The sequence below is a fragment of the Hyperolius riggenbachi genome, chromosome 1 (genome assembly GCF_040937935.1).
Source record: "Hyperolius riggenbachi isolate aHypRig1 chromosome 1, aHypRig1.pri, whole genome shotgun sequence".
In the NCBI taxonomy this organism is placed as follows: Eukaryota; Metazoa; Chordata; class Amphibia; order Anura; family Hyperoliidae; genus Hyperolius; species Hyperolius riggenbachi.
The window spans coordinates 220,489,041-221,058,020 of NC_090646.1; the positions used below are offsets into that span (position 1 = coordinate 220,489,041).

Sequence of the window (568,980 nt, forward strand, 5' to 3'; positions counted from 1 at the left end):
ACCCTGCAGTAATTAGTGAAGGGATAGCTGCTGCAGACTCTCATAGGGAAAGCTTAGTTAGGCTCTTGTAGGTTTCTCAGCTTGCTCCTTGCTGATTCTTATTGCTAAAAAAAAGCACCCCACAACAGCTCTATTGAGAGCTAATCTTTTTCTTGTGATCTATTTTTTTTGTGTGTGTGTGTGTGTTCCACTGACACTTGTGTTGCATAGACAGCCTTGGTAATTCCCACTTTGTGTGTGCCACTGCCAGGCACAGCACATTCAGTGACTACTACCTGAGTGTGTGACAGGTGCACACTGTAATACCCACTGCATATACCTACCTGTTGTTCACTGTGCACCCACCCACCTACATGAGCACTCGCAGTGTCACTGTGCCTGTCCGGTACCTGTCTGCATGTGACAGGTGCACATTGTAATACCCACTGCATATACCTACCTGTTGTTCACTGTGCACCCACCCACCTATGTGAGTGCACTCAGTGTTACTGTGCCTGTCCAGTACCTGTCTGTGTGTGACAGGTGCACATTGTAATACCCATCACTGCATATACCTACTACTACCTGTTGTTCAATTCAGTGCACCCACCCACCTACGTGAGCGCACCCAGTGTCAATGTGCCTGTCTGGTACCTGTCTGTGTGTGACAGGTGCACATTGTAATACCCATCACTGTATATACCTACTACTACCTATTGTTCACTTCAGTGCACCCACCCACCTACATGAGTGCACGCAGTGTGATATACCACTCCGTGCATACCTATTAACTGCACCTGTGTGACTGCACATTGTATTACTCAAGTCACTGCATACCTTTCACTTCATCCCCCCCCCGATATGGACAAAAGGACAAAACAGGTAGAGGCAGAGGTAGAGGCAGACCCAGAGAAAGGCCACCCGGCAGGTCTGTGCAGGGTTCTGGGTGATGTGATTTTGTGTGGCCCTGGACCAAAGTACAGTGCTTAGAAGAAGGTACGTCCCATCAACTCCCAAGATTGTCAGGACCTGGTTGACTATTTAACACAGAACACCTCATCTTCTGCCGCCACCAGCGCTACTCCAAGTACCTCATCCACTACATTTTACAGTTCGCAGGGGTTATTTGGTGGGGAAATCACTGATGCACAGTCATTATTGTTACAACCAAATGAAGGCGCTAAGCAAGTTACACCACCTCATATGTCTGAGTTAGACACTATGGACGTAACGTGTGCGGAGGGGGATGATGAAGTACCTGCTGTTGGTGCAGTTTTGGAGGTGTCTGAGGCAAGCGAAGCTGAGCAGTAGGATTATGATAATGACGATGAAACAGATCCCATGTATGTTCCCAATAGAGGAGATGAACAGGGGGATAGTTCATGGGCAGAGAGGAGTAGGAGGAGACAAGTTCCTCAAAGAAGCAAGGGAAGCACGTCGTCAGAAACAGCTGGTGGCAGTGTCCAATGCCATGTATCGCCACCTATGTACAGCCAGCAAACATGCCCTTCAACGTCAGCTGCTGATGACACCATAGTGCCATCACCCCAGGGGGGCTCAGCAGTTTGGAAATGTTTTAATGTGTCTGCCTCAGATCGGAGCAATGCCATCTGTTCTCTCTGCCTCCAAAAATTGAGCCGTGGAAAGGCCAACACCCACGTAGGGACAACTGCCTTATGAAGGCACATGAAGAAAAAGCACAAACTGCAATGGGAAGAGCACCTGAGCAAAAGCAGCACACAAAAGAAAAGCCCCCCTCCTTCTACTCTTCCTCCTTCAGGTGCATCATCTTCAGCCGCTTTCTCCCTTGCACCTTCACAGCCACCCTCCTCCACTCCACCTCTGACCTTGAGCGGTTCCTGCTCCTCTGCCCACAGCAGCCAGGTGTCTGTGAAGGAAATCTTTGAGTGGAAGAAGCCAATTTCTGCCAGTCACCCCATTGCCCGGCGTCTGACAGCTTGCGTGGTGGAACTGTTAGCTTGCCAGCTGTTACCATACCAGCTGGTGGACTCTGAGGCCTTCCGTAAATTTGTGGCCATTGGGACACCGCCATGGAAGATGCCAGGCTGCAATAATTTCTCTAAAAATGTGATACCCAAACTGTACCATGAAGTTGAGAGGCAAGTGGTGTCATCTCTGGCACACAGCGTTGGGTCAAGAGTCCACCTGACCACGGATGCCTGATCTGCCAAACACGGTCGGGGCAGGTACATTACTTACACAGCCCATTGGGTCAACCTGGTGACTGATTACGTGGCTGTGCAGCGGACCAACTTGTGACACCTCCACGGCTTGCAGGCAAGCCTCCTGCCACCTCCTCTCCTGCTGCTACATCCTCTTCGCTGTCGCCCTCCTCCTCCTCCTTGGCTGAGTGGTAGTTTAACTCTACTGGTGCTGCGATCTCCTCTTCCGGTTACACAGCCCCAGCTCCCCAGGGCCTATGCTGCAAGCCAGGTACGACGGTGTCACGCCATCTTAGACATATCTTGGCTCAAAGCGGAGAGTCACACTGGACCAGCTCTCCTGGCTGCTCTTAACAAACAGGTGGATCAGTGGCTGACCTCGCACCAGCTGGAGATCAGCCACGTGGTGTGTGACAATGGCAGCAATCTCATTTCTGCGTTGAATTTGGGAAAGCTGACACATGTACCCTGCATGGCACATGTGCTGAATTTAGTCATTCAAAGATTTGTGTCAAAGTACCCAGGCTTAGAGAATGTCCTGAAGCAGGCCAGGAAGTTGTGTGGGCATTTCAGGCAGTTGTACACGGCCATGGCACACTTTGCCGAGATTCAGTGGAGAAACAAGTTGCCGGTGAGACGCCTCATTTGTGATAGCCCGACTTGCTGGAATTCGACCCTCCTTATGTTCTTTCGCCTGCTAGAACAGGAGAAAGTCGTCACCCTGTACCTCTACAATTTCAGTAGAAAGATACAATCTGGGGAGATGGGGATGCTTCTGGCCTAACAACTGGACACTAATGCGAAATGCATGCAGGCTCATGCGGCCATTTGAGGAGGTGACCAACCTGGTGAGTCGCAGTTAAGGTGCTATCTGCGACTTGATCCCGTACGCTTACTTCCTGGAGTGTGCTGTGTGTAGAGTGGTGGATCAAGCTGTGGAGGAGCGTGAAGAGGAACAGTTACAGGAAGAACAGTTGTGGGAGCAATTTACATCAGAACCAGATGTTTCCTCAACACCTGCGGCAGCACAGAGGGGAGGAGGAGGAAGAGTCATGTGGGGAAGAGGAGTCAGACTCGGATGATGAGGAAGGTGTTTCTTTGGAGGAGGAGGCGGCGGTGGCAGAAGAACAACAGCAGCAGGTGTTGCAGGGGGCTTGTGGTGCTCAACATTCCCGTGGTATTGTTCATGGCTGGGGGGAGGAGGAGGACTTACCTGACATCACTGAGGAAGAGCAAGAGGAGATGGATAGTACATCTGAATCCAACTTTGTGCAGATGGCATCTTTCATGCTGTCCAGCCTGTTGAGGGACCCCCGTATAAAAAAACTCAAGGGGGATGAGCTGTACTGGGTGGACACACTACTGGACCCTCGGTATAGGCACAAAGTGGCAGACATGTTACCAACTCACCTGAAGGCAGAAAGGATGCAGCACTTGCAGAACAAGCTGGCAACTATGTTTTACAGTGCGTTTAAGGGTAATGTCACAGCGCAACGGAATAAAGGTACCACTTCCAGTAATCCTTTTCCAATGTCCACGCAGGCAAGGACAGGGCGATCCAGCGATCTCATGGTGATGTCGGACATGCTACACCCCTTGGCCTTTATGAATTCACTGTGATTCCTTTTGGTATAAAGAATGCCCCTGTCACCTTTTTGGATGGAATGCATGGTTTTGCAGTTGCATACCTAGATAATATCATCATATTCAGCCAGACATAAGAGGATCACTGTATTTTATCATTATAAACAATGTATTTTTTATGTGTGCTTTCATGGAAAAGCATGTTTGGACATTTATGTTGCTATGAGAGATTTGCAGTGAATCTATTTGATTAGCCAGGCTTTACGCAAAGCCTGTGTTTCATAAATGACTGTTTACAGACACACCACAGCTACATATGAGTAATTAACAAACAGCAAAGACAATGGCTGAGTCCACAGGCACTGACCTCAGTCCCTGCGAATAGCCATTGAGGAGATGTCTACACCAGCTGAGAGAAGCCTGGTTTATCCAGTTTATCAACACAATGGTTGCTGGGCCTGGCACGTACACATCCATTGGATACCTAAATGACCTCCCATGGAGGAGGGGTCTCTATATCTGTTGTATCCAGATAAAAGACTTGTTTTTGGATCTCTCTCTCTCTCTCTCTCTCTCTCTCTCTCTCTCTCTCTCTCTTTCTCCTGCCACGCTGATATAGACTTGAGATGATAATGGATTCAGGGTACAGCTAGCGAATGCGGTGTGCATAGATTGTAAGATTAGACTAATAATGCTCTTAGTAGTACTGTACACTGAACTGCGCTGGAATGGTCGGCTCCCGAGAATTTTATTTCTTGCGCCTGCAGACTGGTGGCAGGGGGGTTAAGGCCTGCCATGGGTGGATAGGATTAGGCATCAGATAGGTAGTTTGTGCAGGGGGGTTTAGGGTTCGGTATCAGGTAAGTAGGCTGTGTGTGTGTGTGTGTGTGGGGGCGGGGGGTAGGGTAAGGTGTCAGGTAGGAGGTTTGAAGTGGGAGGTATAGGGTTAGGCTTCAGGTAGGTAGTTTGTGCGGAGGGGTGTTAGGGCTAGGTATCGGGGGGAGGGTTCTGTGCCTGAGAGTAGGAGAGTAGGGTTAGGTTTAACCAAAGTAAAATATCTATATTTTACACTTTAATAGTAATATATATATATATATATATATATATATATATATATATATATATATATATATATTTATATATATATATATATATATATATATATATATATATATATATATATATATATATATATATGTATATGTATATATATATATATATATATATATATATACTTCTTTTTTCAACATTAGCCTTTTTTTTGTAATTCTTCTGTATTTTTTGATGCACTATTTTGTTATAAAATAAACGATTAAAAATAATTTTTCTAAGCAAAGTTCTGAATAACCTTTTAAAAGAATCCTGAGGGACAAGAGCACACCATGGGGCGTGGGAGCGATGAGGCTGGGGGGGCTGGAGGAAGCCCCAGGTATGTATATTGTATTGCGGGGGTTCCCATCTTACGTACACTTTAATGAGTAGGAAGAGACAAGATTCCAACCCTTGTCTCCTATGCCAGAGACGGTGTCTGTAACCATCACACTACCGAACTACTATTTTAAACCAGCCTTCATTTCAAAGTGGTCAAAACAGATAAATGTGTCCTTGATAGGTTCATCCATCTCTATACTACATAGACACAGAGACACAGCCAAGAGCCGAAGGATGACAGGGCCAGGAGGGGCGGGTGTGTGTGCGCGTGCGTGCGACGGGTGCCCGATGGGAGCGCATGTGATGGGTGCACGGCGGTCGCGGACCTAGCCCGTTTTTAAACGTGCTTAGGCCACTAGTTATGTATATGATGATATTGTGTATTTGTTCATTCTTGCTCTGGGAATAGCGATTTTGAACTATTCCTCCATGCAATGGTATCCAAGCAGCAGTACAGACATTTAATTTGTGAACTACACTACAGCAACATTTACTGCTATTTTTGGTACAGTTTATGTTCAATATAATATAGTCTCTTGTGGGTACATAAACCTGCGGTCACAGAGATTATCCTGGATAGTAAGCTGCAAGTAATGACCTAAAAGTTCACTGTACAGCCATTGCACATAGCCAGATAATTATAGCTGACACATTCCATGACCTGCCTTATAAGAATTAAATTTACAATCAATGCAATACATTTTGTAAAGATTACTTTGAATACTCCCAATGCACAGTTCATATTCTTTAGTAAAATGGCATGTAGTTATTGTTAACATTTTACTTCTTACTTCTAGCTAAGCAATATTATTTCTCATGTGCAATGCATGTGGATAGTTCATGTTTTTCTAATCCCTGCGATTTTTTTTCTTCGAGCAAAATAAAATAACTGTCATAATGTAATCATATAAAGTACTAGAGAGTGCAATCAAAGTTGAAAGCTGCTTTCCCCTTATCCATTTTTTTTAGATACACATTTGATTACAATTATATCAAACCTGCGACCCCAACAATTAAAGGGGACCTAAACTCAGAACTTCCTCTCTGTTTTAAAAGATATGCAACAGCATAATAGCCTTTAACCTCCTGCCGACTGCATCACGCCGATGGGCGTGGCCGTGGTGGCAGCCCCAGGACCGCCTAACGCCGATTGGTGTAAAGTCCTGGGGCCAGCTAATGCAGGAGATCATGCGCAGGCTGTGCGCATCTCCTATTTCGGGGGCGGAGCTCTGCCCCGCCTTCAGTCTCCGAGGGGCTATTGCCGCTCGGGAGACTGATAGACGGCGTGATCGCCGTCTACATACGTGTACAGCGCTGCAATCGGCAGCAGCGCTGTACTGGGGACAGTAATGTGACACAGCTGTCCCCCTGGGACACTGAAGAGCGATCGGCTCTCATAGGCAAAAGCCTATGACAGCCGATCGCCATAATTGGCTGGCTGTGGGGAGGGAGGGGATATATTTAAAGAAACACTTTTTTTAATTAGAAAGTAAGAAAAATATTTGTACAAATAAAAACAAACAATGTGGGGGGGAGGGGGAGAGGGGGGGGGTTCAGACCCCACCAACAGAGAGCTCTGTTGGTGGGGAGAAAAGGAAGGGGGGGGATTACTTGAGTGCTGTGTTGTGTGGCCTTGCAGCTTGGTCTTAAAGCTGCAGTGGCCTATTTTACTAAAAGTGGCCTGGTCACTAGGGGGGTTTAGCACTGCAGTCCTCAGGAGGTTAAAGAAAAACATTTCTTTGTTACTTATGAAACAAATCCTGCAATAAATCTGCACTTTCTGCTTTCATGGCAGCAGACATATTGTAAACATTCTGTGCTTTCAAATGTGCTTATCGCCATGACAGTCAGGTGACATGGGTAGAGATCAAATTGCAACTTGTGATTAGACACAAATTAGGGGTAATTAAACAGGCAAAACTCTCTCTACAGGGTGCATTTCTCTGTTTTCCTTCTGCCATGTGCAAGCGTTCAGGTCCATTAAGCTATCTCACTACAGAATTCTAAGTATTCACTTGCCTGATAAGAAAGCTACAGAAAGAAAACAGTGCAGAGAGCTTTTCAGGCTGATTTTTTTTTCTTTATCAAACATTTTATGACAACACTGATTGAAGGTGTCATGAGCTGTGTGTGGTATTACACTTCTGCTTGGATATTACACAGCTGGTGTGTAGAAGAAGTATCCCAACTGTATAGTGACAGCTTTTGTGCAAATCCTTCAGGAGTTTCTAATAAATCACTCTGGTGTGAGCGGGATGCAGCTGATTCCAAATTAGCTTCTATTGGAAAAGATCCATGTGTTACATCCCACTGTCTGGATGACATCACAGCAGCTTCTAGTCCTTGAGAGTCCTGAGGGTGATCAGCTGAAGGAATTGGCTGCTTCTGCCAATCATAATACTGCAAAGATGCTGTTATAGTTCCAGTGATAAGAGCGAGAGAGGCGAGAGAGAGACTGAAAGCAGAGAGGGAAAGAACTGAACGTAAGCCCAACACGCTACAGCAGAGGAGAGAAGCAGTCAGCAGCTGGTGTTCGTGAGATTAAATAGTTTTCACAGCCTTTCTGTGTGTGTGCTATTCCTTGAATTCTCCCTGGTGGAATCCTCGTGTCCAAGGAGGAAGGTGCATTTTAGCGATGTGCTGCACAGAGGTGTGAATCATTCCAGCTGGTTGCCTGGCTCGAGAAACGGTACTGTTTTGTGCTGTGTGTATATCCGCGCTGGTATAAAACAGAAGGGGCTTTGCTGAAAGGAGTTCAGTGTCTTCGCTTGCTTGGCCACTAATCGGATGCTGAGGACTGACAGGTAACCTCTTACTCATCGGGATCTAGGGACCAAAGGCTTGTACCGAAGAGGCTGAGCTGCATTACGCTGGAAAGTGCAACCTTGTTCTTTTAGGTAAGTAACAGTTTCAGCATCAGCAGCAGCTGTGATGGTGTTTTGTTGGTGTTTTGTGTAGATGGTACTTGATCAGAGTCGTGCTTTTAAGAAAGGCTTTACAAGTGAACTGGCAAGTAATTATTTTCTCAAATAGCAAATGTCCCTTGTTATTTTCTGTTTCTTCTGATATGTCATTACTGCATTGTGTGGGTAAGGTGTACTCTCTCACACGTCCACCTGATTCCCAATTAAGCTCGTTAGCTTGCTTTCTGCCGCTGGCAAAAATGAGCATTGAGGAAGTTCATGATGAAGAATGACTACATGCCATTTGCTGGACATTACAACACTATCAGTAGCATATTCATGTCTTGCTTTTTGCATTGATTGCATTGTTTTACCTTTTTATTATTGGTGAGACTAGTGGGGTAAAGATAGATGGTTTGCACTGCTATTTATCTATGTGCCCTTTGCCAATCCATCTGCACGTTATTGATTCTTCTTTCTTATCCAGCTATGCCCCCTCATACTTAATGCTAGCATTTGCGAGCAAGGATCATCACTTGTGTTCTGTAGAACAGAAGTATATTTTCTTTGTTCCCAGCCAAACCAATAAATCAGCAGAACAGCGAGTGTAACATTGATGTCATATCTGTGCCAGCCAGTTCAACTTCACAGAGAGTTTATATAAAGTAAATCACACTTGCTCAGCACTGGTCATGTTACTAAACTGTGTGCCTGTTGTGCAGAAGTCATGATTATGTAGAGAAAGGAGAATGTGAATACTATGGGTATGATAAAAGAAACTATTCATCTTCTGTGTGTACCGAACGATCTGCTGTGTATCTAAACTGCAAAAGTGTAATGACATGTCAAAGTGCATTGACCTACATCTTTTCAATAAACCGTGCAGTCAGATCATTACAGCTGTTTCTTTCTAAGTTGTCTAATTGAATAACTTGCCTTGTATATGAAGTAATTATAATTTGTGATTCTGGAATCACTTGCACTATGCACTCTGTAAGCTGAAAGGATGTTGACTCTTTTTGATAGGAGATTTTTGAAATGCATTCCCTAAATATGCAGTAGCTGGTATACTGTTTTTTTTACTTAGCCCCAATCTTAACATCTATATTTAGCAGTAGTGCAAATAGTTGGCTAGATTTATTAAATAGGTGCACAGAAACTGGAGCAAAACAGTGGTTACTCTGAGCTGTGATTTATGAATAAACTGAATCGAACGTTGCAATAGGCAACTTATCTACTTTTGCTCTTGCTTTTTTTTAAAAGTCAGTCCCACTGGGTGCAAGTAAGTTGTGCAGAGTAAGTTGTGGTAGTGTAGAGCAGTTGCCCATAGCAACCTAGTAGGTTTTAGCTGTTAATTAAAACAATTGATTGGATAGTTGCCCCTTGTTTTTTTATTCCACTTGTATTTGCCCCAACCTTGATAAATCAGTCCTAGTAGTAACTGTAGAAGGTAAACACAAAGTGGAGTGGTTACATAAGTGGATAACTCATTTAAACTAATACCACTTTTACATATTCTGCCTTTCAGTATGTCAGAACATATTGTAACTGTAAATCTACTGGTTTCTAGTTTGTATTTATATTTCAAATGCAGCTCTTGAGGCCATTGAAAATTCAGCAGCTCGGTTAAAGATCCACTCAAGGTCTGTTCCATTGTTAATAAGTCTTGAAGTTACTCACATTAGGCATAGCATTAGAAGGAGTCATTACTTATTTACACATCTGTATTACTTTCTGCGTTAATAGACTGTTACCGTAAGGCAACACCTGCATCAAACCTCTCCTAAAAAGGCATGCCGCAAATAAGGCTTCTAATAAGAAAAGTACACAATTAGCGCAAGCAGAAGTAATACTTTGGTGTCATAGGCCTCATATAGATCTGTTCGATACATCAAGTCTCCTAGCACTTTATGCTTAACTACATTATTGTACCAGTCCACCAGTGGCTCAGTCACAATCCTCCCTGCTGCTGCAAAGTGTTCCAATTTAAAGTTTAAAGTGATTTATACACAGCTCTAGTCATACATTTCTAATCAGATGTTGTAACTTGCCAGTAGACAGTTCATCAGTAATTGCATAAAGGGAAATGTAATTTATCTGCTTTTATAGTGGTGGAGAGGCTTTTAAGCCCCTTAGGAGCTGAAGTGGTTAATGTAAGGTTGACCTTGTTCAGGAAAACACTTTGTGTGTTATTGATCAAATTTTCCAGAAATGCAAGACAAATCATAAGGAAAGACAGCTTCTTCAGCATATAAGGAAACAAATCTTATTCACATTCTTAAATCTCTAGTATGTATTTAATCTGTCTATCCATCTATTTATGTTCCTACCTTCCCTCATCCATCCATGGTTTCATATATCAATCAAGCTATATAAGATCTCAAAAGACTCAGCTACCATAACTGACAACTAACTTATTCAGCTCCCATCTCTAGCTTGCCAGCACTGAAAATATTATAACACATGGATGTCTGGATGTTATGATTAATACTTTTGTACTTTACTGTAGTCAAAAGTATTATTTTATTTATTACATCATCAACCCATAAATGGCAGTGGCATATCTACACATTCATAATTGTATTATGTGCTGGATTTTTGCTTATCCCAAAGTGTACCCTATTCGGCAGGCACCCATCAGATTACATACATGCATTCTTTTCTAATGAAAGCGGTTTTTATTTACTTTGTAAAAGATTTGATACTATGAAGGTGGACACTGAAATATTAAACTTTTTTATTTAATGTTAATTACCCCGTTTGTTTTGTCTGCATAGCATCTCAAAGCATCTATTGTGGCTTAGTAAAACTGTTCATATGTAGTTTGATGCCACAGGGACAGTCAATAACTGTTAAATGTTAGCTATGGAATGCCCGCACAAACACAACATTACGCTTCTTAGCATTTTATATGGTTTTCTAATGGCAATGACATTTTCTCTTGCATACATTGTGAAGTCTAAACCCTCGCACAAGTTAGACAGAGCAAACATGTATTAAACACTATTTAGAAAGATCTTATTCTGCTGAATTGCTTTAATATACTGGCCTATCTTGGAAAAGCATGGAATGACCCCTTAAAGGGAGCCTGAAGTGAAAAGGATATAGAGGCTGACATATTTATTTCCATTTAAAAATGGCCAATTGTCTGGCAGTCCTGCTGATCCTCTGTCAGAAATATTTAGCTATAGAACCTGGGCAAGCATGCAGATCCGATGTTTCGGACAAAAATCTAACACGATTAACTGAACGCTTGTTTCAGGTGTGTGATTCAGACACTACTGATGACAGAATGTTCTGCAGGACTGCCAGACGACTAGTATTGTTTAAAAGGAAAAAAAATGGAAGCCTCCATATAGCTCTCCCTTTAGATTTAGTTTTACAGAAATATAAAGTATATGTGTATTTACCCCCTATACACAACTGGGCTAACAAAAGTAGCATTTTTAATCTGTTTTTTTCCTTGTGTTATCTTCTTGTTAAATGAGGTGCTATAAAGTTAAACAATCATCTGGAATTTTGACTTTCAATTCTGTGCATTGCAGCGATTGGAAATGATAAATGATACATTTTTTTCAGCTTACCTCAATTGATAACTTTGTGGATTCTTTCAGGCTGGCATAGATATTTCTCCATTTAGACATAATCTCTCTAGGTAATATTCACTGAGATTGACACTGTTGTTTTGGCTCCGCTTGTTGTGAGAGAGGCCAAATAATGTGTGAGGCTTGACTGAATAAGTGACAGTCATACGTCATGCACAAGCCGATTGCTTCTAAGCTGAACATAAAACAAACCGTTGGCTAATTTATGTAAGAGCAGAATAATATAGCTGTGAGTATTGGAATCAGGGCAGCCTGGGATGAATTTGGATCCATTTGGTTTGATGTGCATATTTAGACTATGATTCTATCTGCATCACAGGGCTACTGTTAAGTGTGCACAATATCATTAAAAGTAAAGACCAAAGGATCACCCAGATTTGTAATTTGTATTTTTTAAGCAATGATAAACTTGATTACTGTTAAAAAAATGTATACATACTTTTTGGTCCCGTTTAAACATTTTGGCTGATATTTCCTCTTTAATAAAAACATAAGGAGGAATTTAATATTCATCTGTTTGTGTACAAGAGTAGAAGGCTTCAACTTTGTTGCCCCTAAAAAAAATCTGGCCTAAAAAAAATGCCCTTACAAACAACAATAGCATAGATGGTCTCTTTCATATGCCTTGCAAGCTAGTTTCTCTGTCTGTCTAAAAGAGTCTGTCTAAAAGAGTATCTGTCTGTCTAAAAAAAAGTATCACTTACCTTAGAGTTGTTGGTGTCCTTATCCACAGTGTGAGCGCCTCTGTGTTGGGCCTTGTACTTGCTCAGAGATGATTGCTATGCCTTATGTACACATCTGTGCACTCCTAAACACTCAGGTCTGCATACCTGAGTGTCTGCATACCCAAGTTGCTTTATGTGTGCTTGGGTGCCGAGCCTTTTGGAGGTTCCAGTGTCCCAGTGTCTCTTTAAGTGTGTTGCCAGGCTTGATGTAAACACAGATATTACATTTGCTAAAGATAATCCAGAATTAGTAGCTACACATAGGATGGCTATGTGTCTCTTTGTGTCCTGCTTCTCCCCTCTGTCCTTGACATGGTAATTTCTTTTGATCCTGATGTTTCTACAAAAGTCATATTTAGGCAACTGTAAATTTTTGAAGCTTTTCTGAGTTGTTTTTATGACTTATCCTTCCTACTATATAATTGCAAACACCATCTCAGCCCAGTGGCGTTGTTGACTTTGATAAACATACAAATTGTGGTCCAGTGGTTGAATGGATGCAAAAATAGCACTTTGGACAGATTTTCTGTAGACTTTTCTGTTAGGGGAAAATGTGTATCTGTAAAAAGGAAATAAAGTGGAGGAGCACATCCTAAAAGACAAACATCAATCCCATAACTTTAAAAGCATCAATGCAACCCCCCCCCCCCCCCCCCCGCCCTCCTCAAACACAAACACACACACCACCACCAACACCGCAAAAGAAACACAAAGTACACCAACAGTGGTGATTTTTAAGGAATGGTCAGTGCAGACTTTGCTGTTCACAGTTTTTTATCTGTAATTACAAATATGAATATACTAGTTATAACATCACTAAAAACTATTAGAAACATTTCAGTTCACAGTTACTATACTGTGAAGTTATTACTTCTTTAAATAAATGTAAAGATGAGGTACCATGCAGTGGCTTATTGCAGTAGTGCTGAATTTATCTCAATGCCCTAAACACTGAATCCAAAAAGCTCACTATTGATGTCAGTAGTAAAGTTACTGGAGTTGATTTGCTTCTTTGTACATTCTCCCTCTAAAGACACGGGCTATACATTGCTTGGGTTTGTGTCTTGTTAACTATTTTTTGAAACAAGCAATACTTTCAAGTTTAACCACCCTGGCGTTCTATTAAAATCGCCAGGGTGGTGGCGCAGCAGTTTTTTTTTTCAGTTTTTTTTTAAATCACGTAGCTAGCCTAGCGCTAGCTACATGATAGCCGATGTGTAGTGGCATCCCCTAACCCCTTCCGCTCGCCTCTGGCAATCAGAGCAAACAGGAAATCCTATTCAGAACGGGATTTCCTGTTTGGCTTCCCCTGTCGCCATGGCGATGATCGGGATGATGTCATTCATGTCATCCACGTCATGGCGTCGGAGGGAGTCCCGATCCACCCCATAGCGCAGCCTAGCGGTGATTAGCCAGGCTGTGCAAGGGGTCTTGGGGGGCCTGTAACGCGACGGGTAGCGGCGCATCGGTGGCGAGTGTCGGCGATCAATCACAACACGCAGCTAGCAGTGTTGCTAAAGTGCGAGCTGCATGTTTTTTAAAAAAATTGAGAAAATCGGCCCACCGGGGCCTGAGCAATCCACCGCGGTGGTCATGGGCGAGCAGAGCTCGTCATTACTGCCAAGGTGGTTAAAGGGGACTTGCATTGCAAAGAATACAGAGGCTGTCTTCCTTTCACTTCTTTTCTGAGTTACATACGGTACACACCTGCAACACGCATGCAGCGGGTGGAGTCAGACTAGAGTCAAAGCATGTGATCTTCATGCTCCTTCTGGACTAGTGACAAGGCATTACAGGCAGAGCATAAACTAAGAAGTTAGGCAACTGGAATTACATATTAGAGAATAAAGATGGCAGCCTCTGTATTCCTCTCTCTGCGGGTTGCCTTTATGTAAGCATTTTGAAGGTAGGTTGCTAGCTCCTGGGCTCATTTAGAGGAAATGTTTGTGGATCTCTTTTACATTTAGAAAATGTAGGGAGAGAAAAGTATCTATTCTCATCTTAAAACTGACTTCATACTGAGTTCGTATCAACTAGTACTGTCAGTGGCGTAGCTATGGAGCAATGGGCCCTGGTGCGAGTTTTACATCGAGCCCCCCCAACCACTCTATACGTAACAATTGATACAGCACAAAAAAACCTGCCAAGGTCATCTACTGTGTTAGAGGTGCAAGAAGGGAATGCGGATTAGTTTGTTAATGATTACTACTATTTAAAGCATCTATAGACGTTATTATTACCACCACAGGACCAATAAACAGCTTATACTTTGGTTTAGAAAGGGCCCCATGGGGCCCCTCTGGCTCGAGGTTCCCGATGCGGTTACTACCTCTGTAACTCCTATTGCTACGTCACTGAGTACTGTAAGGAGGATTGTATTCATTTGGCATACAATCATTTAAAAGTGTCTCTGCTACTTGACTACAACCCTCAAGATTGTGGAGCATCTGTTTATGATGATTTTGTTTTTTCATTATCCGCTTTACTTCATTTTTTTATTAATGGCTAGTTCACATTCAAGATGACATCATAACTGGATTCATTTATATATTAGGCTGGATGATGAGCTCAACCTGATCATAAACTTATATACACGTTTCTCTTGCCAGATGATAAACACCCTTTTAATTATTTGTCTTTCTCCAACAATCAATTCTCCAACATGAATTGATTACATAATGGTGTATGCATTTTTTTATTTGTCCAACAGCAAATAATCTTTTTATCTATCCTTATTCTCCAGAAAGTTGGAAATAAATGGCTCTTCAGTAGAATGATCATTTATTTTTTGGACATGCATGCAGCTATCACAATTTATATTTTATTCATTCTGGCTGGAACATTAAAGCAAACCTGAAGCAAAAATAAACTTATGATATGATGAAATGTATGTGTAGTACAGCTAAGAAATAGACCAATAGTAGCAAAGACATGATTCTCATGTTATTTCCCAGTACAGGAAGAGTTAAGAAGCTTCCGTTGTTATCTATGCAAAAGAGCTTCTCTGAGCTCTTCGACCCAACTTGGGTCAGCTACAGTGCTGTTTTCTGAAGCACTTAAATATCACAAAAACAGTTGGAGACAGATTTAGATGAGGTTTTACTGCAGGGAAGTTTGAAGCAGGGATGAGCAACAGATGAATTCCAAATAGGTTTTATTCGGTATTCATCCAGGTGATTAACACACCTGAATGGGGTGGGGGGTGGGGGGGGGGGGGGTTGGAGGCACGGGAGGGTTAAACTTACCCAGGAGCCTTCTGCTTTAATCCATCCAACAGCATGTCCCACGCTATGTTCCAATTCACAGTCACATGACTACCGCACTTCCTCCTTCAACCCAAAAGGAGAAAGTATGGTAGTCACATGACTGTGAAACAATCCATTATAACAAGAGGTTTTTCTCGCTTTAGTGTCACTTTTAATTCTTTGGTCAAAATACCAGTTTGATGTATGTCACACATTAGGCCCAATTACTATTATGCTACTACTTTTTAATCAGAATTTCTATGTCTTCCATGTAAAAAAATATAGCACCTCACCTCATCAACCAGTAACATTTCCTGATTGCACACACTTTTTTAAGCCTATATATTGCTATTGCACAAAAGGTTCAACACTATGAAGGTCATACAATGTTTGTAATGTGGTAATGAGCTAACCAGCTTTTATGGTTTTGGTAAGGGTGACTTTTTTAAAGTTACCAGTACATATGCTTCTCAGAACAATTCTATTGCATTGCATACACATAAAAAAAAAATATTCCCGTAGCACCAAGTACATATATGTAACAGCTTCATGAATACAGAACTAGATATAGTATAATGGCTATGTAACAAAATTCATGCGCAATCATTGATTTAGAATATAGTGGTATATAAAAAGGGTATTAGACTGCAGTGACGTAAATACAAGACCCATCACAGATTTACTTGGCAACTTACATCATCTCAGCTATATTTAGTTATCCAACCCTCTTGGTACCATCAGAAATATCTCAGAAGAAAAGAAAAATAAAACTAATGATTTAAGTTTCTGTGGGCTCCAGCAAGAATTTACTGTGCTCCTACTGACACGCTGCTTGAATTTACGTAATTTAATAACCCAACTTTTTATTGATTTGCCTTTTTGTGACAATGCAGTTTTGTTTTTTTATAATATGTGCATTCTTTAAAAGGCACTTCTGAAATGAGAACCTTTTAAATTTAAGTACATAGAACTTGGGCTATACAAATACATGTATTACAAAACTCAGCAATTCAATTGTTTCAGCGTAATCATCCATCCACTAACACTAGTTACAAGGAGTTTTTTTTGAATGGGGAACTTGATGGTGAACAAGACTTGCAAGCCAACATCAATTAGATCCATTGCTTTAACGTGCATATAATGATACCCATAGGAATATGGCTTTACTTGTCTAGACAATAGTTTAAACAGTAGTTTTTAAATGTATACCAGTTTAAGAGTTTAACAATATTTATTAGGCTCTTAACATTTAGACATGAGCAAAATGTCTGTTTTTTTAGGGTAAGGTGAAAGGTGCAAATATTTCCCTTATTGACCAATATGGAGGCTACAAAGAGGATCTTAAAGGATATCCGAGACGTCAGCCCTTAATAAAGGTATCAGCTACTTTGCCATGCCATGTATGCGTATTTGGGAAGGAAGGCTGCGCACTTGTAAAATCTTGCCTCTTGCAGCCGCGCTCTCGGTGGCTGCCAGAACACTGTGCGCGTAAGCACACCTGTCTCAGTGATGTAAGTGTGCGCACATGGCATCCTGGAAGCTGTCAGGAGTGCATCCACTGTGGTCAAGATCCTGCAAGTGTGCAGGCTTGCGTGGCCTGCCCAATTAAGCAGGCATGGTAGCTATTGCACAGTACTATTTCTGGGTCAAGGGTCCTGACCCGGGGGGGAGGGGGGTGTTAAAGGGGGATGCAGTCTGCTTCCCAGCTGCTTTACACACCAAAGTAGGTACATACTTTTATTAATACTTACCCTTTAAGACCTTTTGTGAGGCATCTTCTATACCCTTGAGATTGATGAGTAGTTCTGATGGGGAATGTGAGGTCTAATAAGGATTCTGGGCGTGGGAGGGAGGACAGAGTGGCATATTAAGGATGCTGGGTGCTGGTTGAGAGGATATAATGACATTTGGAGGGTGCTGGGGGTTGTGGTGTGAGAGAGGGGCTATGTTGAGGATCTGGGGAGAAGGAGAATAAGGGATAATGAGGATTCTGAAGGGGGTTGGGGAGGATATAGGGGCATATTAAGGGTACCGGGGTGGGTAGTGAGTAAGGAGGTGCTTACTGAGGGTATGGGGGAAAGTGAGTGCTAATGGGGGTGCTGATGGGGAGGGTACAGAAATACATTTTGAAGGTGCTGAAGATAAGTGAAGAGAAAGGGGGTTTACTTAGGGTTTAGGGTAGGGAGAGTAAGGAATATTGAAAAGAGGTGGATGTGGGGAAAGAGAGGATATTATTAACAGACTGGTGTGAGATTGAAGTGGGCTATTGGGGATAATGGGGAATTTGTAGAGAGGGACTTACTAGGGGTCTGGTGGAAGAGAGGTACTAGTAGAGAGAGCAGTGTAGTGGGTGCATCAGCAGTACTCAGCAAGGGTTGATTGGTGATGGGGCACAGGGAGAAAAGAGAGGGAGTACTCACCACTCAAGCCTCCTGTTGCCGACACATCCTCTTCCTCTCCCCTTGCTACTGGTATGCTGGCTAATGGTATGGAGGGGGCAGGGAAGAGAGTGCTCACAGAAACGTTTGGTCAGGGGCAGGCTATGCAATTCAGGGGTGGAGCCATGCAATTTGGGAGCAGAGCTATGTGTTCTGTGGTTGGGGCCATTTGAATGCACGGATATTTTGGAGATGTAGTAGGTGGATGGGTACGGCCCCTACATTAGCACATGTGGTTTCATTTGTGGCCACTGCTCCTACATCATTGGCTGTAGCCTTGATCACTTCACTTTTGCATGGATGTCACCCAATACAATGGTTACACTCTGGGTGGCCTGACCCCCTCTGCTCTGAGACAGGTATGCCACTAATATCCCACTAATAATACAGACATGAGTATCAGTGACAGTTTGGCTTTCCCTTGAGTTAATAAATACAGCACACAAGATGCACTTACACAAGAATGAGCAGAATATGCCCACATTTTACCTGTAGTCTCTGATCACAGGGTCATGGCCACTTGTGGCGCCAGGTGGAACTAGTAAGGGGCCAGTAAAGAACTATTCAGACTTTTTCTTGCAAAAAAAAAAATGCAGTTTTTCGCTTGCATGATTCTGTGTTTGAGATTTTAGGGGTCTTTTTGTGAAACTTTTCACAAGCGTTTTGCAATTTTTCTATGTCTTTGAATCCCAATCTTTGATTTGATATTTTACATGCATACCAATGATGGTTCTTTACATAAAAATACATCTCATTGATTAAAAATCTGCATTGGATGTTTGTGCAAAATGTGTAATTTTTTCTGTGATATTTCTTAAGCCATGCATTGAGACACAAACTGAACATTGAAACAACACACAATAAAAGCAAACTCGCCATCCCTATATTGAATGCAGAAAAATTGCAAAACACAAATTGCATATTATTTCTAAGACACTGCATAAGCACTAAAGCTTGCTTTTGATTGGCCACCCCAACCCTGCTGAGCTTTGTATAAATGCAGTGTTTGGCATTATGGGTAAAAGGTTTGACCAAATGTGTGTATGCAAACCGCCTACACTAATCATAAAAATTAATACAGCTTTAATGAAACAATAAAAAAACAAAAAACGTATGCATCCATACATTTATAACTATGGCATTTATCAATAAAAACTGTGATTTGCTAACCTTACTCGATAAAAGCTATTGTAACCCCCTGCTTTATTTCAATGAGCATCTCATTCTCAAAAGTGAATGAATGTATGTCGATACAATATCTCTAGACCACCGCTAGATGTCACTATAGAACCAGCAATAATAATCCCCCACATATATAAATGTACTATATATATATATATATATATATAGTGCATGTATATATGTGGGGGATCGCCATGCATATCTTTAATAAAGACTCACTGCAGAAGCTACTACATACTCATTCATAAGATAATGTGCTGCTCTCTGATGAGGCAAGAACATCTCAAAATGTGGAGGTATCAATTCAGCATGATACTGCTGAGGAAGGGGTCCAATAACACTCTAAGGGCCATATGCAATTCACTTTTTCACCTGAGTTTTCTCCTAGGTGATAATTTTAAACTTGTCAATAAAATGCCTTTTAGGCTACCAGAAAGCAAGAAAATACTCAAAATAATTTTGATAGCACCTTTTCAGCTACTTTTTGGTACTTTTTTAGTTAAAAGGTGCTGGAAAGGTATTTTAAATTGAAGATGAAAAATTATCTCCTGGGAGAAAAGTCAGGTGAAAAAGTGAATTGCATATGGCCCTAAGTCTCAGACAGTAGTGTTTCCATCTGATGACACTGTTGGTGATGAACAATAATTGGAGGCTATAAGAAAGAATCTGTGTACCCCCCCAAACATATTTGCATGTGTGCGTGTCTTCTGCATGTGTGTTTTTTATCTTATTAAAATGTAATGATGATCTGTCTTCCCATGACCCCTTACACATAAAAGTGCTAGTGATTTATTGTTGTGTATGTAGGATGTAATGTTTATTTCTTTCATTGTGCTATTTTTTAACAGCTTCCATATGACAAATTAACCAATTCATTGTTGGTCAGGACTATCTGAGTGTTGTTTTCTGAACAGGAATGCTGTGGAGGCTGTGATTTCTGTTCTAATAATAGTTTGATCCCTTCTCAGAGTTCTTTCTGTGCATCTCTGTAATGATCATCGTGTAAGCATCTAGCTTGGGGGAGTGACTTCAAAAATGCATTGTGTACCTATATACTGTACATGTCCATCTATATGATGTATATGGTCTTTACACTTGCAAACCCTGAAATTAACTCCATACAATGTAATTTCTGGGATAAATGTTATTTATGACATTGTCTTTTAGGCCTCTTTCACAGTGGGACGTTGCGTTTAATGCGACGTTAAAGTCGCACAATATGCCCCTAACGCAGCACATGTAGGTTATGAAATTGAACGTTATTTTGCACTGTTATGTGTCTCTTGGTGCGCCGTTTTCGTCGCGTACTGATGGAACGATAATGGCGCATGCATTACATTTAAAGGGACTCCGAACAGTGCAGAAACTATGGAAAGATGCATATCATTTTAAAGCCCTCTTTCTCCTCTTTCCAATTATATATAAATCGTTGCCCTACGCCTTTCAGTTTTCGCTATTTTCGCGGCCGCAATTTCAATCGCGAAAATAGAGAAAACTAAAAGGTGTAGGGCGACGATTTAGGTGTCGCCAGAAAGAGGAGAAAGAGAGCTTTAAAATGATATCCATCTTTCCATAGTTACATTGTATTACACAGGGCGACTTTTTCTGCTGAATGGAGCTGCTGACTTTGAGAAAAAGTCAGCAGCTCCAAAAATCGCAGCCGTGGCAATTTCAATCGCGATAATAGCAAAAACTAAAAGGCGTAGGGTGGCGGTTTATATATCATTGGAAAGAGGAGAAAGAGAGCTTTAAAATGATATGCATCTTTTGATAGTTTTTGAACTGCTCGGAGTCCCTTTAAAAAAAAAAAAAAACATTACTGAGCATGTGCAACAAACATAACGCAGCAGATACATTGCTAAATGCACAGCATGCAGCACTTTTTAATAACGCTGCATGTTACACACTACGCAACGTGTGCACTGTGAATGTCGCACAGACTTTGCATTGCTGTGCATTACTCTGCGTTAAAGTGAACCTAAAGCCACGGGAAAAAAAATGAGATGAACTCACCTGGGGCTTCCCTCAGCCCCCTGCAGCCGACCGGTGCCCTTGCCGTGCTTTTGCGATGCTTCTGCACCCACCGGCGAACACTTCTGGTTTGGCCGTCACCGGCCGACGGGCATGAGAACGCGAGTGATTGTTCGCGTTCCCAGCCTTTATTTCGCCCCCTATGCCGCTATTGCGGCCATGCAGAAGATCCACTGACAATAATATTAGGCTTGGCTGGTGCTTTTAAGTATAAGGGTCAGACATACACATATATAAGTAGATACATATTTTTTCTGCTTACATAACATATGTATTGTACTGTCCACATTTGACTTCAGTGAATTTTATATAGTAAATTAAGAGGAAGCTATTCCAGACATTTTCCATCTTTATTGTCTGAGTGAAGCCAATCCTAAATGACATTTCCTCCCTTACTCTTTTTTCTGCTCTGCCTGAAATGGCGTGTGCATTGCCAGCCCTCCTCCCCACTGAGGTCTGTACTAGGAAGAGCACTGTCATATCTAGTGTTCTTTGTAAACACATGTAAACAGAGCATGAGAGAATACATCATATCTCAGCAGCTTCTGCAGAGAGGTGAGGTTACTTAGTATCACAAAATCTCCCTAAACTGCCCTCAGCCAATCACTGATGAGCAGGAATGTGGGAGGGGTAGAAGGGGAGATAACAAGGCTTTTTTTTTTTAGCTTACCTCTCTACAGAAATGTATGAGAAAAAAGCTAGTGAGAACTGAGATAAGATTAATTACAGCAGACACATTTATGAATATATTGGAATGCTTGCAATGCAGGGTCATGATGCAGACTAATAATAAACACAGAGCAGTGGGTAATTGGAATTCGATTTTATGGCTTTTAATCCTTCTTTAAGAAGTTGGGGAGTGGCACTTTTAGACCCATTTCTCATGGTCAGCCGAAGGCAATGAATCCACTTGTCAGCTGGGTAGTACTAAGTACAGGCACTGGGTAGCACTCAGTACAGGCAGATGGTAGGCATCTGTTTCATGGAGGCTCATCTGAGCATTGCTGTAGCCACACTTGGAAGTTACATTATACAGTTTCTTGCTAAACCAGATAAGTTACATATAGTGATGAGTAGAAGTGTTAGCTTCCATTCCGCCAGAATTTTTAGCTTATTTTCCAACACTTCCAATACCGTAAGAATGGCTCCAGACTCTAATAAGTGACTATAAATAAATTTAATAAATAAAACTGAGTATACATAAATGTATTTAAAATACATTTATTTTGCGTTTTACGATATGGAATTCAATGTTGTTTCAGTATTTCTATGGAAAAGAGTGTTAAACACTGAAATGCAATGTGCTATGCAGGAGCATTGCTAGGAACATTTGGGGCATCTCTGGGCACTAACAAAGAGGAGTGGTGCAAACCACAGCAAAATAATAAATACATGTGCAATACATTCTTCAGAGTTTTATAGAAACTCTATGTAGATGCTTGTAAAAAGTACAATAAGGTTGTATAAACTGCTCTCCCATTTGCTGGTAGCTGTTGTCTTGTACATAGCTCTGGGATAGTTGCATCAAATGGGTTGTCAGTTACTTAACTCCACATGCTTACTGCTTGAAATACTTTGTAGACCTTTCTTGGATAAAGGCCTGACAAAGAGTTTATACAAGCTCTAAAACAAACTTGTGCCATTGCCTATTTACATTCACAAGCCTAATCTACAGAGATTCTTTAAAGATGAGCTGTCAACCATACTATCTCAGAAGAAAAAACACATATATAAGTAGATAAATACTTGCTTTACTTACATAATATATGTAGTGCACTGTCCACATTTTGATGTAGTGATTTTTCTATAGTAAAAATAAAAATAAATCCTTCTTAAGCTGCATACTCACCACCCGACAGCTCCTACAATGCGCCCTTGATGACGGTGTCATGAGGCTATGAGGTCATGCAACGCTACACACCGGGAGTGAACGAGACTTCAAGTGATTGCGGTATTTTGTGGTAGGAACTCGTAATGGCTACATGGACTGCATACAATATGTAGAGGATAGGCAACCTGTGTATCTCAGACAGCTGCAGCAAGCTTAAAGGATACCTGGAAGAGGGATATGGAAGCAGCCATACTTATTTCCTTTTAAACAATTCAAGCTCCACCGGCATCCTGCTAATCTCTTTAGTTGCAGTAGTGTCCGAATTATACACCTGAAACAAGGATTAGGCTAACCCATTCAGACTTCAGGCTGGGTTCACATATGACATAACATAAAAAAGTAGCGTTTTAGGATGGGGCATTTACTTTACGTTGCGTTTTACCGCATTTTTGGTGCATTTTGCGGTTTTGTACGCAGATGCGTTTTTCATGCGTTTTAATGCATTTGCGGTTCACTAATGTAACATGCATATGCATTTTGTATGCTTTTTTTTTAAATGTATACAAATCACTAGGAAGACAACAGGAAGCGGAAACACATCAGAGATCTTTACTTTTTAATTAAAAACAGGCATGAAAAATGCAATGCATATGCGTTACCATAGACTTTCATTATGTGCATTTTGGCAGCCAGTCTGCATATTATGCAACACTACCAGCGTCTGCAAAACGCATACTGTAAAAACGCAATGAAATGCAGCTTCTTCTGCACCCCAAAGACTAACATTGCTGCATAAAACGCAGCGTTTCCAGCTATGCTAGCGTTTCAGCTATGTGTGCACCCAGCCTCAGTCAGAAATATCCGATCTGCATGCTTGTTTAGGGTCTACAGCTAAAAGTATGAGAGGCAGAGGATCAGCAGGACAGCCAGGAAATGTGCATTGTTTAACTACTTCACCCCAAAGGACTTTTTACCCTATTGGACAAGAGTGATTTCCCCCCTTTCAGTGCTCATCCCTTTCATTTGTTAATAGCTTAATCACTACTAATCACAATGAAATGATCTATATCTTGTTTTTTTCACCACCAATTAGGCTTTTTGGGGTTGATATTTGTTTTCAGTAATTACTTTATTTATCTGTGCATCTTAAAGGGAAAAACAAGGAAAAAATGAAAAAATACACTATTTCTCCAATTTCATCCCCTATAGTTTTAATATAAACAATGCTACTGTACATAAAACCCACACATTTTATCTGCCTATTTGTCCTAAGATTTTAATTATGTCCCTAGTACAAAGTATGGTGACAATATAGTATTTTGAAATAAAGGTGTATTTTTTCTATGGTGTTTTTTTTTCACTAATCTCACGTGCACGTGCGCGGGAGCATTCAGGAGTGTACACGTGCACAGCGGCAGCAGCACTGTTTGACTTATAAAAACGTCCTGGAGCCGTTAAGCAGGACATTTTTATAAGTCTGCTTGTCTTTAAGTGGTTAAAAGGAAATAAATATGGGAGCCACCATATCCTTATAGCACACCTGACCTGAAGCAAAGCTACACACACACACACACGCACGCACACACACACACACACACACACACACACACACACCTTATTGCTAATATATATTAAGTAATTATCTTCCAATACAAAAATAGGAATTCCAGAGACATAAGGCACAAATTCTACAAAATAAATGTGAAGGATCTATACTTTTCAGTGCTACTAGCTGCTTATGTACCATAATTATAATGGTACTTGTTTATAAAAGTAGTTTATTTATTATTTGGTATTTGGCAATATATTTCTATAGCCAGATACAATGTCATTAGGTATGAACCTTTTAATATGCATAACTACAACAACAAATATGGTTTCTTTTCTTTAATGAAATATAGGTTTTACTTTAAATCTTCAGCTAAAAGCCACTTAAAAAAAGCCATCAGTGCATTTTTTTAATGTAAAAAAACACTATTTATTGGCATTATCCAATTCAATATGGAGAATAATTTAATATTTAAGCGATTTCCAGTCATTTCTGTTACCTGCCTACGTAAATAATATAAAGAAATGCATAATTTTAGTACTTTAACTACTTTGGCCTCCTGGACGTAGTAGCTATGCCCAGGAGGCCATGTGAATGTCCGCGCGCTCCCGCGGCCGATCGCGCGCGTGCACGCACGCTCCCGGCTGCGGTTCGTTAGCCTGGCAATCAGTGAATCGGGCTATGGTGCCCGATCACTGATTCCTCTCCCCCGCTGAAAAAGCGACAGCTTCTCTCGGACGCTGTGCTTTTTCTGGCTGTAACGTCCCCCATACGTCGCTCTAAGCGTATGTTACACTTAGAGTGACGTCATGTAAACAAACTCATGGCCACCATCTTGTGGCCAAAAAGTAAAACTACAACTACAAGTGAAAAAAAAATAAAACTCAAGACACATTTACATTATAAAACTATGGCTTACATCCCACCCTCCCAAAAATACCCAAATAAAATGTTTATTACAAAAAAACAAAACATTACAATAAAAAAAAGCTTAATATTTATCTAAGGGTCTAAACTTTTTAAATATCAATGTAAAGATGAAATATTTCAAATTTTTTTTATTTTAAACTTGTAAATAGTGATAGATGCAAAACGGAAAAAATGCACCTTTATTTCCAAATAAAATATTGTCGCCATACATTGTGATAGGGACATAATTTTAATGGTGTAATAACCGGGACATATGGGCAAATACAATACATGAGTTTTAATTATGGAGGCATGTATTATTTTAAAACTATAATGGCTGAAAACTGAGAAATGATTTTTTTCCATTTTTTTTTCTTATTCTTCCTGTTAAAATGCATTTACAGTAAAGTGGCTCTTAGCAAAATGTACCCCCCAAAGAAAGCTTAATTGGTGGCGGAAAAAACAAGATATAGATCAGTTCATTGTGATAAGTAGTGATAAAGTTATAGGCTAATGAATGGGAGGTGAAAATTGCTCGGATGCATAAAGTGAAAACGACTGAAGGCTGAAGTGGTTAAGGCATCTTTCACAGTGCGACGTTAAAGTCACACGTTATAAAATACTTTAAAGTGAACCTAAAGCCACGGGAAAAAAAATGAGATGAACTCACCTGGGGCTTCCCTCAGCCCCCTGCAGCCGATCGGTGCCCTCGCCATGCCTCTGCGATGCTTCTGCACCCGCCGGCGAACACTTCCGATTTGGCCGTCATCGGCCGACAGGCATGGGAACGCAAGTGATTGTTCACGTTCCCTGCCTGTTTATCGCCCCCTAAGCTGCTATTGCGGCCTCACTCGCGTTCCCATGCCTGTCAGCCGGTGACGGCCAAACCAGAAGTGTTCGCCGGCGGGTGCAGAAGCATCGCAAAGGCACGGCAAGGGTACCGATTGGCTGCAGGGGGCTGAGGGAAGCCCCAGGTGAGTTCATCTCATTTTTTTCCCGTGGCTTTAGGTTCACTTTAAAGTATTTTATAACGTGTGACTTTAACGTCGCACTGTAGGCAGGTAACAGAAATGACTGGAAATCGCTTAAATATTAAATTATTCTCCATATTGAATTGGATAATGCCAATAAATAGTGTTTTTTTACATTAAAAAAATGCACTGATGGCTTTTTTTTGTGGCTTTTAGCTGAAGATTTAAAGTAAAACCTATATTTCATTAAAGAAAAGAAACCATATTTGTTGTTGTAGTTATGCATATTAAAAGGTTCATACCTAATGACATTGTATCTGGCTATAGAAATATATTGCCAAATACCAAATAATAAATAAACTACTTTTATAAACAAGTACCATTATAATTATGGTACATAAGCAGCTAGTAGCACTGAAAAGTATAGATCCTTCACATTTATTTTGTAGAATTTGTGCCTTTCGTCTCTGGAATTCCTATTTTTGTATTGGAAGATAATTACTTAATATAGATTAGCAATAAGTAGTGTGTGTGTGTGTGTGTGTGTGTGTGTGTGTGTGTGTGTGTGTGTGTGTGTGTGTGTGTGTGTGTGTGTGTGTGTGTGTGTGTGTGTGTGTGTGTGTGTGTGTGTAGCTTTGCTTCAGGTCAGGTGTGCTATAAGGATATGGTGGCTCCCATATTTATTTCCTTTTAACCACTTAATGACAAGCAGACTTATAAAAATGTCCTGCTTAACGGCTCCAGGACGTTTTTATAAGTCAAACAGTGCTGCTGCCGCTGTGCACGTGCACACTCCTGAATGCTCCCGCGCACGTGCACGTGAGATTAGTGAAAAAAAACACCATAGAAAAAATACACCTTTATTTCAAAATACTATATTGTCAGCATACTTTGTACTAGGGACATAATTAAAATCTTAGGACAAATAGGCAGATAAAATGTGTGGGTTTTATGTACAGTAGCAGTGTTTATATTAAAACTATAGGGGATGAAATTGGAGAAATAGTGTATTTTTTCATTTTTTCCTTGTTTTTCCCTTTAAGATGCACAGATAAATAAATAAAGTAATTACTGAAAACAAATATCAACCCCAAAAAGCCTAATTGGTGGTGAAAAAAAACAAGATATAGATCATTTCATTGTGATTAGTAGTGATTAAGCTATTAACAAATGAAAGGGATGAGCACTGAAAGGGGGAAAATCACTCTTGTCCAATAGGGTAAAAAGTCCTTTGGGGTGAAGTAGTTAAACAATGCACATTTCCTGGCTGTCCTGCTGATCCTCTGCCTCTCATACTTTTAGCTGTAGACCCTAAACAAGCATGCAGATCGGATATTTCTGACTGAGGCTGGGTGCACACATAGCTGAAACGCTAGCATAGCTGGAAACTGTAACGATTGGTGTCAGCAAGAGGCACAAATATCTGATTAAGTGGTGATATACAGAATCACCACTAATGCAGATATGTTAGAGTGAAATAGTAAGTATCTTCCTGATGGTAAATCAGCGGAAGGCTCACTAACACGGTAAGTGCCTGAAATGATCTACTCAGACCAGTGTCACACCCCGAACCTTGATTATTGGGGATCCGCAGTATCGCCAATAATACAAGGATAGACCCGATTATATAGCAATCTGCGGAATTGCTAATAATGCGGGTAGATGTAAAGCAGTGGACACACGAACAACATGAAAATATACAAAGCAGTAAATATTCACAAAGTTGTGGAAATATCCACCACACGGCAATTCCTCAGAGGTGTGGTTACCTCTGAATGGGAACCCCGTGTGTGAGATCCCCCAAAGTGGCAGTGGAGGAATCTCGGCCTCTGGCAGTAACGGTCTGCTAGGGCCGGCGTCTCAGGGAGGCAAGCCTCAGATAATAACCCAACAGTAGGAGACGTTCCACTGAAGGGAGCAAGGTCAGACAGAAAGAGGTTCGGCAACAGTACAGGCGGCAACAGTACAGAGACGTGAGACGAGAGAATAGTCAGGAACCAAGCCAATAGTCGTTAACGGTACGGGCTGGCAGAGTACAGAATCAGGAAGCAGAAGAGAAGTCAAGACAGGCACAGAATCATACACAGAGAATCAATAACAATAATAATAATCTCCTAGTCTAGGTGTGAAGTCCTTGGTTTCAACACCTGGGATCTAGTCTAAGGTCTGAGTGCTGACACAGGGTATCGCAAACACAGACAAAGTGTGACTGAAAAGCACTTCCTTATATACTGCCTGGGAGAGAAGTCTCCACCCCAGGCAGCAACCAATCAGAGCAGGCTAAAATGTCAGCTGACCTCCAGGTCAGCTGACACGCTTTCTAAGAGTATAAAGGCGTGTCTGGTGTGCGGCCGCACCCCCTAGAGGCAAGATGGCAGAACCCTGGTGAACAGCATGTTGGTGAGTTTGGAGCAGAGTGCTCGGACGGGTGTGCGCAGCGGATGCGGACGAATTTCCGCATCCCGCGTTGGAAGGTCCGCTTGCCGGACTGGATGCGACCATATTTCCGCAATCCATCCGGCGTTGCAGATTTTTCGTTACAGTACCCCTCCCTCTAGGCGTGGACTCCGGACACGTCCCACCTGGCCTGTCAGGATGGAGCTCATGGAACCGTCTCCTAAGTTTATCAGCATGTAAATTACCTGCTTTGACCCAGGATCTTTCCTCTAGACCGTACCCTCTCCAATGCACCAAATACTGCACTGAACCCTGAACTCGTCTGGAGTCCAAGATCTCCTCAACCTCCCATTCAGGCTCACCATCAACCATGACAGGGTGAGGAGGGGGGGAATCCACCTGAACAGCTGGTTTCAGGAGTGACACATGAAAGGCTTTCCCCACCTTTAGAGACTGCGGTAACCTGACTCTGTAAGTAACACGATTAACCCTTTCGGAAATTGGATATGGTCCAATATACCTGGGCCCCAGTTTCGCGGATGGCTGCCTCAGAGCTATATGACGAGTTGATATCCAAACTCTGTCTCCTGGTTTAAACTCCCACTCCGCAGACCGTCTTTTATCTGCCTGCCTCTTCTGTATGATGAAAGCCTTTTTTAAATTTTCTCCGACATTAGCCCAAATCCTCTTGAAAGATTCCTGCCACTCCTCCAGGACAGGGAATGGAGAGGTCGACACTGGCAAAGGAGAAAATTTGGGAGATTTCCCATTGACAATTTGAAAAGGCGCATAACCAGAGGACTCATTCCTGAGATTGTTATGTGCGAACTCAGCAAATGGTAGAAACTCCGCCCACTGGTGTTGGGCGTCCGCCACATAACATCTCAGGAACTGTTCCAAAGATTGATTGGTCCTCTCTGTCTGGCCGTTGGTCTGTGGATGGTAACCTGATGAAAAGGACAACGACATACCCATCCCCTTACAGAAGGCCCGCCAGAACCTAGAGACAAACTGGACCCCTCTGTCTGAGACAACATTCTCTGGAATGCCGTGTAATTTAAAGATATTTTGAATAAAAAGATCTGCTAATTTTTGAGCAGTAGGGAAACCACTCAAAGGCACAAAGTGGGCCATCTTACTGAATCTGTCTGTGACCACCCATATGACAGTCTTTCCATTGGAATCTGGAAGTTCTCCCACGAAGTCCATGGAAATATGTGTCCATGGCTCCTGAGGGGAGGGCAGAGACTGCAAAGTTCCAACTGGAGCCAGTCGGGAGGGTTTGCTCCTGGCACAGACGGTACAGGTCTTAACAAATTCCTTGCAATCTTGTTGTAGAGATGGCCACCAGACAGATCTACACAACAATTCTTGGGTTCGGGTAATGCCAGGGTGTCCAGCATTCTTGTGTCCATGAAACAACTGCAGCACTTTGGGACGTAAAGTACAAGGGACATAAAGAACCCCTCTTGGTTTCCCTTCTGGCACTTCTAATTGAAAAGGACTTAAGAGGCTAGGAAGGTCTTCAACTATCTCAGTGGCTGCCAGGATGATCTCTTTCGACAGAATACTTTCTGAGGAAGGAGATGGAGCAGTTTCAGGTTCAAAACAACGAGAAAGGGCGTCCGCTTTAACGTTCTTACTCCCTGGTGTGAATGTAATTATAAAATTAAAACGGCAGAAAAAGAGAGCCCATCTAGCCTGTCTGGGGGTGAGTCTTTTAGCTTTTTCAATGTACTGTAAATTTTTATGATCCGTGTACACAGTAATTACATGCTCCGCCCCCTCTAACCAGTGGCGCCACTCCTCAAAAGCAAGCTTGATGGCTAATAATTCCCTGTTTCCAACATCATAATTTCTCTGGGCAGGAGAGAATTTTCTGGAAAAAAAAGCACAGGGATGAAGCTTGCCCTGAAGTCCTGAACGTTGAGACAATACTGCTCCTACTCCAACCTCCGAGGCATCCACCTCCACTATAAATGGGTAAGCAACATCTACATGACGTAATATGGGAGCAGAACAGAATGCCTCTTTCAGAGAGGAAAATGCCACAACTGCTTCTTCTGACCAATGAGTGGCATCAGCCCCTTTTTTTGTCAAATTAGTAAGCGGAGACACCACCGAAGAGAACCCCTTGATAAATTTTCTATAATAATTTGCGAATCCCAAGAATCTCTGTAGTGCTTTAAGCCCAGATGGTTGTGGCCAATCCCTTACAGCAGAGACCTTTTTGGGATCCATGGACAACCCTGATGTAGAGATAATGTAACCAAGAAAGGCAATCTCCTTTACCTCAAAAACACATTTCTCTAATTTCGCAAACAATTGATTCTCCCTGAGTCTTTGTAACACATACTTCACATGTTGGCGGTGTTCCGTGATATTTTTAGAAAATATTAAGATATCATCTAAGTAGACGATTACAAAGCGACCCAGTACCTCCCTAAAAATCTCGTTGACGAACTCCTGAAAAACTGCAGGAGCGTTACACAACCCAAAGGGCATCACCAAGTATTCGTAATGCCCCTTGGGAGTGTTGAATGCCGTCTTCCATTCATCTTCCTCCCTGATACGGATCAAATTGTAGGCCCCCCTTAGATCCAACTTAGTGAAAACAGAAGCCCCGGGAACCTGTGTAAATAAATCGTCGATTAGCGGTAGTGGATACCGATTCTTAATCGTGATCTTATTTAGACCCCTGTAGTCAATACAGGGGCGCAAACCACCATCTTTTTTCTGAACGAAAAAGAATCCCGCTCCTGCAGGAGATCTTGAAGGGCGGATGAAACCCTTCTGCAAATTCTCCTGAATGTACTCGTCCATGGCCAATTTTTCCGGGGACGAGAGGTTGTATAGGTGGCCCCTGGGTGGCATGGTTCCTGGTTTCAAATCTATTGGGCAATCAAAAGGTCTATGGGGGGGTAATTGATCTGCTGCCCTAGGACAAAAGACATCAGCATATTCCTGATATTGTGGAGGTACTCCTTCCACTTGAATCTTAGTAGAACACAAAACTACATTCTGTAAACAATGTTGTGTACAATAAGGCGACCAAGTAGTCAACTGCCCATTCCCCCAATCAAACTGAGGAGAATGTAATCGTAACCAGGGCAACCCTAGTATCACCGTAGAGGTAGACATCTTTAAAACGAAAAACTGTATGACCTCCCTGTGCAGAGCTCCCACTTGCAGCGAGAGGGGAGGTGTCTGACACAGTGGGGACTTTCCTTGCAAAGGAGTGTCATCAATCGCTGTAACATATAAATGTCTTCCTACCGGAAGTACAGGGATATTTAAACTTAAAGCAAAGCTTAAATCTAAAAAGTTAGCTGTTGACCCGGAATCTACAAATGCTGTGGTAGGAAAGTTCTTCCCTTCCCAATTTAGGGAACAGGGCAATAAAATTTTTTCTTGTTTTGGAGGTAAAACAATTCCGCTTAGGGTGGTACCCCCTACCACACCTAAGCCGAGGAGTTTCCCGACTTCCTACCACAGTTTTGTGCAATGTGGCCCTTTTCCCCGCAGTACATGCAAAGACCCTCTCTGCGTCTTCTTGACCTTTCCGCCTCCGTGAGGCGCCCGTGGCCTAACTGCATCGGCTCCTCAGTCTCAACTGCTGCCGAGCTACTGGCCCCAGAAGTCCTAGAGTACATGGGGTACCTGCCCTTCTTGTTGTACCTCAGACGCCTATCTATTTTAATAGACAGCGTAATAGCCTCATCTAGATCTTTGGGTTCCGGATGACTAACCATCACGTCAGTTACTGCTTCTGACAACCCATCTAGGTATCTATCCAAGAGTGCATATCGCTCCCATCTAGAGGACACAGCCCACTTCCTAAACTCTGACGCATACTCCTCAGCAGTACTGCGTCCTTGTCTAAGGTTTTTGAGCTTACGTTCAGCCGTGGCGGCACTATCTGGATCATCGTAGATGACCGCCATGGCCTTAAAAAACTCCTGGACAGAAGACAGAGCAGGATGCTCATCAGGTAAGCCATAAGCCCACGTCTGGGAATCTGCATGCAATAGAGTCTTGATAAGAGTGACCTTCTGAGCCTCGGTTCCCGAGGACACAGGTTTCATCTCAAAGTAAGACAGCACTCTGTGACGGAAATTCTGGAAATCTGACCTTGTGCCTGAAAATTTCTCAGGAATGTTCATTTTAGGCTCGCTAAGAGCCGGGGGAGGTAGAACGTTAAGTGGTGATTGCAACCTTTGGACAGTCTCATTTAACTGAGTAATCTGAGCCTGCTGTGCAGTTACAGTAATCTTCAGCTGTTCTAACTCTGCCCTTACAGTCTGAAGCTGGTTTATCACCCCCTCCATCTTACTTCTTTATGGTCTGTGTTTCTGTAACGATTGGTGTCAGCAAGAGGCACAAATATCTGATTAAGTGGTGATATACAGAATCACCACTAATGCAGATATGTTAGAGTGAAATAGTAAGTATCTTCCTGATGGTAAATCAGCGGAAGGCTCACTAACACGGTAAGTGCCTGAAATGATCTACTCAGACCAGTGTCACACCCCGAACCTTGATTATTGGGGATCCGCAGTATCGCCAATAATACAAGGATAGACCCGATTATATAGCAATCTGCGGAATTGCTAATAATGCGGGTAGATGTAAAGCAGTGGACACACGAACAACATGAAAATATACAAAGCAGTAAATATTCACAAAGTTGTGGAAATATCCACCACACGGCAATTCCTCAGAGGTGTGGTTACCTCTGAATGGGAACCCCGTGTGTGAGATCCCCCAAAGTGGCAGTGGAGGAATCTCGGCCTCTGGCAGTAACGGTCTGCTAGGGCCGGCGTCTCAGGGAGGCAAGCCTCAGATAATAACCCAACAGTAGGAGACGTTCCACTGAAGGGAGCAAGGTCAGACAGAAAGAGGTTCGGCAACAGTACAGGCGGCAACAGTACAGAGACGTGAGACGAGAGAATAGTCAGGAACCAAGCCAATAGTCGTTAACGGTACGGGCTGGCAGAGTACAGAATCAGGAAGCAGAAGAGAAGTCAAGACAGGCACAGAATCATACACAGAGAATCAATAACAATAATAATAATCTCCTAGTCTAGGTGTGAAGTCCTTGGTTTCAACACCTGGGATCTAGTCTAAGGTCTGAGTGCTGACACAGGGTATCGCAAACACAGACAAAGTGTGACTGAAAAGCACTTCCTTATATACTGCCTGGGAGAGAAGTCTCCACCCCAGGCAGCAACCAATCAGAGCAGGCTAAAATGTCAGCTGACCTCCAGGTCAGCTGACACGCTTTCTAAGAGTATAAAGGCGTGTCTGGTGTGCGGCCGCACCCCCTAGAGGCAAGATGGCAGAACCCTGGTGAACAGCATGTTGGTGAGTTTGGAGCAGAGTGCTCGGACGGGTGTGCGCAGCGGATGCGGACGAATTTCCGCATCCCGCGTTGGAAGGTCCGCTTGCCGGACTGGATGCGACCATATTTCCGCAATCCATCCGGCGTTGCAGATTTTTCGTTACAGAAACGCTGCGTTTTATGCAGCAATGTTAGTCTTTGGGTTGCAGAAGAAGCTGCATTTCATTGCATTTGTACAGTATGCGTTTTGCAGACGCTGGTAGTGTTGCATAATATGCAGACTGGCTGCCAAAATGCACATAACGAAAGTCTATGGTAACGCATATGCATTGCATTTTTCATGCCTGTTTTTTTTTTTTTCCCCAAAAAATTTTTATTGAATTTTTCATTTTTGAAAGATACATTAAGGCTAACAGAATGGCCAAATAGTATCATAACAAATAACAAGGCATCAATCGAATGTCATACAATAGGAGGGGTGATAAATGTAACATTGGTCAAATATCATGCGATAGGGGGGATGATGACATAATCTTAACGTAAACAAGGGAGTAATGCATAATTAGGAAATTTTATAGAAGTGTGACCCAGAGGACCATGTCCAGCTATCTGGGATCATTATATGGGTGGGGAGAGGGGGTAGTCCCAGTTTCAGGCTGGGGTAAACTGTGAACCCTAGTGCCCGTCGTCCAGCGATAGACGGGCGATCTAGAGGTCGCTATGGTAAGCTCAGCTGGAGCGTGTGAATAGAAGAGGAAGAATCAAAGGGAAGAGAGTAGAAGGAGAGAGGAGAAGGAAAAAGAGAGGAAGAAAAGAAAAGGAAAAGAAGAGAAAGAAGAGGGCTGTCCCGTCTCATAGCCTCCTGATCAAGGAACTCTCCATGAGAGGGTGTTCTAGTTGAATCCAGGGGTCCCAGGTCTTCTCGAATTTTTTGTGGGTGTCCCTCAAGATGCTAGTCAGTTTCTCATTGATCATGAAAGAATTGATTCTAGATTTCACCTCACCAATAGTGACAGAGGTTTTTTTCCAGTTTTTGGCGATTGTCATTGTAGCTGCTGAGAAAACGAATGAAGCCAATTTGTTCTGGGATGAAGTTAGCAGGTCAATTTTTTCATGTAAAAGGGCTTGCCAGGGGTTTCTGGGGATGGTTATGTGGAAGAGGGTTGAGAGTAGTCTATAAACTTGGCACCAGAATCTAGTAAGCCTAGGGCAGGTCCACCAGGTATGTAACATGTCTCCGTGTGATCTACAGCCACGAAAGCAGAAAGGACTGGCGGAGGGAAACACTTTAGCTATTCTTGCCGGGACAAGATACCAGCGCGTCATAATCTTATATGCCGCCTCAATAGTATGTAAATTTGATGAGCAGCAGGAAATCCTGCTCCATATATTTAACCAGTCTTCTCGATCTCTCGTGTCTGACAGATCAGATTCCCATCTGGTAGTATAAGCATGGGTGAGTGGGAGTGCCGGGCGAGTTAGGAAAGAGTAGATTGTTGAAATCAGCCCTTTAGAATTGGGGCGGTGGAGGCATATGTTTTCATATGGCGTGAGGTCGAAGGGGGGTTCCCTATTTTGGGTGAGGGACTGTACCCAGTGCCTTATTTGTAGGAAGCGGAAGTATTCTCTTGGTGGGACTTGAAATTGTTCTTGTAGGGCTGGCCAACTGTACACCCCTCTAGGATTGATAAAATGCATGACCTTGGTGAGGCCGTTATCCGCCCACCATTTGAAGGCTTCCGGGTTATCATGCCCTGGGGGGGAAAAGTGGGTTATTAACCAGGGGTAGTAGAGGGAGGTGAGGGGAAAGGAGATGAGAGGAATATCGGACTGAGTCCCATACTTGAAGGCTGTGAAGCATGGGAGGGCTAAGGGCGGGAGGCCGCATTTTTGGGGGTAACCAAAGGAGGGTGCTTGGGAGCATAGGGGCGCTATCTGGGATCTCCAGAAACACCCATAGAGGTGTGTCACGGGTTTGGAACACCCGAGTTAGTTGAGTGATAGTTGCAGCTCGGTAATAAGAGCTGATCTGGGGGACTCCCAGGCCACCATCTAGTTTATGAGCAAAAAGAGTTGATTTATTGACTCTGGGGTGCTTATGACCCCAGATGAAAGATTGTATTCTGTGTTGAAAAGTGCGTAGGTAATGGGGGGGCACTTTGACAGGGAGGGTCCGGAAGTAATAGAGAAGCTTAGGTAAGAATGTCATCTTGATTGAGTTAATCTTTCCTAGCCAAGAGATCGGGAGCGTGGACCATCTGTCTGTTAGTGAGGACAGGGATTTAAGAAGTGGTGGGTAGTTAGCTGTGAAGAGGGAGGCATAGTTAGGGGTGAGAGTGATACCAAGATAAGGTATAGATTGAATCCATTGGAAAGGGCAAAACTCTCGGAGTTGGGTAGTGAGATGTGGCGTGAGGGCGATACTTAGGGCTTTAGATTTTGCCACATTAATTTCTAGACCAGAGATTTGAGCGAACTGTTCAAGGGCTTTAAGGGCATTAGGGATGGAAATGTGAGGTTGCGTGAGGAACAGAAGAGTGTCATCTGCAAACATAAGTAGTTTGTGGGCCAGGCCGGCTCTCTCTACTCCTTTGATGTCAGTGTTGTCTCTTAAGAAACAGGCGAGTGGCTCTAGGGCTAGAATGAAAAGTAAAGGGGAGAGTGGGCAGCCCTGGTGAGTTCCTCTCTTTATAGGGAAAGTTTGTGAGGTGTGGCCCGAGAATCTCACTGAAACTGTAGGAGTGGAGTACAGTCCCCCAACCCAGTTCAGGAAGTGGGGATCTAGTCCCCATTTGCTTAAGGTATGTTTGAGGTAATTCCATGAAAGGGTATCAAAGGCCTTGAATATGTCTAAGGACAAGGCTACGCTTGGGATTTTATGGGAATGTAAGTAGTGGGACAGGAGAACTGCACGTCTGGTATTGTCTTCCGCTTGGCGGCCTGGGACAAAGCCTACTTGGTCACGGTGGACCAGTGGTGCTCAGCAGAGCTCGAATATTCGAGTAGCTCGAATATTCGAGCTCTTTTCCAGCTATTCGAGCTCGGTATTCGAGCTCCGAATAGCTGTAGCTATTCGAATGGGCTATTCGAGTACACTCGAATAGCCCATTCACTATTCGAGCTATTCAAGCAAAACGGCGCTATTCAAGCTCGGTACCGAGCTCGAATAGCGTCATAGCCCAGATTGATGTCCTTAGAGCCAATCAGAGGGCTCCCAGGCCCTCTGACGGCAGCCAATCACAGAGGGGGACCCTGGCCAGCCCCTACCCTATAAATAGCGGCCGCCATGTTAGGTTTCTCCGTGCTTGCCTGAGACTTGTACAGAGAGAGAGTTGCTCCTTTGTGCTTTGGCTTAGCAAGAGCTCTATTGTGGTCATTTACCTAGCGTTTTTGCTCACATACACCTCCTATACACACCTATATTGTTGTTAGTTAGTTAGACATTGTATTTTAGTTAGTAGCTTTTGTGTTACATAGAGACAGGCCAGCTGCTGCAGGCTTACAGCTTTAGGCCTCAGGGCCTTGCCTGTGTGGGCAGCTGTCCTCCTGTCCTCTGTTTATTTCTCTCTATTCTATACCAGTATTTCTGCTGTCCTTTACTACTGATTGTATTAGTATTGTAGTTATATACTGTAACTGTACTAGGACACTCACTGTCACTGTTCATAGGCTACTAGCTGCTCCTGCGTGTGTGCACTCACTTTCTGTGTACACACTACACACACTCTATTTCCTTCTGATAACTGATTGATTATTGTAATTGATTATTGTAATTAGTTAGTTGTACTTACTGTTACTACTTACTGTACTAGGAGTCTAGGACACTCAGTCACTGTTCATAGGCTACTAGCTCCTGCGTGTGTGCACTCACTGTCTGTGTACACACTACACACACTCTATTTCCTTCTGATAACTGATTGATTATTGTAATTAGTTAGTTGTACTTACTGTTACTACTTACTGTACTAGGAGTCTAGGACACTCAGTCACTGTTCATAGGCTACTAGCTCCTGCGTGTGTGCACTCACTGTCTGTGTACACACACTACACACACTCTATTTCCTTCTGATAACTGATTGATTATTGTAATTAGTTAGTTGTTTGTACTTACTGTTACTACTTACTCTTACTGTACTAGGAGTCTAGGACACTCAGTCACTGTTCATAGGCTACTAGCTCCTGCGTGTGTGCACTCACTGTCTGTGTACACACACTACACACACTCTATTTCCTTCTGATAACTGATTGCTTATTGTAATTAGTTAGTTGTACTTACTGTTACTACTTACTCTTACTGTACTAGGAGTCTAGGACACTCAGTCACTGTTCATAGGCTACTAGCTCCTGCGTGTGTGCACTCACTGTCTGTGTACACACACTACACACACTCTATTTCCTTCTGATAACTGATTGATTATTGTAATTAGTTATTTGTACTTACTGTTACTACTTACTCTTACTGTACTAGGAGTCTAGGACACTCAGTCACTGTTCATAGGCTACTAGCTCCTGCGTGTGTGCACTCACTGTCTGTGTACACACACTACACACACTCTATTTCCTTCTGATTACTGATTGCTTATTGTAATTAGTTAGTTGTACTTACTGTTACTACTTACTCTTACTGTACTAGGAGTCTAGGACACTCAGTCACTGTTCATAGTCTACTAGCTCCTGCGTGTGTGCACTCACTGTCTGTGTACACACACTACACACACTCTATTTCCTTCTGATAACTGATTGATTATTGTAATTAGTTAGTTGTTTGTACTTACTGTTACTACTTACTCTTACTGTACTAGGAGTCTAGGACACTCAGTCACTGTTCATAGGCTACTAGCTCCTGCGTGTGTGCACTCACTGTCTGTGTACACACACTACACACAGTCACACACTCTATTTCCTTCTGATTACTGATTGCTTATTGTAATTAGTTAGTTGTACTTACTGTTACTACTTACTCTTACTGTACTAGGAGTCTAGGACACTCAGTCACTGTTCATAGGCTACTAGCTCCTGCGTGTGTGCACTCACTGTCTGTGTACACACACTACACACACTCTATTTCCTTTTGATAACTGATTGATTATTGTAATTAGTTAGTTGTACTTACTGACTGTTACTACTTACTTACTTACTGTACTAGGGACACTCACTCAGTCACTGTTCATAGGCTAGCTCCTGCGCGTGTTTGCGCGTGCGTGCACTCACTGTCTGTAGTGTACACACACTAAATTTACTTGTGATTACTACTGATTATTGTAACTGCTAGTTGTACTTACTGACTGTTACTACTTACTTACTGTACTAGGGACACTCACTCAGTCACCTCACCCACCAACCCACTCCATTAAAGTACCCCACTTTTCACCCACCCTTTTAAAAAACTTTTGTCTAAACGCCCAAAACATCGAAGATGTCTGGAAGTGGCAGCCAGCGCGGTTTGGGCAAGGGGAAGGGCAGCAAGGGAATCAGGAGGAGAGGGAGCAGCACTGTGGCAGGCCGCGGCCGCGCCACCATGCGCAGTTCCGCAGCAGCAGCATCAGCGTCAGTGGCTAACATTCCTCCCATAGCCACTGGCCGTGGACGCCTTGGGCGCCGCCCAGCAGGAGCATCTGCAACTCACGCTGCAGAGACACAGCAGCAGCAGCGTGTAGCACCTGCTCCGATTTTCCTCCAGCCGGGTCGGAAACGTCCCATTGAGGAAAAGCATGCAGACACTGTGGTGCAACTCATGACGGAGGATGAGCAGCCCGCCATCAGCTCTGCATCCGAGGCCTCCACCCTCACCACCACCACCACCACCCCTGTTCGCAGCAGCCGCCCAGCAGGGTCTGGGGAGGAGGCCAGTTCACCGTCACTCGCCGACCTGTCATTCAGCAGTCTTTTGACCCCAGGCATCATGAGTAAATTGTCTGCTGTTGTTGGCGATCTTGAGGAGGAGATGCTGATGGGCACTTTGGGGGATGAGGGATTGGACAGCAAGACTGTGGCGACAGTCAAGCAGCCCATCCATGCATCAGGAGAGGAGTTTGGGGGGTCATCATCCCAGCAGGACATGTTTCAGGAGGGGGAGGATGATGATGACCCGGTGACAGACAGAGACTGGGTGCCACCACCTCCAGGGGATGTCGTCCTCAGCAGCTCTGAGGAGGAGGAGGAGGATGCGCTTGTGGGCCTTGCAAGGAGGCGCATCATTGCAAGCATTGGCAGCAGTAGGCAGGTCCCACAGCCTGCTGGTGTCTCAGGCTCAGCAGCAGCAGCAGCAGCATCTGCCAGTACCACCACCAGCCGCACCCAAGCCCCCCCCCCAACCACCACAGGGAGACAGGCAGCAGCGCTTCCATGCCGTAGGGGGATGTTTCTGTCACCAATCTGGCGATATTTCACCATGCCCACTGTGTACAGCAAGTACGCCACTTGCAACCACTGTCAGCGGAAGTTGAGCAGAGGTGCAGACCCCTTAAAGTTCAGCACCAGCTCGCTCATCAACCACCTTGCTGCGAAACATTTCCACCAGCATGAGGAGTTCCAGAGGCTGAAGGCATCTGGTGCTGGCAGTGGCACCACACCCATCACTGCACAGCCTTCAGCAGCAGCAGCAGCAGCAGCAACAGCAGCCACCCGCCCTCCTGCTCCTCCAGCAGCACCAGCAGGAGTGCGGAAACGCACTGCTCCTCCCCCCTCTGCAACTCCTGCCGCCGACACTGAGGCCTGTTCTGGCAGCCAGTCCTCAGTGGCCTCCTCCGCTGTGTCTGCTGATTCCCGTGCCAGCAAAAGGCCATGCCAGAGCCTTTTGAGCGAGTCCTTCCAGGGGGTGGTTAGGGCTCTGCCTCCCAGCAGCCGTCGCGTGCGGCAGCTGAACGGCTTGCTGGCACGGGCCATGTGCTCCCAACTCCTGCCGTACACGCTCGTGCAGGAGGGGAGCGACATTCGTGCGCTGCTTGCTTGCGCAGCCCCAGACTGGCAGCTCCCCAGCAGACACTTTTTCTCCCGCAAGGCCATTCCTGCACTGCACCACTTTGTGATGGCCAATGTGGAGCGAGGGCTGGAGCACGCGGTTGGTGAAAGGGTCCACGTCACCATGGACTCCTGGAGCAGCCGCTTCGGGACAGGCCGCTACCTGTCCTTCACTGTCCACTGGGTCAGCTTGGTGGAAGGGGGTGAGGATGGGAGAGCAGCAGCGGGCACAGCAGCAGCAGCAACACAGTGGGTGGTGCCACCCCGCAGGGTCAGGGGAACTGCAGCAGGTTCCTCCGATCCTCTGCCATCCTCCGGCACACCTGGCCAAACCCCCCGCCTCAGCAGCAGCGTGAAGGCCCGCCACTGCCAAGCGCTGCTGCACTTGGTCAGCCTTGGGAAGACCAAGCTGACGGCAACCCATGTGTTGGCCAAACTCCAGGAGCAGGAGAGGATTTGGCTGACCCCCAGAGGCCTCAGAGTCGGAGAGGTGGTGGCCGACAATGGGGCCAATCTGGTTGCCGCAATAGACAGGGGAAACCTGACCCACATCCCCTGTCTTGCCCACGTGCTGAACCTGGTGGTGCAGAAGTTCTTGCGCACCTACCAGGGGATGGGCGAACTGCTGGAAACGGCAAGGAACGTTGTGCGTCACTTCCGGCGCTCGGCTGCAGCCTGTGCGAGCCTGGAAGACGTGCAAAAGGAGCTGGATCTGCCACGCCATCGGCTGATCCTTGACGTTCCGACTCGCTGGAACTCCACCCTGGCGATGTTGGAGCGTCTGGTTGAACAGAAGCGCGCTGTCAAACAGTACCTTGCCCTGGCCACTGTTTCCGCCGCTCAGAGAAGGGACAAGACCAGCAACATCCCGTCCATCGTCCCCGATGATGACTGGAGGCACATGCAGCAGGTGTGCTTAGTGCTGGCTCCCTTTCTGCAGGCCACTAACATGGTGAGCAGGGACCATGCTATGGTCTGCGAGTGGGTGCCCCTGGTTTGTCTGCTGAACAGGGCCCTCGATGCTTTGCTGGAACAGGGAGCGGCAGCCTTGGACCAGCAGGAGCGGCAAGCAGCTGCACAGTACACCTCTGAGGGGGAGGAGGACTTGGTGGAGGTCCCTGACCTTGCTGCTGATGAGGGGGAGCAGCACAGTGCAGCTGAGTTGGTGCGGGGGTGGAGAGAGGATGAGGCTGACGAGGCAGAGGAGGAGGATGAGGACAGCAGCACTGCCGTCGATGTGCCAGCAGACGTGGCCCGCCTCTTCCCAATGGCAGCGCACATGCTGACGTGCCTGCGCAGAGACCCCAGGGTGATCCAGATGAAGCAGAGGGAGGACATCTGGATCAGCATGATGTTGGACCCACGCCTCAAGGGGAAGTTGAGCCAGTTCCTGCTGCCTGCAGGAGGAGACCCAGCGCAACAAATAAGGAGCTTGCAGCAGGCCCTTGTTGAGCGCTTGGAGGAAGCCTTCCCCCAGCCTTCCACCCCCACTGTCCAGCAGCCAGCACAGAGGCAGCAGCAGGTGCCTGCATCCAGCAGCAAGCGCTCCACAGACCTGCTGTCTCTCAGCCACGAGCTCTACAGGACTGTAGAGGCTCCGGCAGCAGTGACTAGAGAGGAGGTGCATGCAGCAGCATCCTCCTCCGGTCACAGCCAGCGCCTGACCCGCATGGTGGCTGACTACATGGGGTCCTACAGCGGGCTTGACAGCGATGCCCCTGTTGATCCCATGGAGTATTGGGTCAAGCGCCTGGAGATCTGGAGCGAGCTGGCGCAGTACGCCCTGGAAGTGCTGTCCTGCCCCCCTTCCAGCGTGCTGTCCGAGCGCTGCTTCAGTGCAGCTGGTGGCGTGGTCACCGAGAAACGCTCACGTCTGTCTCACAAGTCTGTGGACAGACTGACGTTTCTGAAGATGAACCAGGCGTGGGTGGAAGGCGAGTTCCTGGCCCCTGTTGTCGGCGAGAGGGGGACATGAACTGGCTAAGAACCATCGTTAATGTGCCTTACCACCCTTTACCACCTCCTGGCTCCTGCTCACTAAGCCAGCCTGGTTCACTTTGACTATTACGTCGCCTGCAGCCACACATTTTACACCTACAGTGGGCTGCTGTGTACTGCCCTTCTGCTGTCTGTCTGTGTTTCCCACTGCCAGGGTACACAGATTTACCTTCTGCTGCCACTCTGCCACCAGCTATTACGTCAAAAAATAGCTATATCTGTGTAATTGGTTGTAAAACCAAAACCAAAAAACCATTACAAAAAAAAAAGGTTTAATTTTTCTGAGTTGCCCGGGTTGAAAACTGTGTTGTCCCAGTTGTGTATTGGACACGATGTGGGCTGCACGACCGCTGTCTGGGACCTCCTGTTGTGTTTATTTACAGCCCTGGTATCACCGCTAGGTACCAGGGCTATTATGTCACGCTGCCTACCTGCTGCCACACTCACACTGCTCCTCCTCCATTCCTCCTCCTGCTGCTGCTGCTGTCTGTCTGTGTTTCCCACTGCCAGGGTACACAGATTTACCTTCTGCTGCCACTCTGCCACCAGCTATTACGTCAAAAAATAGCTATATCTGTGTAATTGGTTGTAAAACCAAAACCAAAAAACCATTACAAAAAAAAAGGTTTAATTTTTCTGAGGTGCCCGGGTTGAAAACTGTGTTGTCCCAGTTGTGTATTGGACACGATGTGGGCTGCACGACCGCTGTCTGGGACCTCCTGTTGTGTTTATTTACAGCCCTGGTATCACCGCTAGGTACCAGGGCTATTATGTCACGCTGCCTACCTGCTGCCACACTCACACTGCTCCTCCTCCATTCCTCCTCCTGCTGCTGTCTGTCTGTGTTTCCCACTGCCAGGGTACACAGATTTACCTTCTGCTGCCACTCTGCCACCAGCTATTACGTCAAAAAATAGCTATATCTGTGTAATTGGTTGTAAAACCAAAACCAAAAAACCATTACAAAAAAAAAAGGTTTAATTTTTCTGAGGTGCCCGGGTTGAAAACTGTGTTGTCCCAGTTGTGTATTGGACACGATGTGGGCAGCACGACCGCTGTCTGGGACCTCCTGTTGTGTTTATTTACAGCCCTGGTATCACCGCTAGGTACCAGGGCTATTATGTCACACTGCCTACCTGCTGCCACACTCACACTGCTCCTCCTCCATTCCTCCTCCTGCTGCTGCCTGTCTGTGTTTCCCACTGCCAGGGTACACAGATTTACCTTCTGCTGCCACTCTGCCACCAGCTATTACGTCAAAAAATAGCTATATCTGTGTAATTGGTTGTAAAACCAAAACCAAAAAACCATTACAAAAAAAAAGGTTTAATTTTTCTGAGGTGCCTGGGTTGAAAACTGTGTTGTCCCAGTTGTGTATTGGACACGATGTGGGCTGCACGACCGCTGTCTGGGACCTCCTGTTGTGTTTATTTACAGCCCTGGTATCACCGCTAGGTACCAGGGCTATTATGTCACGCTGCCTACCTGCTGCCACACTCACACTGCTCCTCCTCCATTCCTCCTCCTGCTGCTGCTGCTGCTGTCTGTCTGTGTTTCCCACTGCCAGGGTACACAGATTTACCTTCTGCTGCCACTCTGCCACCAGCTATTACGTCAAAAAATAGCTATATCTGTGTAATTGGTTGTAAAACCAAAACCAAAAAACCATTACAAAAAAAAAGGTTTAATTTTTCTGAGGTGCCCGGGTTGAAAACTGTGTTGTCCCAGTTGTGTATTGGACACGATGTGGGCTGCACGACCGCTGTCTGGGACCTCCTGTTGTGTTTATTTACAGCCCTGGTATCACCGCTAGGTACCAGGGCTATTATGTCACGCTGCCTGCCTCATTGACTGCCTGCTGCCACACACTCATCCTCCTTCTCCTGCTGCTGAATTTACCTCCTGCTGTCTGTGTGTTTCCACTGCCAGGGAGCACATACAATGGCGCTTCCAACATGCGTGCGCCCACCAGCTATTTGTTACGCTCAAAAATAGCTGCATTTCTTTAAAAAAAAAATGGAAAGAGAAATAAGTGAAGAAGAAGACGACGATATAGAAAAAGAAGGAGAAGAAGAAGAAGAGGAAGAAGAAGAAGAAGAAGATGAAGAAGATGAAGAAGATGAAGAAGATGAAGAAGAAGATGATGATGAAGAAGAAGAAGATGAAGAAGATGAAGAAGATGAAGAAGATGAAGAAGAAGAAGAAGAGGAAGAAGAAGAAGAAGATGAAGAAGAGGAAGAAGAAGAAGAAGAAGATGAAGAAGAAGAAGATGAAGAAGATGAAGAAGAAGAAGAAGAAGATGAAGATGATGAAGAAGAAGAAGAAGATGATGAAGAAGAAGAAGATGAAGAAGATGAAGAAGAAGAAGAAGAAGAAGATGAAGAAGATGAAGAAGATGAAGAAGAAGAAGAAGATGAAGATGAAGAAGATGAAGAAGAAGAAGAAGATGAAGATTAGAAGATGAAGAAGAAGAAGAAGATGAAGAAGAAGAAAAAGAAGACAATATAGAAGAAGAAGAAGAAGATATAGAAGAAGATATAGAAGAAGAAGATATAGAAGATAAAGAAGAAGAAGAAGAAGAAGAAGTATATACAGTACTGAACAAAATTCTGGACACAACTTCTCTTTCCACCTTTTTTTTTTTAAAGGAACATCCCCACATAATCACTTGCTGTTGTTACTTGGAAAAAAAGATGTTTCTTGCATCATTCACCCTCAAAACAAGTGTTGGAAGCTATTTAAGGCCAATTCGAATAGTCAGCTCGAATAATGAGCTCGAATACCGACTCGAATAGTCAGCTCGAAGTCCGAGGTTGAATCGAATAGTAAAAATTATTCGACTCGAATATTCGACTGACCTCGAATAATTTACTATTCGAATTCGACCAAACTCGAATTTTAAAAAGGGGTATTTGAGCACCACTACGGTGGACTAGATCTGGCAGGACTCTATTTAGACGTAGAGCTAGTATTTTCCCCAGTAGCTTAAGATCCACATTGATAAGGGAAATGGGGCGAAATTGGTGTGCTGCATGGCAGTCCTGTTCAACTTTAGGGATCATGGAAATGTGAGCGGATAGCAAGGAACTAGGGGGCGGTTTACCTTCCCGTAGCTCATTATAACAATCGGCTAAAGTTAGAGCTAGTGAGGTTGCTAATTTTTTGTAGTATTGTGCTGTGAAGCCATCTGGGCCTGGGGTTTTGTTGACCTTAAGAGTTTTTATGGCAGAAAGGACTTCTAGAGGGGTGATAGGTGCACTAAGGTTGGCAGCTGTGGCTGTGGTGAGTTTTGGCAAGTTTATTTGATCTAAAAAATCATGGATGGCTTTATCTGAAATAGGAGTAGTGTTGGTATATAAGTCTGAAAGGAATGTGGTAAAGATGTCCACTATTCTGCGGGGGTTTGCGGTTACCTGACCAGAAGCGTCACATACTTTCAAGGTGGTAGAGTGAAGGGGTTTATTGTTTAAACATTCAGCTAAGAGGGCTAGGGGTTTATTGGCGTTGTAATAATATAGCTGTCTCCTCCAGCGTAATTGCCGTTCTACTTTGTCCATTAGAAGCATGTCTAGCTCTGTGCAGAGTTTATCCTTGATAATTCTGTTAATCCGGGTGGGGCGTTGTTTCCAGGTGTGCTCAGCTGCCTCAAATTTATTGGTTAAGTCAGTGATCTTATGGATACGTTGGCGTTTAAGTGAGCTAGCCAAGCCAATCAAAAAGCCCCGAATGGTAGCTTTATGAGCTTCCCATAGGGTCAGTGGGGAGGATACAGAGCCCGTGTTATCGACAAAATACTCTGTGACTTTGTCTTTTAATTGGTTAAGTATTTCCTCTTTAGAGAGCATAGAGTCATTTAAACGCCAATGAAACTCTCTTTTGAGCGGGAGCGACAGTGAGCAACAGATGGAAATTGGGGAGTGGTCAGACCAAGGGGTAGCATGAATTTTGGCAGCTGGGACGAGGTGTAGGTATTTCTGTTGGGTAAATATGTGATCAATGCGACTAAAGCTGTCATGGGCGTTAGAATAAAATGTAAAATCCTTAGTGGTAGGATGGAGTTCTCTCCATGTATCTACATAGCCATACTTATCGAGCATTGCTTTGATTTTGGTGCCTTGGAGGTCAATAGATTCGGAGGGGGGGCTAAGAGTAGTAGATCTCTGTCTATCTATTCTGGGGTTGAGAGTGACATTAGTATCACCTGCAATAATTATTTGGCCAGTTCCATGTTGTGACAGGACTTGAAGGAAGTGAGAGTAGAAATTGGACTGGTGTGCATTAGGTGCATAATAAGAGGAAAGGGTGATTTCCCTGTTATATATAGAACCAACTAGAATGAGGTACCGGCCCGTAGGGTCAGCAATTTGTTTTGTGCAGATAAACGGGAAGTTTTTCCGGAATGCAATAATAACGCCGCGGACTTTAGTACGGGCACAAGCAAAATGGACAGTGGGAAAGTGGCGGCTTAAGTACCTGGGACAGGAAGGTTGATCTAGTCTGGTTTCCTGTAAGCAGACTACGTCCGCCTGGCATGCTTTGTAGTATGAAAATGCTTTGGAGCGTTTGTTGGGGGAGCCAAAACCCTGGACGTTGTGCGAAAAAATCTTGAACGTATCAGAGGTCATGGAGGATATGTATGAGAAACGAACCGAAGATGGGAGGCTACGAGACGGGAGGTCCAAGTAAGAGAGACGCAGAGAGGAGGAGAGAGGAGAATAAGACGAGAAGGAACAAGTGGTGAGAGGGTCGACCTGAGATAGGTCAGTCGTAGGGTAAGCTCAAAAAGAGCAGAGTACCAGATGAAGGTGAGTTCTAACCGGTACATGGGGAGAGCATGTGTAGACCGACTGCCCTGCTGGCTAAATGAGAACTTAAGATAGTTGGGGGAGTCCCAACGGCTATGGGCAGGGTGGGAGGGGGGGGGGGTTATAGTGAGGGGACAGTATATCTGGAGGAGCTGTAAAGTTGCCGAGTGAAAAGTTTAGAGGTATGTGTGGAGGTTTGGGGTGAATAAAACTTAATTATGAGAGATAGCCAGCAGGGGCTTAAAATGCTATAGGCATATCCACAGGTATAGCAGTCCACTCAATGGTCGCAACAGCAGCGGGGCGTGAAAAGGTATTAAAAGGGAAGGATAAGTGTCAGCAAGTGAGATATTGCTGAAAAGGGCCTGGGAAGCATTAATGGTCTTTTGGCGCCACCTGGTGGAGGCAGACTTGCATTATTACATGGGTGTAACGAGGGAAAATCCTCGTGTTGGACTTAATCTGCTAGGCAGAAAAAGGTTATAGAATGTAAGGTTGAAAGGAGGTAGGGAACATAATGTGCGACCAGTGAGTGTGCAGCATTCACCTTATGACAGAGCTGAATGAGAGTGGGGATAGTTCCTATTGAAATTAATAGGATCTAACAATAGAATGTACAATAAACCATATGCCACATTAAAATATTCATACACATCGTAGGGGGGTAGTAGACAATCCGGGAAAGAGGGAGAGGGTGCTCAGTGACGGAGGGGCACACGTGGTGACCCTGGGGTATGAGCTGATATGGTTAGGTATAGGGGAGAGGATGAGGGGGAGGGAGGAAGGATAGTGGTGAAGGGGTAGAGGGAGGGAAGGGATGCTCAGTGACGGAGGGGCACACTTGGTGTCCCTGGGGTATGAGCAGATAGTGGTCGGGTTTAGGGGGAGGGATGAGGAAGGGAGAGAGTATAAGGGTACATTAGTGGGAGCATATAGTCATAAAAGTGGCAAATAATATTTCATATGTAAAAAACAGTACATTCAGTGCAAAGGTTGCTCATATTGAGCCCAGTTAAAGGCTGGAAGCGGCATAATAGAATAATCACGTGCTATATCACAGTCATGACACATATCATAAGAGGATTCGGGAGGGGGGAGGAAGGTCAAGGAAGGGGGGAAAGGGGTGCTCAGTGACGGAGGGGCACACGTGGTGTCCCTGGGGTGTGAGTAGATAATGGTTAGGTATGGGGGAGAGGGTAGGAGGAAAAGGAGGGCATAAGGGCACAATGATAAAGTCATATAGTTATAGGTTATAGGAGGCAATTCTTCGTATGCAAATAACAGTGCATTCAGTATACAAGTAGCTTCTATTAAGCCAAACCAGAGGCAAATAACAGTAAATACGAAAAGCCACATATTATACCGCGATCATAAGGTATATAATAGGTAGATTCAGGGGAGGGGGTCGAGGAAGGAGGGAGAGGAGTGCTCAGTGACGGAGGGGCACACATGGTGTCCCTGGGGTATAAGCCAGTGTTGGTCGGGTGTGGGGGAGAGGGTAAAGGGGAGGGGGAAGATAGAGCAACATTCTTAGAACAGAGATAACCATGAAAATAACGAGAGATGCTCAGTGTGCATACAACATATCTCGAGTAAGAGCATCGCAAACTAATTATATTAAGAACTAGTAACAGTAATGAGAGTGTTCAGTGGCAACGGAGCGCACATGGCATTCCCTAAGTGCAGGTGTGGGGTGCAAAAAGGAGATATCATTGCAGGCTATCGTTCAAACCAAGTCTTTTGTCGATTAGCTGTGAAAAGTATGTATGGAAGCTATATTAAGCATCCTGCAATGCTGTTCGTGCGTGAGCGTTCCATATAATAAAGCTAATATGGGTGGATTAGGAAGCACCTGTCAGGAGATATTCCGTGAGCAATCCGAGTTCAAAGAGAGGAGGAAAAGGGACAACGGAGATCAGAGTCTTACCCAACCATGTCGGCAGATGGCAAGTTCAGCGTGTCTTGTGGTCCGGATGGCTTCAGTGGAGGGCTGCGAAAAGCAGAAGAGTAGGGCCGCAGAAAAGCAAAGCGCAGAGTGGTCAGTCCGGTGGCAGGTTGCTGCGTCCAGGAGGAGTTCCTCCCCGGGAGCTGAGATTGGATCTCGACTTTCCGTTAGCAGGGACCTGTCGCCACTCATCTTGCAGCGAGGGTGACCCCTGGGAGGGCTGCTTCGGAGGGGACCTAGAGGTGCTGGAGGTATCAGCCGGTAGGAGAAGGTGAAGCTGCTCCAGGAGCCTTTGGGCATCTTCCGGGGAGGACACTGCATAGGATTTTCCGGAGTGTACAAAAATCAATTTGAAGGGGAATCCCCACTTATATTTAATGCCTTGCGAGCGGAGGGTGGAGGTAAAGGGCTTCATAGCCTTTCTCTTCAAGATGGTGGCAGGTGCCAGGTCTGCGTAGATCTGGTACGGATGGTCTTGAAAGGTGAGCGATTCTTTGTCTCGTGCTGCCTGCAGGACTGTTTCTTTAGTACGGTAGAATGTAAATTTTAAGAGAATATCACGAGGTGGCCCGTTAGGTTTCTGGGGGCCCAGTGCTCTGTGAATCCTGTCGAAATTCCAAGCGCTCTATAGGAATAGAAGGCACTAGTTCCTGAAACAGGGCTGTCGCAGTGGAATTAAGATCCAAGATGGTCTCCGGGAGCCCGCGAATTCTCAAATTACTGCAGCGAGAGCGGTTTTCAGAGTCTTCCAGGCGTAGTTTTGCCTCTGCTAGCTCTGTCTTCATCTCGCCCATCTGCTTCTCGTGGGTATTCACAATTGTGTTGATTTTATCCACTTTGTCTTCGATTTCTCCTGTGCGCGCTGTTAGCTCTCTTATTTCCTTCTTCAACTGAGAGGCTACTTTGTGGGCTACGGTGTCTAGTTCCCGGTGGAGAAGCGCTTTGAACTTATCCAGCATTAGCGTGTCTTTCGGTGTCCACTCCAGGGCTGTTTCGGTGGAGTGAGAGGAGCGCGGGGTAGCATGTTCCGACCTGCTACTTTTCGGTCGCAAGCGGGAGGCGACTGTGGCATCTGAGTGAGAGGAGGCCGAGGACGCCATGCTTGACGGGCCGCGGCGCCTCCTGGACGATCTGACGGAGGAACTCGGGGAAGATTCTCTGGATCCTTTCGAAGTGCGACCCATAGATGCACGGGGGTGAGCAGGTGTTGTTACGGGGGAAGAAGTGAGGAAAAGAGCCGCTGGGGAGGTAGATATACAGGGCTATGGCAGTCGGTCTCGCTGAGCTGCACTAGAAAGCGTCCATCTTCCTAGCGCGCCAGCCACGCCCCCTTTCATGCCTGTTTTTAATTAAAAAGTAAAGCTCTCTGATGTGTTTCCGCTTCCTGTTGTCTTCCTAGTGATTTGTATACATTTTAAAAAAAAAGCATACAAAATGCATATGCATGTTACATTAGTGAACCGCAAATGCATTAAAACGCATGAAAAACGCATCTGCGTACAAAAACGCAAAATGCACCAAAAATGCGGTAAAACGTAACGTAAATGCCCCATCCTAAAACGCTACTTTTTATGCTATGTCATATGTGAACCCAGCCTGAAGTCTGAATGGGTTAGCCTAATCCTTGTTTCAGGTGTATAATTCGGACACTACTGCAACTAAAGAGATTAGCAGGATGCCGGTGGAGCTTGAATTGTTTAAAAGGAAATAAGTATGGCTGCTTCCATATCCCTCTTCCAGGTATCCTTTAAGCTTGATGCAGCTGTCTGAGATACAGAGGTTGCCTATCCTCTACATATTGTATGCAGTCCATGTAGCCATTACGAGTTCCTACCACAAAATACCGCAATCACATGAAGTCTCGTTCACTCCCGGTGTGTAGCGTTGCATGACCTCGTGCACACCTGCCGGCAGGAAGAGACGTCACTGACAACCGTCATCAAGGGCGCATTGCAGGAGCTGTCGGGCGGTGAGTATGCAGCTTAAGAAGGATTTATTTTTGTTTTTACTATAGAAAAATCACTACATCAAAATGTGGACAGTGCACTACATATATTATGTAAGTAAAGCAAGTATTTATCTACTTATATATGTGTTTTTTTCTTCTGAGATAGTATGGTTGACAGCTCATCTTTAAAGAATCTCTGTAGATTAGGCTTGTGAATGTAAATAGGCAATGACACTAGTTTGTTTTAGAGCTTGTATAAACTCTTTGTCAGGCCTTTATCCAAGAAAGGTCTACAAAGTATTTCAAGCAGTAAGCATGTGGAGTTAAGTAACTGACAACCCATTTGATGCAACTATCCCAGAGCTATGTACAAGACAACAGCTACCAGCAAATGAGAGTGCAGTTTATACAACCTTATTGTACTTTTTACAAGCATCTACATAGAGTTTCTATAAAACTCTGAAGAATGTATTGCACATGTATTTATTATTTTGCTGTGGTTTGCACCACTCCTCTTTGTTAGTGCCCAGAGATGCCCCAAATGTTCCTAGCAATGCTCCTGCATAGCACATTGCATTTCAGTGTTTAACACTCTTTTCCATAGAAATACTGAAACAACATTGAATTCCATATCGTAAAACGCAAAATAAATGTATTTTAAATACATTTATGTATACTCAGTTTTATTTATTACATTTATTTATAGTCACTTTTTAGAGTCTGGAGCCATTCTTACGGTATTGGAAGTGTTAGAAAATTAGCTAAAAATTCTTGCGGAATGAAAGCTAACACTTCTACTCATCACTATATGTAACTTATCTGGTTTAGCAAGAAACTGTATAATGTAACTTCCAAGTGTGGCTACAGCAATGCTCAGATGAGCCTCCATGAAACAGATGCCTACCATCTGCCTGTACTGAGTGCTACCCAGTGCCTGTACTTAGTACTACCCAGCTGACAAGTGGATTCATTGCCTTCGGCTGACCATGTGAAATGGGTCTAAAAGTGCCACTCCCCAACTTCTTAAAGAGGGATTAAAAGCCATAAAATCGAATTCCAATTACCCACTGCTCTGTGTTTATTAAGTAGTCTGCATCATGACCCTGCATTGCAAGCATTCCAATATATTCATAAATGTGTCTGCTGTAATGAATCTTATCTCAGTTCTCACTAGCTCTTTTCTCATATATTTCTGTAGAGAGGTAAGCTAAAAAAAAAAGCCTTGTTATCTCCCCTTCTACCCCTCCCACATTCCTGCTCATCAGTGATTGGCTGAGGGCAGTTTAGGGAGATTATGTGATACTAAGTAACCTCACCTCTCTGCAGAAGCTGCTGAGATGTGATGTATGATCTCATGCTCTGTTTACATGTGTTTACAAAGAACACTAGATATGACAGTGCTCTTCCTAGTACAGACCTCAGTGGGGAGGAGGGCTGGCAATGCACACGCCATTTCAGGCAGAGGAGAAAAAAGAGTAAGGGAGGAAATGTCATTTAGGATTGGCTTCACTCAGGCAATAAAGATGGAAAATGTCTGGAATAGCTTCCTCTTAATTTACTATATAAAATTCACTGAAGTCAAATGTGGACAGTACAATACATATGTTATGTAAGCAGAAAAAATATGTATCTACTTATATATGTGTATGTCTGACCATTATACTTAAAAGCACCAGCCAAGCCTAATATTATTGTCAGTGGATCTTCTGCATGTTTGGCATCTGAAGCAATCACTCACTTGTCACAAAAAATAAATACAAATCAAAACTTGAAAACTATAGTTGTAGAATTTTTCTTTAAAGAGTAACTGCATAAAATAAAAAATCAACAAACAAATAATAACAAACACAGAACATTTATATTGCGCTTTTCTCCTGGCGGACTCAAAGCGTCAGAGCTGCAGCCACTAGGACGCACTTTATAAGCAGTAGCAGTGTTAAGGAGTATTGCCCAAGGTCTCCTACTGAGTAGGTGCTGGCTTACTGAACAGGAGGAGCCGAGATTCAAATCCTGGTCTCCTGTGTCAGAGGCAGAGCCCTTAACCAGTACACCATCCAGCCAGGATGCTAACCAGGCAATCCAAAATTTAAAATCTCTTGGAATTTTCTTGTCAGAATATCATTTACCAGGTTCCCTGGCTCTTATTTGGTACATCAGCCGCAAAAGGGAAGTTGCAGTGCATGCTGGTTCTTTTTTCTCTGTTCTCCTTATACATAACTAATGCAGCCTGATTGGCTGAAATTTCTTTCACTCCCGGTTTCCCCTCCCACACCTCTTTTCCTCTCTGATTGGCCAATATTTCTTGTGCTGAGAACCTGAGAAAGTGACTCAGCTGAAATCCGATCCATGTGTGCAAAGTCACACAATGATTTGTGAGGATGTATGCAGCTGCAGTACTGCGTGGGAAAGCCTGAAAACTGAGAGGGGGCACACATACACAATTAGTCACAGAAGAGAAGAAACAAAGTAAGGGAAGAAATTACATCAGGATTGGCTTCAAACACAGGGATGTTAAGATGGAAACTGTCAGAAACAGAAGTATATTTATTTACGATATAAACTCACTGAAATCAAAATGTGGACAGTGCAATGCTTAAGTAGAGCACATATTTATCTACTAAGCAGATAGTATGGCTAACAGTTGCTCTTTAAAAGTATTTTGTCTCTGACCTTTGTCACTGTACTTTATTCCTATCAATTGATTATAATCCCTAAGCAGAATTTATCAACACTTTGACACCCACTGAATATGGAGGAGTGATGGGTCATTTCGTATTCTTAATAGTATGAGTCACGTGCCAGTATTTTAATAGTAAAGTGAATTAGAATCAGCGATTTAAGTTTATTGCTCAAACCTCATTCAAAAAAAATGTAATAATAAACACAAGTTTATGCTTGTAAACTAACCCATGTAATGTGGCAACTGATGATAAATATTTGCCGGTTTTCTGGGGTTGAAAGTAAGCCCACCCTACACAATATTAAGTCAATCTTATCTTAAAAATCCCAACATGAGCCATTAATGTTATGAGTAATGATAGAGTATCCTATGGATAGGGTTTGAGAGATAATATGACATGTTTCAAATCTCTATCATAGTACAAGATGGATTTAGTGATTTTTGCTGGTCAAAGGTTCTAAAAACAACATGAACCTGTGCAATGGTCTAGACTTTTTATTTTAGGATTGAGCCTCTTAGAATTAGCTGTTATATGACAGGCTTCTAAGAATGACATTGATGCATGCTAACACGGGATAAGGCCATCATAGGGTCTTATAGTCCTGCAGCTGATTCACTATTAATCATTCCCTGTTCAATCATGAGGTCTCTTGTAAAATATGGCAGCATGCATGTCTCTAAGAACTGGAATATTTCAAGTATACAAGCGCGGTCTTTAAATTTGGTTCAGAAAAAAATGCATTTATCCTGTGCCATCTTATCTATGTTAAAGGGCTAAAAAACCTAAATGCAAGCCATTCTTTTGGAAAACAGTTTGTGATAATATCCACATACTGTATCTGTATGCAAAATATCTATACATAAATTCAGATCTTTGATAAATGAATGGACATGGATTCTATTATTGTGTGTTAATAACCTCATTAAGCAAGGCTTAGCAATGATAGTAAGTAGTGTTACTGGAAAGAAAGGCAATTCAATGAAAGAGAATAACTCCCTCCCAACACCACCTCTACCTCTATATCAGCAGTTATTGTAAAGCCTTAGATTATTTTATTATTTAAAGGGAAACTACACCGACTGTTAACAGCATTTATATTAATTTTTAATTGATTTAAATGTTTCCAAGGTTTCTCATATAATGTTTTACACATAGCCCCCAACTGTCCCTTTTTCAGAGTGAAAGTCCCTATTTGTGAATCAACCCCCTTTGTCCCTCTTTCTTCCTCATATGTCCCTTTTTCATGACTGATGCACAGATTTATGTAAATATATGTTGTTGTTTTTTTCTACTAAAAATGTGTTTAATTGATTGCAAACATAATTTTCATCCTTAAATTTTATATATTTCTTAATTTAAAATGTTAATCTGAAAAAAATGTTTAGACAGAAAGTAACAGTGGGGTGTGAATTCTAACATTACATCTTTTGCTTATGAATTTTTAGTGGAATGCATGGCTAGGGGTGTGGCAGGGATGTGAGTAGAGGTGTGGTGGGGTGTGTCCTAAAGTGTCCCTATTTCTCGTCTCAGAAAGTTGGGAAGTGTGGATTCACACATTTTTATTTTTTTATGATTTCTGAGCTTGAATTTTTATTTTTGAAAGTTAACATTAGAATTGTCTTTAATGGACATTATTTATACCAGAATTAAAAGTGGTTTCTGATATAAGTGGAACATGATTTTATAAATTAGCTCTCCAATTTGCAATATCAAGTAATCTGATCTCACAGCAGCCAATAAATTAACATTATTGTTTTAGCTTTGTTTCTTACAGCTGTTAATTTAAATGAATCATAGCTATGTGTAACAATTTCAAATTTGAAAGAGTAATAATTCTGTAATTTAATGAATAATGTACATTTTATAATTGTTAAAACTGATGATAGTGGGATTTTGTTATGTTCAGAAGGGCACAGCTGCAGAAAAAAATAAAAAAATAAGACATATTTTATGTCCAATACCTGCTAACAGAAGGACAGAACCAGTCAAAGTAGATACAGCCCTTACATTTTTTAATTATTACATAAATTGGGACTCCTCTGAACAGTGATGAGCGAAAAAGAGAATCTTCTTCGCACATTCATTTTTTTAATTTATTTTTTTGTGTGATATTAATATTAAATTTGTCTTTCAAGTGAAAATGGCACCAACAATCATTTTGTAATAAGTTTGTGATTTTTCCCATTTTCTTTGAATTTTTGTGCTAAAATTAAGCACTTTTGCGTAAAAAATAAGAATTTTTGCGTCTTCGCAAATGTTTGCCATATTGCGAAAATACAATGCATGTATTGTGAAAATGTTCTCAAAATTGAAAATGCCATTTCAGTGCGAAAAGGACTTTGGTGGAAATTTGTGATCAACACTGCCTCTGAATACAGTTAGTGAGAATAAAGTATGCAATGTACTCTGTGCTTTGTTCAAAGTACTGTTGAAGCTACACATTGTTATACTCAAGTCTGAATTTAGCACTAGGTACACTAGGTATGAGTATAGGGGTGCTAATTTGCAGAGAGGCAGCTGTCCTGGGTTTGTGAAACTGCTCTACCACCCTGGATCTGTGCTGACCTCACTTCTTCCAGAGCATAGAAAACTGAATGAGTGGGTTGTATAGGACTGCCCAAAGAGCAAGCCCATCCAACTCTCTATGCTCCCAAAGCAGTGACTAGCTCAGCTCTATGCATGTACCACAGAAAGCTGTGTCAGTCCCATCCAGCCCACCCATACAGCTCACTATGCTCCCTCAGCGAGATTTGAGTGCAGCTACCAAAATGGCAAGCAATGGCATGCTGGGAAGAGGCTGGTAGCCAGCCAGGAAACAGGGTAAGCGAGCACACTTGAGGTGTAGTTCAGCAAGGTGAACCCACATTTGTGTCAGGATTTACAGATTTGGTGGAAGGCGGAGTTTAGGATGCCAGAACTTCTGTGCCTATAGGTTTCCAAAATGTAATTACCAAGATGTAAATACAGCCTAAAATGCAGACTCCTGGTGTGTCAGAGGGTGGATATAGACACAGCATTCCTCCAGTGCAATATACTGATGGCTGCACAGAGAAAATAAGCAACATACTATTCATGCAGTGACAGCAGAGATTTTACAATGCAGTATGCTGAATATGCCTAGTTCAACAGACTGAAAAAAATGGACTCTCTCCCTCTTATGTAGTAAAGGGGTTTGCTAATCAATGACTAGTTGCTAAAGATGTCTGTGAATGGTTTCAAGGATAAAAAAGCAATATGAGAAGGTTGATATTTACAAGAATAATATTTTTTTTTTCTTGGGAAAAAAAATGCATGTTATCACTTACAACTACAGCCCTAGCAACATTGATGATCATTTTCATCAAGATTATTTATGTGAAAGCGAAGTTGCCAATGAAATCACAAATTGTAATGATTGGTGTCAGCAAAAGGCAGAATTCTGATTATTAGGTGATCTGCAGTATCACCAATAATGCAGATATATACCTGATTATAAGGTGATCTGCAGAATCACCTATACTGCTGGTATATCAGTAGCTGCCGTGACAACAAATACAAAAGGTGTAACAGGTGCAACATGCTTGGTGCAACAGTAATACTGACAGGTTAGCAGGACCTCACCAGAGGAGCTGGTGAGTACTATCAGTAATGAACCTCACCAGTGACAAGGGCTCACTGGTGAGAGTAAGGCAGAACCTCACCAGAGGAGCTGGTGGGAAGTATCATTAATGATCCTCATCAGTGACAAGGGCTCACTGGTTAGAGCAAGGCAGAACCTCACCAGAGGAGCTGGTGAGAACTGACAGCAAGGAACCTCACCAGTGACAAGGGCTCACTGTTGAGTGGGGTGGTCAGACAGATCGGTTTGGCAACAGACAGGAAGGAACAGTACCAAATCGGCAGGCAAAAGGATAGAGATATATCAGGCAGAGTTCAGCAACAGAATCAGAAGGGCTAAGGTACTAAATCGTAAGGTGAGAGCAAAGTCAGAAGAGAGCCAGAGTCATACACAGAATATCAAGCAATATATAAATATCAATCACAATAATAAATCCTAGTCTTGTTTGAAATCCCCGGTTTCCTCAAAGCACACTGGATCTATCTAAGGTCTGAGTGCTAACACATAGCATTCGCAACAGCAGACAAATTGCAAGTGACTCCAAGCTGCTTAAGAAGTGGAGGAAACCCCTCGGCCATGCCCCCGCTCATCATCCAATCGGAGACGCCAAAAGTCTCCGCTGACGTCAGCCGACCGGCCGGTCAGCTGACGCGCCTCCTTCCCGCATAAAGGTCTCGTCTATGCGCGCACGCGCGACAAAACTACTCTGTGAGCCACTGACAGTCCCCTCCTCGGCGTGCTAGACGCCAGAGGGACGGGAGACATGCCAGACAGGGAAACCGAAGCAGCTGCGGAGGCATCCTGACTGCCCGCAGCTGCTTCTCCAGGGATTGTTACACAAATATTATGAAATGTTGGTCATAAAACATCATCATTAGGAATGAGCACTAAAATTGTATAATTTTGTGCTTCAATAAATGCAGTGTTATATTGTTTCAGTAAGACATGAGCTCCACAAGCAAGATTCAGAGATTAAGAGCTTTAACTCCATGTAGATGTGAGACTTTGTCACACATTCATTTAACTTGAATTAATTGTTAGCAATTAGTTAATTTGCTTGATCTCTGGTATTTAATCTCATTCATGTAGCCCTAGGATTAAAGGGTTCAAAAAGAGAAAATTACCTAGAGAGAGGGAAGCCTCAAGCTGAATATTCACCTTATTGATGTAGGAGATGGACCACAGCGACATCCCCTGATTACAAGCATTCCCTGATCCATCTACCTGCCAGCGGTTAAAATTTACAACACGTAAATTATGCCTAATGATGTTGATCCAGGGATTTTATCTGATTGCCATCCGGCGTCAGGAAGGAATTTTTCCCTTTTGGGGCTAATTGGACCATGCCTTGTGGGTTTTTTTTCGCCTTCCTCTGGATCAACAGGGGTATGTGGGGGACGGGCTGGAGTTGTACTTTGTGCTGGTTGAACTCGATGGACGTATGTCTTTTTTCAACCAAAATAACTATGTAAAATAACTATGTGATGGCACATGACAGGCGTGAGCAAGAGTTCAAACGATCCCGGAACTTTTCATGGGAGTTGTCTGGGAACTTAAAGATCTGCCGTGATGGACCGGACTTTATTGGCATGCATCGCTAATCGTTGTCCAGTGATGATCGTAATCAGCTAACTACGATTACGCTAAATTTGCATACATTTTTGTAATTACGCCTATACGTAATTATGATTTGTAAATACAATTTATTTTGCATAGTCATTCGTAATTTCGTTTAAAACGTTGTGTAATTTTTGCGTAATTTTGTGCCGACTTTGGCAGTGAATAGCAATGCCCTCATACATGCTATTTACACCAAGATTGCTACATATGTTAAGGAGAATAGTGGGTAGAAGTCAAAAAAATAATTTTCCAAAAATATCTTGTAGTTTTTGAGAAAATCGATTTTAAAAAGGTAAAGAAAAATGTTTTTCAAACTCAAAAAATGACAGTTTAAAAACCATTTTTCTTTTTGAGAATTTTTTTTTTACTTATACCCACTATTCTGCTTAACATATGTAGCAAGTTTGGTAGCAATAGCATGTATGGGGCTTTGCTATTCACTGCTACAGTTGGTAAAAAAATATGCACAATTTCACGAAAATTACGAGAAAATGTACACAAAATTATTAAATATTACTATTACATACAAAATTAATTTTGATTTTCTCAGAAATTTTGAGTGCAGTCATAACCACGTCATGAGGTCACTGAAATGATCGCTCATTGCTAAAATAAATCACGGATCAATGGAAGAATCATGGACAAAATCGCGAGGTTGGTATGGGCCTTTTGAATCCTATTGAGACTTAATTTAGGGTCCTCTGTCCTCCCACTAACAAGCACAGCCCCCCTCCTCTGTCATCAGTGTGGCCATGCAGTAACCGCCCAAGCACAGCTGAGCATACACAATATAAGGGAAATGCTTGTGCACCAGCAAATATGGCTTACTGTAACTGCACTTGCATAGCCATGCTCGATACGATTGCTGACAATCCATTGTCGGTAATCTTCGTGGGGACTGCGCTCAGTGGAGGGTCAGCAGAACACCAAGGGAAGCCTCAATAGGATCTTGAGGCTTCCCACTCTTTAGGTTACTTATCTAAGGGACTGTTTTTTTAAAAAGCTGGAGAGCAGTCAAGAACAATAAAGAAAATAGAATAATTTAGTAAATATTGTCCAGATTTGTTTTACTTGTTGTTAGAAAACACCTGGGTCATATCAAATCATGGGTAGGATAGCTGATTGCTTAGCAACTTAACTTTTAAGTTACATCAGTAATGTTCATACCCTTAAGTTAGAGTTTTTGTACACCGATGATTGCACAGAGAAAATAAGCAAGACACTATGCATGCAGTGACAGCAGAGCTTTTCAAGGTCCTATACTGTAGCCCACTCTCCTAATGTTCATGCAACTTGGCATACTATGTAACAACTATGGTACAGCACTTCAGAAGATGCTGGCTATACAAATACATAATCATACATAATAATAATGTATTATTACTGGGTGTTTGTTCATAGAATTGCAATAGCACAAACTCTAATTCACTAGCCTCTTGTTGAAAATACTGCTAAAGGCTATGAGTAGCTATATGGGGTGCACAATTTCTGCAGTATGCACGTGATCACTTGTAATAACTGTGTATGAATATAGCACTCTCAATTCTGACAGTTCTATCGTATGTTTTAAATCTGCAAACCACTGGGAGAAAACATTTGGGATTTTATCCTTCTTGTTTAAATTGGAAAATTAAATGTGTTCAGAGCCCAGATGTCAGGTCATAAACCTGTCAAGATGACAGAGGACAATAACAACAAATTCTTACAATCACAGGAGAAGACACATTCCCTGTGAGCGTACAAGTTACAGTAGGTATTGAAATTACAATTTTGAGATAATGTTCTATGTTCATACACAAAGAACATCCGTTCAATAACTCTCATCACCTTTGTATGATCTTCCAGTGAAGATTTGCTTCAGCCACCTGGGATCCTGTCAAGAAGAAGATATCATTTTAATATTAAACTTTTCTTGTTCTAAAGTTGTCATCTATATGGTTTTCTGTTTTATTTTGTATAATTATATAAATTTGTGTTCCAATTTCTAATGTGCATAAACACCCCACCTCTAATGTATGGGAAGAAACTTAGCTAAACATTATATGCTCCCTTTATATTGGTCATTAAAAGTATAGAAAAATATAAGTATATAGTCCTGAATTTAAGTCGGTGTTGCTTGCGAATCTCCCGTCATTTTGTATAGAAATTGGCATTTTTGATTTTGAGAACATTTTTTATATTTTTCCGTTTTCGTTGGTTTCCCTCAGAAACACTAAAAATCGATATTTTTACTGCAAATACGCAGGAAAATGATATTTTTACTGTGAAAAGGCAAACAAGCCATCTGTGTAAAAGGGGCATCTCCCTAAACTTGAATGTTATTTGCTGCAAATCTTGACTATAAGGTGGTGAAAGGGTCCCTGCTTTTTTTTTTATTGGGGGGGATACAAAAGAGTGCCCTTTTATAGCAGAGATTTATTTTGGGCTATAAAAGGATGCCTTTTTATAGCTGAGTTTTTTTGGGCTATAAAAGGGTGCAGGATATAGTTGAGATGTTTGTTTCGGCTATAAAAGAGTGCTGGATATAGCCAAGGTTTTTCATCTTCATCTATCGATTTCTATCTGATTGCAATATCTGTCTGTCTATGGTACGATCGCAACTTCATCTATCGATTTCTATCTGATTGCAATATCTGTCTGTCTATGGCTCGATCCCAACTTCATCTATCGATTTCTATGCAATTGCATTATTATATGTCTGTTTGTAACATACCATGCCCTGTTATCTGACTATGGTACATTCTTGGTTTTAAATTTGTGTCAACCTCTGATCTTTGGTTCCATTCCACTAGTTCCCAGCTTTTAGCCTTATCTAGGTCGTGGCCTTAAATTAACATATAATTTATTGCCTTGCCAGCTGTTTATGCAGTGTTCTATGCTGTGTTTGATCTGTGAGTTAAATTTCTGTCCAGCCCCATACAGAGTCTCCTTTAAACTCCAGCCTACAAGGCTGAGACTCCCATTCAAACACTTCACCATCTCACCTGCATTCAGTCTGTTAATTAAGATGCTGGCAGCCTGTTTGCATATAGCTAGCATAGGAGGTCAATTTTGACCACTGTTCAGTTTTGAGCATCTGAACTCAAAGTGCATCTGTAACTCTAAGTGTAAAGAAAATACAACGACCAAAATTAGACCAGAATTGAACCAGAAGGGAACAGAAGGAACTGACAGAAAACTCTGCTTCTCTGGGTAGTTGCAAAAATGTTCAATCTGGTGTTTACTATCTGCCTGCTCTCCCCAGCCATCCTCAAATCTCTCCACACACACTACATCCCCCTGCAGTCTGCAATATGCTGTACATTTCACCATCCCTCCTATCCACTCCACAGCTCGCCTCTCATGAGATTTTCTTATACTTACAACCTCACCTTCCATGTCACACTACGTCTAAATATACGTCTACACCGCAACTTCTGCTCCGCTCTGTCTGTCTTCTCCTCCTCCTTGCTGCTGGGGACATTTCACCTAACCCTGGACCCCCACTCCCCCCTGCTAATAACACTGTTTGCAACAAATCAAATTTCCCTTCCTCTTACTGTAACCTTATTAATATTCCACTCCTTCCCCCTACACCCCCTCCGATCTCGGCTGCCCTCTGGAATGCCCGCTCAGTCTGCAACAAACTGCCCTTTATCCATGATCTTTTCATTTCCAATGCTTTCACATTCTTTGGGATCACTGAAACCTGGCTGACCCCTTCTGACACAGTCTCACCTGCCGCCCTCTCCTATGGAGGTTTCCGCTTTAGCCACACTCCTAGAGGTGGGAATAAGCATGGTGGTGGTGTGGGCATTCTCCTCTCAGATAAATGCTCCTTCAAGCCTCTCACTCCTATTCCCTCTCTCTCCCTGCCATCCTTTGAAGTCCATGCAGTCCGACTATACTCTCCCTTGAACCTCCAAATTGCAGTTATTTACCGCCCTCCAGGCCCTGCTTCTGTTTTCTTGGATCATTCCTCTGCCTGGCTTCTCCAGTTCCTATCCTCTGACATCCCTACCATCATCATGGGTGATTTTAACATTCCTATTGACACCAATAACACTGTCTCCAAAAAACTTCTATCACTCACTTCTTCCTATGGCTTGTCTCAGTGGTCCTCTACCTCAACCCACACTGATGGCCATACGCTTGACCTTGTATTCACTCGTCTCTGCTCTGTCACTGACTTTACTAATGGTCCACTACCACTCTCTGACCATAACCTACTGAGCTTCTCTCTCTCCTCCTCTTTTCCTACCACCCTGGCACAAGCACGCTCACATACTCGAAGAAACTATCGCAATCTAGACATTCAAACTGTCTCTGATACCCTGGCACCTCTCCTCACACAATCCTTCACTGACCCAGACTCGGCTGCTATACACTACAACAGCTCTATTACAAAAGTCATGGATGACTTCACCCCCCTCGTCAATGCCCGCCTTCACCGTGTCTGTCGCCAACCCTGGATGACCAAAACCACTAAACAGTTAAAAAGATGCTCTAGAGCAGCTGAGCGGTGCTGGAGGAAAAGTAACACAAGTGAGGACTTCATCTTACAGTGGTGTGAAAAACTATTTGCCCCCTTCCTGATTTCTTATTCTTTTGCATGTTTGTCACACTTAAATGTTTCTGCTCATCAAAAATCGTTAACTATTAGTCAAAGATAACATAATTGAACACAAAATGCAGTTTTAAATGATGGTTTTTATTATTTAGTGAGAAAAAAAACCTCAAAACCTACATGGCCCTGTGTGAAAAAGAAATTGCCCCCTGAACCTAATAACTGGTTGAGCCACCCTTAGCAGCAATAACTGCATTTAAGCGTTTGCGATAACTTGCAACGAGTCTTTTACAGCGCTCTGAAAGAATGTTGGCCCACTCATCTTTGCAGAATTGTTGTAATTCAGCTTTATTTGAGGGTTTTCTAGCATGAACCGACTTTTTAAGGTCATGCCACAACATCTCAATAGGATTCAGGTCGGGACTTTGACTAGGCCACTCCAAAGTCTTCATTTTGTTTTTCTTCAGCCATTCAGAGGTGGATTTGCTGGTGTTTTTTGGGTCATTGTCCTGCTGCAGCACCCAAGATCGCTTCAGCTTGAGTTGACGAACAGATGGCCGGACATTCTCTTTCAGAATTTTTTGGTAGACAGTAAAATTCATGGTTCCATCTATCACAGCAAGCCTTCCTGGTCCTGAAGCAGCAAAACAACCCCAGACCATCACACTACCACCACCATATTTTACTGTTGGTATGATGTTCTTTTGCTGAAATGCTGTGTTACTTCTACGCCAGATGTAACGCGACACGCACCTTCCAAAAAGTTCAACTTTTGTCTCCTCGGTCCACAAGGTATTTTCCCAAAAGTCTTGGCAATCATTGACATTTTTTTTTAGCAAAATTGAGACGAGCCTTAATGTTCTTTTTGCTTAAAAGTGGTTTGCGCCTTGGATATCTGCCATGCAGGCCATTTTTGCCCAGTCTCTTTTTTATGGTGGAGTCGTGAACACTGACCTTAATTGAGGCAAGTGAGGCCTGCAGTTCTTTAGATGTTGTCCTGGGGTCTTTTGTGGCCTCTCGGATGAGTTTTCTCTGCGCTCTTGGGGTAATTTTGGTCGGCCGGCCACTCCTGGGAAGGTTCATCACTGTTCCATGTTTTTGCCATCTGTGGATAATGGCTCTCACTGTGGTTCGCTGGAGTCCCAAAGCTTTAAAAAAGGCTTTATAACCTTTACCAGACTGATAGATCTCAATGACAGTACTTTTGTTCTCATTTGTTCCTGAATTTCTTTGGATCTTGGCATGATGTCTAGCTTTTGAGGTGCTTTTGGTCTACTTCTCTGTGTCAGATAGCTCCTATTTAAGTGATTTCTTGATTGAAACAGGTGTGGCAGTAATCAGGCCTGGGGGTGACTACAGAAATTGAACTCAGGTGTGATAAACCACAGTTAGGTTATTTTTTAACAAGGGGGGGCAATAACTTTTTCACACAGGGCATTGTAGATTTGGAGTTTTTTTTCTCACTAAATAATAAAAACCATCATTTAAAACTGTATTTTGTGTTCAATTATGTTATCTTTGACTAATAGTTAACGGTTTCTGATGAGCAGAAACATTTAAGTGTGACAAACATGCAAAAGAATAAGAAATCAGGAAGGGGGCAAATAGTTTTTCACACCACTGCATATAAAATTGCCTTGAACAACTTCAGAAACGCACTCTCTGTGGCAAAAAAGTCCTATTTTTCTTCCCTAATATCCGCCCATTTACACAATCCAAAACGCTTGTTCAGCACCTTCAACTACGTTCTCCATCCCCCTCCTCCTCCTCCTTCATCTTGCTTATCAGCTGAAGAATTTGCAACATACTTCACTGATAAAATTGACAAAATCAGAAGTGAATTCTCCATGCAGCCCTCAAATCCCACCTCCACACCTCTCATTGACTGTTCTCTAACTGCCTTCTCTCCACTCTCTGAACACTCTCTTTCCTCTATAATTGCCAAAGCTAATCTAACCACCTGTTCTTTGGATCATATTCCCTCCCATTTCATTCCGCAGCTATCCTCATCTCTCTTGCCTGCACTAACAACGCTATTTAACCTGTCCCTCTCTACTGGCTTCTTTCCGTCCCCACTCAAAAAAGCTGTTGTGACACCACTACTTAAAAAACCTTTTCTAGATTCTACCACATTTGCCAACTACCGCCCAGTGTCACTTCTCCCATTTGCATCCAAACTACTTGAACGCCATATACATGCAGAATTAAGCCATTATTTATCTGCTAACTCCCTACTTGATCAGTTCCAGTCTGGCTTTCGCTCTAACCACTCCACGGAAACAGCCCTTACCAAAGTGGCCAATGACCTTCTTACAGCCAAATCCAAAGGTCAATTTTCCATACTCCTCCTTCTTGACCTGTCATCAGCATTTGATACTGTCGACCACACCTTACTCCTACAAATACTTTCAAATGTCGGAATAAAGGGCCTTGCTCTCACATGGTTATCTTCCTACCTCTCTGGAAGGTCCTTCACAGTCTCCTACTCAGATCAGATCTCTTCTCCTCATGCTTTGTCTGTCGGGGTTCCCCAAGGCTCTGTCCTTGGTCCCCTCCTCTTTTCCATCTACATGCATGGTCTTGGTGATTTAATCAACTCATTCGGGTTTCAATACCACCTCTATGCAGACGATACACAACTGTACCTCTCTGCCCCAGACCTTAACTCCCTCCTTAAACGTGTTCCTGACTGCTTGTCTGCTATATCCTCCTTCATGTCCCCTCGCTTCCTAAAACTTAATATGAGTAAAACAGAACTAATAATTTTTCCACCATCTCTGTCCACCTCCCTGCCTGAAGTTACAATAAATGTTAATAACACTCCCATAACTTCTGTTCCCAAAGCTCGGTGCTTGGGGGTGATATTCGACTCATCTCTCTCTTTTATTCCTCATGTTCACTCCATAACCAGCTCCTGCCATCTCCAACTCAAAAACATATCTTGCATCCGTCCCTTTCTCACTCAAGACACAACTAAAATGTTAATACATGCTCTCATAATTTCTCGTCTGGACTACTGCAACGTACTACTTTGTGGACTACCGTCTAACAAACTGGCCCCCTTCCAGTCGGTACTGAACTCAGCTGCTCGTCTCATTCATCTTTCTTCTCGATCTTCCTCTGCCGACCCTCTTTGTCAAGCTCTTCACTGGCTGCAAATTAACCAGAGGATTCAGTTCAAACTCTTAACCCTAACCTACAAAGCTCTCCACAATCTCTCTCCCCGGTACATATCCTCACTAATCTCCAGATACAAACCCAATCGCAATCTCAGATCGGCACATGATCTTCTGTTGTCCTCCTCTAGAATCAACTCCTCACATTCACGTTTACAAGACTTTGCACGTGCTTCACCCCTCCTCTGGAATGCCCTCCCACAACACATTCGTCACTCGCCAACCTTTGTTACCTTTAAACGCTCTTTAAAAACACACTTGTTCCGACAAGCATATGCTCTACCTTAGGCCACTTCCCTTTGTACTAAGACCAAATGCACTCCTACTAGGTATCCTAAAACACAAAGCCTCTATATATTTGCTGCATACTACCCCTTCTCCTGTTTACCCCCCCCCCCACCCATTCCCTTTAGATTGTAAGCTCGCAAGGGCAGGGCTCTCTCCCCCTTTTGTGTCTTGGTAACCATTATACATTTTATTCATCATGTTAATTTTTATCACTGTCATTACCAATTCGATAATTTGTATTTTGTATCATTCTTTGTATTTTGTCACTAATTATGTATCTTGTATATTGGTGTACACCATTGTCTGTATTATTATGTACCCCATGTTTGTTTCTTACTTTGTACAGCGCCACGGAATATGTTGGCGCTTTATAAATCAATAATAATAATAATAATAATAATAATAATAATCTACAAAAGGGTGCTGGATATTGCTGAGATTTTTTCCCGGATATATAAATGCGGCTACAAGATTGGTTATATCAGCGGTTGACTAAATTCAGTGCGCCCTTTCATAGTCGAGATTTTTTTGGGCTATAAAAGGGTACCTTTTCATAGCAGAGATTTTTTTCAGCTATAAAAGGGTGCCCTTTTATAGCTGAGATTTTTGTGGCTATAGTCGAGATGTTTGTTTTGGCTTTAAAAGGGCACTGGATATAGCTGAGAATTCTTTTGTCTGTAAAAGGGTGCTGGACATAGCTGAGATGTTTTTTTCGGCTATATACAGTGGTGTGAAAAACTATTTGCCCCCTTCCTGATTTCTTATTCTTTTGCCCGTTTGTCACACTTAAATGTTTCTGCTCATCAAAAACCGTTAACTATTAGTCAAAGATAACATAAGTGAACACAAAATGCAGTTTTAAATGATGGTTTTTATTATTTAGTGAGAAAAAAAAAGTGATTGCCCCCCCCTTGTTAAATAATAACTTAACTGTGGTTTATCACACCTGAGTTCAATTTCTGTAGTCACCCCCAGGCCTGATTACTGCCACACCTGTTTCAATCAAGAAATCACTAAAATAGGAGCTATCTGACACAAAGTAGACCAAAAGCACCTCAAAAGCTAGACATCATGCCAAGATCCAAAGAAATTCATGAACAAATGAGAACAAAAGTACTGTAATTGAGATCTATCAGTCTGGTAAAGGTTATAAAGCCATTTCTAAAGCTTTGGGACTCCAGCGAGCCACAGTGAGAGCCATTATCCACAAATGGCAAAAACATGGAACAGTGATGAACCTTCCCAGGAGTGGCCGGCCAACCAAAATTACCCCAAGAGCGCAGAGAAAGCTCTTCAGAGAGGCCACAAAAGACCCTAGGACAACATCTAAAGAACTGCAGGCCTCACTTGCCTCAATTAAGGTCAGTGTTCACGACTCCACCATAAGAAAGAGACTGGGCAAAAATGGCCTGCATGGCAGATATCCAAGGCGCAAACCACTTTTAAGCAAAAAGAACATTAAGGCTCGTCTCAATTTTGCTAAAAAACATCTCAATGATTGCCAAGACTTTTGGGAAAATACCTTGTGGACCGACGAGACAAAAGTTGAACTTTTTGGAAGGTGCGTGTCCCATTACATCTGGCGTAGAAGTAACAAAGCATTTCAGCAAAAGAACATCATACCAACAGTAAAATATGGTGGTGGTAGTGTGATGGTCTGGGGTTGTTTTGCTGCTTCAGGACCTAGAAGGCTTGCTGTGATAGATGGAACCATGCATTCTACTGTCTACCAAAAAATCCTGAAGGAGAATGTCCGGCCATCTGTTCGTCAACTCAAGCTGAAGCGATCTTGGGTGCTGCAGCAGAACAATGAACCAAAACACACCAGCAAATCCTCCTCTGAATGGCTGAAGAAAAACAAAATGAAGACTTTGGAGTGGCCTAGTCAAAGTCCTGACCTGAATCCTATTGAGATGTTGTGGCATGACCTTAAAAAGGCGGTTCATGCTAGAAAACCCTCAAATGAAGCTGAATTACAACAATTCTGCAAAGATGAGTGGGCCTAAATTCCTCCAGAGCGCTGTAAAAGACTTGTTGCAAGTTATCGCAAATGCTTGATTGCAGTTATTGCTGCTAAGGGTGGCCCAACCAGTTATTAGGTTCAGGGGGCAATTTCTTTTTCACACAGGGCCATGTAGGTTTTGAGTTTTTTTTCTCACTAAATAATAAAAACCATCATTTAAAACTGCATTTTGTGTTCAATTATGTTATCTTTGACTAACAGTTAATGGTTTTTGATGAGCAGAAACATTTAAGTGTGACAAACATGCAAAAGAATAAGAAATCAGGAAGGGGGCAAATAGTTTTTCACACCACTGTAAATGCAGCTACAAGATCGGTTATATCAGCAGGTGACTAAATTTGGTTATATCAGTTAATTTGGTTATTTCAGTTAATTCGGTTATATCAGTTCAAAATAACATGTTTTACATGAAATGATATAAAGATTGGGTACAGCCATGGAAGAATATAGTAAGGCACCACCAGGGAGTCAGGATTAGGCATCACAAAGGAGGTCTTAAGGTTCAGCACTACCAAGAGGGGTCTAAGATTAAGGCACCACTAGGGGGATCTTTGGGTTAGGCACCACCAAGAGAGGTCATAGTGTTAGGCACTACCAGAAGAGGTCTAATGGTTAGGCACCACTGGGGGGTCTTATGGTTAGGCACCTCCAGAGGGGTCTTAGGGCTAGGCACCACCGGGAGTCTTAGGATTAGGCACCACTAGGGGTGTTTTATGATTAGGCACCACCAGGGGAGGGTTCTGTGTGAGAGTAGGGAGAATTAAGGTTATGTTAAAGTTATGAGGTAGTTCATAGTGATGGGCGAACACCTGGATGTTCGGGTTCAGGAAAGTTCGCCGAACATGGCCGAGATGTTCGGCATGTTCGGGCCGAACCCCGAACTTTCCGAACATCCAGCTTTTCGGGGCCCTATGGGGTCGCAGGCATAAGGGGGGAGCATGCCCCGATCGCGGGGGGGGTCGGAAATTCCCCCCACCCCCTCCGCTAGCGCTCCCCCCTCTGCCCGCTTCCCCATAACAAAGTTTCAAGAAGTACCTGCTGTGTCCGGTGGTAGTGTGGGTGGCTGGCAGTGGGCGGCACTATGCAGTGACTGAATGAGGAGGAGGAGTCCGGAGAGTGACGCATTGAGGGAGGCCGGGCAGCGGGCGGTTCACTGCTGAACCGCCCGCTGCCCGGCCTCCCTCAACGCGTCACTCTCCGGACTCCTCCTCCTCATTCAGTCACTGCATAGTGCCGCCCACTGCCAGCCACCCACACTACCACCGGACACAGCAGGTACTTCTTGAAACTTTGTTATGGGGAAGCGGGCAGAGGGGGGAGCGCTAGCGGAGGGGGTGGGGGGAATTTCCGACCCCCCCCCCGCGATCGGGGCATGCTCCCCCCTTATGCCTGCAACCCCATAGGGGGGCCGTATTCGGCCGAACAGGGCCCTGTTCGGCCGAACAGGGGCCCTGTTCGGCCCTGTTCGGCGGCCATTAGAAGTTCGGGGCGAACCCGAACTTAAAAGGCCGAACACCATCAGGTGTTCGGCCGAACGCGAACATCACCCGAACAGGGTGATGTTCTGCAGAACCCGAACAGTGGCGAACACTGTTCGCCCAACACTAGTAGTTCATTTTACCTGGTGGATATTTCATTTATTTTACATTCTGAAGAAAGCATGATGAGAACTGAAATCTTTCCTGCTGCTGCATTACAAATATTACTGTTGAGATACCAAAAATGTATGAAGCAAATGGATTATTCTGATTTTAAATTAAAGCATAAATACCTGTTTTGGGTGGATGCATATCTAAAAATTGTCATGTTTTAAATTACCTCAGTGGGCCTTAGTTATTCGGATTTTGTCAAGAATATCAATAGTGCAGAACTGTAAAATCCTAGTACCTTATAAACAGTTCTTTTTATCTCTCTTATAAATGCATGGCTTTTCATCAATCATTCATATAGCACCTAAATGCAGCAATGTCTCAAATACTTTTTCTCTTAGCTAGGTGGCATGTTGCCAAATCTAATAGAGGAGTAAAAGCATATACAATGTACACAAATGCACTGGATAGCAAGAGAGAGCTGTATAATCAGGTTTTATGTGATGGATCTCATGCTAATCTGTTGACTTTTTATTCTAGATTTGTCTTCATAGTATAGCAAATTCTATCCAAGCATATTAAACACCCACTGGATCTGAAAAATATAACTTCATAACTCTGTCTTAATATTTAATAATGAAACGCAAATGCTGAGCCATCAGGCTTTAACATTAAAACACTGCAGTGATTCAAAAGTTTTAGCCTTTGCACATTTTTCTAAACTGATCTTGTCTATTATGCATAGGCTATTTAAATTAAAAATTCAGTCTTCTGGGAGTATGAATAATCTTTGGCAGTTGACATTTAAACTAGTTCACAGAAGAGGGTCTATTTAAGACAGGCTGTATCCTACAAAATTTTTATCCAATTACAATAATTTCATTAACCCTTTCAGAGGACATTGAATTTATTTGAAAGTAACTGACAACTTTCACTTACTTACAATACTGGTGGTGTTAGTGTGTTGGACTAGGCTATGAATTAACTGGAGGAGCTAGTGTATTTAAATCACACTAAATATAGCAATTTTTTTTCTCTCCAAAGGAACATATTCTATGCACTCAGTTTTGCTGTGCAGTGACATTCAGCAAAAATCCCCACTGACAGCAATGGGAAATTTTGCCTGAAGCCATGCATATAGTATACATAATTCCCAAAGACTCGGCAGATTTTGGATTGTTTTATTTTTCCTATTTGTTACTTAAATCTTTGCCCTAGATACATCCCTATGCCCAATTCTTCGTCCCATTACCTTTTGTTTTTCTCTTTCTTGGATTTTTGTTTTTCACAGTTCAGCCCATTTAAAAGTGTATCTCCATTAACATATATATGATCCTGTTAAAAAAAATAAAACAATTGAAACACTGTTAAAGGATACCACAACCGAATGGTTGTGGTAAAATTGATTGCTGCACTGTGTAGGGGGTGATGAGCGCATACCTGCATTTCCTCCCGCCCCCCTCCGTCTGCCGCCGTTCATACATTATACACTCCGGTGTGCGGCGACTTGCTTGACCTCTGCCCCGGACATACTGCGCCCTGTGTGCGCAGTATGTCCTTCCCCCTTCGCTTCTGGCCGGCGCATAGTGCCAGGCTCAGAAGCACGCTGTCCCCTTTTTGCTGCGATGCGCTCCATTACACCGAGCGTCACATGCTAATCATGTGACGCTCGGTGTGATGGAGCGCACACGCAGCAAAAAGGGGACAGCGTGCTTCTGAGCCTGGCACTATGCGCCGGCCAGAAGCGAAGGGGGAAGGACATACTGCGCACACAGGGCGCAGTATGTCCGGGGCAGAGGTCAAGCAAGTCGCCGCACACCGGAGTGTATAACGTATGAACGGCGGCAGACGGAGGGGGGCGGGAGGAAATGCAGGTATGCGCTCAGCACCCCCTACACAGTGCAGCAATCAATTTTGCCACAACCATTCGGTTGTGGTATCCTTTAAATGAACAGAAAAATAGAATGCAATGGTTTGCAAACCACTAAAACCCAATAAGTAATTGGAAATAGTAAACAAAAACAATATAACAAATGTTGAAACTGACAGAGAGATATTATGATATATATATATATATATATATATATATATATATATACCCATGCATACGAGAGATAGAAAGAACTGTTTATAAGGAACTGGGATTTTACAGTTCTGCACTATTGATATTCTTGACAAAATCCAAATAACTAAGGTCTACTAAGGTGATTTTAAATATGACCATTTTTAAGGATGCGTCCATACATATAAATTACATTCCATGCTAGAGAGAGGCAACAAAAGAATGAAAATGTTGTGCAATGATTAAAAAAAAAAAAAAAAAAAACCTGATAGAACCTATCATAATTCATAACCAATAAGTTTAAAGGACAACAGGTCTGTAACATGACTGGGTATAAAAAGTGCATTCTAGAGCAGCTGAGGTTCTCAGGTGTAAATATGGGAATGGTTGCACCACTACTGGAAACAGTGCATGGGACAATAGTGCAAAATAAAATAATATTAATCCTCATGATTAAACTGCAAACAAATTGAGAATGCTCTACATTTGTTTTTGTTTTGTTTTTTATTTGTATTATTTTTACAATATTACAATATTATAAGATTCAACAAATCCAGAACTGCTCGGCAGAGGAAATTGCTGCATGGTCTCAGAATTCTTCCGAAAATCATTGTCCGTGACCATAGAGGGGTTTGCAAAAGTATTCGGCCCCCTTGAAGTTTTCCACATTTTGTCATATTACTGCCACAAACACAAATCAACTGTATTGCAATTCCACGCGAAAGACCAATACAAAGTGGTGTACACGTGAGAAGTGGAACGAAAATCATACATGATTCCAATTTTTTTTAAATAACTGCAAAGTGGGGTGTGTGTAATTATTCAACCCCCTGAATCAATATTCTGTAGAACCACCTTTTGCTGCAATTACAGCTGCCAGTCTTTTAGGGTATGTCTCTACCAGCTTTGCACATCTAGAGACTGAAATCCTTGCCCATTCTTCTTTGCAAAACAGCTTCAGCTCAGTCAAATTAGATGGAAAGTGTTTGTGAACAGCAGTTTTCAGATCTTGCCACATATTCTCAATTGGATTTAGATCTGGACTTTGACTGGGCCATTCTAACACATGGATATGTTTTGTTTTAAACCATTCCATTGTTGCCCTGGCTTTATGTTTAGGGTTGTTGTCCTGCTGGAAGGTGAACCTCCGCCCCAGTCTCAAGCCTTTTGCAGACTCCAAGAAGTTTTCTTCCAAGATCGCCCTGTATTTGGCACCATCCATCTTCCCATCAACTCTGACCAGCTTCCCTGCCCCTGCTGAAGAGAAGCACCCCCAGAGCATGATGCTGCCACCACTATATATGACAGTGGGGATAGTGTGTTCTGAGTGATGTGCAGTGTTCATTTTCTGCCACACATAGCGTTTTGCATTTTGGCCAGAAAGTTCCATTTTGGTCTGATCTGACCAGAGCACCTTCTTCCACATGTTTGCTGTGTCCCCCACATGGCTTGTGGCAAACTGCAAAAAGGACTTCTTATGCTGTCCTTTTAACAAAGGCTTTCTTCTAAAGGCCAACGACTATTAGTTGTCCTATGGACAGATTCCCCCACCTGAGCTGTAGATATCTGCACCATGCACCATGGGCCTCTTGACTGCATTTCTGATCAGTGCTCTCCTTGTTCAGCCTGTGAATTTAGGTGGATGGCCTTGTCTTGGTAGGTTTACAGTTGTGCCATACTCCTTCCATTTCTGAATGGGATGTTCAAGGCTTTGTAAATCATTTTGTAGCCTAAGCCTGCTTTAAATTTCTCAATAACTTTATCCCTGACCTGTCTGGTGTGTTCTTTGGACTTCATGGTGTTGTTGCTCCCAATATTCTCTTAGACAACCTCTGAGGCCATCAAAGAGCAGCTGTATTTGTACTGACATTAGATTACACACAGGTGCACTCTATTTAGTCATTAGCACTCATCAGGCAATGTCTATGGGCAACTGACTGCACTCAGACCAAAGGGGGCTGAATAATTACGCACACCCCACTTTGCAGTTATTTATTTGTAAAAAATGTTTGGAATCATGTATGATTTTCGTTCCACTTCTCATGTGTACACCACTTTGTGTTGGTCTTTCACGTGGAATTCCAATAAAATTGATTCATGTTTGTGGCAGTAATATGACAAAATGTGGAAAACTTCAAGGGGGCTGAATACTTTTGCAAACCACTGTAGCTTATCATTCTATCAACAAATGTAAACTGAATTTCACCATGCAAAGAAACCAGGTAGAATCATGACCCGGAAAGATTGACCTAGTTGGAAACTGTCCTGTATTATGATGGACAGAGGCGTAGCAATAGGGGTTGCAGAGGTTGCAACCACATTGGGGCCCTTGGGCAGGAGGGGCCCTGAAGGGCTCTCCCACAACTGCAGTTTTAGCTTTCTATTGGTCCTGTGCTCATAATAATCACTTCTACAGATACTTTAAATAGTGGTAATCATTAAAGTGCTCCCCATCCTCTTCTTGCACGTCTGACACTGTGGTTGCCATTGGCAAGTTTTGGTGCGCTGTATCAATTGTTATGTATAGAGTGCTTGGGGGGCCCCAATGTAAAACTTGCATCGGGGCCCACAGCTCCTTAGCTACTCCTTAGATGATGGATCAAAATTTGAAGGGGACTCTAAACAACTCTAAACTGTTGAGGAGCTATACTACAAAGTTGAAAACAACCTCCTTATTGCAAAATTCAAAGGCAAATTTTCTGTACTAATAATAATGCTTGACCTTTCCTCTGCCTTTGACACCGTCCATCACTCTCTGCTTCTCCAGATACTCTCTTCACTGGGTGTCAAGGGCCTTGCACATTCTTGGAGTAGCTCATACCTGTTTGGATGCTTTTTCAGTCTCCTATTCCAGCACTAACAATTTTTTATGCTTGCTATCTGTTGGTGTACCAAAAGGCTCCGTTCTTCCCTTCTCCATCTATATTCATGGCCTGGAGCAATGAATACCCTCTTTTGGTTTCCAGTCTCACCTCTATGCTGATGACACTTAAATCAATCTCTCAGCTCCAAACCTCATATTGTCTTGAGTCCCTGACAGCTGTTTCTTCATCCATGTCATCATATTTCCTCAAAATTAACACGAGAGAAACAGAAATTTTAACATGTCCTCTGTCTCTCTCTTCTCCCCTCACCTATAGTTACCATTAATGTAGAAAATTCCCCAATAACTCCTGGAGTAACTCTGGACACTGAGCTTTCATTTAAACCACATATTAACACATTAACAACCTCTTGCTACTTAAATCTCAAAAATATCTCCAGAGTTTATCTCTTCCTTACACAAGAGGCTACTAAAATAAAATTGTACATGCTATAATCATTTCCCATCTTGATTACTATAACAGCCTACTCTGGCCTACCAAACACAGACTGACACCTCTCCACTCCCTACTAAACTCTGCTGCTCGTCTCATCCACCTCGACTCCTGCTCCTCTGATGCCACCCCTTTGCTATTCCCTCCATTGGCTGCCAATCACCCGAAGGAAACAGTTCAAACTCCAACCACTATCATTCAAATTCTACATACGCTATCCTCTCCATACATTTCCTTAATTCTCTCCAGATTTCAACCCTCCTGGAATCTTTGCTCCTCCCAAGAGACCCTCTTGTTGTCCGGCTTGGTCACGTCCTCTCACTTTTGGATGTCTCAACTCTCCTTTGGAACTCTCTTCCACAGCCTATTTATCTTGCTGTGAGCCTGGACATTTTCTAACATACCCTCTAGACAAAATAAACAAGCCTATAAGTGCATTTTATCAAATGAACATTCATCACTATTACAGTATTTTTCGGACCATAAGACGCTCCAGACCATAGGACGCACCTAGGTTTGTAGGACAAAATCCAGGAAAAAAATAAATAAACTAAACCTGGTGCATCCATGGTGCAGGGCATCTTTTGGAACATTACCCTCCCTATCAACAAGCTGTTTCTATCTCCTAATCTCACTGCCCAGCTAAAGCAATCCCCACCAGCTACACTAACCCCCATTCATTGCATCCCCAGTCCTTTCCAGCCTCACCACCTGCCCCCATTCACCTCATCTCGAGCTTGACCACCCTTACCACCAGCCCTATATCTGCCAGTCTGCTCTCCCCATACACTATCAATCCCTATTTACTGGCATCCCCTCTACCTACTTGGTACCTACCATAAACTATGACCCTAAAATTCCTCTCTCCCTAACTTACTGATACCTCTCCTAAGCAGCACCCATCTCCCCCACGCCCTGATTCCTGCACCCATGTCCCCACATGCCACTACTCCTCTCACACACACAGTGCCTCTACCCTCTCCTCTACCCCACAAACTGCCGGGAACCCCTCATACCGCCACCCCACAGACACATTTAAAACCAGTGCACAGCTTACCCTCCGGAGAGAGCAGGAGCCCATCTGGCTGACTCAGCTCTTTGTGAGCGGGAGATCCTTTGCTGCCATGGTTGCTGTGCCTCTGGATCTCTGCCTCCACCAGCCACGTGTTGTGACACTCCGGGTCTCACTGCAGCTATTCACTCTCGCTGTCTGTGCTGGCTCCTCACCTCCCCGGGTCTGCTCCACATGGTTACACTGGGCTGCCATCGCTGTACACAGCGCTGTTATCGCTGGCACTGCCTCGCTGTCTGTGCTGGCTCCTCACCTCCCCGAGTCTGCTCCACGTGGTTACTCTGGGCTGCCATCGCTGTACACAGCGCTGTTATCGCTGGCGCTGCCTCGCTGTCCATGCTGGCTCCTCACCTCTCCGGGTCTGCTTCACGTGGTTACTCTGGGCTGCCATTGCTGCGCGGAAGTTTCACATCACGCTCTTCTCTGTCTATCCGAGCTGGCTACCATCTCTTCAACCTGGGCTGCCATTGATGCACACCGGCACACGTCGTGACACTCAGGGTTTCCCTCCAGCCATTCTGCACGTGCTCATCCTGGGCTACCATCGCTTCACACAGAAGTCTCCTGTCGCTGTTATCGCTGCCTCGCAGTCCGTGCTCGCTCCTCACTTTCCCAGTCTCTGCTCCATGTGCTGTCAGTGGTGCGCTGGTAAGCTTCCTGTCTCACTCTCCCTGGGCTGACATTGCCGCTGCCGCACTTCTGGGCTTGTACACATACCAGTTTTACTACTATTTCTGCATAGGTGCGAGCCCAGTATGGAGCAGTGTCTGCTGCAGGACTTTCAGAATGTAGGGGGGGGGGGGGCACTTGGCACTGCACATTCGGACCATAAGACGCACTGACTTTTTCCCCCCATGTTTTAGGGAGAAAAAGTGAATTTTATGGTCCGAAAAATACGGTAGTTATGTTTTTAAAACTACATATCAATTGTATGTATCTGTACTTGTATCACTAGTTATCAGGATTGTATAGTATGTTAAACTGCTCGTGTATTTATGCTCCTCATTATTGTATGTTTTTGTTCATTGTACAGTACAAAGATGTTGGCACTATATAAATAAAAATAATAAGACAACTCCTGTGTAAGCCAGCATTTTGGTTTTTAAAACTATAATTGGTCGCCTAGGTCTTCAAACTTGCAACAAAGGTAAACATGGCTCTTTCCAGATTTATTTTAAACCTGTTGCTCTTATTAGATAAAAAAAAAAAAAGTTAAACAAAAACCTGTAAGTAAATTTCAAAATAATTTTTTTCTTGCTTTTTTTTATTTTAGAATAGTGAGCAAAAGTATGCATGGTGGTATAGTGAGCAAAAGTGTGTATGGTGGTATAGTGAGCAAAAGTATGTATGGTGGTATAGTGAGCAAAAATATGTATGGAGGGATAGTGAGTGAAAGTATGTATGGATGGGTAATGTTCGAGTTGATATCCTACTGGAAGGTTTGCTTAATATTTGGCGGCTCCTTACATTGGAAGATGGGGTCTAGCTAAGCTTTTTGATATAGCTCAATTTTTTAAAGCAAACCTAAACTGAGAGGGATATAGAGGCTGACATAGTTATATCCTTTGCTTCCAAACTTTTAGCCATGAACCCTGACAATGCATGCAAATCAGGTTATTCTGACTGATATCCTACTGGATTACCCACATGTTCGTTTCAGGGGTGTGATTCATACACTACTGCAGCCCAAGAGATTAGCAAGACTGGCAGGCAACTAGTATTGTTTAAAAGGAAATAAATATTACAACCACCATATACCTCTTAGTTTAGGTGTACTTTAAGCTGAATGTGTTCAATCAATACATGCTATGTTACTTGCGTAAGTACCATAAAATTTCTATGCACTGCCTGTGCATGGCATTTTTACTGCTGTATTGTGAATCAACCTCATCCTCGTCAGTTTAGAAGGCTTAGATAAGTTATTTTTATGCATAATGAACAATTTAGGATCCACAGACTGATGCATCAAAGGGTGACTAGAATTTGGTTAGGTCACAAGAGGGTAATGTTCTTGAGCAGAGTGGTTAGTAGTGAAGAACCTGTGTAACTATTATAGCCCTCTTAGGCAATGCACAAGTGACAATAGACTGTCAGTGATAACCAGCAATAGAAATGTACTGTAGATTGTAAACAGGTATAAATGTATATTATATATTGAAAAAAAATGTATATGCTCCTGACTAGGTGAGTAGTACACTCAATACATCCAAATCCTCTATGTCTATTTTTACTAGTGTAAACTGTGTAAGCAACCAGTGCAATGAAAGACCTCACTTAACCCCCTTGCCATTCCAATTCTGGCGGCAAGGGGGCAGCGCAGCACTTTAAAAAAAAAATTAAATCATGTAGCGAGCCTAGGGCTCGCTACATGATAGCCGCTGACAAGCGGCATCCCCCTACCCACTCCTATCGCCTTTGGCGATCAGAGTAAGCAGGAAATCCCGTTCAGAACAGGATTTCCTGCTGGGCTTCCTGGGTCGCCATGGCGACCGGGCGGGATGATGTCACCGATGTCATGGACGTCGGGGCATCAGAGGGAATCCCGATCCACCCTTCAGCGCTGCCTGGCACTGATTGGCCAGGCTGCGCAAGGGGTCTGGAGGGGGGGTGGCGCGAATCGGCGGCAATCGGTGGCGATCGGAAACTGCACACAGCTAGCAAAGTGCTAGCTGCGTGCAGTAAAAAAAAAATTTGAAAATCGGCCAAGCGGGGCCGGAGAAATCCTTCTACGCAGGTTACCCCGAGCTGAGCTCGGGATAACCGGCAAGAAGGTTAAATTACAATACAAACAGTTGTATAAAACTGGAATGATCTGTCAGACACAAAACCTATCCTACTCTTGGCCCATATGCAATTAACTTTTTCTCCTGACTTTTCTCCTAGGTGATATTTTAACAACTTGACAAGTAAATACTTTTTAAACCCCCAGCAAGCAAAATAATACTCAAAAGTGAGATGTCATATGGGCCCTTTTCTCATATGACATCTCACTTTCATAACCACAAACAGCCTTTCCATGCTATTAATGCCTTACTCCATTATCTGTCTCTTCTTCCTTTAAATTGTATCCCTGCTAACATCTTTTCCATTCAAATTAAAGATAAAAGTCACAACACTAGAAATACCTTTCTGTAAATCTAGTATTCTTGGTTCTTAGCTTTCTTAAAGAGACTCCGTAACAAAAATTGCATCCTGGTTTTTATCATCCTACAAGTTCCAAAAGCTATTCTAATGTGTTCTGGCTTACTGCAGCACTTTCTGCTATCACAGTCTCTGTAATAAATCAATGTATCTTTCCCTTGACAGACTTGTCAGCCTGTGTCTGGAAAGCTGCCAAGTTCTTCAGTGTTGTGGTTCTGCTATGAATTCCCCCTTCCAGGCCCCTCTATGCACACTGCCTGTGTATTATTTAGATTAGAGCAGCTTCTCTCTTCTCTCTTATCTTTTACAAGCTGGATAAATCGTCCTCTGAGCTGGCTGGGCTTTCACATACTGAAGAATTACAGACAAGGGCAAAGCTGTTTGCAGGAGAAAAAAGAACTGCCTGAAACTTCAGTGCATGAGAACTGCAGGGAGAAAGAAACACACAAATTATCTCTTGAGATTTAAAAGGAAGGCTGTATACAGCCTGCTTGTGTATGGATGTATTTTCTATGTGTGGACATACAGTACATCAACCTACTTCCAGTTTTGGTGGCCATTTTGTTTGTTTATAAACAAACTTTTTAAAACTGTTTTTAACCACTTTTAATGCGGCGAGGAGCGGCGAAATTGTGACAGAGGGTAATAGGAGATGTCCCCTAATGCACTGGTATGTTTACTTTTGTGCGATTTTAACAATACAGATTCTCTTTAAACAACCTCCTTCCTTTTTAGTTGTCAACTAATCAAAGGCACGAGGTAATACCTACAGTATCGTTTCATTCCATCCCAACCTTATTATGCATTTTTCTTCCTCATTCATAGCTGTCTTCTGTTTTCAATCTCACCACTGGTATTTCCCCATTGTTGTTCAAAATACCGTGTTGTTGGTCCAATACTTAAGAAACTACCCCTCGACCCGTAACGTCTCTATAGCTACTGACTTATATCTCTTCTTTCGTTCTAGTTCAGATTGCTTGAAGGACATGTTTACTGAGACTTGTTTAAATTCTAATTCCCTCTAAGATTGGCTTTAATCTGGTTCCTGCCATAATCATTCTGCCATGGCAGCCCCCACTAAACCAACCAATTCCAATTTAACAATTGCTATATAAAAAGGCTACTATTTTATACACATTCTACTTGATATGTCTTTAGTGTTTGCTATGTTTAACTATAATTTACTATTTCACATTCTCTCCACTTTGGATATTTAGGCATGTGCATTTTTTGGCTTTCTTCTTATTTCAGTGGAAAGGCTTTCAGTGTTGCTCATACTGACACTTATTCAACCCTTCATTCTCTCACTATTGGAGTACCACAGGGCCCATTTCATGGACCTTTTCTTTACTCCATGTACACTTATCATCTTGGCCAAGCACTGTTTCAGATTCCAGTATCACATGCAGACATTTCCCAAATCTATCTTTCTCCCCTGATATTTTGAACATTCATGGACCTAGCTGTCTAAATACTATCTGCTCTTTCATGAATTCTTGTTTTCTTAAGTTGCTAACTGCTAAGTGCATCATATCCTTGTTTGTCTTCATAATTTGCCTGTAAAGCATTTGTCTTGCATTGCATAAGACTAAGATCGCAGTATATACTGTAAATCAATAGTTCTAATAATTAGGTATGTTTCCAAATTCCATTTTCTGAGTTTTCAACTGGAAATCAGCTTACAGCGGCGGAAATTAGTATGTGAAAATCGGTATGCGTACATCGGAATTCCACAGAAATGGCGCATTACAGAGATTCAGAAATTTTAGGCCAATCACAGGACTCAGAAGCTTTGGACCAATTAGATAATACAGAATTGTCACACGGAAATTAGATCACCACGGAAATTTTAGGCCAATCAGAAAACTCAGAAGTATTAGGCCAATCAGAGAATGCAAAAGTTACTGCAGTTACCGATCGTAAATGTGAATTGTGCATAATAGCATACATTCACAAAATAGCATACTCCTCATTTTTTTTTTTTTTTTTTTACAATTAACTTACTTTAAGTTAATTGCAAACATTAAAGCACAAATGGCAGAATCCGTTATTTTTTGTGGATGTATGGAATATGACACTAATTGGAAAGAGGAAATCTATCGGAACTTGAAATTGGCATTTCTAGCCATCCCTACTATTAACCATTTCAGCTTGCAGCTATTTTTCACCTTATGGATGAGAGGAATTTTCACATTTCAGCGCTCCTCCCATTTATTCCCTAATAAAATTGTATCACCACTTATCACAGCGAAATGATCTATACTTTGTTTCACCACCAATTAGGCTGTGTGGTACATAATGCTATGAATTATTTTTTTCTAAATGCATTATAAAGAGAATAATACGAAAAAATTGAAAAAAATCATTATTTTTCAGTTTTCAGCCATTATAGTTTTAAAATAATTCATGCTACCATAATTAAAATCCACACATTTTATTTGGCCATTTGTCCTGGTTATTGCAACGTTAAAATTATATCCCTAGTATAATGTTTGGTGACAATATTTTTTTTGGAAATAAAGGTGCATTTTTTCAGTTTTATATCCATCACTAATTTTTAGCCCATTATTTAATAATTATATGCTCTCTTGAAATAGATATTATTATTTTTTTCCCCTAAAATCAGAAGGTGTATTTTCCTATTTGGCCACAAGATGTCCCGTAATTTGTGCGCTATATAGTATACAATGTGTTGTTACATTGTAACTAGGGAAGTGACGCAGGCTTCCATTGGAAGCCTGTGATCACAGTGCCGGCGGAGAGATTAGTTAGTTACATAGTTATTTTGGTTGAAAAAAGACATACGTCCATCGAGTTTAACCAGTACAACCAGTATTCGGATTAATTAATGAGAACATTGTTCCTATTCATAAATTTAACGATTGGGCGGTGGAAACCGGCGGAAATCAAGGTGGCAGATCTACTCTACTCTATTTAAGAATAAACACTGTTTTTGAACAAAAACAGTGTTTATTCTCGGCGGTAATGTATGGATTGGCAGAGGGGACTTTTGTCTCCTGCAGCCAATCTCCCCTGCTCCTGGCAGCAATACGATTGCTGGCATCTGCCCACCCAATCACCTGCAAACCCCCCCCCCCCCCCCCCTTCAACTGCAAGAACGTGACTAGCACGTTCTTTTGACTCTAGCAGCTGCCACTGCGGATGTGAAGCTCATGTCTGCGCGGCATAAATGGTTAATAATAAATACTCTCCCAGACATGAAATTGTTTTTGCTGGGATGGTATTCCAGTGACCTCTGATGACAGGGCTTTAGTTTGTCCAGCAGACCAGTTGTGAGGACTCAAATTCATCTGCACTGTATGAATCTGCCTATGGTTTAGTGGCTGTCTTGCACTCGCCCTGGGGAGATGTTCAGCCAGAAGATACTGAAGGGGAAGATTTCACACATGCTGCAGGATGATTATGTCTTGCAGCATGTGAGCTCAGTCAGCACAGCCAGATGTTACATTTGAGCAGCAGTGAAAGGGAGACAGGAGAAAACTGTCACTGATCTGCCAGGATGTACCTACTGCACTTCGTACAATATTTATCCGTCATCTAACAATTTGCCATCAGTAAGTTAGAGATCCTGGCTGTGAGGCATGCAAGTGAGAATAGAAAAGCGAACATCATATTTTTTTAGAGCACACAGTGAGAAGCATTACAGATATTTTACTCTATTTTCACATTTCTGTGACACATGTCATTTAACTATAATTAAGAGAATAATACAAAAAAAATGACAAAAAACTCTTAGACTTTAGACTTCTCAATTGGCTTAAATGTATTTAACTGTAATTTTTATTTATTTATTTATTTTATTTTTTTGCACACACTTGCTTGCTTGAGTGAAAATATGTATTTTTTTCCTTTCACAATTGCAAAATATTAACATCTGATAGTACTTTAAAACATGTGAAGAACATATGAATCACCTCAAAATAAGTTCCTTTTTTTCTTGCAAAAGTGGTTGGCAGCACAGTGGCATAGTGAATAGCACTCTAGTCTTGCAGCGATTCCCAGGTTCAAATCCCAGCCAGGACACTCTCTGCACTGACTTTGTATGTTCTCCCTATGTCTGCATGAGTTTCCTCTGGGCACTCCAATGTTTTCCCACATTGCAAACACATGCAGATAAGTTAATTAGTTTCCCCTAAAAATTGTCTCTAGACTGTGATGGACATATGACTATGGTTGAGATTAGAATGTGAGCCCCTCTGAGAGACACTGGCCTCAATTCACGGAGCATTATCAAACGTTTATCAAACACTTTATCAAATGTTTGATAATTTACCTCATGGGTAAAATCTCAATTTAAATTCACTAAGGTGTTATATATTTATCGAATGTTTTACCGATAAAACATTCAACAAATATATAACACCTTAGTGAGATTTTACCCATGAGGTAAATCATCAAACGTTTGATAAAGTGTTTGATAAACGTTTGATAATGCTCCGTGAATTGAGGCCAGTTAAGGCAATATATACTGTACTGTGCTTCAAAAGATGTAGGTGCGGTATAAATACTATCTAAATACTAAAGGTGTACTGTCAACACATAACTTGCATTTACCTGGTAATTGCATGAAGAGTAGACTCTTCACTCTCCTCCATGCAATACTCAAAATTGTATTTAGTTTCCTTTTTTTTTTTATGAATATTACTTTACATAGACATTTTAGGTGGACTAATTGCAATGCACTGTGGTCAGAATATTATTGCACAATATCTGACAGGGTGTACATTTTTAGGTGTAACTATGCACCCAATCACATTTAGAGATGGCCTGAACCTCCGATTTTCGGTTCGCAAACCGTGTTCAGGAACCTCCCACGAAAGTTCGGTTCACGCGAACTTTTGCGAACCGCAATAGACTTTAATGGGGAGGCAAACTTTGAAAACCAGAAAAATTTATGCTGGCCACAAAAGTGATGGAAAAGATGTTACAAGGGGTCTAACACCTGGAGGGGAGCATGGCGGAGTGGTATACACGCCAAAAGTACCGGGGAAAAATCTGGATTGGACGCAGAGCAGCGTTTTAAGGGCAGAAATCACATTGAATGCTAAATTGCAGGCCTAAAGTGCTTTAAAACATCTTGCATGTGTATACATCAATCAGGGAGTGTAATTAGAGTACTGCTTCACACTGACACACCAAACTCACTGTGTAACGCACCGCAAACAGCTGTTTGCGTAGTGACGGCCGTGCTGGACTGGTGTGCACCATGGCGAGATTGCGCTTCCTCACTCAGTGATGTCAGGTAATGTCTGATTGCCTTATCAACTTTTGCGAGTGACCACGGGTAATGGGCGGGGAATCCTGGTTCGATTCCGGTCCAGAATAGGAGCCTAAGAACTGGCTACCACCACCACACATCCAAGGAAGGCAGCAGGCACGCTGTGGGCAAAGGAGCAGGAACGGCTACCACATATCTAAGGAAGGCAGCAGGCACGGCATGCATGTCCCGAGGTAGTGACCAAAAATAACAATACAGGAGAACTTTCAAGGCCCTGCTGTATATAACACAGATAGACTTTACTGCCTTTAATGAGAACCTGTTATGGAGGGAAAGTCTGCCATGCGAGTGACAAGTGACCATGGGTAATGCGCGGGGAATCCTGGTTCGATTCCGGTCCGGAGTGGGAGCCTAAGAAACGGCTACCACCACCACACATCCAAGGAAGGCAGCAGGCACGCTGTGGGCAAAGGAGCAGGAACGGCTACCACACACATCCAAGGAAGGCAGCAGGCATGGCATGCATGTCCCGAGGTAGTGACCAAAAATAACAATACAGATAGGTAGGTGGGTGCACTGTGAAAAACAGGTAGGTAGGTATCATGCAGTGCAGCTTCAGGAATCAAATCTCAGCTGTTGTGAAACATTCCTTCTTTCATCTAAGGAATATTGCAAAGATTAAACACCTAATTCCCTCAGAGGATCTTCCAACCCTAGTCCATGCCTTCGTAACATCAAGGTTAGACTACTGCAACGCCCTCTACACAGGCCTGCATAAAAAAGACTTACGCCGCCTGCAATTAGTACAGAATGCCGCCACAAGGCTGTTAACGAGCCAACCCCGCCATTGCCAGATAACACCAACCCTGAGCTCACTCCACTGGCTACTGATAAATGGAGAATTCTGTTTAAGATTGGCTTACTGACATTCAAATCCTTGCACAATCTGGGCCCTGGATACCTGAAGGACTTGTTGCAACTGCATCACACCCCCCACACTCTTAGATCAAAAGGACATAACACTATGGTCACCCCCAGAGTCCACCTCAAAACCTTTGGAGACAGAGCATTTTGTCATGCTGCCCCTACACTTTGGAACTCCCTGCCACACCCAATCAGGACAGCTCCATCCCTGAAAGCATTTAAGTCTAAACTGAAAACCCACCTCTTTAGTCTGGCATTCATGAACATCTGACTATCTCCTCTGTAACACAACCCAGCCTGCAACCCTGTATCAATCTGAGACACATCTATGCGCTTTGAGTCCTATGGGAGAAAAGCGCTTTACAAATGTTATTGTATTGTATTGTATTGTATTGTATTGTATTGTATTGATGGGTATTACAATGTGCACCTGTCACACAAAGACAGGTAGCGGACAGGCACAGTGACACTGCATGCGCTCAACTCACGTAGGTAGGTGGGTGGGTGCACTGTGAACAACGGGTGGGTAGGTATATGCAGTACTGGGTATTACAATGTGACACTGCGTGCGCTCAGGTAGGTAGGTGGGGCACTGTGAACAACAGGTAGGTAGGTATATGCAGTATTGGGTATTACAATGTGCACCTGTCACACACAGACAGGTAGCAGACAGGCACAGTGACACTGCGTGCGCTCAGCTCACATACGTAGGTGGGTGCACTGTGAACAACAGGTAGGTAGGTATATGCAGTAATGGGTATTACAATGTACACCTGTCACACACACAGGTAGTCACTGAATGTGCTGGGCCTGGCAGTGGCACACACACAGTATGGATTATCAAGGCTGTCTATGCAACACAAGTGTCAGTGTGAGACACAGAAATAAAAATAGATCACAAGAAAAAGATTAGCTATCAAAAGAGCTGTTGTGGGGTGCTATTTTAGCAATAAGAATCAGCAAGGAGCAAGCTAACAAGCCTACAAGAGCCTAACTAATCTTGCCCTATGAGAGAGTCTTCAGCAGCTGTCCCTTCTCTATTTACTGCAGGCACACGAGTGAGTATAATGGCCGGCGGTGCCTGCCTTTTATAAGGGGGGGTGGGGCTCCAGGAGGGAGTGTAGCCTGATTGGCTACAATGTGCCTGCTGACTGTGATGTAGAGGGTCAAAGTTGACCCTAATGGTGCATTATGGGGGTAAACAAAACTTCCGGAAAAGTTTGCGGTTCTCCGCGATCACGAACAACCGGAAGTTTGCCGGGAACCATTCGCCGGCGAACCGTTTGGGCCATCTCTAATCACAGTGCAGAATGGTTACATAGTTACATAGTTATTTTGGTGGAAAAAAGACATACGTCCATCGAGTTCAACCAGTACAAAGTAAATGTAAATGTCAAGCCTATTTTGAAGAACTTTTGGTAGACACACAACTTGGAATAAATAACTTGTAGTCACTATGGAAAGTCCACTGGTACGGCAAACAGTGCCTTTGAAACCAATCACATTGCTAGGCAGGGTTGCACATAAACTGGACTAAATTGAAGAGGAATGTGGATCCAATATGGAGCATCAAAATGAATGGAAAAAAGTGTAGCTCTCACCTATGTTCATATAGCTTGTATATATCAACCAGATTACATGCCGAGAACTTGAAATGCCAGCATAGAGAGCTTCTTTTGTTTCTCTCTCTCTTCTAATGTCAAGATGGGAACCACATTGTGCCACTTAACCAGTTCAACACTGAAACATGTATTGGGAAAGGCAGGATTGATTTCTGAACACCTGTTTAGCCTTTTTTAATTGGCTGGGCTCTAAGGTAATTCCAAACTGACAAAGCCCTTTGATAGGGAAAAATTGGTGGGTGAAGCCTGTGTAATCGTCAGTCTGAACCTTTGTGTATAATGCTGATCCCTTGTGTGTGAAATTAATGGTGAGCAGGTAGATCCTGGAGCAATAAGCAGTGACATGACACCTCAAACAAGGAAGTATCCCCTTTAGAAAACACTGTAGAGTGTAGACTTGGGCAGTAAATGAGTTAAGAAACTTAATGGTCCAACCTGTCATAGAAAAGAAAGTTAGTGGTCCAAATACATGTTATGCCAGAAAGCTGACTGGTTGTTTGAGCATACTTAATGTACATAACATAATCTGTACTAGTCCGTTATATCATCATCTATAGGAGTAAATACCTCATCAGACTTGATATATACAGTACATCTGAAATAGTGCCTGTTATTTTTACATATTGATAATAATCTATCTCATACAGAGAACTGCTCTTTACATAATCAATGCAATCCAATTCACAGCTGTAGACTGTAAAGTAGGACTGCCCTCATCTTTTAGTATGTCCCTGTAGATTATAAGTGCAATATGGCTGTGTGTGCATGTGCATTGCAGGTGGTGTATGCTGTATGTTGGAGGTCGACTCCTGATTCACACTATTCTTGGTTTTAATTGATTTCATGTATGGATGTAGTGGAATGATCCTGAGCTACATCTTTTTAATTAACCACTTAATAACTAAGGTAAGCCCACCTAAAACTGACACTCCAGGTGACACTGCTATTTATTAATCATAATAATACGTTATGTATCAGGAATGGCACAGGTCAGAGGTTAAGATCTCCCACAGCACAATTGTATCTGGCCAGCCTGCCCAAAGGTAAAGCAGTTTAGAGAACATGGTTACAAAAAAATATTACTTTTCCATGCCCCAATAAAAAGACAAAACAAGAATATGAATCTGCCAACCTCTCAACTGGAGTAACACCAGTTATTTCAGCATAAACAATGTGGACATTTATGTGAATTTGAAAAGAAATAAATATCATTCCACTGTTACTCACAAAGATGGTTGATAATGAGAATATTGTTGTGGGTACTTTTTATACATAATTTTAAGTGCAATTCAGTTTTGCATAGCTAGTAGTGACAACAGCAGCAGTAGCCCACAAGTTGTTAGTATATAAGATTCTGAGAACTGCATAACTACAGTTCTATAAGACTTGTTTATTTTCCCTAGGAGTTTGGTTTAAACCATAGCTGGATAGCTACAGCATTAGAGATGGCCCGAACCTCCGATTTTTGGTTCGCGAACTTCCGCAAAAGTCCGGTTCACGTGAACTATCGCAAACCGCAATAGACATCAATGGGGAGGTGAACTTTGAAAACTAGAAACACTTATGCTGGCCACAAAAGTGATGGAAAAGATGTTTCAACTCAAGGGGTCTAACACCTGGAGGGGGGCATGGCAGAGTGGGATGGACGCCAAAAGTTCCGGGAAAAAATCTGGATTTGACACAAAGCAGCATTTTAAGGGCAGAAATCACATTAAATGCTAAATTGCAGGCCTAAAGTGCTTTAAAACATTGTGCATGTGTGTATATTAATCAGGGAGTATAATTAGAGTACTGCTTCACACTGACACACCAAACTCACTGTGTAATGCACCGGAAACAGCTGTTTGTGTTGTGACGGCCGGGCTGGACTGGTGTGCACCATGGCGAGAGTGCAGGCCATGACGGTTTTCAAGCCCATATGGTCGCCGGGCTGTGGTAGCTCAATGATAGAACAACAGTGAGTATCCAGCTGATCAAATTTGATCTGTCCACAATGAAGCAACGACCTTATTATCTTGGGTGTGCCTCCCCCCGAGACATTGCTTCATTGTGATATGCAAGCCCCTTCACCTCAGCAAGGTAATGATCACGAAGGGGAATTGGCACATGTACATGCCTTTTATTTTGTTGTTTCAGCTGCAGTGCAGCCAGAAAAAAATAGGCAGGCATGTACACGCACCAGAAAAATTATTATAAAATTCAGGAATCCACCTGGAGTCCTGGACCCTGTTGGTGGTGGCGGAAAAGGCAGTCAAGTGGCCTGCGGGCAGAGATGCTGTGTGGGGAGCGACTTAGTCTTCGGGCAGGCAGTCACATGGCATGCAGGCAGAGATGCTGTGTGTGGGGACTTACTTAGTCTACAGGCAGGCCTAAGCTTGCTTTGCAGACCAGGCATCCATGGTCAGATGGACCCTTGACCCAACGCTGTGTGCCAGAGATGTCACCACTTGCCTTTCAACATCACGGTACAGTTTAGGTATCACCTTTTTTGAAAAAAATTGCGGCCTGGTATCTTCCACTTCGGTCTGTGGCTTTGCTTTTGTGTGCTGCTTTTCCTCAGGTGGTCATCCCATTGCACTTGTGCTTTGTAATCATGTCCCTTCGTAAGGTAGTTGTCCCTACGCGGGTCTTGGTCTTTCCATGGCTCAAGTTTTGGTGGCAGAGAGTACAGATGGCATTGCTCTCATCTGAGGCAGACACACAAAAATTTTTTCACACCGCTGAGCCCTGGGGGGATGGCACTTTGGTGGTGGTGGCGGCCGACTGAGTGTTAAGTGGGGTGCCAGAATCAAAGCAGGAGGATGAAGATATGTCACGCTTCCGTGCGGAAGCTGAGAAAGATGAAGTGTTCTGTGTTAAATAGTCAACTACGTCCTGACAATATTGGGGGTTGATGGCATGTGCCTTCTTCTGAACACTGTACTTTGATCGAGGGCTGCACGAAACCACGACGGTGCAACCTCGAACAGACCTGCCAGGTGGCTTGCCTCTGGCTCTGCCTTTTGTTTTGTGCATATTGGGGGGGGGGATGAAGTGAAAGGTATGCACTGACTTGACTAATACAAAGTGCAGTCAGTCACACAGGTGCAGTTAACAGGTATGCACGGAGTGGTATATCACACTGCATGCACTCAAGTAGGTAGGTGGGTGCACTGTGAACAACAGGTAGGTATATGCAGTGATCGGTATTACAATATGCACCTGTAACACACAGACAGGTACCAGACAGACACAGTGACACTACGTGCGCTCACGTAGGTAGGTGGGTGCATTGTGAACAACAGGTAGGTATATGCAGTGATGGGTATTATAATGTGCACCTGGCACAGTAGTAATTATACCACCAAGGGGCCAAAGGCCAGCTGTGACTGACTGACAGGGTTGTATATAATGCAAGTGGACCACAAAAAAAATGCATCACAAGAACAAGATTAGCTCTCAAAAGATCTGTTGAGGGGTGCTTTTTTAGCAATAAGAATCAGCAAGAAGCAAGCTAACAAGCCTACAAGAGCCTAACTAAGCTTTCCCTATAGGTCTCTGCACAGCATCTCTCCCTTCTCTAATTAATGCAGGCACACACGTGAGTGAAAAGCCTGATGCTGCCTGCCTTTTATAAGGGGGTGAGTGGCTCCAGGAGGGGGTGTAGCCTGATTGTGCTGCAGGCACAATGTGCCTGCTGACTGTGATGTAGAGGGTCAAAGTTGACCCTCATGATGCTCTGGAAAAGTTTGCGGTTCTCCGCGATCGCGAACCCCGGAAGTTCGCCAGGTACATTGTTAAATACTATTCCCCTGCTTAGTCATTGCAACTTGGAGGGAGGTGTAATTCAGGGTATGGCAATCGCCAGAGCCCCGAATTACTCTTACGCTGCCTGCACATCACAGTCCTCAAGTGGTTAATGGAAGAAAGAGCCCAAGCCAATGTGATTCTACCCTCATTATTAAGCCCCACTTTATACTTTCCTTCAGTAGATTGAAGAAAACCAAGTGCCATTATTCGGTAAAGTGAAAAAAAAAAAAGCCATAGTCCTTGTTAGTGCAGGAGTCTATCCCTTGAGAGACAGATCAGGGTCGAGTTCTGAACAGAGCAGGGAGGAGCATAAAACAATTTACAATGCACAATTTAGCAGGATGAATAGAATAAAAAAAAACACTTGGGGGGCTGGTTAGGTATTAGATGTTGCTTTCAATGTTTATCAGATCATGCCTGACCATAAGACCAGTAGCAAATAGCAATACAACTACAAAACTAAAATGTTTGAGCTAAAATATTTTGTTTTTGTATAAAAAAATACAAAAATAGTTACCTTAGGGAGTGAACTTTTTTAATATGTAGGTCAAGAGCGTATATTACTGTTATTTTTTAATTTATGGTCTTGTAATTAGTGATGGATGCAAAACTGAAAAAATACACCTTTATTTCCAAATAAAATATTGGCGCCATTCATTGTACTAGGGAAATATTTCAAATGGTGCAATAACCAGAACAAATGGACAATTAAAATGTGTGGGTTTTATCCACAGTAGAATGTTTTATTTTAAAACTATAAGGGCTGAAAACTGAGAAATATTTTTTTCCCATTTTTTCTTCTTATTGTAACGATTGCGGAACTTTCTCCGTGATCAGCGCACAACGCGTGCACTGACACGACGGAAATCCTCCACAAGCGTGTAATTGCAGGCACCCAGCAAAAGGTGCTACGCACCTGTAGAGGGAAATTCCTGTCGGCAGATGGCGCTGGGGAGTGCAGAGAAACCAATCCTCTGTACCTCCACAAATGCCAGACAGGAATTGTACGAATCGCAGAACGCAATCGCAAGAGAGGCGATTGCGAATGAGAACGAGCAAAGGGACAGGTTGTATGTGTGTGCGCCAATCCAGTCGCCACCCCGCGACGGCGCACACACAACAGCAGATATGAAATAGGAACGCGATCGCGAGAGGTGTGATCGCCAGACGTGACACAAGGCAAATCAGAATAGAATACGAGGGTAGCAAAGGCACAGCAAATAATACAATGAGAAGATGCGGAAAATAACAAACGCTAGCTAACCGCGAACACCGCACTCATTCGCAACAGTGCACGTGGCTATGCGCGGTCTCCACGTGATAAGCTCAGTAGAGACAAGCACGCCTAACTAACCATCGACAGACAAACATGAAACAGAGGACGCGAACGCTTGCTTAACGGTTACCTCACCGAGCCTCCAGCAAGCGGTCGAAGCAGACAAGACAGACACACGAAAACAGGGACAAGCGAGAGATAGGATCCACAGCACTAGCGAAAAGTGGCTAGCGCGATCCAGGTACAGAGTAGCAGAACAGAAGGATCCACAGCACTAGCGAAAAGTGGCTAGCGCGATCCCAGGAGACAGAACAGAAGGATCCACAGCGCTAGCGAAAAGTGGCTAGCGCGATCCCAGGAGACAGAACAGAAGGATCCACAGCGCTAGCGAAAAGTGGCTAGCGCGATCCAGAGAGGCAGAACAGAAGAGATAGCTGGTAGCAACCGCTGCACCAGCTATACTCCAAGAACAGAGATCAGAACCAGACAATGGCAACAGACAAACAAAACAGATAAACAACCCTAACTGCACTAGGGAAATGTGCCTAGCAGTTTCCAGGAATTACTCTAAGCTGATCTTCAAACAGAGTGTAAGGCTGACACCCCACCAGGAGTGTTACATAGGATGAAATTCTTATGACCAGCGAAGCATTGTGGGAAAGACATAGTACTTATAGTACACGCCTCCAATGAATGTGGCCAGGCAATTTGCATGACAACGTATGCAAATTCCTCTGCAAGCACAAGCTGCAAAACTGACAGAAGCTCTTCTTTCCAGAGTCCTGCAGCATGCAAACCTACACAATGGTCAAAAGGCTGCCTGCCTGCCTGCACAGGCAGCTGAGCAAATCATCACACTTATTTTCATTAAAATGTGTTTAGAATAAAATAATTCTTAGCAAAATGTACCACCAAAAGAAATCCTAATTGGTGGCAACAAAAAAAAACAAGATATAGCTCATTTTGCTATGATAAGTAGTAATAACGTTATAGGCGAATGAATGGATGGAGTGCTGAAAGGTGTAAATTGCTCTGGTACAGAAAGAGGGAAAAACCTTCAGTAGTGAAGTGGTTAAAGTATTTATTTGTCTTAAAAATGTTGTAATATGTATACATAAACAGGGGAAGGCATTGGAGATATTTGTGAATAAATACAAATAAAATGAAACAATAGGAGTTTGAACTGGTGCTGTAAGCACTTATTGTATAAACTTGTGCATTATCTCTGGTACGCAAGTGAAAATTGCTACAGAAACAAAAGATGGAAATATAATTTTTATACGTATAAATGGCAAAATAGAGGCAGGTGATGTTTCCAAACAATAAGTAAATGTGGGCATCTGTATTTTGCTATTGTAGCAATTGTTTTCTGACACTGCAAATGGGAGTTCTTTGTTCTTGTTGAACAGTCATCAGTGTAAGTGGCTTCTCATAGGGAGGAATTAAATGAAGTGCCTCATCATTATGAGAATTGCTTGTTTGTTCTACGATACTGTAATTAATCATTTGTGTTTGTTTACCGAGAAAGAAGACAAATGATGGCTATTCATGTAATCTAAAAGTAAAATGTCGTATGCATATGCATTCATGTATTCACGCAAAGGCCATGTAAGAATTTGTATTCATGCTTCCAATAATACCCGGAGTTATCATGATTTATTTAAGATATGTAGTATAGATTCAGAAGCAACACTAGGTCTTGGAATTAATCTATAACATATTTGAATTGCTTAAAAAAGAATATAAAGTTAATGCTTTGAAATCTCAGCATAATCAGGTGTTGTCCACTTTCGTGAACCATTCACCTTAAACATGTAAGAGTTCCTCCAGGTACTTATGCTCTGCTTCCACCATCATTGTGAGAAGCTCCATGCACTGGTGCACTGCTTTCACCATCATTGTGAGAAGCTCCATGCACTGGTGCACTGCTTTCACCATCATTGTGAGAAGCTCCATGCACTGGTGCACTGCTTTCACCATCATTGTGAGAAGCTCCATGCACTGGTGCACTGCTTTCACCATCATTGTGAGAAAACATGCATTTTCATGATTTTTACTGATCAATGAAATGTGTGTGATCACCTTCCTACTACAGTGTGGGCGTGGTCTGACATTGAAAACTAATACTAATGGCCTTTTTCCACTGGAAAGCACGATCACAAGCATGCTGCGTTGCAATCATGTAACCCGCAATTTCCACTCACTGTGTTTGCGACGGAAAGCTGTTGGGAACGGACAGCGATTGCACAAAGGAATCGCGCAGGCCAGCAAAAGCATTTCTGAAAAAAATGAATAGCGCTAATGGAAAAGTAGCACCGCTAATTACATGTAAATCGTGGTGCTGTTACGGTCATCAAGAGGGCTGTGATCCACTTTTTGAGGTGGATTGCAGTCTAATGGAAAAGCTCTCTAAGGGAATGGTCCATACAGTAGCATTAAACCACTGATATGTGTTTATAACAGTTTATAACAGTTTAATGCAATTTTTTTCACTTTTTGCTGCCTTATACAGTGGCTTGCAAAAGTATTTGGCCCCCTTGAAGTTTTCCACATTTTGTCACATTACTGCCACAAACATGAATCAATTTTATTGAAATTCCACATAAAAGACCAATACAAAGTGGTGTACATGTGAGAAGTGGAACGAAAATCATACACGATTCCAAACATTTTTTTCCAAATAAATAACTGCAAAGTGGGGTGTACATAATAATTCAGCCCCCTTTGGTCTGTGTGCAATCAGTTGCCCATAGACATTGCCTGATGAGTGCTGATGACTAAATAGAGTGCACCTGTGTGTAATATAATGTCAGTACAAATACAACTGTTCTGTAACGACCTCAGAGGTTGTCTAAGAGAATATTGGGAGCAACAACACCATGAAGTCCAAAGACAGACACCATCAGACAGGTCAGGGATAAAGTTATTGAGAAATTTAAAGCAGGCTTAGGCTACAAAAATATTTCCAAAGCCTTGAACATTCCACGGAGCACTGTTCAAGCGATCATTCAGAAATGGAAGGAGTATGGCACAACTGTAAACCTACCAAGACAAGGCTGTCCATCTAAACTCACAGGCCAAACAAGGAGAGTGCTAATCAGAAATGCAGTCAAGAGGCCCATGGTAACTCTGGACGAGCTGCAGATATCTACAGCTCAGGTGGGGGAACCTGTCCATAGGACAACTATTAGTCGTGCACTGCACAAAGTTGGCCTTTATGGAAGAGTGGCAAGAAGAAAGCCATTGTAACAGAAAAGCATAAGAAGTCCCGATTGCAGTTTGCCACAAGCCATGTGGGGGACACAGCAAACATGTGGAAGAAGGCTCTCTGGTCCGATGAGACCAAAATGGAACTTTTTTGGCCAAAATGCAAAACGCTATGTGTGGTGAAAAACTATCACTGCACATCACTCTGAACACACCATCCCCACTGTCACATATGGTGGTGGCAGCATCATGCTCTGGGGGTGCTTCTCTTCAGCAGGAACAGAGAAGCTGGTCAGAGTTGATGGGAAGATGGATGGAGCCAAATACAGGGCAAACTGGGAAGAAAACCTCTTGGAGTCTTCAAAAGACTGGAGACTGGGGCAGAGGTTCACCTTCCAGCAGGACAACAACCCTAAACATAAAGCCAGGGCAACAATGGAATGGTTTAAAACAAAACATATCCAAGTGTTAGAATGGCCCAGTCAAAGTCTAGATCTAAATCCAATCGATAATCTGTGGAAAGATCTGAAAACTGCTGTTCACTAACGCTGTCCATCTAATCTTACTGACCTGGAGCTGTTTTACAAAGTAGAATGGGCAAGGATTTCAGTCACTAGATGTGCAAAGCTGGTAGAGACATACCCTAAAAGACTGGCAGCTGTAATTGCAGAAAAAGGTGGTTCTACAAAGTATTGACTAAGGGGGCTGAAAAATTAACACCCCACTTTGAAGTTATTTATTTGTAAAAAAATGTTTGGAACCATGTATAATTTTTGTTCCACTTCTCACGTGTACACCACTTTGTATTGGTCTTTTACGTGGAATTCCAATAAAATTGATTCTTATTTGTGGCAGTAATGTGGCAAAATGTGAAAAACTTCAAGGGGGCTGAATACGTTTGCAAGCCACTTGTATAAAGCAGAGGTAAATAAGAAAAGGTATTCCGTATTGCTGCATTTGTTTTCACTAGATTATTAGTATTTTTTATTTATATAAAACCAAAATCTTTTGTAGCACTGTACATAATACATAGAGAAGAAGGTGTAGGCAGCGCTTCCAAATACAGACGGCTGCACCTGAATTGATTTAGCTGCAAAGCAGTGCAGACCTCCAATGGACCATATTACACAACAAGTATTCAAACAGGTACAGCAATGGAGGGCGTTAGCTTCAGCAAATAATGTGTGCACAAATCATTTCCTACTAGACTTCCCCCCGGCGTTGACGTGCCCCCTCGGTGAAGTCCTAACCACTAACCTAACGTTAAAAGCATAATTTACCTGGTGCGACTTATCATACAATGGTATACACTTTTCTTCAAGACAGACAAACAAAAATGACATAATACATCCAACATCTAAGTAAAAAAAATAAAACAATAAAAAGGCAACCACCGCATAGACAGAAAGGGAGTTTTTGACAAAGACTTTTCCTTAACATGCTACACTTTTAGTTTACTCCAAACTGGCTACAGTGGTATAGGTTTTTTTTTCTTTGGTGATTTTTGTAGGGGCCAAGAATACCTAGGTGAGAAGTTGGGAAAGACCGGGAGCCCAATGGTGCAGTATTGTCAGGTATAGGGAGGATTCAATTATATAGATATAAACTCACAAAGGTGGGTTACAGTTCCTGCAACCACCATATAGGCCTGCAGGAAATTAACTGTCCCTGCTAGGTACTCCAGGTCCTGCTGGATACTGTCCAGTCGCTCGCCTGTCGTACGATAGACTTTCCAGAAATACTGCAAAGCTTTTACCTCCAAGAATGTTTGACTGGTAATGGGTAGGATGGAGGTGCCCAATGTGTACTCTATTATAATATTTTAAATAAAAATAGAGGTAATCACTTATCTCTCCATAAGATATAGACACCAGTTCAACTAGAGAAAAGTTTTTATGGCCCGCTTCCTCATTATATTGACCTTAGGAAGCAGACCACGACCCGTGAAACGTATTGTCAGATTGCTTTTTGGATAAGAACTTGTTTCCAGTTGAACTGGTGTCGATATCTTCTGGAGAGGTAAGAGATTACCTCTCTTTTTATTATATTTTTTATTTATATTTTAAAATACTAAAATAGAAGACACGTTGGGTGCCTCCATCCTACCCATTACTTGGCTACAGTGGGGACATCATGGCCCATATGCAATTAACTTTTTCTCCTGACTTATCTCGTATGGAGAAAATGATTCATCCTTTTTGTTTAAAATAACTTTCCAACACTCTGAAATTAAAACAGTATTGAATATTTTCTTGCTTGGTGGTGGTTTAAAATGTATTTAATTGACAAGTTGTGAAGATGTAACCTAGGAGAAAACTCAGGAGAAAAAGTGAATTGCATACGGGTCCATGCCTTCTACACCACCAGCAAGTGAGAAAATATTCAAAATAATTCTGACACCCAGTTTTGTCACTGCATCACTTGACTCATCAGGGGCCCCTAATGAGTCACATGATGTGGTGATGAAACTAGTTGGGAGAAGTCTCATATGGCACTGAGGTATGCAACACACCGGTGGGACGGGAAAGAGAAAGTGGAGCTGTCACTTGGGCAGTCTAACCGGGAGACTGTGCAGGGGAGAGACCGCCGGCAAAAAACTCTATGCCTGTTTTACTATGCAGAACAATGTAAGTGCAAATCTTGAATGCATAAGTGGATTTTAAAATACATGTTGTGCTATGATCAATGTTATTACTCCGAGGTAATCTGACACATAATCAAAGAAGAGGTGCAGCAATTGAAGACAATACATTGTCGAGTGGTGAGGGGAGCCCACTGAAGGCTCCACAGGTGCACTAGATCATTGCAATAGTGGTCCAGCAGACTCGGTGAGTCGTTCACCAAAAGGGTGCTGGTGGAGGCCTTTTTTGTGACTGTTGAGCGCAGTTAGAAGGTTTTGGAAAAGTAATTAATGGAGGTGGTACTCGACCTGTCATTTAAGTGAACCGGCCATTTACAGACTATTTACATACTGCTAACAATGTGATTGGACTGATGTGTTGGTTTATAGCTATTTATGTAGCAATAACATGTCCATTTTTATATGATTCTTTTTATATGGATTAATTGTTTTGTTGTTTTAAGCATTTATTATATTGCATGCCTATTAGCCTCTTAGCGGGTACAAGGTATATAAGGAGAGTACTCCTGCCGTGTTAGATTGGTGTGAGCGCTTAGGTGATAATTGTTTATAGATTTCAATCTGTGTACAGATGAAGCAATACAGGATATAAAAGATAAGGCATTTACACATATTTTAACTCAAATAAAATTATAAAAATAAAGACCATATATCACTACAGATAAGTTGACTTTTTTTTTTTAACCCTCCTGGCGGTTTGCTAAAAAATCGCCAGGGGGCAGCAAATCTTTTTTAAAAAAATTTTTTTTTTTCATGTAGCGAGACAAAGTCTCGCTACATGATAGCCTCTGCTCAGCGGCATCCCCCCAGCCCCTCCGATCGCCTCCGGCGATCGGCAATCAGGAGATCCCGTTCAAAGAACGGGATCTCCTGGAGGGCTTCCCCCGTTGCCATGGCGATGGGGCGGGATGACGTCACCGACGTCATCGACGTCGTGAAGTCAAAGGGGATTCCTATCCACCCCATAGAGCTGCCTGGCACTGATTGGCCAGGCAGCGCACGGGGTCTGGGGGGGGGGCGGCTGCGGCGCGACGGATAGCGGCGGATCGGCGGGTAGCGGCGGCGATCGGGCACTGCATGCAGCTAGCAAAGTGCTAGCTGCGTTCAACAAAAAAAAATTATGCAAATCGGCCCAGCGGGGCCTGAGTGGTGCCTTCCGGCGGCATAGCCCGAGCTCAGCTCGGGCTTACCGCCAGGAAGGTTAAACCAAATTTTGGGTGTAAAGTGTGTGAGTGGGCAGGTGATATACCATATCCTATGCAGAGCTGCCATTGGAGTATACTGTAGCATATATATCTACCTGTCCTCAAGGAGCCTATTACTAAATCACATAGAAAAAGTTATGATCATCAACAGATCCTCATCAAAGGTACTGGATACATGCTAATATACAGTACTATTAAAAAGGTTCACCCATTAAAAAACGGGTGCTAGGCCACAGCCGCTAGCCCCCCCCTCCCCCGCAATGCGTGCACAGACGCGTCCTGATTGCCCATCCACCATTGCTGTCCAAAGTATATGCACACAGGGAGATGTTGCTAGCGGTTGGAAAAAGCTGTTATTTCCCACAATGCAATGAGGTTCACAGACAGCAAACTGTCAGGTCTGGAAGCAAGGACACACACGCGCAGCGACATGGGATCGGACACAGAGACACTTGCAAATTATTAGATAGGATGTTTGAAAAAAATTGACATTAAGATAGTGGCAGAATTAATTCTGTTATTATTTAAACATTTCCAACATATGTATTTTCAGTTATTCCATTTTCACTAACTGTAAATCCTTTTTTTTTTCTTTAAAGGTAATGATCAGCATTGGCAGACAAGAATTCCTGTCAAGAAGGAAGCATCATCATACAGACCTCTACACATATGTGCTCTTGACTGAACTGTAAAAGACTCTCCTATAAATGCAGTGCAATGGTCACATAGGCACCTACAGAGGAGTGCAAGTTCACTTCCATGTTCAGTCCACAGAGTCACTTTAATTGGGAATAAGAAGAGAGACAGTGACATTTTGGAAAAAAATGACTCATATTGTAAAGTTACGAAGGAGCTTCCGAACACTAATTTTTCTCTTAGCCACTTTCTGCCTTGTAAGTATAGTTATTTCTGCATATTATTTGTATTCTGGTCACAAGCAGGCAATAGTTCTTATTGAAACCACAGCCCAAGCTAATTGTGAAGATATACACATGTTACCATACAGGACAATCGAGAAGAAGACAATTAAGACCATTCATTCTGCTAAGACAGATCTGACAGTATTACTCTTTGTGGAGAGTCAATACTCCCAGCTAGGACAAGACATTGTAGCAATCCTGGAGTCCACCAGGTTCCAGTACCATGTAATAATTGCACCTGGTAAAGGAGATATTCCTCCACTCACTAAAGATGGTAGAGGTAAATATGCAATCATCGTGTATGAAAATGTTTTGAAGTATGTAGCAATGGACTCTTGGAACCGAGAACTTCTAGAAAAATACTGTATTGAATATAGTGTCAGTATTATTGCTTTCCACAAAGCCAATGAAAATAGTCTGCCGAATACCAAACTGAAAGGATTTCCTTTACTTCTCTACAACAATGTAGCTTTGAAAGACTGTTTTGTAAACCCCAAATCTCCACTTCTCCATATAACAAAAGCATCAACTGTTGAAAAAGGATCTTTGCCTGGAGAAGACTGGACAGTTTTCCAATACAACCACTCTACATACCAACCCGTGATTTTATCTGAACTGCAAGCACCAGAGCAACATGAACCTGGTTTATCTAGATCTTCCCTTCAAGCCACCGTTATTCAAGACTTGGGCCTTCATGATGGGATTCAGCGAGTTTTGTTTGGAAACAACTTGAATTTTTGGCTACATAAATTAATTTTTATAGATGCTATATCTTTTCTGTCTGGCAAAAAACTTAGTTTATCTTTGAACAGATACATTCTTGTTGACATAGATGATATTTTTGTTGGAAAGGAGGGCACCAGAATGAATGCAAATGATGTTAAGGTAAGGACATTTTATTTATAACTTCATTTAATATCTACCTAAGTACAACACAACTAAACCTATAGACCAGGATTTATTGGGGTTCCCTGGCCTGAAATGGCCAGATAACATAAGTATTCCAGCAAATTTCTCAATTTGCCAAAGCATTTGCCAATTCATCTAGATCAGAAATGTTGAACTCCAGTCCTCAAGGGCCAAGATTCTCATACAGCTCAAAGTAATTAATGGGACTGAATCAGGAAAGGGGTAGTTCATTAAGTAGAATAAAAAAAATCTTACTTTCTAAGTCCATTCGAATCACTGGCATGGATATGTCCCTCAAGAACTGGAGTTTGACACCTGTGACCTAGACCATACCAAGGGAGTTTGATACATGATCAGTGATGCTGGTGTGCTGTTGCAATGTTTTAAAACTGCACTAAGATTATTTCTTAATAAATCCAGGTTGTACTGGATTTATTAAAGAAAAATGTTCACTGTGGGTTAATGTACATGGCTACATTAACAAAACGGATAAATTACTACACATTGTTACAACCTTTCCATAGACTACTTTGACCCAGGAGAACATGGTACATATTTTCCACTTAAAACCAATAAAGTACCCAATAAATTCAGACTACGTTTTACAGTATCATTTATGCCCCCCAAATACCTGTTCCTCCCAAAATAGTAAAACAGTTGCTTATTGCAGCACTGAAGTGGTGCAGAAACAGAGGAAACACAGAGACATTGAAGATGGCTACATTGCTATAATTCTCTGGGGAAAACAACTCAACAAAAAAAGCAACTTAAAGTGATCCCTTTACTTCTTTTAGGTTTAACTTAATTGTCTGGGGAAAAAAAACTTTACAATGAAATCAACTTACAGTGATACCTTTACTACATTTAGGTTTAACCGGTTCAGCACCACAGTGCCAAAAATCTCATGCATCCGAGCAACGTTCACCTCCAAATCATTCGCCAATAACTTTATTGCTACTTATCTCAATCTATTGATCTATATCTTGTTTTTTCCACCACTAATTTGGCTTTCTTTGGGTGGAACATTTTGCTAAGAATTATTTTTTTCTAAATCCATTTTAACAGGAGGATTAAGAAAGCAATGAAAAAAAAAAAGATTATTTCTCAGTTTTGGCCAGTATAGTTTAAAATTAATCTACACTACCATAATTAAAACTCATGTATTTTATTTACCCATCTTTCCCGGTTATTACACCGTTTAAATGATGTCCCTATCACAATTTATGGCGCCGATATTTTATTTAGAAATAAAGGTGCATTTTTTCAATTTGCATCCATCACTACTTATAGGCTTATAATTTAAAATAATATAATAACATATTCTCTTGACATGCATATTTAAAAAGTTCAGACCCTTGGGTAACTATTTATGTTGTTTTTGTTTTGTTTTTTTAATTGTATTTTTTTTCTTAATAAAAAATGTATGTGAGTAATTTTTGGTGTGGGAGGGAAACAGCCAATTTTAAATGTAAAAATAAGATAATTGTTTATTGAAAAATGTATGTGGGTGCAGTTTACTATTTGGCCACAAGATGGCCACAGTGAAAAAAGTCCTGGATGCGAACGATCTCGCATCCAGGAACTAAAAGTACACAGAGAAGTTTCCTGGGGGGCAGAAATACCGCGCTCTCTCAATAGAAAGCGTCGGTTTTTCTGCGGGGAAGTTAGATCGTTGAATGGGAATTATATTCCCATTCACTGATCGGGGGGCTAGCGGCAGGCGTCGGGAGCGCACCCGATCACGGCGCGTCACGCGATGGCGGCAGCAGAGCCTATCTGGACGAACTTACTCATCCGGATAGGCCAAACTGGTTATCTTAATATTCAGGGCCATATGCAATTCGAGGGGATAAGAAGCTGAAAACATGCATGCTTCTTATCTCCTCACATCGCTCAGGATTTACCGGCAAATTCAATTGCCAGTTTCACCTGAGCGATGTCCTTGCATAAAGGAGCATAACTCAGGCGAATACTAGGTATTCGCTGAGCGATGCTCCTGTGTGGCCAGCGATGTGGAGCGAGGCATTAGTGCCGGGGAGCTGTCCTTCAGCACCACACCACTGCAGCCTCGCTCCCCGGGAGATGCGCGCATCATCGCAAGGCTCTTACCCGCCGCCCGTCACCTCCTGTCGCTCGTCGCTGCTGGGAAATTCTGAAAAAACATACCTCCATCGTTCCGGCTCGCCGCATGTCCCACGCCGCTCCTCCACTCATCTCTGTCTCTGTGAGTATTCTTGGAGCCCGGCAAAGCATCTTTGAGTCTCCCGCCGGGGCTCCCCATTCATCCACTAGGTGGCCCAATGAGAATCATCCTGATTCTCATTGGTCCAATTAGAATCAGGATGATTCTCATTGGGCCACCTAGTGGATGAATGGGGAGCCCTGGCGGGAGACTTAAAGATGCTTTGCCGGGCTCCAAGAATACTCACAGAGACAGAGATGAGCGGAGGAGCGGCGTGGGACATGCGGCGAGCCGGAACGATGGAGGCATGTTTTTTTGTTACATTTTAAATAGGTAAGGAGTCAAAACTGACTCCTTTACCTATCTAAATCCCTGGCATCTGGGGTTTCCTTAGTAAAGGAGGCTCCCAGATGCCAAAAACAGCCCGCAGACACCGGCAATAGGTCTTTTCACCTGCTCAGAGCAGGTGAAAAGTTAGCACCTATGTTTGGCGGGAAGCATCGCTTCCCGGGGGGTGCAAAATGCAATTGCATAGGGGGAAAGGAACTTGCTGGGTGATTATATCGCCCAAGCGAGTTCTTTTCCGCCCTGGGGGGTGTTAAATGCAATTGCATTAGGCGACCTTGCTGATGCCTAATTTAAGAACTCGCCAGCACTTAGCGCTGGTGAGTTTGGTAATTGCATAGGGCCCTCAGTCTCTAAATTATTTATTTTACGTCTTATTCTTCTGTTTGTATTAAGCATTGTCACAAACCTTACATAGTTTAATCAACATTAAACATTACAAAGGAATTCACTAACTTCAGGTCCAACGTTATTCTAGGGGTAATTTTGAAATAATAAAATACAATTTCATGCAAATTTTTGTGGTTTGGGAGAAATAGAGAGCTTCAGGAGGAAACCCTACCAACTTGAAAATAATACGCATACTCCATGTAGACAGTGTTTTTCGTGGGATTCAATTTCAGGTTTTCGAATTCAGCATTAACTATTATTATTAGTCATGTACTGTATATAGCAGACATCATTTGCATAATTTGCATAGTTATTTCACTGCAGCATTTGTCTTTCACCTATATATGCTCTCAAACAGCTATTTAACTACGCCCTAACTATGCCCTAAAAGTTTCGAATCTGAAGAATTATAGGTGTAGAACAGGGTTGCTAATCCATCTTTTGATGGTCAATCCATCCAAATGACAGCCAATTTGACAATTACGCAGTGCAGGGCAATTAGAATGCTGGCCATTCAGATCTTGAGAAAACACCGCATTTGACATGAAAAGTCAACCCTTTTCCTATCTTTTGTCCAGTGCCTGCCCACTGGTTATGTGAGTTTTGAAGTATTTATGGATTGATGCTTTTAAAGATTATTGAAATAGAAAAAAACATTTTATGAAATAGCATTGTGAGTGCTTTTAAAGGTGACACTGCCTCGTTGTTTGTAATTACATATTTTGATTGTCTCAGTAATGTATGTGCCCATTGTGCCATGCTATTATGCCATGATGTGATAGTCTATTGTGTTGAACTTGACTGTCATGTTGGTTTCTGCATTTGCTGATTGACTTGGGGCAAACAGCTGTTGCATTTGTTTTGTCAATAGATTGGGGGGGAATATTGCTGCATTTGTCAATTTAGGCTTTTGGGGTTGCTGCTAATAGCATCCCTTAACCACTTGCCGACCGCACACTCATACCGTGCGGCGGCGGCAAAGTGGTAGCTGGAGGACCAGCGACGCAGTTCTGCGTCGCCAGGTGCCTCCCTAATAATCAGGAAAGGCCGCTCGCGCGAGTGGCTGTTTCCTGTCAGATCACGGAGCGGGTCTCCGTGAATAGCCTGCGAGCCGCTAATTGCGGCTCGCAGACTAAATGTAAACGTAGGAGACTAATGTCTCCGTTGTTTACATTGTACGGCGCTGCTGCGCAGCAGCGCCGTAAGGCAGATCGGCGATCCCCGGCCAATCAGCGGCCGGGGATCGCCGCCATGTGACAGGGGACGTCCTGTCACAGGCTGCACAGGACGGATAGCATCCTGTGCAGCCCCGATCACCAGGGGGCAAGGTAGGAGAGGGAGAAGCGGAATTTTGCCGCGGAGGGGGGCTTTGAGGTGGCCCCCCCGAAACAATACAGCCAGCAGGAGCGATCAGACCCCCCCTGCACATCATCCCCATAGGGGGGAGAAAAGGGGGGCGATCTGATTGCTCAGCATACACCCTGATCTGTGCTGAGGGCTGCAGAGCCCACCCAGCACAGATCACAAAAAAACAGCGCTGGTCCTTAAGGGGGGGGGGGGGGGTAAAGGGTGGGTCCTCAAGTGGTTAATGTTGCATCAATTTATATGGCCTAAAACCCTTAACATGTGTGATCACACCACAATTTAGCTCCACCTACATATCCCTAAAAGTGTGCTACTACTGACTTTGCCCTGTTTGTCAAAAATGTGGGTTGTTGGAAATTAGGTTGACAACCCAGGTGTAGAATAATGTAACTGCGTTGTTTTACTTTATCTTTCCTTTAACCTGTTTAGACAGTTTTGGAGCTCCCAGCTGTCATGCTTTCTGCTTCCTGTAGGCAGGATGACCTCTGGGAGCTGTCATGCAGTAAAAGCCAGAGTGCACACCCATCGGGGTGTTGGGGGTCACTGAAAGCTTGACAAGCAAAGCAATTAATTTCAAGCAGTGATAGATCAATTAAAGCTCATCAGAACTTTTTTCTTTCCTGTGATTAATGTGAATTGATAACCTGTACTTATTTTAGCCTGGACCTTTTATATCCAACATGAGGATACCAAAGACTATACATTTATCTATCAAGTCTAAAGATGAGTGGCAGAAAGCTGAGGAAAGTTATTTTACTACATGATCAAGTTTTGCAAATGTAAGCATAACTTTTGTAAACATAAACATTACTTTTGTTGTGCAGGCATTTCAATAAAACAAGCAAACTCTAGGCTTAGAGAAAAACAGAGATGTCAGCTATTAAAGATTTTTTACTTACCCAGGGCTTCCGCCAACCCCATAAGCATGGGTGCATCCCTTGACATCCTCCCATTGTCCTCCATTTGTCCACAATCAGCCCTGGTGTATGGCTCAGTTGGTTACAGTCTGACTCAGTGACGTCAGCCGGGGTCTTCTGTGCAGGAGGTCCGTGCATGCACAGAAGGCCCACTGCTGCTGTCACTGAGCCAAAGACCGGGCTGATTGCCGCTAAACAGAGGACTGTGGGAGGACGGCGAGGGACGCATCTGTGCTTATGGGGCTGGATGAAGCCCTGGGTAAGTAAAAAATCTTTCATAGATGACCTCACTGGTACACTTTAAAACACATTGAAGAGAATAGCAGGGAAACTGCCTTTCTTAGCACCAGCTACCGGTGTAGCTCTCCCTTAGTACACAAACCAGTCTAGGAGTCAGCGAGCCTTTGCAACATTAGACATAATTGGCATTTGAATGAGCAATTATCAAGTGTAATACAATTTTTCTAGCATCTGAAACAGCTTTTCAAATTCTTGTGGAGTAGCCTGTTTTTTGATTGTATCTTCACTGTAAATGCTCAAAATTCTACTAAATACTTATATTGGAGTTTTGCCCAAATGCTGCTCAAACATGGGACCAAAGATGCAGACAACATTTTTAAAGGCAAAGGCAAAATCTATTCCTCTGGAATGACACTATAAACTTCCTCATTAACTGTTTGATGATTTTACACCTGGACAATCCTAATACTAAAAAAAAAATTGGCCAAAAACGTAAATGTGAACTTAGGCTTTGTTTACACTATGCACATAGTTTAGTTGCAATGTGCACATAATTTATGCACCCTGGACATTTTTTACAGTACACACTGCAGCCAATGTGTAAGGATAGTGGGATTTGTTGCAATGCAAATGTGAACATACCCATTGAATTATGGGCAGTGCAATAACATTTGCTGGTTCATAGTGTTATTGTGTTATGCAGCTTTAGCATCATAAGCAGAGTTCTGCTTTCTTAAAGCTAGAGCTAACTGTAATTTGTATACTGGGTGCTGAAAGTAAAAAGATGGCGTAGGTGGTGTTTGGTCTCTTTACCTTTATCTGGCAGATGGTCACTGGCACTGTTTCTTTTTAGCTTTCAGTGTCATTTGCTTGATTTAGACACTGGTGCTCAGTAATTATTTAGAATAGCCAAATGTAAGTGCCCAGTGAATGTACTGTAGCTTAGTGCTGGCACTAATAGCTAAGCGTCAGCACCAAAATCAGTTATGTTTCCATGTTCTCTTCTGTAACCTCCATTCTTCTTCACTATCATTAGATGTGATCTTCCCCTGCAGACTTCTATCTCCAACATTGTCATCTATAAACTTTTTTCTTTTCCTTTAACCACTTTCTGTTCCGGGTTTTTTCCCCTGCAAATCGGACTTGAACTCAAAACTCCCTCTCTGCCCTACAAGATACGCAGCTGCATAATAACGATTAAAGAAAAACATTTTTTTGTTACAGCAATAAATGCAATAATGCAATAAATCAGCAATGTGTTTACTTCCTGCTTTCATGGAAGCAGACATATTGTTAACATCCTGTGTGTACCAATTAGCTTCGATGCAGTCAGCTGACACATGTGAGAGATCAAATTATAATTTAGGATTAGTCACAGAGGAGAGGGGATTAGACTGGCTAAAAACTCTTTAAATACATATAGGGTGCATTTCTCTATGTTTTCTTTCTATCTTGTGCAAGAGTTCAGGTCCACTTTGAGACCTGACAATTTTGGCATTTCAGTTGTCACTATTAATACAGGAATAACATTTTTTTATATAACCTATGCAATCAAAGTGATGCATGTATTGTTTTTTGAATTTAGGATTTCTTTGGGTAATAATTTTTCCAAGATTGTTTTTTCTTTTTACATTTTAAAGGCATTTCACAAGGGGAAAAATAGATGTAAATGCAGAAAATACACTTTTTATTTCATTTTTCACCCTTGTCCATAAAAAGAGCCACAGTTATAAGACAGCTCAAAATATTTTATTTGGCTCATCCTGATTAAAATTATACTATTTTATCGATAGTTAAGCATGCAGTGTGCCATTATGGCCAGTCTGTGCATCTGTAGCGACTAGATGCAATCGCTAGAGTGCATAGTTTGGGGACCCCAGTGCTTTTCAGATACATTGCTAGGCAACAGCATAATGATGCCTCAATACGGCATTGGGTTCCTAAACTGTCACCCTAGCGATAGCATGCATTCACTACAGGTGGCAGCCATTACATGTGTCCATGAATAGGGATGAGCAGAAATTATGCCTACGCGTAATTACGCATCATGATTCTCATTTACACATCATAATCATAATGAAAAAGTTTGTGGAAAAACGTAATTAATTTTGTATGTAATTGTAAGCATATGCAATTATGCATGATTTTACACATTTTTCAAAAAACCTTGTCGTTTTTGAGAAAATCGATTTTAAAAGTACAAGGAAAAATGTTTTTTAAACAGGATTTTTTTCTGAGTTTAAAAAACATTTTTCTTTGCATCTTTTTGAAAAAAATCTTACGTTTACTTATACCCACTATTCTCCTTAACATATGTAGCATTTTTGGTAGCAATAGCAATAGCATGTATGGGGGCTTTGCTATTCACCGCCAAAGTAGGTACAAAATGATGCATACATTATGGGTACATTCATGTGTAATTATGAATGCCATTCAAAATCAATTGAATTAACAATTTATAATTACGTATAGGCAGAAAATGTTTTCATCACTGCCCATGAATCTTAATGCCAAGTATAAGTGACACAAGGGGTTAATAGGTTAGGTATGGGTTAACCACTTGACGACCGCAGTGGTACCCCCCCCCCCCCCCTAAAGACCAGGCTCATGTTTGCATTGCTGGGCTGTGCAGGCTTTCTCTCTCCCCGTCCCCCTCTCTCCCTTTCCCTCCTCCCCTCCATCACAAGAATTGGAACAGGACGGTGATCCGTCCTGTTCCGCCTCTCATAGGCATCAGCTTATGAGAGGAGGGCGCTCCCCGGCCAATCAGAAGCCGGGGATTGCCGATCTGTACAGCGCTGCGGCCCTCGGCAGCGCTGTATGCTTGTAAACAAAGGGGATTTCTTTCCCCTTATGTTTACAATCAGCCTGCTAGCCGCTATCGGCGGCTAGCAGGCTATTCATGGAACTCCGTTCTGTGAAGCGGCAGGGAACGATCACGCATGCGGGCGGCCGTTCCCTGGAAAACTGCAGCCCCAGGACTTGACGCCAATTGGCGTTAGGTGGTCCTGGGGCTGCCGCCGCGGTCACGCCCATTGGCATGGCATGGTCGTAAAGTAGTTAAAACCTAACCATAGTGGGGGAAAACACTTGGGGCTTGATTCACAAAAGCGTGATAACTCAGTTATTACGTGCAAAGGCTTTGCACATGCAAATGCGCGTGTAAAGGCTTTGCATGTGCTAAGTATCATTATCACGTGAAGTTACTGCAGATCACACAAACGGAATGTAGATCATGAATTATTACTTTATACAGTACATAAAGCGATGCACGCTAAACTTTGCGCGCCATATTACGTTAACTCGCATGTTAATGTAAGCACATGTATACAGTAATAATAAATGATCTACATTCCATTCATGTGATCTGCATTGACATCACGTGATAATGATATATAGCACGTGAAAATTATACTTAGCACATGATATCACAAGCAAAGCGACTTATCACTGTCGTGCTAAGTATTAGCACGCTTTAGTGAATCAAGCCCTTTATTATTTAGTGTGACACTGTCACTTTAAACTTCTTTTTTATTTTACTTTCAATGAATGACTGCTACTGTGGCAATATAAAAGTGTTTTTTATCTTTTTTTTCTTCATTTCTCCTTTTTACTTTATACCATTGTAAGTTAGTAAGTTGGTGTTTATTTAATGTATGGCTTAATAAAATTAAACAAGCAAGTAGTCACAGAAAGCTTTCATTTTCTGTGTTATTATAGGCACAGAGGGACCTGTAAAAACAGTAACTACTCATAAACTTGCACTAATAATGCCAATTTGCATAAAAATATGCCAGTCTACTAGCATGCATTTAAACCAACATTCAGAGTAAAATACAGTTAAGTTAAATGTTGCTAAAGCGAGGCTACATGATTTTTTTTTGCTTTGTCACTATGATATGAAGTAGTGTGTTGCTTTGAAGGCATGTTTTAAAGTTGATATCTTTGAGGATGGTAAATGTTATAATGGAAAAGCACTCACTCTTCATGGTTCTGTATTATCCTGCTCTATTACTGCTGTGTGTGACTCCCAGGAATAAGACTATGTCAGTGAGGTGGGTCTTGACAGGCACTGTGAGTATTGGTAATCATCACACACATATCAAGCAATCCCTGTGCCTGCAGCACTCCTGAATAGAACAAAGCAAAGCAAACTACACCATTAAATCACCTTTTGTCATTTATCTTTCAGCATATACGACTGCTATGTGAATCTGAAAAAGCACCCAGAGCAAAAAGGCACTCACTTCCATAACATAAATATGTTAAACAATACAGGCTCGGGAAGTCGTACAGGAAATACTTTGTATTTAGACATAAATTAACTTCATGACATCAACCACCTTCTTGGTGATTGACCTCATCTATACAGTACATGTAGTCCATTTTCCCTGTTTCAAATCTACTAATACTGTGTTTTTTCCAATAAAGGGGGGGGGGGGGGGAAATTAAAAAACAAACATAAAAAAGTACCTCTATTGGTTCCTTGGATAATGCAAAGCACCTAGATATTGGTAAATAACGTGCAAATAAAATATTTTTTTCCTAAGTACCTCTACCTCATATTTTTGTAAAGACTTAAAAATAACTAAATTCCTGCTGTCTCTTATTGAATGAGACATGGATTACCTATACAGTACTGTGTAATGTTGTCATTGTACCCTGATTCATTTGTCATCTCTTTCATTATCCTGCCGAAAGTGCTGAAAAACAAAACATGGCCATACGTCCTCTTTAGTTATGACAGAAGTAAATAATTGCTGTGAATTTACTGCTTACTCATCACTGGGATTCAGTGTTATCAGCTGGGTATTAACAATTACCAATCACCTTTAAGGATCATGAAAGTTGTTCTCCTGTTTCCAATTGGCACTGGTACAGGCAACTGCATTAACCCTTCTCAAAGGCTTTAGTGATAATGAAGCAAAGTGGGGTTAGAATAATAATATCATCTGGATATAATGTTAACCTGTTTAAGATCTCTACAAGTTTTCATCTATAAACGCTTTAAGGAAACCAATTTAGAAGAGGCGTATGAATTGTCAGAAGGCATCTAGGAGTCCCTTTAAAAGTTCCCTCTTAAGAGCACAATTAGGTGCTAATTATTCTGTTAGCACTGCCTGGAAGGACAGATAGAAGAGAACGTTTAGTTCAGTTGTTCACAGTGACACCTCCATGTACATTGGCAAGTAGGGATGTTTTAACATCGTCATTTTGCATTTATGAACATGTTCGCAAATTTTGCCTTGAAATTTTGTGAACTGGAAATCTGCAGCGAGCCCCCATTGACTTTAATGGCAGACGGACTTCTAAAACCTTCAGGGTGTCTCTGCAGCCACAATTTCTGGTAAAAGGTGAACAAAGGGTACCAAAACTCAGACAATGGCATGGAGGGTGCAAGGGAAAAATATTCAGCCCAAATAATACATATTTTACACAAAGGCTTTTCTCATGCGTAAATGCTAAAATTAACATGCAGCTTCTAGATTTTTCAAATTAAGGTCTTTAGAATTGTTGCTGTTGTTACCTGCCTAAAAGTTGTGTGCAGCCACTGTCTAAGATGCCTTAAAAAATGTTATTTATCTGCCAAAACATTTTAAATTGGAGCCACCTGCAGTATGCAAGGCCTAAAAAATTGGGCAATTAACAGCCTAAAACATTGTTCTTGCATCCACACAGGAGGCCATAAAAATTGAGCAATTACCTGCCAAATAAATATTTGAATTTCAGCCTCTGTATGAGACCGAGGCCAGAAAAATGGGGCCATTACCTGCCGAATAAATGTCTGAATGTCAGCCTCTGTATGAGACAGAGGCAAGAAAAATTGGGCAATTACTTTCAGTATTAATATTTGAATTTCAGCTGCTGTATGAGACAGAGGCCATAAACATGAGGCAATTACCTGTCAAATACATATTTCAATTTGAACCTCTGTATGAGACAGAGGCCAGAAGTAAGTGTCATGTGCCACAATAATATTATTATTTTTAGGGGGGAGTAAAGTCAATCGGAGTAGGACCAAATTACATACTGGGTGGTGGCAGACGGTGCAGGATAGCTGTGCCTGTGGCCAGGGTGTACATAAGGTCTGGAGTAAGTGGCAAGTACCAGGGTAATTAATACCTTTTATTATTTAGTAAAGCCAGTTGAAGAAGGACCAAACAACATACTGGGTAGTTGTGGATGGTGCAGGATAGCTGTGCCTGTGGCCAGGGTGGACATGATGCAAATGGTATATGCCAATGTAATAATGCATAAAAATTATATTAAAGTAGGACTGTATTACACATCCATGCTGTAACCCTCTGGTATCCACTCTCCATGACTCATTCATTTTCTTAATTATCAATGAAATGACACTGCTGTGTGCTAGATGACTTCACTTGTCTATCACAATCTCTGCAGCTGCACTGAATGGTCTTTCTTACAGGACACTTGAGGCAGGGCAATCCAAAAGCCCCATGCAAATTGTGCCAGCTCTGGCCACAGGTCAAGCCTGCACATTCAGAGGTCCAGAGGTTACTGGCTCCTCAGAGTGTGCACATTGATAGTTACACCAAGGACATGATTGGGACATTGTGCTCAGCAAGTTTACCCTGTTTTTGAAAGCGGGGGATTATTCGTTTTGGTACCTATTTTACTGCGAATGGCTCTTTCTGTACCACCACACTGAAAAGCAGAATACAGCATCAGTCTCAGCTAGGTATTTATTTATTTGTGACACAATACGGTCAAATGGTGGCATAGTGGTTAGTGCTCTCGCCTTGCAGTGCTGGGTCCCTGGTTTGAATCCCAGCCAGGTCAACATCTGCAAGGAGTTTGTATGCTCTCCCCGTGTCTGTGTGGGTTTCCTCCGGGTACTCCAGTTTCCACCCAAAAACATACAGATAAACATTAATTGGCTCCCCCCTAAATTGGCCACAGACTAAAATATACATGCACTACACAATAGGGACAGTTAGTGACAAGACTATATATACTCTGTACACAGTGCTGCGGAAGATGTCGGCGCTATATAAATACTAAATAATAATAATAATGTTTATGTGACACTGTAACATTATTCGTTCATCACACAGCAGGCAGCAAGTGACCACTGCAGCAAAAGGGTATTGTAACCAATTTCTGTGACACTTTATTTTTTATTTATTTTTATTTTTTGACAAACTGAGACCTCCGAACCCAGTACAGTCAAATGGATGTTGATGCAATACTAACACTACACATTGATCACATAGCAGGCAGTGAGTGATCACTGCAGCAATGCGGTATTGTCACTAATTTCTGTGACACTTTATTTTTTTATTGTTTGTGACATACTGGAATCACCAAACACAGTACAGTCAAACAGATGTTGATGTGACACTGTTGTCGATCACATAGCAGGCCATGAGTGTCCACTGCAGCAAAGGGGTATTCTCACAATTTATTTTTTTTTTACACAATAATATCACCGATAACATGGAGTATGGTCCATCACTAAGGTGTTGGTGTTAATCAAAATATCGCACACCAACATCCAGCAGATGTGGTGGGCCCAGGACCAAGTAGCCACAGTCCATACAAGTCTCCAAAGAAGGTCCGCACACTACTTTAACTGGAAATTTGTATTGCTCCATCACCATATACACACAATTGATCATAAAACTGATGATTGTTTTGGGGCCACACAGGGTCCCCTTTGTCCAAACACAGTTACGATCATATCACCATTGTTACATATAACCTTATAAAACAGAGAAAGACGGTGAAGAAACTCCCAAAATGTAATGATCAATCAGAAAACAGTTACCTTTGCTGCCTCAGGAGTTGTCAGATGTCACTAACACTTTCAAACTGCATTTGCCAGGATCGTTCCTTTTATGGGGAGGAGTGGCACAGGTAGTGATCAGATTAGATTGGCTGTCCTTATTCAATCTGACTTCATGGTTAGGGGTTTCAATATTGGCACTATTAAAAAGTATGGGGCGGGCACAAACAATCCCTATAGTTCGCTCTATTCACGAGTGTGCTAGTAGCGCACATTGGCTGGGAACCATGTCTTGTCATCCCTAATGGCAGGGGCTTGTCACATCCCCAGCCCTGCTGTATATTTCAATATAAGGATTTTTCTTCATTAGTCATGTCAGAATTTAAATCAGAAATTTTAAACTGAAAGTTTCTGTTTTTCATCTGCAAACATCCCCAATCTCTTAATGAAATAATTTTACACAGAGACTAACAACTTTCACATAAATTCTTCCCACGGAAGGTCCACCTGTCAGGTGTACCTCATGAACATTGTGTACGTGGGAATGTAGGAATCGGAATGTGGTAAATCGCTTAGTTTTTTCTCATTATAATATAGATAATAACTGCAACTCAAATTCAACCAGCTTTTTAAAAGAACTGTAGGGAGCAATTTACAAAACCAAACAATTTTTCTCTAGCTTCACTTACATAATAGTTTAAACAAATATGGTAATTTAAGGTTGTTGATTTCAGATAAAGCTCATGTTGTTTAGTAAATTACCTTGACAGTTGTTCTCTATCTGTGTAAAACCATGCAAAGGCAATAATAACATACAAAATGTAATGATGTACAAGAGTGTTTGTTTCCACTGTCCAAAAACGTTGGTGGAAATGTTCCACTTTCCCACAAACATCCAGTTTAGAATTGGAATCCATGGGGCTAAAGATGTAGAAAAAAGGCAGAAAAGCATTAAAGCCATCTGAGGTGACTGGCAGTGGCTGCCCTCTAAAGTCTTTACAGTTAAAATCTTGCTCTTCTTTGATATGGAAAAGGGCCATTGTGTCCCGCATAGAGTTGACTCGCAGTTTTTTTGTTTTCTTTTTGTACTATGTGTTATCCAAACTCTGACTAACCATTGTTAGCTCGTATTATGTATTATAAATACTTATTATACATCTAGCCCTACTTGTTGGTTTCAAAATATAATTCTAGGTGTAAATATTACCAAGTGCAACCCATACCACTCAGTTGCAGAAGGTTACTTAAGAATTTAGTTGTGCAACTTGTGTGCAATGCAAAAAAAAAAAACGACGCAGAAAAGTATGTGATTATAACATGTATTGCCACTATATTATATAAAAGATGTTGGCCCAAATTATCTGATTATAACATTTATTACCACTATATTATATAAAAGATGTTGGCCCAAAGTATGTGATTATAACATTTATTGCCACTATATTATATAAAAGATGTTGGCCCAAAGTATCTGATTATAACATGTATTACCACTATATTATATAAAAGATGTTGGCCCAAAGTATGTGATTATAACATTTATTACCACTATATTATATAAAAGATGTTGGCCCAAAGTATGTGATTATAACATTTATTGCCACTATATTATATAAAAGATGTTGGCCCAAAGTATCTGATTATAACATTTATTACCACTATATTATATAAAAGATGTTGGCCCAAAGTATGTGATTATAACATTTATTGCCACTATATTATATAAAAGATGTTGGCCCAAAGTATGTGATTATAACATTTATTACCACTATATTATATAAAAGATGTTGGCCCAAAGTATGTGATTATAACATTTATTACCCCTATATTATATAAAAGATGTTGGCCCATATGCAATTAACTTTTTCACCTGAGTTATCTCCTAGGAGATAACTTTCATCTTTTCTTTAAACTATTTTTTCAGCATTTTACAACTGAAAAAGTACCCAAAAGTTGGTGAAAAAGTGCTATCAAATGTATTTTGAGCATTTTCTTGCTTGCTGGCGGCTTAAAAGGCATTTTATGACAAGTTTGAAAAATATCACCTAAGAGAAAACTGAGGAGAAAAAGTGAATTGCATATAGGCCACTATGTCAGACCCAGATCACTTAAAATCAGATGGAGAAATCAGCTTTAATATACAGTACATCCCATGGCTCTACTTCTAAATGGTATAATACCTTATAGCAAGCCAGTGACTAACACTTACATCAATTTTTCAATATGGTTAGCACACCACTCTGTAAATACTAGGGGCTTGATTCACAAAGCGGTGCTAATTGTTAGCACGCCTGTGAAAACCCCCTTAGCACTAGTGTTGGGCGATCAGTGTTCGCCACTGTTCGGGTTCGCACGGATTTTGGGCTGTTCGAGTTCGGTTCGGGCTCCGCCGGACACCTCGTGGTGTTCGACCATGCGTTCGGCCATGCGGTCGAACGTATGTTCGGCCTGACAGCGCATGGCCGAACGTTCCCCGAATGTTCGGCTCGCGCTGTGATTGGCCGAGCGGGTCACGTGGTTCGGGCTCGAACACGCGGCTCGCACTGCGATTGGCCGAGCGGGTCATGTGGTTCGGGTAAATAAATACCCGAACCGCGTCATTTCTCCGCCACTTGAAGTTGGGTTTAGCTTTGGGTAGGCAGGCAGGTTAGACTCTCTCACCAGCTAGGCTAGCCAGGGCCCCCCCAGCCTCCTAGTCATACTACTGTAGTGCCAGTCAGCGTGCTTGTACTGCTGGGATCAGTAGTACTTCCGCCACCAGTATATAGCATTGTCTATTTGCCACTGTACTGCCAGTCAGCGTGTACTTCTGGGATCAGTAGTACTTCCGCCACCAGTATATAGCATTGTCTATTGCCACTGTACTGCCAGTCAGCGTGTACTGCTGGGATCAGTAGTACTTCGGTCCGTCACCAGTGTATAACATACTATATAGCATTGTCTTATTGCCACTGTACTGCCACAGTCAGCGTGTACTGCTGGGATCAGTAGTACTTCCGTCCGTCACCAGTATATAGCATACTATATAGCATTGTCTTATTGCCACTGTACTGCCACAGTCAGCGTGTACTGCTGGGATCAGTAGTACTTCCGTCCATCACCAGTGTATAGCATACTATATAGCATTGTCTTATTGCCACTGTACTGCCACAGTCAGCGTGTACTGCTGGGATCAGTAGTACTTCCGTCTGTCACCAGTATATAGCATACTATATAGCATTGTCTTATTGCCACTGTATTGCCACAGTCAGCGTGTACTGCTGGGATCAGTAGTACTTCCGTCCGTCACCAGTATATACTATATAGCATTGTCTTATTGCCACTGTACTGCCACAGTCAGCGTGTACTGCTGGGATCAGTAGTACTTCCGTCCGTCACCAGTGTATAGCATACTATATAGCATTGTCTTATTGCCACTGTACTGCCACAGTCAGCGTGTACTGCTGGGATCAGTAGTACTTCCGTCCGTCACCAGTATATACTATATAGCATTTTCTTATTGCCACTGTACTGCCACAGTCAGCGTGTACTGCTGGGATCAGTAGTACTTCCGTCCGTCACCAGTGTATAACATACTATATAGCATTTTCTTATTGCCACTGTACTGCCAGTCAGCCATAATGAAGAAATCCAGTGAAAGAGGGAGGGGCAAGGAAAGAGGTTTTTCCCGTGACGGTTCACATAGAGGCCGCAGTGGAGCACCTAAGAAAACCCACTCAATACCACCCATGTGTGCCAGACAAACAATCCTCACTAATCCACAAGAGCAGGACCGGATAATGAATTGGTTGACCTCTCAAGCGTCCAGCAGCGGGTTAAGCAGCAGCAGCACCACCAGCACATCCTTGTCACGCACGAGGTCCTCTGCCAGTTACAAGGAGCCAGTGGGCACAAAGGTGACACAACCAGCAGCTACACCATGCACACAATGGCCAAATAACCAGTCCGAACAATTATTTCCAGACACAATGGGCGCTTCGGAGGAGCTATTCCCACTCCTACCCCCACAAACAATGGAACAGCCAGAAATGTTGTGCCCGGATTCACAACCATTGTGCGAGGAAACTGCACCACTCATTGAAATGCAAGGCGAGGGCGAGGACGAAGACACCCAAATCCCTGAGCAATGTGCGCAGGAATTGGAATTGCAGGAGGTCCACCAAGAACATCTTGAAGACATGGGAGTGAGGTGCGCAGAGGGTGTTCTGGGGAGCTCTAGTCCACTGCACACAGACACAGTCACAGATGAGGAGATGGAAGAGGAGGTTTTGGACGATGTGGACACAGACCCGGATTATCGAGTAGAACCTCGCCGTCGGGATAGCAGCAGTACAGATGAGTCTGCTGCAGAACCCACTGCTGCAAGAGTTCGCCATGTGCCACAAAGTAGGCGAGGTATTGCGGACACAACAGGCGTAGCCGTAGAAGTGAGACGCCAAAGAGGCACGAAGCAAACTCGCCAGCAAAGCAGGAGCTCAAAAGTCTGGGCTTTCTTTGAAGACTGCAGGGTGGATGTTACCATGGTGATTTGCAAGGTGTGCAGGACCCGACTGAGCAGGGGGAAAAATGTCAACAACCTCTCCACCACCAGCATGCGCCGCCACATTGTAGCCAAACATAGCACTCTGTGGTCAAACACGCAAGGCCAGGGTAGCGGCTCGCTTCCAGCCCCCAGCAACACTGCCTCCGTTGTCACCAGACCCTCCTCAGCAGCAGCCCAGCCATTACGTGGTGCACAAACATCCGTAGTAGACGACGATGTCAGTTTCCGCAACAGTCCTCTTGACGCTTCCCAGTCTTCAACGACCACGACAACAACAACCAACTGTCCTTCAGTGTGTGATCCTACGGTTCAGTTGTCTGTCCCGGAGATGTTTGAGCGCAAGAGAAAATTGCCAGCAAATGACCCCCGGGCCGTGGCACTAACAGCCAGCATAGCCAAGTTTGTGGCCTGCGAAATGCTGCCATATCGCGTGGTGGAGACAAACAGCTTCAATCGCATGATGGCGCTTGCCATCCCACGTTACGTGGTTCCCAGTCAATACTATTTTGCGCGGTCTGCAGTGCCAGCGTTACATGAGCACGTGGTTAGCAAAATAACCAGAAGCTTGAAAAATGCCGTTGCCTGCAAGGTTCACCTCACCACAGACACCTGGACGAGTGCCTTTGGCCAGGGTCGATACATCTCCCTGACGGCGCACCACTGGGTGAACCTTGTGGAGCCTGGCAGTGACTCCTCCTCACCGGCTACGGCGCGGGTGTTGCCCACGCCGCAAACTGCTGGACCGGCGTCCCTCAGAGGCACCAATCTCGACTCTGACTCCTTCTCCTCCAACGCCTCTCAAAGCTGTACCTCATCCGACATCGGTAACCCAGCAATAGGGTCGTCGTGGAAGCAGTGCAGCACAGCTGTTGCCATGCGTCAGCAAGCCTTACTGAAGCTGATCTGCCTTGGAGATAAGCAGCACACAGGTGAAGAAATTTGGAAGGGAATCAAGGAACAGACCGATTTGTGGCTGGCACCGCTGGACCTGAAACCAGGCATGGTTGTGTGTGACAATGGGAGCAATCTCATTCGCGCTTTAAAGTTGGCTAAGCTGAGACACATCCCTTGCCTGGCACATGTTATGAACCTAGTTGTTCAACGGTTCCTGAGGACATACCCAGGCGTGGCAGATCTTCTGCTGAAGGTGCGACGAGTGGTCAAATATTTCCGAAAGTCCAGTACCGCTTCGGAGGGACTCACCAAGATGCAGGAGTGGTTTAATCTACCGAACCATCGCTTGGTGTGTGACGTACCCACGCGCTGGAATTCGATGCTGCACATGCTAGCACGCTTTTGTGAGCAGAAGAGTGCAGTGGTCCAGTACATGACGGCGCAGTACCGAGGCGCATCCGGGCAGCTACCAAGCTTCTGTGGATCTGATTGGGCCACCATGTTGGACCTCTGCCAAGTCCTCCAAAATTTTGAGCAATCCACGTTGCTTGTGAGCGATGACAACTCTTCAGTCAGCATTACGATACCACTGCTGTGTTTACTGAAGAGATCAATGTTGCAGATCAAGGAAGCCGCAGTCAGGATGCAAGTGGGGGAATCTCAAGAGGACAACGATCAGCGTGATGATGATACCAACATCAGACAATCTGCCTCAGGAAACGCTGGTCCTCCCAGCTATGCTGAAGAAGAGGACGAGGAGTTGGAGCAGGACTTGGATGCTCCCACTGCCGAGGGACAGAGCGGTGCACGTTGGACTTCCACGATTCAGCGGGAATGGAAAGCAGAAGAAGACGAGGAAGAAGGTGGGCGACGGCGTGATGCTGGTGATGATGATGAGGGTGTGTCAAGCTCAGAAGAACATGATGAGGATTCTGTTAGGACTGTGGCAGACATGGCTCAATTCATGCTAGACTGCATTGAATGCGACCCGCGCGTTGTTCGAATTCTGGACAACGTGGATTACTGGGTTTATACCCTTCTGGATCCACAGTACAAAGACAATGTTCTAAAACTCATTGGAGAAAGTGTCAGACAGGTCAAAATTGAAGAATACCAGCAGGCCCTTGTGGAGACATTAGAGAGGAGATTGACATCCTCCTCCTCCTCTAGCCAGTTCCACGCCGACAGACTGACTTCCGCAAACCCAGGACGAGGAGGGGAACAAAGAACGCAAGCTGCAGCTAGTGCCCACAAGGGAATGGTATCGGCAGTGTCCTTGGAGTGGCAAAATTTTCTGACACCCATGCAGCAGCCCACAGAACAGCAATCGCCCAGTTCCACCTCCAACACCGATCGCCTGCAGAAGATGGTCAAGGACTACATGTCAGATGGCGTAGCCGTGTTGAACAATCCATCTGCACCCTTCAATTATTGGGTCTCTAAGCTACACATCTGGCACGAACTGGCAATGTACGCAATAGAGGTGCTGGCTTGTCCTGCAGCCAGCGTTATGTCCGAACGCTGTTTCAGTGCTGCCGGAGGCATCATTACAGATCGGCGTATCCGCCTCTCCACAGCAAATGCAGACCGGCTGACACAAATTAAAATGAATCAATCGTGGATTGGAAACGACTACGCAACACTCCCCGAGTCCGACCCCGACCAAGGACCATGAACATCTGTGATGGCTTAGCGTTGCCACTTTCCGTAATATCCCATTTCTATTTATTAATCACTGCATGGCGACAAAACTCATTGCTTTGCTTTGAAAATAATACAAGATTGTTGTTACCTGTGCCAAAAAAAACCTGACATTTTCCGCATTTAAAAGACACTTAAAAATCGTTTTTCTCAAAAACTATAAGGTCCTTTCGGAAAAAAAAATAGTTTCCTCTTATACCCACCCCCCCCTGTCCACATACCCTGAAAATTTGGTCTATGTTACATGTAAGGAGGCTTTGCAAAGCAGGAAAGTTCGGGTCCCCATTGACTTCCATTATGTTCGGTGTTCGGCACGAACGTACCGAACATCGGGACACCGTTCGGCCGAACGTTCTCGAACCCGAACATCTGGATGTTCGCCCAACACTACTTAGCACGTGTAAACGAGCTTTTCGCGAGCAAAACTTTATGCGTGTAAAACTTTACGCGCGCACTGCACGGAGCGCAAAGCGCTCCGCGCGAAGTGCCCATTAAAGCCTATGGGACATAGCGCACGCATAGCACTTTGCGCATGAAAAACTTTGCGCGCAAAACTTTGCACGCGATCTGATTGAGAAATCCGGTGCTAACCTACTTAGCACCCTGGTTAGCACATCTAAAGACTTTAGACGTGCTAAGTAGGTTAGCACCGCTTTGTGAATCAAGCCCACGAAATGCGTTTATTCGACTATCCATCAGAATATCAACAGTTTTGTTGGGGCCTTACAGGGTCCCACTAATCAAGGCCAGATTTAAAGTGCAGTGTCTCAGGCTCAGAGGAAGACATCAGCATTAGCATATGCGTGCATCTACTTTTAAATAGTATAATGGGCCTGATCCAAATCACTTTTTTCTCCTCAGTTTCCCTAGGAGATCATTTTTCATCTTCTGTTTAAAATATATTTACCCTCTGCAATTGAAAATAATGCCAAAAAGTAGCTGAAAAAGTACTGTCAAAATAAATCAGAGTATTTTCTCGCTTGCTGGTGGGTGGCTTCAAATTCATTTTATTTATTGGATTGGGCCTCACATCTTATAGTAACCCAATGGCAAATACTTAAATTAATGGGAAACAAAGTCTTTAGGTGAGATGAGTGTTGTATGATAAAATATTTATACAAGCTTTGCTTTCAACAGAAAAATAAATAACATTTAACTATGAATGTCTGAGCTGGGCTCTATTCCTGCTATACTGTAAGAAGGAGAAGCTTTGGCAAACTTCTTGTGGTTGTTGCTGGTTCTCCAGTTACAAATATATCTGTCTGGCAATAAGGTTAGCAATTCTCTAGGTTTTGATTCTGTGTAGCTTAGCAAATATGGATAGATAAAGCGGAAATTATTATTTTACAAGAGGTTATTGAACACTCTCAGCCATTCTTCTTACAGCTGCTAAATATGAAAACACACTTAGCATTACTACTGCATATTATGAATCCACTCCCCTACACAAGTTCAAGATTCAAGCACTTTATTGTCATTTTGTAACACACAAAATTACTTTTCATGACAGCCCCATGGTGCATATAAGGAACATAGTGATATTAACAGAAGTAGAAATAGAGGAATTATACAGGTATGCAAGGTATTTCAAATATTTTTAAAAAATTGTACACAGTACTGTTAATTATTTCAGAGAATAGTCGGAGTTTCACAAATGTATGACAGATGGGAAAATTTGGTTTTCAGTCTGTTTGTGTGTATGTGGATTAATCTAAAATGTCTGCCTAATGGAAGGAGCTTAAATTGGGTGTTTCTGTGGTGAGCATGGCCCTGTAATGTGTATTCATTTTGGATATTTGTGTCTATCTGTATAGAGAGAGAGAGAGTGTGTCTGTGTGTATGTGGTGCTTGTTGCTCTTTAGTGTATATGTACTGTATACTTAATGTGTGGGTATGTACATTGTATGGTATTTTGTATAGGAATGTGTAGAGAAACTGTGTGTGCTGGAGGGGCACAGCTATGTGTGCTGAAGGTGCAGAGCTCCTTCAACTTCTATTCAACTGGTTTCATTCAGATTAACAAACAGGAGGCAAAGTGGTGGAACAGATGGGAGCCATATTTTTTATGGGGGTAGGTGAATGGTGGCTTTGTTGTGGGTAAGGGAGACGGAGGAGGGGGTTGCCACACTTGTACACTGAGGGGTAGGTGGAACCTAGGAAGGGGGGGGGGGGCGCATGACATTTTCCCCGGGGGGAGGGGGGCAAGGTTTGTATTATGCCTCTGTTGTAGTGAGTAATGTGCAAGAAAGATCTGACCACCATAGGGTTCAGTCATATTTAGGCACCTGGACAGATTGGTGAGCTCAGCTAATGATTTATGTTCATGGAGAAGGTAGCAGGGAGGAGTTGGAAAAGAATTTCTCACACAGTCAGAACCACATACTTAAGAAAAGAACAGGAAAGATAAAAGAAAACTGTTGCAGGTTTGCTGTAAATGTCATTAATATTACCATAATATTGGAAAAGGAAAAATTAAGAATACGCTTTTTCTCTGGCTTGTGTTGGAAGTATGTACGAATCCATCGACTGAAGATGACAAAAGTTAAATATCTCGGGTTGAGAGACAAGACACAGTGTTCAGACTCAGGTTGTTTCCCAATGATCTCTTTACAATTATGCAGACATTTATAATTGTAGTAAATGTATTGAGATTCTGGAAACATTTCAATATTAATAGTTAATGCAATTGTAAGTGGCTTTCAGCGTAAGCACAAAGCCTAAGCATCCTTGAAAAGAAGCAATTATTGAATCAAAATGATGCATTCGCATGCCGAGATTAAAAAAAAATTGAAGTAAATATGCCTCAGAAAAAGCAACACTTAACTACATTCAGTGGAAGGATAAGCATCAAGCTTAAAATAAATGTTATGGATTATACTTCAGATGGATTAAACCTGTTACAGTAAAGTGTATAAATGTGGAAAGCTATTTTGATACAGATACTAACAGACTTACTCAATAAGGCAATGCAAACAGCAGTAAAGATTTACTACACAGACTTAACAATGGCAACCAGTAACAGCTCACTTTACCACAGTCAGAATCAGTTGGTTGATTTCGGTTTATCTTGTCATATTTTTGGCATATTTTGACATATGATCTTCGCTCACCGAGATGCCGTGGGTTTTTGTTATTTCAAATTCTAAGGGCAATAAAACAGTAAAACAATGTTTAGCATTTTAAAATAAAATATATCATTTCAATATTTATGTAAAATCATTGCTAAGAGGATAAAGCCCAGTACACATTCGCTTTTTTTGCGGATCAGAACCAGACCGTACTGTACAAATGGAACGGAGGCGAACTGATCCAATGTTAATCTATGGGACCATACACATCCGTCCGTCCGGATACATTACCTACGTTCCAGTCCCCAGATCCCCTGGCCCTAATTTTCCGGACCGTTGCTCCCATGCGGACCTGAAATGGAAGGTTTTGCAGGGCAATAGGAACCAATAGAAAACAGAACTTAACAACACACTGGCTATAAAAACGGACCTTTCTAGCCGCCTCCTGTGTACTCTCTATTGTACAGCGGCCATCTTGGCTTGTTTGGCACATGGGCCTAGCAGTGCTACAGGAGTGGGATCCATCCCAGTTCATTGATTTCTGGACAGAGATGGAAGACATCAGGCCATACAGCATGTAGGACCTGATTGTCCAAGTGCAGGGGCAACCTTTCAAGGAGTAGAGGGTGCACCAACCATCTCCTGCGAAGAGCAGTCCTCCGCCCCACATAGTAGTAGTTGAAAATTAAAAACGAGGCTATTCCAAGCCAGAAGCTGTAGAAATACTCTGGATCCATTGTCCAAACAGCAAGCTCTCTCCTCAACAATGACCACAATGTATTTACAGACCATTCAGAGCTCTGGTGTATATATAGCTATCTTTAATGCTAATTTTAGAACTTCCCCTTTAAAACGGAAACTAATACAAAACGGATGCAAAACGGATACAAACTGAACTGAAACGGACTGGGAACAGATTTAAATCGGTCCTCAATGGATCCGTTGGAACTGACAGTTTTGGCACGAAATGTTAATGTGAACCGGGCCTTACTCAAATTTTAAATAAAATACTAGATGTCACCAGAAATGTCAGATTAAAGATAAAGGCACGTAAGCAAAGATGATGACACCCCAGCTGTTTATCTGTAATGTGAGCTGAAATACCTGTCTTAATCTCTTAATCTCATGTTCTTCTAAAACTGGAACTTCCAGATGTAATATACTTTTCCTTTTTCTAAATAGCAACAACTAAACCTCTCATAACCCCCCCCCCCGGTGGCGTAACTAAGGTGTTATAAGCCCTGGTGCAAGTATTACATGGGGCCCCCAAGCACTCTATATATAACAATTGATACGGCGCACCAAAACCTGGTGCAAGAAGGGGATGGGAAACAGTTTGTTAATGATTACTACTAATCAAAGCATCTATAGAAGTGATTATCACCAGCAAAGGACCAATAGAGAGCTAATATTGTGTTTGAAAGAGGATCCCTTGGGGCCCCTCTGGCCCAAGGGCCCCGATGCGTTCACAACCTGTGCAAACCCTATTGCTATGCCACTGCCCCTCCCACCCACACACACAGACACAACTGCAACCACACACACACAGACACACACACACATTTTATTCATCCTTTTTCAACATACCAACCAGTTAAAAGACAAATCCCTGACAGAAAATAACCATACACACACGTTTTACTCATCCTGTTCTAAGGGTAAAAATCGTATTATAAAAATAAATGACTTACCTTCTCAACATACTAACCAGTAACCAGTCAAATCAGGGACTGGCAATGACTCTCCTGAGCCACAGAAGAACATGTCTACAGCACGGAATAGTTGAAAAGGGGCCGTCCATTATGCAAACTTCAGCTACAAATAGTGGGTTCTTCATAGCCACAGTTTGAATAGCTTGAAACCCCCCCCCCCCTCCCAACCAGCTTTTTTATTGAGCACCTTCTTCAATAGGACTCTGGTGGATAGGGTCAGGAATCAGCAGGGAAGTCTTTAGTGTTAGGCATTGGTGGGTGGGGATTGTAAGGAGTGGGGGTTCCTTAGTGTGAGTCATTTGGAGGGTTAAGGATAGGAACCACTGGGGGGGGGGGGGTCTTAGGGTTAGGCTCCACCAGGGAGGTCTTAGGGTTAGGCATTGGTAGGGGGTGTTTTCTGTGTGAGAGTAGTTTGTAGGTTAGGCCATAGGAGAATATTGGTAAAAATTACCAATATTTTACGATCTCAATTAAGTAGTAAAATATCAGTAATTTTACTGATATTCTACTATTGGCTATATCATACACCCTTTTCAAGGAGTGTATTTATTAAATGTATGCCTACATCATAGCACCCTCTAAATCATCTGGTAGCATACTAATTTTGCTTGTAGCAATAGCATTTAAATAAATAATATTTGATTATATGAATGCATGCAGACTGAAGTGCCATCCAGCTTGTTTTGTTGTTGTTTGCACTAGTATTCTGAAACATTTTGTACAACGAAAGAGAATCAGTAGGGTTTTATATTTGACAATGGAATCCTATCACACATAAAGGTATATTTGCTTAACTCCACTAAACCTCACATGCACACACATCGCATGTAAAGTTTACAGAGTTTTCATAATGTGAATTGAATACAAATAGCATAACACACGTTAAACCTGCAACGCCTATCTTGCCTAAAGGGTATGTGTTACTTATGCAAGTTATACAATCATAAAGGGTGCTGTTCTGTATAAAGGTTACATAAACCTGCTTAATATATGCAGTGTGTGCACACATGAAATGTAACACAATTTCGTGGTTACATCTCATAGCTACACACCTGGATGTTCATATTTCGGTTGATTCTTCTCTTCAGCTGAGGTGAAGTGGTCAGTCTGCACTGCAGATATTTGTAACATAACCAAGTATCACTGGGTTCTAGGAGCAACAAATTTAGCAAGTATATTTGCTGTGCATTTTAACATTATTCCATTTAAAGGGCAACTGAAGTGAGAGGGATATGGAGGCTGCCTTATTTATTTCCTTTTAAAAAATACCAGTTGAAAGCCTTGATGATCTCTTTGGCTGCAGTAATGTCTGAATAACACCAGAACAAGCATGCAACTAGTTTTGTCTGATCTGACAATGATATCAGATACACTTCTGCATGATTGGCTTGTTCAGGTTATATGGCTAGAAGTATTAGAGGCAGAGGATCAGCAAGGTAGAAAGGCAACTGGTATTGCTTAAAAGGAAATAAATATGTCAGCCTCCATATCCCTCTCATTTCCGTTGTCCTTTAAGGGACTGAGTTAGATAATTTGAGTTTAATTTTGACTATTTCTCCTTTTTAGTGTAAACATGCATGCGTTTGTGATGATTTAGCCATTATGCTTTAACTGAATACAAAGAAATGCAGCTATGAAGCAATAATAGTAATAGAAGCATAAGTAGAAGAAGTAATAATAATAATACCAGTAATAGTATCATCAATACAAGTAATAATAGGAGTAGTAAAGGTAAGCCCACATTATTATGGCTCTCTGCATCTTTTTCAACAAGTAAAATATCATTGATTCATTCTGCATTTTCTTTGCTATAGGCTATGGAACCAAAGTGCAGTCATCCAAATAAAGACGCACTCATTATATTGTATCTTGCTAATATAAGGAAACAATCTATACAATGTTGAAATACATATCTATACAATGTTTCTTCAACTTGGTTCCTAATTTTTCGTATTGCAGTAACAGGCAGTTGAAAAGCTTGTACATTGTTTTTTCCCCTTGCATTGATTGCCAACCACATTGGGATATTTTTCAGCGTATATTAAACCTTTTGTGTAAACTGCAGTCCTGAATCCTGGCAGTCAGCATCTTCTTCAGGCACTTAAAAATGTATAGGCAGTTAAGAGTTACATGTAAGGCACTTCTATGATTCATTATAGTACACTGGTCTACTTTATTCAAAGGGCAAATAAATGTCAGTATATGATCATGTGAGAGATCCTACAGGCAATCATATAAATATGTGGAAATGACCTTACATATTCAGCTGTAAAATTAACTAACTAATTTCAGTGTATGATAAGTGAAGGCAGCAAAAATGTAAGCCCTGATGATGTGTTTTGTCCCATGCATGCCCCATGGCAACCTCATCATTCTATGGAGATGGGAGATAGCAAGGTCTAGTTAATAGAGGTTGAATTTACCACTTTACCCTTTGCTAACATAACTGAATACTAATGCACAGTTTTAGTGCTGTCAATTGTTATCATGTTCAGACTCCATATTTGCATGCTTTACATGCATGTGTGCAATATGGTGTTACTTGTACTACTGAGAAAACTTTTAATGGTAATTTTTAATAATTCATTGCAGTTTGAAGCAAGTTGTAATATTCTAGACATGCCTGATTATTGCAGTTGTGGAGGTAACTTACTAAGGGAATGACTTGCACACTGTGATCCCACTACCTAGAACACTGTGATTGTCTAAACATTAGGCAACTGAATGTGGGAAACTAAATTAGACTAGTAGGGATGGTATGTAATAAATTCCCATGTGCAGCAGCTCCTACTCATTTTAGTTATGAATGAGAAATGACAGCATGCAGCAGTTGTAATCAAGATTACAAAATACATTAAAAACAGAAGAACAAAGAAGAAGATAGAAGGAACAAAACAGAAGAGGTACAGAAGAGTCAAAGGAAAAGGAGTATGATAATAAATATGCAAGACTAAGACTGAAGAATACAGAATAAGAACAGATGAAACAAAAGAATAATGCAGTGAAGAAATTATACAGATGTTAACCTCCTTGCCGGTCTAAAAAATCCGGCAAGGAGGCAGCGCTGCACTTTTTTTTAATTTTTTTTTTTAAATCATGTAGCGAGCCCAGGGCTCGCTACATGATAGCCGCTGAGCGGCGGCATCCCCCCACCCACTCCGATCGCCTTCGGCGACCAGAGTATGCAGGGAATCCCGTTGAGAACGGGATTTCCTGCAGGGCTTCCCCGGTCGCCATGGCGACCGGGCGGGATGACGTCACCGACGTCATGGACGTCGTGACGTCAGAGGGAATCCCGATCCGCCCCTTAGCGCTGCCTGGCACTGATTGGCCAGGCTGCGCAGGGGTCTGGGGCGGGGGGGGGCGGCTCGGCGCGGCGGGTAGCGGCGAATCGGCGGAGAGCGGCGGCGATCGCGTACTACACGCAGCTAGCAAAGTGCTAGCTGCGTGTAGGAAAAAAAAATTATGCAAATCGGCCCAGCGGGGTCTGAGAAATCCTCCTGCGCAGGTTACCCCGAACTGTGTTCGGGATAACCGGCAAGGAGGTTAATAATCTCCACCAAAGACTATATAATAAGGAATATAATAAGTCAAAATAAGGACTTAACAACTGTCTGTTTTTTATGTGTGGTGTACACATCTTCCAGTTCATGCTTTCAGTTTCTCATGGAGGAGCTGATAGACTGTTTTTCATAGCCTGTTTCTCATTCTCATTATACGTGAGAATTAAATGTTTATTCCCAAGAAAGGCTTGCCATGCTGAAACCAGAAAAATCACGTCTTTAGTCCAATGGTAAAAAGAGTAGCACTCCATTCAAAAAGGGGAAAAAAGGGTGCCCAAGCCTCAAAAGATCCTCACACCTCCGGATCCCAATAGCAGCAAGCACGATGGAGGCTGGCACTTCCAAGGTATAAGCTCTTTATTGAAACATCAGTAAAAATCATTAAAAATGGCTAAGCGGCGACAGCCCGCTGTTTCAGGTGTTTAGCCCTTTCTCAAGCCGTTACAACCATATCAGCATTGATGCACAAGTGACCCTTAAATAGTAATAATCCAAAGGGACACAGTCTGACCTCCAAAATACGTAAGTGTAAGTGGCATCACCTACTTTTTGAGTGACAGTGAGCTCAATGAAAGTCAACTCAGAAGGACTGTACTGTCCAAAAAAGCTTAAAAAATAAAGCCAAACTGGAAAATTACAATATTTCTGGGATAATGTACTTTGGACAGATGCATTCCATTAGGGCTTTGTGGCAAATCACATCAGCTCTATGTTCACTGACAAAGAAAATAACAACATAGCTAGTGAGAAACATGGAGATGTGGTTATATTGTGGGACTACTTTTCTGTCTTTTTTATGTAGTACCTTGAAACTAGATAAAGAAGAATGGGGTTGGTTTACAAACCTGGGTAAAATTACAGTGGACATATGCATGTAAACCTGGCCTGTTGTGAATACTGTAGCAGCAGTAGGAACACTTTTCTGTGCATATTTTATTAGTAAGGGTTTATATCTTTGTAATAAAAAACTCAAAAATAAGCATGATATACACACACCTAAAGGGTAATGTTTTTTTAATTTATTTTTACTTTTTTATTTTATTTATTATGCCAAGAACTACTAATATTAACTATAATAATAACAACAACAAACTTTACGACTTCTATAATAAACAAATGTCTAACATTAGAGACCCCAAAAGAGCTGGCTCATAATTAAGCACATTGTTCACTCATGTTTACTACGCATAGCAGTAAAGCAATAACATATACTTAAAAAAAAAATCAGTTAGGGCCAATTTACACTTGCTGATCGCAAAACGCTAGCGATTTTGCTAGCATTTTGCTCTAGCATTTTTCGGCGATTAATGCCAAAAAAATCACCATTGACACCTGCCGATTTTTTTGCGATCTCATTTTGCACTTCTATAGCACTGAAACGCGATCGCTGGGAAATCGCCTGAAAATGGTGCAGGCTATGTGTTTGCGTTTAGTGTTTTTGGGTGATTTGCGGCGATTAGCGCATCACCTGCAAAACGCTCAAGTGTGAATGGGCCCTAAAACCACTGGGCAAGGCAAATTTTATTTGTAATTCTTTAAATCGTCCTGAATAAAACAGTAAAACTGAAATAAACTCACTATGCATTAATTTAAAAATATTTTAGCAATGAACGTTTCTATTGTTTTATTCTAGTGAAATCAGCATTAATCAGCTATTCATTTTCACTTGACAGAAGCTTACTATTAACTGAATATAGGCAACAGACAGACCTGTCATCCCATGGTTTATTGCATGTACTGTTCTGCCTGCTTTAGAAAGTAATTATAATTAGATTAATACAATTTAGTTTCAAAGCAAAAAAAAACAACACCACAAAAGTGCTTGCAATTTATGAATCTTGTTTTTCCTTGTAGCGAGAGTGGAATAGTTAAAGTGATTTATTTTGTTTTGTCAAAGGGGTGGTTTCAGTAGCATAACTAAAGATTATGATTTGTTCCTCCATCTGGTATCATCTCTAAGAAATGTAAATAACCTGTGTTACTGCCTTTATTTTTTCCTTGCATAGAAAGACTTCTTCAAAATGTGTTGGGTGGGGGTGATACTTCAGTTGTAGTAGCTGCCTAAAGGAAGAAAGTCTGTTTATCCCTTTACATAGATGCTAATCAAGTAAAAATGCAAAATGTGACAGTTAAATTTACAGAAGAGGCATCAAATGACTTTCTAAATAAAGTGAAGGGATGTAACAGAACATATGTTATTATTCTTCCTGCAACATACACACTTGCCAACTTGAGAAAAGAAACAAAAAAACTCACTAAACAATGAATTACAATACCAATACTGGGTGGAATCCAAGAAACTTTATATTCTGGCAATATATATTGAACAGATACACTTGCTAAGAACTGGTTTTCATTGTACATTAATATGTATTGTACAATGACAGAACCCTCTCTACAAATCTGTCCGTTTTTATTAGAAGTACATTAAGCATTAGAAAGGTATACATCTCAACATAAAGTAAGAAATATTTACACTACACTTAAACTCATTTAGGCTGCTTTCACATTGGGACGTTACAGGCGCACGTTAGAGCAGCCTGTAACGCAGCCCAACTCACAGTAATGAAAAATCATTGGGCTGTTCACAGTGCCCACGTTGTGTTAGTGTAACGCTGGACATTTAAAGAAAGTGCAGCATGCTGTGCGTTATATGTGGTTTTAGCTGTGTTAGACTGTTTGCACATGCTCAGTAAGGGGAGAGTCCGCTATTGTTTCTAGCCACATGGCTAATTAATATTCACTGCACTGTAGTGTTGTCCATATCAATGAAGGATTTGGATCTTTGATCCGGATCTTTTTTGTGAGTCAAATCATCCGGATCATCACAATGAAGGATTCGGTTCACAGTGCATGTCTGTAAGAAACAGGAACTGCAGCTTCTGTGCAAAAGCACAATCTTCCTGCTGCATCTCTCCCTTCCCCATTAGCACCCTCAATGTGCCTTCATTCTCCTGCACCTCTCACTCTGCTGCACTCCTGCTTCCTGCTTCCCTAGTAAAATGATTCAAAGATTTGGTTCAAAGATCCGGATCTTTTCAGTGATCTGATTCAAATCATCCGAATCATTGAAAAGATCCGGACTTCCCAGGATAGCACCAAGAGCCTCATAATGCAGCTCAATCTGACGTCCAACTTCAACACCACCATGCGTTGCATTAAGGGCACGTTATGCGACCTTAACGTCCCCTGAAACACAACGTCTTGGTGTGAAAGAGGCCTTACTGTATATTCTGGCTTGTAAGACTACTTTTTAACCCTTAAAAATCTTCTGAAAAGTCAGGGGTCATCTTATACGCTGGGTATCATTGATGGCGGGTGATACGACCTATCCTGTTACCGGCTCTCAGATTCCGATGCTGAGGACTGTAGTGAAGCGACGCAGGTGCACATGTGCGATATCTGAGAGGCAGAGAAGGAGGTAAATAGGATACAAGGGCAGGCCAGACAGGTGCAAGAGGTGTGCACAGCACAATCTATTCTTTTATACCACTCTGATAAAGAGGTAGACAAGGAGAGCTGAACAATCCACTTAGGGAGAGTTGACCAATCCAACCAGTCAATCACCTGTATACTGTTATATACTGGGTACCACATACAGTACAGCACCAGTATCTGTGCGTACATAACACCAGTATATTGTTTTTTTTCATTTTTATTTGGCGTGCGTGTGAAGAGGGGTAGTCTTATACGGTGAGTATATCCCAAACTCTATATTTAACTGGAAAAGTTGGGGGGTTGTCTTATACGTCCAGTCGTCTTACACGCCGGAATATACGGTACATCTTTTTATGATTTTTATTCTCTCTGCATATCTATTTCATTTGTTTCTTTTTGTTAAAAAGAATTTGCAGGGAAATTTACCAAACATTACTTGATTAAACACAAGCTGAAAGAATAGTCCTAGATAATCTGAAAGTACCTACCAAAGAAATAAAACAAGGAAAGCCAGGAGTAAATACACTGTAGTATATACAATGGCAACATGATTAGAAAATCAAAACACAAAAATCACTGCAGGTGGCTTTATTGAAGGGGAAAATATGGCGTGGATATCGCACTGTCGGGTGAAATGACCATAATGGGGTTGGATGGGTTCACATAGAGGTGGAAGCCCCATCAAAGTTTGGCTAGGGGGCTCCATGATTTGTAATAACACCCTGATGACATATGTGTTGGTAAATATAATCATTTCCCTGTAGATAATAAGCCTTTGGCAAGACCCTCTCTCTTTGTGTATCATACTATATTGTGCACTCTACCCAGAATTATGTGAACTTGTATTCTTGGGACTACCACTCCAGTGTATGATCTGGCATTGTATTACTACCAGTAATGTGTATCTTATTGCTTATTACCTGTACTGTGTTGTTAGTCACCCCTATTTTCATCATCTGTAATCTTATGTATTGTACATCGCTGCATAATAAGTTGCGCTATATACATCATATAAATAATAATGGGAATTCTCTAATATTAGTCCTTTCCATCTGTAAGCAAACACAAAGAGAACTAAAAACCCCTAAACACATACCTGTAGGAAAGACTGAATGCCACCCCATAGAGAAGAGAATTGCAGTGAAAATATCCAGGACACATTAGATAGTTAAGCGTGTAAATTCAATGCAGGAATCTGAGAAATGTATGTCATCCAGTCATACTCACTACCTGCGTTTTTTTTTCAGCACATTATTAGGGAATTCCATTGATTCAAATGGAGAAGTCCAGTTCCCACTCAGAAAAAGACCCAGGGAATTTGTACCAAAACACATTAAGTTCCAAGTGGAAAACTCTTGTAATCAACCCAGTCAGTTTTGCATAAATGCATGTCATAGGTTATGTCCATTTTATGTTTAAGTTCATTTTATGTCCCTTAGTGCTTTCCTGACCTAAGGACTTAACTGTTTTTTAGTTTGTATCACATTATTTTTTCAGTTTGACTTTGTACTGTATTAATCTAATTGTTTATGATTTGTAAACAAGAAACTAAAATTTGCAATGCTTCTATTTACTTTAGATCAAATGGATGATAATAATCAACCAAATTGTATTATTGTTCTAAAGCTGGAAGAATTACCTTGATCATTTAGAACTTTTGTGTTCTTCTTGTTTTACTGTACAGAAAAACCTTTTACTTCCAGAGATCACTTTCCATCTGTTAAACACCATATGAAAAATCATCAACACCTAATCTGTTCTGAACTGCTTCTGCCCCTGTAGCCCTGTTGCATCTAAAATTAATACAGCTCCCACTGGAACTGTTATTCACCGTGTATCCACATTAAAAGTACACATTGCAAAGGATAATTTTTATTTGACCTTATGCTGCTAATCAGAATTATTCTGTTCAGTGCTAAAATGAGAACCGTGGTTAAGGAAATGCGTTAATTAGATTTCAATCAATATCATCAGCTGTTTTTCTTCCAGCAGTAGTTATTTTTATTTCACAATTCTAATAATTTTCATCTCAAGTTCTATTCTGTTGATTTTTAATTTTACATAAATAGTCATTTAAAGACTTGTATTATTATTATTAGTAGTAGTAGCAGCAGCAGCAGCAGACAGCAGCAGCACACAGCAGCAGCAGGCAGCAGCAGGCAGCAACAGCAGTAGTAGTATATAGCACCTTCAGCATATAGTACAACAAAGTATGTACCATAATACACAGTACTTGAACATTCAGCAACACTCCTGCAAAAAAAAAAAAAAAATATATATATATATATATATATATATATATATATGTATGTATATATATATATATATATATATATATATATATATATATATATATATATATATATATATACTTAATGTGTAGCATGATTAGACAAGACAAATAATGTTTATATTATTATATCTCCTGGCGGACTTACCAGACTTAAGCTGCAGCACTAGGGCATGCTCAGTAGGCAGTAGCAGAGTTAGGGAGCCTAGCCCAAGTACTCCTTACTGAATAGGTGCTGGCTTACTGAACAGGAAATGCCAAAATTTGAACCCAGGCCCCCTGTGCCAGAGGCAGAGCCCTTAACAATTGCACTATCCAGTCATTATGATGATTCTATATAGCAATACAGTTACAACAGCAAAACATTTGTAAAGCACATTTTTCCCTCCGGGCTTTGAGCTGTTTTGATAGGGTGTAGCAAGGTGTTCCAATGTATAGGGAGCGGGGCATCATAGCAGAAGACACTGGCTCTAAAGGTTTCTAAATGGTGGTGGTCACATTATTACAGTAGATCCTTTTGAGCTGAGGTTATGGGTTGTGTGACAAAGCTGTAACAAATCCTTTAGATATCCGGGACCTAGGTTGTGTAGAGATTTGAAGTTTTAGTAATTGAAACCAATGTTAAAAGAAGGCAAGCCTGATTACATTTCTGATTAGTTTAGTTACTGTCACTAAAATGTATCTCACACCAAAAAAAAACAAAAAACATTTTAACTAAATACAGTGATGTGAAGGGCACAAAACAAGTTTATTTAAGCTTGATTATCATTTAATTTGGAAGGCAGTACTTTTTCTGTTTTAATAGAATTGCAAAATGTACAAACAAGTTAAACACAATTTGCCAACTGTACACATTTAGGTGAGTATACTAATATAGAATAGCATCCTGGGATCCAGTACTTTTCAACATGGACAATAAAACATCTTTACATCTTTCAGACAGTTAATTTTCAGCAGTAGTCACAGACATCACTAGAGCAACTGTCACCTGATACGGTACCCACCGTTTCCCCCATGGACCCCTGCACACACTTAACCAAACAAACCCATTTATTTTGTAGTAATGTTACTTGTAAATTTAAATAAAATAAAATGCTAACCAATGTTGCCTGAAAATGTTCGCCAGTCATTTTCACATCAAAATTGCTATTTTCAATTTCGAGAACATTTTTGTGAAAATAGCTAGTATTGTTTTTTGTTTTTTTTTTTTTGCAAAAATGCAAAAAAAGTTATTATACCCAAAAACGCAAAAAAACAATATTATTACTGTGAACATTTTTACTGCAAAAATGCAATAAAAATTTATATTTTTATATATAACAAAACTTATTTTTAAGAGCATTTTTGCTCGAAAATCAAATGTAACATTTTTTTGCGAAAATGAATGCAAAAAGATGTAGTGCATTTTTCCTGTTGGGCTCAAAGTGTTTAATAGAGATGGCCCGAACGGTTCCCGGCGAACTTCCGTGGTTCGCGATAGCGGAGAACCGCAAACTTTTCCGGAAGTTCGGTTTGCCCCCATAGTGCATCATGAGGGTCAACTTTGACTCTCTACATCACAGTCAGCAGGCACATTGTAGCCAATTAGGCTACGCTCCCTCCTGGAGCCCCACTCCCCTCTTATAAAAGGCAGGCAGTGTCAGGCATTGGAGTCACTCGTGTGCCTGCATTAATTAGAGAAGGAAAAGCTGCTGCAGACTCTCATAGAGAAAGCTCAGTTAGGCTCTTGTAGGCTTGTTAGCTTGCCCCTTGCTGATATTTATTGCTAAAAAAGCACCCCTCAACAGCTCTTTTGAGAGCTAATCTTGTTTTTGTGATCTATTTTTTTTGTGTGTATCCAACTGACACTTGTGTTGCATAGACAGCCTTGGTAATTCCTACTGTGTGTGCCACTGCCAGGCCCAGCACATTCAGTGACTACCTGTGTGTGTGACAGGTGCACATTGTAATACCCATCACTGCATATACCTACCTGTTGTTCACTTCAGTCGGTGCACCCACCTACCTACGTGAGCGCATGCAGTGTCACTGTGCCTTTCTGGTACCTGTCTGTGTGTGACAGGTGCACATTGTAATACCCATCACTGCATATACCTACCTGTTGTTCTCTTCAGTCAATGCACCCACCTACCTACGTGAGCGTACGCAGTGTCACTGTGCCTGTCCAGTACCTGTCTGTGTGTGACAGGTGCGCATTGTAATACCCATCACTCCATATACCTACTACCTGTTGTTCACTTCAGTGCACCTACCTACCTACGTGAGCGCATGCAGTGTCAGTGTACCTGCTTGGTACCTGTGTGTGTGTGACAGGTGCACATTTGTAATACCAGTCATTGCATAATTGTTCACAGTACCTGTGTGACCGCACGCGGTGTAATATACCACTCCGAGCATACCTGTTAACTGCACCTGTGTGACAGCTGCACATTGTATTGTAATACCAGTCACTGCATACCTTTCACTGCATCTGTGACTGCACATTGTATTATACCTGGCAGTCAGTGCATACCTTTCACTTGAATGGATGGCAGACTTTCCCTCCATAACAGATTCTCATTAAAGGTAGTAAAGTCGATCAGTGTCCTATACAGCAGGGCCTCAAAAGTCCTCCTGTATTGTTATTTTTTGTCACTACTTCGGGACTTGCATGCCATGCCTGCTGCCTTCCTTGGATGTGTGGTGGTAGCCGTTTCTCAGGCTCCAACTCCGGACTGGAATCGAACCCTGACTCCCCGGCCCTACGCTTTCTTTAACAATGGTAGAGAAAGAACCATCGACAGTATGAGCAGTGATGGACTACTGGGTGCGCAGGCTTGACCTGTGGCCAGAGCTGTCACAATTTGCCCTCCAACTTCTGTCTTGCCCTGCCTCAAGTGTCCTGTCAGAAAGGACCTTCAGCACAGCTGGAGGTATTGTCACTGAGAAGAGAAGTCGCCTAAGTCACAAAAGTGTTCAGTACTTGACCCTTATCAAAATGAATGAGGCATGGATCCCGTAGGGCTACTGCTCGCCCCAAGACTAAGTCAGTCCCCACACACAGCATCTCTGCCTGCACGCCGTGTGACTGCCTGCCCCAAGACTAAGTCGCTCCCCACACAGTACCTCTGCCCGCAGGCCGCTTGACTGCCTTCTCCGCCACCACCAACAGGGTCCAGGACTCCAGGTGGATTCCTGAATTTTTAAGGCCGCTGCTAGCAGCGGCCGCTATATACATTTTTCTGGTGCGTGTACATGCCTGCCTAATTGTTCTGGCTGCACTGCAGCTGCAACAACAAAACAAAAGGCATGTACATGTGTCAATTACCCTTCGTGATCTTTACCTTGCCGCGGTGAACCGATGGCATTGCTCTCACAGGTACAGTGACAGGTGTAGTGACTGGTGGTATATAACACTGCGTGCACTCACGTAGGTAGGTGTACTGAACAGGTAGGTATGCAGTGATTGGTATTACAAATGTGCAGCTGTCACACACACAGGTAGTCACTGAATGTGCTGGGCCTGGCAGTGGCACAATAGGAACTACCAAGGGGCCAAGGCCCAGCTACGACTGACTGACAGGGCTGTATATGCAACACAAGTGTCTGTGGGACAATACATACACACACACACACAACATAGATCACAAGAACAACATTAGCTCTCAAAAGAGCTGTTGAGAGATGCTTTTTAGCAATAAGTATCAGCAAGCTAACAAGCTAACAAGCCTAACACAAGAGCCTAACTAAGCTTTCCCTATGGCTACAGTAGGTTCTCTCCCATCGCTAATTACTGCAGCCACAGGAGTGAGTGAAAAAGCTGACTCTGCCTGCCTTTTATAAGGGGGGGGGGGGCTCCAGGAGAGAATGTAGCCTGATTGGCTACCCTGTTACTGCTGATTGTGATGTAGAGGGTCAAAGTTAACCCTAATGATGTAGTATAGGGGGCAGGTCGAACTCACATATAGTTCGCAGTTCACTGCGAACGCAAACCACCGAAGTTCGCGCGAATCGGTTCGCGATCAAACCGTTCGGGCCATCTCTACTCTTCTCCATGATCTCCAGCTCTTTTTGGAGAAACACAAAGAACTAAGAAAACTTAGTCTCATTCTGACTTGCCTTCCAAAATGGAAGATGTCCCACAGAGCCATCAGCTCAACAACAAATAACACTTGTAAAGCGCTTTTCTCCTGCAGGACTTAAAATGCATAAGCATGGCTCAGACCAATAATTGGTTGATTGGTGGTAGAATTCTACAAGATAGAGGTAGAATTTTACAAGTCTGCAAATGCCAGGCTAAACAGGTGGCTTTTCAGTCTGGATTTGAATAACTCCAGGGAAAGGGGCTGTCTTTACTGGATATGGTGGGGAGTTCCAAAGAGTAGGGGCAGCATGAAAGAAAGCTCTGTCTCCAAAGGTTTTGAGGTGCACTCTGGGAGTGATCAAGTTTATGGAACCTGCTGATCTGAGGTTGTGAGAGGTGTGGTGCAGCTTCAGCAAGTCCTTCATGTATCCTGGGCCTAAATTGTGCAGTGATTTGAATGTCAGCAGTCTAATCTTGAAGAGTGTTCTCCATTTTACTGGTAGCCAGTGAAGTGAGCAAAGAATCGGTGTAATGTGACAGTGGCGAGGCTAGTTTGTTAGCTGGCAGCAGCATTCTTCACTAATTGCAGGTGGTGCAGGTCCTCATTTTGGAGGCCTGCATGAAGGGCATTGCAGTAGTCCAGCCGTGATGTGATGAAGGTGTTAACTAGGGGTGGAAGATCCTCTGGGGAATCAGATGTTTACTTTTTGCAATGTTCTTCAGATGGAAGTAGGAAAATTTGACTACGGCCGAAATTTGCTTTCTGAGACTCAATTCCCCATCGATTAGCACACCAAAGCTACGCACAAGATTGGAGATGTTTATGTCTGACCAAGTATCCCATATTTTCAAGAAAGTAGGACAATGGCAACTGGTGTGGTATTTTGCAACTGGTGAAATATTTTGTGGTAGCAGAAGGCAAGGAAGGGGGGGAGGGGGGTTCCAAAGGTCTAGAAAGTAAGCAGTATAATAATTAGTAACTGCAGGCAATAGTAAAGCAAGATGGACTTTTATGTTGATTTTTGTTGACATATGTCTAAAACATTTGCACAGTACTGTATGTATATTTATGTGGCAAACAATATTTGTATCAGAACAAAAAGTAAAGATAATTTTTAAACTATGAATCAAAATACACTACTTAAACTGCACACAGGCTCGAGAATGGCTGATCAACACTTTACAGTAATGTAATAAATCAGATTCTAATATACTTATGCATCTGTGCAAATTATGGTATAATCCATGATAAAAATCTATAAACATATCAGAGAAAACAAGTGACTCAACACACACTAGTCCCATTACAAGTAGGCTGGTAGTTTAGAGTAGTCTGATGCATCACTTTAATAAAGGTATAAGCCTATGACAAATTATGGCATATTTAAAGACAAAAGAAATAAACAAGTATAAACTGAGACTCAAAATACACTAATCAGTCTACACAAAGACTTGCAAACAGCTGGCTGCTTGACTGGAAGTGTACAGTAATCTTAAAGGATACCCCAACTGAAATGTGACATAATGAGACAGACATGTGTATGTACAGTGCCTAGCACACAGATAACTATGCTGTGTTCCTTTTTTTCTTTCTCTGCCTGAAAGTGTTAAATATCAGGTATGTAAGTGGCTGACTCAGTCCTGAATCAGACAGGAAGTGACTACAGTGTGACCCTCACTGATAAGAAATTCCCCTTTTTTACCTCTTTCTTGCTCTCAGAAGCCATTTTCTGCTAGGAAAGTGTTTTATAGTTGGAATTTCTTATCAGTGAGGGTCACACTGTAGTCACTTCCTGTCTGAGTCAGGACTGAGTCAGCCACTTACATACCTGATATTTAACTCTTTCAGGCAGAGAAAGAAAAAAAGGAACACAGCATAGTTATCTGTGTGCTAGGCACTGTACATACACATGTCTATCTCATTATGTCACATTTCAGTTGTGGTATCCTTTAAGTATAACTTTAATGTACATATTCACTTGTGGCATACATCCCCATGCTCCAGGGCAAAAAAAAAGCAATCAACTGTAGCTGTGAATTGAAATACACTAATCAAGCTGTGCACAGACTGGCAAACAGCTGGCTGGTTGGTAGAGTACAGTAATTTAATATATTACACTTTAACATAAAAATGTGTGCTCAATAAAAAAGGGAGATAGATCAACTATAAATTGTGTATCAAAATACACAAATCAGACTGGGAACAGACCAGCAAGGCATAGGAAGGGAGCAGTGTTGAACTGGGAGGTGAAGAAATCCACTTGCTGATCCAGCAGCAGCAATGATGTGTTGCTGCTCAAGACTTGCAAGACTTGCTAGAGGTTTCTATTGGGATTGATAACACATGGTTTCTGCTGCTTGGTCAGCAGGTGTATTTCCTCCGCTTTACCACCTCCCAGCCCGACACCGGTAGGGAGAAATAATGTAAGATGTAGGAAGAGGTTGTTGAAGTTAAGGTTGTAAGTGGGGAGGATCAGTGTTAGGCATAGGTACGATTAGTGTTAGGTATATGTGAGGTGGTAGGCAACTAGGCATAAGTAGGAAGGGCATGGTGTGAGGCATAGGTAGGGGAAGTTAGTGTTACAGATCATAGAAACAGATAGTAGAATAGCGGTAATAGTACATTACCAATATTCAAACTATCGGCAATACCAGTTACCAAAATGAACAGACACCTCATATACCCTTACTCTGGCAGATAACCGTACTGTAATATGTCTGCTTTTAACGAAAGTATACATCTGTGGCAAATAGTATGTAGTTAAAAAAAGCAATAAGTCAGAAAAACCTAGAAATATTTGGCTTCAATTCTTCAAAATCAAAGAGGAAAAATGGAAAAGCAGCTGTGTAAACATGTCTGGTACCAGCAGGCAGCTGCCTAGCTGTGTACATTATACTGCTGACGCTGTGCATGACATGACAAGTGATACCTCTGAACATTTTATTGACTGTCATACTGACAGAACTTCCCAGAGAATGCTTCTGCATATATTCCTGCATGGAATTCCCCATGTCTGGTTTACAGGAATGTTTTGCAGGATTTGCATTGTGATGAAAACACTCAATCTTGCTGAATCCTCCCACTCCTACCTGTTTGCCAGTGAGAGCAGCTTAGTGATGAAAGTCACTGCCAGGCTGATGTTAGAAGTTGTGTCATTGTGAGTCTCACTCTATAAGTAGTTTGACAGAGCTTCCATTACCATTATAAATCTGAAGATTATTATTATTATTATTATTTTTTATTTATATAGCGCCAACATATTCCGCATCGCTTTACAAAGCACAATAAGACGACAAGGGGAACATAGATACAACTAACAAATATACAGCAGAGTTCCAAGCAGCACAAATATTGTTACAAAAACAGTAAACATTAGGAGGATGACCCTGCCCTTGCGAGCTTACAATCTAATGGGTAGTGGGGGACACACTAGGTAAGGGGGTGGAGGATGGATGAGGCAGTGATTCTTTGCCTCTGATTACATTGTGACAAATAAGTAAATAAAGGGCTATAGAATGTTATAAGCTTGTCTGAAAAGGTGTGTTTTAAGAGTGCGTTTGGAGCATGACGTACAGGCTGTGGAAGAGAGTTCCAGATAAGGGCTGATGCTCGTGTAAAGTCCTGGATGCGAGCATGAGAGGAGGTGATCAGCTTAGAGGCCAGGAGAATTTCTTGGGAGGAGCGAAGGTTGCGGGAGGGACAATATCTTGAGATTAGTGAGGAGATGTATGGAGGAGACAACTCGTGGAGGGCTTTGTATGTTAGAGTCAGGAGTTTGAACTGGATCCTCTGGGTAATGGGTAACCAGTGGAGAGAATGGCACAGTGGGGCTGCATCAGAAGAGCGTGTGGAAAGGTGAATGAGGCGGGACGCTGCATTTAGAAGGGATTGGAGAGGAGCTAGCCTGTTTTTTGGTAGGCCACAGAGCAGGGTGTTGCAGTAGTCTAGGCGGGAGATGATTAAGGCATGAACAAGCATTTTGGTGGCCTCTTGTGTGAGGAAGGGACGGATACGGAATATATTTTTGAGCTGGAAATAGCAGGTGGTGGTTAATGAGGCAATGTGAGGTTTAAAGGAGAGCTCTGAGTCAAGTATAACCCCCAAGCAGCGGGCCTTAGTGGTTGAGGTTATTGGGGTGTTGTCTACCGTTATGGTTGCAATTGGTGGGGGTGTAGATAGCAATGGTGGAAAAATCACAATTTCCGTTTTAGTCATGTTGAGTTTGAGGAAGCGGGAGGACATGAATGCAGAAACGGCACGTAGACAGTCGGGGACTCTGGATAGTAGTGAGGACAGGTCAGGAGCTGAGAGATAGATTTGGGTGTCATCCGCATAGAGGTGATACTGGAAGCCAAAAGAGTTAATTAGTTGTCCCAGGCCACGGGTGTAGATTGAGAGAAGAAGTGGCCCAAGAACAGAGCCTTGAGGTACACCAACAGACAGTGGGTGTGGAGAGGACTTGGTGTTAGAGAAGGAGACAGTGTAAGAGCGTCCAGAGAGATAAGAGGAGATCCAGGAATGTGCTTGTCCCTTGATTCCTAAAGATGACAGTGTCTGCAGAAGCAGAGCATGATCAACCATGTCAAAGGCAGAGGAAAGGTCAAGGAGTATTAGAATGGAGAACTGGCCTTTGGATTTAGCTACCAGTAGGTCATTAGCAACTTTCGTGAGGGCAGTTTCAGTGGAATGGTGTGTGCGGAATCCAGATTGAAAGGGGTCAAGTAAGGAGTTGGTGGAGAGAAAGGCAGACAATTCTGAATGGATGTGACGTTCCAGCAGTTTAGAAGCAAAGGGGAGGAGCGAGACAGGACGGTAGTTGGATAGAGAAGTTGGATCAAGAGAGGGTTTTTTGATTAGTGGTGTGATGATAGCTTGTTTGAATAAGGAAGGAAAAGTGCCAGTGGAGATAGAAAGGTTGAATAGAGTTGTTAGAGCGGGATTAAAGGAGGAGGAAAGCTGGGGGATTAGATGAGAGGGAATGGGGTCCAGGGCACAGGTAGTGAGATGCGCTTTGGAGATTAGTGAGGAAAGACACTGATCAGTTAGTGTGGTGAAAGATGTTAGAGTGGGAGACTGGTCTTGTGGAGCGGGGGGGAGGCAGTTAGTGGTGGGTGAGGGTGCAGGCGGACAGAAGGAATTTATAGGTGACGGCTGTGCTGGTAAAAATGGTTGCGCGTTAAAGCTATTACGTATTGCATCAATCTTGCTTGTAAAGTATGATGCAAAGTTGTCGGCTGACAGACATGTGGTAGGGGGAGGAGGTGGGGGACGAAGTAGGGAGTTAAAGGTGTTGAATAATTGTTTTGGGTTGTGAGACTGTGAGGAAATGAGCGAGGAGAAATAAGACTGCTTAGCAGAAGTGAGGGCACCCCTGAGCTCCTGCATAGTTTGTTTATAGTGATTGAAGTCTTCTACAGCAGTGCTTTTTCTCCAGCATCTTTCTGCCACCCTGGAGTGCCTTTTCAGCTGTTTGATTTGTTCAGTGAGCCAGGGCTACCGGTTAGTTTGGCGGGGGCGGGTGGTGGTGAGTGGAACGGCTGAAATCATGGCAGAGGAGACTACATTAAATAAGTAACTGGATGCTGCCTCAGGGTCAGTGTAGGAAGACAGGGTACTTAGAGGTTGCAAGGCCTCAGTCAGGGAATTCACATCCAGGTTGCGGTAATTCCTGCGCGTGACTGTATGGTGTAGTGTTGGAGGAGTTGACGGTAGAGAAGAATTGATTGAGAAGGTAAGAAGGTTGTGGTCTGAGAGGGGAAGGGGAGTGTTATGAAAGCTTGAAATAGAACAGAGGCGGGTAAAGACAAGTTCAAGAGTGTGGTCGTCTTTGTGGGTGGAAGTGGAGGACCATTGGGCGAGGTCAAACGAGGAGGTGAGAGAGAGCAGTTTGGTGGCAGTAGGGCAATTAGTATCGATGGGTATATTAAAATCTCCAATGATGATAGAGGGTATATCAGTGGAGAGGAACTGGAGAAGCCATGCTGAAAAGTGATCAATGAAAGTAGAGGCTGGACCGGGCGGGCGGTAGATAGTAGCAATCTGAATGTGGTATGGAGAGTAGAGACGGACAGCATGAACTTCAAAGGATGAGAGTGCGGGCAGTGGTGTGAGTGGCTTAAAGGAACAGTGTTCAGAGAGGAGGATCCCCACCCCCCCCTCCATGTTTGTGGCCAGGTCTAGGGGCATGACTAAATTTTAGACCACCATATGATAGAGCAGCTGGAGACACCGTGTCTGATGGAGTTATCCATGTTTCAGTGAGCCCCAGGAAGGTGAAAGTGTTGGAGATAAACATGTCATGAATAAAGGCCAGTTTATTACAAACGGAGCGGGAGTTCCATAGAGCCCCAGATATGGGGAGGGGAGAGCTGGGAAGAAGGGGGATGTCAATAAGATTGTAGGTGTTCTGGGAGGGGAGGTGGTGAGGTTTGTTATTGGTGGAATGAGTTGTAGTCTGAGCAGTGTGAGGTCTAGGAGTGGGCCCTGGGTTCGGTGATATGTCCCCAGAAGCCAGAAGGAGTAGTAGGCAGAGCAGAGAGATGTGGGGGTGGGACTTGTGTGTATGCAAGTTAGGTTTAGTGAGAGCAGAGGAGGGGTAGTGTGAGCACAGAAATAGGAATAGTTTGTGGCTAGAGAAAAGGGGAGACGATAGCAGAGAGGGAGCAATCTGTATGGTGTTGCTGACAGTGGGAGGATGAAGTGACATGTGGATTTTCAGGAACAGAAGGCAAAAAGAAGCCGTTGAGAAAGACATTTTAAACATTCTGAAGGGATCTACAGGGCGATTGATAGCTGACAGCAGGAGGGTGGGGTATGTTTAGAAACAGGAATTGCAGAAACAAGCAAGCATATGGTGAAACAGATAAAAAACAGTTAAGTAGCAAACCATGTGATCAAAGTGCCGAGTCTCCTGGCAGTTCCTTCTGTTCCCTTCTGGTTCAATTCTGGTCTAATTTGGGTCTTTTGCTGTGCACTTCAAATCATGCACTTAAAATTAATGCACATCTGACTAAAGTCATATCTGACTTAGAGACTAGATTAAGTAGACAGCAGAGGGGATGGAGATGAGTGCTGGAATGAGGATCAGGTGTGAATGGCCAGGCCTGGGCTGTGGGAGGCAGGGTCAGTCTACAGACATGCAGATTATGACTAATTAATTAGGTACACGTTGCAGCATAAGGCCTGGCACCAGGAAATGGTCACAATTATGTATGCGTACCATAAAGTTAAAAGCAATGCAGGTAAAGTTGAACATAAGCAAGATTTGTTTGATTGCAGAGAGAAATTGCATGAAGACAGATATAAAATCAGATGCAGATCATATGCGTACCTGTAATAAGAAGATCTGATTATATTTACTAAATACCCTTTTGTATGCAACATAAGCAGCACACCAAAATATTTTTTTTAAGAAAATGCACTTGCAAATAACCTACTCCTATTACATGATGGCATGTCACATGACACCCTGTGGACATAGAGACCAGTTATGACTGGATACTCCGGATCCCGAATTCTACTTATTCGGCCGTGATAAAAAAAAAAATTCGAACTAAGTCATGCTTTTTTCCGGATTTGAAACTGACTTACGAATTAGACTCAGTTTTTTTCCGTGATTGCCTCTAATATCTGGAATCACAGCCGTGATCATGGATTAGCCCCCATACATGCTACAGTTCCCTAAATCAGATGGATTATAAAGGTTATCAGTGGCTACAAGTTAAAAAAAATTCAAAAAGATCTTATAGCTTTTGAGAATATCGAATATAAAGTTTCCAATTTAAAAAGTATTGGTGATTAAATCCCGCCAAAACCCGCCGACTTTAGCGGTTAATAGCAAAGTTCCCTTACATGCTATAAGCACCAAATTTGCAGGATATGTTGAGTGGAACAGTGGGAACAATGGAATATATTTTTTCTAAAAAGACCTTATAGTTTTTGAGATAATCGATTTTAAAGGTTCAATGGAAAATAGTATACATTTAAATGTGGTAATGACAGTTAATGTATTTTGCGCATTTACATGTATTACTTTTTTCCTTTGAAATTTCCTTTGAACCTTTAAAATTGATTATCTCAAAAACTATAAGGTCTTTTTGGAAAAAAAAATGCCCTTGTTCCCACTGTTCTACCTAACATTTCCTGCAAATGTTGTGTTTATAGCATGTAAGAGGGCTTTGCTATTGACCACTAAATGTATATAAGTCAGTATGACAGCGCTCCTCTTCTTAATTATCCTCACCACCTAAAAAAGATAAAACACAGCTCCACATAGTGCATTACTGCTAGATTTTCATCATCTTTTAAAACACCACGCCAGTGATAAGACTTGTGCTCTTTAGTGCTCCACTTCTAGTGCAAACTTATCACCAACTATAGAACAGTTCCAGGCTCACCAGATGTAGGCCACCTCATACACCAGGTGGGTCTATCGCATGAATCAATCCACAACGATCTGCTGCTCTCATGTATCAAAAAACGTTTAATCCGGATTCTTCAATAAAACATAACAAGACATAGCATAAAATCTTTTAAAAAGTGACTGTTCCCTGCGCTCTTGCGCACTCACGTTATCCACAGATGAGTCTCCGCATATCGGGCTCTTGGCCCTGTGATGTACCTCCTACTACGGTCACGGCGTCCCGCTCCCCGCACTGGTACATCAGTTTCAGGCTTCCTACGAGCGATGAATGTCCTACTTCCTGTGACGTCAGACGCTGCCCGCTCTACTCCGCCTTACGCGTTTCGTCCCTCGGGACTCATCAGAGGCTCTGATGAGTCCCGAGGGACGGACTCATCAGAGCCTCTGATGAGTCCCGAGGGACGAAACGCATAAGGCGGAGTAGAGCGGGCAGCATCTGACATCACAGGAAGTAGGACATTCATCGCTCGTAGGAAGCCTGAAACTGATGTACCAGTGCGGGGAGCGGGACGCCGTGACCGTAGTAGGAGGTACATCACAGGGCCAAGAGCCCGATATGCGGAGACTCATCTGTGGATAACGTGAGTGCGCAAGAGCGCAGGGAACAGTCACTTTTTAAAAGATTTTATGCTATGTCTTGTTATGTTTTATTGAAGAATCCGGATTAAACGTTTTTTGATACATGAGAGCAGCAGATCGTTGTGGATTGATTCATGCGATAGACCCACCTGGTGTATGAGGTGGCCTACATCTGGTGAGCCTGGAACTGTTCTATAGTTGGTGATAAGTTTGCACTAGAAGTGGAGCACTAAAGAGCACAAGTCTTATCACTGGCGTGGTGTTTTAAAAGATGATGAAAATCTAGCAGTAATGCACTATGTGGAGCTGTGTTTTATCTTTTTTAGGTGGTGAGGATAATTAAGAAGAGGAGCGCTGTCATACTGACTTATATACATTTGTGACTGTGGACTATTTTGATAGCGAAGACTCTGTTTTGCATGATAGTTTGCCATATTATATACGGTGGGCGCAGTTTGCATAATATACATATTGACCACTAAAGTCAGCTGGTTTAATCACAATTTAATCACGCCTTTTTTTTTCGATCATGATCGCGTTCCGAATATTAGTAATCACGGAAAATCCGTGATTGAATTCCGTGATCCAAAATTGATCACGGATTAGAATCACGGCGTTTAGTAGTGGAAAAATGCTTGTGAATCACCACTATGTCGTGATCACGAGGTGGTGATGAGCATCACTAATGGAGACTCGACACAGAAAGCGGTGATGAGTGAGTGTTAACCCTCTGTTTCCTTCCTTTCATGACTCTGCAGAGAGGGAATGCGGACCACAAACCACACAAATTTTGCGCAGCCCTGGGTTAGGTCATAGTAAAACAGTGGTAAAAATTACCAATATTTAATTATCCAAGTTAACTAGTAGAATATTGATAATTTTACCAATATTCTACTAACAACTACATCAGATGCCCTTTTTACCGGGCAGATTTTTCCATATATGCCCTAGATAACATAACTGCCATTTTTGTAGGGCCTGCATGGTTATTAAGTTGCCATTCTTTCCATAACCAAGATGTTTTATAGAGTCCACTGCTCACCCCTGATCACTGTTTGGAGGAACAGTGTTTTAAGGGATGAATTGTTGAGTTCCCATGTTGTTTTGCTTAACATTACTGTGATTGAGTTCTGAATAAAACCAAATTAATTGTATTTGTGACAAATCTGATTTAAAGAGAACCTCTTGCAATAAAAAGCATACCATTTTATTCATTATTTTCTCCCGGGCCCCTCTGTGCTGTTTCTGCCACTCCCTACTGCATTCCTGGCTTGTAGGTGCCATTTTTATCCAGTGTTTACTCCTAACTAGAGTGTGATAGGCTTAAGAGTAGTCAGTCTCTGACTCATACAGAGCTTGGAGAGGGTGTGTACAGCTTCTGCCAATGACAAGCAGTGCAGCCCATTCCACACATTCCAGCCTCAGCTGACAGAGCCGACAGAAGAGAGAATCATATAACAGAGATAACACAGCCACTGTGTAGGAAAGGCTGCAATAAGACAGAGCACATTAGAACAGTTATAGGAACTTATAGGATAGAAGAAATAAGGCTGGAAATTTTGTTACAGAGTCTCTTTAAGACCCAAATCAAAGCAACAATGTTATAAAGTTGCAGCTCTTGGATTTAATTTCATATGTGGGTGAACCAAATGTAAAGAAAAAAATACAAATCTCTTACCCTCTGTAGCTATCCTATAGTGTGACTTTTTTCCACATCTTTAGTTCAGCTTTTAGCATAGTGTTTTATGGAATTTTAGTTTTATTGAGTTTTGTGATGAACTGAGAGGTACAGACATTATGTTTCCAGAATCAAGAACCTGCCATGGATATTGCCATTGCCATAAAATGTTTATAAAGGAAGTTTCAAAATAATGTGTTATTCACAGAGCCTTTTTATATGTTTTTATATCATTTCTACTGGGCTGTCTATAGGAACTGTAATCCAGGTCTTGAGTTCAATTTTAATGATCTCTGTGAAGCCTTGGTGTAAATAACAGAAAAATAGCTGGATTGTGGAATTACATAAAAAAAGATTATGAACAATTAAAAACAACCAAATGACTTCCACACACTGGTATGAAATCATTTGTATAGAAATCTTGATAATGGTAATGGGAGCAAGTTGCAGAAGCAAGCATACCCACTGACTGATTTTTGACCTTGCATAAAGAAATCCTGCCACCAGGCTAACAGAAGTTGTGGCATTGGGCTGAGACTATGCAAAGGTTAACAAATGGTTCTGTATTTTATAAAACACAAACCACAAAGAAATCTGAAGAAGCACATTTCCACTTATTATTTTGTGAAACTAAGATGAATATTGCACTGTACCAATAAATATTTTTCTCATGATAACAAAAATAAGTAATTTATAATATGATTGTGAGCATGTGCAAATGTTCTATGGAGGTTGAATAACTCGTTTGGCCCCAAACTACAACACTATTTTATCAAAAATAAGAGAGAAACAATTGAATAAAAACCAAGTGAAAGTGGTAAATTTAAGTCACCCCTAAAGCAAACTATATGTATAATTAGATATTATGTCATAAAACGCCTTTTAAACCACCAATCTATTACTAATGCTGTCATCATGTATTAGGTAAGCTAGTCTTCCTTAATTTAGGGAGCCTCTTAGTAGTATACAAGTTATTGATAAGAACAAGGAATACTTATTGCAGTAATGAAACTCCTATATTATGGAAAGTGAAACTATCATTAGATTTAACAAACTTTCCTAGTAATAGGTTGCTTAATGTGTACAACAGAAATAGCACAGTATTGCTTTTTATGTGGCCAGCTTGAAATGTAATAGTCTATAATTACAAGTAATTATTTTCATTACATCCTGAAATTATTTTGACCCTCAAATCACTGTATCTGCATTTTCTGTTATTTTGTATGATACTAATTCTAACCCCACACATTTATTTGTTTTTCAAAACTACTTATATGCTGATAACTCACAACTGTACTTCTCAGTCCCAGACCCTCTTATCCTGCCTGTCTGCTGTATCTTCTTTCAGGACTTAAAATTTAACACGAGTAACACAAAACATTTTTCCACTGTCTCTATCCACTTATCCACAATTATACCGTTATAACTTTGTTCCCCAATCCCATTCCTTAGAGTTAATGTTTAACTTTTCTCTCTCATTTATCCCACATATTCCCTCTCTAACATCCTCCCATCATCTCCAGCTCCAAAACATCTCTCACTCCAACCCTTTCTCTATGCTAATGTGTTGTAGTGTTGGGTGAACATGGTGTGACGCAGTCCGCTGGACAAACTGCTTGCATTCATTTTACCCCCACCCCCACACCTAACCCACAAGCTAGCATTTGAGGGTTTGTAAATCCCCTTTTAAATGTCATCTGTCACTCTCCTAACTTTTTAACTTTCAAACTCACCCTAAAAAAGAACATATTCAGACAGGCATACAATCTGTCTAGGTCATGTCACTTTCAGTCTCTGGCCAAGCTGTGCTTCTGTGGTTCAAAACCTTGTGTATTGCCCCACCTCTTGTCTCCGTATTATTCCTTTAGATTGTTAGCTTGCAAGGGCAGGTCTCTCACTTGTGTTGTCTTGAAAATTTCTGTACATTTTCTTAACCACTATACATTTGTCACTGAAAAAATTATATTGTTAAACACTTCTATATTGTATACCAGTGTCTTTATGTTAACCCTTTAGCAGCCAATGTATTTAGAGGTGCAAGTGCTCAGGACAATTTATTTTAGCACATTTTTTTCTTATTTGTTACATTTGCTTGCTACTAAATAGTACTGCTGTAATGTGTATTTATGGCCACTTGTCACTAGGGGGCAGTGTGAGATAATAATAAAGGACTTGTGCTTTCAGTTTCTGTATCCTCTGCTCTGCAGAGAGACTTCAAAGCATTCCAAAGAATTTACAGCAGGAGTTCTGCCAACTGAAGTCAAAAACAGTGCACTCTCTCAAACAAGATAACTCTATTGAAGCTGCTAATAGGTTAAATGTACTTACGTCTGTAATGTCTGTATTTTTATGTAACATTGTTTCTTTCTTTGTACAGCACCACAGAAGATGATGCGGCTATATAAATTATTAATAGTAATAATACTGGTAGCTTTACCTCTGAGTTTTATCCATTACCTGCATCAACATAGTCGCTCTTTCTGTGTATCAGTGTGGCCTCTTTCTCTCTCTACTCGCATCAACGTAGCTTGTTTCTCTCTCTTTGTGAGTGTAGTCTGTTTCTCTCTCTCTGCATCAGCAAAGCCTCTCACACTGTGTCGATGTAGCCTTTTTTTGTGTGTGTTTGTAGTCTGTGTTTATTTAATCATTTTTATTTTATCTATTTGGAGGTTGCCTCCACCTAAAGAACATTTTCTGCATTTACTCCTTTCATACCCGGGAGGACACGTGTCTATCTATGATTGCTTCACACCTTTATTACTGAAACTCCTTCCTCTGTGGCCTACCTGCTAACCATTTGGCCTTGCTACAGTCCATCATGAACTCTCATTCGCATGACTCATTTGCCTCTCCTCCCACTTTTCTAATGCTAACCCCCTCTGCCACTCCCTCGGCAGGCACTGTATCACACAAAAAATGTGAGTCAATATTCTACCTTTCACCTACAAAGCACCTTACGCTCTAGCTCTTTCTAACTTTACTACACGTTTCCCCAGATATCGGAGATCTCCGCTCTACTTATAATTGTCTGCTTTCTTCCTCTCTAGACACCTCTTCTCATTCTTGCACAAAAAAAAGTTTCTAGAATTTCTCCCCATCTGTGAAACTCCCTTCCACAATCCGCTCATCACTTGCATACTTGCCATATTTAACCATTTCAGGCCGTGGGGATTTTTCACCTTATGCATCGGAGCAATTTTCACCTCCCATTCATTCGCTAATAACTTTATCACTACTTATCACAATTTATTGATCAATATCTTGTTTTTCCCACCACTAATTAGGCTTTCTGTGGGTGGTACATTTTGCTAAGAGCCACTTTACCGTAAATGCATTTTAACAGGATTAATAAGAAAAAAATGGAAAAAATTCATTATTTCTCAGTTTTCAGCCATTATAGCTTTAAAATAATCCATGCTACCATGATTAAAACCTATGTATTTTATTTGCCCATATGTCTCGGTTATTATACCATTTAAATTTTGTCCCTATCACAATGTATGGCGCCAATATTTTATTTGGAAATAAAGGTGCATTGTTTCCGTTTTGCGTCCATCACTATTTACAAGCTTATAATTTTAAAAACGTTTGTAGTATACCCCCGTCAAATGCATATTTTAAAAGTTCAGACCCTTAGGTAACTATTTATGTCTTTTTTTTTTTTAATTGTAATTTTTTTTTTTTTACCATTAAAAATTTTATTTGGGTAATATTTTGGTGTGGGACATAAACAGTTAATTTTTAATGTTGTAAAATGTGTAGATTGTAATGTAAAAAATGTGCAGATGTAGCAGATGTAGTTTTACGATTACGTTTTTAGTTTCCCTCCTTGTACTTCTCGCTAAGCGGAAGTGCAAGGGGGATGCGGAAATCTGTCCGGGCAGAAGAACTGAAGCCTCACAGGTGAGCGCTTCGGGTCTTTTTGCGGGGGAAAGGGATCGGTGATCGGGAACCATGTTCCCTTTCACTGATCCCAGGGCTACCGGAGGACACAACGGGGAAGCGGGGGCGCACCCGCGATCGCGGGCGGGAGCGCGCCCAAGCGCGGGAGCGCTGCAGAGCTGCCGCCCGGACGTGAGCTTCACGTCCGGGCAGCGGAAATGGTTAAAGAGGAAATTTAACCCAGGATTGAACTTGATTTTAAGCAGTAGCTGATACACCCTTTCCCTTGAGAAATCTTTACTTCTTTTTAAATAGATCATTAGTGGGAAGGGGGTCTGTGTGGCTGATATTGTGGGAAAACCCCTCCCACAGTGTGATGTCATGACCATCGTCCATGATCCATGTGGACCTTGTTGCATTGTGGGAAATAAAAGCTGTGTCCAACTTCTAAGCAACCTGTATCTCCCTCTGTGCATATGTCTATCTGAAAAAAATAATAACAATCCTTTAGCCTACTGCATTGTTAGTGGGTGTGGTTATAGATAATGGCAGTTGGTGCTGTCTAGTTTTTTTTCTTGTCTGCCAGTAGTACAGATGGTGACGTGCAGGCTCCTTGTGCATCAAACAACATGACAATTTACAAGGGCAATAATAATCATTTCTTGAACCTTCACAATTTTTAATGCCTCAATTTGCAATGTATTGATTTATTCCCCCCCTACTATTATCTTTTGGTAAAGTTCCTTTTGAATCACAATCTGAAAATGCACCTCTATACACTAGATAAGCAAACAATCATCAGCCGTCTTTTATCTAATCTGTGTACATACCTGAGGCCCTGTTCACAGTGATCAGTTGTGCTTCAGAATAATTTTGCTTGTCAACTCACTGCCCATACAATTCTATGGAACAGTTCACAGTACTGCATTCTTTTTTTTTTCATCATAAAACTTTTTATTAAAGATATAGCGATACATGGAGTATACAGAGACATAGCCAAGCAACATGTAGTAACAGGTACCAAGCATAATATGAAAAGTACAAAAGTTATCTATAGTCTAAAAGGAGATATCCACACATAATGATAACCGTTGACATTATAGCGAGCTCTCTGACTTTTACATGACCCTTAGGGCAGCCAGAGAGGGCTATTGATAATATAGCAGTCTATACAGTACTGCATTCTAACTGATCGCAGTATTCTAACTTTCTGCATGCAGGATTTGTATTGTATTGTATTCTATATCAAGTCTCCATTGCAGTTCACACTTATTATAATGCTTTAGAACGCGTTTGTTATGCAACTGACCACTGCGATCCTAGCCTTAAAGAACTTATAAGGCCAAAAGCACTAAACAAGTAAAGTACCTGCATGATGTTTAAATGCACGGAGGACGCCATCCGCGCCCTCTGTGCAGTTCCGCCGGGTAGCTTTAGTGAAATTGCCCCCCCCCCCCTGCCGATCGCGACCCCACAGGCCGGGTTGGGCTCTCCTGCCACTCCTAATATGGCTGCCGGAGCTGGCCGTGGCTGCGCAGTCTGCATTGCCGCGAGTGCAGCTGCGCAGCTCTAGGGCCTCCCCCTCTGATCCACGCTACAATGCATGGTTTGGGGGTTGGCCCTAGAGCTGCGCAGTCACACTCACGGCGATGCAGACTGTGCAGCCATGGTCAGCTCCGGCGGTCATATTAGGAGTGGCAGGAGAGCCCGACCCGGCCTGTGGGGTCGCGATCGGCGGGGGGGGGGCGATTTCACTAAGAGGACCCGGCAGAACTGCATGGAGGGCGCGGATGGCGTCCTCCGTGCATTTAAACATCATGCAGGTACTTTCACTTTTTTAGTGCTTTTGGCCTCGTAAGTCCTTTAACCTCCCTGGCATTAAGCCCGAGCTGAGCTCAGGCTATGCCGCCGGGAGGCACCGCTCAGGCCCCGCTGGGCCGATTTGCATAATTTTTTGTTGTTACACGCATCTAGCACTTTGCTAGCTGCGTGTAACCTCTGATCGCCGCCGCTACCCGCCGATCCGCCGCTATACCCGTCGCCGACACTTGATGAAGGACCGTGATGTTTCGTAGCATGTAGTGTGCTGTTCTGTCTCGCTAAATGACATGCTTCAATAAGCAAAGCCAGTAGTGTGATGATTGGGCGACAAAGTATGTCTCTATGCAGCTTAAGAAGAACATTGCTGATGTATTACAAAATATTTGTAACTGATTTTGATACCGTTCAAAACATATTCACCTAGGCTAGCTGAAACTCATGTCAAAGTACAACACTGTTACTGTTAAAGTTGCTCAAGTATGCAGGCAGTTTGGCCAATAGGTCAATAGGTCAGGATCAAATTTCAACACAATGGAAGTCAATGAAGAAACAATACTGGTGGATCTTTCAGTGTTTTAAAGGACTATTTATTTATTGTATTTATAAAGCGCCAACATATTACGCAGCGCTGGACAATAAATAGGGATACATACAATATTTAGGGGTGACATACAGCAAAATGACAATACCTGAATACAAGAAAGATCAGATCATGCAGCACAGTATGAGTACAAGGTAATGCTTAGTCAATCACTGGATGGAGCATGGAGATTAGGCAAGTTAGGTTCACTCAGATGCCTAGCATGGGTTTACAGTAATGGAGGGGCATGATCAGGTTTGACACAAAAGGAGGAGGACCCTGCCCAAAGGCTTACAATCTAAAGGGAGAGGTAGGGACACGAGAGGTAGGAGACCAGAGTTCAGCTGTGGGTTTAGAGCACTTGTGAGGGGTAGTAGGCCAGAGTGAAAAGGTGAGTTTTGAGGGCTTTCTTGAAAATGTTGAAGGAGGGGGCTGTCCTAATGGGTGGAGGTAGGGAGTTCCATAGTGTTGGAGCAGCTCTTGAGAAGTCCTGGAGGCGTGCATGGGACTGGGTGATGCGGGGGGCTAGTACAATACAATGGTGTGGAAAGCCCAACAAATATCTGAAGATCATGTAGTGGTTTAGAAAAGTCACAAAATGTGAGCTGCAGTGAGGAGAGACTGTTTTATGTAGCTTGGAGAGCAAAAATGAGACACAGTAATGGCTAATAAATATGTAAAGAATACTTTTTAAAGTGAAGCACGCAGATCTTCAGAGCAGTGACCAGGGGGAAATGTTAAAGTAAACACAGGTCTATCTATGTACTAATGCTTGTTAACCACTTCGCCACCCGGGTACAGTATATGTACGCACTTTGATCTTCAGTTCCCCGCCCGGAGCGTAGATATACGCACCCCCGCTACTACCACCACTGTCCGCACTCCCGTTCGCATGTGTCCGCACTTGTGTACGCCACCGCCCACTCGCCCGGAGATCAATGAACGGGAAAAACCATTCCAGTTCATTTATCTCAGCCCCCCAGCAATGATCGGCTGCTTCTATGAGAAGCAACGAGATCATTGTGGAAAAAAATGCTTCCCAGCCTTCCTGAACTTCCTGTAAGCGTACTTCCTATGCTTACAGGACACATTCACAAAAAGTTACTGTGGCCATCTTGTGGCAAAAAAGTAAAACTACACCCAAAAACATTTTCCCTATACAAATACATTATTTTACAATATAAATTAACTCATTAACTCCCACACTCCCCAATTGATACCAATTTTTTTTGTAATAAAAAAAGAATATAAATAAATTTACAATACTAAAAAAAAAAACCATAAATAGTTACCTTCGGGACTGAAATATTTAAATATTTAGATCAAGAGGGTATAACACTGTTACTTTGAGCTTTTAATTAGGAATGGACGCAAAGCTGAAAAAAAATGCACCTTTATTTGCAAATAAAATATTGGTGCCAAACATTGTGATAGAGACATAATTTAAATGGTGTAATAACCAGGACAAATGGGCAAATAAGTTCCATGGATTTTAATTACAGTAGCATGCATTATTTAAAAACTATAATGGCAGAAAACTGAAAAATAAGGATTTTTTTTCCAAATGTTTTCCTATTTTCCCAGTAAAACACATTTAGAATAAAGTAATTCTTGGCATAATGTCACACCTAAAGAAAGCCTAATTGGTAGTGAAAAAAACAAGATATAGTTCATTTATTTGTGATAAGTAATGATAAAGTTATAGACGAATGAATGTAAGGAGAGCTGAAAGGAGAAAATTGCTCGGATGATGAAGGGGTAAAACCCCTCAGTTGTGAAGTGGTTAAAATATGTGGAATATATATGGATGATGTGATAAAGATTTTTTTTTTCCTAATAAATTCACTTGAACTATTCTACTTAAAGCATATCAATTACAATTTTAAACTAAGTTAGCCAGCAAGATAGTACTTTGGGCCTTTAGGTACTTTAAAATAGAAAAAGAGCTTTTGACTACTAAGACTTCACATCAATCTGAGGTCTAATGGCTGACCTCTGTTTCTTGAAAGGCCAATGCTTTGTGCAGAATGTAATATGACAGTCTCTATATTGCGTGTGGGGAGGATCAGGTTGCTTGTGCTTTCTATTCAAAGCAGATATCAGAAAAGTGACCTCAGAGTGATGTTAAAGCAGCTTCTTGGAAAGCCCATTCTTTTATTAAATTGTTTGGACAATTTCCTTAATTTGTCTACCTCTGCTTCTTTCTTCCATAGCTTAATGCAAATAGAGAAGGTTTGCTTTACAGACAATGCATTATCAGATGTGAAATATTTCTCCACTACAGGCAGCTTACATTAAATTCATAAAGTAGTTGTCCTCACTATCAAATTGGTGTCCATTGAGAATGGCACAAATTTGAGAAATGCATAGCATGTGAGTAAGTGTATCATGTTTAAGTTAACAGAGTGTTGGTAAGTGTACAGCACACCTGTACAGAACTTATACAGTGTATAGATTTGTGTATGGCAGGCTGGCAGCAAACAAGCTTAGTCAATGGAAAGACAGATACACAACTGTAGAACAGATACACAATACAGTATGTGTCTCTTGTAGCAGATATACGTACACACGCTGAGCTGCAGAGTATATAGCACTTGTCAGATCTGGATTTTAACCACCCTGGCATTCTATTAAGATCGCCAAGGAGGCTGCGCAGCAGTATTTTTTGAATTATTTTTTTTAAATCATGTAGCTAGCTACATGATTCCCCCCTCCCTGCCGAATCCCTCCCACCCTTAAGATTGCCGGCGGCGATCAAACCCACCAAGAAATCCCGTTCTGAACGGGATTTCCTTGAGGGCTTCCCCCGTCGCCATGGCGATGAACGGAATGACGTCATCAACGGGTAGCAGCACATCGGCGGCGATCGTCCCCAACACGCAGCTAGCAAAGTGCTAGCTGCGTGTTTTAAGAAAAATTAAGAAAATCGACCCACCAGGGCCTGAGCGGTGTCCTGCGGTGGTTATGGACAAGCTGAGCTCGTCCATACTGCTAAGAAGGTTAATATGGCAGTCTGACATCAAGCATGTGTAAACACTTATTTGCAATTACACACTGCCCTTGCACGTGTGCATAACAGTTAGCACAATATCTCAGTGTCTGCAACCTGTGCATGGCAAAAAGGTTCATCTGTGGACATGCAATGCAAACATACATTAAAGACATGCAACCTCCAGAGGATATGTTCAAAGAAAGACCTGTAAAAAACCTGGCTTTCGCCAAACAGGTAAATCATAACTAAAATGTTCAGAAAGCAGTTTATTTAATTATTTATTGTATTTATAAAGCGCTAACATATTACGCAGTGCTGGACATTAGTTTAGGTCAGAGACAATATTTAGGGGTGACATATAGCAATATGACAATACAGAAATACAAGTAAAACCAGATCATGCAGCACAGTATAAGTACAAGGTAATGCTTAGTCAGTCATTGGATGGGAGCATGGAGATTAGGCAAGTTAGGTTCACTCAAATGCATAGCATAGGTTCACAGTAATGGAGATGCATGATCAGGTAGGACACAAAAGGAGAAGGACCCTGAACAAAGGCTTGCGATCTAGATGGAGAGGTAGGAACACGAAAAGTAGGGGACCAGGGTTCAGCTGTGGGTTTAGAGCACTTGTGAAGGGTAGAAGGCCAGAGTGAAAAGGTGACTTTTGAGGGCCTTCTTGAAAATGTTGAAGGAGGGGGCTGCCCTAATGGGTGGAGGTAGGGAGTTCTATAGTGTTGGAGCAGCTCTTGAAAAGTCCTGGAGGCGTGCATGGGACTGGGTGATGCGGGGGGCAGTCAGGCGAAGTTCATTGGAAGAGCGGAGTGAGTGGCTAGGTGTGTAGTGTGTACCTCTGCGTAAGATCGGAAATGTAGGTTGGACAGGTTTTGTAGACAGATTTGTAGGTCACCAGGAATGGGTTTATTCACCAAGACTGGGTCGTACCCGGAATTGGGTGTGGGCACAGGAAAGACAGCTCGGATGGGAAGAGATTGAACATTAAGACGACTGATGACAGTAAAAGTAAACTATACACACAACCGTACAGGTTGCAAGACCCAGGGCTAACTAAAATATAGTTTATCTTCCTTGTTTCCTTGTATCATTTGCCTTTGTCAAGAGCAGCTTGCAAGGTGGTGAAAGGTTTCTTCTTCTCTGGTGTTTGATATATTGTTGGTCCTCTACAGTCAAGCCAGCAACATCTGTAGTATTAAAGCTCTTTATTGTTTTAAAATAGCATGACAAGCATCTTCCACAGCGACAGCAGCGCTGTTTCGATCAACAGATCTTTCTCAAGCTGCATAAAGTTATGTCACATAACTTTATGCAGCTTGAGAAAGATCTGTTGATCGAAACAGCGCTGCTGTCGCTGTGGAAGATGCTTGTCATGCTATTTTAAAACAATAAAGAGCTTTAATACTACAGATGGTGCTGGCTTGACTGTGGAGGCCTGCAGCGTCTCTGCACTCCAGACGTTCCAACAGCTCGTTGGAACGTCTGGAGTGCAGAGACGCTGCAGGCCTGAGCACATCTAATTCTTTTCCCCTCCTTGGGTGCTTGCTTTACACTGATTCATGATATATTGTTGGTGGGATCACTGTAGGTAACTTCAACATTCACTTCATTTCTGAATGACTAGTGGATCAGAATACACACATTTGGTGGAATACATACAAAAATGTTAAAGAAAACCTGTAACGTAAAAAAGAGCCCCGGGGGGTACTTACGTTGGGAGAGGTAAGCCTCTGGATCCTATCGAGGCTTCCCCTGTCCTCCTCCATCCCATGGATGGTGAAATCGCTGGGCCCTTCTGAATGGTGGGCATGTAAATATTTACCTTTAGCGCAGGCACATTAGCATCTCTCAGCTCGTGATCAGGTGGAAATAGCCAACCCCATCCGGGTCCACTCTACTGTGCAAGCACAAGTCACCTGCACCTGCACAGTAGAGTGGACATGATTGGGATCGGCTATTTCCACCTTAGCCAATCTGGGAGCCGCTACTGCGCTGGAGCCGGGGAAGGTAAATAGCTTGACAATTTGTTGGCTGTGGCTTTGGAGGGGCCCAACGAGACCACTGTGGGACAGAGGAGGATGGGGGAAGCTTCGATAGGATCCAGAGGCTTCCTCCTCCTAAGGTAAGTACCCCTTGGGCACTTCTTTTTGTTACAGAGTCTCTTTAATAAAAGTACAAACATTAAAAATATAGAGAAATTATTAGGAAAAAACTTATGCAACACAGACTATAAAAGAAAAAAGACATTTATGTTCTTGAGGCTCCATCTTAACATTTTTGTGAATGGACTTCAATTCCTGAAAGAATAATATGTTTTTACCTTTTGTGCATCAGGCTTGCTTCTCCACTTTGCAGTGGTAGTCAGATCTTTTTTTTTAAACCAACCACACAATGATTTACACATGGTTTTGAATTTCATAAAACCTAAAAAGGATTTCAGCATAAAATAATAACACAGTCCCAACTCCTATCTGTAGATAAATATACCATATCTTGCTCTTCTTTGAATAGTTATATTTTGGGTTTAGACAGAGTTAGAGTGGGAAGAGAAAAGGACGGGAAGTAAGCTGGGAGCCCAATCTGGTGTAGTATTGTGAGTGATGGTTGAAATTTTATATGGTAGTTTATAGGATATTATACTCACAAAATTAGGTTGCAAGCCAAGCAACCATATAGTGCGCATGCAGGGAATTACCGTCCTCGCTCGGCCTTGACTGCCGGTGGTCGCAGCTCCTTCAAAAGGTCCACTTGCCAGAAGTGGTAACCCCAAGCTTGGGGTGATTAATTAGTAGCATAGGAGAGGAGGCGCCCGAAGTGCATGTATCAGGTATAGCTATTTGTACGGAACAGTATTTCAATTAAAAAGTATTGGACGGTCCTACCTTACAAAAGTAGTCCATCCACTCGATTTAGTAAAGGCGCCTCCTCTCCTACCCTACCATATTTTGGGTTCAAGATTTTCTTTTATTCAAACTTTGCATTATTCTTTCTGTAGCAGTCAACATAACGCATGTCAAATCATATAAGCAGGTCCATCACCAGGACTGTCAGGAAATGGACGGAGGAGGCAAAGCTTGAGCTACAGGCATGTTTCGACTGCACCGATTGGACGATCCTAGAGGCACTCTCCCTGGAGGAGTGGACAGAGAATGTCACTTCCTATATCAGCTTCTGCGAAGAGTCATGTGTCCCATCCAAGACCTTCAAGGTCTCTCCAAACAACAAGCCTTGGTTCAACAGCAAGCTGCGCCGGCTGCGAAAACTCAAGGAAGAGGCACACAAGTCTGGCTCCCCTGAGGAGTTCAGGGCAGCGAGGAACTCCCTAAACCGAGAACTGAGAGCTGCAAAAAGGGCCTACTCTGACAAACTGGGTCTTAGTCTCCAGTCCAACAACCCACGGGAGGTATGGAAAGGCTTTAGGACAGTGACGAACTTCAAAGCCCCATGCACCCAACTAGCTGCAGAGTTCAACGAGTTCTACTGCAGATTCGAGCACCAATCTGTGCAGCTTGGGGTCCCTGCACCATTGCCAGGAGAAGCTCCTCCCCTCCCATCCTCACTGCCAGGTCACGACCCCCCTGTGCCAGTTGTGGTTCAGGAAGCGGAAGTACTGAGACTCCTACACAGAATCAACCCCAGGAAAGCCGCTGGTCCAGATGGTGTGTCATCAACCTGCCTGAGAACCTGTGCAGATCAACTTGCTCCCGCCCTGACCCCCATCTTCAACAGGTCCCTAGCGGAAGGCAAAGTACCCTCCTGCCTCAAAAGATCTCTAATTATCCCAGTTCCCAAAAAGCCAGGGAACACAGAACTTAACAACTTCAGGCCTGTAGCCCTTACCCCTGTCAATGCAAAGATCCTCGAACGTGTTGTTCTTGACCTCCTGAAGTGCTCCACTGATGCTCTCCTCGAACCACACCAGTTTGCGTACAGAGCCAACAGGTCCGTGGAGGATGCCATAAACGTCAGCCTGGCATACATCACAGAGCACCTCGACAAACCAGACTACTATGCCAGGATCCTGTTCTTGGATTTTAGCTCTGCGTTCAACCCCATCTGCCCGATCATCCTGCTCGACAACCTTAGGAAGCTTGGAGTCAATCCCACCCTGTGTGCATGGGTCAATGACTTTCTCTCCAACAGAACGCAGCAGGTTATGCTCAGAAACTGCTCCTCCCACGAAAAAACCACCAACGTAGGGGCTCCGCAAGGGTGTGTGCTGTCCCCGCTACTCTTTTCTCTGTACACCAACAACTGTACCTCATCTGCAGACCCCGTCAAAGTCATCAAATTCACAGATGACACCACTATCATTGGCCTTATCGACAACAGAGGTGAGCACACTTACCGAAGCGAGATTGAGAGGATCAGCAATTAGTGCAAGGGAAACAAGCTCGTTCTCAATGCGACAAAAACTGTTGAGCTCATTGTAGACTTTAGGAAGCACTCCTCCACGCTCCCCCCAGTCTTCATTGATGGAACTGCAGTCTCCAGGGTGTCCGACGTACGGTTCCTCGGTACAACCATAACTAATGAACTTAGGTGGGAGCAAAACACTTCCAGGATACAAAAGAAGGCCCAGCAGAGGCTATTCTTTTTGCATCAACTGAAGAAATTCGGTATGCCAAGCGAACTGCTGACCAGCTTTTATACCGTTAACAAGGGATCAATACTCTGCTCCTCCGTCATTGTATGGTATGCAGGGGCATCCGCCAAGGACAAGTACAAACTCCAAAGGGTAATTAACACCGCAGAGAAGGTCATAGGATCACCCCTACCACCTCTGGACCTTCTCCACACAGCGAGACTGGGGTTGAGGGCTTCCAAGATTTCACAGGACCCCTCTCACCCGCGTAAATGCCACTTCAAATTGATGCAAACAGGCCGACGTTACAGGACCATCTATTCCAGAACTACCAGGCGCAAGAACACATTCTTCCCTCAAGCTGTCCTCCACCTGAACTCCACATCCTCCCGCCATAATTGTCCGCAGCACCTAGTCCCTAGCCAATGCTCTGATCCCTGATCTCTCACCACTCTGGGCAGTACTGACCCACACTCTAGCTACTGTTCCACAGTTTCTAAAATGCATGCTGCTATACCCATTTCATTGTATATACCTGTCTGTTCTTGTTCTGTCATGTAAAGAAATGAATGCCTATGCCATGTGTGCCACAACCAATTCTGGGCACGACAACTGTCGTACTTGGCGAATAAAGTCAATTCTGATTCTGATTCTTATCTTCCATTGTTTGGATCAACTTCAGTGTACAAGCTGTACTGCAAGGCATGGTGACAGAATGAAAAAATAATATGACATCACAGGCAAAAACTGTATGCTCTAAATTCCCTGTGAAAAAGACTTAGGGCCATATCCTATTCAAGGTGATAAGTAGCTTGCAGATGCGAGCTACTTATCACCTTGCCATCGCGCAACTATTACCGGCAAATCCTATTGCCCATATCCTTCGCGCGATGGCCGACCGTTAAGGAGCATTACTCAGGCGAAAGCCTGAGCGATGCTCCCTATTACCGGGCGAAGGGGAGTGAGGTTTACGCTGTGGTGCTGTCCATCAGCACCACGGCCTCACTCCCCACACATGCGCACTCGCCCACCAAACATCGCCGACATCTTCCACCGCAGCATCTGGGGGTCTCCTTTAATAAGGAGACCCCCAGAGCTCCCCGTCGGGTCGCCACACACTGTAGAAGCCCCCCATGTAGCTGCACCGCCACCCCTGCATACATACCGCCGCAGATCACCCAACGCCTCTCGCCGCAAAATCCGTTGTGTAATTACAGTGTATATGACACTGTAATTACTGTGCACATAGAAGGAGCCCGGGCAAATCATCTTTGAATTTGCAGCCTGGGCTCCCCATTGGTCCGCTGTGTGAGCCATTTTATTGGTTCAGACAGCGGACCAATGGGGAGCCCAGGCTGCAGATTCAAAGATGCTTTGCCCGGGCTCCTTCTATGCGCACAGTAATTACAGTGTCAGATACACTGTAATTACACGACGGATTTTGCGGCGAGAGGCGTCGGGTGATCTGCGGCGGTATGTATGCAGGGGTGCCGGTGCAGCTACATGGGGTCTTCTACAGTGTGCGGCGACCCGACGGGGAGCTCTGGGGGTCTCCTTATTAAAGGAGACCCCCAGATGCTGCGGCGGTGACGTGCGTTAGCCAGTTTAGAACTGCTTTTTGTAGGTCTAAGCTAACGCTCATGTCTGCCGGGAAGTATCGATTCCCAGAGGCATGATAAGGGTATTTGGATAACGTGTTAAGGACTCGCTGGGCGATTATATCGCCCAAGCGAGTTCTTTTCCACCTGGGGGGGTCTAAAGTTTTATAAGATTAGGCGATGCCCCCATTGTCTAAGTTAAGAACTCGCCAGTTTGTTCATCAATAGATTATGGCCCTTAGGCTCATATGTAATTCACTTTTTTTCAACGTTAGGAGATAATTTTTCATCTTCTGTCCAAAATAACATTTTAGCACTTTGCAATTGAAAAGTACTAAAAGTAGGTGAAAAAGTGTTGTCTAATTTATTATACATTTTTTTCTTGCTTGCTAGTATCTTAAAAGAAATTGTATTGATAACTTTTCAAAAGATGTGGTTGACTACCTCAACATGTTGTTATTGACTATTGTTCTTTCTTAGCACTGGATATCAAAGTGTTCTAATAGCTACACTTAACTACACTGTCCAACAATCAGTACAGCATAATAAGACATTAGAGTATAATGATTCTCACACAAGAGTAGTTAAAAGTGATAACCATGCAGATACCTTCCTGAGTAATTGTCAGGATGAAAGTACCTTCTAGAATACAATAAAGTGTCTATTTGAAGTTACTTTTTTTTCCCTTAGACAACCCATTATCTGGATAAATGAGGGAAGCAGACAATTTTGGCACATGTGGCTACAGGACTATTTGGGTGCCACTATTAAGTACAATGTTAACGGCTTCCAGACTGCATTGGTAGAAATCTATGTCCTGCAGGTGGCTGCATGTCTCTAAGAGGACATAGATTTCCCCTTCCCTGCTGCACGCTACTGTCGATCTTGACGCTCTGCATCCGCCACAGTTCACCCACCCTGCTGAATATTAGAAAGCTCTGTGAGCAGGTCAGGAGCTGGTTTCATTGGTTCCTGACTGTGTGATCACTGTGACCCAATCACATTGGCTTACATTGATAGACAGCATCAGGAGCCAATGAAAGCAGCTCCTGACCGGCTCACATCGCTCTGCTGTCATAGAGACGGCAGAGAGAGGGGCCTGCTGTGATGGGAGAGCGTTGTGACCGGCGAGAGCAGTGGGTATGTGTGGTGATTAGTTGGGAGATGCCATTTTATGGATCCAAAGGTCTCTGGTCCTTAAGGGACAAGAGACTGCTGGTATGCAAAGGGTTAATTAGCCTCAACTGGGCACCAAGGCAGAAATTTGGCCTCACAGAAAAATTAGCAGCTACAGCAAGCGACTATAGCAGTTATTGCAATAAATAGTGGCTATAGGACACTTGGTATCATGAAAGCTACAGCAATAAATCATGTCTGCAGCACATTTGGTACCAGAAACAAAAAGCAGCTATAGTAAATAGTGTGAACAGAAAAACTAGTGGCTACAACAAATTGATTATAGCAGCTATAACAATAAATAGTGACTGCAGCACAGTTGGTATAGAAAAAGTAAATTGGTTATAGTGGAAAGTGTAAAAGTAAAAATTGGTAGCTACAGCAAATGATTGTAACGGCTGCTGTAATAAATAGTGGATGCAGCACAATTGGTATTCAGAAGCAAAGCAGCCATAGATGGAGGATGGGGTTTGTGTTAGTGTTAGGGAGAGGTAGAGGTAGGTTAGTGTTAGGCATAGGTAGGGGTAGGTTAGTGTTAATGTGGAAGCTTAGTGTAAGAGTAAGGTCAGGTAAAGCAACAGTAAAGTGTTGGTAAATACTATTGGTATTATCCAGTGACCAATAGTAGAATATCAGTAATATTGTGAGTATTCTACTAATGGCTTTACCCGCCATCCACTTTTTCTAGATGCCATTTTTTAATGTGTGCATAAATGAGGACATTTGTAGAAATAGCAAAAGATACACCCCATTCTTGTCATGTATTACAGGGACACTCCAAGTTTGCTACTTGCTTAAAATTGGGTACCACAGATGAAACAATCATCTGCAAGTAAAAAGACAAAGGTGCTCCTTATGTGTATAAGCAGATAGGGGGTTTCTCAGGCATATATAGAGGAGCTCACCTTAAAATAATGCTGACAGCGTAAGTATTGAGGGCTCAGCAGATCAACTTTTGGTGGACAAAGTACTATGATAAAGTGTAGGATGTCAGGATTGCCAGGTCAGTTAGGAAGTTCCATTTGCCCTAGACTCTAAATGGAAGGTGAGTTCCCACTTACCAAATGGTCACAGGCAGAGCTTCAGACAACATCATTAATAGAAGGTTTACATTTATAAACTAAAATAAAAAAGCATGATAAACCTGCTGCATTTCATGAGGATCATCCTCACTTCTTCAGAGTATAAATTGATATCAACTTGTCCTCTGAAGAAGCGAGGTTGATCCTCATGAAATGTGTCAGCTCTAGCATGCTTTTATATTTTAGTTAATAAATACATTTAAACCTTCTATTGGTGCTGTTGTCTGAAGCTCTGTCTGGGACCATTTGGTGAGCACGAACTCAGCTTTCATTTGGAGTCCAGGGTGAACAGAATTTCCTGAGTCTGACTGACCCGGGAATGGCTATCCTACCATCTTACACCTTATCATGGTGGTTTCTCCATCAAAGCCTGATCCACTGACCCATGAATACTGACGCTGTCAACATTGATATTAAGTGAGTGTCTCTATATCTGTATGAGAAACTCCCTATCTACTTAAGGGGCCCATACACAGGTCGATTTTAGCCATTGATTGATTAGATAGAATCGATCAATGAAAAATGGATTCTTTCAAATCAGCCAATTGATCGATTTGCGGCCGATTTTGATCAATTTAATCTATCTGACAGGATGGAAAATCTAGGTTGATCATCTGCTGCTGGCAGCAGTTTGATGGCCCATAGAGTTGCATTCGATCTAATGGTGCAATAAGGAATTTAGATCGATTTTCAATAGATTTCCAATAGATTTCATTTTGAAATCTATTGGAAATCTGTTCCTAGAGTGTGGCACACATCAGATAGATTCCTGTCAGATTCGACCTGACAGGCATCTGACAAATATCTATCTGATGGTCGCATCTTCTGTAAATCTATCAGTGTATGGCCACCTTTATATTTACATTTTGTATCTTTTTACTTGCAGATTTGTAGAAATACAACGTTTAGGTTTTCAGAGGTAAAACAATGTTCAACAGTCATCATTGTGAATTATGATGAGGAAAAAACAGTTAACCCTTTGCACACTCACATGCAAATGTTCAAACAAATGCATTCACATAGCTCAATCATCCAGGCACCACTGCTATCCATACAGCTAAGTTTAAAACCCGGGTTCTTAGTTACAAAAGAATGCCTTCCCTTGCATAGTCCCCTACACTGTAGTACCCAGGAAATTGTAGGTCTATTTTTCTGGCCATACCCCCTTTAGCGCCTCTCTCATAAATTATTTAAATGTCCTAACTTGAGGGGATGTGACTGGATATATGTATCATTTTTTTGTTATGATGAGGGAGAAAAAGGATAATAAAAGAATCACAACCTAATTTTATGTAGGCTTGGCTATGTATGCACCCATTTCATCTTACCATGTTCCATGTCAGTACAAGTGCACTTTAAGTATTAGAGGTATTCTGGCTGTGACTGTAAATAGGCCTTATTCCACTAGTGATAAGCACTCAGCTGAGGATCTGTTAGTTTATTTAAATGAATGGAGGCATGGGATTGCCACTTTATGATAAACATGGTAAATGTGTTATGGTTATTGAAGCACCAATCACCTGGGAAAAGTCCTTATTGCCCTTTTATTTTAACTTGGCATTATAACGAAGTGTCAATCAGAGGAAAGTGGTGTTTTGTTGTTGCCACTTCTTTACAAACAGGCCTCTAGTGTTAGAAGGTAGGAAAGCCAACCAGTTATCAAAGAGCATTATATTAACAAGACAGGATGATTCTGGCCACTGGCGAGGAAGCTTCTCATTTACAATTATGCTTTCCTTCTCTTTCTTAGATCTAGTACATTATTAATTTAGCCATTAGAAGACTAAATAATGGGATAACACCGAGAGACCTGAGCACTTATTTCAAATATTTAATGTTTTGCCCAGTAAATGTAAAGTGAAGTTGTATTATAACTAATTAAAGTTTTTGAAAATATTTCCAGACAGTTGAAGCACAGCCTGCAGGTCTTTGGCGCAACACAGATATTACATTTCTTGGTTTAATTCTAAGCTCCTGAAATGTTTTACCTGAAGACACTTCATTGTGCTTCACCCAGCAGCTGGTAACCTGCTTACTCTTCTAACCCAGAGTTCATCTGACCTTTAATTAAAAAGAAAATTTGTTGTCCTTCGTTCCGAACGTTCTGAAGACAGCAAATAATGAACCCATTAAAATGAGGTTAGTGTTTGGCCCTGGAGCAGCAAGTGCTGAAGTCTCATTAGCAGCTAACAATTCGGAGCATGGCAAATAAATAAGCTAATATGGCAGTGTAAAATGTCTTGGCACATTCACTTTGAAAAGAATCAAATATATATTGTCAGGGATAGTCAAGGTTTAAAGTTTTAAATTATTGAATGAAGAGAAGTAAATTTTGTTCAGTCAAACAATAAATACAGCAAGAACCATAACTTTAAAGTTTTTAGCATTCAAATGAGAGCGTTTGCTGTAATTAGCTGCAGCACTGCTACAAAAAGATCAATCTGATGAAATAGAGTGACCAATTAAGAGAAATACAGGCAAGCCTTTTTGACCCACAAACAAGTCAGTACATGGATTAATATGCAACATTTCCACAAAAGATACAATGACATCTTCAGCGTGACATGCTTAAACCCTTAAGTGACAGAGCAAAGGGTAAATTAATAAAATATTAAAGCCAAGTTTTACTGAACCATCACAAGCAATTAGACTTAGCTTTTCTGTTTCAGCAGAGATTCTAGAAATGAAGCAGTAGAATGATTCAGTAAGTGCATTCCTTAAAATATTAGTAAGTTGTTTTCAAGTTCAAATATACTTGTTATGTTTTCATATTAATAGATTAAATAACTGTGAATTTTTATAAGTTTACTGTATGCAATAAAAAACAAACAAAAAAACCCTTAAAGCAGAAAGTATTACTTTTAAAATTGTGGTTGCTATCTCTGTTTTGGAAACAACAATCGTACCCTTAGGATTTCTGTGGGTTTGTAAAACCAAGGGTAGAAATAGAGCTGAATCTGCTGTCAGTTATATTCCTGTCAGCGTGGAGACTGCTGTTTTGTAGGTCTATTATGTGCTTTAAGTTATTTCTCAGACTTCATCTTGTAGACTAATATAACTTAGTAGAGTGTTATGGTACGACAACTTGAATGGGCCCTCCAGAAAAGAACTTTTATGCTCTGCGACCTGGGAGACTTATTTCCATTTTGAAGCAATTAATGTGATTTTTTTCTTAGTATTTAACTACAAAACATTTTGTAAAACCCAAAGCGCATAAGCTTATCTCAGATTAGTACAAAGTGGTGCGTACAGGGGAATCGTTATGTGATCATAAACGCCAAACTAAAAAGGTGGCTTTTCAGTTTTACTTTAAACGTGTCCAGGGTTGGAGCTGTCTTGATTACGTTTGGCGAGGCACTCCACAGGGTAAGAGCAGCATAAAAGAAATCTCTGGCTCCAAGGGTTTTTAGTTGGACTCTAGGGTGGTAAAGTTAATGGATACTTTTGATCTGAGGTTGTGGGAGGTGTGACGCAGTTGCAACAAAAACCTCAGGTATCCTGGGCCTGGGTTGTATAGGGATTTGAATGTTAGCAAGACAATTTTGAAAAAAGATTCTCCATTTTATGGGTAGCCAGTGTAGTGCGCAAAGGATTGGTGTTACTGGCAATGGTGGGGTTGGCTTTTCAACAGTCTTGCAGCAGCATTCTGTAGGTGTTTATTTGGAAGGCCTGAGTAAAGGGCATTGCAATAGTCCAGACATGATATGATGAAAGTGTAACCTAAGGTTGTTAAGCAAGAAAAACAATTTCAATTTTTATCATTAAAAATCAGTTTGAAGGGAAAAGTGCTTTACTCCAAGACCTGCTAAGTTACCTCTGCCACATTTATGATGCCCAACTACAAGTGACTTGATGACCCAAAGCGAATACAGCAGGGAGACATCCTATAGAAAGATAGTTCAATAGGAAACGTCTCATGTGGTTACTGCAATGTTTACCCCTTAATATTTTAAGGGACAATTGTCCATCTGGAGTTGTTGAGTTTATAGTGCATGACTTGTTATATAAGGATAATTACTAAATCTAAACAGAAGTAATGGAAATATGAATATGAAACCTCTTTGCATCATTTCCTTCACTGTATAGCCTAACACAACTGCTCTAGCATCAGACACTAAGCTAAATGCTATCCCTTCCCACAGCTCCTTTTATACAGGTATAATTGAGAAAAGACTGGGTGACATCCAAAATGCTGGCCACCATCAAGATGGAGAAAAAATATCCCTGCCCTTCCCTGGTCCTGATTGGTGGAGTAGGGCAGCATGGGAGGAACAGGCATTATGGGAAAGCCCACCCTACCCACTTAACACACACAGTTGAACATTTGTGGCATTGTCTGATTTGGTATAAAGAGTTGTTGTGCTCAATTTGATAAAGGTCAAAAGCCAAGCAACAAGGCTTCCATTTGTCAGTTTTTGTGAGAATCGTAAAATAAAATAAAAGTTAAATGCACATGCACATAAAGTGGTATTTTTCCTCAAAAAAGGTAGTATTTCTCTTTAAGGTCTAAAACACGTGTGTTAGCCTACTGTGGAGAATGGATGTTTTGGTTTATGTTGCATCTTTCTAAAAATACACACTAGCCAGAATGTTTACTAGAATACTCAACAGGTTTCTGTTTCTATTTGCATCCTCAACTGGGAAATGTATTCTTCCCTTAAGTGTCAGGGATTAATTTCACTGAGAACAGGAAGTAAAGAAAGCTCCTGTAGTGGAGACACATTTTTTTTTGTTTAGCTTAGTGGGGAAATACTAACACCTTTACTGTTTTATCTTCTTTTTGAGATTTTGCTTGAATAAAATCACCCACTTTCCATTCCAATGATGATTTTCATTGAAAAAAAGTAATTTCCTGAAACACTCTGCAATGTGATATAGACTGCAATAAAATATTTGCAGTAGCCTTAAACTTTCCTCTGTCTTCCCAAAACAAAATACATTTTTGGCTAGAGAACTACGTTAATTTTGAAACATCCTAATGTTATAATTTATTGTAAAACTGTCATCATGACTGCCCTATAACTTTATCATAGAACAAAGTCAATCACAGAAAAACAATGGCTGTGCCACAGATCTCCATTAAAGAGACTTTGAAGCCAATTTAAAAACGGAGAGGCGGCGATCAGCGCTGATTGACGCGCATGGAGGCAGAGCAAAAGCCGAAAGCTCTGCCTCCCTGGACAGCAAAATCCACGACCAGGAAAGTTGTGGATTTTGCACAGGGTATTTGGGGGTCAAAAAATCATCGTTGTGCCACGGGATAGCTGTGTTTTAACAGGGGAAAACATGCCTAACATAAGTAAAAGGTAAAAAGCTGTTTTTTAAGTGCCTTTAGTGTCTCTTTAAGGTACCCACTGTTACACTCTATTGTCTGTAGCATAAGCAGCTGCCCACAAAAATAGCTAACACTCCATAAACTGTTCTCTATATTACAGTTTGTGCCTCAGCTATGTAATTACTGTAATTTATTGTGACAGCAATTATTTGATGACATTCAGTTTACTATATAATACCTTACAAATTAAAGCTAATAAGCATGTCACATAAATAAGGTGATTTTTTTCAATTACCGTTAACGTATTTGAATGCATACATTATGTGTGTGTGCGTGTGTGTTAAAGCAAATTAGTTACCTAAGCAATAAAATAATTCCTGTTAAAAAAAGAAGTTCTTGCCCAATAACTTGCTTAATGAAAATCTAAAATAAATAATGTACTGCATAATTTATTTCATTACTAACTGGTACCTTCAAAATTAAATAGCAACTACCCTCTATGATGTTCAGTAGCTTGGCTGAAACTCCTTGAGTGTATATCAGAATTATAGGGCTTGAGTCATTTAAGTTTAGTAAGGTTGCACTAATGACCACATAAATTACTAGTGGTAATGACGCCTCACTATACTCTTCATTTAGACAAAATGTATTACTACTATATGAGCTCAGCACTGTTTGGTATGTCATGCAGCTAATTGAGTTAACCTACTCAGTAATACAAGTGCAGGATGCTTTCCAAGGTGCTAAATACTTTTAGCATGAGAAATACATAAAACAAGTTGTACCAGCCCTGCCACACACCTAGAGACTGGCAACAAGCAAATAATGTTCCTGTAAGTTCCAGTAAGCATCTGGTCCCTCCTCAGCTATACTTACCAGTCCTTAGAGTCATCTGCAGTAGGAACGGGGTGTCATGCAAGAAGAGACAACAACAAAAAGTGACTCCTCATCACAAAGCACTGTGCTCACAGCTGGTTGACCTGAACCTTCTTGGACACCTGAAAGCCATCTGGGGTGGGGTAATACATTGTGAGGTTTGTATAGTGTTATCTTATATCCCTAAATTGGCGTGATCAAATAATCAGTGTCAACCATTATAATGTGTACAAGTGTCTCTTTAAACCCCTTACACATTTGTACAAATTGTAAAAATCAGAGTCATTGACATGGGAGTTGTAACATTTCATTATATGTAATTTGATAAAAAGACTTCTGGGTTCTTCTCTTGGAACCCCATACTGATCTGTTGCTTGCTTGTAGTCTGGATCCTGCCCTGCTTCGGCTAATTTTCAGAGTCACTGGAGGGAGAGATTCAGTAGTATTTATTTTACAGAAAAAATGGACAACTCTGCTAAGCCATGCATGGGAGACAGCTGAAAAGCTGTCATTAATCATTTGTTAGGGCTGGTGCACACCGAGCGGCTTTTTCAGCGTTTCTGCAGCCGCTTGCGGCTGCGGATACGCTAGGTCAATGTATCTCAATGGGGTGGTTCACACCAGAGCGGGAGGCGTTTTGCAGAAACGCATACTCCCGGGGTGAGGCATTTTTTGGATTGTGGATGCGTTTCTGCCTCAATGTTAAGTATAGGAAAAATGCAAACCGCTCTGAAAAACGCCTGTTCAGAGCGGTTTTGCAGGCATTTTGTTACAGAAGCTGTTCAGTAACAGCTTTACTGTAGCAATATCTGAAATCTACTACACCAAAAACGCTTCACAAAACCGCAAAATGCTAGCTGAAACGCTACAGAAAAATAACATAAAGCATCTGCTAGCATTTTGCAGATCTGCTAGCGGTTTTTGGTGTGCACCAGGCCTTAATACTAAATGGGATCATTTATGCATCTATGCTTAATTTATGTACATTGCTAGACAATAATTAATGCCATTTTTCCCATAGCTCTTTATTGTTTGTGACTGAGTCATGAGGTAAAATTGAGTCAGCAAAATATAAAAAAAAAATAAAAAATTAAAGGACTACTGTAGGGGAGTTGGGGGAAAATGAGATGAGCTTACCCGAGGCTTCTAATGGTCCCCCGCAGATTTCCTGTGCACATGCATCCACTCACCGATGCTCCAGTCCCCGCCTCTGGTTCACTTCTGGAAATTCCGACTTTAAAGCCTGAAAACCACTGCGCCTGCGTTGCCTTGTCCTCGCTCCCGCTGATGTCACCAGAAACGTACTGCGCAGGCACAGACCGTACTGGGCCTGCGCAATACACTCCTGGTGACGTCAGTGGGAGCGAGGGTGCGGCCGCGCAGGTGCAGTGGTTTTCCAACTTTAAAGTCAGAAATTCCAGAAGTGAACCAGAGGCGGGGACTGGAGCATCGTTGAGTGGCTGCGCAGGCACAGGATGTCTGTGGGGGACCATTAGAAGCCCCGGGTAAGTTCAACTCATTTTCCCCAACCCCCTTACAGTACTCCTTTAAGCATTGCAGGCATTCGATAAGTTTAGTGCATCCAACCCGTGGTAAACCAAACTTAACTTTTGTTTTCATAATTTTTAAAATACATTTTGTCTGATGTATCCAAGGCTGAATAGAGAACTCTTTTGAACATTTGTTTTGTGTTGTGAAACCATATTAAAACTCAGCTATTGTATGGGTCTATGCATTGTAATGGACACATTGGATATACCAACATAAAGCATTCATGTTTTGTTAATTATTCAGAAGCTGAACTGAATGTATTTTTATCTTAATATTCCAAGATGCAAAAGAGCGATATCACAGCAAGCATGTGTTCTTTCTCTACTGCAGCTGAAGATTTGATATGTCTTGACAATTGACAGCACTTTAAATATTTTGGCAGAATTCCTGTTACAGTCAAAAGAAAAAAAATGAACAGCACCAAATAAGAGAGAAAGGAAAAAATAGACTGTAAAGTTTTACAGTAAAATGTAATCGAAAGAAAAGTGACTTTTACCACGGCAGACCATGTGACTGCTGTGGGACCTTTTATCACATGCTGATATATGCAACAAGTAGTAACAGCATATGAAAGATAAATGTGGATAAAAATGCATACATTTACTGAGCCTCTATATGATTATAATATATATTTTATATCTTCTCTACTACAGTTTTTATTACTACTTAAAGTGAATGGGATTTTTTTTTTTATAGAGGACCATTTACCTTTAAGGGTCCTATGATGCTCAGCCCCACGTCGTTCCACAGGCTGCAGCCCGGCACCCGAAATCGGTGTTATAAAAATGTGACTGTTTTGGTCAAATATGTTATGAATAGGAGGAGGCAGAGCTTATTCCTACTGATCTGCCTCTCCTCTGTCACTCACGACCATCTCCTCTCCTTTCTCCGCCCCTCCGATGATGCGCAGCTCCCTGCTCTGACACTGCACACAGTCAGCGTTGCAGGCAGAGTACGCATAGTTCTGCTCAATAACAGAGGTATGATTAGAACTATGTAATTAATCACAAGAATTTTCCTTTTTAACAACAATTAGTTTGGTATTTGATGAATACTTTGTAAATGCCTGCAAGCTCTGTCTCGCGTGACTCTACCAGTGCTTGGGAGATCGTGCATAGAAAGAGGCTGGTGACCCGGAAAGAAAGTAAAGATCGGCGGCCATCTAGGATGACAGAGGCACCAATCTTTGGGGCAAAATTAACGGATTTAAGAGACGGGGTAGCAGCGAAAATGATTCAAGGTACTTGTACATAACATTTAAAACATGTCCATGAGTTTAAAAAAAAAATTAGTGGTTCCCCTTGGCTTTAAGAACATCAAAGGTTTTGCTGTAGGGTGTATCTTTCTGTCCCGTTTTCCACTTAGCGTGTCACCAATTAATCCAAATGCCACAAATGCCACATTCCTTCACATGAGCAATGTTAGCCTTATAGGGCTATCACACTTAGTATGGTGTATTGTGGTGCAGTGGGTCCCCACAAGCAGTGAATTACCAGGAAACGTATGCATACAGTATATGCCACAAGTGAGGCATACTTTTAATAGAAAGTATGCCTCACTATATATTTTGTTTGCGCTGTGGCTAATATGTGCAGTGCGACTTTTCAACTGCACTGAGATCATTCAAAATTGCACTGCACCAAGTGTAAAAGAATGCTAAGAGCCTGGGGGCCTCTTAATGTATACCTAAACTGTGTTGGGCAATGTTAAATATCACACTTACCAAAAGTAAAAATACCTATCCATAAAAAAGCCCCTAAGATGTGCAAAAGCCAAAATTAACTGCATGCATTTTATCTTACTACCACCAGCACAGTAGAGGCAGCCATATATTTTTTTAGGGTATGGGCCGAACATCAGATGGTGATTGGAATGGTGCCGGCCGGAGTTCCCATTCAGTGATAGGCTTTTGTTGTGTGGCCAACATAAATTCGTGCCTGATCTGCTGCTTCTGTGTAGTCTTTCATCAGTGACCACATCAGGATATTATGGATGGCTTAAAGCTGTACCTTGTGGCAGCTCTCCAGAAGTACTACGAGGTAAATCTTGCTGCCAGAGAAGATTGTGGTGTACCGAGATGAAATGTCCGATGGGCAGCTCAGCACAGTGCAGAATTATGAGATCCTGCAGTTACAGACCTGCTTTTGCACTTTTGAAAATTATTCCCCTCGCATAATTGTCATCGTAGTGCAGAAAAGGATCAGCACCAATCTGTACTGCTCCACGTCCGGAGCTTTGTCACAGGGCAGAAATCACATTGCATTCTTAAACTCACTGGCGTTTTCAGACGGGGGTTACGGATGTATGGAATCCCCCCTGAGACTCCTGTACCTTTAAACAAAATTCCCTGAAATCGTTGAATCGGGCAAGCTGGTAAATAAACAAAGGCTTGCCTCCTGAAGGGTCTGTGGGAAAAACTCAGCTCTTTCACTATTGTAAAGACTGCATGTAGACAGCTACATAAGGTATTTCACAAGTTGAAAAGTTTTTGACAGTTCCTAAACTCCAGGAGGGCTGCCTGCAGCTTGTGTGAGTGGCTGACCATCCCTTACATCCTCCACACCCCTATGGACTGTTTACCTATGTCATTCCCTTATTCCCACAATCCTCCCCACCATGTTGCTAATGTTTTGTTTTTGCTTTTGCAATGCTAAATGTATTTGGTCCTGCCAATAAAGCCTTTTTGGATTTTCCCCCCTTCCCCTAGTGCTGGCTGGAAGGGGGGCAATCTCCCCCCAGGCCGCCTTTCATTCAGTGATTTAGGGCTGGTCTGCTGTCTGGTGTATTCAGGTTTGTTGTTGTAAGGCAATGTAAAATACTAGGCTAGCTGATAAAAGTGCAATTAAAGGGCAGGCAAGCTGGTAAATATACACAGCATGATGCAGAGCTTGCCTGGAGGGTCTGTGGGCAAAAATCTGTCTGGTCTCTCCCCTATGTTATAATGACTGCAATTGTGGATAATGTGTTATACAAGTTTAAAAGTTGTTGACAGTCCCTAGATTCCAGGAAGGCTGCTTTCTGACTTGTGTGAGAGACCGGTAGGGACAGAAGTCCTATTACAGGCAAGTAGCCTCTGTGTGATGTGAGACTGCAATACAGATGAGCTCTCTGCTCCATCTCAGGCTATTATCAATTTCTCTCCACTCCTCCTCTCTCTGGGCTAGTGAACGCCAAAATCACAATAGCAATTGCTAGCAATTAGTGAGTGAGATTTTGTGAAGCGATATTCAGAGCGATTTCTGAATGAATCGCTCAAAAAATGCTACATGTAGTATACTTGTGATTTTGAAAAAATCACAACGCTGCTGTGGGAACACCCTCATAGGGCAACATTAGCCAAGCGCTTTTCAAATCACTGTCAATTTAAAAAAAACGCTCAGAAGCACTCTTGTTGTGCACCAGCCCTCCTTCATTCACCTTTGTATCCCTCTTCCCCTAGTGCTGGCTGGCTGTGTCTTCTTCTTATACAGGTAAGCTAAATAAAAGTGCAATCCTGGTGAGGCAAATTATTATTATTTAGTATTTATATAGCGCCGCCATCTTCCGCAGATGCATATATCCCTGCATTATATGGGTATCACTTGCGCTATGTGACAGTATGTGGCATATTCCACTGAATTGTCCAAACTAAGTCTATCTCCCGTTCCTCTCGCGAGGAGTTGTTCCAGCGATGTCCCCCGTTCAAATTTGCTGCTACCAGAAGCCCTCAGAAACACTTGTGTCCTTGAGTACTTCCAAAGAAAGGCAGCTCCGTAATACGCCAGCGCACTTTTGTGCATGGGCAGTATGGAGCCACCTGTATTCAGAAGCACTCGGGGAAATAAGTGCTTCTGGACCTTTCAGGAATCCCCCCCCTAAAAATCGTTTGACCCTGAAACTGGAGGCATAAAGTGCTTTAAAACATCTTGCGTGTGCATACATGGATCAGGTACGGTAAGTAGTGTACTGCTATATTAGCTCTCAAAAGATCTTTTTTGGGGTGCTTTCAGCAACAAATGTCAGTGAGGAGCAAGCTAACAAGACCTTAACTAACACTTTCCCTATCTCCAGCAATGTCTCTCCCTTCCTCTCACTACAGCAGCAGACAGAGAGTGAGCCGATGCTGCTGCACTTTTATGAGGGGGGGGGGGGGGGGGAGGTCCGTGGAGGAGTGCAGCCTGATTGGTTGCCATGTGTCTGCTGACTGTGATGTAGAGGGTCAAAGTTTAGCCCAATGATGAGGTATAAGGAGCGGGTCGAACATGCTATGTGTTCGCGTCCCGCCGCAGATGCGAACAGCTGAAGTTCTCGCAAACTACCTGCCAGGCGAATTGTTCGGGCCATCTCTATATGTGCCATGCATATGCTTATGCTTCCCCAGAATTTGAAAATAATGTAAGATATACAGATGTCATCGATCTTCCAAACCGTTCTTGATGACATAAATGAAGCTTGATGCCTTCTAGAGAGGGCCCGAACGGTTCGCCGGCGAACTTTGGTGGTTCGTGTGCGAACGCGAACTTTATGGCGGTTCGATTTGCCTCCTATACTACATCATTAGGGTCAACTTTGACCCTCTACATCACAGTCAGCAGGCACAATGTAGCCAATCAGGCTACACTCCCTCCAAGTAGCCAATCCCCCCCCATTATAAAAGGCAGGCAGCATCAGGCATTGGACTCACTCGTGTGCCTGCAGTAATTAGAGAAGGGATAAGTGCTGTGCAGAGACCTATAGGGAAAGCTTAGTTAGGCTCTTGTAGGCTTCTTAGCTTGCTCTTTGCTGATTCTTATTGGTAAAAAAGCACCCCTCAACAGCTCTTTTGAGAGCTAATCTTGTTCTTGTGATCTATTTTTTTTTTGTGTGTGTGGTCCACTTGCATTTTATACAGCCCTGTCAATCAGTCGTAGCTGGCCTTTGGCCCCTTGGTGGTATAATTACTACTGTGCCAGGTGCACATTGTAATACCCATCACTTCACTTCAGTGCACCCACCTACCTACGTGAGCGCACGCAGTGTCACTGTGCCTGTCCGGTACCTGTCTGTTTGTGACATGTGCACATTATAATACCCATCACTGCATATAGCTACCTGTTGTTCACAGTGCACCCACCTACCTACGTGAGTGCATGCAGTGTGATATACCACTCCGTGCATACCTGTTAACTGCACCTGTGTGACTGACTGCACATTGTATTAGTCAAGTCACTGCATACCTTTCACTTCATCCCCCCCAATATGGACAAAACAAAAGGCAGAGGCAGGCCACCTGGCAGGTCTGTTCGAGGTCACGCTGTTGTGATTTCGTCCCTCATCCAAAGTACAGTGTTCAGAAGAAGGCACGTGCCATCAACCCCCAAATATTGTCAGGACGTAGTTGACTATTTAACACAGAACACCTCATCTTTCTCACCTTCTGCACGGAAGCGTGACATATCTTCCTCCTCCTGCTCTGATTTTGGCACCCCACTTAACACTCAGTCAGCCACCACCACCAAAGTGCCATCAACCCAGGGCTCAGCGGTGTGGACATTTTTTTGTGTGTCTGCCTCAGATGAAAGCAATGCCATCTGTACTCTTTGCCACCAAAAATTGAGCTGTGGAAAGACCAAGACCCGCGTAGGGGCAACTACCTTACGAAGGCACATGATTACAAAGCACAAACTGCAATAGGATGACCACCTGAGGACACCCAAGATAATAAGGTCTTTGATTTATTGCGGACAGACCAAATTTGATCAGCTGGACAGTCACTGTTGTTCTGTCATTGAGCTACCTCAGCCTGGCGACCATATGGGCTGGAAAACCGCTATCTCCTCTCTCCACTCTCGCCATGGTGTGCACCAGTCCAGCACGGCCGTCACAACACAAACAGCTGTTTGCGGTGCATTACACAGTGAGTATGGTGTGTCAGTTTGAAGCGGTACTCTAATTACACTCCCTGATTGATGTATACACATGCAAGATGTTTTAAAGCACTTTAGGCCTGCAATTTAGCATTCAATGTGATTTCTGCCCTTAAAATGCTGCTTTGCGTCAAATCCAGATTTGTTTCCCTGCCACTTTTGGCATCTATCCCACTCCTCCATGCAAAAATTCAGATGTTAGACCCCTTCGAACATCTTTTCCATCACTTTTGTGGCCAGCATAAGTGTTTCTAGTTTTCAAAGTCCGCCTCCCCATTGAAGTCTATTGCGGTTCACGAAAGTTTGCACGAACCGAACTTTTGCGCAAGTTCGCGTTCGCGGTTTGTGAACCGAAAATCTGAGGTTCGGGCCATCTCTAATACCTTCAAACAGTTACTGTATGAAAACTTCATGGGTGCATTTTTAGTAATATAAATAATAAATTCAGCAAAAGCAATTTATCCAACCAGACTTTACGTACTAGTAATATGTTTATTTTATGGATTTAATAAGGATCCCTACTACACACTAGTTTTTCCCTAGTAAATGCTGTTATTAATTTTGCAAAGTAAGCATTACAAAAGGTAACTGCTTGCATTCAATCCCACAGACAGTGGCGCACAATGCATGAAGCATGATTAACCCCAGTGCAGATGATAAAGATCTGCAAAATACAGATGCCCCCAACCCTGTCACACTATTGTTTCTTTAAAATGAATTTATGTATGCATGTTTCAGAGTGACTATGACACAACTGGTCTGTGTGTAATATGCACACATCCCACATTTTTTAATCAATATATATATATATATATATATATATATATATATATATATATATATATATATATATATATATATATATATATATTAATTTTGCACAATAAACATAAATAAGCATCGATACAATCCATTTCTAGTTAGTGGCAAACAAATTAGTAAGGTTTAAAAAATCACAATGTTGACTCATGGGAAATAACTATCAAATATATTCTGAGCATGACAGGAAGCCCCAGAAAGAGTCAAGAAAACATTTGTGACACTAGTATCTTCAGTTAGCCTATTGGGGATACATTAATTCCTTGTATAAACTGTAAGCCTAGTGTAAGTTGGCGTCTGCTGAATATACATGAGTAAACTAAGCAGAGAACTAGCAATGGAAAATAAACAGAAAAAGATCAAGAACATTCAAGCTGAAGGTGCAGGAGTTCCCCTCATCCTCCACCCACTATAATGGTGGAGAGGGGATTGGAAAAAACAAGTTTATCTTCGCATTGGGACTCTCCCAGAAGGGGCAAACTTCAAAATTTGTCGTCACTACAAGAAATGGAATCAAATAAAATGCACCAGCCCTCAAAAATAAACCAACAAAAAAAAAAAACAGCAGTACTATATCTGTATATAGTAAACATAAAAGATGAAAAAATATTTCCAAGTAAGAGTCCAGCTGGATGTGGTTCACTTCCCAGCTATGTACAAACTACAAATAAAGTTCATATATTCAGTATTCAGGAATTGGTTTATAATAACAGTTTTCGATAAAACTTAATTCAGTTAGGGTTCTTGTAATGCAGCCCCCCTTCAGTTAAAGGACTCATCAGATCCGGCGACCACAGAGGGTCTGAATGCGTGTGTGGGGTGTATGCCCCCTCCCCGGCTCTCTGGCTGACTGCTGCATCTGACGCCATCTCCTACCAATCCTATCTGTGGATCCTAACAGTGAGGGATGGGGAGGATGGGAGGTTTGCGTTACCACCCAATCTTTCCCTGTGCGCTCTTTTTCCAGCGAGGTGCATGGGGCACTCATGCATGCACAGAAGATCCTGACCCAGATGTGGGTTGCAATCTTACAGAGGGCATAGTGGTGGCCTGGAGCGGAACTGCGGTGTGGGCACTGATAGACTTCTAGGGGCTGGTTGGGAGAAGATTCAGGTGAGCAAGACTTTTCTTTGTTTTCTCACCTCATGTTTCCTTTAATCCTACACAAAAATGACAGATATAACAAAATGGGGTAAATTATAAGCTATACGTTTATATTTTAGCAATTTTGGACAGTTAACAGGTGTATGAACTTACACCAGCTGCAAGTGCCCTGCAAAGTACTGCAAAGAAAATATTCAAGTAAATATAATGTACATAATGTACGCAGGTTTTCTTTGTAGAAAAATGCAATCACATACAGCTAGAATGTATACAAATGCCCTAACTCAACATGAAGCCAGAATATGCACGCATAACACCTCCACTTAAAGCAGAGATTGCTAATTTCACATCAGGGATGAGCAGAAACTACGCCAGTGCAAATTTACGCATCGTAGTTCGCATACCAATGGGTTACTCGCGTCTAATTCTCCGCATGCGATTGTATGCTTACAGATTTACACATTGGAAAGGGGAATGAACGCATAGTTCACAAACTACGCTTTGCACTGCGCGTAATTGCGTATTTTAACGCGTAGTCTACGAAATGCATATGAAATGAATATTTGATTTTGAAGCCGTAGTTTAGCGAAGCGTAATTGCGTAAAACTACGCGTAGTTCCAGCTTAGCAAAATTGGCTGACTATGACCATCCCTGTTTCACATACTGTATGAGATTGTTGATTTTACATATCTGTATAAGGGAAAGCCCCAGAACAACAGCAAGGCCAGTATCCTTCTTGGTCTCTATGCCAATGAAGCATACTAAACCTTCTTACACAAACAATACAAACATTCACAATGGAACACATATCTGATAGGCACAAGAAGCTTGAAAAGTAACCTATATGAGGCTGCCTATTGGGCAAGAGGAAGTAAGCGTCATAGGATGCAGTTAACAAAGAAAGCTTTGTTAACTGCATCCTAGTTTATAATGTTTATAATGTTTATAATGTGCATGAAATATCTCAAGGTTTAATACTAAAACGCTAGGACGGACAATTGTTTTATATACTTCATGTCAAGACATTTTCAATTCTCCCATGTTGTCCTAGGTATAGCACAAATTAGCACAGTTGAACCACAATGTTCTGGGATTTACTATATGAGGACATCCATTGAAGGCTAGCAACAGCTGGAATCTTAAATGTTACTACATTAGACACAGACTTTGTTATGGGAACAAAAATCTCCATAATGGAAAAACTGTTCTGTAAATCTCATTTAGAGACTGATCCTTCTGTTCCTTAGTGTTGGGACTGTCAGAGTGTTCCATAGGAGTTAATTGAGACTTACATTGGTCAGTTTGGGCTTAATTTGAATGATGGTGTTATATTTGCTGCAAGTTTCTTTATTTACTAAATCAAGAGTAGTCACACCCAGGAAATGTTATTTGTTGTAATATTACCATGCTGGTTCATCACTATATGCCTTCTTGTAACAATTAGGGTTGAGCTTTTGGATCACAACAGTTCCGAGTTCCGAAGATCCGCATCAGATTTCAGCCATTTCAGTGTCCAATGGCAAAACTCTGAATTTTCACTGTTCCGAGTACCATGTTCTGTGGAAAATTGGCATCAGCAAAAGGAATTTTCAGCAAAAAAATATGCTTAAAATGATAGCCTGTGATAGCAAGTGGCACTTAGAGGACAACTAAAGTGAGAAGAATATGGAGGCTGCCATAGTTATTTCCTTTTAAACTATACCAGTTGCTCGGAAGCCCTGCTGATCTATTTGGCTGCAGTAGAAAAAAGCATGCAGCTAATCTAGTTAGATCTGACAATAATTTCAGAAACGCCTGATCTGCTGCATGCTTGTTCAAGGGCTATGGCTAAAAGTATTAGAGGCAGAGAATCAGCAGGGCTGCCAGATAACTGGTATTGTTTAAGGAAATAAATATGGCAGCCACCTTATCCCTCTAACTTCAGTTGTCCTTTAACCTGGTATATGAAAATTGGTTAGGAAACCAAGAATTTTTGGATTAAAGTGTTGTCTACAAAATGGCCGCAGGGTAATCTCAGAGACCACAGTAAAGTTGCAAAATAAGCGTTTTGTTTTTTTTTCGTTTTTTTTTCTTTCATGAATGGTGGGATCAGGGCATCCCCTGCACAGCTCCCCTGGACTCCAGATCCATGTGAAAAATTGATCACTCTGTAATTGTAGCGTGGCCTCCGTCTTGCGGGGATTACCCCGTGGCCATTTTGTTGACATCACTGTTCTTGTTTTTGAAGCCTGTATTCGGGTTTTCAGTCAATGCAATACAAATCCCAGTGCCTGCCTAAGGCCATTCAGTGCTAGTATCCTCTGCTGACTCTCTGAGGAGGTCGAACATGGAATTTCAGAACTCAGAACTCGGAATTTGCCAACGGTGTCGGAATTCGGCTGTTCAAATCAACAATATGGAGCATTAACCTGCGATCAGGAAAAAAAAGATTGCAGATTCACAAAAAACAAAACAAAAAAAAAAACAAAAAAAAAAACAAAGCACATTCATATCCACCCACAGGCATGCACACAACCTGCACATTGTCAGTCATCATCACTATGCTCCATATAATCTATAAAATGATGGATGGATAATGGATGCAATGCTAGCTTAAAAACATGGTGGAATAGTGGTTAGCGCTCCCATCTTGCAGCGCTGGGTCCCCAGTTTGAATCCCAGCCAGATCAACATCTGCAAGGAGTTTGTATGTTCTCCCTGTGTTTGTGTGGGTTTCCTCGGGGCACTCTGGTTTCCTCCCACATCCCAAAAACATACAGATAAATGAATTGGCATCCCCTAAATTGGCCCGAGACTATGATACATGTACCATACATACATAGGCAGAGGCGGGACAAGGTCCTCCAGCACCCAAGGCTGAGACACCAAAGTGCGCCCCTCCATCCCTGCCACCCCAGCCATCACACACTGATTGCTATTAGACTAAGAGGTGCCACAGGGCCCACAACCTCCCCAACACCTTAAAATCTAGTTATCTGGCTTGCAGTCACTGCTATGTATCCCCTTTTCTTATTTCTTTCTGCTTCAAACACAATTAGGAATGACAGCTGAATGAATTGTGCACCCCCCTCCAACACTGCGCCCTGAGGCTGGAGCCTCTCCAGCCTATGCCTCGGCCCGGCCCTGTACATAGGCATAGGACTATGGTAGGACTATGGTAGTGATTAGAGATGTAGCGAACGGTTCCAGGCGAACTTCGGTGGTTTGCGTTTGCCATGCAAAGGCGAACTTTTGCGGAAGTTCGATTCGCCCCATAATGCTCTATTGAGCAGAACTTTGACCCTCAACATCACAGTCAGCAGGCATATTGTTGCCAACCAGACTGCACTCACGCCTGGAGCCCCACCCCCCTTATAAAAGGCAAGGTCCTTGTGCCGTTCTACTCTCTCGTCTGCCTACACTAATTAGTTAAGGGACAGCTGCTACACACACTCTGCTAGGGAGAGTTAGGCTCTTGTATATTACTCCCTCCTACCCTCTATCAATTCCCTCCTACCGGAGGGAGGAGGGTCTCATCTGCCAGGGAATTATAGTATTTCAAAAGCCAGCTTACATACCATGGCTGGGAATCGAACCCAGGTCTCACCGTGTGGTGGGCAATAGAGATGGCCCGAACCTCAGATTTTCGGTTCTCGAACTGCAATAGACTTCAATGGGGAGGCAAACTTTGAAAAATTATGCTGGCCACAAAAGTGATGGAAAAGATGTTTCAAGGGGTCTAACACCTGGAGGGGGGCATGGCGGAGTGGGATACATGCCCAAAGTCCCGGGGAAAAATCTGGATTTGACGCAAAGCAGCGTTTTAAGGGCAGAAATCACATTGAATGCTGAATTGCAGGCCTAAAGTGCTTTCAAACATCTTGCATGGGTATACATCTATCAGGGAGTGTAATTAGAGTTCTGCTTCACACTGACACACCAAACTCACTGCGTAACGCACCGCAAACAGCTGTTTGTGTAGTGACGGCCGTGCTGGACTGGTGTGCCCAGAGTGTAGGCCGTGGCGTTTTTCAAGCCCATATGGTCGCCGGGCTGTGGTAGCTCAATGATAGAACAACAGTGACTGTCCAGCTGATCAAATTTGGTCTGACCACAATGAAGCAACGACCTTATTATCTTTTGTGTGCCACCCCCACCCGAGACACTCAAATAGCCGGCGGTCATTGCTTCATTGTGATACGCAAGCCCCTTCACCGCGGCAAGGTAATGATCACGAAGGGGGATGGGCACATGTACATGCCTTTTGTTTTTTTGTTGCAGCCGCCCGCAGTGCAGCCAGAAAAATTAGCCAGGCATGTACACGCACCAGAAAAATGAGTGTAGCGGCCACTGCTAGCAGCGGCCTTAAAAATTCAGGAATCAGCCTAGAGTCCTGGACCCTGTTGGTGGTGGCGGAGAAGGCAAGTGGCCTGCAGGGAGAGATTCTGTGTGTGGGGACTGACTTAGTCTTCGGTCGTGCAGTAGCCCTCCATGATCCATTCCTCAATTCATTTTGATAAAGGTCAGGTACTGAACACTGTCGTGACTTAGGCGACTTCTCTTCTCAATAACTATGCCTCCAGCTGCACTGAAGGTCCTTTCTGACAGGACGCTTGCGGCAGGGCAAGAGAGAAGTTGTATGGCAAATTGGGACAGCTCTGGCCAGAGGTCAAGCATGCGCAACCAGTAGTCCAAGGGTTCATCGTCATTTTTCGCAGTGTCTACATCCACACTCAAGGCTAGGTAGTCGGCTACCTGCTGGTCCAGGCGTTGGTGGAGGGTGGATCCGGAAGGACTATGGCGAGGAGTTGTACTAAAGAACGTCTGCATGTCCGACATCACCCTGAGATCGCTGGAGCGTCCTGTCCTTGCCTGCGTGGAGTTGGGAGGAGGAGGGTTACTGCCAGTGGTACCTTGATTGCGTTATGCAGCCACATCACCCTTAAACACATTTTAAAGCATCATCGACAGCTTGTTCTGCAACTGCTGCATCCTTTCGGCCTTGTGTTGAGTTGGTAACAGGTCCGCCACTTTGTGCCTGTACCGAGGGTCTAGTAGCGTGGCCACCCAGTACAGGTCATTCATCTTGAGTTTTTTGATACGGGGGTCCCTCAACAGGCTGGACAACATGAAAGAGGACATCTGCACAAAGCTGGATGCAGACGTACTCTCCATCTCCTCTTGCTCTTCCTCAGTGACGGGATGCAACTCCTCTTCCTCCCCCCAGCCACGAACAATACCACGGGAACGTGGAGCAGCAGAAGCCCCCTGTGACGGCTTCTTCCGCCGCCTCTTCCTCCTCCACAGAAACACCTTCCTCATCATCACCATCATCAGAGTCTGACTCCTCTCCTTCCCCACACGAATCCTCTTCTTCATCCTCCTCCTCCTCCCCCCTCTGTGCTGCCGCAGGTGTTGTGGAAACATCGGGTTCAGGTGTAAATGGCTCCCACGCCTCCTGCTGCCGTAACTCTTCTCGTTCACGCTCCACCACAGCTGTATCCACCACTCTATGCATGGCACGCTCAAGGAAGTAGGCATAGGGGATCAAGTCGCTGATGGTGCCCTCATCGCGACTCACCAGTTTGGTCACCTCCTCAAAGGGCTCCATGACCCTGCATGCATTTCGCATCAGTGCCCAGTTGTTGGGCCACAACATCCCCATCCTCCCAGATTGTGTCCTTGTACTGAAATGATACAGGTACTGGGTGACGGCTTTCTCCTGGTCTAGCAGGCGAGAGAACATCAGCAGGGTGGAATTCCAGCGAGTCGGGCTATCGCAAATCAGGCGTCTCACCGGCAAGTTGTTTCTACGCTGAATGTCTGCAAAGCGTGCCATGGCCTTGTAAGAGCGCCTGAAATGCCCACACAACTTCCTGGCCTGCTTCAGGATGTCCTCTAAGCCTGGGTACTTGGACACAAATCTTTGCACGACCAGATTCAGCACATGTGCCATGCAGGGTATGTGTGTCAGCTTTCCCAAATTCAACGCAGCAATGAGATTTCTGCTGTTGTCACACACCACGTTGCCGATCTCAAGCTTGTGCGGGGTCAGCCATTGCTCCACCTGTTTGTTAAGAGCAGCCAGGAGAGCTGCTCCAGTGTGACTCTCCGCTTTCAGGCAAGACATGTCTAACACTGTGTGACACCGTCGTACCTGGCATGCAGCATAGGCCCTGGGGTGCTGGGGCTGTGTAGCTGGAGAGGAGATCACGGCACCAGCCAAGGAGGAGGAGGAGGATGACGACAGCGAAGCGGTGGTAGCAGGTGGAGAGGAGGTGGCTGGAGGCCTGCCTGCAAGCCGTGGAGGTGTGACAAGTCGGTCCGCTGCGCAGCCACATACTCCCTGCTTGCTGCCATCGGTCACCAATGGGCTGTGTATGTAATGTAGTGGCCCTGCCCGTGCTTGGCAGACCAGGCATCCGTGGTCAGGTGGACCCTTGACCAAACGCTGTGTGCCAGAGATGACACCACTTGCCTCTCAACTGCACGGTACAGTTTGGGTATGGCCTTTTGTGAAAAATAATTGCGGCCTGGTATCTTCCACTGCGGTGTACCAATGGCCACAAACTTACGGAAAGCCTCTGACTCCACCAGCTTGTATGGTAATAGCTGGCAAGCTAATAGTTCCGCCACGCCAGCTGTCAGACGCCGGGCAAGAGGGTGACTGGCAGACATTTGCTTCTTACGCTCAAATACTTCCTTCACAGACAGCTGGGTACTGCTGTGGGCAGAGGAAAAGGAACCGCTGAAGGGAAGAGGCGGTGTGGAGGATGGTGGCTGTGAAGGTGCAAAGGAGAAAGTGGATGAAGATGATGCACCTGAAGGAGGAAGAGGAGAAGGAGGGTGGCTTGTATTTTGGGTGCTGCTTTTCCTCAGGTGTTCTTGCCATAGCTGTTTGTGCCTTCTCTCCAGGTGCCTTCGTAAGGCACTTGTCCCTACGTGAGAGTTGGCCTTTCTGCGGCTCAATTTTTGCTGGCAGAGACAACAGATGGCTTTGCTCCGATCTGAGACACATACGTGAAAAAATTTCCAAACCGCTGAGCCCCCCCTGGGGTGATGGCGCTACTGTGGCATCGGGAGCTGACGTTGAAGGGCATGTTGACTGGCTGGCCATAGCTGGCGATACATGGTGCCGGACACTGCCCCCAGCTGTTTCTGAGGATGAGCTCGCTCTGCTTCTATCATGGAGTCGTCTCCTCCTACTCCTCTCTGTCTCCTCCTCTGAACTGTCCCCCTGGTCAATCGTCATCATAATCCTCCTGGCCAGCTTCGCTTTCCTCAGACACCTCCTCAACTGCACCAACTTTGGGTGGTTCATCATCCCCCTCCTCACACGTTACGTCCATACTATTGCTAGTGTTGGGCAAACAGTGTTCGCCACTGTTCGGGTTCTGCAGAACATCACCCTGTTCGGGTGATGTTCGAGTTCGGCCGAACACCTGGTGGTGTTCGGCCAAACTGTTCGGGGTTCGCCGACCTACTGAATGCATGGCCGAACAGGGCCCCTGTTCGGCCGAACAGGGCCCTGTTCGGCCGAATACTGCCCCCCATGGGGTCGCAGGCATAAGGGGGGAGCATGCCCCGATCGCGGGGGGGTCGGAAATTCCCCCCACCCCCTCCGCTAGCGCTCCCCCCTCTGCCCGCTTCCCCATACAAAAAGTTTGAAACAAGTTCAATAGTACCTGGGCTGGTGGCACTGGCTGGCAGTGGAGTGAGGAGGAGGAGGAGTCCGAGTAGCAGAGTGACGTTGAGGCCGGGCAGCGGGCGGTTCAGCGCTAGTACCCTTGTGGTACTTCCGCCCTTTCTCTGACCTCACGTCCTCTGCATACGAGGGTACGCATCACGCGTACCCTCGTATGCGTCATCACGCAGAGGACGTGAGGTCAGAGAAAGGGCGGAAGTACCACAAGGGTACTAGCGCTGAACCGCTCGCTGCCCGGCCTCAACGTCACTCTGCTACTCGGACTCCTCCTCCTCCTCACTCCACTGCCAGCCAGTGCCACCAGCCCAGGTACTATTGAACTTGTTTCAAACTTTTTGTATGGGGAAGCGGGCAGAGGGGGGAGCGCTAGCGGAGGGGGTGGGGGGAATTTCCGACCCCCCCCGCGACCGGGGCATGCTCCCCCCTTATGCCTGCGACCACATGGGGCCCCCAAAATGGGCATGTTCGGGGGTCCCATTGACTCCCATTGAGTTCGGCGTTCGGGCCGAACATGCCGAACATCTGGCCCATGTTCGGCCTGTTCGGCCCGAACCCGAACATCCAGGTGTTCGCCCAACACTAACTATTGCCACCTAACTCAGACGTATGAGGTGGTGTACCTGCGCCTTCTTCTTGTTGTTGCAGTAGTGGGTGTGAATCAGTGATTTCACCACCACCACCAAATAACTCCTGCGAAGTGTCAAATGCAGCAGATGTGGTGCTTGTTGTAGCGCTGGTGGCTGCGGGAGATGAGGTGTTCTGTGTTAAATAGTTAAGCACGTCCTGATCTTGGGAAGTAATGGCACGTGCCTTCTTCTGAGCACTGTATTTTGGGCCAATCACAGCAACACCACCTTGCACAGACCTGCCGGTGCCTGGTGGCCTTCCTCTGGGTCTGCCTCTACCTCTTCCTCTACCTGGTTTGTCCATTTTGTCCATCTCGGGGGGATGCTAGGTATATGCAGTGAGCTGGGTTCACTCAACACAACAGGTAGTTAGATGCAGTGAGCTGGGTTCACTGAACAGTAAAGGTACTTCAAAGCAGTGAGGTGGGTTCACTGAACAATAAAGGTACGTAGATGCAGTGAGGTGGGTTCACTGAACAATAAAGGTACTTAGATGCAGTGAGCTGGGTTCACTGAACAGTAAAGGTACTTAGATGCAGTGAGCTGGGTTCACTGAACACAGCAGGTAGTAAGATGCAGTGAGCTGGGTTCACTGAACAATAAGGGTACTTAGATGCAGTGAGCTGGGTTCACTGAACAGTAAAGGTACTTAGATGCAGGGAGGTGAGTTCACTCAACACAAAAGGTAGTTAGATGCAGTGAGCTGGATTCACTGAACAGTAAAGGTACTTAGATGCAGTGAGGTGGGTTCACTGAACACAACAGGTAGTTGGATGCAGTGAGCTGGGTTCAACTGAACAATAAAGGTACTTAGATGCAGTGAGCTGGTTTCACTGAACACAACAGGTAGTAAGATGTAGTGAGCTGGGTTCACTGAACAGTATAGGTACTTAGATGCAGTGAGCTGGGTTCACTCAACACAACAGGTAGTTAGATGCAGTGAGCCGGGTTCGCTGAACAGTAAAGGTACTTAGATGCAGTGAGGTGGGTTCACTGAACACAACAGGTAGTTAGATGCAGTGAGCTGGGTTCACTCAACACAAAGCTAGGTATATGCAGTGATGAGGTGGGTTAAGTAAACACAACAGGTACTGGGTATATGCAGTACTGAGCAGTACATTGTGCATCTCCCTGTCACACACAGGTAGTCACTGAATGTGCTGGGCTGCTGGCAGTGGCACACACACTATCAATTAGTAAGGCTGTGCATGCAACAAAAGTGTTAGTTTGACACACAGAAAAAAAAAGTACAGGATGAGCTCTGAAAAGAGCGGTTGAGGGGTGCTATAAAAGCAATAACAATCAGCCAGGAGCAAGCTAAGCAGCCAAGAACCTAACTAATCTGTCCCTAGAAGAACAAGTCTGCAGCACCTGTCCCTAGTCTGTCTCTAGCAGGCACACGAGTGAGGCTAATGGCCGCCACAGCCTGCCTTATATAAGGGGGGTGGGGCTCCAGGACTTAGTGTAGCCTGAATGGCTACAATGTGCCTGCTGACTGTGATGCAGAGGGTCAAAGTTGACCCTCATAGTGCATTATGGGGCGAATCGAACCTCCGCAAAAGTTTGCCTGGTGCAGGCTTACGCGAACCCCCAAAGTTCGCCTGGAACCATACACCGGCGAACCGTTCGGTACATCTCTAGTGGGCAAGTACCTTAACTGCTGTACCACCAACACTACTAACTGAAGTTAGCCTAGCATGTACCATTTCTGCTCAATCCAAGAGAAACATTATTTTGCTTAAAGAGAACCTTAACTGAGAGTGGTATGGATGTTTCCTGTTAAACAATACCAGTTGCATGGCAGTCCAGCTGATCTCTGTGGTTGCAATAGTGGCTGAACCACACCCTGAAACAAGCATGCAGCTAATCCAGTCTGACTTCAGTCAGAGCATCTGATTTGCATGCTTGTTAAGGAGCTGCGGCTAAAAGTATTAGAGACACATGATCAGCAGGCAATTCAGGCAACTGGTATTATTTTAAAAGGAAAAATCCATATTCTTTTCAGTTTAGGTTCCCTTTAAGGATTTGTAGCATAAAAGCCAACTCACAATTGCTGGGAATTGAACCCAGGTCTCACTGTGTGGTGGGCAAGTACCTTAACCGCTGTACGACCAGCACTAATAACTGAAGCTATCCTAGCATGTGCCATTTCTGCTCAATCCAAGAGAAAAATTAGACAAGACAAATAACATTTATATCACGCTTTTCTCCTGGTGGACTCAAAGCACCAGAGCTGCAGCCGCTAGGGCACACTCTATAGGCAGTAGCAGTGTTAGGAAGACTTGCCTAAGGTCTCCTACTGAATAGGTGCTGGCTTACTGAACAGACAGAACCGAGATTTGAACCCTGGTCTTCTGTGTCAGAGGCAGAACCCTTAACCATTACACCTTCCAGCCACTGCTTAAGGATTTGTAGCCTTTTGTGTTCAACAGTTGTCCAAAGAGAACCCCAGATAGCCAGGTAGATTCATCTTTCTCTCTCTCTCTCTCTCTCTCTCTCTCTCTCTCTCTCTCTCTCTCTTGTATTTTTGAGCATAAATGGATTGAGCATAAATGGTACATGCTAGGCTGGCTTCAGCATGTAGTGTTGGTGGTACAGTGCCTGGCTATCTGGGGTTCTCTTTGGACAACTGTTGAACACAAAAAGCAAGGCCATGCCTGGCTACAAATCCTTAAGCAGTGGCTGGATGGTGTAATGGTTAAGGGCTCTGCCTCTGACACAGGAGACCAGGATTCAAATCTTGGCTCTGTCTGTTCAGTAAGCAAGCACCTATTCAGTAGGAGACCTTAGGCAAGTCTTCCTAACACTGCTACTGCCTATAGAGTGTGCCCTAGTGGCTGCAGCTCTGGTGCTTTGAGTCCACCAGGAGAAAAGCGTGATATAAATGTTATTTGTCTTGTCTAATTTTTCTCTTGGATTGAGCAGAAATGGTACATCCTAGGCTAGCTTCAGTTAGTAGTGTTGATGGTACAGCAGTTAAGGTACTTGCCGACCACACAGTGAGACCTGGGTTCAATTCCCAGCCACGCTATGTAAGCTGGCTTTTGAAATACTATAGTTCTCTGGCAGATGAGTCCCTCCGGGCGGAGGGAGGAAGGAGGAGGAGGAAAGGAGCAGAGTAGGCCTGTAATTGACCTTAAAATAGGGGTTTATGTGAAATCGAGATTTTTGCCTGGGTTTTTTGATGTGTAATTCACTCAATCATGTCTGCCTCCAGGTATTAGATCACTTGAAACATGTTTTCTATCATTTTCCCAGCCAGTAGAATGTTTTCTATTTTTCAAAGTTCGCTTCCCCATAGAAGTCTATTGCGGTTCGCAAACTTTTTCGCGAACCGAACCTTTCGCGGAGGTTCACGGTTCACGGAGGCTCGCGAACAAGGTTCGCGAACCAAAAATCGGAGGTTAGCGACATCACTAGTAGTTATTAGATTGTGGGCCCCTCTGAGGGACAGTTAGTGACAAGGCAATATACTCTGTACAGAACTGCGTACTATGTTAGCGCTATATAATTACTTAAATAAATGTTTTATAAATCATCATTGCTACGTACATTTTTTCCTTATTTTTGTTTAGTAAAAAAAAAGAGCATATCAATAGCCTGAGATTACACACTGAATACCATGCCATCACATACTGTTGTTGCCCATAAAGGTACAGTATATCATACAAATCTATCAAATACATTTTATTTCCAGGGAAAGATTGGTTATGTGACCACAATCTTTCTGACCCCCCACTCACATCCCTTTCCAGAAGTCTTAACGCCACAGTACCCTCATCATGCCCAGATTTACATCACAAGAGCCTTTAGACACAGATGTCCTGGCACCTTAGATTTCACCCACCATGAACCTACAAACCCCCACCAAACCACAAAGCAAGAGTGTTGGCTGGCCCAGCTGTCACATCTCCCTTAATTCCCTTGCCCATTATAGGTAGCTACAGGTTTCTCCTAGCATTAGGTAGCCGAAAGTACCTTCAATATTAATTAACTAGTGTTGCCCCAAAGTATTAAGTAGCTAGAGGAACTTCAGTATTAAGTAGGTAGAGGTGTCCCTGACTGAAGGGAGATCCCATCAGTGAAATGCCGAGAGTTGGGTGAGTAATCTCTAATTTACGCTCTGCTCGGGACTCTGCATAGGGAAGGGGTGATCGAGGCGCTCAGGAAGGGAGTGAGCCACCTTTCCCTCAAAAGGCGCCTGTAGGCATGTGCCTACAGTCCCTCATTGAGACTTATGTGAGGAAGCATGTTTCGTAGGGCCAAAGTATTGAAGCTTCCTTGACCAACTGCATCTAAAGCATATGAAAACACAGGATTTTTTATGATATGACCTTATATCTATTTAGTAGTTAAATAAACATTAAGCCTCTTGGAGTTTCTAGGAATTCTGCATTAATATAATTATCAATAATGTTGTATATAACAGTGACCAAACTAATGTAAGATACTTTTACTGGTTGAAATAGTTCAGAAGTTGAATTTCAAGAGTTTATCTAAAAGTGTGCATTCATGCATATTACATTACATTTATTGTAAGAAGTCATTCAATACATCTGACTTTACTGCTATTTTTTCTTAATCAGATGCCAGATATGACACTATCTATCACAAGTGTTGACTAAAAATATTTAAGTGTTGACAGTTTGTCTAAATATCCCTTCAGCACATACCAGCATCTAAAGCTGCTTATGATGCAGAAAACTTATACATTTAACTGTGTCAGTTAATTGTGTTATGTTAGAAATAGAAGAATTTCTTATGGAATGCATGTGTGCATTTTCCAATGCTTAACCAATTACCAATCGTGTCTCTATGTCCCCTTAAAGACCAAAGCCTAGTTTTAATGTAGCCATTCTGTGATCACTGTGATTGGCTCAATGAAACTGGCTCCTTACCAATAGGCAGAAGTGTGACAGCCAAGTTTACTCTTTCTATTGAACATGAAAAACTGCTCATCTATAGCAAAAGAGTGTGTATGTACAGTAATCATTCCCTGAACTGCCGCCCTAATGATTGATCAGTGATCATAAGGGGGACAGTTACTGTAAGTGTATAAAGGGCTTTACACTGACCTTGTCACTGGTATAGGAAAAGGAAGAGAAATTCTTAAACAACATTAAATGATAAGATATATATTCCCTTCTCCACTTTATCGTAAACTAAAAAATAAAATACAATTTCTACATTATATAAAATACAGTACCTAAGTAGTTGCCAGTAACCTGCTGGGTTGAGAGCACCTGCTCCCAAGGGTATGACTTCACTGTTTTTTGTTTCCAAGTGTGTTCGTCAAACTCTCATTGCTGTCAAATGATGTCTGTTCTGTCACAGCTGAAGTATACACATCACAGCTAAGTTATGCAAAAATGTGATTTATTATTGGACAAAGCCACTAACTAGTGGTGCAATTTATATCCAGTCAGCTGTCTGTGAATGTAAATTTTACTGCTGGTTAGTAAATATGCCCCGTATGTCTCAAACAGACTGCTAAGATGTGTCTGTCATGGTCTGATTCTGTGTTCTTCTGAAAGCTCCATCCAAACTGCCATTGGGTACATAGTAATACCTCAACAACAAAAAGCAAGTAATATGTAAAGAAAAGTCCCTTCACATTAACTGCTCCTATTATGCTCAGTAGATGAGGCTTTCTACGATGTTTTTATTTTTCAGTATTGGAAGAGTTAAAGCAACGATTTTCAACATTTTTGACACAGGTTTTGTTAAAAGTTGATAAATGACTTCTGGGTTTGTCTCTTGCATATCCTTTTAATAAGCTGCTTTATTTTGTGTTGGTAGCCAGTTCTTCTTATATGCCAACATAGTGAGCCATTGGAGAGCCAAATGAGTGGGGAACCAGTGCTTAGAGTTGAGGATGTCCATTTGAGTAACATTGCAATAATTTTAATGGTTTTTAAGGTTTCAGATTTTATTTTCCAGTGGCAAAACACAAAAGAGTTTAAAAAGTATGTTTATACATTGCAACATTATTAACCACTTGAGGACCTAGGGCTTTCTACCCCTTAAGGACCGGCCACTTTTTTTCCATTCAGACCACTGCAGCTTTCACGGTTTATTGCTCGCTCATACAACCTACCACCTAAATGAATTTTGGCTCCTTTTCTTGTCACTAATAAAGCTTTCTTTTGGTGCTATTTAATTGCTCCTGCGATTTTTACTTTTTATTATATTCAGCAAAAAAGACATGAATTTTGGCAAAAAAAATGATTTTTTTAACTTTCTGTGCTGACAGTTTTCAAATAAAGTAAAATTTCTGTATACATGCAGCGCGAAAAATGTGGACAAACATGTTTTTGATAAAAAAAAACCCATTCAGCGTATATTTATTGGTTTGGGTAAAAGTTATAGCGTTTACAAACTATGGTGCAAAAAGTGAATTTTCCCATTTTCAAGCATCTCTGACTTTTCTGACCCCCTGTCATGTTTCATGAGGGGCTAGAATTCCAGGATAGTATAAATACCCCCCAAATGACCCCATTTTGGAAAGAAGACATCCCAAAGTATTCACTGAGAGGCATAGTGAGTTCATAGAAGATATTAATTTTTGTCACAAGTAAGCGGAAAATGACACTTTGTGACACGAAAAAAAAAAAAAAAAAAAGTTTCCATTTCTTCTAACTTGCACCAAAAAAAAAATGAAATCTGCCACGGACTCACCATGCCCCTCTCTGAATACCTTGAAGGGTCTACTTTCCAAAATGGGGTCATTTGTGGGGTGTGTTTACTGTCCTGACATTTTGGGGGGTGCTAAATTGTAAGCACCCCTGTAAAGCCTAAAGGTGCTCATTGGACTTTGGACCCCTTAGCGCAGTTAGGCTGCAAAAAAGTGCCACACATGTGGTATTGCCGTACTCAGGAGAAGTAGTATAATGTGTTTTGGGGTGTATTTTTACACATACCCATGCTGGGTGGGAGAAATATCTCTGTAAATGACAATTTGTTAATTTTTTTTACACACAATTGTCCATTTACAGAGTTATTTCTCCCACCCAGCATGGGTATGTGTAAAAATACACCCCAAAACACATTGTACTACTTCTCCTGAGTACGGCGATACCACATGTGTGGCACTTTTTTGCACCCTAACTGCGCTAAAGGGCCCAAAGTCCAATGAGTACCTTTAGGATTTCACAGGTCATTTTGCGGAATTTGATTTCCAGACTACTCCTCACGGTTTAGGGCCCCTAAAATGCCAGGGCAGTATAGGAACCCCACAAATGACCCCATTTTAGAAAGAAGACACCCCAATGTATTCCGTTAGTAGCATAGCGAGTTCATAGAAGATTTTATTTTTTGTCAAAAGTTAGCGGAAAATTGATTTTTATTGTTTTTTTCACAAAGTGTCATTTTCCACTAACTTTTGACAAAAAATAAAATCTTCTATGAACTCACCATACTCCTAACGGAATACCTTGGGGTGTCTTCTTTCTAAAATGGGGTCATTTGTGGGGTTCCTATACTGCCCTGGCATTTTAGGGGCCCTAAACCGTGAGGAGTAGTCTGGAAATCAAATTCCGCAAAATGACCTGTGAAAGCCTAAAGGTGCTCATTGGACTTTGGGCCCTTTAGCGCAGTTAGGGTGCAAAAAAGTGCCACACATGTGGTATCACCATACTCGGGAGAAGTAGTACAATGTGTTTTGGGGTGAATTTTTACACATACCCATGCTGGGTGGGAGAAATATCTCTGTAAATGGACAATTGTGTGTAAAAAAATCAAAAGATTGTCATTTGCAGAGGTATTTCTCCCACCCAGCATGGGTATGTGTAAAAATACACCCCAAAACACATTGTACTACTTCTCCCGAGTACGGCAATACCACATGTGTGGCACTTTTTTGCACCCTAACTGCGCTAAAGGGCCCAAAGTCCAATGAGCACCTTTAGGCTTTCACAGGTCATTTTGCGGAATTTGATTTCCAGACTACTCCTCACGGTTTAGGGCCCCTAAAATGCCAGGGCAGTATAGGAACCCCACAAATGACCCCATTTTAGAAAGAAGACACCCCAAGGTATTCCGTTAGGAGTATGGTGAGTTCATAGAAGATTTTATTTTTTGTCACAAGTTAGCGGAAAATGACACTTTGTGAAAAAAACAATACAAATCAATTTTCCGCTAACTTTTGACAAAAAATAAAATCTTCTATGAACTCACCATACTCCTAACGGAATACCTTGGGGTGTCTTCTTTCTAAAATGGGGTCATTTGTGGGGTTCCTATACTGCCCTGGCATTTTAGGGGCCCTAAACCGTGAGGAGGAGTCTGGAAATCAAATTCCGCAAAATGACCTGTGAAATCCTAAAGGTACTCATTGGACTTTGGGCCCTTTAGCGCAGTTAGGGTGCAAAAAAGTGCCACACATGTGGTATCGCCGTACTCGGGAGAAGTAGTACAATGTGTTTTGGGGTGTATTTTTACACATACCCATGCTGGGTGGGAGAAATAACTCTGTAAATGGACAATTGTGTGTAAAAAAATCAAAAGATTGTCATTTACAGAGGTATTTCTCCCACCCAGCATGGGTATATGTAAAAATACACCCCAAAACACATTGTACTACTTCTCCCGAGTACGGCGATACCACATGTGTGGCACCTTTTTGCACCCTAACTGCGCTAAGGGGTCCAGAGTCCAATGAGTACCTTTAGGCTTTACAGGGGTGCTCAAAATTTAGCACCCCGCCCACTTGCCAGGACAGTTAACAAACCCCACAAATGACTCCATTTTGGAAAGAATACACAACAAGGTATTCCATGAGGGGAATGGTGAGGTCATTGAAAATTTTATTTTTTGTCACAAGTTAACGGAAAATGACACTTTGTTAAAAAAAAATAAAAAAAAAAATTCTGCTAACTTGTGACAAAAACTAAAATCTTTTATGAACTCACCGTGCACCTCACATAATACTTTAGGGTGTCCTCTTTCCAAAATGGGGTCATTTGTGGAGTCTGTCCTGGCATTTTAGGGTCTCTGCAATCATTACATGTATGGCCAGTATTAGGAGTTTCTGCTATACTCCTTATATTGGGTATACAAGTAATGCACTCTGGGCTGAAAGGAAAAATGAACGGCAAACATACCTTGCTCCACATCAATGGCAGATCTTCCTCCACATCAATGGCAGTGATAACCTCAGGAGAGAGACACCCCGTGCCACCCTGCACTCAGGGTGAGCCACCAACTTATGTGACTGGGCCTCAGAACTTTAGTATACAGCATTATGCCTGTAGGATACAGCAATATGCCTGCCAATAGAGATGACTCTGTGTGGCATTAAAGCATCATCATAGGCCCAAATCACATATAAACCGGGGGTGTCCACACTCAAGGGAAATTCAAACATGCCGTCTTATATCGCCAACCCAGGACAGATCAGCAATATCAAGCATGGAAACCGATCCTTCTTCCCATTTTTATGCTTACCCGTTTGGTCTTCAAGCTTACCTCTCCTCTCCCTGCGACAATGTGCGAAAGACCACTGAGTGTGTGCCTACTCCTGTGTCTGGAGTTCCCTAGGTTCTAATAGTGTACCTGCTCGTGGTACCTCTCAAAACACGGCCCTACGCATAGACCAGGCTGGTCAGGACAGCGGGGACAATAATAAACGGTGTCACTCCTTGTTCCAGCCCTGCTGCAGACACGGCAACGTTTTCTTCGGATGCGTTGACCTGGGGCACACGGAAGCTGATAGGCGTAATGCCTTCCATGCAGTCGGCTAGTTGCATCTGGGGGGGGGGCCTGGCACCTCCTGGATACAGGATGTCCATAATGATCTCTTCCTGAAATTGGAGGAAAGATCCAGTTCTCCCAGCCTTACTGTAGAGAACAAAGCTGTTGTAAACTGCCAATTGAATCAGATAAAAAGACACTTTCTTATACCAGCGTCTTGTTTTCCGGGTAACTAAATAGGGCGCTAACCTCTGGTCATTGAAGTCCACCCCTCCCATGTTGACATTATATTCGTGGACGACAAGGGGCTTTTCAATGACCGCAGTTGCCCGTTGAATTTGGACTGTCATGTCTGTGTGAATGGTGGACAGAAAGTAAACGTCCCTCTTGTCCCTCCATTTCACCGCGAGCAGGTCTTCAGTACGCAAGGCGACCCTCTGCCCCCGTAAAAGTCTGGTGGTAACGAGCCGTTGGGGGAAGCCCTGGCGACTAGGCCGCGCAGTGCCACAGCATCTGATTCCTTCTAACTTTAAGTGCTGAAAGAGGGCCACACTTGTGTAATAATTGTCCACAAAAAGATGGTACCCCTTCTGGAACAAGGGTGACACCAAGTCCCACACAACCTTTCCACTGCTCCCCAGGTAGTCAGGGCATCCGACCGGCTCCAATTTTGAGTCTTTTCCCTCATAGACCCTAAAACGACATGTATAGCCTGTGGCCCTTTCACAGAGCTTATACAGTTTCACCCCATACCGGGCGCGCTTGCTTGGGATGTACTGTTTGATGCCAAGGCGCCCGGTAAAGCGTAAGAGGGACTCGTCTACGCAGATGTTCTGTTCAGGGATATAAGCATCTGCAAATGTTGATGACAGGTGGTCTATGAGGGGCCGAATTTTGTGGAGCCGGTCATAAGCAGGGTGGCCCTTTTCATGACAGGTTTTGTCGTCGTTGAAGTGCAGGAAGCGCAGGATGGACTCAAATCGTGTCCTGGACATGGCAGCAGGGTACAAGGGAACATGATTTACTGGGTTCGTAGACCAATACGACCGCAGTACATTCTGTTTCATTAGTCCCAAGTGAAGGATAAGGGCCAAAAAGATTTTAATGTCGGAAACTTGGACTGGTTTCCACCCGAAAGGCTGGGCATACATGCTCTCCGGGTGCTCGGTGATGAATTGTGTGGCTTTACGGTTGGTCTCAACCACAATTAAGTCCAAGAGAACCTGGGTGATGAACAGCTGCAAAAAGTCTAGGGCCGTTCCTAGATGAGCTGTCGCCACCTGGACTCCAGACTGGGCGGTGAAAGGGGGCACTACGGGTGCGGCGGAATCAGGGGATTGCCAATCTGGTTGTGCCAGCACCTCTGGGAGTCTATGGGTACTACGGGCCCGTCTTCTTCTTGGTGGCTGCGACGGGGGTACTACTGCACTTGCCACCGTACCAGTTTCAACTTCCATGCTGACGCTCACCACTTCGTCAGGGTCTACGGAAGCACTGGCACTAAGTCCAGGAGATGCTGCGCTGCTGGTGCCTGCCTCACCAAGAAAACTATCAACAGCGCTAGCACCACCCTGCTGCCCTTGAGGCGGATCCTGCGCCACCTGCGGTCTAACGACTTGGGGTCTGGTACGCCTGGCTCTAGCCGGGACCATAGCCTCGTCATCAGTATCAGTCAGGGAACCACTGCTTTCTACAGGTTCAAAATCGGACCCGGAAGATTCGACGGATGATTCTTCCCAAAAGAACTCATCCGACTGGTCCATGTACCTGTATACCTCGTCATCGGAAAGCCCCCTTCTTGCCATTTTGGTATGCTAAATTTATGGGGTTTTCCTCCGAGACTACCCAGAAAAAAAGAGCACCTACCTAGCAAAAAGGGAGTATTTGAGAGGTATTGGGGTTGGTGGGAAGTGGGGTCTCAGAGGCAATCAAACAATCACGGGACAATCAAATCCAATTACAGCACAATCGACTCCAATCACAGCACAAGCAGATCTGATGCACTCGGAAGGTGATGGGGGGAGGGTGGGATTGGGTGTGGCGGGAAGTGGGGTCTCAGGCAATCAAACAATCACGGGGCAATCGAAGCCGATCACGGGACAATCAAATACAATTACAGCACAATCGACTCCAATCACAGCCCAATCAAATCTGATGCACTCGGAAGGTGATGGGGGAGGGTGGGATTGGGTGTGGCGGGAAGTGGGGTCTCAGGCAATCAAACAATCACGGGGCAATCGAAGTCGATCACGGGACAATCAAATACAATTACAGCACAATCGACTCCAATCACAGCACAAGCAAATCTGATGCACTCGGAAGGTGGTGGTTGGAGGTGGTGGGGGGGTGGGGGGTGGGGTTGGGTGTGGTGGGGGGGAGGGTGGGGTTGGGTGTGGCGGGAAGTGGGGTCTCAGGCAATCAAACAATCACGGGGCAATCGAAGCCGATCACGGGACAATCAAATACAATTACACCACAATTGAATACAAGCGCAGCACAATCGAATACAAGCGCAGCACAGTCAAATACAATGCACTTGGACGGTGATTAGGGGGGGGGTCTGAGGGCGATTTGAGGGGGTGGGGGGTTGATCAGGAGCCTGCACGGGGCAGACTGAGTCCTGATCTGATGAGAGGCAGACACAGGGGGTTACTGATCAAAGATCAGTTAGTGATTGCTGGGGAGGACAGATGTAAACAAACAGCAGGGGATGTAATCAGAAGGGGGGTACGAGGGCAATCGAGGGCCTGGGCAGGTGATCGGTTACCCCCGCGGGGCAGTTAGGGTCTGCTCTGATGGGTGGGGGTGCTGAGGGCTGATGGACAGGTGATAGACAGGTGATCAGAGGGGGATCAGAGGGGGATCAGAGGGTAATGTAGCTGTATACAGATGTATACAGTATACAGGGGGGTAGTCTGGGATGGGGTGTGGGGGTGATCTAAAGGTAGGGGGGGGGATCAGGGGTGACTAGGAGGCAGTTAGGGACCTAAACTAAGGGGCAGCGTCGCTAGTTAGTGGCAGGTGGGGGGGTGGGGGTTTTACAGGGGTGCAAGGGTGATGGGCAGGGGTCTGCTGGGGTGATCAGGGGGGGTAGGAAGGCTGGGGTGGGTGATCAGGGAGGCTGAGGGCAAAAAACACAGTGTAGCTATGTCACTTACAAGTGGTTCCTCCTCGCTGGTGGTCTCTGCAACAATGAGACCACGAGGCGAGGAGGAAGCACGTATAAGGCACTTTGTTTACCTAACAAAGTGCCTTATACTCCCTGATTGGTGGATCCTGCGGATTCCTCCGCTCGCCGGCTCTGCTAAGTGGCCGGCGAGCGGAGACAAAATGCCCGTGCTTCGATCCCGGGCGGAGGATCGCGTCACGGATGACGCGATCGCTCCGCCCATGCCCTTAAATGGACTGCCGCCTCTGTGGGTGAGGCCGTCCTGCAGGGCTCCACTTCCCCGCCGCCCCTGTGTAGTGGGCGGTCGGGAAGTGGTTAAGATGACACAGCTGAATCATCATAAGATGTATCATTGTTTAAAATCTGCTTGACAGACAAACATATTTTTCTGTTATGTAATGCTCCTTTTATCTTCATGCATCCCTTCAGTCTTTAGAAATGCATCGTAAAACCATACAAACCTGTTCATAAAAAAGTGGACAACAGAATAATTTTTTTTCTATTCTCCACTTTTTAAAACATAAATTACACTTTTATAATGCTATATTTATAAACCTGTAATCATATTTACGTTACCAGCAATCATTGCTTAATTAATAGCACTATAATTCACCTAAACTGGAGATCCACAGTTATATTTACATGGATGCAATGGATTGACAGCTGGACTATTATTACCCAACATAAAAAGTTGCAGTATGTCCTCATGGGCTTTCATTGCAGTCATGTACTGTTACTGTCTTTAGTTGGGCCAATGTAGGTTTCAGATTGTAATGTGGTGATGATCGCTGCAAGGGGGTAGGCACCTATAAAAGTAGTGATCTGATCATTAAAGCTGATTGCCTCTTTTATTAATCTAGTAATCTGAAAAGGGCCATTATTTAAGCAAAAATAATGGCACTTTTCTGATGATCAGGCTAAACACCACCTGTATGAAGATACCTCTAAAAATCCAAGGCAATACAGGCTTATCTATTCGTATTTAATTATAAGGATAGAGTGTCCATAAATCTAATTTGTCAGCATTGGGTGAACCTTGGTTATTGACATTTTTTTTATAGTTACTTTATTTCTAATATCCATTATAAATTACTAACATAATTTTGCTATGTATTTATTTTGTTTCAGGCTTTACTAGACACGCAAACATTATTGCGCACTCAGGTTGCAAATTTCACCTTCAATCTTGGATTTTCAGGGAAGTTTTATCACACAGGTATGGATGCTAAAATGTATGTTTAGTATTTATACTTCATACAGCAAATATTATTTAATATAATATGCAGAAAATGGTACTTAAGAAATGTTATCTTTTGTTTTGGTTAAAAACTATAATACTTTTTCCTGACACTAGCAATGCCCAACTAAATTGTTCTCCTCTCCTGTGTTGAATGAGAAATAATGAAGTTTAAGGCAAAATAGTATATTCAGTATAGCTTTGCAAAAAAGTTTAAAATGTAATTAAATTTTCAGATTGCTTTGTAGTACTTATGGATGCAAATATAAGTTTTAACGTATTCCATTGGCTGACTAGTCTATCTACAATCATTTTGTCTAAGGTTAAAATCTTGTAATTTGAAATTGTTCCTAAACTGTCTACCCAAATTATAACTACTGTGTTGAAATATAAGACCTCCCCCGATGTATGTAAGCCCTAGCAGCAGCCCACATGACACCAGCAAGTCACGCTCAATACAAAGCCTGGATACAGGAGAGCAGCAGTATAATGTGAGTTCTACAGTCCTGTATATGTGTCAGGCAATTTGTGTTTTTGTTGAAGCCAGCCCTTCTGATCTGTCCTGATGAGCATCAGTAGCACTTCACCTCTTCACCTCTTCCCAGGACACACAGCTTATCCTATCATAGCTCTGGGGAGCCTGACAGAGTTCTCTGCCTGCAAGAAATAGACTCTTACCCACATGATCAGCAGAATCAATTTCAAAGCTCTGTGCATGCTTCTTGTGTCTCAGCATGGCATACAGTATATACATTTTGTATAGGAAAACTACCAGTGTTTACCCAAAAAATAAGACATCCTCTGAAAATAAGCCCTAGCACATCTTTTGGAGCAAAAATTAACATAAGACAGTGTCTTATTTTCGGGGAAACACGGGTACCAATCACATAATTTCGGGTCCAAAAAATGTTAAAAGAAACCTGAAGTGAGAGATATGTGTAGGCTGCCATATTTATTTACTTTTAAACAAAACCAGTAGCCTGGCAGTCATGCTGATCATTCTGGAATCAGTGGTGTCTGAATCCCACACACCTGAAACAAATTAGGGCTAATCTTTTCAGATTTTTGACAGATACATCTTATCTGCAATGCACGTTTGTTCAGGGTCTATGGCTAAAAGTATTAGAGGCAAAGGATCAGCAGGACACTGCCAGTCTACCAGCATTGTTTGAAATTAAATTAATGCGTCAGCGTCCATATCTATCCCACTTCAGGTCCCCTTTAAAACTGAGCATCCACCAGTAGATTAGGGCCAAATCAATCCCCTGATTTCCGCCGATCGCTCCTGATCTATTTGGCCAAATCTGTAAGCATCATTTGTGTCGTCGGACATAAACAATCATATATATAAACCTTGAGTGCGATCAATCATGTAAACATTTTACACGATTACAGCAAAACCCACGCAAGTCAATGAGGATTGTAATGATTGTCAACAACTTAATCTGACATGTCAGTCATTCAAAAAGGAACAATCACCATGGGTGGCTTGCATCATTAAACATCGTGTAGTGATTTTTTGTTAAACGATGTTGTGTGAAATCGTTAAAAAATGTTCTTGTGAAAATCAATTAGCGGTTCTGGGCCTTAAGTGTTTGCTTATCCTTATAGTCCGTGGTTTAATATTTTGACTTGTTATTAGCAAAAGGCTAGTTCTAAATTCACCTCTTACCCACAAAAGGTGTTTGATTTCTCCTAGTTCAAGTAAAGTTCACAATAATAGGTGTAGAATCTGGCTCCTCAGGAATACAGGCCTCCACAATATGTACCAAGGGTTACATCTGTAAACCTGCAATAATATAAAATGCTGGTTTCAGGAAAATGATCCTCTTCTTAAGGCAAACCTGAAATGAGAGGAATAAGGAGGCTGACATATTTAGTTCCTTCTAAACAATGCATATTACCTGGTTTTCCTGCTGATCCTCTTCCAAAACTTTTAGTTGTAATTAACCCTGAACAAGCATGCTGATCAGGTACTGTATTTCTGACTGAAATCTGAAATCTGACTGGATTAATGATAGCTTGTTTTATTACAGCAGTCAATGAGATCAGCAGGAATGCCAGGCAACTGGTATTATTTAAAAGAAAATAAATATGGCAGATACCATATCCTTCTCATTTCAAGTGTAGTTTAATGTGTGTGACAAAGTTAAAAGGCAAATTGTATCTATGTGATACCAGGTATGTTTTGCTTTCCTTAACTACCTGCGCAGTATGAATCTACGGCGGGCAGAGGGGCTGCGGTTAAATTCTACGTCCCAGTCACCGCGCGCCCCCGCCCATCTCCGCTGCTGTCGTCGCTCGGTCTCCGCAGAAATGTACTGCCCTGCCGCCTCTATGACGGCAGAGCACTGTGAGCCGGGCAGGAGCCGTTTTCATTGGCTCCTGGCCCTGTCATTCATGTAAGCCGTTCCCATTGGCTTACATGGAGTGACAGGGTCAGGAGCCAATGAAAAAGGCTCCTGACCGGCGCACAGCACTCTGCCGTCATACCAATGGCAGAGAGAGCAGCCTGCAGCGGGGACAGAGTGGCGTGACCGTTGGGAGCGGCAGATTTTTGCGTCGATTCGTCGGGAAGCGGCGGTTTACTGGACCAGCACCCTCTGGTCCTTAAGGGGGCAGAGGGTGCTGGTCCCGAAGTGGTTAATGACCACATCACCTTTTGAGCTCCATTGCATGTCTTGTGTAATGAATATCATCAATCTATGATGCTATAATTAGTAATACTACTACTGTTGCTGCTGCTGCTGCTGCTGCTGCTGCTGCTGCTGCTACTGCTACTACTACTACTACTACTACTACTACTACCACTACTTCTACTACTTCTACTACTACTACTACTTCTATTAATACTTAGGGATGCTCATTCGGATTCCGCAGAATTGACTTTTCTGCACACTACAATAGGAAATCTGAATTTCCAATCGGAAAATGGAAATCGGAAATTGGAATTCTGTGTAAATCCAGTTTATCACAAGATTTTCCTGTTTTTCCAATTTCCGATTTATTTATTTATTTTTTTTGCATTTTCCAATGCAAAACATGACTAGTAAAATATTCCTTGAAAATCATAAATCAGAAAAATTAAAAATTGGAAAACCATAAAAATGGAAAATCGGAAATCATAAAAATAGAAAATTGGAAATTTCCACGGAAACAGAAATCGACATTTCCGACCATCTCTACTACTCCTACGTATTAATCATTATTATTGCTATTATCATTACATAAATATTCATATATATTCATAAGAAGAATGAAATAAAAAAATGGTTAATTTTTAGTAGCATTTAAAAACAACCATTTAGAATTTGAAAGCTATTTTATTTAAATATAAATAAGACCCTCTCAAATGACTGTTATTCTACAATTCTTTCAGTGAAGATCCACAGTTAGTTTAGTGTGAAAGAATAGACAGTTATGCTTTGTAGATCTGAGCTATAGCAACAATATCAATTTCATTTAATCTGCTTAAAGGACATACAACAGGCACTATGACATAATTTTGCTGTTCAGGGAGCTGGATAGGACAGCCAAGGATGTGACATTAGTTTACTGTGAACATAATCATACTACAGGAGGGATGTAGTTGAAAAAGACAAATTAACTGTGTCTTTCGTTTTATTAATGAATTGTCTAGAGCTGTGAAGGAAGAATAAATGAGCCCACAATAGCATGGCTTCTCATGCTATTCAGGCAAATAAGACTTACAAAAAGGCTGCGATATGAAATGATTTATTTGTATCTGCTTTGGTATTAAAGCCTAGCTGAGCTGGTTTTCTGAATGCCTAAGGATGAACCAAAGCACATACTGAGATTAAATTATTTAGATGCCAATACTCAAATAGGTAGTTTATTGTAACTGTTTTTAAATCGGAATACCATTAATTGCCTAATAAACAATTTGGTACTGAAAGCTTTTCTAACTCTCAAAACCTATCTTCAAAGTTTGTTTGTTATATTCCCCCCCCCCTTTCTTTCCTGGTTGCATGCATATAGACCGCCAAAGTTCAATGATATTATGTATTGGTTTTATATAGCACCAACATATTACACAGTGCTAAATAAGGTCACAGACAATGATAATAGAGGTACAGACAACATAATAAAGGCAGTAAGCAGTAAGATACACAATTCCAGATCAAGCATTGGAGTAGTATTCCAAGTAATTCAGGTTCACATTACTCTATGGGCAGATTGGAGGGAGGGCCCTGCCAAAGGCTTACAATCTAAAGGATAAAGAGTAAATAAGTGTATAGGAGGTTTTACACCAAAACAGAAAAAATGCCCATTAACTGGCAATGCAGCCACTGGCGCTGATCCTGATCCTATTGCTTGTTTTTTGTTTTGTTTTTTACATAGAAATGCATTTACCAAATGGATCAATAGTGTCTCTTATAAGTATGTTAAACATAGCATTTATTACAGATATTCATCAATTTGAACCAGCATAGAAAGTGTTCAAATAAATATAGACAATGTTGTCAATACACAGCACACACACAAGGCATGTGCCACTGACCGCCATAACCACAAGTGCTTTTGCCAAGTCAGGGATCCCCTAATTGAATCTAATGTTCAAGTTTGGTTGAATTGAAACAGTTCCCCACAGGAGGCATAAACACAGTATTATCTGTCGCTGAATGAGTTCCCTCCATGCATCCAGCTAGTGTTTGTGGTTCACAGAGTGAATGTTGATGTAAGGACACAACATATATCAGGCTCTTACCGCTCCCAGGGTTGCGTCACTTTGCACTTGCATGGAGCACTTTCATCACTCCGGCAGCTACTTCACCATACACAGGCTACCACCAGTGACTGGGACTCGACTCACAAACTCAGTTGACACCAAAATGACAGGAATCAAGAGGCAGCACACGTGTTGTGCAAGTGTGCGCTGGCCATGCCCACCAATGCGTTTTGGTCATTAGGACCTTCTTTGTGGTGTAGACTGGGTTGCACACATTGACCCATATGCAAGTCTCTTTTTCTCCTGAGTTTCCTAGGTCATATTTTCACACCTTGTCATAAAATGCCTTTTAAACCCCCAGCAAGCAAGAAAATACTCAAAATAATTTTGACAGTACTTTTTCACCAACCTTTAAGGTACTTTTTCAATTATAAATGCGTAAAAGTTATTTTAAAAATAATATAAAAATTATCTCCTAGGAGATAATTCAGGAGGAGAACATATGGGCCAGTGTGGTTAAAAAACCCTTCATGTATCTAAGCAGCCACACACACAAACCGAGTGCCATTAATTAGCATATAGGGTAGCAGAAATAAAGATTTAAAGGACAAGCATACATTTCAATACAGCTACCGGGTTATTATAACATAGTTCATAGAAACACGTGTAGTTTTTGTTCCCTATTCAGTCCACGTTGGGCCAGAGTATCCAATAAGTAAATTAGCCTTGCTTCCTTTTGATACAAAATGTGGTCAGAGTAGCCTATCCTTGGTGAGATTTTCAAGCCATAAATACCAGCAAACTTGAAGCCAGACAGGGAACCCCCATGTTTAGTAATGAAGTGTTCGACTAGTGGGTTATTTTTGTCCTCATTTCTTAGAGGGGGTTTTCAGGTTGGGGATATTAAGTTATTGATCGGGGAGGGAGGATTGAGTAAGTAAAAAAAGGATCCTTTCACATTTCTATAAGAAATTATACAGAACTGAATCAGAGCAACACATACTCCTCTAAACTATTTAAAATAGAAAAAAAATATTTTCTACCAAGCATAAATTACACTACTTATTTTAGGACAATTATAAAAAAATCAAGATCAGTCCAGTTGAATAGCTAACTACTATTTGGGAAGAAAATTGACTAAATATGCTTAACACGAGCTTGTTCAAGTTGGTTATTGGTAAATCCTTTGTTATTAAGATCCATGGTTTTAATAGGATGTTCCAATCCATTCTGTAGAGGCCTATTTTGGGAAATGTATTTTGAGAATGGTGATTATTATTAGTATTATTATTAGTTGACATTTTATATTACACGTGCAGTGGGTCTTATCTTGCTCTACTACTAGAAAATGATGCTGGACTGGAGGTAATGATAAGGGTTATTGGATCTTATATAATGCAAATCTGTAGGATAAATGAAATTGAGCTTTTTCAACAACTTATATTTAATATGGAACTGAGATACTTTCATTCAGTACAGTCCAGCTTCTCCTAGAAGGCTCATCCTATTCATGGCATAAGATAAGCTCCATTAATTCTTACTAACATAACAATGGCTGTGTCCAGTTAGCCTTAGCGATCTATTGTGCTTGTTTTATTGGGTTTCATATGCTGTAATTAAGGAAAAATATCTTTTAATGTTGCAGAATGGCTTCTTTTAAGAACATTTTAATGAATACATGCTTCAGCTAGTGTTGTAAGCTTCGGATAATGTCATGATACAAATCAAAGAAACACAAGCAGTGGCCTATTGTGATGGGTTTACCATGGCATTTTAATGCACAACCCTATTAAACATTGTCATTATTTTTATAAACTAAACTTAATTATGACCAGCAAAATATCATGTTTGAAAGGTACTAAGAAATTATATATCCAAGATTTATTGCTTCATAAAATAATGGCTGTAATAATAAACTCACCTCATTGTGAACACAGACACTAAATGGAAGCCATTCATTTTATTTAGAAGAAATCTTTCTCGGCTGTGTTATGTTTTAAGGCAGCTTAGAACACGGCAAATGGGAATGGAAAAAAAGTGATCATTCTACTCATAATTGAGTGCAAAAAAATAATATAGCTCTCTATAGAAATGTAATACAAGATGCTTAAAATAAAACCTACAAATTAAAGACTGACATAATTCCTACAGAAAATTAGTTTACCTGCCACCCTCATGCTGTAGAGGTAGCCAGCTATGTAAGTCCATAAGAAAGGCAGCATTTTAGATCTAATAAAAACTTTTCTCCAGCCAAGAAGAATTACTACAATACACGTGGCTTGAGAACAGATCATGTTAAACCGGAAATTTTGCCTTACTTTAATGCTCCATATTTCAGAACAAAGTGAGCATTATTATACAGTACTATGTCTTTTTGGTGTAGCTGCCTTGATGGACTTCTTCTGTGGTTAGATATTGGAGGTTTTTACACAAGGCATTGTACTGTGCAGTCCATCTACTTTTGTGTAAAAGTTATATTCTGGCACATACAGCTGTCGTTCTTGACTTTGGTAAGGAGGAACATGTTACATGCCTCCACCATATGTAAATTAAAGTGCAAAAATAAGAGAAAATAGTTGCAGAGTAGGGGATAGTAGGTGCCTTTATGGACAGTGTCTTATTAATGAGATTTTCCAGATTTCTCAGATCTGCATAGGAATGCATCTTTCCTGTGGCAGTAAGAAACCCCTGTAAGGGAGTTAAAGGACAACTGAAGTGAGAGAGATATGGAGGCTGCCATATTTATTTCTTTTTAAGCAATCCCCCGGTTGCCTCACGTCCTGTTAATCCCCTGCTTACAATGCTTTTAGTTTTAGATCCTGAACAAACATGCAGAAGATCAGGTGTTCTGAAATTATTGTCAGATCTGACAAGATTAGCTGCATCCTTGTTTTTGGTGTTATTCAGACACCACTGTAGCCAAATAGAGCCACAGGACTACCAGGCAACTGGTATTGTTTAAAAGGACATAAATATGGCAGCCTCCATATCCCTCTCACTTCAGTTGTCCTTTAAAGCGGACCCAAACCAAACATTTTTTTAATTCAAAATATTTAGTTGCACTATTCTGACACATACAAATATAAATAAACACTCCTTCAAGCCTATGAGCATTTCAGTACATGCTTTTCACCCTCCTCTTTGCATAACTAGGGTTATACAGGTGGCAGCCATTAGCAATTCCTCCATTGCTGGACACCACCTATTCCAACAGTTTGCCGAATTCTGTCCTGGCAATATGAAAGGAAGGGAGAAGTTTCTCCAATAAATGTAAAATATTTTATATTTGTCATCATGCAGCTGAAAAAAGGCTGCTATTTATTATTATAATTTAGAAAATAGATTTTATTTCTGAAATCTTGTATTTTTAATTTGGGTCCACTTTAAGGGAAGAAACTTGATTAAAGTGATAAGCATGTCTTTCCATTGTCAGAGTGTAAGAACTTTTAATGCAATGAAAATTCAGGACAGAAGACCTACAGGCTTAATATAATTTCACACAGGCAATAATGAAACTCAGCCACGTCACCCTACTATATCATTCCACCAAAGGAAATAAATACACAGAATGCATTACATTCATTGAGATCAAAAGCACATGGAAAATGGACACAATTTTCAATGTCATTTTAATTAACATAGATGAAGATTTCAGGCAAATCCAGTTCCCTTTAAACCTAAAAAAAACTCATACAGAGTAATATTGTTTTAACCCCTTAAGGTGGCAGCCCCAAGTCCTGGGGCGGAGTTTTACAGGGGATCATGCACGCTGATGCTCGCCCATCCCCGCTTGAGTGACAGAGCTCCACTCCCTCATCAGTCTACCAGAGGCGGTCACTCGCCGTCTATTTACATTGTACAGCACTGCAATCTACTGCAGCGATGTACCGGGGACAGCCGTGTACCTCAGCTGTACCCTGGAGAGACTCCAATCATGATCCTCTCTCATAGGCATCAGTCTATGAGAGAGGATTGCCCTGGTTGGCTGATGGGGGGAGGGGAGAAATAAAATAAATAAAAAATAGCACAATTTATTAAAAGAATACAAATACATTAATTAAAAAAAAACATGCCACCAGCGATCAGAGACCAGAAAGCTCTGTTGGTGGGCAGAAAAGTGTGTGTGTGCGTGTGTGTGTGTGTGTGTGTGGGGGGGGGGGGGTTCACTTTGTGTGCTGGGTTACATAGTTACATAGTTACATAGTTATTTTGGTTGAAAAAAGACATACGTCCATCGAGTTCAACCAGTATAAAGTACAACACCAGCCTGCTCCCTCACATATCCCTGTTGATCCAGAGGAAGGCGAAAAAACCCTTACAAGGCGTGGTCCAATTAGCCCCTAAAGGGAAAAATTCCTTCCCGACTCCAGATGGCAATCAGATAAAATCCCTGGATCAACATCATTAGGCATTACCTAGTAATTGTAGCCATGGATGTCTTTCAACGCAAGGAAAGCATCTAAGCCCCCTTTAAATGCAGGTATAGAGTTTGCCATAACGACTTCCTGTGGCAATGCATTCCACATCTTAATCACTCTTACTGTAAAGAACCCTTTCCTAAATAAATGGCTAAAACATTTTTCCTCCATGCGCAGATCATGTCCTCTAGTCCTTTGAGAAGGCCTAGGGACAAAAAGCTCATCCGCCAAGGTATTATATTGCCCTCTGATGTATTTATACATGTTAATTAGATCCCCTCTAAGGCGTCTTTTCTCTAGACTAAATAAACCCAGTTTATCTAACCTTTCTCGATAAGTGAGACCTTCCATCCCACGCATCAATTTTGTTGCTCGTCTCTGCACCTGCTCTAAAACTGCAATATCTTTTTTGTAATGTGGTGCCCAGAACTGAATTCCATATTCCAGATGTGGCCTTACTAGAGAGTTAAACAGGGGCAATATTATGCTAGCATCTCGAGTTTTTATTTCCCTTTTAATGCATCCCAAAATTTTGTTAGCTTTAGCTGCAGCTGCTTGGCATTGAGTACGATTATTTAACTTGTTGTCAATGAGTACTCCTAAGTCCTTCTCCAAGTTTGATGTCCCCAACTGTATCCCATTTATTTTGTATGGTGCTAGACCATTAGTACGTCCAAAATGCATGACCTTACATTTGTCAACATTGAATTTCATCTGCCATGTATGTGCCCATATAGCCATCCTATCCAGATCCTGTTGCAAAATGACACTATCTTCCTGAGAGTTAATGATTCTGCACAATTTTGTATCATCTGCAAAAATAGCAACATTGCTCACTACTGCATCTACTAGGTCATTAATAAATAAATTGAAGAGCACTGGACCCAGAACAGACCCCTGTGGGACCCCACTGCTAACAGTCTCCCATTTTGAGTATGATCCATTGACCACAACTCTTTGTTTTCTGTCCATTAGCCAGTTCCCTATCCATGAACACAGACTCTTCCCCAGTCCTTGCATCCTCAACTTTTGCACCAGACTTTTGTGGGGAACAGTGTCGAAGGCCTTTGCAAAGTCCAAGTATATCACATCTACAGCATTCCCAATATCCATATTAGCATTCACTACCTCATAAAAGCTGAGCATGTTAGTCAAACAGGACCTGTCTTTAGTAAACCCATGTTGATGCTGAGAAATAAGATTATTTTCTACTATGAAGTCATGTATAGTATCTCTTAGTAACCCCTCAAATAGTTTGCATACAACTGATGTTAAACTTACAGGTCTATAATTTCCTGGATCAGATTTTTTGCCCTTCTTAAATAATGGGAAAACGTGGGCTGTACGCCAATCCACTGGGACTCTGCCAGTTGCAAGAGAGTCACAAAAGATAAGATAAAGGGGTTTATCTATAACTGAACTTAATTCCCTTAGGACCCGAGGATGCATGCCATCTGGGCCAGGTGCCTTGTCTATTTTTAATTTATTTAGTCTTGCCTTCACTTCTTCCTGCGTTAAGTATTTAATATTACAGTTAGAAGATTGAGACTCTTCCGCCTCTGTAGTTTGCAACAGTGCTGTTTCTTTTGTGAAGACAGAAGCAAAGAAAGCATTTAATAACTCTGCCTTACCTTGGTCATCCACCATTGAGTTCCCATCCTCATCCTATAGGAGTCCTATACAGTCAACCTTTCTTTTTTTAGAGTTAATGTACTTGTAAAACTTTTTTGGGTTAGATTTGATATCCTTAGCGATTTGTTTTTCAGCTTCAATCTTTGCCTGCCTAATTTCTTTTTTACAATTTTTATTGCACTCCTTATAATTGCTTAGTGCAGCCTCGGTCCCCTCCTGTTTTAAGACCTTATAGGCATTCTTTTTCCTCTTTATTTTATCTTTAACCTTTCTATTCATCCATAGAGGCCTTTTTTTATTCCTAGACATTTTGTTTCCATATGGGATATACATACTACAGTATTGATTGAGTATAAGTTTAAAAGCTTGCCATTTCCCTTCAGTGTCTTCCCCTTGTAGTACATTATCCCAGTTCACCAAACTTAGTGCCTGCCTAATTTGAGTGAACTTTGCTTTTCTAAAGTTCATAGTTTTAGTGGTCCCGCTGCCCCGTGGCCTATCAGTCACCAGCTCAAACGTTATCATGTTGTGATCACTATTTCCCAAATGTTCTTGAACCTGCACACTTGATACATTATCTGGTCTATTAGAAATGATCAGATCCAGTAACGCATTCCCCCTAGTTGGTTCAGTTACCATTTGAGTCAAGTAATTGTCCTGTAGTGCTGCCAGAAATCTGCTGCTTTTACCAGAATGGGTAGCCTCAATACTCCAGTCAATGTCTGGAAAGTTGAAGTCGCCCATAATTATGACCTCATTTTTACCTGCAGCTTTTTCAATCTGCTGTAGTAATCGCAGTTCTGCAGCTTCATTAATAAGAGGTGGCCTGTAGCATACCCCAATAAGCAATTGGCAACTTTTATTTCCACCATGAATATTTACCCAAACGGACTCCACATCTTCGCAATCTTCCTCCATCTCATCGTTGAGGACAGCTGTAAGAGAATTCTTAACAAAGAGACAAACCCCTCCACCTTTTTTCCCTGTTCTATCCCTCCTAAACACATTGTATCCTTTTAAATTAGCTATCCAGTCATGGCTTTCATCCATCCATGTCTCGGTTATTCCCACAATGTCATAGCCTTTGTCATTCAGAATGAACTCTAGTTCGTCTATTTTATTTGCAAGGCTCCGAGCATTGGTTACCATGCACTTTATATTTTTACCACCACATTTACCAATTTTGTTTACATGAAATTGGCTACTTGAATTTTTACCAACCTCCTTAATCTTTACACTGTCCCCACCCCCCTCTCCACCCTCCATAATGATAGGTTCCCACTGTCTTTTTACCTCATCTTGTCTATGTATTGAGACTTTATCCTCCCGCCTCCCCCCAGATCCTAGTTTAAAATCTCCTCCAACCGTTTAGCCATCTTCTCCCCCAATGCAGCTGCACCCTCCCCATTAAGGTGCAGCCCATCCCTGCTGTAGAACCTGTAGCCGACTGCAAAGTCTGCCCAGTTCTCCAGGAACCCAAACCCTTCCTTCCTACACCAATTTCTCAGCCACTTATTTAACTCCCTAAGCTCCCTCTGTCTCTCAGATGTAGCACGTGGCACTGGCAGTATTTCAGAAAACACCATGGCTCTGCAGCGAGCTATTAAAGCTACAGAGCACTAAATTGTAAAAAATAACCTGGTCACTAGGGGAGTGTAAGCCTATGGTCCTGAACTGATTGAGAAAATTATAAAAATGTTAGAAGTTCACTTACATTTTGGTAAAAAAAAAAGTGTATTTAAAAATCCTATGGACGTCCTCCTGTAGCCAGCATCTCCTCTGCAGCTACACCCAAGCTTGGCAATTTGTATTTTTCTTAAAATGGAAAACCAATTGTGATGGAAGGAAACCTGATATCCAGGGGACGTGGGAAAAGACGTTATTCACTGCAGAACCAAAATAACTCTGTGACAAAATCTGAAGAGTACACCCAGCCAACAACCCTAATAGCTCCAGCACAATCCAGCAGAGATGACAGCCACACATCTGGAGACTGTTCCCTCCTGGAGTCCTCAATCTCAGACCTCAGCTCCCAGGGTAGCCCCATCAAGGCTGTCCTCTGCAACGTCAGATCAATAAACAACAAAACAGCAATCATACATGATCTAATAGAGTCTTCTGATCTGGCCTGCCTGACTGAAACCTGGCTTTCTGAACCTGTTGGCCCCACCCTGGAGGCAGCTGTGCCAACAAACTATTCCGTGATATACTGCAAGAGGAAAGAACGCAGGGGAGGAGGGGTTGCACTTTGCTTTAGATCAGCTTTGAAAATCAGACCACTTACTGTAGGTCCTGCCAACTCGTTTGAATGCTTGGGGGTGCAACTTTCAGCTGAGGAAAACATTAACATATTGCTGATCTACCGCTCACCAGAAAAATACTCAGACTTCCTTAAGGAACTTGTAGACCTCCTATGCAACCTAACACTGGAACACCCCAGATGGATTGTTCTTGGAGATTTCAATACATGGGTGGACGACTCCTCTTCACAATTTGAAAAAGAGCTACCTCGTGCCTTACATGAACTGGGCTTCCTCCAATCAATCAGCTCTGCTACTCACAGGAAAGGTCACACTCTGGACCTTATATTCCATACTGGGCTGTCAATAGCCAATGTGGAAATTAATCCTGTTGCCTGGTCAGACCATCACACTATCCACTTCTCCCTCTCAATGCCAGCCGTCAAACACCAGGTCAAGAATCAAATAAAATATCGCCGCTTAAAAGGGCTAACACCTCAACATATCCGAGATAACCTTAGCTTTGATGAATTGACTGACTCCAGCTTGGACCCTGATACTCTGGTGTTTAAATACAACAAATGTGTGTCCTCCACCTTTGAGACCATTGCTCCTCTACGCACCAAATATCTTACTCCACACCATCATGCACAGTGGTTTGATAACGCTATAAAAGAGCTGAAAAGACAAGGCCGAAAACTTGAGAGGCTGTGGCACAAATCTCAGTCCTCAGAAGACAAACATGCCTTAATCTTCCACTTGAAGAGCTACCAAAAGGTAATCACGGGAAAAAAAATCATCCTTTCTATCACAAGAGATTGCAAATGCAGTTAACAAACCAGCCCAACTGTTCCGCGCAGTGGAAAAACTCTGCAACCCAGCATGTCAAAACTTAATATCGAGTCTTCAAAGGACCTCTGTGACCAATTTGCCCATTTCTTCACAGACAAAGTCTCCGCTATAAGGTCCGCCATCCAACTTACAGCATCTGAGCCTAATATAGCGCCGAAGACCATTAGCAGAGACAACGTAACACCTTGGTCAAACTTCAAAGAAATTGATGAAGAAGTCACATCAAGCATCCTCCTTCACCTCCGCCTAACTACCTGTGACCTGGATCCTGGCCCAACACAGTTCATGTTGAACTGCCTCGACCTGTTCGTACGGGTATTCCTCAAAATTGTTAACTGTTCCTTACAATCAGGGATATTTCCTGCTTTACTGAAGGAAGCAATCATCAGGCCTCTCCTCAAAAAACCCTCCCTGGACCCAGATGCAATGACCAGCTACAGACCTGTCTCTAACCTCCCCTTTCTGGGCAAGCTAATTGAAAAAGCTGTATACCTCCAGCTAGAAGCCAGAATCCTACAAAATAACAGTTATGACCCATTCCAGTCTGGCTTCAGGAAACACCACAGCACTGAAACTGCCCTCATCCAAATATGCAACCACCTGCTCATGGCAAGAGACAGAGGAGAGTGCTCGATCCTCACACTGCTAGACCTTTCTGCAGCCTTTGACACAGTTGACCATGACATCTTGATAAACAGGCTACAGGAATACTGCGGCATTGATGGCATAGTACTTCAGTGGTTCCAATCCTTCTTGAGTGGCAGAACCCACAAAGTGTCTATGGGGCCCTTCCTGTCCACCCCTGTAACACTTAAGTATGGGGTGCCCCAGGGCTCAATCCTTTCTCCCCTGCTTTTCACGATTTACATGCTACCGTTGGAAAACTAATCCAAAAACATGGCCTGACATACCACTGCTATGCAGACGACACCCAACTATATCTTTCCTTCAAGCCTGGTGTGACAGACCCAACTCTAACTATAAACGCCTGCTTACGTGAACTACAGCAATGGATGAATGACAACTGGCTGAAACTAAATGCAGACAAAACTGAAGTCCTTCTGATTGGAAGGCAGAGCATGATAACAAAACAACTTAACTTGCAGTCTTCACCACTGGGAATAGGAGGCACGGATCTACGCAGCTCTGATCATGTGCGTAGCCTGGGAGTTCTAATTGATGGGGATTTAAACTTCAGAACTCAAATCTCTGCTGTGGTGAAATCATCCTATTTTCACCTGAAGAACATTGCAAAAATCAAGCACCTCATACCCCCAGAAGATCTTCCAACCTTAGTCCACGCCTTCATCACATCCCGACTGGACTACTGCAATGCTCTCTACACTGGCCTTCCAAAAAAGGTCTTGTACCGCCTACAGCTGATACAGAATACTGCTGCCAGACTGCTAACCAACCACCCCCGTCACTGCCACATAATGCCAGTCCTGCATTCCCTTCACTGGCTACCTATAGAATGGAGGGTCCTATTCAAGATCGGCCTACTGACATTTAAATCCCTGAATAATCTAGGCCCTGGATACATGAAAGATATGTTACAGCTGCATAGCAATCCCCGCATTCTCAGATCCACAGGTTCTAATAATCTAGTCATACCCAGAGTCCACTTGGAAACTTTTGGTCCCAGAGCCTTCTGTCATGCTGCCCCTATGTTTTGGAACTCCTTACCTCAACAGATCAGGACAGCCCCATCCCTGGACGTGTTTAAATCCAGACTGAAAACCCACCTGTTCAGTCTGGCATTTGCAGAAATATAACTTTTGTTGTGTGAATACTTCATCATACTAATTACTGAATCTGAGAGAGCCTAAGCGCTTTGAGTCCTATGGGAGAAAAGCGCTATAGAAATGTTATTGTATTGTATATTGTATTGATATCAACAATCAAAAATTAGCACCACTGGAAACCTTCTGCCACTCCAGTGTATTTCAAATTCAGTGCATTAATCAACCTAAATACTGAGACAAATTCAGACTGGGTCCAAACCAAACGGAGGCATATTTTACTAAGGCTACTTAAGAGACCATTAAATATTCAAAAATATTACCAGACTTTAAGGGATGCAGTACACAGGAGTTTAGTGAAGCATGACTGCAATTTAAATCTCATCCAAGCCCTGCTGCCCAGAAGTTGTACATGGTAAAGAAATTCTTATCTGCTAAGTATTAATTTCCTATATTCACACTAACATCCATTGTCCAGTCCTAACACTAACCCAATCCTTCTTCACTCCAAACACTGTCCTCTCCCTCCCCCACTTGTACAGCTAACTCCCCCTCTCCTAACATTGAGTTTGCTGTTGCTGCTATATGAGTTTGGCTACAATGTATTTACAGCAAAGGTATGTTGTGTTGTCTTTAAATTTATTTCATGATATTCTATTGCGGTATAACATTATACAATACAGAGTGGAGTCAAATTTAGTTCACCAGACTAAAATTACAGGAATATATGCTAGAAATGAACAAATTCCTGTCCATCCAAATGTAAATGTCAAAGGGGAGGTTAACAACTAGTTAACTGAGAAATGAAAAATGAGTTAACTGGTAACTGTATCCATTGTTCAATAAATCAGGATCAGTTCACACAGCTGGCTTCTAACTGTGAATGCCACTGATGTTAAAGGCTACATTTGAGAAAACTTGACCAACCACAATGCTTTTCCATCTGATGGCAATAACATTGAGATAAATGCTTCCCCTCACAAGGGATGGTGTTGGCCAGACCTTAGAGAATATTGGCATTTGGCAATTTCTGAGGATAGCGGTGTTGGATCATTAATTAAAGGTAAGTATTGGTTGTTGATTAAGAAAATTAAAGGGCTTTTTTCAAAGTTGTGTTTTTATTTAACTGTTAACAGTTTGTGGAAATAGGTAAGGGGTAGATTGATACCCTTAAACTCCTTTTACCCCTAATCTCATTTTACCTGGGGGGGGTGTCTGGGGGGGCTACTTGGTAAAGGGGACCCACCAGATTCCATTATGACCCCCAGCCTATCCTCACAGGCTTAGGGGTAGTTACCTCACCTCATCCTGGGCACCAGAGGTGGGATGAGCCCCATGTATAAACGCTTTGCTATTAACTGTGAAAGTTGGCACCTTTGACTTCAATGAAAAGAAGAAGAGCTTGGCATTCACTGTTGAAACACGAAATTCCAACAAAATTGGAACTGAGCTGATAATCCCTACTGGGAATTAAAAGAAATACAGTATCTACACAAAAATATATAACTTAAACTGTTTTTAAGGCATATTTTGTATATAGAAAGCTATCGTTAAACTTATTATATTAAAAGTCAGACTGTTACAAACAGCTTAATTACAAAGCATATCATCTTCAAATTGTGGCAACTCTTCTCCTCTTACACCAGCTGGGAATTGCTACAAATTTTAAATGAGCATCTTGAAGCAGCTGTATTTTATCTCGAGCTAGGATGTTGAGGTACGAATAAAACCCAGCGATTTGTAGGACCTACATAAGAATATACAGCTTTCTGGAAGTTTATTTTGAATACAAAACAATCCTTAGATGATTCAGTAAACAATGTGTTATAATTTCAAATACCTCATATTCTCCCCAACATTAATGAGCAAGATACATTGTCTTTAAAGTGTTTGAATAGTGAAATAACAAACACACTTTTCTGTATTTTACTAAAGGTACTATTGAAGAAGATAAAGGAGATGATCTTTTATTGGCATCAGTGGATGAGTTTTGGTGGTTTCCACATATGTGGAGTCATATGCAGCCTCATCTTTTTCATAATGAGACCTCTTTGATGGAACAAATGATTCTAAACAAAGAGTTTGCACAGGTACATTTTACATTGATTTTTCTTTCATTGTGTTATTATGTTCTTCCATTTAGCTTGCATATTGCCATGATATTTAATATATAGCTGCACTTTTGTAAGGGGGTAAAAACACTCCATGTCAGATTAGCTATACACACTATAGAAATTAAAACAAGCTTCAAAGCACTGTGGAAGATGTCAGCAGCAGGCTGGGGGGGGGGGGGGGGTAAATATCCAAAGGCTGGTGTCCAAGATCTATTATGAGTTGCCCTGAATGTGAAGTTGGCCAAACTATTTACCTGTTCCAGCTGCTCAATCTCCAGAGTCCGGAGACATCTTCAGTACCAGGCTTCTCCGCCTACTGTAGTGTCTGAGAATTAATAAGACACTAGAGCTTTCATACAATGGGGGAGAAGTGCCAGCTACAGATGATGTCTCTGGACTTGGAGGATGGAGCAAGCACATAGTTATAATTTCTGTGACTGTGCTACTCTAAGCTACAAAGGGGCCCAGGGGAAAAGGTAACCTGGAGCTGCTCTACTCTACTCCAACAGCAGCAAGGTCAGCCCTCAGAGTCAGAGCTGATCATTTCTATGGACAGGATACAATTAGCACTAGATTAAAGGGCCCATATGCAATTCCCTTTGCTCCTGACTTATCTACAAGGAGATAACGTTTCATTTTCTCTTTGAAATAACTTATTAGCACTTTGTAATTGAAAAAAATACCAAAGAGTAGGTAAAAAAGTACTTTCAACATTAGTATTTTTTTTTACTTTCTGGGGCTTAAGGGCCCATTCACACTTGAGCGTTTTGCCAGCGATTTCGGAAAAACGCTCAAATGCTAGCACTTTTGAAAGCACTAGTGCAATGAAACCCTATGGGCCCGTTCTTACTTGGACGATTTGCACTAATCGCCGCAAATCGGCCAAAAACACTAAACGCAAACGCGTAACCTGCACCATTTTCAGACGATTTCCCAGCGATCACTTTTCAGTGCTATAGAAGCGCGCTAAACACGATCGCAAAAAAATCGCCAAGTGTGAATGGTGATTTTTTTTTCTGTTAATCGCGCAAAATTGCCATAGCAAAACGCTAGCAAAAGCGTTTTAAAATGCCCATTCACACTTGCTGGTTGCAAAACGCTAGCGCTTTTGCTAGCGTTTTGCAACCAGCAAGTGTGAATGGGCATTTTATTGACACATTCTGAAAATATCACCTAGGAGAAAACTCAGGAGAAAAAGTGAATTGCATATGGCCGAATGTGTCATGTAAATTAAAAGTTAGTCTGAGTTTGCTGTTAAAGAGCATTTGAGGTTCAAGAGTTCTGCTGCAATTATTTCCTTTGCTATTCATAGCAAGAGATCCTTTTGTACTTTAATTTTTTTTTCAACCTCTTTGATCACTTTAAATTAAATATCCATTTTCGCACAGGCATTATTTTTCTATAATTACAGATGTCCACTGAAACAGCTATTTTCATAATGTTAAAACCATGTAAAATTCTAGCGCTTGCTGCTTTTCGCCTCTGATAAGAAAGGTGCCATCAATCTGAATACATGCCACCCATTGCTGCATTTATGTGCCCTCCTTTAATTTATGAATAGAATATGCCCTACATAAAATGCAAATTAGCTAAATTTATATCAATGTACATTCTGTATAATCCACGGAATCATTATATCTATTTAAAAGCGTACAATGGAATCCTATTGAGTATTTTGTGCATTCATTACCTTTTAAATAACCATGTTTGAAGTATTGGGCAGGGCTCAAAAGTAATTACAGTGCTTTGCAATTTAATATCTAAAGCTGATTAGAATCCAGAACAATCCCACTTGGTTGTTCTGCATTTCAAATATGTAGTCTAAATTTGAAGGTTATAAATCTTTGAAATTACATTATAAAGCACATTGCTTGAGCCAAGAGTGCTATAAAAATACCTAATCAATTAGGAATTAAATTGTATTCAGCTTTCAGGGAAAAAAAAAAACATTCGACCCAGGGAGTTCTAATTACTTTACAATGGCAGTGGTGTAATTCTGTTTTTATAAAGCCACAGTGATGCTCTACGTATGGAACCAACTCTTATACGCTGCCTTTTGATGTTATGTCCTTAATCAATTTAGCCAAGCTTGAGTTAAAATTAAAAATCATTATTAATGGAGCTTTTCTATGCCTGTCATGGTTTAAGAGATTTTGGTTTCAAAACATGACTTCACTTCTGTTAAAAAATACTGTGTATATATATATATATATATATATATTGTGAGGGATCAGCTGCAAATGGTGAGTACTCAGCGGGAGATAGCAGCACAGACAGGTGTATTTTCCAAAACAAACAATAGTTTATTGGACAGCAGGCTTCTTAGACAGCAGTCTTTTGGCAGTTTTTAAAGTACAGTTTAAATGAAAACAAAATGCCAGTCCAGGCCAGCAGCTTACATTCAGCTTTCCATATCAGGAACACACCAAACTCCATGTGCAGCCTGCACTTTCTCTCCAGAGCAAAACCAGCTTCCTGGAATCAAACGGGAAGTCTTTCTCAGCAGACTGTCAGACCTTGCTGGTCACCCCCTCTCTCTCTCCTCCTACTCCAGCCTTTCAAAGCTGCTCTGTTAACCCTGTGTGACCTGACTCCAGCAGAAGCCCACATACACAGAGCAAACGATCCACCCAGGATCTGGCGACCAGATGCGCCCGCCCACTCTGCATCTGGTCAGCTCCGGACCCAAGTAAGGTTTTTAACCTCTGTCCATGTGACAGACAGCCAAAACCTTTTTATTCCGGAGCTGCTACTGGATGTAGCGTCTGATCCCAGGTGGAATGTACCTCCCATCCAACACAACCTGGGACAAATCGATTACCTCCTGGGTATCGACTTTGTCACATACTCCCCCCCTCTGTTCGATCCCGTGGGATCGGACACAGTCTGCGGCAAGACAGAATGCCCTTGATAGAGCATCTGCATTGCCATGCATTCTTCCAGCTCTGTGCTCCACAGAAAAATTAAAGGGCTGTAATGCCAGAAACCAGCGCGTTACCCTTGCATTTTTCTCTTTGTTTTGAGACATCCATGTGAGAGGAGCATGGTCGGTAATGAGGCGAAAGCGACGGCCCAAGAGATAGTACCGTAGAGCCTCGAGTGCCCACTTGATGGCCAGACACTCCCGCTCCACGATACTATATCTTTCTTCGGCTGCGGTCAGCCTTCGACTCAGATACACAACTGGGTGCTCCTCTCCATTGACGATTTGGGATAGGACTGCTCCTAACCCCACAGCTGAAGCATCTGTCTGTACCAGAAACTCTTTTTTAAAATCAGGCGTGACCAAGACTGGACCCCTGCACAATGCCTCCTTAAGACCTTGAAAGGCTTCTTCAGCCTCCTGTCCCCATGGACCCATGGAGGAACTTTTCCCTTTTGTGAGGTTTGTAATGGGAGTGGCCAAAGTGGCAAAATTTGGAATGAACCTCCTATAATAGCCCACCAAACCTAAGAAGGTCCTGACCTGCTTTTTCGTGGTAGGCCTAGGCCAGCCCCTTATGGCCTCCACTTTCTGCACTTGGGGCTTAATCAGACCCCTCCCAATTGTGTACCCCAGGTAACGAGCTTCCTCCAACCCTACTGCACATTTCTTGGGGTTCGCTGTCAGCCCCGCCTTTCTAATGGCATCCAGGACCGCCTGGACTTTCGGAAGGTGGCTTTCCCAATCTGTACTGAAGACGACCACGTCGTCCAAATAAGCCGCAGCATACCGCTGATGCGGCCTGAGGATCTTGTCCATCATCCTTTGAAAGGTGGCTGGGGCCCCTTGCAACCCAAACGGCATCCTGACATACTGAAACAGCCCTTGGGGAGTCGAGAAGGCTGTCTTCTCCTTGGCTGATTCAGTTAAGGGCACCTGCCAATATCCCCGGGTCAGATCTAAGGTGGTGACATATCTTGCGGGGCCCAGCCTTTCGACTAACTCATCTAACAACACAGATCCTGAGTTAAACAACTACTAACAAAATAGTTCCCTACCGGGGGAATAAAACTTAACATTTAATAGTCCAGTTAAAAATCGAGTAGGACTGTCATACTATTAGCTACAATCAAAGTTGATGCAGTAGGTAAGTAATATTTGGAGAAAACTCTCCCCCTACTTCAACTAGGAGTACTTGGTTACAAATTACAAAGACCCCCCACCATATAAAAAACCCGACATGTTTCACTTCCTGATGGAAGCTTTCTCAAGGGACAAAGTGCAGTGCATTAGTGCATATAGTGAAAAGATAGATTACAGAGTAATTAAAACATTGTAGATAGTAGCAAAGCGTATAGGCCTATGACAGCAGCCTAGCCAACATGGCGAGAGAGCCCTCCTTTTATACTGTTCCAAGGTCACATGAGGTGGGTGTGGAGTAGGCGTCCATCCACTCCCCTTCATTCCCATTCCCTCATAGGTGCAGACACCTGTCAATCACAGCATTGTCCAATCAAGGGTGGGCTCTATACATCCCCATGGACCCCGAAAACAGCCCTTATAGAGAGATTTGGGCTCCTACGAAGATAGGGCGCACAGCACATTAGCTTACCTATCTGATATTTACTTGTGGTAACTTATATTTCCTTAGAAAGACGTGAAAACTTAAAAACTCTTCCAAGCCGCAAAAGCAGCGTGCCAATTGGTCCGCCTGAGTCACGTGGGCTGCTCCGAGGTCGGCCAATGGGCGCACAGCGTAGTGGTATCATCACCAGGCAGGCGGCGTGATTGGCCTCCGCACACGCGACCAATCAGCAGCATACTAGCGCGGACGTCCCTCCGCGTGCGTACCTGCCATTGGGCAGCGGCAGTGCGTGGAGACAGGGGGCGGGCCTCGTAACATAAACAATAGCAGCCTGTATACCATATCACATTGGACTACTCAGGTGACGCCCACCTCGCTGCCATTGGTGGATACGTGCGAAGGGAGGTGAGGTGGCAGTGTAAACACATCACGCCCACGACTCCACCGCATAAGCTAATATCACTGTATCACTTTGTTACCCCATAAAATCCAGGGCTATATGCATGCAGAGAAGGTTATTTCCTCCCATGAACTAAGGGAGACGGACATAGACATATATAAATATAATACACCTTACCAACCCATCAAATTTACCATTCCAATGGCCAGAGACACAGAATATTAATAGAGAGTGACCTTTTATCCTCGGGGACTCATTTAGCAGCAGATCTAAAATTCCGCAACTCCGCACACAGGTAAGTATATACAGGGCATGGCCAAAGTGCACATGAAGCCTTTACAGAGACGGCGATAGAGTAAACTCAAGGGCACTGATAAATATGAAGCCATACAACTATAGAACGCACTACTAAGAGTGAATATTTCTACAGAAATGGTGTGTAGGTAAATCCTTCATTCAGACCTCCCGGAGACAGCGTGCCCATCCTATAAATCCATTGGGCCTCGATTTGCCTTAATTTCTGATCCAGATTTCCACCTCTTGGGCCCATTCTCCACTGTTGAACCACCCAATATCTTAACCCCTCAGGGTCGCCCCCATGATGTTCCAGGAAATGTCGTGCAACAGGTGTATTGCGTTTGTGTTTAATGTCTCCAATGTGCTCCAGGATACGTGTTTTAACTGCTCTAGTTGTTTCTCCAATGTATATATATGAACAGGGGCACTTCAGTGCGTAAACAACCCCCTCAGTATTGCAGTTGTAAAAATCCCAAATGTCAAACACCCTTCCATTTCTTGGTGCCCTAAATTGTTTGCACTTTTCTACATAATCGCAGGCCTTACATTTTCCACACCTGTGCATACCATTCATATCTGTGCTTAGCCATGTTTTCTTTTTCCCTCTTATGGTCTTCTGGGCCTGTGGTAAATAGGAGTGTGTCAATGAGTCCCCCAAGTTTCTACCCCTCCTATAGGTAAATTGTGGGAAATTTGGTAAGATCTCTTTTAGCTGTGAGTCCAGAAGTAACAAGGACCAGTGTCTCTCCATGATTTTTTTCACATTCTGGGATTGATTGGTAAAGGTGCTAATAATTCTCGTCTTACCCTTATCTGTCTTATCTCTAGTTCTTGGGACAAGGAGTTCACGCCTCTCTGTCTCTCTTGCTTTCTCCTCTGCTCTCAGCAAAACATTTTCTGGATACCCCCTTGCTTTAAACCTTCTCTTCAGGTTACAGCATTCATTTTTGAAATCTTCCTGCCTTGAACAATTTCTCTTGGCCCGTAGGAACTGTCCCTTTGGGATCCCCCTTTTCAACGGTACAGGGTGATAGCTCTCCCACGCTAACAGAGAGTTTGTGGATGTTGCCTTTCGGAATATTTTAGTATCCAGACCACCATCCTGGTTTTTCCATATTTGTACATCCAGGAAGTTTATTGTACTTTGGTCTATTTCATAGGTAAAAAACATTCCGATCTGGTTGTTGTTGAGCAGAGATACAAATTCAACAAACATGTCTCTGGGGCCGTCCCACAAGATGAAGACATCATCTATGAAACGGCCCCAGAAGACTATGTGGGAGGCATAAATTGCCAGGTCTTCCCCAAACACACAGGTATCCTCCCACCACCCAAGAAATAAATTTGCATAGGATGGGGCACAAGCTGTGCCCATGGCACAACCCCTCTCTTGTAAATAGAACTGGCCCTGGAACAGGAAATAATTATGTGTCAAAATGAATTGTAATAACTGCATAAGAAAGATGGAGTGTTCCCTCATGTGTATACTTCTAGTTTTAAGATAATAGTCGACCGCCTGTATGCCCAAATTATGCCCGATGTTGTTGTAGAGGGCTTCTACATCTAGGCTTGCCAGCCACGTATTCTTGGTGATCTTGATGTCACTGAGTTTATTAAGCAAGTCCATTGTGTCCCTCAGATACGATGGCAGGGCCTCCACGAACGGACGCAAGAAGTAATCGACATACCTACTCGCATTTTCTGTCAGACTCCCATTCCCCGAAACTATTGGACGTCCCGGGGGTGATGTAATATTTTTATGCACTTTAGGGAGGGCGTAAAATGTAGGTATGGTAGGGAATTTAATAAGAATCTTGTCAAAATCTGTACAGTCGAGAATGCCTTTGGTTTTTGCCAATTTAAGGAAATCCTCCATTTCTTTATGGAAGATCTCAGTGGGGTTATTATCGAGTTTTTTATATTGCTTACAGTCCTTTAATAATTTTTGACACATTTGTACATAATTGTCACGGGTCATAATCACAATATTACCCCCCTTGTCTGATTTTTTAATTACAATTTGGTCATTCTTCATCAGTCTTTCTAGGGCATCTTCCTCCTCTTTATTCAAATTTGACATCTTTCTACAGGATTGTGTTATAGAACTCCTAGCCAGGTCCTCCAGATCTTTGGTTACCACATCTAAAAAGCATTGAATTGAGGGATAATTGTTGATACTTGGGCAAAATTTACTCTTGGCAGGTAGATTACTCACGGGAGTCCCCATCTGCACCACTCCGGTGCTGTTTTCATCAAGCAGAGAATTTAAAACATCAAGAGCCAATTCATCTCTCTCATAGGCTCTCCTATTAGTCATGGTTGGTGTATTCATAAACTTATGTATTGCTAATTTACGGGCAAAGAGGTTAACATCTTTCACTGTCTCGAAAAGGTCAAAATTGGGGGTGGGGACAAAAGATAGTCCTTTCGTTAAAACTGAAATCTCAGCCTCATCTAGTGTCTGCTCGGTAAGATTGATGACTAACATTTTATCTTCATATACATTTTTGTCTACCATTCCTCCTCTCTTTCCCTCCTCGGGTTGGGCTTGTATCACCATCTGTTCCTGCTCCTTAGAGTTCTGGGGGTATAGCCAGGGGGTAAATCTTGTCCCCTCGGTTTGCCCCTCCCCTTCGGTTTTTTGGGTTTTGCGACCGGCTCCCCTGATTCTGACCCTGTACTCTGTTCACCTTCCGACTCAGTACCTGTTTCTGTACCTGAGTTATTGGGATCATGTGGAGGATTTTTAGGTGGGTTTGGGATGCGTTTCCAATTGTAAACCTTCCCATATTTAAAATCATTTGTGTCACGTACATATTTCTTATGTTTTTTTGTTTTAATCATCTCTTTATGCGAGTGGACTTTATTTTGTAATTTTTGTTCAAGTTCATTGAACACAGGGTTGGTTTTGAAACTCATGATTTTTTTGTGTTCTTCTGCCAGATTTTTATTAATAGTTTCCAGGTATTTTATTTCAAAATCCCTGAGGTATGTCATGAGTTCCAACGTCTGTTTGGTTTTTAATTTGTTCCACCCCTTCATAAAGTCCTCATTCCCTGCATGTTTATGTGGTATTACAAGGTTGCGCAGGCCCCGTACCGTGATATTTTCCTTAAGGTACGTATTAAAACTAGAAATTTCCCACCAACTGCGATTATGGTCCTTATATATATTAAAGATCTTTTTGAAGGCTTCATTTATTTCAGGGTTAGGTGTTATAGTCGTGTCTGGGACCGGATCGCTTACTTCATTGTGATTCGAAAAAACCTCTTTTGCCTCTGCAATAAGTTTATTAATATCAGATATAGAGTCCAAAAAACCCGCCATGTTGCTAAAACAGTAAATATTCCCCTACAGAGGTAAATGGTGTCAGGCCACCTAGCTAAATCGATATAACAACACAGATCCTGAGTTAAACAACTACTAACAAAATAGTTCTTCGTAGGAGCCCAAATCTCTCTATAAGGGCTGTTTTCGGGGTCCATGGGGATGTATAGAGCCCACCCTTGATTGGACAATGCTGTGATTGACAGGTGTCTGCACCTATGAGGGAATGGGAATGAAGGGGAGTGGATGGACGCCTACTCCACACCCACCTCATGTGACCTTGGAACAGTATAAAAGGAGGGCTCTCTCGCCATGTTGGCTAGGCTGCTGTCATAGGCCTATACGCTTTGCTACTATCTACAATGTTTTAATTACTCTGTAATCTATCTTTTCACTATATGCACTAATGCACTGCACTTTGTCCCTTGAGAAAGCTTCCATCAGGAAGTGAAACATGTCGGGTTTTTTATATGGTGGGGGGTCTTTGTAATTTGTAACCAAGTACTCCTAGTTGAAGTAGGGGGAGAGTTTTCTCCAAATATTGCTTACCTACTGCATCAACTTTGATTGTAGCTAATAGTATGACAGTCCTACTCGATTTTTAACTGGACTATTAAATGTTAAGTTTTATTCCCCCGGTAGGGAACTATTTTGTTAGTAGTTGTTTAACTCAGGATCTGTGTTGTTATATCGATTTAGCTAGGTGGCCTGGAACCATTTACCTCTGTAGGGGAATATTTACTGTTTTAGCAACATGGCGGGTTTTTTGGACTCTATACCTGATATTAATAAACTTATTGCAGAGGCAAAAGAGGTTTTTTCGAATCACAATGAAGTAAGCGATCCGGTCCTAGACACGACTATAACACCTAACCCTGAAATAAATGAAGCCTTCAAAAAGATCTTTAATATATATAAGGACCATAATCGCAGTTGGTGAGAAATTTCTAGTTTTAATACGTACCTTAAGGAAAATATCATGGTACGGGGCCTGCGCAACCTTGTAATACCACATAAACATGCAGGGAATGAGGACTTTATGAAGGGGTGGAACAAATTAAAAACCAAACAGACGTTGGAACTCATGACATACCTCAGGGATTTTGAAATAAAATACCTGGAAACTATTAATAAAAATCTGGCAGAAGAACACAAAAAAATCATGAGTTTCAAAACCAACCCTGTGTTCAATGAACTTGAACAAAAATTACAAAATAAAGTCCACTCGCATAAAGAGATGATTAAAACAAAAAAAACATAAGAAATATGTACGTGACACAAATGATTTTAAATATGGGAAGGTTTACAATTGGAAACGCATCCCAAACCCACCTAAAAATCCTCCACATGATCCCAATAACTCAGGTACAGAAACAGGTACTGAGTCGGAAGGTGAACAGAGTACAGGGTCAGAATCAGGGGAGCCGGTCGCAAAACCCAAAAAACCGAAGGGGAGGGGCAAACCGAGGGGACAAGATTTACCCCCTGGCTATACCCCCAGAACTCTAAGGAGCAGGAACAGATGGGGATACAAGCCCAACCCGAGGAGGGAAAGAGAGGAGGAATGGTAGACAAAAATGTATATGAAGATAAAATGTTAGTCATCAATCTTACCGAGCAGACACTAGATGAGGCTGAGATTTCAGTTTTAACGAAAGGACTATCTTTTGTCCCCACCCCCAATTTTGACCTTTTCGAGACAGTGAAAGATGTTAACCTCTTTGCCCGTAAATTAGCAATACATAAGTTTATGAATACACCAACCATGACTAATAGGAGAGCCTATGAGAGAGATGAATTGGCTCTTGATGTTTTAAATTCTCTGCTTGATGAAAACAGCACCGGAGTGGTGCAGATGGGGACTCCCGTGAGTAATCTACCTGCCAAGAGTAAATTTTGCCCAAGTATCAACAATTATCCCTCAATTCAATGCTTTTTAGATGTGGTAACCAAAGATCTGGAGGACCTGGCTAGGAGTTCTATAACACAATCCTGTAGAAAGATGTCAAATTTGAATAAAGAGGAGGAAGATGCCCTAGAAAGACTGATGAAGAATGACCAAATTGTAATTAAAAAATCAGACAAGGGGGGTAATATTGTGATTATGACCCGTGACAATTATGTACAAATGTGTCAAAAATTATTAAAGGACTGTAAGCAATATAAAAAACTCGATAATAACCCCACTGAGATCTTCCATAAAGAAATGGAGGATTTCCTTAAATTGGCAAAAACCAAAGGCATTCTCGACTGTACAGATTTTGACAAGATTCTTATTAAATTCCCTACCATACCTACATTTTACGCCCTCCCTAAAGTGCATAAAAATATTACATCACCCCCGGGACGTCCAATAGTTTCGGGGAATGGGAGTCTGACAGAAAATGCGAGTAGGTATGTCGATTACTTCTTGCGTCCGTTCGTGGAGGCCCTGCCATCGTATCTGAGGGACACAATGGACTTCCTTAATAAACTCAGTGACATCAAGATCACCAAGAATACGTGGCTGGCAAGCCTAGATGTAGAAGCCCTCTACAACAACATCGGGCATAATTTGGGCATACAGGCGGTCGACTATTATCTTAAAACTAGAAGTATACACATGAGGGAACACTCCATCTTTCTTATGCAGTTATTACAATTCATTTTGACACATAATTATTTCCTGTTCCAGGGCCAGTTCTATTTACAAGAGAGGGGTTGTGCCATGGGCACAGCTTGTGCCCCATCCTATGCAAATTTATTTCTTGGGTGGTGGGAGGATACCTGTGTGTTTGGGGAAGACCTGGCAATTTATGCCTCCCACATAGTCTTCTGGGGCCGTTTCATAGATGATGTCTTCATCTTGTGGGACGGCCCCAGAGACATGTTTGTTGAATTTGTATCTCTGCTCAACAACAACCAGATCGGAATGTTTTTTACCTATGAAATAGACCAAAGTACAATAAACTTCCTGGATGTACAAATATGGAAAAACCAGGATGGTGGTCTGGATACTAAAATATTCCGAAAGGCAACATCCACAAACTCTCTGTTAGCGTGGGAGAGCTATCACCCTGTACCGTTGAAAAGGGGGATCCCAAAGGGACAGTTCCTACGGGCCAAGAGAAATTGTTCAAGGCAGGAAGATTTCAAAAATGAATGCTGTAACCTGAAGAGAAGGTTTAAAGCAAGGGGGTATCCAGAAAATGTTTTGCTGAGAGCAGAGGAGAAAGCAAGAGAGACAGAGAGGCGTGAACTCCTTGTCCCAAGAACTAGAGATAAGACAGATAAGGGTAAGACGAGAATTATTAGCACCTTTACCAATCAATCCCAGAATGTGAAAAAAATCATGGAGAGACACTGGTCCTTGTTACTTCTGGACTCACAGCTAAAAGAGATCTTACCAAATTTCCCACAATTTACCTATAGGAGGGGTAGAAACTTGGGGGACTCATTGACACACTCCTATTTACCACAGGCCCAGAAGACCATAAGAGGGAAAAAGAAAACATGGCTAAGCACAGATATGAATGGTATGCACAGGTGTGGAAAATGTAAGGCCTGCGATTATGTAGAAAAGTGCAAACAATTTAGGGCACCAAGAAATGGAAGGGTGTTTGACATTTGGGATTTTTACAACTGCAATACTGAGGGGGTTGTTTACGCACTGAAGTGCCCCTGTTCATATATATACATTGGAGAAACAACTAGAGCAGTTAAAACACGTATCCTGGAGCACATTGGAGACATTAAACATAAACGCAATACACCTGTTGCACGACATTTCCTGGAACATCATGGGGGCGACCCTGAGGGGTTAAGATATTGGGTGGTTCAACAGTGGAGAATGGGCCCAAGAGGTGGAAATCTGGATCAGAAATTAAGGCAAATCGAGGCCCAATGGATTTATAGGATGGGCACGCTGTCTCCGGGAGGTCTGAATGAAGGATTTACCTACACACCATTTCTGTAGAAATATTCACTCTTAGTAGTGCGTTCTATAGTTGTATGGCTTCATATTTATCAGTGCCCTTGAGTTTACTCCATCGCCGTCTCTGTAAAGGCTTCATGTGCACTTTGGCCATGCCCTGTATATACTTACCTGTGTGCGGAGTTGCGGAATTTTAGATCTGCTGCTAAATGAGTCCCCGAGGATAAAAGGTCACTCTCTATTAATATTCTGTGTCTCTGGCCATTGGAATGGTAAATTTGATGGGTTGGTAAGGTGTATTATATTTATATATGTCTATGTCCGTCTCCCTTAGTTCATGGGAGGAAATAACCTTCTCTGCATGCATATAGCCCTGGATTTTATGGGGTAACAAAGTGATACAGTGATATTAGCTTATGCGGTGGAGTCGTGGGCGTGATGTGTTTACACTGCCACCTCACCTCCCTTCGCACGTATCCACCAATGGCAGCGAGGTGGGCGTCACCTGAGTAGTCCAATGTGATATGGTATACAGGCTGCTATTGTTTATGTTACGAGGCCCGCCCCCTGTCCCCACGCACTGCCGCTGCCCAATGGCAGGTACGCACGCGGAGGGACGTCCGCGCTAGTATGCTGCTGATTGGTTGCGTGTGCGGAGGCCAATCACGCCGCCTGCCTGGTGATGATACCACTACGCTGTGCGCCCATTGGCCGACCTCGGAGCAGCCCACGTGACTCAGGCGGACCAATTGGCACGCTGCTTTTGCGGCTTGGAAGAGTTTTTAAGTTTTCACGTCTTTCTAAGGAAATATAAGTTACCACAAGTAAATATCAGATAGGTAAGCTAATGTGCTGTGCGCCCTATCTTCGTAGGAGCCCAAATCTCTCTATAAGGGCTGTTTTCGGGGTCCATGGGGATGTATAGAGCCCACCCTTGATTGGACAATGCTGTGATTGACAGGTGTCTGCACCTATGAGGGAATGGGAATGAAGGGGAGTGGATGGACGCCTACTCCACACCCACCTCATGTGACCTTGGAACAGTATAAAAGGAGGGCTCTCTCGCCATGTTGGCTAGGCTGCTGTCATAGGCCTATACGCTTTGCTACTATCTACAATGTTTTAATTACTCTGTAATCTATCTTTTCACTATATGCACTAATGCACTGCACTTTGTCCCTTGAGAAAGCTTCCATCAGGAAGTGAAACATGTCGGGTTTTTTATATGGTGGGGGGTCTTTGTAATTTGTAACCAAGTACTCCTAGTTGAAGTAGGGGGAGAGTTTTCTCCAAATATTACTTACCTACTGCATCAACTTTGATTGTAGCTAATAGTATGACAGTCCTACTCGATTTTTAACTGGACTATTAAATGTTAAGTTTTATTCCCCCGGTAGGGAACTATTTTGTTAGTAGTTGTTTAACTCAGGATCTGTGTTGTTATATCGATTTAGCTAGGTGGCCTGACACCATTTACCTCTGTAGGGGAATATTTACTGTTTTAGCAACATGGCGGGTTTTTTGGACTCTATACCTGATATTAATAAACTTATTGCAGAGGCAAAAGAGGTTTTTTCGAATCACAATGAAGTAAGCGATCCGGTCCCAGACACGACTATAACACCTAACCCTGAAATAAATGAAGCCTTCAAAAAGATCTTTAATATATATAAGGACCATAATCGCAGTTGGTGGGAAATTTCTAGTTTTAATACGTACCTTAAGGAAAATATCACGGTACGGGGCCTGCGCAACCTTGTAATACCACATAAACATGCAGGGAATGAGGACTTTATGAAGGGGTGGAACAAATTAAAAACCAAACAGACGTTGGAACTCATGACATACCTCAGGGATTTTGAAATAAAATACCTGGAAACTATTAATAAAAATCTGGCAGAAGAACACAAAAAAATCATGAGTTTCAAAACCAACCCTGTGTTCAATGAACTTGAACAAAAATTACAAAATAAAGTCCACTCGCATAAAGAGATGATTAAAACAAAAAAACATAAGAAATATGTATGTGACACAAATGATTTTAAATATGGGAAGGTTTACAATTGGAAACGCATCCCAAACCCACCTAAAAATCCTCCACATGATCCCAATAACTCAGGTACAGAAACAGGTACTGAGTCGGAAGGTGAACAGAGTACAGGGTCAGAATCAGGGGAGCCGGTCGCAAAACCCAAAAAACCGAAGGGGAGGGGCAAACCGAGGGGACAAGATTTACCCCCTGGCTATACCCCCAGAACTCTAAGGAGCAGGAACAGATGGGGATACAAGCCCAACCCGAGGAGGGAAAGAGAGGAGGAATGGTAGACAAAAATGTATATGAAGATAAAATGTTAGTCATCAATCTTACCGAGCAGACACTAGATGAGGCTGAGATTTCAGTTTTAACGAAAGGACTATCTTTTGTCCCCACCCCCAATTTTGACCTTTTCGAGACAGTGAAAGATGTTAACCTCTTTGCCCGTAAATTAGCAATACATAAGTTTATGAATACACCAACCATGACTAATAGGAGAGCCTATGAGAGAGATGAATTGGCTCTTGATGTTTTAAATTCTCTGCTTGATGAAAACAGCACCGGAGTGGTGCAGATGGGGACTCCCGTGAGTAATCTACCTGCCAAGAGTAAATTTTGCCCAAGTATCAACAATTATCCCTCAATTCAATGCTTTTTAGATGTGGTAACCAAAGATCTGGAGGACCTGGCTAGGAGTTCTATAACACAATCCTGTAGAAAGATGTCAAATTTGAATAAAGAGGAGGAAGATGCCCTAGAAAGACTGATGAAGAATGACCAAATTGTAATTAAAAAATCAGACAAGGGGGGTAATATTGTGATTATGACCCGTGACAATTATGTACAAATGTGTCAAAAATTATTAAAGGACTGTAAGCAATATAAAAAACTCGATAATAACCCCACTGAGATCTTCCATAAAGAAATGGAGGATTTCCTTAAATTGGCAAAAACCAAAGGCATTCTCGACTGTACAGATTTTGACAAGATTCTTATTAAATTCCCTACCATACCTACATTTTACGCCCTCCCTAAAGTGCATAAAAATATTACATCACCCCCGGGACGTCCAATAGTTTCGGGGAATGGGAGTCTGACAGAAAATGCGAGTAGGTATGTCGATTACTTCTTGCGTCCGTTCGTGGAGGCCCTGCCATCGTATCTGAGGGACACAATGGACTTGCTTAATAAACTCAGTGACATCAAGATCACCAAGAATACGTGGCTGGCAAGCCTAGATGTAGAAGCCCTCTACAACAACATCGGGCATAATTTGGGCATACAGGCGGTCGACTATTATCTTAAAACTAGAAGTATACACATGAGGGAACACTCCATCTTTCTTATGCAGTTATTACAATTCATTTTGACACATAATTATTTCCTGTTCCAGGGCCAGTTCTATTTATAAGAGAGGGGTTGTGCCATGGGCACAGCTTGTGCCCCATCCTATGCAAATTTATTTCTTGGGTGGTGGGAGGATACCTGTGTGTTTGGGGAAGACCTGGCAATTTATGCCTCCCACATAGTCTTCTGGGGCCGTTTCATAGATGATGTCTTCATCTTGTGGGACGGCCCCAGAGACATGTTTGTTGAATTTGTATCTCTGCTCAACAACAACCAGATCGGAATGTTTTTTACCTATGAAATAGACCAAAGTACAATAAACTTCCTGGATGTACAAATATGGAAAAACCAGGATGGTGGTCTGGATACTAAAATATTCCGAAAGGCAACATCCACAAACTCTCTGTTAGCGTGGGAGAGCTATCACCCTGTACCGTTGAAAAGGGGGATCCCAAAGGGACAGTTCCTACGGGCCAAGAGAAATTGTTCAAGGCAGGAAGATTTCAAAAATGAATGCTGTAACCTGAAGAGAAGGTTTAAAGCAAGGGGGTATCCAGAAAATGTTTTGCTGAGAGCAGAGGAGAAAGCAAGAGAGACAGAGAGGCGTGAACTCCTTGTCCCAAGAACTAGAGATAAGACAGATAAGGGTAAGACGAGAATTATTAGCACCTTTACCAATCAATCCCAGAATGTGAAAAAAATCATGGAGAGACACTGGTCCTTGTTACTTCTGGACTCACAGCTAAAAGAGATCTTACCAAATTTCCCACAATTTACCTATAGGAGGGGTAGAAACTTGGGGGACTCATTGACACACTCCTATTTACCACAGGCCCAGAAGACCATAAGAGGGAAAAAGAAAACATGGCTAAGCACAGATATGAATGGTATGCACAGGTGTGGAAAATGTAAGGCCTGCGATTATGTAGAAAAGTGCAAACAATTTAGGGCACCAAGAAATGGAAGGGTGTTTGACATTTGGGATTTTTACAACTGCAATACTGAGGGGGTTGTTTACGCACTGAAGTGCCCCTGTTCATATATATACATTGGAGAAACAACTAGAGCAGTTAAAACACGTATCCTGGAGCACATTGGAGACATTAAACATAAACGCAATACACCTGTTGCACGACATTTCCTGGAACATCATGGGGGCGACCCTGAGGGGTTAAGATATTGGGTGGTTCAACAGTGGAGAATGGGCCCAAGAGGTGGAAATCTGGATCAGAAATTAAGGCAAATCGAGGCCCAATGGATTTATAGGATGGGCACGCTGTCTCCGGGAGGTCTGAATGAAGGATTTACCTACACACCATTTCTGTAGAAATATTCACTCTTAGTAGTGCGTTCTATAGTTGTATGGCTTCATATTTATCAGTGCCCTTGAGTTTACTCCATCGCCGTCTCTGTAAAGGCTTCATGTGCACTTTGGCCATGCCCTGTATATACTTACCTGTGTGCGGAGTTGCGGAATTTTAGATCTGCTGCTAAATGAGTCCCCGAGGATAAAAGGTCACTCTCTATTAATATTCTGTGTCTCTGGCCATTGGAATGGTAAATTTGATGGGTTGGTAAGGTGTATTATATTTATATATGTCTATGTCCGTCTCCCTTAGTTCATGGGAGGAAATAACCTTCTCTGCATGCATATAGCCCTGGATTTTATGGGGTAACAAAGTGATACAGTGATATTAGCTTATGCGGTGGAGTCGTGGGCGTGATGTGTTTACACTGCCACCTCACCTCCCTTCGCACGTATCCACCAATGGCAGCGAGGTGGGCGTCACCTGAGTAGTCCAATGTGATATGGTATACAGGCTGCTATTGTTTATGTTACGAGGCCCGCCCCCTGTCTCCACGCACTGCCGCTGCCCAATGGCAGGTACGCACGCGGAGGGACGTCCGCGCTAGTATGCTGCTGATTGGTCGCGTGTGCGGAGGCCAATCACGCCGCCTGCCTGGTGATGATACCACTACGCTGTGCGCCCATTGGCCGACCTCGGAGCAGCCCACGTGACTCAGGCGGACCAATTGGCACGCTGCTTTTGCGGCTTGGAAGAGTTTTTAAGTTTTCATGTCTTTCTAAGGAAATATAAGTTACCACAAGTAAATATCAGATAGGTAAGCTAATGTGCTGTGCGCCCTATCTTCGTAGGAGCCCAAATCTCTCTATAAGGGCTGTTTTCGGGGTCCATGGGGATGTATAGAGCCCACCCTTGATTGGACAATGCTGTGATTGACAGGTGTCTGCACCTATGAGGGAATGGGAATGAAGGGGAGTGGATGGACGCCTACTCCACACCCACCTCATGTGACCTTGGAACAGTATAAAAGGAGGGCTCTCTCGCCATGTTGGCTAGGCTGCTGTCATAGGCCTATACGCTTTGCTACTATCTACAATGTTTTAATTACTCTGTAATCTATCTTTTCACTATATGCACTAATGCACTGCACTTTGTCCCTTGAGAAAGCTTCCATCAGGAAGTGAAACATGTCGGGTTTTTTATATGGTGGGGGGTCTTTGTAATTTGTAACCAAGTACTCCTAGTTGAAGTAGGGGGAGAGTTTTCTCCAAATATTACTTACCTACTGCATCAACTTTGATTGTAGCTAATAGTATGACAGTCCTACTCGATTTTTAACTGGACTATTAAATGTTAAGTTTTATTCCCCCGGTAGGGAACTATTTTGTTAGTAGTTGACTAACTCATCTACCCTTGGCATAGGGTAGGCATCAAATTTTGACACCTCATTCAATTTTCTGAAGTCATTACAGAAACGAATGGATCCGTCAGGCTTCGGAACTAGCACTATGGGGCTATTCCATTCGCTGTTGGACTCCTCAATAACCCCCAGTTCCAGCATTCTTTCTACTTCCCCTGCTATGGCCTGTCTGCGAGCTTCAGGTATTCTATAAGGTTTAAGGCGGACCTGTACATGGGGCTCAGTCACAACATCATGCCTGATGACTTGGGTACAACCTGGAAGTTCCGAGAACACCTCTCGATTCCGTAAGAGGAACTCTCGGACCTCCCGTTTCTGTGAAACAGACAGCATCTCAGCCACCTGTACCAGCTCTATTCCACCCTTGGTGGATTCTTGAGTAACCTGGGAAGCTGCAAGGGCCACCCTCTCTTTCCAGGGTTTCAGTAAATTCACATGGTATATCTGTTCTGGCTTCCTTCGGCCAGGCTGGTAAACCCGGTAATTCACCTCCCCGACCTTTTCAATAATCTCATATGGTCCTTGCCACTTAGCCAAAAACTTGCTTTCAACCGTGGGAACCAACACCAGGACCCGGTCCCCAGGACTGAAAGCTCGCACCTTTGCTGACTTATTATAAACACGAGACTGGGCATGTTGCAAATGCTCTCTGACTAAAGGCATCACTGCTGCAATCCTATCTTGCATACCAGATACATGTTCAACAATACTTCTGTAGGGGGTGGCCTCTTGCTCCCAGGTTTCTTTGGCTATATCCAGGATTCCCCGTGGGCACCGCCCATACAACAACTCAAACGGCGAAAAACCTGTGGAAGACTGAGGGACCTCCCGAATTGCAAACATTAAGTAGGGCAAAAGGCAATCCCAATCTTTGCCGTCCTTGTCCACTACTTTCTTTAACATATTTTTTAAGGTTTTGTTGAATCTTTCCACAAGACCGTCTGTTTGAGGGTGGTACACTGAAGTACGAATCTGATCGATCTTCATCAGTTTACACACTTCTTTCATCAATTTAGACATAAATGGGGTACCCTGGTCTGTCAAAATTTCCTTTGGCAAACCTACTCTGGTGAACATGTGGAACAACTCACGTGCAATCACTTTAGACGACGTATTTCTCAGGGGAACCGCTTCTGGGTAGCGAGTGGCATAGTCCACTACCACCAGAATGTATTGGTGACCGCGCGCTGATCGAACCAATGGCCCCACTAGGTCCATGGCTATCCTTTCGAAGGGCACTTCGATAATGGGCAAGGGGACGAGCGGACTTCGAAAATGGGGAGCAGGAGCACATCTTTGGCATTCAGGACAGGATTCAGAGTAAGCTTTTACATCTCCATGTACCCCAGGCCAAAAGAATCGCTGTAGGACTCGGTCCCTAGTCTTTTCGGTACCCAAATGTCCCCCCAGGGCATGTTTGTGCGCTAGGTCTAGGACCATTGTGCGATACGACTTCGGCACTACGAGTTGTTCCACAACCTCACCCTGAATTTTACAAACCTGGTACAGCAAGTCTGATTGTACCGCCAAATGAGGAAATGCTTTTTCAGCCCCGACCACTTGGGGTTCACCGTTCAACACCTTAACATTTTCCCACGCTTTTGCCAGCGTAGGATCCCTTAGCTGGGCCGTCCCAAAGTTATCCCGAGAAACCTCCAGCTCTGGTAGGACCGAGCCCTCAGAGGTCTCCGGGGATAACTCAGAGTCCCCAGCAAACACCTCCAAGGGAGAAAACATTTCATTACCATCAATGTCTGTATTATTTTTAGATTCCAGCTCTCTTGAGCCTCCACAGTTATCCCCTTCCCACAAGTTCCAGAACAGTGGAAAGTCCCTCCCCAGAATGACACTATGTGCCAAGTTCGGGCTCACCACTATTTCCTGAGTGGCAGGTCCACAGTTTGTTTCAATGGTGAGAAGGGCGGTGGGGTATTGTTTAGAGTCCCCATGAACACATTGTACTGTGACCCGACGATTCCCCAGCCAGGCCGGGTCCACTAAACTGGAATGCACCAGGGTCACCAAGCTACCAGAGTCTAAGAGAGCCAAGACAGTTTTTCCAGCAATTTTTACCACCGCCAAATGAGAGTCACAGCTTGCGATATACACAGGTCGCGCAAACAAGGACCTGCGCCGAGTGTAATCGCACTCCATGGGTTCAACTGCCTGAGGACAGTTAGCAGCAATATGTCCCCACTCTTTACATTGCCAACATTGTACCGGGGATCGACTTCTTACCATTGTGCCTGGTCGACCTCGGCCTGCAGAGCTTGGCTCACTGACCACACCCCCCACAAAGTCAGCTTTTGTCTTACCAGTTCCCTGGGGTGCTGCCAGTCTCCGGGTAGCTGAGCGCTGTCCTGTGGCCCAAGCCAAAGAGTCCTCTGCAGCCAGATAACGTTCCAGCAGCGCAATGAGTTCATCAGCTGACTGTGGATCTGCATGACTCACCCACCTTCGCAAAGCCGGCGGTAGGGAGCGCAAGAAACGGTCAATGGTAACTCTTTCGACGACCTCCGGAGCTGTTAACTTCTCAGGTTCCAACCACTTCTTTACCAAGTGGATTAGATCGTGCATCTGGGACCTTGGAGAGCATCCGGCTGAATAGGACCACTGGTGAACTCGCTGGGCTCGCACAGCCGGGGTGACACCAAGTCTACGCAGGATCTCCTCCTTCAGCTTGTCGTAGTCTTTAGCATCCTCTAGGGCAAGGTCGAAGTAGGCCTTTTGAGCATCCCCAGTCAGGAATGGCGCTACCAATCCTGCCCATTGCGTTTTAGGCCAGGCTTCCCTCTCCGCTGTCCTCTCAAAGGTATGGAGGAACGCCTCAACGTCATCATGAGGAGTCAGCTTCTGCAAGAAGTGGCTTGCGCGGATGGTGCCTCCACTGCCAGGTACCAGCAGCTGTCCCTCTTGGTTCCGAGCCACAAGTTGTTGCACCAACTCACTCACTGCTTTCCTGTCAGCCTCAGCAGTCTGACGATCGGCCTCCGCAGCTGCAGCCAGACTCTCACACAGGGCAACCGCTTGCTGTTGTACTGCCTCTGTATGTTGTTGTAGGGCTGTGTTCGTTTTCCGCTGCTCAGCATTAGCCTGTTGCAAGGCCGCATTCGCCAACACCAGCTGCTTCACCATTTCATCCATGCTGCTGTTCAAAATTTTAAATCTTGCGCCAAACACACTGTCGCTGTAGGCATGCTAAGTTGCCCGCATCCGAGCACCAATTGTGAGGGATCAGCTGCAAATGGTGAGTACTCAGCGGGAGATAGCAGCACAGACAGGTGTATTTTCCAAAACAAACAATAGTTTATTGGACAGCAGGCTTCTTAGACAGCAGTCTTTTGGCAGTTTTTAAAGTACAGTTTAAATGAAAACAAAATGCCAGTCCAGGCCAGCAGCTTACATTCAGCTTTCCATATCAGGAACACACCAAACTCCATGTGCAGCCTGCACTTTCTCTCCAGAGCAAAACCAGCTTCCTGGAATCAAACGGGAAGTCTTTCTCAGCAGACTGTCAGACCTTGCTGGTCACCCCCTCTCTCTCTCCTCCTACTCCAGCCTTTCAAAGCTGCTCTGTTAACCCTGTGTGACCTGACTCCAGCAGAAGCCCACATACACAGAGCAAACGATCCACCCAGGATCTGGCGACCAGATGCGCCCGCCCACTCTGCATCTGGTCAGCTCCGGACCCAAGTAAGGTTTTTAACCTCTGTCCATGTGACAGACAGCCAAAACCTTTTTATTCCGGAGCTGCTACTGGATGTAGCGTCTGATCCCAGGTGGAATGTACCTCCCATCCAACACAACCTGGGACAAATCGATTACCTCCTGGGTATCGACTTTGTCACAATATATATATATATATATATATATATATATACACACAGTGGCTTGCAAAAGTTTTCGACCCCCTTGAAGTTTTCCACATTTTGTCATATCACTGCCACAAACATGAACCAATTTTATTGGAATTCCGCATGAAAGACCAATACAAAGTGGTGTACACGTGAGAAGTGGAACGAACATCATACATGATTACAAACATTTTTTTTTACAAATAAATAACTGCAAAGTGGGGTGTGCATAATTATTCAGCCCCTTTGGGCTGAGTGCAGTCAGTTGCCCATAGAAATTGCCTGATGAGTGCTAATGACTAAATAGAGTGCACCTGTGTGTTTTGTCAGTACAAATACAGCTGCTCTGTGAAGGCCTCAGAGGTTGTCTAAGAGAATCTTGGGAGCAACAACACCATAAGGTCCAAAGAAGACACCAGACAGGTCAGGGATAAAGTTATTGAGAAATTTAAAGCAGGCTCAGGCTACAAAAAGATTTCCAAAGCCTTGAACATCCCACGGAGCACTGTTCAAGCGATCATTCAGAAATGGAAGGCGTATGGCACAACTGTAAACCTACCAAGACAAGGCCGTCCACCTAAACTCACAGGCCAAACAAGGAGAGCGCTGATCAGAAATTCAGCCAAGAGGCCCATGGTGACTCTGGATGAGCTGCAGAGATCTACAGCTCAGGTGGGGGAATCTGTCCATAGGACAACTATTAGTCGTGCAATGCACAAAGTTGTCCTTTATGGAAGAGTGGCAAGAAGAAAGCCATTGTTAACAGAAAAGAATAAGAAGTCCCATTTGCAGTTTGCCACAAGCCATGTGGGAGACACAGTAAACATGTGGAAGAAGGTGCTCTGGTCAGATGAGACCAAAATGGAACTTTTTGGCCAAAATGCAAAACGCTATGTGTGGCGGAAAACTAACACTGCACATCACTCTGAACACACCATCCCCACTGTCAAATATGGTGGTGGCAGCATCATGCTCTGGGGGTGCTTCTCTTCAGTGGGGACAGGGAAGCTGGTCAGAGTTGATGGGAAGATGGATGGAGCCAAATACAGGGCAATCTTGGAAGAAAAACTCTTGGAGTCTGCAAAAGATTTGAGACTCGGGTGGAGGTTTGCCTACCAGCAGGACAACGACCCTAAAAATGAAGCCAGGGCAACAATGGAATGGTTTACAACAAAAGCTCTAATACCTGGAGGCACACCTGATTGAGTGAAATACACATCACTGCTGGAGGACCCTCCCTCCCTCCCTCCCTCCTCCAAGCAAGGTCCTTATACCATTTGACTCAGTTGTCTGCCTACACTAATTAGTTATGGGACAGCTGCTACACACTCTGCTAGGGAGATTTTAATTAGCCTCTTGTGGGTCCCCTCCTCCTCCTCCCTCCTACCGGAGGGAGGAGGTTCTCATCTGCCAGGGAATTATACTATTTCAAAAACCAGTTTACATCATACCATGGCTGGGAATCGAACCCAGATCTCACTGTGTGGTGGGCAAGTCACCCTAACCACTGTACCACTACAGTAGTAACTGAAGCTGGCCTAAAATTTACCATTTATGCTCAATGCAATAGAAACATTAGGTTGCTTAAAGGGAACCTTAACTGAGAGTGATATGGATGTTTCCTGTAAACAATACCAGTTGCCTGGCAGTCCAGCTGATCTTTGTGACTGCAATAGTGGCTGAATCACACCCTGAAACAAGCATGCAGCTAATCCAGTCTGACTTCAGTCAGAGCACCTGATCTACATGCTTGTTCAGGGGCTGTGGCTAAACGTATTAGAGACACAGGATCAGCAGGCGATTCAGGCAACTGGTAATATTTTAAAAGGAAAAATCCATATCCTTCTCTGTTTAGGTTCCCTTTAAGGATTTGTAGCATAAAAGCCAACTCACATTGGCTGGGATTTGAACCTGAGTCTCACTGTGTGGTGGGCAAGCACCCTTACCACTGTACCACAACAGTAGTAACTGAAGCTGGCCTAAAATTTACCATGTATGCTCAATACAAGAGAAAAAGTAGACAAGACAAATAACATTTATATCACACTTTTCTCCTGGCGGACTCAAAGCACCAGAGCTGCAGCCACTTGGGCATGCTCTATAGGCAGTAGCAGTGTTAGGAAGACTTGCCTAAGGTCTCCTTATGTATGTGCTGGCTTACTGAACAGACAGAGCTGAGATTTGAACTCTGGTCTCCTGTGTCAGAGGCAGAGCCCTTAACCATTACACCTTGCATCCACTGCTTACGGATATGTAGCCAGACATGGCCTTGTCTTTTGTGTTCAACAGTTGTCAAGAGAAAAATTAGACAAGATAGCAGTGTTAGGAAGACCTGCCTAAGGTCTCCTACTGAATAGGTGCTGGCTTACTGAACAGACTGAGAGCTGAGATTTGAACTCCGGTCTCTATTTGCAGGCAAACCGTTCGCGACATCTCCATCTACAAAGTATTGACTCAGGGGGCTGAATAATTACGCACACCCCACTTTGCAGTTTTTTATTTGTAAAAAAATGTTTGAACTCATGTATGATTTTCGTTCCACTTCTCACGTGTACACCACTTTGTGTTGGTCTTTCATGTGGAATTCCAATACAATTTGTGTTTGTGGCACTAATGTGACAAAATGTGGAAAACTTCAAGGGGGCCGAATACTTTTGCAAGCCTCTGTATATATATATATATATATATATATATATATATATATATATATATATATATATATATATATATATATATTTGCACCATTACTTTTGTAACAGAATATAATTAACTATAGCCTTTTAAAAGAAATATCTCCTAACTTTTTTGTGAATTTTCAAAATGTAAAACATTTGTTTCTTGCAGTCATGTTAATAGTTTTATGTTTGATGGACAGGACTTAACAGAATTCTAAACTTCCTATTTACTGTATGTAATTGCTTAAAAAGTAGCTCCATTTTAGTGAAATCTATGTAGCTTATCACTGCATAAGCCATTTTGTAACTGAATGCCATATTAACTCTCAACTCCAATCTCCAGCTGCTATATATTTCTGGTATGCTTGCTGGAAACCATGGCAATAATGCAAGGCAGGCAGCAATAATAAAGGACGGCCCAGATTTTTCAGTTCTCTGTCTGAGTCATGGTTCAGAGGTCTGCAGGAAGCAGGGAGTGAAATGTTGTGTATTTTTTTTACACTCTTTATTCTCTAGTTTTAAAGCAATGACAAACCCATTACACAGGGAGGAGCAATCATGCTCATATATGGGTATTTAGAAGATGTGTAATTAGGGATGAGCACACCAATTTCACACAATTTGGAAATCAGAAATTTTCATTGCTATTTTAAGATGAAAGTCAGAATTCTAGCTAGAAAATTGTGAAAAATTATCTGAAAGTTTGTTGGAAGATTTAAGCTACAATTCACAAAGCTTTGCCACATGTGGTAATGCAGAAAACAGTTCATTTTACCAAACATTTTGTGAAATGTCAATTCACTAAGGCTGTTTCTGTTACCACATGGCAAAAGGAAATTTCCAATCAGTGAGGTAAACTACAGACTTGTGCTGTAAATACCTAAAAAATGTCAGTAAATGTCATATTCACAAAGATTAGAACATGCAGTAAAGCCAATAGGGATGTTCGGTATTTATCTCCAGCTCTGATCTGTCAAAAGGTAGTAAATAGCATTGTGAGCCCCTCTAAGGGACAGTTAGTGACAAGACAATATACTCTGTACAGCGCTGCATAATATGTTGGTTCTATATAAATACTTAAAATAAATAAATAAATAGCATCCAATAGTATTTGACAGTCAGCAGAGAGCAGAAAGCAGAGAGCCAATAGGAAGACTTCCCTCCTGCTCTTCACCCCATTTGATCTGATGCCCTTGCGGGTGGGACTTCAGGATGGAAGAGCAGGAGGAGACATTCGAAAAGCCTTATCTGCATCACTTTAGATGTGCAGATCTGTATAGTGATAAACAGAAGAGTGGCCTCTAGTGGCATGTAAGCACATCTAAAGTGATGCTGGAAGCCTTTTCCTCTCTAGCTGTCACAGAACACAGGAATGGCTGATGCAGACCAGTCCAGTGCACACAGCCTGCTGCAGGAACCTAATCCACTGGTGAGACTTCTACATACTGAGCAGGGCTTGGTGAATTGAAGCAAAGTTTTTTGGGTAAATTAACAAAATTCTACCACACCTGTGAAAATCTTTGTGAATTTAGAAAAAAAAAGTCTAAAATACCAAATGTGGTATTTTACCGATCTGATTTTTTTTTTATTGAACCACCTTTTTTCATGTAAAAAAGAGAACATTTTTATGGTTTTCCATAAGTGTGCTAATGTCTTGTATCAAGCATGCTTGAGGGACAGCAAAATGAAAATTCACAATAAGTATAATTACAATAATTTTGCAATATCACAGTGCAAAGTCAGAATTCACAAAATTCAGAATTTGTTTGTAATCTTGTGTGAAATTTTTTGGTGGAGTAATTAGTCATAGCTAAAAACCATATAAAAGAAATGCTGAATAATTATGATTGGAGCAGTTAAAAAGGGTGTAAGATGCGTCCTGTTGAAAAGAGTGCGCAATATAATGGTGGGTGCCAGGGCCATCCTCCACTATGTTAAGTTACACTACAAAAAGTGTATGCCCCCAGTTAAAGTTACATGGAGGGGTTAAGGTTAGCTGTCCAAAGATGAGAGTTAAGGTTAGGCATCCACAAGAGGGGGTTGAGGTTAGGCAACGGGGTTGGGGGGTTAAGCTTAGGCACCACCAGGGGGAATTCTGTGTGAGAGCATGGAGAGGTTAGGTCATAGTACATTTTCAGGAAATATTACTAATATTTTACTATGTGAATGAAGTAGTAGAATATCGGTAAATCTACCGATCTACCAGTCTATTATATGTATGTATGTATATATATATATATATATATATATATATATATGTATATATACAGAAAACAAGAGCAGTCACCAGAGAGACCATCCGCCCTAACTTAGTTATGTCTGTGTCATACAGCTTAGTAAGATAATTCAAATAGATAGGAATGATTTGGTAAGGATTTAGGTATGTTTTTTGTTTTGGGACGTGCAGCTACCTTTTACATTATTTTTGTAGCACTGAACAAGAACACCTTTGAAAGACTCACTGTACTGTTTGTACAGGAACGAGCATTTTATTTAAATGGATAATGGTAGTAGAATCTAAAGGGATTTGAGGGTTGTTTTCATTTCACAGCACTTGAAAATGATCAGTGTCGCTTGACATTTCCTTTTAGGAAGTTACTGGGATGGATTATAGCACAAACTCTAAAGCGGGGCAGGTAAGAGTTTGCAGTAAAACTTGTCAAAGTTATTGCAATTTATAAAGTTGATCCTATGAGAAATGTTTTCTTAGTGAATGTAAAGTTATAGTTTAAAGCAACTATCTTCAAACACATATCTAAATCTACAATTTATCAGTTTAGAAAGTGATGGTACCTATCTGTTCTAGATGAAATTCTGTATCTAAGAATTCCGTTTCAAACATGTTTTAAAAACTCAGGTGTGTGACTTAAAGATGGTCATACACATGTTGATTTTTTGCATCGATATCCAGTTGATTAGAACATTTGGTCAAATCTACTAGAAATCGATGTAGCAAACAACGCCCCCTTGATTGATTTTCAACCAAAAGTAATTGATTTGGTCAATCACACATGGTGGAAGATTGAACTCAATCAGCAGTAGGTCAGGAGCATGTCGTTAGCGGCATTCATTTTTGCAATGACCAGCGCAGCAGTGCTAACTTTTCCACTGCACATCTTCTCGCCACTGCTGAGGTCTACTTCCTGTCTCTTCTCTCCCAAGTGCTTGTGTCATGTGACTATCACCAGAGGTCAAACACTAAAGGCCTCTAGTAGTCAAGTAAGATATGTGCTATGGTTCCTGTAGTGTTTGGCCCCTGGGAGAGAATATACAGCAATCAGGCAATCAGAGCATGGCTATAAAGAGAAGCTATAATATGACAGGTGAAAGCTGCCTACTCTGCATGGCCCGGGGGGGGGGGGGGGGAGACTGGATGACCTGGGCACCAACCAGGCAGTGCACACAGATTTTTAAATCGTAAAACTGAAAGTTATTGAAAATCTGTCGGTAGGGTGTGAAGGATTCAATCAGATAGAGCCCTCTCTGATTAGATAATAATAGGGGAGGGATCTATCTGTTGACACATTGGCCAATGTATGGCCAGCTTAAAGCAGATAAACCACTTAAACTTCTCTGCATAAGATACAATCAATACCTTTATCTTAAGGAATAAAACGCACAGCCCCTATGATTTCATATTTTTGTACTGATGCATTTTGTAATGCTCCGTTAGACAGGCATCACTAACAACGCTGTAATAAAATCAAGATAAAAAGAGTATCATGTTGTGGTTTTATAGCCTCAATTTTCGTAGGTGTTAAATCCGCTCAACTGTTCTTCTCAAACAATATTTAAATGCACAAAACAGGCTGGAAATGACAGGCTTGAAATGAAGGTCACTGTATCCTTTCTGCTCACATTTAACGGATTTGTAGGTTTGGGAAGTGCCTTTTTTTAATGAAGGAAAACTTTTTTTTTTTTATTTAACATACTGGGGACACATTTCCCTAGATTATGTTAGTGTCTGACCTTTAAGAAAACAAGTGAGATCTTTAAAGTCAGATTTGCTTTAGCTGTGTCCTTGATGTCACTTTCTAACTTCCAGCTTGCTGTGTGATTATTTCCCTTGCTTTTAAATAACATATAAAAATAAAATGATGCCAGTAAAACCAAGTGCTGGTCATTATATTTTGGAAAATTGTAAATTGGAGGGCTTGTGTGTTTCTTCATTTGAAGAGCTGCGTAAAGGTGGGCAGTCAGAAAGGAACTTAAAAATTACTTGAAGGTTGCAACAGATCTAGGCTAACTGATTGTGAAAGCTGCCATTGCACTTATCCTAAATATGCTGACTATACCCAATGCAATGACTGGCAGGTCAAGCAAAATATTTGTCACTCTCATATTACAAATCATTTGGGGAGTAGTCATCATTTTACTTCTTTGCACCTCTCATTTTTATCAGATTTCAATGGAATCTGTTATAAAATTAAGCAGGTATTTTATTATTTTATTAAATAGTTTACTGTCAGGTTTATTTCTAATAAATGTTTTCTTTTAATTCTTAACTCATTAATTCTTAAATGGATCAAAAATTACCACTTTACCTATTTACACCACGTAAATAGGTAAAGTGGTAATTTTTGATACACCACGTACTGGGAATCTGTTGATCTCCTTGTTAGCTAAGACAATGTCCAAATTAGGAAAGCTCATTCGGATTCAGCAGAGTTAAAATTTCTGCATTTCCGATCGTAAAATGGCATTTCCAATCAGAACTCGGAAACGGTTTTCTGTGGAAATCCAATTAACTGCAATTCAGTAATTTTAGCCCAATCACAGAACTCAGAAGCATTGGACCAATGAGAGTATGCAGAGTTTTTCAATGAAATTCCGATTATTGCGGTAATTTTAGACCAATTACAAGACTTGGATACTACTTGGATTCCTGAGTCTTGTAACTGGTCTAAAATGTCCATGGTATTCCGATTACTGCAATAAAATACTGCATTCTTTGATTGGTCCAATAGTTCTAAGTTAAGTCAGAAGTATTAAGCCAATCATAAAATGCAAAAAATGGCAAAAAAAAGGACTTCTCATAAATCGGAAAAACGGAAATTGGGAAATCAGAAATAGGCATTGGCGGAAATAGGAATTTCCATGGAATTGGAAATCAGCATTTACACCCATCCGGGGACTACAACTAAATGTGTGGGAGTGGCTACCCCACCTACCCCTGAGCTCTGGAGACAAGACTGCACTGCCTCAACTATTCCAGCCTGTATGGTCCATGACATTGAGGCTGGGATCTCTGCAAGAAGCGTACAGAAATGCTGGAGGTGTGGCCATGGCAATGGTATGAAAGACCTGGCACTCAGTGCTGTTTGCTTGGTACAGCCCCAGCATAGTTGTTGAGCTGACCTTCTTGTCAGCTTTAATCCTTGACAATCAGTAAACAAACCTGTCATAATCCCACTATCTTAACTGTTTTTTGCACATGCACCCATTAGCACACACGCCAGGGCTCTTGGTGCAAGTGCAATGTGTTCTGGTGTGTGCCCAAATATTTAAAAGTCTCTGTTGCACAGTGTTCTCAGAGCCTTTCTGCTTGACTTGTTCATTTCCTGTGTTTGATGTTGTACTGTTTATACAAAAAGGGCCTAACCACCAGTCCTGACCTTCTGTTTGGACACCAACTACATTCACCAGCCTTCTGTCCTGAACTCCAGTTTTTTCGTGACTATGCCTTGCTTTTTTTCTCTCAAGTCTACAGCTTCCATCTGTTTGCTAGATCATACCATATCCATTTTGATGGATGCACTGTCATGGTTCACAGGCTCTGTTGCAGGTCTTTTACAACTCCATGCAGAGATATGCCATTCATCCATGTTACCCACTGTCTGGAAAAGTATGTTTAGTCAGATTTTACCACAGTTAACTCAAACACAATGGATCAATGTGAACTAATTCATTGAGTCCTCTACTGTTCGGTCTTAAGTTTGCTACCCAGATCTTCAACATGCTGGGCAATGGACATAGCATGGATCTTGATAAGCTATCTGTAGTTTGTTTCACCTCTATGGAAAGAACAGTAATGTCCTGTACCTTACTGTGAGATTTTTGTGTCTACATCTCCTTTGTATCTTTTTGGGTTTTAAATATTTTGTATCCATAGTTGTCTGCTTCACACAATTCCTCATTTTTCAAAGCTGCATTTAATTTATTTTGAACAGTTTTCTTTTAGGATAGCAATTATGTTCTTGGACGATAATTGATCCTAGTACGGGTTGTCTTAAGGTTCATCACCTGCACTTTGGTCTATTGCTCTCAATGAGCACAGTCCACACTACAAATCTAGTTGTATTATCTAAAAAGATAGCATCGGGACTTGTAGAAAATTCAGCTAGTGGCAAGCTTGAGGTGTAAACTAAACTAACTGAAAACAATGGAGTTTAACAAGTACTCACATTTTACTAGAGTCCTTAAGCACCACTTAATACCAGGCATAGTTTGCACTGGATCTTAGTGCTCATCATTATTTATTTTATTGGCTTCCCTTTCTCACTTGTATTTATTTAATTTTTGGAGGTTTCTTTTATCTCTCATTCTTGAAGAATTAGTTCACTGTTTGATTCACAGTTAGATTCTCACTTGATCGCCATTTTTATTTTAGTGGAGACTGTGGTATATAAAATGGAGGGAGAGAAGAACTAATGGTTCACCACTTCTCAAAGCATGCAAATGGGTGTTCTAATCTATTTTCACTTTTATAAATGTGATTAGACATTAAAAAGTGAACAAAAACGAAGAGGTGGGTTTGTTTTTTGTTTGTTTGTTTTAGATCCATACATATTTATAAAAGAATCCATAATACATGAGATAAAACAATCTAAATATGCTTGTTATTTACAGTTGAATACATGGTTAAGGCCGTATGCATTTAAAAGTGTTGCGTTCTTGCATAGTTATGATCTGCACTTTTAACATGATAATGCCTCATTAATAATTGATAAGTGTAAGCCTAATGGAACATTTCTAACACCTATATATGCCACATTAGAGCATTTTTGTCTTTCTGTAGTTTTTGGTTATTATGGCAAACGTTTCCATGAGCCCCAACTCTGAAGTTAATGCCAAATTCTTTTATTGTATCTTGACTCTCTTTTTAGGAACATGGCATTCCAACATACATGGGTTATGCAGTGGCCCCACATCACTCAGGTGTCTACCCAGTACATGTGCAGCTATATGAAGCCTGGAAGAGGGTGTGGGGTATTAAAGTTACAAGCACAGAGGAGTACCCTCACCTGAAGCCTGCAAGATACAGACGGGGCTTTATACATAATGGGATCATGGTAATTATATTTCTCATAAGTTACAGTGCAAACTAAGTGTATCTAGAACACCAGGGAATGTAACCTTCTCATATGAAAATTGTTTATTGAATTCATATAAAAGTAGAGCTCCAGTGGCACCCGCATCTCTCTCTCTCTCTCTCTTGCTCTTTCTCTATCTCTCTCTCCTACTCTCTCTCTCGGGGGGGGGGGGGGGGGTTAATAAGTTGATGGATTACACATTTTAATCCCTCAGTTTAATGCAGCTATAATTACCTAAGCAGAAAAGTGGCAGGAAAAGGTGCAAACATTCATACTTTTGGAGCAGTTTGCTGCAGTCACTGGAAACACTCTTGGTTGCATTGAGGCAAATAAACAAAAAAAAGTAAATAGAGAAACAGTACATGTATTTGCCCACTCCCCTATACATTTCCAGACAGAGATGGCAGACCATCTGCACATTATTTCAAAGAAATGTGTGCAGGTTTGCACGTACAAGCGTGCACGATCAGGCACAGTGGCCAAACTACAATGATGTGAAACTCAAATCCTCGTGCTGGTAGAGGTAGGGCTGTTTCACTTGGGGAGGGGGTAATAATTGTGCTGTATTTGACAATCATTGGCAGTGAGCAAAACACTAGTTTAGTGTTTCCCTATGGGAGCTTTCACACTGCCTTCAATTGTAAAGGCTCTACAAGGAGCATTTTAGGAATGATCATGCTGTGATTCTCATTCCCTGAATGAAATTAGCAGACACGGCCACCAATAAATCACTAAGTGTATAGTGGTTGAAATTTTTGGACAATTTTGCTGAAAATTGGAAATCGCTAGGTGCTTAGTGTTTGTAATTTTTTCAGTGATTTTTGGGTGGAAAGTGGAGAATGATCAATAATACTGGATGTAACAGTGATCATTAAAAAAAAAACAAACAAACAGGCATTTATTGGCTCAGGGAATATGTTTCCTTGCACTAATAAATGCTACAGTCAGGGGTGAGCCTGGGGTGCCTGGCACCTGGGTGCAAGATTTTCTCTGGCGCCTATGGGAGTGGTTAAATTAACCATGCCCAACCACATAGCCACACCCATGTCCTGCCTAATCACACCCACACCTTCCACCTCTTTACGCATGCATGTGATACCCCATTCCTACCCCTCTTCCATGGGCTTGCTCTGGTTGGCTTTGGCTGCCTGCGAGTCTGCTAGTCTCTGGACTGACTCAGGCTGAGAGGCTCTGCAAGTGCGACGCAGTCACACACTGCGTATTTATGGCTGCCTGCGGCCACTCTACTCTCGCTCGCTGTCGTCGGCTCCTCCTCCCGCCAAGCCCAAGCGTGAGGTGGGCTGCCTGTATCTTTCCCATTGCGCCGCGCAGCCTACCAGTGTTGCCAACCTTTCACGTTATTTTTTACTGACAAATACCTAACAATTTACTGACAAAAGATTATTTTTACCGACAAAATTTCCCCACTAAATGTACATAAGAGACAGCGTTTCACCAGTAAATGCACATAATGAGAGACAGCTTTTCCCCAGTAAATGCACATAATAAGAGACAGCTTTTCACCAGTAAATGCACATAATAAGAGACCGCTTTTCCCCAGTAAATGCACATAATAAGAGACCGCTTTTCACCAGTAAATGCACATATTAAGAAACTGCTTTTCACCAATAAATACACATAATGAGAGACAGCTTTTCACCAGCAAATGCACATAATAAGAGACAGCTTTTCACCAGTAAATGCACATAATAAGAGACAGCTTTTCACCAGTAAATGCACATAATGACAAACAGCCAGTGTCGCCAGTATATGTAGCCAGCCTGGACCCCCTTTAGGTAGTGAGTGGCATGGAGCCCCGTTTAGGTAGTGAGTGACAGGGACCCCTTTAGGTAGTGAGTGAAAGGGACCCCTTTAGATAGTGAGTGACAGGGACCCCTTAAGGTAGTGAGTGACAGGGACCCCTTTAGGCAGTGAGTGACAGGGACCCCTTTAGGTAGTGAGTGACAGGGACCCCCTTTAGGGAGTGAGTGACAGAGACCCCTTTAGGGAGTGAGTGACAGGGACCCCCTTTAGGGAGTGAGTGACAGGGACCCCTTTAGGCAGTGAGTGACAGGGACCCCCTTAAGACAGTGAGTGACAGGGACCCCTTTAGGCAGTGAGTGACAGGAACCCCTTTAGGTAGTGAGTGACAGGGAGCCCTTTAGGTAGTGAGTGACAGGGACCCTTTTAGGTAGTGAGTGACAGGGACCCCTTTAGGCAGTGAGTGACAGAGACCCCTTTAGGCAGTGAGTGACAGGGACCCCCTTTAGGGAGTGAGTGACAGGGACCCCTTTAGGCAGTGAGTGACAGGGACCCCCTTTAGACAGTGAGTGACAGGGACCCCTTTAGACAGTGAGTGACAGGAACCCCTTTAGGTAGTGAGTGACAGGGAGCCCTTTAGGTAGTGAGTGACAGGGACCCCTTTAGGTAGTGAGTGACAGGGACCCCCTTTAGGCAGTGAATGATATGAAAACATCATAATGAAAATTGAAAAAGTTTTATTTAAAAAACAACAAAAAAAACAACAACATTTTTTTCCTTTTGGTACACCATCCTCTGTGGGTTTCTGGTGAGTCTGCTACATTCACATCTGAACATGTGACAAATGAAGTTGAATTCTGATACTTCCTGACACAGCTGGATAGAGATGATTTATAGATCAAAAGAAAAAGACCTTATGAGTGGACCCCACAACCTCCCGATATACTTATACAATTTTAAGTGGTCTTGGATACACAAAAAATAGTGTTCCAATCCAAAGTTCAGTATATTTTGAAAAGGTACCCATTAAAAAGGGTGCAGGGAACTGCTGATAGCAGAATATCATATCAGTGCATTTACTGATATTCTGCTATCACTGTTCTGAGTCCCGGCAAGCAGTTAGTTAAAAAGAAGCTGCAGTAAAAAGCCCCGGCTTGCAGCTGCAGCCATTTCTCACCTCTCCCAAGCAGAAAAGGATAAAGATGAAATGGGGCCCTAGGGAAGATAGCATGTTTTGCCCTCCAGTGATGAGTACCTGACTTTTTTCATAAGCTTCATTGGTGGATAGCATCCTCCAGGCCCCTAAACTCTCACCAGACCCAGCTCCAAGAGCTCTCCTGTGCAGACTACTCTGACAGATGTTGGTCCTGTGGCTTATAGCGGTGCCTAAATTACGCCCCAGGCCCCAATATAGTCACTAATTACAAGGTGGCCTATAACACCACCCAAATTAACAGATGCGTCCTCATGCCTGCTAAGTCACTTAAGATGTGGAGCAATACAGGACATTCATTCTAATTGAAGAAGGCAGAGTGAGGGCCCATTCACACTAGAAGCGCTTTTCTGAGTGTTGTGCGATTGGTTAGCATTTTTAAAAATTGCTCCCATTCACTTTCATTAAAAAATTGCCGCGATATCGCGATCGGAAATTGCGGCAATTTTTCTGTGATTTTAAAAAATGCGAATCAATCGCAAAACGCTCAAAAACGCGCTTCTTGTGTAAATGGGCCCTGAGTGTTGCTGAAATGTTAATAAGTTAGTAGTGGGGTATTTGGAACAGTAGGTATGAGAACAGTTTCAATTAAATCCATGCTTTCCTTAAAGTAGGCAATAATGTTTAATATGTCTAGTATTTTACAGTTGCTTATGACCGCAGAGGATTACTGGCATATATTCCCTTTCTCTGTGCTTGAAAAAACCCTTTTCCACCTAAAATAATAAAAGTGTAGTGAGACTTGCAATATTATTAGTAAGCAGTTACTTCAGGTCTGATCTCCTACTGCTGAGTTTGAATATTCACCATACTCATTTTCACATTAAAATGTTATTTTTGATTTTAAACTATGGTCACTACAAATAAATATAAGAAAGTAACGCAAATAAAGTGTTCTTGCAAATAAGGGCATTATTTGAAATGTGTTGAAATGTGTTTGCTAATGCAAAAATAAACAAGAACTTATTTCTTTTCACTTCACATTAGGACTGGAATAATTCAGTACAGCACAATTGACTCAGGAACCTCATCACTATCAACCAGTCAGACAACAGACATTTTCCTGTAACTGTATTTTCACAATAGTGCTGCTCCTGAAAAAATATACGTTAGTGGAATCTGCAAAAACTTATGGAATCCGAATGACATATTTTTTCAGAACTTGCACAATGATTTTAGAAGACACTTTTACTCGAAAATCAGATTTTTCATTATTTACATGAAAGTAATTGCAAAAAGAATATTGGCATTTTTCACTCATCACTGACCGCACTATCCCTGCATTTGACAGCATTTGACAGTGTTGCTCTCTGTCTCCACTTTCTTGACTGGACGGAAGGGCCTGCCTCATACAGTTCTGCCCAACTGATACATGGCAATGATTTGTGGGAAGCTGTGGCTGGGACAATCATTGTGGAATGGATGCAGCACTAGGGACTATGGGATTAGGCAGTGTTGACTTGTTTCTTGACCTTTCTATGGTGATGGGCTAGAAAGGTTGTATGTCTCAGCAGAAAGGGAGAAGGGCTGGTTGGTGTCTTAACAATTGGAAGTAGTGGCAATGCAAGGAAGAGTAACTCAGTCCTTTTAGACTGGAATGATGCCACATCAGAGCTCAAGACACTTATAAGCAAGGATGAGGGTGAGTTTTGGCGTTCCTATAAGACAGGAAATGGGGGATTATTTTAACACATTCTCTTTTAGTATTTACAGGAGAAACAAATTAATGTTTAGGTATTGTTTTCACTTCTCTCTTTTTATTCCTTATACAGTATTTTACAGCAGATTGTTTTCATAGATACAGTACACAGTAGGCAGGTAAAGAAAATCCACATTATTTCAGAAATAAACTGTCACAGAAATATAGCTGTTCTTTTTAGACACATAATTTATTAACACTATTAGTTAGTTAATATAAGCACATTGAAGGGTAATTGTGGCGATTTTTTAATGTATTTTTATTATGTGATAGATGCAAAAGTTTTTCTGTGGAGTCACAGAATTCAGCCTGGCAATAAACTGTGTAGGTTTTCAGAAGAAATGATAAGAATTTAACATATAAAACACCAATAGCAACATTCTACATATGTACAAAAACAATCACAGGTGACTGATAGATATGGAAGATATCTGTCAAAAATGATTTTGCAATTTGTTGGAGAATCATTCTCTGAGGAAAATCATTTTCGGAAAATGTTATTTATACAAACAACTTTGTACAGAGCACAAAGCAGTAACAACCCATGGTTTTATCTGTTACTGTTCAAAGCATGAGCAATCGGCTTCGCACAGTACAAGTCTCAACTCTAACTAGACTTGCAAAATATAGGCAATTATTATTTCTTCACTTATGATCTTCTTAATAAAGAATCTTCCCCTCTCCTTCGGAAAATAAAAACCTCCTCATATATTGCACTTAACTGCCAATCGTTTTTTCTCCCTGGTATCAACTGGGCTTATTCCAAAAACATTTGAATTAAGTTTGTTCTACCAATAAAAAAGAAAGGGGGGGTGGAGACAACATTCATTCATTTGCTTTCTCACTTGCCACAAGTTACTGTTACCCTTTTCAGTCCTCAATTTTGTTTTACATGCCATTCCAGTTATAAAAGTGGCTGGAATCCTTTTTCTGTGACACTTATTTCAACTTCTTAATATTGCTGTCTGAATAAAAAAATAAAAATAAAGATAAAGTAACCTAGTGTGAATATAACTGTAGTTACTCACTTTTTTCCATTCTAAAGGGAACTGTCAGTTCTTTAGCGTGTGAGTTGTCGCAGTCACTTTGTGTTAGCGTCATGATACAAAATGTTGGTCACAGTCCATCTGTGATTTGCTTTGTGTCTCACTTCCAAGTAACTGTTTTCAATGTGAAAAAAATAAACATTCCACTTTGTATTCATACAATTAATTCACACTGGCTATTTAATTAAACATTTAATTATAATTATACTTAAGTTAGTGTTGCCATTGGTAAACATAATTTAATAAATTGGACAACTTTTGTTGGCAATGCTTTTTAACTGCTTGAGGACCATAGGCTTACATCCCCTTAGTGATCAGGTAATTTTTTTCAGTGCTCTGCAGCTTTAACAGTTTATCACTCGGCCATTCATCTTAGCATACAAATGAATCTTGCCTCCTTTTCTTGCCACCAACAGAGCTTTCTGTTGGTGGCATCTGATTTCTGCTGTACTATCATTTAAAAAAAAATCATTTAAAATGATTTTTATTAATTAAATATTGTCATTATTTTGTACTTACATCTCTCCCTCCCCTCCGAGATCCAATCACTAATCTGCTCTCATAGGCATCAGCCTATGAGAGAAGATCACATTGTGAGCCACTAGAGGGAGCAGCTTTGTCCCTAGATCGCAGCGCTGTACAACCAAAACAAACTGTTTTTTTTCTTCTAACAGCCTGTTAGCAATGATCATGAGCTAGCAGGCTGATCTCAGAGCTCCGTACCGTCACTCAACAGGGATGCACAGGACTTGATACAGATCGACTTTAGACGGTCCTGGGGGAGCCACATTCCCCACGTTTACCGGTGTTAGGCAGTTGGGAAGGGGTTCATTCACTTCAAGTACCGAAAAACAAAGAGGAGAGGACTAATCAGAGGTAGAGTTGGGCCGAACGGTTCGCCGGCGAACGTGGTTCGCGCGAACGTAGGTGGTTCGCGTGCGGGTACCGCACGCGAACCTTTTGCGGAAGAAGTTCGGTTCGCCCCATAATGCACTGAGGGTCAACTTTGACCCTCTACATCACAGTCAGCAGGCCCAGTGTAGCCAATTAGGCTACACTAGCCCCTGGAGCCCCACCCCCCCTTATATAAGGCAGGCAGCGGCGGCCATTACGGCCACTCGTGTGCCTGCATTAGTGAGAGTAGGGCGAGCTGCTGCAGTCTCTCATATAGGGAAAGATTAGTTAGGCTTAACTTCTTCCTGGCTGCATACCTGTTCTGTTCAGTGAGCCCTCAGCCCACTGCATACCTGTACTGTGATCCTGCCACTGCATACCTGTACTGTGATCCTGCCACTGCATACCTGTTCAGTGATCCTGCCACTGCATACCTGTTCAGTGATCCTGCCACTGCATACCTATTCTGTTCAGTGAGCCCTCAGCCCACTGCATACCTGTACTGTGATCCTGCCACTCCATACCTGTTCAGTGATCCTGCCACTGCATACCTGTTCTGTTCAGTGAGCCCTCAGCCCACTGCATACCTGTACTGTGATCCTGCCACTGCATACCTGTTCAGTGATCCTGCCACTGCATACCTGTTCTGTTCAGTGAGCCCTCAGCCCACTGCATACCTGTACTGTGATCCTGCCACTCCATACCTGTTCAGTGATCCTGCCACTGCATACCTGTTCTGTTCAGTGAGCCCTCAGCCCACTGCATACCTGTACTGTGATCCTGCCACTCCATACCTGTTCAGTGATCCTGCCACTGCATACCTGTTCAGTGATCCTGCCACTGCATACCTGTTCTGTGAACCCGCCACTGTATACCTGTTCTGTTCAGTGGACCCGCCACTGTATACCTGTTCAGTGAACCCGCCACTGTATACCTGTTCTGTTCAGTGGACCCGCCACTGTATACCTGTTTAGTGAACACGCCACTGCATACCTATTGTGTTCAGTGATCCTGCCACTGCATACCTGTTCTGTGAACCCGCCACTGTATACCTGTTCTGTTCAGTGGACCCGCCACTGTATACCTGTTCTGTGAACCCGCCACTGTATACCTGTTCTGTTCAGTGGACCCGCCACTGTATACCTGTTCTGTTCAGTGGACCCGCCACTGTATACCTGTTCTGTTCAGTGGACCCGCCACTATATACCTGTTTAGTGAACACGCCACTGCATACCTATTGTGTTCAGTGATCCTGCCACTGCATACCTGTTCTGTGAACCCGCCACTGTATACCTGTTCTGTTCAGTGGACCCGCCACTGTATACCTGTTCTGTGAACCCGCCACTGTATACCTGTTCTGTTCAGTGGACCCGCCACTGTATACCTGTTCTGTTCAGTGGACCCGCCACTGTATACCTGTTCTGTTCAGTGGACCCGCCACTGTATACCTGTTCTGTTCAGTGGACCCGCCACTGTATACCTGTTCTGTGAACCCGCCACTGTATACCTGTTCTGTTCAGTGGACCCGCCACTGTATACCTGTTTAGTGAACACGCCACTGCATACCTATTGTGTTCAGTGATCCTGCCACTGCATACCTGTTCTGTGAACCCGCCACTGTATACCTGTTCTGTTCAGTGGACCCGCCACTGTATACCTGTTCTGTTCAGTGGACCCGCCACTGTATACCTGTTCTGTTCAGTGGACCCGCCACTGTATACCTGTTCTGTTCAGTGGACCCGCCACTGTATACCTGTTTAGTGAACACGCCACTGCATACCTATTGTGTTCAGTGATCCTGCCACTGCATACCTGTTCTGTGAACCCGCCACTGTATACCTGTTCTGTTCAGTGGACCCGCCACTGTATACCTGTTCTGTTCAGTGGACCCGCCACTGTATACCTGTTCTGTTCAGTGGACCCGCCACTGTATACCTGTTCTGTTCAGTGGACCCGCCACTGTATACCTGTTCTGTGAACCCGCCACTGTATACCTGTTCTGTTCAGTGGACCCGCCACTGTATACCTGTTCTGTGAACCCGCCACTGTATACCTGTTCTGTTCAGTGGACCCGCCACTGTATACCTGTTCTGTTCAGTGGACCCGCCACTGTATACCTGTTCTGTTCAGTGGACCCGCCACTGTATACCTGTTCTGTTCAGTGGACCCGCCACTGTATACCTGTTCTGTGAACCCGCCACTGTATACCTGTTCTGTTCAGTGGACCCGCCACTGTATACCTGTTTAGTGAACACGCCACTGCATACCTATTGTGTTCAGTGATCCTGCCACTGCATACCTGTTCTGTGAACCCGCCACTGTATACCTGTTCTGTTCAGTGAACCCACCGCATCAGTGCGCATACCTGTGCAGTTAAGTGAACCCACCTACCTACGTGAGTGCACGCAGTGTGATATACCACTCCGTGCATACCCAATATGGACAAAACAGGTAGAGGAAGAGGTAGTGGCAGAGGCAGAGGAAGGCCACCCGGCAGGTCTGCGCGAGGTCGTGTAAATGTAATTTCGTGTGGACCTGGCCCACAGTACAGTGCTCGGAAGAAGGCACGTCCCATCACCTCCCAAGATTGTCAGGACGTGGTTGAGTATTTAGCGACACAGAACACCTCATCTTGCTCAGCCACCAGCGCTACTACTAGCACCACTTCCGCTGCATTTGACACTTCGCAAGAATTATTTAGTGTTGAAATCACTGATGCACAGCCATTGTTGTTACAGCCAGATGAATTTTCACCAGCTAATATGTCTGAGTTACGCGGCAACACTATGGATGTAACGTGTCAGGAGGATGAAGGACCTACTGATGGTGCAAGTTTGGATTTGTCTGAGGCAAGCGAAGCTGGGCAGGATGACTACGATGATGACGGTAATAGGGATCCTCTGTATGTTCCCAATAGAGGAGATGAAGAGGGGGACAGTTCAGAGGGGGAGTCAGAGAGTAGTAGGAGGAGAGAAGTTGCTGAAAGAAGCTGGGGCAGCTCTTCGACAGAAACAGCTGGTGGCAGAGTCCGGCACCATGTATCGCCACCTATGTACAGCCAGCCAACTTGCCCTTCAGCATCAGCTGCTGAGGTCCCCATAGTGCCCACATCCCAGGGTGGCTCAGCGGTGTGGAAATTTTTTGATGTGTGTGCCTCAGATCGGACCAAAGCCATCTGTTCGCTCTGCCAACAAAAATTGAGCCGTGGAAAGGCCAACACTCACGTAGGGACAAGTGCCTTACGAAGGCACCTGGAGAAAAGGCACAAACAGCAATGGGATGGCCACCTGAGCAAAAGCAGCAGCAGCACACAAAAGAAAAGTCACCCTCCTTCTCCTCTTCCTCCTTCAGGTGCATCATCTGCTTCTGCCGCTTTCTCCTTTGCACCTTCACAGGCACCCTCCTCCACTCCGCCTCTGCCCTTGAGCGGTTCCTGCTCCTCTGCCCACAGCAGCAGTCAGGTGTCCGTGAAGGAAATGTTTGAGCGGAAGAAGCCACTTTTGGCCAGTCACCCCCTTGCCCGGCGTCTGACAGCTGGCGTGGCGGAACTGTTAGCTCGCCAGCTGTTACCATACCGGCTGGTGGACTCTGAGGCCTTCCGTAAATTTGTGGCCATCGGAACACCGCAGTGGAAGATGCCAGGCCGCACTTATTTTTCGAGAAAGGCCATACCCCAACTGCACCGTGAAGTTGAGAGGCAAGTGGTGTCATCTCTTGCGAAGAGCGTTGGGTCAAGGGTACACCTGACCACGGATGGCTGGTCTGCCAAGCACGGGCAGGGCCGCTACATTACCTACACAGCCCATTGGGTGAACCTGGTGGTGAACGATGGCAAGCAGAAAGCGGCGGACCAAATTGTGACACCTCCACGGCTTGCAGGCAGGCCTCCTGCCACCTCCTCTCCTCCTGCTACATGCTCTTCGCTGTCCTCCTCCTCCTCCTTGGCTGAGTGGCAGTTCTCCTCTCCAGCTACACAGCCCCAGCTCCGCAGGGCCTATGCTGCATGCCAGGTACGACGGTGTCACGCCATCTTAGACATGGCTTGTCTCAAAGCGGAGAGTCACACTGGAGCAGCTCTCCTGGCTGCTCTTAAGAAACAGGTGGATGAGTGGCTGACCCCGCACCACCTGGAGATAGGCAACGTGGTGTGCGACAACGGCAGCAATCTGCTTGCCGCTTTGCATATGGGGAAGCTGACACACATACCCTGCATGGCACATGTCATGAATCTAGTGGTTCAAAGATTTGTGGCAAAGTACCCTGGCTTAGCGGATGTCCTGAAGCAGGCCAGGAAGTTCTGTGGGCATTTGAGGCGCTCTTACACAGCCATGGCACGATTTGCAGAAATTCAGCGTAAAAACAACATGCCGGTGAGACGCCTCATTTGCGATAGCCCCACTCGCTGGAACTCGACCCTGCTCATGTTCTCCCGCCTGCTAGAACAGAAGAAAGCCGTCACCCAGTACCTCTACAACTGGAGTAGAACGAAACAGTCTGGGAAGATGGGGATGTTCTGGCCCGACAACTGGACACTGATGAAAAATGCATGCAGGCTCATGCGGCCGTTTGAGGAGGTGACCAACCTGGTGAGCCGCAGTGAGGGCACCATCAGCGACTTAATTCCCTACGCGTACTTCTTGGAGCGTGCTGTGCGTAGAGTGGCGGATGAAGCTGCGAATGAGCGTGACCAGGAACCGTTACGGCAGGAACAGGCATGGGACCAATTTTCATCAGACCCAGCTGTTTCCTCAACACCTGCGGCAGCACAGAGGGGGGAGGAGGAGGAAGAAGAGAGGTCGTGTGCAGAAGACGAGTCAGACTCAGAGGATGATGAGCAAGGTGTTTCTTTGGGGGAGGAGGAGGAGGAGGAGGAGGGGACAGCGGCAGGAGAACAACCGCAGCAGGCGTCGCAGGGGGCTTGTGCTGCTCAACCTTCCCGTGGTATTGTTCGCGGCTGGGGGGAGGAGGTTGACTTACCTGACGTCACTGAGGAAGAGCAAGAGGAGATGGAGGGTACTGGATCCGACTTTGTGCAGATGTCGTCTTTTATGCTGTCCTGCCTGTTGAGGGACCCCCGTATAAAAAACCTCAAGGGGAATGAGCTGTACTGGGTGGCCACACTACTAGACCCTCGGTACAGGCACAAAGTGGCGGACCTGTTACCAACTCACCGGAAGGTGGAAAGGATGCAGCATATGCAGAACCAGCTGTCAACTATGCTTTACAATGCCTTTAAGGGTGATGTGACGGCACAACGCCAGCAAGGTACCACTGCCACTAATCCTCCTCCCGTGTCCACGCAGTCAAAGACAGGACGCTCCAGCGATCTCATGGTGATGTCGGACATGCGGACGTTCTTTAGTCCAACGCCTCGCCGTAGCCCTTCCGGATCCACCCTCCACCAACGCCTCGACCGGCAGGTAGCCGACTACCTGGCCTTAAGTGTGGATGTAGACACTGCTGTGAACAGCGATGAGGAACCCTTGAACTACTGGGTGCGCAGGCTTGACCTGTGGCCAGAGCTGTCCCAATTTGCCATCCAACTTCTCTCCTGCCCTGCCGCAAGCGTCCTCTCAGAAAGGACCTTCAGCGCAGCTGGAGGCATTGTCACAGAGAAGAGAAGTCGCCTAAGTCACAAAAGTGTTAAGTACCTCACCTTTATCAAAATGAATGAGGCATGGATCCCGGAGGGCTGCTGCCCGCCCCAAGACTAAGTCAGTCCCCGCACACACAGCATCTCTGCCTGCACGCCGTGTGACTGGCTGCCTGGCCTGCCCCAAAAAGACTAAGTCGCTCCCAGTCCCTCCACACAGCATGTCTGCCTGCAGGCCGCTTCACTACCTTCTCCGCCACCACCAACAGGGTCCGGGACTCCAGGCGGATTGCTGAATTTTTTAGGCCGCTGCTAGCAGCGGCCGCTGTAATAATTTTTATGGTGCGTGTACATGACTGCCTAATTTTTCTGGCTGCACTGAGGGCAGCTGCAACAACAAAAGAAAAGGCATGTACATGCGCCCATTCCCCTTCGTGATCATTACCTTGCCGTGGTGAAGGGGCTTGCGTATCACAATGAAGCAATGACCGGCGCCTAGATGAGTGTCTCGGGGGGCACACAAAAGATAATAAGGTCGTTGCTTCATTGTGGTCAGACCAAATTTGATCAGCTGGACAGTCACTGTTCTGTCATTCAGCTACATCAGCCAGGCCGACCATATGGGCTGTAAAGCCACAAAAACCTGCACTCTCGCCATGGTGCGCACCAGTCCAGCACGGCCGTCACTAGTACAAACAGCTGTTTGCGGTGCGTTACACGGTGAGTTTGGTGTGTCAGTGTGAAGCAGTACCTTAATTACACTACCTGATTGATGTATACACATGCAAGATGTTTTAAAGCACTTTAGGCCTGTCATTTAGCATTCAATGTGATTTCTGCCCTTAAAACGCTGCTTTGCGTCAAATCCAGATTTTTCCCGGGGACTTTTGGCGTGTATCCCACTCCGCCATGCCCCCCTCCAGGTGTTAGACCCCTTGAAACATCTTTTCCATCACTTTTGTGGCCAGCATAATTAATTTTTTTTTTCAAAGTTCGCATCCCCATTGAAGTCTATTGCGGTTCGCGAACTTTAACGCGAACCGAACGTTCCGCGAAAGTTCGCGAACCCGGTTCGCGAACCTAAAATCGGAGGTTCGGCCCAACTCTAATCAGAGGGAGCAGATCCAAACATACAATGGAGAGATGCCCTCACCAAAAATACTTATTAGGTCATTAAATCTACTGATTAAGGTAATATTCTTTAAGACACACATATATTTAAAGGACACCCGAGGTGCAAATAAACTGATGAAATAAACAATTGTATCTATCCTCCTTCTCCAAAAAATACTTTACATACTCTACACTTTTACTTTCTTTTTGAACCCACTTTTTGCGTTTTTACTTTTTCCTTTGCTTTGCCTAATGACACATTCATTGAAGTATGCCAGAGTGAAAATCTATAAATTATGACCCTTTTTATCTCTTTTCCTGCTTTCAGAAACCATTTTCTGCCAGGAGAGTGTTTTTTGGCTGTTATTCCTTATTGACAGTGACGGTTACATGATAGTCTGACCAGGTCCCAACCAGGTCCTGACTGGACAGAAACTGTCACTTGCTTTCCTGATGTTAACCACCTCCTAACGCCGATGGGGACTGCTGGTAAACACCTCACCCTGTACTACTTCTGGGTCACTATGACCCGAAGCAGTACAGCTGCACTGGGCTGGCGGTGTGCGCCCTTGATCGCGCACCTGTTGCCGGGCACTTTCTGCACATGTGCGTGACGTCCTCAGTGACATCACACTCATGCGCAGAGAATGGCCAGCAACAGGCACACGATCAAAGACGCGCACCGCTGACCCAGCGCAGCCGTACTACTCCTGGTCATAGCGACCCGGAAGTAGTAGCGGCCCATAGGGATTCGTTGGCAAACGATTTGCCTAAATCCCTACCCATATCATCAGTTTATTATCAAAAATACAATATTTTTGTGGCAATAATTCTTCTTTTTTCCCTCTCTGTTATCTGTACAGTGACATCAACCGCTAATCTGGTCAGTCTAGAAAGTCATTACTTACCAAAATGTACACTTCTGTCATGGTTTCTAGCAAGCTTATTGTTAATTTTGTACCATTATTAAAAATCTATACTAGCTGCCGAATGAATGGAAATGCTACTTTTTAAAAAAAAAAAGAGTTTGTGTAACACTGATGCATTTTATATCAACTGTTATAAGAAAAGTAAAGTTATTATTTGATGGGTATGTGTACTTTTAAGTTCCTTCCTGTAGCCTTACTACCCTGTGGGATATAGAAGAAAATCCAGGTATATACCTTAACAGCAATCCAGAATGTATAACTAGTACGTATACACTGGGAGAATAGTTGTTCAAGCAGGCCATATAATAGATAAATGTGGTAAAACCAATAATTAATTGTACCTTCGGATTGTGCAGACTAAGGTCATCTTAACAAAAGGGACCTTTGGTGGCAAATTTGAGACAGTATCTGCAGGCCTGAAGGGATGGAGCTACCTCAAAGAAGTGAACCCATCAACTGGATAGTGTACTGGTTGAGGCTGTTGCTTTTGATGTAGGGTGTAAACCTTTGACCAGAGTTCAAATCCTGGCTCAAGCTCATACATAAAACAGTACGGAGTCTTTGGGCATAGCTCCCTAATGATCCTAGTTGCCAATGGAATGTGCCTAAAGTACTTTGACTCTGCCAGGATAAAAGTGTGATATATGTCTTGTCAAATTAATTACCCCTATATTTTATAGTGTAATAAACATTATTTAAACTATGCATACTCTTTAAATTCTGAACAAAAATGATAGCAGTTTCTCTGTGTATGACTGATGTCTGCTTTTATCAAATAGGTCTTGCCTCGACAAACATGTGGCTTATTTACACACACAATTTTCTATAAAGAATATCCTGGTGGACCAACTGAACTGGACAGAAGTATTAGAGGAGGAGAACTCTTCTTAACAGTGCTGCTAAATCCTGTAAGTGTAAACTCTGTGTTTTGCTATGTTGTGTTGCTAAAGCATATTCTTTTTGTGGAAAAATAAAACAGACCTCTTCAGTATCCCATTGAACACTGGTAACCAACTAGCTAACTTAATCCTTCGTGGATGTGAGAGTAAGGAAAGTTTGCTCCTTTTCAGAATGTGAAGTCATGCGAACACATAGCTCATCTGGTCAACTAAAAAAGCAGGTATTTGTGTACAGTTATACAGTATACATAGTAATTTTACAGCAAAACTGGCTTTGAGCTATCACAAAATTACACAATATTGGAAATATATTGTAATATAAGTCTATACATATGAATTATCATTATATCTGTATATTAGTATTTCATGTGTATATAGGCTATTTATTTGTGTAAATAAGATTACGTGTTTTGTTTTTTTAGCATAACTCGGCCTGAGCCCACTAATGCAGTTCTGTCTGCTTCTGTCTGCTTTTCAGCATATATAACATTAATGTGTAACTGAAAAGCAGACACAACTGCATCAGTGGGCTCAGGCCCTCAGAAGCTTGTCCAAAATACGTGTTTTGTTAATTAAGTTTTAAACACATATTCACAAATGGTTGCTTCTGGCTCATCTACTCACAGTCATTTTAGTTTTAGATGTCCTGAAACGTGAATTTATATTAAAAAAAAATTACTTTGTCCATTAAATTAAAATATTATTTGTTTATTAGAATTGTTTTATTACACCTTTATGTGTTTTTAATTGTAGTCATTTTGGGGATTAAAGTAATGTTTTTTTATGTAAGAGTTAAATACCATACTTAAAACACTACTTAAATCTGCCACTCTGGCCCAGGCTCTTTGTTTGTTTTCAATGTAATTCCAGGAAGCAAGAAATATTTCAATCATGCATGAGATGAAATAGCATTCTTTATCGCCTACCATCATTCAGCTTGAGCGGTGTCTGGTAAAATGTGCCTGGGCTCACAATCTCAAGCAGTGAGACAAGAGAAAACTGATTTATTACCAAAGAAAAGTGACACCTTTATGTACCCTTTTTGAAAACTTAGCATGGTTATAGCTTCTTATTTACTTCAGTGGATAACAAAAAAAGAACTTCTGACCACAACAACTTTAGGAAAAAGAAAATTATGAATTTGTTTTTTCTTCTCAAAATTCTAAAAATACACTGTGACTATACTTTCTATATATTCCATTGTGAAAATAAAACAATAAACCCTATTAACAAGTCGTTACTCAGTACAACATCATTGCTTTCACTCAAACTGCAACACCTATACAGAAACAGATTATACATCCTGAAATGAAGTGCACAGTCCTATTACCGCATGATCAGTAGAGCATAATACTTTGCATATAATTTATTACATTACACTCTACTTATTATATGGTAAGACTCTACATGTTATTCTGCTTAACACAGACTAGTGCATACACCCTAAAAGTGGGATATAACCCAGTATTTCTTCTTTGCTCTAAAAGATTATTTACAACATATAATACACTAACACAATGTTTTTTTTTTTTTTAGTAAAACAGCATTTAAAGGGTTACATTACAGGACTGACTTTTTCTCCTGCAGGGGCAGCCTGCATCCGAACTGGTGATAAGCTTATCTTCTGTATATATTCTTTACTTGATACAATTAAGTAAACATTCTCTGGCTGTGCAGAAACAGATGCTAATGAGTCCTGAAGTGAAACACAGGTCAGAAATCACTGCTGCTGCATTTACAACAGAGTTATAACAATTATGAATAAAATGCGCCAGCAATTTTCAAGGTGAATAAACTGAACTTTGGGAAGTTATGATTTCTAAATGAATTATAATACTTGTGCACAAAAGCAAATATGATAATTGTATGGGTTATAAAAAGTAGGAAAACACATATTTGTTCAATATTTTGTCAGAGTTTTAAACCGCTTTAAGTGCTGAAATAAAACCTGTCTGAAGGATTGTGCATCCAAAAGGAATATGACTGAAGGGAAGTGGATTGGGTGATGGTTCTGAAGCCAAAAGGATGCAGGTAACAGAATATAAAAGTTAGGTGTTGATGGGGTTGGAATAGTTTGCACGCAAATTGTTTTGCAAGCTAACATCCTCTGTTAATTAAAGTTGTAGCACCTGTTTTGAATCAAAGGGGTGTATTCTGTGCTATAAGAGGCTATGCACACCTAAGCTGGTAGTCATTCAGACACAACCAGGTGTGCTGCCATTTCTCTCTGCTGTGTACAAATATGTAAAACCTACTTTATGGCTAGCTGTTCCCAGATTATACTTATGCTTGCATATCTTTATCTGGTTTCATTAAAAGTTAGTAACTAGAGTATATTACAGTATATTTTGCAGCATCTGTTTTGTATGCATTGGGTGCAGTTTGCCTTTAATAGGCTCCACACACCTAGGCTGGTAGTCATTCAGATGCGGCCTGGTTTAGGATGTGTTGCCATCTCTCTCTGTTGTGTACCGTAATAGAAAAATGATTTAGACTTACCTTCCTTGTGTTTTCTGTATACAAAACACTGCCATTTCACAATGATTATAATAGAAAAGAGGAAATTGTCACAGTCTAGTGTTGATTACTGGAAAAAATGCAATCTGAGCCTATAGTAATTGGAAATTCAAAGTCACGATAGATTATAGTGGTTCATGGAGCAAATTAGTGTCCAAAATATCTTCTTGTCAATACATCATTTTTGATTGCATCACATAAAAAGTCAGTTTCCGAGGATAATCCTTTTCCACTCAGAGCAGACCTATGCATTTCTTTACAACAGTTACTATATACACTGCTTGACAAATGTTTCACAACGCTTCTCCAGAGGCAATATCACTTTTCATGCAATTAATCTGCAAAGAAAAAACACACATGTGCTACTGTATTACAAATGCCATACCTTATTTCTACTGGATGTGCATTAGGAGAGAATACAACATACATCATAAATCTTACTACTTGCAGGAGTAACACCTAACCTCAGGACCAAGAATGAATAATGGTCATATTAAATTTATAATTCTTATTTGGGGCCATAATGTGTCAGAATCGTGCTGTGAGACATATAACTCCCAAATACACATGTATAGCCTTTTTGAGATATTAACAACATTTCCCTTAAAGGGGCACTACAGCAAAAAAATTTAAAATTTAAAATATGTGTAAACATATACAAATAAGAAGTACATTTCTTTTTTCCAGAGTAAAATGGGCCATAAATTACTTTTCTCCTATGTTGCTGTCACTTACAGTAGGCAGTAGAAATCTGAAAGAAGTGACAGGTTTTGGACTAGTCCATCTCTTCATAGGGGATTCTCAGCAAGGCTTTTATTCTTTATAAAGATATTCCCTAAAAAGAATTTAAACAATGATGCTGGCCAGCTTCCCTGCTCCCTACACAGTTTTTTGGCAGTTGGACAGAGCAACTGCCATTCACTAAGTGCTTTTGAAAAGAAATATATCCCTGGAGAATCCCCTATAAAGAGATTGACTAGTCCAAAACCTGTCACTTCTGTCAGATCTCTACTACCTACTGTAAGTGACAGAAACATAGGAGAAAAGTAATTTATGGCTCATTTTACTCTGGAAAAATGTACTTCTTATTTGTATATGTTTGCACATATTTTAAATTTTGCAGTTTTTTGCTGTAGTGCCCCTTTAAACATCTGATCAAAACTTTTCATGTAAATGTTAATCACCCCTCCTAATGACATACAGTCATTGATTTTATTCTAAAGACCACCTTCATTTCGGTCAAAGTGTTATACTGTCCAATGGGTTGTATATTAAACCATCTCATATCCATCTGAAACCAGATACCTTCAATTTACATATCTGTCATCCCACTTTGTTCATACAGATGGGCCTTCATGTACATATACCAATACAAATACCAATACAGCATCATGCTCACACATAACCTACTACTAGCCCACCAAACATGCCATGTTAAAGGAGTACATTCAAAAATGGTGCGGGCAACTTTTGGGGCAGGGGGACAATAGATGGCTCATCCTGTTCTAGCCAAACTCCTGCCTGCGCTAAATACTATTCTTTAACTATTTCTAGTACTATTCTACAGTATTCTATTGTAGCCTCTCGTGGGGAACAGATTTCTGCCTTCGGCTATTGCGGCCGTTTCTCAATCTGTCCTTATACCAATTCCACTTCATCTTCTGCACAATCTGCCTTTACAAGGGAAGCTGGAAGTTCATATCATATTCTCCATTCAGTAGGGTGGAGGAGGAGCTCTGACAAAACTATAAATAAAGGGAAAATGTTCTGTTACAAAAATAATTGTATTGGTTGTACTGTATAGCTGGGTAATCTGAATCACAGGTCTGGCGGGAGAGAATGACACGGGGAGGCGAACACAGCATTAGAAGAGACATTTAAACAAGAACATCAGCACAGTTTAAAGTCATACAACTTTCACCATGCACCAGACAAATTGCTTTAGATCTACTTGTTAATGAAGGTGCTAATTACCTTATTCAATGAGGCATATGGCGGTCATATGTTGACTCATCCACTCTTCTGACTATTAGGCCACACTTACCAAGCTGGGGATGGTCCAAGGAGACACAGGAGGGGGTGGCCACAGCTTTGGGAGGCTTTAGAAGAACATTATCATGTTTTGAAGATGGAGGGGACAGAGTTTCAGACCTATAATAATTTATGGGCAGACAGGTGAGGTATTGCCACTGACACCTTCCAACCCTGGCAGCATTAACAGAGAGCCTTTCATTACAGACTCTCTGTTTCCTAATTTTATTCCTCTTTAACTACCAACTGCTTCTTTACTCCCCACCAGGGCCGCGCCTGGGTGGGTGCTGCGGGTGCATTGCACCCAGGTGCCTCTCTCTGTCAGGCCCCCTCTGGCCACCGCTCCCTCCCTCCCTCTAGCCACGTCCATTGGGCGCAGGGGGGGCGTGGCGCCCCGGGTGACTGACACCCAAGGGGGTGTCGCCACGACCCCCCATGGTGGGGGAAGAGCAGCGCTAGAAGGAGGGGTGGGAACAGCGGCGGGAAGGGGGGACAGATCCCCCCCCTCCCTCACCTGGGTCCCCTCCTTCTGCCTCTCTTCCCCGCTGCTGGCCGCCCGGTTCATCTCCCCGCTGTGGGGACCGCCTCCCAGAGGCAAAGCAGAGGTACGGCAAGATGGCTGCCGAAGCCCTGCTCTGAAGACTATTTGTGTCTCCAGTACAGGTCTTCGGGTGCCATCTTGCCGTAGCCCTGCACTCTGCCTGTCAGTGCGGGAGATCGTTGCTGGAGGATCGTCGGGGAGCTGCACGTCAGAGGCCGGCTAGGTGAGTGAATTTTTTTTTCACAGCACTGCTCCCCACATAACGATTATTTTCTGGTGATTGCTCCCCATATAACGATTATTTTCTGGTGAATGCTCCCCACATAACGATTATTTTCTGGTGATTGCCCCCACATTGCAATTATTTTCTGGTGATTGCTGCACACATAACGATTATTTTCTGGTGATAGCTCCCCATATAACGATTATTTTCTGTTGAATGCTCCCCACATTGCGATTATTTTCTGGTGAATGCTCCCCACATTGCGATTATTTTCTGGTGAATGCTGCCCACATAATGATTATGGACATGGGTGTGGTTATGTGGTTGGGCGTGGTTAATTTAACCACTCCCATAGGCGCCAGAGAAAATCTTGCACCCAGGTGCCAGGCACCCCAGGCTCACCCCTGCTCCCCACCTGAAAGTTGCCTGACCTTGATATTATTGTCTTTGTGATAACATCTTCAAGGGGATGAGGTCAGTGTGATTGAAAGGTATGGGTGTGGCATAGGGCAGGAAAGGTATAGCATGAGGTAGGAGAAGTGATGACTTGGCTTCAGGACCAGTCGATCACTGGAAGGCAGTGGGGCTCAGCAGTGCTTTCTTGGCAGCAGATGATGCTACTGATATAGCAAGACTGTATAGTATATGGTCAACCTGCTTCCATCCAATACTTTAAATCAGGGATGTCAGTTCTTAAGAGCTGAAGTCCTCACACAAATTTGCCAAAGCTCAAATGAATTGATGGGGCTCAGGAAAGGTGTGGTAAGGTTCAGCAAGTAAAACACATTCATCTATCCAGCCTAAGCACTGGCATGGATAGGGCCCTTGAGGACCATGGCTTGACATCCCTTCAATGGGTCACTTAAATTGTCCCCCATGTGGTTCAGATGTTGCAACTTGAGTATAATTATATTTTTTGTATTTATCACAAAAATCAATTACTTTAATACTTTATGGAAAAAAATTAGTATAATTTCCCTATTTTTTACAGTTAATTTTTTTCTGTTGTATAGTGGTATCTGTCCTCTTGATGTTGTAACTTTGGGGAAAAAAATATTTTTATTTTTCAATATGGCTGAAAACAGGCAGACATGTTTGTGCTGTATTAAAGCTTTGTTGTTAAGTGACACTGGATACCACATACAAAGAAATCAACTGACCTTACCTGAACTCACAGTAACTGTTCTTATAGTATTATGGTGAGATTTCTCATCTATAAAAATGCAAACTGTTTGTGGTGGTTTCAGATTTTTTTTTCTTTTTGTTTACAGGAAATATAAGGAAACTTGCTATTTAAAATTTTGTTACATGGCATTTTAGTAGATTGCTGTCTTTATTTAGCTAGCTGATCCTTCTAACCCTTCTAAGCAGAAGAAGAAGTCTTTGATGTAGATCAAAGAATTTATTCTGCGTATGTTCTTTGTTTTTCAAAATAATAATGCTAGCATATAGTATGCACATTCATAGGTAAAGACTGTCATTTGTTGTTAACAGCACAATGGGCTTGATTCACAAAAGAGTGCTAACTGTTAGCACGGCCGTTTTCGCGTGAATTTTCACATTGTGCACGACCACGAATTTTTGCGCAAAAACAATATCGATTTCACGCGAAAATTTGCATTTGCGTGCGAAAACGTTATCGTTTCGAGTGAAAATTCGCGATCGTGCGCAATGCAAAAATTCACGCGTAAATGGCTGTGCTAACAGTTAGCACTCTTTTGTGAATCAAGCCCAATGAGAGAAAAGCCTTTGACCACATAGCTTTTTTTTAGAGTATAGCAAGTCTTTTCTGATATTCTTTTCTTTTAAAATGGTTATACTACAATTTATAGTAAAATGACAATGCTGTGCATATTTGCAACGGTAATTTCAAACAAAAGAAGTTATGTGACAAGTATGTTGCCTGAGTTCTTCAACACTGTGGGCCTGATTTACTATGGAAGTTGTAATGATCGTAATCTGCTAATTACACACATTTTCGCAATTACGCCTATACGTAATTGCAAATTTGTTATTCAATTGACTTTGTATAATCATTCGTAAGTACGCATGAGTGCTGGTTTTGGTGGTGAATTGCAAAGCCCCCATACATGCTATTGCTACCAAAATTGCTATGTATATTAAGGAGAATCGTAGGTGTCACCTGAGGAAGGGCTCCACCCGAAACATGTTGTGTATTTCGTGACTCTAACACAGCTTGTTGCTGCACAGCTTCTGAGCGCCTTGTCCTTCTTTATACTTTGGATAGCATTTAAAATGAATGTAGGGTCTGCTTTAGATAAATGGGAATAGTAATTCACAATTTTAGTAGCCTGTGAAGTTGTTTTTTTCCATTGTATTTCTTCCCTAATTACATAAGTGGTTTAACAAGTATTCTGACTTCAGTTCTCAATTTGGTAGCCTCCTCCTCTATGGGGGTTATTATGACACCTCATGGACAGCATAGATTCACTGATGTGATTGCTTCAGAGACATTTACTTTTATTAAAGCAACAATGCAGATGTAATGCTGGGAGATACATACACTGGTGAAGTTCAAAAACAAGTGTTTTCCTCTCCAAACCTCGACAAACAGTTACCTCGGAATTCAATGCTAAAGCAATTGTTAATAAAAAGAAGGGGGAAAAATACATAATGGGAAAAAGGCATTACAGAAAAGTACCATAGGGTGGCAGTGCTGAATATTAACTGAACACAATGTATGCTGTAAAGAAACATAACAACAGTATGGCAATACAATATCACCTCATCTGAGGCAGAACAACAGGTATGAAGTCGAAAGGCCCCTTAAAACATTCTGAGACCTCCTCTGTACCTTAAAAACCTTCCAGAGGATATCATTATTTTTTGTAAGTATATGAAGATCTCATTGTCTTTTATTGATCTTCAAGTTCTCTCCTTACTGCCCGCTGCTTGAGCTTAAGCATAATTGTATTCTTTAGACCTAATGAACTCTTTAAACTTAACAAATGGACTTGTCTAGTAGAGATTTCTGACCATATATTCAAAATATGAATTGGTGGTCTAGATGAGGTTAAGAAGAGCTCGGCCTGTGTGATCTGGAGCAACTGCAAGATTTGCTACTGGAATGTTTTTGAGTATCAATTGCTTTTGATAAAAGATTTCCATTTGCTATGTGAATGTCTTCTGCTTTGGTTCATCATCAATGTTCTTGATGATGGACATCATAATGATTTTCTCTCTTTTTTATTGGTACCCACATAGATTTCTTATCTGTGGGCTTCCACATTTCTTTTGAAAAACTTCTAGCAGAAACTTGAAAAACAAAGACAGGGATAGCATAAATAATAATGTAAGTGTATAACACCTCAGCAGCCTGGATGTCCTTAAATTATTCCAGGTATTTAGTGACAAACAGCTGTGGGTACTCTTCTCAGTGCACTTGTAACATATAGGACTTCCTCAACATCTGAGAAAGGGTTAAGAGGTGTGTCAACTCCTTAATGTAAAAAGGCAGCATAATGAAATGTCAGACAGCACAAGCAAAAACTTCTGCAATACATAGTAAGTGAACATTTAACCTATATATTGGGGAAAATGGGAGACCCCATGTTTCCCATTTTTCCACTAAACCAGGTGTCTGCAGAGTGGAATATGTTATCACAAAATAGATCTCACCAGTCACCACAAGGAAAAAGTAAACCGTAGGTAGATTATAGTAAAAGTTTAAGAAAAAAATATAAAAAGGGGGCAAAAAGATGAAAAAATAAATGAGTGGACATACAGGAAAACAATGTGGTGTGCAAGGGCAAAATAAGCATTACAACCTCCAATGAGGGGGGTTCAGGGGCAGGAATAAAAACCAATTTTCAGTTCTTGAACTTGCGTGTAATAACAAAGCAGCAAACAAATTAAAAAGGTTGGGTGTTCCTGCTGTGCAATTATGAAGAATGAGGAAGCATTTATCCGTAAGACCACCTGCACAACATACAATACAAAAACAATATAAATTATATTAAAACAAATAAATATTTACTCAACTTTAAAAGAAATTGGTTACATGCTAAGTACAGTGTGACCTTTCTAGCCGAATCTTGAAGTGATGATAATTTTCCTTTAAGAGCTAGAGCATTATTCACTAATCTGCCTACTGAAGTGATGATTAATCGTGCAGATAAAGCTTGAAAGCACTTGGATGCACTTGGAAAGTCACCTCTTGCAACCCATAGATTAGACTGAATTAATAACCTTAGCCTAAAAATAATATATTCCTTTCCCAGAGAGTGCCAAATTAAGTGAACTGAAGTAGTGTCAAAATGAAAATGGCAGTGATATTTAAAATGTATTGGATATCCAGATTTCTGTATGCGTGTGGCCACTAAAGTGTCCATCCAATGCTTTGCAGTTATTTCATGCCAAAAATTGTATACCTAGGTATTGTTCATTTACATCTGGAACATGCATTTTCCTAGGAAATGTCTGAACAGTTATAGCAGGGGCGCTCCTGGCTTCAGGCAATCCAGGCAACGGCTTGGAGCGGCAAGATGGGGGGGGGGGGGGAGCACCGCCGCGCGCGGGGGGGGGGGGATACGGCCGCTACTACACACCTACAGTCACCGTCTGTGACAACTTGTCTTGGAGGGAGCCCGTGGTTTGTTTACTTGCGTGCTCCGCAATGCTTCCACCTCTATCCACTCCCCCAGCCAATAGGCATGACGTTAGCCAGCTCCCAGGTCCCACCCTTTCCTCCTCCTCTAGCCCGGCCGGCTCCCTCTCCATAGGAGCAGCCCCACGGGTACTCGGATTACCTCGTGCGTGGCGCCGCCTCTAACTCCGTCCCCCGCAAGCGTGACTCACCGCCGGATGCTAATTGCCCTCCTGAGTCCTGCTGAGCCCCCCTGGCGCTGCTTGTCTGCGCAGCATGGTTCCCCCTGGCCCCAAACACCTGTGAGTGACCCAGCCAGCATCCAGGACAGGAGTAAGGCAAGCCACAGCAGCAGCCTAGAAACACTGTGAGAGGTAAGCCGCCTCCTTGCAGCTCAGATCATCCTCTCTGCTGTAAATACACACAACGCATCTCACACATAGCATAAACAGCAGCAGCAGCTGATACAAGTCCTAAAATAAATCTGCAGTTTCTTCATCCTGATGAAAGCAGACATATACTGTGTTAACAGCCTGTGCTTTCAAATGAGCTTATCAGCCATGGCAGTCAGGTGACCCAGGGGGACCAAATTGCAACTTGTGATTAGATACAAATGAGGGGGAGTTAATCAAGCTAAACTCAAATACATACAGAGTGCATTGATTTCTTTTTCAATTTCGGTTTTCATTCTGTCCTGTGCATTCAGGTCCACTTTAACCTCTTCAGAACCGGCTATAAAACCCCCTTAAAGGAGTTATCAGGCTTTTAAATGTAAAATAAGGGCTACTTACTCGGGGCATCATCCAGCCCCAAGCTCCCAGCATGTTCCTCTCCGCAGCTCTGCACGCAGCCGTTCACTGCCTCTCCCTCCCGGTCCACGGTGATGTCAGGCCGACCTGGAGGTCGGCCTGTACTGCGCCGACGCGAGGGGGGCTGTCAATCACCGCCACGTGGACCGGAGCGTACTGCGCAGGCGCAGAAGTTTTTCACCTGCGCAGTACGCTCCGGTACACATGGCGGTGATTGACAGCGCCGCTCACGCAGGCGCAGTACAGGCCGACCTCCACGTCATCACCGCGAGGGACATTTTGGGAGCTTGGGGCTGGATGAAGCCCCAGGTAAGTAGACCTTATTTTACATCTAGAAGCCTGATAACTCCTGTAACCTCCTTGGCGGTAACCCCGAACGTAGTTCGGGGTAAGCCGCGCAGGAGGTTTTCTCCGGCCCTGCTAGGCCGATTTGTCTAATTTTTTTTTTTGCTGGACGCTATCCGTTTGCTGGACCGCTATCCGTCGTGCCGCGCGCCCCCCCCAGACCCCGTGCACTGCCTGGCCAATCAGTTCCAGGCAGCGCTGAGGGGTGGTTCGGGACTCCCAATGATGTCCCAACCTTGGTGATGGGGGAAGCCCTCCAGGAAATCCCGTTCTTTGAACGGGATCTCCTGATCGGAGATCGCCGAAGGCCGAAGGCGATCGAAGCAGGCGGGGGGATGCCGCTGAGCAGCGGCTATCATGTAGCGAGCCCTGGGCTCGCTACATGATATAAGAAAAAATAAATAAACAAAAAACTGCTGCGCTCCCTCCTGGCGGAATTTTTTATACCGCCAGGGGGGTTAAAAGGGAATGTCAGAGGGAAATAAAAAGAAAATAAAAACATCCTACTTGCCTGGGGCTTCCTCCAGCCCCAGCAGCCTTCCTGTGCCCTAGCCGCAGCTCCCCTTCCAGATGGTGGCCCGTGGTCCCCTCCATTGCAGATGCCGATCTTGCTAGGCATTTGAAACAGAGGGAACGTGTCAGCGGCTGGAAGTGGATCTGCGACGAGGGGGATATTGGCCGCTGGGGGCTGGAGGAAGCCCCAGGCAAGTAGATCTTTTTGTTTTTTAAACTCCTTGCATCTGTCCTTTAAGGACCTGGGCATATTGGGTGTAACATTGTAGAGAGAAAAAGAAATATCCAGGAGCTACTCGCCATAATTTACTTCAGTAAAAATTCAACTTTTAATGCAATTCTTCCAATAAAACTTGTTCCAAAGATAAAAGGCAAAAAACAGCAATACTTATCAGACAGGAGGTAGTACAATTGGTGCGGAGGCAGGTCGACGATCGTTTCGCCCCTCTATGAGGGCTTTCTCGAGACCATCTGCCCCCTCAGTGAATCCCCACTCCTATATACCGGGTGGCCACTCCCTCCCCATCCATCGCAGGCCAATGGCAGCAACTTACCTCCCTGCCACACCTGTATGGCGTGAGTGGTGTCCGTACAACCTCCAATCAGCCACTCAGAAGCTTCCTATCAACGGAGCACGCCGTGCGCTAGACTCACGCAGGCGCATACCAAAGCGGGGCGCATCCCTTTGCGTCATCTGTCCCATACCGCTCGTCTATTGGGGCCGTAAGATGACGTCATCCTGTACGCGTCAATCAGACGCGTGGACGCATAGGGGGCTGGGACTGCCCGTCCAATGGGGCCGTAAGACGACGTCATCCCGTACGCGTCAATCAGACGCGTAGACGCATAGGGGGCTGGGACGGGTTGCTGCCATCTTGTGGACCTTCTACAAACTACATCCACATTACGTAAATCTTAGAATCCGCAACAATACAGATCCACAAGGCTGGCCAGGAGGCTCGTTATAGCCACCCAGTGGCCGCTAAACTAACTACATTGACATTGTGTGATGGTATAGTCCATGCAGTGTGGGGCCTACATCTCAGTGGCCCAAGATTGCACTCATGACTATATACCAACAGCCTGCGATCTGACCGGGGCTCATAGCCCCCAATACTATAAGAGTGGGGCACACCAAAAGGCACACATACATTATAGAAACTATTAAAAACAATGTAACAGTCATTAAAGTATTTCTTAAATATGAACAATGCAAAACATCAATTAGCGAGACCTCATTGAGGACAGATACAGAGGAAACCTCCTGCCATATATCCTCTATTATCATTGGTCTAATGGAAAAAACACACTATATACATACACCCTAATGAACATACTACATACAAATAGACCTCTGATCTCAAAATTGAGTGATGGGGAACACAGGCAACCCATCCACAAATCTAAGATCCTCATCATCGGTCTCCATTACATCAAGGAAAAAGGAGAAAGAAGGGATTACCTATAACACTCATGACAGCCACATTGGGTGACATCCAAACATCCCCATGTGCCTTACGATCATAGTGATAAAAATCATCAATCACAAAAACATCCCCATATCAATCCGATCATTGAACCCTGATGGGCCCTCTGTCCCCAGTCTAATTATCCATCTACTCTCTAGCTGTACCAGTTTCTCATCACCATTAAACCCACCTCTCCTACTCTGTACCACCTTGTCTATCCCAAAGAATTGTAGACACTCGGGGTTGCCCCCATGTTGGTTTCTAACGTGCTCAATAAGTCTCTTGGCTCCCTTGCCACTTTCTATGGACCTAAAGTGCTCTGAGAATCTTTCCCCCATGGATCTGGTAGTTTTACCTATGTACATTAAGTTGCAAGGGCAGACTACTGCATAAACTACCATCTCTGTACGGCAGTTGAAAAATTTCTGGGTTTTATAAGTGCTATTCAAGAAGGAGAACCACTTTCCCTGCTTCAGAGAACTACAATACATACATCTATTGCACATAAAATTTCCCAAAACTCTAGATCGATTGAGCCAAGTCCTAGTCTGCTCTGTTCTATACTCGCTCTTCACTAGGTAATCTTTTAAATTTTTGCATCTTTTAAATGAGATACACGGGGGTTGAGAGCACTTCTCCTTCAATAGGGGGTCAGACCTCAATAGGCCCCAATTCCTCTTGATTGCTCCTGCAATATGATCACCCAGAGGAGAGTGGGAAAAGTGCATAAAGAAACAATTTTTTCTGGTTTTCTCCTTTTTCTTTAAGAGAGTTTTTCTATCCAATCCCTCAGCTCTCACCAATGCCGAGTTCAATACATCTTCCTTGTATCCACGGGCCTTAAATCTCTTTTTTACTTCCAACATTTGTTGTCTGCCCTTTTCTGGAATCGTATTGTTACGTTTCATACGCACCATCTGGCTATATGGCAAGCTTTCCTTTAATCGACTTGGGTGGAAGCTCTCACCGTGCAATACCATGTTAGATGCTGTGGCCTTTCTGTATGTGGTTGTAATGACCTCATTCTCCATTATACTCAGTTTTAGATCAAGGAAGTCCAATTCCAATCCTCCCCAATTCGAGGTGAGGTGTAAATTGATGTCATTGTCATTCAGTGTTTCCATCCATTCCTGGAACTCAACTTTATTACCCGCCCAGACCACAAGGATGTCATCAATGTATCTGGCCCAGAGGCGGACCCGAGCGGCACCCCCACCCCTCCCGGAAAATACCTGCTCGAGTTCCCAGTGCCCCATGAAGAGGTTGGCAAATGTGGGGGCCACTGGGGTCCCCATCGCAGTGCCAAACTCCTGATGGTACCACCGCCCGTCGAAGAGGAAGGAGTTGCCGGTCAGGACCGCCTCCAGGCCAGACAACAAAAACGAGTTTTCCTCTGGACTCTCCTGCAGAAGTGGTAAAAATGACTTGACTGCCGCCAGTCCGTCATTGTGTCTTATTCTACTGTAGAGGGAGGTGACATCAATGCTAACTAGTGCATATCCCTCCCTCCATTAAAACCCCCGAAGCCTGTTCAGGACATCTGTGGAATCCAACAGAAAAGAGGGTAATGCCTCAACCAAGGGTCTTAGTTTAAAGTCCAGGAACTGGGATAAGCATTCAAACACTGACCCTATTGCCGAGCAAATAGGGCGCCCAGGGGGGCATTCCATATTCTTATGTACTTTTGGGATGCAATACCATACGGGTTTCCTTGGGTTTGCCGGGATCAATTTATTTGCGGATGTTCTGCTCATTATGCCCGCCTCCACTGCTCCTTTGAGTAAACCTCTTAATTTCCTCATATGTCCTTCTGTCGGGTCCATCCGCAGTTTTCTAAAAGTAATCCCATCCTCCAATTGTTTAAGGCATTCCTCCTCATACATTAATCTCGGCCATAATACGATGTTTCCACCCTTGTCGGATGGTTTCACCAAAACATCTTTTTGATTTTGCAACCATTTGAGGGATTTCTTTTCCCCCACTGTAAGATTTTGTGTTGATTTAGGATAGATAAGGGCTCTAACTTCTTGCCTCACTTTGTTATAAAAAACCTCTAGGGCAGACCCCGGGGTGATTTGGGGATTGAATTTTGATGCAGGCCCAATATGTGAGGGAACCTCTAATCCTTTGCTAGAGAAAACTGTGTTATTCTCATCATGATCCTCACAAATGTTTCTAATCCAGGTTTGCTCTGTGTCTGAAAATTCAGCACTCAAAATCAACGGAATTGGTACCCTGGTAAGGGGAAGGCGGTTCCTTATAAAAACCCAACTTCTTTTGTGATTCAAAATAGCGATGACAAGCTATATTTCTAACATTTTTGAACAGTTCTATTTCAAATTCAACCTCCTCAAATTCACTATTGGGGCAAAAATTAAGTCCCTTACGTAGTAGTGAAATACAGGATTCATCCAATTCCAGATTCGACAGGTTAATAATGTCTAGTTTTTGTCGTTCCTGTTCCTCTGGGAGCGTCTCAATTCCTTCTGTTCCCACGATATTTGCTGTTTCTTGAGGATGCCTTTTCCTTTCCCCACACTTTTTGGATCTCTTGCGCCACCTACTGCGCCTAACTCGTCTTCTTCTCCTAAAGGGACGTCATCCTCAGAACATACTTCCTCCTCAAAGCTTGTGTTGGGACTACTTGGCCACGTGGATTGTGGGGAGCTATCCCCTGATTCATTTACAGGTTTTTTAGGATGTTTAGGGTTCTTCTTTGGACCTTGTGGTTTTGGTTTTCCCTTTGGTGGGTTACCTTTGGGTGGGTTTCCTCTAGGTGGATTCCTTGGTCTACCCCTTGGGTAATAACCCCCACTTCCTCTTGGTTTGAATCCACTCTCATTCCCCCCACGCCAATCAAAGGCCTGTTTATATTCATAATCCAGCTTGTCTCTCAGAAACGTATCATTTTTTTCTTGTTTAACTTGCTCTTGAACATTGATGAGCTGTTTTTCAAACTTTTTAAGGCATTCAACAAGGTGTGACTCACTAGACTTTGCAATAATAGCTTCCTTGAGCTTATTGATTTCTTGTTCAATCTCTTCATAGTCCAGCTCATTTTCCTCTAGAACCACTTCCTGAAATCTCATTGTAAATTCCTGCATGAGATCTTCACATTTTACTTTAGATGACTGTCTGACCCTTGCCTGGGCCAGTTTTTTGATGATTCGTATGCCCCTCGGGGCCCTCCGCACCTCTTTGTACTGTTTAAGGAAGACTATAGTCCAGTACTTCCTAACCTCCTTCTCCAGGGCACGTAGCAGCTTTCTTTCTAGCACTGGTAGTTCAAAGGTCAGAAAAGACAGCTCTACTTTCTTCTCAAATAATGGTGCTACGTCCTGACGCCCTGCGGCTAACGCTGCGTGAGCCATAACAAACATACAGTATGCTGGGTGCATTCAGCTTGACAGTTCAATAGTATGTACAGTATGCAGGCAAATAGATATGAGAGCGAGTGCACACCAATGCCTTACAACTTATTTGCAAATAAAACAGCGGTGCAACATCCGGATGAAAAACAGCTTTTGTCTATAACATTGTAGAGAGAAAAAGAAATATCCAGGAGCTACTCGCCATAATTTACTTCAGTAAAAATTCAACTTTTAATGCAATTCTTCCAATAAAACTTGTTCCAAAGATAAAAGGCAAAAAACAGCAATACTTATCAGACAGGAGGTAGTACAATTGGTGCGAAGGCAGGTCGACGATCGTTTCGCCCCTCTATGAGGGCTTTCTCGAGACCATCTGCCCCCTCAGTGAATCCCCACTCCTATATACCGGGTGGCCACTCCCTCCCCATCCATCGCAGGCCAATGGCAGCAACTCACCTCCCTGGCACACCTGTATGGCGTGAGTGGTGTCCGTACAACCTCCAATCAGCCACTCAGAAGCTTCCTATCAATGGAGCACGCCGTGCGCTAGACTCACGCAGGCGCATACCAAAGCGGGGCGCATCCCTTTGCGTCATCTGTCCCATACCGCTCGTCTATTGGGGCCGTAAGATGACGTCATCCTGTACGCGTCAATCAGACGCGTGGACGCATAGGGGGCTGGGACCGCCCCTCCAATGGGGCCGTAAGACGACGTCATCCCGTACGCGTCAATCAGACGCGTAGACGCATAGGGGGCTGGGACGGGTTGCTGCCATCTTGTGGACCTTCTACAAACTACATCCAAATTACGTAAATCTTAGAATCCGCAACAATACAGATCCACAAGGCTGGCCAGGAGGCTCGTTATAGCCACCCAGTGGCCGCTAAACTAACTACATTGACATTGTGTGATGGTAAAGTCCATGCAGTGTGGGGCCTACATCTCAGTGGCCCAAGATTGCACTCATGACTATATACCAACAGCCTGCGATCTGACCGGGGCTCATAGCCCCCAATACTATAAGAGTGGGGCACACCAAAAGGCATTAAAAGTTGAATTTTTACTGAAGTAAATTATGGCGAGTAGCATATTGGGTGTCCCCAGTTTAGATAGCCAGGCAGAGGTTTCCCTAGTATTGATAGCTACTTAGCTAGGCATGGGTGTCCCCAGTATATTAGCCAGCAGCCATTACCTCCCCAGCTCCAGCGATTAGCAACTCTACCTCCCTCCGCTCTGCCCAGCTTCCCTGCTTGCGCTGTCGCTATGTTCTGAGTCCTGGCTTGATGATGTCATCACGCTGGGACCCGACATTAGAGGCAGAGCAAGCAGGTATGCCGGACAGAGGGGAGGGGGAGTGATAATTGCCGAGGGAACATCAGGAACGTGAATCTTGGACCTTTTTTTCCCCTCCTACCGCAGCTGTTTTCAGCGATCACTACAATCGTCCAGCGATCGTAGTGATCAGGAGCCAATCTCTATGGCTCCAGATCACTGAGGGGAGATGTCAGTTGTCATATGACAGCTTAATCTCCCCTCTCGGTGCATGCGATCGCGTTGGGAACGGTAAAAGCAGGTGGCGTAAATCCTACACCGCATCAGATGTAGGCAGCCACAAGTGCGGTGTAGGATTTACGTTAGGTGGTCCCCAGGAGGTTAATGCTAGTGTTGTAAACAGTCCCACAATGGCAATAGTCATCGCCGTAGCCTTCATAGTAACATCTATGGGGAAAATAATCTGTTACTGGGGAAGAGTGAGTTGTCACAACAGGGGTCAGTAAAGTGTGGGTAGGGGTAAGCTGTGTCTGGGGGCTATGAGCTGTCACTGGGGGAGTAGTGAATTGTCACTAGAGGTGGGCAAGCTGTGGTGGACAGAGTTTGTGAGCAATGCTGCGAAGAATTGGGTTAATGATATGACTTGTCATTTATTGTGTAATGAGTAATGAGTCAGGACTTGTCATTTATTGTGTAATTTATTGCGTAATGAGCATATAGTGTTAGTGTGTGTTTGTGTGTGTGTATGGTGGGGTGGGGGACAGGGATAAAGGTTGGAGGCGGGGGTCACCATGGGGGGCACAGGTTTTCTTGCCTGGAGTGACAAAATGGCTAGAGGCGCCCCTGAGTTATAGTTAATTCATACCTAACACTCTTTTTAGATAATAAGATGACATTAAGCAAAATAGCCTTTTTCATACAGCAGTTTAGCCTCGCAAGCATTATTTTAGAGATCACATAAGTAGAGTTCTTGTGTTATCACCATAAGTTCAGGTCCCAATAGTTTCTGAGCTTAGAAAAGAGAATGTCAAACATTTCCTCTGTACTGCGAGTATTGATTAAGAAGTATGATTGTGCGACTACATTTTGTTTGCAAATATCAGTAATTTTTCAACATAGTTTTCCCACCCAATCATATGATCCTGGTATAAGTAAACTACAGTTCTATTAGCACATAGCCTCTTACAAGTAAATCACGTACAAGTACGTTTTTATTCTTCCTTATTTTCATTTACACATGGACTGTACCTCTGGTAAATGGTAAAATAGATAAACCACTAAGGCCTCGTTCACATCATTTAGAGCAGATGGCTGTGCGATCGTAACGCAACGCGTCCAATCGCACGCCATCTGCGCTCCTATGCGCTGCGCTGCAGATCCCATTCATTACAATGAATGGGATCTGCGCTGCGATTCACAAAAATGCGTGCAGTACGCGATAGCGCAATTGCGCTGCCACGCAGCGCATATGATGGGAACAGTAGAAGGGCTGTCTATGCCCTTCTACCGTTCTTGCGTGTCGCACTCTATACGCGCTGCCAAAATGCGCACGGCAGCGCGTATAGTCTGAACGAGGCCTTAAGGTCCCCAGGCTTAACCCCCCTAATGACCAGACTCTTTCTTTCTAAGCTGGGCTGTGCAGTTTTTTCATCCTCCTGCACAGCCCAGCTATGGAGCCTATGGAGCCCAGCAAACGGACTCACCTCCTTGTTTTGTCTCTAGGGGACATGCTGCTGGAGGTGTCCGATCGCTGTGGCAGTTTTTTTTTTTCTTCAGCCTGTATGAGGCTGTTTCTCCCTCCCTCCCTCCTCCCTCCCCTTCCCTCCTCCCCTCCGAGATTTTGTATTGAACAGAATGGTGGTCCGTCCTGTTCCGCCTCTCATAGGCATCAGCCTATGAGAGGACGGTGATCCAAGGCCTCGTACAGTGCTGATGGAGACCGCAGCGATGTACGCATGTAAACAAAGGGTCTGCTAGCCGCGATCGGTGGAGGATGATGAAGTACCTGCTGTTGGTGCAGTTTTGGAGGTGTCTGAGGCAAGCGAAGGTGGGCAGGATGATTATGATGATGACGATGATATGGGTGCCACATATGTTCCCAATAGAGGAGATAAACTGGGGACAGTTCAGAGCGGGAGTCAGAGAGGAGTAGGAGGAGACGAGTTCCTGAAAGAAGCAGGGGGAGCTCGTTGTCAGAAACAGCTGGTGGCAGTGTCCAGCGCCATGTATCGCCACCTATGGACAGTCAGCCAACATGCCCTTCAACTTCAGCTGCTGACGCCATCCATAGTGCTATCACTCCAGGGCTTAGTGGTGTGGAAATTTTTGTGTGTGTCTGCCTCAGATGAGAGCAATGCCATCTGTTCTCTCTGCCACCAAAAATTGAGCCATGGAAAGGCCAACACCCGCGTAGGGACAACTGCCTTCCGAAGGCACATGTAGAAATGGCACAAACTGCAATGGGAAGACCACCTGAGGAAAAGCAGCACACAAAAGCAAAGCCACCCTCCTCTTCCTCCTTCAGGTGCATCATATTCAGCTGCTTTCTCCCTTGCACCTTCACAATCACAGCCACCCTCCTCCACTCCGCCTCTCACCTTGAGCGGTTCCTGCTCCTCTGCCCACAGCAGCAGCTAGGTGTCTGTGAGGGAAATCTTTGAGTGAAGAAGCCAATGTCTGCCAGTCACCCCCTTTCCCAGTGTCTGACAGCTGGCTTGGTGGAACTGTTAGCCCGCCAGCTGTTACCATACCAGCTGGTGGACTCTGAGGCCTTCCGAAAATTTGTGGCCATTGGGACACCGCAGTTGAAGATACCAGGCCGCAATTATTTCTCAAAAAAGGTGAAACCCAAACTGTACCATGAAGTTGAAAGGCAAGTGTTGTCATCTCTGGCACAAAGCATTGGGTCAAGGGTCCATCTGACCACGGATGTCTGGTCTGCCAAGCACGGTCAGGGCAAATACATTACTTACACAGCCCAATGGGTCAACCTGGTGACCACTGGCAAGCAGGGAGTACGTGGCTGTGCACTAGGTCCTAGTTGTGACACCTCCACGGCTTGCAGACAGGCCTGCTGCCACCGCCTCTGCTTCTCCTCCTACTCCTCCTGCTATGTCCTCTTCACTGTTGTCCTCCTCCTCCTCCTTTGGTGAGTGGCAGTACAACTCTACTGGTGCTGTGATCTCCTCTCCAGCTACACAGCCCCAGCTTCCCAGGGCCTATGCTGCATGCCAGGTACAACAGTGTCACACCTTAGACATGTCTTGCCTCAAAGCAGAGAGTCACACTGGAGCAGCTCTCCTGGCTGCTCTTAACAAACAGGTGGATCTGTGGCTGACCACGCACCAACTGGAGATCGGCAGTGTGGTGTGTGACAACGGCAGCAATTTAATTTCGGCTTTGAATTTGGGAAAGTTGACACATGTACCCTGCATGGCACATGTGCTGAATCGAATAATTCAGAGATTTGTGTGTAAGTACCCAGGCTTACAGGATGTCCTGAAGCAGTCTAGTGTGTGGGCATTTCAGGTGGTCTTACACGGCCATGGCATGCTTGGCCGATATTCAGTGGAGAAACAACTTGCCGGTGAGGTGCTTGATTTGCGATAGCCCGACTTGCAGGAATTCAATGCTCCTGATGTTTAACCACCTGCTACAACAGGAGAAAGCCGTCAACCAGTATCTCTACAACTAAATTGGAAGGACATGCTCTGAGGAGATGGGCATGTTCTGGCCGAACTACTGGACAGTCATGCAAAATGCCTGCAGGCTCATGCGGCCATTTGAGGAGGTGACAAACATGGTGAGTTGCAGTGAAGGCGTCATCAGCGACTTGATCCCATATGCTTTCTTCCTGGAGCGTGCCATGCATAGAGTGGTGGGTCAAGCTGTGGAGGAGCGTGAACAGGAACAGTTACAGGAACAGGTGGAAGAGTTGTGGGATCAATTCTCAGCAGAACCAGATATTTGCTCAACACCTGCAGCACAGAGGGGGGAGGAGGAGGAAGAGTCGTGTGGGGAAGAGGAGTCAGATGATGAGGAAGGTGTTTTTTTTTAGGAGAAGGCGGGAGAACAACCACAGCAGGCATCACAGGGGGCTTGTGCTGCTCAAAATTCACGTTGTATTCTTCATGGCTGAGGGGAGGAGGAGAACTTACCTAACATCAATGAGGAAGAGCAAGAGGAGATGGATAGTACGTCTGCATCCAAATTTGTGCAGATGGCGTCTTTCATGCTGTCCAGCCTGTTGAGGGACCCCCATATAAAAAACTCAAGGGGAATGACATGTACTGGGTGGCCACGCTACTAGACCCTCGGTATAAGCACAAAGTGGCGGAGATGTTACCAACTCACCTGAAGGCAGAAAGGATGCAGCACTTGCAGAACAAGCTGGCAACTATGCTTTACAGTGCATTTAAGGGTGTCACAGCACAACGGAATAAAGGTACTACTGCCAGTAATCCTTCTCTCATGTCCATGCAGGCAAGGACAGGATGCTCCAGCGATCTCCTGGTGATGTTGGAAATGCAGACATTCTTTAGTCCAACGCCTCGTCTTAGCCCTTCTGCATCCACCCTTCACCAACGCCTCAACCGGCAGGTAGCTGACTACCTGGTCTTATGTCTGGATGTAGACACTATGAGCAGCAATGAACCTCTGGACTGCTGGGTGCACAGGCTTGACCTGTGGCCAGAGCTGTCACAATTTGCCATCCAACTTCTGTCTTGCCCTGCCCCAAGCATCCTGTCAGAAAGGATCTTCAGCGCAGCTGGAGGCATTGTCACTGAGAAGAGAAGTCGCCTAGGTCACAAAAGTGTTCAGTACCTCACCTTTATCAAAATGAATGAGGCATGGATCCTGGAGGGCTACTGCCTGCCAGAAGACTAAGTCAGTCCGCACACACAGCATCTCTGCCTGCACACCACGTGACTGCCTTCCCCAAGACTAAGTCACTCCACATACAGCATCTCTTCCTGCAGGCCGCTTGCTTGCCTTCTCCACCACTACCAACAGGGTCCAGGACTCCAAGCGGATTCCTGAATTTTTAAGGCCAACAAAACCAATAACAATTTTTTCTGGTGTGTGTACATGCCTGCCTAATTTTTCTGGCTGCACTGCAGCTGCAACAACAAAACAAAAGGCATGTACATGTGTCAATTTCCCTTCGTGATCATTACCTTGCCGCAGTGAAGGGGCTTGCGTATCACAATGAAACAACGACCACCGGCTATATGAGTGTTTGAGGGGGGCACACCCAAGATAATAAGGTTGTTGCTTCATTGTGGACAGACCAAATTCGTTCAGCTGGACAGGCCTGGTGACCATATGGACTTGAAAACTGCTATCTCCTGCACTCTGGCCATGGTGCGCACCAGTCCAGCATGGCCGTCACTACACAAACAGCTGTTTGTGGTGCATTACACAGTGAGTTTGGTCTGTCAGTGTGAAGCAGTACACTAATTACAGTACCTGATTGATGTATACACATGCAAGGTGTTTTAAAGCACTTTAGGCTTTAGGCAAGTGGCTGGATCGTGTAATGGTTAAGGGTTCTGCCTCTGACAAAGGAGACCTGGGTTTGAATCTCGGCTCTGCCTGTTCAGTAAGCTGGCACCTATTCAGCAGGAGACCTTGGGCAAGTCTCCCTAACACTGCTACTGCCTATAGAGCACGCCCTAGTGGCTGCAGCTCTGGCGCTTTGAGTCCGCCAGGAGAAAAGTGCGATATAAATGTTGTTTGTCTTGTCTTTAGGCCTCCAATTTAGCATGCAATGTGATTTCTGCCCTTAAAACGCTGCTGTGCATCAAATTCGGATTTTTACCTGGGACTTTTGGCGTGTATCCCACTCCGCCATGCCCCACTCCAGGTGTTAGACCCCTGTAAACATCTTTTCCATAACTTTTGTGGCCAGCATAAATGTTTCTAGTTTTCAAAGTTCGCCTCCCCATTGAAGTTGATTGTGGTTCGCAAAAGTTCGCGCGACCCGAACTTTTGCGGAAGTTCACGTTCGAGGTTTGCGAACCTAAAATCGGAGGTTCGAGTAATCTCTGTCTGTGTTTAGAATGCAGCACATCTGAGTTTCCTATATAAAGGCTCCTTCTTCCCTGACACATTGCCAAAATATTGAAGTCACTCACTAGACCTCTCTGTGCTGCTGATTTGTGGATAAATGTTTTCCTGTTTCTTACTTGTTGTTCTGACGCCGAGTTCTGATGCTGTATCTGGCTCGTGACTTTGGCTTTGTGGTCTTTAGTTTGTGTTTATACGCTGCTTCCTTGGTTGTATGTGCTTTTAATCTGTTTTCAGTTTATTTATTTTTTAGAAAATGTTATTTTTATTATTAAGTATCTTCAGTGCATTGCTGTAGAGAGTAGCTCACTGACTTTGGGGCTTATAATAGACTCCCAACATCAACATTATAGGGGGCAAAGCATACTTTGTTGTAATAGTGATGATATAACACATCTCTGGCCTCATTCATATAAAACAACTTCAAAAGGCTGATGTAATTTAGGAGTAACATAGTTAAAATATAAATCACAGTAGAGCAACAGTACATAAGAGGATGGGGCCTGATGAGCCATCAACACAGCTCTGTATTCAAGCTGAATTTCTGGCACTGAATCAAGTGATGTTTCCCCAATATAATCTGCACAGTTAATTGCAAAGCATAACAAACTGATTAATCTTATACCAAGAGACAGCCTCTTATCAATAGTACAAGCCATCTTGAATGTCAGGAAGACCAGATGTTCTGAATTACAGAACATCAGAAAGTACAACGTTAGCTATCTGGTAATGAAAATTCTTATAATGTATTTACATTTTGCACTGGACAAAAGGACCTCTATTAATAGATTAAACTTTCCTATACTATAGTGCTCAGGAAGCATATGATTATACATTACATCATCATGCTCCACAATTATGATTTGTGTTTTTTATTACTTTAATACTTTGGTCAGGGAGCCTCTACAAAAGGACAGAGGAATCTAGTGTGCAGCGCAGGCCATTTTTACAAACCTCCTGAAGCACACAGATTGCAAACACATAACATTAAAAGACAGGAGCAAGAGCAAATATGGCATTAACCTGCTCACATTTAGAAAATACATTTCATCCTGCATTGACACCATAAAGCAAAATAGGCTTTACTGTTATGTATTTATATAGCACTGTCTCCTGACCAAAGAGGAGATGCTCTTTGACAAGACATTGACTTGTATTTGTGCTCTTTTGAGAAAGCATGCCATCAGTATCAGTTGCTATAGTAGCAATGGGCAAGATACTTAAAGAGAATCTGTAATTTAAAAAAAGTGTCCCTGGGAGGTACTTACTTTGGGAGGGGGAAGCCTCTGGATTCTAACAAAGCTTCCTCGTCCTCCTGTGTAGCCCCATCCAGCACTGGCTCCCCCAAAAAATCCACTGACAAGCTTTTCAGTAGATGCACGCAAGCACATGGCGGGATTTACCTTTTGAATCCAGTGCAAGCGCAGTACCATCTTCTTTGTATGGCTCTGGTGGAAATAGCCAAGTCTGATCGGGTCTGCTCTACTGCACAGGCACGAGATGCCTGCACTTTAGAGTGGACCAGATCGGGCTCGGGGCGAAGATGGTATTGCACCTGCGCTGGATCGCAAGGTAAATATTGATGTCTGATAGTGTCCGGGGGTCCCAGTGCTGTATCCGTGCTGCACAGGAGGACAAGGGAAGCCCCATTAGGATCCAGAGCCTTCCCCCGCCCCCTCCTATGGTAAGTAGCCCCCAGGGGAACTTTTTTTTTACAGATTCTCTTTAACAGCATAGGAGTGAGTCAAACCTCTGGATGCTTTTGTGGAATTGTTGCCAGAGAAGGATGACAATTATGTTATTATCAAGCATTTTATAGCTGAAAAGTATCACCTAAATCCAAAGGTTTGCTGCTGAAATTTTCAGTGCAAAAAAATAAATAAATGACCCTCTGACACTTACCCCTATTTGGCCAGCCATTTACCACTATATTCCATTAATTGACTCACAACAATATTCTTACAAATTGGTTCTTGCACCAATGGTTAATTTTTTGATGTGCAGGGATCCACTCCGGAGTCAGGAGTAATCAGCAAGAATTTCTCACGATCCGCACCATCAATTTAAATCTTTATTAAGGTATAAAGTTAAACCATGATAAAAAGTGTGGGTATTTGCAGATAGCTAGTGTGGGTCTGAAAAGATTTGAGAAAGGACTGTGGAAGTCCGAAACACCCGTGCGTCATCTGTGCACGACCCACGCTTTTTAGCATGTTTTAACTTTATACCTTAATAAAGATTTAAATTGATGGTGCGGATCATGAGAAATGTTTCTTGTTGAATTTACTCACAGACGTAAGGAAAGCAGTTTTCAGAATTTGGAAGGCTCAGTGGTCCAGGGCAATCACATACAGATTTGTCCTGCAGACTTTGGTAAGAGTAAAATGATGATGATTGAAGAATTAGTGCCAAGAGATAAGGTTAAATGAGGCCAGTTTTTATTGGTTGTGGTTAGGAGTAGTATAGGGTTTTATGTCAGAAAAGGAATTACATTAAAAAGGTTAGGACTGGGCATTAGAAAGAAGACAGCATTAGGCAGGAAGGTTAGGATAAGAAATCCAAACGACCCCTGCGCTTCAATCCTGGTCTCAAACAGCTGTTCAAAACAACCTCTGCAGTCTTTATGTTCAATAACCGTGGAAATGATGGCTAGCAACTTCTGACGCACTGATAGGGGCCAATAGAGCGGTTCTGATTTTGATCATAGGTAATGTACAGTGGGTTGCATAATTACAATAAACCACCCACCCCCTATCCGCCCCAGACAAATCCTCCTATCACCGCTGCAACTGCAGTCTGCGTTATGGCGAGTCTCCCTATCACCGCAGTAACCGTTGCTATGACTACGGTGAGAGGCAGCCAAATAAAGGACGTGCTTTAGCTTGCAGCGTCATCTGACGAAGGTGTAGAGCGCCGAAACGCGTAATGACGCAGCAAGCATGTTCGGACTAAGCCACGCCCACCCCCGAGAGACGAGCTATGGATCACATCAGGACCGCGCTGCTGGCCACAGCGTGAGCGCCATAGCTGCCGAGGATTTAAGCGGAAGGGCTTACCGCTGGTAGGCGAATTTTATACTAGCACATTGTGAGTATAACTTGTAATGCGAAATAAACCAGTTTTTATGTTTACTATGGAGCGCTCCCTGTTTTTGTTTTAAGGTTAGGATAAGATATCATGAATGGAGTTACATTTTGAGGAGGTTAGATTTAGCCTTTAGAAAGGAGAGTGCATTATGAAAGCTGAACATTTAGTCAGGCACAGCAAAGAGGAATTTGCTTTAAGGGAAACTGTCAGGAACCGGCCCGCGGCACGCCTGCGTATATGGTTCCCGACTGCGGGTTTGATCAGATCAAGCGGGGAGCAGCCTTATTCAAGCTACAAACAAGGCTGTGACCCATAAAAAGCTTCTTACAGCCACCACTAGTGGTTTGCTAGACACGTCCACTGGGCTGTCGAGTGCTCAGCACGCAATCCGTGTTTTCGTATTCGGGTCAGCTTTGCGCTTTAGGCCGAATACGGGAACGCCACGCACACACACGCACAGTTTCAATCTTACACTATAGTGAAGCAAAACCACTAACAGTCGTTCCGAACGATACTGTTAGCCACTCTGCTGTCGAGCTACTCACAATGGTGTTTTCTTTTCATTGGGTCAGCTGCGCGCTTTAGGCCAACGTATGACAAATACCCCCACACACAATGCAATTACAATCTCATACGGTAGGGTTGCCCAAACGTACAATCAGGCACGGACTTATACACAGTTAGACTTCAGTCTCTTCTAGGCTATGAGTGTTAGTTTAGTACAGCAGAAGTCAAGCTTATTAAATAACAATTTAATATTCCAGGAAAACGTGGAACAATGCAGAAAATAATATATACAAAAGATGTACAAAAAAACAAAGTAAAAAAGTTACAAAGTAAAAAGTTACAAGATTAAGAGTTTACAAAGATGCACACAAGACAGGTTGCCGAAATAAAAGGGAAAAATAAACGTTACCGCGTTGTTTGAACGTCATTGGCGGGAGCATGCCGCTTCGACCAGTAGTCGGGCAGCGCTTAGCGTCCTTGCTATCTCCAGAGAACTACCAGTTGTGGCTATCCTAGCTGCTGTTTTATACTGTGAGATATGCCTGGAGGCTGCAACTACCTTGGGGAGGGGAGGAACTAGTTTTAATTAAATGTCAGACATAATTCAATTTCCACAGGTAAAAAATGGTATCAAAAGGACTTCACCCATTCCCAGTAGGCTGTCATGTAAATTTCAAACATTCCTGTGTTAGCTTCCACTGTCTCCAGACTCTGGTAGTCTTGCTTTGTGTATTGAGACAATGGGCCATCTCCTGAGTTCAAAAAGCCAGGCAGATAATCCCATTAGCAGGGAACCACTCTCAGAGGAACTGCATACAGAAACTCAAAGTACTTCATATGGTCAAGACAATCACCCATTTCATTGCCCCAAGCAACTCAAGGCAACAGCTCCCTCCTAGCAGACATACACGGAACAAGGCAGAAAAATGAAAGAATATGTTCCTTTATTATCCTTAACATCATAACTAGCTGCTATATTCCTGACAAAAACCATTAGTTAAATGAAAAGAAATGGGTAAGTGATGAATAATGCACTAAAAAACAGCATTGAAAAGTCTAAGTATTAGAGTATCAGTAAATATGTTAACTTCCTCTGCTGTCAAAATTGCCTTGTGAAAGTTTCATATGTATCACAGATACCTACAGTAGGTGTGTTGCCAGCTATCTGCTTACTATCTCAAGTGGGGACAACTTGTTGGCTGTGACATGACCACCAGGTAAAAAGAATCAATTTCCCAGTAGGTGTATCAGTCCATTGTCTCTTGCAGGGCACTGTGGTGAAAACTGGCTCACCGCTTAAACACTACGCTTTGGGAGACCCCACGCCAACCACTGGTGCCACCGTGCCAGAATAAACAGTTCCATGAGTTTTCAGAAGCAAATTCTTCCCAGCAAGGACAAAAAGAGCAGTAATATCCTGATGAAAGCTACAAACTATACAAACTATCTCTCTCAAATCTATCTAAATCGATCACAATTTCATTTTGGTCGATGCTCAGCTTTAAAAGGGTTGTCAAGGTAGAGTGCCCCTCCCCCCCACATCTGGCCATTACAGAGTCTGTTGGAGTGCTACTCACATCAACTCCTGCTCCACTTGCAACTTTGCATGTTGGGAGGGGTATCTATTATTGGGGAAACATCTAGCTATCTAACTTGGGGAGGAAGCTGCCTAATACTGGGGTCACATCTGTCTACCTATATTAAGAGGGGCATACAGCATGGAAAGCACAGTTGTGGGGCTAACACCCTGTGAGATCTTCACCTCTAGTGCTGGAGAACCTTGTCCCGGCCCAGAACCCAGTTATCAGCACAATGTGTCCTTAACACTTTGCAGGACTCAGGGATTGTTTTCCTCTTTGCATAGAAGCTACCTTTTCAGCTATTATATAGAAAAAAAGAATTCTAGAGTATCTGGTTAGAAGCTCCTATAACAGCCACTCCCTGCAGCACAGACATCAAACGCTTTACAATTTCCTAATCTTGTTTGACACAAGTTGTACCTCTTTTACCAGTATATATCAACAAAAGGTCATCTAGTATTTGAATTAGCTATTTTAGCAACCTGAACTACTGTTTATGTGACCTGAGGAAGAGTGACCATCCTCATACCTCTGGGTCTCAGTCTTAGTGAAGGAAAACCCACAGTGACAGTATCTCTAAGCAGATGTGGAAAGGGATATAATGTGCATCAGCAAAGTTAGTAGATAATTGCAATCAGTTAGTTTCAGAGAACAACACAAATTAGAATAAAGAAACAAGAGTTATTTACTGTGACAAGGGCCAGATTCCTTTCTGTCAACTAATTTCCCCACCTCAAGCTCAAGAGAGAAGAAGGCTTCTCCTGTCAAACTCAAACCCATGTGGACTGACAGACTACAGGACAAAAATAGCTGAGTGTTTAAAGAGCACTAAGAAGAATTTAAAACATCAGGACATCTCCACAGACATTAAAATGCACAATAATAATATGTCTCATTTATTTGAAAAAATCCAAAAATAGCTTTTTTTTCACTAATTTAAAGATTCAGCCCATTACATTGTTCACAACGCTGTTAACAGTGGGTTTTTTTTGTGTGTGTGGTCAAAAGGTAGGAGAAAGCTGTCAGCAGAGGGTGGGGTGGGGGGGGGGGGGGGCAGGAGACTGCTTGCATTGAATTGCAGTGTGTCATTGCAGAGATTGTTCTGACTGCAGCTGAGACCAGTGAGAAGGGGGGGAGAAGAACCTAGGAGGGGGAGAAAGTGCGAGAAAAAAGAAGGGCAGGGAGAAGCTTTCCCCAACTCCTCCTTAAACATAACAGCACTAACAGTCACATAAAAACAGGAGGAAGTGCAGGAAAATGAAGGGTAAAGAATCCAGGACACGGCTACATGAAGCAGGGCTTTTTGATGCCTGCTTTGCACCATGTAGCACAAAAGCTTAGCATGGTTATAGCAGTATTGCTATAGTCCCTGCTCTTGCACAGTAAATTGCACAGACATTTGCTGGACCCCAAATTACTTCTCCCTCTGAGTTTCAATGACTTGGAGGGGGATTAGTATTTAACACACCAACTCCTCCACTTCCCGAATTTGTGCAGCAGCACACCTTGCGCCAAAAAGCCTTGCCTCCAAAATGACATGTACGCCATGCTACAGATTACCATTTGGATACACTGGATGAGGCATTGTGCCTGTCTCTTAAACTTTACTCTTTAAATCTTAAACTTTATATGTGATATCTGCTGCTCCCTTTAAACTTAGCCAACATTCATTACCAAATGATAAAGGCAAAATACACCTCTGGTCAAGGTAAATATTAAGATAGTGTCCAAATGTTTATATAGAATTAGAATTATATAGGTAGAAGATAGAGCAAATATATATAAACAGAAACTACCTGTTCAGGAAGATGACACAACTCCCTATTAAAACTTCATTTTTAAAGTGAACCAGAGATGTAACAAAGAAAAAATGTTATACATACCTGGGGTGTCTTCCAGCCCCATCTGCCTGGATCGCTCCCACGCTGCCGTCCTCCACTGCCCGCAGCTACGAGAACCAGGTCCCGCTACTGCCATCAGTCAGAGCCAATCTAGTGTAAGAGAAGTGCGCTGTTTGCGTATCTCTCCAGCAGCCACTGGAGAGATACGTAGAGGGCGCACATCTCCTGCGTAGGCTGGCTCAGATGACGTCAGTGACGGGACCCAGTTCTCGTAGTTGTGGACAGCGGAGGATGGAGGCGTGGGAGCGATCGGAACAGATGGGGCTGGAGGAAGCCCCCAAGTATGTGTAAAATCTTTTTTCAGCTTAATCTCTGAGTCCCTTTAAGTGACGTTTGTTCAGTATAATAATCTCATCTGTCAAGGAGACAAGATGTCCTGAATCACACTACATCAGAATGTACAGTGTAAACTGGTACAGGATATTCTTATGATATAATTATAGTTAGCACTGAAGAAGAGAACCTATCCTATTCTGAGATATGTTACATATTTTATAGTGATCATAGAGGATATGATTATAATATTACCATTTCAACTGTATACAGTGTGTCATTTGAACACCTTAGCAGTACCCAGTAACATGTTACTGGTAGAGCTGGTAGAGTGAAATCTGATCTCCTGCAAAAGCTATTTAAAAGCTCTGGCAAGTCTCTACATGCTTGAGTGGAGGAGGAGATGACCTCAGGTGTTTAGCTTTCTCTTTCCCTACCTTGCACTGCCTGTCAGCTGGGCTTCCTGAGTACGGAGGGAGGAAAGGGACACCTGTGGAAAAATTAAACACTTTTTTTTTACTATAAAACAGCGGTGGGGAACGGCAAAAATATGAAGGATGGAGTACTGAAAACTTTAGAAAACAGGTGATATGTTTATTTAATGACAATTTATATGGTTCACCAATCTGCTTTAAGCTCCGTTTTATTTTAAGAGCATCATCATGTTCTAGTTCTTTAAATAATGACATCATGTATGATTAGCTTCATAAAAGCTAAAAGAGTCTATATACAGTATATAAAGGTGTTTCTTTCCCAATAAAGAGACTCTGTGACATTGATTGAAGATGTGCGTGCAGAAAAGTGGAAAGGCCACATTACTGATTGATAGGGAGAAAAACAACACATATTATATCACAACTAATTAAAGACAAACATCTGCTCTACAGGAACATTTGTACATATACTTAGAATGTTGATAGTATGTACGCAAAGTTTCACAGCTGGGAACAATTAGTGTGTGAATGCAACAAATTCACTTCACAGTGAAATTTTAAACCCTGTATATCCAAATCAACACAAACATTCAACATCACCACCTGGTGCTTCACATACTGTAGATACAATTATAAATAGTGTTTTACGGTACAAAATGATTAATTAGTTTAATATGGTGTACATTTTAAAGAGGTTTTTTTTTCTACACACAGTACATAAGTATTGCATTTAGATATATTATATATTTATATAATCATTTTACTGCATAAAAGAGGAACTCCAGAGTCTTTTTAAAAAAATGTATCCACCTTGTATATTAGTTATCAACATTAATTATTGAATATATTTTTCTTACAGTAACAAGCATTAAAAGTGCCACGATGATGACTGCACTTTAAGAAGAGGAATTATATTTAGCACATTTTTTTGTTGGGGCTGGAGTGGTGAAGTTATACTTAACAGTAACAATAACAGTTGTATAGCACTTTTCTCCCATAGGACTCAAAGCGCTTAGGCTCTCTCGGATTCAGTCACTTGTAGTAGGATGAAATATCAACACAGAGGATAAAATTATATTTCTGAAAATGTCAAACTGAACAGACGAGTTTTCAAATTGAATTTAAACACATCCAGAGATGGAGCTGTCCTGATCTTAGGTAAGGCGTTCCATAATGTGGGAGCAGCATGACAGAAGGCTATGTGACCAAACGTTTTCAGGTGGACTCTGTTGGACTTGCCAGACATGCCAATGGGAAGGGGGGAGGTTGAGTGGTCATAGCCACACTTGCTGTTGGGATGGAAGGGGGGATGGAAACTCATACTGGCCACATTTGCCATAGAGGGAGAGAGTAATGGTCATATGGTTTTGGTAGTGGGGGGGTTTTACCAGCCAAATTTGGTATCTTGGAGTGATGGTGAAATTGCAATTTATAAATTAAAAGAATTAAAACATTAATTTGTATTTTTAGCTGATATTATCTACAAAAATGGGTGTCATATGTCTGGGGGGGGGGGGGGGGGGCAATTTCAGTTCTTGCAAAAAGCACTATTTTTTCTACCACTGCCTTTCTAGGTCCAGCTATACTTGCAGAAATACACTGAAGTCTATAGTCACAAGAGAGTTCTATTTTTATAAAATTAGTAATTGAGTCAGTGTGATATTACACATAATAATAATCGCACTATTTGCACTATTATGTGTGAAATTAATTTTGCAACAGTTCGAAATTTAGCAACATGGTTTTGCATCGTAATTGCAAATTTCACTGTAAAATTACTTCTGTGCAAAATTTGAGTTCATCACCATTACTCTTACATGTTAACTTGATTTCCTGCTTTGTAAAATGACTATACATATTACACATCTCCTTAGTATTCCAAGAATATCTATATCTACAGTTTTAATCTAGTTTTCAGTGGTTACTCACAACCTACAGTCATGGTCAAAAGTTTTGAGAATGGCACAAACACTGTTTTTTCACAAAGTTTGCTGCTTCAGTTTTTATGATGGCAATTTGCATATACATTTTTTTTTTGAGGGGGGAGAGGGTTGTCTTGGGTTTACTTCAAACTTTAAATCTGTGATTGGAGAATGTGAATGTAGATACAGTAAAAGTACCACAAATTGTAATTGTCCTAACAAAAATAACTTTACCTATACAAAGAGTATAACAAGGTTATCATATATATAGAAAGGACCAGAATCCTTGAAGATTGTAATCAACCGTTTATGAAACTTCAGGAGGCATGTGTACATCAAACAGCACGCAAATTCTGAGAAGTATTTGCTATAATTGTAATATTTTGTAATCTCAGTCCTTTATAATTATGAAAATTAAAGAAGGACAGTAAGTCAACCAATATTTTACAGTTACAAATAGGTCACAACTTGGTTACAATGATAAAAAAGACATACTTCATAACCACTTGAGGACTGCAGTGTTAAACCCCCCTAAAGACCAGGCCATTTTTCATTAAATTGGCCACTGCAGCTTTAAAGAAAAACTCCGACCAAGAATTGAACTTTATTCAAATCAGTAGCTGATACCTCCTTTTACATGAGAAATCTATTCCTTTTCACAAACAGACCATCAGGGGGCGCTGTATGACTGATATTGTGGTGAAACCCCTCCCATGAGAAACAAGAAAAGTACGTACTCTTGGCAGTTTCCTGTCTGTGAACCTTGCTGCACTGTGGGAAATAGCTGTTTACAGCTGTTTCCAACTGGCAAAAAAACATGAAGCAGCTACATCACCTGTCAACAGTAAAAATGTTCACTGGAGTTCCTTTTTAAGGCCAAGCTGCAGGGCTTCTTGACACAGCACACAAGTGATCCCCCCCCTTTTCTCTCCACCAACAGAGCTCTCTGTTGGTGGGGTCTGATCGCCCCTATGTTTGTTTGTTTGTTTGTTTATTTGTATGTTTGTATGTTTTTTTGTAATAAAAATAAATGTTTTTTTAAACTACTGTAACCGCCCCTCCCTCCCTCTCCCCGCCATCCAATCAGCATGATTGGCTGTCATAGGCTCCAGCCTATGACAGCCGATCACTTACTTGCCTCTGGAGGGAACAGCCATGTCACCCGGCTGTCCCCAGTACAGCGCTGCTGCAGATTGCAGTGCTGTAATTAGACAGCTGTTTCACCATCTAACAGTCTCCCGAGCAGCGATCGCCGCTCGGAGACTGAAGGCGGAGCTCCGATCCTCCAACCAAGCAGGAGATGTGCGCGCACCCTGCGTGCAATCTCCTGCGAAGCAGAGCAGCCCAGGACTTTACGCCGATCGGCATTAGGCAGTCCTGGGGCTGCCGCCGCGGCCACGCCCTTCGGCGTGACGCGGTCGGCTAGTAGTTAATTATCAAAGTCATGCTAATACTTTAGACAACAATGGTTTGCCACTTCTAACTGAAATCTCTTCTAACTGAAAACTGTATAACAAATTATGTAACAGTATTTGCAAAATAACCAGTTCGGCCTATCTGGACGAGTTTCCTCGTCCAGATAGGCACTGGTGCTGCCGCCGGCTCGTGCGAGCGATCGGGCGCGCCCCCGCGCGTGCTCCCGCTGCCCGCCGCTAGCCCCCCGATCAGTGAATGGGAATATAATTCCCATTCACTGATCTAACTTCCCCGCAGAAATACCGACGCTTTCTCTCCAGAGAGCGCGGTATTTCTGCCCCCAGGAAACAACTCCTCAGCATTTTAGTTCCTAGATGCGAGCTGGTTCGCATCTAGGACTTTTTTCACTGTGGCCATCTTGTGGCCAAATAGTAAACTGCACCCACATACATTTTTGGTTAAAAAAAAACATTATTTTACATTTAAAATTAGCAGTTTCCCTCCCACACCAAAAATTACCCACATACACTTTTTTTTATATAAAAAAAAAACAATTAAAAAAAAAAAAAAAAAAAACAACATAAATAGTTACCCAAGGGTCTGAACTTTTTAAATATGCATGTCAAGAGAATATGGTATTATATTATTTAAAGTTATAAGCTTATAAATAGTGATGGACGCAAATTGAAAAAATGCACCTTTATTTCTAAATGAAATATCGGCACCATAAATTGTGATAGGGACATCGTTTAAATGGTGTAATAACCGGGACAGATGGGCAAATAAAATACATGCGTTTTAATTACGGTAGCGTATATTAATTTCAAACTATAATGGCCAAAAACTGAGAAATAATGAATTTTTTCCGTTTTTTTCTTATTCTTCCTGTTAAAATGCATTTACAGTAAAGTGGCTCTTAGCAAAATGTATCACCCACAGAAAGCCTAATTGGTGGCGGAAAAAAACAAGCTATAGATCAATTCATTGTGATAAGTAGCAATAAAGTTATAGGCGAATGAATGGGAGGTGAACGTTGCTCGGATGCATGAGATTTTCGGCACTGCGGCGCTGAACCGGATAATGTACTGCGTGCAAGTGCCGAACAGTTGCAAGTATATCAACTAAATATTTAGGTGACGCAAAATGACAAAGGATATATTTTTACACGCTCCAGGACAAACTAGTAAAACCTTTTTAAAACTGTTGGCAACTTTCAGAGCTCAGAATAAAATAACTACTGCCATAGCATCATCTGGAACACCAGCTACATTATTATCTGGAGGCAACATAGCACATTCCCTTTTCAAATTCCCACTTTAACTCAAATATGATGACAAACCAACTTGTAACATTCACCACAACACACCCAAAGCACTACTTAAATAAATGTGCTCTCGTAATATGGGCTGAATGCACAATGGCCAAAAAAAAATTAATACATTAGCTGCCCTTACCATATCCTCCTATCCTTAAAGGGAAGGTCCAAGCAAAAAAAAAAATGAGTTTAACTTACCTGGGGCTTCTACCAGCCCCATGTAGCCATCCTGTGCCCTCATAGTCACTCACTGCTGCTCCAGTCCCCCACTGGCAGCTTTCTGACCTCGGAGGTCAGGGCCGCATTGCGTACATTTTTACGCATTCCCGCTAGTGCAGGAACATTAACATATACATTTTTACGCGTTAGTGGTGCAACGCATACATTTTTGTTCCTGCACTAGCTGGAATGCGTAAAAATGTATGCAATGCGGCCCTGACCTCCGAGGTCAGAAAGCTGCCAGCGGGGGACTGGAGCAGCAGTGAGTGACTATGAGGGCACAGGATGGCTACATGGGGCTGGTAGAAGCCCCAGGTAAGTTAAACTCATTTTTTTTTTTTTTTGCTTGGACCTTCCCTTTAAGACATAAGGCAATGTAAACATATCATAGAAAGATGTATTGATTTCAGATAATCCTTACTTATATCAAAATGTACTTCTGCTGATACCTGTTTTAAAAAATCTACATAATGAAAAGATTCCATTACAATGAACCATAAAATGACAGTTAAAAGGGAACTGTAATGACATAGCAGAATGCAGTATATTATTAAGGAGACCCACTTGTATATGAACAATCTTGGTTTCAGCATCAGAAACACTTCCTGTAGCTATTAAAACAGAAAACCAAGAGCCCAATATAGTGTAGTATGTATTGGAATTAAGGAAATAAATAAATCGTAAGTGTATATATTTACAAACCAGGGTTACTGCTAAGGCAACCACTGTTGAGGCAGGTGAGGAGTTTAGGCCTGTCCCCTCTCAGGACTAAGACGTCGCTGTCTGTGGATAGGAGAAAAAGAGGGTGTAACACCCCTCCACCAAGGGTGGACTTCCAATGTAGTAGAGATGTACAGAAACGCGTTGCCAGTTGTCTCTTGGAGTATGCGAATAAATTTGTTATTACTTTCATCGACAGCATCGCCTCCCTAACATTTTTAACAATTTTTGCGAATTTTATCCTTTTGGCGCCTCTGTACATCTCTACTACACTTCCTGTAGCTATACATTGCTATGCAGCCCCACCCTCCCAATGAGACTTAACCTAGGCTTCTTACTATATGGACCCACCCTCACCCCACCCTGGCGCATTCAGGGAAGACAGAGATCTTTTCTACTAGCTTTAGAACTCTCAGTAAACAAACATTCCACAGAGATAGCCTGCCACTGCCAGTACTAAAGATGTGATAAATTTCAGAAAGTAAATCAGGGAGTGGAAGGATTTTACAGTGGGCAAACACAAAAAATGAATATTGTACAAAAAATAAGCAATTTTATTCTATTGACTGCAGTTTCTTTTCAATATGTCAAACCAACACAAACACCACCAATATCCTTTTGGAAGTAGGAAATAGAGCTCAAATTCTTTCAAGTAAAAATGTGTTATAACTCCTGAGGAGAATGGGAATGTCAATCAAGATTAACTTTTAGTGATGATCATAATGTGCTCATTTTCATTTACACGGAAGGTAAAATTCCACGCTTAGGTTTGCACATAATTACAATTTTGGAATTGAATGAGGGGTCATATGCAGAGTGCACCATGGAGCAAGCTAAAAAAAAAAAAAAAAAAAAAAAGGTATAACTACCTGACCGTGCACCAGCTTGCATCTTCTAGTGTCCCATGCAGCTTCTGAACTTACCACTAGAGCTCTAAGCTCACTGCAGTCACATCATATTGAGCTTGGAGCTATAGTGGCCAGTTCAGAAGCTGCATGGGGCACTAAAGGATTTGAGGCAGAGTGAGGATAGGTAGCTATAGCTTCTGCAGCATGCTGCTCAGTGGCGCTCTCTGCATATACTGGCATGCTCCAATGTACGGGGGAAAAGAGGCACATTGGAGGTTGGCCAATTGGCAGATCAGAGCTTTTGGCCTTTTTTGTAGGGCAGAAGTGTGTGTGTGTGTGTGTGTGTGTGTGTGTGTGTGTGTGTGTGTGTGTGTGTGTGTGTGTGTGTGTGTGTGTGTGTTGGGGGGTGCTTATCCCTGCATATGCAAGGGAGGGCTTATCCCTACATATACATGGTATATTCAGTTTATCAGTTTAGAATGTTTCCCATATGAAATATGCTTTATTGCGCGCCTTAAGAGAAAGTGTTAGATCAGGCAGTTCATTGTAAATGTCTACATCGTTCTTAAATATTTTAAACTGGAATGTTAAATTAATGAGATGGGAGCAGTCTTCACAACAATAAACGTAATTCTGTACATCCAAAAGCGTGAACAAACCATGTTATGACAGCCCTGCTGATAAGAGGAGACTTTACCTTTATTTTATTTTAAAAGGATGCCTCAAGTTTAGATTATATTAGTTGCTGAAATCCTTTTGGCTCCAAGGGTTCAAGTAAAGTTCTTTTACCATCACTTTCTTTTATAGAAGATACACAGGAATAGCCCTTCTTCTTTTTAGAGAGTGATTTATATCCAAAGAGACAGTAAAACAGTGTGGGGACAGACTTAAGACTGCATATGCATGAAGCCTTCACAGTGGTTGTCAGCTCAGAATCAGCAACCTGAAACATATAAACACAAATTTCCATTTTCCAACTGGTATTATGCACCAGGTTAGACTTCCTTGAGGTGCCCTTTCTTTTTAACTTCCTTTCCACATGTCACATTTTTGGTAGTGGGTCTGGTAAATTATATGTCTGCACAGCTGCAAAGGGAAGTACAGAAGGTAGCACAGAGATACATTAAGCATGCTGCTTATACTAAATGCTATTTCACACAGATTGAGTTGCTCACCTAAAAAAAATTATTCATTTAGGTTTTCCTATTTGCATAACATGCACAAAGGCTTAGGCCCCGTTCACACTTGCGTTTTGGCAAGTAAACGGACCGGATCCTGATCGGATCCTGATCGGATCAGGACCTGATCCTGATCAGAACCGTACTGTTCCGATCCGGATCCGGTCCGTTTGTGTCAGGCATGCATCAGGCTGCCATCCGGATCCGTGGGCCAAAAATAGTGAAATTTAAATAAAAAAAATTTGGGGTCAGCAAAAGGTGCACCTGGTGCACCTGTAGAATCAGGTTCCTCCGCTGTAGGCCTCACCTCCACCTCCGACATTCTGCCAAACCGCTCCAGCACTTCTGTCACTGCTGCTCCACTCCAGACATGCTTGGCCCATGTGTCCCCATCCGAAATGGCCGCTTGGATATGCATAGGAAGTGAGGTAGAACGTCAGGTTTTTGTAGGCAGTGTGTTCTGTGCCTTCCGTTTCCCATTGGTTTCTGTGTTCCGGATGGTGCTGCCAGGCTCAGGTCCGGCTCCGGTCCGGGTGCGTGAGCCGGAGATCCGGACCCAAAAAATAGCGCATGTTGGAAAAGTGTCTGGAGTCCGGATCCGGTCCGGCTCCGTACTGTACGGAACGGACATGTGTGAACGTCCGCATAGACTGTGCATTGCTATGCGGAACGTACGTTCCGTTTGTACAGTATACGGTCCGGATCAGATCAGGAAAATCCAGACAGGGAACGCTAATGTGAACCGGGCCTTACAGTTTGGACCTGGACCAATCAAAATAATTGTTCTCCAAATGATTCAGCGTTTAGAATCAAAGTCTTTCAGTTAAGTTTAGATCTGAAAATCTCTCCCAGATACAGCAGTATCCTAATCGTGAGCATACTTAGGTTAATAAACAATTCAGGATGTGGTTTTGTACACAGCAAATTACCAATTGCCTAATTAAATGAGGCTCATTAATGAGTTGTAATCAAGATGCTGTGAAGCACAATTCAGAGCACAGAACAGCGTACCCAGACATGGCAGGAAGTTGTTTATTGCTAATTCGCATAGCAAAACACTGGTAGAAAAGGATGAGGAAGAAACAGTTGGTACAACTTTATTTTTATTTTCCAATTAAGAATGTCCTTAATTGCCCAGAAAATACATACATAATATAAAATAAGTTAAATAAAACAATGCATACCATGCAATTAATTATGTTATCAAATATATTATTCAGGGAATTTTTTGAAATTATTTGCCATTGAGTTGCTCACAGCACAGTGCATGGCTGATGACTATACAGTATGATGTAATTAAAGAGGAACATAACTACATGTAACTCAATGATTGCTTATATTCATTTAAAAATGACTTAGCCAATGTTTACCCATAGTAAAATCAATCCATTCTCTCATTTACATTATTAAATTTATCACAGTTCGCAACATCTTTACTGCTGGTAGGGTGCATCACTGTGGAATGTGTGTTGTGTGTTCCAAAGTCAGAAGCAACAATTTTATGGGCTCATATTCAATTAACTTTTTGTCCTAGGTTTTTGCCTAGGTGATATTTTCACACCTTGTAAAAGATGTTTTTTCAACATTTTCCATTTGCAGAGTGCTGAAAAGTTATTTTGAAGAGAAGATGAAAAATTATCTCGTAGGAGAAAACTCATGAGAAAAAGTAAATTGCATATGGGCCCTGGACACTTAGCACAATTTTTCTCCTAAAATTTCTCCTAGGAGATAATTTTTTATGTTATGTTTAAAATAATGTTTTAGCTCTATGCAAATAAGAAAGTACGAATGAGTATTGTCCTGCTTGATGGTTGCATAAAGGGCATTTTATTGATAAGGCGTGAAAATATGACCTAGGGCAAAAGTAAGGAGAAAAGGGGCATTAAATGTAAGGTACAAAAATGGCAACTTTTACAGTGAAACATGCAAACCATCTGAGCAGTGACTTGAGAAACAGTAGAGTAATCACAACTAGTGGTGATCATAATGTGCTAATTTTGCTTACGTGGAATTTTACCGATATTCTATTAGCGGCTATATCTGGCACCCTTTTTACTGGGCGCCTTTTTTACATGTATGCAAAACCTCCTTTAAAGGATACATGAAACTATGCAATCGATAAATTAAAGTTTACTATGAACAATATTGAAGTTATAATGTATCACTGATTTGCTGAACTACAGCAATATGACTTGCTGACAATTGCTTACAGTCTGTATACTATGGGCCCAATCCAACAACAATAATAACAACAACAACATTAATAATAATGCTTATTATTATTATTATTATTATTATTATTATATGATCACCATAAAAAACTGTTGTAATATATAAACATTTTAGGAATCTCAGTAGACTGAATGAGAATGCAGATAATGCAAATAACAGACATATCTCTGATGATAAAATGCAGGGACATTCAAGAGAGCAAGTTATCTGTACTTATATATGCATTGATATGATAACTCCACATGCCATTTGCTCCAGTACAGTGAACATTCATCTAATATGTCTGTTATAATTGCTATGAATAAAATGATACTCTTCTGAGAATATCTTGAGGAGTATGTGCCATCTGTGTTGTCTACTTTTGCATAGTAGACATCTGTTGGGATCAACGTCTGCGGACATGAAAATAATACTTTTTTGCTTGAAATAGCAATGTGCCATTGTAACAGTCATAAGAAAGGGAACAGCAATGGACAGTGATGCAGTAAATGGGCTTTCTTGTAAGTTTCAAAGTCTAAATAACAACAGATGAAGCTATACATTAAGCTCAGTTTTGTTTTATATTCCCATTTATGGAATCACATACATTGTGAACATTTTTAAAACACAGTGCAAGGAGGGAAAATAGACTCATTTTTTGATTAAATATCATTTAGAAAAATAACATAGGAATTTCTTGTAAATCTTGTAAATCTTGAATACATTAATTAATTGACTGTATTCTTACTGACAAGGGCATTGTTTACTTAAAGGGAACCTGAAGTATGTAAAAAAAAAAAGAGTTTCACTTACCTGGGGCTTCTGCCAGCCCCCTGCAGCCGCCCTGTGCCCACACCATTTCCAAACAATCCTCTGGTCCTCCGCTGCGGCTCTCTTTCAGTTTTACCGACTTACAAGTTGACATCCACTGCGCCTGCGTGGCCCAGGCCACGTGCCTCCTTGTATGCACTCCCGTCGCCAGGAGCATCTTGCTCAGGCACAGTATGAGAAAATCTCTACTGCAGCCCCACAGGAAACTCCCGCAACAGAAGCATGAATGAGGATTCATATGGCCAGAACCGCACAAGCACAGTGGACGGTAATTGAAGAAACTTAAAATGAGCCACAATGGGGAACCAGAGGATCATTTGGAAATGCGGGCACAAGGCAGCTGCAGGGGGCTAGCAGAAGCTCCAGGTAAGTGAAACTATTTTTTTTAAATACTTCAGGTTCCCATTAAATTTGCAGGCCTTTTATCCGTCAACTGTATCCTACTTGAAAAGAGTATAAATGCAACTAGCCAAATATTTTGTTAGACCTGTGTTTAAAGAGAAACTCCGACCAAGAATTTAACTTTATCCCAATCAGTAGCTGATACCCCCTTTTACATGAGAAATATAATGATTTTCACAAACAGACCATCAGGGGGCGCTGTATGACTGATTTTGTGCTGAAACCCCTCCCACAAGAGGCTCTGGTACCGTACGGTACTCTGGGCAAACTGCCACAATGTAACAATGTTCACTGACAGGAAATGGCTGTTTACAACTGTCTGCAAGGCCAGAACAGCTAGAAACAGGTACATAACCTGCCCACAGTAAAAATGTCACCATGTAATACATGTCAGAATGTGAATCTGGGAGAGGAAAGATTTTACAATGAGCAAACACTGCCTAAATCATTTATACATAATTATGGTAAAAATGAAGCACTTTTTTTATTACATTATTTTCATTGGAGTTCCTCTTTAAGCTGATTCAAGCAAAGGCCTTGTAATATTCTGCAGATCTTTTCTGTGATAATATTCATAAGTTGTAGAGATTGGAGGAGGCACCCTTAATGGGTGCTCATGAGTCCTGCTATTCAGCTCTAAAAAGCACTGTTTGAAATGTACCTAAGGTAAGACCTGTGGAAACATGTCCATTAAATATATATTGAAAATTCATTCCTCATATAATTCCAGCATTTGTATAGTGCTTTTCTCCTGTTGGACTCATAGTGCTTGCGAGGCAGCCACTAGAGTGCACTCAGTAGGCAGTGGCAGTGTTAGGGAATTTTGCCAAGAACTCCTTACTAAATAGATGCTGGCTTACTGAAATAGGAAGATCCAATTTTGAACCCAGGTCTTTTATGTCAGAGGCAGATCCCTTAACCAGTACAGTATCCAGCTATATAAGGTAAGACTATCATTTAAAGTTGAAGTAGATGGATCAGACACACCCATGATATTCATAACATACTTCACTTTGCAATACACAAACATGCTTTCCAGCAGTAAATTTGGATAAACATGTGACAATTCAGGGTTAATTTGAGTAGCTAATTATACGTTGCAACAGGATTAACCAAATATTTTTATTTTTAATACAGCAATAATAGCATTTTCCTAAATGTATTACAGTATGCAGACAGTTGGTGTACCAGCGTGTTCCTGTTGTCTATGTAAACTCTGTTTTCTATGTTATGTCATTGCCCTAGCCTTCACTTAGTCCTTTTCAAATATAACATGAGCAAATGTGCACCGACTATAAAAAGTTGAGAAACACTTTATGATTTAAACCACAGGTGTCACACTGAAGACCTGCGGGCCATATCTAGCCTGCCTCACCAGTTTATGGGGCCCACAAGAGTTTCCTCAATTGCGCTTCCATAGCCGGGAAATATTTTTACAACCTGCACAAGCACAGAGCACAATCAGGAAACACACACCCTAGGGATCTGCATGCAGCTTTCAGAGTAGCACAGCTGCTGATCAGAGCACAGTGAAACGACTGTGAGGAAACAGATGGACTGCAGGGGGCTGCAAGATCCCCCAGGTAAGTTAAACTGCCCACATTACATTCATTTTAGGTTTTCTTTAAAGGATACCCGAAGTGACATTTGACATGATGAAATAGACATGTGTATGTACAGTGCTTAGCACACAAATAACTATGCTGTGTTCCTTTTTTTCTTTCTCTGTCTGAAAGAGTTAAATATCGGGTATGTAAGTGGCTGACTCAGTCCTGACTTAGACAAGAAGTGACTGCAGTGTGACCCTCATTGATAAGAAATTCCCCTTTTTATCTCTTTCTTGCTCTCAGAAGCCATTTTCTGCTAGGAAAGTGTTTTATAGTAGGAATTTCTTATCACACTGTAGTCACTTCATGTCTGAGTCAGGACTGAGTCAGCCACTTACATACCTGATATTTAACTCTTTCAGACAGAGAAAGAAAAAAAGGAACACAGCCTAGTTATTTGTGTGCTAAGTACTGTACATACACATGTCTACCTTATCATGTCACATGTCACTTCGGGTATCCTTTAAGGTGGCCATGTACAAGCTTTACCAGAAAACATTGTATTACAACAAACCAAATCAGTTTTTTTCCTGAGGTTTTTTTCCTAAAAACATTATTAGGTTTAGATACAATTGTGAGGTGGAAGGGGCAATAGGAGATTAAAAGATGCACATCTTTGTTTTTCATTGAACAGTTTGACATTATTTGGATCAAGAGCTTGATTGATTCTCCATTACTTTTCTGCAGAAATAATTAAAAAAAAAAAAAAAAAAAAACTTCAAGTTGGTTTGACTTCCATATTGGAGAGTGGAAGAGTGATTGATCACTTACTGGATTGGATCACTATCACTTTTGGCTAGCTTTAATTTCTATATCAAGCAACACTATAGGCAGCCAGCCATGTCTTTTGTAAATTGTACCCTGCAATGGAGAGCAGCTTCCATGTATCTCTGAACTAGACAACAACACATTTGCAACCATAAAGCTTCCACGAAAGTATTACACATTTTATTGTGATACCACACGTAACTGTTAACAAGCAATACGCATTTAGCATTCACATATAGGGCATTATAAAAGTGTTATACTGTCCTATATGAGAATGCCAAATGCATATTGGTTGTTACCAGTCATACATGGGATCATGATAAAATGTGTATTAATTTTGTGTGTGTTTAGAGGAAATTTTTTAACCACTTGCCGACCGCATCACACCGATGGGCGTGGATGCAGTGGCAGCCCCAGGACCGCCGATCGGGTGCGCATCCCTGCTCCACGTATCCCGATGCATGCACATCCCTGCTCCTCTCTGCCTCTCTCTGCCTTCAGTCTTCCAGCGGCGATCGCCGCTAGGAGACTGTTAGATGGCAAAACCACCGTCTAATTACCCTGTACAGCTCTGTGACCTAAGGCTGCGCTGTACTGGGGACAGCCGTGTGACATGGCTGTCCCTTCCAGAGGCAGGGAAGTGATCGGCTGTCATAGGCTGGAGCCTATGACAGCCGATCATGCTGATTGGCTGGTGGGGGAGGGAAGGAGGGGGGGAACAGAAAAAGAAAAAAAAGTGAAATTTAATAGAAAAATCCTACTAATATAATAAATGGGAAAGTTCGGATGTTTGGATGTTTGGATGTTTGTTACTCGATCACGCAAAAGCGGCTAAACGGATTTGAATGAAATTTGGCACACACATAGTACATTACCTGGAATAAAGTATAGGATTCTTTTTATTCCCATAACCAAAAAGAGACAAATACAAATTTCACTGGAAAATGTAAACTGCAGACATTCTTACACTGTTACACTGGAGGTGTGTTTAGCTTCTAAGGGTACAATGGTTATTTTGCATATATTCAGCAGTGTTGCCCTGGGAGACATCTCAAGCTCACTCCAACCTGAATTATCGCAAATTCTTTCTGTTTTAAGAAAGCAAACTATTGTTTTTCTTAACATCTTAGTAAGGGGGCTTTTAGGACCATTGTAGTCCCTTACACACTCCAATGAGTTCTGGGTCACTATGAGCTTGCTGGTTAGTCTGTACCACGTTACAAGCCCTACTGCATAGAGCCAAATTAATCCATGCCATGCACTGATAAGGATCAAACAATCCAAAACAGTCCGTATGCATGTTGGATTATTATGGCTCTGTACAAATTAACAAATTAACACATCATTACATTCCAGTGGTTCTGGAGATGTATTTATCTTCTAAGGGTATAATTGTTAATTTGCATATATTCAGCAGAACCTGAATTATCGCTTAAGGGCTTGCTGAGTTATGTGGCCCTGCAGCAAGCCCTTAAAGCTGCAGTGGCCCAATTTGAGAAAAATGGCCTGGTCTTTAGGAGGGTTTAACACTGCAGTCCTCAAGAGGTTAAGGGGAATGTACACTGATTTTTTGTTGATTTGAGTTATGATTATTATTATTAGCTTTGACACTAAAATTTAGTGTTTTTAAGAAGATACTTTTTATTCTATTTATCAAGCAAAGATTACATTTTAAAGATGGAAATCTGATATCTACTTGGGTATCTACCATTTGTTTAGACCAGTAGGATTTCTATTGCAGTACATTAAAGTATTCCTATAGATAATCTATTTATTAGTCACCAAAGCTCACAGTTTTGGCTTTAAATTTAGAGATTTCTTTATTGTGACAGTAATCTGAGACTATTCTCTGTGCGCAAAATGTCTCCAGTTAAACCAAGAGGCAAAATTCCAAATAAGCTTGAACTATACTTCAATTTTTTTCTGATGAGCATAGTTAAAACAAATATTTTTTTTAAAAGTATACCTTTCTTCTAGCTTACTGCACAATTTCACAGGTTATTATTATCATTACTATTGTTCTTTAGTATTTACTGTATATAGCGCCGACATCTTCCACAGCTCTGTACAGAGTATATATTCTTGTCACTTACCTGTCCCTCAGAGGGGCTCACAATCTATTCCTTACCATAGTCATATGTCTATGTATGTATCATGTAGCGTATCTATTATAGTCTAGAGCCAATTTCCAAGGGGAAGCCAATTAAATTATCTGTATGTTTTTGAAATTTGGGCAGAAACTGGAGTGCCCAGAGGAAACCCATACAGACTAGGGGAGAGCATACAAACTCCATGCAGATAGTGCCAGCCCCGGTTGGTATTCAAACCAGGGTCCCAGCACTGCAAGGCAAGAGAGCTAACCACTATGCTACCATGCTAATGAAATATTAGACAGATGAAAAATCGTGTATTTAAAGATAACCTAAAGTAAAAAAAAATTAGATTAACTCACCTGGGGCTTCCCTCAGCCCCCTGCAGATGATCGGTGCCCTCGCAGCTCCGGTCCGATGCTTCTGGACCCGCCGGCGAGCACTTCCGGTTTTGCCGTCACCGGCCGACAGGCATTGGAACGCGAGTGATTGGTCGCATTCCCAGCCTGTATATCGCCCCCTATGCTGCTATTGCGGCCTCCTGGCCACAATAGCAGCATAGGGGGCGATATACAGGCTGGGAACGCGAAGAATCACTCGCGTTCCCATGCCTGTCGGCCGGTGATGGCCAAACCGGAAGTGCTCGCCGGCGGGTCCTGGGCCATCGGAGCAGAGCTGCGAGGGCACCGATCGTCTGCAGGGGGCTGAGGGAAGCCCCAGGTGAGTTAATCTCATTTTTTTTTGCCTTTAGGTTCACTTTAAACTATATGCTCCTAGGGATTAGGATTCAAAATATAATTTAGATCATAGTGGTGTTTTAGATAAGAACATTTACTATTCTTTGTATTATCAATTTCTTTTTAGTTGGGGGGGGGGGGGGCGATGACCTTTAAGAGTATTGCAAAGCAGATGATTGGCATGCTGACTATCAACTTAAAATATTGTGTTCCCCTGAATTTAATTGACATAAATGCCAAGCAGGAAGAAATTCATCAAATGTATACCACAGACAAACTTTGCAATCAAATCTCCAACGTATCTGACAACAGCGTAAATACTCCACAAAGAATTGTATCTTGAGAGAAATACAATATCATCGAGCTGCAATATAGTTTTCATCAAGAACTGCATAAATAGATAGAGAAATATTCATAGTGCTAAAGCTGATATATATTTACGATTTCTGGGACAGATTTATGTTACCAAAGTTGCCAAGCTATGAAAGTACATTTTTTCTTCTGGGTACAAATAATTTGGTTTGTAGAAATATTTTAAATATTACAATTTCCTGCATGCTTGAAGAAGGATTTGTCCTGTACTGCATCAAAGAAATGGTTGCTTATTTTGCAAGAGACATGTTTCAAAGTGGCAGTCACTGTCACAAACATTAAAATATAGTAGTGGAAATGAAACAACAAGAGAAACATTTTATTTCATAGGTGAATGGAAGCCTTTGTGTTGGTCCTGGTTATGGAGTCTAAAGCATAGATATGAGAAACGTTTAAAATAAGATGCATCTATATATACATATGTTTCATTTTCATGATATTGTCCTTTCTATCCCTCTGTACATTTGAACTGAGCAAGATAATTAAAAAATATGGCCAGCTAGCATTGTTTAGTAATGTTTAATGGGTGATTCTTGTAGGAAACCCTTATTCATTACAAATATGGCCAGCTAGAATGGTTTAGTGATGTTTAACAAGTGATTCTTGTAGGAAAACCTTAATTTTGAGGAATGTGGGAGGTGAAATTTGTGCTCCCCTTTAAAATATGCCTTATACTTGGCTGTCATGATAATATTTTGGATTCAATGGCCCCTATTCGATTCACTTTTTCTCCAAAGTATTCTCCTAGGAGTTAATTTTTGATCTTCTTTTTAAAATAACCTTTCAGCACTCCGCAATTGAAAACATACTAAAATGTAGGTGGGAAAGTACCATCAAACTTATTCTGAGTATTTTCTTGCTTGCCGTAGTTCTTTTAAAAGGCAGCTTATTGATAAGGTGTTAAAATATTACCTAGGAGAAAACTAAGGAGAAAAAGTGAATATAATAAGGGCAAGGGATGCATATGCAATTAACCTTTTCTGCTGAGTTTTCTCCAAGGAGATCATTTTACATCTTTTTAGATTACATTTTCAGCACTTTGCAGTTGAAAAAGTACCAAAAAGTATTTTGAAGACCTACAAAGACTGTTTCTGGCCACAAAAGTGATGGGAAAGTAGTTTCAAGGGGTCTAACACCTGGAGGGGGGCATGCTGAAGTGGGATACATGCCAAAAGTCCCTGGGAAAATTACGTATTTGATCCAGAGTACAGCAAGGGCCAGTTGCGACAGACAGGGCTGTATCTATGCAGTGTCACCCACAAAGAGAGATATGGTATAGTAAGCTAAATCACACAAATACAAAAGATATGCACTGGTAATACAATGTGCTGGGCCTGGCACAGTGCAGCAAGGGCCAGCTGCGACAGACAGGGCTGTATCTATGCAGTGTCACCCACAAAGAGAGCTATGGTATAGTAAGTTAACCACTTAACGACTGCCCACTGCACAGGGGCGGTCGGAAAGTTGATGCCGCAAGGACCGCCGTACGCACAGAGGCGGCGGTCCTTGTACGGGCATGGGCGGAGCGATCGCGTCATCCGTGACACGATCCTCCGCCGGGGATCGATAGCCGGGCATTTAGCCTCCAGCCCGCCGGCCAATTAGCAGCGCCGGCGGGCGGAGGAATACGGAAAATCCACAAATCAAAGTGTATAAGGCACTTTGTTAGGTAAACAAAGTGCCTTATACATGCTTCCTCCTCACCTCATGGTCTCATTGTTCCAGAGCGAGGAGGAAGCTATAGTGAGTATACACCACACATTTTTTTTCAAACAGCCCCCCTGATCTCCCACCCCAGCCTTCAGACCCCCCCCTGATCACCCCAGCAGACCCCTGCCAGCACCCTTGCACCCCTCTAAACCCCCCCCCCACCTGTCACTAACTATTGACGCTATCCCCTAGATTAGGTCCCTAACTGCCTCCTAATCACGCCTGATCCCCCCCTACCTTTAGATCACCCCCAGACCCCATCCCAGACTACCCCCCTGTATACTGTATACATCTGTATACAGCTAGCTTACCCCCTGATCCCCCTCTGATCCCCCTCTGATCACCTGTCTATCACCTGTCCATCACCCCTCAGCACCCTCACCCATCAGAGCAGACCCTAACTGCCCCGCGGGGGCAACCGATCACCTGCCCAGACCCTCAATTGCCCTCAGACCCCCCTCCTGATTACATCCCCTGCGCATTGTTTACATCTGTCCTCCCCAGCAATCACTAACTGATCTTCCATCAGTAACCCCCTGTGTCTGCCTCTCATCAGATCAGGACTCAGTCTGCCCCGTGCGGGCTCCTGATCAACCCCCCACCCCCTCAAATCACCCTCAGACCCCCCCCCCCCAAAATCAACTTACGAGTGCATTGTATTTGACTGTGCTGTGATTGTATTCGATTGTGCTGCAATTGTATTCGATTGTGCTGCAATTGTATTTGATTGTCCCGTGATCGGCTTTGATTGTCCCGTGATTGTTTGATTGCCTCTGAGACCCCACTTCCCACCAACCCCCCCCCCCCCCCACACACACACACCCCCACCCCCCATCACCTTCCGAGTGCATCAGATTTGATTGTGCGGCGATTGGATTCAATTGTGCTGTAATTGTATTTGATTGTCCCGTGATCGGCTTTGATTGTGCCGTGATTGTTCGATTGCCTCTGAGACCCCACTCGCCACCACCCCCAAACCCCCACCACCCCCAACCCCCCTCCCCCCCACGACCCCAGATCATCCCCCTGTTACTATCCTATTGATCTAAAAACAGTGATCAGTGAAAACTGACACTTTTTTAGTATCACTAGTGTTAGCAGTTAGGCCAGTTAGCTAGGCCCCTTTGTTAGGGTCAGTTAGTGCCCAGCCCACTGCGCTGCATTCACCGATTAGTCGCCGATCTATAGCAGTACATTAGGGTCACCTTAGTGTAGGCTCCACTAAAAACGCAGTGTTTAACCGATCAGGCCTGATCGTTCGCCCGCACTTGCATTCAGCCGCCCCACTGTAGTGACAGATTTTTTTTTTCTGATCACTGCAAAAACACTGTACACTAGCTGAATTTGAACCTGTGGAAAGCAGTGGTTCTCTGACTGAAAGTGATGACAAGGTTTTGGTCCCGGCTAGAGCCAGGCGTACCAGACCCCATGTCGTTAGACCACAGGTGGCGCAGGATCTGCCTCAAGGGCAGCAGGGTGGTGCTAGCGCTGATGAGAGTTTTCTTGGTGAGGCAGGCACCAGCAGCGCAGCATCTCCTGGACTTAGTACCAGTACTTCCGTAGACCCTGGTGAAGTGGTGAGCGCCAGCATGGAAATTGAAACTGGTACGGTGGCATGTGCAGTAGTACCCCCGTCGCAGCCACCAAGAAGAAGACGGGCCCGTAGTACCCATAGACTACCAGAGGTGCTGGCAAATCCAGATTGGCAATCCCCTGATTTCGCCACACCCGTAGTGCCCCCTTTAATCGCCCAGTCTGGAGTCCAGGTGGCGACAGCTCATCTAGGAACGGCCCTAGACTTTGTGCAGCTGTTCATCACCCAGGTTCAGTTGGACTTAATTGTGATTGAGACCAACCGTAAAGCCACACAATTCATAACCGAGAACCCAGAGACCAGCTATGCCCAGCCTTTCCGGTGGAAACCAGTCCAAGTTTCCGAACTTAAAATCTTTTTGGCCCTTATCCTTCACTTGGGAGTCGTTGGGACTAATGAAACAGAATGTATTGCGGTCGTATTGGTCTACGAACTTAGTACATCATGTTCCCTTGTACCCTGCTGCCATGTCCAGGACACGATTTGAGTCCATCCTGCGCTTCCTGCACTTCAATGATGACAAAACCAGTCATAAAAAGGACCACCCTGCTTATGACCGGCTCCACAAAATTCGGCCTGTCATAGACCACCTGTCATTAACATTTGCAGATGCTTATACCCCTGAACAGAACATCTGCGTAGACGAGTCCCTCTTACGCTTTACCGGGCGCCTTGGCATCAAACAGTACATCCCAAGCAAGCGCGCCCGGTATGGGGTCAAACTGTATAAGCTCTGTGAAAGGGCCACAGGCTATACATGTCGTTTTAGGGTCTATGAGGGAAAAGACTCAAAATTGGAGCCGGTCGGATGCCCTGACTACCTGGGGAGCAGTGGAAAGGTTGTGTGGGACTTGGTGTCACCCTTGTTCCAGAAGGGGTACCATCTTTATGTGGACAACTATTACACAAGTGTGGCCCTCTATCAGCACTTAAAGTTAGAAGGAATCCGATGCTGTTGCACTCGTGGCCTAGTCGCCAGGGCTTCGCCCAACGGCTCGTTACCACCAGACTTGAACGGGGGCAGAGGGCCGCCTTGCGTACTGACGACATGCTCGCGGTGAAAAGGAGGGGCAAGAGGGACGTTTACTTTCTGTCCACCATTCACACAGACACGACAGTCCAAATTCAACGGGCAACTGAGGTCATTGAAAAGCCCCTTGTCGTCCACGAATATAATGTCAACATGGGAGGGGTGGACTTCAATGACCAGAGGTTAGCGCCCTATTAAACTTCCCGTAAAACAAGACACTGGTATAAGAAAGTGTCTTTTTATCTGATTCAATTGGCAGTTCACAACAGCTTTGTTCTCTACAGTAAGGCTGGGAGAACTGGATCTTTCCTTCAATTTCAGGAACAGATCGTTCTGGATCTGCTGTATCCAGGAGGTGCCAGCCCCTCCCCCCCCAAATACAACTAGCCGACTGCATGGAAGGCATTACGTCTATCAGCTTCCGAGTACCCCAGGTCAACGCATCCGAAGAAAACGTTGTCATGTCTGCAGCAGAGCTAGAAGAAGGACTGACACCAGTTTTTATTGTCCCAAATGTACTGACCAGCCTGGCCTATGCCTAGGGGAGTGTTTTGAGAGGTACCACGAGCAGGTACACTATTAGAACCTAGGGAACTCCAGACACAGGAGTAGGCACACACTCAGTGGTATTTTGCACATTGTCCCAAGGGGAGGAGAGGTAAGCTTGAAAACCAAACAAACAGGTAAGCATAAAAGTCGGAAGAAGAATCGGTTTCCATGCTTGATATTGCTGATCTGTGCTGGGTTGGCGATATAAGACGGCATGTTTGAATTTCCCTTGAGTGTGGACACCCCCGGTTTATATGTAATTTACTTTGGGTCTATGATGATACTTTAATGCCACACAGAGTCATCTATATTGGCAGCCATATTGCTGTATACTACAGGCATAATGCTGTATAGTAAAGTTCTGAGGCCCAGTCACATAAGTTGGTGGCTCACCCTGAGTGCAGGGTGGCACGGTGTGTCTCTCTCCTGAGGTTATCACTGCCATTGATGTGGAGGAAGATCTGCCATTGATGTGGAACAAGGTATGTTTGCCGTTCATTTTTCCTTTCAGCCCAGAGTACATTACCCGTATACCCAATATAAGGAGTATAGCAGAAACACCTAATACTGGCCATACATGTAATGATTGCAGAGACCCTAAAATGCCAGGACAGACTTCACAAATGACCCCATTTTGGAAAGAGGACACCCTAAAGTATTCTGTGAGGTGCATGGTGAGTTCATACAAGATTTCAGTTTTTGTCACAAGTTAGCAGATTTTTTTTTTTTTTACAAAGTGTCATTTTCTGTTGTGACAAAAAAATAAATTTTTCAATGACCTCACCATTCCCCTCATGGAATACCTTGTTGTATATTCTTTCCAAAATGGGGTCATTTTGGGGGTTTGTTAACTGTCCTGGCAAGTGGGGGGTGGTGCTAAATTTTGAGCACCCCTGTAAAGCCTAAAGGTACTCATTGGACTCTGGGCCCCTTAGCGCAGTTAGGGTGCAAAGAAGTGCCACACATGTGGTATCGCCGTACTCAGGAGAAGTGGTATAATGTATTTTGAGGTGTATTTTTACATATACCCATGCTGGGTGGGAGAAATACCTCTGTAAATGACAATCTTTTGATTTTTTTACACACAATTGTCCATTTACAGAGATATTTCTCCCACCCAGCATGGGTATGTGTAAAAATACACCCCAAAACACATTGTTCTACTTCTCCAGAGTATGGCGATACCACATGTGTGACACTTTTTTGCACCCTAACTGCGCTAAGGGGCCCAAAGTCCAATGAGTACCTTTAGGATTTCAAGGGTCATTTTGCGGCATTTGTTTTCCAGACTATTCCTCACGGTTTAGGGCCCCTAAAATGCCATGGCAGTATAAAAACCCCACAAATGACCCCATTTTAGAAAGAAGACATACCAAGGTATTCTGTTAGGAGTATGGTGAGTTCATAGAAGATTTTATTTTTTGTCACAAGTTATTGATTTTTATTGTTTTTTTTTTCACAAAGTGTCACTTTCCGCTAACTTGTGACAAAAAATAATATCTTCTATGAACTCACTATGCCTCTCAGTGAATACTTTGGGATATCTTCTTTCCAAAATGGGGTAATTTGGGGGGTATTTATACTATCCTGGAATTCTAGCCCCTCATGAAACATGACAGGTGGTCAGAAAAAGTCAGAGATGCTTTAAAATGGGAAAATTCACTTTTTGCACCATAGTTTGTAAATGCTTTAACTTTTACCCAAACCAATAAATATAGGCTGAATGGGTTTTTTTTTATCAAAAACATGTTTGTCCACATTTTTCATGCTGCATGTATACAGAAATTTTACTTTATTTGAAAAATGTCAGCACAGAAAGTTAAAAAAATCATTTTTTTGACAAAATTCATGTCTTTTTTTGATGAATATAATAAAAAGTAAAAATCGCAGCAGCAATCAAATAGCACCAAAAGAAAGCTTTATTAGTGACAAGAAAAGGAGCCAAAATTCATTTAGGTGGTAGGTTGTATGAGCGAGTAATAAACCGTGAAAGCTGCAGTGGTCTGAATGAAGAAAAAGGGTCTGGTCCTTAAGGGGGGTAAAGCCTGCAGTCCTCAAGTGGCTAAATCACACAAATACAGTGGAAAAATATGCACTGGTAATACAGTGCGCTGGGCCTTGCACAGTACAGCAAGGGCCAGCTGCGACAGACAGGGCTGTATCTATGCAGTGTCAGTGTCACACACAAAAAAAAACACCAGAAGACTATCAGACCTCAAAAGAGCTTTTTGGGGGCACTTTCAGTAACAAATTTCAGCGAGGAGCAAGGTAACAAGAGCCTAACTAATGCTTTCCCTATCTCCAACAATGTATCTCCCTTCCTCTCATTACAGCAGCAGACAGAGACTGAGAACATGGCCAATGCTTCTGCATTTTTATAAGGGGAGTGGGAGTCCAGGAGGGAGTGCAGCCTGATTGGCTGCCATGTGTCTGCTGACTGTGATGTAGAGGGTCATATTTTAGCCCAATGACTAGGTATAGGGGGTGTGTCGAACGCGGTATGTGTTCACTACCGGTCTCTGAGGTGGACAGCTGATATACGCGCGAACTACACGTTGGGCGAACCGTTTGGGCCATCTCTATTTATTAAACCACAATTATTTTTGGAAGAAAAAAAGCTGTAGTATGAATGGCTAATGATAAAACATATACAGTAGAAATAATTCATGTATGTAACCTGAACTTTTGTTTCATAAAAATTGTTAAAGACTTCTCATCTTATAGTCTGTTGTTTTAATATACTTCTATTTATGATATTCTTGTGATATTTAGGTAGCCAAGTATATGATTATAGAACTATACATGTTTTAGATACTGTTTGTTTTCAAAATAAATGTGATTTATTAAAAAAGAGACATATCCTTATCTGTGAAATGCATGGAGGTACATTATCTGACTCCTTATGCCTTTATAAATAAGTGATTTTTAATGAATTTAGTGTTTACACATATGGTTGGACAACGTGTCTTTTTTCTGACTCTTTTTTTTTGGCTCTTTTCTGAAAACCTAAGAATTAAGGGTTGTACGCACGTAAGAATTTGTCAAATATACATTAAATGAATGTATCATACATACTGTTTGCTAAACACGTTATCTAAAATTCTTAATGAGTTCAGTTTATATGCAATTTCTTTTTTTGCTTTACAAGACTATTGAAGCAGCTTGAAAGAATGTTTAATGCACTTTCATGACCCAATTAGTGTTTAAAAAAAATCATTTATATCACAGCAACCCAAACACGCTTTAAAAGAAACCTTCACAGGGAAAGAAATACTTTGCAGCTTTGTTTGATTCAGTACAATTGATTTGGCAGTGAAATGCTTCAGAATATATCCGTTCAACCTTCTTCAAAGGTTGTCAGTCACACACACATTTGAATGCATTTTTGAGAAATGGAGGCCGGTTTCATATCAGAAACCAGCTTTTTGGCGATGTGCGATAGTATGATCGCATGATCGCATCACAACCTCTTGAGGACCGCAGTGTTAAACCCCCCTAAAGACCAGGCAATTTTTCTCTAAATTGGCCACTGCAGCTTTAAGGCTTAGCTGCAGGGCCACACAACTCAGCCCACAAGTGATTTCCCCCCTCCCTCCCTTTCTCCCCACCAACAGAGTTTATTTTTTTTAACATCGCGGTGACTGACGGCGGAGCGGAGCTACACCACCCAAGCAGGGATTTCCTGCAAACCACACCCCAAGGACCTTCAGCCGATCAGTGTTAGGTGGTCCTGGGGCTGCTGCCGCGTCCACGCCCATCGGCATGACACAGTCTGCAAGTGGTTAAAAATAGCCTTTGGAGATTACCACGGCAATGCACGGTAATCTCAATTCTGGCTACAAGCCAAGCAATACGTGAGGCTCTCTAGTTTTCACTTCCTGTGGCCAAAAAAGGATCTGCAAGGAAAAAATATATTTCTGCGCATGCGCACTGCAACATGACCACAAAAAATGTTAGAATATCTGCATTGCCATAGACTCGCATGACTTCCGGTCACAGCAAGTTGCCGCGAATGTCGGCCGGTGTGTTGCTTTTGCATCAAATGCAACAATTCTGGTGCATCGCAGTGCACCACAGCAGGTATAAAATGTCCCATAAGTTTTCATTGCTCTAGCATCACCCTGAGGTAAAATAGGGTAACACAACGCAATGAAAACCTCCCATTGTGAAAGGGGCCAGAAAGAAGGAACATTTTTTTTTTAATTGGTCAAATATATACTTGCTGAAACTTACAACCTCTATTCCTGCTGAATTTTTCTATCCTTTTGTAATTGAATCTGTCCCTTCAGATATTAAATTATTCATAGATTTGGTCCCCCCTCTGTTGGTATTTGTTAAGTTCATTTTCTTCTTTCAAACTTTATTTGAGGTTATCCATTTCTAATTTCATTTTTCATACTTTCCTTATTAGATCCATCAATTATTAACCACTTTAAATTGAGATTACATTTATTCAGGAGGCCTCTCCACTGTTGGACAAATATAACGCTGTTACTGCCAAGTACAGACTTTTCTTCCTATGATGCTCTGTTTTCTTCCCCTTCTCCATAAGAATGGGAGTTGTGGCTGCATGCTAATCTAAATGCATATTTGATTTTGATGCAGGAGATCATTTGATTGAATTTCCTATTCCAACTCTTTAGTAACATTACCATCTGTACCATGTTGAGAATTGTGGATATGTTAAATTGAAATACAGAAAGCCTTGTCCTCGGAGAATAAGCATATTAAATATTCTTTCAGCTGAGAAACTTGTGATGAAGCATAAATCAATCTGTAAAAACTTTATATTTTATATATCTGGATTAGGCTGTGCTGCAGCAGAGAAAGTTTTCACTTTGCCAAGAGATTTAAAAAGAAATAATAGGTTTCGTGTATGCATAACGCTAAGGTAAATGCACCAATATCCTTTTTTTTTCAACATCATTTAAAAAGTAGTATGGACTGTACTCCTTCTCACTTACTGAAAAGTAAAGTTGAAATAGAGAAATATGAAAGACGTTTATACTCTGTAATATCAGCATGAAATGATGATGAACAGTTGCAATAAGATGGCCTAGTTGACATTCTTGCATTCTTAAAAAGAACTCCATGTGTGCCTTGCATTATATGATGGAGACTGTAATGGCATTAGATGGGGAATGATTTCTCTTTAAACTGGTGGCTTGGTCTTTCTCGGTTACTCCTTATGCTATTCTGAGTTTAGCAAGTGGTATTGTAATTGTTATAGTGTGTACAGATTGTGTGGGAGATGAGGTTAAATTGTGCAGAATACAGACGTGAACCAGAAATAACAAGGCGAAAAAAAAACTACCAAGCGTTGTTTTGTAAAGTGAGATTTACATACTTATCTCCAAGGGTGTATTTTAAAATCTTATAAAAACAAACACACACAAACACATCACATGCACCTACACTCATGGCCAGATTTATCATAAGGACCTGTAGGCATGTGCCTACAGGTGCCTGATGATGGAAAGGAGGCTCTCTCCCCTTCCAAAGTGCCTTCCCATCCACCTTGCCTATTCAGTCCCAAGCAGAGTGCAAATGAGAGTTTACACTCTCGGTATTCCAGTGACCAGATCTCCCTTCAGTCAGGGCACCTCTAGCTAATACTTAAAAGCACCTCTAGTTATTTAATACTGAGGAGGATAGCTCTGCCTACCTAATACTAAGGTGCAACTGTAGCTACTTATGACAGGCAAGGGAACTAAGGGAGAAGTGACAACTGGGCCAGTCAGCACACTTGTGGTTTGGTTGGTGGGTGTTTGTAGGTTCATGGAGGTTGAAGTCTAGGGTGCCAGGACATCTGTGCCTATAGGCTCAAGTGATGTAAATCCAGGCCGGCTTAAACTAGTTACCATATTATTATCTATATGGCCTTCCATCTCCTTTTTTAAGGTCTAAATCTCCTCCAGCTACAGCCTACCAGCTGACTGCACTCATATTCAATTAAACAACCTACTCACAGTTATAGCCCCCTTTGTATAGGCAAATGGCTGAAATCCATACAAACCTGTCAGCAGCCTGCAGGCTAGTGATGCATTGGTTGCTTAATAGGTAGGTAGACAAGGGAGGAGTGGTGCACAATGGAGCATCTTCCCATGGACAGTGGAAAGGGGAGAACAATGCACTCTGTGATAGCTAAGGCATCAGGGGTAGCTAAGGATCTTGTATGCAGGATCTTAAAGTGATGTCATGCGGCCATTGTACGAGCTTGACTTTTTCCACCGGGACCTTTTTTACCATTCAGGATCACTTTAATGTGCTTATCTAAAAAGATGGATTTTAAAGCAAATCTTATGTGAAAATAAACTTATTATATAATGACTTGTATGTGTAGTACTGATAACTAATAGAACATTAGTAGCATAGAAAAGAGTCTCATATTTTTTCAATCATATAGCTGTATATATGACATTGCATCATACTGTCACAGTTGCAATTGCAATAGGGAGAAGCTTAACTGCTTGAGGACCACAGGCTTACACCCTCTCTAGTGACTAGGCCATTTTTCACAGTTCAGTGCTCTGCAACTTTAACAGCTCGCTGCAGAGCCATACAACTTAGCACACGAATGAGTCTTGCCCCCTTTTCTTGCCACCGACAGAGCTTTCTGTTGGTGTCATCTGATTGCTGCTGCGATCTGTATTTTTTTTTTATTAATTATATATTTTTTATTTAAAAAAAAAAAAGTATTTTTTCTTTATTTTATCCCTTCCCTGAAAGCCAATCCCCATTATCACCTCTCATAGGCATTATTATTTTTTATTGTTATTATTATTTATAGAGTTTAGAGTCTCTATTATTTAGAGAGTTTAGCCTGTCTAATTCACCCTCATCCATGACTAAGCACAAGTTGTAATTTGATCCTCAGCTGTGTCAGCTTACTGCCACAACAGAGACCTAATTGGTAAGCACAGGATGTTAACCTCTTGACGACCAGCTAACGCGATTGGCGTAAACTGGTCATCTGCGGGTTACCATGAAAACGGCCGCTCGATCGAGCGGCCTTTCCATGTCAGTTCACGGAGGGTGTCTCCGTGAACAGCCGGAGAGCCGCCGATAGCGGCTCGCCGGCAAAATGTAAACAGGCGGGGAAGAAATCCCCGCTGTTTACATGATACGGCGCTGCTGCGCAGCAGCGCCGTAAGTCAGATCGGCGATCCCCGGCCTCTGATTGGCCGGGGATCGCCGGCATATGATAGGCTGAAGCCTATCCCACAATGCGCAGGACGGATATCCATCCTGTGCAGCCCAGGAAGGGAGAGGGAGGTAAGGGGAGGGAGGGAGCGCACAAAACGCTGCGGAGGGGGGCTTTGAGGAGCCCCCCCCCCCGCTACCCACTAATGGCCGGCGGCGATCAGACCCCCCCAGCAGGACATCCCCCTAGTGGGGAAAAAAGGGGGGTAGTCTGATCGCCCTGCTGCACTGCTGATCGGTGCTGCGGGCTGTAGAGCCCACGCAGCACCGATCAGTGAAAATTCCCCTGGTCGGCAAGTGGTTAACAATTTTTCTGCTTCCATGAAAGCAGGAAGAATTAACAACACAAATTTGTTGCAGGATGTGTATCAGCTGTAACAAATAAATGTTTTTCTTTAAAGGTTATTATGCTGTTGCATATCTTACAGAGCAGAAGTTCTGAGTTCAGGTCTGCTTTAAATAAATTCTGACTAATTCCAGTTCATTGACCTTCCCCCCTTCCCCAACACCTTCACTCTCAACCTTCCCAAATTTCTTGCTCGGTCTTTTATCCTCCCTCCCCCTCCAGTCAGTCTGAAACCATGCTTCCTTTAATCTGTGAATAACAATGAAGACATAGCTTCAGATAATAGATTAATCACCCTCTTCCACATGCCCATGTGACCCAAGCAGGATCATTTTAAAGCGGAATATAACCCAGCATTTCAATTTTGCTCTAAAACATTATTTACAGCATATTATATGCAACCAGCATTTTTTTTACTAGACCAGCATTCGAAGGGTTACACACAGAGCTTGAAAGTTCAGTGCAGTGAAATGTGAATGCATCCAAAGTTGTAGATTATGTTATTTTGTGTTTACTTAAATGTATCAAGTGAGGAATGTGACACATTCTCTGACTGTGGAGAAGCTGCTGGACACAGAGAGACACTGAAAGCACGTCTGCCTTCAACACATAATAAATAAAACAAGTTATTAATAAAATGCAAAGTCAGCTCACAAAGCAAAAAACTGTACTTTTGGGAACCTATGATTTCTAAATGAATAATACTTATGCACAAATGCAAATATGATAACCGTATGGCATATAAAAAGTCTGAAAACATGTTGTTATTGAATATTATGTCAGGGTTTTAAACCGCTTTAAGCTGACCAAAAGAGAAAGTGAGTAAGCAGATGTCAATCTCTCATTTTATTTTCCTCAATCAATCTCTGAGGATGTAAGAACTGGTGCAGCAGCTGTTATCTTTCACTATTTATTTTAAATCATGTTTTACAAAAACTTCTAATGAATAATTAATTTAAAATAATGTTCTCTTAAACTAATATAAAAAAAACCCTCTTGTCCTATTTTAAGAGTTTGGATATAAGAACGCCAAAACTTCAAGACTGCACAAACAAGTCTTCAAGCCTGTCTGGGTTTTTTTTACATCCATTATATTACTTGTCCAGTATGGTAATGCACATAGCAATATATTGTAGTTAGTAAGTACTTGTAAAGACACATAGCACTTTGCGGCTATTCAGTATGGGGATTCATCCTCTATGGAATTTACAAGCATCCACTTTTCGCTAGACCTGCCAGGTGCTCCATGCATCACATTTGTATACCACTTCTCTTATGCAAATCTGTTTTCAATGTCCCTATTTACTGATGAATGCACAAATGCGCTCATGGGTGGTGCATGCTTGAATAGACCACTGGCGATATATCCAAAATAATGAGTTTATTTTAAATAAAACAAACGGGCTTCCAAGAACACATTCTGTGTTTAAGGCTTATACATGCACAAGCTGCTGAAACATTTCTTAAGCCTTAAATACAGTGTGTGGTTGTCAGCTGTGGCCAAGACTAGCTTGGCAGGCTGGACAGCTGTATTGAAAACAAAAAATATGGTCATTTTAGAGCTCAAGCACCACAATGAGCCTTTTTAACAGGTAGAAATCTTCCCGCTAGTTTCCTATTCATGGTCCGTTCATTTTCCGTTCATGATAAAGATTTTTCAAAGGAAATTACAAATTGTTTGTATTGCAGCTTTAATTTAGCTTGCACATTAAGGGAATAGCTGTACTCACCAGCTCATAGTCTCTTTTTTTTTAATGCTATTTAATGCTGCCTGTAATCAAAGACTAAAGTCTAGGTACTGAGCTGAAAAAAAAAAAAAAAGTTGATGGTGGTTGATTATAATGTCAGTGATAAGTGTATTTTTTTCCAAAGAGAACCGGCAGGGGTAATGGATAGAACACAGTACAATAAAGTACATCTCGTGAAAGAGCTAGACTTATGAATCGCACTATGTGGCAATGAAATAATTAATCATTATTAAAATTAGTGCTTTTTCTATATGAAATATCTATTTCGGCATTCTTTTGTGTTAATCCAGCTGGATGCAGATCAAAGATTTGAAGCTGCTAAGGCAATCTAGCATGGCAAATAAAAATGCATACTAGTTCATCCTTCTCTGATCTTATGGACAAGGATTACTAATTCACTTAGAGAAAGCTTATCATGATAAAAGACTCAAAAATTGCTTGTCTATTTGTTAGTCACAGCATTGTGCAGCATTATAGCTGAACTGCAATATAAGCACATTTCAAAAAGGCATTTTTATTTTATAACTTGAAGATCTCAGTGGCAGCTGTAACAGCAGTGGCGTAGCAATAGGGGTTGCAGAGGTTGCGACCGCATAGGGGCCCTTGGGCTAGAGGGGCCCGAGAGGCCCTCCCTCAACCACAGCATTAGCTCTCTATTGGTCCTGTGCTGGTAATAATCACTTCCATAGATGCTTTGAATAGTAGCAATCATTACAAACTGTTCCCCATCCTCTTCTTGCACCTCTAACCCCGTAGTTGACCTTGGCAGATTTTGGTGCGCCGTATCAATTGTTATGTAGAGCGCTTGGGGGGCCCCAATGTAAAACTTGCATTGGGGCCCATTGCTTCCTTAGCTGCGCCACTGTGTAACAGTATTGCCAGTAATGACATCACTGATTTTGTCTGCCTTTTTTGTCAAGTTACTAACTCTACTAGCTACTAACAGATGCAATAACATTTTCCATGGCGCTGAACAGAGTAAGAACAAAACATGGGGTATATAGTAATATAGACAGTGGTAGACACAAAATATAGGCACTGAAACATGATACGGAATTGGTGGACATGGTAATTACAGTTACAATTGTACCATGTTAAACAAAATATATAGCAAATTCCAAGACACACAAGGATGAGAAAGCCCTGGCCTTGTGAGCTTATGATCTAAAGGAATAGGGTGGAAACAAGAGGTGGGATAGTATACAATATTTATAGCTGAGGCAGTGTGTTTCCAGTTATATTTAATAAGGAGGACAACTATGTCTGAGGTTAAGGGGGGAACAGCTTAAAGAGAAACTCCGACCAAGAATTGAACTTTATTCCAATCAGTAGCTGATACCTCCTTTTACATGAAAAATCTATTCCTTTTCACAAACAGACCATCAGGGGGCGCTGTATGGCTGATATTGTAGTGAAACCCCTCCCACAAAGAAATTTAGGGTTCGTGCTCTTGGCAGTTTCCTGTCTGTGAACCCTGTTGCATTGTGGGAAATAGCTGTTTACAGCTGTTTCCCACTGCCAAAACAGCAAGCAGCAGCTACATCACTTGCCAGCAGTAAAAATGTCACCATGTGATAAATGTCAGAATATAAATCACAGATTTAAAATATTTTACAATAGGCAAACACTGACTAAATCATTTATACATAATTATTGTAAAAATTAAGCACTTTTTTATTGCATTATTTTCACTGGAGTTCCTCTGTAAGTTAGAACGTATGCTTGTCAGAAAAAAAAAATAAGTTTTGAGGGAGTGCTTGCTCACCAACTTTTCAAACCATGGTTAAATTGGAGTTCTAAAACTCCCACTGACGAGTGAATACAGAGTTGCAGTATGCTGTGTGTGAAATTAAGAGTAAAATAAGGTAAAAACAGTGTATATTGGGAGGTAGTGGTAGACTTACCTCCCCAATCTGGATTCCAACAGTCAATATTCAGTAGAAAAAGCTTTATTTGTACAGTGTACACTCCAACAAGCAACACTTTTCACTGGCATCACCACCAGGCTACAAAATAAGAGTAACTAATTAGAGAGTCTCAGCAAGCCAAAGCGCCTCCATCTTATGAATAACACATTTTCTACTGAATATTGACTGTTTGAGTCCATACTGGGGAGGTAAGTCCGCCACTACCTCCCTTTTTAATTTTAACTTATTTTACTCCTTATCTGGCGCCTCTGTTCATCTACTACTTAACGTTTGTAGTCCACCCTCAGTGGTGGGGTATTACCCCCCTTTTTTGTTTTAAATGATCAAAGGAGGATCCGCAGACCAGAACAGGTTGAAGTAAAAAGGCTGAAAAGTTTATTCGAAAAAATCCACAGATATTGCAATAAAATCATAGGATCAACTCACGCGTATCGGGCCTACCATCTGCCCTTAGTCGTTGTTAATAGTGAACCTGTACAAGAGGAAGTTTATATGAGACCAGGGGAGAGAAAACTTCACCCCTGGGGACACACAAACTGCCTCTTAAAGAGACATACATCCCCCAAAAAATACAATATAAAGATACAATAATAACATTGAGAATATCATATAAAAGATGTAAAAAAGCGTTACCGCTGAAAAACTACAGAGTTTAATATAAACAAGAAAGGAGAGGGCAGCAATTACAATTCACACAGATTATTAGCTAGGCACAATGTGTATAATTGAAGAGAGGAAAAAAGGCTTCAGTATGTGTAAACTAAACTCAAATCCCATCTCTTATTTAGACCCTGTGGTATACGGGTACCCAACCTATGAATCCAAAAAGCTTCACGTTTCAAAAGCAATCTTTGCAAGTCACATCCCCTGACTGGACAAACTACCCGCTCCACCCCCTGGAAAGCAAAGGAAGATAGGTCCCCCTCATGTACTGTTTCAAAGTGTTTTGAAACCGCAGATTTGCGAAACGTGTTCCAATTGGTACCACAATAGTGTTCCACTATGCGGGCTCTAAGATGATGAGTAGTGCATCTCACATATTGTATGTGACATGTCATGCAGGAAATGACGTAAATCGTGTATTTAGTGTTGCAGTTCACATACTGCTTGATAGGAAACTTTTATTGTGTGCAAAAGAAAATATTGAATTACTTTTTTTGTGGCACCGACAATAGTTACATGTGGAGAACCCACAAGGGTAAGAACCCACTGTGGCTAACCATGTGGGGGTGCGGGAAGAGGAGGGAGACCGAAAAAGACTGGGTGAAAGAATGGACCCTAAGGTACGGGCCCTCCTGGCAGAAAAACGACACCCTCTTTCCAGGATGGTTTTAAGTTCTATGTCCTTTTTTGTTTCACTTGTATGGAGAACACCATCTTAATCTCACGTGGGGTTGGATCTTATCTTCCCACCTGCTGTCACAGTGGTTGCCTGTGTGGTAGAACGCCTTTGTGAGTACCAATTTAACACTTACTAAATGAGATACTGGATTTTAGTTACATGTGGAGAACCCACAAGGGTAAGAACCCACTGTGGCTAACCATGTGGGGGTGCGGGAAGAGATGGGAGACCGAAAAAGACTGGGTGAAAGTATGGACCCTAAGGTACGGGCCCTCCTGGCAGAAAAACGACACCCTCTATCCAGGATGGTTTTAAGTTCTGTGTCCTTTTTTGTTTCACTTGTATGGAGAACACCATCTTCATCTCATGTGGGGTTGGATCTTATCTTCCCACCTGCTGTCACAGTGGTTGCCTGTGTGGTAGAACGCCTTTGTGAGTACCAATTTAACACTTACTAAATGAGATACTGGATTATACTAATCTACTACACAATCAGGGGCTCTCAATTGTCTATTTTTGTCTTTTCCAAGTATATGTGAATTTGTTTACCTGTAAAAAAAACTATTCTGTCCAACCAGTTCCTTGAATTAGATGCACCAGTAGTACAGTACAAGCTGCATAACCATACTGTATCCAGCTCTGTGACTTTTTGCATGTTAGTCCTCAAGATCCATAGGTATTGAAAATATTTTCAAACGACCATACAATGATTTTGTATCATGTATGGCCAGTCGTTTACTGAATCACCAACTGTTACTGCACTGTCGTCTGTTGATGTGCTGAGATCACCCCTGGAGTCACAGAGAAAAGTCCATAAATAGTACAAGATTTACACTGTCTAAAATCTTCCTTTATTTATAGCTTTTTAAAAACAGGGCATTACAATTAAAAGCAGTGAAGCAGAATAAGCCAAGGCTGTAAGGTGGTGATGCATGGCGTTTCAGACTCTAGGTCCATTTTCAAACCAACACAGATTGCCCAGTGGGGTCTGTGTTGGTTTGAGAAAGGAGCTAGAGTCCGAAACGCTCTGCATCACCACCTTACAGACCTGGTTTATGCTGCTTTACTGCTTTTAATTGTTATGCCCTGTTTTTAAAGAGCTATGAATAAAGGAAGATTTTAGATGATGCAGATCTTGTACTATTTATGGCCAGTCTTTTACTGACATTCAGGCCTCTTACACATTGGGACATTGCGTTTGATGCAACGTTAAAGTCGCACAACGTGCCCCTAACACAGCGCATGTAGGTTATGAAATTGGACTTTCTTTTACAATGCGTTATGTGTCTCTTGGTGCGCCGTTTTCGTCGCATACTGATGGAACAAAAATGGCGCATGTGTTACATTTTAAAAAAAGAAAACACATTACTGAGCATGTGCAACACACATAACTCAGCAAATGTATTGCTAAACGCACAGCATGCAGCACTTTCTAAATATTGCTACACGTTACACACAACGCAATGTGTGCACTGTGGACGCCGCACAGACTTTGTATTGCTGTGCGTTAGTCTGCGTTATAAATTTTTATAACGTGCGACTTTAACGCCCCACTGTAAAAGAGGCCTCAAGCTGAATTAGTTCAAAGTTAAGACTTCCCTCTTCCAGTTGGCCTGTGCAAATGTGAAAGGATTACCCAAAGCTGATATCAAGATAGAATCTAGCTGCATAGAAATATGTTTAATCATCTTTAGTGAGTGCATAAATGGTGAATTTTAAAATATAAGCCTAAAGTCCATTTTTTATTTATAAGGAACTTAAGCTAGCCAAAGCAAATGAGTTCTAGATTTATTTGGCACAATCCAACAGGCTTAGTATGTTTTATGTTCATACTTTTCTATTTCTTAAAATCCCAATGATGCTATATCAGAGACATTAGCCTTTCTGGAATTTCCATGATTAATTAATCATTCTCTGCCTCCTGTAATTTCTGAACATTCATATTTTTGCACATTAAACGTTGACCTTTTCTTCTAGATTTTTATAGCACTTGACAAATTGTGAATATGGTCTGTTATGTCATGTTAATGCGACTGGATAAATTCTTTATGACTTTTAAAATCACAGAACCATGTTCATTTTATATAAAATGTCAATAGTTCACGATACTGGTGAAGTTTATCATTGGGTAATGACCTTGCTAATTAAGCAAGATTATACAGCAGATGTGTGGGGCTAAAATAGTAAGACTGTATACCTAGGAGAGAAAGCACCCTTATGGGTTTACATTTATATTCACTGTTTCTGTGCATTAAAACTCAGCATGTGTGGGAGTTAATTAATCCTAAAATTGATATTCTAAAACATATTTCATGGATAATTTCAGCAGAAATTGAAAGTTCAGTAAAGCTGTGACTTATAATAGGAAATGTGAAACAATCGATATAATAAGTGCATACTGCAGAGAACTTGCACCTCTAACGCATGTTTAGGAATTGAAGTACCAATTGCTTTGTCTAGTTTAATAAGCTATGTTCATCAGATAAAATAAAAAGTCTGTTTTTATGTTTGTTGTTCATGTGCTGTTAGATAAGGATGTCAGGGTGTACAATTAAATTATTGAAGAACCACAATGACATATAGTAGAATGTAATACATTATTCAGGAGACCCATCTATATGTTAATTATCCAGGCTTCAGCAACATAAATACTTCCTTTATTGATATGTTGCTCTAGATTGGTATGTAGCCCCGCCTTCCCAGTGATGCTTAGCCTAAGCTATGATTTCATACAACTTTCTGCCCCAGAGCACTCTGGGAGGCTGGGTGTGGTTCCAGCTCACTTCCTAACAAGCAAACATTCCACAACCATGCACCTTGCCAACAGTAATGATTCTGCCATCTGTGATAAATGTAAGCTATGTAAATCAGGGATAGGAAAGACTTTACAAGGGGAAAACATTTTGGACTAAATAATCTATAATGTGATATTGTAAAAAAAACAAAAAACAATTTTATTTATTAAGTTATGTCAATAAAATTTCTCTTTAAGTGCCATAGATTTGTATGTCAGCACATTTTAGGCACATGGTTTGGAATCTTGCACTATTTTGGGTATGTGATATGGTTTACATGGGTTTTTTCTACTTAATTTCACCAACCCTTTGCCCCTTCTTCCCTTTTTGATGTTTATCTTTCATAACACATCTTGATTTACTTACATTTGATTGTTATCTATCATGTAAGCAATTTTCTTTACTCCTTATATCCTGTGTCTGACAAATACTCAGCACATTTAAAATTTGAAAATGATTTTGCATGTTATAAACATATTTCTTAAATGATGATGTTTTTGTTTGCATACAACAACCAATGTACATTTGGCTATTAACTTTCCTTTTCCTATGCTAAATGTAACCCAATAAAACCCAAACAATATTTAACACTTAGTAGCAGACCATTTAAATAAAATACCAGATTTGAAAGATCACCTGTGTTTTCCAGTGATCTGCAGCCTTTGAAACCCTTGATAAACTAGGACTGTTTCATGTAAGAACATATCTCCTAAATTTTCAAGAATTGAGATTCCTCTTTTTACCATTTGGCATCCAGCTGAATCTACCTACAGACACTGAGGCCCTTTCTCCCAAGTTTTTTTCCTAGGAGATAATTTTTCATCTTCTGTTTAAAATAACTTTTCAGCTCTTTGCGGTTAAAAAAGTACCAAAAAGTAGGTGAAAAGTACTGTCAAAATGATTCTGAGTTTTTCTGTGCTTGCTAGAGGCTTAAAGGACATTGCATTGATACAAAATGAAAATATCCTAGTAGAAAACTTAGGAGGAAAAGTGAATTAAATAAATGCCCAAATATTTGTATAGATTATAAGAAGGCAGGTGCATTAATATGCTGCTATGAGAGACTTCAGAACATCTTTGCTTAGTCTGAACTCCTGGTCTATCCTGAAATACTGTAAGCTTAAACTTGGAGTGTCTACTCTACAAGGTACATAAATAAGTATATTATTTCAGCCTGATATGACGATATGTTTATGCACTGATCAAGACATAAATACAACAGTTATTATTATTATTATTATTATTATTATGTAGTATTTATATAGTATAAAAAAACAGATTCACATGTAGTGTGCAAGAGGCCTTACATACTGTAGATAATAGAAATGTCAAGCCAGAAGCAATGTGTGACTGCTGATGAGTTGTGTCACAGTGCTTAGCGATGTAAGTGTGAATGAACCCTAATACTTTATGAATCACTAACCTAAAAAAAGTATTCATAAAATATCAAGTGCTATGACTACACTGGCTGGGTGCTTGCTAAGGTCTCGATTCATTCAACTTTCCTCGTGTTTTCTCACTGGAAATCTTTTCAGACCTTATCCATAAAATACCTTTTCAGGTCCCAGAAAGTGAGTCAGATCCCAGATTAACTTAACTCTGGTGTTACTTTTCTTACCCACTTCTTAATACTTTTCCACTTGCTAGATGCTTAACCTATTTTGGTTCCTGGACGTAGTTTCTACGTCCAGGAACCATGCGCGCTACCGCGCGCTCCCGCGGCCGATCGTGCGCATGCACTCGCACTCCCGGCCACGGATTCGGTAGCCAAGGAATCAATGTATCGGGCTATGGTGCCCGATCACTGATTCCTCTCCCCCGCTGAAAAAGCGACAGCTTCTCTCGGAAGCTGAGCTTTTTCTTGCCGTCTCCTTCCCGATGCGTCACTCTAAGCGCGTGCTATGCTTAGAGTGACGTCATGTAAACAAACTCATGGCCGCCATCTTGTGGCCAAAAAGTAATACTACACCTGAAAAAAAAATTAAAAAAAATTAACACACATTTGCATTATAAATCTATTGTTTACCTCCCACCCTCTCAAAACTACCCAAATAAAATGTTTACTATAAAAAAAAAAAAACAATAAAATAAAAAAAAAAAAACCATGTAAATATTTACCTAAGGGTCTAAACTTTTTAAATATCAATGTAAAGATGAAATATTTCTATATTTTTTTTATTTTAAACTTGTAAATAGTGATAGATGCAAAATGGAAAAAATGTACCTTTATTTCCAAATAAAATATTGTCGCCATACATTGTGATAGGGACATAATTTTAACGGTGTAACAACCGGGACATATGGGCAAATACAATACATGAGTTTTAATTATGGAGGTATGTATTATTTTAAAACTATAATGGCTGAAAACTGAGAAATAATGAATTTTTCCATTTTTTTCTTATTCTTCCTGTTAAAATGCATTTACAGTAAAGTGGCTCTTAGCAAGATGTACCCCTCAAAGAAAGCCTAATTGGTGGCGGAAAAAACAAGATATAGATCAGTGCATTGTGATAAGTAGTGATAAAGTTATAGGCTAATGAATGGGAGGTGAACATTTCTCACGTGAAAACGACGGAACGCGAATGGGTTAAAGACACAAACCAACCTGGATTAAATTATTTTTTTCCCTTAGATTTCTACATACAACACCCTATAATGACAATATGAAAAAAATGTACTTGAGGGTAACAAACAATTGGATGTGGCGGAGCACACCTCAGCAGTTGTCAATCTTGATGTGACCGGTCAATCTGTCAGCACCACAGACTATCTTCAGAAAAATATGAAACGACCGGCATCATCTGTAGTATAATGCTCTTTTATTTTTTCAAGTGTAGCCTAAACAGTAGCAATGTTTCAGAACACAGCTCCTTTTTCAAGCCAGGCATACACAGACTGTTCAACGTATCATGTAACATCCATTTATATACGGAACATGGTGGGCTATAAACCAATCCGTTAGCCTATATCAGCAGCCAATTGGTATTGTCCGCGTCATAAGCGGACCTGATGGGGAACTACACCTCTTGTTAGCCCATTGGTCGCTACATTTGGAGTCCCTCCCCTCCCCATGACACACTATTGCAACGTCAGATGAACGCTCCACCGCTATCCACGCATGCACATAGCTCCAACTGCCCGCACTGGCCAGCTCCGTCTAGGACGGACCTGATGGGGAACCGCAGTGTGGTGACGTCGTTGGGGGTGGCCTGCCATGCCTCCCTCACACCCCGTCGGCTATGCGGCCAATGAACGAAGCTCAAGGGGAGCTAGCAAGAGGTGTAGTTCCCCATCAGGTCCGCTTATGACGCGGACACTACCGATTGGATGCTGATATAGGCTAACGGGATTGGTTTATAGCCCACCATGTTCCGTATATAAAAGGATGTTACATGATACGATGAACATATGCAAAAATAGATCCAGGAGCACCAATGCAAAATCAAAAATAAATGTGTGCCAAGGTCCCACCCCAGTACCAAAGGGGTCGTAGCAATAGTAATCCAGCAAAGGACCGGCACCACAGCAGTGTATTATAGCTCAAATAATTTCATGAGACATCAAAAGAAGCACCGACAGATTGCTTTTTCGCCTATCATAGGCCTTTGTCAAGTTGCACAAAGTAATATAAACGTGAAATGTACAAAACTAGGCTTATATACGTATGTGCACCGCCATAGGGCGCCCATAGACCAATCTTGGAAGGGTGACATAGGCGGACCTGATGGGAAGCAAGAGTTACACAAAATCCACCAATCAGGAGGACAAGATTCAAACAGGTACCCACCTGTGGCATAATAGCGGAAAACCGCCCCTCTAATGGCCCCAGACTGTGAAGCCTAATGGCCGTGAAGCTAAATTGCACCGCTGTATTACACGGCAGAGGCGGAAGTGACGTCATCGTCACATGACATGCTGTTGCCGAATCATTGCATCCGGCCGCCGTCCAATGGGGACATAGAGCGGCTCCGGCGTAATGACAGTGGGCGGAGCGCCTAGACAGCATAGCCATAGCTACGCATGTAAATAAACATAAGGACCCGATGCCACACAATACTTACGCTTCACTGTCTGCGGATAAAGGTAAACCGCTGCCACATCAGTCACCTGGCCAGGAGGATCTGAGGAAATAAAAACAAATAAAAACAACATTAAGTATTAAATCTACAACACATAGAATAAATATAACATCAAAGGAACAAGTAGCCAGATATAAAATGATCAAATACAAAACGAGAATTCTATTTCCCTATTTAAGCCTGCCCTATCCATGGCCCCTAATCTTTTGATCCACCCCGCCTCCCTGCACAGTAATTCCTTCACCCGATCACACCCCCCCCCCCTCCGATCTCTAGGTACCCCATCAATTGCCATAACTTTAAGTTGAGCCACACTATGGTGGCACATAGTAAAATGATCTGAAACTGCCTGTCCTGCAGTATAGTTTCTAATGGCAGTTTTATGTGACGAGATACGCCTCTTAAGATTCTGTGTGGTCATCCCTACGTAGATATAGCTGCAGGGGCATTTGATCAAGTACACCACATAAGTGGAATCACATGTAAATCTGTGAGAAAATGCGGAAAAGCCGCCGCGAGTGCTCAGAACAAGATGGCTGATTCCGCATCCAACGCGGCGGTTTGCATGCGTAGGCCTACGTCTGCCAGTATGGCTAAACGCGGAGAAACCGCCACATGCCCTGATAGCGGTGCGGCTGGTTCCACGTTCAGCGTGGTGGGTGGTACGCAAGACATGTCTGGTGTGGCTGGGACTGATAGTCCACACAGGTCCAGAAGGACGCGCGCGCGCGCTGAGAGGCAGAACTTTTATGACAGCCAGAAGGGAGTCAGCTGACCAAGCCGGTCAGCTGACGATTCAACCAGTTCCCATTGGTCCAGCACTTAGGGGAGGCGCTGGAGAGCGCTGGGATATATATACTGGGTGCTGGTCATTCGCTGGTTGTCTGCCGTTGCAATCACTACGTGGAAGCACTCAGACCTTATTGTCAGAATCTGTGTTATCATTCTGTTATACTTCAGACTAGTTCCAGGGTGTTGATGATCAAGGACCTCACACCCAAGATTAGGGACTTGTGTTATCATTCTGTTATACTTCAGACTAGTTCCAGGGTGTTGATGATTACGGAGCTCACATCCAAGACTAGGCATTGTTTATTATCTGTTATGACTTTCTGCTTTCCTGACCACTCTTCTGTTCACTGATTCGGTACTTCGCTATATCTGATACTCTGTTGCCAAACCCTGCTTGCCTTAGGATTACCGAATCAGCCTCCTGTCTTTGTACTTTGTATGTCCGTGGGTTGCCGACCTGGCTTGTCTGACCTTGAGAGCTATCTCCTCAGTTAAGAGATAGTTCACAGATCAGTCATTGACATCCTCCTATTGGTGTCACTCACGCTCTCGTCCTTCCTCCCCCAGTCTGACTCCTCCCTGCGGGAGATTCTCAGGCTGCTGAAAGGTACTCATACTCTAGCAGTATTCCTTACTACCTTGTACCTGTCCTCCTGATATTGTTCTCAAAGTATTACTGTTGCACCAAACACTCATATCTCTCAGGTGTCCAGAGGTTAGTAATATATCTGATTATCGGTGATACTGCAGATCATCAATGATTAGGTATATATCTGTATTTTTGGTGATACTGCAGATCACCAATAATTAGATCCTCTCTGTGTTACACCGATCGTTACAAATCTCCCCCGAATATGGAAGGTAGCACCTAAGGTGGGGTGATGGAAATTGTCTCCACGCATGACGTTACCACACATGTGACACGCCATGCAAGGAAACATGCCATTTTGTGTAACTCTTGCTTCCCATCAGATCCCCCTATGTCACCCTTCCAGAATTAATATATGGGCGTCCTATGGGGGGTGCACATATGTATATAAGCCTAGTTTTGTACATTTCACGTTTGTATCACTTTGTGCAACTTGACAAAGGCCTATGATAGGCCGAAACAGCAGTCTGTCACTGTTTCTTTTGATGTCTCATTAAAGTATTTGAGCTATAATACATTGCTGTGGTGCCGGTCCTTTGCTGGATTACTAATGATACAATGAACAGACTGTCTATGTCTGGCTTGAAAAAGGAGCTGCTCTCCGAAACGTCGCTGCTGTTTAGGCTGCACTTGACTCTGATGAAAAAGTAAAAGAGCATTATACTACAGATGGTGCCGGTAGTTTCCTATTTTTTCTTGAGGGTAACAAACCAAATGGAGCTTGAGAGGTGCTGCAAGGAGGAATGGGCAAAACTGGCTAAGGATAGGTGTGCCAACCTTGTGGCATTATATTAAAAAAGACTTGAGGCTGTAATTGCGGCCAAAGGTGCATCAACAAAGTGTTGACCAAAGGCTGTGAATACTTATGTATATGTGCGTTCTCAATTTTTTAATTTTTAATACATTTGCCAAAACGTCATGTAAACTTTTTCATGTTGTAATTTTTAAGTGTAGAATTCTGAGGAAAAAGTGATGCACTGGGAATTCTTTCTGAATGCACCGTATATATTGGACAGTTAGTAAATACTGCAATGCCATGATACAGCATGAGAGAGAGGGCCCTATCCATTGCATCTTGCAACTTAAAGGGATAATGAAGGGACTCAAAAGATTAAAGGACTTGAAAAGCAATATACTGTATAAGATAGAGTACTGTGTGTCATAGTGCATAGATTAGGAGAAAATGTCGGTGGATCAGAGACTGTCAAAATTAGCCTAAATTAGTTTCAAGATTATGTTAGGTCTGTAGGGATGTAACAGTTTGGAAGTGATTAGAGACAGTGGTTAGCACAGGAGTAGGGATCATCGGGATTAGATGTAGGCCAGCTGAAAATGAGCTGTTGAAAAAGTTGCGGCCAAAAATGGGCGCAATTGTTATTTAGGGTAAGCACCACCAGGGGAGGGTTCTGTGTGAGAGTAGGGAGAGGTTAAGTTATAGTTTAGTTCAACATTATCGGTAAATTTACCGATAATGTAATACCACAATTAAATTGTTACTTACCATTTTTGTTATCATTTTTATTATTTAACGCTGCACTTAAATTGTTATTTAATATTGCTACTAACATCGTTATTAAACGTTGCGCCTAATTTAGCTCACGACTTTTTAAAATGTATGCAGTGGAAAGATTATTGCTTGTCAGGCAGAGAGCTATAGACAGGTGAGGTCATACAGGAGTCAGGGACTTCAGAAATGAAGATTTCAATGTTGCATGAATATCGATGCAATGTGTTAGCCAGTTATTGTTATTATTCATTTATAAGGCACCAACATATTCTGTGCTGCTGTACAACGTAAGAAACTAATTATTTATTATTATTATTATTATACATAATAATACAGACAGTGGTGTACACCAAATATAGACATTTTTACAAAATACAGAATTGGCAATTAAAGTAAAAAATGGAACATGTTGAATAAATGTATAACAAATTGCAAGATAAAAAATGAATAACTAAATTCCAAGACTTAAAAGGATGAGAGAGCTCTGCCCTCGCAATCTTACAATCTAAAGGAAGGGAGGGAAGGGGGGGGGGGGGAGAGAGGTGGGGTAGTATACAACATTCATACCTAGAGTCAGTGTGTTTTTAGGAGTACAACTTGGACAGAGGTCAAATGGCCTAAGTTAAAGCGTATGCTTGTCGGAAAAAGTTAGTTTTGAGGGATGGTTTAAACGGTATTTGAATATCAGCGATAAAAGGAATGCAGGAAACGCAGACCATACCCAAGGCATTTAGATGCCTTGTTAGTGTACAAACTGTTTTATATTTAGCTGAAAAACATTATTAAATTATAATTTAAAAGGAAGCAAATTATCTTTAAAGATTCCATCTTCTTTTTTTTTCAGCGTAGTACTTTCTTCATGCTTGTGATTTCAGCTGTCAGTCTGGGTTTAGATTTATCTAGCATGTTTAGAGGGATAGTGCATTTTTCTAAAATCCCAACACGGCATATTAAAACATCCCTTTCAAGTTTCATGGGCTACTTTCATCTTTTAATGTATGCTCCATCAATGACAAAATGATAGAAAAAGGGAAATAGAATGCATACAGACAGAAGCTATTGTGACCATTTTCACTTTTAATGGGATTATCGTTGTCATTATTATTGAAGAGTATACTGATGTTATCTCCAATAAAAGTGTGAAAAGAAGTCAACCCTGCCAGAATGTAACCTAGTTTAAATTACACAGATGGTGCAGGCAGATGCTTTATGGCTGTTGATCTATTTCCCTGGACTGAATCAAATATTTGTGATCAATTTTCTCTCTTCTACTATCCCCCCTGAGTGTCACAGACTTGGCAATGCATTAATGTCTAAAGCCCAAGTGTACACAAGCACAAGCAAAAAGAAAAGGGTTCTTCCATTACTACTGCTATTAAAGACCAGCAGTTACAAATACGTATTTATAAACATAGTGTGTGTGGACTGGTTTACTTTAAAGAGAATCTGTATTTAAAAAATGTAGCATAAAAAAACATACCTATGTTTCGGGGACATTTCCTATTACCCTGTGTCATAATTTTGCCGCTCCCCACCGCATCAAGCATAATTAAAAACAGTTTTATAAACTTTGTTTATAAACAAAAATATGGCCGCCAAAACCGGAAGTACGTCAGCAGAGCTTCTTTTCCCCTGCAGCTCTAATCCACTGAAGTGTGACAGGCTGTTTGTTTCTTCCGAGCCTGCAGACTCAAGCAATCTGCCTGTTACTGGGATTGCTCAGCATGTGACAGTCCAGGCAGCTCATTTCACAGCCTCACAGAGGACGATTTATACTGGTAACAGCTTGTTTTTACAAGCTGTAAAAAGCCTGCTCGAGTCTGCAGGCTCAGAAGAAACAACCAGCCTGTCACTCTATACGCAGCTCTCTCCCTGGTCGGCCTCAGAGGCAGCTCTCACTGATATCAGAGAGCAAAGAGGTTGCCTAAACTAAATAACACACAGGAGTGTGCATAGAGGGGGCCTGGAGGGGGGCATGCATAACAGATCAACAACACTGAAGAGTTGGCAGCCTTCCAGACACAGGGCGACAAATCCGACAGGGGACAGATAAGTTGATTTATTACAGAGGCGGTGATAGTAGAAAGTGCTGCAGTAAGCCAGAGCGCATTAGAATAGGTTTAGGAACTTGTAGGATAGTAGAAAAAAAGGATGACATTTTTGTTACAGAGTCTTTTTAAGTGGAGTTTTCAACTAGTTTTGTTAACAAGCATCCACTCTGTCCTGTGTTCAGTTCTAGATATAGTCACAACAAGCTTTATGTATAAAGTAAATGACTAAGTATAAACCAGTGTAAAGGTACAAGCCTCTTCTACTGTGTCTTATTATTCTCACAAACACCTATTTCATCTGTGCATGCTTCCTATCAGGTGTGCTACACAACTGCATTACCTGTATTATCTATAGTGTCCATGCCATGTTGTGTGTGTGTGTGTGTGTGTGTGTACACAGTATATACAGTATGTGTGTGATATACAGTATGTATGTATATATATATATATATATATATATATATATATATATATATATATATATATATATATATATATATATATATATATATATATATATATATTGTATATCACACACACACACTTATATATGTGTGGTGGAATAAAAAGTAATCTTAGTATAGCAATCAGAGATCTACCTTCCTAATAGAAAAAGCATTTGCAAATATTCATTTTTCACATGGTCAAGAAGCTTCTTCCCATCATTAATCATTTCAGGGCAGTGATTAAATATGCAGATTGTTCCTTATAAGTCCCTGAAAAGCCAGGGCTGCACCCAACACCACTGGTTTACAACACAGCTATAGCAAATTAATTTTATAATGCAATTCAATCCAACATACATACAGCTTTTTCAGGCTGCTTTGACCTTCATTATATAGCAAGATATAGATTGATGCGGCTCTATGGGATGCCCTGTGCGGTAGAGGTTCAATAAAGGTGTTACGAAGCATCCATATACCATATAAAACCAGAATCTCTAGTATCTTCTAGTGAGCCATTTCACATGTTGTCAGTAGCATACCTTTTAAACCACCAGCAAGAAAGAAAATGCTCAAAATAATTTTACTAGTACTTTTTGGGGGTATTTTTTAAATTGCAAAGTGCTAAAAAAATATTTAGAAAAAAATTGAAGAAGAAGAAGAAGGAGAAAACTTAGGAGAAAAAGGTAAATTGCATATGTCTCCAGGTGTTTTTTGTTTTTGTTTGTTTGTTTGTTTGTTTGTTTTGGCTTGTTATGAGTGTGACTTTTCTAATGTTCACACTTGTTTTATGAAAAAACATATACATTCAGACACAAATACTGGGGTACCTCTGAGCAGTGTAGGTGACTACGCAAGAGAATGTATTATTTACTACTTATAACTTAGCTGTAGGGATGGAGTGGTTTCTAGATAATTGTTTCAATGAATGCGTTTTTATGAACATGTGCATGTGAGTGTGCGAAGGGTTAACTGCCTTGCCACACTTGTTTGATGACCCTTTCAAGATGGGTTCCCAAGTTGGAAGGGGCTCCAGGGTTAGGCAAGGGTGTGAACATTGGGGGCCCCATAAAAATGTTGCAGGGGGGCCCCATGAATTGTAGTTATGCCGCTGTCTATAGCCTATTACTTTTACACAGGAATTCTTATCCAACCTGCATACATTTATGTCAGAATCTTCGCTCCTCATAAGTGTAAGACATGAATGAATACGGCTCTATGAGGTAGAGTTTCAGAATATTCAAAATGCTCAAAAGGATCAAAAGACCACTCTCTAAAAAAGCTATGCTAAATATACATGTATCTCCTAAAAACAGAAAGTATTTCCAGTAATTCAATTATATTTAAAGAGGAACTCCAGTGAAAATAATGTAATAAAAAAGCTTCATTTTTACAATCATTTTGTATAAATGATTTAGTCAGTGTTTGCCCATAGTAAAATCTTTCCTCTCCCTGATTTACATTCTGACATTTATCACATGGTGACATTTTTACTGTTGGCAGGTGATATCAGTGGAAGGAGATGCTTGCTTTTTTGGCAGTTGGAAACAGCTGTAAACAGATATTTCCCACAATGCAACAAGGCTCCCACAGTGTGATGTCAGAACCATGGTCCTGACAACACACCGTGGGAGGGTTTCACCACAATATCAGCCGTACAGAGCCCCCTGATGATCCGTTTGTGAAAAGAGAAAAAATTCTCATGGGAAAGGAGGTATCAGCTACTGATTGGTATGAAGTAAAATTTTTGATTACGGTTTCACTTTAAGGTACTGGACTATTGCAACTGTTAGCTATGGTAACGCACATTTCTGTTGAGCATTGCTGTTAGTAGCATGTAATTGTCGTGCTAGTTGAGTACCATGGGTCACGCTTATAGCGTAACTTGCAGTACACAGTGCCAACAGTAAAGGTAATATTGCTGTGCATTGTATGTGCATGACAATATTACGTGCATGACAATATTACCACAATGGCATGCATCAGGCCCAATAAGAGGCACTAGTTTCACAACAATAGCAAAAGAGATGTGATGTTTTGTGTATAATGTGTAATGTATAATGTTCATAACTCTCGTTATAGCCAGCCTTACATAACTTATGTGCCTGTGTTCACTGCATTAAATTATTTAAAAATATAACAATAAACCCATCCACCAAGTCATTCTGCATCACCTTTAGTAACAGTACACCCTGGAGCTAGATCTCAAAACTACAAGCGTAGATACATGGTCTTCAGATCCAAGAAATTATAAAGGTTTTCACTGTGATGAGCTCAGAAGGCAGCTTTATTAACACCTTTAAAGAAATTAGAATCCCGGAAATATAAAAATGTGTACATTACATTTTAATACTTCTACCAGGAAAACATAATTGTGTAATCAAAAAGAGGGATTGAATTCTCTCTAATACAACCAATGTCATATTAGAGAAGAAGGCATAATCTTCTCAACAATTAAATCATGAAAGAGAAAATGAGAGGAAGACATTGTAGTAATCTAGTTATTATATTAATCAGCTTTGATTTTTTTTTATACATAATTCCAAAGCACTTAGTCCATTTGTGATTTCTTATACTTGACAAGAAATATTATCTTCTCCATAGCAGTGTGGATGTTTTATCTACAATATATTATCTAGGTTTATTCACAATCACTGCCAATTGAAAACCTAAGCATGAAAACATACACATGATATAACAAAATGTAAACAACAACTTTCAATGGTCCTAATGTTACAAAATTAGTAATTACTACTTTTCATCCAGGCCTGGGTGCAAATACCGATCATTTAAAAATATGTCCAGTGCAGAATGGGAATTGATTTTGAAATTAGTAACCATACTGTACATTACTGCATTGTTGTAAAGAAAAAAAAAGTCCTGTTTTTTAATAATATTTGTTCATCACTTAATCCTACTATTATAATAAATGGTCCACAAGAACAAGAAAACAAATCGGCACAAGATGAGCTCCTGGCAGGTCGGGAGATGCAGGTGCACACGGCCGACCTTTGACCTGAGCGACCGGAGCGATCGCTCAGGGCGCCGGGTCACCGGCTTCCAGGGGGGGGCGCCGCTCTCCTGCCGCCCGGCCGCATAGTTAATTTATTTGCTCACTTGCGGCGGCGGCCAGCGGCTGCGGGCTCCGGCTTAAGTTGCTCGACTGTCTCCCTCTGGCTCCGCCCCCTGGTGCCGCTGGGGGTGATGGGGGCGAAGACCAGCAACAACTGCTGCAGCCTCTTGGAGGCAGTGTGAGAGTCTCCGCCCCGCGCTGCTGGCCCCGTGATAGGAGGAGGATGGAAGCGTGTTCAGCGGCACAGTGCCAGCCACCCTGCCCTGGCTGTGTGACAGTCGCTGTGACTGTCCCTCGAGACCTGGGCTGGCCATCTCCCCAACTAAAAGTAAGGCTCCGCTCCCCATCCCCTATAGATATACAGTATATGCTTGTGTTGTGTTACATTTTGCTTTGCTTGGATCTTACGGGGTCAGCTCAGCTGGGAATCTTATCTGCTGGCTGCTGTATATTATGGGCAAATAAAAGGGGATCTGGTAGCCTAAGCCTATATATATATATATATATATATATATATATATATATATACTTAGGCTATTTATAGGCTTAAGCTATCAGTTCCCCTTTTAGTTGCTTATAATATACAGCAGCCAGCAGATAAGATTCCCAGCTGAGCTGACCCCGTAAGATCAAAGCAAAATGTAACACGACACAAGCATATATATATATATATATATATATATATATATATATACACATACATACATACATACATACATACATACATACACACACACTAAGTGGGGGTCTTATATATACACTATTTATTTAAGTATTTATAGCGCCGACATGTTGCACATCGCTGTACAGAGTATATATTGTCTTGTCACTGTCACTGTGTGTGTGTGTGTGTGTGGGTGGGTGCGTGCGTGTGAACAGGATGAATGGGGGGCACCAAAATCTGGTTACGCTCAGGGCGCTGTGAAACCTAAGGCCGGCCCTGCAGGTGCAAAGAGCAATTGTGCCTCCGGCAGACAATTGTATAAGTGAAGAAGAACAGAGGGTTTCCGGGCACCAATTTGCATAAGTAGTCACCTTTAATCTATACTCCCAACACCTTCAAAAATAAACATGCAGTAAAGATCAGCCTTAACAGCTGTTTCGCAGGATAACCTGCTTCTTCAGAGGCAGCAATACAAAGTTTAACAGACAATACACGCTATATATATAAGGAGAGACATAATCAAGGTCTTACCCCACGCTGCGGATGATCCCCACTGCCGAGCGCGCGCCGGGAATCCAGCGCCGCCCCGAGCCAGTCAGTCCGCCCACTGGAGGAGGTACGCCCCCTTGTCTGGGAGCGTACAATGGGATTTCCCCAAGCGGCACATGACATTAGTCACGTGCACCGCTCACGTCACATCCTCTCATTGCGATAGGCTGCAGGTATCAGTGAGGAAGGAATCGCCGCACAGCGTCACCTAGCAACTAGGCACGCTTCAGGGGGGGACCAGAAATGTACACATATGATACATAATTAAAAACATAAACATAACAGGCACAATACAGAGATTATAGAGCACAGATGATGAGTGAATATTTACAGTTAATGCAGTATAAAACAATCCTGCAGCTGACACTGCAAACCTTCGCCCGCATAAGAGCATACTGCAGGCTGCTAGACAGCCTATAACCTTAAAAGCATATTAACAAGGGAACATGAAATCGAAGCAACTAAATGACAAGTGACTAAGCACCATTATGTGTAGGTAGCTGCACCATCCAATATAAAAAGTAAAATAAACGTCCAGCAAACTTGTTTCAGTATTTATCCAAGAAGCACCATAACTCATTCCTTTCATTAAGGCCCATCCTTCCACAAGCACCTGTAAGTGAAATTAATCTAGCTTCTGACCTTCTCAGGGACTGATCTCTGGAACCCCCCCCCCCCCCCCCCCTATGTGGGTATGGAACGGTTTTAAGGCCACAAAATTTTAGGCAATCGGCATCGCCCGCATGAACATCCCTGATGTTGGCGATAAGTCTCCCAGCCCCCTTTCCAGTCTCAACAGACGTATAATGCTCCTGGAATCGGGTTTTAATGGGGTGAGTGGTCTTGCCGATATAAAACCTCATACATGGGCAGAACACCACATACACACAGAATTCCGTTCCGCAATGTATGCAGTCTTTGATCTGAACCATGAACCCACCCAGCTGTATATACTTGCAAGGCCAGAACTGATGACAGTGACAGCAATTATGACAACGAAAATTACCTTTCGGTCTCAAATTGGTTAACCAGTCGGGTTCACTCGGATCCCTAAACTCGCTTCTAACCAATCTATCACCAATCGTAGGGGCACGACGAAAAGTCACCATGGCTTTTTCTGCCAAACGATTTTCCCAGTTTGGACGACTCCGCAATTCAACCCAATTCCTGGAAATGGCACTGCGAATTTTATCTGCCATTGGGGAAAAATCAAAAACAAAGGGGGTATTGGTCTTTCTCATTATGTCATTTGGATAAAGGTTGGGATCACCTGATGGGATATTTTTGTTCTTCCTACCAGTACCTCTTTTCAGAGTATCCTCTCTTCTACGTCTATCGGCCTTATTGAAGGCCTCAATAAGCAGAGCGAGAGGGTACCCCCGATTGAGAAGTCTGAACCCCAGTTCTCTACTTTGGGAAATAAAATCCTCCTGTTTGCTGTTATTTCTCTTTAAAGAGTAACTGTCAGGCTGCAAACGCTAATTTAAACCTCTATTCTTCTGTGTTACACAGTTTAGAATGAAGCCAAAAAGGCAATACTTAAGTTAAAAATCTCTCTTAGTTTTGATGTGTGCTTATCAGCAAGGATGTTATTCCCAAGCTCTTAAGAAGCCGAGAGCCGCATACCATACAGCAAAGCATTCTGGGGCCCTCCCCTCGGCTGCTAGAGAGAAGTTACAGGGCTCGTGTTACATAAGCAGCAGCCCACGGCACTGAAAAAACTCCCGGCAGAGTACACTGCAGGAGTCCCAGGAGTCCGTTATTGTTCCTAGCCACATGGCTAATTAATATTCACTGCACAGTAGTGTTTTACATTACCGATCTTTTGTGTGAGTCTAATCATCAGGAAGCAGGCAGGACATGACGACACATTTGGCTTCATAGGAGACAGACAAACATGGAACCTGCCATGAGCTGTCAGGAGCATCATTCTCTGCAAATACTATATAAAGATTCTGTGAAATCCAAACGTGGACAGTGAAATGCATATGTAATGTAAGTACAGCCAATGTTTAGCTACTGATATATGTGTTTATTTTCTCTGAGACCCTATACCTAACAGCTCCTCTTTAAACGCAAGAACTGGCTATATGGGATACTGTTCACTACATGGCGGGGATGATAGCTATTATAAGCCAGGATTGAGTTGGTGGAGGTGGCCTTTCTGAAACCCTTGGATAAGAGACGCCCCTCATCCACAAACAGGACCAGATCCAGAAACTCAATTCTTAATCCACCCCACACGCCCGTGAATCGCATATTAAGACTGTTAAGCCCCAGCCAGTCCACAACTTCAAAAAACAGGGACTTGCTGCCATTCCATACCAGGAGCACATCGTCCACATAGCAGTACCAGGACATGGGAAAGTTTGGATGTTTGGATGTTTGGATGTTTGTTACTCGATCACGCAAAAACGGCTGAACGGATTTGAATGAAATTTGGCACACACATAGTACATTACCTGGAATAAAGTATAGGATACTTTTTATTCCCATAACCAAAAAGAGACAAATACTGGAAAATGTAAACTGCAGCCATTCTTACACTGTTACACTGGAGGTGTGTTTAGCTTCTAAGGGTAGAATGGTTAATTTGCATATATTCAGCAGTGATGTACTGGGAGACATCTCAAGCTCAATCCAACCTGAATTATCGCAAATTCTTTCTGTTTTAAGAAAGCAAACTTTTGTTTTTCTTAACATCTTAGCAAGGGGGCTTTTAGGACCATTGTAGTCCCTTACACACTCCAATGAGTTCTGGGTCACCATGAGTTTGCTGGTTAGTCTGTACCTCTTGGTGTTACAAGCCCTACTGCATAGAGCCAAATTAGTCCATGCCATGCACTGATGAGGATCAAGTAATCCAAAACAGTCTGTGTGCATGTTGGATTATTATGGCTCTGTACAAATTAACAAGCTGACACATCATTGCATTCCAGCAGTTCTGGAGGTGTGTTTAGCTTCTAAGGGTAATAATGGTTAATTTGCATATATCCAGCAGTGATGCACTTGAAGACATCTCAAGCTCACTCTAACCTGAATTATCGCAAATTCTTTCTGTTTTAAGAAAGCAAACTTTTGTTTTTCTTACACTGTTAATGGCAGGGTTCTCAAACTTTGCACAGTTGGTCGTTGGGTGACTAGGATTATTATTCAGAAAAGTGGTTGGAGCCTATAAAAGCCAATCAAAATTCACCTATTGATTTTCAAGGGGAATATTTACATTTCTGCCATTCTTGCACTGTTAATGGCACAAGCCTCAAACCTGGTACAGTTGATCATTGGGTGACTGGGGTTCAATTTCAGAAAGGGGGTGGAGCCACAAATAGCCAATCAGATTTGTTTCATTCCAATGCAAATTATTGTTGCCAAACACTGCAAAGCTCACAAACTTGGTAATTGAGTAATTGATTAATTGTGTGTTAGGGTTAGGAAAGTGGGCACAGCCAACACCAGCCAAATACATAAGCGGGCAATGCAGGGTCATAAGTGGGCGGAGACAAATACAAATTTTACTGGGGAAATGTAAACAACAGTCATTCTTACACTGTTAATGGTAGGGTTCTCAAACTTTGCACAGTTGGTTACTGGGGTTAATATTCAGAAAAGTGGGTGGAGCCTACAAAAAAACAATCAAAAATTACCTATTGATTTTTCAGGGGAATATTTCATTGCTGCCATTCTTGCACTGTTAATGGCACAAGCCTCAAACCTGGTACAGTTGATCATTGCGTAACTGGGGTTTAAATTTATGTAAGGGGGTGAAGCCCCAAACAGCCAATCTGATTTGTTTAATTTTAATGCAGGTTATTGATGCCAAAGACTCACAAACTTGGTCATTGAGTAATTGAGTAAATGGGTGTTAGGGTTAGGAAAAGTGGGCGCAGCCAACACCAGCCAAATACATAATCGGGCAATGCTGGATCATCAGTAGGCGGAGACAAATACAAATTTCACTGAGAAAATGTAAACTGCAGCAATTCTTACACTATTAATGGTAGGGTTCTCAAACTTTACACAGTTGGTCACTGGGTGACTGAGATTAATATTCAGAAAAGTGCGTGGAGCCTACAAAAGCCAATCAAAATCCACCTTTTAATCTTTAAGGGAAACATTTAATTGATGCCATTCTTGCACTGTTAATCACCTGTACCTGGTACAGTTGGCCATTGGGTGATTGGGGTTCAAATCCAGAAAAGGGGTGGAGCCAAACCCAATCAGATTTATTTTATTTCAATGCAAATTATTGATGCCAAAGACCGCAAAGCTCACAAACTTGATCATTAAGTAATTTTGTGTTAGGGTTAGAAAAAGTGGGCGGAGCCAACACCAGCCAAATACTTACCAGGGCAATGTCGAGTCTTCAGTGGGCGGAGACAAACACAAATTTCACTGGGAAAATGTAAACTGCAGCCATTCTTACACTATTAATTGTAGGGTTCTAAAACTTTGCACAGTTGCTCACTGGGTGACTGGGATTAATATTCAGAAAAGTGGGTGGAGCCTACAAAAAACAATCACAATTCACCTATTGATTTTTAAGGCAAATATTTAATTGCTGCCATTTTTGCACTGTTAATGGCACAAGCCTCAAACCTGGTACACTTGATCACTGGGTGACTGGGGTTAAATATTTAGAAAAGGGGTGGGGCCACAAACAGCGAATCAGATGTGTTTCATTTCAAAGAAAATGATTCATGCCAAAGACCACAAATCTCACAAACTTGGTCAATGACTATTGACAATTGTGTGTTAGGGTTAGAAAAAGTGGCCACAGCCAACAGCAGCCAAATACATACCCGGGAAACATTAGGACATCAGTGGGTGGAGAAAAATACAAATTTCACTGCCAGAATGTGATCTGCAGCCATTCTTACACTGTCTGTCAATGGCAGGGTTCTTAAACTTTGCACAGTTGGTCACTGGGTGACTGGGATTAATATTCAGAAAAGTGGGTGGAGCCTACAAAAGCTAATCAAAATTCACCTATTGATTTTCAAAGGAGTGAAGCCACAGCCAATTAGATTTATTTCATTTCAATGCCAATTATTGATGCTAAAGACCGCAAAGCTCACAAACTAGGTCATCATTGAGTAATTGTGTATTAGGATTAGAAAAAGTGGGCAGAGCTAACACTAGCCAATTACATACCCGGGGAACGCCGGGTGACCAGCTAGTTGTCTTATAATTGGATAACTGTGTAGTTCTGTAGCCTGAAGCAATGTTTTGTATTTAGCTCAAAAAATCCTTAGGAGATGGGAATATTCCATCTCTAATGATTAAAGGCCAGAGTGTGCACCTACCCATGGCTCTACTTGTAGCCACAAGACGGACGCTTATCCCTGACAATGGGGGAGCAGTCAAGGAGAAACAAGATTTCATAGTTCCACATCTTAACACTGGAAGTACCCCCGCATTCTTGACAGATCCTAAGAAGAAGTTCATCTACACGAAAGGCCATAAGGGATACCTGCTGTGCCCACCACCACCTTTTTGCACCTGTTAAATGATCAAGAATGTGTTAACTACTTAAGGACCAGGGCATTTTTCACTGATCTGTGCTGCGTGGGCTCACCAGCCCACAGCACAGATCAGGTTTGAGGCAGGGCGATCAGACTTCCCCCCTTTTTTCCCCACTAGGGGGATGTCCTGCTGGGGGAGGTCTGATTGCCGCCGCTCTGTGTGGCCACACAGAGTGGGGGGGCTCCTCAAAGCCTCCTTCCGCAGCGCTATTCCCCCCTCCCTCTCCTTCCCTCCCTCTTCTGCTTACTATGGGCAGCACAGGACGGCGATCGGTCCTGTACTGCCTCTAATAGGCTTCAGCCTATCAGACGGTGGCGATCCCCGGCCGATCAGAGGCCGGGGATCGCCGATCTCTTTTACAGCGCTGCTGCGACAGCAGCGCCTTAGGATGTAAACATGGGATTTCTTCCCCGCGTGTTTACATTTCGCCTGCGAGACGCGATCGGAGGCTCGCAGGCTGTTCACGGAGACACCCTCCGTGAAATGACATGAAACTAAATTGAGCGGCCGCCATGGAAACCCACAAACGACCAGCCGCCGCCTATCGGCGTTAGGCGGTCGTTATGTGGTATTCTGCCTCAGAGTAATGTCCCTACTTATACACAATAATTTTACATTTTGTTTAGCCTACTGTAAATCCGTATTGGCACAGAGAATATCACCTCCAGTGCCACAATAATGTTAAGGAGAGTTACGGTAAGTCTATAAGATCACTCCTTCTCAGCACTTTGAAACCAGGTAAACAGTTTATCTTTTTCATGCAACTAGCCTTCCTTTTTTTTTCTTCTTAAAGAGAATCTGTATTGTTAAAATCGCACAAAAGTAAACATACCAGTGCGTTAGGGGACATCTCCTATTACCCTCTGTCACAATTTCGCCGCTCCTCGCCGCATTAAAAGTGGTTAAAAACAGTTTTAAAAAGTTTGTTTATAAACAAACAAAATGGCCACCAAAACAGGAAGTAGGTTGATGTACAGTATGTCCACACATAGAAAATACATTCATACACAAGCAGGCTGTATACACCCTTCCTACACCCTTCCTTTTGAATCTCAAGAGATCATTTGTGTGTTTCTTTCCCCCTGCAGCTATCTTCCACTGAAGTGTCAGGCTGTTTCTTACTGCAGAGTGCAGACAGCTCTGCCTGTATGTAATTCCTCAGTATGTGAAAGCCCAGCCAGCTCAGAGGAGGATTTATCCAGCTTGTAAAAGATAAGAGAGAAGAGAGAAGCTGCCCTAATCTAAATAATATACAGGCAGTGTGCAGAGAGGGGCCTGGAGGTGGAAGATGCATCACAGAACCACAACACTGAAGAACTTGGCAGCCTTCCAGACACAGGCCTGACAAGTCTGACAAGAGAGAGATAAGTTGATTTATTACAGAGATGGTGATAGTAGAACGTGCTGCAGTAAGCCAGAACACATTAGAATAGCTTTTGGAACTTGTAGGATGATAAAAAACAGGATGCAATTTTTGTTACGGAGTCTCTTTAAGTTCTAGTGAATACAGATTAATGTAAAGTGAATCCCTAAAGAATAAATTGATCATCTCTAGCTTACCTAGGTACCCCAGAGATCAGGAAATACAACACTTAAAGGGAAGGTTCAGGGAACTCTTGAAAAAAATAAAAATCCCTATCCACTTACCTGGGGCTTCCTCCAGCCCGTGGCAGGCAGGAGGTGCCCTCGCCGTAGTTCTGCGCCTGCGCAGTACAGCCCGGAGGACGTCCGATGATGTCAGCGCGCCCGCGTGGGACGCAGAAGAGCCCGGCCATGGAGCGCAGAAGAGCCCGACCTGGCAGCCGGCCTGGCCAGGTCGGGTCGGCCACCGAAGACGACCGGAAGCCTCTGGAGCGGCGGCGAGGGCACCTCCTGCCTGCCACGGGCTGGAGGAAGCCCCAGGTAAGTGGATAGGGATTTTTATTTTTTTCAAGAGTTCCCTGAACCTTCCCTTTAAGGCTCATATTGCCTGGATAGGTCTAAAACTAGTGATATTATTGGCCACATAGATTTTCATTACAGCCATTTTCTCACCAGACATTACTGTCAGTGATCCAGTTAACAATAAAGCATTTTTTCCCTCCAATAACTAGGTAAACTAGATAATTTACTACTGGTGAGTGCGCTGTTAAAGTGGACCTGAACTCTTGCACAGGACAGAAGGAAAACATAGAGCAATGCACCCTGTATGTATTTCGAGAGTTTAGCCTGTCTAACCCCCCCTCATCTGTGACTAATCACACATTGTAATTTGAGCTCTCACTTGTGTCAGCTGACAGCCATGGCAGGGAAGCTATTGGTAAGCACAGGATGTTACAGTAACAATATGAAAGCAGGAAGTAGACAAATTGCGGATTTATTGCAGGATATGTATCAGCTGTAACAAAGATATGTTTTTCTTTAAAGGTTATGCTGTTGTGTATCTTTTAGAGCAGAGAGGAAGTTTTGAGTTCAGGTCCGCTTTAAATGAGGGATCACAGTATGTCACAGCTCTAACAAATAATAAATGTTACATATTATGTGACTGTGACATCTATGAGAAAAAGGGAATGGTAAATGTTTAACCTCCTTAGCGGTAATCATGAGTCCAGCTCAGGGTGGAAAAAACAAGCCAGGAGTGGTAACCCCGAGCTTGACTAGTAGTAGGTATATGCAGAGCAATGTGCGCAGCAGGCGTTTTCACTCACCTCCCACAGGATCCTGACAGTGACTGACTTTCTTCTTCCTCTCCACGGAGGCACTGCATCCCCCTGGTGAGATTGCCGTCTGTCATCATTATGACCCGGAGGACGGAGGGAGGTGAGTAAGTGCAGCGCCTGCTGCAGATCTCCTTGGTAGCATGATTTTTTTCCCCAGTTTTAGGGTCTAAAAGCATGCAAAACAATTGCACTGCTTTTAGACCCTAAAATCCAGAAAGAATCATACCGCCAGGGGGGTTAATATGTTACATAAATGAACTTGTAGTAAAGTAGAATGAACTTCCGGAAGATCTGGAGGAGCAATCAGAGTTGTGCTGTGTATAGTTGGTGCAGCTCTCAATTTCCGTGCGGGATGGCTAGGATATATGGAGACAAAGGGCTTGATTCACTAAGACAAATAGCATGCCTTATCCGAGTTATCATGCCTTATCAGAGATAACACAACTGATCAATGTTAACATGCCTTATCAGAGTAGCATAACAAGAGCTACAAACTTATGCCTGCTAATTGGCAATGATGAGAGCGCCACTCGTCCTGCCCTGAGCCCCTGCAAATTCGTAGTGCTCGCTATGCTACTCTGATAAGTCGTGTTAACTTTGATAAGGTATGTTATCTCTGATAACTCGGATAAGGCATGCTATTTGTCTTAGTGAATCAAGCCCATAGTAAGATAAAGTGCACTCAGTGTGTGAATTATGAAAAGTGGCCAGCCAACCGTAGAATGATCTCACCTCAGTGTAGTGCTGGTTAGCCTGTATGGGTGTACCAGCTCACAGGCTTTGTCCCTTTGAGCCAGGGACCAGGCTAGTGGCAGTCAGGATTCCTTCTTTTCTCTCCTCTCACAGCTGTGGCTAGCACCACTCCCCTTGCAATCACCAGCGTTCTGCACTATGCAGGTGCTCAGTGGCCATGTGTATGAGTATCTTCCCTTTTGTGGAGGGATCAGTGAGCAAGCTATCGTCCACCATCTAGCACAAGTGGTTCCTGCACACTGTGTGCGCTTGTTAGCTGGTGGTGTACAAGGGAGTTGGCAGGGGTGAGGTGCAAGTCTGTAAAAACAACAATACATATAAATGAGCTTGCACAGAGGATCTTGACCTTCATAAGGCCCTTTTAATGATTAATTGGATTGGTTCATTATGCCAGCAGATCAGGAATTGTTTGAAGTGGACATATCTGCAATCTTATTTTCAATTCAAATATCTACTCATTCATGGAGTTGAAAGTTGTATACTATAGAGTGCATGTATATATATATATATATATATATATATATATATATATAGTACATACATGCAGATTATATATATATATATATATATATATATATATATATATATATATATATATATATATATATATATATATATATATATATATATAGTGCTGCCCATAATTATTCATACCCCTGGCAAATTAATGTTACTTTTATTCTACCAGCAAGCAATTTTTGCGTGGGAAATGTCATAGGTGTCTCTCAAAAGATGATAGGATGATGTACAAGAAGCCTTATTGTGGAAAAATTACATTTGGATTCTTTTTCACCTCTCTCACTATCCTCCTGGCCTCCACAGGTGTCACTTTTGGCTTCGGACCACGTCCTCTGAGATTTTCCACAGTGCTTGTATTTTTAATAATACTTTGCACTGTAGCCACTGGAACTTGAAAACATTTAAAAATGACCTTGTAGCCCTTTGCTGACTTGTGAGCAGCCACAATGCGCAGCCGCAGGTTCTCACTGAGTTTCTTTGTCTTAGCCATGACTGTCCACAAATCAATTGCAGAGAGCTGCTGTTTATCACCTGTTGAGTTGATTAAAACAGCTGTTCCCAATTAATCAGGGTAATTTGAATACTTTAGAACAGCTTGGACTATTTGGACTATTTGGAATGGGATAGAACATTGGATTTTCCCACAGACTGTGACACTTGGTGAAGGGTATGAATAGTTTTGGACTTAACACTTTAAAACTCGACACATTAAAATTTACCAGGGGTATGAACAATTATGATATATATATCTATATATATCTATATATATATATATATATATATATATATATACTGTATATATATATATATATATATATATATATATATATATATATATATATATATACATATATATATATATATATATATATATATATATACGTATATATATATATATATATATATATATATATATATATACGTATATATATATATATATATATATATATATATATATATATACTTGGAGAATTGGAGGATATAAAATAGAACAGAATGTGTAGCAGAATTACATGGGTAATATAATGTACTGTATACATACGCAAGCAGTGTGAACTACAGGGTGGGCCATTTATATGGATACATATGGATAAATGGGAATGGTTGGTGATATTAACTTCCTGTTTGTGGCACATTAGTACAGGGTGGTCAATTTATATGGATACACCATATCTTTGGATACACCCCATATACCACACCATACCATCAATTTTTTTTTGTTCCAACAGTCTTGGAGGGATCTATCCATTGTGGGTTAGTGTCAGACCAATAGCGGTGGTTTTGTTTGTTAACTTCACCATTCACATAAAATGGTGTATCCATATAAATGGCCATATTAAGGGTATCCATATACGTAAATGGCCCACCCTGTATATGTGAGGGGGGAAACTTTTCAAGATGGGTGGTGACCATGGTGGCCAATTTGAAGTCGGACGTTTTGAATCCAACTTTTGTTTTTTCAATAGGAAGAGGGTCATGTGACAAATCAAACTTATTGGTAATTTCACAAGAAAAACAATGGTGTGCTTCTTTCATGAGTAATTTACAAGTTTCTGACCACTTATAAAATGTGTTCAATGTGCTGCTCATTGTGTTGGATTGTCAATCTTCACACACTGATAGCAACACCGCAGGAGAAATGCTAGCACAGGCTTCCAGTATCCATAGTTTCAGGTGCTGCACATCTCGTTTCTTCAAAACAAAAGTTGGATTCAAAATGGCTGACTTCAAATGGCCGCCATGGTCACCACCCATCTTGAAAAGTTTCCACCCTCACATATACTAATGTGCCACAAACAGAAAGTTAATATTACCAACCATTCCCATTTTATTAGGGTGTATCCATATAAATGGCCCACCCTGTATATTATCTATGTGCATCCTGATGTGTATAGTACAGTAATGTGGACTAAATAATGTGTGGAAGGAAGTATATTTATAGAACAGTATGAAGTAAAGAATGTACAGCACAATGCATTGTATTTGGGTGAGCAAAGTAAAGCATGCAATCTATAACACAGGGTATATACTGTACAGTAGTTGTTCAGTGTGATCCATTGAAATATCAGTTCCATTAATTATTTTCTCTGTTAACACCCACATAATATGTGGTGTAACCCCCAGCAACTCCCCCCCCCCAAAAAAAAACAACCTCTCCTATTGGAATACTCAACTTTGTAGTCATCATGTGACCCTCCCTCAAATGGGATTCATGGCCTTCAAAATCCACCCCATTGGTTATACACGGTCTCTGTCCTCCCCATAGAGAGAAATGGGATTGAGGCCATCTGGGCTGCATCTCCTCCTACAACCCTTGACCAGTTACTTGCACCAAAGCAACACACATCCATTGACAATTTAAAGAATTGAAGGGCTCATTTACATAGTAACATAATTACATAGTTAGGGCCTGTACACACTGAAAAACGCAAGCAAAATCGCAAGCGCATGCGTTTTTAAAATCGCAAGTGCATGTAGTTTTAAAAATGCATCGTATGCGTTTTTGATGCGTTTGCGTTTTTCTTGTAATTGCTGATTGGCTAAAGAATCCTTTGTTTTTTTTCTAGTTTACATTTCAACAGGAATCAGGAAATTTCAGAGTCATCTGGGATACTGACTTCTGAAAAACGCAGGCAAAAACGCAAGCGCATGCGTTTTTAATGCGTTTTTCAAGCGCTGCGCTTAACAAAGCGCAGCAGGCACTGCGATTGCGTTTTTCTAAAAACGCATCGCACCAGTGTGTACAAGTCATCACGATTTTCATTCTTTTTCAAAAGACCTTGCGTTTTTAAAAACGCATGCGTTTTTAAAAACGCAGCGCAAGCGCAGCAGTGTGTACAGGCCCTAAATTTGGTTGAGAAAAGACATCCCTCCATCAAGTTCAGAAGAAAAAAAAACACTTTCCTGAACCTGCACATATCCAAGTTGATCCAGGGGAAGGTGAAAAACCTTGCAAGGCCTGGGCCAAATCGCTTGAAAAGGCAACAATTCCTTCCTGACTCCAGATGGAAGTCAGATAAATCCCTGGATCAACCCTCTCAGGAATTACCTAATGGTCACGGATGCCCAGAAATGCAAGGAAATATCTGAGCTCTCTTTACCCCTTTAGAGTGTACCAGAGCTCAGTAACACACTCAGGGCCCATGAGTGTTAGGGTACGTACAGACATACGATAACGATCGTTCGTTCTGAACGACGAACGATGTTAAAGGAGGTATCGGCCGATGATCGTTTGAAGAAAGGCCACTTTGAACCTCGTTCGTGTACGAACGATCTTGGAACGAGCGTTGCGTGCGCAACATGATGTATAAACTGATTTCAAACACAAGTGTCAAAAAGAACTGTTTGAGCATGTGCAAAGCTTTGAGAACGAACGATCAACGACCGATCGTTGTACAGACATTACTTTTTGAACGATGGTCGTTGGAAAAGATCTGGCAGAATGGATCGTTCTTTACCAACGACATATCTCGTTGGTCGGTCGTTTTAATGATCGTTCGTGCACTTTTTACGAACGATCGTCGGGCAATGCCGTCGGTAACGATCGTTTTAAACGACTATAGTCGCATGTCTGTACGCACCCTTAGGGAAGCTAATCTTTATCTGCATCCAATTCAATATCTGGGAAGGTTGGACCACAGCTTTTTATTAGGAAAACCATTCTCTTTTGTTTTCTATAATTCACCTTACAGATATATTCCATATTATTCAAATAAATAGACAAAAGACAGACATTTATATACTTCAGACTAATGCTGCTATCAGCAACAGTTATATATGCAATGTCATTGAGGATTAGTCTTTTCTAGCATGGTATTAACAGGAAATAATGATTATTTTTAAGCCACTGATAATGTTGCTACACTAATTTAGCCAATGGACATGATCCCGTTCCTACTTCTCAAGTATTTTATTACATGATGCCATAGAGAGATGAGACGAGTGCATGAAATTGCAACAGTAAAACACCAGAGGATTCAGTCATCGTTTGACATAATTCTTTTTTTCAGTCACCAAGTACTGCAAAAATCTGTATGGTTTTCCTTTTTAAAGGACTGTAAAGTAAGTAAAAACATTGTTTTTTAAAATGTTAAAAATAAAAGAATAGGATCAAATTATTTCTTGTTGGCACTCATTGTACATATCTTTGCCCTGAATGACAACAATTAACACAAAAAGAAAATGATTAGCTGCACTCAGTGCTTGCTTTATGAGCCCTTAAATCTATAGTAATAAACCAGACACACAATCTGAAATGTACAGCAAGTGTTAAAAATAACTGCACAAACAGCAAAGAAAAATCTCTCCACTATGAAAAGCAATGCAATAATATAATTGCATACAGTACTGTACTGTTGTCATCCTGGTAACGTGATGCTGATAACTTTATGCTACAGTCCATCTTCATTTGAGAAAATAATTGGCAATAACCTGGTTTTATCTCTAATAATAGAGCTTTATGACAAGTACACTTTTAGTTGTGTTCTTTTCCTTAAAAAACAAGTATGTGCAAGGCTATAAAGCAGTTATTATGGTGTGATGCATTATAATTTTACATGCTGTGTCTTTCTGTGGGGGAATAACAGGTACATTTCAATTCCTTTAATGCTATGTTTGTTTTTACTGAGCCTGCAGGCATTGCTAATATTATAGAATATTTTCATGTGTTTTTAAAAATAGATTTTCTATAATAACAAATAACCAAACACGTTTTCAAAACAAAATAAAATGATTGGCTTCACACAAGTATTTTATAAATGCACTTTTTAATGGTTTCAAAGTGCCTATAATCCAATACCAAGGCTTTACACCAAAACATGCAGGGCCTGATTCACAAAGTGGTGCTAACAGTTAGCACGCTGGTGAAAAGCCCTTTATCATGCCTAAACTCAGTTTAGGCATGATAAGTTTAGGTGTGATAAGTTTAGGTGTGATAAGTTTAGGTGTGATAAGTTTAGGTGTGATAATTTTAAGCCCCAACTGGGTTAGCACCGTTTTGCGCTGGCAAAGTCTGGTGCACTTCGCATAGAGTTTAATGGCGCTACTTTGCGTGCAGGACTTTGTGCGCGATCTACACTTATCTAAACTTAGCATGCCCAAACTTATCATGCCTAAACTTATCACGTCTAAACTTATCACGCCTAAACTGGCTTTTCACCAGTGTGGTGCAATGGCTATCACGCCTAAAGTCTCTATCTGGGTTAGCACCGCTTTGTGAATCGAGCCCGCAGTATCCAAAATGACTTAGATGTCCATTTTTACACAATCAGATCACTTACACACAATGGCTATCATTCATAAAAGTGTTGTCGTTAACAAAAGTGCTGTCGGTATTTGAGCCTTCTGTGTGGTCATTCAAAAAAAGTTGCCTGTTGCGATAGGAGTGCGGAGATATCCCGCTGTAGGCTGGCGTTAGGCTGCCGGTAGCGGAGCAGTGCTTTTCAGCGCTACTAGATTTGGGTGCAGCCAGCGCCGCCATAGACTGTAATGGGAATCAGTCTATAGCGGTGCTCAGTGAGTAACGTCGGCTCCGTCAGAAGGCGGAGCCGAAGTTGCTTAAAAAACACAATAATTCGGCCTCCAGCAATCGCTGGAAGCCGAATTATTTCATTCCTCCACTATCCATGGAGGCCTGGAGGGGGAATAGTAATTAAAACGGCCCGGACTTGTGCAGAAGCAGGATCAGCTATATACCGCTGTATCCTGTGCCCAAGTCTACCAGAGCTGATTTCAAATGTACCCATCGGTAGGCATGCGGAAACAGGATAAGCTGGCCGAGTCCCTCCATGCGGTGTTCTCTCTGCTGCTGCTTGGGTGGTCTGACCCATTCACTTACATGTACTTCGCATGCTTATCGCTACATCCAGGGGAGCGGTAATCCCCGTCCGCATACCGCTTGCGTAAAGTTTTATGAATTTACATTTTGTTACATTTCCGCATGGAATCACCGCACAAGGCGGTAATTTATCACTCTGCTTGGAAATGTCAGCTTCGCATGCGGAGACAGCCTTTATGAATTGACATTTTGCTCAGTGTTCGGTAAAGTCGGCTGTTTTTAGCATTTCCACATGCGGGAATGCTTTATGAATGATAGCCTTGAAGTAGCTTGTTGGGTTGATGTGGCTCTGTAAATTGTACAAGTTATAGGCTTTCTATGCACCAGTGGTCCTGGATGTAAGCCTGGCGTAAGCATAAAGGGAAATAAAGAGATAATTTACATATTCAGTAGTGATGCATTGTAGGAGACCACAGTCGCTCACTTAAAGCTGAATTATCACAAATAGCTTCTGTTTTAAAAAGGAAAACTCCACTGAGCATTGCTTTTTAGTAGGAGGGATTGTTAGTCTCTTTCAGTTCCCTATACTTTCCTAGTGGTTTTGGGTCACCCTGAGCCGCTTGGGTATTTTGTTACACACTTAGAGATATCCTGAGCAGGAAAGCAAAAAAGGCTTCCTCCAGCCCCTTGTTGTCCGTGAGCTCCCTTGGTATCCTCCGTGCTCCCTCTGTTCTTTCCCGATGGCTCCATTAGAGCAGGGAGGGACCACGCAGTAGTGAACAACTTCAGCCAAAGTTGCAGCTCTAATGGACCCACTGGGAGAACAATGGAGTGAGCCCGGAGGATGCCGAAGGAGCCCACGGACTACGAGGAGCTGGAGGGAGCCCCAGGTAAATTCATTTGGCCATTTTACTGTTCTGTTCAGGGTCCCTTTAAAATAAATCGTAAATATGGGTCAAATCACATACACACAGGTGAAACTTGCAAAATCAATTTTGCAGCTAAAACACTGACTTGTTAAACTGAGAACGTTCATGACTCATGGAAATGCACTTCTACTTCACCATGTGATATCATTTCACAAAACTACTCTTTATATGTAGAAATGGCCCACATAATTTGGAATGGCCCATTGTTCATTTGAACCATTCCAGGGGATTTTGCAGGCTATGTGAGCACCTATGGACAGTCCCATCAACCAATCATTAATTATCCAAGTATATAATTCTATAATATCTTTTTGGGTCTATTACTTGTGAAGTTCAGATCAGCGACAGTTTATGAGAAGGATATACTGTAGGAGTTAGACATTATACTGTTTTTACAGTATGTAAAAATAGAGACAGTAGTTAATTTACAGATCGGACTTTGTAGCAGTTTTGCGTGTGTGTGTAGGCAGCTGGCTTTGGGCTACCGTTTTTGTTAACTGAAGAGGTGTTTTGTTTAGTTGAGTTTATGGGAAGCTACAATTTTTTATTTCCTTATCTGATTTATTGGCTTTGGGGCAGGGTCCTGTTGGCTTTGGGCACCTGTCTCTGTTAATTTTCTTCATGTTCTGCTCTTCTTTTTTATTTTAAAGAGGTGTTTTTTTTAGTTGAATTTGTATGAAGTTACTATTTTTTATTTCCTTGTCTGATTTCTTTTTTATAGATATAATTATGTACCATCTGCTCAAATTGTTATTTTTACACACTACTGAGTTCTAAAAATAAACTTTACATTAAGTACATCTAAGCCTGAAATGAGTTATAGGAACATTAACTGGGTCACTACACCCCCACCCCCACCCCTACCACCCATTCCTTGTTTTCCACAGGTGACATTTTATTGGCTCAAGAACAAGTCTTATACGGTTGTAAGGAATACACTATACAAAAAGCAAAAACAACTGCAATCACAATACTTCATCAAAATATTGGTAGAGTGTTGATCAGGAAAGTCCCTTTCTTTCATGGGCAATGCTTGTGGGGAAGCGGATGTGCATTTTTAAATTTCAAGTATTCAGACGATGCTTATGTCTGCATACTTCACAAAGGGTGTCCCGGGATTTATTGTCAAGTTTACAGTTTTTACTAGGGGTTAGCTAAATACAAACTCACCATTCATCTCCACTTTATCATGTACTTTGGCCTCCACTTCCTTATTTACTATAAACCCCCTTATGTACTACAGATGCCGTAAGATGCCATAAGATGTATGTCAATCAACACTACCTTGTATAGGTGAGCAGTAGTGTTGGGCGAACATCTAGATGTTCGGGTTCGGGCCGAACAGGCCGAACATGTCCGCGATGTTCGGGTGTTCGACCCGAACTCCGAACATAATGGAAGTCAATGGGGACCCGAACTTTTGTGCTTTGTAAAGCCTCCTTACATGCTACATACCCCAAATTTACAGGGTATGTGCACCTTGGGAGTGGGTACAAGAGGAAAAAAAAATTTAGCAAAAAGAGCTTATAGTTTTTGAGAAAATCGATTTTAAAGTTTCAAAGGGAAAACTGTCTTTTAAATGCGGGAAATGTCTGTTTTCTTTGCACAGGTAACATGCTTTTTGTCGGCATGCAGTCATAAATGTAATACATATAAGAGGTTCCAGGAAAAGGGACCGGTAATGCTAACCCAGCAGCAGCACACGTGATGGAACAGGAGGAGGGTGGCGCAGGAGGAGAAGGCCACGCTTTGAGACACAACAACCCAGGCCTTGCATGAGGACAAGAAGCGTGCGGATAGCATGCTTTGTACCACCATGCAGTCATAAATGTAATAAAGATAAGTGGTTCAATAAACAGGGACCACGCGGCAACGCTAACCCAGCAGCAGCACACGTGATGGAACAGGAGGAGGCGCAGGAGGAGAAGGCCACGCTTTGTGAGACACAACAACCCAGGCCTTGCATGAGGACAAAAAGCGTGCGGAGAGCATGCTTTGTACCGCCATGTAGTCATAAATGTAATAAAGATAAGAGGTTCAATAAACAGGGACCACGCGGCAACGCTAACCCAGCAGCAGCAGCAGCAGCAGCACACGTGATGGAACAGGAGGAGGCGCAGGAGGAGAAGGCCACGCTTTGTGAGACACAACAACCCAGGCCTTGCATGAGGACAAAAAGCGTGCGGATAGCATGCTTTGTACCGCCATGTAGTCATAAATGTAATAAAGATAAGAGGTTCCATAAACAGGGACCGGCAACGCTAACCCAGCAGCAGCAGCAGCAGCAGCACACGTGATGGAACAGGAGGAGGCGCAGGAGGAGAAGGCCACGCTTTGTGAGACACAACAACCCAGGCCTTGCATGAGGACAAAAAGCGTGCGGATAGCATGCTTTGTACCGCCATGTAGTCATAAATGTAATAAAGATAAGAGGTTCCATAAACAGGGACCACGCGGCAACGGTAACCCAGCAGCAGCAGCAGCAGCAGCAGCACACGTGATGGAACAGGAGGAGGCGCAGGAGGAGAAGGCCACGCTTTGTGAGACACAACAACCCAGGCCTTGCATGAGGACAAAAAGCGTGCGGATATAGCAGCAATGCTTTTTGCCGCCATGCAGTCATAAATGTAATACAGATGAGAGGTTCAATAAACAGGGACCGGAAACGCTAAACCATCCCAGATGTTCATCGGTCATGTTACTTGGTTGGGGTCCAGGAGTGTTGCGTAGTCGTTTCCAATCCAGGATTGATTCATTTTAATTTGAGTCAGACGGTCTGCATTTTCTGTGGAGAGGCGGATACGCCGATCTGTGATGATGCCTCCGGCAGCACTGAAACAGCGTTCCGACATAACGCTGGCTGCCGGGCAAGCCAGCACCTCTATTGCGTACATTGCCAGTTCGTGCCAGGTGTCTAGCTTCATGCCCGGTTTCAGGTCCAGCGGTGCCAGCCACAAATCCGTCTGTTCCTTTATTCCCCTCCAAATTTCCTCCCCTGTGTGCTGCTTATCCCCAAGGCAGATCAGCTTCAGCAACGCTTGCTGACGCATGCCAACAGCTGTGCTGCACTGCTTCCACGATCCTACTGCTGCTGGTGCTGGGTTAGCATTTCCGGATGAGGTACAGCTTTGAGATGCGTTGGAGGAGAAGGAGTCAGAGAGGTAGGTGCTGCTGTTGTTATCCAGCTGTTTGCGGCGTGGGCAACACCCGCGCCGTAGCAGGTGAGGAATCGCTGCCAGGCTCCACAAGGTTCACCCAGTGCGCGGTAAGGGAGATGTATCGACCCTGGCCGAACGCACTCGTCCAGGTGTCAGTGGTGAGGTGAACCTTGCAGGCAACGGCATTCTTCAAGCTTCGGGTTATTTAGCTGACCACGTGCTCATGCAACTCAGGCACTGCAGAGCGCGCAAAGTGGTAGCGGCTGGGAACAACGTAACGTGGGATGGCCACTGACATCATGCCCTTGAAGCTGTTTGTCTCCACCACTCGATATGGCAGCATTTCGCAGGCCAGAAGCTTGGCTATGCTGGCTGGCTGTTACTGCCACGGCCCGGGGGTCATTTGCTGGCAATTTCCTCTTGTGCTCAAACATCTCAGAGACAGACAACTCAACCGTAGCGCTGCACACCGAAGGGCTGTTGGTTGTTGTGTTTGATGAACACTGGGAGACCTCAAGAGCACTAGTCCGGAAAGTGACAGTGTCAGCATCGTCTGATGTTTGTGAATGTTGTGAACCACGCAATGGCTGGGCTACTGCTGCTGCTGAGGCGGGTCTGGTGGTGAGTCTGGTGAACCCAAGGGAGGCAGTGTTGCTGGTGGTACCCTGTCCTGCCGCGTTTGCCCACAGAGTGGGATGTTTGGATAGAATGTGGCGGCTCATGCTGGTGGTGGAGAGGTTGTTAATACTTTTCCCCCTGCTCAGGCGGGTCTTGCACACCTTGCAAATCGCCATGGTAACATCCTCAGTGCAGTCTTCAAAGAAAGCCCAGACTTTAACTGGCTGAGGACTCGGACCTCGTGCGTGATGTGCTGGTGCTGCTTAACCCACTGCTGGACGCTTGAGAGGTCATCCAAGTAATTATCTGGTCCTGTTCTTTTGGATCTGTGAGGGTTGTTGTCCTGGACAACATGGGCAGTATTGAGTGGGTTTTCTTGGGTGCTCCCCTGTGGCCTGTACGTGAACCGTCAGGGGAAACACCTCTTCCCTTGCCCCTCCCTCTTTCACCGGATTTCTTCCTCATTTCACTTATCCTTAAAGTACACGCTGACTGGCAGCAGTACAGTGGCAGTACAGAAATGCTATACAGTGGTGGGTGAGCGGTGTACCACTATTGTCAGCAGTGACACAGAGCACAATGCTATACAGTGGCGGGTGAGCGGTGTACTACTGTTCCCAGCAGACACAGAGTGGAAGTAAACACAATGCTATATAGTGTGGCTGAGCCGTGTACACAGAGTGGCATTAAACACAATGCTATATAGTCTGCTATATAGTCACCCCGAACAGGGTGATGTTCTGCAGAACCCGAACAGTGGCAAACACTGTTCGCCCAACACTACTGGGAGGGAACGCAGATTTTAGTACCTAAACACACGATACAACATGTTTTCCGGGGTCGGACTCTGAGGCACATACAGATGGTCCCGATCATCATCCTCATCATACAACTCTTCTCCTGAGTCTGACCCACCCACCACCTCTGCCACCCCAACATCCCCAGACACAGACCCCTCATCGTCCTCAACATTAACTTGGGATGCTGGCCTGAGCCAGACCTCCTCCTCCACATCAGGCCCCATCATCTCCTCAATGGCAGCCCTCATTAATCGCTCTGGCGACGGACTGATGGACACAACGTTCTCCTTTCGGGGAGGGCTGCTGCTGACCACTGGCTGCTGGGGTGGATGTTATAGCTTGCGTGGGGCGTTGGCTGTTGCTGTTGTTGGGAGTGCTGCTCACAGCGGAGGTCTCTGGGGAACTCATGTTGAGCTCATATAGTGGTTGACGGTGAGTGGAGTATTACTGATCCCAGCAATATACACACTGACTGGCAGAGTACGCAATGCTATATAGTGTGGCTGAGCGGTGTACACAGAGTGGCAGTAAACACAATGCTATATAGTCTGGCTGAGCGAGCGGTGTACTACTGTTCCCAGCAGAATCAGAGTGGCAGTAAACAATGGTATATAGTCTGGCTGAGCGGTGTACACACAATGCTATATAGTCTGCTATATAGTGTCAGTAAACAATGGTATATAGTCTGGCTGAGCGAGCGGTGTACTACTGTTCCCAGCAGAATCAGAGTGGCAGTAAACAATGGTATATAGTCTGGCTGAGCGGTGTACACAGAGTGTCAGTAAACAATGGTATATAGTCTGGCTGAGCGAGCGGTGTACTACTGTTCCCAGCAGAATCAGAGTGGCAGTAAACAATGGTATATAGTCTGGCTGAGCGGTGTACACAGAGTGTCAGTAAACAATGGTATATAGTCTGGCTGAGCGAGCGGTGTACTACTGTTCCCAGCAGAATCAGAGTGGCAGTAAACAATGGTATATAGTCTGGCTGAGCGGTGTACACAGAGTGTCAGTAAACAATGGTATATAGTCTGGCTGAGCGGTGTACACACAATGCTATATAGTCTGCTATATAGTGTCAGTAAACAATGGTATATAGTCTGGCTGAGCGAGCGGTGTACTACTGTTCCCAGCAGAATCAGAGTGGCAGTAAACAATGGTATATAGTCTGGCTGAGCGGTGTACACAGAGTGTCAGTAAACAATGGTATATAGTCTGGCTGAGCGAGCGGTGTACTACTGTTCCCAGCAGAATCAGAGTGGCAGTAAACAATGGTATATAGTCTGGCTGAGCGGTGTACACAGAGTGTCAGTAAACAATGGTATATAGTCTGGCTGAGCGGTGTACACACAATGCTATATAGTCTGCTATATAGTGTCAGTAAACAATGGTATATAGTCTGGCTGAGCGAGCGGTGTACTACTGTTCCCAGCAGAATCAGAGTGGCAGTAAACAATGGTATATAGTCTGGCTGAGCGGTGTACACAGAGTTTCAGTAAACAATGGTATATAGTCTGGCTGAGCGGTGTACACAGAGTGTCAGTAAACAATGGTATATAGTCTGGCTGAGCGGTGTACACAGAGTGGCAGTAAACACAATGCTATATAGTCTGGCTGAGCGAGCGGTGTACTACTGTTCCCAGCAGAATCAGAGTGGCAGTAAACAATGGTATATAGTCTGGCTGAGCGGTGTACACAGAGTGTCAGTAAACAATGGTATATAGTCTGGCTGAGCGGTGTACACAGAGTGTCAGTAAACAATGGTATATAGTCTGGCTGAGCGGTGTACACAGAGTGGCAGTAAACACAATGCTATATACTCTGGCTGAGCGAGCGGTGTACTACTGTTCCCAGCAGACACAGAACAGTGAACAGAATGCTATATAGTGTGGCTGAGCGAGCGGTGTACCACTATTCCCAGCAGACACAGAACAGTGAACAGAATGCTATATAGTGTGGCTGAGCGGGCGGTGTACCACTATTCCCAGCAGACACAGAACAGTGAACAGAATGCTATATAGTGTGGATGAGCGAGCGGTGTACCACTATTCCCAGCAGACACAGAACAGTAAACAGAATGCTATATAGTGTGGCTGAGCGAGCGGTGTACCACTATTCCCAGCAGACACAGAACAGTGAACAGAATGCTATATAGTGTGGCTGAGCGAGCGGTGTACCACTATTCCCAGCAGACACAGAACAGTGCACAGAATGCTATATAGTGTGGCTGAGCGAGCGGTGTACCACTATTCCCAGCAGACACAGAACAGTAAACAGAATGCTATATAGTGTGGCTGAGCGAGCGGTGTACCACTATTCCCAGCAGACACAGAACAGTAAACAGAATGCTATATAGTGTGGCTGAGCGAGCGGTGTACCACTATTCCAAGCAGACACAGAACAGTGAACAGAATGCTATATAGTGTGGCTGAGCGAGCGGTGTACCACTATTCCCAGCAGACACAGAGTGGCAGTAAACAGAATGCTATATAGTGTGGCTGAGCGAGGTACACAGAGTGGCAGTAAACAGAATGCTATATAGTGTGGCTGAGCAAGCGGTGTACTACTATTCCCAGCAGACACAGAGTGGCAGTAAACAGAATGCTATATAGTGTGGCTGAGCGAGGTACACAGAGTGGCAGTAAACAGAATGCTATATAGTGTGGCTGAGCAAGCGGTGTACTACTGTTCCCAGCAGTGACACAATGACAGGGGGGACCCTGGCTAGCGTGGCTGGAGCGCGAACTACCCTGCCTGCCTACCCAAAGCTAAACCCACAGACAAATGGCGGAGATATGACGTGGTTCGGGTATTTATTTACCCGAACCACGTGACCGTTCGGCCAATCAGAGCGCGTTCGGGTCCGAACCACGTGACCCGTTCGGCCAATCACAGCGCTAGCCGAACGTTCGGGGAACGTTCGGCCATGCGCTCTTAGTTCGGCCATATGGCCGAACGGTTTGGCCGAGCACCGTCAGGTGTTCGGCCGAACTCGAACATCACCCGAACAGGGTGATGTTCTGCAGAACCCGAACAGTGGCGAACACTGTTCGCCCAACACTAGTGAGCAGTAGTTACCCTACACTCAAGTGACATAGCTGCTGGCAGCCTCTCCCTCCCTCTCCCTCTACCTTCCAAGCTCTTCATGCATTTTATGTGTTTATTTTTAGCATGACTTACCTATCTGTTTTCTATCTTACCTATATGTGAATAAAATATCTATAATCTATAATTTACTTATCAACCTAAATACTACCTCTGTAAGCCACTTCACTCCTGTCTATACCAAAATCAGTCTTGCCATGTCGATAACTGATCACACATGTGGAATTTAGATGAAATACAATAGGATAAGTAATGCTTGGAAACAGTGGTTGGTAATTTGGAAGGAAGAAGGGAAGGCAGTTGAAGCAAGGAACAAAGTAGGAAATAGGAGAATGCAAGAGCAGGTCTGTAGGTTAGATGGGACAGTTTGCTGATTTTTTCCCCATAACTTTTGGCTCGTGTGAGGGACTGAGGGTGTGCATTGCACTAGTGCATTTTTGAAGCTAAACTCTATGTGGAAGTTATAATTGATGTTTTTCAGAGACTCATTCTGGATATGTAATGGAATTGATGATCTAACTCAAGAAGTTATCACATTTACAAAAAGGAACCTCATCACTGTCCCAGATAATCGCAGTCAGGAGTTTCCCAGCTGAAAGAGTTATCTTGAAATATATATTGTTGTTGAATGCAGATGATGATGCCACTTTACTATCTGCCTTCTCAACTCAGGCTCTAATTGGTATATCAGGGTTTCATCTCCTGTAAAGATCCAGGTCATATGTGCTTCTTAACTGTTCAAACGACACAGCGCTCAACATCTCACTTCCACAGAATGGCCAGTCCGCTGTTTGCTGTTAAAAAGTCAGAGATATTTCTACTCACATGCAATCAAATTAATCACAGCTGCGCATATAGTAAATCTTCTTAATTCACGCAAATGATCATTCCATATCCCTAGGAAAAGAGATTACAGAACATAGCGGGTAAGCTTCCAGCAACAGTACACCCTGTGCAATTAAACACACTGTGCGAGTTTATTTCCACCACATGCAGGATGGGGATCACACTCCCCCCTTAAGTTCCCTGCTCACCGACCACTCTCTTGGTAGTAGCCGTATCAACAAAAGCCTTTCTCCAAAGTCAAAGAGTCTCCGCGGAGCCTAGACATGTACGCTTCCTGGCCTGAACGAGATGGAGGCCAGGTCAACGTGGATATGTGAGATATGCTGGCTTATTAGTTTTATCTTGTATGCTTGATTTTATTGGGGTTGTTAGCCATATTAAAAGAAGTTTGTTTTTTACACTATGAGAAGCATTTTTATGCTTTGTTCTTATACTTTAGAGAAAGGCTTTTGTTGATACGCCTACTACCAAGAGAGTGGCCGGTGAACAGGGAACTTAAGGAGGAGTGTGATCCCCATCCTGCATGTGGTGGAAATAATCCCGCACAGTGTGTTTAACTGCACAGGGTGTACTGTTGCTGGAAGATTACCCGCTATGTTCTGCGATCTCTTTTCTTAGGGATATGGAATGAACATTTGTGTGAATTAAGAAAATTTACCAGATGTGCAGCTGTGATTAATTAGATTGCATGTGTGCTTCTTGTCCAAATGTTCAAACAATTTAAAAGTTTTTTTTCTCTCTAAATTCTGTGTATGGCTTTGAAACTTTGTGCTAGCCACTTTGGGCAAACCTTCAAACCTCCAAGCAGCTCTGCTGCAGGCTGTAGATTTAATTATCAAGTTGGGATGTACCAATCCTTATAATTAATGGCATCAGTGCAGTTCATAATGTCTAAGTTAGTTTTATACGAGAAGTCCACAGCACCACGTCAGTAATGTATAGCTCTTTTTATTAAAATAAATACAAAGAGATGGCCATAACAGCTGTTATGGCCATCTCTTTGTATTTCTTTTAATAAAAGAGCTATACATTACTGACGTGGTGCTGTGGACTTCTCGTGTTGGACTTTGCTGACCCTCTGAGGGCTATTGGGTCTTTCCACTCTAGCACACGTCTGTCCCCATTCGGGTGCTGGTCTATCCAGTTTCTAAGTTAGTTTTATGACAGGAGGTCCAAAGCATGTATGCCCATGGAACTTCTTCTGCCCACTTCTTGAAGCTTTGGCTCTTTACACCCAGAGACCACCTAGCTCCTAACAACTCCTCAAGAAGCCCAGCATGGCTATCATTTTTTTATTTGTGGTGTTGGTTCTTTACAACCACTATTAAAATAGTTAAGAAGACTTTGATTTAATAGATTTGTGAAAGATTGGAGAGTATTGGAAAACACCATAGAGTCTAAATAATCCAGTAACTTACAAGTCTTTTCTGTTAGGTGGCAAATGTTTTTAACCCTCAGCTGGGCCATAAACAACACTGGCAGGGGATTTCAAAATTAGGGAAATAGCAGTCACATGTACCTGCACTATCAGGTTATCCTAGATTTATTGCAAAATCATTTCACAGTGGGTGCATTCATTGTACTTTAATTGCATGAACCCAGTATCACTAGCTTTTCAGCAATCATCACTAGGTGTGTCCCACATGTTGGTTGCAAAGCTGGAATTTTAAACAAACCCAGTTCAGGGTTATTCATTTCCACTATGCGTAACAAGAAATCTGCTCCTGTTGTACAAATGTTATTTGTTGTCCTATGCTACAACTATTAATAGCAGTATTGGGTCACAACAGCTGAATATTTGCACCCAGCTTTTGTTTATCCATTCATTGGAGTTTTGCTATTATATACAAGGCTTCATAAACAGTATTTTTAACAGTGAGGGTTCCTCGTTTGCTAAAACTGTTATGTGCCAGTATAAAACACAACTAAGTGAATTTCTTATTGTGAATGAGTTGGTATGGAATTCAGTTATTTTGCCAAAGATCACATTTGTAAATAAATCCTCGTCATTTCTTTGTAAAGAAGAACACTTTTAATGTAAGTAAATCGTCTGCATCTTATAAAGAAAAATGTTCTATTTCTTAAAAGTATTCTTATAGCAGGTTTGTTTACTTCACTGATGAATTGGCACTAGCATTTAGATGAAAATAGATTCACAGCTGTCTCTAGAGTTAACAGGGCTAAAATTGAATCACAGAAGCATGTGGTGTCCCAAACTGGAAAAACAATTCCAAAATACAATGATATGTCAGCATGAATTTGTCACACGGACCGGTTAACTGGACTGATTGGTACACAAGGTGCATTTTAACCTTACAGTTGATAGCACCAAGGAATAAATGAATTAAGTGTTCATCATGAGGATACGTGTTTACTCATTATATTGACCATACACCAGGGCTTGTACAGGCAACAAAGGACTCTCTCTAGCTCTCTTTGCTTACATCTGTTAAAAGGTAGATGAATTATATATGACTTCGATAAAGATTAGTCCTTTCGCCTAAAAGGTAGAACAGTTATTCATTTTATTTATTTATTTGTTGTTACATCAGCTCTCAGCAATATGGGAATATGTTACATATGAAATGCTTCAATAAGTGGCCGCACCATTTAACTACCAAAGCACTGTACCTTCAAAGTTCTATCTTGTAACAGCTTATTTTTTATATATATAAAGTCCCGTGAGGATTAATGACTTCTGCTGTGTTAGTTCACTTGTCTCCCGTGGCTAGCCTTTGAGGTCTGCAACTTGTGCTTGTCTACTGGGAACCAAGAATGCCTTTATCATTTATCTTGTATGTCACCTGGGTGTGTGATTATCTGTTCAATGGTTTACAGTGTTGTTACCACTTTGTTGTACAAAGTCACTTTCTCAAAGGCTGAAAGTCTTTTGTTCCATTCTCCAAAACAGCAGCATAATGGTCTACAGCACTGCCATGAGAAAATGCTGTAGCCAGCATTATTTTAGTAGCTTAGAAAGTCAGATCTCAGTTCTGTAATGTTACATAATTATGTACAGCTGTACAGTGATGCATTTCTTGCAAATCATGGGCAATACGCTTTTCAGAACAAATTCTACATTAAAGGACAACTGACCTGAGAGGGATATGGAGGCTGACATATTTATTTTCTCAAATACATTTATTTTCTCTTATACAATGCAGAATGCACATTGCCTGCCTGGCTGTCCTGCTTACCTTTGCCTCTAAGACTGCTAGCCATGTACCATGAACAAGCATATGCAGATCCGATGTTTGCTTAAAGTTTGACTGTATTTGCTGCATTCTTGTTTCAAGTTTGTGATTCAGGCACTAATGATGCATGAAAGATCATCAGCATGCCAGGTGACTGGTATTGTCAAAAATGAATAAATATTGGGGTGTGGCTAACAGAGATGGCTTTATAAGGCAAGAACTCCAGCTGAGACTCCTCTTTCCTCACAAATTCTTCTTCGCATAGTGAAAGGCAGCACGACAAGGAAGACACAGGGGGCCAAAGGAGACTCTCAGAACCCAGCTAAGCTGTAACAGCTGCAGCAGGCCCCAGTAGCTCATAATCTACATTTGATCAAAATTAACAGACATATGGAAGATTTAGATAACTGTGGCAGACGGAACAATATAAGGTCAAAGAAGTCCCCGAGTCAGTACAGCACTGTGATTTGAACTCCATTTTACTATTCATATTTAAAATTGGACTTGACCTCTCTAAAGAATCTTGGACATAGGGTCTCAAGGCCATGAGGTAATGATGGTGAAACACTACGTGTCATTGCATGTAAAAAGCTAGGGACCAAGACAGCATTTTGTTTAATGACACAGAGATCAAGCTTTATTAGGATCTCTCATCTATTACATTGGAGGACAGATGGGCAGTACAGCCACTCCTAGCAGAGCTAGAATAGCTTATAAATGGAGGTTTCCTTTTGGCCATGCAGTGCCGCGGGATGGTCGTACAGCTGTTTTGCAGTTCCAAGAGGATATACACTGCTTCTGACACTTGGGCATGCGCATTGTGGATCTACCTTCTATGGAGAGTTTTATGGAGAGTTTTTACTACTAGATGTATTGGACCATAAGTGTAAATGCAGGAGCTGTGGTGCCAGCAAAAGGTCCCTAGTCAAGGGTGCCTTCATGACAGCCTCAAAATGCTTTCAAAGGAAATGAGAGGTGTTTCAGGTCTAACATGCTTCATCTCAGATATCGTTCTCCAAGGCACAGGGATAGAGACACCTCGTCAGAAGGAAATGGGCAATAGTTGTCTTATGTGGCATCATCCACATACACTCTCTGGTCAATATACCTGCCTATTTCTTGTTTCAAGCTTTTCTGATCAACATAAAGTAGAATCTAAGTCATGTCTGACTAATAGGTTCTAGCAGCTTCTATGTGGTAGCCTTACTTTAATTATAGCCTTGCAATTTAATGCTATTATTTCTACCTTATGCGTTATACAATTTGATCACTGACTCAGTTACAGTGTTAAGGTGAATGCCCTTACTCCTGGACTCTCAATCTGCCAATAACCAATTTCTGGTTAGTCTAAATGACAGATATATGGAAAATGAGTGTTGTGCAGGCAATGACTTTCTTTGACATTGCATTTGTCTGCATGTTTTCTGTTAATGCTTATTAAGCTACGTTTATTACGTAAGACTGCAAAAACTGCATATTTTGGACATGCTGATGCCTGGGCCAGTAAAAAAGGGCGCATATGGCTAATGGACAAAAAGGGCGCTGCCATAGACTGCAATGCAAAATATTGGCTATTGGGCGCCCGACAGGAAAAAAGGGTGCCCGAGAAATAGTGGTCGCAGGGATTGTGTTAACAAAAGTTTTCATTTACAGAATAAGGTTTATTACAAATATCGTTTACAAGTTCGTTTTAACTTTGTGGTTTACTTATGTTTTCGTTTTTAAATTTCGCTTATAGGAGTTTTACTTATTTTTCCCTTTTTAAATTTCACTTTCAGGGCTGTAACAAGTACATTTTTGTTTACAATTATTTTACCATTTAAAATTCTTTTTCATACGTATAATGCTTAAATATCGTTTTCAACCTTGTTCTATTGGAAATACATTGCTTTTGGTAATAACTTTGTTTTTTACACTCATAATGCTTCGATTATAGTTTTCTAATATATCGCTTTTAATATTACCGTTATTTTAAGATTTTTCATGCGTACGTGATTGTAAGGCTATCTATTCTATTCTATTATATATATATATATATATATATATATATATATATATATATATATACCTTTTTCTATTTATAATATTTTTAATGTGTACGTGATTTTAACGCTATTTATTCTATTACAAATATATAAATTATTCTATTCATGTTATTTATAGTGAAGTATTTTAAGGATTAAATATATTATTGTTTATATGTGTGTAAGGGTGTTTGTGCAATGGGGAAGGTTAGGGTTAGGCACGACTAGGGGGATGGTTAGGGTTAGGCACCACCAGGGGAGATTTAGGGTTAGGCACCACCAGGGAGGTCTTAGGATTAGGCACCACCAGAGGGGTCTTAGGGTTAGGCACCACCAGGGGGTCTTAGGGTTAGGCACCACCAGGGGGCTCTTAGGGTTAGGCACCACCAGGGGGGTGGTTAGTTTTAGGTACCACCAGGGGGTCTAGGGGTTAGGGGTAGGAACAGGGAGGGTTCTGTGTGAGAGTAGGGTTAGGTATAGTAACAGTACAATATACACCACCAGGGGAGTGGTTAGGGTTAGGCACCACCAGGGGGGTGGTTGGGGTCAGGCACCACCAGGGGGTCTAAGGGTAGGGATAGGTACAGGGAGGGTTATGTGTGAGAGTAGGGTTAGGTATAGTTACAGTACAATATACACCACCAGGGGGGTGGTTAGGAACCACCAGGGGGGTGGTTAGGGTCATGCCCATTTCTAGGGCTGTGCGACCTGTGCAGCCACCCTGAGGACTGAAGGAGTGGGGGAGCTGTAATGGAGAAGGAGCCGCAGCCGTGGGGAGGGCAGCCCGACCTCTCCCTGCCTTCCTCTCCAAGGGCCGCCCTTCGTGCTCGCCCCTCCGAGTCTGACTGCAGAGTGAGCACAGGGAAGCGCTGTGTACAGACAGCAACTCACCTGCCTGCGTTCCAATCGCCGCTCACTCACCGCTGATCTCCTCCTCCGCCTGGCCGCTGATACACACACTGCTTCCTGTTTAGCCGGAAGCAGCATGTGTATCCGCGGCTAGGCAGAGGAAGAGATCAGCGGCGTGTAAAGGCTGCCAACCCGGGGAAAGGTCAGATCCTTTAACACTGTCTGTTTTTTTTTAAAAGCGTATTTCAGTACTTTAATTTGCTTTAATGCAATTTTTATATAACTTATATACTTTATATTTGAACGCTTGAGAAAATGTGAAAACTATTAAGAAAACTTTCTCTGTAAGTTACAGTTTGAATAGTCCAGAACAATAGTATTATTTGTATTTGAAGTATTGTTTCATTAATTCTTATATACTGTTTTTGAGAAAAAGTTTACATACAATCATATCTACTCTATTTAAATTACAAAATCAGAATACTCATAAATACACATAAATGTGTACACACACACAAACCCACACATATTTGAAATCACAACCCAGGCATCTAGAGGTCATTCTGCGATTATCATAATCTCATGCATGACCATAGAATACAGTAAAATGTAAAATGACCTTTACTGCTTTAAAACACTGATACTGTTTTTAAACTGTACAGGCTATCTGGAGGTGATAAGAGCTTATAGTAGTAGTTTTGCTTCCATAGCAACGGCTGCCCTTGTAACCCTTGGTTTACTAATGATGCTTACAGTCACAGAATCTCTACAATAAAAAATATAGCTTTTTCACCTTTAATATCAGCAGGGTTAAAGTTGATGTATTTTGGAACAAAACAGAGTCCCTACGCTTGGGTTGGCTAAACTAATGAGTTTCTGTCCTGTTGGTTATTGATTAAAGCAACCTCCCCCTCCCTTCAAAAACCAAGTAGTTTTCTTTAAAAGACTTCACATGACCTAACACAGTCTTGCTCACTCAGGCAAACTCTAGGTAGAATGCCACTAAGTATAGATTTTTGTTTTAATTTCTATATCTGTACAATACATACAGCATTTTGGCATTTAAACACTGTGCAGAAAAAAAGAAAATAAGCAATGGTGATCATGATGATAATAATAATCACACATAAGTTTTGTAAAAGTGAAACTATTTTGTTCCAGCTCTGTACATTGCTAAGATTCATCACAACATCACTTCAACTTTTGGTTTGTTTATTTATTCATCTTTACATGTACCACCAGGGGCGTAACAATAGGGTCTGCAGCTCTTGGCCCCGCCTAGGGTCATTTATGGGGGAACGAGGGGAACGAGGGGAACAATGCAAACACACAGCAGTGGGGAGGGGGGCCCCCTCCCCCCTCCCTCACCTTCAGCTCCCCCGTCAGGACTTCCTCCTCTACTCTAGCGATGAGCAGCAGTGGGCATAGAAAAGGGAAGGCAGACCAGTTTATCAGGAAGTAGCTTCAGGCACTGATAGAAGCAGAACCTCCAGGGAGTGGAACGCAGAAGTAATTGTCTGCGTTCCCTTTTCTATGCCCGCTGCTGCTGCTGCCCATTGCTAGAGTAGAGGAGGAAGCACTGACGGGGGAGCTGAAGGTGAAGGAGGGGGGAGTGGGCCCCCCTCTCCTCCGCTGTGTGCTTGCATTGCTTACCCCTCATGCAATGGGTGGGCACCTAATTGGATACCTGGGGTTGGGGTAGGGAGTGGGGGGCCTCATCCAAAGTTTTGCAGGGGGGCCCGGTGATTTCTAGTTTCACCCCTGTGTACCACAATTACTTGATTAATCAAGGTGTTAAAAATGAGTGACAGATTTTCAAAAATTCTTCTTATATGTATAGTTTACTGGTGTGAATATTAGACACCTTAGTAATTAATTACATATGGGTGTGACATGCAGCTGCTGCTAGGGGCTGATTAAAAACAAAACTTTTATGTGACAGTGACAGCTGTAAAGTAGAGATGGCTCGAACCTCCTTTTTGCGAACCTCGAACGCGAACCTCCGCAAAAAGTTCGGTTTGAATTTTTGCAAACCGCAACTTCGAAAATTAGAAACATTTATGCTGGCCACAAAAGTGATGGAAAAGATGTTTCAAGGGGTCTAACATCTGAGTGTTTGCATGAGGGAGTGGGACACATGCCAAAAGTCCCGGGGAAAAATCTAGATTTGACGCAAAGCAGTGTTTTAAGGACGGGTCTGTCCACAATGAAGCAACGACCTTATTATCTTGGGTGTGCCCCCCCCCCCCCCCCCCCCGAGACACTTATATAGCTGTTGGTCATTGCTTTATTGTGATACGCAAGCCCCTTCACCGCAGCAAGGTAACGATCACGAAGGGGAATTGACACATGTACATGCCTTTTGTTTTGTTGTTGCAGCTGCAGTGCAGCCAGAAAAATTAGGCAGGCATGTACATGCACCAGAAAAATTATTTCACCTGACCTTAAAAATTCAGGAATCCGTCTAGAGTCCTGGACCCTGTTGGTGGTGGCGGAGAGGCAGTCGAGCGGCCTGCAGGCAGAGATGCTGTGTGGGGAGTGACTTAGTCTTGGGGCAGGCAGTCACAAAGCGTGCAGGCAGAGATGCTGTGTGTGAGGACTGACTTAGTCTTTGGGCAGGCCTGACCATGCTTTGCAGACCACGTGGTCAGATGGACCCTTGCACTGGCGTATCCAGACGGGGGTTCCGGATGTATGAAACACCCCCCTGAGACTCCTGTACCTTTAAAAAAAATTCCATGAAATCGCTGAAGCGGGCAAGCTGGTAAAGGCTTGCCTCCTGCAGGGACTGTGGGAAAAACTCAGCTCTTTCACTATTGTAAAGACTGCATGTAGACAGCTACAAAAGTTATTTCACAGGTTGAAAAGTTTTGAGAGTCCCTAAACTCCAGGAGGGCTGCCTGCAGCTTGTGTGAGAGGCTGACCATCCCTTACATCCTCCACACCCCTATGGACGGTATACCTATATCATTCCCCTATTCCCACAATCCCCTTCCCCCCCCCCCCCCCCACTATGTTGTTAATGGGTTTTTTTTTTTTTGCTTTGGCAATGCTAAATGTATTTGGTCCTGCCAATAAAGCTTTTTTGGATTTGGCTGGCAGGGACAGGAGACACATTACATGCAAGTAGCCTGTGTGATGTGGGACTGCAATACAGATACTCTCTCTGCATTCACTATTGTTTTCCTCCTTCCCCTAGTGCTGGCTGGAAGGGGGGCAATCTCCCCCCAGGCAGCCTTTCATTCAGAGATTTGTGTCTGGTGTATTCAGGTGAAACACTAGGCTAGCTGATGAAAGTGCAATTAGAGGGCAGGCAAGCTGGTAAATATGCACAGCATGATGCAGAGCTTGCCTGGAGGATCCGTGGGCAAACATCTATCTGGTCTCTCCTCATTGTTATAATGAATGCATGTGTGGATAAGATGTTAAACAAGGTGAAAAGTTTTTGACAGTCCCCAGACTCCAGGAGGGCTGCTTTCTGACTTGTGTGAGGGACTGGCAGGGACATGAGTCCTATTACAGGCAAGTAGCCTCTATGTGATGTGGGACTGCAACACAGATAAGCTCTCTACTCCATCTCAGGCTATTCTCAGTCTCTCTCCACTCCTGATCTTACTGGGCTAATGCACGCCAAAATCACAATAGCAATTGCTAGCAATTAGTGAGTGCAATTTTGTGAAGCGATTTTCAGAGCGATTTCTGAATGAATTGCTCAAAAAAATGCTACATGTTTTTTTCATTTCATTTTTGAAAAAATCACAACGCTGCTGTGAGAACACCATCATCATAGGGTAACATTAGCCAAGCGCTTTTCAAATCACTGTCGATTTGAAAAACGCTCAGAAGCCCTCTTGGTGTGCACCAGCTCTCCCTCATTCACCTTTGTTTCCCTCTTTCCCTAGTGCTGGGTGTTTGTGTATTCTTGTCATACAGGAAAGCTAAATAAAAGTGCAATCCTGGTGAGGCAAATTATTATTATTTAGTATTTATATAGCGCCGCCATCTTCCGCAGATGCATATAACCCTGCATCATATGGCTATCGCTTGCGCTATGTGACACTATGTGGCATATTCCACTGAATTGTCCAAACTAAGTCTATCTGCCGTTCCTCTCTCGGGGAGTTGTGCCAGCGCTGTCCCCCATTCAAATTTGCTGCTACCAGAAGCCCTCAGAAACACTCGTGTCCTTGAGTACTTCCAAAGACAGGCAGCTCTGTAATACGCCAGCGCACTTTTGTGCATGGGCAGTATGGAGCCACCTGTATTCAGAAGCACTCGGGGACATAAGTGCTTCCGGACCTTTCAGGAATCCCCCCCTTAAAGTGGTCTAACACCCAGCATTTCAACTTTGCTTTAAAAGATTGCTTACAGCTTATAAACTATTATGCCAGATTTTTTTTTTAGCAGAAATTCACTGAATGGATTAAACATGACATTTTAGTGCTGCATTTAGCTAGAAATGCTCCTCGTGCTTGCTTGTTTAGTTACAAATGTATCTATCTACAATGTAACAAACAAACACTGCTCTGAGAGAACAAAGAGGGCTTCCCCGGCAGGCTTTTCAAAGGTCTATTTGTATTACAAATAAAGATACATTTTGTAACTACAGATAAGAACGGATGCGGATTCCTAGTTAAATCCAACACTAAAATGTCATGTTTAACCCATTCAGTGAATTTCTGCTTAAAAAAAAATCTGGCATAATAGTTTGTAAGCTGTAAGCAATCTTTTAAAGCAAAGTTGTAATGCTGGGTGTTAAACCGCTTTAACAATCCTGCATTTGCCCCTGCCTTGACCCAACGCTGTGTGCCAGAGATGACACCACTTGCCTTTCAACATCACGGTACAGTTTGGGTATCACCTTTCTTGAGAAATAATTGTGGCCTGGTATCTTCCACTGCGGTGTATGACTTTGCTTTTGTGTGCTGATTTTCCTCAGGTGGTCATCCCATTGCAGTTTGTGCTTTGTCATCATGTGCCTTCATAAAGGAAGTTGTCCCTACGTGGGTCTTGGTCTTTTCACGGCTCAAATTTTGGTGACAGAGAGTACAGATGGCATTGCTCTCATCTGAGGCAGACAAAAAAAATTCACACCACTGAGCCCTGGGGTGATGGCACTTTGGTGGTGGTGGCCGACTGAGTGTTAAGTGGGGTGCCAGAATCAGAGCAGGAGGAGGAAGATATGTCACGGTTCCGTGCGGAAGCCGAGGAAGATGAGGTGTTCTGTGTTAAATAGTTAACTACATCCTGACAATCTTGGGGGTTGATGGCACGCGCGTTCTGAACACTGTACTTTGGTCCAGGGCCACACAAAATCATGACAGCACGACCTCAAACAGATCTGCCGGGTGACCTGCCTCTGCCTGTTTTGCCCATATTGGGGGGTGAAGTGAAAGGTATGCACTGACTGCTGGTATAATACAATGTGCAGTCACACAGGTGCAGTGAAAAGGTATGCAGTGAGTGGTGGTATAATACAATGTGCAGTCACACAGGTGCAGTGAAAAAGTAAGCACTGAGTGTGCTGGGCCTGGCACAGTATAGCAATTAGCAAGGGCCAGTTGTGACAGACAGGGCTGTATATGCAGTGTCAGTGGCACACACACACACACAAACACATCACAAGAACATTTGCTCTCAAAAGAGCTTTTTTGGGGTGCTTTTTAGCGACAAATATCAGCAAGGAGCAAGCTAACAAGACCTAACTAAGCTTTCTCTATCTCTCCAGCAATGTCTCTCCCTTATCTCTCACTACAGGCAGCAGACAGAGGCAGACGCTGCTGCCTTTTATAAGGGGAGGGGGGCTCCAGGAGGGAGTGTAGCCTGATTGGCTGCCATGTGTCTGCTGACTGTGATGTAGAGGGTCAAAGTTTAGCCCAATGATGCAGTATAGGGAGCGAATCCGTGTTGTTCGCGTGAATAAGTTCACATGCGAACCATTTGGGCCATCTCTATTTGGAGCTAGTCTTGGCACACACAACATAGAAGAAGTGCAGCAAGCTGGGACTGTGACAAGGGTCATCATTATAGGAAAGTGATACATTACAGTTACCTAATAGAGCCAGTTCCTATTCCAGTGGGTAGGCAAGAATTTTTAATACAGGTCAGGTTTACTTTAACAGATCAAACCTCACTGGTATCAGCCATTATATCATTTCAAAAATAGGAACAATGGTGTTGCTTCAACTGGTGGATAAATAGAACAATTCTCTGCTGTTTCATTTACAAGGTAAAATCATTAATAAGGCTTTTTAAACATTTCATATGTTAATGGTAACTGTTGCACAGAAGAACAAACATTTGACAAGTGCTGAATAAATGAAAAATACATTCTTATATCAGAAACATTTTACATCAATTGCATTGTTTTGGAATTTATTTAAAAATAAAAACAATCCACAAAGATCCTACTGCAGGGTTTATAAATGTCAAATGTGGGGAATTGGTTAAATTGTACCTGAAATTACACTTGACATGATGAGATAAACATCATAATCTGAAGTCCCTCTCTGTTTTCAAATAAAGCAGGGTTTAAAAAAAAAAAAAAACTTCAGTTGTTATCTGTATGCAAAATAGCTTTTCCAACAGTGAAATTCAGTCTGGTTTCCTGAAAAGTAAATAGAAGCTGAATGACTGGTATATGACAGAGGGAGACACAAAATAAGGTTTTAGTACAGGACAGTTCAAAGGATCATTACTTGTGCTTCTTTTTCAGCCTAAAAGGCAGTGTGTGGATTCTAAACAGTTGCTGGTACAGTCTGATGCAATCGTAAATGTAAAGCTGTAAAAATATAAATAAGAGACTTTTTTTCTATACTGGAAATGTTCTATTTATCATCTGTAATAAAAACATACAATTGAGCATTCAATAAGTTTTTTTGTTTAGTTTTGTTTTTTCACTTTAGGTTCACTTTAAACACAGTCAGTGGAAAACATGAATCAAGGGGAAAAAAGATACTTATGAGACTTTATCATTCTGTGTCTAAGTGTGAGATGCCCATGTATGTATTCTCATTAGACTTTGATTGACCTCAAAGCACCTTATTTTGGAACCACCATGAAGCCAATGTAAAGTATTAGTTTGGAAAGGTTTCAAGACATATTACACAAGCTGTGCCCAATCATTGAATTAAAACCAGGAGCATAAGGCATAGGGAGTAATAAATATCAGTATTTTGATATACTCACCAAGGCTGATTCATCTATAAAGAAAAGAGGCTGATTGTTTGTTTTTCAGCAGTTTTTCCATTAAAGTGGACCCAAATAAAAAAAAATACAAGATTTCAGAAATAAAATATATTTTCTAAATTATAATAATAAATAGCAGTCTTTTTTCAGCTGCATGATGACAAATATAAAATATTTTGCATTTATTGAAGGAACCCCTCCCTTTCTTTCATATTGTCGGGACAGAATCCGGCAAACTGGTGGAGTAGGTGGTGTCCAGCAAAGAAGGAATTGCTAATGGCTGCCACCTGTATAACCCTAGTCATGGAAAGAGAAGGGTGAAAAGCATGCACTGAAATGCTCATAGGTTTGAAGGACTGTTTATTTATCTTTGTATGTATCAGAGTAATGTAAATATTTTGAATTAAAAAAATGTATGGTTTGGGTCCGCTTTAAAATGAAAGGAAGCATAATGGTATTATGATCAAGAGTCTACTTTTGAAATAAATATTCCCATAGCGCTTACAAAAAAGTCATACCAAAGATCTCTGGAAGCAAGTTTAATATAAAAAAAATGAAAGTATAATTGCAGGAAGGGAGATATCAGCCCAGAAGAACTACAGTGCATAGGAAATAAATAGCAGGAACAATATGCCACAATACCCAGAGGAAATCTATGTCGCAGAAGACTGTAGGGAATATGGGGCAGAAGATGGTCATCATGAAGTAGCAGAATTATTTCTTCTGTAGGGTGAAATATTTCTCATTGAAAGCTTCAATCCTGTCACTTCAGGCTCAGAGCACAGCTTTGCTGCCTTGAGCACAACACTTCAGACCCTCCAATGTCTTTCACTTGGCCTAAGGTGTGTACTGCGTCTGCCCTATAAATGGCATGGGGTAGATCTGCCAAATTCATAATCACTGAAGCTTGACATAGATATGGCAGGGGAGGTGGGCATACAGGCATCCCCACCACTAGGGTACAGGCGACCCACATAATGGCTTGTGGTCTCACTCTCTGCAGGAGCCCCAGCCTATTCTTGGCTGGCTGCCCTGTGCTGTGCCAGTGTCCCTACAGCCTGCAGGGATGCTACAATGTGAGAACCCTCCTTATGCCCTCAGTTATTTGTGGTGGCTGCGGTGAATAGTGCACAATCCATCACTGAGTCCTACTGCTCTCCTCTGCCAATAAGCAACCAGTCACCATCACCATGAGAGGCCCTGTCTGTAACCATGGTGACTCTGAGCATTCCTACATGCACACTGGAGGACATCAGCCTACCTATTCTGGGCTGGGGTGGCTGGGGACATGTGACTATATTCAATGTGCTGGGGAGACAGCTGACTGTCTACAATGATCTGAGAATGTGGTGTGGGGGACATTTGACTACCTATACTGAGCAGGACATATGACTACCTATACTAGGCTGGGAATGACACATGACTACCTGTATTGGGCTGGGGGGGGGGGGGGGGCATTTGACTACCTACACTGGGCTGGGGGGGGGGGGTGTAGGGGGCATCTGACTACCTACACTGGGCAGGGGGGAAGGGGGGAGGACATATAAATACCTATACTGGGCTGGAGAGGGCATATGACTACCTATACCTATATTTACAATATGCAATATTTTTATTTTATTTTATTTATTGCAGGATTATAATTTGAAGAAATAAATTATATTTTACACTATTATACATTTTATTTATTATATTCATACGTATACTATCTGCTTATACAATTAGTAGACCCAGCTACAAGTGTGAGCACAACACATTTCTCAAGCAAATAGTGTAGAACCATGTCTGACAGACCCATCAGATATACAGTGTATAGACCTCTAAGTGGCTACTCCAGGGGTCCTCATCTTCTCAGCTGTATCATGCCTATTTATGTTAGTGAGAAGTAGAGGACTTGTAGTTCTCATGGTGTTACAAATGCTGCCATTCAGTTGCATTTTAATTACACCAGAATGTTGCTTGTGGCCAGCAGCCGGGAGACTGAACTGCCCGACAAATGTTCAGTTCAGCCTCCTGGGCAACAGAGGCCTAAAAAGCACTGCCTGGGGACACATGATGTGCTTGTTCTGTGTGCAATAAAAGAGTAAAAGTGGCCATACCTCTTTTAACTTGGCAGCCAATCGACCATCCCATTCGATAATTTTTATCAAATTGGATGAAAATTGGTGCCGAAAAAGAGCATGCCCGATAGACGATGCAACAAATTTCAGGCTGAAATTGGTTGCCTGTAAAGCTGAGACACGCTAAAAGATGTCGGGCTGTCATGGTCGATCGGGTGCACGGTGATAATAGTCAACGAACACGACAAGAGCCCCAGTGCTGTCCTCCAATGTTAAAGTTTAACCCCCACAGGGCCCGGTGCACTAAACATTATGAGTCAGTGCCCATTCCTGGCTCCAGGCAATGTGGTTCACCCATACACGTGCCCCACTGGTTGCTGGCCTACACATGAGGGCGTGTGTGACGTCACACATGTGTCCACATTACTCTGGCAACCACGTGGGCCACGTGTTATAGTTCTCAGCCCTGGACACTAAAATTTTGAAAGAAAGGGGGACAACCGAGAGCCTGATATGGTGTAGTATGTTAATAAGGTGATGTCTGATGCAAACACACACAATGATTATACTCACAAGGACGGGTCGCCTCCAAGGCAACCACTAGATAAGCAGGAGGGGAGAATTGTAACCTGACCCCGCTCAGGGTTAAGAAGTCGCTCTCTGTAGATAGAAGGAAATGGGGATACACCCCTCCACCCAGGATGGACTCAACTCTGTCTGAGGCGCTATATCTGGCTCTTGACCCGACTTTGCTCCCTCCAAAAATTGTTTGCCTGAAGAAGTGGGACTGTTACCCGTGAAACGCATTGCCCTTTTGGAGCTCATAATAAATGTTACTTTAAACTTGAAGTAACCTGCCCGTTGTCTGGCCATTTTTTCGGAAGGGAGGTGAGTCCACCCACTTCCCCCTTTTTAACAATTTCAACTAATTTTACTCTACTTGGCGCCTCTGTTTTTATACCACATAACTGGACACTAAAATATTTGAGATTCTCAAACACTTTTTATGGTCCTAAATCTAAAGATAACAAATAAAAATGTTTGTGTCATATTGACTCAAATTTGTCAGAAAACATATCATATTGACTCAGACAACAGATTGTATTTCAAACCAGCCCCAGCTGCCTCAATTAAAACAATTTGTAAAGGTTGGTAAAAATAACAAGCAAACATTTATTTCCAGTTATCCATGGGCGTAAGAAATGAACTGCACTGAGTAACTCCAACTATCATCATAATAATAGGAGATATTGTTTCTGACCATGGACCCTGGGCTGCAAAGCTGCTTTGGGCTGTTGGTGTACTGCAGAGGAAAGATGTGAACCAAATAAGGGACAAGCCTGACTGGGGCTGGCATGTTATTTGTATTATTTACAGCCTGTGTCTCCTTTGGATAGCACAAGGGAATCCCACTTCAATATAAGACAGCAAGAAAACAAAATAGTTTATAACAAACATTTATAATAATGAGCACAAAAGGTCACTTGAGCCAATTTTTACTATCAATTATCGGGCATTTTAGTAAACCTATGTTGGATACATAAGATACAGTCAGAGCCGGATTAAGGCTAAATGGGGCCCTAAGCAAAGTAACTGATTTGGGCCCTCCCATCATGTTGTAATAGAATCAGAAGATGCAGCTGCACAGCAACATGCCGCACACACCGGGGCAGCCGAGCTACTGGTTGCTATGGGCAACAGCCCGCTTTCCTCTGTGGGTGCACAATGCAGGGAATAGCAGTGGCAAAATGCAGAGTGAGAGATGAATGGCTGGGGCACCCCTGTGAAGAGGGCACCATATATCACAGCAGCAGCACTTTCCCCCTGCATCTCCAGCCTAGCAATAGCAGAAAGCTCAGGACACCGTCAAACCGGAAGCCGTTCCCAAGACAGAATACATAACCACCCCCACCACCGAACAACAGATTTCCTCCCAAACTAGACAGCCACCATGCAGCCTCCATCCCAGGGAATACGATAGTCCAACAGAGAAGGCAGCCGCAGCGGGGGAGAATGACAGCACCAGATGACTCACATTCACCTATTGCGATCCAAGCAATAGAGGTCCTGTCATCCAGAGCCCATCTGTCTCCTCTACAGTGCTGCCGCTTTGTTACTACTACTATTACTACTTACTACTTCCTGTCTGATCTGAGAATCAGGAAGTTCAGAACAAGTGACTGCACTGTAGAAGAGACAGATGAGTTTCAGATGACGGGATCTCTATCGCTTGGATCATGGATAGGTGAGTGAGTGTTTGCCATCTGCTGCTATCATTCTTGCTGCAGCTGTGGTTCTCTGTGGGAAGGGAGAGAGGAGTGGGCAGCGGCAGAGCGCACAGTAGCAGGAGGGGGACCTAGAAGGAGAGCCTGGCTCTGAAGACAATCAGCAGTGCACGGCATCATTTGACAAGACAAGACAAATAACATTTATATCGCGCTTTTCTCCTGGCGGACTCAAAGCACCAGAGCTGCAGCCACTAGGATGTGCCCTATAGGCAGTAGCAGTGTTAGAGAGACTTGCCTAAGGTCTCCTACTGAATAGGTGCTGGCTTACTGAACAGGCAGAGCAGAGATTCGAACCCTGGTCTCCTGTGTCAGAGGCAGAGCCTTAAAGGGACTCCGAGCAGTGCCTGTGGGTATGCCTTTAAGCATACCCACAACTAATTAATTACATCCTCACACCTACCAGCATGATGTTTGTAATTATATCCCCTGGGTTCCTTATATTTCATTGCATTGTGCTGAATCGAGCTGCCGACTTTGGAGAAAAGTCGTCCTGTGTAATACAATGTAACTATGGAAAGATGCATATCATTTTGAAGCTCTCTTTCTCCTCTTTCCAATGATAGATAAACTGCCACCCTACGCCTTTTAGTTTTCGCTATTTTTGCGATCAAAATTGCAGTGGCCACAATTTTGATCGCGAAAATAACGAAATCTAAAAGGCATAGGACGGCAGTTTATATATCATTGGAAAGAGGAGAAAGAGAGCTTTAAAATGATATGCATCTTTCCATAGTTACTGCACTGCTCAGAGTCCCTTTAACCATTATACCATCCAGCCACCGCTGACAGGATGGCAAGGGCTGGTTTATGTGCTGATGGGGCCCCTTTGACTCTGAATGGGGCCCCAAGCGACTGCTTTTGTTGCCTGGTCGGTAATCCGGCCCTGGATACAGTAAATACTTATTTATTTTGTAGCCTGAGTACAGCTAAAGGTGGCCACACACTATAAAATAATAAAATGATCTGATTTTACGGCAATTCGATAAATATGATCGGATCTCCTGAAAAAATCTAAAGCTTTTTTTTCCATTCGAAAAATGGAATACTGAACCCTCCAGCCCTATTAGCCCATAAGGTCCCTTGGTGTTCTCTGGGTCCCCTCCATTAGCTGTGCGGCTTGGCCGGGAGTCATGGCCATCTACGCGCCCGGCTTGATCACGTGCCTGCCGTTGTGCGCCTTCTGCGCATGTCCGATTCTTCTCCTAGGCGATATTTATTTAAGTGTTTATATAGCGCCGACATATTACACAGTGCTGTACAGAGTATATTGTCACTTGTCACTAACTGTCCCTCAGAGGGGCTCACAATCTAATCCCTACCATAGTCATAGGTCTATGTATGTATTGTGTAGTGCGGGTACCATAGTTTAGGACCAACTCAGGGGGAAGCCAATTAACTTATCTGTATGTCTTTGGGATGTGGGAGGAAACTGGAGTGCCTGGAGGAAACTCACACAGACACAGGGAGAACATACAAACTCCTTGCAGATGTTGACCTGGCTGGGATTCGAACCGGGGACCCAGCACCAGGGTTGCTCTCCACGACTCCCGAATGTGAATCTACCCAAAAATTCGGGTAGATTTTCCGCATTGCCAAAGTCGAAGTCGAACCCGAAGGTTTCCGCGTCATGCCGAATCCAAATGCGAAGGTTCCTGAATATGCGCACTCGAATTCGGCTGGATGACGCGGTGAGTTTGGCTTCAGGATTCGGGAGTGACATGGGCGGGTGACGTGGGCCAATGATAAGTCCTCCAGCCGAGGCCCTGAAAACCCTAGCAACCAATAAGAGGAGGGGAGCCTGGCCCTCCCCTCCTCTATATAAGGCGGCGGCCATCTTGCGGAACTACGTACTCGCTGTGTGACTTGTGTGGTACTGAGAGTATCTCCAGTGCTGCTGCGTCTGAGCAAGTGCATTCTTGTGCTAAACCCAACGTTTTGCTTCCTATTCACCTCCTAAACACATTGATTGTACTCATATAGATAGATAGTAATTTGATTGTTTGTAGTCAGCTTAGTGTATAGTGTACTGTGCTAGGCTAGTGTTAGTCTGTGTGCAGGCTAGGTCTTCTAGCCTAGGGCAGCCTTAGCCTACTACTAGCTTAGGTAGGTTAGGAATTATAGTTAGTTGTGTACAGTACTAGTACTAGTTTAGTTAATTTGTACTGCTGTAGTCTGTTTATAGCTTCAGTACTGTGTTAGGTAATAGTTAGAATCAGAATCGTTTATTTCGCCGAGCATGACTGGGTCGTGCCCGGAATTGTTTTTGGCACAATACGGTACAATACATATAGCTCAGGAGGAAAAAAAGGAAAACATAGATAGATAGATAGAGACATGGATAGATAACAGCAGACAGCAGATGCGACAAGTTAACATTGCATTGCAATACAGTATACATCACGGTCCCAGTGTGACACTGATATGTCTGACAGTTAGTCTTGTGGGCCAGTTGGTCAGTTACTGACTGTGTACAGGCCAGCAAGCATCTGTTATGATCTGTGACAGACAGTCATCTGCACGACCCTATTGATTGATTGCGTCCGACCATGTGTGACTGACTTTAATTGTCACCCACTGTCTGGCACACAACTTAGTTATTGTGTAGTACACTAGGGATTTATTAGTTACTTGCCTACTACTACTACCTGTTCAGTTAATTTCTACTGTTAGTCTGTTAGCCGTGGTACAAATGCTAAGTACCATGGCCCCGTTACATTGCCTGCTGCCACACGTCACTCCTCCTCCTGCTGCTGCTGTATTTATTCTCCTGCTGTCTGTGTTCCCACCACCAGGGTCCACAGAATACATTTCCTGCTGCCATACGTCACTCCTCCTCCTGCTGCTGCTGATGTATTTATTTATTTATGAATTTATTTATGTATTTATTTTTTTATTATATTGATAATGCGCCAACATATTACGCATCGCTGATTTTCATCCTCCTGCTGTCTGTGTTCCCACCGCCAGGGTCCACAGAATACATTGCCTGCTGCCATACGCCACTCCTCCACCTCCTGCTGTATTTATCCTCCTGCTGTCTGTGTTCCCACCACCAGGGTCCACAGAAATCTGCACTGCTGCCATGTGCCACCAGCTATTACGCCACTACACAAGCTATATACTGCTGCCAAAAAAAAAATCTGAGGTGTCTGGGTGGAAAACTGTGCTGTCCTAGTTGTGCATTGGACACAATGTGGGCTTCACGACTGCTGTCCGGAACCTCCTGATCTTGCTGTTTATTTACAGCCATGGTACCAACGCTAAGTACCATGGCCCCGTTACATTGCCTGCTGCCACACGTCACTCCTCCTCCTGCTATTGTATTTATCCTCCTGCTGTCTGTGTTCCCACCGCCAGGATCCACAGAATTATGTTCTGCTGCCATGCGCCACCAGCTATTACGCCACTACACAAGCTATATACTGTTGTAAAAAAAAAAATTCTGAGGTGTCTGGGTTGAAAACTGTGCTGTCCTAGTTGTGCATTGGACACAATGTGGGCTTCACGACTGCTGTTCGGAACCTCCTGATCTTGCTGTTTATTTATAGCCATGGCACCAACGCTAAGTACCATTGCCCCGTTACATTGCCTGCTGCCACACTTCACTCCTCCTCCTGCTGCTGCTGCTGTATTTATTCTCCTGCTGTCTGTGTTCCCACCGCCAGGGTCCACAGAATTATGTTCTGCTGCCATGCGCCACTAGCTATTACACCACTACACAAGCTATATACTGTTGTAAAAAAAAATTCTGAGGTGTCTGGGTTGAAAACTGTGCTGTCCTAGTTGTGAATTGAACACAATGTGGGCTTCACGACTGCTGTCTGGAACCTCCTGATCTTGCTGTTTATTTACAGCCATGGTACCAATGCTAAGTACCATGGCCCCGTTACAATGCCTGCTGCCACACGTCACTCCTCCTCCTGCTGCTGCTGCTGCTGTATTTATCCTCCTGCTGTCTGTGTTCCCGCCGCCAGGGTCCAAAAAATACATTGCCTGCTGCTACATGTCACTCCTCCTCCTCCTACTGTATTTATCCTCCTGCTGTTTGTGTTCCCACCACCAGGGTCCACAGAATTATGTGCTGCTGTCATGTGCCACTAGCTTTTATGCCACAAATTTAGCTATGCTGGTGTTGAAGGTAACATTTTACAACAGTAGAGTTCTGTAAGGGAAGAAACATTAAGCTGGGTTCAAGGAAGAATATGAACACAAAACAAAAAAAAAGATGGTGGTGGTGAAGAAGAAGAAGAATAACCAGGTAAAGAAGAAGAAGAAGAATCAGGTGAAGAAGAAGAAGAAGAAGAAGAAGAAGAAGAAGAAGAAGAAGAAGAAGAAGAAGAAGAGCAGAACCAGGTGAAGAAGAAGAACCAGGCGATGAAGAACCAGGTGAAGAAGAAGAACCAGGTGAAGAAGAAGAAAAAGAACCAGGTGAAGAAGAAGAAGAAGAACCAGGTGAAGAAGAAGAAGAAGAACCAGGTGAAGAAGAAGAAGATGAAGAACCAGATGAAGAAGAAGAAGAACCAGGTGAAGAAGAACCAGATGATGATGAAGAAGAAGAAGAAGAACCAAATTATTGAAGAAGAAGAACCAGATGATGAAGAAGAAGAACCAGATGATGATGAAGAAGGAGAATAAGAAGACGAAGAAGAACCAGGTAAAGAAGAAGATGAAAAACCAATTGAAGATGAACCAGGTGAGTAAGAAGAAGAACTTGAATAACCAAATGCCATTGAAGAAGATGATGATGAAGATGATAGTAATGATTGATGATGAAAAAGAAGATGGTAAAACAGAAAAAGAAGACGGTGAAGAAAAAGATGGAGAGAACAAAAAGAAGAAGGTGAAGACGGTGAAGAAAAATAAACAAGAAATGCAGAAAAAAAGTTCTCCATCACATTTTTTTGGATTACACCTATTTAAATGTGAAAAAACGCATCCGAATTCGCGAACACAGATTTTTTTCCCGAATTTTGTTAACGAACCCGAACCGAATTCTAATTCGAACCGAATTCAGCGATCGTGATCGAATTCGAATCCGAATTTGCCCCGGACCCGAATTCGAATTTACCCGAATCGAATTTTGGTACATTCGAGTATGCCTGCCCAGCACTACAACGTGAGAGCAATAACCACTACGCTACCGTGCTGCTGATATTTTCACATCTTATCAATAAAATGCCTTTTAAGTCACCAGCCAGCAAGAAAATACTCAGGATAATTATGACAGTACTTTTTCTCCTATTGTTGGTACTTTTTCAATTCCAAAGATCTGAAAAGTTATTGTAAACAGAAGAATGTTCATGTTCACACTGTGACTGCTGGCATACTGGAGGCAACATTTATAAACTCACCTGTTATATCATATTTTTGCATCCATTAAGACAGCTCCCCAAGTGGCTGCCTTCCTCCTTTTTCTCCCCAACTGACTGTCTAACTATATGAGTGTGATATAACCCTAAAAAGGGACAGTATGTTAGGAGGAGGTGGAAAATAGAACATATACTGTATCATTTTAGCCCATTTTAAAGAAAAATCAATGACCTGTCTGCCATTCTATCCTTTTAGCTTCAGTAGTTTGAGTCACACATATACAAGCACATTATTTAGTCCAGAAAAAAAACATTTGATATGCATACTCATTCTGGGTCACAAAAACAGAAATACTGTAATAAAATATACCTGCAATGACATAGGAATTTCATGGTGGAGAAAGTAAAGGATTAAAATAAAGGTGGATATGCAATTTAAAAATTAGCCCAAGAAGGGGAGATTATGATAGAGTGCTGCTCCAAATTGAGTCTATGTGGATATACAGGTGTAAATCCATATACAATGGTTTAAATGTGGCTTTCAATTTAGGGGTATTTCTGTGATCTGTGTTCTCTGTGATCTGCCATTCTTCCCTATTGTGGTTATCTGATTTTTAGAGTCAACAAGAAGTTATTTAAATGTATTAAATAATATTTGTGGAAAGACTCTTTAGCCCAAAGGTCCCCTCTATCCATAATCAGCCTAAATATTAAATGGGAGCCAATATTATAGTGAATAAATTCAAATTGAATACATTAACATTTTCAAGAGTCCTATGCCCAAAATGGAGAGACTGAATAATGCATTTTGAATAATGTGGAAATCAATATTCATGTGGTGATGCCACTAATAGTCCACAAGAGGGTGCTCCAATGACAAACACAAAAGTTAACCACTTGAGGACCGTAGGCTTTACCCCCCTTAAGGACCAGACCCTTTTTTTCCATTCAGACCACTGCAGCTTTCACGGTTTATTGCTCGCTCATACAACCTACCACCTAAATGAATTTTGGCTCCTTTTCATGTCACTAATAAAGCTTTCTTTTGGTGCTATTTGATTGCTGCTGCGATTTTTACTTTTTATTATATTCATCAAAAAAGACATGAATTTTGTCAAAAAATGATTTTTTTAACTTTCTGTGCTGACATTTTTCAAATAAAGTAAAATTTCTGTATACATGCAGCACGAAAAATGTGGACAAACATGTTTTTGATAAAAAAAAACCCATTCAGCCTATATTTATTGGTTTGGGTAAAAGTTATAGTGTTTACAAACTATGGTGCAAAAAGTGAATTTTCCCATTTTTAAGCATCTCTGACTTTTCTGACCACCTGTCATGTTTCATGAGGGGCTAGAATTCCAGGATAGTATAAATACCCCCCAAATGACCCCATTTTGGAAAGAAGACATCCCAAATTATTCACTCAGAGGCATAGTGAGTTCATAGACGATATTATTTTTTGTCACAAGTTAGCGGAAAATGACAGTTTGTGACAAGAAAAAAAAAAAAAGTTTCCATTTCTGCTAACTTGTGACAAAAAGAAATGAAATCTGCCACGGACTCACCATGCCCCTCTCTGAATACCTTGAAGTGTCTACTTTCCAAAATGGGGTCATTTGTGGGGTGTGTTTACTGTCCTCACATTTTGGGGGGTGCTAATTTGTAAGCACCCCTGTAAAGCCTAAAGGTGCTCATTGTGCTTTGGGCCCCTTAGCGCAGTTAGGCTGCAAAAAAGTGCCACACATGTGGTATTGCCGTACTCAGGAGAAGTAGTATAATGTGTTTTGTGGTGTATTTATACACATACCCATGCTGGGTGGGAGAAATATCTCTGTAAATGACAATTGATTGATTTTTTTTTACACACAACTGTCCATTTACAGAGATATTTCTCCCACTCAGCATGGGTATGTGTAAAAATACACCCTAAAACACATTATACTACTTCTCCTGAGTACGGCAATACCACATGTGTGGCACTTTTTTGCACCCTAACTGCGCTAAGGGGCCCAAAGTCCAATGAGTACCTTTAGGATTTCACAGGTCATTTTTGTTTCAAGACTACTCCTCACGGTTTAGGGCTCCTAAAATGCCAGGGCAGTATAGGAACCCCACTAATGACGCCATTTTAGAAAGAAGACACCCCAAGGTATTCTGTTAGGAGTATGGTGAGTTCATAGAAGATTTTATTTTTTGTCACAAGTTAGCGGAAATTAATTTTAATTGTTTTTTTTTTTTTAACAAAGTGTCATTTTCCGCTAATTTGTGACAAAAAATAAAATCTTCTATGAACTCACTGATTTTTTTCTACACACAATTGTCCATTTACAGAGAGATTTCTCCCACCCAGCATGGTTATGTGTAAAAATACACCCCAAAACACATTATACTACTTCTCCTGAGTACAGCGATACCACATGTGTGATACTTTTTTGCAGCCTAGGTGCGCTAAGGGGCCCAACGTCCTATTCACTGGTCATTTTGAGGCATTTGTTTTCTAGACTACTCCGCACGGTTTAGGGCCCCTAAAATGCCAGGGCAGTATAGGAACCCCACAAGTGACCCCATTTTAGAAAGAAGACACCCCAAGGTATTCCGTTAGATGTATGGCGTGTAAGATTTTATTTTTTGTCACAAGTTAGTGAAAAATGACACTTTGTGAAAAAAAAACAATAAAAATCAATTTCCGCTAACTTTTGACAAAAAATAAAATCTTCTATGAACTCGTCATACACCTAACAGAATACCTTGGGGTGTCTTTTTTTCTAAAATGGGGTCACTTGTGGGGTTCCTATACCACCCTGGCATTTTACGGGCCCAAAACCGTGAGTAGTCTGGAAACCAAATGTCTCAAAATGACTGTTCAGGGGTATAAGCATCTGCAAATTTTGATGACAGGTGGTCTATGAGGGGGCGAATTTTGTGGAACCGGTCATAAGCAGGGTGGCCTTTTAGATGACAGGTTGTATTGGGCCTGATCTGATGGATAGGAGTGCTAGGGGGGTGACAGGACGTGATTGATGGGTGTCTCTGGGGGTGGTTAGAGGGGAAAATCGATGCAATCAATGCACTGGGGAGGTGATCGGAAGTGGGTCTGAGGGGGATCTGAGGGTTTTGCCGAGTGATCAGGAGCCCACACGGGGCAAATTAGGGCCTGATCTGATGGGTAGGTGTGCTAGGGGGTGACAGGAGGTGATTGATGGGTGTCTCAAGGTGTGATTATAGGGGGGAATAGATGCAAGCAATGTGCTGGCGAGGTGATCAGGGCTGGGGTCTGAGGGTGTTCTGAGGGTGTGGGTGGGTGATTGAGTGCCCTAGGGGCAGAAAGGTTCTAATCTGATGGCTAGCAGTGACAGGGGGTGATCGATGGGTAATTAGTGGGTGTTTAGTGTTTAGGGTAGAGAACAGATGTAAACAATGCACTTGGGAGGTGATCTGACGTCGGATCTGCGGGCGATCTATTGGTGTGGGTGGGTGATCAGATTGCCCGCAAGGGGCAGGTTAGGGTCTGATTGATGGGTGGCAGTGACAGGGGGTGATTGATGGGTGGCAGTGACAGGGGGTGATTGATGGGTGATTGACAGGTGATTGACAGGTGATCAGTGGGTTATTACAGGGAAGAGCAGATGTAAATAATGCACTGGCGAATTGATAAGGGGGGGGTCTGAGGGCAATCTGAGCATGTAGGCGGGTGATTGGGTGCCCGCAAGGGGCAGATTAGGGTCTGATCTGATGGGTAACAGTGACAGGTGGTGATAGGGGGTGATTGATGGGTGATTGATGGGTGATTAGTGGGTGTTTAGGGTAGAGAACAGATGTAAACAATGCACTTGGGAGGTGATCTGACGTCGGATCTGCGGGCGATCTATTGTGTGGGTGGGTGATCAGATTGCCCGCAAGGGGCAGGTTAGGGGCTGATTGAAGGGTGGCAGTCACAGGGGGTGATTGATGGGTGATTGACAGGTGATCAGTGGGTTATTACAGGGGGGATAGAGGCATACAGTACACAGGAGGGGGGGGGGTCTGGGGAGAATCTGAGGGGTGGGGGGGTGATCAGGAGGGAGCAGGGGGCAATTTAGGGAATTAAAAAAAATAGTGTCGACAGATAGTGACAGGGAGTGATTGATGGGTGATTAGGGGGGTGATTGGGTGCAAACAGGGGTCTGGGGGGTGGACAGGGGGGGGGGGTCTGAGGGGTGCTGTGGGTGATCAGGGAGCAGGGGGGGGGGGGGAATCAGTGTGCTTGGGTGCAGACTAGGGTGGCTGCAGCCTGCCCTGGTGGTCCCTCGGACACTGGGACCACCAGGGCAGGAAGCAGCCTGTATAATAGGCTTTGTATACATTACAAAGCCTATTATAAGCATGGATCGGCGGAGATTTTTATTCCTCTGCCCGCCGGCGCTGCTAAGTGGCTGGCGAGCTGGAGGCTAAATCCCCGGCCATCGATCCCCGGCGGAGGATCGCGTCACGGATGACGCGAACTCTCCGCCCATACCCGTACAAGGACCGCCGCCTCTGTGCATGCGGCGGTCCTTGTGGGATCCACTTTCCGGCCACCCCTGTGCAGTGGGTGGTCGTCAAGTGGTTAATACAGGTAAAACATGTTGATAAAGTTTGGTCTGTAAACCCACCTCTTGTGTGATTGCCCTGTGAAAAAAGCCAAACCGACACTGTTGCTGTTCATCTCAGCACAACTGAGACGTAAATGGAGTTCAGTTATGTAGGGATGCCCACAAAGGAAAGTTTAGAATGTTCTAAAGACACATTCAGTGGCCAATTTTTTGGAGTCATAGTGTAACGCTGGGGGGTCATACTTTCTGACCAGCCAGTACAACAAGGCTGAGAGCTGAATTATGGAAGAGGCTACACAGGCTGCCTAGAGCAACTGCAGCTCTGGGCTTCCAATAAGACGCAATGGCAGTGCAGTGCGATGTTGCGCTGTTCTTGCGATAGCAAACAGACAGATACAAGACAGACTGGAATGACTACCTGCAAGGACAGGGCTAGGAGGACAGAGGCTGACAGAATGAATGCTTGCTAATCTAGTCACTATCTCAGTGACAGCAAGTATTCACAAAGACAAGAGTGAGGTAGCCAATAGCAACCCCAGCAAGGGCTACCTCGCAAGGACAGGAATAGTCAGGAAATAGCAGAATCAAAAGGCAGGCAAATATAATACATAGACAAATATACAATAGATATGATTTCCTAGTGTATTACAATTTACAGCTATCAATGAAACTACAAACGACTGACTAACATGTATATATCGGCGATGAACTGATATATAACATAAGCAAGGAACACTGGCTAGGATCAGGAGCAATACAGCGAACAAGATTAGGCAATACAGAATCTCTATACTAGAAGGAGTACGTATATAGGTCCTCGTGGGAAATATATGACGTAGCTCCACAGGATAACTGAACTAAGACAAGGAATATATTTTACAATATCAAGGGACCCAGTAACAGCTTAGCCAGAGCTGAAACTATGATGGGCGGAGCACGCTTGCAGGAAGCAAACTTTGGTTTTGTGGTGGCTGGATAGTATAATGGTTAAGGGCTCTGCCTCTGACACAGGAGACCTGGGTTCAAATCTCGGCTCTGCCTGTTCAGTAAGCCAGCACCTATTCAATAGGAGACCTTAGGCAAGTCTTCCTAACACTGCTACTGCAGGAGCGCGTCCTAGTGGCTGCAGCTCTGGCGCTTTGAGTCCGCCAGGAGAAAAGCGCGATATAAATGTTCTGTGTTTGTTTGTTTGTTGTTTATACTGAGGTCATCCAATGAGAGCAGAGTTGCAAATCTCCACACAGCTGTAATCATTCAATCCTGTGCTGGCATGAACACCATTTGCTAGCTGAAAGACCATCATAACAAATGCATGCAGTACTATGCAAGAACATGCATGCAGGAAATCCAGGGCTATCTGGCTGCAGCTCTGCTGCAGCAAACCATTAGTGGAATAATGACAGTATTCTGAGCTGTCCAGAACTGCAGAGCAATTGCAAATGACAAAGTGACTCACTGCGAATACACAACCGAATGCAGACTGACAAACCAGAACTGTCCACTTGCGGCTCCACCTGCAATGGACAGAACACGTCACAGGAGGAATCCTAACACATGGCAGACAAACAGATGTTACCATGGACTCGTGTGCGGGATATAGCAAAAGGAGTTACAGGTGGTGGCAAGCATATTTGTGCAGGATTGCATCCCATGGTACACCTGAGTGACATATACAGAAAGCTTGCCAGTGTTTCAAATTACTTGCAAGTACTATATATGGACATTGATAATGGAAGTATTTTTCTGGTGGAATGATGCACCATTTTAAGGAGAGGAAATATCTTGGCGCCATTATGTCATGGACCTTTAAACCTAGTTTGGAAACTAAGCTGCTTTATATTGGGACTTAAAGAGAACACTGAAATACCTTTAAAAAAATATCTTCACCTACCTGGGGCTTCTACCAGCTGCCCTGTGCCCATGCCATCACTTAAAGATACTCCAGTTCTCCGCAGTGGCTCTCTTTCATTTTTGCCAGTCGACGATGGCCACTGCACCTGCACGGCCCTGGCTGCGCATGTCCTTGTTCATGCTCCTGTCGCCGGGAACATCGTGCGCAGGTGCAGTAGAGATTTTCTCATATTGTGTCTATGCAGGATGCTCCCAGCAAAGGGAGCGCGGACAAGGATGCATGCGGCCAGGGCCACGCAGGCGCAGAGGCCATCGACTTGTAAGTCTGTGGTAAAGAAACTTAGCTGAAGCGGAAAATTGGAGGATCATTTGGTAATGTCACAGGCACAGGGCAGCTGCAGGGGGCTGGCAGAAGGCCCAGGTAAGTGAAACTCTTTAAACTATCTTCAGGTCCGCTTTAAGTCTAAGCTATACAGTGTGTTCATAACAATCCAAGACCAGAAACTTTGAATCAGGGCCAGTACACTCCATGTCTCATGTTTTATTGGTGGGGAAGGAGCAATATTGGTGTGGCTTTTTGTTTAAAGGAGATGTATTTGATAGGATGGTTTAATACACTAAAATAGAATCATGCTTGTTTCGTATGACTATGTTAAAGCGGATCCGAGGTGAAAAACTAACTATAACAAGTAACTTGTCTATATATATTATCTAAAGTTTAGATAGTTTGCACAGCAAATCTAGCTGCAAACAGCTTTAATAGAATATGATTATTTAATCCTGTGATACAATGATAGCAGCCATGTTGTTTGTAAACATTACACAGAGGCAGGTCTAACTGCATCTTGAGCAAAAAAAAAACCTTCCTCCTCCCTCCTCCCTCCTCCCATCTGCCTCTGAAATCTCTGGCTAGTAATACCTCCCACTCCTCCTGCCCAGACTGAGCTCCCATGAGCCCTTGCTACTGTCTGAAAGTGCCTTGGCTCTCTGAAAACCTGTGGGTGTGGCATGTTTAGTTTATGGGGAATTAGAGTATTAAAACAAAAACAAAAAAGTATTTGGCTTGAGGAATGCCCTATAAACAATAGGAAAGGAACATAATTATGCAATGTGTAAAAGTTCATCTCGGATCCACTTTAAGTAGCTATGTTATGCACAGTAAGTATTGAGGGTTTATTTATGATTACATTACATATGCCTACATAACCCTAAGAATTAGAAACCAGCAAAGAAATCTTAACACAATAATGCCATTTGCCCAGTGAACTCACAATTTGGAAATTATCAGCACACGGTCCATTTAAAGAAGTGGTAAAACTACTGAAAAAAGATTTTGTTACAGGAGGAAATCTATCCTCGGGGGTTAAAGCCTTAATTCTTATATTACTATTGTCAGGTGTAGTCCGAATCTCCACATATCACAAATGCAAACATTGTATTCCTATATCACAAGTGTGGCCACAATATGCCTGATACCACAGATGCAGAAATATCTCCATATCACATGTGTGACCATCATTCCCCCATCCACTAAGTTCCTTCATGACAAGTCCATACAAAATGTCCTCCGTATCACAAGTGTAAACATCATATTTTCCTGCCAACATGCTCCTAAATCACAAGTTTGACCATGATGACAGTCATGTTTTAAGTATTGCTACAACTTTTTTCCATATCACAAGTGCCACCATCATGTTCATCTCTCCCTGCTTCATAATGTCTCTGATTTTCACACTACTTTCCCGTCTTCCCTTGCAGAAGTACACAATAAGTTAACACATGAGTATAGTTACTTACTAGTTAACAATACCTTTACAATCACATGCTGCTATCGTCTGTTGGTCATTTTTGCTTTTTCTGCACACGTACTTCTGTAATATGACATCACTTTTGCCTGTACTGTAGAAGTGACCTTAGACTATATGACTAAACAATTGGACATGCAGGTGTAGAGAGGATGGCAACAGTGTGAGGAGGTATTGCTGAAGCAGTAGGTAACTATACTTTCCCACAAACAATTCAATTGTTGCAATTTGTTTTTACTAAAAAGTTATGTCCAGCAATTTAGATTTAACATCTATGACACATATCTGATAGAGGAAATGCTGTCATTACCACATTCTTTCTCTACTGCTCTACTGGTGAGATTATAGTCTTGTACACCTGTAAACAATGCAGATATCTTGTTTGCCTCTGTGCAGTGAGGAGCTACATTATTTGGCTGGTATGCTCAGTAATTTCGGAGTGCATAGCTCAAACAGATGCAGTGAACCATACTTGTACTGAACCGGAAAATTACAAATTTAATGAAAAGAATATATTCAATAAGGTTCCTGCCCTTGACCAATGTCCATAAAAAAGCTATTATTTTTGCAGCTTGGTTTATATGCACTTTTCTTTTGCAGTGAAATGATGTGAATATTGTTTATATTAGCTAGTATTCTATCTACTGGCATAGACAAATTTGTCGGTACCCTCACAGCCAGTGGCGTAGCTACAAATCTCTGGGCCCTGATGCGGAATCTGGACGTGCCCCCCCCCCCCAACACTCGAAGCACACACATATCCGAATCCCTATAGCTGTGCATGGCATGGCTATATCAATTCAGCTTTCCAGCAGCATGGGTGCCACCTTCAATTTGCAAACATACTCAGCACCCAGAGGAAATAGGGCAATTAGTAGCAAGATGCCAGTCTGAAGGAAAATAATCGCTATCTGGGTAGCATTCACCAGAAAATAATCGCTATGTGGGCAGCTTTCACCAGAAAATAATTGTTATGTGCGCAACATTCACCAGAAAATAATCGTTATGTGCGCAGCATTTACCAGAAAATAATCGCTATGTGCACAGCATTCACCAGAAAATAATTTCTATGTACGCAGCATTCACCAGAAAATAATCATTATGTGCGCAGCATTCAGCAGAAAATAATCATTATGTTCGCAGCATTCGCTAGAAAATAATCATTATGTGCGCAGCATTTACCTGAAAATAATTGCTATGTACGCAGCATTCACCAGAAAAAAATCGTTATGAGCGCAGCATTCACCAGAAAATAATCGATATGTGCGCAGCATTCACCAGAAAATAATCGTTATGTGCACAGCATTCACCAGAAAATAAACCTGTACAAAAAAAAAACAAATTCACTCATCTGGCCAGCCTCTGACGTGCAGCTCCCCGACTATCCTCCTGCAGCCAGTTTCTCCCGCGCTGACAGGCAGAGCAGGGCTATGGGAAGATGGCGCCCGAAGCCCTGTACTGGAGATACAAAAAGTCTCCAGTGCAGGACTTCGGCAGCCATCTTCCCGTAGCCCTGCTCTGCCTACGGGAGGCAGTCTGCGGGGATTTCAACACCTGGGGGGTCCAGTCCCGCGGGCCCCTCCTCCGCCTCTTCAGGAGCCAGGCCCGGTCGCGACGGCGACCTTTGCGACCACAGGCCCTACGCCCATGCCCCCTACATTCTTCAAAGAGCAAAACACACACACACTCACCTCTCTCACAAGCCCCCCTACATTCCAGAAAGCACAAAACACACACACACCTCTCTCACAAGCCCCCCCTACACTACAGAAAGCACAAAACACACACACCCACACCTCTCCCATAAGCCCCCCTACCCTCCAGAAAGCACAAAACACTGACACACACCTCTCTCACAAGCCCCCTACATTCCAGAGTGGCGATTGCCAAAGTGACACAACACTGAGTAGAGACAGAGCACAAGTGTAGCGAGAAAGACACAGCAAACAACAATGATCAGAACGCCAAGGAAAATAACAAACGCACTCACTAAGCGCGGTCGCTGCACGAAAAGCGTAACAGCGACAAAGCACGCTAATGGCGTGGTCTCCGCACGAAAAGCGCAACAAAGACAAAACGCCCCAACCCTAACTAACCAATGAAACATGAAAATGAATAGAGAATGCGAACGCTTGCTAAATGGTTACCTCACTGAGCCTACAACAAGCGTTCGTTCCAGACAAGACAGACAGAAGGAGAAACCAGTAGCAACCGCAGCTCTGGCCTACACTCCCAGACAGAGTACAGAAGGAACCACCGCCACTACCGCTAGGGCGAATGCGATCCCAACAGACAAAACGATTTCCTGGCGACCGCCGCTGGCGACAAGACAATCACAAAGGAAAGACAGAACGATTCGCTACCGCTAACCGCTGGCGACAGCACAATCGCAAGAACAAGACACGACAGAACAGGCAGTACAAATATACACAATTCTGACTGCACTAAACAGGAAAGCAAGGAGCACTCCAAAAGGGTATCTACTCTAAGCTAGCAATAATAGCCAACAATGAGCAGAGGGCTGAGACTCCAGGCAAGTAAGCAGGAACAAACCATCATGACCAGCAGGGAATTCTGGGAGCAAAAGGTATTTATACTGCAAGCCATCAAAAGAAGCAACTAAGCAATTTGCAAGTGTATGCAAATTCCTCACCAGCAGAGCAACTCTGAAACTTACAGAGTGAAGACAGGTCTCTTTTCCAGAGACCTGCAGCACTCAGACCTAAACAATGGTCCAACAGCTGTCTGCCTATGCAGACAGCAGCGTGGATCATTACAGTACCCCCCACCCCCCACCCCTCGAGGGACGGTTTCCAGACGTCCCTCAAAACTGACATTTACCCAAAAAAATCTGACTGAAAACTCATGGAGGTCAGGACAGCCCAACAAGGCCCAATTCCATAGTCAATCCTCCCGAAACCGACCTTGTCTGAAGCAGAAGCCTCCAAAACATGCCCATCAGTACTACAAGTCTCAGCGTAACACCCATCAGAACTGTGAATGCCAGAAAATAACCCATCGACACCCTCCGAGCAATACCCACCACCTTCCAGGGACCGTCCAAAAATACCAAACCTGCCACAATACCTGTTCGAAGTGTCCCTTACAACAGAGAAGCCACTGTTGATCCCATCCAGGGTACCAAGAAAAATTTATCCCAGAATCTCCCAGAGCACTTTGAAGCTCCTCAGAGATCCCAAGAGGCCAGAATGCTCACCAGGCTCACATGGAGAACTATCAAGAACCCCTATGGAACCTATGACAATTCCGGATTCAGGATTACCAGGACAATCATCAAGATCAGGGCTTTCTGGGACCACTTCTGGGCATGCAGGCAGGCAGGCAATATCAGAACATGTCTCCATCGAGGAAGCATCTGAGCATGCTGGCAACCTAGACACACTTGGGCATTCTGGCTCGCAGAGCGCATCGGGGTACACTAGCACAAGAGAAACCTCAGGACATGTTGAGGAACTGCCAACCTCAGAGTCCGTCACGACAAGACCAAAACCAGGACCGGGCAGAGAATCATCACGAGTAGTGGTCACAAGTACTGGACTTTCAAAAGAAGACTTGGACTCAGACTTAGAAGTCTCTGTGACTGTAATTGTATCCAAGCAGAACTCATCATTGACTACGCATGACCGAAGCTCCACAAGAGCTGCAAAAGTAGTCAGAATAACAGCAATGCCCACTGAAGTGGGCAATACCTCAGACGACCCTGCGGGGCAGGAGGCATCTCCAAAAAAAGTTCTGCACCCTTTGGGAGGAACTCAGAGACCTCCAAAACTTCAGGAGCATCATTTCCCAAGTTTTGTGACAATGATTCTGAACTATCCATGTTACAGGGCCGCACATCAAATATCTTCTGCGAACAGGGCAGATGTCCCAGGGATGGTTTTACCATATGCTGGGACTGAATTTCATCTTCAAGAACAGGATGCACAGGAATATCTAGTGAAACCAACACTGACTCCCTAGGTCTAGTTTCACTGCATGCAGAATCCTTCATAGCAGTCAATCCAGACTGCAATTCTGAAATGGCAGAACAAGAGATGAAATTAGCTGCAATACCTAGAGGAGCCTCTGGGCCCCCTGCAGGAGATTTATTGCAAGGCAAAATTGACCCATCCAGCGTACAGGGTGGAAAGTCATTACTTTCCTCAGAGCAAGAAAGGGACTCACAAACGTCAATGCGAGTGGACATCATAGTTTCATTCATGGTGCAGAGTAAAAATCTCTCAGTATCAGATTCGCAAAACCAAAGCGCTGTCTCACCCTTACACTCGGCTAACAATGTAGAATCCGAGGAGTCAGAACGCAAAATTTGCGAATCCAAGATCGCTTTAGGTTGTGAAACTGACGCTTCCAGAGCGCAAGCCTCCGCAATATGTGGAGCAGACTGCAAAGTGTTCAAGACAGAAACACTGGAACAACTGTCATCTGGCAATGTGCCTTTACAAGTGTGAACAGAGCGACACATAGATTTATTTGCAGAAGAGGTTGTGACAACAACATGAGGAACTTTATTAATCATATTAACATTACTCTTGAGGCTTCATGGTTTAGGAATTTTTCCCATAGCAGGATCATAGATGGAACATCTTAAAGAATCACTGAGAGAAAAAGATCTGTTTTTAAACGACAAGGGATCCCACATCTTTGACAAATCTGACACACTCATGCCGTTCACAATCTGCAGGCCCATCTGAGAAACAGGCATCAGATCGCACAGTGTCTAAACTCACTTGCTTTACCCCAGAAAGGCAGGAACAATCATCTGATAATGGTGTCACTTTATTGGAGTCATTTGGTTGGTGTGTGTGCAATTCATCTAAAATCATCTGCCACACACAAATCACCGGATCCACAAAACATTCGTCACACTCATGTCAATCAAAGTGTACACAGAATTAACACAAGCATTAAGAATCACTTCGCTTTTTGCAATGTAAAAATCGCAAAACGCCTTCCAATCAATCTCGAACTCCTCAATCAAAGCCCCAATCTCCCACAGAGAAAATGGAGGCTCAAACAACCCTATATCAAGGTAACACTCATACGGGTTGGGATCAGGAACATGCATAGATTTTCTTACTCCTTTAACCCTCCTGGCGGTTTGCAAAAAAATCGCCAGGGGGCAGCAAATCTTTTTTTTTAAATTTTTTTTTTTTTTTCATGTAGCGAGACAAAGTCTCGCTACATGATAGCCGCTGCTCAGCGGCATCCCCCCAGCCCCTCCGATCGCCGCCGGCGATCGGAGATCCGGAGATCCCGTTGAAAGAACGGGATCTCCTGGAGGGCTTCCCCCGTCGCCATGGCGACGGGCGGGATGACGTCACCGACGTCATCGACGTCGTGACGTCAGAGGGGACTCCGATCTGCCCCATAGCGCTGCCTGGCACTGATTGGCCAGGCAGCGCACGGGGTCTGGGGGGGGGGGCGGCCGCGGCGAGAGGAATTGCGGCGGATCGGCGGGTAGCGGCGGCGATCGGGCACTGCACGCAGCTAGCAAAGTGCTAGCTGCGTGCAGCAAAAAAAAAATTATGCAAATCGGCCCAGCGGGGCCTGAGCGGTGCCTTCCGGCGGCATAGCCCGAACTCAGTTCGGGCTTACCGCCAGGAAGGTTAATATACTGAATGGTTTTGCATGGAAGGGATAGAACAGCTGACTGATTAGCAGATACATACTCCTCAAGAATGAGTGGCAAACAAGGCAGTTTAAACCAGTGGGAAAAAATCAATGTAAGAAACTGATAAGGATTATCATTCCAGAAATTGTTTTTCAAAATCTCATAAGCCCACACAAACAGATCTCCTTGCAATAGCGTATAAGCTAATTGGAGAGCCGACGTGGACGGATCAGTAGTTTGAAAGGTAGGATTCAGAAAAAATCTTACACATTCAGAAAGGAAGTCTTCTTTGGTTTCAGAATCTAGTCTTTTAAAGTTCTTAAAGGTATAAGAACCATATTCAACAAAAACGTACAAATCGGAAATTCCTTCTACACTGGGAATTTCGCTTTGGCTGGTCATACTGTAACGATTGCGGAATTATCTCTGTGGTCAGCACACAAGATGTGCACCGACACTGCGGAAATACTCTACAAGCGTATAAAACGACAGAACCCAGCTTTGGTGCAATGCATCTGTAGAGGGGAATTCCCACTGGCAGATGGAGCTGTAGAGTGCAGAGGAACAAAGCTTCTGCACTGCCACAGATGCCAGTTAGGAATTGTACGAGGGGAAGCAATACAGGGCAAGATAGCCCCCAGTGAAAGAGAATGAGCACAGAGACAGAATGTATGTGTGTCCACCAATCTAGTCGCCACCCGGCAACAGTGAACACACAACAGCGGAAACCAAGTGGGAAAGCAATCGCAAGAGTGGCGATTGCCAACAGTGACACACCACCGAGTAGAGACAGAGCACAAGTGTAGCGAGAAAGACACAGCAAACAACAATGATCAGAACGCCAAGGAAAATAACAAACGCACTCACTAAGCGCGGTCGCCGCACGAAAAGTGCAACCCACCTCATCACTGCATATACCTACCTGTTGTGTTCAGTGAACCCACCTCATCACTGCATATACCTACCTGTTGTGTTAAGTGAACCCACCTCATCATTGCATATACCTACCTGTTGTGTTCTGTGAACCCACCTCATCACTGCCTGTATCTACCTTTTGTGTTCAGTGAACCCACCTCATCACTGCATATACCTACCTGTTATGTTAAGTGAACCCACCTCATCACTGCATATACCTACCTGTTGTGTTCAGTGCACCCACCTCATCACTGCATATACCTACCTGTTGTGTTCAGTGCACCCACCTCATCACTGCATATACCTACCTATTGTGTTCAGTGCACCCACCTCATCACTGCATATACCTACCTGTTGTGTTATGTGAACCCACCTCATCATTGCATATACCTACCTGTTGTGTTCAGTGAACCCACCTCATCACTGCATATATCTACCTGTTGTGTGCACCCACCTCATCACTGCGCACCAGTCCAGCACGGCCGTCACTACGCAAACAGCTGTTTGCGGTGCGTTACACAGTGAGTTTGGGTGTCAGTGTGAAGCAGTACTCTAATTACACTCCCTGATGGACGTATACACATGCAAGATTTTTTAAAGCACTTTAGGCCTGCAATTTAGCATTCAATGTGATTTCTGCCCTTAAAACGCTGCTTTGCGTCAAATCCAGATTTTTCACCGGGGCTTTTGGCATGTATCCCACTCCGCCATGCCCCCCTCCAGGTGTTAGACCCCTTGAAACATCTTTTCCATCACTTTTGTGGCCAGCGTGTGTCTAGCGATTTTATAGTCATGCCTAGCAATTTTTTGAGCATTTTGGAGTAGAAATTTTTGATTTTTGTACAGTTTCAGCTGGAAGTGAACAGCTTTTGAAAAAAAAGCTTGGAAAATTGTTCTGCTATAGCGTTTTTTTAGAGCAATTTTCCACTTTTCCTGTACTTATCATTGAGGCTGAATCACCTCCAAAATGCTGCAGGACTTGCATTTGCATTTGGGAAGGAATCACATCGCTCTGGTGTGATCCATCCCATATAAATACATTAGCCAAGCACTTTTCAAAGTGCTGGGATTTTAATTGCACTCAGTAGCAGGTAGCATTATAATGAGAGGAGAGATAATAAGGGGGCCTGTGGAATGCAGTATAATAAAAGCAGTGATGTGGGACTTGTGGGCACTATACTAAAGATGGGCAATATACTGGGAAAATACTGTAATAAGCAAGAAGAATGGAAGTGCAGAAGCTGGGAAATAATAACATGGGCATTCAAATACAGTAATACCAGCTGTCCACTTTTTTCCATGCACAGGGATGCCTTGAAAAATTTACCAAGACAGGAATCACTGCTGTGAACTGGAAAGGTCTGAGAACCACTGGTATTGTGCATGTCTAAAAGTGTACTATAGATCAACATAACTACAGATTTGATACTTACCCAGTGTGGGTCTTCTGCACATGCGGGGACCCAGACTGGACGCGACTGTTACCGGGGATGAACGGCAGATGTCGGGAGGACGGCGTGGGACTTAGACAAGATTATGGGGCTGCACTGGCGTATCCAGACGGGGGTTCCGGATGTATGGAACACCCCCTTGAGACTCCTGTACCTTTAAAAAAAAATCCCTGAGTGAGACCACACTGCCCCACTAATCTGACTTAAGTTCTCAAAATGGTGGAGAACGGGGGCAGCATCTGTGCCACTCCAAAGAGCCACCAGCTCCAGTGCAGAAGCAGGATGTCAAAGAACCAGAGAGGGAGTCAGCCCTGGTGATTACGGCACTAACCTTGTTGATTTTTGTGACTTACCAATGACAATGTCATGCTCTAGCTGTATCTTTGTTGTTCCCAATGTTTAAGCCATTTTTCTACATGTGCACATGACCTTTATTTGACCTTTATTATATTTCCGTATTTGATAAATGGGAAGTTCCATATTTATTGTTCATCTCTTTGAAGTTTACGTCATCAACTTCCCATAAGTTCTGAGTGCCCTGCTTAATTTCTCTATGTACTAAATCAAGTATTAAATCTCAGTGAATCTCCATAGAATACTAAATCTCAGTAAAACCTTAAAAATTGAATAAAGTGTTAAAAATCCATGGCAAGACCTTTCTGCTTTGCATATTATTGCTTATCCCCACAACCTACCAGCCTCAATATAGTTGCATCAAATGTGTTAAATTAGACAGCTTGCATAATTCAAAAGAAAAGGCTGATTTGGCAGATCTTGTCATAGCAAACGTGTTTGTAAAATGAGAACTCCCTGTACTAGGTTTTTTCCCTAACTGACCATTGACAATTGTAGGAGTGTTGCTATGTTTATAGTAGGGAAATTACATCGTAAGCTCCATTGGGGATAATTCTGTATACTCTATAAAGAAGATCATAATATGTCTGTACAGTACTATGTAAATATGCTTAATAATAATAGGCATGATACATTTGCATACATACCTTATTAGCTTACACTTTCATCATCTATTACACTGATTTAATTACATTTCAGATTGTATTACGTACAACTAAGCCTACATTTATCAGAATTGTACAATATGTATATTAGCGGTACAGCTGCCTAATGTAACGCATGTACATTTTTACAGTGAGAATGTCTGGGATTCTTCACATTGTGCAGAGAATTCATTAAACCAGATAGATGTGCTTATGACAGCCAAGTCTATAATGCATTTGCTCTTCATTCAAAGGACTGCTACTGCCATCTATTGTTCACAAGCGCTCTTAGTTCCTGCTGTTGGATTGCATCTAATGCACAACGATTTGTCTCTCTTACAGATCAGCATCTTTATGACACATCTGTCTAATTATGGGAATGACCGCCTTGGACTGTACACATTTGTTAATCTTGCTAATTTTGTACAAACTTGGACCAACTTGAAGCTACAAACTTTACCTCCTCTCCAGCTGGCTCATAAATATTTTGAACTTTTCCCAGAACAAAAGGATCCTCTCTGGCAGGTACATTTTATATTATTAATAGTATATTATTTTAACATTAGCATAGAAGGATGTTGCTGCTGTAAAGGGGTATGCAAGAATAGGCTGCACATTCTGCTTTGTAGATATGTATTTTCTGCCCATCCACCTGCCATCTCCAGCAGAGGAAGTACATATATAACCATTAGTTAAGCCGGTTCTTATCTGCCGCTGCAATATCTTTTATTACACTACAAATCTTGGCAGACTCTAACAATAAAGATAAGAGGTTGTGATTGATTAAAGGAGCGAAAATACAAATCTATTGATTTTATTTAACTGTGCATTACAGCAATTACCAAGCATGACTGTAAGCCGGAAAAATGAAGTACAGTCCTCTCAATGTTATATTTATTATTAATGCCGCAAGTCCAAGAAATTGAATGGCCCGTGAGATTCTGGATAAATGGCTTATTTTATATAAAGGCAAACTCTTGTGAAGACTGTATAAATGTATATAAAGCAATGCTAGGAATCTTTTTCACTGTATAAATCACTTATACTGCCACATCTTAAATCAGATTATACAAGTATACTTTTGGCCACTAGAGATGGCCCGAATGGTTCCCGGCGAACTTCCGTGGTTCGCGACCCTCTACATCACAGTCAGCAGGCACATTTTAGGCTACACTCCCTGCTGGAGCCCCCCCACCCCTTATAAAAGGCAGGCAGCACCAGGAAGTGGACTCACTCCTGTGCCTGCAGTAATTAGTGAAGGGATAGCTACTGCAGACTCTCATAGAGAAAGCTTAGTTTACTTATTTATTATTTATTTATTGTATTTATAAAGCGCCAACATATTACGCAGCGCAGCGCTAGTTAGGCTCTTGTAGGCTTATTAGCTTGCTCCTGGCTGATTGTTATTGCTAAAAAAGCACCCCTCAACAGCTCTTTTGAGAGCTAATCTTGTTCTTGTTTTCAATTTTTTTGCCCACTTGCATTATATATAGCCCTGTCAGTCAGTGTCACTGTGCCTGTCTGTGTGTGACAGGGGCACAAGTAATACCCATCACTGCATATACCTACTGCCTGTTGTGTTCACTTCAGTGCACCCACCTACCTACGTGAGTGCACACAGTGTCACTGTGCCTATCCGGTACCTGTCTGTGTTTGACAGGTGCACATGTAATACCCATCCCTGCATATACCTACTACCTGTTGTTCACTTCAGTGCACCCACCTACCTATGTGAGTGCACGCAGTGTGATATACCACTCCGTGCATACCTGTTAACTGCACCTGTGTGACTGACTGCACATTGTATTAGTCAAGTCAGTGCATACCTTTCACTTTATCCCCCCCAATATGGACAAAACAAAAGGCAGAGGCAGGCCACCTGGCAGGTCTGTTCGAAGTCATGCTGTCGTGATTTCGTGTGGCCCTCGACCAAAGTACAGTGTTCAGAAGAAGGCACGTCCCATCAACCCCCAATATTGTCAGGACATAGTTGACTATTTAACACAGAACACCTCATCTTTCTCAGCTTCCGCACGGAAGCGTGACATATCTTCCTCCTTGCTCTGATTCTGGCACCCCACTTAACACTCAATCGGCCGCCACCACCAAAGTACCATCATCCCAGGGCTCAGCGGTGTAGACATTTTTTTGTGTGTCTGCCTCAGATGAGAGCAATGCCATCTGTACTCTCTGAGCCGTGGAAAGACCAAGACCCACATAGGGACAACTACCTTATGAAGGCACATGATTACAAAGCAAAAACTGCAATGGGATGACCACCTGAGGGAAAGCAGCACACAAAAGCAAATCCACACACCGCAGTGGAAGATATGCAATTATTTCTCAAAAGAGGTGATACCCAAACTGTACCGTGATGTTGAAAGGCAAGTGATGTCATCTCTGGCACACAGCATTGGGTCAAGGGACCATCTGACCACGTGGTCTACAAAGCATGGTCAGACCTGCCCGAAGACTAAGTCAGTCCCCACACACAGAATCTCTGCCTGCATGCCGTGTGACTGCCTGCCCCAAGACTAAGTCGCTCCGCACACAGCATCTCTGCCTGCAGCCGCTTGACTGACTTCTCCGCCACCACCAACAGGGTCCAGGACTCTATGTGGATTCCTACATTTTTAAGGCCGCTGCTAGCAGCGGCCGCTATAATAGTTTTTCTGGTGCATGTACATGCCTGCCTTAATTTTCTGGCTGCACTGAGGCTGCAACAACAAAACAAAAGGCATGTACATGTGCCAATTCCCCTTCGTGATCGTTACCTTGCCGCGGTGAAGGGGCTTGCGTATCACAATGAAGCAATGACCGCTGGCTATATGAGTGTCTCGGGGGTCACACCCAAGATAATAAGGTTGTTGCTTCATTGTGGACAGACCAAATTTTATCAACTGGACAGTCACTGTTCTGTCATTCAGCTACCTCAGCCCAGCGACTATATGGGCTTGAAAACCGCCACGGCCTGCACTCTCGCCATGGTGCGCACCAGTCCAAAACGGTTGTCACTACACAAACAGCTGTTTGTGGTGCGTTACACAGTGAGTTTGGTGTGTCAGTGTGAAGCACTACTCTAATTACACTCCCAAGATGTTTTAAAGCACTTTAGGCCTGCAATTTACCATTCAATGTGATTTCGGCCCTTAACCTCCCTGGCGGTAAGCCCAAGCTGAGCTCGGGCTATGACGCGCAGGAGGATTTCTCAGGCTCTGTTGGAGTGATTCGCCCCATTCAAAGTGCTGTGCGCGCAGCCAGCACTTTGCTAGCCGCGCGCACAGCTCGATCACCGCCGCTCTGCGGCGATCGCCTGCACGCAGCGGCGGAAGAGGGCCCCCCCCGCCAGAGCCCTGTGCTGCCTGGACCAATGAGTTACGGGCAGCGCTATGGGCTCTGGCGGGGGGGGGGCTCTTCCTCCACTGTGTGCGGGCGATTGCCGCAGAGCGGCGGCGATCAAGCTGTGCGCGCGGCTAGCAAAGTGCTGGCTGCGCGCACAGCACTTTGAATGGGGCGAATCACCCCAACAGAGCCTGAGAAATCCTCCTGCGCGGTCCATGACGTCATGCCGATCGTCACCATGGCGACAGGAGAAGCCAAACAGGGGAACGTGTTATATACGCGCTCCCCTGTTTGCTATTGATGCCAGCGACTATCGCACTAGAGGGCCACATGCGCCCTCTAGTGGTGTTTCATGTAGCTACATAAACAAAAAAAACAAAAACAAAAAAAAAAAAGGATTTTTGCCCATTTGGCAAAATAAATTAACCGCCAGGGAGGTTAAAACACTGCTTTGCGTCAAATCCAGATTTTTCCCCCAGGACATTTGGCGTCTATCCCACTCCGCCATGCCCCCCTCCAGGTGTTAGACCCCTTAAAACATCTTTTCCATCACTTTTGTGGCCAGCACAATTTTTTCTAGTTTTCCAAGTTCCCCTCCCCATTGAAGTCTATTGCGGTTCGCAAAAGTTCGCACAAAGCGAACTTTCGCTGGAGGTTCGCGAACCCGGTTCGCAAACTGAAAATTGGAGGTTCGGCCATCTCTATTGGCCACTGCACTGCATCAAGGAAATCTCTCTGGCAACTTAAGGTAGTCATACATCTAGCGATAATGGACAGATTGGACCAAGAGACAAATTTGTCTCTAATCTAATCTGATTAGAGAGAGATCTGTGAGCTTCCAATACACCGCAGGCCAATTCCCGATCAATTTCATGCTGAAATCAATCTGAAATTAGCCTTATGATGCTGCATTCACCACCTCACCGGCCCAACGCTTTTTACCTAATGTGCAATGTGCCCCCAGCTCCCATTGCACTATATATTACCTGTCTATGGCTGCCGCTGACTCTGGGCACAGTCCTTTGTTCATACATGCACCCCACAAGGTTGACTGCGTACACGTAGGCATGTGTGTGACGTCACATGCACACCCACGTTACCAAGGACTGTGCCCCCAGTCAGCAGCGAAAAAGCAGCAGACATGGACAGGTAATGTATAGAGCACTGGGCACCCGGGGACACATGGCACATTAGTGGGGACAGCGTTGAGGATTTTGTTGCGTTTGCGCTCGCTCCTATATTGCTCCACATTACTGCCGCACACCTGATCGAGCCAGTCGGCTGAATACAGTGAGGATCAGCAGTGATGATGCTGTGCAGGTGCCAGATGTAGACTGTTCTTTCTGTAACTACAAACACCCGATCAGCCCACTCTGTGGGTGTGACTTGTGTTCAAAAGCAATGACAAGCTCCTCTGAAGCCGATAGACATTTATAGCTGAGGGTGGAGGGACAAAAACCTCATAATGCTTCTGAGGCGGCACCTATTACTGCTATATGGGGGGGAGGGGGGGCATGATCTATTTTCTTCATGCCCCATTTTATCTAGAATTAACCCTGGAAGGTAGGATGCTACACTAGTAATGGGCCTGATTTTATGTTTAATGATTAGAAAGCAGGGATTTTAGCAGCAAATATATTGTGGTAATATGCATTTTACGCATTGTTTCTAAGTGGACCTCTTAGTTGTGGGAATTTATAATCCTCCATATTTTCAGGGTTTTTTTCTGCAAAATACTAAGCTTAGTCAAATGAAAGATTGCAGAATGCCAGCAAATTCAACTTCACATAGATTTTTTTTTTTTTAATTGAGAAGTCAAAAATACACAAAACCAATACAATTAGTCATAACTGTAAGTATTCAAACAATTGATGCTGAGTTGCAAGTGATTATGTACTGAGTTGCCAGAAAATTGAAATATATTTTCTTTTCATTTTTTTACATTTGTATGTTATCATTGGGAACGCATAATGTGCATTTGTTTCTATTACTAACTACAATCTGCTTCTCAAAAGTAATTTATGTAATTCACAGCTACAGCAGTGAATCTATTGGTAAGAACAAATCCAAAAGGAGATTAATGAGAAACATTTGCAGTTAAAAAATTGCCCACACACCTTGGCCCTTAACAAACTGACAGATTTTAGGCCCTTGACAACCATGACAGATGTTATGTACAATATTTCCTTGATTGGTAATAATTGATTTATTTTACCATATCGCATCACTCTGTATTAACCTCCCTGGCGGTACGCAGTTTCAGATGCTGCGTCCGCGGGAGAATTTTTTAAAATAAAATATAATCTAAAGGCTTAAGCTAGCACTTTGCTAGCTAACTGTGGCCCCCAAGTCCTCCGGCACCGCTCTGATCCCCCCGATTGCCGCCGGCAATATTTACCCGTCTGCAATCCCGCGAGAGCTGCATCTTCAGCCTTTAGCTTCAGTCGTCACTATGGCGACGATCGGACATCGACGTCATGCGCAGTCCCGATCCTCCCCACAGCGAAGCCTGGAGCTGATTGGGAGGCTGCGCCATCGCGGGATCCTTGTGAGGTACATATAATGGTGGTGATCAGGGGTGATCGGGGGAGAGCGGATGGACTTGGGGGGCATCGTTAACTAGCAAAGTGCTAGCTTAAGCAGATAAATCAAATTTTATTTAAAAAAAAATACTTCGGGGGCCATGTGATCCTCACCGGCGGCTAGCCCGAACATAGGTTGAGCTTACCGCCAGGTAGGTTAATCCAATTTCAGCATTTTCATTGTAACCTAACTCTAACAAGAACCCTCCCTTACCTACACCTAAAAGTATGCTCCCCACCTTCTTCTAACACACCTTCCCCTATATATGCCTAACACTAACCCCTGACAACCTACTTCTAACACTAACCTTACCCCTATATAAGCCTAACAGTAACCTCTCACCACCTACTCCTACCTCTAACCTTTCCCTATATATGCCTAACACTAGCCTTTGATGACCTATTTCTAACACTAACCTTCCCCATATATGCCTAATATTAACACACTTGGCGAAGTGCCAAACCTACTCCTAACTCTAAGCTTCACCCTATACATGCCCATTACTAACCTCCCCCACCTACTCCCAACATTAACCTTCCATGGCTAGAAAGCCACAGTTTACTCAAACAGCTTTGAGGCTGGTAACTGGCACTGCAACTCCTGTCCTGTAAAGCCTCAGTTTATCCCAGCAGCTGTAAGGCCACCAATTACAGCACCCACAGGGCATATGAAGCAGTCATCTACCCAAATCCTGCAATAGCCTCTAATTATAGCAGCCATAAAGCCACAATTTATCCAAGTGGCCACAATTTACCAGAACAGCCACAATTTACCCAGCTGGCTGTAAAGCCACTGATTAGAGCTGCTAAAGAACCACTGTGAAGTCGAAGTTTGTGAGTACCCATATTATACACTTTGCCTAACAGTGTCTATGGTGAATAGAACAATGGGGCACTGTAACATTTTGGGTTCAAGTTAACTTACTATGTTCCATATAGATGTGCAAATCAATATCTGCAGCAAGGAAACTTGCACTGTTTAATTTATATTTCTCTTATAATGCCAGCTGTACTGTAAAATTGATCTGTGAAAATTACAATATAGTGCATTGAAATACTTGATGTCATATTTGTTGCATGCTTGGTAGTAGGAGGCTTAAAGTGATCCTGAGGTGAAAATAAACAATTTGATATTTTCTCCTACTCCTCAAAATGCCTTTTTTTAGATGGTTTTATTTTTTGTATAAATATGCACATATTTACAAAGTAGGCTTAATGTTTTTTATTGTCTCTGCTCAATGGTAGTGTCTCCAGAATCCCAGAGCAAAAATATATGAACTATTGACCTTTTTTATCTATCTCCTACTCTTAGAAGTTGGTATCTGCAGGAAAAGCTTTTATGGCTGTAATTCTTAATCAGTGAAACTTGCGCTTCAATCCCAAAAGCAACCAACAAGAGAGAAGCTGTCACTATATATATATATATATATATATATATATATATATATATATATTCCACAATTATGAGCCACAATATATTAATGCAAATGTCAACATTTTGTCTATGCAGAACCCATGTGATGACAGAAGGCATAGAGATATCTGGTCTAGAGATAAGACATGTGATCGTCTACCAAAATTTCTCATCATAGGACCTCAAAAGACTGGTGAGAATCTTTTCAGTTATAATTCTTGAAAAGTTGTCCTTTAAAGAGCAACCGTAACAAAGAATTGAACTTAATCCCAATCAGTAGCTGATACCCCCTTTTCCATGAGAAATATATTCCTCTTCTTAAACGTATCATCAGGGGGCTCTGTATGGTTGATTTTATAGTGAAACCCCTCCTCACAGCACTGAGTTACTGACATTATACTGTTGGAGCCTTGTTGCATTGTGGGAAATAATAGCTGTTTACAACTGCCAAAACAGCAAGCAGCATCTCCTTCCAGTGACATTACCTGCCAGCAGTAAAAATTTCACCATGTGATATATGTCTGAATGTAAATCAGGGAGAGGAACAATTTTACAATGAGCAAACCCTGACTAAATCATTTATACGTAATTATTGTAAAAATTAAGCACTTTTTTATTACATTATTTCCTGACTGGAGTTCCTCTTTGAAGGTGAAAATGACTCCTGGCAATAGGTGAACCATTTAGGAACCAAAATACCAGACACCAACATGTATTCACTGATCTTTACATTATTACATACAAAACAATTGAATATGAGTATCAATGATGACTCATATCTATGACATCAATAGGAAAAAGAAGCAAGATATATTTAAATCATAGGTGTTATTTAGCCACATCAACAAGACAGTTGTGGAACAGGAATTCAGTTATTATTAAACACAACCTTACAGTTATTTTGACTTGTGTGTTTGCAGGTACGGCAGGCTGATGATAATAATAATGCAGAGGAAAATGCAGAAATTGACAAACATATGGTGTGCATCTGAACATGTGACTTTATTTAAAGCAACATAATACCAAAGAACTTAATATGTAAATGGGTAGTTTGTAAAGACGTGTGTGAGACAACTTTGCTTAGATCATCATAGACACATTTCATTATGTTAAAATCATGTTTATGGTAATTTTACAGTGGGCCAACTTTAACTAAATAATTTATCAAGTAATACTGTAAAAAACAAAGTTATATTCAGTAACTTCCTCTTTAACACTTGGGATGTGTTCAACTGAATAAGACTTAAAGTGAATGGGAACCGCATTTAAAAAAATGAGACAGATACTTACCCAAGGAGAAGGTAGGCTCTGGGTCTTATAGAGTATTCCCGGTTCGAGTCCTGGTCCCCTCGTTCCAGTGCTGACTCACCCGGTAGCAGTATTTGACTAATTTAGTCAAATACTGCTTTACCCGGCCGAATGAGGCTTCAGAAGTCTTCAGGGAGCCTGAGTACTCCTGAAGAAGGGCGGCCCTGTACTGCACCTGCGCAAGCACACTCTCTTGCATGCTCACGCCTGTGCGGTATGGAGCCGCACGTCTTTGGGAGGACACGGCTCCCGAATACTTCCAAATACCCTTTCTGTGGGGGATTGAAACGGGGGGAAGCCAGCACAGGATAGAGGGCACCGAGAGAGGAGACGGAAGGCTCTATAGGACCCAGAGCCTTCCCTCTCCTTAGGTAAATATTTGCTTCATTTTTTTTTAAATGCAGTTCTCATTCACTTTAACAAACATGCTGTCATTACATTACATTAGTTATGTTAATTAAAATAGATAGGTAATATAAACTCTAACCCACCCGGTTTTAAAAGAACAGGCAAATGTTTGTGATTTCATGGGGCAGCCATCTTTTTGGTTGAAAGGAGGTGTCAGGGAGGATGAGACATAGTTCCAACTGTCATGTGTCCTGATCACCCCTCCCAGCTGCGAGCACTAGGCTTCGAATCTCAAATTCAAAATAAGAAAAAATAAAAAAATTTGAGCCAAAACAGCAGAACGAGAACAACATCAGACATCCCCTCATACTTTGCACGGCATCAGGGGAAAATGCCAAGGCAGATTTCTTTGATGGGGCAGAGCTTAACTTCCTTAACTTCTGTGCAGCTAAAAATAAGGCTTGGGTAAGAAAAACAAAGTTCTGATGCTGTAAAACTGTTAAAGAAACATCTAGGGCTTGATTCACAAAGCGGTGCTAACTGTTAGCACACCTGTGAAAACCCCCTTAGCATGTCTAAACGAGCTTTTCGCGCATAAAACTTTATGCGCATAAAACCTTACGCGCGTAAAACTTTAAGCACACACTGCACAGAGCGCAGGGCGCTCCGCGCGAAGTGCCCATTAAAGCCTATGGGACTTAGCGCGCATAAAACTTTGCGCACGCAAAGTTAGCGCGCGATCTGATTGAGAAATCCGGTGCTAACCTACTTAGCACCCTGGTTAGCACGTCTAAAGACTTTAGACGTGCTAAGTAGGTTAGCACCACTTTGTGAATCAAGCCCCTAGTCTTTTCAGTGCTGCTGAGTAGATTTTTAGTCTGGTGGTTCACTTTAAGGGGCCAGAGACTGCTGGTACTCAACTGGATAAACATCTGCTAAGCACTTTTATAAAGGGATTTAGATCCAGCAGTCTCTATAATGGTTTCCAGGTGGCATTATTAAACGTACTTTTAACTATGTGCATTACAAAAAGGTAAATATAGGTCTACATCAACAACAAATCAGTAAGTGGATCTTATAGATACTTCTGAATGCATTAGTAAGGTCCACACTCCACAACAGTTGAGCCACATTAATAAAGAAACTCCATTGTTAGTGATGTTTACTAATAGAAGAAAAAATTGCCATAACATTGTTCTTCTGATTTTATTTCAGTTGAAACAGCAGCTTGTGCTGTGAAATGTTATCCCTAATTATAGCTGAATTATAACCTAAACTGAAAATGTTCAGAAATGTTAGTGATGCGATAAATGACACTGAATACAAAAGTATTTTTCCTAACATTTTATTGCCTGTGACAGAACAATCAAGTCGCAGTTGCTGTTTTTATACATACATATTTTTTACTGTTGCTCTGTCTACTGGAGATATAGACATGCAATAAAATATGTTGTGTACAGTCTTACTTCATTAGGATTTAGAATTCCATTCCATGCACTTATTAATTAAAAAACCTCTCCTAAAGAAATGCTTTCAGTGAAGAAAAGCTGTTACAAAAGGGAGATAGTAAATGATTTTTATTCTTACAGATACATTTATAGTGTACTTAAAGGGAACCTGAAGATAGTAAAATTATTTAAAATAACCACATGACATAGCTGCAAATGAATATTACATACCAACCTCACCATCAGTTCGCCTCAGAAGCTTCCATTTTCTTCTTATGGTGGCCATACATGGTACAATTTTTCAATTAGATAATTTAGTTCGATTATCCTGTTAGATCGAATATAAAGATTTTTCCATCATGTCCGATCATTTTTCCCAAAAAAACGGGATAATCGTTCGAATTTCTTGATTGAAATTTTTTTTTCAACTTTCATTCAATTTGATCATTTAGATCGCAAAAACGGGAAAATTTAACGTTTTTATTGCACCGTGTATGGCCACCATAACAGTGATCCCTACCAGTTCTGACAATATTTTGTCAGAACTGAAATATACCAGTTGCTGTCAGTTATATATCAGCAGCTGTCAGTTAAAACTGAATGTGCAAGGTAATGTCCATGTTTCCATATGGCTCAAGTGGGTGATATTTCAGTTTAATAGTGTGCTGACCAGGAAACTGTTATGGTGTAGTGGCCATTTTTAAAATGGAGGATGTAGACTTCAACTGATCACAGTGAAAAATGGTACACAGGAGAGGAGAAAGAGATTGAGTAGTAGACTACACAGGAGGTAAGTATGACCTGTGTATGGTTATTTTGACTTTTTATTTTGAGATCAGATTCTCTTTAAAAAGGATATATATATATATATATATATATATATATATATATATATATATATATATATATATATATATATATATATATACGAGTAGATCAGCATAATAGTTCTTATCACACAGAAGGTTGATTTTGTACTATAACAATGCAACTTGATACAGCATAGGAGCTTTGATTGCAAGCATTTGACAATGTGGTGGTGTACTAATGTTACCAATGGAATGACTGTGGATTTGTCACCAGTGGTCAGCAATAGTGTGGTGCAGAAAAGTTGAGTGCTCTGCAGTACAACACTGCAGAAAATGTACTAATAGTATGGCAGAGGATTTGGCATCAGTTCTCAGTAATCCAGTGCAGGAAAGCAACTGGCAGTGAGGAGATGGATAGGAGGCCAGTGCTTAGCACACTTAACATGGGTGAGGCCAAGTTATGGGTGGTGCAGTGGTGGCTTGTGCACCAGTGATCAGCAGTAATGAAATAAAGTTACTTATGGTGCTATATTATATTGGGTGTTAGTGCTGAAACCAAGAAGAATCCAAAAAGGAGTATCAGAACAATGGGGTTACTAAATATATATGGATGGATGGACAGAATGTGTCAGAGGGTGATTGGTGGGATATGGATGTTGCAAACTTGAATGAGAGGTCAAAAGGAAGTAGAGGATGGTTGATGTAGGGTGATAGGTCCTTTTTCTTTTCTTTTTTTTTAGGTGTGTAATATTATGGAATGCAAACTACGCAGCTATAAATTGTGGTGGTTGTAATATATTTGGATATTGTTTATGTATTTTAAGTGTCTTATACTTATATTACAAATTAAAATATTATTCGGTAAATAACGCAAACCATGATGCTAAAATTTCCTAACAATTGGAGAGGTTTGATGAAGCCAAGCTTAGAGTTGGGATAAGGCGTTGCTAACGCAGCTGAGTGTTTGCATAAAAAAAAAAAAAAACAATGGGGTTACTAACTTTGCAATAAAGCAGCTTGGGAAGAGATGAATAGTATACATAGTAATAGGTGTAATGCAGCACACCTTCCAGGTTTGCTAGCTGTTAGGTTAATGAGATGCTGGAGCCATATCTCAAGTATCTGTTTTGGGATATTTATTGTATCCATTCTATGATACTTCATAAAACATGCTTTATGTTTATTTACGCCCTTTGACGTGCTAGGAATTAGCATTTTTAAAATAGAAAGCAAAACATGTATGGGTACACAGGTGTTTTAGAGATGTAGATTTTGAAGAGCAGTTGCACTCAGATCTAGTCCAACTTTCCTTTCCTCTTGGACTGGGGTGTCCAAACTTATTAGGCCAAAGGCCATATCACCGTTCTTAAGGGGTGCTAGGGCACCAAACTAGCAACATTAAACACAATTTTTACTGATTGCCATTGGATACACTATGCCTGTGACATTTGTCAAATAAAACATTTTCATGGGAAATAACTCATATACCATGTGCAGTTAGCACAGAGGCAACTGCTCATCAGTGGCTGTTACTGCTGTTGGCATAGTGGCGGTTACTAATCAATGGCTGCTACTGCTACAGTGGTGGCTGATAACCTACAAGCGTGCAAAGCGGGAGGCAAAGAGTGACACAAGGTGGCCCTTGCATGCTGCGTTGCAGCTACAGCCTGTGGGTCGCATAGAATTAACAACTGTAGAGAGCTTTGGGGGTCACCAGGAAAGGCTCGCCAGGACACATTTAGCACCCAGGTCAGACCCAACTGAACATCTAACTCCTATAACACCTTCTCTATCGAGTGCACTTTGCATTTACATGGTATCTGTCACAAACAAGTGAGATAAACAGACATTCACCTATAGTAGTTGCACATTTTGACGTGTTGAAAAAAAAGTGTGTTTATTAACTTCTTGCTTAACAGCTATTTTGTGATGTGTATCAGTGATGCTCGGATACACCCCCCCCCCCCCCCCCCCCATCACAGATTCAACTATTCGGCCGCGATTGAAGAAAAAAATTTAAACGGACTCACAAATTTGACCTGGATTTTTTTCCATGAATGAGGCAATCATGGAAATTCACGGCCGTGAATACGGAAATGATCACGGAAAAGCATTTTAGCTAATAGCAAGGCCCCCATACATGCTACAACCTCCCAAATTGCATGGATTATAAAGGTGAAAAGGGGCTACAACTTAAACAAAAAAAAATCAAAAAATAACTTTTAGTTTTTGAGAAAATGAAGTTAAATCAACACTTTAAATGCGGCTATTAATTGGTAATAAATGGTTTTAAACAGGGAAATACACTTTAAGCAATCACAGAGGTGAAGTTGAGTCCCAATGGCACCTGGCGGTGATGGTACCAGTGGAGGATGATGAGTGGCCGACGCCACAAAAACACCCAGAGAGGTTTTTGTAATTTTTTTTCCTTGCAGCGATAGCAATGACATGGCAGCAGAGTTGTCCGTGGCCACTGGCAGTGGGAACGCAGACTTTAGTAGTGAAATAGAACATCAGTGGCAGCAGGTTGAGGACTAAAGCGGTCAGTGCGACAGCACATAATGACCATGGCACCTCACTGGTGGTACCACAGCATAATGCTGCCCAAAAAATGACATGCATCCGTGGCTTCCATCCCCGGGTGGATGTCACAGCAAGCGTGGGGCTGCTGCTGCTGCTGGGAATGCTGCTCACAGTGGAGGTCTTGGATAAAGTAATGATGGGCTGCTCCTTCATCATCATGTCCATCAATGCCTGTGAGTCTATCTCCTAAATGACCACACTGCGACCCAAGGTGCTGAAAATGAGCAACATCGGTGTAGGCTGACTTGGCACAGGCTGTGCTGCTGATGGACGCCTCTCTGCTGCACCCCTACAGCTGAGCACCCTCTCCATGGCCGTGGACCAGTCCCAGAAGTGGTGGAGGCAATGGCACTCCCTCTCCTGCCACACTCACGAATGACATTTTGTATACTATGCACAAAATGTTGAGGTGGAGAAAGTGTGCTGCTTTTTACAGTCAATACGTGTGTGTGGGCCTGTGTAGAGATGAAATATAATAGGGGGCTTTTACTGATCTTTAAGAAAAAAAAATACCAAATACAGTAAAGTAGAACACAAAAATCAGTGGACAGCACCGTGGTCTGCCTGCACTATGCGCGCAGCAAACTAACTGGCTGCACGCTAGTAGCAAAGTACAAGATCACTGACTAAACTTAGTGACTGAACAACTGTGGCTGTGACTGCAACTAACTGAAGTTGATCACTGGCCGGCTGGCTTAGCTAGCTAACAAGTATACAGTAATAGAGCAGTAGAATTAGTGTGAAGTTAAACCTGCCTGCCTGCACTAAGCAAAGCAATCAGTACACTCTCTCACTGACAACTACACTGACTACAACTAACTTAAGTAATCACTCACTGGCTAGCTAGCTGAATACAAGTATCAGATACAGTATAAGGGCAATGTAAGGACTGAAAACACTCTTGCTGATGTACAATATAGCCTGGAGATGATCCTCTCAGTGCCACAGATTCTAGCAAGGACAGAGCTCTGGAAATGGCTTCCACTTTATGTACAGGAGGGGAGGGAAGAGCCTCCCCTCCTATGATTGGTTGCTTGGGCCTGGCTGGGGGCCTCTGATTGGCCCAGGGATGGCAATTCTGCACCCAATTACGACCTAATCACGGATTTCCATCGCTATCACGGCCATAACCGCATTTCGGATTTTTGCAATCACGCAATTTCGGTGGCCGATTTCCGTGATCCAGAATCTATCACGGATTTGGAAGTCGAATAGTGAAAAAGTGCTCGTGAATCACGGCTATTCCGTGATCACAGAAATTATCCGAGCACCACTGATGTTTATAAAGGTCATTTACACTTCATGGGGAGGGTAATGCAAAGTTTAATTAAAAAAAATCCAAGTAGTGTTGAGCACATGCATAATTTCACGTTTCCATAATTACAGATGTGGATATTGCCTCTACGATGCAAATTCATGATTTCGTAATTTCCATGCAAACCATAATTTGGAATTCTGTAAGTGTAATTTCCTGTGCATAATTTTGTGTTCTGGCGCAAATTCGTGTTTAACATGAAATTTTGTAATTTCATGTTTTCTATGGAAACATTTTAATTAAGCAAATGGGCAAAATTTAGTTTTTAATACTAATTATGCAAATTTAAGTAATTAGTAAACTCAGGAAAGTCAATCAATTACTGATTGCAATTACTGATAATGCAAAGGCCCCTGCATGTGCTGTTGCTTTTAATGTATCAAGCCGCTTTACCTGCAGCCACTTATAAAACAGGTGCACTTTGCTAAGGTGTACTCTGTGGTCATGAATGCTGAGGCACTTGGTCTTGGGTACTGTAATATCTGATAATGCAAAGGTACCTACACATGCTGTCACTATAAATGTGTCAGGAGGCTCTGGACTAGAACACAATTTCGAGAACGACCAAATTTCAATGTTAAACACGAAATTCTGATTTGTTTCTGTTACGGAAAAGGATTGGAATCACGAAATTCTGCATAAACGTAAATTTTCGTGAAATTATGAATTTTCGATTGTGGACATAATCGTAATTTTGCAAATTAAGTGAAATTCTGCGTAATCATAATTAGGTCCTTACGATCATCACTAAAAATCCAAACCCTTCACCTCGAGACATGTAATAATGACGCATGTTATAAAGGGCACCTCATTCACATCAATACAAACCTTTTCTCTATTGGCGCTAACTGTATACAAAGGGTGCCATATTATTATGAAAGAACTATATCTTTTGTTATCTTTACCTTTCATTTCTGTACCAACTTTATTGGTCACAACAACCCATTATTTAACAAATAATAATTTCTAAAACTGTTCCCTATGCTTTCTCATATAAAAAATGTTTACATTTTAAAATTTTGCACCACAACGAGTGACTTCTGCAATTCCTATGTTACAAATAAACATTTTTCATAAACTCTCTGAAACTTATATAGCAAAAATTGCTTATTTGTTCGTTTTGCCTCCTCAATTATATTTTTAATTCTATGTTACATAAGACCACATTTATATTACACAAACAAAAAGATATTAGTATCTGGCACATACAGTATTTTTCATACAACTTATGTTATCATCATGTTCAAACGCGGTTAAAATAACAGAATACTTATAATGAACAGATGAGATCTGAGGGACTCACACACTGATATTTATGCAAGCGGAGATGGAAGTTAGTTGTCCTCCGGGAGGGTTAAGGCTAGTTGCCAAAGGGGGTACTAAAGTTAGTCACACACTGCGGAGGAATTTAAGGCTAAGTACTACCAGGGAGGTTAAGTTAAATTGCCCTCCAGGGGGGGAGGGGTTATGGTTAGTGGCCCTCCAGGGGGGTTAAGTTAAAGTTAGTTTACGATGGTGTGGGGAGTAGCAAGAGAGTAGGGAGAGGTTAGATCATAGTAAAATATTGGTTAATATTACCAATATAATTATTATTATTATTGATTTATAAAGATGAGCGCCCATTTTACTAAATGAAAATGTGGATAAAGGCTATATTTGGCTACCTTATTAACTGGTGCTATTTTTATATGCACACCTTCACCTGGTAATCTACTAACACACTGAAGTAGAGACAGTACTCTTTGCTTAAGATGTAGTTGAATATGAGTAGAAAGGTCGAATAAGGTAAACTAGAGATACTCACCAGAAGCTCAAAGCTAAGGGCTGCCATTTACGTTTTTGTTAAACAAAAATGGACATTAAGAAGATGATCAAAAGGTTTGTATTTTAGGTGTAGTAATCCTTGAAAGACCCCTGTGATGTACCAATTTTCTAATGTGTTTAAAACTGCACATTTTCACAAAATATGAAGGGTACAGATATTTTTTACACTACAAAAAGATTTTACATGAGATGCTAGCTATTGCTTTTCCAGTATATACTGTATTGTATCCTCCTGAGCCTCAAATATTTAAACATTTAAAGTTCAGTAATAGACCATGTGTAACACAGGATCGGTGTAATTTTAAAATAAGAATGTATATCTTAACACTGTTTTTTTAATGCATATAGTGTGCATCTATTAAATATATAATGGAGTGAATATTTTATTAAAAATAGCTAGTAGCAGCTGAGATATGTCATGAACTGAAATTATGGAACCAATTTGTTCTTTTAACAAAAAAAAAAAAAAAACAGGAGGATTCTGGGAACATTTATAATCTAGGAGTCATATTCATTGCTTCAAAGTTCACTTATTTTCTACTAGACCAGCAAGTTTAAGATCATTATATATCTTGGACAGATTGTGTATCATTTATCAAACTAATTAGCCATCAGATGTGGAACATCTCAAGCACCATGAACAGTAAAGGATAAGCACATTTAAATAATTATTTACATTTGTTAGAAAAACTCTAATTTCTCAAAGCAGATGGAAAAAAACCCTTTCCAGAAATAATAATAATAAAAAAAACCCTGAAATTTCAAGTTACCTTACTTCACCTGAAGAAGTTTTCCAGCTTGAAATATTCTACAGGATATTTTGACATGTGAGTTATGCTGTAAGGAAGTGGTTCTGGATAAAGGTTGAAAATGGCTGCCAATTTTGAAATGTCAGTGCTGCGATATTGACCTTTTTTGTATGCAATGAAAGGTTGACTAAACCACCTTCATTCAGCTGCTTTTTTCATCTAGCATATGCTCTATGTATTCAAGACAAAAGCTGAGGATCTCAAACGTTCTTACAAAGCTAGCTTAATAAATATATCAATATATCCTTCACATTGACTAATGATAGAAACATTGTTAATATGTTTTCTAAACTTTGTTAATTTATCCTTTTGATTATATTCTTGCTCTTTTTTTCTTTTAAAGGCACAACTGCACTTTACTTATTTTTACTGATGCACCCCTACATCATTAGCAACTTTCCTAATCCAAAGACCTTTGAGGAAGTCCAATTCTTTAATGGAAACAACTATCACAAAGGGATTGACTGGTAAGAAATAAATAAACATTATTTTTTATTACACATTACCAATGCTCCTTTGGACATCTGGTTTGTCTGTAAGCATATAAGAATATTGTACATGTACTGTATATGTCCTGAATCAATTATGCTAATCACTAGCATTAACGGCTAGCGATAGTCAAATTCACATAACTATTCTACACTCTACAGCAACACATAACAAAAAATGCTGTGTGAGAATTACCTTGACCGGTCAAGTGACACAAAAACGAAGTTCTGAGAGATTGGCCTCAATTCACTAAGATCATGCTGGAGATAATAAGGCAAGAGAAAACTTGCCACCACAGTGAGAGAGTTATTTTCTCTCTTCGTTCTTTAAGTTACCTCCTCTGTAGTTACATTACCTCCTCTGTAGTTATTTTCACACATAGTTAATTAACAGCCTGTTAGAATTCTGGAGTTATTTTAAAGATTGAAGAGTTAACTTAAAGACAGAAAGGTTAACTTTAGGTTTGCCTGAGGTAAAATGTTTCCTAAATACTACATGCCTCATCACCATGGTGATAACTCTAGAAATGTTATTAAAGACAGGAGATAAGCTTAGTGAATTGAGGCCATTGTTTTCTTCTTTGCCATTTCAGAGTTATTTTCTCCTGTTAAATTAGTGGTTTTAAGGGAGAAATGCATCAATGTTATAAGTGATAGCAGATGAGTGCTTTACCTTTTTACTTGCTTTACCCAGGTGTTAACATGTATCACTAACCTCAGAATGGATGAAAAATAAGAAAATACCTGTCTTCTCAAACCATCTTCTTCAGGGCTAGTGCTTGCTAGTTTAGCTATTACCTGTATTGCTTTGCCCTGCAAGTATTTGTCAGATAGTGTGGACTGTGACCCCTTTCCCATGCCAGGTGCCCATTACTGCTTAGGACCCCACCACCTTCACCTAGCTCTGTCTGTGAAAAACTTTAGGTAATGCAAGTGCAAGTTTCCTAACTTGAATGAATGGAAGCGGAGGATAAAGCAGCACACCCCACTACACCCCACTACACAATACAACTGTAGTAGGAGCTAAGACCAATGCAAAGAAGTAGTGAATTATTCAGCACTTATTCTCATGTGTTTCTAGATAGGATTGAAGCATTTTAAATTAAATAAATTACTTCCATATTATAGCAAGCTTTGATCATCAAATAGTAACATGTTATGCAATCACAGTGGACACAGACACATACAGTTACCTAGCGATGCCAAAATAAGGATTTCATTTGGCCCTTTTTTGAATTTAGTAAACCAGGCTTATAATGTACAGTAATTGAACAGGTACTAAGCCAGACTAAAAGGAACTAAAGATTATAAAAATGTCCAACTTTGTTCATTAAAGGAAAGAGCATTGTACAAATGTCAGTGGCCAAGAGAACCAATTCTACAGTCACCTTTCATTGTACTGTCATCTCTGGATCTATAAAACGTGAAAGCCAAATGTGTTCTATAGGTTACCACATTTTTCACAAAATTGGTTTTCTTGACTGTCTTTATCAATTATTTTGATAATGTTTTAGTTTTGTTCCTAGGTCATGTTTTGTTTTCAGTAATCTTGCATGTGTTGCTAAAAAAACATTACTTTAATTGCTGAATGCCAACATTTATACAAAAGATTTTCATTTTTTTTCAAGGTATATGGACATGTTCCCTTACCCATCCAACATAAGTTCAGATTTCCTTTTTGAGAAGAGTACAAATTATTTTCACTCAGAAGAGGTACCCAAAAGAGTTGCAGCACTCCTTCCAAAGGCAAAGATTATCACCATTCTTATTGATCCATCTGATCGAGCATACTCCTGGTACCAGGTACTGTTTATCAATGCAAGATTCAGCATATGCAAGGCCAATAACTGTAATATGCTAGGTTGACTTGGATTGAAGTTTTTCTCTCTTCCAATTAGGTCCATCCAATCACTTCTTTCTAAGAAGCCCATTTCTTTGAAATGCTCAAACAAAATAAAACAGAAAATACTGTGCAATGTCATTGGCTTAGGCCCACATTTAAGCATAGAGTGTGTCAAAGCATTAGATTTCGATACACAACACCAATATTTGTAAATATTTCATTGCAATGGTGAATGAAAACACAGGGGAACTAGCTAAGTATTCATAAGTAGAGGTGGTGAAAAATGAATGAATGAATGAATGAATGAATGAATGAATGAGGGCTTGGCATTCTTAAAAAAAACCCTGAGAGGATCATAAATAATGACATTGCTTGTTCTTATATTTATGTCCTCAACCTGTAATGTATTATGCATCACTGATCGAGCATACTCCATCTGATCGAGCATACTCCTGGTACCAGGTACTGTTTATCAATGCAAGATTCAGCATATGCAAGGCCAATAACTGTAATATGCTAGGTTGACTTGGATTGAAGTTTTTCTCTCTTCCAATTAGGTCCATCCAATCACTTCTTTCTAAGAAGCCCATTTCTTTGAAATGCTCAAACAAAATAAAACAGAAAATACTGTGCAATGTCATTGGCTTAGGCCCACATTTAAGCATAGAGTGTGTCAAAGCATTAGATTTCAATACACAACACCAATATTTGTAAATATTTCATTGCAATGGTGAATGAAAACACAGGGGAACTAGCTAAGTATTCATAAGTAGAGGTGGTGAAAAATGAATGAATGAATGAATGAATGAATGAATGAGGGCTTGGCATTCTTAAAAAAAACCCTGAGAGGATCATAAATAATGACATTGCTTGTTCTTATATTTATGTCCTCAACCTGTAATGTATTATGCATCACTGACCAAGAACGTGTACAGTAAAACCTTGGATTGAGAGTAACTTGGTATAAGAGTGCTTTGATGTACAAGCAAAAATGTTTGTGAAATTTTGACTTGATAAACAAGCAACATCTTGATATACAAGCTGCTTTGGTGCAGCAGGATTATACTTAGTTGTACTCAATCTGATTGTAGAGACTGTGCAAAGTAACAATTCCATGAAATCTTTTAAAGTAGCTGTCATTGGATGAGTTCCTTGTTAAAGCCACACAAAAAAAAAAGTTAGTGACAAGACTATATATACTCTGTACAGCACTGAGGAAGATGTTGATGCTATATAAATACTAAATAAAAAAGTGAACGTTCACGGCAAACCCCACTGACTTTAATGGCAGGTGAAATTCTAAAACCTTCAGGGCATTTCTGCAGCCACAATTTCTTTAAAAATTGTGTACAAAGTGTACAAAAACCCAGACAGTGGCATGGCAGAGAAGAGTCAGTATCAAAATTCCCCACAAAAAAAATGTATTTTACACAGAGCCTTCTTTTAATGTGAACCAGAACTCATTGGAGTGTGTAAGGGGCTACAATGGACCAAAAAGCCCTCTTACTAAAATGCTATAGAAAACAAAAGTTTGCTTTCTTAAAACAGAAAGTATTTGCAATAATTCAGGTTAGAGTTAGAGATAGATTCGAGATTTCTCCCAGTGCATCACTGCTGAAATATATAAATTACCCTTTGTTGTCCCTGTCAGTCATGATCATAATCAGCTAATTACGATTCCGCAAAATTTCACGTAAATGTATGCATTTACGCTTATACGTAATTACAATTCGTAAATTCTATTGATCCTTAATGTTGCCTAAAATTTTGCGTAATTTTTGCGTAATTTTGTGCCGACTTTGGCAGTGAATAGCAAAGCCCCCATACATGGTAGTGACACCAAAATTGCTACATGTGTTAAGGAGAATAGTGGGTACAAGACAAAAACAAAAAACATTCCCAAAAAGACCTTGTAGTTTTTGAGAAAATCAATTTTAAAAATGCAGAGAAAAAATGTTTTTTAAACAAAAAAATGAGTTTTAAAACTATTTTTCTTTGTATATTTAAAATTGATTTTCTCAAAAACTACAATGTCTTTTTGAAAAATTATTTTTTTATCTTGTACCCAATATTCTACTCAACACTTGTACTAATTTTGGTAGCAATAGCATGTATGGGTGCTTTGCTATTTACCGCTAAAGTCGGCACAACATTTCACAAAACTGCGTGAAAATTACACAAAAAATGATGCGAAATTATCAAATACTACTATTACATACAAATAACGTATTACTTAAGTTTTTCTCCAAAATTTTGCATTATAATTATGATGCGTAAATGCAAATTTCGATGTGAGATTTCGCATATGTGAAATTTCGGCCCACCACTGGTCCCCGTGAGCTAAACACACCTCCAGATCCGCTGGAATGCAATAATGTGTCAGCTTTTTAATATTACAGAGACACACTAACCCAACATGCATACAGACTGCTTTGGATTGATTGATCCTCATCAGTGCTAGTGTTGGGCGAACAGTGTTCGCCACTGTTCGGGTTCTGCAGAACATCACCCTGTTCGGGTGATGTTCGAGTTCGGCCGAACACCTGACGGTGCTCGGCCAAACCGTTCGGCCATATGGCCGAACTAAGAGCGCATGGCCGAACGTTCCCCGAACGTTCGGCTAGCGCTGTGATTGGCCGAACGGGTCACGTGGTTCGGACCCGAACGCGCTCTGATTGGCCGAACGGTCACGTGGTTCGGGTAAATAAATACCCGAACCACGTCATATCTCCGCCATTTGTCTGTGGGTTTAGCTTTGGGTAGGCAGGCAGGGTAGTTCGCGCTCCAGCCACGCTAGCCAGGGTCCCCCCTGTCATTGTGTCACTGCTGGGAACAGTAGTACACCGCTTGCTCAGCCACACTATATAGCATTCTGTTTACTGCCACTCTGTGTACCTCGCTCAGCCACACTATATAGCATTCTGTTTACTGCCACTCTGTGTCTGCTGGGAATAGTAGTACACCGCTTGCTCAGCCACACTATATAGCATTCTGTTTACTGCCACTCTGTGTACCTCGCTCAGCCACACTATATAGCATTCTGTTTACTGCCACTCTGTGTCTGCTGGGAATAGTGGTACACCGCTCGCTCAGCCACACTATATAGCATTCTGTTCACTGTTCTGTGTCTGCTTGGAATAGTGGTACACCGCTCGCTCAGCCACACTATATAGCATTCTGTTTACTGTTCTGTGTCTGCTGGGAATAGTGGTACACCGCTCGCTCAGCCACACTATATAGCATTCTGTTTACTGTTCTGTGTCTGCTGGGAATAGTGGTACACCGCTCGCTCAGCCACACTATATAGCATTCTGTGCACTGTTCTGTGTCTGCTGGGAATAGTGGTACACCGCTCGCTCAGCCACACTATATAGCATTCTGTTCACTGTTCTGTGTCTGCTGGGAATAGTGGTACACCGCTCGCTCAGCCACACTATATAGCATTCTGTTTACTGTTCTGTGTCTGCTGGGAATAGTGGTACACCGCTCGCTCATCCACACTATATAGCATTCTGTTCACTGTTCTGTGTCTGCTGGGAATAGTGGTACACCGCCCGCTCAGCCACACTATATAGCATTCTGTTCACTGTTCTGTGTCTGCTGGGAATAGTGGTACACCGCTCGCTCAGCCACACTATATAGCATTCTGTTCACTGTTCTGTGTCTGCTGGGAACAGTAGTACACCGCTCGCTCAGCCAGAGTATATAGCATTGTGTTTACTGCCACTCTGTGTACACCGCTCAGCCAGACTATATACCATTGTTTACTGACACTCTGTGTACACCGCTCAGCCAGACTATATACCATTGTTTACTGACACTCTGTGTACACCGCTCAGCCAGACTATATACCATTGTTTACTGCCACTCTGATTCTGCTGGGAACAGTAGTACACCGCTCGCTCAGCCAGACTATATAGCATTGTGTTTACTGCCACTCTGTGTACACCGCTCAGCCAGACTATATACCATTGTTTACTGACACTCTGTGTACACCGCTCAGCCAGACTATATACCATTGTTTACTGAAACTCTGTGTACACCGCTCAGCCAGACTATATACCATTGTTTACTGCCACTCTGATTCTGCTGGGAACAGTAGTACACCGCTCGCTCAGCCAGACTATATACCATTGTTTACTGACACTATATAGCAGACTATATAGCATTGTGTGTACACCGCTCAGCCAGACTATATACCATTGTTTACTGACACTCTGTGTACACCGCTCAGCCAGACTATATACCATTGTTTACTGCCACTCTGATTCTGCTGGGAACAGTAGTACACCGCTCGCTCAGCCAGACTATATACCATTGTTTACTGACACTCTGTGTACACCGCTCAGCCAGACTATATACCATTGTTTACTGCCACTCTGATTCTGCTGGGAACAGTAGTACACCGCTCGCTCAGCCAGACTATATACCATTGTTTACTGACACTATATAGCAGACTATATAGCATTGTGTGTACACCGCTCAGCCAGACTATATACCATTGTTTACTGACACTCTGTGTACACCGCTCAGCCAGACTATATACCATTGTTTACTGCCACTCTGATTCTGCTGGGAACAGTAGTACACCGCTCGCTCAGCCAGACTATATACCATTGTTTACTGACACTCTGTGTACACCGCTCAGCCAGACTATATACCATTGTTTACTGCCACTCTGATTCTGCTGGGAACAGTAGTACACCGCTCGCTCAGCCAGACTATATACCATTGTTTACTGACACTCTGTGTACACCGCTCAGCCAGACTATATACCATTGTTTACTGCCACTCTGATTCTGCTGGGAACAGTAGTACACCGCTCGCTCAGCCAGACTATATACCATTGTTTACTGACACTATATAGCAGACTATATAGCATTGTGTGTACACCGCTCAGCCAGACTATATACCATTGTTTACTGCCACTCTGATTCTGCTGGGAACAGTAGTACACCGCTCGCTCAGCCAGACTATATAGCATTGTGTTTACTGCCACTCTGTGTACACCGCTCAGCCACACTATATAGCATTGCGTACTCTGCCAGTCAGTGTGTATATTGCTGGGATCAGTAATACTCCACTCACCGTCAACCACTATATGAGCTCAACATGAGTTCCCCAGAGACCTCCGCTGTGAGCAGCACTCCCAACAACAGCAACAGCCAACGCCCCACGCAAGCTATAACATCCACCCCAGCAGCCAGTGGTCAGCAGCAGCCCTCCCCGGAGGAGAACGTTGTGTCCATCAGTCCGTCGCCAGAGCGATTAATGAGGGCTGCCATTGAGGAGATGATGGGGCCTGATGTGGAGGAGGAGGTCTGGCTCAGGCCAGCATCCCAAGTTAATGTTGAGGACGATGAGGGGTCTGTGTCTGGGGATGTTGGGGTGGCAGAGGTGGTGGGTGGGTCAGACTCAGGAGAAGAGTTGTATGATGAGGATGATGATCGGGACCATCTGTATGTGCCTCAGAGTCCGACCCCGGAAAACATGTTGTATCGTGTGTTTAGGTACTAAAATCTGCGTTCCCTCCCAGTAGTGTTGGGCGAACAGTGTTTGCCACTGTTCGGGTTCTGCAGAACATCACCCTGTTCGGGGTGACTATATAGCAGACTATATAGCATTGTGTTTAATGCCACTCTGTGTACACGGCTCAGCCACACTATATAGCATTGTGTTTACTTCCACTCTGTGTCTGCTGGGAACAGTAGTACACCGCTCACCCGCCACTGTATAGCATTGTGCTCTGTGTCACTGCTGACAATAGTGGTACACCGCTCACCCACCACTGTATAGCATTTCTGTACTGCCACTGTACTGCTGCCAGTCAGCGTGTACTTTAAGGATAAGTGAAATGAGGAAGAAATCCGGTGAAAGAGGGAGGGGCAAGGGAAGAGGTGTTTCCCCTGACGGTTCACGTACAGGCCACAGGGGAGCACCCAAGAAAACCCACTCAATACTGCCCATGTTGTCCAGGACAACAACCCTCACAGATCCAAAAGAACAGGACCAGATAATTACTTGGATGACCTCTCAAGCGTCCAGCAGTGGGTTAAGCAGCACCAGCACATCACGCACGAGGTCCGAGTCCTCAGCCAGTTAAAGTCTGGGCTTTCTTTGAAGACTGCACTGAGGATGTTACCATGGCGATTTGCAAGGTGTGCAAGACCCGCCTGAGCAGGGGGAAAAGTATTAACAACCTCTCCACCACCAGCATGAGCCGCCACATTCTATCCAAACATCCCACTCTGTGGGCAAACGCGGCAGGACAGGGTACCACCAGCAACACTGCCTCCCTTGGGTTCACCAGACTCACCACCAGACCCGCCTCAGCAGCAGCAGTAGCCCAGCCATTGCGTGGTTCACAACATTCACAAACATCAGACGATGCTGACACTGTCACTTTCCGGACTAGTGCTCTTGAGGTCTCCCAGTGTTCATCAAACACAACAACCAACAGCCCTTCGGTGTGCAGCGCTACGGTTGAGTTGTCTGTCTCTGAGATGTTTGAGCACAAGAGGAAATTGCCAGCAAATGACCCCCGGGCCGTGGCAGTAACAGCCAGCCAGCATAGCCAAGCTTCTGGCCTGCGAAATGCTGCCATATCGAGTGGTGGAGACAAACAGCTTCAAGGGCATGATGTCAGTGGCCATCCCACGTTACGTTGTTCCCAGCCGCTACCACTTTGCGCGCTCTGCAGTGCCTGAGTTGCATGAGCACGTGGTCAGCTAAATAACCCGAAGCTTGAAGAATGCCGTTGCCTGCAAGGTTCACCTCACCACTGACACCTGGACGAGTGCGTTCGGCCAGGGTCGATACATCTCCCTTACCGCGCACTGGGTGAACCTTGTGGAGCCTGGCAGCGATTCCTCACCTGCTACGGCGCGGGTGTTGCCCACGCCGCAAACAGCTGGATAACAACAGCAGCACCTACCTCTCTGACTCCTTCTCCTCCAACGCATCTCAAAGCTGTACCTCATCCGGAAATGCTAACCCAGCACCAGCAGCAGTAGGATCGTGGAAGCAGTGCAGCACAGCTGTTGGCATGCGTCAGCAAGCGTTGCTGAAGCTGATCTGCCTTGGGGATAAGCAGCACACAGGGGAGGAAATTTGGAGGGGAATAAAGGAACAGACGGATTTGTGGCTGGCACCGCTGGACCTGAAACCGGGCATGAAGCTAGACACCTGGCACGAACTGGCAATGTACGCAATAGAGGTGCTGGCTTGCCCGGCAGCCAGCGTTATGTCGGAACGCTGTTTCAGTGCTGCCGGAGGCATCATCACAGATCGGCGTATCCGCCTCTCCACAGAAAATGCAGACCGTCTGACTCAAATTAAAATGAATCAATCCTGGATTGGAAACGACTACGCAACACTCCTGGACCCCAACCAAGTAACATGACCGATGAACATCTGGGATGGTTTAGCGTTTCCGGTCCCTGTTTATTGAACCTCTCATCTGTATTACATTTATGACTGCATGGCGGCAAAAAGCATTGCTGCTATATCCGCACGCTTTTTGTCCTCATGCAAGGCCTGGGTTGTTGTGTCTCACAAAGCGTGGCCTTCTCCTCCTGCGCCTCCTCCTGTTCCATCACGTGTGCTGCTGCTGCTGCTGCTGCTGCTGGGTTACCGTTGCCGCGTGGTCCCTGTTTATGGAACCTCTTATCTTTATTACATTTATGACTACATGGCGGTACAAAGCATGCTATCCGCACGCTTTTTGTCCTCATGCAAGGCCTGGGTTGTTGTGTCTCACAAAGCGTGGCCTTCTCCTCCTGCGCCTCCTCCTGTTCCATCACGTGTGCTGCTGCTGCTGCTGCTGCTGGGTTAGCGTTGCCGGTCCCTGTTTATGGAACCTCTTATCTTTATTACATTTATGACTACATGGCGGTACAAAGCATGCTATCCGCACGCTTTTTGTCCTCATGCAAGGCCTGGGTTGTTGTGTCTCACAAAGCGTGGCCTTCTCCTCCTGCGCCTCCTCCTGTTCCATCACGTGTGCTGCTGCTGCTGCTGCTGCTGGGTTAGCGTTGCCGCGTGGTCCCTGTTTATTGAACCTCTTATCTTTATTACATTTATGACTACATGGCGGTACAAAGCATGCTCTCCGCACGCTTTTTGTCCTCATGCAAGGCCTGGGTTGTTGTGTCTCACAAAGCGTGGCCTTCTCCTCCTGCGCCTCCTCCTGTTCCATCACGTGTGCTGCTGCTGGGTTAGCGTTGCCGCGTGGTCCCTGTTTATTGAACCACTTATCTTTATTACATTTATGACTGCATGGTGGTACAAAGCATGCTATCCGCACGCTTCTTGTCCTCATGCAAGGCCTGGGTTGTTGTGTCTCAAAGCGTGGCCTTCTCCTCCTGCGCCACCCTCCTCCTGTTCCATCACGTGTGCTGCTGCTGGGTTAGCATTACCGGTCCCTTTTCCTGGAACCTCTTATATGTATTACATTTATGACTGCATGCCGACAAAAAGCATGTTACCTGTGCAAAGAAAACAGACATTTCCCGCATTTAAAAGACAGTTTTCCCTTTGAAACTTTAAAATCGATTTTCTCAAAAACTATAAGCTCTTTTTGCTAAATTTTTTTTTCCTCTTGTACCCACTCCCAAGGTGCACATACCCTGTAAATTTGGGGTATGTAGCATGTAAGGAGGCTTTACAAAGCACAAAAGTTCGGGTCCCCATTGACTTCCATTATGTTCGGAGTTCGGGTCGAACACCCGAACATCGCGGACATGTTCGGCCTGTTCGGCCCGAACCCGAACATCTAGATGTTCGCCCAACACTAATCAGTGCGTGGCATGGATTAATGTGGCTCTAGGGGGTAAAACTTGAACAGCCAATGTTTGCCAGTTACTGTTCACCAGCAAACATGTTCATCCATCACTAGTCGTGAATGCTACTTTGACAGCTTTGACTTTATGTTTGTGTGACTCAGAAATTAATATAATCATTATGACAGTCACTGCACTATAAAAAAAAAAAAAGAAAGAAAGAAAAAGAAAAAAGATGGTTGCCTCCAGATTCTTCTCATTTAATCAATCCTTTACAGTATTTTCTGTATAAATTAGGAGAATGTGACTTAACAAGCCTTTTATGTTTTCATCAGCATCAGCGATTTCATGGAGATCCCACTGCCCTAAAATATAGCTTCTATGAAGTAATAACACCTGATCATGCAGCATCCATGGAATTACAAATCCTGCAAAAAAGATGTCTTGTCCCTGGATGGTATGCAACACATATAGAGCGATGGCTGACCTTCTTCCCACCGTCTCAGGTATTATAAAAATATTAGTATGTTGTAAGCGTGGATTAATTTTATTTTTATGTGTTCTGTGATATTTTACAATGGATGGTGCATTGTGATATTTTACAATGTACTCCACAAACACAGGTGATTTACTGAAGGAAGAGCAGGAAAAACAATTGTCACCTTTCTATTCACATAAGAATTGTTTATTTTTGAAAGTTGACCTGAGCAGGACAGAAGGAAACCATAGACAAATACACCCTGTATGTATTTAGAGTTCAGCCTTTTTAATTCCCCCTCATTTGTGTTTAATCACAAGTTGTAATTTGATTTCTCCCCTGTGTCACATGACTGCCCATGGCAGAGATGGCAGATAAGCTCATTATAAAAGCACAGGATGTTAACAATACGTCTGCTTCCATGAATCAAGAAGTAGAAACAGTGCAGATTTATTTTAGGATTTGTATCAGCTGTAACAAAGAAATGTTTTTGTTTAAAGCTTAGTACTGTATGCAATAAAATGCTATAACACAAAAAGCTTAGTATGCTGTTATGCATCTTTTAGAGCAGAGAGGACATTCTGAGTTCAGGCCCGCTTTAAATTCCCCTTAAAGTGGACCTGAGCTCTTGCACAAGACAGAAGTTACACATATTTAAATGCACTCTGTATGTATTTAGAGAATTTAGCCTGTCTAATTCCCCCTCATCTGTGACTAAGCACAAGTTGTAATTTGATCCCTCAGCTTTGTCAGCTCCTGCCATGGCAGAGAGGTAATTGGTAAACAAAGAATGTTAACAATATGTCTGCTTCCATGAAAGCAGGAAGTAGACAAACTGCACATTTATTGCAGGATTTGTATCAGCTGTATCAAATAATTTTTTTTCAGTAAATCTTATTATTCTGTTGCATATCTTTTAGAGCACAGAGGTAGTTCTGAGTTTAGGTCTGCCTTACGATTAGTTTTACACTCCTCACCTTAACTAAATTTGTCCTTTAGCAAATCACATCCAAAGTCAACAAAGTGCACAGTTTTAGTTTGCAGGGATTTTGTTCATGTAACCAGACTTAGTAACCAGTCCATAGATCCCCAACAAAGTCATTTAGCCACATTTATAAAATTGACATTTTATTTAAAAATGTGTAGAATGTAATAAAGCAGTAATTGACACTCCACTTGACAGGGATCCTCACATCAGTATTGTGATATGAATTTAAGGACAGACAACATTCATAGCCATCTTCAAGGCCTGCCTGTCTAATCTACGTGAAGAACCATTCATGTTATTGTCTAAGTGTCATCACATTAGGCTCCAAGAGAATCAATTTTTTTCTTTTCTTTTCACTGTATATTATGCGTTATCTGCACTGTCACATGTATGTGCCTGAAACTTCCCATTGTAGAGGTGCACTGTGAAAAATGTCAGCTTAAATGACATAACAGATCTAAAAGCTAAGGTGAAAAACAAAAATGCAAGTACAATTTCTCTATTCACAGATACCGGTATGTTCCAACAATTTTAGCTTATTAAATATATTAATTTAAATGTCAATGTATTTATACATCTTCATGTTTAAGCTGTAACAGTGTACATGTTGTGCATGGGTTTTTTAAAATCACCTTTAGTGCAACTTTGCGTTTTTATTTATTTATTCATACAAAATTACTTCAGCATTGCAAAGTATTAGTATGATCTGCCATATCCTACTCTAATTAATCACAATGTTAATTTTCTGTATTGACATACAGAGTGCTAAAATCACTCACTCATGAAATTCAGAATGCTCTCTGCTCCATTACCTATATTACTTCAATAAATGTCCTTTGATTAAATTATTGACAGAATTACTCTATGCATGCTTTTACCTATAAGGAATGGTATTTACTGTGTCCTTCTGTAATACTTTTGAGATTTCCAGCCATGCCATAATGATAAAATAAAGATATAACAGGACAAACCATGGGCTTCTGCTGACATATGGAATTCTTTACCAGAACTTAAGACAATCTTATCTGGCTGATTGCAAATCCATAGCAAACATACACTCAATCTGCTTAAGGTTAATTTACTGCAAACCATTATATCAAAATACATATGTGCACATAGTAATGCATGATTTAAAAAAGTTAATATAAATTTACTAACCACAAGCATTGACTGCATTGTATTATTTTTTTTAGGAGCTCAAGGCCTTTCAATTCTTGTTTTGAACAAAATCTCTATATTATTATTATTATTTATTAAGTTATACTTTTTTTTATAAATGTTTTGCATACATAAAACATGAAGGGATATTTTACAAAAGAGGCATGTGTACAGGGAGTGCAGAATTATTAGGCAAGTTGTATTTTTGAGGAATAATTTTATTATTGAACAACAACCATGTTCTCAATGAACCCAAAAAACTCATTAATATCAAAGCAGAATATTTTTGAAAGTAGTTCTTAGTTTGTTTTTAGTTTTAGCTATTTTAGGGGGATATCTGTGTGTGCAGGTGACTATTACTGTGCATAATTATTAGGCAACTTAACAAAAAACAAATATATACCCATTTCAATTACTTATTTTTACCAGTGAAACCTATATAACATCTCAACATTCACAAATATACATTTCTGACATTCAAAAACAAAACAAAAACAAATCAGTGACCAATATAGCCACCTTTCTTTGCAAGGACACTCAAAAGCCTGCCATCCATGGATTCTGTCAGTGTTTTGATCTGTTCACCATCAACATTGCGTGCAGCAGCAACCACAGCCTCCCAGACACTGTTCAGAGAAGTGTACTGTTTTCCCTCCTTGTAAATCTCACATTTTATGATGGACCACAGGTTCTCAATGGGGTTCAGATCAGGTGAACAAGGAGGCCATGTCATTAGTTTTTCTTCTTTTATACCCTTTCTTGCCAGCCACGCTGTGGAGTACTTGGACGCGTGTGATGGAGCATTGTCCTGCATGAAAATCATGTTTTTCTTGAAGGATGCAGACTTCTTCCTGTACCACTGCTTGAAGAAGGTGTCTTCCAGAAACTGGCAGTAGGACTGGGCGTTGAGCTTGACTCCATCCTCAACCCCAAAAGGCCCCACAAGCTCATCTTTGATGATACCAGCCCAAACCAGTACTCCACCTCCACCTTGCTGGCGTCTGAGTCGGACTGGAGCTCTCTGCCCTTTACCAATCCAGCCACGGGCCCATCCATCTGGCCCATCAAGACTCACTCTCATTTCATCAGTCCATAAAACCTTAGAAATATCAGTCTTGAGATATTTCTTGGCCCAGTCTTGACATTTCAGCTTGTGGGTCTTGTTCAGTGGTGGTCGTCTTTCAGCTTTTTTTACCTGGGCCATGTCTCTGAGTATTGCACACCTTATGCTTTTGGGCACTCCAGTGATGTTGCAGCTCTGAAATATGGCCAAACTGGTGGCAAGTGGCATCTTGGCAGCTGCACGCTTTACTTTTCTCAGTTCATGGGCAGTTATTTTGCGCCTTGGTTTTTCCACACGCTTCTTGCGACCCTGTTGACTTTTTTGAATGAAACGCTTGATTGTTCGATGATCACGCTTCAGAAGCTTTGCAATTTTAAGAGTGCTGCATCCCTCTGCAAGATATCTCACTATTTTTGACTTTTCTGAGCCTGTCAAATCCTTCTTTTGACCCATTTTGCCAAAGGAAAGGAAGTTGCCTAATAATTATGCACACCTGATATAGGGTGTTGATGTCATTAGACCACACCCCTTCTCATTACAGAGATGCACATCACCTAATATGCTTAATTGGTAGTAGGCTTTCGAGCCTATACAGCTTGGAGTAAGACAACATGCATAAAGAGGATGATGTGGTCAAAATACTCATTTGCCTAATAATTCTGCACTCCCTGTATATTAAAACTGCTTTAATTATTAAGACACATCACAAACATATAAAATAAGAATGTTTTGCATGTTTAAAAGTGTTTTACGTCTATCTTGTTGTCCATCATAAATGACACATAATTGGGAAAATACAAAGGCAGGTGGTTAATTAAAGTCGACTAGACGTATACGTCTTTACGCATATGGCCGGAACGCATACATCATCGCGTACCCTGCCCCTAACAGGTGACACAGGAAATAAAAGCCTGTGTATTTTTTGTGTATTGGCGTGGATCAGCCACGCAAGAAGCACCGCCGTGCGAAACGGCCGTTAGGCTACCGTTTTTGCCTTACACCCACCACCACCCTCTGATATCGTAGGACGTCTATCTCATGCAATAATCTTAAGAGCACAAGTTGTCTGCACATGACTTTTGCACCTACCTCATTGAATGCAAGATATTTACATATTGTGATTTATATCACACTGAAAACACAATTAAATTTGAATCAACTGCAATGCCTGATGGAACTTTTTTCTTTTCTCTGATGATCCATGTTATATACACCTGCTAACAACATCATGAGCACGCAGTTTCTTTAACCCTTTCCACTCATATGTCCTGCATAGCGGGACATACGGAAAAACCTGATGCGCTCGTATGTCCCGCTATACAGGACATTCCTGCAGCGGCAGTTTGCAGTGCATCTGGCCCGCCGCAAACCGTCGATCTGTGAGCACCGGTTTGTGGGCATGTAATACTACATGCCCACACTGTCAGTGCCCCCCAGCCCCATACCTGATGTCTGCCTATAGCCCTAGAAAGAAGTGATATTTAGATTTAAATGTCACTTCCGTTTCTTTCCTGTTTTTTTGTTTTTTTTAAATAAAAAATAGCTGCTGATTCATTTTTGCAGATTCCTTTCTGCAAAAAAAAATCATTGCAGATTAAATTTTATTTTTCATGCATATTGCCTGCAAAGTTATACAGACAATGAATGGCATCCTATGGGATGGACTGGGGAAGGGTGTAAATAGTAGCCAGTATTTTGTTGCTAATATGCCCATTCGAAATACCAAAGATTGCATTGTGTGTAGGGACAGTAAGACCCCGGGTGGCAGGCATAAAACCACCTATTTTTGTGAAACTTGCTCACACAGGCACGGATTACACCCAGGAAACTGTTTTTCAATTTACCATACCTTGGCTTTCTCCTCTGCAACCAATCAATAGAAGATGCCAAACTGTCCAAATAAGGCATCAAATTAAACGTTATAATGTGTTCTTTAAAATAAGATATACCATGTTACGATGTTATGTTCCATGTTAAAATGAGAGAGAGAGTAGGAGGGAGAGTGCAGTTCTTTAAAAAAAAAACCTGAGCAGAAACAACTTCCTTTAGGAAAGAACTGCGAGTGGAAAGGCTTAATCGAGGTGGTGTTTGAATGTCTGTCATTTCCTACCTCTAAGGGATGCGACTGCATACCTTGTAGTGCCGGTAGACCCGACACTCTCCGACTTAATATTTATTATAATGCTTTTTTAAGTGTCCTGCAACAAGACATTTCAAAATGAGTTGTTTAGGATTAAATATTGTAATTTGACTTTAAAAATGTAAAATTATTGCCATTCTTAGTTAGTAAAGCTTGAAGCACATAATACAATACAATAAGCTAGCGAAATACAACTAGAATTGTCACACGTGTATGATTCTTGATTTCCTGTCACAGTTACATGAAATGTTACATAATTGTTGCATTGCAAACCTTTACATTGAAAGGTCAGAAGGACAGGGTTCTCTCTCTTTTGTTTCTTGCAATTACTGTGTGTTTTCTTAGACACATTGGGGTTGATGCACAAAGCTGTGGTAATATTGCTGTGCACAGACAGAGCATGGCAATATTACTTTTACTACTGGCAGCAGGTTATACTACATTGCTATGGTAATGCTCATTAGTAATGCCATTACTATAGTAATTCTCTCATTGCTCGTGTAGCGTGGTCCCACTAATAGCGTAACTCATGGTAACTTACTGCTGGTATTACTGTGCAGTATTACTGTGCACTGTCTGCACACAGTAATATTGTCCCAGCTTTGTGCATCGATCCCATTGTCGTTCATTCACAAAAGTACATCAAAAATTGTTGTTCAAATCAGACTCTGCACTCTTACTGGTACTTAGGCTAGTTATGAAATGAACAGTTCTCTCTCTATACTGATCTAATTACAGCTCCTGAATGCAACAGAATAATGCATTGCAAACCAGAAATTTTTTTATAGAGTAAAAAAGTTAGGGTTTTTTTAACATAATTTTTTTTGCTTTTTTTCCCCAGTGATTTTGTGGTATTTTCAGGCATATGGATAAAGACTGTATTTTAACTTCAGCTCTGGTGATTAAAAAAGGTCGGAGGTGCTTAAAATCCAAAAATCTACTTACCTGGGGCTTCCTCCAGCCTCTAGCAGCCGTCCTGTGCCCTCGCTGCAGCTCCGGTGGCACACGGCCCACTCAGGTGCAGATGCCGACCTCGCCAGGTCAGCCTCTACTGCGCTTCAGCATGCAGCTCATGGAGTTGCAGTGACATCATCTGGACTGTACTGCGCCTGCACAGTACAGTCCGGATGATGTCAGCGTGACTTTGAGAGCCGCTCGTGCAGGAACAGTAGGCATCTTGTACCAGAGGGGACCCTGGGCCACCAGCGGGGAGCTGAGCTGTGACAAGGGCACGAGATGGCTGCAAGGGGCTAGAGGAAGCCCCAGGTAAGTAAATTTTTGTTTTTTGATCACCTCGGACCTTCCCTTTAAGTAAAAGAATGTTGAAAAGATAGTTCCATCCAATTCTATCCCCTCTGACATCTGTTTTGAGAAAAACATTCATGAAGAAATTATGGTTTTGTATAGACTTTAAATAGTTGGTGACTTAGGAGTATATTCACTAACCTTTGGTAAGCATAATATGCTAAAAATCTTACTGTACGATGAATAGAGCAGAATGCATTGCATGTAATCAGGCCAGTTTCTAGGGGCCGTGCAGCCGTGCGGCCGCCCTTAGTGCTATTGGGAGGGGGCGCTGTAATGGAGGGGGGAGCCGCAGCGAGGGCAGCCCGACCTCTCCCTCGCTTCCTCTCCCCTGGCCGCCCTCCGTGCTCCCCCCTCAGATGCAGAGTAATGCGCAGGGAAGCGCTGTAAGTAGTGACTCACTTCCCTGGTTCCAATCGCCGCTCACTCGCCGCCGGTCTCCTCTCTGCATAGACGCTAATACACACGCTGCTTCCTGTTAAACAGGAATCAGCATGTGTATCCCCGGAGATGTAGAGAGGAGACCATCGGCTAGTGAGTGGTCAGCGATTGGAACCTGGGAGGTGAGTCACTATTTACAGTGCTTCCCTGCGCACTACTCTGCATCTGAGGGGGGAACACGGAGGGCGGCCCGGGGAGAGGAAGGGAGGAAGACTTCGGACTGCCCTCGCTGCGGCTACCCCCTCCATTATAGGGAGGCATCTACCTACCCTATACTGGGGGGCACCTACCTAATCTGACTTATACTGGGGGGCACCTACCTAATCTAACCTATACTGGGGGGGCACCTACCAAATCTAACCTATACTGGGGGGGCAGCTACCTAATCTAACCTATACTGGGGGGGCACCTAGCTAATCTAACCTATACTGCGGGGCAGCTACCTATCTAACCTATACTGGGGGGCAGCTACCTATCTAACCTATACTGGGGGGGGGGGCAGCTACCTAATCTAACCTAGACTGGGGTGGCACCTACCTAATCTAACCTATACTGCGGGGCAGCTACCTAATCTAACCTATACTGGGGGGGCAGCTACCTAATCTAACCTATACTGGGGGGCACCTACCTAATCTAACCTAGTACTGGGGGGCAGCTACCTATCTTATCTATACTGGGGGGCAGCTACCAATCTAACCTATACTGGGGGCACTTACTTATCTAACCTGTATTGGGGGCGCCTACCTACCTAGCTAGCCTATACAGGTGGCAACTATACTGGCTACCTATATTGGAGGCACCTACATTACTAACCTATACTGGGAGCACCTACCTATCTAACCTATGCTGGGGGCAACTATTCTAGCTACCTATATTAGAGGCACCCACCTAGCTAAGCTGTACTGGGGGCAGCTACCTATCTAACTTATACCGGGGGCGCCTGCCTATCTAACCTATACTGGGGGCAACTATACTGGCTACCTATACTGGAGGCACCTACCTGGCTAACATATACTGGTGGCAACTATACTGGCTCACCTATGCCTGGCTACCTATACTGGGGGGACCTATAGCTGGCTCCCTATACTGGGGTACCTATTCCTGGCTACCCATACTGGGAGGACCTATACTGAGTGCAACTAGACCTGGCTAACCTATACTGCGGACACCTATACCTGGCTCCGCGGGGGGGAGTTTAGTAAATACACCTCAAAGAGTCTGAAACATAGTGGTAAGCTTAATTTATACACTCCTCTAATTCTTCCCCTGATTCTTGTTTAATACATTAGTTTGGAGCTGCCATTTCAGATAATACAAGGTTATTTTTAACTTGGAAAATATGTTTTGACAACAAAGATGTGTTATTCCAGCTTTTAATTATCGATGGACAACATCTGAGGAGTGATCCAGCAACTGTCATGGATGAAGTACAGAAATTTCTTGGAGTCTCTCCTTATTATAATTACTCAGAGACTCTAACGTAAGTATATGCCCTTTTCTTTTGCTTTTCATTTTGAGGTATGTTTGATCATTGATATACGCAAACTTCATATCATTATGTATCTCAAATCAGAAGTGTTGAATAATTAATTGTTAATATAAGATATAATAATGTGATATAGAGTGTTTAGGCAACTACTGCCTTGTTGTTTCATTTAATGGTATGTCCTTTTGAGTCCAAACTGAGATTGGAGAATAAATGATAACACTTAGATCTGCTGTGATTTAAACATCATTATGTGTAGTGCAGGGCTGGATAATATCTGCCAAGGTCATAGATGCCACAGCCTAACGATGCTGTACAGGTAGTCCCCGGTTAACGAACGAGATAGGGACTGTAGGTACATTCTTAACCTGAATCTGTTCTTAAATTGGAACACTGTTCCATCTCTGCCCCCTGTACCTCCTCTGTGCCCCCCTGTGCCTCCAGTGTCCCCCTCTGTGTCACATCTGCCCTCTGTACCTGCTAATACAAGTTTAAAAGCCATTTTTTCATTGAATTTTTCAAAATCGATTTTCTCAAAAACTACAAGTCCAATTTGAAAAAATGTTTTGCCTTGTTGCCATGGAAACAGAGAATCCATGCCGTTCGTATCAGCGGGTCATCCGTAAGTCCGGTGTTCGTAAGTCGGGGACTACCTGCATATGAAAGAAACTGCAAATCAAAAAGGTAGGCCACTTAATGAAGAGGGTTGCTTATGGTATGGTTACTGCAAAGCAAAACGGTTTCCCAGACTCAGGTACACCAGTATAGAAACCGGCCAGCTGGTGCTCCGCATCCAACAGGCACACCACTCCTGTTCAACAGTTAGCCACAAAGTGAACAAAAGACACGGCACTCAGAGGGCTGTGAACAGCAACAAGTTGTATTGGAGTATGAGGATACACACACAAAGTTTCGGGCGGAGGAAACGTTGTGTGTGTATCCTCATACTCCAATACAGCTTGTTGCTGTTCACAGCCCTCTGAGTGCCGTGTCTTTTGTTCACTTTATGTTGCCTTGCACATTGAATGGAAGCTGCTGCTTCATATGTGTTAGCAGGCTGAAACACATTGGTTACTGCATATAGCAGAGTGAAGGTGCTGTATGTGAAGGAGGGTCTGCATATAAAAGACAAGTTCCATTTTACTTACATGTTCTATTTTACTTACTTGGGGCTTCTTCCAGCCCCCCATGGCTTTACATGTCCTTGGTGTAAAGGTGTCCTCCTCCTCCTGGTCTGCTCTGATGTGCTACTGTGTCCCTTCGAAAAATCACTGGTACCAGGCATCTGTGCATGTGTGACCCAGGACACACATTTACTTGATCATGCCCCTATGGGTGGACGCATTCTGCAAAAACGTGGTTCTCAAGAGAATTGTTCCACTCCTGGTCATGAGAGTGTGTTTGAGGAGCCGCGCTAGAGCTGCACATGCTCAGTAGCTCACAACAGGGGGATAGGGGAAGTCCGGGGCTACTGGCTGTCATGCAAACCAGTGTTTGGGATAGGGGAAGTCTCAGGTAAATGAAATTAAGCTTGTTTCCCACAGCATACTTTAAGCAGACAAAACAAATACATCCAGCCCTAGTAAGCTTCCCTACAGGGAAATTAAGGAAAACGTTATAAGCTAAGCTGTGATAAAATAAGACAAAGTAAAGTAAATGTGCTGGTGTGTAATTAATTTGGTGAAATGTGTGCAAAGCTTCAGACAGAGCGAGTGGCACCTGAAAGACTCCTTGATAGGTAAACTGGGAAATTATAAAGTGGTTTGCCTCTCATTTGCTTGTAAATTATTCAACATAGACATGATGGAATAATTATATGTGTAGAATGGTATCAGCGCAGAAAGGGGAATCAAGAGTTAATCGTAATCTTGTCAACTTTTTTTTATTTTAATTAATGCTACTGGTAAATAATTAAACCACTTCTTATATTTTCTTCACAAAACACAACATTTTTCAGTTTATTTTTCTTAGAAATGTTAACATTTAAAAACAAATTATGTTCCCTAAATCCATATTAGTAGGGGATGTATAATTTATTTCTAATGAGCATACTTTAATGTCAAAATGTAATTGTACATATGGATAGTGTTTAACTAAAATCTCCTAGGCAATAATCTAAATCCTGAGTTAATATAACCACAACACAATTACTAATCCAATTATGCTAATTGTGGTTATATATCTATACATGTATATGATCTGTGGTTTACAGATATAGTGGGATGCGAAAGTTTGGGCAACCTTGTTAATCGTCATGATTTCCCTGTATAAATCGTTGGTTGTTACGATAAAAAATGTCAGTTAAACATATCATATAGGAGACACACAGTGATATTTGAGAAGTAAAATGACGTTTTTTATCGTAACGACCAGCGATTTATATAGGAAAATCCTGATGATTAACAAGGTTGCCTGACAAAAGTCATATTTTTCAAGGAGTCATTATGGGGACTAGGAGGAGCGAGGAGTAGAAAGGACAAAGCACAGAGGTACGTAGAACCAGCATGAAAATATCTATGTGCTTAAATTAGGTAACTTTGCTTCAGGTCAGACATATTTTAGGCTGCCTTCACATTAACCCTACAATTTTTTGGCCACATTTTTTGTAATTGTAATTCTGTGTTTTGCATTTTTATGGTTCCAGTTTTTCATTAGTTTGGTCGTGTTTTCTTATGATTTTTTTTTCATACCAGGAACAGCAGCAGGTGAAGGAGGATCCGCAAACTCAGTGGAATGGTAAAAGCTGGAACTCTTTATTGGAAAACCACATACAAAAGACATGTAAAAGCTACAGGAACAACTGACGCGTATCGGGCTCAGGATTCGCCCTTAATCATAGTTGTGCACAACTATGATTAAGGGCGAATCCTGAGCCCGATACACGTCAGTTGTTCCTGTGGCTTTTACATGTCTTTGTATGTGGTTTTCCAGTAAAGAGTTCCAGCTTTTACCATTCCACTGAGTTTGCGGATCCTCCTTCACCTGCTGCTGTTCCTAGTTTGGCATACCTGATCCTGCACCCGTGGATGGATTCTATGGGGGTTTAAGAGCGTATTGGCTTTCTACCCACATGATTTTTTTCATAATTTCATTTTCCCATGCCTATCAATAAAGTTAATTTACATGTAAATGTATCTAATTAACTACAAAATTGGAGCAAGTTTTACATAACATATGCAATTTTACTGCGCTGACATAGACTTACATTATACATAATTGACATGTCTATTCCCAAAAAAAGCATACATGTAGCTTTTTTTTTTCCGGGGGGGGTTGCAGAAAAATCATGCAACAATGCGATTCAAATGCTATGCCAATGACTTATATTACATGTGTGACGTACACGAATTAGCAAAATGGAAATCGCACACAAATTCTGTTATGTGTAAAAGGCGCCTTAAGTGATTTTTTACAAATTTGGGAACATTTTTTAACATCTTTTTGTAATGGTATTTTACAGATTTAGTCCAGAAAAGGGCTTCTGGTGCCAGCTTTTGGAAGGTGGTAAAACAAAATGCCTAGGGAAAAATAAAGGACGAAAATATCCAGCAATGGATTTGGAGGTAAAAATTCTTCTAATTTATTACTGCTATCCATGTATCATCAAGTTAGCAAAATAGATAAGTCATATGTGTGAAATAACAATTGTGTGGTGCATTGCTAAACACTTCTCTATTCATTTTTTTTAGTGTATAATGTTTTTAGTGTATAATGTTGATCGTAATGGGTAATTTATTTTGCTTTTCTTAAATTTCACATCCTTTTTGCAATCACAATTCTAATTGTAAGTATGATTTTGCAGGAAATCTTGATTTTTCATAATTTTCGTAAGTTATGCAAAATTATAATTAAGCAATCCACTAATGTATTTAAATCTAACTTGCAAAAGTACGTTCACGGTGCATGCCACTCGTCTACTAAGAAGTGATGAGCAAACATGGCCATTTTTGTTTAGCTATAATTTTTGCTAAAATGTCCCATTTTCACATGAAAATATTTAAAAATGTATATAAATGTGAGAAAACACATTTTCACTACATGCATTGAAGTCTTTAGACATGAGAAAATATATTTTTGCACAGATGAGTATATGCGTGAACATTTATGGACATGCATGCAGAAACACATTTTTTCCAAATTCATTGATATCAATAGGCATCAGAAAACAAACTTTCTCCAAATGCATTGAGGTCAGTGGGCATGAGAAAACACATTTCAACAAATGCATTGAAGTCAATGGATATGAGAAAATTACAATTTCGTACAGATGAGTATGTGAGAACATTTATGAGTAAGCAAATGAAAACTCATTTTTATCAAATGCATTTCAAAGTTAATTTCACAATAGTTTGAAGTTTTGTATTACGATTTTGCATCATAACTTCTCTGCAAAATTACTACTATGCAAAATTTTTGCTCATCACTATTAGTGTACACTTTGCTCCACTGACCTAGTTAGATGACGCACACAAGTATTGAAATGGGGCTCTAGTTTAGTTACTCCCAGTATTGCTCGAATGTACCCAAATTCGATTCAAGTACATTCAAATCCGGGTCCGTGTCAAATCCGGATTCTGCTGTGATCACGACCATAGAATTCGATTCGAATTCGAGCCATGATCACTAACTGAATTCGGATTGAGTCGTGATCATGAATTCGAATGGCCTTAAAGCATCTTTTGTTTTTTAAAGGGAAACCACCAGTATATGTGTGGAGGTGTAATTAAAAAAAAAGGAAAACTTTTTTTTCTGTATTTGTTTATTCTTCTTCACTGTCTTCGCCTTTTCTTTTTATTCTCTCCATCTTTTTCTTCACCGTCTTCTTTTTCTTTTTCACCATCTTCTTTCTTTCCATCATCTTCACCATCTTCTTCTTCACCACCACCTGGTTCTTCTTCATCTGGTTCATCTTCTTCCTCATCATCTGGTTCTTCTTCTTCTTCACCTAGTTCTTCTTCTTCTTCTTCTTCACCCCCTGGTTCTTCTTCTTCACATGGTTCTTCATCTTCTTCTTCCCCCTGGTTCTTCTTCTTCTTCTTCACCTGATTCTTCTTTTTCTTTTTCTTCATCTGGTTCTTCTTCACCTGGTTCTTCTTCTTCTTCACCTGGTTATTGTTGTTCTTCTTCTTCACCTGGTTCTTCTTCTTTTTCACCTGGTTCTTCCTCTTCTTCTTCTTCTTCTTCACCACCACCATCATCTTCTACTTCTTCTTCTTCTTCACCATCTTCTTCTTAATTTTTTTGTTCATATTCTTCCTCTTGTGCCCAACTTAATGGTTTTTCCCTTACAGAATTGTTTTAAAATTATTTCTTCAACAGCATAGCTGAATTTGTTGTGTAATAGCTAGTGGCGCATGGCAGCAGCACATAATTCTGTGGACCCTGGCGGTGGGAACACATACAGCAGGAGGTTAAATACAGCAGCAGCAGCAGCAGGAGGAGGAGTGACGTTTGGCAGCAGGCAATGTAACAGGCCATGGAACCTAGCGTTGGTACCACGGCTGTAATAAACACCATACAGCAGGATGTTCCAGACAGCAGGTGAGAAGCCCTCATTGTGTCCAATACACAACTGGGACAGCACAGTTTTTAACCTAGACATCTCAGAATATTTTTTTTGACCAAAAAATGTAGCTATTGTAGTGGCACATGGCAGCAGCGCATAATTCTGTGGACCCTGGCAGTGGAAACACAGACAGCAGGAGGTTAAATACAGCAGCAGCAGCAGGAGGAGGAGTTACATGTGGCAGCAGGCAATGTAACGGGCCATGGCACCTAGCGGTGGTACCACAGCACCTACAGAAAAAACAGGCCACATTAGTAGGGGACTGAAGGTTGATGTTGTGAAAGAATAATTCCCAGGCACCTCATGTCCTCCTCTCACCGACAACAGGTGCCTGGAATATGCCTTCAATCCAGGCCTGGTTGATCTTCAAAAATGTAAGTCTGTCTACGGACTCTGGGGACAGACGAGAGCGCTTCTCCATGACCACGCCACCGGCCGCACTGAAGCACCTCTCGGACAGCACGCTGGAAGGGGGGCAAGACAGGACTTCCAGGGCGTACTGCGCCAGCTCACTCCAGATCTGCAAGCACTTGACCCAGTACTCCAAGGGGTCCATAGGCTCCTTGCCGGTGTCAAGCCCGCTGAAGGACCCCATGTAGTCGCCACTATCCGGGTCAGATGCTGGCTGTGACTCCATTGTTCACTGCTCAGTGTCTCCAGCAGGCAGAAACTGAGCCACCTTCCCCTTCAGCCGTGGGTCCAGGATTATGCTGATGCAGGCGTCCTCCCAAGCTCTCATCTGCTTAACCCTGGGGTCTGTGCGCAGGCACCGCAGCATGTGCGCTGCCATGGAGAACAGGGTGGACCGTCCAGCAGAGACATCAGGGTCAGTGGCCACAACGCTGTCCTCATCCTCTGGCCCCTGAGCCTCTTACTCCTCTCTCCACCCTCACACCACTGCAGCTGCGCTCCGCTTTTCCCCCTCAACATCATCGTCCAGGACCTCCAACGCCTCCTCCTCCTCCAACAACTCAAAATCCTGCGCAGAAGTGGACTGCGCAGGCGGCTGCTGTTCCAGCTGGATCAGGGCCTTCTCTCCCACATCCAGGAGATCACATCCAGCAGATCACACAGTGCCCTGTCCAGCAGACAAACAAAGGGGACCCACTGGCAGAGGGATGCCTGTTCCTGGCTCACCAGGTTGGTTCCCTGCAGGAAGGGAGCCAACACCAAGCAGACCTGCTGCATTTGCCCCCACTGTGCGTTTGAGAGGAGCTGGAGTTTGGTGGTGTCGGCAAGAGTGGCCTCAATTATGTGGCGGTTGACAGCCCTCCTCTGCTCAACCAGCTGCTCCAAAATCACCAGGGTAGAATTCCAGCGAGTTGGCACATCGATGACAAGCCGGTGTCGTGGCAGGCCCTCGCGCTGCTGCATGTCGACCAGGTTTGTTGCGGCAGCAGCTGAGCATCGGAAAGTGCATACAATTTCCCGAGCCGCTTCCAACAGATTGTCCATCCCCTGGTAGGTGCGCAGGAACTTCTGCACTACCAGGTTGAGGATGTGGGCCAGGGATCGGTTGAAAAGGGCGCCCGAGCTGCCTGTATGAAAAGGGCGCCGCCATAGACATCAATGTTATTTCTGGAAATATGGGCTACAAGGTGTAGAAAAGGGCGCCCGAGTTTTGATATAGGCTACAAGTGGGCTCCCCTTTGTAGCCCATATTTTTTCGGCTACAAGGTTTTCGGCTACAAGCAGGCTCCCCTTTGTAGCCCATATTTTTTTCGGCTACAGTAAGATGCCCCTCTGTAGCCCATATTATTGACTTTTTTTTTTGTAGCCGAAGTTTTTATATGGGCTACAAGCACTGTAAGCCGAATTATTTCATTCCCCCACTATCCATGGCGGCCTGGAGGGGGAATAGTAATTAACACATCCCGGAGTTTTTTTCTAGCCGAAGCTTGTATATGGGCTACAAGCGCTGGAAGCCGAATTATTTCATTCCCCCACTATCCATGGCGGCCTGGAGGGGGAATAGTAATTAACACATCCCGGAGTTTTTTTGTAGCCGAAGTTTTTATATGGGCTACACCAGGCGCCTTGTTTTTTTTGTAGCCGAAGTTTTTATATGGGCTACACCAAGCGTCTTTTTTGTAGCCGAAGTTTATATGGGCTACACCAGGCGCCTTTTTGTAGCCGAAGTTGGTATATATATGGGCTCCACCAGGCGCCCTTTTTTACCGGCGCCCTTTTCATGTAGACCCCGTGGGCCAAGCAGGGGATGTGGGTCAAGTGTCCCCTGGTGATGGCAGCCAGCAGGTGGGCTGCATTGTGGGACACCACCAATCCAACTCTGAGGCCTCTGGGAGTCAGCCACATCTTCTCCTGCTCCCTCAGGTATCGGAGCACGTTGGCTGCCATGAGACTGTTCTTCCCCAGGCTGACCATTTCCAGCAGCGTTTGGCAGTGGTGGGCCTTCACGCTGCTGTTGAGGCGGGGTCGCTTGGCAGCAGGAGCTGCTGCTTCTCCCCTGACCCCATGTGGTGGCACCACATAGTGGACTACTGGTGGTGCTGCTGCTGATGCACCCGAGGATGGACCTACTACTGCTTCCTCGCTGGCGCATTCCACCAGGCTGACCCAGTGAGCCATGAAGGACAGGTAGTGGTCTGTCCCAAAACAGTTGCTCCAGGAGTCCATTGTGTGGATGCTCACTGACGGCGTGATCGAGTGAGCAGCCCACGTTCGCCATAGCAAACCGGTGAAGTGCTGGGATTGCCGTGTGGGAGAAGTAGTGGCGGCTTGGAATTTGCCACTCTGGGATCCCATACTGCAGGAGTGCTCTCATGTCACTCCCTTCCTGCACAAAGGAGTATAGCAGGAGCTGGGAACACATGGCCTGGGCAAGCAACCCGTTCAGCACCCGGATGCGCCTGTTGGTGGGAGGTAGAACCTTGGTCACACCAGGAAAGGACTCGCTGAGCAGGGTCTGGTGGCGTTTGCCTGCATGGGAGGATGAGGAGGTGGCTGTGGAGAGAGCAGATAAAGCCACTGAGGACTAGCTGCCCGGGGGGGGGGGGCATTGACTTTCTGTGCTCCTGCTGCTAATGCTGGATGAGCAGGAGGGTGGGATAACGGGATGGGATGGCTGTCTGGCTCTGACCACTGCCTGTGCCACTGTCCTTTAGCTTCAGAAACTCACTGTAGTCCTCAAAATGTTTGGTCTCCAAGTGGGTCTACAGGCATGAGGTACCCAACTTGTTCAGATCGCGACCTCTGCTCAGGCTTGCACCACAACTGTGGCAAATGGCACAGGTCTTATCGTCAACGTACACAGTGAAGTACCACCAGACTGGGGATTTCAACTTGCCCTTCAAGCTTGAGAGTTTTTTTGCCTTTGGAGGGCTGTTTTTTTCTCCATTTGCTTGAAGGAGCTTTGGTGCGGGTGGTGGTAGCGGCTGAAGCAGCAGGCTGTGGCTCCTGCCTTCCACGCCCTGTGCAGGCCGCCATGCTGCTGCCGCGCCTCTGTGCCCGGGATGCCTCCTCCTCCAATGACGAGCTGCCTTCACCCAACTGTGGTGGTGGCACATAGGGACGATCCTGCACTTCAGCATCATCATCAACATCCCCAAACATCTCCTCTGAGCCCCCAACCAACTCTTCTGCCCCAACATCCCCTGCATCAGGCCCCTCCTCCCCCTCATAAAAATTGTGGTTGTTCGGTGCCAAAAACAAACTCCTCCACCTCAAACTCCTCCTCCTCCTCCTTGCATGTCCCCATCATCTCCTCTTCAAACTCTGCAACAACCTCCCTCAAAGCACTCGCGGTCCCTGGCATGAAGAGCGAGCTCAGTGAGGGCAGGGTGGTCACTGGGGTTGACGTGACCTCAAGCGGTGGTGGAGGGCGGCTGCTGCTGCGGACCAGAGTGCAGGTGGTGGCACTGGTCTCGCTGGCGCTGGAAGTCTGGCTGGAAACTGTGGCTTGCTGCTCCACCATCATTTTCACGACAGCCTGTGCCTGACTCTCCTCAATGGGCCGGGGGCGACGACCCATCTCAAAGATGGGCGCAACAGGCTGCTGCTGCGCCTCTGCTCCCTCCTCCACAACTCTGCGGTCAGTGACTGGTGGCGGACCAGTCACAGACCTGCTGGTGCTGGCAGTGGCTGCAGCAATGGCGCTGCCTCTCCTGGTGGTGCCTCATCCTCTACCTCTGCCAGTCATTGTGCAATAATATAGAAATACAGTTAGCACGTGAAGTGCTGTCTGCGGACTTTTGCGCACGCAAAGTGCTGCGAACGGCACTTCACGTGCTAACTGTTTAGCACACCCGTGCTAAACAGTTTGCACGACTTTGTAAATCAAGCCCAATAAATGTGTAATAAAGGCGTGTAGGATGTAAAACGCTGGGTTTAGCACAAGAAAAGCACTTGCTCTAAGACGCAGCAGCACTGGAGATGCTCTCAGTACCACAAGTCACAAGCAAGGACGGGCTCCTTAAGATGGCCGCTGCCTTATATAGAGGAGGGGAGGGCCAGGCTGGGGGCCTCTGATTGGCCCGATGACATCATCCCCTGGATACTGCAATCACCCGTGATCACGGCCGAATTTGAGCGTGACTATCCGGATACATTCGAATTCAAATTCGGGATCGGTATCGATCTTCGAATTCGAGTCTGGATTCATTAAAAACTACCCATTCCACAACTCACAAAAAAGAGAAAGCCATCCTGGGCAAAGTATGAATCACCATGAATAACTACTGAGTCAGATCTCTCGTAAAAAACTTTATAAGTGGGGGTGCACATCAATTATAATTGGCAGCCTCTGGGAGTTTTTTTTACATACTTTTTAATTGTTTTTAATGTACCTAGCTTGTTGAAATAAAGATTTTTCACGAGAGATCTGACTCAGTAGTTATTCACGGTGATTCATACTTTGCCCAGGATGTCTTTCTCTTTTTTTCTGAGTTGTGGAATTAGTACATGTTTGATTGCCACAGGGCACAATTGGGGTGCACATAGATGCACAATTATGGTAGTGCTCATCTGTTTGTGTTTATTCATTAAAAACTACCCATGATCACGGGTAAATTCGAATTCAAGAGCACTGGCGAGCAACCCTGGTTACTCCTACACTTCCAAATTAGTGTCCCTTGTACTGTTATTTTTGATAGCCATTCCATATATATTGGGCACTGGCATAGACCGCAATGCAATTGTGCAACAGGGTTCAGTTATTGTATAGCTGAACTCCTGCATCTGGGGTTGGTAAGCAGTGTGATCATGTAGCTGAACAGAGCTAGCAGAAGGAGTGAGTATGTGGTGCCTGGGTTCAACTATTATGTAGCCTAACTACAGATACTGCTTGAAACAGTGCTAGGTGTAAGAAAATGGGTGCTCAAAGTAATATAAAGACAGGCCAATGACAATCACATGCTGGTTCCACTGATAGCTCCTTTGCACTCCTACTGGCGTTGATTAGGCAAAGAGTGGGCAAGTCCAATACATATTTGGTTAATATTTCTATTGTAATGTTCATTATAAATTCATCAGTTTTAAAATATTTTTGTTATTTTAATAAAAAGTAACTTATCTATTAAAAAAACTGTGTAATGTACTACCTTAGTACAAGTTTGCATCTGCCTTAATGATCATTACGCCTTATTAGTAAAAGTCTCTATGTGTACTGGTGGGCATTGTCCCTTCATATTGAAGGGATACATTTGCATTGTATTTCTCTCTTCTCATGGGCCCTAGAACACATGCCACAGCTACACCCATAATTATCTTATCATTATCATAACAGGTTTGTTTTAAAGAAACTCTAAAGAGGGGAAAAAATCAGTTTAACTTGCCTGGGGCTTCTTGCAGCCCCCTGGAGTCATCCTGTGCCATCCTTCTGAGACCCTCTGGCCAGCAGCACAGCAAAGCGGGCCAGCCACGCACCTCCTTGCCATGTCCCGATAGATGGCAGCATTCTGTGCATGTATGTGGTACTGGTCAGGGTTCATGTGAGCTTGATCAGCGTTAATGGGGCTCAGGGCAGAGCATGTGCAGTAGCCACCAACTGTCTCAGAAGGACAGCATGGGCACAGGATGACTCCAGGGGACAGCAAGAAGCCCCAGGTAAGTTAAATCAATTATTTTTGGTAGGGGGCTTAAGTAACCTTTTAAGTTGATTTTAACCAAATAATACAGTTGACTCAATAATAAACTATTGTTATAAATAAACTGCTACGTCAATAAAAGGTTATAACAATTAACTATTTTCTTTTCAGTCCAGAGCATTTCTGTCAACCTATTACCGGGACCACAACATTGAACTATCCAAACTTCTCCATAGACTGGGGCTACCTCTACCATCCTGGCTGAGGCAGGAGCTGCAGAATGTGAGATAGCATTGAAGACATGGACTAACACACAATTTCAGCCTTGTGGTTTCTCTTCTAAGAAACAATAGAAACAATTCCCTTCTGTCCCACTTGAAACATTAGTCACTGTTCCCAGAATAACTCACAAAATTCAAGAACGATTATTTATGCACGAGGTGCCACTTATCTGCACCGCCATTCCTGTTAGATCAATCTCAGCCTAACAGCTGAGGTTTACTGTAGTAAAAGGTAATTTTCTACATTTAACAAGGGACTCATACTGCACCCATCTCCTTTGCTAGCAAGAGACTTCCAGTAACTGTTTTATGATTGGAATCCTTCATTACATACAACATGCACTACTGTTTGAGAAAACCAAAGCAGAAGTAGATGCAGTGGATCTGAAGGTTAGTTGTGAAATCAGGCTGAATAAATCAGTGTACATCTTCATAATGGCCTCAATTCTGGTACACGTACCGTCCGTTTTACCGCATAAGTGGTATTTTACCTCAGGCGGTAAAAGCAGTTTGCTATTCTGGTAGATTTTAGTCATAATTTACAGCATGCGGTAAATTTGGTCATAAAATGTGTGCTATTTTACCAAAAATTGGAATTCTCATAAAAAATAAGGGGCATGTTAGCACATTATTTACAGATCAGACCTTCCTATTCAGTTCCTATTGCAGTTTTAGTGGAATTTGTATTCAGGCTGTGTAATAGAAAAGAATAGTAGAAAGAAAACTCCAAATATTTACTGGATTTTTTTTTTCAAAAGGGGATGCCTATAAATATACTTTACATAGGTTGCTACATAATCAAATACACCTCCCTGCCCCCTTAAAAAAACACATTAAAATGACTTTCTAAGTTATAGAAGGCAATTAAAGACTATTATTATTATTTACTGCATGCTAACAACTGAAATACAGCATGTTTTACCTCACTTTCCATATTAACCACATGTTTTACCACACGTTTTACCGCATGTTTGGAAATGCAGAAAAATCTTTCAGAATCGCCAAAAAAGGGAAAATACCGCATGAGGTATTTTACAGACAAAAAAAAAAAAAATATTTACCGCACATAGTTACCAGAACTCAGGCCAATATGAGCAATATGCCATTTTCCATAAGCTATCATCTACACTAAAGAATGCCAAGCTATGTTACTTCAGCAGTCGCATTCTAAATGCGATTTTGTAGTACAAATGTATATTCTTTTGCAAAAGCAATAAGGTTCACTGAGTGCAAGACCCCTGCTGCGAAGTTCAATAGAATTTAGCTCAATAATAGATGCCAGCAGCAGTGGCGTACCTAGGGCATTTGACACCCGGTGCTGGGTATTAAAAAGACACCCCCCCCCCCCATTAAAAAAAAAAAAAAACAGCAAATGTGGCATGCTAAACGTGACACGGCGGGTAATGCCAGGTGTAGGCTCGCTCCCCCCCCTAAAGTTGTCCTTAGTATAGTATAGTGGCACCAGTATAGCTAACAAAAAATGGGTGCGGTTATAACATGCGGCGCGCATTGCGCGCCGCGGCGAAAAATGGGCGTGGCCATGACCGGATGAGGGCAGAGCTAACTAATTTAAAGTGAACCCGGGATAAGAGTGATATGGAGGCTGCCATATTCATTTTCTTTTAAACAATAGGCAGCCCTGCTGATCTATTTGGCTGCAGTAGTGAACTGAATTACACCAGAAACAAGCATGCAGCTAATCTTGTCAGTTCTGACAATATTGTCAGAAGCCCCTGACCTGCTGCTTGCTTATTCAGGGTCTATGGTTTAAAGAATTAGATGCAGAGGACCAGCACAGCAGCCAGGCAGCTGGTATTGCTTAAAAGGAGATAAATATTGCAGCCCAATATTATTCTCACCTCGGGTTCCCCTTAAAAGTGCAACACAAAGACAGTGGGCCTTTCCCCAGAAAATTCACATAATTGTTCAGGTTTTCTCAAGAAAATACACGTAATGTGAACAGATTTGACCAGAAAATAGTTCAATCATGTCGGCAGATTTGCCCAAAAAACACGTTCAATCATGTCGGCAGATTTGCCCAAAAAACACGTTCAATCATGTCGGCAGATTTGCCCAGAAAATACATGCAATCATGTCGGCAGATTTGCCCAGAAAATACATGCAATCATGTCGGCAGATTTGCCCAGAAAATACATGCAATCATGTCGGCAGATTTGCCCAGAAAATACATGCAATCATGTCGGCAGATTTGCCCAGAAAATACATGCAATCATGTCGGCAGATTTGCCCAGAAAATACATGCAATCATGTCGGCAGATTTGCCCAGAAAATACATGCAATCATGTCGGCAGATTTGCCCAGAAAATACATGCAATCATGTCGGCAGATTTGCCCAGAAAATACATGCAATCATGTCGGCAGATTTGCCCAGAAAATATATGCAATCATGTGGCAACCTGGCCAGAAAACACTTCAATCATGTAGCAGACCTGGCCAGAACAGTCGATACACCTGCTAATATAAATTAAATAAAAATTTACTCACCTGAAGCAGCAGCAGACCTCCTGTCCCGGCCTCCGTCCGGCGCGCAGCTCTCACGATCCTCTGCAGCCAGCAACTGAAACTCCCGCGGTGAGAGCAGGGCTACGGGAAAATGGCGCCCGAAGCCCTGCATTGCAGACTCAGTCTCCAGAGCAGGGCTTCGGACGCCATTTTACTGTAGCCCTGCTCTGCCGCTGTTGGAGCTGCGGGCTGCTGCTGTCAGTGAACTGACACAGCGTCTATTAGACGCCGAAAATCAGTTCACGCTGGGGGTGCTTGGACAATATTAGGGGGTGCTTCAGCACCCAAACCACCCCCCTGGCACCGCCACTGCCCCAGTATAGCTAGTATAGTTGCCCCAGTATAGCATAGTGGCCCCAGTATAGTTTAGTGTAGCATAGTGGCCCCAGTGTAGCATAGTGGTCCCAGTGTAGCATAGGTGCCCCCAGTGTAGCATAGTGGCCCCCAGTGTAGCATAGTGGCCCCCAGTGTAGCATAGTGGCCGCCAGTGTAGCATAGTGGCCCCCAGTGTAGCATAGTGGCCCCCAGTGTAGCATAGTGGCCCCCAGTGTAGCATAGTGGCCCCCAGTGTAGCATAGTGGCCCCCAGTGTAGCATAGTGGCCGCCAGTGTAGCATAGTGGCCCCCAGTGTAGCATAGTGGCCCCCAGTGTAGCATAGTGGCCCCCAGTGTAGCATAGTGGCCCCCAGTGTAGCATAGTGGCCCCCAGTGTAGCATAGGTGCCCCCAGTGTAGCATAGTGGCCCCCAGTGTAGCATAGTGGCCCCCAGTGTAGCATGGTGGCCCCCAGTGTAGCATGGTGGCCCCCAGTGTAGCATAGTGGCCCCCAGTGTAGCATAGTGGCCGCCAGTGTAGCATAGGTGCCCCCAGTGTAGCATAGTGGCCCCCAGTGTAGCATAGTGGCCCCCAGTGTAGCATAGTGGCCCCCAGTGTAGCATAGGTGCCCCCAGTGTAGCATAGTGGCCCCCGGTATGAGGGAAGCTTGGAAGGTGGGGTGGCGGGGTCCCCTCCTTCCGGCGCTTCCCCCTCCTAATTAGCAGCAGCCAGCAGCTTAGCGAAGCGGGCGGGGAGGACTTACTCACCTGCTCCAGGCGATGGCGCATAACGTCATCCTCACGTGACGCTGGTCTCTCTGTCGCTCACTGTGCTTCCGCAAATCAGGAAGCACAGTGGGCGGTGGAGAAGGTGGAGACCAGCGTCAGGTGACGATGACGCTATTTGCCATCGCCTGGAACGCAGGAAGTAGGTGAGTAAGTCTTCTCCGCCCGCTCCTGCCCGCTCATCAAGCTGCTGCTAATTAGGAGGGTGAAGCGCCAGAAGGAGGGGACCCAGGTGAGGGAGGTGGGGGGTCCGGCCCCCCTCCCCGCCGCTTTCCCCGCCACCCCTCCTTTCCGGGTTGCTTTCCCCCTCCTGTCCGGCCGGCACAGGCCTCTGTGGGGGCCTTGATGACACCCCCTGGGGCGCCCGACACCCGGTGCGGGGCGCCCCATGCCGCCCTATGGTAGGAACGCCACTGGCCAGCAGCTTACAGAAATGTTGTATAAATCCTGCATTTTTTTTCTTCTTGGCCACTCATGATTTTTTTTTATTTTTTTTTCCACGGTACACATGAAGTGCTAAAAGTCTATTTGATTGTATTTTTCCCTTCAAATCTGACTGCAGTTTCTCCCATAATGTCACTAGAGCTTTATAGTAATCCCTGAAAGGTCATCACTGCGCAAAAGCTTTCAGTTCAATTATACTTACGGAGTCACAATGGCTAAACGTTAAGAACCCAATTATCAGGTTTTACTCCCAAAGTCTTTAGTGCTGAGCTGAGTAATGCACAGGAATTTCAGCAGTTCTACGCTTTACTTGAATAAAGTTTTGTGACATTTCAGGTATAGAATGACATCACTTAGAAGTTTTAATTTTAATTAAAATAATACAATCATTTTTTTATCCATACTTTAATGTCATGAATATTGCAAGAAAGTACAATTTCTATTCTTTTCCCAATAATATAAAATGTAACAAAACATTCATAAAGATCATAAGAATAGCACTGATGTTACTTGATATGATTTAAAGCACATGCGGATTTCTTGCATCTTGTAGCTTAAACAGTTCATATAAGAAATAATTCTCAGATTTTTAACTCTGAAGCAGATATAGAGATTTTGCTTTGTTTAATTACTAAAATGTAAAATGATATAGATTCTCCAGTTAACCCCCTTGGCGGTATGAAAAATACCGCCAGGGGGCAGCGCAGCAGTTTTTTTTTTTATTATTTTTTTTTTAAATCATGTAGCGAGCCGAGGGCTCGCTACATGATAGCCGCTGCTCAGCGGCATCCCCCCAGCCCCGCCGATCGCCTCCGGCGATAAGCGATCAGGAAATCCCGTTCAAAGAACGGGATTTCCTGGAGGGCTTCCCCCGTCGCCATGGCGACGGGGCGGAATGACGTCACCGACGTCAGCGACGTCGGGAAGTCATTGGGAGACCCGATCCACCCCTCGGCGCTGCCTGGCACTGATTGGCCAGGCAGCGCTCGGGGTCTGGGGGGGGGGGGGCCGCGCGCCGCACCGGATAGCGGCGATCGGGCGCGCGGCGGCGGCGATCGGGGTGCTGCCGCAGCTAGTAAAGTGCTAGCTGCGTCCAGCAAAAAAAAAATTAAGTAAATCGGCCCAGCAGGGCCTGAGCGGCACCCTCCGGCGGCTTACCCCGTGTCACACACGGGGTTACCGCTAAGGAGGTTAAAGAACACCTATTATTTAAAGAGACTCAGAGATGAGATCAGCTAAAGATTTTTTACTTCCTCCAGCAGCATAAGCACGGATGCGTCCCTTGCCGTCCTACCACAGTCTTAGCGGCAATCAGCCCTGCCAACTTGCTTAGCCACACCAGTCGGGCACTTTTAAGCATGCGCGGACCTCCCGCACATGCGCAGAAGACAACAACTTACGCAACTGAGATAATTACCGGGGCTGATTGCAGACAAACAGAGGACCGTGGGAGGATAGTGAGAGACACATTCATGCTTATGGGGCTAGAGGAAGCCCCGGGTAAGTAAAAAAATCTTTCGCTGATCTCAACTTCGAGTCTCTTCAAACTCTTACTGCCTATGGACCTTTAAGCAAGGCACATACAGTATTAATCAAAGCAGGTAATTTCGGTGCGCTCTAACCCACACTGCACTGCCATAGACATAATGTTATTATGTCTATGGACACACAAGGGTAATTCAGGACTCCGGCTATTGCCAGACCTCAAATTACCTCTCACTTGGAGGGAGAATAGTAATTTTCGCCGCCGGGGATTTGGGAAAGCCGTCGTTCGGTTCACCCTGCACCAAAATGACGGGTGGTGTACACCACGTATGCCCTATTAATAGATTGCCTCTCAGTGGGTTTGATTCACTAAACTGTGATAAATGATATCACGGTCGCGCTAACATTTTGCATGCATTATAACGCGCATAGCGGTTTTGGCAATCAATTGTGAATTTTTGCATGCAAACGCACATTTTATAGAGAAAACACGTACGTTTTTGTGTGCGAAAACTCGTGTTTGCGCGCGGAAATTCGCGATTATGCACAAAAAACATTACGCACGTTATAACGCATGCAAAATGTTAGCGCGACCATAATCTCAGCTATAACGGTTTAGTGAATCAAGCCCAATGTGTTCAACAATCAATTTCTCTCTGATCTGAATCTGATCAGAGAGGGAATTATCTCTTTTACATGTTACACATAGATTTTCAATAGATTTCAGCATGAAATCTATTTAGAATCAATCAAACTGTATTGTTGCACTGCATTGAGCATGGGCTATTGGTTTGCTGCTGCACATCCCCTGACTGATAGTTTCAATCAATTTTCGGTAAAAATCAATCAAAACTTTGACTGATGGGACATGTTGCAGCTCAGATTTCAGGGTGATTTAATCTGCAGGAAAACAAACTGCAAAATTGATACGTGAGTGGCTACCTTGAAGGGAACCTGAAGTGAGAGGGATATGGAGCCTGTCATATTTATTTCCTTTTAAACAGCTCCAGTTGCCTGGCAGTCCTCCTTATCCTGTGTCTCTAATACCTTTAGCCATAGACCCTGAGCAAGCACATGCAGATCAGGTACTCTGAATCAGGTGACTCATGTTTAACTGGATTATGCTTGTTCCAGGATTTTGACTCAGACACAGACACTATTTATGCCAGAAGATCAACAGTGCTGCAAGGCAACTGGCATTGTTTACAAGGAAATATATATTGCAGCCTACATTTTCTCTCCACTCAGGTTCCCTTTAAGGTACAGGCATCGAACTCCAGGCCTGGAGGGCCAGATCCATGCCAGTGTTAAGGATGGACTGAGACGGAGAGGAATGTGTTCTACCTGATGGACTACACCTTTCCTGATTCAGACCCATCAATTAATTTGAGCTTTGTCAAAAAGTGTGAGGACCTCGGCCTTCGAAGGACCGGTTTGACATCCCCACTTTGAGGGCACGCAAGAATGTTATTTTGGGTAGAAAAGTAATATTTTCTCTCCTTGAACACGGTTGACCCATACATTTTTAGGAATCAAACATGCTCCTTTCAACAAACTCTAGCCCTGAGAAATGATGATTTGCAACATTTATCTTATGACCATAAATAGACTCTGTAACAAAATGTTCAGCCTTATTTCTTCTATCCTATAAGTTCCTATACCTGTTCTAATGTGGTCTATCTTACTGCAGCCTTTCCTAGTTGCACAGTGGCTGTATTATCTCTGTTATATAATCTAATCTTCTTTCCTCTGACGGCTTTGTCGGGCTCAGGCACTCAGGCTGGAATGTGCTGCGCTGCTTGTGATAGGATAGAAGCTATACCCACCCTCTCCACACTCCCTGCAGGCTCTGTGTGAGTCACAGACAGAGCTCCTCTCAGCCTATCACACTCTGGTTAGCAGCCATGTCTTTTGTTTGTAAACACTGCCTAAAATCGGCAATTACAAGCCAGGATCGCAGCAGGGAGTGGCAGAAACAGCACAGAAGGGCCCAGGAGAACACAATGAATAGAATGGTATGCTTTTTATTATAAGAATTTTAGAGTACAGATTCTCTTTAAGTATATAAAGATTATATAGTCTTTGCTCTTAGAAGCATCATTGATCTTTTGCATCATTTCATGCTGCTGGCAGATCGCAGAAAGATTGTTTTCCTCAAGGAAATATACAGTACGGTAGCAAGAAAGATTCATTGGCCCTGATTTACTGAGTCATTTTTGGTCCAGTCATCATTACCCGTCATAAGTGACTCTACAAAACTGTCCTGAACTTATTAAGAATGATCTGTTATTATGTGGCAAGTGCCTTACAACATTTTTTATTGTAGGCCACAGCGATCATTGCAGAAAGGGTCATAGTAGTGTGACTGCTAATTCAGTAACATACATACAATACAATACAATAACATTTCTATAGCGCTTTTCTCCCATAGGACTCAAAGCGCTTAGGCTCTCTCAGATTCAGTAATTAGTAGGATGAAGTATTCACACAACAAAAGTTATATTTCTGCAAATGCCAAACTGAACAGGTGGGTTTTCAGTCTGGATTTAAACACGTCCAGGGATGGAGCTGTCCTGATCTGTTGAGGTAAGGAGTTCCAAAACGTAGGGGCAGCATGACAGAAGGCTCTGGGACCAAAAGTTTCCAAGTGGACTCTGGGTATGACTAGATTATTAGAACCTGTTGATCTGAGAATGCGGGGATTGCTACGCAGCTGCAACATATCTTTCATGTATCCAGGGCCTAAATTATTCAGGGATTTAAATGTCAGTAGGCCGATCTTGAATAGGACCCTCCATTCTATAGGTACATGACATACATGACTTCTTGTTCCTGGTATATATATAATTACATATTCTACACAAAAAAAAAGGTTGGCAGAGTTATTTATTTACACTATGCTGAACCCTTTCACACGTACTGTAGGTACAGGAATACGGTACTGAAAGGACTATTGTTCTGGTGTAATTAAGTTATCAGTGCAATAACAGCAATAATACATCTTAAACCTAATCTGCATAATTTATGTCTGTCATTAAGTAAATGAATTAGTCGGCCTTTCACTTTGAGGAGCCGCACTTGTCTCTGTCAAAAAATTGAGCTAATATTTTGAGTGTTAATTACTGTAGCTAAGGTGGAAATATAGCTAGATTTAGCTGACTATATTACATTCAAATGAAACTTGTAGAGAGGAGCAGTTTTCTCTATTTCCCTTTAAATAAGCCATGTTCCTGATTGACATGCAGATCTTTTGCTTCCTTATTTTTTGAGTCACGTGTTGTCTGCCTGCTCTTCTTGGGCCAGTGATACATAAAATATTAAAAAGATGATCATGACAACAGTCAGGCACAAAGCATGTTTTTTTGTTTTGTTTTTTTAACCAGGAAGCCAATGCTGCAAGACAAGAGTGCTATCTACTACACCACCATGCTTGAGCACTGTAAAAACAATGCAGGAGATTTGGGGTTAGCCAGCACCACCATAGGCCGTAATAGGAATGACGGCTATAGCAGCACTCAGTGAGTAATTTGGGCGCCATCAAAAGACGGAGCACAAATTACAACAGAAACACTGTAATTCGGCCCCCACCAATAGCTGGAACTGAATTACATCTTCCCCCCACTATCCATGACAGCCTGGAGGGGAAATAATAATTAATGCCGCCGGGTCTTTTGCAGGAGCATGGTTATCAATTCATCGGCTTTACCCTGCGCCCAAATCTCCCGGCGGACGTTTCATAGATACACACCATGCTGCCCATGTACTCCTTGTGGGTACAAATTTGATTTGGCACTTATAATAAATTGAGCGACACAAACTGAAGCCTAGTACACAGTTTCATTTTTATTAGTCAATTATTGTCCAATTTGGGCCAATCAGAAGCTATAAATGCACATTTGTGATATAATTTGTTAAATGTAACAAAAGTATAATTCTTCAAACATTTAAGTTGTCTTCTTTTCTTAGTAACATTTACCTTTTTTTTGGGGGGGGGGGGGGAGATCAAAAGCTATAAATGCACATTTTCTGATGTAATTTATTCAATATAACAAAAGTATAATGTCTCAAACATTTGTCTTCTTTTCTAAGTTATATTTGTTTTCTAATGTTTTATAATTCCAGTGCATCAGTCTAATGAGAACTTCAACATGTGGGCTAAGCTAAACCTGGAAGAACCTGAAGATCCTTAACTAGATGGAAACATCTCTGCTGTTTAAAATTGTTCTTGAGAAACCTTTATATGACATTAATGAGAGATATGAAAATAGACTGCACTTTTCCATATTCTGAAATATATTTATTTTTTATTACAATTGTAATTTATGTGTACATACTATATATAAACATAATTTAATTGCAAAAAAAATGTTTTATCTGAGAAAATATATCTTTTTATTTATGCTTTTTATTAAATCTGGTGTGTCAAACACTCTCTAATAAAATAAACAATTTTGTTGGTAGCACAGTTTTTTACTTTAAGTTTCTCATCCTCTTTCTAGTTCCTGGAAGCGTGATCGTTTGCTTCCAGGACTTTTTTGACTGTGGCCATCTTGTGGCCAAATAGTAATAATTACATTATATTACATTTCAAATTTGCTGTTTACCTCCCACACCAAAAATTACATAATACATTTTTTCATTAAAAAAAATACAATTACAATAAAAAAACAACATAAATAGTTACATAAGGGTCTGAACTTTTTAAATATGCATGTCAAGGGAGTATATTATTATATTTTTTTTAAATTATAGGCTTATAAATAGTGATGGAAGCAAATTGAAAAAATGCACCTTTATTTTTAAATAAAATATTGGCATCATAAATTGTGATAGGGAAATCATTTAAATTAGCAAATAAAATACACGGGTTTTAATGATGGTAGCATGCATTAATTTCAAACTGTAATGGCCAAAAACTGAGAAATAATGAATTTAATCTTCCTGTTAAAACAGATTTAGAAAAAATAATTCTTAGCAAAATATACCACACAAAGAAAGCCTAATTAGTGGTGGAAAAAACCAAGAAATAGATCAATGAATTGTGATAATTAGTGATAAAGTTATTGGCGAATGAATGGGAGGTGAAAGTTGCTCGGATGCATAAGGTGAACAACACTGTAGGCTGAAGTGGTTAATAATGTATTTCTAAACAACAACATATTACGCAGAACTGGACTATAATAACTGACTAGGGATGATGCATACAATGGTAGGCACACAAAACATAGCACATACAATGTAACAAGGAAGACAACAGGGAAACATGATCATGCGACTTGGGAGCTGGTTGCAGGGAAGTTGCCAGTGATGAGGTTGCATGATCAAGTAGGGATACAGTAGGGAAGGGAGGACCCTTGTGATGACTTAGAATCCAAGGGGAGGGCTCAGGGCACAAGGACACAATATGTGAAGTGTAGTATAAGTGTTTAACAGAGCGAGTTAAAGAGGAACTCCAGTGAAAATAATGTAATAAAAAAGTGCTTAATTTTTACAATAATTATGTATAACTGATTTAGTCAGTGTTTTCCCATTGTAAAATCTTTCCTCTCCCTGATTTACATTCTGGCATTTATCACATGGTAACATTTTTACTGCTGACAGGTGATGTCAGTGAAAGGAGATGCTTACTTTTTATGATAAAAATCATTATGATAAATATGGCTAATGAGTAGAAAAAACACTGGCCATTAAGAGAAAGGAGAAATGAAAATCATGGACCGGGGTGTCTCTGTTTTTTTTTTTTATTTATTTATTATTTTTTTTTAGAAATTATAGAGATCAGTTAGTAAATAAGTATCAGTAAAAAGGAAAACTAAAAGGGGGAAAAGAGAGGGGTATGCAATGCAGATAAAACAAAGACTTTCGAAGGGTTACATATAATAACCCAGAATCAACAGTTTTTAATATGTGTAAAAAGGTATTAACTAGGGATAACAGTTGTTACTATACAGTATATTTGCTATGGTAACAAAGTCATTAAAGGACCACTTTCACGAACATTTTTAAATTTAAACTACACATAAGTAAAAAGTACATTTCTTCTAGAGTAAAATGTGCTATAAATTACTTTTCACCTATGTTGCTCTCCCTTACAGTAAGTAGTAGAAATCTGACCGAACTGAAGTGTTATGGACTAGCCCATCTCCTCATTGGCGATTCTCAGTATTTTCTTTATTTGCATAAGCACTTAGTAAATGGCAGTTACTCAGTCCAACTGCCAGAATATTGTGCAAACAGGTGGTGGGGGAGCCTGCATATTTGTACAAATCATTTCCTGAGAGTACTTTTGTAAAGAATAAATGAGAAACTCAGAATCCCCATGAAGAGATGGACTAGTCAAATACCTGTCAGTGCTCTCAGATTTCTACTAACTACTGTAAGTGAAAAAAAGTAATGTATAGTGCATTTTACTATGAAAGAAACATGCTTGTTATTTGTATGTGTGTACACGTATTTTATATTTTACAATTTTTAGCGATAATGGTCTTTAGCAAGCACACATTTCTAAAACGTCATACCTTTGATACGTAAAGAAGCTTAAGCAACTCATCCATACATGAATCCACAGGAACCAAAAAATGTGAAATAGGCTGTCACAGAAAGCAGCTTGTTTTCTAAACACATGGAGACCAGTTGCAATTGCAACCAAAGTGTAATTTTGTCATTTTAAAACAGAAGGTTTTTACATTAGTTCAGCTTTAAGAGAACAACTGTGGTTTCCCATGATGCACCACTCCTGAATATGCAAATCGGCACTTTATGCCCCTGACAGCAAGGCTGAAAATCAAGAACACTTGGTGTATAGTGAGCCTAGTTAATACATTTTACAGAGCCATTCTGTTCAACATGCATACAGCCTCTTTATGACTTTCTGGTCCTCCCAAGTGCATGGCATGGATGGAAATGGCTCTATGGGATGGGGCTTGAACCAGTAATAAGGAATAGCCAGATAGCTCATGGCGACCCAGAACCACTAGGAGAGTATAAAAGATTTTAAAAAATCATCTATGCTAAACATAACACTACCTTCTTAAAACAGATGGTATTTGAAATATTTCAGCTTTAATATAGGGTTGTTTGGACTCCTTTAGCTCTTTATACTATTGTAATGGTTCTGGGTCACCATGAGCTATCTGAGTATTCCCCAATTGCAAACAAATAAAAGGGCACAGCTTTGTTTGCTGTTACAGAGTCCATTCAGTCATAAAGGGTGACTTTCATCTTTGTAGTGTTTGACAGGTCATCCACAAACACTTTGGGCTTGAGTAACAAAAGGGTGCTAAATTAGTTAGCACACCTAAAAGCCCCTTAGCACACCTAATGTCCTTTAGGGTGTGCAAAGTTTTGCACACTAAGTTAGGGCGCGCAAAGTTTAGCGCTACCCATAGCGTGCGAAACGCTGCACCGGGTGCGCCCGAAACATCACCCGGTGCGGTGTTTTAGGCGCAACTAGTGCGATGTTTAAGGCGCACCCGGTGTGATGTTTTCGGTGCGCCCGGTGCGACGTTTCACATGCTATGTGCAGCGCTAAACTTTGCGCGCGATTAATAAAAGCTTTAGCCATGCTAACTGCTTAGCACCCTAGTTAGCACACCCAAAGCTTTTAGGCGTGCTAACTGAGTTAGCACCCTTTTGTGAATTGAGCCCTTTGTGTTATTCTTGTGAAAAAAAGTTAAAGGACACATCTTAGTGTACGTACAGTGGTAGTTATATAGTCTATCTAGTTATAAAGGGTAATTGTAGCAGTGTCTAATTATTAATTCACAACAGCTTTGTGTAATTGTTGTTTAAGAAAATGTGACACAACGTAGTGTGCATACTGTACAAAGATAGTTACGCAATCTATCCTGTTATAAAGGGCCACAGTCAATTCATCCTAAAAAGAAGAAAAGTCGGTAAAATAAAAAAAATTAAAAAAAGCAAACTCTGTCTTGTAGCAAAATCCAAAAGTCGAACCGCTCATGTGATGGACTGTATTGCACCGCTCATGTGATGGACTGTATTGCACCGCACACGTGATGGACGGTATTGCACTGCTCACGAGGTGAACCGCACTGCACTGCTCACTAGATGGACTGTATTGCACCGCCCACGTGACGAACTGTATCGCACCGCTCATGTCCGTCACGGACTGTATTAAACCGTTTATGTGACAGTCAGTACCGCACGGCGCACGGGATAAACTGCCTTTTAACTGTACAAGCTGAACTGTATTGTATTGTGCCCCTACTCTCCCATCTGACTGCCGCACCCGCGGATATGCTGCCGCACCCACAGCAGCATACTGGGCGACCCGGGGAAATGCCAGGCTCCTCCACCCCCAGTAGGCACCCCACTCCCGCCGTCGGCCACGCCCCCGCCCCCCACACCACTACACGCGCCACATACTACAGGGAGCAACTTCTGCGGTGGGAGCATTGCGGCCCACCACTCCCTGAGGCCAATCTCCTGCCGGACCAGGTCCAGAACTACATACAGCAAGTCCTGGACTTCGCCCCTCGGCCCGGTGCAGGCTGGCGGCGAAGGGTCTGTCGAGCTGGGGCCCGTGTCAGACTCAAGAAGAGGGGCCTGAGGTCAGCCATCCCCTCGGTACTCCTGGCAAATGTCCGCTCCCTCCCTAACAAACTGGACGAACTGCGTCTCCTCTGCGGCAGGTGGGAGCTCGGGAGAAACACCCCAGTACTCTGCCTCACGGAGACCTGGCTACATGAGAACATCCCAGAGAATGCCCTACACCTTCCAGGCTTCAGCCTCATACGGGGAGACCGTGACCCTTCCCTCTCTGGGAAGAAAAAAGGAGGTGCCATCTGCTTCTACGTTAGCTCTTCATGGTGCCCCACCCCACCAGTACTCGACAGGATGTGCTCCCCAGACCTAGAACTTCTACTCGTCAACTGCAGACCGGCATATTCACCACGGGAGTTCTCCTCCTATGTCCTTGTCGGAGTGTATATTCCCCCTGATGCGGACGCCAAATCTGCCCTGAATACCCTCAGCGACACCATCTCGCAGTGGGAAATATCCCTCCCTGACTCACTGTTCATAGTCATGGGTGACTTCAACAGGGCAAACCTTCGACAAGAGCTGCCACGCTACCATCAGCATGTTGCGTGCCCTACCAGAGGCCTGAACACCCTCGATCATTGCTACACGCCACTGAAGAATGCCTACAAGGCTATCCCTGGGGCGGCACTTGGCTCCTCCGACCACTGCCTTGTTCATCTCATACCAACCTACAGGAGGATCCTGGAATCGGCAAAACCGGCCGTGAAGTCCTCCAAGGTATGGTCCAGCGAGGCCAAGCTCCACCTTCAAGCCTGCTTTGATTGCACGGACTGGGAGTCCCTGGCAGCTCCAGACCTGGACGAGTGGGCAGACAACGTCACCTCATACATCAGCTTCTGCGAGGCCTCCTGCGTCCCAACCAAATCCTTCAAGGTCTACCCGAATAACAAACCGTGGTTCTCCAACAAGCTACGGCTACTGCGGAAACGTAAGGAGGCGGCTCACAAGGCGGGAAACCAGGAGGAATTCAGGATGGCGAGGAACGCTCTGAAGCGAGAGCTGAGAGCCGCAAAAAAGGAGTTTGCTCAGAGGATGGAGCAGAACCTGCGCTCGAACAACTCACGAGCTGTATGGCAAGGGCTCAAGGCTGCCACCAACTACAAGCCTCCCCCTCAACACGCTACACCCAGCCCAGAATTAGCGGAGGAACTTAGCAGATTCTACCACAGGTTTGAAAGGCAGGCTGAGCCTGGGGGGAACCCTCCACCCCCCCCCCCAGCCCCCGCGCACAGTGACCCAAGCGTGGACTCACTCTCTCTGGAAGTGAGGGAGGCAGACGTACGGCACCTCCTGTCCACACTAAATGCCAGGAAAGCCTCGGGACCCGACGGCGTGTCCCCAGCCTGCCTCAAATCCTGTTCGGAGCAACTTGCCCCCATCCTCTCCGCCATCTTCAGCAGGTCACTGACAGAGGGCAGAGTCCCTGCGTGCTTCAAGAGGTCCACCATCATTCCTGTTCCCAAGAAACAAGGCATCTCCGACCTCAACAACTACAGGCCTGTGGCCCTGACGTCCGTCATCATGAAGTCCCTAGAGAGAGTGGTCTTATCCACCCTCAAGCTATCCACCCTGCCCCTACTTGACCCACTCCAGTTTGCCTACAGGGCAAACAGGTCCACTGATGACGCTCTAAACATCTGTCTGGAATACATCCACAACCATCTAGACAGGAAGGATGCGTATGCCAGAGTACTGCTATTAGACTTCAGCTCGGCATTTAACACTATATGCCCACGCACCCTCCAGAATGTTCTGTCCACGCTTGGGGTCCACCCCACCCTACGTCTATGGATCGTTGACTTTCTCTCCAACAGATCCCAAGTTGTCAGGCTGGGAGACATCTACTCGCGAGAAGTGACAACCAACACAGGGGCACCCCAGGGCTGCGTCCTGTCCCCGCTGCTCTTCTCCCTTTACACAAACGATTGCAGATCCACGGTAGACTCTGTCAAAGTCATAAAATTTGCGGACGACACCACCATCGTCGGCCTCGTCACCAAAGACAACATCCAGGACTACCAGAAGCAGGTGGAAAGGCTATGCCACTGGTGCAAGGAGAACAGCCTAGTGCTCAACACGGCCAAAACCGTCGAACTTATAATTGACTTTAGGAAGTCGGCTCCTTCCCCACCTCCCATCTACATCGATGGCACCGAGGTGGCCAGAGTGCCCTGCGCTCGCCTGCTGGGCACCACCATCTCCAGTGATCTCAGTTGGAGAGTCAACATCACGTCAACCCAACGGAAAGCCCAGCAGAGACTCTTCTTCCTCCGCCAACTGCGGAAGTTCGGCATGGCGCAGGAGATCCTAACATGCTTTTACACTGCCACCATTGAATCTATCCTCTGCTCCGCCATCTTGGTCTGGTATGCGGGAGCCACCGTCAGTGACAGGCACAAATTACAGAGGATCATTAGGTCGGCGGAGAGGACCATTGGGAGACCTCTGCCCCCACTTGACCACCTGTATAACACAAGACTGCGAGCCAGGGCACTGAGGATTGCAAGTGACTTCTCTCACCCAGGGCACTGTTTTTTCTCCCCTCTTCCACTGGGTCGGAGACTCCGGGCCATGCCCACCAAGACCACCAGACACAAGAACTCTTTCTTCCCGATGGCCGTTAGCCTCTTGAACTCCCTTAAAATTCTACCACCCTCTATCAGCGCCCTACCACCTGCATAGGAGCGCCCTACCACCTGCATTAGAGGGGTGAACTTCAGCAGTGTACTTTTTGAAAGAGGGATACTGAGCTATATGTATATCTATATCTAATGCTGATTGTATATTGTGTATGTCTATATTTGAGGATGATGTATTACTGTCATTCTAACGTTTTTTCCTGCCTTTCCTTCTATGTACCGCTCCATTGTGCCAAACCCAATTCCGGGCATGACCCACTCATGCTTGGCGAAATAAAATGATTCTGATTCTGATTCTGATTCTGGAAACTGGCCTGGAGACTCAGAAAGGAATCTGAAACTGGATTTCAGTGATATTTCTCTTCTCCACTAATTTTAATTGCCTTATGCCTTCTTACCATCTTGGATTTATATTTGGGTTTCCATTGTGATGAAATAGTACTTTGCACATAACCTGTAATATAAAACATTACAATATTAAAAATACTGTAATAATACCAGTATTAGATTTAGTAGTAAAAAAAAATAATGCAACACTAAAATAGCATTGTAACAGATAATGCATCTCATGCTAAAAAATGTACCATTAAGGCAACAATGATATATACTGATGTTAGGTTCAAATATGTTTTTAATTGATGGATCTCACCTAATGTTCCTTTAAGTGATTAAGGAGTATTTACTGTCCAACCTTATTAACCACTTGAGGACCCACCCTTTACCCCCCTTTAAGGACCAGCGCTGTTTGAAGGGATCTGTGCTGGGTGGGCTCTGCAGCCCCCAGCACAGATCAGAGGGCACGCAGAGCGATCAGATCGCCCCCCTTTTTTCCCCCCTATGGGGATGATGTGCAGGGGGGGTCTGATCGCTCCTGCGTGCAGGCTAGTTGCGGGGGGGGCACCTCAAAGCCCCCCTCCGCGGCGACATTCTCCCCCTCCCTCTCCTACCTCTCCCTCCCGGTGATCCGGGCTGCACAGGACGCTATCCCTGTCACATGGAGGCGATCCCCGGCCGCTGATTGGCCGGGGATCGCTGATCTGCCTTACGGCGCTGCTGCGCAGCAGCGCCGTACAATGTAAACAAAGCGGATTATTTCCGCTTGTGTTTACATTTAGCCTGCGAGCCGCCATCGGCGGCCCGCAGGCTATTCACGGAGCCCCCCGCCGTGATTTGACAGGAAGCAGCCGCTCGCGCGAGCGGCTGCTTCCTAATTAATCAGCCTGCAGCTGGCGACGCAGTACTGCGTCGCTGGTCCTGCAGCTGCCACTTTGCCGACGCGCGGTATGAGTGCGCGGTCGGCAAGTGGTTAATGTTGCTGTGAATATAAAAAGCTAGCAGCAATGTTTATAATTACAGCCTGCTGAAATCCCATTTAGGGGTTAGAGATGCTGATGTTATCAACTTGTGTTCATGATAGATTGCACTGTACATAAAGACTCACAGGACATAGCAACCTAACCACTCCTTGGTTATGCTGGTGGAAGCTATACCTTACAGCTAATAGTTGGATTCTGTCACTGGGGTATATGGATCACTATAACCTACAGTATAAGCAATAAGATGTGTTTTTTAAAATCTTCACTCTGCATTCCTATAGTGCAGCTGAATGCACTCAAAAACAGAAGGAAATAAAACAAACTTTTATTCAAAACAAGGCACAGTAGGTACAGAATCAAACACTCACATAAGGAGGGTCCTATGCCTCTATAGGGACCTCTCCTGGAAACCGCGCTTCCCACCCTTGTGGTACTCTGAGCTAGGAAACACGATCTGTGGTGTCAATGGTGCCCAGCCCGCTCTCGTCCCGACTAGTTTCGGCCTTACACCATCATCAGGGGATACCTGATGACGGCGTAAGGCCAAAACTACTCGGGATGAGTGCAGGTTGGTGTGAAGCGAGGTTTCCAGGAGAGGGCCCTATAGAGGCATAGGACCCTCTTTATGTAAGTGTTCGATTCTGTACCTACTGTGCCTTGTTTTGAATAAAAGTTTGTTTTATTTCCACTGAGAGAAACCTTTCTCTGCTTCCTCCTTTTTTGAGTGCATTCAGCTGCACTATAGGAATGCAGAGTGAAGGTGCATATCTCTGGAGGTGGATGGAAGCATATACAAGCGTATAACAACATAAGTCTTGGCGCTGTGTTATCCTATGATAATCTATGCAAAGGTGAAGAGGATCTACCCTTACCACAGCAGCGGAGCTGGTTGTGAAAGCAGCATAAAGTCATTTACTTTTAATCATCTTGCACGGAGCGCCTCTCGCTATTCCGTTTTTTAAAATCTTGTCAGTATATGCAGGAACCAGGTCTGATGAAGGCGTATTAGCTGAAAGCTAACTTTTTATTTATCTCTAAGATAGGCAATAACTGGTATCACCCTGATTCAAAACCTCTTGTTATAACCTAGAGAGAATTAGAAAGAGGATTTGTGAACAGTAATGGATCATGTCTGGCAAACTATACTCATAGAGCAATAATGGTAAAGACTGGAGATACAGAGAGGGTGTGATGTTTCTTTAATGAGTCCATTAGGGAATAAGACCATTTGAAATGCTATGTGCACATTTGTTTGTTTTTAATTCCCTAATGAGCTTTGTTCTAGTGCAACATTGGAAGCTTAATAAAAAGCATGGCAAGATATACATAGTATTTGACAAAAGCCACATTTTGGAATGAGTTATGGCCTACATGATTTATTGACCCTTGAAGAAATCAGACATTTCAATGGTAGGGTCTTAATCTATTCTGCTTAATCCAAGTCTTTTGATGCACAATAAAGATAGTGCATAATATATCTTTATATTAGTTTTAAAATTTCATTTTCATTTTCTCTTCTTTTCCCATATTGACAGCATACAAGTTTGGCACTATATGCCTATTTTTGGATTACAGCATTTCCACTTGTGATCTTCACTGTTAGGGATTTGATAAAATAATCAAGTACAAAGGTGCTAACTAAGGAACACTGTTGGGTCTATTAAATGGATTGAGCTACATATAAAAAAGAAAACACAGCCTGCATTAATAAAAATTAAATGAGCATTGCATAGTACAGTAGGCATTCATATAAAATATGTCATTGCAATTACGGTAAGGGTTGGATAATTATATTTTCAACAGGAGATCTGGATTATGTTTTATCCATTCACACAAGAGCTATGCAGAATGAGAAAAACAGTATTCCTTTATCTGTACTTTGCAGTGCATAGGTAGCAGTCACTGGTGGCTATAGAGCTGGTGGTGGTATTCTATATAATGTAGGCATTTACAATAGGGAGTGCAGGCCAAGTTGCTTGCTTATGCAGGTTTGATTCATTTTGATAATAGTCTCTTAACACTTGTGGTGAACATTTTCCCAGTCAGTGGATATAATGTCACCTGCAGAGCTAAGTGCTCTTTTCAAAATAAAAAGAAAGAAATAAAAGAAAAGGAAGAAAACATGGGAAATGGTCTTATTCAGACTATTGATCCAGCTTTCAGATCTAATTAAAGGTTGGGTCAAAGTAATTTTGGATAAATCCTACCGCATAAGTAGTACTGTATAGCTAGAGCTCGCAGAGGTTTCAACCAATGCTTCAGGGCCCTCCTTCAGCCACCAGTTGTTGATGGGTACAGTGCTAGTGATTGCTACAACGTGCACTTTGCATAGTGGTGATCATTTATAAAAGCTCCCCTCCATACGCCGATCAGTTGCTTCTGTTATCCATCCGGTACAAATATGGCAATTTGCTTCATGTGATTAGAAAAAAAGTCTCAGGATTCTGAGTGCGAAGAGGAGAGATGCATCCCATGTCTACGCATGGCGTCCGGCGGCTCTTTTAATTATTACCACTGTGTGAAGTTGCATAATGTTAATTATTAGCAACACCACCAATGAAATGTTTTTTTTTTTTTTTTTTTTTTACTTGAGTTGAGAGAATTCAAAGAACTATGGTTGGGGTTGTAGTACATAGAGATGATTGTACTAAGGGTCAATACTTGGGAGGTGTCGCCATACTTGAGTGCATAGTTGTTACATTCTGAACTGTGATCAGTGTTTACGTAGCTAAAATACAGCATTTAAAGCAGAATAAAACTCTAACACTTAATTAAAGTGTGCTTTCCTACTTTCTATTACTCATTCATTACCATATTTGCGTTGGTGCAAAAGTAATATTGCCTATTTGCAAATTACAAGGTCCCAAAGTACAGTTTATCTCTCTGAAAGCTGCCATTGAATTTTATTCATAGGTTTTAATGTAAACACATCAGCTATCTAGTTATATATTTCTCCTCTGTGTCTGTTTGTCAGCTCTGTGTAGTTCAGTTTTACCTGTTGCTAGCTGTAACTAATTATCAGTTGGTTACATTCCTCTGTTGATACAATGTTATCACCTCGGATCACAAGCTAATAAAAGTTCCGATCACAAGCTTCCACTGCAGAATGAAGTGCTGTGTTAACTGTTTGAATGCTGTTCAGGTAAAAAATTGTTTGCTGGTAGTTGGTTTAAGGCTGTAAATAATCTTTTGGAGCAAAGAAGAATTGCTGAGTTTCAGACCACTTTAAAGGGATACTGTAGGGGGGTCGGGGGAAAATGAGCTGAACTTACCCGGGGCTTCTAATGGTCCCCCACAGACATCCAGTGCCCGCGCAGCCGCTCACCGATGCTCCGGCCCGCCTCCGGTTCACTTCTGGAATTTCTGACTTTAAAGTCAGAAAACCACTGCGCCTGCGTTGCGGTGTCCTCGATCCCGCTGATGTCATCTAGAGCGCACAGTGCAGGCCCAGTATGGTCTGTGTCTGCGCAGTACACTCCTGGTGACATCAGCGGGAGCGAGGACATGGCAATGCAGGCGCAGTGTTTTTCTGACTTTAAAGTCAGAAATTCCAGAAGTGAACCGGAGGCGGGGCCGGAGCATTGGGGAGTGGCTGCGCCAACACAGGATGTCTGCGGGGGACCATTAGAAGCCCCGGGTAAGTTCAGCTCATTTTCCCCCGACACCCCTACAGTATCCCTTTAAAGTACCACTATCATGAAAAAATTGTAAAATACATGCACAAAGGCTAAAATGCCCTATAAGTTATTTATTTTTCCTACATTGCTTTAAATTACTTTAGTTATCAGCAAAAGTAAGTAAACTGCCTGGGAGTGTTTTTGAAAATAAAGGAAATTCTGAAACTCCACGATGAGTAGATAAACGGAACCGGTCAAGAAGGAATTCAGAGGCAACATATTAATAAAATTAAATGTCAATGAAAACTACATGGAAAAAATAATATACAATATATTTTACTCTGGGACAAATGTGTCTCTTATACAGTATATATGTGTACACAACTATTTAACATTTTACAGATTTTTGTTATAGTGGTCCTTACAAGTGTCAACATCTGCCAGCCACAGCCTTTAGCCTTGGTTTGGAGCCTCAGTTTGGCAATACTGACCAAATATGGCCATTATGTCCTGTCAATAAGCTCTAAAATGTTTTTTTAAAACAAATCTGGGACTTAAAACAAATCTGTGGGGAATTAAGGTGAAAAAAAAAACAGATACTTACCACGTTAGAGGGAAGCCTCTGGATCCTCCAGAGGCTTCCCCTGTTTCCCTCCCCTTGCCATTCCAGCTTTGGGACTCCTGAAGCTTGCATCCATGCTCCCTAGCAGCAATGAGCATGGCCACACTACACAGACACAGGGTGGCTCACATCTGCACAGTAGCATGGAGCTGCTGCTCAAAACTTGATGGAAAAAGCCAAGCGTATTTGGCTTCATGCTAGTGTGCAGGTGTGTGCCATCTGTGTGCCATCTGCGCCTGCCCTGTGCAGCTGATCTCAATCAGCATATCCTTGTTGATGGGCTTCAGGGTGTCTTAGTGCTGGAAGGGGACGGGGGAAGCCTCTGCATTTTCCAGAGTCTTCTCTCTACTACTAGGAACAAAATATTCAAAAGTAAATACAAGGAACATAGGCAATCCAAATAAAATGGACTACATTTTCTCAAAATGAACAGTGCCAAGTCACTAAACAAATTATCTGAGGTAAATCCAAGCTCAACTATCTTGCTGTCAAAAGACAAGGCAACTCCAACATAAAGCGTTTAGAGATGGCCTTAACGGTTCGCCAGTGAAGGGAACCGGGGTTTGCGATCACGGAGAACAGCAAACTTTTCCGGAAGCTCGATTTGCCCCCATAGTGCATCATTAGGGTCAACTTTGACCCTCTACATCACAGTCAGTAGGCACATTGTAGCCAATCAGGCTACACTCCTTCCTGGAGCCCCACCCCCCCCTCATAAAAGGCAGGCAGAGCCAGGCATTGGACTCACTTGTGTGCCTGCAGTAATTAGAGAAGGGAGAGATGCTGCTGCTGCTGCAGAGAGAGCTATAGGGAACGCTTAGTTAGGCTCTTGTAGGCTTGTTAGCTTGCTCCTTGCTGATTCTTATTGCTAAAAAAGCACCCCTCAACAGCTCTTTTGAGAGCTAATCTTGTTCTTGTGATCTATTTTTTTTTTGTGTTTGTGGCCCACTTGCATTATATACAGCCCTTTCAGTCAGTCGCAGCTGGCCTTTGGCCCCTTGGTGGTAATTCCTACTGTGCCACTGCCAGGCCCAGCACATTCAGTGACTACCTGTGTGTGTGACAGGCAGCTGCACATTTGAAATCCCATTCCCAATCACTGCACCTGTTCACTGTTCAGTGTACCTACCTACCTATACCTACGTAAGTGCACGCCTTGTTAATACTACCAGTCATTGCACCTGTTCACAGTACCTGTGTGTGTGTGACAGGTAGCTGCACATTTGTAATCTCAACCACTGCACCTGTTCACTGCTTAGTGCACCTACCTACCTACCTATGTGAGCGCACGCATTGTTAATACCACCAGTCATTGCACCTGTTCATGGTACCTGTGTGTGTGTGACAGGCAGCTGCACATTTGTAATACCAATCACTGCAATGCATACATGTAACCTGTTCAGTGCACCTACATGAGCGCAAGCAGTGTAATATACCACCAGTCACTGCTCCTGTTCATGGTACCTATGTGTGAAAGCTGCACATTTGTAATACCAATCCCTGCATACCTGTTCACTGCACCTGTGTGACCGCACGCTGTTTAGTATACCAGTCTGTGCATACCTGTTCACTGCACCTGTGTGACAGCTGCACATTGTATTGTAATACCAGTCACTGTATACCTTTCACTGCACCTGTGTGACTGCACATTGTATTAGTCAAGTCAGTGCATACCTTTCACTTTATCCCCCCGATATGGACAAAACAATAGGCAGAGCCAGAGGCAGGCCCAGAGGCAGGCCACCCGGCAAGTCTGTTCGAGGTCATGCTGATGGGATTTCGTGCAGCCCTGGCCCAAATTACAGTATTCAGAAGAAGGCACGTCCCATCAACTCCCAAGATTGTCAGGACGTGGTTGACTATTTAACACAGAACACCTCATCTTCCACAGCCACCAGCGCTACTACAAGTACAACATCAGCTACATTTGACACTTCGCAGGAGTTATTTGGTGGGGAAATCACTGATTCACAGCATTATTTTTACAACAAGGTGAAGGCGCTATGCAAGTTACACCACCTCATATGTCTGAGTTAGGCGACAGTATGGACGTAACGTGTGAGGAGAAGGAGAATGAAGTACCTGCTGTTGGTGCAGTTTTGGAGGCATTTGATACAAGCAAAGCTGGGGAGGATGATTATGATGATTATGATGATACGGATGCAACATGGGTTCCCAATAGAGGAGATAAACAGGGGGACAGTTCAGAGGGGGAGTCAGAGAGGAGTAGGAGGAGACGAGTTGCTGAAAGAAGCAGGGGAAGCTCGTCGTCAGAAACAGCTGGTGGCAGTGTCCGGCACCATGTATCGCCACCTATGGACAGCCAGCCAACATGCCCTTTAACGTCAGCTGCTGACGCCACCATAGTGCCCACACCCCAGGGTGGCTCAGCCACACCCCAGGGTGGCTCAGACTTTTTTTAGTTTGTATGCCAAAGAACAGAGCAATGCCATCTGTACTCTCTGCCACCAAAAAATGAGCCATGGAAAGGCCAACACCCACGTAGGGACAACTGCCTTACGAAGGCACATGCAGAAAAGGCACAAACTGCAATGGGAAGACCACCTGAGCAAAAGAAGCACACAAAAGCAAAGCCACCCTCCTTCTCCTCTTCGTCCTTCAGGTGCAACATCTTCTTCAGCCGCTTTCTCCCTTGCACCTTGAAAATCACAGCCAACCTCCTCCACTCCGGCAACTCCACCTCTCACCTTGAGCGGCTCCTGCTCCTCTGCCCACAGCAGTAGCCAAGTTTCCGTGAGGAAAATCTTTGGGCAGAAGAAGCCAATGTCTGCCAGTCACCCCCTTGCCCGGCGTCTGACAGCTGGCTTGGCGGAACTGTTATCCCGCCAGCTGTTACCATACCAGCTGGTGGACTCTGAGGCCTTCCAAAAATTTGTGGCCATTGGGACACCGCAGTGGAAGATACCAGGCCGCAATTATTTCTCTAAAAAGGCTATACCCAAACTGTACCGGGAAGTAGAAAGGCAAGTGGTGTCATCTCTGGCACACAGTGTTGGGTCAAGGGTCCATTTGACCATGGATGCCTGGTCTGTCAAGCCCGGTCAGGGCAGGTACATTACTTGCACAGCCCATTGGATCAACCTGGTGACCGATGGCAAGCAGGGAGTATGTGGCTGTGCAGCGGACCAACTTGTGACACCTTCATTGCTTGCAGGCAGGCCTGCTGCCACCTCCTCTCCTTCTCCTCCTACTCCTCCTGCTACATCCTCTTTGCTGTCATCCTCCTCCTCCTCCTTGGCTGAGTGGCAGTGCAACTCTACTGGTGCTGCGATCTCCTCTCCAGCTAAACAGTCCCAGCTCCCCAGGGCCTATGCTGCATGCCAGGTACGACGGTGTCATGCCATCTTAGACATTTCTTGCCTCAAAGCGGAGAGTAACACTGGAGCAGCTCTCCTGGCTGCTCTTAACACACAGGTGGATCAGGGGCTGACCCTGCACCAACTGGAGATCGGCAACGTGGTGCGTGACAACGGCAGCAATCTCATTGCGGCTTTGAATTTGGGAAAGTTGACACATGTACCCTGCATGGCACATGTGCTCAATATCGTAATCCAGAGATTTGTGTCTAAGTACCCAGGCTTTCAGGATGTCCTAAAGCAGGCCAGGAAGTTGTGTGGGCATTTCAGGCGGTCTTACACGGCCATGCCACGCTTGGCCAATATTCAGCAGAGAAACAACTTGCCGTGAGACGCTTGATTTGTGATAGCCCGACTCACTGGTATTCGACCCTCCTGATGTTCGACCGCCTGCTACAACAGGAGAAAGCCGTCAAACAGTATCTCTACAACTACAGTCAAAGGACACAGTCTGGGGAGATGGGGATGTTCTGGCCGAAGTACTGGACACTCATGCAAAATAACACTAAAAATCTGAACACATATGGGTTCTCAGGCCACCTTAATATGCAAAGTATCAAAATTTATTATAAATAAGTCAAAGACATACAGTTACTCAAATGATCACAAAGGAACAAAGCACACATGATTCACAACTAAAATTGCGTATGCAAAGCTATATTTTGGCCATCAATCAGCCACCATGCAGTCTAGTTAGCTGCTTCATCCACAAGGCATGCGAACGTGACGGGACGCCACTCCATGTGCTCACCAACGCGGAAGCACAGCCGAAGGATCCTTCGGCTGTATTATCTCCGGGAGAATTAACCTCTGCTAGCTCCTATGTCTACTTACTAATCGGCTGTGGTGGATTACTACAGGAATTTGAACTATTGTCTTTAAGAGGAGGGGGGCCCCCACCATTCTCAACAAATACTGCATGGCACCAGTGCGGAAGCGTGGCATGCTTGGGATGTGTGAATGGGTAATTCCTCTATGCATTATCAAGCTGATATACCTATCATGGTGGCTGATTGATGGCCAAAATATAGCTTTGCATACGCAATTTTAGTTGTGAATCATGTGTGCTTTGTTCCTTTGTGATCATTTGAGTAACTGTATGTCTTTGACTTATTTATAATCAATTTTGATACTTTGCATATTAAGGTGGCCTGAGAACCCATATGTGTTCAGATTTTTAGTGTTATTATTGTATCGGGGTTGGCCCCGCCCATTATCCCTTATCTTGGGTAAGAAAGCTAAGTATCAAAGGGACTACAGCCACAGGCAACTTTTTGCCTCCGTACTTACATTGTTTACACTCATGCAAAATGCCTGCAAGTTCATGCGGCTGTTTGAGGAGGTGACAAACATGGTGAGTCGCAGTGAAGGCACCATCAGCCACTTGATCCCGTATGCCTTCTTCCTGGAGCGTGCCGTGCGTAGAGTGGTGGATCAAGCTGTGGATGAGCGTGAACAGGAGCAGTTACAGGAGGAAGCATTGTGGGATCAATTCTCATCAGAACCAGATGTTTCCTCAACACTTGCGGCAGCACAGAGGGGGGAGGAGAAGGAGGAGGAAGAGTCGTGTGGGGAAAAGGAGTCAGATGATGAGAAAGGTGTTTTTTTGAGGAGGAGGCAGCGGAAGAACAACTGCAGCAAGCGTCACAGGGGCTTGTGCTGCTCAACGCTCCCGTGGTATTGTTCGTGGCTGGGGGAGGGGGAGAACTTACCTGACATCACTGAGGTAGAGCAAGAGGAGTTGGATAGTACATCTGGATCCAACTTTGTGCAGGTGGCATCTTTCATGCTGTCCAGCCTGTTGAGGGACTCCCGTATAAAAAAACTCAAGGGGAATGAGCTGTACTCGGTGGCCACGCTACTAGACCCTCGGTATAGGCACAAAGTGGCGGACATGTTACCAACTCACCTTAAGGCAGAAAGGATGCTGCACATGCAGAACAAGCTGGCAACTATGCTTTACAGTGTGTTTAAGGGTGCTGTCACAGCACAACGGAATAAAGGTGCAACTGCCAGTAATCCTCCTCCTCCCATGTCCATGCAGGCAAGGACAGGATGCTCTAGCGATCTCATGGTGATGTTGGACATGCGGGCATTCTTTAGTCCAACGCCTCGCCTTAGCACTTCCGGATCCACCCTCCACCAATGCCTCGACCGGCAATTAGCCAACTACCTGGCCTTAAGTGTGGATGTAGACACTGTGAGCAGTGATGAACCCTTGGACTCCTGGGTGTGCAGGCTTAACCTGTGGCCAGAGCTGTCCCAATTTGCCATTCAACTTCTTTCTTGCCCTGGCTCAAGCATCCTGTCAGAAAGGACCTTCAGCACAGCTGGAGGCATATTCACTGAGAAGAGAAGTTGCCTAGGTTACAAAAGTGTTCAGTACCTCACCTTTATCAAAATGAATGAGGCATGGATTCCTGAGGGTAACTGCCCGCCCGAAGACTAAGTCAGTCCCCGCACACAGCATCTCTGCCTGCATGCCGTGTGACTGGCTGCCTGCCCCAAGACTAAGTTGGTCCCAACACAGCATCTCTGCCTGCAGGCTGCTTGACTGCCACCACCAACAGGGTCCACCAGGACTCCTGGCAGATTCCTGACATTTTAAGGCCACTGCTAGCAGCAGACGCTATAATAATTTTTCTGGTGCGTGTACACGCCTGCCTAAATTTTTCTGGCTGCACTGCAGCTGCAACAACAAAACAAAAGGCATGTACATGTGTCAATTCCCCTTCATGATCGTTACCTTGCTGCGGTGAAGGGGCTTGTGTATCATAATGAAGCAATGACGTACATGAGTGTGTTGGGGTTGGCGGGTACACCTGACCCAAGAAAATAGATAATAAGGTCGTTGCTTCATTGTGGACAGACCAAATTCGATCAGCCGGACACTCAGTCACTGTTGTTCTGTCATTCAGCTACCTCAGCCTGACCATATGGGCTTGAAAACCGCTATCACTATCGAATGATGTATAAACATGAAAGATGTTTTAACCACTTAAGAAATGTTACTTTATTTAAAAAGTGTCAGCACAGAAAGTTAAAAAAATCTTTTTTTTTTTACAAAATTCATGTCTTTTTTGATGAATATAATAAAATCTAAAAATCACAGCAGCAATCAAATAGCACCAAAAGAAAGCTGTATTAGTGACAAGAAAAGGAGGTAAAATTCATTTAGATAGTAGGTTGTATGACCAAGCAATAGACCATTAAAGCTGCAGTGGTGTGAATGGAAAGAAAGTGTCTGGTCCTTAAGGGGTTTGTTGAATTATTATGGCTCTGTACAAATTAACAAGCTGCCTGACACATCATTGCATTCCAGCGGTTCTGGAGGTGTGTTTAGCTTCTAAGGGTACAATGGTTAATTTGCATATATTCAGCAGTGTTGCTCTGGGAGACATCTCAAGCTCACTCCAACCTGAATTATCGCAAATTCTTTCTGTTTTAGGAAAGTAAACTTTTGTTTTTCTTAACATCTTAGTAAGGGGGCTTTTAGGACCATTGTAGTCCCTTACACACTCCAATGAGTTCTGGGTCACCATGAGCCTCTGGTTAGTCTGTACCTCTTGGATTTACAAGCCCTACTCCATAGAGCCAAATTAATCCATGCCATGCACTGATGAGGATCAAACAGCCCGAAACAGTCTGTATGCATGTTGGATAATTATGGCTCTGTACAAATTAACAAGCTGACACATCATTGCATTCCAGCAGTTTTGGAGGTGTGTTTAGCTTCTAAGGGTACAATGGTTAATTTGCATATATTCAGCAGTGTTGCTCTGGGAGACATCTCAAGCTCACTCCAACCTGAATTATTGCAAATTCTTTCTGTTTTAGGAAAGTAAACTTTTGTTTTTCTTAACCACTTAAGGACTGCAGTCTTAAAACCCCTTAAGGACCAGACACTTTTTTTCCATTCACACCACTGCAGCTTTAATGGTTTATTGCTTGGTCATACAACCTACTATCTAAATGAATTTTACCTCCTTTTCTTGTCACTAATACAGCTTTCTTTTAGTGCTATTTGATTGCTGCTGTGATTTTTAGATTTTATTATATTCATCAAAAAAAGACATGAATTTTGTAAAAAAAAATGATTTTTTTAACTTTCTGTGCTGACATTTTTTAAATAAAGTAACATTTCTACATACAGTTTTGTCTAAATGTATTGTGCTACATGTCTTTGATAAATAGATAGACACTTATTGGATTTTTTTTTTGTTTGGGTAGAAGTTATAGCGTTTACAAACTATGGTGCAAAAAGTGAATTTCCCCAGTTTGAAGCATCTTTGACTTTTCTGAGCACCTGTCATGTTTCATGAGGTGCTAGAATTCCAGGATAGTATAAATACCCCCCAAATTACCCCATTTCAGAAAGAAGAGATCCCAAAGTATTCACTAAGAGGCATGGTGAGTTCATAGATGTTATTTTTTGTCACAAGTTAGCAGAAAATGACACTTTGTGACAAAAAAAAAACCATAAAAAAAGTTTTCATTTCTGCTAACTTGTGACAAAAAAAAATGAAATCTGCCACGGACTCACTATGCCCCTCTCTGGAAACTGTGGGGTGTCTACTTTCCAAAATGTGGTCATTTGTGGCGTGTGTTTACTGTGCTAAATTGTAAGCACCCCTGTAAAGCCTAAAGATGCTCATAGGACTTTGGGCCCCTTAGCGCACCTAGGCTGCAAAAAAGTGTCACACATGTGGTATCGCTGTACTTAGGAGAAATAGTATAATGTGTTTTGGGGTGTATTTTTACACATACCCATGCTGGGTGGGAGAAATATCTCTGTAAATGAGAATTTTTTGATTTTTTTTTTACACACAATTGTCCATTTACAGAGATATTTCTCCCACCCAGTATGGGTATGTGTAAAAATACACCCCAAAACACATTATACTACTTCTCCTGAGTACGGCAATACCACATGTGTGACACTTTTTTGCAGCCTGGGTGCGCTAAGGGGCCAAAAGTCCTATGAGTACCTTTGGGATTTCACAGGTCATTTTGAGGCATTTGGTTTCCAGACTACTCCTCACGGTTTAGGGCCCCTAAAATGCCAGGGCAGTAAAGGAACCCCACAAGTGACCCCATTTTAGAAAGACAACACCCCAAGGTATTCCAGTAGGAGTATGGTGAGTTCATAGAAGATTTTATGTTTTGTCACAAAACAGCGGAAAGTGATTTTTATTGGTTTTTTTTTCACAAAGTTTCATTTTCCACTAACTTGTGACAAAAAAACAAAATCTTCTATAAACTCATCATATACCTAACAGAATACCTTGGGGTGTCTTCTTTCTAAAATAGGGTCACTTGTGGGGTTCCTATACTGCCCTGGCATTTTAGGGGCCCTAAACCGTGAGGAGTAGGTACTCATAGGACGTTGGGCCCCTTAGTGCACCTAAGCTGCAAAAAAGTGTCACACATGTGGTATCACCATACTCAGCAGAAGTAGTATAATGTGTTTTGGGGTGTATTTTTACACATACCCATGCTGGGTGGGAGAAATATCTCTGTAAATGACAATTTTTTATTTTTTTACACACAATTGTCCATTTACAGATATATTTCTCCCACCCAGCATGGGTATGTGTAAACATACACCCCAAAACACATTATACTACTTCTCCTGAGTATGGCGATACCATGTGTGACACTTTTTTGCAGCCTAAGTGCGCTAAGGGGCCCAAAGTCCTATGAGTAGTTTTAGGATTTCACAGGTCATTTGCGAAACCAGATGCCTCAGGTTTTCAGACTACTCCTCATAGTTTAGGGCCCCTAAAATGCCAGGGCAGTTTAGGAAAACCACAAGTGACCCCATTTTAAAAAGAAGACACCCCAAGGTATTCCGTTGGGAGTATGGTGAGTTCATAGAAGATTTTATTTTTGTCACAAGTTAGCGAAAATTGATTTTTATTGTTTTTTTTTTCACAAAGTGTCATTTTCCACTAACTTGTGACAAAAAAATAAAATCTTCTATGAACTCATAATACACCTAACAGAATACCTTGGGGTGTCTTCTTTCTAAAATGGGGTCACTTGTGAGGTTCCTATACTGCACTAGCATTTTAGGGGCCCAAAACCGTGAGGGGTAGTCTGGAAACCAAATGTGCAATTACAGCCCGGAGGCTGTTTTGAGCCCTGCGCTCAAAGTGTCATGGATCACCAATATCCAGGTTGAATGGGTTTGAGAAATTTAAATATATCACCACATAAGACCACCAAACGTTCACATAAATTAAAACATATTCTGATATCCTAGCAGTTACTTGGATCTGCCGGATATAGTTATAAAAATACCAGTCCAGCCAAATATCATGTAAACACTGTCCTGGTCCCTAAATAAACAGGTTGCAAAAGTCCAGATCTTCTCTGACTCTCTTTATATAGCTTTGCTGTAATCAATATAGGCGAGTAAGTCCTTTTAAATATGCATTTCAAAAAAATGTGACCAGCGCTGCAAGATATTCGTATGCGTCACTCCCACCACCAGCACCACATGGAGAGCGACTCACCAATTTAGTTGGACCAAAGATTATAATGGTCAATTGCGCATGCGGGGCATTCAGGCTCCCCTCGCCTATAATCAGTACTCCGCCCTTGCTGCAGTCACCACCAATCGTTGCGTTTCCATAAAATGCCTCCAACATATACAGTTTTCAAGACTGCGGTTAGGTTTAGCACATAGAGTTTTCCCATGGGCTCTCCCCCGCTCGGCCTCCCGGTATGGCCGAATGGAATCCTTAATCCTGCTTGTTAGGGTCAGCTCTAGCCTCCCACCGTCTGCTTCAAAGTGCAGAAGATGCCGTCTGCAGGTCTGCCCGATCGATTTCGTCACAGCACGTGACTCATCAGGGGCTCGGACCTGCTGCGGCGTGTATTTGCTCTAAATCCCATAGGCAGATGCACTATTGGCTGGGAGAGAGTCAGTCCCCTCCCATCAAAAAACTTTATATAAAAAAAAAATATTTTTCTGTGGACTGGAGAAGGTTGAAAGACATTGGAGGGGTGGCAACTTTATTTGGTTGCTATCCCAGAAAGAAACAAAATGGATATACGAATTGGAAACCTTGACCCCTAAGGGGTTTAATATTGATATTGATCTGAAGTGCTTTATTGAACAGGGTTAGATATATCTGCAGCGACGCGCGTGGAATATGCATGGGGAGAGGCCCACCCTGGCGAAAAGTTAAGACAGTATAATGAAATGTATTAACTGTGGCATAAAGACTGAAAAAGTCTAAGGAATATAAAGTTGTGACTATTATAATAAAATGTTTTCAGTATGAGTACAAACAGGAGGAGGAAAACGATGGATTTGCCTTTCAATATATATGACTCTCTTTCATTATGTAATAAAATCTTCACCCACAAGGGGGCACTGTATGTTAAGAATCCGGGAACTCAGAATTACGTTTCAGTTGAAAAGTAAAATATATGAATTATCTCGTACGGAATATATGTAAAATGTGCCTACTAGTATAATCACCAATATGACAATTCAATTTGTCTAAATTTTATGTGTAAGTATTAAGCATGACATTGGGATGTAAACACGGGCTCTCACCCACGGAGTGTCACGGGGTGACCGTTCTTTCTGTTAAAACCTATTAGGTGCCCAATCCTATGCTTTTTTTTTTAAGATTCTTTATTTATAATAGCATTTTTAAGATACATTACATAGAAATATGCATTTTGAGTAGAACATAAAGCATAGGTACAGTAACACATTGGTACAATGAACAATGTTATCTTGATAGCGAGCCAGTGCCATCAAGAATCTTTCCCATTATCTTTAAATGCAATACCATCTAGTATCATATAGGTCAGATGGACCTGGGATGGATTTATTGTGCCAGAAGTAGCCAAGTTACATTGTATCTAGTTAGTTAAAGGGAGTCCTAGGGCCCGTAGGGAACACTCACCTAGGGATCCATTATAGCTCAACTATAACTTAGTGTGGAGTACCAACAGGGTAGCCATCTGGCTGCTAGAACCAAAGTAGCCTATAGCTAATAGGTTTAATATTATCAAAGATGTTAGAAGAGAGAGAAAGAGAGAAAAGAAGAAGAAGGATAAGGAAAATGTGTACCGTCTCACATAGGTGGCCGCTACCCCACAATTTCATTGGCCAAGGGGATAATCAATTGTATTCACAGTGCGATTCCATGAGAATGGAAGTTTTAGGATATGGCGGGTCTAGGAGGATGTGAGAGAGGCGTAGCTGGGTGACTCTTTGAACTCAAACCACCCAAACTAGGTCTTCCAATATTGGTCTCATTGTTCCCGCATGCTGGCAGTTAGATCCTCCATTTTTTCCACCCAGTCAATCTCTCTGAGCCACTCGTGTATAGAGGGGGGTTCAGACATTTTCCACTTCCTAGCTATTAGGATTTTTGCGGCATTAATCAAGTGTCTAGTGAGGGTTTTTTTATATTTCTTTATCGACCACTGATTGTGATGCAATAGAAAGAAGGCGGGTGAATCAGGGGGGAGATAATCTGTTAGAATATGCATTATTTCTCTCACATCCTCCCAGAATTGCCTCAATTTGTTGCAGGACCAGAATACATGTACCAGCGTGCCTGTTTCCAGGCCGCATCTCCAGCACAGCGGGGAGGACGATGGGTACATTTTGTGGAGTTTGGAAGGAGTCAGACACCACCTAGTGAACACTTTGTAGCCTGCCTCCTGGCTCCTTGAGGAAATGGAAGACTTGTGAGAAAAGATGAGTATTTTGTGCCATTGCTTATCAGAGAAGGTCATATTAAGGTCTCTTTCCCATTTAGCTTTGTATGTGGAGCAGGGGTCTTCAGTGTCATTGTGATGATCCGCTCAGCTGGCTGCACAGGCAGACAGCTGTTTGTCCATTCCTCTAGTCTGTGGGCTGTAGGTCTCTGGAACAGAGACCTGTCTTTCCATTGCAAGTTTCTGGTCTGTTCTCTTGCTGGGGAATTTGCATACATTCGTTATGCAAATCCCCTACCTGCCTTCTTTGATGACTGGCACTATAGGAGCTTTATGTTTCCCAAAAGGCTTTGCTGGTCATTTCCTTTCCATGGTCTGTTCCTGATGGACACTGCTGGAGTGTCAGCCATTGCTATCTAGTATAGTTAATTCCTGGGGGTTGCTTTAGGCTCCCCTTCTAGCCCAGTCAGGTTGTATTATCTGTATTGCTTGTGCTGTCTTGTCTTGCCTGTTGTCATTATCCTGTCCCAAAGGTGGTCGACAGGAAATGGTTCTGATCTCTGTTCTTGGAGTATAGCTGGTGCAGCGGTTGCTACCAGCTATCTCTTCTGTTCTGTCTCCTGGGATCGCGCTAGCTACTTTTTGCTAGCGCTGGGTATCCTTCTGTTCTGTCTTCTGGGATCGCGCTGGCTACTTTTCGCTAGCGCTGGGGATCCTTCTGTTCTGCTACTCAGTAACTGGATCAGGCTAGCCACTTTTCGCTAGTGCTGTGGATCCTATCTCTCGCTTGTCCCTGTTTTCGTGTGTCTGTCTTGTCTGCTAAGCTTGCTGGAGGCTCGGTGAGGTAACCTTTAAGCAAGCGCTCGCGTCCTCTGTTTCATGTTTGTCTGTCAATGGTTAGTTAGGCGTGCTTGTCTCTATTGTGCTTATCATGTGGAGACCGCGCATAACCGCGTGCACTGTTGCGAATGAGTGCGGTGTTCGCGGTTAGCTAGCGTTTGTTATTTTCCGTATCTCCTTATTGTATTATTTGCTGTGCCTTTGCTACCCTCGTATTCTATTCTGATCTGCCTTGTGTCACGTCTGGCGATCGCACCTCTCGCGATCGCGTTCCTATTTCATATCTGCTGTTGTGTGTGCGCGGTCGCGGGGTGGCGACTGGATTGGCGCACACACATACAACCTGTCCCTTTGCTCAATCTCATTCGCAATCGCCTCTCTTGCGATTGCGTTCTGCGCTTCGTACAATTCCTGTCTGGCACTTGTGGAGGTACAGAGGATTGGTTCCTCTGCACTCCCCAGCGCCATCTGCCGACAGGAATTTCCCTCTACAGGTGCGTAGCACCTTTTGCTGGGTGCCTGCAAATATACGCTTGTGGAGGATTTCCGCTGTGTCAGCGCACGCGTTGTGCGCTGATCACGGAGAAAGTTCCACAATCGTTACAGTCATTCAGTAATGAGTATACCGATGAGAGAGTGCCTCTTATCGTTCCCTTATCCATACACGTTTTTTCAAAGAGTGAAAGGGGTCTCGAGAAGTTCGCTCTTGACCCCTGTGTCATAAGGAAATGGTCAAATTGAAGGAGGCTCCAAGCGTCAAGACTGGGGGTGTTTAGGGAGGTTCGGAGTTCTCCAAGGGTCACCCATCGTCCCCCAAGAATCAGATGCATGGCCCTAAGGGGGGCGTCCAATCGCCATTTTTGGTAGCTATTAGGACTGAGGCCCAGTGGGAAATTGGGGTTACTTGGAATGGGTAGGAGAGGGGAAGGCCATGGTGAAATAGATAATTTCTCTCTTACTTTCAGGAATATTTTAAGGGTTTGAGTGATCAGGGTTGTAGCCATCGTCGGGATGATAGGGGATCAGAGTGACCAAGGTAGTAATGCTAATTTATTTCCCATCAGTTCCTCCTCGATGCCCACCCACCGCTTGTGAGCTGCATGTCTATGCCAGTCAATGATTCTAATAAGGACTGCAGCTGTGTGGTATAGTCTGGGGTTGGGAATAGCCATTCCGCCCAGCTCCTTAGGGGCCGTCTGGATGGAATATTTCAACCTAGGTTTGCGGCCTTTCCAAATGAATCGAGAGAAAGCTTGGGAGACCTGTCTGAAATATGAGCTAGGGATAAATATGGGCATTGTTTGAAAAAGGTAGAGGAGTCTAGGCATGATTGTCATTTTGATAATGCAGCTTCTGCCAAACCAGGAGAACTGGGGTTTGTCCCAGTTTATAAGGTCCTGTCTGATGCGTTCCAACGCGGGGGGGAAATTGTGGGAAAATATATCTTTAGGATTTGGTGTGATTTGGATGCCCAGGTATTTCAGGGACTTACTGTGCCACTTAAATGGGAAGTTGCTCTGTAAGGAGGATCTAAGGGGTCCTGGTAGTAGTATTCCCAGGGCTTCACTTTTATCATAATTGATCGACATGTTGGAGATTTCACCATATGTTTTAAATTCTGCCAATAGATTGGGTAATGAGATATGCGGGTTAGTTAGATAGAATAAAAGGTCGTCTGCGACTGCGTATGCTGCTATTTTCGAAGATGATTGGGGGAAGGTGACTCCCTGAATGTCTGGATTTGCCCGTACCATACACAGAAAGGGTTCTAGTGAGAGAGCAAAGATTAAAGGAGACAAGGGACATCCTTGACGGGTCCCATTATGTATGGAGAACGTGTTAGAGAGGACCCCATTTGCCCTAACTCTTGCCATCGAGCTCGAGTAAAGAGCTAGAATTCGCTTCATCATCCCGTCTGCCACACCAATATGTTTGAGAGTGCCTTCGATGAGGCCCCACTCCACCCTATCAAAGGCCTTTTCGGCGTCGGTTGAAAGTAATAAGGTTGGATCGGACCGGGACCTCACCCAGTGCAGTACATTCAAAGTCTTGATAGTGTTATCTCTGGCCTCTCGACCAGGGACAAAACCCACCTGATCAAGGTGAATCAACCGTGGTAAGAGGGGGGCCAACCTGTTTGCCAGGATTTTTGAAAATAGTTTCAGGTCTACATTAAGAAGGGATATTGGTCGGTAGCTCTTGCATAGAGCTGGATCCTTTCCCTCCTTAAGTAAGACTGAGATGTGTGACTAAAGCATGTATGGAGAGAATTGGTCCCCTCCTTCAGGAGCTTCAGATATGGCATTGAAGGCCTTCAGCATGTGTGATGAGACAATGGAGCGAAACTTTTTATAGTACTCCGGGGTGAACCCATCTGGTCCGGAGGCCTTGCCAGAAGGTGTCTGGGAGATAGCCAATTGAAGTTCATCTACAGACAGGGGACTCTCCAGCATCCCAATATCCTCTGGGGTGAGCTTAGGCATCTTGGATCGTTTTAAGTAGTCTACAATTTTGGATTGCCTGTACTCCCTGGTAGATGGTGAGGGGTTGGGCGATAAGTTATAGAGGTCAGAGTAAAAGTCCCTAAATACCCCCGCTATCTCTTCATACTTATGGTGCAGGACTGAGTGTTTATCTTTAATTTGGGGAATGTAATTAGCAGTTTGTTGGGTTTTCAAAGCTTTAGCTAATATAGAGCTGCACTTATTGCCAAACTCATAAAAAGTGCGGCGACACGACAGCGTAGGGCCGCATACTTAGCTTTGGAAAATAACAAAGTTTTAAGGCGCTCTCTCTCTTTAGTGAGTGATGTCAGGATTAGGGGCGAGCCCCCTCTTTTATGCTTCATTTCTAGATCCCCAATATTGGTGATGGTTTCCTGAATTTCTTTGTCTCGTGCCCTCTTCTTTCTAGCCCCTTCTCTGATAAGCAATCCTCTGACAAAACATTTATGAGTTTCCCATACTACGATAGGGGAGGAGTCTTGTGTAGCGTTTATTTGAAAAAATTCCTCCATTTCAGCCTTAATTTTGGTAAAGGTATTTTTGTCTTCAATGAGAGAATTATTCAGTCGCCAGGAGGCTGGGCCTTTCCTATTTTCACCAAGGTTCAATTCTACGGTAACAGGTGCGTGGTCTGATAGATGTATATTGCCAATATCAGATGCAGTGGAAATCGAGAGCAAATTATGCGAGAGGAAGATATAGTCAATCCTCGTATAGGAGTTGTGAGGAAAGGAGTAAAAAGTATAATCAATTCCTGAGGGGTTATGTAGTCTCCATACATCAATCAGCTACATAGATTTAAGGAGGGATTTACACTTCCATAATAATTTATATGAGAGTGGGGATTTCTTGGAGGACGAGTCTATCTCCGGCTCAAGGGTGAGGTTGAGATCTCCCCCTAGCATAATACTGCCCTCAGCGAACGAATCTAGCTTTGTCAAAAAGGCTTGAAGGAACTGTACTTGTTGCACATTAGGCGTATAGAAAGAGACAATGGTGATTCTCTGGGAGTATATTGTGCCCTTGATCATGTTAAATCTGCCCTGCGGGTCCTGATATTGGTCAATCAATGAGAACGGTGTATCCCTGGACAATAAGATAGCCGTTCCTTTAGTTTTGGACTCTTGAGGAGTACTAAAGAAAGCAGATTTATAGTATCTATTTAAAAGCTTTGGTACTGAGGGGCCTTTAAAATGTGTTTCTTGAAGGCATACTATATTGGCACGTTCTTTATGACATAAGTGCAACAGTGAAGACCTTTTTTCTGGAACATTTAACCCCTTGGCGTTTAAGGAAAATAATTTAAGTGACTGTTGGAATGTAAACCGTGGACAGCAGACACCCCCGGAGCAGATACACAACCCTCATAGAGAGGATAGGAGAGACAGATAGTAAAGGAGATAAAAGAGGGAAGAACAATAGAACAGAGTAGATGTGTGTAAGAAACCACACTTGGTAAGCCCATAACACATACTTAAACATCATTGTACCCAGGCTGGTCTATTACGAACCAACCTTGGGGTGAGGTTTAACTCTCTAATGAGGAAATCTCTTTTTCCTCGTTAAGCTTTGGCGAATCGCCCTGGGGAGAAGAAGCCCGTAACCGAACAGCGAGAGCTCCCTTGCCCCCGGGCGTGCGCATTTCAAATAAAAGTAAACACCTGCTTGTTTTGTAACACTGAAACATTAACATGGTATGTAGAACGTCCCATATTTCGAAAAGCAGTTAGGCTAGGTGGGTCCCCCCTGGATCTCATGCTCCCAGTTATCGAGCCATGCGTCCCCACATTTCGGTTACCTAGGAGAGAAAAAGTTAAGCATAATACCTTTTTTAGCACCCATTTGAGGTATAAGCACTCGCAATGGGGGAGGCATGTTCATTTTCATCTGTGAATCTCCTCCTCTCCGACCCCCAACATCCCCGGGTCCCTTGCTATCATAAGTGAGTGCGTCCCATTTTAACTGAGGTGCATGCTACCATCTACCGACCACCCCCATCCCCCCCGGAGCCTAAGACCCCTATCCGTACCTCCCAAGCCAGCTCAAGCATCCCCATAGGGGATAATACAATAATGTATGACATTAAAATCAAATAAACTTCATTTCTCCAGGTGAAGAATGGTATATATGACCGTTCCGTGGCTTTCTGAGTGCCTCAGGGTGAAATAGGGTATGTGATTGGTACATATAAATCAGATATGCCATGCGTTCCTGTGGAGGATATATCTTGGGAGGGAGGCACAGCGGTCTATCATCGAACATCAGGAGGGGGGGGATGAGGGCCAGAAGGAGACAGCCACCACACGGGTAGTCAAGGCCTGTCAGAACGCTTCAACACAGATCCAGCTGAGTCTTAGTCCAGGAAGAGGGGAAAGAGGGGGGGACCACTTGTGCACAGTTCAGTCTCTGGGAGCACAGGCCCCATGGGGCCGTTGTTTAGGCCATGGTATAGTTATAGTGAATCCAGAGGGGGATTTTCTATGGGATTAGAGAAAAGGGTGCAGAGAACAGTACTCACAGTTCGGCGCGGCCTAGTTGGTTTTCTTTGCTTTCTGCGGGCGGTCTGGGTCCCACTCCGGCAGCTCAATTGAGGATAACGAGAGGGCCTTTGTGAAAGAAGATAGGTCATCCGGGTGACGTAGTATGCTGGCAATCGATCCCTTCGTTCCCGTCAGCTGAAAGGGAAAGCCCCAACGATATTTCACGCCAGATTGCTGCATAGACTGTTGGAGTGGACGTAGTGCACGGCGTTGGATGAGAGTGGATGGGGCCAGATCTTGATAGAGAACGACGGTAGATTCTTCCCAAAACAGCGGGCCCTTATCCCTTGCGGCGATCATGATGGCCTCCTTATCCGCATAATTGTGTAAGCGGCATATAACATCTCTTGGCTGTTCTTGAGGTGACGGCGTAGCCCGAAGGGCTCTGTGCGCCCGATCAAATTTGATCTTCTGGTCTGCTGGGCGATTGAGCACACTGTTGAATATGGTGCGTAGGGTAGGAAAGATGTCGTCTGTTTGTACGGATTCGGGGAGGCCGCGAACCCGAATATTGTTCCTCCGACCTCTATTTTGCATGTCCTCCATCTGTGATCGGATGGACTGGTTTGATGTCCGCTGTATCTCCCCTGCTGCTTTGAGAGCCGCGACCTCTGCTCGGAGTTGCGCAATATCAGTCTCCGCGGTTGTCACGTGGTCTGAGAGGCCTATGATATCTGAGCGGATCACCGCGATCTCCGTCTTTGTGGAAGAGACGATCCGTTCCGTCTGCTCGTCGAGGTCCTGTTTAGTAGGTAAGCTCCTTAGGTACCTCCATATGTCTTCCAGGTTGCCCGCAGTTCCGGAGCTAGTGGTAGCAGAGTCCGAGGCCTGCAACGTGCAGGAAGACGGATCCACCATCTTGAGAGCCTCCCTGCTGGTGGTAGCCTTTTGAAAATAGCGAGTCACCGGTCTCTGAGATGTGTTTTGTGAGCGTTTTTTTCTGGATTTGCTCCTCTTCTCCCTTTCCATACCAATTTAGCCCGAGAATAGCGGGTGTAAACAGCAATATAATTGCTAAGAAGGCATGCGGGCCCGGGAGCTCGGCAGCAGCACGTCCTCACTCCTCCATCGCTGGCTCCGCCCCCCAATCCTATGCTTTTTAATAAACTTGTAAAGGATACATATCCTATTTTTATCTTTTTAATAAAATGTCATGTCAAAATTTAACTCCAGACATGGATACAAGCACTATACCACACGTAACCACGCTGGAGAGCAAATTTTAAATAAAGTTTTTTGATGGGAGGGGACTGACTCTCTCCCAGCCAATAGTGCATCTGCCTATGGGATTTAGAGCAAATACACGCCGTAGCAGGTCCGAGCCCCTGATGAGTCACGTGCTGTGACGAAATCGATCGGGCGGACCTGCAGACGGCGTCTTCCGCACTTTGAAGCAGACGGTGGGAGGCTAGAGCTGACCCTAACAAGCAGGATTAAGGATTCCATTCGGCCATACCGGGAGGCCGAGCGGGGAAGAGCCCGTGGGAAAACTCTATGTGCTAAACCTAACCGCAGTCTTGAAAACTGTATATGTTGGAGGCGTTTTATGGAAACGCAACGATTGGTGGTGACTGCAGCAAGGGCGGAGTACTGATTATAGGCGAGGGGAGCCTGAATGCCGCGCATGCGCAATTGACCATTATAATCTGTGGTCCAACTAAATTGGTGAGTCGCTCTCCATGTGGTGCTGGTGGTGGGAGTGACGCATACGAATATCTTGCAGCGCTGGTCAAATTTTTTTTGAAATGGAAACCAAATGCCTCAAAATGACTGTTCAGGGGTATAAGCATCTGCAAATTTTGATGACAGGTGGTCTATGAGGGGCCGAATTTTGTGGAACCGGTCATAAGCCAGGTGGCCTCTTAGATGACAGATTGTATTGGCACTGAAGTGCAGGAAGCGCAGGATGTTCTCAAATCGTGACCTGGACATGGCAGCAGAGAATATGGGCATGTGATGTATTGGGTGCGTAGACCAATAAGACCGCAATACATTCTTTTTAACTAGACCCATGTTAAGGAGAAGGCCCCCAAAAATGTTAAGTTTGGAAACGTGGAGTGGTTTCCACCGAAAAGGCTGGGCATGGTAGTTTCTCAGATTGGCGGTTGCGTATTGTGTGGCATAACGGTTGGTCTCAGCCACAATTAAGTCTTAGAGATCCACGGTGCAGAACAGATGAAAAAAGTCTAGGGCCAATCCTAGATTATATGTCTCCACCTGGACTCCAGACTGGGCGGTGAAAAGGGGGCAGTACCGGTGCGGTGGAATCAGGGGATTGCCAATTGGGATTTGCCAGCACCTCTGGGAAACTATGGGTAGTATCGGTCCGTTTTCCTAGTGGCTGCGACTCGGGTCTTAATGCACGTGCCACCAAACCAGTTTCTACTATCATGCTGCTGCTCACCACTTCACCAGGGTCTATGGTAGTACTGGTGCTAGGTCCATGAGATGCTACACTGCTGGTGCATGCCTCACCAAGAAAACTCGGATCAGCGCTAGCACCACTCTGCTGCACTTGAGTCTGATCCTGCGGTCCAGTGACATGGGGTGTGGTACGCCTGGCTCTAGCCAGGGACCTCAACCTCGTCATTGCTATCGGTCAGAGAGCCACTGCTGTTCACCAGTTCGTATTCTGACCCAGATGATTCATCGTATGAGGCTCCCAATCACACTCACCCCACTGGGCCAGAATCTCGGCGGCCTCTTCAGCGGAATACCCCTTTTTTGCAATGGTGGACTGCTATATTTAGGGGGTATTCCTCTGAGACTACCCATGAAAAAGAACTCCTACCTAGCAAAAGGGAGTACTTGTGAAGTAGAAAGCTGTGGTCACTGAGTTTTGATAAAACAAAAATCAAAACTGATCTTTGCAGCACCACAGTTATTGTACAGTGTTTTTTGCAGTGATCAGAAAAAAAAATTCCGTCACTGCAGTGGGGTGGGTGAGAGTTTGACCGGGTGATCAGAAGCCTTCAGGGGGCAGATTAGGGCCTGATCTGATGGGTAGGTGTGCTAGGGGGTGACAGGTGGTGACAGGAGGTGACTGATAGGTGTCTCAGGGTGTGATTAGAGAGGGGAATAGATGCAAGCAATGCACTAGCGAGGTTATCAGAGGGGGTCTGAGGGTGATCTGAGGGTGTGGGCAGGTAATTAGGTGCCCGCAGTGGGCCGATTAGGGTCTGATCTGATGGGCAGCAGTGACAGGTGGTGACAGGGGAGATTGATGGGTGATTGATGGGAGAACAGATGTAAATAATGCACTGGGGAGGTGATGGGGGGTCTGAGGGTACGGGTGGGCGTTTGGGTGCCCGCAAGGGGCAGATTAGGGTCTGATCTGATGGGTAGCAGTGACAGGTGGTGACAGGGGGTGACTGGGTGATTGATAGGTGATCATGTTGTGATTAGAGGGGAGAACACATGTAAACAATGCACTTGGGAGGTGATCTGAGGGCAGGTCTGCGGGTGATCTGAGGGTGTGGGTGGGTGATCAGGTGCCCGCAAGGGGCAGGTTAGGGTCTGATCTGATGGGTGGCAGTGACAGGTGGTGACAGGGGGTGATTGATGGGTGATTGACAGGTGACTGACAGGTGATCAGTGGGTGATTACAGGGGAGAATAGATGTATACAGTACACGGGGGGGGGGGGGGGTCTGGGGAGGATCTGAGGGTGTGGGAGGTGATCAGGAGCCCCCAGGGGGAAGTTTAGGACCTAATCTAAAATATAGCATTGACAGATAGGGGCAGAGGGTGAGTGATGGGTGATTACGGGGGTGATTGGGTGCAAACAGTGGTCTGAGGGGGTGATCAGGGGGTCTGAGGGGTGCTGTGGGTGATCAGGGGGTGGAGGGGCAGGATCAGTGTGCTTGTGTAACTACTACAATGGCTGCTGCCTCCTCCCCTGGTAGTCGCTCGATCACTGGGACCACCAATTATTTTTCTTTTTTTGCTTTAGTGTCTCTTTTAATGGAAACAATTTACATACAATTAAAGGGACTCCGAGCTCTGTTTAAAAATAAAATTTGAACTTACCCGGGGCTATTTCCATCCCAGCCCTGGTCGGGACGTCCCACGCCGGCCTCCTGGCTCTTCTCCCGGCGGCTGTCCGCATAGCGCGGACAGGCCGGGCCCCCGGGCGACACTGGCGAGTGCCGGGGCTTCTCCTTCCCTATACGTCACGAATGACGTCACACGCCGGCCGCCGCGCGTCATGACGGCGGCCGGCGTGACAGCACGGCGCATGCGCGGTTTAATCGCGCATGCGCCGTGCTGTCACGCCGGCCGCCGTCATGACACGCGGCGGCCGGCGTGTGACGTCATTCGTGACGTATAGGGAAGGAGAAGCCCCGACACTCGCCAGTGTCGCCCGGGGGCCCGGCCTGTCCGCGCTATGCGGACAGCCGCCGGGAGAAGAGCCAGGAGGCCGGCGTGGGACGTCCCGACCAGGGCTGGGATGGAAAAAGCCCCGGGTAAGTTCAAATTTTATTTTTAAACAGAGCTCGGAGTCCCTTTAATGAAATTAAAATTATTATGCATCTCACAGAGAGGCTGCACAAAACAATTTTTAGGTAGGTAATCACAGTGGCTATTCTAAAGATCTTAATTTGGAAAATCTAGAAACTGTAGTGTAGACTGATTCTGATTCTGTATGTGATCTTTGGTTTATGCATTAAATAAAGCCTCTGCGTGGGGGCGTGGCCTGCTATGCTGGAGTGAGGACGCGTTTCTACCGCGGCTCCGCTGACTCACTCAAAATCCTGCGGAATCCTGTCTCCCTGAGCGCCGGTGAGTGGTGACACACGCATCCCCGGACAGCAGAAGCTTGTGGCTAACGATCGGTGCCCGACATGACTAAGTACGGGCCACCATCAGCTGAAACGGCGGCAGACAGGCTGGCCCGCTTCGCACATGGAGCAGGGCAAGATGGCGCCGCTCTGCTGCCTGCAACACCGCCCGAGACAGAAAGAGAGGGCAGCTCCCCCGCACCTTCAGTAAGCCAGGTGGGCACAGCAGACCCTCCAGCCGAGCAAACTGTGAGTAACAGCCCTGTCCCCAAGTCCCAGAGAAGAAAGAGGAGGGGGAAGAAGGGGAAAAAGACGCAGGCTGCTAGTGAGGAGGACACAGACACAGATGCAGAGGAAGGGGAGCCCACCAGATCAGAGCTCCTGGAAGCCATAAAGATGATGCAATTTAGTGTCACAACCAGACTAGACACACTGCAATCTGACCTGTCTTTGGTGAAAGATGACCTTAAAAAGCTACGTGAAAGGGCTGTAGAGTCGGATAGAAGAATCACTGATCTAGAGGACACCGTGAGACCTCTGCAGGTAGCCCATGCAGACATTGCTAAAACTTCCAGCTCACACGGTCTAAAATTAGATGATCTGGAGAACAGATCCCGCCGCTCCAATCTCAGATTTGTGGGCTTTCCTGAAAAATCAGAGGGATCAGAACCAGAAAATTTCCTAGAGGACTGGCTTAAATCCACCATCCCTAATCTTAATCTTTCACACACTTTCTCTATAGAAAGGGCTCATAGAGTCCCAGGAGGCCCTCCGAAGCCAGGCGCCACTCCCAGACCTATGATTGCAAAGATGTTAAACTACAGAGATAAAGCTGAAATTTTGAGAAAAGCCAGACTTGCTCCGAGTATGGAATGCAATGGAGTTAAAATTTCCATATATCAAGACTTCTCCACCGAAATACAGAAATTGCGCACCACTTTCCAAGCGGTGAAAACTGGCCTTAGGAATAAACAAATTCCCTACAGCATGCTCTTCCCTGCCAAGCTTCGAATACAGTTTAAAGGCAAAACACTCTTTTTTGAAACCTCATCTGAAGCAGCGTCATGGATGGAGGGAGAAGATATACCAATTCCTGTGCTTCCTGCTAGAAAGAAACGCTGATATAGGTCTAATATAGTTCACTGTTTATTGTTAACCTGATTCATGCAGCCTGGTGATGGATCGCCTGTTTACAGGGAGAAACCTCTCTTTTGCCCTACACACTGGGTCTTTAACTTTGTTTGGATCTATGGGCACTATTTCAGTACAACTGTCCATTATAACTGCTGATGATGTGGTCCAAAAGTGTCTTTACAGTGCTACACTATGATGTTTATGTGAGAATGGCAGGGGGTTTCTCTATTTTCCTCTGTGTATTACTTTACCAATTTTTCTTGCTCAAGCGGAGAGAGACACCTGCAGTATACCCAAGGAACTTATTTTTTATTATATTTTCTTTCAGCGAACAGTTGTCTGAAGGTTATTTGACCGGTTCTTTTCACCATCCTTTGTCTTTATAATCATTTCTCGCTATAGCTAGTCAGTTACTAATGATATTTGCAAGTGATGTTCTAGTTCTCCTTCTTATTCCGGTTCAAATGTGATAGGCATTTTGCAATATGTAGTATATATATATATATATATAGGACGTTTCCACAAAGCTAATGATACAAAGATAGATTTATTATCACTCCAAGTTGCTTGGGGAGTTATATGATACTGCTATGTGAGTCGGACATAGCGGTCCTTTTTTTTGTTCCCCAGTTCTTTAGACAGTTAAGGGAGTAAGACTCTTTGTTTTTTTTTGTACAGAGAGTAGGGTGGGTTGGGAACTAACTTTTCTGCACCAAAGTTTGGGTGTAGACTTGTTAGTGATGTGGGGTTTTTGTTTGATGTTGTTCTGCCAATCCAGCAATTATGTATATTGTTATAAGTCTTCTAAAGTGACTCAGAGAAGAACAATGTGTAGCGCATCCCTGTATAGACAGTATAAACAATTATTCCGATGTCCTTAATTTCAGTACTTTCGTGGAATGTTAGGGGACTTAATAATTCGATAAAGCGCAAGTTAGTATTTAGTCATATACGGAAATTATCTCCCCAAATAATTTGTCTACAAGAAACACATCTTGTGGGAGCCAGAGCTCTTCTCCTTAAAAAACCCTGGATAGCACAATATTACTTGGTGCATTATTCTTCTTACTCAAGGGGCACTGCCATTCTAGTAGCCAAAACATTTCCAGGTAATGTTACAGCAGTCAGAATAGACCCCAAGGGCAATTTTGTGATTATAGCGTGTAAAATTGAGGGCCGTCCGTTGGTAATTGTCTCCATCTATGTGCCGCCTCCTTTTGCTCAGTCTGTCTTAACTGCACTTATGACTAAACTTCATCCAATCCTTGATGGTCCTCTCCTTATAATTGGTGATTTTAACGCAGTTCTGAATCCAAATTTAGATAGGCTGAGGTCGGGAGGCAGAGCCTTTCCCTCTTTTAACAACTGGGTAGACACATATCATTTACATGATATTTGGAGGTGGAAATTCCCAGATAGGAGGGTGTTCTCATGTTTTTCAGACTCCCACAAAACGATGTCAAGAAAAGACTTATGTTTAGGCTCCTCAGAGACACTGCCATTAATTGACACGATTAACTATCTACCACACGGCATTTCAGACCACTCCCCCTTGCTGTGTAAACTTCGCTTTACTAACCTGCCCTCTCAAGTGTTATGGCGTATGAATCCCAGTTGGTTGGAGGATGAGGAGGTCCTTAGGAATTGTCAAGAGGGCATGTCTGACTACTGGCGAATTAACGCAGGCACTGCTGGGGAACACGTCTGCTGGGACGCAAGTAAAGCGGTTTTAAGGGGATGCTTTCGGGCATCTATGTCACACATTAGGAAAAATGAAACCGCCTTACAAGAATACCATGAAAAAGCTACTAATGAGGCCCAACTTACCTTAATCTCCGACCCCTCTGATGCCAATTATATGAATTGGCAAATTGAACGAAGGAAACTAGAACTAAGAACACTAGAAAGAACTAAAAGGAGGGATATTATCCAGACTCAGAGATATTTTGAATTTGGCAATAAATGTAGCAAATTATTAACATACTTCTTAAAAGCCACAACGGAATCTATGGCCATACCTAACATTAGGACACCCTCTGGTACCATATGTACATCCTCTAGTGAGATAGCCGCCACTTTCACTAATTTTTACACAAACTTATATTCTGCTGGGGTTGTCAATGGGAGAGAAGAAATCGATGGCTTTCTGAGGGACCACGATTTACCAACTCTATCCCCAGATGAAACTAAACTCTTAGATGCCCCTATCACCTCCGAGGAGATAGCTACCACTATCTCCTCCTTTAAGCACAATAAAGCGCCAGGCCCAGATGGAATCCCCATCGAGTGGTATGTAAAAAACAAATCATTAGTGGTCCCACACCTGCTTTCCCTTTTTCAACATATCTTTGTGACCGGCACACTTCCTGACTCCATGTATGAAGCTTTAATCACTCTTATCCCTAAACCCAATAAAGATCCTCTTTCGTGTGACTCCTACCGCCCCATTTCACTTATCAATACGGATATTAAAATACTCACAAAAATTTTAGCCACTAGACTGAATGAATGTATAACCTCAATAATACACCCAGATCAAACTGGCTTCATCCATGGACGTTCTACTAAACTAAACATTAGACGTTTATTTTCTAACTTACAATACCCACATCGGAATTCTGGGACCAGAGTAATACTATCCCTAGACGCCAATAAAGCGTTTGATTCCATAGAGTGGCCATATGTAAAAACTGTTCTGCAGTACTTTGGATTTGGACCCGCTTTTCAAAAGTGGTTCCGAATCCTATATGATGCACCAAAAGCAAGAATCCGTATAAACTCCCTAAAATCCCCTTTATTTACCATAGCGAGAGGAACACGGCAGGGTTGCCCACTGTCACCCCTCTTATTCGCCATTGCCATCGAGCCCCTAGCCCAAGCCATTTGTTTTAATACAACAATTCAAGGCCTCAAAATAAACAGGATTGAAGAACGCATTTCCCTATATGCGGACGACATGCTGGTTTATTTAGCAGATCCGGGCCCCTCACTTGAGGCTGTACTGTCAGTATATGAAACCTTTTATAAAATTTCAGGCCTCTCCATTAACTGGTCTAAATCAGTACTGTTCCCTATGGACTCCTTTGACCATCAGATAATTACTAAGCAATCTCAATTACAGGTTGTGGACAAGTTTAAGTATCTAGGAGTCTGGATAAATCAGCCTGTGAAATCCTTCATAGAAACAAACCTTATACCACTATTGGAACAAGTAGAAATAAAGCTGAAAAAATGGTCTTCCTTGCCGTTAAATGTATGCGGAAGGGTTTGTATTATTAAGATGGTTATAGCCCCAAAGCTATTATATGTCATGCAGATGTCCCCTATATGGATTCAGCAAGCCCTTTTTAAACGAATTGACTCCATGGTAATCTCTTTCATATGGTCCGGCTCCTCACCCCGCATTTCACTGTCCTCTCTCCAGTTACCTACTAATCTTGGCGGTCTGGCTCTGCCTAACTTTTTTATTTATCATTTGGCGGCACAGCTAACCCTCATTCAAGGTTGGTTAAGTAGCGACAGATTAAACTCTAACGTGGCAACAGAAGCGGACATTGCTGGAAATTATTAGTCATTATGTGGAGCAATCTACAGATACAGAGTAGCCTCTGGACTCAAGGGAACAACTCTTATTCATAACACCATCAGGGCATACAGGAGGGCAAGGAAGATGCTTGGTGAACCTAGTAGGGGTGTCTCTCAGAACTCCCCTCTCTGGGGTAACCCTAACCTACCCGAACTTCAATCGATCCCAGATATACCCTTCTGGCATGCCCATAGTATTAAATATTTATCCCAATTATATGTAAATGGAACATTTAAAGATTTTATCACACTACGAGAAGAATTCGGCCTACCTAGACATGCCCTCTTTAGGTATTTTCAACTGCGACATGCCCTCCGATCACAGTTAAGCTTGACATCCCTTATACCATCAGATTTGGAAAAAACACTTCTTAAAAATGATAAATCCAAGCAAATCTCCAACTTATATAATTTTTTAGCTACTCATGGTAACGCTAGGAAAATTCAAACTGCCAGGAATAGATGGCTAGCAATTACCCCAGATATTACGCAGGAAAATTGGTCTGAATATACAGAATCCTTCAATAAAGCTATTATAGCTTCTCATGACAAATCAATAAACGTGAAATGGTTCCACCAAGCATATTTTACCCCTATGAAACTAGCAAAACTGGGCTCAACATACAGTGGTCAATGTTTTAAATGCAATGCATCTAATGCTGACTTTATACATTGTGTATGGGACTGCCCGCTAGTCAACGAGTACTGGAAATCAGTAGTACATTTCCTAAGAGACAATTTACACCTGCCGGTGCAAATGGACCTCAAATTATGCATGTTGGGAATTGTGGGAGATATGGCCTGCAGCGCAAGTAAAGTAATGTTAATCAGAATCCTCCTTCACTATGCAAGGAAAGCCATTACCATACGGTGGAAATTGCACGCAATTCCCACACTCAGAGACTGGAAAAAACTTGTTAATACAGCCCTTCCGCTGTACAAATTAACCTATCAATCACGAAATCAATTTAAAAAATTTGATAAAATTTGGCTCAAATGGGTAAATGCTGTAGAAACCACAATTCCCAACCTGGATATCACGGCTGCTGTACAAGATCTACAATGGATCTGATTGCATGTTTTAATTATAAAAATATTCATGGGTCATGTTTGTGAACGCTCTTATACTTAAATATGTACAAGTGTGGTTCTCTCTCTCACTAGTGGAGACCTGTTGTCATTATGATCGCTATTGCTGGATGTGGTCTTGTGTTTTGTTTTGTTTTTGTTTTGTTATATGTTAAAATTCAATAAAAATTCTCTTTAAAAAAAAATAAATAAATAAAGCCTCTGCGTTAAAAACATACTTTTTGAGGAACATCTCATCCTTGATCCCCCTTCATCCTTAAACTGTCCAGTTTTTTGTACCCTTTCTACACATTTTTAAAAGAAATTCTAGCTGCAGAGATCCCCTGAAAGGTTTTGATGTCCATCTGCCATTAAAGTCAATTGGGCTCGCTGTGATCGCCCGATGTGCCTAATCAAAGCACCACATTTCTTGTAAGGTTATAAGAGACATAGTGGCAAACAGATCAATTAAATACTGCTTAATTTTCAGGTGCCTGACAGGATTAGGAACATGGAGGACCACAAGAACCGTGAGCAAAGGTCCAATCTTCAGATTGGACCTTTGCTCACGGTTCTTGTGGTCCTCCATGGACCTTAGCAGATCAGTCACAGAGTCTGCTAGACTGCCACTCATCTCCTCTAAGTAGGTGAATCGCTCCTGAAGAGTGTCCACCGATTCCTCCACTGAGGTAGTGTGGGCTAGGGCCATCTCAATGTCTGAGCCCAGATCGGCAAGCGCTGATGAGAAAGCCCCCTTTACAGATTGGAATACCTTGCTGTAATTGGCAAGGCAGAGATCTAAGCCAGGCCTAGTTATATAGTAAGCAGCCACAGCCATCTGCAGCTCACCATGCTTCTGACCAGTCACCATCTTGCTCTGCACTGGAGGAGAGGCATGCCTTGAGAAAAAGGAGTCCAGTGTGGGGTTATCCAGATACCCTTTCCTCTGTTTTGGGCCCATTCACAGCATACACGAACCTTCCGGGGGTCAATCCACCTAACGGTGCACAAAGTCAGCTGTAGGATGGGGTAACTGCGGTTTTATACTAGCCAGGCAGGGAACCTCTCACATCAGTTGGCCATCTTCTGCAGCGCCGCACATAGGCCTCCTTCTGGTGTTACCTCTGCCTTCCTGTCTTCAGTCTCAATGACTTGTGCACCCAAGGCCTGGATGTAACCGAGAGCTGGAATAATGCTTAAAGTTGTCCCTCAACTGAGAGGACAAAGATTGGTAAGGAGATTGGGGTATTTGGACTGAAGGAAGGCAGTAGATCTGCCAGGCCTTACAGTTTGGGGTAAACAAGCATAAATTCCTTAAAAGGACAATAATCAAAGCATTTTTGCCATGTAAAGTTCTAATGTTAGGATTCCCTACTTGACCTCCCTGAAGGTATGATTCCTTCTGATTTAGGGTTTAAAAGCGGTACAATTTTTTCACAAGTCATACCAGCAGAGAGTCTGCAGTAACCCCAGCACTTACTCACCTCCCTGGCCTCCAGCACTGCAGTTTTTCCTCATCCTCCAGGTGGCGCTGTAACCCTAAAGTGAGATTCCTGGCTTTCATCATGACGACAGATGGCGATTTCACCAGGGGAAAGCAGAGCTTCGGAGGGGCGGAAGAAGAATGGCGGCTGACATCGGGATCCCCCAGGAGGTGAGTTGAAACGCTTGTTGTGCGCATTACTCTGCATAGAGCCTCCGGCGGCTAACCCGAATGTAGGTTGGGGTTACCACCTTGAGCTGCGTTATTTTTGCCCCAACCGTAGCTCGGGGTTACCGCCAAGGAGGTTATAACTATATATGCAATGCCAGCTTAGCAAAATTTTGACTACAGCTGTGCACATTTATTTTGTTGTGCTTAAATGCTTTTCTTTATAGGGTGTATCTTGTTAATGATTTAATGTGTACAATATCAAGAATTTTGCATTGTGTATTGTGATAGTACATTATATACTATCTATTTTTGAAAATAAGTAACCTTTAAGACAGGTTTCTTTTTCTTCTGAACTTATTTCCTATAACAACCAAGCCCTGAGGAAGGCCGGTTATAGCATGGCTGAGCAATCTACTGGGCATAACTTTGCCTGGTTATGACCCCGAATCAGCTGAAAGTGTATTGAGAGTTCTTAAGTCCCAGTGAAGTATGTATTGTTACTGGGACATTCAAGTGCCTATACATTTCCAAAAGAGATCAATATTACACTAATAAAATGTCAAGATAGTGTCTTTTTCTCAGTTTTATTGATTCCGAAATGCTGTTTGCTAAGGCCCTTGGTGCTTCCACGTTAAAAAGTGAATAATGATTTTCTGCTTTCTACCTGCTTTTTCTGTGTCGTTTTTGTCTGCAGATAAATTAAATCTACCTTCAACAATTTATCTAGAAACACACAAAATGTTTCTTTTACATTATGTTCCTTCTTCTACTCTGTGTGGTGACAAATAAAGAACACACATAGCACATGGCTGCATTTAAAGTAGAACTCCATTAACTTCCTTTGTGTTTAGTATAAAATAGAAATGATATGTGCTCTGGTGCAATGAGTCTCAAGAAGGTGAATTTGACAGACACATGTATGTGCAACCTAGATAACCATGCAAGTGTGTGATATGGCCCATATAGTCATAATAGCATCATGCAGTCACTACAGATTTGATTTTATACACCTGTGACCATGGAAGTGATTGAAACATCTGAATCCGATAATTTGGAGGGGTGCCCCAAAAGATAGATAGATAGATATTTACTATATTGGCATAAGTATTGGGATGCCCCTCCAAATCATAATCATTGAATTCAGATGTTCCAATCGCATCCATAGCCACAGATGGTGTATAAAATCAGTGTCCACATGCAGAACTTAATCAGCTCAAAACTGATGTACATTATAACTTAATTTCTTCAGTATGGTTCTATTAAAATGCAACACAGTGATATAGGTATTAAAGTAAACTGTATGCTGGCCATACACCCTAACTATGTTATCACATCACCAATTACACATTAGACCCTGAGCAATCAATAGATTCATTGTTTATGTAGAAAGGACCATAAGAAACAAGCAGAACTGCAAGGTCATATAGTACAAAAACATCTCAAAAATCTTTATTTAGTATCAAAGTAATTCCATAAAAAAGTCTCTGTAAGAGGCTCCTTGTTTCAATAGAAAGTATGGATTGATCATTGTCCAGGGGTGTAGCAATAGGGGGTGCAGAGGTTGCGGCCGCATCAGGGCCCTCGGGCCAGAGGGGCCCTGAAGGGCCCTCCCTCAACTGAAGTATTAGCTCTCTATTGGTCCTGTGCACATAATAATCACTTCTATAGATACTTTGAATAGTGGTAAACATTAACAAACTGTTCCCCATCCCCTTCTTGCATTTCTGGCACTGTAGTTGCCATTGGCAGGTTTTGGTGTGCCATATCAATTATTATGTATAGAGTGCTTGGGGCCCCATTGTAAAACTTTCATCGGGGCCCACAGCTCCTTAGCTACACCAACATCATTGTCCTTCAATAATTAGGTGCACCATCAGGAGGGGAAATTCCAGTACTACAACTTAACTTCAGAAGTCAGTCTTGTAAGTCAAAACACTCTGATATGCTGTTCTATCAAAACTTTTGCAGTGCAAAATAATCCCACTTTGTATTACTTGTAACCACATACTAACTGCCCCTGTAATGGTAATGGATCAAAACTCCCAGGACATCCCTATTGTCTATACTAATGGACACCAAATCAACAAGCAGGTATACCCCCAAGGCTTATGATGAGAAGCAGTCTTACCACTTTCCAGTTATCAATGTTTGAGCTTTGTCACCCATTGACACCTTGGATGCTGCTGTTCCATCACTGCTAACAGCTACACACATGCCACCTCCACGTATCACCTACAACTTCGGAAGAAGCGCTTTTTTTAGAAGTTTTTATGTCATGCCTACTGATGCAATGTGGTCACCCATGGTGGGCTTCTTCAGAGTAGAGTTCATGTATCATAAGGTCAGTTACCTCAAGGTACTTACACTAAAGGCAGCCATACACTGGTCAATTGACACCAGATCGACCAGCAGATAGATCCCTCTGTGATGATCGAATCTGATCAAAGAGGGCTCTATTGGCTGCCTACACTGCAAACAGATTTTGAATCGATTTCACTATGAAATCGATTCACAATCTGTGGAGCTGCAGCTGCCGCCTCCTCCAGCATACATTACCTGATCCAGCCGGTGCGAGTCCCCGTAGTCCCGATGTCCCCGCGGTCTCCGCTCTGGGTTCCAGCTTCACTTTACCTCCTGTCAGTGGAAGTTTAAACTGTAGAGGGCGCTCTACTGTTTAAACTCCCCCCAACAGGAAGTAAGTAAAGCCAGCCGGAGCCCAGCGCGGAGAAGGGACAGCGGGGACTCGCGCCGGCCGGATCAGGTAATGTATTGTCATTAGCGTCGGTCGTCGGAAATTCGAACGCCACTATCAATGCACTACCGACCCGCCGGCAATTAAGCAAAATTTTCCACGCGGACAGATCGGCAGGGATCGATCGATTTCGGATGGAAATCGGTTGAACGGTCAGCATTTGCGTATCGATTTCACAGCAGATTCGTTCACAGTGATCGAATCTGCTGTCTATCAGCGGGAAATTGAGTAAGTGTATGGGCACCTTAAGCCCTAGATCCATCCCAATCTATTTAGATCACGCACCTTCTTATTAAGACTCTGTCAGGTTATACACTATATTGTGTACAAGTGTTGGCATGCTCCACCAGATCATTGAATTCAGGTGTTTCAATATCTTTCCTGGGAACTGGTGTATAAGATCAAGCACCTAGGAGTGTTTCAAAAGAGTGGGTATATCTCTCAGGAGCTCAGTGAATTCCAATGTTGTATCATGACCTGTGCCATAAGTTTATTCATAACATTTCCATGCTATTAAATATTGCACGGAAATCACCAACTTTCGGCAAAGTCAATAGCTTCAATCTCTAAACTTTGAAAGCTTGGATTACTTTGAAATCCTTCAGATTAGTTCAAGAATAGTGCATAAAGAGCTTTATATAATGAGTTCCCATGGCTGAGCCTCTGCATCCAAGCCATACATCACCAAGTGCAAATGAAAGCATTGCTTGCAGTGATACACACCATTCACTGTATTAGAGAACCAGTAAAGATGTGTTCTCTAAAGATAAATGACGTTTCTTAGTCTGAGTTTGGTGGGAGTTTGGGGGGATGCCAGAGGAATGTTTCTTGTCTGACTGCATTGAGTCAAGTGTAAAGATTGGTGGACAGGGGATTATAGTGTTGGGTTGTATTTCAGGGGTTGGGCTTGGCCCCTTACTTCTAATAAGATGAGTTTGAGATGTTTCAAGATACCAGGACATTTCAGATAACTTAATTCTCCCAACTTTGTAGAAACAGTTTGGGGATGAACCCTTCTTGTTTAAACATTACTGCACACCAGTGCACAAAGCAAGATCCATAAGACATGGATGAGAGAATGTGATGCAGAGGAATTTGACTGCCCTGCAGAGAGTCCTTACCTCAGACTGACAGAACACCTTTGAGATGAATTAGAGACGAAACTGGGAGCTAGAACTTCTTGTCTAAAATCTGTTCCAGACCACGTAAATGTTCTCCTGCATGTTCCCCTGGAAGAATGATGAAAAATTGACATAAAAAAATTCCTAAACCTTGTGGAAATGTGAGCCAACTCTACATTAAAGCCTATAAATTAGGAATGGGAGTATATAATTTTCCATCCCTTTTTCCTGAGGAAATATCCCACATAATATCAATAATGCTGTTTGGTGTTTTATCATGTTGTCACCCACACGCCTGGGCACCTTGGTCTCCTTCTGTATAAATGGACTTGTACTGACATACCCATTTGGTCAACAAGTAATTCTATATCATTTTGTATCGTTTGTAAGGATACCACACATTTTTCATAAGTCTGTTCAGCCTCTGATTCTTCACCAGGCTGTTTTGGGGAACAGTGTCATTTTTTTTAGTAAAGTCAAAGTATGTCTATTGCTTTGATTGTTTCCCAGAAGTCCATCAACAAGTTGCAGAAATGCATGAGGTAAATCCTGAAGAAAGGGACACAGAAAGCCCAGCTGAAAGCCATTTACCTGCTGCCTGGCACCCCATCTGAGGTTTCCTGGGGTAGCAGGGAAGCCAACACATACTCATCCATCCCAACCAATCAGTTTAGAGACAAGCAGAAAGGAATTATGTAAAAATACAATGCAGAGAGACAAGGAAATACATTTCATAGAATAGACAATACCTTATTCTCATGCCTTCTTTTTACAATGTAAACATAGCACAGTGAAACTGAAGGACCACAATGACATAGGTATCACATATCACATGACTGCACATTATATTACATTATTTTGCCTATAGTGAAAAAAATTGTTATAGGCAAAAAATAAAGGGTACCATTTCGAATGTTCTCCCTTCATATATTACAGTTGTGCTAAAATCATCATAATTTAAGAGAAACGTTTTGAAAACATGTCTTAGTTTGTATGTACATGAATCATGTTTTGATCTATCACACTCTTAGATGCTCACCCTTTCCCGATAGAGTCTTTGTAAAAGGAGGAACAAACCATTTTCTATTTAATTCCCAATGTTTTAATTACTCTGTGTCACATAAAAAAACCCCGTGGTATGTCCCCCTATCATATTGCTTTCTTTTTTCTAGGAACCAAAGAACCATTGTTTGGCTTGTTCATTAACAGGCAACCTGTTTCAGATACTGAACCTGCTGTTTGAGAACATCAGATACATCTGTGTGCAACTATATACAGCAACATTCCTGGAGTTATTCACCGAGACAACTGTTGGCTTGGTACTAGTACTTAGGACACAGGGCTCTCTGTATAGGGCAAAAAAGTTTAGTGAAAGGAGGTAGACTAAGTAAACACTGAGCAAAAAACAGTGCATACAAATCTCAACATGGATACAATAAAGCAGGAAAATTATGCCCTCTTACATGATGAATCTGACTTGGAAGATGATTATAAAAGCGACTCCACAGATCTTAAAGCGCATGGGTGAGTAGAGTACCTATTGTTTATTTACCTTTGCTGTATTACCAAAAACAGAATATGAAAACTAGTACATAATCATACTTTCTGTTTAGCCTATTATTGTCTTAGAAGAAATACATTTCCACATCTGTGTTTGCTTTACTGTTTTCTTTTCTGCATGTATGAATTTAAAAGCAGATTTTAAGTTGTAGGTACAGTCTGCATGCTGTGAATAATAAACACTTGAAAAAAAAACATAATATTTTTTAGTTTTGATTATGCATTTCAAGATTGAAAAGAGAACTCATTAAAGTTCTGGTGTTACTTACTAAAACAATGCAATGATGAGTGATATAGGGGTAAAAAATACATTTTCTCTAGCTTGTGAATTACTGAATAGACAATGGCATAATGTTATGATACTAATGTACGGTAGGTCATATAGGTACATTTCTGTAAGCAAATAAAACAAGTAATTAGGCTTACTGGTACATATATGTTAGCAATTTTAAAGTGTATTTATTATTATTTACATAGCACAAACATCAGCCGCAGTGCTGTACAAAATATATTGTCTTGTCTCTTAACTGTCCCTCAGAGGAGCTCACAATCTAATCCCTACCATAGTCATATGTCAATGTATGCATTGTGTAGTGTATATATCATGGTCGATGGCCAATTCAGGGGGAAGCCAATTAGCTTATCTGTATGTTTTCGGGATCGGAGAGGAAACCGTAGTGTCCAGAGAAAACCCACACAAACACGTGGAGAACATACAAACTCCTTGCAGATAGTGCCCTGGCTAGAATTTGAACCAGGCACCCCGCACTGCAAGTGGAGAGTGCTAACACAACACCACCGTGCTGCATTGTTTGCACCGTACTGCATTGTTTGCACCGTGCTGCATTGTTTGCATCGAACTAAATACTAATTAAATGTCAGTATTCCAAAAGTTGTACAGACTTTTGGAGATCACAGTTCTGCCTTCGTTGATTGAAAGATAATTTTGTCTTCATGCTGTGAACCCCAGCATAGACATTTAATGTGTTTTTGTGCTGAATTAAAAAAAAAAGTCTTGCTATGTAGAAATAGGCCAGCCCAATATTGTTTTAAGAATCACTAAGCTGGAGTTTTCAGATATTGGAAAGTATTAACTATTCATCAAATGGAAGAAATGGTGACATTACAGGTACTTGAAAGAGTTATTATAACTTAATAACAAACAATAGATAAAAATGTCAAGAACTGCAGTAAAGTAAATGAATCATTTGATTTCATTTAACTCAAATGTCAGTGCTGAGTAGTGTTGGGCGAACAGTGTTCGCCACTGTTCGGGTTCTGCAGAACATCACCCTGTTCGGGTGATGTTCGAGTTCGGCCGAACACCTGACGGTGCTCGGCCAAACCGTTCGGCCATATGGCCGAACTAAGAGCGCATGGCCGAACGTTCCCCGAACGTTCGGCTAGCGCTGTGATTGGCCGAACGGGTCACGTGGTTCGGACCCGAACGCGCTCTGATTGGCCGAACTGTCACGTGGTTCGGGTAAATAAATACCCGAACCACGTCATATCTCCGCCATTTGTCTGTGGGTTTAGCTTTGGGTAGGCAGGCAGGGTAGTTCGCGCTCCAGCCACGCTAGCCAGGGTCCCCCCTGTCATTGTGTCACTGCTGGGAACAGTAGTACACCGCTTGCTCAGCCACACTATATAGCATTCTGTTTACTGCCACTCTGTGTACCTCGCTCAGCCACACTATATAGCATTCTGTTTACTGCCACTCTGTGTCTGCTGGGAATAGTAGTACACCGCTTGCTCAGCCACACTATATAGCATTCTGTTTACTGCCACTCTGTGTACCTCGCTCAGCCACACTATATAGCATTCTGTTTACTGCCACTCTGTGTCTGCTGGGAATAGTGGTACACCGCTCGCTCAGCCACACTATATAGCATTCTGTTCACTGTTCTGTGTCTGCTGGGAATAGTGGTACACCGCTCGCTCAGCCACACTATATAGCATTCTGTTTACTGTTCTGTGTCTGCTGGGAATAGTGGTACACCGCTCGCTCATCCACACTATATAGCATTCTGTTCACTGTTCTGTGTCTGCTGGGAATAGTGGTACACCGCTCGCTCAGCCACACTATATAGCATTCTGTTCACTGTTCTGTGTCTGCTGGGAATAGTGGTACACCGCTCGCTCAGCCACACTATATAGCATTCTGTTCACTGTTCTGTGTCTGCTGGGAATAGTGGTACACCGCTCGCTCAGCCACACTATATAGCATTCTGTTTACTGTTCTGTGTCTGCTGGGAATAGTGGTACACCGCTCGCTCAGCCACACTATATAGCATTCTGTTTACTGTTCTGTGTCTGCTGGGAATAGTGGTACACCGCTCGCTCAGCCACACTATATAGCATTCTGTTTACTGTTCTGTGTCTGCTGGGAACAGTAGTACACCGCTCACTCAGCCAGAGTATATAGCATTGTGTTTACTGCCACTCTGTGTACACCGCTCAGCCAGACTATATACCATTGTTTACTGACACTCTGTGTACACCGCTCAGCCAGACTATATACCATTGTTTACTGACACTCTGTGTACACCGCTCAGCCAGACTATATACCATTGTTTACTGACACTCTGTGTACACCGCTCAGCCAGACTATATACCATTGTTTACTGCCACTCTGATTCTGCTGGGAACAGTAGTACACCGCTCGCTCAGCCAGACTATATACCATTGTTTACTGACACTATATAGCAGACTATATAGCATTGTGTGTACACCGCTCAGCCAGACTATATACCATTGTTTACTGACACTCTGTGTACACCGCTCAGCCAGACTATATACCATTGTTTACTGCCACTCTGATTCTGCTGGGAACAGTAGTACACCGCTCGCTCAGCCAGACTATATACCATTGTTTACTGACACTCTGTGTACACCGCTCAGCCAGACTATATACCATTGTTTACTGCCACTCTGATTCTGCTGGGAACAGTAGTACACCGCTCGCTCAGCCAGACTATATAGCATTGTGTTTACTGCCACTCTGTGTACACCGCTCAGCCACACTATATAGCATTGCGTACTCTGCCAGTCAGTGTGTATATTGCTGGGATCAGTAATACTCCACTCACCGTCAACCACTATATGAGCTCAACATGAGTTCCCCAGAGACCTCCGCTGTGAGCAGCACTCCCAACAACAGCAACAGCCAACGCCCCACGCAAGCTATAACATCCACCCCAGCAGCCAGTGGTCAGCAGCAGCCCTCCCCGGAGGAGAACGTTGTGTCCATCAGTCCGTCGCCAGAGCGATTAATGAGGGCTGCCATTGAGGAGATGGTGGGGCCTGATGTGGAGGAGGAGGTCTGGCTCAGGCCAGCATCCCAAGTTAATGTTGAGGACGATGAGGGGTCTGTGTCTGGGGATGTTGGGGTGGCAGAGGTGGTGGGTGGGTCAGACTCAGGAGAAGAGTTGTATGATGAGGATGATGATCGGGACCATCTGTATGTGCCTCAGAGTCCGACCCCGGAAAACATGTTGTATCGTGTGTTTAGGTACTAAAATCTGCGTTCCCTCCCAGTAGTGTTGGGCGAACAGTGTTTGCCACTGTTCGGGTTCTGCAGAACATCACCCTGTTCGGGGTGACTATATAGCAGACTATATAGCATTGTGTTTAATGCCACTCTGTGTACACGGCTCAGCCACACTATATAGCATTGTGTTTACTTCCACTCTGTGTCTGCTGGGAACAGTAGTACACCGCTCACCCGCCACTGTATAGCATTGTGCTCTGTGTCACTGCTGACAATAGTGGTACACCGCTCACCCACCACTGTATAGCATTTCTGTACTGCCACTGTACTGCTGCCAGTCAGCGTGTACTTTAAGGATAAGTGAAATGAGGAAGAAATCCGGTGAAAGAGGGAGGGGCAAGGGAAGAGGTGTTTCCCCTGACGGTTCACGTACAGGCCACAGGGGAGCACCCAAGAAAACCCACTCAATACTGCCCATGTTGTCCAGGACAACAACCCTCACAGATCCAAAAGAGCAGGACCAGATAATTACTTGGATGACCTCTCAAGCGTCCAGCAGTGGGTTAAGCAGCACCAGCACATCACGCACGAGGTCCGAGTCCTCAGCCAGTTAAAGTCTGGGCTTTCTTTGAAGACTGCACTGAGGATGTTACCATGGCGATTTGCAAGGTGTGCAAGACCCGCCTGAGCAGGGGGAAAAGTATTAACAACCTCTCCACCACCAGCATGAGCCGCCACATTCTATCCAAACATCCCACTCTGTGGGCAAACGCGGCAGGACAGGGTACCACCAGCAACACTGCCTTTCTTGGGTTCACCAGACTCACCACCAGACCCGCCTCAGCAGCAGCAGTAGCCCAGCCATTGCGTGGTTCACAACATTCACAAACATCAGACGATGCTGACACTGTCACTTTCCGGACTAGTGCTCTTGAGGTCTCCCAGTGTTCATCAAACACAACAACCAACAGCCCTTCGGTGTGCAGCGCTACGGTTGAGTTGTCTGTCTCTGAGATGTTTGAGCACAAGAGGAAATTGCCAGCAAATGACCCCCGGGCCGTGGCAGTAACAGCCAGCCAGCATAGCCAAGCTTCTGGCCTGCGAAATGCTGCCATATCGAGTGGTGGAGACAAACAGCTTCAAGGGCATGATGTCAGTGGCCATCCCACGTTACGTGGTTCCCAGCCGCTACCACTTTGCGCGCTCTGCAGTGCCTGAGTTGCATGAGCACGTGGTCAGCTAAATAACCCGAAGCTTGAAGAATGCCGTTGCCTGCAAGGTTCACCTCACCACTGACACCTGGACGAGTGCGTTCGGCCAGGGTCGATACATCTCCCTTACCGCGCACTGGGTGAACCTTGTGGAGCCTGGCAGCGATTCCTCACCTGCTACGGCGCGGGTGTTGCCCACGCCACAAACAGCTGGATAACAACAGCAGCACCTACCTCTCTGACTCCTTCTCCTCCAACGCATCTCAAAGCTGTACCTCATCCGGAAATGCTAACCCAGCACCAGCAGCAGTAGGATCGTGGAAGCAGTGCAGCACAGCTGTTGGCATGCGTCAGCAAGCGTTGCTGAATCTGATCTGCCTTGGGGATAAGCAGCACACAGGGGAGGAAATTTGGAGGGGAATAAAGGAACAGACGGATTTGTGGCTGGCACCGCTGGACCTGAAACCGGGCATGAAGCTAGACACCTGGCACGAACTGGCAATGTACGCAATAGAGGTGCTGGCTTGCCCGGCAGCCAGCGTTATGTCGGAACGCTGTTTCAGTGCTGCCGGAGGCATCATCACAGATCGGCGTATCCGCCTCTCCACAGAAAATGCAGACCGTCTGACTCAAATTAAAATGAATCAATCCTGGATTGGAAACGACTACGCAACACTCCTGGACCCCAACCAAGTAACATGACCGATGAACATCTGGGATGGTTTAGCGTTTCCGGTCCCTGTTTATTGAACCTCTCATCTGTATTACATTTATGACTGCATGGCGGCAAAAAGCATTGCTGCTATATCCGCACGCTTTTTGTCCTCATGCAAGGCCTGGGTTGTTGTGTCTCACAAAGCGTGGCCTTCTTCTCCTGCGCCTCCTCCTGTTCCATCACGTGTGCTGCTGCTGCTGCTGCTGCTGCTGGGTTACCGTTGCCGGTCCCTGTTTATGGAACCTCTTATCTTTATTACATTTATGACTACATGGCGGTACAAAGCATGCTATCCGCACGCTTTTTGTCCTCATGCAAGGCCTGGGTTGTTGTGTCTCACAAAGCGTGGCCTTCTCCTCCTGCGCCTCCTCCTGTTCCATCACGTGTGCTGCTGCTGCTGCTGCTGCTGCTGCTGGGTTAGCGTTGCCGCGTGGTCCCTGTTTATTGAACCTCTTATCTTTATTACATTTATGACTACATGGCGGTACAAAGCATGCTATCCGCACGCTTTTTGTCCTCATGCAAGGCCTGGGTTGTTGTGTCTCACAAAGCGTGGCCTTCTCCTCCTGCGCCTCCTCCTGTTCCATCACGTGTGCTGCTGCTGCTGCTGCTGCTGGGTTAGCGTTGCCGCGTGGTCCCTGTTTATTGAACCTCTTATCTTTATTACATTTATGACTACATGGCGGTACAAAGCATGCTATCCGCACGCTTTTTGTCCTCATGCAAGGCCTGGGTTGTTGTGTCTCACAAAGCGTGGCCTTCTCCTCCTGCGCCTCCTCCTGTTCCATCACGTGTGCTGCTGCTGCTGCTCCTGCTGGGTTAGCGTTGCCGCGTGGTCCCTGTTTATTGAACCTCTTATCTTTATTACATTTATGACTACATGGCGGTACAAAGCATGCTATCCGCACGCTTTTTGTCCTCATGCAAGGCCTGGGTTGTTGTGTCTCACAAAGCGTGGCCTTCTCCTCCTGCGCCTCCTCCTGTTCCATCACGTGTGCTGCTGCTGGGTTAGCGTTGCCGCGTGGTCCCTGTTTATTGAACCACTTATCTTTATTACATTTATGACTGCATGGTGGTACAAAGCATGCTATCCGCACGCTTCTTGTCCTCATGCAAGGCCTGGGTTGTTGTGTCTCAAAGCGTGGCCTTCTCCTCCTGCGCCACCCTCCTCCTGTTCCATCACGTGTGCTGCTGCTGGATTAGCATTACCGGTCCCTTTTCCTGGAACCTCTTATATGTATTACATTTATGACTGCATGCCGACAAAAAGCATGTTACCTGTGCAAAGAAAACAGACATTTCCCGCATTTAAAAGACAGTTTTCCCTTTGAAACTTTAAAATCGATTTTCTCAAAAACTATAAGCTCTTTTTGCTAAATTTTTTTTTCCTCTTGTACCCACTCCCAAGGTGCACATACCCTGTAAATTTGGGGTATGTAGCATGTAAGGAGGCTTTACAAACCACAAAAGTTCGGGTCCCCATTGACTTCCATTATGTTCGGAGTTCGGGTCGAACACCCGAACATCGCGGCCATGTTCGGCCTGTTCGGCCCGAACCCGAACATCTAGATGTTCGCCCAACACTAGTGCTGAGCAGTAAAAGACAATCCAGCAGCATCCAGCATGTTGCCTAATAGTATCCGAAGCAGCTCTTTATTATAATCATTGTTTAAGATATTAAAGTGATTTTTTTTTTATTGCAATCTGGTTAACTTTTTTCTGGATTTTTCTTTTCATATCAATGGAATTTCATTGTGTAAGTAGCTATAAAGAGTCAAAAGTGGCTTTTTCGTGTCCTTGAATAATAATTGTCTGTTCTTTCTTTGTAATTATTTTATCTTACCTTGTAATACTAATGGGTAAAGTGGCCCCAGTAAGGAAACCCCCCCTCCCCCCCCCCCCCCCCCCCCCCCGCATACATTACCTGCTCCAGCCAGCGCAAGTCCCCGCTGTCTTCTTCTCCGCTGGGTTCCGGGTTCCGGACCGGCTGGCTTCACTTATTTCTGTCCAGGGAATAAACTTCCCCGGACAGAAATAAGTGAAGCCAGCTGGCGCTGGCGATCTACTGTTTAAACTTCCTGCCGGGACAGGAAGTAGCCAGCCGGAACCCGGAATCCATCGGAAAAGTGACAGCCGGGACTTTCACCGGCCGGTGCAGGTATTGTATTGCAGCTGTATTGCGTCGGTCGTTGGGCATTCGAACGCCGCTATGAACGCATTCCCGACCCGCCAGCGATTGGGCAAAATCTTCCACACAGACGGCTCAACGGGAATCGATGGGAATTATTGATTTCGGATGGAAACCAATCGTTTGCGTTTGAGTAATAATTTCACAGCAGATTCGATCACAGTGATCAAATCTGCTGTATATCGGCGGGAAAATCGTTAGATGTATGGGCTCCTTTACACTGTTATACAATCTGTACGCCATAGATGGTATAAGATGTAATGGGCCCTAGGCAAGGTAGTAGATTTAGACCCCCTTGTGGTTCTTTTGGTAATCTGAAGTGAAGAGAGGTCAAAAAGGTGGCAGGAGGGGCCATTGACACCCTCTAGGCCCCAATCACCTGCCTAGGTTGCCTGGTGGATGAACCTGCTCTGCTGTACGCGGACTCCTTTACATTGTATCAAAGTGTGATATCTTCAGTGTTGTCACATGAAAAGATATAATAAAACATGTGAGAGGTGTACTTTTTTTATGAGATACTGTAGGTTGAAGCTAAAATGTCAATGTTGCACATTGCATGCTTCAGTAGAATTAGTGGGTGTTATTAGTAGTAATTAGTGGGTGTGTATAAAAGGTTTAATGAGTTTCTGGATTCCTGACCGACCCTTCCATCTTTCGTCCAGTGCTGCACTGATGTTTTTTGGATTCTAAGTAATGGAGAAAGCAAAATAAATGTCAAAGGATCGGTGGAAAAAGGTAGTTGAACTCTATAAAACAGGAAAGGAAAATATCCAAGAAATTTAGAATGCCAATCAGCAGTGTTCATGTCTCACTGGGGGGGGGGGGGGGGGGGGGGGGTATACTTTGACCACCCAGCGCAACAAGGCTAAGTAGCTGGATAATGGAAGATGCTCCACAGATGGACAGAGGAGTAATGAACAAGGGAGCAAGATTGCCCAGAGCAACTGCAGCTCTGGGCGAATCTAGTCGCTGTTTCAGCGACGGCAACATTCACACTGAGATAGACAAGACTAACAGGTAGGAGTGAAACTAATATACTATAGTTCGTCCTCAAGAACAAAGCAAGAACAAGGCTAAAAGGAGTACTACCAGTCACCAACGTGGTGCTGGCAAAATCCAAACTATCAGGATCATAAGGACTTCACTGACCCCCGCAGGTCAGCAAACGTCCAGCAGACATGAAAATATAGAGCAAGGCATTATACATTATTACAATAACAACTTTCACAGCATAGACCCAATGACAACTCAGAGAGCTGATGTCGGGCGGAGTCTGAAATGGGAGGCAGACTTTTATGCCGGCATCAGCCAATGGATGCAGGCATGCAAATTTCCTTACAGCTGAATGGTAATCAGTCAATCCTGAGCTGGCTGGATTACCATTTGCTAGCTGAAAGACTATCATAACAAATGCATGCAGTACTATGCAACAACGTGCATGCAGGAAATCCAGGGCTATCTGGCTGCAGTTCAACTGCAGCAAACCATAGGAGGAATCCTGACAGCATCCCGACCTGCTCTGAACTGCAGAATGATTGCAAATGACAATAAGACTTACTGCAAATGCGCAACCGAATGCAAGCAGACAAGTCTGAACTGCCCAGTTGCAGCTCCACTGCAAGCTACAGAACATGCTACAGGAGAGATCCTGACAGTTCAAAATCTTATTAAGAAGTGGAAAATTATGGGTTCTGTTGAAACCAAACCATGGTCAGGTAGACCAACTTGAATTTCAGCCACAACTGGCATATAAAAATATTAGGTATGCAAGGGAAAACCCACAAATAACTTCAGGTGCAATACAGAACTCTCTCAAAAAATTTGGTGTGGAAGTTTCAAGATGCACAATAAGTTGGTACTTGAAGAAAGATGAGCTGGATGATCAAATTGCCAGAAGAAAGCAATTACTACGCAAATGCCACAAAGTATACCAATTACTATGCAAAACAGCACAGAGACATGCCTCAAACCTTCTGGCACAAAGTCATTCAGAGTGATGAGACTGAAATTGAGCTTTTTGGCCACAACCATAGACAATACATTTGGAGAGGAGTCAACAAGGTCTATGATGAAAGTTACACCATTCCTACAGAGAAACATGGTGGCTGATCACTGATGTTTTGGGAATGGGTGAGCTTCAAAAACACAGGATATTTGGTCAAAATTGATAGCAATTTGAATGCATTAAGTTATCACAAAATACTGGTGCAAAGTTTGCTCTCATCAGCCAGGAAACTGAGCATGGTACATACTTGAACATTCCAACATGACAATATTCCAAAACACAAGGCCAAGTCGACCTGTCATTGGCTACAGAAACATAAAGTGAAGGTTCTGGAGTGGCCATCTCAGTCTCCTGACTTCAATATCATTGAGCCATTCTGAGTGAAGTGACCCTAAACGTGTAGTTCATGCAAGACAGCCCAAGATTTTACGGGAACTGGAGGCTTTTTGCCAGGAAGAATGAGAAGATTTAGTTTCTGAAAAGATAAAGAGCCTCATCCACAAGTACCATGAAAGACTTGAAGATTTTTATTGTAAAAATAGTATGTACAAATATACAAATACAATAAATAATAATAATAATAATAGGAGTGAACAAAGATCACAAGAAAGGAAAGAAACAAAAAAATCCATATTTCATATATATATGTTATACATCAATGTGTAATGTATCATCATCATCATTATCTATATAATATACAAGGAGATCCAAATCATAACGATCATATATTATTATTATACTAGCCGACCCGCGGCGTAGCATACGCCGCATAAGAGGGTAGAGGGCAGGAAGGGGGTATTGGGCACAGCGGTGGGGAGGGGGGTTGGACCCCCCCTCAACTGGGTCCCCATGTGTGCTCTACCTCCAGCGTAAGCTCGGCAAGAACCCCCCCTCACCTTGGACCTCCATGTGCACTCCCCCTCCAGCTTAAGCTCAGCAGGAACCCCCCCCCCCGCACCTTGGTCCCCCATGTGCACTCCCCCTCCTGCTTAAGCACAGTAGAAGCCGCCACTATTAGTAAGAGGTAGTGTTGTCCGGATCATGAACGATTCGGATCTTTGATCCGAATCTCTTTTGTGAGTCGAATCATCCGAATCATCAAAATTAGTGATTCGGATCGCAAAAGGGGTGGAGCCAGGAGCGACACGCCCCCTCTCAGCGGGCTGCGGGGTCCTGGAAGCAGAGCAGAGATGGATCGCTCTGTTGGAGGGGAGCCAGGGACAGGTAGATGAGAGAGAGAGGGGACATCGGTGCCACTGCCAGATATGTGTAGAGCACACATACTGGCTATAACGTGCTGCTCATTATAGGCTGTCTGTTCCGTAATTGTGCACAGTGAACACATTGGAAGCTTTTGGCTCAGTAACTTTGCAGGCACTGTGATTGCAGGGCAATATGATCCTTCTGCACTGCTCTAAACAGCTGCACTTTACTTCTGGGATTGCTTTGGGGAATGCTTTCTTTCACTGTGCGACGTTTGATTTCAAAGTATACAGATGAACATATAGGTGAAATATATGTAAAGCATATGATTGCAGCATGTAGGTATTGTGTGCAAACAAACATTTCTGCTCTCTGCTCATCTTCCCTTCTCTGTCCACCGCAGGGAAAGTCCTGTCCTGCTATTCATTTCACCCCGAATGCTTCCTTAGTAAAATGATCCGAGATTTGGATCAAAGATCCGGTTCTTTTCAATGATCCGATTCGAATCATCCGGATCATTGAAAAGATCCGAACTTCACATCTCTATTAAGAGGCAGCAGGCGGGGATGACTCACCTCTACCGTATTCCATCGTGCGTTCCACTGTCGTCACTTCCTGTAATGCCGCACACTGTATTGGTGTAATTTGCCTTTTTAAAACAGAAGGAAATCTGCAATAATTCAGCTATAAGTGAACATTTGTGGTTACCCACAATGCACTGCTACTAAATATGAAAATTACCCCTTTTCCCCCTTGGTAAGCCAAGCAAGAATCCAGAGCTGCTGGTGTATAGCAAGCATATAGCTTTAAATTTTACACAGTCATATCAAACCCACATTAGACAGCCTGTTTCAGACTTTTGGTCCTCATCAGTACATGGCAGGGATTGTTACGGCTGTATGAGATAGGGCTTGGACCAGTACAACAGAGTAACCAAGCAGCTCAGGGTGATCCAAACCACTCGTAATGTATAGGGGGATAAAAGGGACCAAAAAGAACTCCTACTAAAAAAAGCAAAGCTTGGTGTAATTTGCCTTCCTAAAACAGAAATAAATATGCAATTATTCAGCTATAAGTGAACATTTGTGGTTACCCACAATGCACTGCTACTAAATATGCAAATAATTCCTTTTTCCCCTTAGTAAGCCAAGCAAGCATCCAGAACCACTGGTGTATAGCAAGCCTATAGCTTTAAATTTTACACAGCCATATCAAACCCACATGTGACAGCCTGTTTCAGACTTTTGTTCCTCATCAGTACATGGCAGAGATTGATACAGCTGTATGAGATAGGGCTTGGACCAGCACAACAGAGTAACCAAGCAGCTCAGGGTGACCCAAACCACTCTGAATGTATAGGTGGATAAAAGGGACCAAAAAGACCTCCTACTAAAAAAATCAAAGCTTGGTGTAATTTGCCTTCTTAAAGGACTTCCGAGGCCAAAATCTGCCCCCAAAACTTAAAAAAAGTTAACTACCTGCATGACTTTGTAAGGCACGGAGGACGCCGTCCGCGCCCTCCATGCCGTTCCGCCTGGTCCCCTCCGCTCAATAGCCCCCCGAAAGGCTGTGACCCCACGGTCCGGGTCGGTATCTGCAGCCTGCATAAAGATGGCCGCCGGAGCTGGCCATGGCTGCGCAGCCCGCCTAGCCGCTACTGCGGCTGCGCAGCTCTAGGGCTAACCCCCGATCCATGTAACAGGCAGCGTGGATCGGAGGGTTGGCCCTAGAGCTGCGCAGCCGCATGGGGTCGCAATCTTTCGGGGGGCTATTGAGCAGAGGGGACCAGGCAGAACGGTCGGAGGGCGCGGACGGTGTCCTCCGTGCCTTACAAAGTCACGCAGGTAGTTAACTTTTTTTACGTTTTGGGGGCAGATTTTGGCCTCGGAAGTCCTTTAAAACAGAAGAAAATCTGCAATAATTCAGCTATAAGTGAACATTTGTGATTACCCACAATGCACCGCTACTAAATATGCAAATTATTCCTTTTCACCCTTAGTAAGCCAAGCAAGCTTATAGCTTTAAGTTTTACACAGTCATGTCAAACCCACATGTGCCAGCCTATTTCAGACCTTTGGTTCTCATCAGTACATAGCAGGGATTGATATGGCTGTATAAGATTGGGCTTGGACCAGTACAACAGAGTAACCAAGCAGCTCAGGGTGACCCAAACTACTAAGAATGTATAGGGGGATAAAATAGACCAAAAATCCCTCCTACTAAAAAAAGCAAAGCTTGGTGTAATTTTCCTTCTTAAAACAGAAGCAAATCTGCAATAATGCCGCTATAAGTGAACATTTGTGGTTACCCACAATGCACTGCTACTGAATTATGCAAATTATCCCTCTTTGCCCTTGGTTTGATAGGACACTACTTCTTCTTCTTGCTTGGACCAGCCCCTTCTTCTTGCTTGGACCAGCCCCTTCTTCTTGCTTGGACCGGCCCTGGGGGCAGGGCGCTACTTCTTCTTCTTGTTTGAAGGTTGAGGCACTTACTCTATTATATATATAGATTGTCACTTAGACCATAGTACATTGTAACTTTTCAATGTCATAGTAGCAAAGTGGGACTTTTAAGTCCAAAACAAAATACAAACCAAATATCATACAGAACTGAGCAGAAGAATACTCATGCATTCAACATTCAAACACACAGGACAACATAAAACATAAACCCGTCACCCTACGGCAAAAACAGTGACTACCACCAAACAAAAACACTTTATATACAGGGAGGGTAGTAAGTACAGAGACCAAAAAAATCAAAATCAACACAAGACAAAACAAAAAAAAAACATAAGTTAGCTGGGGGGATAACTCTTCCAGTTATGTCTGCGGCCAATCGTCAAAAAATAAAGTATGAAAAATAATACAAATCTGAAAAAAGGGTAAAAAGGGTAATGAGAGACAGAAAGCTCACCCAGGAAAGATGAAGATAGGCTAAGGAGGCCTGATGTTCTGCCAACCCAAGAACCCAAGCACCTCTGCCCAGCCTACTCCTCTCCAAGTACCGAATCCTAGATACCTCACCCAGAATATTGTTTACCACCACCTGAACAGGGAGGGGTTTGCACCTAATTGCTACCTGACACCGTGCTAACCATGTGTGCTATCTAACAACTAAGCTACCTAAATATAAAAGACGTGAAGCTGTCATTGATGTAAAAGGGGGCAATACACATGTGATGATTTGCTCAGCTGCCTGTGCAGGCAGGCAGCTTTTTGACCATTGTGTAGGTTTGCATGCTGCAGGACTCTGGAAAGAAGAGCTTCTGTCAGTTTTGCAGCTTGTGCTTGCTGAGGAATTTGCATACGTTGTCATGCAAATTGCCTGGCCACATTCATTGGAGGCGTGTACTATAAGTACTATGTGTGTCCCACAATGCTTTGCTGTTCATAAGGATTTCGTCCTATGTAACACTCCTGGTGGGGTGTCAGCCTTACTCTCTGTTTGAAGATCAGCTTAGAGTAATTCCTGGAAACTGTGATAGGCAGATTTCCCTAGTGCAGTTAGGATTGTTTATCTGTTTTGTTTGTCTGTTGCGATTGTCCTGTCCCAGCGGTGGTCGATAGGATGTCGTTCTGATCTCTGTTCTTGGAGCATAGCTGGTGCAGCGGTTGCTACCAGCTATCTCTTCTGTTCTGCCTCTCTGGATCGCGCTAGCCACTTTTCGCTAGCGCTGTGGATCCTTCTGTTCTGTCTCCTGGGATCGCGCTAGCCACTTTTCGCTAGCGCTGTGGATCCTTCTGTTCTGTCTCCTGGGATCGCGCTAGCCACTTTTCGCTAGTGCTGTGGATCCTTCTGTTCTGCTACTCTGTACCTGGATCGCGCTAGCCACTTTTCGCTAGTGCTGTGGATCCTATCTCTCGCTTGTCCCTGTTTTCGTGTGTCTGACTTAACCGCATAACCGCGTGCACTGTTGCGAATGAGTGCGGTGTTCGCGGTTAGCTAGCGTTTGTTATTTTCCGCATCTTCTCATTGTATTATTTGCTTTGCCTTTGCTACCCTCGTATTCTATTCTGATCTGCCTTGTGTCACGTCTGGCGATTGCACCTCTCGCGATCGCGTTCCTATTTCATATCTGCTGTTGTGTGTGCGCGGTCGCGGGGTGGCGACTGGATTGGCGCACACATACAACCTGTCCCTCTGCTCGCTCTCATTCGCAATCGCTTCTCTTGCCGATTGCGTTCTGCGCTTCGTACAATTCCTGTCTGGCATTTGTGGAGGTACAGAGGATTGGTTCCTCTGCACTCCCCAGCGCCATCTGTCGACAGGAATTTCCCTCTACAGGTGCGTAGCACCTTTTGCTGGGTGCCTGCAATTACACGTTTGTGGAGGATTTCCACCGTGTCAGCGCACGCGTTGTGCGCTGATCACGGAGAAAGTTCCACAATCGTTACAGTATGACCACCCCAACCCAAAACCCCAGTGTAGACGGAATTTCCGATTTGTACGATTTTGTCGAATATGGCTCTTGTACCTTCAAGAGATTTAAAAAACTTGAACCTGAATCAGCAGACGAATTTTTGTCTGAGTGTACGAAACTGTTAGCAAACCCTGAATTCCAATGCACCCCAGTGTCTACCTGGGCCCCCCAAATGGTCTACATTCTGTTGGGGGGCGAAATGTCAATGTGGGCTTATGATGTGTTAGATCATACCACCCTGAGTCAAAGACCCCTGGAATTCTTGGCCTTTTTAATTCACAATTGGCTGAGATTACCTCAATTACCATACCCCCTTAATGAGTTGTTGTCAGCAGCTCAATCAGCTGTTCCATCTACTCTTTCATCCATAAAGCAGCCATCCAAAGCCTCTAAGTCTAAACGTAAAAGATCTAGGAAGGCTTCCCAGCGGAAAGATGCGTTGCCCATAGCAACCACAAATAAAGAGGTTATTTCTGTCAAGTCTGAAATGGGCAAAACTATGCAGTATGATAATGATGTTTATAATGCATCTGCTGATCAGTTTCCAGGTTTTTTGCCCCAATCCAAAGCTTATGTGGATCCTGCTATAGGTAGGATCGCACACTACATTAAAGCAGTTTAAAAATCTGTTCTTGTTCCTGAACTCCACCCCTATGGAGATTATCTGGATACTGGCCTGTTTGAACCCCCATTTGCTTCCTGGAATGTTGGGGCCTTGCTGGAGGAATTCGATTTTGATTGGAAAGCCTTTTGCGATTTTTACATTGCAAAAAGCGAAGATGTCTTGAATGCTTGTCTCGATTCTATGTACCTTCTGATTGATTCCGATGAATGTGACAAGGATGATGTGGATCTGGTGATCTATGTATGGCAAATGATTTTGGATGAGTTGCACACACACCAACCAATTGATTCCAATAAAGAGACATCATTGTCGGATGATTGTTCCTGTCTTTCTGGGGTAAAGCATGAGAGTCTTGACTTTGTGCAATCTGAAATGAATGAGTGTGCCACTGTGGTTGATTCCTGTGCGAATCCTGAAGGATTCTCTCCTGACAGTGTGCAGTTTGAATCTGTGCGATCTGATGCCTGTTTCTTGGATGTTCCTGCAGATTGTGATTGGCATGAGTCTGCCGGTTTCCTCAAGGATGTGTGGAACCCTTTGTCATTTAGAAACAGATCTTGACCCTGCTATGGGGAAAATGTCTCGACTATGCAGCGTCAAAAGTAAAATTAATATGCCTAATAAAGTTTATGCTGTTGATGTCGCTATTTCTTCTACAGATGAGTCTCTGTCTCACCCTGTTCACACCTGTAAGGGCCCGTTGCCTGATGACAGTTGCTCCATTGTTTCGGTCCTAGATGCCTTGCAGTCTGCTCCGCAGATCGCGGATGTTTGCGCTATGGAAGCATCAGTTTCACAACCTAAAAAGAATTTTGATTCGCAAGTTCTGCGTTCTGGCTCCTCGGATTTGACATTGTTAGCCGAATCTAAGAGTGAGACAGCGCTTCGGTTTTGCGAATCTGACTCTGAAACAGCTCTGCTGGGTCCAGAGAAAGTTTCTCTGAGCCTGCCCTGTACCATAAATAACAAAATGATGTTCCATCACACTGACATTTGGGAGTCCCTTTCTTGCTTTGAAGAAAGTTCTGACTCTCCACCCTGTACTCTGGATGAGTCAATATTGCCTTGTACAATATCTCCTGCCCTGCCCCTAGAGGCTCGTCTAGGTATTGCTGCTATTTGTACCTGTTTTTCTGCAGTTTTGGAGTTGCAAGCTAGTTTGACTGCTACGCAGAATTCTGGGTGCAGCGAGATTAAAGTTAGGGAGTCAGTGTGTGGTCCAGTGAATATTCCTGTACGTTCCACTCATGATGATGAAATTCAGTCTCAGTTTATGGTGGAACCTTCCCTGGGACATCTGCCCTGTTCACAAAATGAAGTTCCAGTTTTGCCCTGTAACATGGATAGTACAGAATCCTTCTTAGAAAACTTGAAAAATGATGTTCCTGAGGTCTTGTTTGATGTTCTGGAGGTCTCCGAGTTCCTCCCAAAGGGTGCAGAACTTGTAGGAGATGTCTCCTGCCCCCAAGTCCTTCTGAGGTGTTGCCCTCTTCCGTAGGCATTGCTGCCTTGCTGGCTACCTTTTCAGCTCTGGTGAAGCTTCAGTCATGTGTAGTCAATGATGATATTGCAGTCACAGAAATTTCTGAATTTGAATCCGAGTCTTCTTTTGAAAGTCCAGTGCTTGAGACCATTGCTCGCGATGATTCTCTGCCCGGTCCTGGTTTTGGTCTGGTCGTGCCGGACTCTGAGGTTGGCAGTTCCCCGACATGTCCTGAGGTTTCTCCTGTGCTGGTGTACCCCAGTGTGCTCTGTGACCCAGAAAGCCCAAGTGTGCCTCGGTTACCAGCGTACTCAGATGCTTCCTCGGTGGAGACATGTTCTGATTTAGCCTGCCTGCTTGCATGCCCAGAAGTGGTCCCTGAAAGTCTTGATCTTGATGGGTGTCCTTGTAGTTCTGAATCCGGAATTGTCATTGGTTCCATGGGGGTCTTGGTGATTCTTCATGTGAGCCTGGTGATTGTTCTGCCCTCTTGGGATCTCTGTGGAGCTTCAAAAGGTTCTGGGAGATTCTGGGAGAAATTTTGCTTGGTACCGTGGATAAGATCAACGGTGGCTTTTGTGTTTTAAGGGACACTTCGAACAGGTATTGTGGCAAGTTTGGTATTTTCGGACGCTCCTTGGAAGGTGGTGGGTATTGTCTGGAGGGTGTCGATGGCTTCCTCTCTGGTATCCACAGTCCTGATGGGTGTTACACTGAGACTTGTAGTGCTGATGGGCATGTTTCGGTGGCTTCTGTTTCCGATGAGGGCAGTTTCGGGTGGACTGACTCTGGAATTGGACCTTGTCGGGCTGTCCCGACCTTCATGAGTCTTTAGTTTGAGTCTGTTGCTAATAGCACTTTTGAGGGTCATCTGGAATTCGACCCTGGATGGGGGGGGGGGGGTACTGTGATGATTTGCTCAGCTGCCTGTGCAGGCAGGCAGCTTTTTGACCATTGTGTAGGTTTGCATGCTGCAGGACTCTGGAAAGAAGAGCTTCTGTCAGTTTTGCAGCTTGTGCTTGCTGAGGAATTTGCATACGTTGTCATGCTAATTGCCTGGCCACATTCATTGGAGGCATGTACTATAAGTACTATGTGTGTCCCACAATGCTTTGCTGTTGATAAGGATTTCGTCCTATGTAACACTCCTGGTGGGGTGTCAGCCTTACTCTCTGTTTGAAGATCAGCTTAGAGTAATTCCTGGAAACTGTGCTAGGCAGATTTCCCTAGTGCAGTTAGGATTGTTTATCTGTTTTGTTTGACTGTTGCGATTGTCCTGTCCCAGCGGTGGTCGATAGGAAGTCGTTCTGATCTCTGTTCTTGGAGCATAGCTGGTGCAGCGGTTGCTACCAGCGATCTCTTCTGTTCTGCCTCTCTGGATCACGCTAGCCACTTTTCGCTAGCGCTGTGGATCCTTCTGTTCTGCCTCCTGGGATCGCGTTAGCCACTTTTCGCTAGTGCTGTGGATCCTTCTGTTCTGTCTCCTGGGATCGCGCTAGCCACTTTTCGCTAGTGCTGTGGATCCTTCTGTTCTGCTACTCTGTACCTGGATCGCGCTAGCCACTTTTCGCTAGTGCTGTGGATCCTATCTCTCGCTTGTCCCTGTTTTCGTGTGTCTGTCTTGTCTGCTACGACCGCTTGCTGGAGGCTCGGTGAGGTAACCGTTAAGCAAGCGTTCGCATCCTCTGTTTCATGTTTGTCTGTCGATGGTTAGTTAGGCGTGCTTGTCTCTATTGTCTTATCACGTGGAGACCGCGCATAACCGCGTGCACTGTTGCGAATGAGTGCGGTGTTCGCGGTTAGCTAGCGTTTGTTATTTTCCGCATCTTCTCATTGTATTATTTGCTGTGCCTTTGCTACCCTCGTATTCTATTCTGATCTGCCTTGTGTCACGTCTGGCGATCACACCTCTCGCGATCGCGTTCCTATTTCATATCTGCTGTTGTGTATGCGTGGTCGCGGGGTGGCGACTGGATTGGCGCACACACATACAACCTGTCCCTTTGCTCGTTCTCATTCGCAATCGCCTCTCTTGCGATTGCGTTCTGCGCTTCATACAATTCCTGTCTGGCATTTGTGGAGATACAGAGGATTGGTTCCTCTGCACTCCCCAGCACCATCTGCCGACAGGAATTTCCCTCTACAGGTGCGTAGCACCTTTTGCTGGGTGCCTGCAATTACACGCTTCTGGAGGATTTCCGCCGTGTCAGCGCACGCGTTGTGCGCTGATCACGGAGAAAGTTCCACAATCGTTACAACACAGTATTAAGAACTGAGGTATGTAGACAATTGATCAGGGTCATTTGGATAGTTTATGTTGTGATTATTATTTAAAAATATTAAACACCATCATTTAACAATAAATGGCTTCAGCAAACCACTAACCATGAGTGAAGGAAACATTTTTGTTTTATTATTCTTATTGTATGAAAACGGTGAAGAAACCATAAATTCTTTCAGCGTATGTAAACTTATGAGCACAACTGTATACTCAATTCTCATTATCACATGGTCCAATCACATCATTTCTCAAAATTGGCCAATCCTCATGATCTAGGGAAAATGGCTGCTATTGGGGTGCTGACCCATCTGTCAGCCACAACTCAGAAGCACACTAACACCAGCCACTGCACCAAAGAGCCACACCCAGTGCAGACTCAGGAACCATGTCACCCCCCCAGGCTCTGTTCACAGTGGACCTGATGGGGAACTGAGCACGAATGTGAGGGCTCATCCTCCATCACCCTCCCCTCTCTCACCGAGCGACCAATGCATATCCCAGGATGCTTAGCCTCTCACATCAGTCACTTTGTGGATGGTATCTAGAATGCCCAATTGCACAAAACCTGAATCTCATTTTGAGTCCATATGTGGTCTCACAAAAGTCTTACCTGAGAGACACTAGGCTGTTTTTGGATATCATTCAGAGTGTAGAAGATTTCACAGAAGGATGTCTCCTCTCCTTATCACTCTCGATGTAGAGAGCATCTATACCTTTAATTGCATACCAGGAAAGTATAGAGGCAGTCCAATATGTCCTTGAAACATCTTCAGATTTCTCGAAACCTCAGATTGACTTTGGGCATCGTGCTTAGATACAATTAGAATGTAGGCAGGCACATGTTCCACCCTATAGTCCTTTGTTAAAGAAGTGAAGGAGTGTTGTACAGACATTAGATTGACAGTCCATTGTGATGAGGAATGTATCAATTTCCTTGACACTTGTTTTGTTGCTCAGGGAGGATGGTAGGGCACTGATCTCTGTACAAAACCAATTTCAGCTCCCTACTTGAGTTTGGGAGTTTCCATAGGGAGGGGACAAGGAAGTCGGTGCCCATCAGTCAGTTACAGAGAGTTTGGATGCTTGTGTGGGTCAGTGAGATACAGGAGATTAGATACAAACAAATGCAAGATAGATTTCTCAAGAGTGGCTATCCCTTAGAGGTTATTAAGAAGGCAAACTGTGAAGTTCAATCTGAGATTGGCAATAGGGATAGATCCTAAAAACTGGTAGACGTATTTCTTTTGTTAACCAGTTTAACACTGAAAGTACCAACATTGCAAAGATTATCAAATGTCATTGGCACTTGTTATCAGACAATTTACCTCAAGTGGAGGGCCCATATGCAATTAACTTTTTCTCCTGAGTGAAATCCTAGGAGATCATTTTTGATATATTTAAAATAATTTTTCAGCATTTTGCAAGGTACCAAAAAGTAGGTGAAAAAGTGCTATAAAATTATTTTGCTTGCTTGGTGGTGGTTAAAAAGGCATTTTATTGGCAATTTATAAAATATAACCTAGCAGAAAACTAAGGAGAAAAAGTTAATTATTGCATATGGGCCAAGAAGTTTAAAAAAATTGCTACTCATGTCATACAGTGGGGCACCCAACCGGAGGGACAGGCTGGTTCATGCACATATCAGACAGAAAAGGGTCAGAGGCCTAAGGCCGCGAAGTGTGTACATTATCACATGGTAATTAAAAGTGGTGAAAATGTACACTCTTACAGGGAGACCAAGTTCAACCTCAGTGGGTTTTTCTGACATAGCTAATGCTAGCCAGGACCCTTTATCTAGGCCCAGGGCCGGATTTACCACTAGGTAATGTAGGGTTTCATAGTGGAAAATTAAAGAGGCTATACAGCCTGAAATAACATTTTTATTGAACAATGCTAGTGTCTTGTCATTTAAAAGTTATCCTTACCTCCTGGCTTGTTCCTCTTCAAAACCTTCCAATGCTGGTCTCCATCGCATAGCCCTACCTCCTTTTGAACAAAATGCCATTCAGTATTCTCTACTCGTAATAGAAAACAGAATTAAGTTTTTTCAGTGGGTGGGGGGGGGAGGGGACAACAAAACTTGGCGGCTTCTGGATGTTTTCAGGTAGAAAGGGCTGGCAGGTAAAAATAACTTGTAAATGACAAGATACTGGAATAGTTATATAAAAATGTCTTTTATTTGGGGGGGGGGGGGGGGTTAGTGCAGCGTGTTTTTGGTTACTTTGTTACTGTCCAGACCGCAGTCTGCCTGGTACAGGGTATTGTCTAGGCCAGGGGCTACTTAAGAGAAGTGTAGGAAATTATATTATATAATAAGATAGTATTATATTATAAAAATAGTTATATTATAAAAATCAAAAAATCATATAAATGGAACTATAGACTGCTAATTACTGTAGAAATGTGTGTCCTCTTAATGAAACCATTGCAACCACAAGCAGTACCACCTTGTTCTCTGCACAAAGCCAATGACTCTCATGCAACCGTAACCCTATGTGCTATTTTATAGTATTCTGTATGTTTCCTCTCTGGGTAGTCAGGCAGGCTGTGGTTGGAACAAGTAACCTATTTTCCTCTGTGCAAGGACTTTAATTATTGCCTATTCTAATCTCTAGTCTTCCTATTATAATTTCTCTGTTTTGATACAATTTCTCTGAGTACTATATGGCTCAATTATTTGAACTTTTATTTTCTCCATCTAAACCTATGGTCTTATGGTCTATTCTTATTAGCTCTTTGGTCCTCAATATCACTTATATGAGGATGACACTCAAATTCATATCTCTGCTACTAATCTCTCGGCTTTAAATGAGCCCTGAACCAGTTTAAAATAAACATACTTTTAATACAGTTCTATGTGGGAAGCTGCACCTTCCTTCGCCTTCAGCGTCCCCTGTGGCCCCCGCTCTGCTCAGACGTAATCTTTGACAAAGCAGAACATCGAATATAGGAGGGGAGGAAGTGGCAGTAATTCCTCCTCTCCGCCCATCCTTAGTCCCAACCCCACCACTCGCCTCTGATGGTTCCTGGTATATGTTACAGTACACTGCACGCAGTGGAGCTGCACTTTGTGTGGTATTGTGATAATTTAGCTCGGACCAATAGTGTACAAATAGCTGTATTAGTACACTATATTTCCAAGCTAAATTATAACAAGACCACACACAGCGCAGCTCCCCTGCACACCACTGTGTGCTGTAACACATACCAGGAACTATCAGCGGCAGGTGGAGGGGGCAGAACTACGGACAAGCAGAGAGTAGGAAGTACTGCTACTTCCTCCTCGCTCAAAAGATTTCAGCTGAGCAGAGCAGGGGCGCAAGGGATGCTGGAGGGGGAGGAAGGTGTTGTGACACTTGTCCCAGCACCCCACACATAAAACTGTATTAAAAGTAAAAAAAAAAGTATAAAAAATTAAAAAACTTTAATTTCTTGCATCTTTAACTGCCTGCAGTATATATTGGGCTACAAAATGTACACTGTTATACAAGCTGTAAACGAACTACTTTGCATTGCATAAGACAATCTGATTGGTGTACTCTCTACTCACTTTTGTGCATAGTTCCATGCCATACATAGTTTTACAAACCCCTCTCCAATCTTCCCATTATTTTTGGTGTTCACCCTCATCCCCTTAGACCCTTACCGTATATGGTAAGCTCAAATGGCCATGGCCTTCTCTACTATTGTACCTTGGTACTGCTCTATTTGCTGACTGGCCCATGTATGTGTTCTTGTCTTGATATAAGATGTGCTTTAAGTGTATTACTACTGACAATGCCCTTGCTTGTTCATATAACTCGTTTGTAAATTCTTTATTTATACAGGGCAACAGACAATTTTTATGCTATATTAAGCAATAACAGTATAATGTTGACCATGATCAAGATTGACTAATCCATTTAAAGACAACTTTTACATACTGGTATTGCAATCCAGACACTAACTCTGCAGGTTATATAATAAAATGCAACTGTATTTACAGTGACAGAAATAGGGTAGTGTTGCCTTCTGCACAGCCAACCTGAAATCCTATTACTATATTCAGAAATTATTTTCATTCTTAATGACAATCTATAACTATCTGCGAGAGTGTACTCTCTGTTCCTGCCCCACCATGAGTTTTTTTTTGTTTTTTGTTTTTTGTAGTCACATGAATGTATTTCTAGATCCATCTCTGAATGCCATCTCCAAACAATTATATTTATTCCACATTATCTTTGTTTGATAAATTCCCAGAAATTAATCAAAAATAAATTGTGAATAGAATTTTAAAGTGGGTAGATTATTATTGGTGAGAGATCATGGAACACTGGAGAATCCAGTGTCAGTACTGTATACAGTAACTGAGTTTTATGTCATGTGTTGTTCAATTCGGTCAAGAGGAAAAAACATTTTTTTTCAATTATTTGTAATCTACTTTGTGAAAGGGGTAGCGAGACAGAAGCAGAAAAAAAGACTACAAATTGTTCATTTGCTCTAATAAATACAAACAGTAAATGCAGTATTTTAGGGATGAGTGTATTTGTCTTGCGATAAGCACCAGTAAACCTTTCGAAGTTTTAGTGCCTGCAGGTTCTCAGTGTAATTTCACAAAAAGTACTAGCTCATTAATCTCCATGCAGGTGGCACTCAATAAACCAAAAGCCATGGAGTGCTACTTTTTATTATTGATTCACGAGATTATTTTGCTTTGTTCTTCATGGAAACTGAATTTAGCAATGCATAGGAAAGAATCAAAAGTACTTTCTGAGAAGAATTGATTGGAAAGAAGTTCTGTGCAAGGTGTTTATCAAGTAATCCTCTCTTTGATCTGGCTACTAAAGAATATAGCACTGTCCCTATACTGTAGGTCATCATAGCCTTGCAGGCTTGGATAGATTTTTGACAGTTTATTTTCTGTGTGATATACACATCAGTTTATATTAAAGTGTGTTTCTTACCAGCCAAGCATGTGTAATAGCGACAAAAAAGGAACAACAGGCAACATACATAACAACTACGTATATGCATCAGTCTTTCAATGGTCTGGTGTTTGGTAAAACCTTATTTTATAAAAATATAAATTTTAGTTCTGAATTGTATGTTGTAAGGATAAAAGTTGAAAAACTGAGAGCCCGATATAGTGTAGTATGTTAAAAACAATAGGAATTAATGATAAGTGAGATAGGTGAGATAGGTATACTCACAAACGTGGGTTACCGCTAAGGCAACCACTGTATAGGCAGGTGAGGAGATTAAGCCTGTCCTCAATCAGGATTAAGAAGTCGCTCTCTGTAGATTGGAAAGAAAGGGATAGGTCCCCCCTCCACCAGGGGTGGACAAGATATAGCAGTAGGAGAACAGAGGCGCCAGCAGGATAAAAGTGGATAAAACCTCTAAAATTTGCGTCCGCCGCTTCCTCCAAGCAAATTTTAGAGGTTGTATCCACTTTTATCCTGCTGGCGTCTCTGTTCTCCTACTGCTATGTCATAAGGATAGTGGAGCACACCCATTTAGAATAAATAGTGATGTGCCTCTTCTTGTCCAGCAACAATCTGGATCCACACATCAAGAATATTGTGTAAAATATGCATACAGCATTCAAATAGCGATGTTTCAAAGCTTAGTGCTTCTTTTTCAAGATTGCTTTGTATGACAAAATCTCAATTACCATCATTCCGCTTTATATACTCTAACATGGGCAAAAGGCAGCCAATCAGCTTATCCTGCGTACTAACAGCCAATTAAATCAGGTCCTACCTAGTGGAGAGTGGCAGGACCCCATTTCAAATGGTCCTATCAGGAGGGCAGCAAAGTAGTTCCCCATCAGGTCAACTAGGTAGGACCTGATTTCATGTACTGTATGAATGTTTTAAACAATAAAAGAGCATAAAATACATCTGATGTATATATGGCTTTTTCTCCTTTCTTGCTTAGTACTGAATTGTATGGAAATCAGTGAGAAGCTTTTTGGTGCTTTATTGCTGTCTTTGTCCTAAGTTCATTGAGTTCACCACTACTAGGGATGGATGAATTTTACTTTCAGGGTATCTTTGCGGCCAAAATTTATTTAAAAAAGGTGTAAAAAGTGCACAAAAACCTGAAAAGTGGCATGGTGGAGGGGGATCAATAGTGTATCTGCCCAAAAATATGTATTTTATGCAAACTCTTTTTAATGGTCTTTGAAACCATTTTGGCCGCTGATTTTAGTGGTTAATAGCAAAGCCCCAATGCATGTTAGAATCACCAAATTTGCAGGGTATGGTAAGTAGAATAGTGGGAGCAAGAAGAATTTTTTTTTTTTTTTAAACCTTGTAGTCCTCGAGAAAATCAATTTTGAATACGTCAAAGAAAAAATGTTTTTTAAATCCTGCAAAATGACATTCGGCAGCAGATTTCAGAATGTATTTATTTTGGGGCTTGCTAACTTAGCATAGCAACTCCAGAGCTGGGAATGTGCTCATACTATGCGGTGCTGTTTGTCAGTTGTGGGGATAGGGATCGACACATGTAGCATTCTCCATCATTCGCTGAGTATCGAGAGAGGATATGGCGCTGGAGCAGCCTACTCTCTTTCCAGAGTACCCTTGTTCAAGGTTTTGGACAAGAGGCATAAAATCACTTAAAGGCCTCTTGCACACTGCAAGCGATTCAGATTCAGATTCCGCTTTTTAATCTGTTTTTACCTCCGATTCAGATTCAGATTTGCAGTGTGCAAGGAGCAAACTGCAAATCTGAATCTGAATCTGATGTAAAAACTGATTAAAAAGCGGAATCTGAATCGGAATCGTGTGCAGTGTGCAAGAGGCCAAAACATGATTACTGGGAGTGTTTCTGAGCACAGCACACACATACCACACCTCTACACCATGTTTACTGGTGGTACCAGCTTAACAGCACAGGGGAATAAAGTGACTGGTGTGCTGCCAATGTTGTTGCCCAGCCATAAGGCAGTTGTACAGTAGTAGCCTGCAGAGTGATTGCCACCAAACTTTCAAAAGCACCTTTGAAACTGACACACTAGCCAGATTTGGTTACATCCCAAGGAAGCCTGTGACGTAAGGTGGGTGAAACGCATTGTTGGGTGTGGCCTTTATCCCCTATGCTGTGAAACTCTCCTCTGCCATGATCCATGCCGGCGGTGCTTTGCAGATGTGGTCTGCTTAAACCTGGAAATGGGACTTTGCATTGCACGCCTGTGCTGATTTGTTATGTGGACACACTACCTAGCTTGTCCATTTCAAAGGCTGTTTCAAATAGATAGAAGCTTCTGTCCACCAAGTAAATAATTAAGTGAACACAGATTCACCTAACTACTCTTCTTCTTAAAGCAGAATTCCATGAAATGTAACTAGATTGTGCACCTCCATTGGCGAATCTACCCCAAAATCAGGTGCAGCAAATCTGTGACAAGCAGCTTTGTTAACATGGTTCCAGTGCCCAATGCCATTGCAATGGCAAAGCTCTCATAAGCCAGGCCTGTCTCCTTCCACCCTCTCGTGGTGGCTGTCTGTCCTTCAGACCTTCAGATCAGGGTGGCTACAAACAGACCTGCAGATCAAAACGGGGCTGAAGTTGCCTGACTACAAATGGTAGGGATGAGAGGCAGACAGCGCAGCCTATCAGTTGAGCGGCAGGCACTTCTTTAAAATATTGTCCCTCCCTCCTCTATGATTGGCTGGCCAAAGCAGCTCCAGCATTGGCTAATGGGAAGCTGCTGCTGCTGTTATTGGCCAGTTTTCGTTTGCTTGCCTCTCCGTGACTAGATACTGTCACGGAGAAATCCGAGGCCCCTGCAGAGGATGTGGGGCCTCCTTCAGACGTGGGGCCTGGGGCGATTGCCCCACTTGCCCCCCCCCCCCCCTCAAAGGCCAGCTCTGATAGTATGCCTACAATTATTAACCCTCTGCACTCAAGACACTCACAGCAAGCTGGAACACAGGTAGCAATAAAAAGAACTACATTGCAAATTATATTTGGTTGAAGTAATATGGGATAGCTTCCAAAATGGATTGCATGCAACAGTATTCTGTATTAGATCCTTTTACCAGCATTGAGGTTTCCTCTTCAGAAAAGACCCCTCCTCTACCTATACCAGTCAGCAAGCAAGCAAACAATTCATGCTCTTCAACCTGAGATTCATACCAATACACCGTCAGGTTCCTACATTACTATATAAGAGACACATGCATGCACATAAATCAATCTAAACTATCCAAGGAGTGGCAAACTGTTCATCTTTACCCCTTTAAATAAAGGGGCTGTGCTGGAAAAGGGCACAAGAGAGCTACAGCCTTCAGCCATTACCCATGCACACCTTCACTTCATACCACTTGTTCCCATAATTACGGTAATAACAAAGTCTGCATCCCCATGCACATCCAATGCAAAGACAACATTTGCTTGAATTACAGAAAAAAAAATTAAAAACAAGTGTCCTTGAGGCAAAAATAGTTTACCTTTATTAACACAGCAGAAGCTGAAGGGTCACCTCCTGAATATGGATTAAAACGCATGACCCATAGGCTTTTCAAAAGAATAGAACAGGTTGTTTTAGCAATATTTCTTAGTGAATTATAAGCAAAGGAATAATGTTGTTTAAAAATCAATTGCAATAATTAAAAAAGCTTTTGGAATACGTGTATTAAAGGCATTACGGCATTTTCCTTAAAGTAAATCTGTGAATTTATGCTGAATATCCACCAGCTTAAAGACTGCCAAGTTGGTGTGCCTGCATATAAAGCAGGAGCCTGTTGTGAGCCGTGGGGAGGATCCAGCTTTTTGAGAAGGTTCAATTTTGCTATTTTACAGTAAAAATAATTATTTAAAAAAAAACACTGTTTGCTTCCATTATTTTTTGAGAAAACCTTCACTTAATCTTTTTGTGATCAGTAAAATATTCATCACTTCAGGAATCTGATTGACCCCTTGTTGACCCATAACAAAGTGTCCTCCAATATTATAAAGCTCCTCAGGGTTCTATAAAATCCATGTTGAGATTCTACAAGTTACAACATGCGAGGATTTTTGGTGGTTAGTGTAATGATCTGCTCAGCTGCATGTGCAGGCAGGCAGCTTTTTGACCATTGTTTAGGTTTGCATGCTGCAGGACTCTGGAAAGGAGAGCTTCTGTCAGTTTTGCAGCTTGTGCTTGCTGAGGAATTTGCATACGTTGTCATGCAAATTGCCTGGCCACATTCATTGGAGGCGTGTACTATAAATACTATGTGTTCCCACAATGCTGGACTGGTCATAAGGATTCCTTCCTGTGAAACACTCCTGGAGGAGTGTCAGCCTTACTCTCTGTTTGAAGATCAGCTTAGAGTAATTTCTGAAACTGCGCTAGGCAGGTTCCCCTAGTGCAGTTAGGATTGCTTATCTGTTTTGTTTGTTCTGTTGCGATTGTCCTGTCCCAGCGGTGGTCGACAGGAAATCGTTCTGATCTCTGTTCTTGGAGTATAGCTGGTGCAGCGGTTGCTACCAGCTATCCCTTCTGTTCTGTCTCCTTGGATCGCGCTAGCCACTTTCCGCTAGTGCTGTGGATCCTTCTGTTCTGCCTTCCTGGATCGCACTAGCATCCTGCGCTAGTGCTGTGGATCCTTCTGTTCTGCTACTCTGTCTGCCTGGATTGCACTCGCTTAGCGCTAGTGCTGTGGATCCTTCTGTTCTGCTACTCTGTACCTGGATCGCACTAGCATCCTGCGCTAGTACTGTGGATCCTTCTGTTCTGTCTTCCTGGATCGCGCTAGCCACTTTCGCTAGTGCTGTGGATCCTATCTCTCGCTTGTCCCTGTTTTCGTGTGTCTGTCTTGTCTGCTACGAACGCTTGCTGGAGGCTCGGTGAGGTAACCGTTAAGCAAGCGCTCGCGTCCTCTGTTACATGTTTGTCTGTCAATGGTTAGTTAGGCGTGCTTGTCTCTATTGTGCTTATCACGTGGAGACCGCGCATGAACGCGTGCACTGTTGCGAATGAGTGCGGTGTTCGCGTTCAGTTAGCGTTTGTTATTTTCCATATCTCCTCATTGTATGATTTGCTGTGCCTTTGCTAACCTCGTATTCTGTTCTGATCTGCCTTGTGTCACTTTTGGCAATCGCCTTTCTTGCGGTTGCGTTTCTGTTTCGTATCTGCTGTTGTGTGTGCGCTGTCGCGGGGTGGCGACACACATACAACCTGTCCCTTTGCTCGTTCTCATTCACAATCGCTTCTCTTGCGATTGCGTTCTGCGCTTCGTACAATTCCTGTCTGGCATTTGTGGAGGTACAGAGGATTGGTTCCTCTGCACTCCCCAACGCCATCTGCCGACAGAAATTTCCCTCTACGGGTGCGTAGCACCTTTTGCTGGGTTCCTGCAATTATACGCTTGTGGAGGATTTCCACCGTATCAGCTAGTGTTGGGCGAACATCTAGATGTTCGGGTTCGGGCCGAACAGGCCGAACATGGCCGCGATGTTCGGGTGTTCGACCCGAACTCCGAACATAATGGAAGTCAATGGGGACCCGAACTTTTGTGGTTTGTAAAGCCTCCTTACATGCCACATACCCCAAATTTACAGGGTATGTGCACCTTGGGAGTGGGTACAAGAGGAAAAAAAAATTAGCAAAAAGAGCTTATAGTTTTTGAGAAAATCGATTTTAAAGTTTCAAAGGGAAAACTGTCTTTTAAATGCGGGAAATGTCTGTTTTCTTTGCACAGGTAACATGTTTTTTGTCGGCATGCAGTCATAAATGTAATACATATAAGAGGTTCCAGGAAAAGGGACCGGTAACGCTAACCCAGCAGCAGCACACGTGATGGAACAGGAGGAGGGTGGCGCAGGAGGAGAAGAAGGCCACGCTTTGTGAGACACAACAACCCCGGCCTTGCATGAGGGCAAGAAGCGTGCGGATAGCAGGCTTTGTACCGCCATGCAGTCATAAATGTAATAAAGATAAGTGGTTCAATAAACAGGGACCACGCGGCAACGCTAACCCAGCAGCAGCAGACGTGATGGAACAGGAGGAGGCGCAGGAGGAGAAGGCCACGCTTTGTGAGACACAACAACCCAGGCCTTGCATGAGGGCAAGAAGCGTGCGGATAGCATGCTTTGTACCGCCATGCAGTCATAAATGTAATAAAGATAAGTGGTTCAATAAACAGGGACCACGCGGCAACGCTAACCCAGCAGCAGCACACGTGATGGAACAGGAGGAGGGTGGCGCAGGAGGAGAAGAAGGCCACGCTTTGTGAGACACAACAACCCCGGCCTTGCATGAGGGCAAGAAGCGTGCGGATAGCAGGCTTTGTACCGCCATGCAGTCATAAATGTAATAAAGATAAGTGGTTCAATAAACAGGGACCACGCGGCAACGCTAACCCAGCAGCAGCAGACGTGATGGAACAGGAGGAGGCGCAGGAGGAGAAGGCCACGCTTTGTGAGACACAACAACCCAGGCCTTGCATGAGGGCAAGAAGCGTGCGGATAGCATGCTTTGTACCGCCATGCAGTCATAAATGTAATAAAGATAAGTGGTTCAATAAACAGGGACCACGCGGCAACGCTAACCCAGCAGCAGCAGACGTGATGGAACAGGAGCAGGCGCAGGAGGAGAAGGCCACGCTTTGTGAGACACAACAACCCAGGCCTTGCATGAGGGCAAGAAGCGTGCGGATAGCATGCTTTGTACCGCCATGCAGTCATAAATGTAATAAAGATAAGTGGTTCAATAAACAGGGACCACGCGGCAACGCTAACCCAGCAGCAGCAGACGTGATGGAACAGGAGCAGGCGCAGGAGGAGAAGGCCACGCTTTGTGAGACACAACAACCCAGGCCTTGCATGTGGACAAAAAGCGTGCGGATATAGCAGCAATGCTTTTTGCCGCCATGCAGTCATAAATGTAATACAGATGAGAGGTTCAATAAACAGGGCCCGGAAACGCAACACCATCCCAGATGTTCATTGGTCATGTTACTTGGTTGGGGTCCTGGAGTGTTGCGTAGTCATTTCCAATCCAGGATTGATTCATTTTAATTTGAGTCAGACGGTCTGCATTTTCTGTAGAGAGGCGGATACGCCGATCTGTGACGATGCCTCCGGCAGCACTGAAACAGCGTTCCGACATAACGCTGGCTGCCGGGCAAGCCAGCACCTCTATTGCGTACATTGCCAGTTCGTGCCAGGTGTCTAGCTTCGATACCCAATAGTTGAAGGGTGCAGATGGATGGTTCGACACAGCTACGCCATCTGACATGTAGTCCTTGACCATCTTCTCCAGGCGATCGGTGTTGGAGGTGGATCTGCACGCTTGCTGTTCAGTGGGCTGCGGCTGCATGGGTGTCAGAAAATTTTCCCACTCCAAGGACACTGCCGATACCATTCCCTTTTGGGTACTAGCTGCGGCTTGCGTTGTTTGCTGCCCTCCTGGTCGTCCTGGGTTTGCGGAAGTCAGTCTGTCTGCGTACAACTGGCTAGAGGAGGGGGAGGATGTCAATCTCCTCTCTAAAGTCTCCACAAGGGCCTGCTGGTATTCTTCCATTTTGACCTGTCTGACTCTTTCTTCAAGCAGTTTTGGAACATTGTGTTTGTACCGTGGATCCAGAAGGGTATAAACCCAGTAATTGGTGTTGTCCAGAATGCGCACAATGCGTGGGTCACGTTCAATGCAGTCTAGCATGAATTGAGCCATGTGTGCCAGAGTCCTACCAGAATCCTCATCATCCTCTTGTGAGCGTTGTGATAGTTGTTGTGATGCATCATAGTCGTCACCTTCCTCCTGGTCTGCTTCTGCTGACCATTCGCGTTGAATTGTGGAAGTCCAACGTGCACCGCTCTGGCCCTCGTCAGTGGTGGCATGAAATTCCTGCTCCAACTCCAGCTGTTCCTCCTCCTCTTCTTCGTCATAGCTGCTGGGGCCAGCGTTCCCTGAGGCGGATGGCCTGATGTTGGTACCATCACGCTGATCGTTTTCTCCTTCAGATTCCCCCAGTTGCATCATGACAGCTGTTTCCTTGATTTTTAACATCGACCTCTTCAGTAAACACAGCAGTGGTATGGTAATGCTGACTGAAGAGTTGTCACTGCTCACAAGCAACGTGGATTGCTCAAAATTTTGGAGGACTTGGCAGAGGTCCAACATGTTGGCCCAATCGGATCCACAGAAGCTTGGCAGCTGGCCGGATGCGCCTCGGTACTGCGCCGTCATGTACTGGACCACTGCACTCTTCTGCTCGCAAAAGCGGGCTAGCATGTGCAGCGTAGAATTCCAGCGCGTAGGGACATCACACAGCAAGCGATGGTGGGGGAGATTGAAGCGCTCCTGCATCTTGGCGAGTGCCCCCGAAGCAGTACTGGAATTTCTACAATGTTTGGACACTCGACGCACCTTCAACAGCAGATCGGGCACGCCTGGGTATGTCCTCAGGAACCGCTGAACTACTAGGTTCATCACGTGCGCCAGGCAAGGGATGTGTGTCAGCTTAGCCAACCTTAAAGCGCGAATGAGATTACTCCCATTATCACACACAACCATGCCCGGTTTCAGGTCCAGCGGTGCCAGCCACAAATCCGTCTGTTCCTTTATTCCCCTCCAAATTTCCTCCCCTGTGTGCTGCTTATCCCCAAGGCAGATTAGCTTCAGCAACGCTTGCTGACGCATGCCAACAGCTGTGCTGCACTGCTTCCACGATCCTACTGCTGCTGGGTTAGCGTTTCCGGATGAGGTACAGCTTTGAGATGCGTTGGAGGAGAAGGAGTCAGAGAGGTAGGTGCTGCTGTTGTTATCCAGTGGGAGGGACGGCGGTGCAGCTGTTTGTGGCGTGTGCAACACCCGTGCCGTAGCAGGTGAGGAATCGCTGCCAGGCTCCACAAGGTTCACCCAGTGCGCGGTAAGGGAGATGTATCGACCCTGGCCGAACGCACTCGTCCAGGTGTCAGTGGTGAGGTGAACCTTGCAGGCAACGGCATTCTTCAAGCTTCGGGTTATTTTGCTGACCACGTGCTCATGCAACTCAGGCACTGCAGAGCGTGCAAAGTGGTAGCGGCTGGGAACCACGTAACGTGGGATGGCCACTGACATCATGCCCTTGAAGCTGTTTGTCTCCACCAATCGATATGGCAGCATTTCGCAGGCCAGAAGCTTGGCTATGCTGGCTGTTACTGCCACGGCCCGGGGGTCATTTGCTGGCAATTTCCTCTTGCGCTCAAACATCTCCGACACAGACAACTGAACCGTAGCGCTGCACACGGAAGGGCTGTTGGTTGTTGTGTTTGATGAACACTGGGAGACCTCAAGAGCACTACTCCGGAAAGTGACAGTGTCAGCGTCGTCTGATGTTTGTGAATGTTGTGAACCACGCAATGGCTGGGCTACTGCTGCTGCTGAGGCGGGTCTGGTGAACCCAAGGGAGGCAGTGTTGTTTCTGGTACCCTGTCCTGACGCGTTTGCCCAAAGAGTGGGATGTTTGGATAGCATGTGACGGCTCATGCTGGTGGTGGAGAGGTTGTTAATATTTTTCCCCCTGCTCAGGCGGGTCTTGCACACCTTGCAAATCGCCATGGTAACATCCTCAGTGCAGTCTTCAAAGAAAGCCCAGACTTTGGAGCACCTGCCTCCTTGCTGGCGATTTCTGTTTGCTCCTCTTTTGCCTCTCACTTGAACTTCCACGCTTGTGGTGCCTGAAATTGCGCGCCGCCTACCTTGTGGCACAAGGCGAACTCGTGCAGCAGTGTGTTCTTCAACAGACTCATCTGTGCTGCTGCTACGACGGCGATGTTCTCGTTCACAAACAAAATCTGGGTCTCTGTCCACATTGTCCATACCCTCCTCTTCCATCTCCTCAAACTCGTCATATGTCATTGTGGGCCACCGCCGTGGAGTAGAGCTCCCCACAACAACCTCTGCGCAGCACACTCCAACGTCGTCTTCCAGATCTTGTCGGCCGACCTCCTGCAATTGCAACCCCTCCTGCCCAAATTGCTCTGGGATTTGGGTTTCCGAGTCCTCTTCGGACTCGCCTTGTATTTCAGTGCGCGGTGCATTTCCCACAGTTAACGGTTGTGAATCCAGGCACAACATTTCTGGCTGTTCCTCCATTGACCTTTGAAAGGTGGAAGTTTGTTGGGCTGGGAATAGCTCCTGCGAATACCCCATTGTGTCCTGAGGTAATTCATCGGACTGGTTATCTGGCAGTTGTGTGCGTGGTGTCGCTGCCGGTTGTGTCAGCTTTGTGCCCACTGGCTCCTTGTAACTGGCTGAGGACTCGGACCTCGTGCGTGATGTGCTGGTGCTGCTTAACCCACTGCTGGACGCTTGAGAGGTCATCCAAGTAATTATCTGGTCCTGTTCTTTTGGATTTGTGAGGGTTGTTGTCCTGGACAACATGGGCGGTATTGAGTGGGTTTTCTTGGGTGCTCCCCTGTGGCCTGTACGTGAACCGTCAGGGGAAACACCTCTTCCCTTGCCCCTCCCTCTTTCACCGGATTTCTTCCTCATTTCACTTATCCTTACAGTACACGCTGACTGGCAGCAGTACAGTGGCAGTACAGAAATGCTATACAGTACCACTATTCCCAGCAGCGACACAGAGCACAATGCTATACAGTGACGGGTGAGCGGTGTACCACTATTCCCAGCAGACACAGAACAGTACACAGAATGCTATATAGTGTGGCTGAACGAGCGGTGTACCACTATTCCCAGCAGACACAGAACAGTACACAGAATGCTATATAGTGTGGCTGAACGAGCGGTGTACTACTGTTCCCAGCAGACACAGAACAGTACACAGAATGCTATATAGTGTGGCTGAACGAGCGGTGTACTACTGTTCCCAGCAGACACAGAACAGTACACAGAATGCTATATAGTGTGGCTGAACGAGCGGTGTACTACTGTTCCCAGCAGAATCAGAGTGGCAGTAAACAATGGTATATAGTCTGGCTGAGCGGTGTACACAGAGTGTCAGTAAACAATGGTATATAGTCTGGCTGAGCGGTGTACACACAATGCTATATAGTCTGCTATATAGTGTCAGTAAACAATGGTATATAGTCTGGCTGAACGAGCGGTGTACTACTGTTCCCAGCAGACACAGAACAGTACACAGAATGCTATATAGTGTGGCTGAACGAGCGGTGTACCACTGTTCCCAGCAGACACAGAACAGTACACAGAATGCTATATAGTGTGGCTGAACGAGCGGTGTACCACTGTTCCCAGCAGACACAGAACAGTACACAGAATGCTATATAGTGTGGCTGAACGAGCGGTGTACTACTGTTCCCAGCAGACACAGAACAGTACACAGAATGCTATATAGTGTGGCTGAACGAGCGGTGTACTACTGTTCCCAGCAGACACAGAACAGTACACAGAATGCTATATAGTGTGGCTGAACGAGCGGTGTACTACTGTTCCCAGCAGACACAGAACAGTACACAGAATGCTATATAGTGTGGCTGAACGAGCGGTGTACTACTGTTCCCAGCAGACACAGAACAGTACACAGAATGCTATATAGTGTGGCTGAACGAGCGGTGTACTACTGTTCCCAGCAGACACAGAACAGTACACAGAATGCTATATAGTGTGGCTGAACGAGCGGTGTACTACTGTTCCCAGCAGACACAGAACAGTACACAGAATGCTATATAGTGTGGCTGAACGAGCGGTGTACTACTGTTCCCAGCAGACACAGAACAGTACACAGAATGCTATATAGTGTGGCTGAACGAGCGGTGTACTACTGTTCCCAGCAGCGACACACAATGACTGGGGGGGACCCTGGCTAGCGTGGCTGGAGCGCGAACTACCCTGCCTGCCTACCCAAAGCTAAACCCACAGACAAATGGCGGAGATATGACGTGGTTCGGGTATTTATTTACCCGAACCACGTGACAGTTCGGCCAATCAGAGCGCGTTCGGGTCCGAACCACGTGACCCGTTCGGCCAATCACAGCGCTAGCCGAACGTTCGGGGAACGTTCGGCCATGCGCTCTTAGTTCGGCCATATGGCCGAACGGTTTGGCCGAGCACCGTCAGGTGTTCGGCCGAACTCGAACATCACCCGAACAGGGTGATGTTCTGCAGAACCCGAACAGTGGCGAACACTGTTCGCCCAACACTAGTATCAGCGCACGCGTTGTGTGCTGATCACGGAGGAAGTTCCACAATCGTTACAGTTAGAATCTACTTTCAAGTATGCAGCCCCAACATAAAAATAAAGGTTGCTGTCACGTTAAGAATTCAGTGACATAAAGTGCTAAGAGGTCATCTAAATTTTAACTACCCATTCTGGGAAGAGAATAAAGTAGAATTACAGTCTCTACAGTTGTGCTACTTGATTTAGTCCTAAAGCAAACCTGTGACATTGGAAACAGAAAAAGTCACATACTTACCTTAGCAGATTTACACCGCCCCCTTTCACTTCATCATTCCAGCGCTGGGACCCGCTGAGACTTGTGGTCGCACTGCCATACATGAACAAGCATGACCACAATGTGCAGGATAGCTCATGTCTGCACAGTAATATGGAGTATTGAGTTTGGTGGAGAAAGCCAAACTTGTTTAGCTCCAATCTACTGTGCAACCGCGAGCCATCTGCATTGGGCTCTGAGGAAGCAAGTAATTTGCAAAACGACTGTCAGACCAACCGTGATGTGTATCTGTTTGGTGGGATGAAATAAAGTGGTGTCTTCTGCAACGCATCTGGTGCCCGGAATTTGCTTTTCTTGTGTTGAATTGGGCAGCCTTTGTTGACACGCTCCGGGGGTCCCAGCAATGGACCAAGGAGGTAGAGGGGGGTGGGGGAAGTCTCTGGATTATCCAAAGGCTTCCCTCTATTTAGACAAGTATTCATTTGGGGCACTTTTTTCATTACAGTTACACTTTAAAGCAAGGTCATCAGTTTGCTTGCCAAGGGTGACTTTCTTGCAGATTTAAGATATGTTTGGGTGCAGGCTCTGTGTTAAGCATTTCTACATTGGCTAGTCACAGAGAACACAGCAAGCTTTGCTTTTAAGACTAGGGGCCTGACACAATTACAGAGCCTTGCTGAGGGCTAAAATCCAACTAATGCCACTGCACTGATAGACAAATATTAACTCACCCAAACTCACTTGGACATTTTCCTGTTTCTCAGTGATTTAAACAGTACTTTTAGATTCATGGAAATATTTCTGGCAAGATAAAGGGAAAATACGCAAAAAAAAAATGCTTTACCTGGGCTTTTTGCACCTCTGGTGCTCAGGGTGAAGTGGGAGTCCCCATCCTTTTTTGCTCCAAGGAACACATTCATGCAAAAAATTTTCTCATGGCCCAAGGAGGGGAGGAAGCAGCCAGAAGCAGGAAATTTGGGAGCATGAGACAAGTGGACAAAAAGGACGCCGCCATTGACTCTCATGTTAAAAATCGTTTAGCGGGCGCCCAATGGGAAATTTGGGCACCTTGTGAATAATAACATTTACAATGGGTGCCCAGTGAATAATAACATTTACAATGGGCGCCCGGTGAATAATGCTTACAAACATACTTACCATATAACGTTTACAAGCATACTCTCCATAATTTTCTTTCTATCTACAAAAAGTTTCATATCTAAAACAATATTCTCTTGAAAATACAAATACTCCACAAATAACTAAATATATTGATTTAAAAAATAACTTGATAAATGATATGGGAGTTTTAGGGTCAGGCACCACCAAGGGAGTCTTAGGGTTAGGCACCACGGGGGGGGGGGGGGGGGGGGGTCTAAGGGCTAGGGATAGGTGGAGGGTTCTGTGTGAGAGGAGGGTTAGGTTTAGTTGCAGTAAAATGTTGGTAATATTTACTAATGTTTTAGTACAGTTATTACGAATGTACTTATATATTTTTTTCATTGTTATAAACAATATTTTCAGATTTTATTACATGAAGAAAGGAAGAAAGAAGGTTATACACAATACTATACAAGTATAATGATTATACATATATATATATATATATATATATATATATATATATATATATATATATATATATATACAGTGGTGTGAAAAACTATTTGCCCCTTCCTGATTTCTTATTCTTTTGCATGTTTGTCACACTTAAATGTTTCTGCTCATCAAAAACCGTTAACTATTAGTCAAAGATAACATAATTGAACACAAAATGCAGTTTTAAATGATGTTTTTAATTATTTAGTGAGAGAAAAACCTCAAAACCTACATGGCCCTGTGTGAAAAAGAAATTGCCCCCTGAACCTAATAACTGGTTGGGCCACCCTTAGCAGCAATAACTGCAATCAAGCGTTTGCGATAACTTGCAACGAGTCTTTTACAGCGCTCTGGAGGAATTTTGGCCCACTCATCTTTGCAGAATTGTTGTAATTCAGCTTTATTTGAGGGTTTTCTAGCATGAACTGCCTTTTTAAGGTCATGCCACAACATCTCAATAGGATTCAGGTCAGGACTTTGACTAGGCCACTCCAAAGTCTTCATTTTGTTTTTCTTCAGCCATTCAGAGGTGGATTTGCTGGTGTGTTTTGGGTCATTGTCCTGCTGCAGCACCTAAGATCGCTTCAGCTTGAGTTGACGAACAGATGGCCGGACATTCTCCTTCAGGATTTTTTGGCAGACAGTAGAATTCATGGTTCCATCTATCACAGCATGCCTTCCAGGTCCTGAAGCAGCAAAACAACCCCAGACCATCACACTACCACCACCATATTTTACTGCTGGTATGATGTTCTTCTGCTGAAATGCTATGGTACTTCTACGCCAGATGTAACGGGACACGCACCTTCCAAAAAGTTCAACTTTTGTCTCGTCGGTCCACAAGCTATTTTCCCAAAAGTCTTGGCAATCATTGAGATGTTTTTTTTTAGCAAAATTGAGATGAGCCTTAATGTTCTTTTTGCTTAAAAGTGGTTTGCGCCTTGGATATCTTCCATGCAGGCCGTTTTTGCACAGTCTCTTTCTTATGGTGGAGTCGTGAACACTGACCTTAATTGAGGCAAGTGAGGCCTGCAGTTCTTTAGATGTTGTCCTGGGGTCTTTTGTGGCCTCTTGGATGAGTTTTCTCTGCGCTCTTGGGGTAATTTTTGGTCGGCCGGCCACTCCTGGGAAGGTTCATCACTGTTCCATGTGTTTGCCATCTGTGGATAATGGCTCTCACTGTGGTTCGCTGGAGTCCCAAAGCGTTAGAAATGGCTTTATAACCTTTACCAGACTGATAGATTTCAATTACAGTACTTTTGTTCTCATTTGTTCCTGAATTTCTTTGGATCTTGGCATGATGTCTAGCTTTTGAGGTGCTTTTGGTCTACTTCTCTGTGTCAGATAGCTCCTATTTAAGTGATTTCTTGATTGAAACAGGTGTGGCAGTAATCAGGCCTGGGGGTGACTACAGAAATTGAACTCAGGTGTAATAAACCACCTTTAAGTTATTTTTTAACAAGGGGGGGCAATCACTTTTTCACACAGGGCCATGTAGATTTGGAGGTTTTTTTCCTCACTAAATAATAAAAACCATCATTTAAAACTGCATTTTGTGTTCAATTAGGTTATCTTTGACTAATAGTTAACGGTGTTTGATGAGCAGAAACATTTAAGTGTGACAAACATGCAAAAGAATAAGAAATCAGGAAGGGAGCAAATAGTTTTTCACACCACTGTATATATATACATATATATATATATATAATTTTTTTTTTTTTCATTGTTATAATCAATATTTTCAGATTTTATTACATGAAGAAAGGAAGAATGAAGGTTATACACAATACTATACAAGTATAACGATAATATATATATATATATATATATATATATATATATATATATATATATATACGTATATATAACATTTTCAGTGTTATAAATTATATTTTCAGATTTTTTATTATGAGAAGAAAGAAGAAAATATGGTTATATACAATATCATTACATTTCGGCTACACCACGCGCCCTTTTTTTTTTCCAGGCGCCCTTTTTTGATGTACGCAGAAGAAGCCAGGTTATCTCCTTCAACACTGGTCTTCTGCATCACATCGCTGTTTTCCACCAGCAAGCAAAAAACAATATCATAATACCATATTCAAAGGAATTACAAGAACACTGACACTGAAGGTTGCCCCAGAGACGAGAGATTCCAGACACACAGAATGCACCATAGGCGAGTTCAGCACACTTCGCTGACTACTGTGCATATCGCTCCAGCCATCACACGGACTTGTGTTGCCTAGCTTGTCACAACCACAGCCCAGCACAGGTTTGCATGCAGTGGTTACACACCCCTTCCATAGAGCTTTAAAGCCCAAGGCTAAGAACAATGTTTTGTTTAAATTTGGGGAATAAAGATTTTTGTTGCTATTGCTGCCATGTGTACCCTAAACTACCTTTGTTAGAAAGGTAGCAATTTGCCTATTGACTATCTGCTGCTACTATGTCTGCTCTTTTATCTAATTCACCATTGCCAACTCTGGTGCCAAGGCCTTTGATCCATGTTGACCAGGAAGAGAGTGGAGGCATGAGCAAAACTGCCATAAAGGTAGACATTGCAGAAGGTTACATGTAAATGTAATGGATGCAGTTTTTAAGTGAAAAATAGAAGGAGGTCATATGAAATCACCTATATGGCCTCCTTTCTGCCATGGCGAACAATGGGAACAAGAGGAAAAGACCTTATAGTTTTTGAGAAAATCGATTTTAAAGTTTCAAAGGAAAAA

At 43.1% G+C, this 568,980-nt stretch overlaps 1 protein-coding gene across 2 annotated transcripts; it reads left to right on the forward strand.

Moving 5' to 3' along the window:
* The first annotated feature begins 7,520 nt into the window (after window positions 1–7,520).
* On the forward strand, window positions 7,521–479,712 carry LOC137571512 (bifunctional heparan sulfate N-deacetylase/N-sulfotransferase 4). 2 transcript variants are annotated; one of them, XM_068280740.1, is made up of 15 exons: window positions 7,521–8,074; window positions 101,576–102,781; window positions 207,485–207,572; window positions 225,103–225,257; window positions 257,471–257,656; window positions 272,705–272,833; window positions 420,270–420,452; window positions 427,362–427,458; window positions 438,053–438,176; window positions 439,826–440,000; window positions 449,156–449,326; window positions 457,764–457,873; window positions 461,340–461,442; window positions 469,661–469,771; window positions 479,443–479,712. In XM_068280740.1, exons 2-15 carry the CDS (start codon window positions 101,801–101,803, stop codon window positions 479,482–479,484), a joined length of 2,655 nt encoding a protein of 884 aa, XP_068136841.1. In that variant the 5' UTR covers window positions 7,521–8,074; window positions 101,576–101,800; the 3' UTR covers window positions 479,485–479,712. The 2 variants fall into 2 exon arrangements, with proteins under 2 accessions (XP_068136841.1, XP_068136849.1); XM_068280748.1 differs by lacking the exons at window positions 207,485–207,572; window positions 225,103–225,257 and having other exon boundaries at window positions 7,523–8,074.
* Window positions 479,713–568,980: the final 89,268 nt, after the last annotated feature.

Excerpts from the sequence above, each read along its gene's own strand:
- LOC137571512 (XM_068280740.1), top strand. The coding sequence starts at position 101,801 with ATGACTCATATTGTAAAGTTACGAAGGAGCTTCCGAACACTAATTTTT. Across the intron at positions 272,834-420,269 it reads TAACAGTGCTGCTAAATCCT|ATCAGCATCTTTATGACACA; the intron begins GTAAGTGTAAAC and ends TCTCTCTTACAG. Across the intron at positions 440,001-449,155 it reads GAGCATACTCCTGGTACCAG|CATCAGCGATTTCATGGAGA; the intron begins GTACTGTTTATC and ends TGTTTTCATCAG.